Below are 576,716 nucleotides of genomic sequence, written 5' to 3'. Positions count from 1 at the left end.
TCCTTTCATTTTATTTCCAAAATCCCTACAATCTAAATTCCAAAACTATCCATTTTCTCTTTTCTCCTAGACTCATAAGAACAAAACTTACACAAACACCCCACACTCACACACAAACTTACAGACCAAAAAAACCCCACAAAATTCTGAGAAAGAAGGGAATATATGATTGCCTAAATACCTAGAAAATTAAGGACTACTCATTGCTCAATTAATGGACAAAGAATGACACAGAAGCTAGTTCTTTCATGTCAAAAACTTGCAGGCCAAAGAATGCCCCCACTGATAATGCTTCTTGTCATCACCATTATGATCAACTCAATAACCATTTCAGAAAAAAAAGATCAAATCTATTGATTCCTAACTGAAGAAAAGAAATACCACTATGTTCTTCTATCTTAACAGCACATAAATATCATCATGATTTTTTTAACAGTTAATGTTCGACATAGACAATGATAACTGAGTATTTCGGTGACTTACCTAAAGACAAGTATTTACATGAACAAGAATCAAGTATGAAAAAAAAAGGCATTTTTATGTTTGAGGAATACATTTCAATGAAAAGAGAGAGGAGAAGGACAGAATATTAAAATCAGAACACTACTGGGAAATCCAGGATAATTAAAATATGAAAAGACTTTTAAACTATCAATCTGAACTCAAGGTATAAGTACATTTCGTAAGTAAGGGTAGTAAGGTTCTCACAGTGGCCCGAAGGTGAGCACTCCAGAAATAAAGGCCCCAGAAATAAAGCCTAACTGTTGCTCTAAGACGGACTGCTCACCGTGTGCCTTTCTGTCAGACCCGCCCGCCTGCTGAAAAGGTTAACGCCCACCGCCAGGGGAAGAACTGCCTCCAGCCTGAATTAACCAACTGTGAACCCAACAGCTTCTTTCCAGTTTGGCGGAAACTCACCCTAATGTGAAGTTCCACATTTGGTTAAGAGAGATAATAGGAAAAAAGAGGCTGAGGTTCCATCAACATAAAACCCTTAAAAGTGATATATCCAAAAACAAACAAAAAGAGGCTAGGTATCATTGAAGAAAAAAAGAATGCACGATAAACGGGTAGTAATTGCAAAATGGGTCTCTGTTAGCCACATGCTAACAAAAAGAATATTAATAGGGTAAGTAAAAGATAATGCATTTTCTTTTCTTTTTTTCTTGCTAGATTGCAAGATCCAGGAACACTAAGGCCATAAAAATATTTTGAAGAGAAATGAGTAATGCATTAAAAGCAATGTCACTTACTCTACATTTAATAAACTGCAAGGTGCTTTGTCTTTAAAGAAGTAACTTTTTAATATTACCATGTCATCACAGTTGTGACACATAAAAGAAACCTTTAATATGAAAAAAATGGGGGTTGAGGGGAATCGGTAAGCATTCTCTGAGAAATACATGTCGTTCACATATAGTACCTCCAGAGAATTGACTTTATGGAGTTACTTTCTATGAGTGTCATCTGTGTACCTAATACATAAGTTACCTGAGTGTCTGCCCTCATAAATATCCATCTACTTATTCTAAATAATGTAACACAAGTAATTTTTAAAAGGTGTTTCATGGCAAGTGCAGATATTTTAGCTAAAGAATAAAATGTCGTGTGGCCCCAAATAAGATCCCTTTTTGCTCTTTTTCTGCCATGCAAGACTTTCTGGAAGATCTGAATCAAGTTAGTAAGTATGTCCTAAGTTTATTTTTAATTAAAGTTTTAGTAAAAGGAAAAGACTTTGCAACTATAAATATGGAAAGAACTAAATGTATCATTTTTTAAATATCTTAAAACAGTCAGCCAGAGTGCCATTTTTTATTAATATATTTTATTGATTTTTTACAGAAAGGAAGAGAGAGGGATAGAGAGTTAGAAACACCGATGAGAGAGAAACATCGACCAGCTGCCTCCTGCACACTCCGCACTGGGAATGTGCCCTCAACCAAGGTATGTGCCCTTGACCGGAATCAAACCCAGGACCCGTCAGTCCGCAGGCCGACGCTCTATCCACTGAGCCAAACTGGTTAGGGCAAGAGAGAGAGTGCTATTTTTGAAACATAAATTGGGTCCTGTCACTCTCCTTTTTTTAAAAAAAAAAAAGTATTTCCATGGCCAGAGGATATTAGTAAAATCCAAAATCCTTAAAATGGGTTTGTTCTAAAGTCTCAAATAAACTGGCCCCTTTTTGTATTACTCTTCCCTTTGATCATAATACTTTATGTATCCTGGTCTTCTTGAAGTTCCTTGATGACACAAACAACCTTGCCTACTTCAAAGCCTTCACACATTTCTTTTGCTTGGCTTAAAAAACATTTCCTCAGAGACACCTTCCCCGAGACCTAATCCACAGACCTTAACCACAACCTAAATCCAATCACCCTGCATCACAGCAGTGCTCAAAGTGTGAACTGTGAATTCCTCGTGACCCACAAAATCAAAACCATTTTCATAATAACACGAGGAAGCTGTGTGCCTTCTTCACTGTAATGACATCTGCACTTACAGTACAAAAGTGAGGCTGGGTAAACCACTGGCACAACAGAATTACGATCAAGGTAATGGAACCAAAATATACTAGAAGTCATGTGTTCTTCACCCACACCAAGTTTTGTGGGGTTTTTTTTAAGGCCAGTTTCACTTAATTTCATTTAGTCTTGAAATTTGAATACAATTTTATAAAAATACTAGAGGCCCGGTGCACGAAATTCATGCACGGGGGGTGGGGGGGGGGTGGGGGTAAGGGGGGCCTCAGCCCAGCCCGGACCCTCTCCAATCCAGGACCCCTCGGGGGATGTCTGCCCCAGGGATCGGGCCGAAACCAGCAGTCAGACATCCCTCTCAATAGCCGGGACTGCTGGCTCCTAACTGCTCACCTGATCACCCCTAACTGCCTCTGCCTGCCAGTCTGATTGCCCCTAACTGCCCCCCCTGCTGGCCTGGTCACCCCCAACTGCCCCCCTCTGCTGGCCTGGTCTCCCCTAACTGCCCCCCCCCCTGCGCCAGCCTGGTCACCCCTTAGTGCCCACCCCACCAGCCTGGTTTGCCCCCAACTGCCCCCCCCCCCGCTGGCGTGGTCACCCCCAACTGCCCCCTCTACCGGCCTGGTCGCCCCCAACTGCCCCCCCGCCAGCCTGGTCTCCCCTCACTGCCCCCCCTCTGCTGGCTTGGTTGCCCCTAACTGCCCCCCACCCCCGCCAGCCTGGTTGCCACTCACTGCTGCCCCCGCCAGCCTGGTCGCCCCTCACTATCCCCCCTGCTGGCCTGGTCACCCCTCACTGCCCCCCCCCCCCGATGGCCTGGTCGCCCCATGCAGCCTGCTGGTCAGTCGTTTGGTCAACCCTCGCTAACCCCCCTGCCCGCCTGGTCACCCCTCGCAGCCTGCTGTTCGATTGTTACTGTGAGGGCGTCATGACCAATTTGCACATAGATTCTGTATGACAAAATGCATTCAATTTGTGGTGCTACATGCTTAAAGCACTGCTGCGCGTACAGAGTATGTCTCAGGGAAAGGCATTAGTGTGACTGAGTTGTGAGCTAGCAAAACGACTGTAGACAAATTATGATTATTCCAATTTAGATAGTTGGCAGAAATTTTCTAAGAAGATGATCAAAATGAGCTTGCCACTTCAAAGAAAAAAATTGACATGTTTGTTGCCAATGATAAAATTGAAGCTTTTAAGTGAAAATTAGACTTCTGCAAAACTTCCATCCCTGTGAAGTTGACAGTTTCCCAAGAGTTAAAAGATTTTCCTGATGAAACTGGTGGTGACATGAACAAATGTGATTTTTTTGACACTGAATGATAAGTGTCAACATTTGAAAGATCTACATAACTCAATAAACAAATATTCTATGCAAGATGTTACAAAAAATCATGTAAAGGTAAAAGATCACTTCAAAGGGCAGGAGAGTACAAAGATGATCTGATTGACATGTAGAAAATGGACTAGTGTGAAAAGAATGGAATCTAATGGTATAGAATTTAACCTTTACTCTTGAACTGTTCTTTATTATTCCTCCACTAGAGGTCCAGTGCACCAAATTCGTGCCTGGGGGGAGGAGGTTGTTCCTCAGCCCAGCCTGCACCCTCTCCAATCTGGGACCCCTCGAGGGATGTTCGACTGCCCCTTTACAGGGATCGGGCCATGGGGGTGTGGCCAGCCTGCGTGAGGGCTGATGGCTGTTTGCAGGCTGGCCAAGCCCCCCAGCGGGGACCCTCACCCCATGGGGGTGTGGCCAGCCTGGATAAGGGGCTTTTTTTCTTTTCTTTTCTTTTCTTTTTTCAGCGCCTCCTTGAGCAGAGGCCAGGGCCAGCTGGAAGCAGGTATCTGGGATTTATTTATATTCTATAATTGAAACTCTGTAGCCTTCAGCGGAGGCCAGGGCCGGCTGGAAGCTTGGGTTACCTCTGGAAACCCAGACTCCCAGCCTCTCCTTGAACGGAGACCAGGGCTGTCTGGAAGCAGGTATCTGGGATTTATTTAACTTATTTAATTGAAACTTTGTAGCCTTCAGCGGAGGCCAGAGCCAGCCAGGGCGGGCGGGAAGCTTGGCTTCCTCTATCACCAGGGGCAACCCAAGCCTCCTGCTCACTCCAGCTCCATGGTGGCCGCTATCTTAGCTGGGTTAATTTGCATACTCACTCCTGATTGGCTGGTGGGTGTAGCGGCGTGATCATTAATTTGCATGTTTCTCTTTTATTAGTGTAGATACTTCACATAGTTCCCAAAAGGATGTTTTTCCTGTTATCTCAAAGGACTCTGAAGACATTGCAAATCTCAGAGAGGGGTTTTTTCAAGAGAAAACAAATATCGCTGTCCTTTATTATTTTTAACACTCAGACCTTCACATTTATTTACTCAGAATTCAATTATTATGTATTAATTACAAAAATAAGTTGATTACATCACCATCCACCATTTGCCTCACTTTTTACTGATCTCCATCATCTTCTTAGTCCTTCATTCTCATCCCTTTTTATTCTTTATCTTTTTCCTTCCATTCTCATTTTCCATCAAACTATTTAACACAAGTTTTCCACTTCTACCAATACTGGCTCCATATCTCTCTAATGTATTCTAAGGACAAATTTAATTCAGGGGTACCCTTCCAGCACATATCATCATCAATAAAGATTCTGCCAAATACAAAAACATTTGGAAAAAGCTATTACATAAACTAACCTTGATGGTAGATGGTTCACAGATACAGGGTCAAATAAAGAAAACTTTGAAAATCTTTACAATCTAACTTCTATTTGCTCTTATTCGTGAAATAATTTCGTTAAAATTGCCTATTAAACATGTATCAAGAAATACTTATTAAAGCCCCTCAACATCAAAATGAGGCAGGGCTAACCAAAATCTCATCAATTTGGCAACATCATTTTATTTATTATTTAAAACTTACTAAAATTAATTTTCAACAAAGATACAGCACAATGTGCAGAGCACACTACACAGAAACAAAAAAGAGCAGTTTTGTTTTAAAAACTGAAAAAATTGCTCCAAGAAAAAAAGAGTAGGCTGTGGGTGAGACTTGCTTCTTAAACTCTTGCTGGGAGTTACTTCTTTTGAATGATTATGCTTCATCTCTACTAGCAGAGATGTACTGCTATTACTAGTATTACTACTAACAATCAACGTGAAACAAAATTAAGATGACTGATTTTTATCTATTCACATAATATGAAATAACTAGCAATCCAGATTGGACCAGAATACTGGTTCATATGTAGTAAATTAACTATTTAAATAAAATGGTGGTCAGAAAATTCAGTAATCTGGATGGCGATTTTCAGCAGAAATTTCTGAAAGTTCACATGTTTCTCATTTTAGAGAGCAGTATACTACTCAGTCACAATTTGCCAGAAAGATTTTTATAAAGCTAATTTCAGAGCTGTCTTTAAATTATTAAATGCTTATATCCTTCAAACATCATATGAAATACGATGTCCAATTCTAAAATAATTCAGATAACCTTATACTGTCAATGAAAAATTATTCTTTTATGAACTACAATAAAGAATTTTAAATTACAAATAATTAAAGTAGAATAAAGGGCTTTGTATTTTCTTAAAAATGCTCATCTCCAGGTTTTCCCAAATGAATTTTTTTAAACCAGCATATTTAACTGTTAGTGTTCCTGGACCCAATTCCAAAGTACATGGGGAGGGGGGGAGCCTCTCCAACAAGCAATTCTTGAACACTCTCCCTGGAGATAGCATCAGATTTCACAGGTTATGCATTCAGTCCTACGAGACTGCTCCCCAAACCCTCACTTCAGATGCCAGGCTTCTGACCTGTACTTCCAACCAACTGGCTATAAATCGGAGGTCCCCATGACCCCCTCCTTAGCTTCGATTAATCTGCTAGAGCAGCTCACAGAACTCAGAGAAACATTTTAGTTACAAAAATCACTGGTTTATTATGAACAGATGCAATCAGCAACAGCCAGTTAGAAGAGATGCACAGGGTAAGGCATGGGGAAAGGGAGTGGAACCTCCATGCCCTCCCCAGAGTGCCACTCTCCCCTAGATCTCACCAACCTGGAAGCTCTCTGAACCCTGTCCTTCGGGGTTTTATGGAGGCTTCACTACATAGCTGTGATTGACTGAATCATTGGGCACTGACGACTGATTCAACCTCCAGGCCCTCCTCACTCCCCAGAGGTCAGGAGTGGGACTGGAAAGTTCCCACCCTCTAATCATAATTCGTTCTCCAGGCAACCAGCCCCTATCCTTAGGATCCAAAAGCAACCTCATTATACCTCTACAATAAGAGGTACTTTTATCATATCCAACACTTAGGTAATCCCAAGGGTTTGGGGACCTGTGTGTGCGTCAGGAACTGTGGACTAAGCGTAAGACCAAATATACATGAGAAATACATTTTGGTCATTTGGATAACCAAATATATATTTCTTATAAATCACTATATCACATTAACCTCTAACATTTCCAGAATTGAACATTTTACCAACCAAAGGGAAGGTAAAAACTAAAGGTTCAGACAGTGGAAATAGTATTAAAGCTTTCTAAAACCTATAAAAGATATAGTCAAACTCATAAAAAATCAAATTCCTAATGAAATAGAGTATATAATAACAATAAGTATGCAAAACAAATTACTTCAGTGTCAAAGCAATTATACTTCCCAACATTATCCCATAACAAAATCGTCTCAAGTTTACTTACGTAATAGATGGGTCCACTTGTTTGTAAGCATGAGCAGCACAAGACCCACAGTATGTATATCCTGCATGGCTACAAAACAAAAATTTTTTAAACTTAATCATCAGATTCAAAAATCAAGATACTCTGGAAAAAAAACTTTTGAAAGAAATATAATAATTATAAACATAACAAATGTAAAGTTGAAAAAGCAACGTAACTAATAATGCAACTTCTAAACGATAATAGTAAACACATAATTGTTCTGTGTTCCAGCTTTAAATTTTAAAAAGTATCGAGTAATTTTTTGGGTCAGAAGAAAAGTTCGATTTGGAGATAACCAAGGCTTACTTGAAGTGGCTAATGTAACACTAATGTTGTATGAGATTTTAAAATTCCTCTTCAATACAACTAACAGAATATTACATAACAATAAGACCAAGAACAAGTCAAATCAGACCAAAACAAATAACCTACAACTAACAACTCGCTTCCCTGTGTCTTCAGTGTTGAGAACTGACTTAGGCCCCAGCTGGTTTGTCTCAGTGGATAGAGCGGCAGCCTGTGGACTGAAGGGTCCCGGGTTCAATTCTAGTCAAGGGCACATGCCCAGGTTGCTAGATCCTCAGTAGGGGGCATGCAGGAGGCAGCCTATCAATATCAATGATTTTCTCTCATCATTGATGGTTCTCTCTCTCTCCCTCTTCCTTCCTGTCTGAAATCAATAAAATATATAATTTTTTAAAAAGAGAGAGAGAATTGACTGGGCCTTCTGTGTATTATGCCTTTCATTTTCTCTCTCCATTACACAACCCTCTTATCCTCTGATCTCAGCATCAGATTAGGTCTCTTATCACCTACTAGGGGTCCGGTGCATGAAATTCATGCATTGGCGGGGGGAGGGGGGGTGGTCCCCCTCAGCCCAGCCTGCCCCCTGTCACATACTGGGAGCCCTCAGGGGATGTCCTACTGCGGTCTAAGCCGAAGTCTAGCCTCCCTTTGTGGGAGGTGACCGGGCTGATCAGGGGAAGGCACCAGCCCCATCACCCCACTGCTGCAGCCACTGCCAGTCACCACAGCCACCACAGCCACCAAGGTGTTTTCATCAACACGGACTCCGGTCCCTTCACCATGAAAAAATGACAACTTTCTTTAGGCATTTTCAAGATGTGTCTTTCATAGGATATGACATTTCTTTCTTTTTTTTTTTATCCTCACCTGAGGATATGTTTCCATTGATTTTTAGAGAAAGTGGAAGAGAAAGGTAAAGACAGAGAGAAATATCAAAGTGAGAGGAACACTTTGATTGGTTGCTTCCTGCATGAGCCCTGACCTGGGCCCCGGCCAGGGAAGAGCCTGCAACCTAGGTACATGCCCTTGACCAGAATTGAACCCAGACCCTGTGGTCGGCAGGCCAAGGCATTATCCACTGAGCCAAACTGGCTAGGGCAGGATATGATATTTCTTAGCCCTCCAGCAGCAGACCTTTGTTTTTTTTTCCAGGAGTGTGGTGGAAAACCCTAGATCACCGTTTTGGTTTCTTATACCCAAGTTACTAAGAATATTACCAGTGGCAAACAGGGAGCTTAGCCAATGAGCAGCCAGAAAAGGTGTTTCCTCTGTAGTTCACATCAATCACCGGCTCAGCCCCAGCTCCCTCTGATCACCCACTCCGCCCCTTCCCAGGCCAAAAGCCTCTGGCCAAGGCTTTAGGCCTGGGCAGGGGCCCCCTCAGCTCCGATTGCACGCTCAGCCCTGCCCAGGAGCCCCCTGGCTCAGGCCCTTCCCAGGCTGCTCAGGGCCCACATGGGGCTTACCTTGGAATGACCTGAGTGCCAAGGATGTTCCCAGGACCCAGGCCGCTGGGTGCCTATGTATGCAAATTAACCACCATCTTTGTTGGGTTAATTTGCATACTCACTCTGATTGGCTGTGGGTGTAGCGGAGGTATGGTCAATTTACATGTTTGTCTATTATTAGGTAAGACTGAATGACTGTTTCTGGAACTCAGTTTTCTGTCTTGACTCATTCAAGTTAATGTTTAGAAACATTTCCCTCAGTGTTTTCTCATTAATGTGTGGCCAGTGGTATATTGGTAAAATTTTAATAACTGGTTCTGCAGGTGAAGAAGGGGGGGATATATATATACATATACATATGTAAATAAGCTTACTATAAATTTTACTTAATTAAAAAGATATGTACCACACAATTCACAAAACAATGGAAATATTTGTAATACTCTTTATTGCAAATTCCATGTAGCCAACTGACTATCAAAGAATGTTTCCATTGATTTTTAGCTTGACTCTTATTCATGGCCAAGGGATGGCTGCAACTATAGTGGAAAACAGTTGGCAAATTCTTAAAAAGTTAAACATACTCCTGCACTATGACCCAAACCATTCCATTCTTATAAGAAAAAAAAAACAAACAAACATGTGTCCACACAAAGATTTGTACATCCTAGTTTAATTGCTTATTGCAATAGCCAAAAACTGGAAACAACTAAATGACCCTCAAAAGGTGAATGGATAAAAAAATTGAGGTGCATCCATATAATAAAATACCCTCGGGCAATAGAAAGGAATGAACTACCGATACACTCAAAATAAAGATGCTTAAAAATGGTAAAAATCAATAAACAAATATGCTAAATGAAAAAAGTCAGACAAAAAAGTTCCTACTATATGATTCCATTTAAATAACTCTAGAAAATAAAAATTAATCTATAAGGTGGGACAAAAGTAGGTTTCCAGTTGTTTGTATGGAAAATAAGACAATAATTAATAAATAGCCCTAGCTGGTTTGGCTCAGTGGATAGAGCGTCGACCTGCGGACTCAAGGATCCCAGGGTTCAATTCTAGTCAAGGGCACATGCCCAGGTTGGGGGCTCGATCCCCAGTAGGGAGCATGTAGGAGGCAGGCAATCAATGATTCTCTCTCATCATTGATGTTTCTCTCTCTCCCTCTTCTTTCCTCTCTGAAATTAATTTAAAAATATATTTTAAAAATAAATAAGAATGAACTTCATGTTTCACATACTCACAGCTGTAAACCTACTTTTGCCCCACCCGGTATAGTGACAGAAAATATATCAGTGGATGTGAAAGAAGAATTACAAAAGTGCACAAGGAAACTTTTGAGGATGGTGAATATGTTCATTATCTTAATAGTGGTGACAGTTTCATAGGTGTACACATATCTCAAAGTTATCAAATAGAACACTTTACATATATGCAGATATTAATCATACCACAATGAAGCTCTTTTTTAAACGATCCTCATCTGCCTTGGCCAGTGTGGCTCAGTTGGTTGGAATGTCCTGGGTTGTGAGCTCACTCCCCAGTGTGGGCATGCAGGAGGCAGCCGATCAATGATTCTCTCTCATCATTCATGTTTCTACCTCTCTTTCCCTCTCCCTTCTTCCCTGAAATCAATAAAAATATATTACCCAAAAAAATCATTAAAGATATCACCCTTCTAAGCCCTCATCATGAGAAACTCTAATTCATTCATAGTCAAAAGAAGAGAATTTCTAATACTTTCCTTTACCCTGGCCCAGATATATGATAATGAAAAAAGCCACAGTAATAATTATCAAATCGCACCACCGATCCTTTGTTCCTGCCCACTTCTCTTGCTAATAGAATCTATGATTCTACATTTATGTGGAAACAAGGTTTCATTAAGGCAGTGGTCGGCAAACTGCGGCTCGCGAGCCACCGCAGTTTGCTGCTCTGTTGACTAATGAGTTTGCCGACCACTGCATTAAGGGATTACTCCTATTAAAGGAGGCTTCACTAAGGGAACATCTAAGTGTTTTTTCTTTTGTGCTTAATAGCCAGAAGACCAATAAAAATCTGAGCTTTATAATTTTGAGTATGCATCATAAAAGCATGTCGTCAGTCTTCTAAAAGCTATTAAAATCCTAAACACAAAGTCATCCATGCTAGCTTTTCCAGGTCACCCTAGCTCCCAGTGTAACTTCCCATGAAAGCAAATACAAAATTATACTTTAATGCCTACAATTTATCATTAGGCTAAACCATGCCTCTAAAAATGGGTCCTTCTTTTAAGAGAGAGTACCTTTGCTTCTCCCTTAATCCTACACAACAGACCCTTCACCCTAGCAAGTCCAGCTCCTGACTGTCCAGAATTTCTGTGCCCCCAAAGAGCTACGGTCAAGTGAGGGTACAAGGCCACTGTCCACGATCGTTCACTGGCTAAGTGACCGTTTCCCACGCAGCAACCTTGCAGCATGGCATAACGTAAATTCCTATGTCAGGAAAAGTATCCAATACCTCATGACATGGACTTTCCCTTGTTCAGTCTCAGATTGCCAAGATTACAGGAGAATAGTATAAACTGTAATGCCAAGAGGTTACCTCACATTCTATGACAGGCTTTTTATCAAAGAGGATATAGGGAATCGCAAAAAATGCTTATATGGATTCAACAAAATCAGGTTCTCATACTACTAGTTCTACTTAATAGCAGCAAAAAAGCAACTTAAAAAGATTGGACTAGATGAAATGAGAACACTAGACCAGATGAAATAAAAAGATTCTAGTGATAAGAAACGTTTCTAAGATCTACTTAAGCTAAAGTATGCTCTGGCAAGCTAGAAACTGAATTTAAAAACACCTGTGAACATAAGGGACCAACCCGACAAGTGGCCCTAAAGTTTGCAGCTTCCACAATGCCACTCTCAATTTTATTTTCCTGTGCCTAGCCTTTCATTATTGTCTTTCACAGGCACTGCTCAATGGCCCTCAAGATTCCTGCTTCCATAAGAAATATTAATAGATGATTATATCCCCCCCAAATGTCCAGGTTAGATAGTCATTATTCAGAATATTTTATTTTTACAAAATGGAATCTCACAAAAATTAAGTAAGCTATGAGCTAAAGAATGTTATTAAAGTTATTCAAGTCAAACAAGAATAAACTAACCATAAGGTTGCATATCTAGATTTTTTTTTTATTGGCATGAATAACCTATTGCTTAATATAAACAAGGGTGAGAAATAAACAAACTGCATACTTCTAGTAACTTAAATTAACTAAGTAATTTATGAAGATTCATTGTCTCATGATACACACTGATAAGAGCTCTACAGGTATGCTTTACTATACACAACCTGCAGTCCTATACAAAAGTTTACCTTTTAACTTTTTTAAACTAATTTTTATACTAGAAGTAATACAGGTATATAGTAAAAAAGTCAAACAGAGAAGGATAAACAATGAAAAATGAAACTACTCCTACTAGGTTAACTACTAACATGGAAAACTTTATTTTACATATATGAGGGGGGCTTCAATATTCATAGTATCTGGTATATAGTAAAAAATAAGCCCCTTACCAATTATCTATTTTGGTATCCAATAAGAGGTTTCTTAAGTGATGCATACCTGTACAGCTCCATCCTAAAGGTTGCTGAGATATTCCTGCATACTTCAAGACAAACAAGAATTTTGGCAGTCGTAGTAGAAAGGTTTTTGGAACTCCTAGTTCATGAGATCATTTCAGTATATATCCCTGGGACACATACTGTCTCTTGTGCCTCAACATAAATAAGGTAGTTCTAAGTTCAAACAAAGGATTTTTTTAAATCAAATTAAATTATTTTGATTCCCTCAAATGTGCCTGCCTATGTCATATAGGCTAGAATTCATTAAGCTTGATCAACAGTGGTTTACAGGTCAATATTTATTCTTAAATGATATCATTCTAATTCATCTACATCAATATAAATGAGCAATCTGTTTTAAGCACTTTCAAAATTGTGCTATCTAGGTTCTGAGTTTTTCTTTTTAGGTTCCCCCTTATATGATTTATGCCTATAAAGCAAAATCTAAAAAAAGTTGGTTCCAGAGAGCTAGAATTTATAAAACTTAAAGCATTTTTATAGGCTTGATTTGAAATAAAAGCAGAAATCTTAAATTTTTAAGTGTCCTAAATTACTATATAATATATTCTTACCAAAAAAACATTTGTGCCTATATAATAATAAAGTATTTGCTGTTACTTTTCTACAAAAAAAAAAAAAAGTTACTCTGCAAAGGAAAATAATTACTTCTGGAAACTATATAGTAAGACAAAACTATTTTCAAATTTCCATTTTAAAACTCAAGGTAACTTGGAAATCTTTTATAAATCAATATATTTGTAACAGGCGCAAACATTTCATTTCCCAGGTCACTGCCAATGATTTCAATTTTTAACTACAAGAAGGAAACAAGTCCAGCCATTTTTCATGAATAACTAACCTCAACTTAATTATACCTTTATTCAGCTCAGCTCCCACATTTAGAACAAGTTTTAACTAGGAAGGTAGCATACCATAATAATCAAATACCAACAAAGTAATGGGCAAGACAATACAACACAGCTCATACGTTACTGTAAAGAGATCCACTGTTTCTCACCCAATCAAGGATCTCACTTATACCAACTTCCCCTCTTATCCTTGTATCAATTTTTCTTTCTATACTAGATCATTTCATCAGCATTGTAACACTTTGATATCTTCCATCTTGAATAAAATTTCTCCCCTGACACCATATTCCCATTACCCTATTTCCTTAGTTTACAGCAAAATTCCTCAAAAAAAAAAAAAATCTACATTCACAATCTTCATTTCACTATCAGATTCTTTCTTGAATCCACACCAATTATGCTTTTATCCCCATCACTCCACAAAAAGTGCTCTTTTTTTTTTTTAAGAGATAGAGAAATAGAAACATCAATGAGAGAGAAATATCTATCAGCAGCCTCGTGCACACTCTCTTACTGGGGATGAAGCCCACAACCCAGGCATGTGCCCTGGTTGGGAATCAAACCAGTTACCTCTTGGTTCATAGGTCAACGCTCAATTACTGAGCCACACTGGCCAGGCCACAAATATTGTTCTTATCAAGGTAACCAGCAATGTCCACATTGCAAAATCCAATGATCAATTCTGAATCCTTATCTTATTTGACTAATTGGCAGAATCTGATACAGCTGATCCTTTATCTTCCCTGACACATCTTTCATCCTTTTGCCTCCCAGAAACAGTACTCACCCTTGGTTCTCCTCCTTGCTCACTGGTCTTCCTTCAGTATCTCCTTTGCAAATGCTCATTTTCATCTTTATTTGCCCTCTAAATAAAATTGGGCTTGCCTAAGGGGCTCAGTCCTTGAACCTCTTCTCTTCTCTATCTTACTTCAGTCCATAGGCCACTACAGCCTGTGATATACACACCAAAACAGCCTACAGGTTATATGTGGCTGCCCATTTGAAATCTCCACTTGGATAGCTAATAGGCATCTAAGCATTAACATGGTCCAAGTCAAATCCTAGATTCTGCATAAACACTTCTACTCCTCATCTCCACCCCTGTTGGCCCCTTATCAGTACAAAAGCAATTCCAGTTTCACAAGCCAAAACTAACAAGTTATCCTTGACTCTTCTATTTTATTGGTCCTTACCTTCAAAATATATCCATTGCTTCTCATCACCCCCACCACTAGCCCTTAGTCAAAGCCATTATGTCATCTCTTTTCTGTACTATTCTAATAAGCCTCCCAAACTGGTTCCCTGTTCCCACAAAACAGAGTATCTATACAGGAGGCAAAAGTAATCCTTTTCCAACCTAAGGCAGATCATGTCACCTTTCCGCTCAAAACTTCTCTTGACTAGCCATTTCACTTGGAATAAAAAGCCAAGTTTTTATGATAGTCTACACAGCTTCTCCATGATCTAGTCCCTGCTGCCTTGCACCCACTACCTTTTTAGCCTCTCCAACTACACTGGCCTTCTTGCTCTTTCTCAAGTACACTAAGCATATCCTGCTTTAGACCCTTTGTGCTTGCTTTCCCCATCCTGAAACCCTCTTTCCCTGGGTATCTACGTAACTTCTCTCTCACATCATTTAGGCTCAGATGTTACCTATCAGGGAGACATCTTCTTACTATCATATAAAAAAGTTGCTCACATGTGACTCTCAATCTTTTTTTCTGCTTTATTTTTCTTCTTAGCACCCATAAGCACCTGACACCGAATATAATCATTTGTTTTCTGTCTGTCTTCCCCGAGCACGAAAATGTAAGCACTATGAGAGAAGTGATTTTGACTTATTCAAAAAGCATCACAAAGAAGAGTATTTGGCATTTAGCCTGGTACATATTTGCTGAATGACTAAATAAATAATTACAAGTCATTATGCTAAAAGTTTTATAAAGATTTGCTCATTTAATCACCAAAAAAAGAATATGAATTACTATTATTATTCCAATTATACTAATGAGACAAAGGCACAAGAGATTAAATAACTTGTATGTCACAAAGCTTTCCTGTATCTATCAAATGAGATCAAGTTAGAACATACAAATGGAGTACTTAACAAAATGTTTGGCACATAAAATACCTAACATTTCTGGAATACTTATTACATGCCAAACATTAATGTAGGCTCTTTATGTGTATTTAATCATTTAATTATCCTCCTGTTTAATGAATGGTTGCTATTATTATTTTCACTATTTATTATTTATCAGGGTACCAACCTTAACTCAATAGAAGTCATAAAAGATGCTGCTGTGAGAAGAAACTCCACAAACTCCAACTTTTACTCTTCTCAGAAAAATGTTAACATGTGCTTAAAAAACAATGTGTTTTGAATATTAGCACTGGAAACCAAATCAAAATTAACTGAATTCATATCAGACACAGACACATCATTAATTGCATATTTGCTATCTCTCAGTCCTTTTAAAAAGCCCTCTAACATTCAAAGACAAAAGAGTCACAGATTTCCATTACAAAAAAACCTACCCCTCCAACAAAACTTTGGTTGCTACTCCACATTGCACTGTATTATGGTTAAAGCATATTTTTCATTATAAGGTAAAAAATTATCTGGATTAAAGTAGATCATTTTAATGTTTAAAATAGAACTTATTCATTTCTACCAATAAATTCAGAAATCTCCAAGTTTACCTAATGTAAACAGCCCACCTGTTTTAAAAGGCAGTTTTATTGCCAAAAATAAATTTTGAAATTACTGCATCTGAGAAAATAAAGTAGCCAATTTCCTTTATCCTTTAGTTACAGTGAAAGCCACGGGAATCATGAAATTTAATGAATATAATTTTGTCAGCTCAATATGTCTTTTGGGTTTTGGTTTATAGCTCAACCTGCAGATACTCATTCGTTATTAACAATTAACATATAAAATATTCTGGGTAAAGACCCTTAAAACTTACGGTGCAATTATGGCTCTAGCAGGTCTTTTTGTAGACTGAACTTGTGAAAGCCAACCTTCCAGCTGTGCATTCAGCTGCGGCCCTATAAAAAGAGAAAGGGAAACTGGAGTCAGCAAAGCAATATACTATAGCCAACCACACAAGACACAAAACCCTCATTAAACCTATTGGAACTAAAATAGCTTAATGGGCGGTGGGATCATCAGTTTGGATGTTAATATTTGCAACTTAACCAGCTACATACAAAGTCTCTAGCAAGCAATATGGTAAGATCACATACTGATTAAACCAAACTTGCTTTTATCCGTTTGCTTATTTTTTACAACAGTCTTCATTCCAGAACAATATGCTCTAACAGGGGTCCTCAAACTTTTTAAACAGGGGGCCAGTTCACTGTCCCTCAGACCGTTGGAGGGCCGGACTATAGTCTAAAAAAAAAAAACTATGAACAAATTCCTATGCACACTGCGGGCCTGGGACGAGTCGGCTGCTAAGCAGGACAGGCAGCGGCACCCGGCGGGCCGGATAAATGTCCTCAGCGGGCCACATGTGGCCCGCAGGCCGTAGTTTGAGGACCCCTGCTCTACAATGTGAGGGGTTATTTAAATAAAATAAAAGAAGAAACAGAAAACTGTTAGTATATGAACGAAAATAATTGATTAAATATTTTTTAGAACACCAAAATATTAAAAATGTTAATTTTTCCCTTTGGTCACCCCAACAACCAAGTGAATTTAGTTTAAACTATGTGTGACAAATGTCGCCATCAGTCTTCTTACTTGAGCGCTATCATAGTTTCTCGTGAGAGCGTGTATGTAACTACATAAAAGGGTGAATTCTCTGTAGGTCTTTGCAATCTCTTAGCAGATTGCCCATGATATGCATCACATTCTAGATTAATGTTTCTTCAAACATTAAATTGTTTTCTTTCTCTTCTACCTTTGAAGAGAGGTTTTTTGAGATGGCATGAGGCTTTGGTTTAAATTACATTTCTCCAACATCAGCAATGGTTAAAAATTCCCATCTCTGTATATCCTTATCAATATTAGATATTCTCAGAATTTTTAATTTTTGCCAATTTGATGGATAAGAAATAGTATCCCTTTGTTTCTTCTAATTCTTATTTTCAAAATATCCATTGAGATTAATTGTGTAGTGATTTGGAAATCCTTCTGTATATATTCATAAACAAGTCAAGTTTATGACAACCAATTTACTCTGTAAATTGCCAGAATACAACAAAAAGTCTGCCTCGGCAATCAAACAATGTAGTTTGTTTTTAAAACTTAAATTTAAGAACAATCACCAAAAAACTTATATGAAATAATCTCATTAACTCAAAGGAAAATAGTAAGTTAAATTTTTAGCTGCCTAATAAATTTCATATTAACTTAAAATAAGTATTGCTCTAAATATTTCCATATTACAGGTAGTTTGTGAAACAGAAATTGAAAACCTTATAAGAGCAAAGAAAACATCTTCCAATTCAGACACTCTTTTGACACCAACCTCAGTGATTTTAAGCACTAAACGAAGCTTTCTTATCATTTCTTCTGGAAAAGGACCAATTTCTACAGAGGGATCTTAAGATTAAAGCCGAACTCCAATCTATTATATATACTAGAGGCCCAGTATACAAATTAGTGCACCGGTGGAGTCCAGCTGGCCCCTCCCGATCAGGGTGGTGGTGGGGCCAATCAGGGGCAGGGCCGGCCGGGGGGAGGGGCCATGGGCGGTTGGCAGGCTGGCCCCCACCCCATGGTCAAACTCCCAATTGAACTCCGAGTCAAACTACTGGTCGAGGGGACAGCTTGCATATTAGCCTTTTATTATATAGATTATATAGAATGGTTGCTTAATTGTTGATCTATAAACAGTCAAGTAAAAAAAATGAATTTCAGTACTTCCAAAGAGGATGATATTTGGTAATATGGTCTCCTTAAATACATGAAGATGATATAGAATATGTGTTTTGTCTTTCAAATACCGCTGGATTTGAAGGCACACTGATGAATGGAAAAATTAAGCACTGTTCAATCTTAGCAAAACTACTCCATGGTTATGTGAAGGACAAATGGGCATCTACTACTTTGGATAAAATAATAAAAATAAATTCTCAAAAGATCAATGTTAAGGTATTTTCTTAAGAAATAGACAATAAACAATGTGCTGTTAGCAATTCAGTAACACTTCTATTTGAATCCCCCTTGAATCAAATAATATTTCACTAACAAGTTTATTTGCATGGTGACAAAACTACAAATATTAAACACACATACACACAAATACACACCTCCTTTTCAGGAATTCCTATGCAGCTAATTACCAGAACCATTCTAAGATATGGTAATTAAGTAAAGTCAAATTGGTTTTTTTACACTGTTCTAAGTCTGTTTGGCCAACTCCTCCTATCCCTCTTCCCCCTCCCACACCAAAAAATAAAATAAAATTCAATTAATGGTCTCCTCAATCTGAACAAAAATCATGTATTTGATTAACGCTTCTCAAACAACGTGCAATTCAATCACCAGAAGATCTTGTTAAAATGCTAGTTCTGATTCTATAGATCTGGAGCAGGGCCTCAGATTCTGCATTTCTAACATTTTCCCCGGGTACCAGCAATATTTGCTGGACTATGGACCACACTCTAGTAGCAGTCTAGGTCAATAGTTCCCAACCCAAAAAGGGTCTTGGCCCTGGCCAATGTGGCTCAATTGGTTGAACATCATCCCCATGCATTGAAAGGTCACTGGTTTGATTCCTGGTCAGGGCACATGCCCAGGTTGCAGATTCAAACCCCTGTTGGGGATGCAGGCAGGAGGCAGCAGGATGTTTCTCTCTTGAATCAATGTTTCTCTCTTTCCTTCCCTCTCTCTCTCCCCACTTCCTCTCTAAAAATCAATGAAAAAAAACTTTTTTAAAAAGGGATGGAGTTCTTGGACCCCTAAGGACTCCGCAAATATATATGCATACCAAGACTTATCTAGAAATAAAACAAATGTCTAAATAAATGTAAGACCTGTCAACTATAAAGAAATATATATTCATTTAAGTGTTAAGGAAATGTTTTTACCTTTTTAAAGCATATTTTCTCAATCAACAGATAATAACGAACAACTACTGTCCTGTAGGAAATTCTGTACTTTCTGACATGAAGTTTCTTAAAAGAAGGGAAAGGAGGATACATGTTGAAAAGCCTGAGCACGATTATAGACCTATCACTTAGCTTTCCTAGAATTTATCTGAACTGTGTTTCAATTACCTTACAGCTTTATTTTCAACTAGAGGCCCGGTGCACAAAATTCATACACTTGGGTGGAGGGAGGCCTCAGCACGGCTTGCGCCTTCTCACAGTCCGGGAGCCCTCAGGGTATGTCCAACTGATGGCTTAGGCCCATTCCCCACAGACATCCACAAAGGCGGAAGAGGCTCCCATCATTGCCGCTGCGCTCACCAGCCATGAGCCCAGCTTCTGGATGAGCAGCATTCCCCCTGTGGAGTGCACTGACCACCAGGGGGCAGCTCCTGCATTGGGTGTCTGCCCCCTGGTGGTCAGTGCATGTCATAGCGACTGGTCATTCCGCTGTTCATTTGATTTGCATATTAACCTTTTATTATATAGGACTAGCTATTTAATAAATTATTACATCATAAAGCTAATTGTGACCAATAATATTTTATTGTCACAAATAACGTTTGGTTCATTTATTAGTTGAGTAAGGATCTATGGAGCAACTATATGTGTCAGGAACTGAGATGGATACTGTAGTTACAGCAATAATTAAGACAGAAGTGGTACCTGCCTTCATGGAGCCTATAATTGCCATTGTCTTAAATCCATTGGCAATTGGACTGAAGGATGAAAGATGAAAATTTCAGAATCAGGACAAATTAGCAAGAGAGACATATATGGTTAGGGGAAGAGCCTTCCAGTGTTGCGCAAATTATTCCACGCATATAAGGTAAAGAATGACCAAAAATCTTTATACCATTCGTTTTTTAAGTGGTTCTCTGCCTATGAGCACAGTAAACTTAATTCCAGAGGACTGGTTAAAGCAAAGTAACAAAAGACAAAGCAGAAGTGAAAAATATAAATCCAAACAAAATAGGCTGTTAGCACCTAGTATTTTGTTATTAACCATTCAATGAAATCTGTTTAAACCAAAAAACTAAGAAATAAACTCGGACCTATTATGAAAACTATACAAACAGTAAGATTAGTATGCTAGATGTCATATAACATTGGCTCATGGATCTCTGAATTTCACAGGCCAAAAAAATTTCAAAAGAAATTTGGAACACCAAAATAGGGTTGCCAATTTTTTATTTTACTAAGAATGAACATTTAAAACACACCAACCATTTATCTACAATCACCATGAACTTACAAAACAAATATAACACCAAGTAGTAAGAACACAATTTTAAAATAATCTCAATCCCTTAAATTGAGTAAATTCACCACATTTCCTTGACTCCAAGATACCATTAATATTAAGGTGCACATTACTGTATGTGCTACAAAAAAAACCAACAACTCCAAATTAAACTAGGACTTACGGTTTTTTATTGCTTACAACTTTTTATTTTACAACTAGTGGCCCTATGCACAATTCATACACATTGAAAGGAAATTAATTAGAAGAAATATTTTAATATCACTATTCGCCCTTTCTATATAATGGAAGTGTCAACCAAATTCACGATCAACAATGACAGATTGAAACACACGTGTGCGATTGGTGCGAGAGCTTTATATGAATTGTGCATGTGCGAGTCAACTTAGCCTTTTATATATATACTAGAGGTCCAGTGCACGAAATTCACGTAGGGGGGGGGGTCCCCTTAGCCCAGCCTGCACGCTCCCCAATCCAGGACCCCTTGGGGGATGTCTGACTACCGGTTTAGACTGGCAGTCGGACATCCCTCTCAGAATCCTGGACCACTGGCTCCTAATCACTCACCTGCCTGCCTGCCTGGTCACCCCTAACTGTTCCCCCCTGCCGGCCTGGTCGCCCCTTACTGCCCCCCCTGACGGCCTGGTCGACCCTAACTGCCCCCCCCTTGCCAGCCTGGTTGCCACCAACTGCCCCCCCCAAACTGGCCTAGTCACCTCTCACTGCCCCCCCCCCCCCCGCCAGCCTAATCGCTCCAACTTCACCCCTGCCAGCCTGGTCGCCCCAACTTCCCCCCCTGCCAGCCTGGTCGCCCCCAACTGCACTCCCCCCGCCGGCCTGGTCACCCCCAATTGCCCTCCCTGCTGGCCTGGTCGTCCCCAACTGCTCCCCCTGCCAGCCTGGTCGCCCCTCACTGCGCCCCCACCGACCTGGTCACCCCACGCAGCCTGTTTATTCAGTCATTTGGTCATCCTTCACTAACCTCTTACCGGCCTAGTCATAGGCAGCCATCTTGTGAGGGTGTAAGGGTTAATTTGCATATTACCTCTTCATTATATAGGATATATGTATATAGGATAAACTGGCTTAATTAGACCTGCTTTCTGATGTAGCTAAACTTTTTCCAGCCCAGAGAAGCACACCAACTTTCAGGTAATTGTCAGCAACACAGCGGTAAATATCAACACAAAGCAGATTATTACTGTAGATCACGAAGGGAGAACAAAGGTTAAAATATTAAACTGCAGCAGTGTTTGACTATATTCTGCGCGGTGAGAAAACCTGAAGTCATTTTCAAGGTCCACCAATTTCTTACTTCTTTTCAGTCAGGTCAAGTTTCTAAACATTCTAAATCTCCGTTTTCTGGCTAATGAAAAGAAAAAAGGATTCCACCAAGTCGCCTATCTACCTACTCCAGGACTTCTGTGAGGATCAAATGAGATGAGGCACAGGAAAATGCTTCACAGACATTTGGTTAAAGTGTAAAATGTTTGCACCTGGCTATAAAGCAACTCGTGTTCGTGGGCTGAAGAAACTGCAAGGAGGCTAGTCGTCGCTAGGGAGAGGAAGCTGGGCATTGCTATGTGACGTCACTACCCGGTGCCCACAGCCCACAGCGACCATTTCTGGGCGGGACTGGGCTGTGGGCCACATTTTGCGCCATGGCAGCATCAGCTGCAATTTGGTGGGCTATCACTCTGGGGTAGTGGCAGGGCCTATGTCCCAATTGGGGGAAGCTGAGTGAGTGTCGCTTTGTGGGCGCCAGGTCCGCGATGCCAGTGTGCATCACAGCAGCTCCAGTGTTGAGCGCCTGCCCCCTGGTTGTCAGTGCACATCACAGCAACCAGTGGGAGAGTTGGACACTTATCATATTAGCCTTTTATATAAATACTAGAGGCCTGGTGCACAAAACTTGTGCACTCGGGGTGAGGGTGGGGCCCCTCAGCCCAGCCTTATGCCCTCTCGCAGTCTGGAAGCCCTAGGGGGATGTTCGACTGATGAGGGGGAGCGGGCCTAAGCCGGCAGTCAGACATCCTTAGCACTGCCGCAGAGGCCAGAGGCTCCCACCACTGCCGCTTTGCTCACCAGCCGTGAGCCCAGCTTCTGGCTGAGTGGCACTCCCCCTGTGGAAGCGCACTGACCACCAGGGGAAGCTCCTGCGTTGAGCAGGATTGGGCTGAAACTGGCTCTCTGACATCCCCCAAGGGATCCTGGATTGCAAGAGGGCACAGGCCAGGCTGACGGACCCCACCAGTGCACGATCAGGGCTGAGGAGGGACTGCGGGAAGGCTCCAGGGCATGCCCAACCTGTCTCACTCAGTCCCAATTGGCCGGACCCCAACAGCAAGTTAACCTACCAGTCAACTGTCTGCCCCCTGGTGGTCAGTGCACATCATAGTGACTGCTCAATGGGTCAACTGTCTGCCCCCTGGTGGTCAGTGCACATCGTAGCAAGCAGTTGAGCGGCCTTAGCATAGCATTAGCATATTACACTTCGATTGGTTGAACAGACTACTGGACAACCGGACACTTAGCATATTAGGCTTTTATTATAAAGGACTAGAGGCCTGGTGCAAAAAAATTCGTGCACTGGGGGGGTCCCCCTCAGCCTGGCCTGCCCCCTCTCACAGTCAGGGAGCCCTCAGGGGATGTTTTAGGCCCGCTCCCCATGAGAGGCAACTGGGCCAGCCGATCAGGGGAAGGCAATGCCCCCATCACACCGCTACTGCTGCCACTGCCGGCTGCCACAGCTGCCTGAGCCTCGGCCCGGCCCTCGCAGCAGTAGCCGCCGCCATCCGCAGCTTGCCTGAGCCTCAGCCCAGCCCTCGCAGCCGAGGCTCAGGCAGCCGCTGCGGCTTTGTTCAGAATGACATTCGGAAGGACATCCGGAAGACCTGCAGTCTAATTAGCATATTACCCTTTTATTAGTATAGATTATTTGAAAAGCTCTTTTAAGCTTATTTAGACATGATTTTTCATATAGCACTCTTGTGTTTAATTTCTTTAAGTCAGAGTCATCAGTAATCCTTGTTTTTCCATATTATCACACCTCTGTACCATTTAAAGAATTAGTGATGCAATATTTCTTCTAAAAGTGTTCCTCTGTTGCCTCTGGGACTGTTACCTAAGCAACTCGATGCCATACCTTTTTTGATCTTACCAAAAATTATCTCCAGAAGATGTAACTAACAGAAGGTTTCAGAAGACAACCCAGAGTAGGTAATCTCTCCCATAAATGGCATGTTCGTTGAAACTTCAGTGGGTTGCAGTTGTCTAGTCATAACAGCAGGATTCATAATTAAGTTCATAGGTGTGTGGGCAGTGACAACTATTTCACAACAAAGATTTTAAGATACCTTTGACTATAAAACACCTCATTTTCAGAAGTGCTAAAATGTGGGAAAATGTACATCTTAAAATCAATGAGCTATGAAAACCACATGCACTACACTGTTCTGATATTTATTTCAACACAGAACAGATGAAAACCTCATCAAAGACCAGCATTTGAAAACCACTTCTTCTCACTACAGTACTAGTAAAAAGTGTTTCTGAGAAGACTTATCAACTACAACAATCTCATTTAATTTTAAAAATAAATAAATAACATGGGGAAAAGGGGCAGGGGAGGGCAATGGGAGAGAAAAGAAGACATATGTAATATTTTCAACAATAAAGATTTATAAAAAATAAATAACATTTTAGCAGTTCTCCTAAAATCCTTTCATTGATGTCCTTCTGTGATCACATACTTAAAATCAAAATGTATTGCTATGCTATTTACAAAGCTTACTATCTTATTTTTAGATAAGTCTCAAGGGATGCTGCTTGTTTTTATGTATCGATGCTAGGGCTCCTCACTCAGAAAGGTATATGCTCTTGGGAAAAGAAGAACACAAAAACTGTCACACTGAATCTGACCCCAAACCCATCTAGAGCAGCAGTGTTGCAGCAATCCAAAAACCCTTGCTGTGAAGAACACTGATTGTTCTCTTTGATATAAACCTCAAAAGTAAGACCAACTAATTTATTTAAACACTGTAAGAATTCATTTACATTTTAAGCAAAACTCTGTAGTTCAAAAAACAATCCATAGGAACAATTAACCATCCAAAATGAGCAATCTTTACAACATACCAACCAACTAGAAATCCCTTAACACTTTTCTGCTCACTCATATACAGTTTCTCAAAAATTTTATATACTTAATACCAATTCGATTGGCATTTCCACCTAAAAGTCCTGCAAAGTTGGAGGAGCACAAGATACATCTCTCTCCAGGTCATTTACAAAATTATAATCTGAAAATAGGTTTAGCATTAATCCCTTTAACAGTCTATTAATTTGGATTATCTATTGCCACTCCTAGTCTCTGTTTATAAACAAATTCCCTATCAAAAATGATGCCATTAAATCCCTTGATAGTGTCTGGTTATAGTATCTAAAGATCAAGATACTGATTTTTGTGTGCCATTTTTTTCATTATTAAAAAATTGCATGTCCAATACAAAAATCTGGGGAATACATATTAAGAAGGGAGGAAAAATAGTAATCCCACAGTTATAGAAAGCACCAAAATTATATTTTACAAATTTCCTTCTAGTCTTTAAAATGATATAAAATTCTGTAACCTGCTTTTATCTATATAATATTTTAGCATAAGCATTTTCCTATATTATGAACTCTTTAAAGAAACATTTGCCCTAGCTAGTTTGGCTCAGTGGATAGAGCATCGGCCTGCAGACTGAAGGGTCCCAGGTTCGATTCTGGTCAAGGGCACATGCCCGGGTTGCAGGCTCGACCCCTAGTAGGAAGCGTGGAGAAGGCAGCCAATCAATGATTCTCTCTCATCATTGATATTTCCATCTCTCTCTCCCTCTCCCTTCCTCTCTGAAATCAATAAAAATATATATTTTTTTAATTTTATGGTTAAATAATATTTCTTTATGTGAATGGATCACTGCTTCCTTAAACATTACTTATATTAACAAGATGTTTAGTTGTTTCCCATTTTTTGTAAAAAATTATATAATATGTATCTATTTCTATATTTAAAATTACTTCCTTTGGAGAGCCTCAAAAGTAGAATAAATATATAAATCATTATGAGCCTTTTTAAGATTTCAATACACATATTCAAAACCATATCCAAAATTGCATCTGTTCATAATGCACTATGCATGACCATACATACTGAAAATAATATTTTAAAATAATATTTTAAAAGATTTCAGTAATTTAACCCATGCCCCCATCTGATAAAAATAAAAATTTAATGCCCTACCTTAATTATATTTGGCATTTCAAAATAAATTAAACATTCTGTCACTTTAATCAAAGCAATTTTCATTTCTAAGAAAAATATTTTATTTCTCAGATATTTATTTTTAATATGATTGTCAGTGTTCTTGCCAACCACAAGTTATCCATTACTAATGTTTAGCAAACAACTACTACTATTGGCTTTTACAGAAGACAAGTCAAACTTAAAACCAAGCCGATTGTGCTGCATTGTGCGGTCGTTTTAAATTACTCACAATCCTGAAGATTTTCCATGTGCTCTTGCAATTAAGTCTTTTTAACTAATGGGGTATGATTTTTCATCCTTTTAGAAATCATAATTCTTTCTCCTATAATAGATAAAAAGTGGTCTAGAGACCAGAATCTTCTCATGTGTTTATTTAAAAGACAGATCTCTGAGGGCTATGGCAGCACAATATCTGGGGATGGCGAACAAGTGTTTTTAACAAGTTTCTAACAAGCTATACAAGTAACTGATAGACATTAAAATGTGAGGCCCGCTGCCATAAATGAGTTTATGTGCACATGCTATATGTATGAATGAATACAGCTAACAGATTCCTGGATGGCTTATAACTGAGATTCTTCATTACAATAAATAAATCACATAATGTCTAAGTTCACAATATAGAAATGCATGAGTTTTTACCTTCAAACTGTTTTGAAGCCATAAGTTATCCACTGCTTAAAATTTACGTAAGTTTATTTTTAACTGTTTCTAGCCTCTCACTTCTATCAATGTCTCCCCAGCATTTTCTTTCACTCCTGATGACAAAGGAAAATGACCTCGGATTCATAAAAACTAAACAGTACACAAACTCAAATTCTCTTTCAAACATTGTTTTAGTCCAAAACTTCATAAGAACATAGATGAACAATACAACATCTATAATCATTTCAAAACTCCCACGATTCTATTTGTAACTTAAACTGAAGAGTTAAGATTCGTCTAACTGCCGAAACTGGTGTGGCTCAGTGGATGGAGCGTCGGCCTGTGGACTGAAGGGTCCCGGGTTCGATTCCGGTCAGGGGCATGTACCTTGGTTGCGGGCACATCCCCAGTGGGAGGTGTGCAGGAGGCAGCTGATCGATGTTTCTCTCTCATTGATGTTTCTAGCTTTCTGTCCCTCTCCCTTCCTCTCTGTAAAAATATCAATAAAATATATTTAAAAAAAAAAAAAAAAAGATTCGTCTAACAGAGGGTCAAGTGGTTTAGTGAGGGAAATACAAACCTGGATCACAGAAGGTAACCACCTAAAGTGGTCAAATGCTTGCAGTTGGGTCCACAATACTTTCTTAATGCATATCTAACCAGGATCGATTATTTTCTTTCAACTACAGCTATCATGAGTTTGTTTGTTTTCTCCCTTTGGATTATAATCAGCCAGTTGATACTAGTAAATATGTATAATTTAGTACCAAATCCAAACATAATATGTGAAAAAAATAGAACAAGTCTGTCTTATTGAAAAGAATCAGGGCTACGATAACACTTCCCACACAAGGTAACACTTCTCAGGCATTGCTAAAAAAATAAAAGTTTCTTAAGATAAATGAAGAGTTAGAATTTTCATTTTTCATATATTTTCACCACAAAACAGATCTGTAGACATTACCACATTCTTACCCTACTCTGTAATACAGATTTTCTTCTCTAAGAGTTTTCACTTATAGAGGTTGATCAGAAAAAAATGGAACAGGCCCAGTAGACTATGTGTGAACAGACTGAACAAAAGATCTAAACAATCTAAGCATCCACAAAAACAAAACAAAACTGGTTAAATAAATTTTGCTAGATCCATAAAGTAGAATATTCAGCAACTGGAAAACAATGAAACAAAATTTTATGACCCTCTATGGAAGATGTCTTCATTAAGGAAAAAAGAAAGCATGGTACTGAACAGAAGGTACAATATACTTTCATTTTTGTGTGTGCACATATATCATACACTAGAGGCCCGGAGCATGAAATTCATGCACGGGGGAAGGAGGTCCCCTCAGCCCAGCCTGCACCCTCTCCAATCCAGGACCCCTTGGGGGATGTTCGACTGCCGGTTTGGGCCGAAACCAGCAATTGGATATCGCTCTCACAATCTGGGACCCCTAGCTCCTAACTGCTCACCTGCCTGCCTGCCTGCCTAATCACCCCTAATTGCCCCCCCTGCCAGCCTGATCACCCCTAACTCCCTCTACCTGCCAGCTTGATCGCCCCTAACTGCCCCACCCCGCCAACCTGGTCGCCCCTTAGTGCCCTCCCCTGCCGGCTTGGTTGTCCCCAATTGCCCCCCTCTGCCAGCCTGGTCGCCCCCAAATGCCCCCCCTGCTGGCCTCATTGCCCCTCACGGCCTCCCTCTGCTGGCCTGATCGCCCTTCACTGCCCCCCCTGCCGGCCTGGTGGCCCCACACAGCCTGCTGGTCAGTTGTTTGGTCATCCCTCGCTAATCCCCCTGCCAGCCTGGTCACCCCACGCAGCCTGCTGGTCATTTGGTCATCCCTCACTAACCCCCCTGCCACCCTTGTCGCCCCACGCAGCCTGCTGTTTGGTTGTTACTGTGAGGGCGTCGTGACCAATTTGCATATTACCCTTTTATTAGTATAGACAGATGATTATGTACTGGTTTGTATTTATGTAGCATAGACAAACACAAAAGAAAAGGCTACCAGTGATTGCATCCTGACAAGGAAACTAAGAGGAGAGGAAAACTTGACTTTTCACTGTATACCCTTCTGTATCCTTTGCATTTTGCACTATGTACATGGACTACTTATCAAATATTAAGTATAAAAAAAGATGATGCAGTCACATAACATCATACCATGAAGTCAAACAATTCTGCTACAGACATGGAAAAACACCAGTAAATGCTAAATCCAACTAACAACAAACCATTGCTATACCTAAGACAGTACCTACGACATTTAATAATCTAGGTTATAATAAATAAAACTCAACTGCTGAGAACTATTATTTGACCAATAATATATACATTGGAGTAATAAGAATATGTGGACCAATGTGACAAGATTTCCCTATTAGCAAGGAGAAATTTCCCTTTTTACTGCACTCCCCTAAAAGTGATGTCCATCACCAAATTTCTGATAGAATCAGAGACCACAGAAAGTCTAGAAAAAAATGATCTAGAAAAGAAGACATTAAAAACCTTGTTAACATCTTTCTTTATAATTCTCCAATGAACAAAATGTAAGTTGCAACCATAAAATGTAAACAAGAAGAATCTCAGCAAGTTCTTCCTTGATTACTAACCAAGAAAACATGTCTAACGTAGACTTAAAGATGGGCATGCCAGGTATCAGATATACAGGAAAGAAATAATAGTCAGGCATAACGAACATCAACACAAAAGGTTTTCCATGGAGTTCTGAGATTGATGATTTAGGGGGGAAACTAAGTTGGGAGACTAAGAGTTACAATTAATATGGTAGTTAAGCAATACGTGTGTATCTACGCTGCTGAACCCTTTTCTTATCCCTCTGGACTGTTTTCACTGAACTGCCTAACCCTAAAGCAAACATGTTAATGTAAAAGCTGCCCAAATTGAAAAACACTTGCATTTTCTCATTTCCAAAAGATCATACCAGAAAAATTCCACAACTATGAGAACCACAACTATGCTCAGGCACTAGCACCTTTAAGAGGCCTTAAACAACTGTCCCTGACACCTTCTTTTGAACCACAACAGCCACAAAAATTCAATTAAAGACATAAAAACTCATTCCCAAACCCATCTACACTTAGGTCAATTTGATAGATGACAGACAGACAGACAACCACTCAAACAACCTTAATTTTATAAGCCAGCATTTCCCAGATGGTGTTAAGCAAAATTAGAATAGAACTTTGTTCCTAAATTAATGGGAGGGGAGTAAGTGAAAGAGTAAAGGATGACTAAACTTGGGGCTAGATGAACGATAGTATCAGTGTCAAAGATGGAACTAAGAAAGAACATAAAGTTTGTTTTAAGATGAAAACTTTGAGTTGGACACACTAAAAGTTTTAGGAGACAATAAGGAAACCAGTTAAAGATATGCAGTTGGTACAGAGCCTTACCGGTAATTGCAGAAAAAAGGGATCAAGGACAGAAAAGTAGATTTCAGAGTCATTTAAGGTGGTTAAAGACAAGATAATGGATAAGAACCGTGTGTGTGTATGGATTGATGATGACAGCACAAATGTTAAAAAATTGAGTCTTAGGATACAGACACTTGGCATAGTAACAAGCTGAACCAATGAGGAAGAAAAGGGGTACAGCGCAAGAGAAAAAGGGAAAATATAGTACATAGAAGGCAAAGAGATGAAATCTTTGAGATAAACAGAATCTGATGCTCTGCAATGAATGAAAATGCCAATCCATATATTTGGTGAGTATAAGAAATCATTAACCTTAGAGTGATTAGTTTTTAGTGATTAATGCTAATAATTTAGTTTACAGGTTAATAATTTAGTTTATAAGTAGTTGTAGACGAGATGAGTTACAAGAAAATGGAGATAAATGAAACTAGTCCAAGAACTAAAAGCAGCTAGCATTGCCTCCTTTTTCATCATTTCTAGGTCTCTCAATTTGAAATCTCCAAAACCTCAAATACATCAATTCACTCATTTTATAAAATATAACCTTAGGCATTAGCGATCATCCTATATATTAAAAGCCTAATATGCTAATTTCTGGTCATCCAGTCGGTCACTCAACCAATCAAAGTGTAATATGCTAATGATATGCTAAGGCCACTCAATCACTCGCTATGACGTGCACTGACCACCAGGGGGAAGACACTCTGACCAGTAGGTGAGCTTGCTGCTGGGGTCTGGCTGATTGGGACTGAGTAAGAGAGATGGGCAGTCCCTCCCCAGCTGGCCAACCTCCTGCATCCTGCAGGCCAGGCCAAGGGACCCCACTGGTGCATGAATTGTGCACCAGGCCTCTAGTATTTTTATATCTCACAACAAAGCAAGCTATCTATTAATGTCATGATAAAGTCAACATTTAGGCATGTTTTTGGAATTTTATCCAAACAGATACCAAACAACCTGAATATGAATGTGAATTTTTTGGAAGATAAACAGTTTCTAAGATTTTTCTCTACACATTCACAGTAAACATGTATTACAGGTTAACAATCCTATAGCTATCTCTATAGAAATCAAGCCAGTATTTCATGTTATAAAGGAAAGTGATAATTAAAAATACTAGCATTTGGTATTGGTAGTATAGCTTTCATCTAAGGACATCAAAGCAACTTTTAAACACCTATTAATTATGGTCTTTTCTAACTACCCTGTTTGCTGCAGCAGAATACAAGCATGAACATGACTGCATTTTACCCTGATGACACATAAAATATAATTTCAGACATCTGTGATTAATATTCACTAATTACAATAAATGGGTATAAACAAGTTACTTTGGATAACATACTTTAGAATGAAAAGTAAAATCTACTCAATGTAAACTTCAGTAACTGTCATCTAGAAAATTTTAGAAAAAGAACCAGACTAAATATTTTTATTCTATTAAAGATTTGTAATTTTTTCCTGTGAACATTAAATATCTTCCCCCAGCCAAACCATGAAACCATCACACATCATTTAAACAGTCCCAGGTATCTCATCTTGTGAAGTAATCCTAGTTATCTGATTCTGCTTCATTTGGCAACAGAATGCACCTGCAGACTTGAGCACCTTCTGGCTTTAACTAACACCAAGGGCCCCAGGGCTGCCTACACCCAGGCGTGGTTGACTGCAAACAGTTTCTACTCTTACAGCACCAACTCGGCTGATCTCCTGACCTGGAAGTCTCTGATCTTGCGCTGCCTACAGTATTACCCTAACAGTATTAGCAGATTTCCATCCCCTGATAGCAAACCTTCTAATACTAGACAGCCTCTATTCTGTTAGACCAAACTGAGAGCAGCCATTTTCAACCAGAGCACTACAAGTTTTAAAACATGTAATACCTGACTACTTAGTCAGGGTCCCTGACCCCTTTTCCCTTAGATTGTCAACTTAAAAAATGACAATAGTCAATACAACAATAGCTGTCCCGTCTGAATAAATCAAAAGCATGTATTTTTATCAGATCAGCAAAAAAATATATTCTTTGGTGTGCCACAGAATTTTATGAGATGAAAAAGGTTGAAAATCACAGTTATAGAGTGATAAATCCTCTAAGAAGTGCCTCAGATTAATTGCAAAGGAGGTCTCCTTTTTCACTTTTCATTTTCTTGATTACAAAACTACCCTCCACTTCATACCCTTGCATTCCAAACTCCATGCTTTTAACAATGACTTTGAATGGATAATAAAGATGTTATGTGCTTTTCTAATGACTCAAATTGGCTGCTCAGTAAAAATTAAAAGATGTGCACATGCATACAGTTTGTTTTGTCATGGCTTCAATAACTGAAAATCCAGTATTTCAAACTACAAAACCCAAAAAAACTTCTGAAGTATCTATGGAGAGATGTAGAGTACCAAAATCTAAATCAACTCAATCTTGTGTTTCTAACTGGATGCCATACAGAAAAATGAAACAATGGCCATGGGTAACAGAAATAGGTGGTGAAGTCATAGCAGTTCTAGGGGATACATTGATTTGTCTTAAGCCAGAATAGGAATGCCATAAAAAATGTTTCTCCCATTTAAACAGTCTGCAATAGGAAAGTAAAACTAATGTAAAAAATTAAAATGTTAAAAATAAAGACCAGTTTGGCAAGTATTATACCTAAGTTATACATTCTCATGGGACACAGCTCCTTTAATTAGACAAAGCTGGGGTTTAAGGAAAATTCTCATCTCCAGGTCTGTGTGACAGATAATAGGAACTCAGCAGACAATGTATATACAATAGGGTCTTACTGAACCCAGTTAAGTGAAAGCCTACACTCCTCCTAAACCCTTGCCCCACCACCAAGACACCGGGGAGATGCCACCCAGATCTCAAGGGTACTTAGCTTACATCCTTTGGTGAGTATCTAGAAAAAGGCAGAAGCATCCAATTTCATTTCTTCCCTACCCCCCCGACACCCCCCGTGGGCTGAGTACTAAAAAACAAAGTGTCTTTGCCTAGAAACAAACTATATCTAGAGCAGTGGTTCTCAACCTTTTTAATGCCGCGACCCTTTAATACAGTTCCTCATGGTGTGGTGACCCCCAACCATAAAATTATTTTCGTTGCTACTTCATAACTGTAATTTTGCTACTGTTATGAATCGTAATGTAAATATCTGTGTTTTCCGATGGTCTTAGGCGACGCTGCTAGCAGTTCTCAACCTGTGGGAATTTACCTTTCACAGCATGGGTCCCTATACTGCGACCCACAGGTTGAGAACCGCTGCTGTAGAGCCTAAGACCATCGGAAAATAGATATTTACATTACGATTCATAACAGTAGCAAAATTACAGTTATGAAGTAGCAACGAAAACAATTTTATGGTTGGGGGTCACCACACCATGAGGAACTGTATTAAAGGGTCACGGCATTAAAAAGGTTGAGAACCACTGCTCTAGAGAGACTGAAAGGAGAGAAAGAAGCAAATTCACTGCAATGGTGAGCAGAGAAAGGAGTCTACACTCTCAAACACATTTAAACGTGGCAGAAATTAAAATGCTGAAAATAATGTCAAAATATCCTATATAACAAAGAGCTAATATGCTAATTAGACCAAACAGCAGAACGATTGTCTGGACCACCTTCCAGATGACTGTCCAGATGACCATCCAGAGGAAGCAGAGGCTGCGAGGGGCCGAGCCCCTTGCACGAATTTCGTGCATCGGGCCTCTACTATACATTATAATGACCTAGCATTAGTGGTCACTAACAAGTCACATTTCTAAAAATTACTAAAATATATACTCATATATTAAAAATACAGACAATTTAAAAGAACCCACAATGTCCAGAAGTTAGAGCGCACATACAACCCACTTTCTCTTCAAGTGGCCCATAAATTGTGAACAAGGTATTTAACTTCCAGGCTCTTAACACAGCTAATTTCAAATTTAGTTGGTGAGCACTAATTTACTAAAATTTACTAAAATTAGTGCTCCTCAACTAAACTGGATAGGAGGAAATAAGGTGGCAAATGAGGAAGCAAATTCTCCATTTAAAAGTTTTTATTTTTTGTTGTTGTTAATCCTCACCCAAGGATATATTTTCATTGATTTTTAGAGAGAGTGGAAAAGAGAGGGAAAGACACAGAGAAACATCGATGTGAGAGAAACACATCGACTGGTTGCCTCCTGCACAAGCCCTGGGCCAGGGAGGAGCCTGCAACCAAGTTACGTCCCCTTGACCGAAATCGAATCCAGGACCCTTTGGTCCGCAGGCCAACACTCTATCCACTGAGCCAAACCAGCTAAGGCTAAAAGTTTTAAATAGATTGAAAGTAGACAAGCACTCAAGAACAGCACAAACATGAACTTACTTTACGTTTTAAAGTAGAACTAGAGAGGCAGAAAATGGCAGGGTTATTTCCAAAGAGAAGGAAGCTATGAACATAAGCAGAGAAGTAGAAATGACAATTCCAGTTGCAAGAAACAACAGTTCAAAGGGGAGAGCTAGAATAAGTGACCCCTTAAAGCCTATGTTAAGGAGTTTGCTTGTTTTTCCAAATAGATAATGGGAAGCCACGGAAGGTTTTTATGCCTGAAAAGGTGTTTTAATTACAAGACCAACATAATGAAACATGTTCCCTGTATAGTTTATGCAACATGCAGGACTAAAAAGTTTAATTTTACATATTTTGGATTTTTAAGATTACCTTGCTTTTATTGATTTGACACTGAAACTTCACAAAATAAAATGTTTTATAAGTCACATGGTTCCCTAACATTCATTTTCAAATAACCATAAATGTTTAATAATCTAGAATGATAATTTATACAAAGCCTTGTATGGGAAGCAATATAGAATGGTGGATTCTAGTTTCAATTGTGGAGCCAGCTGGTTGGGACACCAGCACAAACTTTGTGACCTTGAACAACCTAAGCTTTTTTACATGGTTGTTGTACTAAAAGAGAAATGTAAGGGCAAATGCCTGACATATAGTAAGGACTCAATAAATGTTGGCAATAATCATTAAATAGAATCCAGATGCCCTACCACGAGTTGCTGACTCATCTGAGTTTTGGTAAGGATTCATATGTTCTTATTTTCTACTTTCCAAAATTCTTAAACTTATTTGTATTTAATAAATACTTCCTGATAGACTGATATGTAGAAGCCAATCTTCATTTATTATACCAGACTAGAGGCCCAGTGCATGAATCTGTGCAATGGTGAGGTCACTCGGCCTGGCCTACGGGGATCGGCTGAAACCAGCTCTCCGACATCCCCCAAGGGGTCCCGGATTGTGAGAGACCCCACCAGTGCACGATCGGGGCTGGGGAGGGACCACAGGAGGGCTCCAGGGCATGTCCAGCCTGTCTCACCCAGTCCCCATTGGTCAGACCCCAGCAGCAAGCTAACCTACCAATCGGAGCGTCTGCCCCCTGGTGGTCAGTGCATGTCATAGTGACTGGTCAGACGGTCGAACACTTAGCACATTAGGCTTTTATTTATATAGGAAAATGAACAAAATAGTAGGCAGATTGTATCTAAGTCCAAAACACAAAATGTCTCAACTCAGTTATTTAAAAATACAATTATTTTTAAACTGAAAACATATTGTTAAACTACATTAGTGTTAAATTTCACATTAGCAATGGAATTTTCAAATACTGTAAGAACTTTTTTAGGTTTTTTAATATGTTTTTATTGATTTTTAGAAGAAAGGAAGAAGGAAGAGGCATAGAGAGAGAGAAACATCATTGATTGGCTCGATCCGGGATCGACATGTGCCCTGACCAGGAATTGAACCAGTGACCTCTTGATTCATGAGCTGATGATCAACCATTGAGCCACACCAGCTGGGCAGGAGTCAAAGGCTTCTACACAAAGCAGAGAAGGAGACTAGAAAAACTAATCAGTCTGTGTTCACATAACAGTCAGTTTCCTCCTTTCTCACAGGTTAAGTTAGCCAACAGCACGAATTCAGAAGAATCAGATCCTGAATCACCTAATGGCAAAGCACTCGAGGAAAGTATTCATCAGAATCATCCGCAGTGCTTTTAAAAAAAGACACACAAGCCAGAATCCCCATTCCTAGAGGAATCCAATAGACTCAAAAGATTTGTGATAGGGCCCCATGGTTGAAAACCACTGTATTTAAGAACTAAACAGAGAACATTTATGTCAACTATCTATATATATAAAAAGACAGTGTCCATCATGACCAGGACGACCAAAGGATCAACCAGTCACCTCCCATCAGCCCATAGGGGACTGGCGAGCTGCGGCGGGTGGCAAGCAGCGAGTGGCTCACGCTGGGCCAGCCCCTACCTTCACCCTGCCGACGGCACAGCAGAGCCCGTGCCAGGCAGAGGCAGGAGAGGCGCGTCCCGCACCCCCCAGGTTCTCACACTCCCGCGCCAACATCAAGACCTCAGATGCCAGCACTTTGTTATCTGCCACAACCTCCGCGGTCCCGGCGCTGCCCAGGCAGAAGTTTTGCGCACCTCACCTATGCACCTCACCTATCTGGCCCGGGGCCAGTTTCTCCGTCTATTCTTGCCACCTGCTGCCCGCCCGCCACTCAGACACCCGAGCCAGGGACTCGATGTGTGGCCAAGATACTCCTTCCTGCCCCCAAGGGTCTGGCGGCCTCGGCAGCACCTGAGCCCGCGACCTGCCTCTGGGAGGGTGGGTCTGGGCTAGGGATCCACAGCCCCTCCTCCGCAACGTCTCACCCAGCAGTGGGGGAGGGGGCAGCCTCCCTCCTTTCCAACTCCGTCCCAGCACAGAGGCTGGGGCGCGTCTCCACCCCCAACACCCTCCAAAACCCTGGTAAGAAGTGCCCGCCCACCCAGCCGGGACAGGCGCCTTAAGCTCCCCACCGAGAGCCTGCACCCAGCCTCGCCAGTGGCTGCCGCTCCCAGTGGTCGGCAAACCACGGCTCGCGAGCCACATGACTAATGAGTTTGCCGACCACTGCCCTAAGCCATCAGCCCACCGGCACGGGAGGAGAGGAGGAGGGAAGCTGTCGGTGCCACTCTGTCGGGTTCAGCCAGCCGGCCTGCCTGAAAGCTCTCCCCATGTGCCTCCCTGCTCCGCCTCTGCCGAGGGGACCCCGCCCCTGACGCGCGTTCATCAGGGTTGCCCATCTTGGGAAGGTCAATGCTCGGCTGACTGCCAAGGCCTCAGGCAATAGATGCCCCACGGTCACCATGACAAAGAGGTCACTGAGGGTCAAGACACTGCCTCTGGTTGAAGCAGGTGCTGTGGGAGCAAAGGGACAAAAAAAAAAAAAAGGTTATGTCCAACAGCCATCTAACTCCACACGTGGTGTGCGAATTAGTCACTGTTAGAACCGAATTTAGTACTGGTGTGCCCCATTTTAAGCAGACCCCCCAAATAGACTTACCATGTTGATAATTCACTTTACTACAGAATGCATACACAAAAATTCTTGAAAATAAGCAAAATATTTTGCACCTCATAGTACGAAACGTTTAAACATCATTAAAAATAATCTCTATGAGTAAAGGGAGTTGATATTAGCAAAATGTAATATACCCAATTCAAAATGTCATTCAGAAATGCATCTACTATGTAAAATCAAAGTATGAGATCTAGGGTTTGGAAAAAGCAACTTTACTCCACTCTACTTGCTCATTCCCTCAGCCTTATGCTTTGCACTAAAGTCTCAATAAAGAGATGGAGCAGAAGGAAAAGTAATGCCTCATGGCACTGAAATTTATCAGTTTATTCAACCAATATTTTAAAAAGCTGTATTAACTTTGTGCCTGTATTATAGAAACACAATACAGCTCTGTCCCTATCTTCAAAGGGCTTCAAGTCTCTGTGAGTTCCCAGTAAGGTAAACCCGTAAACAGCCAAAGAAGGAGCAGGTTCCAACACAATTCTTATTATAAAAATTACTGAGTAAAAAACTGTCCTCAGTCTCCCTTTAGAACAAGAATTAAAAGGAGCAAATAAATATAATGAATGAATCCAAACTCCTTTGGGGACCACAACCCTCAGGGGCTAACAAAGGTTTTGTGAGACCTAAAGTTTACTGAACCTGAAGGATTAATTTTAAGGGGGAGGGGGGGGCTGATTTTTTTAATAAGGTTCAAAAATGACTTTTATTTAGAATAAGAAAATAAATTACAAATAACTGTAGGCTTGGGAATCTGTCCCATTCTCTTTTAAATCATTTTAGGCAGGTTATCCAAAATGCTACTGGTTACAACTTGCTTACTCTCTCCCCCAGGACAAATCCAGCCCTCACAGGGGCTCTGAAGCTTCCTTAGCTTTACCATAAAAATAAAAATAAATAAAAAAAACATTTCAATAACACTCCTTTCTGGACAAAATTCTTTCTTTTTAAATTTTTTAATTTTATCCAAGTAGTAAACAGATAGTTCATAATGTATCTTTTTTTTCCTAATAGGTGTGTAGTGTAGTAGGTACATCATTGTTTTGATTCTGTTGTTGATACTATTATAGCTGTCTCCCCTTTCCCCCCTTTACCCTCCTCCGACCAGCCCCCCCACCTCTGGCCATCTCCACACTTTTGTCTATGTCCATCCCCCTCCCCTCTGACCTCTGTCAGTCCCTCCCATCCTATATAATAAAAGGCTAATATGCAAATCGACCAAACGGTGGAACAATCAGTCGCTATGATGCACACTGATCACCAGGGGGGCAGACGCTCAATGCAGGAGCTGCCACTGGTGGTCAGTGTGCTCCCACAGGGGGAGTCTGCTCAGCCAGAAGCCCTGAGCTGGGCTCACAGCTGGCAAGCGCAGCAGCAGTGGTGGGAGCCTCTCCCACCTCCATAGCAGAGCTAAGGATGTCTGACTGCTGGCTTAGGCTCGCTCCCCCGAGGACACCCCCAAGGGTTCCCGGACTGTGAGAGGGCACAGGCCAGACTGAGGGACCCCAGACATATGCACATTGGGGGTGACCAGGCTGGCAGGGGAGGGCCGTTAGGGGCAACCAGGCAGGTAGACAGAGGTGGTTAGGGGTGATCAGGCAGGCAGGGGAGCAGTTAAGGGCATTAGGCAGGCAGGCAGGTGAGTGGTTAGGAGCCAGTGGTCCTGGATTGCGAGGGGGATGTCCGACTGCCAGTTTAAACTGGTTTAAACTGGCAGTCGGACATCCCCCGACAGGTCCCGGATTGGAGAGGGTGCACGAATTTCATGAACCAGGCTTCTAGTATTTCAATAAAACAGTTTTATTTTTTAACTACCACTGGGGTTTTAGTATAGCATCAAAGAAGGATATCCACAATTATGTGAAAAGTCTGTTAAAGTACTCTACCTTTTCCAACTACATATCTGTATGAGGCCAGATTTTCTTCATATGCTTTAGTGAAAGAACCTATCACAACAGAGTGAATGCAGTTAATAGCTACAGGGATCCAGCTGTTTTCTATTAAGCTAGACATAAAGACAGTTGCAAAAAATGTAATAAATGTCAATCTCATATTTTCCTTGTTTTGGAAGAGACAGTGACTTTCATTAAAAATGCTACTTATGCCGAAACCAGTTTGGCTCAGTGGATAGAGCATCAGCCTGTGGACTGAAAGGTCCCAGGTTCGATTCCAGTCAAGGGCACGTACCTTGGTTGCGGGCACATCCCCAGTAGGAGGTGTGCAGGAGGCAGCTGATCGATGTTTCTCCCTCATCGATGTTTCTAACTCTCTATCTCTCTCCCTTCCTCTCTGTAAAATATCAATAAAAAATATTTTTTAAAAAAGGAAGTAAATATTAAAAAAAATATATATGCTACTTATGCCCAGAGGATAGAGCGTCGGTCTGAGGATTGAAGGTCCTGGGTTCAATTCCACTCAAGGGCACATGCCTGGGTTGCAAGCCCGATCCCCAGTAGGAGTGTGCAGAACCATGGATGTTTCTCTCGCTCTCTCCCTCTCCCTTCCTCTCTGAAATCAATAAAAATATTTTTTTAAATGCTACTTATGTTAACATAAATAGCATATTAAATGGGTTTATAATTTTTAAATGATAGATATTGATAGATATAACCTACATAAACAAAAGCTTTTTGGAGTTATCAATAATTTTGAAGAATGTAAAGGAATTCTGAGATTAAAAAGTTTGAAAACAACTGCTAGAAACCTAATAATACTTTATTACTTAGCTATTTAGTATCTTCCTTTGAAGTACAATAACCAATGACCAAACAAAAGGAGGTGATAGGTAGAATAATGATTGTTGTAATATGAAAGTATCTTCAATCATTAAATTTGTTACGTACAAAAGGCAAAGAATAAAACAATTATATAATATGCTATCATTTGCTGAAACCAGGGAGGAAATGATGTCAGATGCATATGTGCCTGTATATGCATAAAAAACCACTAAGCTGGCATTCAAGAAATTGACAAAAAACAGCCTATGAGGGAAGGGGAATATGGAATACTCAGGAATGGTATAGGAATGACACTTCTCAATGAATACTTTTAACTTTAAAACACATAAATGTACTCTATTTCTTAATTTAATATAAATCTAATTTAACCTATTTAGAAAATATTAACTCTGTTATGTTACACTCAAAAGATGTCACTGATGGGAATAAACAAAAAATTAGATATTGCACAAGAAAAAAAATCAGTGCACTTAAAGATAGAAAAAGAAATTATGCAAAAGGAAGCACAGAGAGTAAAAAATAAAAAAAATAGCCCTAGGTGGTTTGGCTTTGTGGATAGAGCATCGGGGTCCCAGATTCGATTCCAGTCAAGGGCACATGCCCAGGAGGGAAAGTGCAGGAGACAGCCAATCAATGATTCTCTCTCACCACTGATGTTTCTCTCTCTCTCCTCTCTCCCTTCCTCTCTGAAATCAATAAAAATATATTTTTAAAAAATAATAAAAATGAAACAAAAAAATTACACTCACCCTGGCCAGTTTGGCTCAGTGTATAGAGCAGCCTTGGGCAAACTACGGCCCGCGGGCCGGATCCGGCTGTTCTATCCGGTTCTCTTGCTCTCCCCTCCGCTCCTTAACTTTGAATTTATATTAGTTCACACAAACACTCCATCCATGCTTTTGTTCCGGCCCTCCGGTCCAGTTTAAGAACCCATTGTGTCGCCGAAACCGGTTTGGCTCAATGGATAGAGCGTCAGCCTGCGGACTGAAAGGTTCCAGGTTCGATTCCGGTCAAGGGCACGTACCTTGGTTGCAGGCACATCCCCAGTAGGAGGTGTGCAGGAGGCAGCTGATCGATGTTTCTCTCTCATCGATGTTTCTAACTCTCTATCCTTCTCCCTTCCTCTCTGTAAAATAACAATAAAATACATTAAAAAAAAAAAAAAGAACCCATTGTGGCCCTCAAGTCAAAAAGTTTGCCCACCCCTGGTATAGAGCGTCAGCCTGCAGATGGAAGGGTCCTAGGTTCAATTCTGGTCAAGGGCACATGGCCAGTTGCAGGCTTGAGCCCCAATAGGGAGCATGCAGGAGGAAGCTGATCAATGTTTCTCTCATCACTGATGTTTCTTTTTTTTTTTTTTTAATTTTTTTTAATTGATTTCAGAGAGGAAGGAAGAGGGAGAGAGAGGCTGAAACATCAATGATGAGAGAATGCAACCTGGGCATGTGCCCTTGTCTGGAATCGAACCCAGGACCCCTCGGTCCGCAGGCTGATACTCTATCCACTGAACCAAACCGGCTAGGGCTCATCAATGATGTTTCTCTCTCTCCCTCTTCCTTGCCATCTGAAATCAATAAAAATATTTTTTAAAAAATAACTCTCAGTGAAATATGGGACAATATCTAACTTACTTTCAACTGGAATCTAGAAATCAAAGAGGGTGAAAAGAAAATATATTTGAGGTAATAATACAGAATATTTTTCCAAACTTGCCACAAACTATAATCTGCAAATCCAAGAAACTTGGTGAATCCAAAACAGGATAAACTTGCCCTAACCAGTTTGGCTTAGTGGATAGAGCATCGGCCTGTGGACTGAAGGGTCCCAGGTTCAATTCCAGTCAAGGGCATATACCTTGGTTGTGGGCACATCCCCAGTAGAAGGTGTGCAAGAGCCAGCTGATCAATGTTTCTCTCTCATTGATGTTTCTAACTCTCTAACCCTCTCCCTTCCTCTCCGTAAAAAAATCAATAAAATATATTAAAAAAAAAACAAAACAGGATAAACTCAAAGAAAATTATTCAAAGGCACATGATAATAAAATAACAGGAAAATGGTAATAAGCTTTTTAAAAAGCATAAAGCAACCAGAGGAAAAAAGACAGACTGTATTCAGGAGAACAAATACTTTAAAAACCACAGAATGGGAGAAACCAAGATGACGGCATAGGTGAACACCCAAACTGCTGCCTCACACAATTTCAAAACTACAGCTAAAAGACAGAACGAACATCATCCAGAAACACAGGAAAGCTGGCTGAGTAGAAATTCTACAACTAGAAGGAAAAAGCGGAGCACACGGAGATTCAGAGGAGCTGCAAAAGGCTGAGGTACAGAGACATGCACGCGGAGAGGATGGGCGGCTGAGTGCCTGGCTAGCTTTCTCTAGCGGGAGAGAGACGGAAGCTCCTGACTGCACTGAACCCCAGTTCCGACTGCACCGAATCCCAGTTCCGGGCGAGACCCTGGGGTCCCAGTCTCATGCGGGGGGAGTCTGGATTGTCGGGAAAAGAGAAGAGTGCACATGAACTCAGGGGAGCTGAGAAAGGCAGAGGTCTGGAGGCGCGCGTGCGAGTGAGCACATAGAGGACTGACTGCTGAGTGTGCCGCTGGCTTTCTCTAACAGGAGGAAGGCGGAAGCTCCTGACTGCACTGAACTCCAGTTCCGGGTGAGAATCTGGGGATCCAGATTCATTGGGGGAGAAACTGGACTGTCTGGCAGTGGGCGAAACTCGAGGGCGGCTCTCTCTCAGAGGTGCTTGCAGTGATTACCGAGGGACACTGAGACCCAGGGGCTTCATAGGGCAGGGCTGACGGGAAGCCAAGGCTGTCTGCTCAGCCCTGAGACTCTGCCCCATCCAAGCTAAGCACAGAGGCTTTTGCAATTTTGCAAGTCTTGTCCCACAAGGCTGTCTCCACCACAGAAGTTCTCCCAGCATAGACACAGCTGATCTCACAGCCAATTGGCCTGGAGGTCAATTCCTCCCAGTGATACCAACAACAATCAAGACTTAACTACAACAAGGCTGTGCACACAGTCCACAAAGGGGTGCACCAAGAGTGTCCACCTCAGGTAACTGGGGAGGCTGAGCCACTGTGCCCTGGAGGACACCTACCACACAAAGCTACTCTACCAACTCAGGGAAGCAGCGAAAATGCAGAGACAAAGAAACAGATCACAAACGAAAGAAATGGAGGAAAGCAAACAACTGGATATAGAGTTCAAAACCACGGTTATAAGGTTTTTCAAGAATTTCCTAGAAAAGGCCGATAAATTTAGCAAGACCCTCGAGGATATGATAAAAGACCAACTAGAAATTAAACATACACTGACTGAAATAAAAAATATTATACAGAGACCTAACAGCAGGCTAGAGGAACGCAAGAATCAAGTAAAATATTTGAAATACAAAGAAGCAAAAAACACTCAACCGGAAAAGCAAAAAGAAAAAAGAATCCAAAAATTTGAAGATAGTGTACGGAGCCTCTGGGACAACTTCAAGCGTACCAACATCAGAATTATGGGGGTGCCAGAAGAAGAGAGAGAGCAAGATACTGAAAACCTATCTGAAGAAATAATGACTGAAAACTTCCCCCACCTGGTGAAAGAAATAGACTTACAAGTCCAGGAAGCGCACAGAACCCCAAACAAAAGGAATCCAAAGAGGACCACACCAAGACACATCATAATTAAAATGCCAAGAGCAAAAGACAAAGAGAGAATATTAAAAGCAGCAAGAGAAAAACAGTTACCTACAATGGAGCACCCATACGACTGTCAGCTGATTTCTCAACAGAAACTATGCAGGCCAGACGGGAGTGGCAAGAAATATTCAAAGTGATGAATAGCAAGAACCTACAACCAAGATTACTCTACCCAGCAAAGCTATCATTCAGAATTGAAGGTCAGATAAAGAGCTTCACAGATAAGAAAAAGCTAAAGGAGTTCATCACTGCTAAACCAGTATTATATGAAATGCTGAAAGGTACTCTTTAAGAAGAGGAAGAAGCCCTGGCTGGTTTGGCTCAGTGGATGGAGCATCGGCCTGCGGACTCAAGGGTCCCAGGTTTGATTCCGGTCGGGGGCATGTACCTTGGTTGCGGGCACATCCCCAGTTGGGGGTGTGCAGGAGGCAGCTGATTGATGTTTCTCTCTCATCAATGTTTCTAACTCTCTCTCTCCCTTCCTCTCTGTAGAAAATCAATAAAATATTAAAAAAAAAAAAAAGAAGAGGAAGAAGAAGAAAATGGTAAAGATAAAAATTATGCACAACAAATACATATCTATCAACAAGTGAATCTAGTGGGGTGGGGGGGGCAATGGTAAGATATGTACACATATAATACCTTAATTTAAAAAATTAAAAAAAAACAAGTGAATCTAAAAATCAAGTGAATAAAAAATCTGATGAACAGAATAAACTGGTGACTATAATAGAATCAGGGGCATAGAAAGGGAGTGGACTGTCAATTCTTGCGGAGAAAGGGGTGTGGGGGGATGCGGGAAGAGACTGGACAAAAAGCGTACACCTATGGATGAGGACAGTCGGGGGGAGGTAAGGGCAGAGGGTGGGGTGGGAACTGGGTGGAGGGGAGCTATGGGGGGAAAAAAGAGAAACAATTGTAATAATCTGAACAATAAAGATTTATTAAATTGGAAAAAAAAAAAAAGGAAGGAATCAAGCCCTCTTAAATTGATTTCAAGCCAATGTCATAGCCATACTGTCTTTCTAAAAAAAACACCCACAGAATTTTCAAAAGCTGTGCAAGCCAAAATACAATAGAACATTTAGAAAGTGCTAAAAAACAAACACAGGAATATCAACATACCCACTGAATTCAATGCCTACCAAACTGCCTTTCAAAAATGGGGTAAAATAAAACAAAACTACAGCAATCAAACTGTGTTGTACAAGTATAGGATAAACAGACAGGTAGAAATAGCACCGAGAGTCCAGAAATAAACCCAAACATTTATGTCCAATTGATTTGAACATTCAATGGGGAAAGAACAGTCTCTTCAACAAATGGTGCTAAGACAACTGGATATCCACATGCAAAAGAATCAAGTTGGACCCCCAACCCACCCCACATACAAAACTTAACCCAGAATGGATCAACAACCTAAATGTAAATACTAAAATGATAAAACTCTCAAAAGAAAATACAGAAGCAAATCTCCATTATCTTGGATTTGACAATGGTGTGGGGTTTTTTTTAGATATAACACCAAAGCATGAGTAACAAAATTAAAAAAAAAATAACTGAATGTCATCAAAATTAAAAACTTTTGTGTATGAAAGTATTACCTAGGAAGTAAAAAGACAATCTGTAGAAATGGGAAAAAAGACTTGCAATTCATATACCTGTTAAGGGATTAAATTCCAGAATATATAAAGAATCCTTACAACTCAATAACAGAAACACAACCCAATTCAAAAATGGACAAAGGATAGACATTTCTGTTTATATGATATACTAATGGCCAATAAGCATATGAAAAGATGTTCAACATCATTAGTCATTACAGAAATGCAAATGAAAGCCATAATGATACAACTTCACACTCAGAATGACTATTATCAAAATAAATAAGTGTTGGTAAGGATTTGAAGAAAGTGGAACCCTCATGGATTGCTGGTAGAAATGTAAAATGGTCCAGCTGCTGTGGCAATCAGTTCGGTGATTCCTCAAAAAGTTAAACATAGCCTTAGCCAATTTGGCTCAGTGGATAGAGCATCTGCCTGCGGACTGAAGGGTCTAGGGTTCGATTCCGGTCAAGGGCACATGCCCGGGTTGCAGGCTCGATCCCCAGTGGGGGGTGCGCAGGAGCAGCCAATCAATGATTCTCTCTCATCATTGATGTTTCTACCTGTCTTTCCCTCTCCCTTCCTCTCTGAAATCAATAAAAGTATATTAAAGAAAAAAAAAGTTAAACATAGATTATTGTATGACCAGCAATTCGACTCCTAGATACCCAAAAGAATTGATAGCAGGGATTCAAGCAGATACTTGTATGCCAATATTCATAGCTGTATCAATACTAAAGCTAAAAGGTGGAAACAACTCAAAATGTCCATCAACAGATGAAATAAATAAAATATGGTATATACATACATTGGTATTATTCAGAATTTTTAAAAAATAAAATTCTGATACGTTCTGCATGTATCATCCTTGCAAACATGTTAAGTGAAATAAGCCAGACATCAAACAGGAAGGTGGTCTCCGTGAACGCTGACACAGATGAAAAAGTATTTACCATGTAAATATTAACCATAAGAAAGCTAGATTGGCCCTGGCCGGTTTGGCTCAGTGGATAGAATGCTGGCCAGCGGACTAAAGGGTCCCCGGTTCGATTCTGGCCAAGGGCACATGCCTGGGTTGCAGGCTCAATCCCAAGTAGCATGGCATGCAGGAGGCAGCCAATCAATGATTCTCTCTCATCATTGATGTTTCTATGTCTCTATCCCTTTTTTTGATTCCTCTCTGGAAACAATAAAAAAAAATACATGAAACAACAAATTAATAAAGCTAAAAGAAAAAAAAAAGACAATTTCAGAATTATATTTAGAAATTTCAACACTGTTCTCAGGAATTGACAGAAATAATAAATGGATAACCAATAGGAATGTAGAAGATTTAAATACAGTAACACAACTTAGCCTAATTAACATTTAGAGAGCATTCCACCCCATTATTTTCAAACACACACCAAGGCAGACCATGTAATGAGCCATAAAACAAGTTTATTTTAGTTGTCTGGACCCAAAGAAGAAAACCAGCTGCAACATTTCCTGAACTTAAACCCTGTTCGCAAAGACTTCTCTCCAAGGACTACTGTTTCTCACAGGGAGAGCCATGCCACCCATTTTCAACACCTCTTCCTATTTCTCCTCCTAACTGTGACTATCAAAATAAAGGGCTCAATAAAAATATCCTTTTGCCAAAACCGGTTTGGCTCAGTGGAAGAGCGTCAGCCTGCGGACTGAAAGGTCCCAGGTTCGATTCCGGTCAAGGGCATGTAACTTGGTTGCGGGCACATCCCCAGTGGGAGGTGTGCAAGAGGCAGCTGATCGATGTTTCTCTCTCATCGATGTTTCTGACTATCTATCACTCTTCCTTCCTCTCTGTAAAAAAAAAACCATAAAATATATATAAAAAAATATATCCTTTCCTTGACTACCCAGCCATAATTAGTCAATCTTATGAAGTACATGCAAAAGTCATAAGGCAGCCCTGCCGGTGTGGCTCAGTGGTTGACTGTTGATCCATGAACCAGGAGGTCACGGTTCGAATCCAGTCAGGGCACATGCCAGGGCTGTAAGCTGGAACCACAGTAGGGAGCGTGCAGGAGGCTGCCTATCAATGATTCTTTATCTCCCTCTCCCTTTCTCTCTAAAAAAAAAATCAATGAACTATTCAAAAAATCTATTTTAAAAAACAAACTAAAGCAGGAATAAGCTTGACATATTTGGAGAACAGCAAGGGGGCCAGAATGACAGGAACAGAATAAGGCAAAGGGTATAAACTGCAGGAGATGAAATCAGAAAGTTAAACAGAGATCAGAGCATGGAAGACCTGCTAAGTCTTGGTAAAGACTTTGAATAAATTCTAAGTATGATGGGAGGTTTTTGAAAAAGAATATTATCTTATTTACATTGTTAAGAATCTCTTAGGCTGCTGTGTAAAGAACAGAATAGAAACTACTAGTAAGCAACTGGTTAGGAACCATTGGCCAGAACATGAGATCGCTAAGACCAGAGTGGCTTAAACCAGACACAAATGTGTTTGTCAGGGAAAAAAGGCCCAGACAAATCTATATAAATTGTGTTGTGATGCCTTAAAGCAGGCATCCTCAAACTATGGCCCGCGGGGCACATGCGGCCCACCAAGGACATTTATCCGGCCCGCCGGGTGCCGCTGCCTGTCCTGCTTAGCAGCCAACTCGTCCCGGGCCCGCAGTGCACACAGGAATTTCTTCATAGTTTTTTTTTTAAACTATAGTCCGGCCCTCCAACGGTCTGAGGGACAGTGAACTGGCCCCCTGTTTAAAAAGTTTGAGGACCCCTGCCTTAAAGCATTTTCTTTTCTTGGATCCCAGGACATCTCATTCTCCCACTCATGAGATGCTTAATCTGTCTTCCTTGCATGATCACCCTCACCTCCCCAAGCTCTTCAAGCTGGAAATGTTTGACGGCTCAGTCTCTGAACCTCTTTTTTTCTAGCTACTCTCATTCCTTTGGTGATTTTATCTAGACACTTGGCTTTAAATATCATCTATATAATAATAATTTAATTTACATCTCCAGTCCAGGCCTTTCCCCTAAACTCTACACGCAGGCATACAGTTGACATGATAAACATCTCAAACTTAAGAAAAAACAAAATTGAGCTCCCTAACCTTCCCCCTCCAAAGGTGTTTCTCTTAAATCTTTCCTCAGAAAATATCAGCTCCATTATTAAAACTGCTCAAGGATAAACTTTAAGATGCCCAAGACTCCTCCATTCTCTCACACCCCACTTCAAATTTGTCAGCAGATGCTTTCAGCTCTACCTTCAAACTATATCCACTAACCAACCACTTCTTACCCACCCCCACTGCTTTCATCATCGTCATCTCTCACTTGGATTACTGCTTTCTTTTTAACTGGTCTCCCTGGTTCTGCCCTTGCCACTGCCCTCACCACTCCCCAACTGTAGTCTAATCTCAACATAGCATTCAAGAGATCCTAGTAAGTCTAAATGAGAGCATGTCATCAACCGCTCAAAATCTTCTCACTCAAGTAATAATCCTTACAATGGTCAAGACCCAGTATCATCTGACCACAGCTTTATCCCTCTGCTCCAGGCATTTGTCATATCACACTACTCTGCCCCAGGTCACTTCATTCAGCTTCAATGGCCTGCTCCAGTCTCAGGACCTTTGAACTTGCTGTGGCCTAAAATTGTCTAGCCCTTAAAATTATCTAGAATGCAAGCCTGTTCTTTCAGCTACTTCAAGTCTTCATTCAAATGTCATCTCAATGAAGTCTTCCCTTCCATACTATTTAACATTGCTAATTTCTCTCATCCTTTAACATTGCTAATGCACTAGCTCTGCTTTATAATTCTATATGCAATTATAGCACTTCCTCTATCAAACATACTGCCTATTTTACTTATTTACCTTATGTATAGTCTGTCTCCTCCAACTAGAAGATAAACTCTAGACATTTTTGTTTGTTTCATCTCCTGCCACATACACACCTAGTCCCTAGAGCAAGAGAACTCGTTTGGTCCAACACTGAACCAAAGCCGCTCCAGAAGTGCTGAGTTTGTCAGGCACAATTCCAACTCTAGGACGAGTCTAATTCAAATATACCAACTCCTTTTTGTCAGTATTTATAGTATATGAATAATATTCAAAATTCACAAATGTTTTTAGTTATGCTTTTATTTTATAATCTAAGTATTTACTTACCTGACAATTGTAGATTGCTTACTATTTCCAAAATAGTTCAACCTCTTACTCTGGCATTACAATAAAAAGAAAGCATAGAAGGCCTAGGTTCAAATCCTCGGTCCACCATTTACCGGTAGTACTAGTATGTCTCAGGCAATTTAGCCTCCTCTTAGTTTTTCATCAATAAAATACCAAGGTGGGGGGTGGATAAAGACCAGCCTGCCTTACTTTATCCTACACCTAATCATAATATTATTGTGAAAATCAAAAATGTATGCGAAAATACTTTATAAACTACAAATGATATACAAGTATGACTTAAATGTTCTGGAAAACCCTGAAATGGAACAGAAAAGTTCAGTGTTTGGGGCAGCATACCTCACCATACCTCCCTGCCCCTAACACTAAACTCTAATTTTGGAATCAGAATGGCTCTTCCACTTACTTGTTGTACTTTAAACAAGTTACTCAACCACTCTGAGTCATTGTTTCCACATCCATAAATGGACATAAAACTAACCTTGTAGCATCCTTTTGAAAATTAATGTACCTATGGAATACAACATTTTTATTTGTTGCAGTCTTGTTCTTCTTTCAAATGGAGACAAACCCAAAGGCAGATAATATAAACCTACACCGAGATAGAAAAGTTAACTTTGACTTGGAGATTTCATGTGAAAAGGACAAGAAGGAAAGTGAGAAAGAGCTAGAATTAATCAAGCAATAATTTCAATAGTTTTCCAATTAAATTTGTTCTTTTCTTCTTGCCTTTCTCAACGATAAAATAACAGGATGAGATACAAAGGAAAATCAGCATACAGAAAATAATTAATTAGTAATCCAAAAAAGTTCATTTCAAAACTAAATATTATAGTTTTTTCTCTTCAAAGCAGAATAATTCTAGTAGTTTTTCAATTTCTCAAATACCAAATATATTTTGACACTCTAGAATTCAAGGTACATGCCAAAAAAGAAATCATGCTTTTCCAAGTATAGAATCTTGATATAACTGTATTAAATATGTTTAGAAATGACAGAATGAATAAAAAAAAAAGTAAAAATTCAATTTAGATACATATCAAACAAACACATCAAGAATGCTTTGAAATCATCAGACTTTGATATATTTTCTCAATTCTATGACACCAGCAATTATAAGATGTACCATCAATATAAAAACCATTTTCCAAGGGTGGGGAATCCCTCCCACATTAAATATTCACTTAAAGATATAAAACATATTGCCCTAACCCGGTAGTCAGCAAACCGTGGCTCGCGAGCCACATGCAACCGACACCCCCACTTCTTCTAATGCCACTTCTTCAAAATAGACTCACCCAGGCCGAAAACCAACTTCTGCCCATGGGCTACAAAGTTTCAATCGCACTGCACGTGCACGCCCACACGTGGTATTCTGTAGAAGAGCCACACTCAAGGGGCCAAAAAGCTGCATGTGGCTCATGAGCCGCGATTTGCCAACCACTGTCCTAACCGGTTTGGCTCGGTGGATAGAGCGTTGGCCTGCGGACTCAAGGGTTCCGGGTTCGATTCCAGTCAAGGGCATGTACCTTGGTTGTGGGCACATACCCAGTAGGGAGTGTGCAGGAGGCAGCTGATCGATGTTTCTCTCTCATCGATGTTTCTAGCTCTCTATCCCTCTCCCTTCCTCTCTGTAAAAAATCAATAAAATATATATTTTTTAAAAAAAGATATAAAACATACCAACTTCAGAAAATACACTAAGTTATAAGGGATCCCTCTGGAATGCCAAAAGAGCTAACTACAAAGTAAAAGATACTTGTAACAGACATATCTAACAAGATTGTACCCAGAATCTAGAAAGAACTACAAATCAATATGAAAAAGTAAACAGCGTATTTTTATTGATTTCAGAGAGAGGAAAGGAGAGGGATAGAAAGAAACATCATCAATCGGCTGCCTCATGCACATCCCACACCGGGGATTGAGCCCACAAGCCAGGCATGTGCCCTGACCAGGAATCAAACCGTGACCTCCTGATTCATGGGTCAATGCTCAACCACTGAGCCACACCTGCTGGGCTAAAAAAAAAATTTTTTTTAAAGATAAACTGGGAGAGAAAAGGCATTAGAGTATGTTTCTTGGAGGTGTTAGCACCTGAATCTTTAAAAGATGAATAGGAGCTCTAACTGGTTTGGCTCAGTGGATATAGCATCGGCCTGCGGAATCAAGGGTCCCAGGTTTGATTCCAGTCAAGGGCATGTACCTTGGTTGCAGGCACATCCCCAGTAGGGGGTGTGCAGGAGACAGCTGATCGATGTTTCTAACTCTCTCCCCCTCTCCCTTCCTCTCTGTAAAAAATCAATAAAATATATTTTAAAAATAATAATAATTAAAAAAATAAAAAATAAAAGATGAATAGGAGTGCCCTGGCCAGGTAGCTCAATTGATTGGAGCATGTCAAGGTTGCAGGTTCCACAGCAAGTTAGGAAACATACAGGAATCAACCAATGAATGCATGGATAGATGGAACGAGTCAATGTTTCTCCCTCTCTCTCCCTCCCTTCTTTTCCCTCTCTAAAATCAATAAATAAAAATTATTTAAAAAAAATAAAAGGTGAGTAGGAGTTATCCTGAGAAAGTGCATTCCAACAGAGGGAACAGCTTGGCAAAAGCACAGTGATAAGAAACTGTATACTGTATTTAAAGAAACAAAGAACAGCCCTAACCAGTTTGGCTCAGTGGACAGAGCGTCAACCTGTGGACTGAAAGGTCCTAGGTTCGATTCCGGTCAAGGGCCTGTACCTTGGTTGCGGGCACATCCCCAGTAGGAGGTGTGCAGGAGGCAGTTGATTGATGTTCCTCTCTCATCGATGTTTCTAACTCTCTATCCCTCTCCCTTCCTCTCTGTAAAAAAATCAATAAAATATAAAAAAAACAAAAAAACAAAAAACAAAGAACAGCTGCTAAGGGTAATAAAGGCAAAAACTGGGATGGGTGGGTGGAAGTGGCCCAAGAAATAGAAATATGCCAAGTCACCAAGGGAGCTATTAGACCTTAAGCAATGGGCTAGATGGGACAGTGAAGTTTATGTAAAGAAATTATATGGTCAGATAGATTATTCAGGGAGCAATACAGAAGATGGAGTTAAGGGGGATAAGATTGGCAGAAAGAAGGCCGGTTAGGAGGCAGTTATATCTGTCCTGCAGGAGATAAAAGGGCCTGAAATAATGAAATGCAAGCTGTAACAAATCTGGAGAAAATATAGAGTACAGACACATTATGCTGCTGGTCTAGAGATCACACTTTGAACAACACTAACCTACAGTAAGGGTTGGCAAAGTTTTTTCTGTAAAGGACCAAATAAAAATGATTTTAGGCTTTAGGGGCCACATATGGTCTCTATTGCACTTCTTGGTTTTTGTTTTTAAAACCCTTTAAAAATTAAAAAAACCATACTTAGCTAGTGGACTTTATTCCCTTTTTTAAGACAGCAGGCTGGATTTGTGAGTGCAGTAGTTTGCTGATCCCTGCTGTACACCTATAAAGAAGTGAGGATTAACCTGCCTAGAGATTAATTTCCCTAAAATGCTACGCTATTATTAGTCCCCTACTCAGAAACTTCTCCATAGGTCCCGACTGCCTACGGACTAAGTCAAATCCCTATGATGCATAGCATTCATAGTCATCTATACTCTAGTTCCAACCAGATTCACCCCTGGGTGAATCTTCCATTCTTATTAAATTGACCTACTTACATTTACCTGCCTCTGTACCTTTGTATTGTTCCCCCATGTTCTTTCCTCCTTTCCAAACCTGCCCAAAAATCCTTTCTTCAAAGCACAATTCAAATCCTACAGTGAAGTGATTCCACCCTCCTCAGAACTCCCAAGAGCACTGTCTCAATTATTCTGATAATTACTTGCTGTCCTGTGCTATTGCTTACTTCAAAAAAACTGCATATTCCTAGGGGCAAGGAATAATTTATACTTCTCTCTACCAATGGATCTAGCATATAACAAGGGTTAAATAAAAATGAAGACATATGTGTATATGTATGTAGTATACATAAGTATACACACAGGCACTTTTTTTTTTCTAAACTAGCTATTGCCCTCACTGGTTTGGCTCAGTGGATAGAGAATCTGCCTGCGGACTGAAGGGTCCCAGGTTCAATTCCAGTCAAGGGCACATGCTTGGTTGCAGGCTCTCTGCCCAGTAGGGGGCGTGCAGAAGGCAGCCAATCAATGATTCCCTCTCATCATTGAAGTTTCTTTCTCCCTCTCCCTTCCTCTCTGAAATCAATAAAAATATTTAAAATAAATAAATACACTAGCTATTAACTGAAGCAAATGTGATTTCACCCTTACCTTACCTCAGTAATTGTACACTTTAACTCCACAGATGCAATGTGAATGCCATAGGAACCACAGAATGACAATCCACAAGTACATTACTCTCCTATTACACATTTTTAGGGCTAGTTTATTAGGTAAACAAGAATAATACAAGTAGAATTTTTCCAATGGTCAATGTTATCATTATAGATATACTGGGATAATATTAAATATAGAACTCACTAAATCAAGTCAAAGTTTACTTACCTACATTTTCATTTATTTTTTAAAATGCATAGTAAGATTTTACAACTAAATTGCTTTAAATTCCCCCTAAATTATTACTCAAATTTGAAGTCACATATACATGTATACATACACAAAAGCCACATACAGTCTGAATATTTTAAATCAAGTTCTCTGTGACAATTCACATTACCAAAATGGCATTATTGATTTCATTCAGAATTTAGGAAAGATAATATATTTTAAATTTTTTAGAAAATAGTCCATTTTGGATTACTATTGATAAATAGCTATAATCACAGGCTGTTTTGAGCTGGATTAACGGGTTCTTCCTCTACTTGAGATTACTAAATAAGTCTTTTTCAAGTTCAAAGTGTGAACTGTGCCTTATTTTACTACACAAAGAATGTCCAAGAAGCTATAAAAATTCCTCCAGAATCATTTGCCCACATTTCAATGCCAACTACAGAAAAAGTTTAAAACATTTATAGAAAGTATAAAAAACAAAAGCAAACAGAATTAACCAAAAGATGGCTATGAAAGTGAATACTGAGACTTTTTACTCTTCAAAACACATTGAAGAAAGCTTATAAATTTACAACCCTGAAAAGACTATTATCCATTGATAAATTTAATATTAATAATGCACTAATTGGAGAACAAACCGAGGACCCAGGGACTCCCATTCATCAATTCTGTTCTGCCGCTGGCTTAGTAGAGTTTTGGGCACATTCCCACAAGGTGAACAAGAAAAGCTTAACTGACATTCTAAGGTTGTAAGAATTGATTAAATGTTTATGAAATACTAGGGCCATGAAGTAAAGCCATTGTAACCATTAGATGTAATTTAGTTAAAACTGTAGCTAAGAGTTAGGCTTGCAAATCCAATCATAAAATTCTTTTGTGTCTTCTTAACACAGCAAATCTTCAGTGAGTCAGTTATGTGTGTGTATTTAATGAGCTGGTTTAGCAACCTCAGAGGAATGAATTTTCTTCCAAATCTTTTTCTCACAAACTCTGTCACTATCCAACCCACCTAGCTGCAAAGGGAGACATGATCTGATTCAAAGTTAGGTCTATCTCGGAGGGAAGTGGGGGTAAGAAGGGAGGTAATCAACCAAAGACCTTGGATGCATATATGCATAACCCATGGACGCCGACAGTGGGGTGGTGGGGGCCTGGGGCGGGGGGTGGGAATAAGCTGGAGGGGGTCGGTGGGGGCAAAAAAGGGGACATATGTAATACTTTCAACAATAAAGTTTAAAAAAAAAAGTTAGGTCTAGTTATTGATAAGCCACTACCAAATGGCTGAAATCTATTAGAAATCACAGTGGAACTTTGTTAACTTCCAGAAATGTGAAGCCTGAAAGTAATCCCAGAAAGCAGTCATCCTAAGAAGAGCGTTATTAAAGGGAAAGTCTTTTTTAAAGAGCTGGGAAGTGTTGTTAGACAGTGTGGACATCAGACTAAATTCGCTCAAACCGAATCTAATTCGTTAGGCAGTGCCAGCACCTGCTTGCTGTGGAGTGACTAGAGACCGGGGAGGTTGCTCAGGAAAAGTGCTGAGGCCATCTCCAGCTGCCCCTTCCTGGATGACAGGAACAATGCAAACACTGACAAAGGAGCTGGAAGGCCAACGAGCCTCTGCTTAGCAATACTACCCGCAACGGAGAGCTACAAATCCCCGCCAAGTCCTCCTCTCCCAGAGCTCACACGCGGAGACCTTGTCTCCGTTTTGGCAACGTGGGAAAGTACACCCCTTCGCTCTGTTCCAGACAGCCGAGCACCTTAGCGCGGAGGGGAAATGCTGCCTTTCTGAGCTGCCGAGGAAAGGGGACACTTCCTCTCCGCAGAGACGAGCAGACCGGTGTGCACGGAGACTCCGAGGACAGCCGGGTCTGGAGCGCCGGCGGGGAGGCCAGGAGAGGGAGGGGAGGCCGGAGGGTCGCCGGCTCCGGGTGCAGGAAGCGGGGCTGGGGCGCCGGGCACACCGTGCTCCCAGGGTGGCAGCGCTCGGCCGCCCGCTCCCGGGAGCCGAGGGAAGACTGGAAGCTCGGGTCCGGGAGCCCCAGGAGCACGTTCCTTCCTCGAGCCCGGTCCCGAGGGGCGGCGCGGGCGGCTGGGGCAACTCTCCCTCTCGCCAAACTCCGGGGTGAGCGCGAGGGCGGCCAGCCGGGCTCCCGGCGGGGTGCCGCCCGGTGGGGGAGGCGGCGAGGCCGGCCTCGGTCCGCTCCCTGCCCACGCGGTCCGCGCGGAGGCCGTCCGCGCCCGGTCCCTCCCGCCGCGCGGGGCAGGGCCGCCAACCTCGGCCGCGGGCGCGGGGCCAGGCGGCGGCGGCGGGCGGCCTGGGCCCTACCTGAGGCTGTGTACCAGCTCCCGGCGTGGCTGGCTTCCCGGCAGACCACTCGGTTGGACATCTTGGTGCCTGTGCCGCCTATGGTGCACGAGGATGAATGAGGAGGCGGCGGCGGCGGCGGGAGCGGCTCCGCGAGGGGACGAGACGCCGCGGGCCCAGCCCAGGAGGAGGCGGCGGCGGGGAGGAGATCGGCCCGGCCCAGGAGGAGGAAGAGGAGGAGGCGGCGGCTCGAGAGGAGGAGATGGCAGCCGGGCGGTGGCAGCCACAATCAGCACGAACTCCGGCGACCGCCGGAAGATGGGGCCCGCGGCGGCCTCACCGACGCCAGGAGAGCCCTGGGCCGGCCCCGGATCGCCGCTGCTCCCCGGCCGGGGCTGGTCCTCGCCGCGCCGCCCCCGCGGCCCCCTCACCTCCCGGTTGGCCTCCCGGAGCCACCGCGGTGACCCCACCCCCGTGACTCCGCACCGCCCCCACCCCCCACCCCCGCGGGACTCCCAGCACCCACCCCCACCCGGGCCGGGCCCTCCCGCCCCACCGGCCGCCGGCCCCGCCCCGTCCCTCCTCCGGCCGCGCGGCGAGGTTAAAGGCGGAAACCGGACAGGCCAGACGGCATCTGGGGTCGGGCGGCCCCGCGAGGAGGCAGCGGAGGCTGCAGCTCCGCGCACACAAAGCCCAGGCCCGGCCTGAACCGGGCGGGCGGACCCGCAGGAGAGCCAGCGCTTCCTTACTCGCTGCTCTAACGGGTGCTGCCCACTGAGCATGCCCAGCTCCGCGGCCAGGCCCGCCGGGGACTCGCAACGTGCGCGCTCCGCTCGCCGGGGTTTAGAGGCAGCAGCGGCTGGGAGGGGCGGGCTCGGGGAGCGGACGCAGCCGCAGGGCAAGCCCCCTCCCCCAGCCAATTCCTTAAATGAGCGGCACCGGGGTCAACCAGATGGCGCTTTCCACCTGGAAAGTCCAGCTTGCACCTCCCTCCCAGCAACGTACACAGGAATCCTCAGTGCATTCGCACCCCCAAGGTTTACTACTAGAGCTGCAAGTCTGTAGCCACGCTGGGAAGTTCATTTGTACAGGTACATGGTAGTATATCTGAGGTCCTGCAAACGCTGGTTTTTGCTTCACAAGGAATTTTGGCTTTGACACTGTAAACATTTGTCTTGTTTCATGTTATATTTATGTAGGTACAGGTCTTAACTCCCTAACTAGCTAAAACGTGGTATAGCTAGCCTCAGTTATTCTCATCTCTAAAATGGGAATTATAATATTCGGATGTCCCTAGGATTATGAGTTAATAAACATAGAGCATGGCATAGTAGGCAAACAGCAAACATTATTTCCAACCCTCCATACTTTTATCAACCCCAGTATTTCATGTAAGGGTCAAGGGGCAAAGAATTCCTTTAAAATTATAGAAGAATCAGAGCAAAATAAGATATCTTGGACTTCCCAGTAAGTGTTGTTAGGAAGTAAACCATTCCAAAATTGGTAAGAGAGAAAGTTGGGTATCTTCAATGAAAGATTTGTGGTTAAAAACCATAAAATTGTTACATCAGAATTTCACAGTGAACAGATCTTTGGTATAGTTCAAAGCAGACAACTGAATGATACATAAAAAAAAAAAATTTAAGCCCTGGACAGTGTGGCTCAGTTGGTTGGGTGTCATCCCAGTTCAATTCCTGGTCAGTGCACATGCCTGGATTTCTGGCTCAATCCCCCAATTGGGGGTGTGCAGGAGAAGGCCTATTGATGTTCCAATCTCACATAGATTTTTCTCTCTCTCCCTCTCATACAGGTCAAAGTGAGCAGACCCCCCAAAAAAAGGACTGGCTGGTTTTTTATTGTAAAAAGAAGCAATGAAGTTAAGTAGCACAAATACTTCTCACTTAGCTATAAGCAACATATTGGTAAAAGTGGGTTTCAATGCCCATTCAAGCACTTACCAGTGTGGTCTTCAGCAAGTCACTTATCCTCTCCAAATCTGTTTCCTCATCTGCAAAATGGGAATAACAATATCTACTTTGCAGAGTTGCTATATTAGAAATAATTTAAGTAAAATAGCACTGCAACTGGCATGTAGAACTGCAATGATAGCTATTATATTATTACCATAAAGGTTGATAGCATGGAAGGATATTATACACCCTCTGCACTTATACCAGTAATCCAACTTTATTGAGCATTAGAATCATCTATTATATTTGTTGAAAACTGTAGATACCCAGAGTCCACCCTCCATGAGGTACAGGAACAATGCTGAAAAAAATTGGGTTTTTTTAATATTATATTAGATTCTGATGTATTTTCATGCTGTTGTAAAACTCTGCAGCATTCTAAGATACAAAAGTCATAAAAGTAATTGAACCACGTAAATTACTTAGCATATAGAACAAAAACTACTTTACAATAATGACATTTAACAGTTTATTTTGAAGGTCATTTTAAAAACAAAGTTAAAGACAATCTGAGAAAAAATTGCACATAATACACTCTTTAAATAAGTATGGTGATTAAATCAAAATAAGGGAAATATGTTTTCTTCTGCAACTCCAAGAACAAGTTGTTGTCCTGAAGGTTCTTATACTTCCAAAAAGGGGTGGGGGGAAATCATGGCAATTAAAGCTGCCTCTTAATCATGTAAATCTATAGTAGAAACCAAATTTTTCTGTTCTTCCCAATCAGTTTCGATCTTCAAACTGTGCCTTGTTTTTTAAAAGATATGATGCTAGAAATTCAATGGGATTTGGTGGTCTGTAAAGGAAAAGAAATCCAAAATTTAGAAATTTGTATTCTAGATGTGTTCATTTAAATAAATTGTTCCATAATAAAAATACATATTTTAAATTTTAGCTTTCTTTTTACACTCAAAGCCATTTGTAGTAAATACAGGGTGTCCCCCAAAAAATGTATACATACTTTTTTCTGATAGCTCAATTGATGTTTCTTCCTTTTCTGGTTTAACCCATTGGAATTAATAATTACATTTTGGGGGGACATCCTGTATAGTAAATGAGACAGGTAAGCAGGTTAGCCAACAATGTAGTTTAAAGAAATTGAAATTTTTGTATGGCTGAAATCTGCTTATGAACTCAATTCTAAAACACAAGTTTGGAAAATGTACTAACAATGGGATGATAATTATCCCAGGGGAATAATGACTTGAGGGACCACAAGGGAGACTTCTGGAGTGCCAGCAGTGTTCCATTTCTTGATCTGAATGCAGGTTATAAAACTATGCTTAGTGTCAGAAAATTCAGCAAACAGTACACCTATGATATTCTTAATTTTCTGTGAATATTATCCTTCAATAAGAATACAGCCCTGGCTGGTTTGGCTCAGTGGATAGAGGGTTGGCCTGCGGACTAAAAGGTCCCAGGTTCGATTCCAGCCAAGGGCACCATGCTGGGGTTGTGGGCTCGATCCCCAGTAGGGGGCGTGCAGGAGGCAGCCAATCAGTGATTCTCTCTCATCATTGATGTTTCTATCTCTCTCTCCCTCTCCCTTCCTCTCTGAAATCAATAAAGAAATATATATTAAAAAAAAAAAAAAAGAATACAAAAACTACAAAGGAAAATGGCTGTAGCATCACCAAGACAGGTAGATGAACTCTAAGTGATTAATCAAAGGAAGTAGTATTCATTTGAACAAGTTTTGTTTTGTTTCTTTTTAAAAAGTCATTTCTATTTTTCTTAAAATAATTTAAATCAATAATAGTTCTAATACTGCCACCATACAACACACCTGAAAAGTTAAACATATTTTAAAGTTTAGGGGTATTACTTCATATTTATCACTTTTATATAAATAATTCTTACTGAGAAAACAAGTCCAAAGATGAAAATGGGGGAAACACCTATTTAAACCCTACTAGGAAAAGGCATACTGAGAATATTTAATAATGATCTCAAAATATTCCGTTAGCACTTTAAACTATCTTTTAACTAGCTAGACATAGACAACATTTTTCAAGATTAATTTGATAAATCAATTTGCTAGACTTGTTAAAAATTGTATTTACTAATAGCATATAACTTAGGACTGCTTTAATTTTTTTCTTCTAGCTCGTAAATATTTAGAATTTCTAATTATTTTTTAGACAAAGGAAAAAATAAAAGATGTCCATACTTCAACTGTCAGTAGAGAGCAAAAGATAAATCCTATTTGCCCTCGCCAGTTTTGCTCAGTGGATAGAGCATCAGCCTGTGGACTGAAGGGTCCCAGGCTCGAATCTGGTCAAGGGCACATGCCTGGGTTTCAGGCTCGATCCCCAGTGGGGGACATGCAGGAGGCAGCTGATCAATGACTCTCTCTCATCATTGATGTCTCTATCTCTCTCTCCCTCTCCCTTCCTCTCTGAAATCAATAAAAATATATTTTTAAAAGATGTTTTAAAAAATAAATCATATTTTATAAATTTAACAATCTAAAGCAAATATTTAATGTTTACCATATAATTTATATAAACATGCCCAGCTGGAGTAGCTCAGTGGTTGAGCATCAACCCATGAACCAGGAGGTCACGGTTCAATTCCCAGTCAAGCAGGAGTGTGCATGAGGCAGATGATCAGTAAGTTTCGCTCATCTTTTTTTTTCTTTTCAATATATTGTTATTGATTTCAGAGAGGAAGGGAAGGGGAGAGAGAGAAAGAGATAGAAACATCAATGATGAGCTCTCTTGATAAGAAAACATCAAGTTCCTTATCAAATTATATCAGTTTGCTAGTATTCATTTTGGTGGTTGTTGTTGTGAATGGTCACCCAAGGATATTTTTTCCATTGATTTTTAGAGAGTGTGGAAGGGGAGGGGGAGAGACAGAGAGAGAAACATCAATGTGAGACCAGCTAGGGCTATTATTCATTATTATTCTTTGAGTAAAACATAATCTGCACCAAATAAATGATGACTAATATAACCTACAAAAAGTATTTTTATGGGATTTGCTTACATAAAAATAATTTAGGTAGAATTACTGGGGTAAAACCTATACAATAAAAAGAGAAAAATTATAATCTTGTTAATAAAGAAATTAAAACAATTTTGCAAGCCCTGGCCAGGTAGCTCAGCTGGTTAGAATATCGTCCTGATACACCAAGGTTGCTGGTTTGATCCCCAGTCAGGGTACATACAAGAATCAACCAATGAATACATAAGTGGAACAACAAATCAATGTCTATCTTTCTTTCTTTCTTCCTATCTTCCTTCCTTCCTTCCTTCCTTCCTTCCTTCCTTCCTTCCTTTCTTTCTTTCTTTCTCTTTCTCTCTCTCTCTCTCTCTCTCTCTCTCTCTCTCTCTCCCCCCCCCTCTCACTTCCTCTCCCTCTCTAAAATCAGTTTTTAAAAATTGGCAAAAAATGTTTATAATACTCATACTGTTGAGGCTATGATAATAGTGAAAGAATTTTAAGAATAAACTTTTGGCCCGAACAGGTTTGGCTCAGTGGATAGAGCGTCGGCCTGCGGACTGAAACGTCCCAGGTTCGATTCAGTCAAGGGCATGTACCTTGGTTGCAGGTTCATCCCAAGTAGGAGGTGTGCAGGAGGCAGCTGATCAATGTTTCTCTCTCATCGATGTTTCTAACTCTCTCTCCCTCTCCCTTCCTTTCTGTAAAAAATCAATAAAATATATTTTTTAAAAAAAGAATAAACTTTTGGTCCTAGCCAGTTTTGCTCAGTGAGTAGAGCATCAGGCCACAGACTAAAGGATCCCAGGTTCAATTTCAGTCAAGGGCACATAACTCAGTTGCAGGCTCAATCCCTGGCCCTGGTTGGGGCACATGTGGGAGGCAACCAATTAATGTGTCTATCTCACATCAATGTTTCTCTCTCTCTGTCTCTCCCCTCCCTTCCACTCTCCCTAAAAAAAAAATCAATAGAAAAATATCCTCTGGTAAAGATTAACCAAAAAAAATAAATTTTGGACATAAATATGATACTAAGTATCAAACACCATAAAAAAAATTATATCCTTTGAACTAGCAAACCAACTCTTGGGAATTTAGCATGTGAAAGTAATTACATAAAAACAAAAGAGGCATGAAAACAGATAAACTGCCTGGTGATCTACAATAACAAAGGAAATTGAACTTAAATTTTCAACAATGAGAAAATTAATTGTACTATTTAATTGCACTAAGTTAATTGTACTATTATAATTTAAATTATAATCATGAAGTCTATGAAGAGATATGGAAAAAACTTTGTTATAATATTAAATAAAAAGGAGATATAAAACTGCATGTATACCATGATTACAAGTCTTTGTAAATATGCATATGATCAAAGACTTGTAGAAAAAACTTGAAGTGTCTGAACTGAGATTATGGCTGACTTTTAAAATGTTTTTAATATGCCTAAGTTCTTTTAATAGGAAAAAAATTATACATAACTAATGATATTTCAGTTAGAAAAGTCGTTCTCTGGTAACTCCTTCTGCAGACACTATTATCTTACCTTTCTTTTGCAAGCACAGCAAGTCCCTGTAATAAGATAGGCACAACTGTCTGATCCAGGTAGGCACGAGTTGGCAAAGACTGTAGATCCACTTTCTGTTTTGATGACTTTTCTGCATTAATCTTCTCATTTTCTACTATCCTCTAGTGAATCCAAAAAATATGCATAGTATTACAAATACTCAGATTATTGTGAGTGCTAAACAAAAAATAATGGAAACATGACGCTAATAGAAAAGGCAAGCCATTGACTAAAAACTGGTATTGAACTGCAAATCTCTTTGCCAAAATAAAATCAGACCCATCTCTAAATTTCATTCAAGTGTCTTCTGAGAGCACCATAATATCTCTTTCTTTTAATGTCAGATCTCCAGATCCTACCTCTTTGTCACTTTCCTCTGCCTTTTTAGAAGTAAATACAAGTCCTCCTTTTTTCATGAGAGTACCTTCATACAGTGTGCTTCAAAAAATCTGGACATGAAACTAAGTAGCACTGAGTCACAGTGAGAAAGCTAGTACTATTTCAATTCTTTCATCACAGATAATATCAAGGACAAAGTTTCATTTTGGTGCTAATATGTCTTTAACACTTCTGTAACACTTGCTTAACTCTGTTCACACAGAGAGTAGGCTTCAGACTCAGAGCCTTACACTGGCAACAAAATGCAGCTAAAATTTATTACCACTATCCAATGAGAATGCTTTTCCATTTTTTTTTTTATGTATCTATGATTTTTTAAAGTGAATAAAGAAAAAAAGTAAGTAAAAAATAACAATTTAAAAAAACGGAAAAAGAATACTATGGAAAAGATGATTGTGATATTCAAATGATGTTTAGGAAACAATGAGTTACTTTCTACTCTTAAGAACCCCCAGCCAAAACCGGTTTGGCTCAGTGGCTAGAGCATCGGCCTGCGGACTGAAAGGTCCCGGGTTCGATTCCGGTCAAGGGCATGTACCTTGGTTGCGGGCACATCCTCAGTGGGAGGTGTGCAGGAGGCAGCTGATCGATGTTTCTCTCTCATCGATGTTTCTAGCTCTCTATCCCTCTCCCTTCCTCTCTGTGAAATATCAATAAAATATATTAAAAAAAAAAAACCAAATCTGGGGCCTTTCACATAGATTCATCTGACATCCAGAGCATCAAAAACTACTTTACAGCCCTAGCTGGTTTGGCTCAGTGGATAGAGCGTTGGCCTGCAGACAGAAGGGTCTCGGGTTCGATTCTGGTCAAGGGCAGATGCCTGGGTTGCTGACTCCATCCCCAATAGAGGGCGTGCAGGAGGCAGCTGATCAATGATTCTCTCTCATCACTGATGTTTCTATCTCTCTCCCTTCCTCTGAAATCAATAAAAATATATTTTAAAAAATACTACTCTAGTGAAAAATTTTCCATTCTTTTGAAAAATTACTGTTTTAGAAATTTAGAAATAAGTGGCTATCTAAAATACAAAACACTATTAAGAGCACTTCCATTTAAATGAACTTTTGCTCCAAACATACTCAAAGTGAATATAAATGAATCAACAACAACAAAAAAAAACACTTTTCTATATTTAATATTTTTAGATTTAATTTTATTTTGTAAAAAGTGAGAAAAAACTTTAATCGCATATCTACATAATATATACATTGTTTCCAAAGATAGTTCCCACAAATTTGTAAGGCAGCTATTCTAATTTTGCTTATGATTTTTCAATGTAATTTTAGGACTTAATAAGAAATTTTCCTATACCTAGTAAAAGAGCTATTTATTTGTCCATAGATTACTTAGTGCCTGTCAGTAAATTCCAACAGATAATACCTATATACGACAAAAATTAGTCAGTTACATGATATCCCAAGGCCTTCAGTAAGAAATAGCAATGCCTAACCAATTCCTATCAATACTATAATAAACTCCTTAACCAAGTCCTCTCTCATTTGTTTCATTCAAATATTTACTGAATTTTCACTATGTGCCAAATTGCTATGCTTAACTTTAGTTAAGATAAAGTCCTGATCCGATCTAAAAAAACCAAAAACAACTGTATCTCCAAACTACTATAAAACATAAATAATAAACTGCTAACAGTTTAGAATAGTGATAGAAAAAAAGGAAAAAAATAAGGTGAGCTTATGATTGCCCCAACTTACTGCTTCCTGCCTGGAGAACTTATAAGATGCAATACAGAAAATCAAAGGGAATCAAAGCAGAACCCACAGTCGCCCTGGGTTGAGAAGAGAGTTGAAAATCCAGGGAGACAAAGCCATCTCGAATTCACATGGGGAGGAGAAAGTGGCACAGGAAAACACCTCAGAGACTGCCACCCAGTCTCCTGGGGAGTGCCTATCCATGCATGGGTGTGAGGCCAAGGAGCACTCACACAGGCCAGGAGCACTTCATGTTTCTGTGACCTAGACTGGCAAAACCTCGTAACAGAGAAGCACTGGGTAGAATATAAAAGAAGAAGAAATGAAGCCTAAACTAAAGGCTGGTCTGGTCCTACTTAGGGAAGAGCAAACCTCAAAAAGATCAAATTGTTCCCAAGTAACCATGTCCTAGGACAAAGCTCAAGAATCTTTGAAGGTATAAAAAGATAACCAGGACTCAATAAGGTAAAATTCATAATGCTCAGCTTCCAATAAAAAATTGCCAGGCGGGCTCAAACTATGGTACCAGGAGGTGACGGTTGGATTCCTGGTCCCAGTCAGGGCACATGCTCAGGTTGCAGGCTCAATCCCTGGTCAGAGGACATGCAAGAAGCAGCCGATAGATGTTTTTCTTTCTCTCTTTCTCTCTTTCTCTTTCTCTCTCTCTCTCTCTCTCTCTCTCTTCCTCTCTCTCTAAAATCAATAAATATGTCCTCAGATGAGAATAAAAAGAAATTGTAAGGCAGCAAAGAAGCAGGAAAATATTACCCATAATGAGGAGAAAAATCAACTCACAGAAACCCAGAAATGATACAAATGATAAAATAGGCAATGCCATTAAACAAGTTATTATAAGATAATCTTTCCATGTGCTCAAGAGTAGCAGGGGTCCTCAAACTACGGCCCGCGGGCCACATGCGGCCCGCCGAGGACATTTATCCGGCCCGCCGGGTGCCGCTGCCTGTCCTGCTTAGCAGCCGACTCGTCCCGGGCCCACAGTGCGCATAGGAATTTGTTCATAGTTTTTTTTTTAAACTATAGTCCGGCCCTCCAACGGTCTGAGGGACAGTGAACTGGCTGGCCCCCTGTTTAAAAAGTTTGAGGACCCCTGGTAGAGGAAAGCACAAGTTAAACAAAATACTTGAAAATAATTTGAATATAGCTGAAATTGTTTTAAAATTTCATGAAAATTAAATGTACAGATCCAAAAAACTCAGTAAATCCTAAGCACAAGAAACAAAAATTTAAGAAGAAAAAAAATTTTTAAAGTACACCAAAATACAACATAATCAAATTATTTTAAACCTGTTAATAAAATTTTAAAAGCCCCAAGAAAAAAGGCATTAAGTATGAAGGGGCAAAGATAGGAATGATAGCAGACTTCTTGTCAGAAACAATATCAGCCAAACGACAGTGGAATAAATCTACTCCCAGCAAAGATATCTCAAAAAATGAAGGCAAAGTAAATGACATTTTCACACATGCAGAAACTTAAAGCATTCCTTACCAGCAGACCTGAATTACAAGAAATGTTAAAGTAAACACTTCAGGTGGAAGAAAAATGATAACAGACAGAAGTCTGGATCTACACAAAAGAATGAAGAGCTGCCCGAATGGTATGGTTCAGAGGTTGAGCTTCAATCTCTGAACCAGGAGGTCACAGTTCATCCCGGTTAGATTGGGGGCTCAATCCCCAGTGGGGGAATTCCTGGGGGGCGGAATCCATGGTTCTCTCATCATTGATGTTTCTATGTCTCTCTCCCTCTCCTGTTCTCTCTGAAATCAATACAAATATATATTTTTTTAAAAGAATGAAGAGCCCAGAAATGGTAAATGTGCAGGTAAACGTGAAATACTCCTTTTTCTTACTGCTTAAATCTCTTTAAAGATCATTGAATTTTTAAAGAAAAAATACAAATAATGAAGTGTAGAATTTATAACATATGTAGAAGTAAAATACGTAATAGCAATAGTACAAAGGCCAGGAAAGAGTAAATGAAAGACTGCTGTTGTAAAATTCTTAAACTATAAATGAAAATATATATTACCACTTGAAGGTAAATTGTGGTAAGTTAAACTTGCATACTATAAACCCTAAAGCCAACATCTAAAAATAATTATAACAAACCAATAAAAAGAAAACCATAAGAGAAAAAGCAGCAGGAGCAGCTGTAGAATTGTGGTTTCCAGACTTTCATATATTGCAAACAATTAGAAATAAACTAATACAATAAATGAAGAAACTAACATAGGGTTAATTCCTTTTTGCCAAGTAAAAAAAAATTACTAACAAAAAAAAATTACTAACAAATAAACAATTATTTTACTATCACCATTAATTCAAAAAAAGAACAAGCAGTTTAAAATTATAGAAGCAGGAAGACCAATCACCAAATAATGTATCATCATTAAACACCCACTCCACTTTTTTTTTCTTCTCATTTTATCATGGAAATTGGACTGAGGGTTTGGGAAAAAGTATGTTGTTATCAATGCTCTACAGCAGCATGGCTCCAGCATCATATACAAGCACCACCAAGAAAAGACCACTGATGCCTTAAAAAGGTCTCTTAAATAACCAGAAAACAAAGTGGTGTGAAGTATCTTCACCTGATTTAGCAGAAGTTCAACTAAAAACTCATTAGAAAGAAAAGATTCTCTATCAGTATTGATATCAAAGCAATAAAATTGCCTAGCAATTTTATAGGAACAGAGTAGTCATTCCACATGCCAGCAAACTCTAAGAGTTGGTCAAGATCAGCAACACAATTTAATTGTACTTTTAAAATGTCAACCTGCCTAGGTTTAACACACAGCTCTCCACTTACCTCTTGGAAACCTTTAACTAAAGTTACTCAACTTCTGGGTCTTATAGGGCTGAAGATACATGCCAATTATTTAGGGTGTGCCTGACACATAGTATAAGGGCCAAAGAAATATTAGCAACTGTTACAATTATTATTCTCCTCAGAAATGCTTCTGCCCTCATTTATCCAAACTTAATCACCAGTAATGTCTTTCCTTTCGTAGTAAAAGGTACACATCTCCTAAGCCTCTGTTTTCCTAACCAATTCCACCCAGTTCCTAGTAATTCATTTGTTCCAGCACTTACTTATTCATTTACAAAGTAACTTCTACTTTTAGACAATAACCTCTTAGGACTTATATAAAAAACTCTATAAAAGTTACCTTCTTTTCCATGTTTTTTTTTTTTTTTCCCACATGTACTCTCTGAATTCAGACTTAACCATGTAAGGCAAAAACAGTATCTACTGTGTATATTATAGTTTCCAATGGCACCTGCCTACTGAACTCTGCAAAGAAATCAACATGTATTAAATGCTGACTACACCAACACAATCCTGCTACAAAGACAATGGGTTTCTTAATTTTAATGTGCCGTTTTTCCAAAGCAATATCCCGATAGATAGCGAAACGATTCTAAGTCTCCACTAGCAATGTATGCATGTTTCTTTATATTACTTTCACAAGTTCAACCTCTTGACTAAAAATTAATTTGTACGTCTGTATACCACGAAATGTTAGTACCGCTAATAAAACAAGCTACCCATAATGTGATAGTATTTGCTTCATGATGACAAAGTTTCCCTTGTGCAAAGCAACCTAGTAAAAACAGATCCCGAGGGTTTTTTCCAGCTCTTAAGAGACGTACAGAAACGGCATAGGAACTGGGCGAGTTACCTCGACGTTATCTGTGAGACCGTACTCGGAGTGAGGATTTTCTGCAACCTAGAAAACAAAACACAGGTCAGAGACCTCAGCCACCCTTTCTCGCTGCACACCGCCACCATGAACCCAGGGCCTCCGGGTACCTGCGTCTGTCCCTCCAGCATCTGCTCTGGCTCCATGGCGGACCCTGCGAGTCACAGTCCCCGGATACCAGTCCTGAAAAACAAGAGCAAGCATGAGTTACCCAGGAGATCTCAACGCGGAGACGCCAGGATGGAGTCCAGACAAGCCCCCGACCCCGCCCCTCACCCCCACCTGGGCGCGGGATCACCCCGAGAGGTAGCGGAGCAGGGTGAGGCAGTCCACGACCGGGCGCCCGCATCAGGTCCGGAAGCTCCATGATCCCAAGATCCTACAAGGAGTGGTGAAAGGGGGAAAGGGAGCTGATTACCCGCGCCCGAGCCGTCGGTTCCTAAGAGCTGCAGCGCGCCGCCAACTCCCCGCACAAACCGTTTCGGCCGTAAGTGACGGTTGTCGCACAACTAGCGCGCTTGCGCAGAACTCCCCAGCGGGCCTGGGGCCAGGAAGCTGCCTGACCGCTCCCGAGCTTGCCTTGCTCTCCGTGGGTCGCAGGGTATCCTAGGCAAGGTCTGGCCTCCAGGGCGCAAGCAGCCCGGCCGTGGCGAGCACCACCCCACCTGCAGACTCACCAACCAGCCCCGCGGGCAGGGGTTCGGCCCGGCCAGCCCTCGGTGCTGCCTGAAAGCTTCTGCCCGAGCTTTTCCTCGCGGAACCGAAACCAGTTGCTGGGTGGTTCCTAGGAAATCTCAGACCCAAGCTCAACAGTCTGCGAAAGAATGTCAGCGTTTTTTACTCTAAAGCCAAACGAAGCAGCCGTGTAGTAAGCTTTTATTCGAGTCCTTAAGTCTATGAATATGCCGTGTTAATGCTACCTTACGTTTGTATCAAGATTAGCAATGTGCATCTTTAAATATGTACTGTCTAGAGAGCAATATATTAAAAGAATGACAACATTTAACTCTTATTTTGACTTGTATCAAACTGTTCTGGACTCTTATCTGCTTCTATTATGTACTTCTATTATGGTATTTACCTCACTCTGCCTTATATTTTCTTCAAACACAATTAGACTGTGAGCTCTTCAGAGGCAAAGATCTTATTCATCTTTGTATCCGTTTCTTTGTTATATTTGACAAATACACTTTCAAAAGGAGTGAATATAAACGGAAAGCAAGCACTGGTACCAAAGTTCTACTCTAAGACTTCCAGTTTTTCTTGGAGTCTTAAGAAGATAGTAATTAGAAATTCTAGAACTAGAATTCTAGAATCTAGAATCAAAGAAAATCTGTGCTTGACCTCCTTTTTACATACTTGGTGCAAATTCCATTTATAAAACGTTAACCTACTAGGCAGTACCTATTTAGGAAAAATACAATATGTGTAGTAGAGAAACATTGATTTGGGAATAAATATTAAAACCTGGTTCCTTCACTTTTTGCCATGTGAAATTAAGCAAATAGTTTAGCTCTTCTGAACTCGTATTTGAATAATAAACAGTTCCCTACACTGATACAAACTTTCCCTAAATGATGAGTGGCTAACTATGCCTAAACTGTTTCTGCAAATAATATGATTTATGTCAAGCACCTGAATATTCCTTCTAGGAGTCTGGAATTTTGGTATGTCTTAGGCAGAGGTTGCCTACACGATCAACCGCAACAAAAACCCAAGCACTGAGTTTCTGATGAGTGCCCCTGGTTGACAACATTTCACATGTATTGTCAGAACTTATTGCTGGAGGAATTAAGTGTGTCCTGTGTGAGTCCAATGAGAGAAGACTCAGAAGCTGGTGTTTTATTTCCTCCAGATTTTGCCCCATGTGCTTTTTCCCTTGGCTGATTTTGCTTTATATCTTTTTGCTGTAATAAATCAAGCTGTGAGTATGACTATATTCTGAATCCTGTAAGTCCTCCTAGCAAGTCAAACCTGGAGGTGATCTTGGGGATCTTAAACTCTCATTTTTAAGATATATAAAAATTACAGTGCCTACCCTCATAAATTTGTATTCTTGTTCAGCAAAGATCAGACATATAAGTGATACATATAAATGACAATAGTAGATAATGATTGATTAAAGGTTAAGATGGTGTGGCTTCTATGAACCAGGAGGTCGCAGTTCGATTCCTGGTCAGGGCATGTGCCCTGGTTGTGGGCTTGATCCCAAGTGTGGGATGTGCAGGAGGTACCCAGTCAATGATGCTCTCTCATCATTGATGTTTCTATCTCTCCCTCTCCCTTCCTCTCTGAAGTCAATAACAAATATATTTAAAAAATAAAAATAAATAATTTTTTTTAAATAAATAATTTTTAAAAGGTTAAGAGGAATGCTGAAGCATAAATTCTGGAGTTCAGATGAGATTGAGAAAAATGTAAATAGGTATCTTTGGAGTGGTGTTGAACAAAAAATAAATATTTAAGCAAAGCTAAGAGGGTCAGGGTGGACATAACATAGACTGACACATTAATGAAGACAAATGGAGAAACTCAGGCTTCCTTACCAGAATATAGGAATTGAGCTTATCCAACAAGATGTGGAGGAGAGCCCTAAACCGGTTTGGCTCAGTGGATAGAGCGTTGGCCTGCGGTCTGAAGGGTTCTGGGTTGGATTCCAGTGAGGGCATGTACCTTGGTTGCAGACACATCCCCAGTAGGGGGGGTGCAGGAGGCAGCTGATGGATGTTTCTCTTTGATGTTTCTAACTCTCTATCCCTATCCCTTCCTCTCTGTAAAAAAAAAAAAAAAAAAAAAATATATATATATATATATGTTTTTTTAAAAAAAGATGTGGAGGAGGGTCTCAAGGATAAAGAAAATTTTCTGAATCTGCTGCAGCTGATAGAAACCATGCTTGAAAACAGACAACTCCTTTTATGTTTCCAATATTCATCGTGCTAACAATTCCCATTACTCTGCTTTTCGTGTGCACTAGAGTAATCATGCCTATCCTAAATATAGAACTGTAAAATTATATTTATATTTCCACGTACTTTGTTTAGAGTGTACACCCTCTGATCATCTAAATTGCCGTTTTAGGATATTCATTTATAATTCTGTATCAACTGACTCTGCTTATGCTTCCACAGAATCGTAACTTTAAAAATCAAGTTGAGCAGGTTAAGTAACAATTTCTACTCTTACACCTACTACTGTTTCAAAACTATGAGCTCATTCATACTTTCACCAGTAACAAATCCTCTGTAATTAGAGAATTTCAAACTAGTGTCTGTTTTGTTTGTTTGTTTGTTTTTAAATTTTGAGCCAATAGCAATTAAGCAATAGATTCACATAAAAATCAGAATTCTGGTTTCTCTTGAAATGTTTTAAAAATCTGGCAACACACTTTAAGAAGGGAGCACCACTAGGCTGCACACCTGAAACTAATGCAAATAATGTTGAATGTAAACTAATTGAAAAATTAAATTTTTAAAAATCTGGTAACAGGAGACCACACATTCCTGAAAGGCAAAAATCAGATGGAGCTGAGTAACAGCTGTCCCATCTAATACAGAAATGCTACTCTTTCAGCTTCATCATTCCCATCATATATGATTTTTGAATTTCACACCCATACATGGAACTCATATGCTATGTGTGACCACTGTTGCTGGTTCCTATTTGAGTTTTTTGCCACTGCAATAGACTATAAACTTGATCTTATTCCCTCTTATAATCCTGGCACCTTACTCATTGCCAGTCGTGTTGTCTATGCATAATACCTATTTGTTGAACAAGTGAATCAATAATATGCACCACAATGTGGACTCAATACAGGGAAATAATTGTCCACAGTTGTGTTTTTGCTTATTAACAGATACAGGATAATAGTCGCCTAATCGTTACTCCTCCCATCCCTTGCCTTCAACTCTGTCTTTTAATTTGTTTTTCTTTCAAGTTTTCTGCCTTTTTTTCAGGATCAGTCATCTCCTCTGTTTGGTTCTAGGTTTGCCATTTTATTTTACTCTTCTTTTAATTTAAAAGAGGTCTTTTATATCTACTTCAAATAATCCAGAATCTTTGAAGCTGAAGGTTTAAAGGGTGCCTTAGGAGAGAAGTAGAACTAAAATATCCAAAAAACTATTTGGTCTTAGTCACTTTGTAATTAGATTAATGGATTAAAGTGATAAAGTGACTTAATGTCCTGAATTAGTTAGCACAGTGCTCTGCTCCTCCTTTTTGTCCTGGTGAAACTGGCCCAGATTCCGCTCAAGATTAAGCGTTCTCCAAGTTCTCACCATCTGAAAACGGGGAGGCTGTCAAACTGTAGGTTAAATGGCTGAGAAGGTTAGCATCTTCTGTCCAGGCAGATTGTAAGGCCAGAGTAAAATCCAGGCACTGTTTTCCTTGAGACAAATTTAGGAAGATGTAAATTAAGAAAATGGGTTTGACTGGGATGCAATTCCAAGAGGCAGAAAATGTGGACTGAAATTACTCAAAATCAAGATCCCAGTAGAGTCTGAATTCTGGAATGGCTTTGTAGTTGTAAGAGACAAAACCAAAATTTATTGAGCCCTCTTATGTTATAGGTATTATGCTGGAGGTTTTAGATGTATTCTTTCATTTTGTAATCTAATTTTTATTCCACCCATTTCACAAAGGAGTTAACTAGTTAAAGAACCTGTTCCATATCACGCACCTAATAAGTGACAGGGCCCGAATACCAAGCCCAGTCTTTCTGACTCTTTATTTATTTTTTATTTACCTATTTAATTTAAATATATTTTTATTGATTTCAAAGAGATAGAAACATCAGTGATGAGAGAGAATCACTGATTGGCTGCCTCCTACACACCCCTACGGGGGATCGAGCCCGCAACAGAGGCATGTGCCCTTGACCAGAATCGAACCGGGGACCCTTCAGTCCAGAGGCCAATGCTCTATCCACTGAGCCAAACCAGCTAAGGCCTCTTTTTAAAAAAAAAAAAAAATGTTTTTATTTAATGAACAACATAAACTGATGAACAGAAACAGATCCAGAGAGAGAGAAGCATCGATCAGACCTTCAAACCTCAGAGGGAAGGTAGGGGAGGTTGGGGGTAAGGGGGAGAGATCAACCAAAGGACTTGTATGCATGCATATGGGCCTAACCAATGGACACAGACACCAGGGGTGAGGTCATGAGTGGGGGGGGGGGGGGCTATGGGGGGGTAAGGACACATATGTAATACCTTAATAAAGAAAAAAAAATACATGTTTTTATTGATATAAGAGAGAGGAAGGGAGAGGGAGAGAGAGAAACATCAATGATGACAGAGAATCACTGATTGGTTGCCTCCTGCATGCCCCCCACTGGGGATCAAGCCCATAACCCAGGCATATTCCCTGACTGGGAATTGAACCATGACCTCCTGGTTCATGGCTCAATGCTCAACCATTGTGCCACACTGGCTGGGCAGTCTTTCTGACTCTAATCCATACTTTTACCATACAAAAAAAAATGGCCAAGGTACAGAGAAGCAGTCAATATTAAGCACAACTAGCAGAGTTAGCAAATGGGAAACCAGAGGCTGGAAACTCAACACCCGTATGACCAGGAATGAAAAATAACTCATCCTGCCCTAACCGGTTTGGCTCAGTGGATAGAGCGTTGGCCTGCGGACTGAAGGGTCCCGGGTTCAGTTTTGGTCAAGGGCATATCCCCAGTGGGGGGTGTGCAGGAGGCGGCTGATCGATGTTTCTCTCTCGTCGATGTTTCTAACTATCTCTCTCCCTTCCTCTCTGTAAAAAAATCAATAAAATATATATATATATATTTTAATATATTTTATTGATTTTTTTACGGAGAGGAAGGGAGAGGGATAGAGAGTCAGAAACATCGACGAGAGAGAAACATCGATCAGCCGCCCCCTGCACACCCCCCACTGGGGATGCGCCCACAACCAAGGTACATGCCCTTGACCGGAATCAAACCTGGGACCCTTCAGTCCCCAGGCCGACGCTCTATCCACTAAGCCAAACCTGTTTTGGCAATAAAATATATTTTTAAAAAAGAAAAATAACTCATCCTTCAGGGACTAAAAATATATTATTTGTCATAATTAATAAGATATAAACAGATTACATAAAATTGTTTTTCTCTGGAAGCCTAGATTTTTCTCTTAAGACCCTGAAGTAGTGTGTGTCATTAACTAATATGTTATGTTGAGCAGTAACAGACTTTTAGAGCCTCAAATTCCTTCCCAATAAATTAAATAAAAAGGGAAAAAATAAGATTGTGTCTCCTGGAGATCGTAAGGGAAGGATTAATCAAGAAGATTAATACCCGTTTGAGTTGATACGATTGGCCAGAGAAGAGTGGGTCTCTTTTCCTCTCTGGCTGCTTGAGGATCAACTTTTACTATGAATGACACAGTAACTATCCAGAACAGGAAGTCCATGACCAGCAGACTACTTCAGCGGAAACAAATGGTCATTGATGTCCTTCACCCCGGGAAGGCAATAGTACCCAAGACAGAAATTCCAGGAAAAACTAGCCAAAATGTGTAACTACACCAGTTACCATCTTTGTGTTTGGATTCAGAACCCATGGTGGTGCCCAGCTGGCATGGCTCCGTGGTTGAGTGTTGATCTATGAACCAGGTGATCACAGCTTGATTCCTATTCAGGGCACAGGCTCCATCCCCAATGTGGGGTGTGCAGGAGGCAGCCAGTCAATGGGACTCTCTCATCATTGATGTTTCTCTTTCTCTCTCTCTCCCTCTCCCTTCTTCTCTGAAATCAATAAAAAAATATTGAGAGATAGAGGAACAGAAATAGAGAAATAGATTGAATAGCTTATTGGCTAGATTACATCATCAAGTGACCAGTTTAGGAACCTGGCATCTCTGGGGCTCTCAGTGAGATGAACTGATAGACCAGCTCTTACTTAGTTCCTACCTTCTCTTCTTGTGTGTCTCCATCCAAGATTCCTAGGAGAGTATCATTGATTGACCAAGCATTTCCATCTCTGTGATCTGGGAGGTGGGGTTCTGTGCTTGCAGTTCATTAGAATACAGGCAGCAGAGGTGAGTAGGTGGATCCCCAAAGGAGGGTTCGGAGAGTAGATTAAAAGGGGGGGAGGGGAAGGGGTAACTGTGGATTACTCAGTCAACTATGGGACAATTACTGTGCAAAATTTAAGAATTCCCTTAACTCAGATAAATTAATTCTTCATCTAAACACGTATTAATTTAGTTAAACCTCTGGAATCGTTGACTTCATCCATTGAGCTAGCATTTTCGTTTTGGTCTCTACAATTGTTTCCCTTTCAGGTAATTCCCAGATTGGTACCCACTGCTTCTGAGATGGAACTCAGATTAACCTTCCTTTGAGACAATACTGAAAGAAATAATTAAAACGATAACACTCCGAGATACAAGCCCTGCGAGCAGGCAGAACGACCTCAAACCTCAGCGGTTCTTTTCTGTGAATTGGGGAACAAGGCCGCCAGCTAAGGAGCTCCCAGGCGCAGTGAAGTCGGCCGAGCGTCGGCCCTTGACGACGACATAGAACCGAACTGCACATTGGGAACTGTAGTTCCACGGAGAAGGGGCCGAACGAAGAACGCCGCACACGCGCACTAGGAGCTCTGGGCAACAAAGACGGCGGCGTGCGCGCGCGCGCCGAAGAAAGAGACGGGAGGGCGTGCACGCGCAGCCGCGGCTCTGAGCTACTAGAGGCGGCCGAGAGGACAGAGAGAGGGAGGGGCAGGAGCCACCGACCTCAGGAAGCGGAGAAGGGGTTGTGCTCTCGGCCGCACGCAGAGAAAGGGGCGGGGCCGGCGGGCGGTGCGCGAAGGTGCCGAGCTCCCGGGACCGGCCGGCGCGCGGGGCTCTGTGGCCCTCGCCGTCCCAGTGGCCGCTGCCGTCATTTGGTCGCCGTCGGTGTGCGGGAGGCGGGTTATGGCGGCGGCGGCAGTGGGAGTTGTGGATGAATTCTCCGGGTGGACGAGGGAAGAAGAAAGGCTCCGGCGGCCCCAGCAGCCCGGTGCCTCCCAGGCCTCCGCCCCCCTGCCCGGCCCCCGCCCGGCCCGCCCCCAGGCCGGCCCCTCCGCCGGAGTCGCCGCATAAGCGGAACCTGTACTACTTCTCCTACCCGCTCTTCGTAGGCTTCGCGCTGCTGCGTTTAGTCGCCTTCCACCTGGGGCTCCTCTTCGCGTGGCTCTGCCAGCGCTTCTCTCGCGCCCTCATGGCCGCCAAGAGGAGCTCCCCGACCGCGCCGGCATCCGCCTCACCCCCGCTGCCGGTGCCGGGCGCGGAGGCCGAGCTCGTCCGAGCCTTCCACAAACAGGCCTTCGAGTACATCTCTGTCGCCCTGCGCATCGACGAGGACGAGAAAGGTAACTGGAGGGCCGGGGGAGGGGACGGCGGCGCCAGGGAGAAAGCCTTGGGGTAGCCGAGGGAGGGCTACACCTGCGACCCTTTCCTGCGGGAGCAGGCGGTGCACCCCTAGAATTGATCCTCCCCACGAGACTGCTTCCCCGCAGTGAGACCTTCATCCTCTGCGATTCTCAGAACCTCTCTCTTTTCGGGGCACCCTAGTTGTCGACTCTGTTTCAGACACCAGCCTTTTCTTACACTTCTCATGACCCAAGTCCCTATTGGACATCCAGACGTGCTGGTGACAGGTGACAGTTGTCCTAGAGTGACCACACGGATCCTTTCTAGCACTGCAAACAGTGTGTGGCTTCCTCTGAGCCAGGTTTCCAAAAGGTTTTGATATCGAAGAAGCTGTGACTTGTTAAAAGGCTTTTAATGAAAGCAGAGTACTGTAGTACTGGGGGAGGGGGGAAGAGAACAAATAATGACTTAATTTTGAAAGGAGCAGCTGCATATGATTACAGCTGAATTTGCATTTTGTAAAGTTTAATGACAGTCACTTTATCAATGTAATGACTACTAAGTATTTTTAAGTAAAGTTCTATTTTAGCATACAACTTTTGCCCCTGGTTAATTTAATGTTATCTAAATCAGTATTCCAAGGTAGCTCTAAGTTTCTACATTGAAATGTTAAACGAGTGAGTAGGATAACTTATACATAACACTTTACAATAAAACGTAAAGATTTTAAGATAATGCACGTTAGTCTTTCTATGTACCAGGTACTGTGCTCTCAGTTTTGCATGGGTCATCTATTTAATTCTCTCAATTACCCTGTGAGGTGAAGGTGCTGTTAGTGTCATCATTTCACAGATGAACAGAGGCTCAAACCTCAGTGATTCCAAACCTTTGCTAATTGGTAAAGTAAATTTTTTTATGGAAAACGATAAATAAATGCTGAGATCTTTTCCCTCTAACTACCAAAGAACACTTTTCCACCACACCTCCGTTAAGTACTCACTTGCATTGTCCTTTTTAAAAAATATATATATTTTTTTTTTTATTGATTTCAGAGAGGAAGGGAAAGGGAAAGAGATAGAAACATCAATGGTGAGAGAGAATCATCTATCGACTGCCCCCTAGACGCCCCTCACTGGGGATCCAGCCTTGCAACCTATGACCTCCTGGTTCATTGGTTGACACTGAACCACTGAGCCACACCAGGGAGCTGTCCTTTTATTTTTATATATAACAATCTGCACTTCATTTGTAGTCTGTCTCTCCACTACCAACTCCAGAAACTGTTGTAGAATTTCTGTTTTGTTGGAACCTATTTTTTTTGTGGGGTCTGAGAGTGAGAAGTAGGTTATAAGGATAAAAACATATTCAAGGTTTTGGACAGAGCGAAGGTTGAGAGTTCAAGAAAGGCGAGACATTTAAGAAAAGAATGCCAGCTATTTGTGGAAGGAAGTGTTTTTGTTAACTGCTTCATTCTTTACCACCTCTTAGGAACATCCAAGGATCTCTTGGGGAGGATGAAGAAGGGTACCATCAATCCTTCCTAGAGAAGCACTGTTTTATTGTAGTAGCCTATTCTTACAGAGTCCTCTGAAGTTTACTAATTTAGGTCAAATATATTATAGAATAGAGGAAATATGTTTAAGGGTAGGTTAGTTGTTGTGTTTAGGAGGAGAATGCCAGAAAATACAAGGAAATTTTAGCTTAACGCTGAGTTATGGGAGTTGGAGGTAGGAAAAGAGGAGAGGTCGAGGAAAACCTAAGTGTGAAAAAAAGGAACCTGGACTTTTAGATTTAAAGAGAAATCAGTTCTGTGTGAGGGATAAGTGACAGAAGTAGAATTCAGACCTTGGGTTTCAGGCTGGTGACTTATCTTTGAGTATTATATATATACCTATATCTATTATATTTAAATAATTTTAAATAGTTTTTTAAGTATAAATAGGTTCAGCAATCTATGTACCCCATATTTTACCTTTTTTCTACTGACAATGTTTCTCTGTTCAAAGGTTTTTGCTTTATTTATGCTTTAGTTTCTGAAGAGGACATCAGAATGGTCTATGATAACTCCTTAGTTTGAATTCTACAACCGATGCATCATAGGCTAAAATAAATTAGTTAAAACTGAAACAAACTAGTTATATATTCATTTTCCTTTAAAAATGAAGTAAAACTGAGTTTATATTGTCATTATTTTTTCTATCTGAAGTTTTTCCTTTGCATATGGGAAGTTGTTGTATTTGAGCCATAATCCAGTAGTTGTAAGAGTTCACATTTCAAGTCTATTTGCCTCTCAGCCATCCTAGACAGAACAAAACTTAATTCCAAGAGAATTTCATTCTCCCTCTTTCCCACTGCATTAAAATATATATGAACAAATAGAAATGAATTTGATATGCAGTCTTTTTTTTTATTTTTAGTCCTCACTGGAGGATCTTTCCATTGGTTTTTTAGAGAGAGGGAAAGATAGAGAAATATCCATGTGAGAGAAACACATCGATTGGTTGCCTCCTGCACAAACCCAGGACCCTTCAGTCCACAGGCCAATGCTCTATCCACTGAGCCAAACCAGCTAGTGCAATATGCAGTCTTTAAAGGTTTTCTAACTCTGGTAAACCATTAAGGGGCTTTTAATGTCATGCCCTGCCATTCCCCTTAGCAATTTGACTTAGTTTCTAAATGTACTGTTTTTTTTAAATTGTTGAACATCTTTGGAAAACTGACAACCTTTGGACTATCAAAACCTTTGGAAAACTGATATCTATACATGGAGAAACTGAAATTTAAAGAGTAGCCCTAGCTGGTTTGGCTTAGTGCATAGAGCATTGGCCTGTGGACTAAAGGGTCCCAGGTTCGATTCCGGTCAAAGGAGCATGCCTGGGTTGCAGGCTCGATCCCCAGTAGGGGGTGTGCGGGAGGCAGCCGATCAGTGATTCTCATCATTGATGTTTCTCTCTCTCTCTCCCTCTCCCTTCTCTAAAATCAATAAAAAAATATTTTTTAAAAAAAGAGTAAACCCACCATAGCAGAACCAAGAACAGAGTTTAGTTGAACAGATTCATAATTTTATACGTTTTGTTTTATACTAAGCAGGTTCTGTTTTACTAGTATAATGCTAACTAGAGGCCTGGTGCACAAAATTTGTGCATGGATAGGGTCCCTAGGCCTGGCCGGTTATCAGGGCCAATCGGGGCCTTCCAGCTGGCGGCTGGGGTCTTCCGGCTGCCGGCCAAGGCCTTCCTTCCCCGGCTGCTGGCCGGGGCCTTCCTTCATTCCGCGCTGCCCCCTGGTGGTCTGCGCTATCCCCTGGTGGTCAGTGTACATCTTAGTGAGTGATCAAACTCCTGGTCAAACTCCCGAGGGAACACTACATATTAGCCTTTTAAAAAATATATATATTGATTTTTTTACAGAGAGAAAGGGAGAGGGATAGAGAGTTAGAAACATTGATGAGAGAGAAACATCTATCAGCTGCCTCCTACACACCCCCTACTGGGGATGTGCCCACAACGAAGGTACATGCCCTTGACCGGAATTGAACCTGGGACCCTTGAGTCTGCAGGCTGACACTCTATCCACTGAGCCAAACCGGTTAGGGCTAGCTTTTTATATATATAGATATAGATACAGATGTAGAGATAGGTATAGGACCCCTTGGATACTTGGGAGAAAAGAGGAAGTTGTAACAGTGGTTCTTTTGGATTAACCAGAACATGATCTAACATGTTTCACATGGCTCCTGCAGGTAGACTAGCCTGAGATTTCCTGGATAATACAGTGCTGCAGGTTGTCTAGGTGTGGTTCGAATATGTAGGACTTGACAGTAAGGTTGTATCAAAGAGAGAGCTCCAGTTTCTCAGGATGTTGTGGGGCTGAAGAATCTAACATCAAGGACAGAAATTGTTTAACTAAAATATTTTTCTAATTATTCCTAGTCAGTTTGTATTAAAATAACAGGTTTTTTACTTTTGGCAGGAACCACCATCTTCCAGTTAATTCACCAAAATGACTAACACAAAGGGAAAGAGGAGAGGCACCCGTTATATGTTCTCTAGGAGTTTTAGAAAACATGGAGTTGTTCCTTTGGCCACATACTAGGTGTACCAGTTAATAATGCGGATTTTTTTCAATAGATGGAGTTACACATATATTGATATATATGCGATTTGATATGTATGCTATTTTGTTGTATTGACAGCAAGCCTCAAAACTTCCTATGTCAAATTTGCTGAAGGTGTTAACATCATAGCTATTTTTACGCTTAAAAATGTCGAATTTCATGCCAAAAAATAAGCATTGCGGGAGTTTTAATTCATTATTTTGAAGAAAAGTGCTGCTGAAAGTTATCATATACTTCGGGAAGCTTATGGTGAACATGCTCCATCTCAAGATACTTGTAACCGCTGGTTTAAACGCTTTAAAAGTGATGATTTCTATGTGAAAGACAAAGAACGTCCAGGTCAACTGAAAAAGTTTGAAGACCAACAATTACAAGCATTATTGGATGAAGATGGGTGTCAAACTCAAAAACAACTTGCAGAAAAATTAAACGTTGCTCAGCAAACAATTTCCGATGGTTTACAAACAATGGGAAAGATTTTAAAGGAAGGAAAATGGGTGCTACATCAACTGAATGAAAGAGAAATGGAAAACTGAAAAGTAATCAGTAAAATGTTGCTTCAACGGCACAAAAGGAAGTCTTTTTTTAATCAAATTGTGACTGGCGATGAAAAGTGGATTTATGCCCTAGCCGGTTTGGCTCAGTGGATAGAGCGTCGGCCTGGGGACTGAAGGGTCCCAGGTTCGATTCTAGTCAAGGGCATGTACCTTGGTTGCGGGCACATCCCCAGTAGGGGGCGTGCAGGAGGCAGCTGATCGATGCTTCTCTCTCATTGATGTTTCCATCTCTCTATCCCTCTCCCTTCCTCTCTGTAAAAAATCAATAAAATATATTAAAAATAAAAAAAAATAAAAGTGGATTTATTTTGAGACTCACAAATGCACAAAATCTGGGTTGATCCAGGTCAAGCATCAACATTGACTGCAAGGCCAATCGCTTCGGAAAGAAGACAATGCTCTGCTTTTGGTGTGATCAGGAAGGTGTGGTGTATTATGAGCTTCTAAAAACAGGTGAAACCATGAATACTGATCGCTACCGACAACAAATAATCAATTTGAACCATGCTTTGATCGTAAATGACCAGAATGTGCCAGAAGACACAGCAAAGTAATTTTGCTTCATGATAATGCACCATCGCACACTTCGAAACCAGTTAAAGACACGTTAAAAGATCTTGCCTTGCCCTAACCCAGTGGTCGGCAAACTCATTAGTCAACAGAGCCAAATATCAACAGTACGACGATTGAAATTTCTTTTGAGAGCCAAATTTTTTAAACTTCTTCTAACGCCACTTCTTCAAAATAGACTCGCCCAGGCAGTGGTATTTTGTGGAAGAGCCACACTCAAGGGGCCAAAGAGCCGCATGTGGCTCACGAGCCACAGTTTGCTGACCACTGCCCTAACCGGTTTGGCTCAGTGGATAGAGCAGGGGTGGGCAAACTTTTTGACTCGAGGGCCACAATGGGTTCTTAAACTGGACCGGAGGGCCGGAACAAAAGCATGGATGGAGTGTTTGTGTGAACTAATATAAATTCAGAGTAAAGGAGCAGAGGGGAGAGCAAGAGAACCCTCCGCTCTTTCGGCTCCGCGGGCCTGATAGAACAGCTGAACGGGCCGGATCCAGCCCGCAGGCCATAGTTTGCCCACGGCTGGGATAGAGCGTCAGCCTGCAGACTCAAGGGTCTCAGGTTCGATTCCGGTCGAGGGCATGTACCTTGGTTTCGGGCACATACCCAGTGGAGAGTGTGCAGGAAGCAGCTGATTGATGTTTCTCTCTCATTGATGTTTCTAACTCTATCCCTCTCCCTTCCTCCTTGTAAAAAAACAATAAAATATATTTAAAAAATAAAAAAAGATCTTGCCTGGGAAGTATTAACCCACCCGCTGTATTCACCAGTCCTTGCTCCTTCAGGTTACCATTGGTTCCGATCAATGTCATACGCACTTTCTGAGCAGCACTTCAAAATGTACGAAGAAGTGGAAAATTGGGTCTCTGAATGGTTTGCCTCAAAAAAAGAAAAATTCTATTGGGACGGTATCCACAAATTACCGGAAAGATGGGGAAATGTGTAGCTAGTGATGGACATTACTTTGAATAAAGCACTTTTGATGTTTCTCTTGAAATTATCGTGTTTTCTTTGATTACAAAATCCGCCATTATTAACCGGTACACCTAGTACATGCACATCTACAAGACGGGTGATATTGTGGACATCAAGGGAATGGGCACTGTTCAAAAAGGAATGCCCCAGGAATGTTACCATGGTAAAACTGAAAGAGTCTAATGTCACCCAGCATGCAGTTGGCATTATTGTGAACAAGCAAGTTGAGGGCAAGATTCTTGCCAAGAGAATTTTACATATTGAGCATATTAAACACTCTAAGAGTCGAGATAGCTTCCTGAAACATGTGAAGGAAAATGATCAGAAAAAGAAGGAAGCCAAAGAGAAAGGTACCTGGGTTCAACTGAAGCGTCAGCCTGCTCCACCCAGAGAAGCACACTTTGTGAGAACCAATGGAAAGGAGCCTGAGCTGCTAGATCCCATTCCCTATGAAGTCATGGCATGATAACGGAAAAAAGGAAAGACTTCTGTGCTGATAAAAAAATATTTCTCTTGCTCTAGCTGTTTTGGCTCAGTGGATAGAGCGTTGGCCTGCAGACTGAAGGGTCCCAGTCTCGTCAAAGGCACATGCCCGGGTTGCAGGCTCATCCCCAGTGGGGGATTTGCAGGAGGCAGCCGATCAGTGATTCTCTCATCATTGATGTTTCTATCTCTCTCTCCCTCTTCCTTCCTCTCCGAAATCAATAAAAAAAATTTTCAATGTTTCTCTTAATTGAGTGGAAGTGTGGCATCCCTTCCCCCAATGAATAATTAAAGAAAACTTTGTGTCCAAAAAAATATATGTATATATACTAGTATATGTCAGACTTTATAAAAAATAAATTTCCAGCCCAGCAGGTGGCTCAGTTGGTTGAGCATTGAACCATGTGCCAAAAAGGTTGTTGGTTTGATTCCCTCAGGCCCCATATCTTGTTTGTGGGTCAGGCTACATAACCTTGGTTGTGGGTTCAAATCCCATATGGGAGGCAACTGATAAATGTTTCTCTTTCACATTGATGTTCTTTCTCCTGTTCCTTTTCTCCCTCCCTTTCCCCCTCCCTCCCCTCCTCCTCCCTTCTACTCTCTCTAAAAATCAATAGAAAAAGTATCCTCACTCCTCGGATGAGGATTTTTTTTTTTAATTAGGCACCTAGTGGTACCATGTGGTTTTAATTTGTATTTCACTAACAACTAATGAGCACATCTTTCCTTGTGCTTTGCCATTTATGTCTCTTCTTTGGTAAACTATGTTTTGATCTTTTGACCACTATTTTTTTAATGGGTTACTTGTGTGTTTTTTATCGTTGTATTTAAGAGATATTCTGGTTATAAGTCCTTTATTAGGCTTGTTGTTTTGCAACTATTTTCTCCCAGTAAATCTGTGGCTTTTCATCATCTTAACTCTGTGTTTTGAAGAGCAGGAGCTTTTAATTTTAGTGAAGTCCAGTTTTTTTCTCCTAAGGTTTGTGATTTTTATGTTCTGTTTAACAAGTCTCTTTCTAAGCCAAGATTACAAAGGATTTTGTCTATATTTTTTAATAAATTTTGTATTTTTAGGTTTTGCATGTATGTGTGTGATCTATTTCAATTTTTACATGTCACATGAAGGTGGCTTTTTTTTCATATCTATATCCATTATTTCAACAATATCTTTTTTTGAAAAACACTTACCAATTTTTTTTGAAGGGAGATGGAAGGAGGAAGGAAGGGAGGGAGAGAGAGAGGAAGAGAAACATCAGTGTGAGAATGAAACATCAATTGGCTGCCTCCTGCACATCCCCTGCCATGCAATCCGGGCATGTGCCCTGACTGGGAATCAAACTGGTAATCTTTTGGTGTACAGGATGACACTCAACAAACTTAGCCACACCAGCCAGGGCCCAACATCATTTTTTGAGAAAGCTGTTCTTTCTCCATTGAATTACATAGTCATCTTTGTCAGAGTCAGCCAATAATATATGTGTAGGGACATTCTCTTCTGTTCAGTTAACCTATATTTCTATCCTTTCTCCTGTAGTCTTCTACTTTTAGGTAAGAAATATCTATATGTATTTTATATTGTGCTGACTTATGAGATTTAAATAATGCAGTAAATCAACTACCTGTTACCAAAGAATATTAGGTGATTGAATAATTATTGAGCTGTGAATTCATTTGTAATCAGTCCTTTCATTTGCCTATGGTAATACACTAAAACTGAGAACATTTTGTTCATATGTAACCAATGAGAACTGTCATACACTGCTATTAAAAGTATAAATTGGTACAAGCACTCAAAAAGCAGTTTGTAGGTTTCTCGTGAATAGAGAATAAGTGATGAGCTGTGATCCATCAGTTCTACTTCTTAAGCATATACCCTGGAGAAACTGGCACATACGCATAAGGGGACAGGCACGAGAACATTTATTGCAGCCTTATTTGAGATGTTGAAACACTGAAAACAACCTACGTATCTTTTATTTAGGTTGTTGAATAAATTATAGGATGATATAGGATACTATTCAGAAGTCAAAAAGAATGGATTAGGTCTCTATATAGCAAATTAGATCTCAAACAATGGAGCGCTGACTGGTGTGGCTCAGTTGGTTGAGTGTCATCCCCTGCATCAGAAGGTTGCATTGACCTCTGAACCAGGAGGTCATGGTTCGATTCCAGATCAGAGCACATGCCTGGGTTTGTGGCTTGATCCCCCAGTAGGCGGTGTCCAGGAGGCAGCCGATCGATGATTCTCTCTCATCATTCATGTTTCTATCTCTCTCTCCCTCTCCTCTCTGAAATCAATAAAAGAAACTTTTTTTCTTTTTTAAAGATGAAAGTGGGGGAGATTAAAATCAGGTCATTTACATTGGCCTCCTTTCCTCATAAGACTTTCTTCATTGAAGTCTATGTCCATCTCTTGGAGATTCACATATGTGTTAAGATGCTAAAGATACTAAGAAGTCATATAGTAATAGTTTTCAAATTTATTTTATCACAAGCCTCTTTTTCATGTATACCTAATAATAGCATGCTTTGGGAGATGTTTAGTGTATTCTTGTGATATATACAAATAATTATTTCTCTTTTAAAGCAGGACAAAAGGAGCAAGCTGTGGAATGGTATAAGAAAGGTATTGAAGAACTAGAAAAAGGAATAGCTGTCGTAGTTACAGGACAAGGTAAGGTTATATTTACATTTGTTTAGGAGCCATCCACATTATATTCACGATTGCCTTGATTTTAGATTCATTCGTCTTATAAAAGTATTTAAATGTTTTTAAAAATGTAATTGTTAATGTTTGTAGACTTACAGTTCATGTGTTTTTACCTATGCAGAAATAAAGTTATAACCAGAAATGCTCAAACTTGTTGATGAATTGCCTGTAGTAATCAGGCAAAAAAATAGTGTATTACTTGTGTCCTTGGACCCACTGTTAGTGATGCTTTAGCCTTATGTTAGCCATATTATTTTTGTACCAATTTTCACTATAACAGTTTCACTTTTGCCATAGTAAGAAAAGGGTTGACTATAATTATACCTGGGTGCTGTGTGCATGTACACATGTGTTTCTTTTTTCTTTTTATTAAAATAAAGTTGACATAATATATATAGGTGTCTTTAATCCTAACCTGCCTCCAGATGTGAGTGATACTTTTCTTCCCACCCAAAATAACAATCTGTAGTCATATTTTTGAAACTCTTCCTCATTGTTGAGGCAGGGGAGAGTGTTTAATCTACAGACTCCGCTTTGCACTTGTGATTATTGCTTGACTGCATGTTAGAATATGTGCTATAAATGTCTTACTTTGATTCATACTTGTCTTTTTAAAACCCAAGCAGTTATTTCTTATCTTTACTTTCCTACCACAGATAACATTTATCGCACATTTAATATGTGCCTAAGCATCATTGAACATGCTTCATACATAGGATCTCTTAATTTTCACCACAGCCCTACACTTTGAGGCTGCTTGCTGTTACCATTATTTTTCAGATGAATAATTTTAAGTACAAAGAAGAACTTGCTTAAGGCCTCATAGCTAGCAAGTGGTGGGGTCAGGATTTGAATCTAGGCAGTCTGACTTCAGAGCCTGAATTCTTAAATACTATACCATGACTATTGTATAATACATGGGTACCACTATGAAATAAGTAGTTATTCCATTTATCATAACTAAAATAAAATCAGAAGCAAAAATAATACCATGTATGCTAAGAATCTTAGTCTTATGGATCAGGCCACCCAGTGGATGTTCATTGTGTCGCTGGCTAATACTTATATCACATAACTTCCAGTAATTACAATGTATCCTATATTTGCCATGTTGTTTTTCTGTCCCTTTTTATTTTGATTACTTCTCTAGCTACTGGTCTTCTGTATAAAAGAGAGCAGAATAGAACAAGTAAATACAGGTGGTTGGGCATTTGAGACTCTCATAAGTTTATGAGCATGACAATGAATTATATACAAAATATATTTGCTGTTCTTCATCAGTTGCATAGAAGAGTTTGAAGAAAATGATTTGGTTATAAGAATGGTATTTCAACCCTAGCCGCTTTGGCTCAGTGGATAGAGTGTCAGCCTACAGACTGAAGGGTCCTGGACTAGATTCTGGTCAAGGGCACATACCTGGGTTGTGGGCTCGATCCCCAGTAGGGGGTGTGCAGGAGGCAGCCGATCAATGATTCCCTCTTCATTGATGTTTCTCTCTCTCTCTCCCTCTCCCTTCCTCTCTAATATCAATAAAAATGTATTTTTAAAAATGGTATTTCACTTAATCAAAAATGCCTTAAAAACAATGTCAATTAAACTGACACATTATCTTCTTATCACTTAGAATTTGAATTTTAAACCATATTAAATTTGCTGTCCTATCTTATTTAGAAGACATAGCTATGTCAGCAATATTAATATCTATGACCAAAGTGGTGCATGCACAGGCAGTGACAAGCTACGTTATGACTGCAGCCTGGCTGATAGCAGTACAAAGTTGGTATGGGTAAAACACATCCAAATTTCAAAGATTTTAAAACATAAGGAAAGTAATATGTCTCAAAATTCATGTAATACCACAGTAGATCTGAAACCAGTATATAGATCTGTAGCTTATTTTTTGAAAATAATATTTTATTAATATTTTAAATATGTTTTTACTAGCTGGTTTGGCTCAGTGGATAGAGCACTGGACTTGGACTGAAGGGTCCTGAGTTTGATTCCGGTCAAGGGCACATGCCTGGGTTGCAGGCTCAGTCCCCAGTAGGGGGCATGCAGGAGGTAGCCAATCAATGGTTCTCTCTCATCATTGATGTTTGTCTCCCTCACCCCCTTCCTTCTTCTTTGAAATCAATAATATATATATGTATGTATGTATATACATACATACATATATATATGTTTTTATTGATTTTTAGAGAGAAAGAAAGGAAGAGAGATAGAAACATCAATGAGAGATAGATAGAGAGGCAGTAAAGCACCGAACAGACTGTCAAATTACAGAGGGAAGGCTGGGGAGTGCTGGGGAGGGGGGAAAGAGATCAACCAAAGGACTTGTATGCATGCATATAAGCACACCAATGGACACAAGACACTGGGGGGGTGGGATGAGGGCATGCGACGGGGTAGGGGAGGCTGGGGGAAGGTTAATGGGGGGAGGGGAAAGGAGATATATGTAATACTTTAAACAATAAAATAAATAAATAAATAAATAAATAACATCAATGAGAGAAAAACATCACCAATGTTTCTTTCTCCTCCACATCCCCATGGGGGATTGAGCCCTAAACCCAGGCCTGTGCCCTGACTGGGAATGGAACCAGTGACCTCTTGGTTCATGGGTGGATGCTCAACTGGCCAGGCTTTTCTTAATTTTTTTATAAACACTATGACTCCCCATGAGATTAGTTGGACTAATATTTTATCTTAAAGCAATATTAGTAAGGAAACATAGGCATTTTAATTCTTTTTTTTTTCTTTCAGGTGAACAGTGTGAAAGAGCTAGACGCCTTCAAGCTAAAATGATGACTAATTTGGTTATGGCCAAGGACCGTTTACAACTTCTAGGTATCAATGAATTTTATAATTGGAATGAACTGTATCTGAAATGTGTGTTCATTTTAATGTAGATGAAAATAGATCAATGATCTTGATAATGTAATCTAGGCTTTTTTTTTTCTTATAGAAAAGTTCTAACGTGCAAAATAGAAGAGTATAATGATAATTATCTACCACTTAGCTTTATTTTTTTTTAATTTAATAAATCTTTATTGTTCAGATTATTACAATTGTTCCTCTTTTTTCCCCCCATAGCTCCCCTCCACCTGGTTCCCACCCCACCCTCTGCCTTTACCTCTCCCCCACTGTCCTCATCCATAGGTGAACGCTTTTTGTCCAGTCTCTTCCTGCACCTCCCACACGCCTTTCCCCCCGAGAATTGTCAGTCCACTCCTATTCTATGCCCCTGATTCTATTATATTCACCAGTTTATTCTGTTCGTCAGATTTTTTATTCACTTGATTTTTAGATTCACTTGTTGATAGATATGTATTTGCTGTTCATAATTTTTATCTTTACCTTTTTCTTCTTCTTCCTCTTCTTAAAGAATACCTTTCAGCATTTCATATAATACTAGTGTGGCAGTGATGAACTCCTTTAATTTTTTCTTATCTGTGAAGCTCTTTATCTGACCTTCAATTCTGAATGATAGCTTTGCTGGGTAGAGTAATCTTGGGTTGTAGGTTCTTGCTGTTCATCACTTTGAATATTTCTTGCCACTCCCGTCTGGCCTGCATAGTTTCTGTTGAGAAATCAACTGACAGTCGTATGGATGCTCCCTTGTAGGTAACTAACTGTTTTTCTCTTGCTGCTTTTAATATTCTCTCTTTGTCTTTTGCTCTTGGCATTTTAATTATGATGTGTCTTGGTGTGGTCCTCTTTGGATTTTTTTTGTTTGGGGTCCTGTGCACTTCCTGGACTTGTAAGCCTATTTCTTTCACCAGGTGGGGGAAGTTTTCAGTCATTATTTCTTCCAATAGGTTTTCAGTATCTTGCTCTCTCTCTTCTTCTGGCACCCCCATAATTCGGATGTTGGTACGCTTGAAGTTGTCCCAGAGGCTCCGTACACTATCTTCAAATTTTTGGATTCTTTTTTCTTTTTTCTTTTCCGGTTGAGTGTTTTTTGCTTCTTTGTATTTCAACTCTTTGACTTGATTCTTGCAGTCCTCTAGCCTGCTGTTAGGTCTCTGTATAATATTTTTTATTTTAGTCAGTGTATGTTTAATTTCTAGTTGGTCCTTTTTCATATCCTCTAGGGTCTCGTTAAGTTTATCGGCCTTTTCTAGGAAATTCTTGAAAAACCTTATAACCGTGGTTTTGAACTCTATATCCAGTCGTTTGTTTTCCTCCATTTCTTTCATTTGTGATCTGTTTCTTTGTCTCCTCATTTTCACTGCTTCCCTGAGTTGGTAGAGTAGCTTTGTGTGGTAGGTGTCCTCTAGGGCACAGTGGCTCAGCCTCCCCAGTTACCTGAGGTGGACACTATTGGTGCACCCCTTTGTGGACTGTGTGCTCAGCCTTGTTGTAGTTAAGTCTTGATCGTTGTTGGTATCACTGGGAGAAATTGACCTCCAGGCCAATTGGCTATGAAGGTCAGCTGTGTCTACGCTGGGAACACTTCTGTGCTGGAGACACTCTTATGAGACAAGACTTGCAAAATTGCAAAAGCCTCTGTGCTCAGCTTGGATGGGGCGGAGTTTCAGGGCAGAGCAGACAGCCTTGGTTTCCCGTCAGCCCTGCCCTATGAGGCCCCTGGGTCTCAGTGTCCCACGGTAATTGCTGCATACACCTCTGAGAGAAAGCCGCCCTCGAGTTTCGCCCGCTGTCAGACAGTCCAGGGGTTCCCAGAAACTTGCCTGGAACTGGAGTTCAACGCAGTCGGGAGCGTCTGTCTCCCTCCTGCTTTAGAAAGCCAGCCGCACACTCAGCCTCCCGTGCATTCAGCAGTCAGTCCTCTCTGCGCTCGCACATGCGCGCCTCCAGACCTCTGCCTTCCACAGCTCCCAAGTCTCAGTGTGCTTTCTTTTTCCTGACAGTCCAGATTCCCCCTGCATGAGTCTGGTTTCCCAGCATTTCGCCTGGGACTGGAGTTCAGTGCAGTCGGGAGTTTCTTTCTCCCTCCCGCTTTAGAAAGCCAGCTGCGCACTCAGCTGCCCGTGCACACAGCCGCCCTTCGTCTCCGCGTGCGAGCCTCCGTACCTCAGCCTTTTGTAGCTCCTCTGAGTCGCAATGTGCTTTCTTCTTTTCTTCTAGTTGTAGAATTTCCACTCAGCCAGCTTTCCTGTGGTTCTGGATGGTGTCCATTTTGTCTTTTAGTTGTAGTTTTGATATTGTTGTGCGAGGCAGCAGTTTAGGTGTTTACCTATGCCACCATCTTGGTTTCTCCTATCACTTAGCTTTGATAACTATCAACCCATAGTCAGTCTTGATTTATCTATACCAAAGGCCTACAGCCCATGAGCTAATCCCAGTTCACTGCCCATTTTTATGAATTGGTACACAGCTACTCTCATTTCTTTATATACTGTCTGGCTGCTTTCATGCTACAGTGACTGTTAAATAGTTGATACAAAGACTTAAGATACAGCTTTTTAAAATACATATTTTTTTATTGATTTCAGAGATTAAGGGAGAGAGAAATAGAAATTTCAATGATGAGAGAGAATCATTGATTGGCTGCCTTCTGTACATCCCACACAGTCCAGACGTGTGCCCTGACTGGATATCAACCAATTGAGCCACACCGGCCAGGGCAAATTTCTCTTTTAAGTAGATGATTGTATGGGGTTTGCAAGTGAAGGGATCAAGAAGCAAGATGACTGTTGTATTTTAAATTATTGATTGCACAATGTTTAGTCATTCTAAAAAGAAGCATTAAATTAAGTCTACATTCTTGAACAAAAATGAATACGAACAGGTTCACATTAGCAGTGTACTGCTACTACGTATGTGTGTGTTTCCACGCCAGTTTGGCTCAGTGGATAGAGCGTCAGCTGCAGACCAAAGGGTCTCATATTTGATTCTAGTCAAAGGCGCATAGCTTGGTTGCAGGCTTCTCCCCGGCCTGGGCTCTGGTTGGGGCTCAGGCAGGAGGCAACCAATTGATGTGTTTCTCTCACATCAGTGTTTCTCTGTCTTTCCCTCTCTCTCCCCCTCTCCCTGAAAACCAATGGAAAAATATCCCCAGTGAGGAATAACAAATAATAAAACTAAACTCTACACATTTAAAAAAAAAAGTTCTATGGCTTTTATTCCTAGTTGTTAGTTATCAAAGCTAAGGATTTAATTTCTGATTACTTTTACTGTATAATGAATGTTTATGTGAACTTTTGTTACATTTCATTGAAGAGAGTGTTAATTAATAAAGAAGACATTTACAAATCAATGTTTTTCCTAATTTGTATCATTTTTTAAATTGACTTTTAGAGGAATGGAGAGGGATAGAGAGATAGAAATAATTGGATGAGAGAGAAATATCATCAGTTGGCTGCCTCCTGCACGACCCCTACTGGGGACCGAGCCCGCCACCTGGGCATGTGCCCTGACCGGAAATCAAACCTGTGACCTCTTGGTTCCTGGGTTGACCCTCAACTGGTGAGCCATACTGGCCAGGCTCTAATTTATATCTTTGCCAACACAAAAGGTTCTTTCTCAGTATGGTGATTTGAACAGTATTATCATTGAGAAAAATCAGATGACCTACCTGTTAACTAACAAGAACAAAAAAAAAAAACACCCAGCTCTGAGGTATATTGTATCAGACGGTTCTAGCATACAAAAGCTGTGCAGTACTTTGTGCTTTGTGCAAAAAGGGTAGCTGCTATTTAACCTGTCCCAGAGGCATGTGTGGTGTACCATAAACCAAGCATGACGCATGCTTGTCTGACCATAGAAATGGAAGTTTAGGATAGTTAGTATGTATGTGGAATATTTTTGCATGTATTCCTTAACTTTCTAGTATTGAAGAAAATAATCAGTTATGATAACTTGGAATGTTTCAATAATATTAATGTAAAAATTGAGCCCCTATTGTGGCTGAGGCATAGGGTAGGTACTTTATGTATATACTAGAGGCCCAGTGCATGAAATTTGTGCACTCGGTGGGGGGGGGGGGTCCCTCTGCCAGGATGGCGAGAGGGTGCAGGCCAGGCCGAGGGACCCCATTGGTGCAGGATTGGGGCTGGGGAGGCACCGCGGGAGGGCTCCAGGGCGTGTCCAGCCCATCTTGCTCAGTCCTGATCAGCCAGACCACAGCAGCAAGCTAACCTATCGGTTGGAGCATCTGCCCCCTGGTGGTCAGTGCATGTCATAGCGAGCGGTTGAGTGGCCTTTGCATACAATTAGCATATTACACTTTGATTGGTTGAATGGCCGACTGGTCGACCGGACACTTAGCATATTAGGCTTTTATTATATAGGATTTTATTTAATCCTTGAGACGGTCAGAAAACTGAAGCTAAAGCAAGTTCATACTAGTGAATAAGTGGTGGAGCAGGGTGTTTGTCAACTAGCACTATTGATTGACTTGAATGGGATGTCATTGTTCATGGGTACCAATTTATACTTTTAATAGCAGTGTATGACAGTTCTCAATGGTTACATATGAACAGTGTAAAATAGGTACAAAAATTTGGATGTGTTTTACCCATACCAACTTTGTACTGCATTAATATTATAGAGTGGCAAGGAATTTCAAACTGCTACCCTCTTGAGCTTCAGGTGCTAGGTAAGCCTAGAGCCCTAGATCATGAGAGAAAATTTGTTATTTGAAGTAGGGATAGAATTAAAATAATCCTTTTATATTTTTGGTTAATTTTTAAAATAGGTGATATAGGCACATGCCACAAAGTTTTATAAGTTTAAGTATAAAAATCAATCATCCAATACTATGCCCCGACCACTCCTTTCCCTCCCCAGTGGCAGCTGCTGTCACCAGTTTCTCTGCATCCTTTTTATTGATTTTATAGAGAGGAAGGGAGAGGGATAGAGAGCTAGAAACATCGATGAGAGAAAAACATCGATGAGCTGCCACCTGTATGCCCCCTACTGGGGATTGAGCCTGCAACCAAGGTACATGCCCTTGACCAGAATCAAACCTGGGACCTTCAGTCTGAGGGCCAACGCTCTATCCACTGAGCCAAATCGGTTAGGGCTCTCTGTATCCTTTTTAGAGATAATCTTCGTGGATAGTACTAGTTCTCCCCTTATGGCTTTGTTTTCTGTAGTTTTAGTCAACTGCAGTCCAAAAATATTAAATGGAAAATTCCAGAAAGAAACAGTGTATAATTAAATTACATACTTATCTGAGTAGCACAATGAAACCTCAAGTCTTCTTACTCTGTCCTTTTGTAAATCATCCCTTTGTCCAGCATATCCGCACTGTATTCGCTGCTACTCGCCTGTTAGTCACTTAATAGCCATCTCACTGATCAGATCAGTTATTAGAGAGAGACCACATTCATATAACTTTTATTACAGTATATTATAATTGTTCTAGTTTGTTAGTTATTGCTGCTAATCTGTTACTGTGCCTAATTTATAAATTAAACTTTATTATAGGTGTGTTTGTGTAGGAAAAACCATAGTATATATAGGGTTCGGTACTATCCATGCTTTCAGGGATGCACTGGGGGTCTTGGAATGTATTCCCTGCAGATAAAGGGGGACTACTGATTCAAGTGTGCACAAATAAATGGTAAGGTATTGTACACATAGTTCTGAAGCATACTTTAGCCATTCTGTTTTACTGCCTTTATCTTTTGCTTGACATATGTTAAGGTAGTTGAATATGGCATTTTTTTAGACACTCCTTGTAGTTTCCTTCTGTGTCATTTTAAGTACCGTTCTTTCCTGAAAGTCTTTTCTTTTTATCTTTTCAAATCCTAGGCAACTCACAGCTCACTTTTTCTGTAAAGCCTTTTTAATCTTCTCTTTTGTATATGCTATACAATCTTTTTTTTTTTTAAATTGTGTTGTAAGTTGCCAATTATATTTAATAAGTATATGGATGGTATAAACCATATTCATTAATTTATCTCCATACTGCTCTTTCTACCCAATGACTTGGACATACTAGATTTTCAGAAAATATTTGCTGGTGATAATAGTGATATGGAACTGCTTCGGGTTACCAAACCTGAATAAGGCGTATTTTTAACATAGCCATTCATTTGTTAATTTCTGTTGCTATTTTAACGTCTGAGTTTTTACTAATTATATTTTTAGGAAAATTTTATAAAAATGCAAAACCCTTCATCATGTAACAATCTTGTAACACCTTAACTCATTTTTCATTTTCACACGTATCATTATGTTTATTATGTATTTTTTGTTTTTGTTTATTTTGTTCTTTCTTACCTCCCTCTGTTGCATAGAGAAGCTGCAACCAGTTTTGCAATTTTCCAAATCACAAACAGACGTCTATAATGACAGTACTAACTTGACATGCCGCAATGGACAGCTCCAGTCAGGTGGGTTTAGGTTAACTAACATGTGAAATAATAAAGTTTGCATGCAAAGTAAAGTCCCACTTAACCTGATAATGTTGATTTGATTGTATAGTGGTAGTTTTGATTGTTTTTTGTTTGCACAGGGCTATGTTGAAAATACAGTATCCCTATCAGTCATAGTGTATAAACATGTAACAAATAAGATATTATCATTCTTAACATGCTTTTTTGCAACCTCTAATTTTTGAAATTATAAAATGCAAAGATTCATTTTTCTAAGTTTAAAATATCTTTTTGTTTCTATTGGATTTTTAACTTTTGTGGGTTTTTTCCTTGGGTAGCTAAACCAGGTTTTTATGAAGAGGTGTTTTTTTAAGAGAAATTTTTATTTTTCTTATATATCAATTTTCACGTATCAGTTTTCATGTATGCTATACATGAATGTTTTATCATAATACCTGTTAGAAAAAATTTGAAGCTGAATTCACAAAGTGAGGAGAAACATTCAAGTACTATTATTTATTATGGCTTAAATTTGTTTTTCATGAACTTTCAGGTATGAACTCTTACAGAACATTAAATGCTTTTTAAATTTTGTTTTGGTGGGAAGAATCTTCATTTCCTAGGTTCTCTGACATCTTGGTCAGTTTTATTGGTGACTTCTTCAACAATAGTTTCATGTCCAGAGCTTAAATTTTATTGAAGTAAATATTGCTTTGTTTAAATTGTAGCAAGTAAAAAAAAAGAAAGAAATACCCTTAGTCCAGACTGTAAGACCATTCATTGCCTTCTTTATTCATACATAATGCAAAACTTTCAAGATTTAAATAGAGAAGAGTTAGTGTAAGTGGATTTCTATAAATGAAAGAGATAGTTGGTCATTAATGAAATCTTTCCTTGTGGCTTCAGTGATCCCCTAGATTTCTCACTTAGGTTTGGTTTCCAGTTCAGTTCAGAGCCCTGCATCAGTAGCTATATTTCTCTTCTCATTTCTTCCTGTACCTGACTTAAAATAATATTTCAAGTATAGAGGTAAATACTTTATCTGTTTCTCTTAGCACTACTGTGAAACGCTGACATTTTCATAAGGAACTTTTTGAAAAGAAAGAAATGTAAGAATATACCACATGTAAATAATTAAGCTTCCAAAGTACAGGTTTGAGATCCTAATAATTCTACCAGATAAACGGCAAAAATTTCCTAGCCTTGAAAAGCTTGTATGCATTCCCATTGTTGTCTAGATTCTCTTCTACTTCATTCCACGTGCGCAATCCCCTTATATTTTTCTGCCAAGCAAAACTTTTATTTTTTTTAAATATATATACACACACACACACATATATATGTGTGTGTGTGTGTGTGTGTGTATCTACACTAATAAAAGAGTAAGATGCAAATTGACTGTACCTTCGCGAAGCCCACCAGCCAATCAGGAGTGAGTATGCATATTAACACAACAAAGATTGTGGGTTAATTTGCATATGCAGGCATGGAGTGGCTGGGGGCGGGGCAGGAAGCCTGTGGGCCTCTGGGCAGCGTGGGAAGGCGGAAAGGCGGCTCCGGCCGGAGCGAAGGTCGGTGCCGGCAACGAGGGGAAGGGAGGCCTGTTTTTGCACAAATCGTCGTGCATCTGGCCTCTAGTGTGTGTGTGTGTGTGTGTGTGTGTGTGTGTGTGTGTGTGTATGTATGTGTATATATATATATATACATACATCCACACACACACACACACACACACACACACATATATATATATATATATATATATATATATATATATTGATTTTAGAAAGGAAGGGAGAGAGAGATAGAAACATCAATGGCCCTTGCCCGTTTGGCTCAGTGGATAGAGCGTCGGCCTGTGGACTGAAAGGTCCCAGGTTCGATTCCAGTCAAGGGCATGTACCTTGGTTGCGGGCACATCCCAGTAGGAGGTGTGCAGGAGGCAGCTGACTGATGTTTCTCTCTCATCGATGTTTCTAACTCTCTATCCCTCTCCTTTCCTCTCTGTAAAAAATCAATGGAATATGTTAAAAAAAATTAAAAAAAGAAAAGAAACATCAATGATGAGAGAGAATCATTGATTGGCTGCCTCTCACACATCCCCTACTGGGAATCAAGCCCACAACCTGGGCACGTGCCCTTGACCGGAATCCCACCTGGGACCCTTCAGTCCAAGTTCAATGCTCTATCCACTGAGCCAAACCAGCTAGGGCTGGTTGATTTTTAAAAAATATTTTTTGCCCTACCTGGTTTGGCTCAGTGGATAGAGCTTCGGTCTGCAGACTAAAGGGTCCCAGGTTCAATTCCAGCCAAGGGCACATGCCCGGGTTGTGGGCTCGATCCCCAGTGTGGTGCGTGCAGGAGGCAGCTAATCAATGATTCTCTCTCATCATTGATGTTTCTATCTCTCTATCCCTCTCCCTTCCTTTCTGAAATCAAGAAAAATATTAAATAAATAAATATTTTGTATTGATTTTGGAGAGGGAGAGAGATGGAAACATCAATGATTAGAGAGAATCATTGATTGGCTGCCTCCTAGTGGCCCCACTTTGGAGATCGAGCCCACAACCTGAGCATATGTGGCCTGACTGGGAATCAAACCGTGACCTCCCAGATGGGCCTATTGCTCGATTCTTGTTTGTACCCTGACCAGGGATGGAACCCGCAACTTTGGCATATGGGTATTACGCTCTAACCCAGTGGTCGGCAAACTCATTAGTCAACGGAGTGGCAAACGGCGGCTCGCAAACCACATGTGGCTCACGAGCCGCAGTTTGCCGACCACTGCTCTAACCAACTGAGCTACTTGATGTTTATTATTACTTTTATAATGTTAAACCACAGTCTTCTAACCACAGCGATTTTACTATTTCCTTAATAGAAAGTGGAGCAGTTCCAAAAAGAAAAGATCCCTTAACACACCCTAGTAATTCGCTGCCTCGTTCAAAGACAGTTATGAAAGCTGGATCCACAGGTCTTTCAGGCCACCACAGAGCACCCAGTTGCAGTGGTTTATCCATGGTTTCTGGAGTGAGACAAGGCCCTGGTCCTGCAACTGCCACTCATAAGGTATTTGGATATAGAATTGCAAATAGAAAATTTTCAACATGATGTGCTTGCTTCAGTTTATTACAAGTACTTTATAATACCTTAAAGGATTGATAAATTTCCATAAAATTGAATATAATTTTTCTTTTTAATAAAAGTCAGGGCAACTTGCTGTTAAAAAACATATCTTATTTTACCTCCTTTGATCCTAATTAGGTTTTATTTATTTAAGTTTGCTTATCCAGTTTTATATAATGCTATGTAGTTCATTTTAAATTTGTTATTCTTTTAATTATTTAAACCTATGTAAATGTTTTGTAACATTAAACATACAGTTCTAACAAGGATCAAAATTACATGATTGCATTGTTATAGAGCCTTTTTACCTTTTAGTAACTAAATCTTTGGATAAAATCCTCTATTAACCCACTGCATGCTAAATATACTTCTTTAGTGAATATCATTTTACCTTGGAGTAAATAAAAATTAAAAAAAAATTATGTTCTTTTTCCTATTTTTGAACCTCTGTGAACTTTAAGTTAATTCACTTGTGAAAAGTGTAAATGTTAGGTTGTATTCTCATGTTAAAATTTGTGTCCTTTAAGAGTACACCAAAAACAAATCGAACAAATAAACCTTCAACCCCTACAACTGCTGCTCGTAAAAAGAAAGACTTGAAGAATTTTAGGAACGTGGACAGTAACCTCGCTAACCTTATAATGAATGAAATTGTAGACAAGTAAGTTTTGCCATCTAGTGTTTTATTTTACAGTTTCTATTTTTGAAATTTATTTTTAAATGTATCTTGAGTGAAATAGTTAAGTACTTTGTCTAATTTACATACTTAATCTTATAATGGTTTTTAATTATTTATACGTGTAGAAAATCATTGTTTTACTGATTAACTATAGTTTCACAGTTAACAAGAAAAATGACCATGTTTCATAGACCATAAACTGCATTTCATAAGAACTGAAGCATATTTCTATTGTGGAGATAATTGAAATTCTGTTTCTTAGTGGAACAGCTGTTAAATTTGATGATATAGCTGGTCAAGAATTAGCAAAACAAGCATTACAAGAAATTGTCATTCTTCCTTCTCTGAGGCCTGAGGTAAGGATTATATATTATTATTTTTCTGTAACATCATCTATTACTGAATCTGTAGTAGCAGTAAAGAAATAATTGAGCTATGCTAGAATGATTAATTCATGTCACAGTAGATATTTTTAGGGAGGGAAATGATTATGTATGATACTATAATAGTGGATTACATGATACAAATAGTGAACCATAATGTAAACTATGGACTTTAGTTAATAATAATGTATCAATATTGGTTCATGTACCACACTAATGCAAGATATTAATAATGGGAGAAATGGGAGATTAGGAGTTATATGGCAACTCTGTACTTTTCAATTTTCTGTAAGCCTAAAACCTCTAAAAATACATATAATTTAAAAAATAATTTGAGTATCATCCACTTCAAATGGTTCAACACCTTGCCCGGCTGGGATGGCTCAAATTGGTTGAGCATCATTCCATGCACAAAGAGGTTGCCGGTTCGATTCCTGGTCAGAGCACATTCCCCAGTGGATAGCTGGATCCCCAGTAGGAGGTGTGTAGGAGTCAGCTGACAGTGTTTCTGTCTCATCAATGTTTCTCTCTCTCTCTCTCTCTCTCTCTCTCTCTCTCTCTCTCTCTCTCTCTCATAAATAAAAACATTTTTTTTTGCGGGGGGGGTGGGGGGCGGCGCGGTTCATACCGTTGACTCTTGCCAATCCCGATGTCCCTGAGTCTGGAGACTCTGGTTTAATTTCTCTAGAATAAAACTTCTACCTCCTTTGGTTGTGGAAGAGGAATACTTGCCTAAGTGCTGTTGGTGGGGCTGGGGAGAGGTTTACAGGAACATATGTTCAGTTCTTCATACAAACTTTTAATCAGTTTCTCTGTTTTGGGCTGCCTCCCTTACTGGTGCTTTCTCTGGTACCCGATGCCTTCACTTCCTGAGCTTTTCCAGGGTTTTTATTCATATCAGCTTGCTCCTTGTATCTAGCTATCCCTTCACAAGCAGGCACTTAGGTTTTAGCTCCCTCAGCTCTGCTAAATAACTTTCCACACTTTATCCATTTCCCATCTACTAAAATTTATTGTGTCCTCTGTTGTCTCCTTTCCTATTCTTTCTATTCTTTTTCCTTTGAAGATTTTTATCTTTTTACTCATTTACTATTATTTTGGTGAGATTTGTAAATTGTTCAAGTCTGTTTTCATTTTGATCAATGAGGATTTGGTTTTTTGTTTTCTTCTGTTTTTAATAATTATACTAGTTTATTGTGTTCCCCTTAGAACTCTGGGCAGCTCTATTTTGGAGGATGCTACTGAAAATGATTCTTTTTAGATGACAAATAATTCTTAAAATGTCTGGAAAAAATATCTTCAGAATCATAATTGTGCGTATATGTTTAAGTTGTTCACAGGGCTTAGAGCTCCTGCCAGAGGATTGTTACTCTTTGGTCCGCCTGGAAATGGGAAAACAATGCTGGTAAGAATTCTTTTTAAATTTGAATGTTCTGTTAAGATATTCGGGCTAATAATTTAAAAAAACAATTTTACATAGTCCCTGAATCTATTATGGTTTTTTAAAAATTTATCTTTATTGTTTAAAGTATTATAGATGTCATCCCTGAGTCTACTATTTATGACTTGCTTTTTTTAAAATATATTTTTATGGATTTCAGAGAGGAAGGGAGAGGGAGAGAGAGATAGGAACATCAATGATGAGAGGGAATCATTGATTGGCTGCCTCCTGCACACCCCCACAGGGGATCAAGCCTGCAACTCAGGCATGTGCCCTTGGCCGGAATCGAACCTGGGACCTTTCAGTCTGCAAGCCAACTCTCTATCCACTGAGCCAAACCGGCTAGGGCAATGGTCGGCAAATCGCGGCTCGCGAGCCATATGCGGCTCTTTGGCCCCTTGAGTGTGGCTCTTCCACAAAATACCACGGCCTGGGCGAGTCTATTTTGAAGAAGTGGCGTTAGAAGAAGTTTAAGTTTAAAAAATTTGGCTCTCAAAAGAAATTTCAATCGTTGTACTGTTGATATTTGGCTCTTTTGACTAATGAGTTTGCCGACCACTGGGCTAGGGCTATAACTTGCTTTTTGTTAAAATATACTTTTCTTAAATTTTTAAACTAGTTTTCAATGACAAAATAGATGGAAAACCATACATATTATTTTCAGTAATATGTTTGGGCAAATTAAATTTAACAGTGTAATTTTTATTATTTTCCCAATTTAAATAACATTTTTACCTTAAAAGAGCTTACTATATTGAGCATCTTCCTAATCCTTGATTTTTTTAAATATATTTTATTGATTTTAGAGAGGTAGGGAGACGGGGGAGAGAGAGAAACATCAATGATGAGAGAGAATCATTGATTGGCTGCCTCCTGCATGCCCCTTCCTGGGGATCGAGCCCGCAACCCAGGCATGTGCCCTTGGCTGGAATCAAACCTGGGACCCTTCAGTCCGCAGGCCGACGCTCTATCCATTGAGCCAAACCAGCTAGGGCAATGTTGTTTTATCTTAACAGCTTTATTTAAATAATCAGCATGATACAGACTTTTTTCCTTTTTTTAAATTGAAGTATAATTGACACACAACAGATTTTTTTCTGTAATACCTTTTGCCAAAAGTTATTAGGATCTGGATACTTTCCTCCTGCATAGCTAGATATTCTAGAGGGAAAAAGTAAATAAGGAAAGAGTAACTTTTTTCTTAGCTGTTTATCTTTCTCTAGTTATCTTCCTATAACTAGGAAGACAATAACACCTTTTTTTTTTTTTTTTCTTTTTTACCTCTCCCTGTCTATTCTCCCTTAGGAAAAGAAGGGAGTGGAAAGAAGCACAGCCCTTCATAGATTTTTTTTGCTCATTGCTGAGAAGAGAACACATTGCCATATACTGGGGATTGTGTCATGCCTTATATTTTTAGAAATTCTTTTCTTGTACTTAAGTTGATCAGATGTATTTATCATTTTACAACAAGTTATGGAACTAATATAATATTTGCCTTTGTGATTTTTAAAGGCTAAAGCAGTAGCTGCAGAATCTAATGCGACCTTCTTTAATATAAGTGCTGCAAGCTTAACTTCAAAATATGTGAGTATTTTTTCCAGTATTTTCAAGTTTTAAGTTACTGTCTAAATGTTAATGTTAAGTGTAAATGGTAATACCATACACCAAAGTATTTGTCTGTGAGTTTTATACCTGTTATTCAGAGATGATGAATATCACTCTTCATAGTAGAAAATTATGTGCATTTATTAAATTCTTTTAAAATTAGAATTGTTCTGTTAAATACTGTATTAGTTTGCTAGGGCTGTGTAACAAAGTACCATAAACTGGTTGACTTAAACAACAGAAATTTATTGTCTTACAGTTTTGGAGGCTAGAAATCCAAGATCAGATATTGGCAGGGTTCTCAATTTTGTAAAGTAATTAAAAGTAACTATAAAACAATACCTCTTTTCCTGGTTACATTTTGTTTCTTATGTGAAATTTTGTTAGCAAAATTGTCATTAATGTAGGTTTATCCACCTTATAAACACTGTCTTGGAAGCTGGAAGAATGGGATTCCAATCTAGCTTTTACATATAGAGCAGGCCTTAAGAAAGTATCACTTCAGGCTTTATTTCATTCATAAAGTGTTAATGTCATAAGAGGTGATCTCTCAGCCTGTACCCTTGAAGCTGCTTACCTGCTCCGAGCCTCGGTTTCTCCTGTAAAATGGGGACGGTAACGTTACATACTTGATAGAGGGGCCTGACAAATAAGGAATGAGTGGGAGCAGTCAGCCCTCTGCCGGCACAGGGAATCACTCAGAACTGTAGCTGTCATTTTCAGTGTATCTTCACACTTTGGGATTAGCGGAGGAGGAAGTGGGATTGGAACCCACGGCCACCGAACTCCAGTGCTCAGACCATTGTTACTCAGGAAACACCATCCATCATAGTGATGTTTGGAAAACAAACACCAGGATGAGTAGACTAGTCAATTTTTGCCTTGTTAAAAAACAACTTCCCCTCCCCACCCCACCCCCCAAAAAAAACAACAACAACAAAACAAAGAACAAAACTACTTCTAGGGCATGAAAGAATAAAAGTGTCTGTGTATTATTTAGGTGACTTTTGGCAAAAAAAAAAAAAAAAAAAGCAATGCCATTAATTAAAGCATTAATTATCTCACCTTAACAAGATCTCAGAACAGGAACTCCTAAGCTTCCCTCAGTGACTCGATAGTGTGTGAAAAGCCGGGTGCTGTCAATACTGCCATGGTCATCTTTCAAGAGTTGACCGGTCTCCCTTCAGTGGCAGCATGGCTGCTGGGCACCAAGTATCACACCTTCCACCACAGCATCCCAAGCAGGAAGGAATTTCTCCTCATTCTCCTCCCCCTAATCAACAAATGGAAACTTTACCAGAGAGACTTCCCATAGGTCTTATTGGCCAAAACCGGATCACATGACACCCCCAAAACCAATTGCTAGCAAAGGAGAATAGCTTACACAGCTGGACCCCAAAATTCTGGCTTCTGTTCAAGGAAGAAGCCTGGCCCACAGGGGAGCCCTGGAGAACCCTGGAGACCCTATATCTGAGGACAGGACAAGAATATTTGTTTTGATGATTCCAATCTGGGGCCAGATCTTTTTTCTTTTTATTTTTAATGAACTTTTCAATAAAAAGAATAGATGCCGCCTAGGACAGGATAGTTTTTACAGATTACCCCAAATCTCATGATCCTTTTGTTAGATGCTTTGGTGAATAGAGTGGTTTTAGTATGGTGTCTTAAGAGGTATCCATAGACCTCCTGGACTACCTAGAAATATTTTGATACTAATTGACAGTGATATTGTGAGAATAAGTTTTCAAGATGTTCTTAATAGAGCAAGTTTTGTTCAGTAGAGCACTTTCAAATTTACCTGCTTCTATATAAATATATATGTGTGTAATACACACACACACACACACACACACACACACACATTCTGCAATCTAGGATTAAAGGAATAAGTACAGCATCTTTCTCTCCTCTCTTACTTTTTCTTCCCACTTGTTTTACCTTTGACTAATAGCTTTTTCATTCTCAAGTTTTAGGAATGCAGTTTTAAGCAAAACAGATATATTTTATTTTCATAGCACTTAACAGACTATATTAAATAATAAATAAATGACGTATTTTGTAAAAAATAAGGGATATTTCAGTAAACTCCGGTACCCTCTTCCTAATTCCTTAAACCAAATCTTTGGTTATTGCAAAGAAAGGAAATTAAATTCCTAGGTTCTAGACTTTCATCATGAAAATTTAAAAGCTGGAATAATGTTACATTTTATGAATGTGATCATGTGTAATGCCTTCTTTTAGGTGGGAGAAGGAGAGAAGTTGGTGAGAGCTCTTTTTGCTGTGGCTCGAGAACTTCAACCTTCAATAATTTTTATAGGTAAGAACATGTTTACTAACTAAGTTAGTTGAACCTTTGTGAAATTTCCCTCTCCATATGTAAGGGGTATTATAGGAAAGCTTATTCAAAAGGAAAAAGTTTTCAAGAAAAACAACGTTAAAGACTATGTAATGAATTGAATAGGACCTACTGTATTAATAACTGAAGTAGTAAACTAGATTAATCTCAGAAAACTCATATAGTTTGGCTTTTAATTCAAGTCTTATTTCCTCTAGATGAAGTTGATAGCCTTTTGTGTGAAAGAAGAGAAGGAGAACATGATGCTAGTAGACGCCTAAAAACTGAATTTCTAATAGAATTTGATGGTGTAAGTATTGGTTATGATATTTTTAATGTGGTAAAATTTTAATGTATATATTTTCCTATTAAATGATCCAAATTAGAAATACAGATATCTTTATTATGTTTTACTATGTTATTACTTTCTCTAAAAGTACTGAAAAAAATTTTTTTGGCTTATAGGTGCAATCTGCTGGAGATGACAGAGTACTTGTAATGGGTGCAACTAATAGACCACAAGAGCTTGATGAGGCTGTTCTCAGGTAGGAAGATTTATGTAGAAACACACATTTATTATATGTGTTTAGTCATGTGTTCATCTCATATATTTCTTATTTCCTTCACTCTCAATTTGAAAACTAAATTTAGTCTTTTCCACCTTATATTCATCCTCTGGCCTCTTGTTACCAACTAAAGTTTTTGAGGACAGGGCCAGCAGGATATCAGGAAAACTGCTCTTCATTTTATGGCTTTAGGCAAACTGCTTATTTCTTCAGGGCTGGATTAAATTATTCTACAACTTTGAAATTGATTCTTACCTTCTTTTACTGGGCTTCATGAGAAGCTGATAAAAACAGGTTTCCTGGGAGTTATGTCATGTTCTCTGTTCTTATGTGTTAGAACAAATTTGTCCCCTTCCTACTGGGAGGACAGTTTAACTCAGCCTGAAATTATTGAGCCTTCCTTTCTTTTCCTGAGGAATCTATAATATTGTCCCATTGTTTCTAGAGTTGGATGTTGCAGTATAAAAATCTGAAGCCAGCCTACTTTCATTTTTAATTTAATTTTTTTCTTCTTACTGGATATAGTTTCCAACTGTTGAAATCTAGTGATTTGAAAAATGTGTTGATTGATCTGTGTTTATTTTTCCTGGGATTTAATGTTTGTTTAAATTGATAGTTTGGAACCTCCTTTGTTTTGGGAAAGTTATTTTGAATACTATCTTTGATTTTTTTTTCCTAATTAATTTTCCTACTAATTTTTTCTTCTACACACAATTTATGCATTATGTCACATCTTTTTTTCTTCTATTTCTGTAATTTCCTTTATAATCATTTTAAACTTTCAGGTCTTTTTGTTTTGATTTGTCTGTTTTCCAGTTTATTATCCATATATCTTATCTCCTTTCTGCTACTACTTTGGTAACCTTTGTTTCTCTGTTGGTTTTTGTTTTCTTTCTTATTGCTTCCCTTATGTCTGTGGTCCATTTTTTTATCTCCCATTGTCTGATTTCCTTGAGCCTTTGTATAGTCATTTTCTTGAGCCCTCGTATCGCAGTGAGCTCTTGTTTCATAGATTTTTTCCCATTAAATTATTATATTTCATGGAAAGCTATTTGATTACAATTTTAATTTGCTCTATGGCAGAATCCTGTTGTACATGTTCTTCATTTTATCTATGTTTCATTTATTGTATTCTTTACCCCTATTTTGACACTACTTTTAAAAAATTGATTCTGTCTTTTGCCTGTTTTGCTTTATTAATTTTATTTGAATAAGGAGAGTTTTTTTAAAAACCTAGTTTTGGAAGGATATTACAGGAGGAGAGCTAGAAAATTAAGATACCAAACAAGTATTTTGAGTTGTCCCATGAATACCCTGGACTGACAATTAGTCTCACTAATTCAATAGTAAAGACATATCTGATAAACAAGTGTTTGTGTGTAAATAAGACATCAGTTGATTTAGTCTTCTTCAACTAATAAAGGCAGTTTGTCATCTTGCCAGACAGACTGATGTCTTCTTACGAAGATGATATGTCTTTGAGTCTCTTGGTTCAGCCTCACCTTCCTTGCCATTGCCCTGTTATTGGCCAAGGTCCACACGATCTATGGAGCCAGTCTTCATACGCTTGTTTAAATGTGGGGAGTTTGGTTTTATTACCCCTCAGAATATGCTCTGTCTCTTTCCTTTGGAAAACTCTGTGCTCTGACATCTATCTGTAATCTGTAGTGTGTATCCTCCTTTCTCACTGTAATTTTCACTGCCCTATGCAGCCCTTTTTCATATATTTAAGTTATGTAAATGTTACCTATTTAAAAATATTTATATATTTTTATCTCAGGGAGAGGGAAAGAGAGAGAGAGAAACATGATGAGAGAGAAACATTGATCGGCTGCCTCCTGCATACCCGCCCACTGGAGATTGGAGCCTGCAATCTGGGCATGTGACCTGACTGGGAATTGAACCTGCGACCTCCTGGTGCAAGGGACAGTGTTCAACCAATTGAGCCACACCAGCCAGGCTGTTACCTAGTTTCTTTATGATGAAATTTACTTTTCTGTTTTTGTTGTACTTGGTTTTAGTTGTTTTTATTTTCATAAAGACAGCAAATATGTTTTTATTAAAATTCTTATATCAGATACTTTCTTCTAAAGTGTTATTGCTGTTAAAAACATGCACATACCGCCCTAGTTGGTTTGGCTCAGTGGATAGAGTATCCACCTGTAGACTGAAGGGTCCCGGGTTCAATTCCTGTCAAGGGCACATGCCCAGGATGTGGGCTTCATCCCCAGTAGGGGGCGTGCAGGAGGCAGTAAATCAATGATTCTCTCTCATCATTGATGTTTCTATCTCTCTCTCCCTCTCCCTTCCTCTCTGAAGTCAATAAGAAAATATATTTTAAAAAAGACATGCACATACCTAGATGGTTAACTTAATTCTGACGGTATTGAATTAAGGACTTTAAAAAACTAACTAGAGCCCCAGACAGTTTAGCTCAATGGATAGAGCATTGGCCTGCGGATTGAAGGGTCCCAGGTTCGATTCCAGTTGTGCCGCGCCAGCACGGCCAAGGGTGAACCTGAGTGGGGGCGGCTGAAAGGCTTAGAAAAGACAGACAAGAGAATGAAAGCTGGGTCTCGGTGGGACACTGCTCCCTGAGAGACAGCGCTGACCCCCACAAGCTGTGTCTTTATTTTATAGCAGATGCCACGAGGCAAAGTAAGGGCGTGGTCAAGATGTTTACAGCATTCTCGTGAGTTTTGATCCTACTTAATTACTTGCACCTGATCAAGTTTGTTTACTTGCAGCCTATATCACTTAGGCACATGGGGCCACATGTTCGGACCATAGGTTCAAGCTTACAATTATAGCTGTTGGCTATAATTGTGCGGGGAGGGCTCTGACCTCCAAGCTGGGACTTGCACGTGGCCATGAGAGGGCTGTGCCCTCTGGTCAGTCCAAGGCTTGAACCTGTCCAAACACTGTAGCCGCACTCCACACTGGTCAAGGGCACATGCCTGGGTTGTGGGCTCAATCCCCAGTGTGAGGCGTGCAGGAGGCAGCCAATCAATAATTCTCTCTCATCATTGATGCTTCTCTCTTCCTCTCTGAAATCAATAAAAATATATATTTAAAATATTAACTCGAGAGTTTTAAAAGAGTAACTCTAAAAATAATTTTTTACATTGATGATTAAAATGCTTTCACATGCCTTGAGCATTATACTTAAAGGTTTTTTTTTTGTTTTTTTTTTGTCATTTACTACTTAAACTGAGGTACCTTTAAATTCAAAATTCTATTTCTGAATTGCTTGAATTCTTCTTTTAGGCGTTTCACCAAACGGGTATATGTGTCTTTGCCAAATGAGGAGGTATGTATCTGTGATTTTTTTTTTTTTTTTTTAAGCAGAAGCAAGAACTACCACCTTGACAATACTGAGTCTTCCAATCCATGGTGCACCCACTTGGAAAACAGTTTGGCAGTTTCTTAAAAAGATAAACATAAACTTATTATAAGACCCAAAAATCTACCCAAGATAAATTAAAACATATATCTATAAGAAGACATGTGCAAGAATTTTTATAGCAACATCCTATCTAATAAAAGAGTAATATGCAAATTAACCATCACTCCACTACACCCACAAGCCACGCCCACCAGCCAATCAGGAGCGAATATGCAAATAAACCCAACCAAGATGGCTACGGCCACAGAGAGTAGGAGGGAGGCTTGGGTTTCCCTGGCAATGGAGCAAGACAAGCTTTCCGCCTGCCCTTGCTGGCCTAGGCCTCCACTCAAGGCTACGAAGTTTCAATTGTAGAAGATAAATAAACCCCAGATACCAGGGCCTCCACTTGGGTCACCAGGGGCCGTGGCCGGCCTGCAAACCACCACAGGCCCCTCACCTAGGCCGCCCCACGCCCCAAGGGAACCCCCACCCTCATCCGGGACACCATTCAGGGCAAACCAGCTGGCCCCCACCCGTGCACCAGGCCTCTATCCTATCTAATAAAAGAGTAATATGCAGATTGACCATCACTCCAACACACAAGATGGCTGCCCCCATGTGGTCAAAGATCCTGCCCCCATGTGGACACAAGATGGCCACCACAAGATGGCCAGCAAGGGAGGGCAGTTGGGAGGGACCAGGCCTGCAAGGGAGGGCAGTTGTGGGCGATCAGGCCAGCAGGGGAAGGCAGTTTGGAGGGAGCAGGCCTGCAAGGGAGGGCAGTTGGGGGCGATCAAGCCTGCAGGGGAGGGCAGTTAGGGGTGACCAAGCCGGCAGAGGAGGAAAGTTGGGGGCCACCAGGCCTGCAGGGAAAGGCAGTTGGGAGGGACCCAGGACTGCAGGGGAGAGCAGTTGGGGGCACCAGGCCTGCAGGGGAGGGCAGTTAGGGGTGACCAGGCCTGCAGGGGAGGGCAGTTAGGGGTGACCAGACCTGCAGGGGAGGGCAGTTAAGGGTGACCAGACCTGCAGGGGAGGGCAGTTAGGGGAAAACAGGCTGGCAGGGGAGCAGTTAGGCATCAATCAGGCTGGCAGGGGAGTGGTTAGGGGGTGATCAGGCTGGCAGGCAGAGCGGTTAGGGGCAATCAGGAAGGCAGGCAGGCGAGCAGTTGGGAGCCAGCAGTCCTGGATTGTGAGAGGGATGTCCGACTGCCCGTTTAGGCCTGATCCCACTGGGATCGGGCTTAAACGGGCAGTCGGACATCCCTCGAGGAGTCCCAGATTGGAGAGGGTGCAGGCTGGGCTGAGGGACACCCCCCCCCCATGCACGAATTTCGTGCACCGGGTCTCTAGTTATAAATAATAGCCAAGAACTGTAGAGAATCTAAAATACTTACTAATTGTTGAATGGGTATATAAATGAGGTATATCTACTTAATGGAATAATATTTAGCAACAAAAGGAATGAGCTACTTTTATATGCTATAATGTGGATGAACCTCAAACACATTACACTAAGTGAAAGACACCGGATGTAAAATATTACACATCATTATTCCATTTATATGAAACTAGAGGCCCGTTGCACAACATTTGTGCACTGGGAGGGGGTTCCCTCAGCCTGGCCTGCACCCTCTCACAGTCCAGGACCCTCTCACGGAGCGGGCCTAAGCCGACAGGCGGACATCTTCCAAAGGGTCCTTAGCACTGCAATGGAGGCAAGAGAGGCTCCTGCCACCCCAGTTGCGCTCACCAGCCATGTGCCCGGCTTCTGACTTAGCGGCTTTCCTCCTGTGGGAGCGCACTGACCACCAGAGGGCAGCGCCTTCATTGAGCGTCTGTTCCCTGGAGGTCAGTGCACATCATAGCGACTGGTCATTCCACCTTTTGGTTGATTTGCATATTAACCTTTTATTATATAGGATGTTCAGAAAATTCTAGAAACATAAAGCATATCCATGATTTGCTAAGGCTAAGGGTCAGAGTGAGGATTAACTGCAAACAGGCATGAGTGAATTTTCTGGGGTGATAAAAATGTTCTAAACTGGATTACGGTGATGGTTGCAAAACTCTAAGTTTATTAAGTCATTGAATTACAATGGGTGAGATTCATGAATTCATACTTGTATAAAACTATTTTGTTTTTGTTTGTAAGTTATATTGTCTAGCTCAGACCCTTAATATCCTTGGTAGTAACAATAGCTCTGTCCTTAGGGCTTTCTTTGAATTATCTTTACCTCTCTCAGGAACTGTCAAGAAAAAGTTAGTTTTAAAGGACATGAGTGAGGCTCTAAAAGGTAGAGTGATTTGTGTAAGATCATTCAGTTCCTAAATGAGAATTAGGATTTGAACCTGATTCCTGGTATTTTATTAAACTAATTCTTAGGACTGATAATTCTTTAACATTTCTTTTCAGACACGACTACTTTTACTTAAAAATCTGTTATGTAAACAGGGAAGCCCATTGACCCAAAAAGAACTAGCACAACTTGCTAGGTGAGTAATTTGATTTGGTCTGTTTTACAGTCTTTTTTTTTTTTTTTTTTTTTTTTTTTTTAAGAAATCCTTTTCTGTTTTGTTTAAGCTCAAGTATAAAATGAGTAGTGTCTCATCCTCTGCTTCCTTTACCTTCTTTCTTATCTCTTATTCTTATACATATGGTACCTAAATTTCAATTTCTAGATCCTATACAAGACATGACCTAAACATCTATGATGGTACTATATTCCTTTTATAAACTTATTAAAACTTATAAGTAGTATTAAAGTAATTTTAAAAATGTAAACTATCTCATATCTGCCCACACCAACATACATTTTCTTATGAACTTCTTTTGCATTACACATAATTTTCTTTAAATTTTACATCTTTAACTTTTTTTTGAGTGGTACACTAGTAGAAACTGAATATAGGAGATGCATTTGTGAATTTTAATCACTGGAAAAAGCATCATGAAATAATATTCAGTAAGTATGTAAGTAGCTAGTAATTTTAGTATACATTGAGTACTTAGATAAGAATGAAAAAAGAACAAATGCATTCCTTTGAAATAGTTGAGATCCTTCTTTGTCATTCCAATAAAGAATTGTGCTAATAATGTTTGATCTGTGTACTTATTTAACATAGTACGCAATAAGTAAATGCTTTCTTTCCCTGTTTTATTTTCCTCTTTCCCTTTGCCTACCTAGTCCTTATTTCCCTTTGATAATCTCTTGGCTACTCAGGATTCTCCACTGTGGCATCCCATTCGGTGTGCCTATTTTTGCCAATGACTTCTATCGCAGACGCTTCCTTCAACCTGTTTGTCCTATATTTTGAAAAATCTACTTTGTGATGTATTATAGAATTATACAACTGAAATCTATATAATTTTATTAACCAGTGTCACCCCAATAAATTCAATTAAAAAGCTGAAAAAATAAATGTAAATAAAAGTTGTACACTTTAATAGAAACTGAATATAGGAGATACCCTAGTACATTCATGAATTTTAATCATGAGTAAATAAATACTAAAAAATAATAATAACATAAAATAATCTCCTTTGACCCTCATTACATCATCTCAGTGCTCTTTGTCAAGACAAAGACTCACTAACTTTTAGAGAAGTGACTGGTTATGTCTCAGTTGGCCAGCAATGGCTTATAGATGTTACTTTCCAGGGGACATGTTTACAATTTAATGGAGCCTCCTGGAGGTATAGTGTGCCTTAATCTAAAAGAATGGTTGTAATGATGTAAATTTGAGGCATTATAAATAAGGAGCCAGCAGCAGACTGTTCTGTTTGATTTTAGCAAGTGGGTCTTTTTGTGCACTTAAATCATACAGCAGTCTGCTCAAAGACAAAGTAAAGTAGGTTTCACCTTCTTACACGGAGAGTTTAAATCTGCAAAGATGAAAATAATTTGCTCTTTCTACTCATTCTCAGAATGACTGATGGATACTCAGGAAGTGATCTAACAGCTTTGGCAAAAGATGCAGCTCTGGGTCCTATCCGAGGTAGGTATACAAGAGCTGGAAACATTTATACCTCTTCATGAGACCATTTTAGAAGTTTAAGAAGTCTCTATTAGTGGGAAAGCAGTAAAGCTGTATCAGTGGAAAACTTTAAACAAAGTATTTTCTAGATTCAAGGTCAGCAAACTTTTCTGTGAAGAGCCTGATGGTAAATATTTTAGGTTTGTGGGCCATCTATGCTCTACATTGCATATTCTTGTTTTTTTCAAACAATCACACACACAAAAACAAAAATGTGAAACTATTTTTAGTCAAAGACCATAGAAAGACAGTCCAAGGGTCAGTGGACCATGACCCCTGTTCTAGACAACAGGTTTCACTTGTTGATAGTAGCTAAGAAGCAGAAAACTCAAAGAAAAAGAAAACTTTTTCAAGCAAGCAAAAAAGAATACTAAAGGGAAAGTGTTCTTAACTTTTTTTGGTGCTTTACATTTCAGTATTCTAATATCACTTGAAATTAATGTGTCTAAGGCAGTGGTCGGCAAACTCATTAGTCAGCAGAGCCAAATATCAACAGTACGATTGAAATTTCTTTTGAGAGCCAAATTTTTTTAAACTTAAACTTCTTCTAACGCCACTTCTTCAAAATAGACTCGCCCAGGCCGTGGTATTTTGTGGAAGAGCCACACTCAAGGGACCAAAGAGCCGCATGTGGCTTGCGAGCCGCAGTTTGCCGACCACTGGTCTAAGGGAATTCATGTAACTATTTATACTTTTTTCATTATATGTTAACTTTTGAAGACTTGTAGAAAAATGTATCATGCGTTGCTATGTTTTGATTCAGGATAATTTGTTGATTCTGAAATACCACAATTGATCACTTTTAGGTTAGATTAAACTCACTATGTGTATCACTTTAGAATAGATGTTCTGAATAACTTTTCCAAGGCCAGCATAGGCAGATATGCACTTAGATTACTTACTGGCTATGATTATAAAATAGATCATGGGACATGCTGCTTTGGAGAATAATAAATGTAACTTTGAGAATATATTTTGTGACACTAAGTAAAGTATTTTAGCCAAACTTTCTTGCTGCAAACTATGTTCAGATAGGGACTCAGAAACAATAGCTAATGTATAAATCATTTGTGTTTTTAGAATATTTTAGCTATTTTCTGAAGCAGACAAAAGTTGTTAGATTTTTTAAAAGCTAGTGCCTTTTGTAAAGAACAAATGAATTCTTTTTTTTTTAATTTAATCTTTATTGTTCAGATTATTACAGTTATTCCTCTTTTTTCCCCCATAGCTCCCCACCACCCGATTCCCACCCCACCCTCTGCCCTTACCTCCCCACACTGTCCTCATCCATAGGTGTACGATTTTTGTCCAGTCTATTCCCACACCCCCTGACCCTTTCCCCCCCGAGAATTGTCAGTCCACTCCTTTTCTATGCCCCTGATTCTATTATATTCACCAGTTTATTCTGTTAGTCAGATTTTTGTATTCACTTGATTTTTAGATTCACTTGTTGATAGATATGTATTTGTTGTTCATAATTTTTATCTTTACCTTTTTCTTCTTCTTCCTCTTCTTAAAGAATACCTTTCAGCATTTCATATAATACTGGTTTGGCGGTGATGAACTCCTTTAGCTTTTTCTTATCTGTGAAGCTCTTTATCTGACCTTCAATTCTGAATGATAGCTTTGCTGGGTAGAGTAATCTTGGTTGTAGGTTCTTGCTATTCATCACTTTGAATATTTCTTGCCACTCCCGTCTGGCCTGCATAGTTTCTGTTGAGAAATCAGCTGACAGTCGTATGGGTGCTCCCTTGTAGGTAACTAACTGTTTTTCTCTTGCTGCTTTTAATATTCTCTCTTTGTCTTTTGCTCTTGGCATTTTAATTATGATGTGTCTTGGTGTGGTCCTCTTGGGATTTCTTTTGTTTGTGGTTCTCTGCACTTCCTGGACTTGTAAGTCTATTTCTTTCACCAGGTGGGGGAAGTTTTCAGTCATTATTTCTTCCAATAGGTTTTCAGTATCTTGCTCTCTCTCTTCTTCTGGCACCCCCATAATTCTGATGTTGGTACACTTGAAGTTGTCCCAGAGGCTCCTTACTCTATCTTCATATTTTTGGATTCTTTTTTCTTTCTGCTTTTCCGGTTCAGTGTTTTTTGCTTCTTTGTATTTCGAATCTTTGACTTGATTCTTGCGATCCTCTAGTCTGCTGTTAGATCTCTTTATAATATTTTTAATTTCAGTCAGTGTATGCTTAATTTCTAGTTGGTCCTTTTTCATATCCGCGAGGGTCTCGTTAAATTTATCGGCCTTTTCTAGGAAATTCTTGAAAAACCTTATAACCGTGGTTTTGAACTCTATATCCAGTCGTTTGCTTTCCTCCATTTCTTTCATTTGTGATGTTTCTTTCTCTCTGCATTTTGGCTGCTTCCCTGAGTTGGTAGAGTAGCTTTGTGTGCTAGGTGTCTTATAGGGCCCAGTGGCTCAGCCTCCCCAGTTACCTGAGGTGGACACTCTTGGTGCACCCCTTTGTGGGCTGTGTGCACAGTCTTGTTGTAGTTAAGTCTTGATTGTTGTTGGTATCACTGGGAGGAATTGACCTCCAGGCCAACTGGCTATGAAGATCAGCTGTGTCTAGGCTGGGAGAACTTCTGTGCTGGAGACACCCTTATGAGACAAGACTTGCAAAAGCCTCTGTGCTCAGCTTGGATGGAGCGGAGTCTCAGGGCAGAGCAGACAGCATTGGTTTCCCGTCAGCCCTGCCCTATGAGGCCCTTGTGTCTCAGTGTCCCTTGGTAATAGCTGCAGGCACCTCTGAGAGATAGCCGCCCTCGAGTTCTGCCCACTGCCAGACAGTCCAGTTTCTCCCCGAATGAGTCTGGGTCCCCAGAGTCTCACCCGGAACTGGAGTTCAGTGCAATCGGGAGCTTTTGTCTCCCTCCCACTTGAGAAAGCCAGCCGTGTACTCAGTTGCCTGCCCTTTCCGCTCGCGGGCGCCTCAGTACCTCTGCCTTTCGCAGTTCCTCTGAGTCTCAATGTGCTTTCCTCTTTCCTGACAGTCAGTTTTACCCCATATGAGTCTGGGTCCATAGTGTCTCGCCCGGAACTGGAGTTCAGCGCAGTTGGGAGCTTTTGTCTCCCTCCCACTTGAGAAAGCCAGCCGCGCACTCAGTTGCCATTCCTCTCCACACGCGTGAGTCTCAGTACCTCGGCCTCCTGCAGCTCCTCTGAGTCTCAGTGTGCTTCTCTCTTTCCTTCTAGTTGTAGAATTTCCACTCAGCCAGCCTTCCTGTGGTTCTGGATGATGTCTGTTTTGTCTTTTAGTTGTAGTTTTGAAATTGTTGTGCGAGGCAGCAGTTTAGGTGTTTACCTATGCCCTCATCTTGGTTTCTCTCCCAAATTGAATTCTTATAAGTTTACTCTCAAATTTGTAAAACTTGTTGTTTTTTTATAATATCCAAAGAAATTGAATGTTTTATAGTAACTCGTAAGAAAGAATATTATTCTAAGCATTTATACATTGTATGTGCTCTAATATATGTCTTTTAAGTGGCTGCCTTTTATATTTTGCAGAACTGAAACCAGAACAAGTGAAGAATATGTCTGCCAATGAGGTATATACTATATTACAATTGTCTTTTCTTGGTTTTGGTTCTCTATATTGTTAGATACATGTTTTGTCTGGATTTTATAGTTTATTTGATTAGAAACTAGAAAAAATTAACTTTGCCTCATTTAAAAAAATAGAGACCTTCCCGGCCAGTGTGGCTCAGGGGTTGTGGACCCATGAACCAGGTGATCACAGTTCAATTCCCAGTTAGGACACATGCCTGGGTTGCAGGCTCGATCCCCAGTGGGGGTCATACAGGCGGCAGCTGATCAATGATTCTCTGTCATCATTGATGTTCGTATCCCTCTCTCCTGCTCCCTTCCTCTCTTTGAAATCGATGAAAACATATTTAAAATATATATAGAGAGAGAGGCCTATCCAATTACAGTATCTTATGTTGTTCATTGGTAATGGACAAAAATATTGTACACATTAATTCATTTTCTAACAATTTATATTACGTAAAAACTAAACAAGAAAAGTATAGGAGACGAAGATTTGATACATTATGAAAATAACTTGGAACAGATTAAGCCTTTGATGTTCCATTTTGTTAGTTTTTTAATGTTTTCCTCCTTATAAAGGCAATACAATTAACATTGTAATGCAATTTACTATATTTTCTTAATATGGTAGATCCTCTTATGAAATGCTAAGAATTTATTTGGAAAAATACTGCCTGCCTATGAAATATAAATTGGAAATGCAGAATGATCATAACTGTGTGAACAAACTTTCAAAATCAACTTGCATTATATTTGTAACTTACCTGTCAGATATATTTTTTTGCTGCCCAAGTTTCAACAGCTATTGAGGAGACATTGAACACTTAACATAGAGAATGAGTACATTGTGACAGTCCTGTTTCTTCAAACTTTTAAGTAAATTTGATGTTGTCTTCAGGCATTTGTGCATGGTGGTTCATCACCTACATTACTAAGAAAGTTCTCACACTTCTTGCAGCCACCCTTTCATTTTAACAGTCTAGTTTGCCTAAAGTGTATTTGGCATGAATGAAGCTTAGGAAAAGAGAATCCCACATACCCACTCTGATGTTTTACTACTATACCTTAAAAATCACATTTAGGCCTTTGGCTGAGTGGTTCAGTTGGTTTGTGTGTCCTCCCATACACCAAAACGTTGCAGGTTCGATCCCCAGTCCAGGCGCGTACAGGAGGCAACCAATCTGTGTTTCTCTCTCTCCTTTCCTCTGTCTAAAAATCAATAAAAACATATCCTCAGGTGAAGATTAAAATTTTTTTAAAATTCACATTTCAAGTATAAATTCCAAGTCCCTTTTATCTGATGTATAATTTTAATTACATAATTTTTTAATATATCAATACTATACAATTTGTGTTTCCAAAGTGTCTTATGGATTTTTAATAGTTTAAGTATAATGTATTAATATCCTATAAACATAGTGCTTTTTAAATGTTCTTATACTCATAGCATAAACCTAATAGTACTTTTCTACAAATGTAAGCATCAGGCATGAATTATTTCTTTACACACCACTCACTCTCTGACTTGGATCAAGAAGAGGTAATTTTTTTTTTTAATATTTTATTGATTTTTTGCAGAGAGGAAGGGAGAGGGATAGAGAGTTAGATACATCAATGAGAGAGAAACATCGATCAGCTGCCTCCTGCACACCTCCTACTGGGGATGTGCCCGCAACCAAGGTACGTGCCCTTGACAGGAATCGAACCCGGGACCTTTCAGTCCGCAGGCTGATGCTCTATCCACCAAGCCAAACCATTTTCGGCAAGGAAAGGTAATCTTGATATCTCATAATCTGGCCTCCTAAGTTAAAGTTGAGGAAAGGCCTATGTCTAACATTTTAGACCTCTGTGTTTGTCCCTTGAAAAGACCATATAGACCGGCCAGCATGGCTCAGTGGTTGAGTGTTGACCTATGAACCAGGAGGTCACAGTTGGATTCCTGGTCAGGGCACATGCCCGGGTTGCAGGCTCGGTCCACAGTGTGGGGCATGCAGGATGCAGCCGATCAGTGATTCTCTCTCATCATTGGTGTTTCTATCTCTCTCTCCCTCTCCTTTCCTCTCTGAAATCAAGAAAAATATTTTTTTTAAAAAAAAGAAAGAGCCGAAACCGGTTTGGCTCAGTGGATAGAGCGTCGGCCTGCGGACTGAAGGGTCCCAGGTTCGATTCCGGTCAGGGGCACGTACCTTGGTTGCGGGCACATCCCCAGTTGGAGGTGTGCAGGAGGCAGCTGATCGATGTTTCTCTCTCATCGATGTTTCTAGCTCTCTATCCCTCTCCTCTCTCTTCCTCTCTGTAAAAAATTAATAAAAAAATATATATTTTAAAAAAGAAAGAAAGACTATACAAATAAAGGAACCAAATAAGGCAATAATGAGCTAAAACCACCAGCTGGCAAATAAATTTTAGTAAGCAGTGGTATGCAAGTTCTCAGTTGACTTCACAGGCAAAATCCACTCAGCCCCACATTTGCAAGTGTTCTTCACTCTGTCTCAAGTTGCTAGGCCATGGCACTTTCTATGCATATCCCTGAGGAAGGCCACTTGCTTGTACATAAAATGGAATGCTTTGATAAACTTGCATTAATATCTTATAATTTTATGAAAGCAAGTAGGTGGCTGCTTAGAGAATAGTAGAAATTCTTAGGAATCTTTCCATTATTTCATGAGAAAGAGATCTGTTTACCATTGATAGTGGCTCTGTTAACCATTGTATATGTTTTACCCATCCTGAGAATATCCACAAAACCAAACTTTCTTCTTCACTGAACAAAGTCAACCGAAATATAGTTCCTGTTTATTTGAAGAGTAAAGAAATTTTGAGTCTATATATTTTTTAGTAACTTTTATGCTCTTATGATTATAAAACACAAGGTAGTAATTCTGTTTCTGTAGGTATTTATAGCTATACTAGAGGCCCAGTGCACGAAATTTGTGCACGGTGGGTAGGGTCCCTAGCGGCTGCCGGCTGCTGGCTAAGGCCTCCCTTCCCCTGGCTTCCGGCCAGGGCAGGACCAGCCGGGGGTAGGGGCCCTGGGTGGTTGGCTGGCCGGCCCCACCCCTTGGTCAAACTCCCGGTCGAGGGGAAATTTGCATATTAGGCTTTCATTATATAGGATAGGATAACAAAAATTTACCCCAAAACTTAGCAGCTTAAAACATTTATTACCTCACATTTTCACAGAGTCAGGAATATAGGTGCAGCTTAGCTGAGTTCTCTGATTCAGTCTCTCTCAGCAGGGAGCAAAGTGTTGGCCCATAGTCTCTTACAAAGCTGGAAGCAAGATGTTGGCTGGCAATATAATCATTGCAAGGCTCAACTGGGGAAAGATCTGCTTCAAAGCTCACTCATGTGATTCTTTGCCAGATTCATTTCCCCTCATGGGTTGTTGGGCTGACAGCCTCAGTTTTCTCTGGCTATTGGCTGAAGGCTGTCTTCACTTCCTTGCTACATATGCCTCTCCAACATAGTAGTTTGCTTCATCAAAGGAAGCAAGCCAGGAAGACAAGAAAGAGTGCCAGAAAGATGGAAGTCATAGTCTTTATACTTAATCCTGAAGGTGAAATTCCATCACTTTTGCTGTAGTCTTCTATTCTTTTTTTTTTTTAATATATTTTTACTGATTTCAGAGAGGAAGGGAGTGGGAGAGAGAAACATCAATGATGAGAAAGAATCATTGATCAGCTGCCTCCTGCACGCCCCCTACTGGGGATGGAGCCCGCAATCGGGCATGGGCCCTTGACCGGAATCCAACACAGGATCCTTCAGTCCTCAGGCCAACGCTCTATCCACTGAGCCAAACCAGCTAGGGCTGTAGTCTTCTATTATGAGGTCAGTTTACATTCAGGGAAGGGATTTCACAAAGGCATATAATAAGAGGTGGAAGTCATCAGAAGATGCCCACCACATGTGTAAATCCAATTATAATTTTTTTTTATGGTTAAAGGGTCACACTTGGCCAGTAAAATCTGTTTTTATTTGAAGATGAACCCTCTCAGCACTACTTCAGAATTTTGAAAAGCACTTTTGCTTTCTGTGGGCAAGGCATATCTTAAATTTGCCTCTCCCAAGACATGGAATCAGCAACTCTGTAGAACCCTGGTTCTTTTTTTTTTTTTTTTTTTTTAATCCTCACCCGAGGACATGCTTATTGATTTTAAAGAGAGAGAGGAAGGGAGAGAGAGGAAAACATGGATGTGAGAGGGCAACATCACTCAGCTGCCTTTCTGTATGCCTCCCAACTAGGGATCGAACCTGGAACCTTTCGATGTATGGAATGACGCTTCAGCCAAGTGAGCCATCCTGCCAGGGCAAGCCCTGGTCATTTTCATGAAGAAGAATATTAAAACTTTGTGTATAGAAATGCATCTTCTTTGCTGGCAGTGAGCAAAATCTTAAAAAGTCAGTCTGTCCTGCAAAGCCACCGAAAAGTTCAGGTTTGAGGACAACAGTTCTGAAACTGGGGTAAAGGTGAGAGTGAAATAGGATTAGTTGAAAGTCTATTTAAGAAGCAATTAGACACCAGATCCAATTCCCCACATAATACAGCTGGGTAACTCTCCTTTTACCAAAACAGGACCTTTTAAGAAAACTAAGAATAAAGGAGAACTTCTTTAACCCCTTCAAGGGCATTTAGTGGTTGCTATGATATTCTGCCAAGATTTCCCTTCAGGACTTCGGAGTCTTCTTAGCTGGTGGGAAGGTTGGCAGCTGACAGCTCTCAATTGAATCACTCTCCTGGCATTGCCTTCAGGCCAAAAGACTCTTCACTCAGGGTCTTAACTCAGTACCTGAGGGCAACCCTTATCCAATGCCTGGTTGATGTGGGGTATAAAGGCCAGGCCCCTTTGCCTCAAAGTAGGACAACTCTGAAAGGCATGACTATACCAGGAGGAAACAGAAAGTGGAACTTTTTTTAAAGAAAAGATACCATTTATTTTATCAGTAGCAAAAAAGTACCAATGATGAATATTGTAAAAGATATCTTGCTTGGCTGGTGTGGCTCAATTGGTTGAGCATCATTCCATTGCCAGTTTGATTCTCGGTCAGGGCACATACCCAGGTTGAGGGTTCAATCCCCAGGTCAGGGCAGGTGAGGGAGGCAACTGATTGATGTTTCTCTCTCACATCCATGTTTCTCTCTCCCTCCCTCTCCCTTCCTTTCTCTGTAAAATTAATAAAAATATGTATATTTTAAAAGATTTACAAGTCTTTTCCTGAAAAAATTATATTGAAAAACATTTTTAAAGATTTTAATAAATAAATGGAAGGATATACGACATCTTTGGATTTGAAGACTCAATATAATAAAAATGTCCGTTCTTTTTTTTTTTAAAAAAAGCATACTATCTTGGTTTTTTTTTTTTTTTTAATATATTTTATTGTGATTTTTCACAGAGAGGAAGGGAGAGGGATAGAGAGTTAGAAACATTGATGAGAGAGACACATCAATCAGCTACCTCCTGCACACCCCCTACTGGGGATGTGCCCGCAACCAAGGTACATGCCCTTGACCGGAATCGAACCCGGGACCCCTGAGTCCGCAGGCCGACGCTCTATCCACTGAGCCAAACCGGTCAGGGCCTATCTTGGTTTTTAATAGTGCTGTGTTAATGACAAGAGCCTGAAAACACACGTATTTTTAAAATACCATGTCCTGGCCAGTGTGTCTCAGTAGTTAGAGTGTCAGCCCTCTCACCTAAGGGTCAAGGGTTCAATTCCAGCCAAGGACACATACCTCAGTTGTAGGCTGCATTCCCATGGGCACATGCAGGAAGCAACCAGTCGATGTGTCTCTCTCACTTCAATATTTCTTTCTCTCTGTCTCTCCCGCTCCCTTCCACTCTAAAAATCAATGGGAAAAAAATACTCGAGTGAGTATTTACCCAGGCCCTGGTCAGGGCATGTGTAGGAGGCAACTGATCCCATGTTTCTCTCTCATATCAATATTTCTCTCTTCTTCCAAACCACCCTCCCCCCGCCCCTGCTTTTCCTCTCTCTGGAATCAGTGAAAAGAAACAAACAAAAAAAAGATATCTTTGTTATTTATTTTCCCTCTTTGCTGAACAAGCAAAGTTGCTTTTTCCTGTTGTAAACATTAGTCTCTTTACTAACTTTAAATTACCATACATAGATGTATGTTTACATACACCAAATTATATACTTAAATTAGAATTTCATCAAAAGCTTTTAAAACCTTAATTTAGCCCTAGCCGGTTTGGCTCAGTGGATAGAGCGTTGACCTGTGGACCAAAGGGTTCCAGGTTGGATTCTAGTCAAGGGCACATGCCCAGGTTGCGGGCGAATTCTCTCTTCATCATTGATGTTTCTATCTCTCTCTCCCTCTTCCTTCCTCTCTGAAATTAATAAAAAGTATATTTAAAAATAAATAATTAAATTAAATTAAACCTTAATTTATATAACAAATTATATTCAGAAAATACCATAGATAATATCCATATTACATTCATTATTTTTCTTCCCTTTGGACTTTGGGAAGAGCCAGTGTATGTTTCACAGTTAAATAAGAAACATGTAGGGTTTATATAGTGATTACGTGGTAATAATAGATCCTTTTTCTTTTTTGACTAAGATTTTTCAGATTAGGCTACAAGTTACAAGTATAGGTGATTTTCTTATTCTGTGCTCTTGGAAATACCAGAAAGGATGTCAAGTAGTTACACTGGGTTGTATAAGAGTAATAAAAAGAAGACGACTATAGATAAATATCATTTTTTCAAGTTTTGTCTCAAATTCTCCTTGAACTTCTTCTTTTGGGACAAAATATTGGTGTATATACAAGTAACAATTTTTTAATCTGCACCTAAGGATTTTTTTGTGTGTGTGTGTGTGGCTTTTTATTGATTTTTAGAGAGAGAGGAAGGGAGAGAGAGAAAGAGAAACATGGATTGGTTGCCGACTAGGACTCAAACCACCCACTTATTAGTGTACAACTGAACTCGCCAGCCAGGGCTACTGACAGTTTTTAATACTAGTCATTTTGTGCCCAATTCCATTTCGCCTTTTGAAAATCCTTAGGTAAATATAGGTATTTCTGAACTCAGCATTATTTTATTCTACATTCTTTTTTTTTTTTTTTAATATATTTTATTGGTTTTTTACAGAGAGGAAGAGGGACAGAGAGTTAGAAACATTGATGAGAGAGAAACATCAATCAGCTGCCTCCTGTACACCTCCTACTGGGGATGTGCCCGCAACCAAGGTACATGCCCTTGACCGGAATCGAACCCAGGACCTTTCAGTCCGCAGGCCGACGCTCTATCCACCGAGCCAAACCGGTTAGGGCAGTATTCTACATTCTTAAAGCCAATTATAGTGTCAGAACTAAGACCACATTAATATAAAAATGCATTACAGCCCTAGCTGGTTTGGCTTAGTGGATAGAGCATCGGCCTGTGGACTGAAAGGTCCCAGGTTCGGTTCCAGTCAAGGGCACATTCCTGTGGTTGTGGGCTCAATCCCCAGTAGGGGGCCTGCAGGAGGCAGCCAATCAATGATTCTCATCACCTATGTTTCTGATTCTCTCCCTTCCTCTCTGAAATCAATAAAAATAATATTTTTTTAAAATGCATTATAAGCAGTATTAATGTTAGAATATTTCAGATATAAGCATCATACATGTTGTAGTTAAAAACAGCATTTACTTAGCCCTAGCTGGTTTGGCTCAGTGGATAGAGCATCAGACTGTGGAATGAAGGATCCCGGGTTCTATTCCAGTCAAGGGCATATGCCTGGCTTGCTGGCTCAATCCCCATTGGGGGGCGTTCAGGAGGCAGCCAATCAATCATTCCCTCTCATCATTGATGTTTCTATCTCTCCTTCCCTCTCCCTTTCTCTCTGAAATAAATAAAAATATATATTTTTTAAAAAATTGGTTAAAAGTCCTACATGCGTCTTATAAGCCTCCCTTTCCTTTCTAATAAACCTAGCATGAATGTTAGCTAGAGTATATAGTGAGTGAGACTTGAGAATGTAAAATTCTATGAATCTATAAACAGAAAAAATTGGAAGGAGATAAGGAGTGGTTGTCTATCTAATGGTGGAACTGTGAGTGAGTAGTTCTTTTTCTGCTTGTCAGTATTTTGTCAAATTATCTCTAATGAGTGTGTCTTGTTTTGATAATGGGAAAATATGATTTAAAATGTTAATACCTAAGAAATGAAACATATGTAATAAAAGTATATTAGTATAGCATTTTTATAAGATTTCTTATATAGCAATCTTATCTAATATACAAGATGGAGGAAAAGTAAGTTTACCGTTGTTCATATTGGAAATAATACAACCATCTATCTATCTATCTATCTATCTATCTATCTATCTATCTATCTATATATATATAAAAGCCTAAGCAACTGTTATGACCGGACAACCGGCCAGTAGCTATGACATGCACTGACCACCGGGGGACAGATGCTCAATGCAGGAGCTGCCCCCTAGTGGTCAGTGCACTCCCACAGCCAACCTCCTGCTGCCAGCCAACCTCCCATGGTCCCTCTCCCCCTGCTGGCCAGCCCCAGTTGGCAGCCAGACCGAGGGACCCCACCCGTGCACGAATTCATGCATCAGGCCTCTAGTCTATATTAATAAAAGCGTAATATGCCAGTTAGACCAGACAGCCAAACAACCTTCCGGACGACCTTCCAGATGAAGCCAGGGCCGCAAGGGCCAAGGCAGGCCGCCGCGGCTGTGAGGGCCGAGCCCCTTGCACGAATTTTGTGCATCGGGCCTCTAGTTAATAATAATATAAGAATAAACTCTGTGTCACTTACTTACAACTATAAACCTACTTTTGCCCCACCTATATGTAAAATAAGATGATTGGCATGATTTTAAAGAATTCATCTACTGCCCTAGCTGGTTTGGCTCAGTGGATAGAGCATCGGCCTGCAGACTGAAAGGTCCCAGGTTCGATTCCAGCCAAGGGCACATGCCCGGGTTGCTGGCTCAATCCCCGGTAGGGGGCGTGCAGGAGGCAGCCAATCAATGATTCTCTCTCATCATTGATGTTTCTATCTCTTTCCTCTCCCTTCCTTTCTGATATCAATAAATACATATATTTTAAAAAAAGAATTCATCTACATATGTTTCTAACATTAATAAACAGCATCATTTGATCCATTTTGGGGCTAACTACTGTATATGTTCATCATTTGTATTTTCATGTGCTTTTTAAAAATCTAGATGAGAAATATTCGATTATCTGACTTCACTGAATCCTTGAAAAAGATAAAACGCAGCGTGGGCCCTCAAACCTTAGAAGCATACATACGTTGGAACAAGGACTTTGGAGATACCACTGTTTAAGCAAATACCTTTGTAAGCCTGCAGAACATTTTCTTATCAAGAGAGAAACACACCATCTTCAGTGAATAGTTATCAGCTACAGAAACTCAGCCTAAGTTTACAGGACTTTTTAGAGTCTTATAATTATTTATGCATCCCAGAAGATAAACCATAAAACAAATTTAAATAAAATATACAATGCAAATGGAATATTTTGTTTCAGGCCTTCTTGCCTTGATAGTAATGGCTATCCCGATGGGCAGTGTAAGTTAGAGCACAATAAACACTGGTTCCGGTCTTCTTTACCAATTTAATCAGAATGTAAATAATAATTTATATACTGTGTTGCAGATGAAAGTATTCAGAGACAGTAAATGGTGAAAGACACAACAGCCGTTGGTTGTCTTCTGATGTCTTTTTTTAAAATAGTAATTTTTCCCATTTTCCTCTCCTACTGTTGTCTTTACTATGGGTGATTGGAATGCCAAACATTTTTTTTCCTTTTCTTTTTACAAATTGTGTGCCAAATGAAACTTTTTTCTGTGTAACAAAAATAGGAAAAAGGATTTTGAAGGCTTTTTCTCCATAAATCTACAGACATTAAACAATTGTGTTCTTTTCACTTTATTTTTCTAGTACCTCTCTACCAATTTATAAAGCAATATGATAGCAACAAAATAAGTCTAATAAAAGAGGAGAAATTTGCAAGTTTTGAGTCACTCTGTCATACAACATGTAGATCAATCCTTGTGTGACCACAGTACTTTTTTTCTAATATATTTGCCAGAAATCTATTGTAGACTGTTAACTTATTGCTAATGGAATTTATTTCCTGCTAGAATTATCCTAATACTTAAGAAAGCCAATTTTAACAGCTGTAAAAGTGGTTCCTGTGGGAGAGAAGGGAAGTACTGGGAGCTAAGACATTTCTAATTTATTATTACTTTCTTACTGTTTACGGGATAATGATGTCAGTGGATCTACCATCTTTTATTCTTTATAATTATTAATCCCTTCAATGAAACTTTAAAAGTTACTGAATTTTTATAAATTGCATACATTTTATAGGTTTCTTGTGCTCACTTTGTTAACAAACAAGTTGTAGTCTGTTAATCTGCCTTTTGTTCCCCCAAAATGTACAGTAATTCCATTTCTTGTTTGTATAAGTATGCCTGAATTTTTATTATAAAAATGTCATTGTAGGAAGTAGAGACTCGTATTATGACCTTTTAAATATTGTAATAAAGGCAAATGGATATTTGCCCTTAGTTTACTGGTTAAAAGTTTGTTTACAGAAATTTTCTTTGGTGCTTTTATGTAAAATGTCGTGGGTGGAAAGAATAGTTTTATAGTAGGAACAAAGATTTTTTTTTTTTTTCATTTAGGAAAAATATCTTTGGTTTTGAGAGAACAAATTAAAACCTTGCCCCTGCTAGATAAGAATTTTATAATGAAGATATACATTCTTTTTTTTTTTTTAACATTCTTCTTAGTTTTACTCTTGCTCTTGGTAAAATTTGACCAAGTTTTATTTTAAGCTGCGTTTCTTTCAGAGAAGACTGTGAAAATAGAATAATGATAATGGTAGAAGGTGTAAGGGGTTGGTTTGGTCTTTTTCAACATAGAAGTTGCTGAGATTTTTAAAATTAATATTAGATTTAGATTGTAACCTTTTAGATTTTGCATTGAACTCTGTGTCACATTACTTCCTAAAAGGTAATGCTTAAACATTATAGTGTGCTCTTCATGTTAATAAGGCAGAGTTTTGTAAGCTAAATTAAAACTTATTGATGCCCGGCCAGTGTGACTCAGTGATTGAATGTCGACCCATGAACCAGGAGGTCACACGCCTGGGTTGTGGGCTCCATCCCCAATGGGGGGAGTCGTGCAGGAGGTGCTGATTGATGATTCTTTCTCATCATTGATGTTTCTATTTCTCTCTCCCTCTCCCTTCCTCTCTGTGAAATCAATAAAAACATTTTTTAAAAAAAGAAATAGATCATTTAAAAAAAAAAAAGGACCTATTGAGGTACTGGACTCTAAGCCAAGGGAAAGAATACTATCTTTCAAGACATCTTAAGTGTAAAAGCTTATTAAGACAATTTGCCCATTGAGGTTATCAGATTTCTGACTTGCAATATGCTTTGTGCTTGGAGATAATTGGAGGAAAAGCAGATGCTAGAATTCTAATTTAAGTAAATATATAGTAGCCTTTTTTATAGTGTAAAATTCTTTATATTTTGTACCAAAAAACTAGTTCTTTTGGTAGAATGAATTACAGTTTGGTTTTGGACTATAAGTCAAAGGATTTTCCTTTAAATGCTGGTTTCTATTTTAATCTGGTATTTTGTACTTTTCTTCACAAGAAATACATTAAAAGGTTTGGTTGCATAAAGTGGCATTTATCCTAATGGACTTGAAATAAATTACAAACGTTATTTTGCCTTTAATTTTTTTATTTGAAACTTTTAGATTTCAGAGGTTGCAGTCCAGTAATGAAGGAGTAGCTTGTATTGGATTAACTCTCTTGCCAGCAATTGTAAACTTTGAATAAAATATAAAAACGATTAGAAGACTAGAGAGCAAACGGGCATCAACTGCACAGACTAATATACTAGCTATTACCCAGAGGGAAATTTCCAGTTTGTGCAGTGTGCTTGGAAATAGAATGTGACAGTCTTGCGCAGCTGAGGGATCGTTAGGGTCTTCTAGAACAGCTGGAAATTAGGAAGGAAATCTTGAAAAGGAGAGAGCTTCAAACATATAAGCCCCAAAATCTGTCTACAGATTCCTTTCAAATTGTACTTGTGAAAGGATTTGGAGATAGGAGAGGCAGTTGGGGAAGGGTCCATGGGAAAGGAATGCATACATGAAGGACTGAGGGTCGGAGCCAGCTCCAGTACCACTACAGTGTTTCTCTTACAAGAGGAAGGGTGAGCACCTGGTGAGCTCTGAAACTTGGAAACTGATACTAGGCAGGGGAAAGGGGGAAATTGGCCAATTAGGGGAAAACACGAGGCGCCATAAAATGAGGAGGGTCCAGTTAGAAAGCATGTACAAAGATGCTATCAGCATTTATAAACCCTTAGACAAAGAGACTCACTGGGTCTTTTTCCCAAGGGGGAGATTTTGTATGCCTGCAATAAGTTTCCATGCTTTTGCTAAAAATCTTTTGGTCTGAGATTGTTTATTCTTCACACTTCGTAGGACAAGAACCTGGAACCCAGCTTGCCATTCTGGGTATCACTTGTGCAGTGTAATATTCCTAGGAACTCAGCAGAAAGCAATAGTCAAATTTGAGGAACTGAGTAGAGGTAGCAACTGCTGGGGTAATACAGTTTGAAATTAAAATTCCACTAAGAGGAGTGTGTACTTTGGGATACCCATTGAAACCAAAGGGCCATACCTTAGGAGGAAGGACAACAACCCAGAACTCAGCACTGTACTTCAGGACTTTGGGCAAAACGGAAAGAAACTCATTGTAACAAAGTTTAAAATCAATCTTTCACAGCATCCAGGCTATACAGTGAGCTTGGTTTTTCTTACTGTCAGAGAAAGTTATTACTTATGAATTCAAAAAGGGAAAAACCTAGAATGAAACCTGGGGGTTTGGTTGAAATTGGATTTAAGAGTATGAATTCATGCCCTGGCTGGTTTGGCTCAGTGGATAGAGTGTCGGCCTGCAGACTGAAGGGTCCTGGATTCGATTCCAGTCAAGGGCACATGCCTGGGTCGCAGGTTCAATCCCCACTAGTGGGCTTGCAGGAGGCGGCTAATCCATGATTCTCATCAATGATGATTCTCTCTCTCTCCCTCTCCCTTCCTCTCTGAAATCAATAAAAAGCTATTTAAAAAAAAAAAAAAGAGTATGAATTCATGATTGAAGATATTTAAAAGTAGATAAATGTAGATACATGAGACTGTACATATATCCTCACATACATATATTCTCTAGTTCTCTTCATTGAGTTCTCAGGGATTGCCTTCAAAATTCTTCAGTGTCTTAGTCTGCTAAAGCTGCCACATTTTTACATGATTTTTAGAGCAGCACCTCATTTATTGTTATCAAAATCTTAGTCTACTTGGGCTGCCCTAACAAAAATATCACAGAGTGGGTGGCTTAAATAACAAATTTATTTTCACAGTTCAGAATGGTGGCAAATCCCAGATAAAGGCTTATTTGGTTTCTGATGAGAGCTCTCATTAGCTTGCAAATTGCCACCTTGCTGTGTCCTCATGTGGCAGAGAGTCAGCAAGTTCTCTGGTGTCTCTGATGAGGGCACTAATCTACCACCATGAAGGTCTCATCCTCATGACCTCATCAAACCCTGATTGTCTCCCAAAGATCCCATGTCCAAATACAATCACATTGGGATGTAGGGCTTCAACATATGAATTTTTAGGGGGAATACAAACATTCTGTCCCATAATATCCACTAAAGGAACCAGGGTTTCTTGGTGAAATGGCCAATTCCAGGGTTGGGGCAGAGAACATAAAATGATGGTCAAAAGTAGGTTTACAGTTGTGAGTATACAAGACAGTTTATTTTTAATACATTTTATTGACTTTTTACAGAGAGGGAGAGAGAGTCAGAAACATCAATGAGAGAGAAACATCCATCAGCTGCCTCCTGCACACCCCCTACTGGGTATGTGCCCGCAACCAAGGTACATGCCCTTGACCGGAATCGAAACTGGGACCCTTGAGTCCGCAGGCTGATGCTCTATCCACTGAGCCAAACCGGTTAGGCAACAGTTTATTCTTATTTATTATTGTATTTTTATATGTACAACTGTAAACCTACTTTTGCCTGCTCCTGTACATGATGAACTTGGGCTATCTTGTGCCAGAAAAGAAGTTCTCAAAGACTGGCAAGGATGACCCTGGCTGTTGTGACTCAGTTGGTTAGAACATCCTCCCATGCATGAGGGGTTCCGGGTTCGATTTCCAGTCAGGGCACATACTTAGATTGCAGGTTTGATCCCTGGTGGGGCGTGAAGGGGAGGCAACCAATGGATGTTTCTATCTCTCCCTCTTTCTCTTGAAAATCAATAAAAACATACCCTTGGGTGAGGATTTTTTAAAAAGATTGGCGAGGATGAATCATTGATTGAAATGGCTCCCACTGGACAACTTTGAACATCAAAATAAGTAATTATAGTAGTGGATTATAATCCATCAGGTAAAATAATGAGTCAATGTGGCTATATAAATACAATATAAATTATACATATATACAAAAAGATATAAAAACTAATTGAAAGTGTGATGAAGAATGAGATACTGTCCTAGCCGGTTTGGCTCAGTGGATAGAGCATTGGCCTGCAGACCAAAGGGTCCCAGGTTCAATTCCAATCGAGGGCACATACCTTGGTTGCAGGTTCCTCTCCGGCCTGGGCCCTAGTTGGGGCTGTGCAGGAGGCAATTGATGTTTCTGTCTTTTCGTCTTCCACTCTCTAAAAATCAATGAAAAAATATCCTCCAGTGAGGATTAAAAAAAAAGAATGAGATATATACATGGTTTCAAAGTACATCTCCAGCCCTAGCCAGTTTGGCTCAGTGGATAGAGCGTCCTCCCATGGACTGAAGAATCCAGGGTTCGATTCTGGTCAAGGGTATACACCTTGGTTGCATGCTCAATCCCCAGCCCCAGTCCGGGCACATAGGGGAGGCAACCAAAAGATGTGTCTCTCACACATCTATGTTCCCCTCTCTCGGTCTCTCCCCCTTCCTTCCACTCTCTCTAAACATCAATGGAAAAATAGCCTCAGGTGAGGATTAACAACAACAAAACATACGGTTATTTAAAAAAAAGAAAAAAGTACACCTCCACAAAATTTTAATTAGAAAGGTAAAGATATTTTTTAATGGAAAAATATGGCAGATGTCACCTTAATCTAATGGTGAAAATTATCAATGGGCTAAATTTCAATAATGGGTTTAATGAGAAAAATGCAGTATCACCTCTGTAGCAATCCTGTCCAAGATGTATAACCTGAATTTACCCCAGGAGCATGCTACAAAATAACTGGCATGTAATTTTCAAAAGCGGCACTATCATGAAAGTCAAGTAAAACCACTACATTCTGAAGGGATTAAACAGAATGACAACTGCATGCAACCCGAGGTTGAGACCTAGTTGTTTCGGATCTTAACCCTCCACCCCACTCCTTGAAAGGCTAAGAGTCGCTCTAGCCGGCTCCTCCGCCTCTATGGAACGCAAGGGCGGTGTTGAAGAGGGGGTGTGGGAACCGGAAGCCAGGGTACGCACTTCCGTCCCCGCCTCGCTTGCAGCCAATCGGCCTCTGACGCTCCACCCCTTCCGCTCTAGGGAAACACCAGCTCTCAGAGCGTCTTCCGGCGGGAGCGGTGCCGCTCCTTACCATGGTGAGTTGGCCGAGCGGGTGGAGGGTTTCTGTAGGTAATCCTCTTGCCTTCTCGCCCTGCAGCTGCCTGGAAATGCCGCAGCTGCCCGGAGGAGGGGTCGTCGGAGTTGTGCTCGGCCCCCGGGAGAAGCGGCTGGCGCCCGAAAGCTTTCCCCCAGAGCTCTGATTCCTCCGCGCTCCCTCACCTTGTTCCTTTACCCCTGGTGGTCCCGGGCGGCTCCAGGCCGAGCTTTCAGCTCCTGGCTGTTGATGGCTTCCTCCTGCCGAGATTTCCTTCATATACAAATAAGTCTTTGCCGACGTCAGCGACTACAGCACCCACTAAAGATCGGAAAATAAGTGCACAGCAGAAACGACCGTAATAGTGATGTTTACAGCAGGGACGCTAACCATGGCATAAGTAGAGGGTGATGAATACATATCGAGGCCGATAACCCACTCTGCACCTTGCCTTTATTGAGTACCAGATAGCCTGATGAGGCAGCAACTTTCAGAAGGCCAGTGAGTGGAGAAAGTCAGGGTGTTGGTAGAGCATCGAATGGCAGGCAGCTTTTTTCTGTGATCGTAAACCCCAGAATACAGTATAGCATGGGTGATACGTTAAAGCTAAATCTTATTAGGTGGATTTGTCATTTCATGCTTGTGGAAATCTATTATGTAGTACTCTGAATTTATCTAAAGATAAGCAGTTGATTGTGATTTCAGGGTCAAAAGAAGTACAAAACATTTTATTTAAAAAATTATTGGACCCCTTATGGGTAGCCTACATGTGAGAAAAGGACCCCATGTCTGTGCCTAAGCCATTGTCACTCTTATTAAATTTTTTCCTTGCATGAATATGGTTGGGAAAACGTTCACATCCTCTACCTTTTGGAAATTTCCTGTAATCCCTTCTTTCACACAGAAAGTGGGTAAACGTTTACCTTTTTGGCTGACCAAACAGCCTTCAGTTGCACTCTTCAGAACATTCACCACTGTGCAGCCAGACTTAAATTTGAAAAATTTGATTATGCCACTCCCTTGCTTAAAAGTTCTTCAGTTTTTTTCTGTAGCCCTCAAGATAAAGTACTGTTTAGCATGACCTCCAAAGCCATCTGTTGTGAAGCGTCTTACTGTTAACAGCCTCTGTTTACTCATTCATACATCTATATTCCAGCCACAGTGAGCTGCTTGCAGTTCTGTAGAATTAGGCCTTTGCACCTAATTTTACTTGCTATTCTACCTGCCAGAATCATTCATCTCCTATCCCCCATCCTTATCAGTATAACCCTTACATGTTATTTAGTCTCTTTCATGAGCCTTTCTGCCATGTGTCAAGTTCTGGTAGGTGCCTCCTTTATGCTTCCATGATAATGTGGGGCTTTATACCAATAATATCTATAGCCCTTACCAGACTGGTAAAATTGGGTATTTACTTGTCTTTCGTACTTTCTAGACTGGAAGCTCTTTTTTTAAAAAATATATTTTATTGATTTTTTTACAGAGAGGAAGGGAGAGGGATAAAGAGAAACATCGATCAGCTGCCTCCTGCACATCCCCTACTATGGATGTGCCTGCAACCAGGGTACATACCCTTGACCGGAATTGAACCTGGGACCCTTCAGTCTGCAGGCCGATGCTCTATCCACTGAGCCAAACTGGTTAGGGCTAGAGCCAGCCTTGAGCAAACTACGGCCTGCAGGCCGGATCCGGCTGTTCTATCCGGTTCTCTTGCTCTCCCCTGCGCTCCTTTACTTTGAATTTATATTAGTTCACACAAACACTCCATCCATGCTTTTGTTCTGGCCCTCCGGTCCAGTTTAAGAACCCATTGTGGCCCTCGAGTCAAAAAGTTTGCCCACCCCTGGTAGACTGTAAGCTCTTTAAGAGCAGGACCAATGTATTCACTCTTATTACCAGAACCTTGTACAGAGGAAGTTTTCAACAAATATTTGTCTTATAAAACACTGAATAAGTAACTGGCAATGAATTTTTATGCTTGAAACAGTAATACAGGGAAATAGAGCATTTAAGGTATATTTTTAAAGTTTTTGGGAAGAAATCTTATCAGTCCCCCATTATGTATTATTAAAAACATGCTATGTATGTGTAAAGCACAGTGCTATCTTAGAAAATGTAAAGGAAATATAACCCTTTTCATTAGTGCAGTTACTAAAAAATTAACTTACATTGCAAGATGACGAGATAAAGGCTATCCTATGGTTAAGTTCAAAGTAAGCATAAAAAAGACACTGTAGTTTAGAATAATCTACAAAGGCTTCATGTTGTAAGTGAAACATGGCAATGGAGCACATCCTGCCTTACTCTAATACTCTGAACCTACTATACATTACTCTCATTTGATCAGGACACAGGTCAAGTAACTTGCTAAGTGTTACAGGGCTATTAGAGCTTGGGCTAGACCCGTGGTTGGCAAACTCATTAGTCAACAGAGCCAAATATCAACAGTACAACGATTGGAATTTCTTTTGAGAGCCAAATATTTTAAACTTCTTCTAACGCCACTTCTTCAAAATAGACTCGCCCAGGCCGTGGTATTTTGTGGAAGAGCCACACTCAAGGGGCCAAAGAGCCGCATGTGGCTCACAAGCCGAGGTTTGCCAACCACTGGGCTAGACAAGTCTTGCCTTTTCACTTGAAAGTGGTATAATCATCGTACATGAGGTACACCTGTCTAATTAGGGTTGTGAATTCCTATCTGGAGCAAGAGCTAAAACTGAAAAGAAACAGGCTAAATCATTGAAAGCTTTGATTTCCAGATTTTAAAATTTGAAGTTTATCCTGATAGCAATGGAGAGCCAATATAATTTGGGAGTGACCTGAATGTTAGGATTTTTATTTTATTTTCAATATCAGATTGGCATTAGAAATGGCCCCCTGTGTTTTATTCATATTCATTGTCTTAACTTAAAACTTAAATAATTGACGGTGGGCTGAAGTTAGAAGATACCCAATGATAACAGTAGTAAGCAGAATTCTCTTTGGAACCAAAATATTCCACACGTAGTTCTTTAAGAACGGAGTATAGCCGAAACCGGTTTGGCTCAGTGGATAGAGTGTCGGCCTGCAGACTGAAAGGTCCCAGGTTCGATTCCGGTCAAGGGCACGTACCTTGGTTGCGGGCACATCCCCAGTAGGAGGTGTGCAGGAGGCAGCTGATCGATGTTTCTCTCTCATCGATGTTTCTAACTCTCTATCCCTCTCCTTTCCTCTCTGTAAAAAATCAATAAAATATATTTTTTTTTTAAAAAAAAAAGAACGGAGTATACTGATTAGCATTTATTACCGTTCCAAAGGAAAATAGTGTATTTTCTTTTCAACTGAATTGGCTTAGCACTTTAGGGTTTTATACATAAAGTACTTTTTACTTTATTATTTTTTTATTATGGAAAACTTCAAACATACGTAGAGAAAATATAATGAGTTTTAATCTGATACCCAGTTCCACTGCGTATCCATGGAGCTTCAGTGTTTGAGCCAAATTGGACAACTTTAGTGAAGTGGAAATGTGGTATATTGTTAAGGTGAATATGACCTTTACCATCTAGGAAAGTATTTTATTAAACCCAGATGTGGCACTTAGCAATAAAATTATGTATGACCAGTGAAAATTATGAAGGATTTTTTGCCCCCTAGAGACAATTGTGTTTGATTTTTTCCCCACAGTTTATCTTTTCAGGTTTTTTGTTTGTATTTAGGGTATTGTCTTCCCAATGTGAAAGTTATGGTAAAACTGATCAGTTTTTTTTCCTTCCTAGCTTCTTGGTTTTATGTCCTATTAAGAAAAGTCTTTAGCTGGTTTGGCTCAGTGGATAGAGCATCGGCCTGTGGACTGAAGGGTCCCGGGTTCGATTCCGCTCAGGGGCACATGCCCAGGTTGCAGGATTGATCCCCAGTAGGGGGCGTGCAGGAGGCAGCCGATCGATGATTCTCATCATTAATTTATGTCTCCCTCTCCCTTCCTCTCTGAAATAAATAAATAAATAAAAAGAAAGAAAAGTCTTCTCCAACTCCAACATTGTAAAATTTTACATTCGTAGTTTTGTATTTTAATTTTAAAACAATAAAAATTTAAAAATCTAAATAAAAACTTAAAAATGTAAATAAAAATTTAAAAAGAAAAAAAAATTAGAGTAAGGGCTATAGTAAGGATCCAGATTTACCTTTTTCCAAACAATGTTTATTGATTAACTCACATTTTCTCCCATGATGTTGGATACTGCCATAATCATAAGCTAATTTTCCATATGTGCTTGAACTCTCCTTTATGCTAAGGCTTTCCCACATGGTTTCCTGATCTTGAATAGTTAACCCCACTCTAGTCACCACTCAGTCTCTTCTCTTATTGGTAACCCTACTGCCAGGCCTTCTCTGCTAGCCCCAACCCATGTGCTAGCAGGAGCCACCGATGTTAGGTACTTTGAATGCCTAAGAAAGAACCTCAGAGGCTTCTCTATAGTAAGTTTTACCAACCCTTTCATATATAAGTTTTGATTAGGTAAATTGTAACATTTTCTTTCCAGTAGAGCTATTTAACAAACTTCTTTCTTTTCTGGTTCAAAATTGCCTTATCCAATGAAGTATGGTCTGGAGCTAAAATGTCTGGCTTTGAAGTTCTCAGCAGCCATTTACTTACTATCATTGTGCCCTTGGAAAACTTACTAAAAATTTTTTCACCCTCATAGAATTATTGTGAGAGTTAAGTAGATAAATATATGTAAGGTGTCTAGAATAAGTGACACGTATTGAGCATTCAATAAATGTTAGTTGTTATTACTATATTACATCACATAACTATGAAGAATAGATAATTTAAGTACTGATTGGTATATTTTTGTTTTAAAGGGGACAATTCATCTCTTTCGAAAACCACAAAGATCTTTTTTTGGAAAGTTATTACAGGAATTTGGACTTGTAGCAGCTGACAGAAGGGTAAGTTATTTTTATTCCTTAACCTAATTTTAATATTTGCACAAACATGACATTAAAAAAAGGTAATTTTTAAGGCAAATAGAAATCTCTTAATCCCACCACAACCCGGGCATATGCCCTGATTGGGAATCAAGCCATGATCTCCTGTTTCATAGGTCAACATTCAACCACGGAGCCCGCCAGCTGGGCATATCTGCCTAATTTTAATATTTCCAAATAACTGCCTTCTCACTAATTTCTTACAACTCTACTTTAAAATAATCATACGTCTCCTTTCCTTGTAGGGAGTGGAGTGGGACAAAAATAAAAAACACTTAACTTGATCTCTTCTTTCTTTATTTTTAGAATGCCCTTCCTTCTTCCTCTAATTAATTCCTAGCTATTTTCAAGGTGTATCTCAGGTCCTCTCTCTTCTATGAACTTCCAAACTCTGATAATCTTTCCCCCTTATGTGGTTCTACTGCATATAATTTATTTGGTAAATAAGTACTGCCCTTTGGGGAGGGATGGGTAACTTTATTTTGATATAATTTCAAAGTTACAAAATTAATATAAGGAACTCCCTTATTCCCTATACTCAGATTCACAATTGCTTACATTTTTGCTCCATTCGCTTTATCACTGTCTATATGTACTTTTTTTATGGAAACAAAATGACACGAGTTTATGTGTCAGAATTTATATATGTATGTATGTTTGTATTTATGAATTTACTAGAGGCCCAGTGCACAAGATTCGTGCACAGGTAGGGTCCCTAGGCCTAGCCTGTGATCAGGGCTGATCAGGGGCCTTCCCGCTGCCGGCCCCTGGTGGTTAGCGCATGTCATAGCGAGCTGTCTAACTCCCTGTCAGTCAAACTCCTGAGGGGAAAATTTGCACATTAGCCTTTTATTATATAGGATTTTATTTTTGTTAATCTTTACCTGAAGGTATTTTTTCCATTGGTTTTTATAGAGAGTAGAAGAGAGGGGGAGAGACAGAGAGAGAGAAATATCGATGTGAGAGAAACACATCGATTGGCTATCTCCTGCACTCACCCTGACTGGGGTCAGGATCGAGCCTGCAACCGAGGTACATGCCCTTGACCGAAGTCGAACCTGGGACCCTTTAGTCCACAGTCCTATACTCTATCCACTGAGTCAAACTGGCTAGGGTTTATAATTTATTTTTTTCATGAATAATTCCCCTTTGGAATTATTCTTTTACATTTATATGTTATAATATATGCAACTTGGTTAATGATAATTTTGATAAATTTAGAAAATGTGACACTTTGACATTGGAATTAAGTTGCACTTATTCCTTTGAATATTAAAAGTATGAACTATAGCAACTTGAACAGATTCAGTGAAATTTATCAGCAGTATGCAAATAAGAATGATTTTCTTTTTCACAGTCCTGGAAGATATTGCTCTTTGGTGCAATAAACTTAACATGTACTGGCTTCCTGCTTATGTGGTGCAGTTCCACTAATAGTATAGGTATGTCACCAATCTTACTTTTTATTGTGGTAATTATTAGTTTTCAATTTTATTTATTTATTTATTTATTTATTTATTTATTTATTTATTTATTTATTTATTTTTATTGATTTCAGAGAGGAAGGGGGAGAGAGAGAGATAGAAACATCAACCATGAGAGAGAATCATTGATCAGCTGCCTCCTGCACACACACCCCCACCCCCCTCAGTGGGGATCAAGCCTGCAACCCAGGCCCTAACCAGGAATCGAACTGTGACCTGATTCATAGATTGACGCTCAACCACTGAGCAACACTGACCGGGCCACTTTTATTATTCTGATTTTTAAAATTGATTTGCGAGAGAGAGGAAGTGAAATAAGTAGAGAAACATCAATTTATTGTTCCACTTATATGTCCCCTGACTGGGGATAGAACCCACAGCCTTGGTGTGTCAGGATGATGCTGTAACTAATTGAGCTACCCAGCCAGGACTTATGATTCTGATTTTTAGTAAAGGTACAGCTTCCTTTACCTAGAATATATTATTCTGAAATATAACTCAAAAAATTTAAATTGGAAAATCTGTATGAAAATTGCTTTGAAAACTTTTGTTTTGCTCAATTGTTAGGCATTATCTTTTGGAATGAGCTATATTTTTTTAAATACTTTAAATCTATTAGAAAAATTGAGATTTCTTCTTATTGTGATATATTAGTACTTTGGTCTATGCAGTTTATAAGTAGAATTTTGAGACTTATTGGATTTTTTTTAGAGGAGAAACATGTAATTTTTTTATTGTGTCTTGACCTCTTACATTTTTATGTACCATGGTTTTTCATCCTGCTACCCAAAGAATGTATTTTAAACAGTACTCAGATGACAGAAGAAGGCAAAAAAATGTGGTCACAGGTCTTTTGAACATATACTGCTTTATTTTTCCAAATGAGAAATTAGGTTCTAAAGGAAGTTTTTGTACTAACTTTGACTACATATATTAATCAAATTTACTAAATAATTGGCAAATTATGCAATTAATGAATGACTCAAATTTTTATGGTGCAGGGAGGTAATGAACAATTTTTGTGATTTGCTATATTTCTTACCAATGGATTCAGTAACATTTTCATTGTTTTGCAGCTTTAACTGCCTATACTTACCTGACCATTTTTGATCTATTTAGGTAAGTTTTTAAAAATCTAATATTTTGAGGCTAATAAAGAATTTGTTACACTGTTTTCTTTATTTAAAGAAAAGTAATCTGTGAAATAAGTAAAATGATCAATATAGAACATATATATAACAAATTAGCATAAATACTGGAAGAAAATATCCCATTTACATAGCAACAGAAAAGATAATATCCTGGCATTAGATCAGGTGCTTCAGTGCCTACCTGTAGGTGAGTCAGCTGTGGCCAGGGAGCAAGGTCACATTAGAACATATTAGGTTCCACTGTAACTGTATATGGAGAAACATTAGTAGCCAAGAAGTGAGTAATTATGAGCTAGAGAGACAATCTATTGGCTCCCTGCTACATGGGGCTTTTCATATTCCCATGTAAGTGTTGCAAAATACCTTTATATCTTCAAGATCCATGCCATACAAATATGCCATAAGGCTGTCTTTACATTAATCACATAATTAAGTCCACTTGATTGGTCTAAAACCATCTGAATTGAATCTGAAATTTACATGTAGTAAGTTGTTTTAGAGTAAATCTCCACTATACTTAGAAAATGAACATCATTTTGTCCCATCCAGAATGTTGTCAAGGTGTTGTTAATATTTAGCTTACATTTTATCAAAGATTAAACAAAGTTTATGAAAGTTAAGATTTACTGTATATGCCTAGAATGAAATATATTACTATTATTATTACTGTGTCATTTTTTTGCATGCTCAGTTATGGAAACAATTTAGGGTGGATAAGTTATTGAGCAGAGAAGGTATGGATTTAGGTTCTGTTTAACTGACTTGATGATGTATCATCCTCTTTCAGTTTCTCCACGTGTTAAAACTGCCATGTATTAGGATGCTCATTGTGAATAGATTGTAACTTATTAAATAAGTTAATTTAGTCTGTATAAATAGTGATAACTTTCAGCAATTTAGGAATTCTGAAAATTTAATTTCTTCCTGCATATTCTCTTCTAGTTGTAGATCTAACACTAAATTTATTTTCCTTTTTACTTAGTTTAATGACATGTTTAATAAGTTACTGGGTAATGATGAGGAAACCCAGCCCTGTCTATTCATTTGGGTAAGTTCAAATTATTTTATTTTCTGCTAACTTACTGCTATTAAAATAATAGTTATATCTATTATAATAAAAGCTCTATAATAATAAAAGCATAATATGCTAATTAGACCCGATAGCCAAATAGCAGAACTACCGTCCAGATGACCTTCCCGACGAAGCTGGGGCTGCAGTGGCTGCGAGGGCCGAGGCAGCTGGGGCTGGGAGAGCTGAGCCCCTTGCATGAATTTTGTGCATCTGGCCTCTAGTTAGGCAATAAAGAGCTAGCTAGACTAGTTCTGGAAAACAAATGCTGCCTGCGTAGTGGAATAATCAAATAGCGAAAGTAGATAGAAAAAGATCTTGCAAGTGGATTCTAGATAAGAAACATGAATATTTAAATTTGTCATTAAAATGTTCACATGTTATTTTCTATTTTATAAAACAAATATAGAATTTTCTAATTAAGTTCTTTAGTTTTGGGAAATCTCATTTTATTTTATTTATTAAATATATTTTTATTGATTTCAGGAAGGAAGGGAGAGAGGGCTAGAAACATCAGTGATGAGAGAGAATCATTGATTGGCTGCCTCCTGCATGCCCCCCACTGGAAATCAAGCCTGCAACCTAGGCATGTGCCCTGACCAGGAATAGAACTATGACTTCCTGGTTTATAGGTTGATGCTCAACCACTGAGCCACACCAACCAGGCTGGAGAATCTCATTTTAGTTATAGAAAGTACAGAGGAGCCGTAGCTGGTTTGGCTCAGTGGATGGAGCATCGACCTGCAGACTGAAGGGTACTGGGTTCTGTTCCAGTCAAGGGCACATGCCTGGGTTGTGGCCTCGATCCCTAGTAGGGGGCGTGCAGGAGGCAGCCAGTCAATGATCCTCTCATCATTGCTGTTTCTATCTCTCGCCCTCTCTCCCTTTCTCTCTGTAATCAATAAAAATAAAAAAAATTTTAAAAAGGAAAGTACAGAGGGTTTTCATGTAAGCGTGTCTTCTAGATGTTAAAGTAAATGTGATATATTTTAACATAAATCCAGTGGTAAAGATGGATTTTTATATTAAGACTGGATTTTTTTTTTATAGCAATGGTCTAAAGAATTTGAGTTTTCTGTTTCTATAGTTTTAGAAAATACTGAAATTTGGAAGATAGTCTTGTATATTAGAGGTTTTAAAAAATATCTATTAGAACCCAGCCGGTGTGACTCAGTGGTTGAGCATAGACCTATGAACTAGGAGGTCACAGTTCAATTCCCAGTTGGGGCACATGTCCGGGTTTGTGGGCTCGGTCCCCAGTAGGGGGCATGTGAGAGACAACTGGTTGGTGATTCTCTCTCACCATTGATGTTTCTATCTCTCTCCCTCTCCCTCCCTCTCAGAAACATATATATATGGGCATATATACCCATATATATATGAAAAATATGAGTTCTTTCAATTTAAGGAAACAACTTGAAAAAAGAATTTTACTTTGGTAAGAAATTCTTGGACCAAACTTACTCTTCATCTTCACTATATCATTCATTGGGATTATGTTCTTTTGAACAAAATTAGGATTGTTTTTGTTTTGTTTTGTTTCTACTTAAACAGTGGGACAAAGTCAACATAAGATGTTAATGCAAAATGAAGATATAAATGTCACTGAAGCCAAAACCGGTTTGGCTCAGTGGATAGAGCGTCAGCCTGCGGACTGAAAGGTCCCAGGTTCGATTCCGGTCAAGGGCATGTAACTTGGTTGCGGGCACATCCTCAGTGGGAGGTGTGCAAGAGGCAGCTGATCGATGTTTCTCTCTCATCGATGTTTCTGACTATCTATCCCTCTTCCTTCCTCTCTGTAAAAAATCAATAAAATATATTAAAAAAAAAAAAAAAAAAAAAAAAAACAGGGGCCTCTTTGTTTAAAAAAAAAAAAAAATGTCACTGAAATTTGATAGAGTTGGATTATTACTATGATAATCAATTGTCAGGTATAGATATCTGTATTTGGAAATCTGTGACTCTGAGCCAAGTCTTTTTGTTGTTAAGTGACAGAAATCCAACTCAAAACTAGTTTGGGGGGAAAACGGGGACTTTGATAATTTAGTAATTATGTGTATAAGTATCATAAGTGGTTAAAATCATGAACTTGGGAGCCAAAGTGCCGGAGTTAGAAAACCTGACTCCTCCACTTGTTCGTTATCTGACTCTAAACAGTTACTTTTTCTCTGTGTTTTAAGTTTCTTATCTCTCTCTTTTTTTTTTAAGTGGAAAAAGTAACCCTCATAAGGTGTTGGGAGGTAAAATGAGGTAATATGTTAAGCACTTTGACCTTATCTAATACAAGATGAGTCAAATAAATGTTAGCTGTTAATTAGATAATAGTTATTTCCAGAAATACAAGAGCCATAAGTGGGTCCTGGGAATATATGTTGTACAAATAGGTACTCTTTTTATCTGTATGTTTATTTTAGAAACTCCGTAGTCTGTTCCAACCATGGTTGGCTTATAGTAAGCACATATGTACTAGTATATTGAATGAGTGAATACATGAATGTAAATGTATTCTAAAGGTACTGCTTTGTGAATTGAAAGAATTATGCTGACCTAATGAACTTTCTGATTTCAGATTTGAAAGATTAGAAGTCCTGGCTGTGTTTGCCTCTACAGTCTTGGCACAGTTGGGAGCTCTCTTTATATTAAAAGAAAGGTACATTTTTTTATGAAGTTACTGTCATTCTAAATTCCATCTGTGCTACCTTTGGAACATAAAGAATCGAGTGAGAGACAGTCTGGTTTATAGGGTATACAAATTAAGACGAACAGTGCTGGAGTTTTGATAGTAGTTTCTTCATATTTTAGACTACTCTCCCTCTTTTTTTTTTTTTTTTTTAATATATTTTATTGATTTTTTACAGAGAGGAAGGAAGAGGGATAGATAGTCAGAAACATCGATGAGAGAGAAACATCGATCAGCTGCCTCTTGCACACCTCCTACTGGGGATGTGCCCGCAACCAAGTTACATGCCCTTGACGGGAATCGAACCTGGGACCCTTCAGTCCACAGGCTGACGCTCTATCCACTGAGCCAAACCGGTTTTGGCTACTCTCCCTCTTTTTCACCCTCTTTTATGACCTTTGAGGCTACTGAATCCAATTATAGGTAGGCTTGAACGAAAGAAGGGATTCAGTGAGATGTGCTGTAATGCTTAGTACTACAAACCCATTGAAACAGGTCTGGTAGAGAAAGATTGACATTACATATCGTGGATATTGAGTCTCCTTACCTTATTATTGCTAATAATCAACAGTTGGTTATCATATTAAAGATTTTGTGAATTTATTGGGTTAATAATATGTTTAATAAAGCTTTTTAATTTTATAATTTATAGGACTTATTTAATACATTTTTTCTTTCTTTTAGTGTAGAACGCTTTTTGGAGCAGCCTGAGATACACACGTAAGATTTTGCTTTTGACATAACAAAATTTACTATTACTAACTTAATTGGTATATTATTACGTAGCTGTTACTTGGGTCAATATTAGAGTTCAGAGAATGGCAGAATTCATTTCATTGGTATTTCACAAACAAAATCTCCAAATCCCAAGATTCCTTCTTTTCACCCTCACTGTTCCCAAGCCGTTGTACTGCAGAGGAAGGCCTCTCTACCATGGCTTCAGGTCCCTCATTATTTCCAGGCCCAGGGCAACACACTAAGCCTGTCCCGTCTGGTCTTCTATAATTTGATTCTCAAACTCTTTTAGTAGCACCTGTAGAAATTGTTATTATTTCCCATATAGTTGTCAACTATTTGGACTTCCCCTGTTTTTGGTCATTTTAATTCAGGACAGCTGACCTGTCCAGTGTACTATAAAGCAAATGCCATTAGCATTTATACACATTTATAACAGCAGTTACCTGTAAGAAGATGGTGTTAATGCTAAGAGTCTTTTTTTGTCCTGTGTAGGGTGGAGCAGCAGTAGATAGCACATGGGTTATAGGGCTAGAAACCAAGTTCAGATTCTGGCTCTGCTAATACCAAACCATAGAAGCAGGCCACTCTGCTTTCCCATTTCTTTCTTAGTCTCTCTGCATGCCGAAATTACATATTGACATTACCAAGAAAAAACTAATGGTGAATGTTATTGTTTTTTTTTAGGGGAAGATTATTAGTTGGTACTTTTGTGGCTCTTTCATTCAACCTATTCACGATGCTTTCTATTCGGAATAAACCTTTTGCATATGTCTCAGAAGGTATGATTTTTGCCATTAATAAAAAATTTAATTAATCTCATAAAAACAAGTCTTTTGTTTATTTCATTAACTTAAAAGTCATTGAGAAAATACATTCTGAAGAGAAGAGAGAACTATCACAAATGTTTTCAAGTTTTCTTTAAGCAGAGAATTATAGAACAAAATCTAATTACTTCAAGCTTTATTACTTAAAAACAGGTACGATTAACATAAATTAAATGTGTCCAGCTGGTGTTGCTCAGTGGTTGAGTGTGGACCCATGAACCAAGAGGTCACTGGTTCAATTCCCGGTCAGGCCCAGGTTGTGAGATCCATCCCCAGTAGGGGGCAACTGATCAATGTTTCTCTCTCTCTATCTTCTCCCTTCCTCTCTCTCTAAAAAAATCAATAAAAACATTTTAATTAAATGTGATGAAAAATTACATTTATCAAATAACATGAATGATACTTTGTATGTATAACCTACCTTCAAAAAGTGTATTGCAAGCATTCTAAGAGCTTCAGGATATTTAGAATAGTTGATGTGCTCCTTGAAAATAATTTAATCCCAATAAATTAAATAAGTTCTCAGGTACTTCTCTTTGGCAGTGGTAGGTGAGCTGGCATATTTTCATGTAACAAAAGTTTTTTCTCTTGAAATATTCTTTTATTTTTAAGTCTTTACAAATTCAGACTGGTTATTTTACTTCAGCGGTGTAAAGGGTTAACCAGTGATTGATGAAGAGATGAGGTATAAACAAAAGTGGGCCATGGGCACAAACCTACTTTTTAAAGCAGAGACAGGTCTTTTAGGTCTCACTGGCTTGAACACCAGGGTAATCAAGAAGAAAACTTTCTGAAATGCCCATTCAAATGTAAACGACTTTGTGAATGTCATAAAGTATGAGTTACGTTTGTATGAGTGAGAGTTTTAGAGTTTATTGCATGAACTTGAAAATTAAATAATAATACTTGAGATGACCAGATTTATTTATTTATGTATGTATTTTTGGTTAATCCTCACCTGAGAATTTTTTTCCCATTGCTTTTCAGAGAGTTGATGGGAGGGAGGGAAGGAGGGGGAGAGAAAGAGAAACACATTGATTGGTTGCCTTCTACACAAGCCCAGACTAGGGATGGGAGCTAACCTGAAATAGAACCTGAGACCCTTTGGTGTGTGGGTCAATGCTCTAACCAGTGAGCACACTCGCCAGGGCCAGAATTATTTAAAATTTACAAATTGTTGAAATAGTATCATGCTCACTTCAGAAATTTTAAAAAGATTCTGAGATTTAGAAGCAATCTGATCCCTATGTAAAGATCAGAAAGAATCAAGAAGAGAAAGAATACTGATAATATGACCCTGAAATAACAACTGTTAACCTTTGTATTTTACCCTTTCATTTTTTATGCACATATACATATCTTTGCTTACCTATAATTGTATGGATTTAAAATTTTATGCCTTTTTTTTCCTTCCAATTAACGGTGTCTGGAGAAAAAAATGCTTCCCTGCTTTTTGGGATATTGATTTAAGCTGCTTATTAAGAAACAAAAGACTCAGAAAGAACCTTTGACCCTCCCCCTTTCCTGCCCTAAAGGTTCAGACTGATAAAACTGCTTTAGGAAGGAGAATTTAGGATGGCACCTTAGCCTAATTTGAATTAAGTCTGGCAAATAGAGTTTCAGGCATGGCTTTGTTAACTAGATACCCACTGTGTCCCATTGTTTCTGAGTCACCTCCCAAGGTTTTCCATGCCACCTGTGTTTCTCTCTTCAACTACCTGTAAATTGCCCATTCTCACTTCTGAAAGGTAATATTCCACTTCACTCCTTTCCCCTTTGTCCAAAAATGTCTTATCTAGCCAGTGTTGCCTCTCTGTGTTTAGAATTTTCATAGATTTATCATGTCTATGAATTCTCCATGCACATGTATTAAACTTTGATTTTCTCCTGTTTAAAGGAAAGAAAAATAACGCTTTCATAATATTTTGTCATATGAATATTTTTAAACATTAGTCTATTCCTATGTATTCCCAACTTTACTTTTTACAAATAATGCTCTAATCAGCTTTTTTTTTCTTATATTCCTTTATTTGTGTTTACACAAAAGTCATTTTGTGATTCTAATCAGCTTTTTTGTATTAAATTTCTTGTATGCATGTAGGATAAATTCCCGGAGATAAATTATAAATGGATTAAAAATACAGTATTTTTAAAAGCTTTTATATATATATTACCAAACTCATTTCCAAAAAGGTTATCTAGTTTGTATTTTCATTAGTTGGAAATGAAAGTTCCCAGAAACATCATGATTTGTGATGTTAGCTAAAATTTGAGTGGAAAATAGTATCTACTAGGCATTGTGCTAAATGCTTTACATAGAATAACCCATTTCTCCCTATAACCATATGAGATAAATTATTTTAATATTTTCATTCTACACTGAAGCCTGAGACAGGCCATACATCTAGGGAAGGGAGAGATGGAATTTGAAGTCAGATATTCTGGCATCTGGAGCTGCTCTTAACTGTTCTACTACTAGTACAGTGGCTTTTGTGTAAGGTTTGGCAATCTTTTTTCTTTTTTATCAGAGTATACATTAAAAATGAGTATGATTAGCACCTGGGGTAACTGTAAGAGGAAACTTGAGCCTGGAGGCTGCTTGTCCAGGACACTACCTAATAGGCCCCCACCTGGCCTTTCTGAGAGCTGAGGGAATTAATAATTGGTTTACTTATAATCCATTCTCAGCACACTGGTTAGAAAACTCTTTATGCTTTACAGTATAAAGAGCCTTTAAAACGTCAAATTAATAGTAATGATATGTGTAACTTCATTAATTCCTTCAGGTCAACTATATATTGTAGTCAAAACTGCTTTTGATTTAGTATCTTAAAGGTGTAAAAGAGGGACAAGTTCTATATTTGAGGAGTAACATGTCCTTTTGTAATGTTAGGTGGATTGTTGCCAAACTTATTTTGAACATTAAAGAAATCAAGTATTTGTGGTAGTGATTTCTTCTATATAGATAATTTAGTATTTTCTTCTTAAAGCTGCCAGTACAAGTTGGCTTCAAGAGCATGTTGCAGATCTTAGTCGAAGGTAAGATGTTATGGGGTTTCATGATATACATGATTTTAAAGGAATGCACAAGAAATGCGTATGTCATGTGAACTTACACGATTCATTGCTGAGGTCAATATATGAATCTCACAGATCAGATTCTTATTCTTCCTTTTTCATTTTAATTGATGATATAAGAGAGACCTTTATGAGTGAGATTTGTTGCCAGATCCTCTGCTTTCTTTAAAAGATATATGATATTAAAAGACAAGTCATCTTTTCGAAGATTTTCATCAGTATCACATAAGTTCTGCTAGCTAATGAATACTCTTATTTGTTTTACTCGTAGCGTGTGTGGAATTATTCCAGGACTTAGCAGTGTCTTCCTTCCCCGAATGAATCCATTTGTTTTGATTGACCTTGCAGGAGCATTTGCTCTTTGTATTACGTATATGCTAATTGAAATTAAGTAAGTATTTTTTATTTCTGTAAAGTGTGTTTCCATTCCTGGGGCCTGACTATTAAGGTCATCGATGGGATGGATAGGGGTTAAGCTTATAGCACGTTTGCTTATGACCTATGTAACTTTGGTCATGTCTTGTCCTCAAGTAGCTTCATCTGAAAAAGTATGGGGGTTGTATTCAGTAAGTATTTTTTTATTACAATCTATAATGCCAAATTAATTCCCTACTGCTAATTGATGATTGGAACACAAGAGGACGATAAAATAAGAGAAATAAGCCACAGCTTGCTATTTCTGAGACAGGGAAGAGAAGAGGAAGTAGGTGTGAAGCAGTTGTTTTTTAATCCTCATTTGTTCTTCTACTTATTGATGCATTCATTGGTTGATTCTTGTATGTGTCCTGACCGGAGATCAAACCTGCAGCTTTGGCTTATCGGGACCACACTCTAACCAACTGAGCTACCCCGCCAGGGCCTTGCACATACTGCTTTCAATGTCTACAATCTCTTCCTTCCATCATCTCACTCCTCTTTGCAGACTCAGTTCAAATGTCACCTCTTTTTATATGTAGCCTTTCTGCATTATCTCTCCCCCAGTAGCCTTGACACTCAGTCCTATGTGCATCCATGATTCTCCATAGGGACTTCTCCTTTGCATGCAAAGGGCTTTATTATGTTTTTCACATGTGTTTCTCCTGCTATTTCAAAGTCAGGAACTAGGTCTTAACTCATGTCTCTATTCCAGCATGTAGGGAAAAGTTAAAAAGCGTGCTTGTAACCATGGGGATTTGGGTTTATCTTAGTAGAACAGCCTGAACTATTGAGATGTTGCACCTCAGAACAATCTCATTTTGTGAAACGCCTGGCGAATTTTGAAAAATTTTAATAGTAATTATTGGAAAGTTATTATTTACAGGAAAACTAATAGAATCACTGATGAAATCATTAGTGTCTCTGTATCAGAAATTACTATTTGGCCAAAACCGGTTTGGCTCAGTGGATAGAGCGTCAGCCTGTGGACTGAAAGGTCCCAGGTTCGATTCCGGTCAAGGGCACGTAACTTGGTTGCGGGCACATCCCCAGTAGGAGGTGTGCAAGAGGCAGCTGATCGATGTTTCTCTCTCATCGATGTTTCTAACTCTCTATCCCTCTTCCTTCCTCTCTGTAAAAAATCAATAAAATATATTTAAAAAAAAAAAAAGATTTCAAAAAGAAAAAAAAGAAATTACTATTTGAAGGGTTTTATTTGTTGCAGTAAGTGAACATGTATGAAATCTTCCTAGTTGACAAGTAGATTGACTGAAAATAGTAAGGAAATGCTCACATTTTCTTCTTCATCATCATCTCTTCACACTAATTCAGATAATTATTAGTTTTTCCCCCACTAAACTTGGGCAAGAAACAATTCTGAAAACTTTCTGTTTTCCTTTGAGATGTTCCAATTGCCAGTAGTGATCACCTGTGATAAAATGGTCCTTTAGGTAATTAATGTTCGGTAGACTGAATTGTAAGAAGTTGAGTGAGGCATACATTTACAATTTAGAATTATTTTTTTCCTTTTAGTAATTATTTTGCTGTAGACACTGCCTCTGCCATAGCAATTGCTCTGATGACATTTGGCACTATGTATCCCATGAGCGTGTACAGTGGGAAAGTATTACTCCAGGTAAGGGTCTTCTTTCAGTGTGCATGCTTAATATTAGCCACGTTCTTCTACCAGATTGTGAAACTTTTGGCTTTTATAAATGAAGCCAAACAATAATCTCTGAAATTTGTATACTACGAACTAGATGAAATTACCTGGTCCCATAAAATAGGCACAAATATTCCTATATTTGTAATATAAAACAAAATTATAAATTAAAATTTTTTTTTACCTCTAATAATGTTCCAGTTGAAAACAGTGTTACTTTTTAAAAGTATTTAGATATTTATTTCCCTCTAATTTGTATAAATTTATTGTATAATCTGGTTATGATTGTTTTCTTTTTTCTCTGTGATTGAATCAGTGAGAATTTTAAATTTCAAACTTAAAATTTTAAGTGACAAATTATTAGTTATTAAAACAATGGGACAAGTCCAGCTACCTATAGACAAGTACCTGAATGGAGAGGTAGTTTCCCAGGATTGGGTGTGTATGGAAGCTTTGCTTTTCCTTCTGTCTTTACCTCATGCCTTTTCTTAAACTTACAGTATCTCCATCTCCAGGACCAGTAAATAAATAACAATAAGATAATAGTTGTTTAGTGCCATGCCCTATATAACATGTTACTTTCTTAAACGTTTTTTGTTGAGTGCCTAGTTCTTTAAGCCTTACTTTGTTCTAGAGATAGCAGCTTCTTTGTTAAGATCAGAAGTGAGCATGCACTAGTTTTTTATGTTGCCCCACTAGTGGGCCAGTTGAAAACTCTCTTTCCTAAATCATGATAGGGTACATGTCAAACAAAGCAAAGGTTGGTATAGACCCATATTGTTTGTTTCTGAACCATTGTTGCAAAAAATTTTATCTCCCTTGATGTATGTTTTATTTTCCCCCCAGACAACACCACCCCATGTTATTGGTCAGTTGGACAAACTTCTCAGAGAGGTAAGATGGAATAATAAAATCATTTAAATTTGTAATTAGAGAATGCAAAGAATGGGTACAAAAAATACTTTATTCAACCCAACCCTATCTAGAATTTTAGGGGCATTTGTGTCCTTAACTCATTAGGAAACATAACATAGTGACAAAAGTAGAAAGATTGAGGATTGCTCAGTCTGGAAGCCAAATTCACTTTAAATAGATGTGGAAGGTAATGATCTATAGACCACTCTTCTACCTATATTAATGCTGTAACTTTTATGATTCTACAATAAAACTTAAGGATATGATTAAATCAGTGCTCTTTTTTAAATCTGTTGATTGCTTCACCATCTAACATCTTGATTTGTGGGTTTAGATTTTTGGATTGTTACACGTTTCCACCTGCCAACTAATGAAGGAGCAAGAAAATTGAATTATTTGGATGTGAAAAGTGTTTTAAAATATTGGTTGTCAGTATCACAAAGGGCACTCTCATCAAGAGAGCGGGTTACATGTCTCGGCTAGTGGAGCCTGTGCCACTGCGCCAGGGACCACACACTGTATATCTAGCCTTGGAATTTCCTTTTGACCCACATCCAAATAACAGTCTTTGTTTTGCAGAAATGTGTTGAAAGGGATTTCAGAGAAAGAAATGATAGAGAAGAAAGAAAAGAAAAAAACCTGATAGCACAAGTGCTGGCTATACATATATGCCATATTGATACAATGAAAAGAGCCACACACTGTTGAACAAGGTGGGGTGGGGGCTGTAAAGACCCAATTCTAGAAGGATTGGTGCAGACAGGAAGCTGGAGAAATAAGGTCTTGGCTCTACTGCACAAGCAGAAAGGATATCTTAAGTAGTGGTCTGGGCTTCTCTCGGCTAATGAGTGTCCTCAGGAAGGGTTTGGACATGTCATTCCTAGGCTCTGAGCAAGTCCAGAGTGTGGCTGACCTGTGTTGGATATGTCAAATGCAAACAACCCCATTTCTGTATTTTTTATCAGGTATCCACCTTGGATGGAGTTTTGGAAGTACGAAATGAGCATTTTTGGACCCTAGGTTTTGGCTCATTGGTATGTTTTCTTCATATCACTTTAGTTATTTAAAGCACTAGAGTCCCAGTGCACGAAATTCTTACACGGGGGGAGGGGGGTGTCCCTCAGCCCAGCCTGCACCCTCTGCAATCTGGGACCCCTCAAGGGATGTCCCACTGCCCGTTTAGGCCCGATCCCGATAGGGCCTAAACAGGCAGTCAGACATCCCTCTCACAATTCAGGACTGCTGGCTCCCAACTGCTTGCCTGCCTGCCTTCCTGATTGCCCCTAAGCGCTTCTGCCTACCAGCCTGATCACCCCCTAACCACTCCCCTGCCAGCCTGATTGATGCCTAACTGCTCCCCTGCCAGCCTGTTTTCCCCTAACTGCCCTCCCCTGCAGGCTTGATCACTCCCAACTGCTCTCCCTTGCAGGCCTGTTCCCTCCCAACTGCCCTCCCCTGCTGGCCATCTTGTGGCGGCCATCTTTTGTCCACATGGGGGCGGCCATCTTGTGTGTTGGAGTGGCGGTCAATTTGCATATTGTGGGGGCCAGCTGGTTGGCCCTGAAGGGTGTCCTGGAACAGGGTTGGGGTTCCTTTGGGGTGTGGGGCCGCCTGGGCGAGGGGCCTGTGGTGGTTTGCAGGCTGGCCACGCCCCCTGGCGACCCAAGCGGAGGCCCTGGTATCTGGGATTTATTTATCTTCTATAATTGAAACTTTGTAGCCTTGAGCAGAGCCAAGCCTCCTGCTTGCTCCATGGCTGCAGCCATTTTTGTTGGGATTTATCTTCTATAATTGAAACTTTGTAGCCTTGAGTGGAGGCCAAGGCAGGCCAGGGCTACGGAAGCTTAGCTTTCTCCATTGCCGGGGGCAACTCAAGCCTCCTGCTCTCTCCAGCTCCATGGCTGCTGCCATTTTTGTTGGGATTTATTTATCTTCTATAATTGAAACTTTGTAGCCTTGAGCAGAGGCCTGGGCTGGCCAGGGTGTGCGGAAAGCTTGGCTTCCTCCATTGCTGGGGAAACCCAAGCCTCCTGCTCGCTCCATGGCTGTAGCCATCTTGGCTGGGTTAATTTGAATACTCGCTCCTGATTGGCTGGTGGGCATGGCTTGTGGGTGTGGCGGATGTAAAGTCAATTTGCATATTGCTCTTTTATTAGATAGGATACTTTATAATTTTCAAAACTGAAAAAATTATTTCTTTAAAATTCTCATAGAGTCTTTTTTTTTTTTTTTTAAACATATTTTATTGATTTTTTACAGAGAGGAAGGAAGAGTGATAGATAGTCAGAAACATCGATGAGAGAGAAACATCGACCAGCTGCCTCCTGCACACCTCCCACTGGGGATGTGCCCGCAACCAAGTTACATGCCCTTGACCGGAATCGAACCTGGGACCCTTCAGTCCGCAGGCTGACGCTCTATCCACTGAGCCAAACCGGTTTTGGCTCTCATAGAGTCTTTGATTTCTGTTTTTGTTCAATAGAGTCTAAAATGTAGGTGGAGCCCTAACCGTTTTGGCTCAGTGGATAGAGCATCAGCCTGCGGACTGAAGGGTCCCAGGTTTGATTCTGGTCAAGGGCATGTACTTTGGTTGCAGGCACATCCCCAGTAGGCGGTGTGCAGGAGGCAGCTGATCAATGTTTCTCTCTCATCGATGTTTCTAACTCTCTCTCCCTCTCCCTTCCTCTCTGTAAAAAATCAATAAAATATATTTTAAAAATAAAAATAAATAAAATGTAGGTGGACTCAGAAACCTAATTGAGATTAATGGATGGATGTTTTTCTTTTTTCTTTTACACCAAATCATCTTAATATTGAACTGTCCAGATAAGGCAAATTCAGTCACACATTCCTAAATATGAAAATGTTGCAAAAGTAAAAGGTGCAATTATTATTTTTTAATATATTTTTATTGACTTCAGAAAGGAAGGGAGAGGAGAGAGAGATAGAAACATCAATGATGAGAGCGAATCATTGATCGGCTGTGTCCTGCACTCCTCCTACTGGGGGATGAGCCTGCAACCCGGGCATATGCCCTTAACAGGAATCGAACCTGGGACTCTTCAGTCCACAGGCCGATGCTCTATCCACTGAGCCAAACCAGCTAGGGCAAGGTGCAGTTATTTTTCATTGCAGTTCTAATTTTGGAGATTTTACTGAATATGTTAGAGTTACAATAACACATCTTTTACAGCATAAAATTTCATGTTTTCTCATCCAATATTGTACGTCATTACCAGAGAGACTTTATTTCTGTATCAGGAATGATGAGGAAAATAAAGAAAAATATCCAGAAAAACATTAAATCACCATAACCCTCTCATGTAGAGAAAATTGCTATTGATATTTTCGTATTTATACTTATACATTTATTCTCCTTAGAAAATGAGATCATGCTGTTTTACAGTTTGCTCTTTTCACATACAACAAACAGGTTTTCATATCACTATAAAAAGCAAACCATAGGATTTGGTTTTTCAAACATAACACAAATTCCAGAGGTAGGCTAATTAGGGCTGCCCAACAGCTCAGCGATGTTATCCATACTGTAGTTTTTACTTTTAGGTTTAAGCTCCTTTAGTGGAAAAATGGCTGCCTTGTTTCTACCTCTCCCTACTCTTCCCCTCTAGTCATTTGGTATCTCAAACTCAACCACTAGTAAATTCTTCAGGAAAGGCCCTGGGGAACAACATTCCCTAAATTCTTTATTATTTAAAATAGTTGTGGACATTATACTTGAAAAAACTTTGGCTAGATATAAAATCCTGAGCATATATTTTGTTTCCTTGAGTTTCTTAAGTATACTACTCCATTTACCTCTGGCATAAAGTATCCTATATAATAAAGAGGTAATATGCAAATTGACCATCATGCCCTTGCACAAGATGGCCTCCCCCATGTGGTCACAAGATGGCCGGCAGGGGCGGGCAGTTGTGGGCGATCAGGTCAGCAAGGGAGGGCAGTTAGGGGCAACCAGGCCAGCAGGGGAGGGCATTTGGGGGCAACCAGGCCGGCAGGAGAGGGCAGTTGGGGGCGACGGTCTGCAGGGGATGGAGGGCAGTTGCAGGGCGACCAGGCTGGCAGGGGAGGGCCGTTAGGGGCAACCAGGCCGGCAGGGGAGGGCAGTTAGGGGTGACCCGGCCGGCAGGGGAACAGTTAGGCGTCAATCAGGCTGGCAGAGGAGTGGTTAGGGGATGATCAGGCTGGCAGGCAGAAGCGGTTAGGGGCAGTCAGGCAAGCAGGCAGGCAGGTGAGCAGTTGGGAGCCAGCAGTTCCAGATTGTGAGAGGGATATCTGACTGCTGGTTTAGGCCAAGTCCCTGTGGGGTCCCAGATTGGAGAGGGTGCAGGCTGGGCTGAGGGACACGCCTCCTCCAGTGTACGAATTTTGTGCACCAGGCCTCTAGTTACTGTAATAAAAAAGCCTGATAACTCACAGTCTGTTTTGGGGTGTTTTTTCCTTTATATTTGACTTGATCATTTTACCTGGATGCCCCAATTATTTTATTTTTATTTTTATTTTTTTAGTCTAGTAATTTTAGTGTTGGTCATTCTGGGTCAATTATTTCAAGTATGCAGTGTACCCTTTCAATAATATTATTTCACAAACAACATTTTTAAACTTTCAGGAAAGTTTTCTTTAATTATAGTTGTTAATATTTATTCTGGTCTCTTGCTTTGATTTTCTTCTTTGGGAACTTCTGTTGTACTCATTTGGATTTTTGTGGGGTTTTTTGTATATCTGCATTTCCTTTTAATATTTAAAATGTCCCTTTTTACCTTTTATTTCTCCTACAGTATACTTGTGTGTTTATTTGCTTTTGTATTCCTTGTTTAGTCTTCATTTCTGAAGTGAATTTTTTCTTATATTTCTAATTATCTCATTTCTGAGGTTTTCTAATTTTAATTTATATTGAAATTGTTTCATTTTTTTGGCTTGTTTTGATAAAGTGGGGTGTAGTTCTCAGTTTTGTAGGTAAATCTTTCTGGTGATCTTTTAATCTGTTCTGTTTTTTTTTTATATATAATTACTTTGTGTGGGATTTGGATTCAGTTCTTTTCTATGGCTTCTTTTTATATGAAATTAGGTTTCCTGAACTTAAGAAATAAGGGGTGGTTTAAGGTAGTATGTCTAAATTCATAGCTCTAGAGTTCCCTCTTCTGCTGAGTCTGTGAAGTGCAAGTTTTTCCTTTCCCCTGGCTCTGTTTCCCTTCCATTTGTGTCTGAGCCTCTACTGTGCCGCTCAATTGGGATTCTGTTCCCAGTTGTTTCTTCTTAATGTGGGGCTTTGCTTGGTTTCTTTTGAGAGTTCTAGGGTTCAGACTACTCCAGTTCTTCATATCTTATTGCAGACCCAGCTGCCTTTCTCAAATTCTCTGTCCTAGATTGCCACTAGCACCGGCTTACTGCTTTAGGGTTTTTAGGTCAGGCAGATCCACTATTACTTGCTCCTCCACAGAAGCTGATACCTTGCAGGTCTATAGCTTGCATTTGGGTTTTCTTAGCACCATGTTAGCTAGCTTTTTGTAGATGGTGTTCATTGGTTTTTGGATTTGCTGTCTTAGTTTCTGTATTTATGGGAATATTTGGGGCATTTCAAAAAAGTGCCACCACTGTCGCTATCTTCTAAGAATCCCAACATAATTTTTAATGGCTGCAGTTTCACATTATATGAATGGCTGCAGTTTTACATTGTTACCATATAAACTGGCTGGGATGAATATTTCTCTGGTGTAATCTTTGTATACACTTGTGATTATTCCTTAATATTAATTTTTAGGCTTTACACCGTGTGAGGATACAATTAGAAATCTGAGAACTAACTGCAAGAGAGATCTTATTCAACCATGATGATTTAACCACTCTGATCTTGGGTTGGTAGTCCCTGTACCAGCTAAGTCCTGAGGTGGGCCCGAACAGATGCAGCCACACCACCTCATTGGATCTGCACCATACAATTCACCTGGAATGGCTGGAGACCCAAAGATCCCTTCTTGTCTGAGATCGTTCTGAGCTACACGTATCTGTCCTAAGGGAGCCCCAAGGTCAAGCCACAAGGCCCTGGGACCTATTTCTTGTGGATAGGAGTCAATGGAGGCCTCAGTAGTAGTGCCCCAGTGCTCAGTGAGCTGGGGCACGCAGCATCCCCAATTGAGTGGTGGCTGTTCTCTTCCCTGTGAAACCTGTGCCTCTCCTAAAAGTAGACAGTGCATGAGGTCCAGGTGGAGCTCAAGTAGGTGTGTGGGGGGTAGGGTGCTCAAGCTACTGGCACACTGAACGGTCAGGTAACCCGATCATCTAACAGAGAGCTGGTCTTCAGTAATGAAAGATCAATTGTGTGTTTTTTTTTTAAGATTAATTTTTATGCCGAAACCGGTTTGGCTCAGTGGATAGAGCGTCAGCCTGCGGACTGAGGGGTCCCGGGTTCGATTCCGGTCAAGGGCACGTACCTTGGTTGCGGGCACATCCCCAGTGGGGGGTGTGCAGGAGGCAGCTGATCGATGTTTCTCTCTCATCGATGTTTCTAGCTCTCTATCCCTCTCCTCTCTCTTCCTCTCTGTAAAAAATTAATAAAATATATTTAAAAAAAAAGATTAATTTTTAGAAGGGGTTTTTGTGAATAAAATAATATTATACCCTTTATGGCTTTGATGCCAGTTGCCAAATTGCTTTCCAAAAATGGTTATACCAATTTGCATTCCTCCAGTAATGTAGTTCATTTTTAATCATTCTTTTAATTATACTGGTATCAATAAATTAGTAGACAAGTGTTTATTAAGCATGGTGGCTTTAAACAAAGAGAATAGTTATCTCAGCTATTCAGAACTTGGCCATCTAACAACTACACTGATGTATTGCCTAATTAAGACCAAGGAAATTACTAAAACAAGCTTTTGAGCTGCCAAGAATAGTTGTCACAAAAGCTATAGATTAACGCAAACACCATAATCATAGGAGACTGAGTCTCGGAAATGGGTTCCACTTATTTTACTTTGATTTCCACATCCGATTGAAAGAGGATACAGTATATTTTATAGTTTTGTATAGTGACAGCAGTGAGATGGCAGTGGCAAAGAAAAGGGAGAAACCAAAGCTGCCTTGATTTCTAGACATGGCTTGTCTTACCTAAAAGTAATCAACTACAAGTCAAATTCAAGCAACATAGATATTTTCTCAGTCTTGTGATTAATGGTAATTCCTATTACTGTTCAATCATAGACTCAGGCACATTCTAACTAAACCAACTGGCCAGTTTATGTTTTGCTGTAATTTTTTTTTTATATAAAATCTGAGTTTATCTAGAAATCAACATGAAATAACTGTTGGGTATTTTATTATATTTACTATATATTTTTATTTAAGATTTTATTATACAAATAGTACCTAGCTGTTAGAAAAGTTAGAACTTACAACTAAGTCAAAAAGAAGAGAATAAAAATTCATAATAATTCTACCATTTGGAGATAAGTGATGTCATGCTTGATATTTTTCTGTATGTATGTGTTTTGGTCAAAACAGGATCATTGTTGTATCTACTATTTTCTTATCTACTTTAAAAACATAATGTGTGATAAACGTCTTTTCAGATTTATAAACATACTTTTTGAAAATTTTTATTATTGATACTATTACAGATGTCCCCATTTTCCCTGCCTTTGCCCAACTTCACTCAACCCCCAAACCCCCCTTCTCTCTGGCTATCACCACACCCTTATCTGTATCTGTGGGTTCTTTGGCTAATCCCTTTGCTAACCCTCATTGTAATGCCTTATGCTCTCTATGTTCCTAGTAATGTAAGGTAAGCTAGACACCTTGAGATTATCTTTGATGAGTTCATCTCCCTCATCCATTACATCCAGTTGGGTATCATGTCCTCCCACTACTAACCCATGGAATCCATCTGTGTCCCTCTCTGATCCCACTGTGTTTGTCCTATCTCAGACCTCTTCATTTTTAACTAGACTGTTGCAGTTATTTCCTACATCATTGGCAATCATCCATACCTATAATTTTTCTGAACTCTATTTTATTGCTGTTGCTAAAACTTATTATCATGATATTTTTAAAAAATATATTTTATTGATTTTTTACAGAGAAGAAGGGAGAGGGACAGAGAGTTAGAAACATCGATGAGAGAGAAGCATTGATCAGCTGCCTCCTGCACACCCCCTACTGGGGATGTGCCTGCATCCAAGGAATGGCCTTGACCGGAATCGAACCTGGGACCCTTTAGTCCCCAGGCCAACACTCCATCCAGTGAGCCAAACTGGCTAGAGCTAGCATGATATTTAGATGCCTCTTCTATCCTTTCCTTTTCACCCCATTACCTACCTTTCTTCTTTACATTCTTTCTTTGTTTCCTCTTTCCTCCTTTCTTCCTTTCTTTTTCTGACCCCTGAAATATTCGTGCTTCTTTATATTGCTTATTCTTGCTCAAACATGCCACATGTTTTAATTGCTATTTCCTAAGCCTATCTCCACCTTTTGAAATTTCATTTAACCATCAACCCTAGATCATCACATGTCATTTTTTTCTTGACGTCTTTCCCAATTTGAGTTAATATCTCCTTTTTCTGCCTTTCTGTTGCATTTTATATACTTCATTTATGTTCTGCCTCATTTATAATATGCCCGTCTTCATCCTACATGGATTTCTCTTTTATATATATTAAAAGATAATGTTTTATTTAAAGAGTCACAAATTATTTCATTGTTAATCATTACTAGGTAGTCTTTAAGGAATATCAAGTCATTAAGTTTTCTCTTGAATGAAAGAGAATACCAAGTACTGTTACAATAAATCTTAAGTAAAATGCTCGTTTCCAAGGGAATTTTCCGTCGTGTAATTCTAAGCAGTCTCTCTTTTGCCCCTTTTAGGCTGGATCAGTGCATGTAAGAATTCGCCGAGATGCAAATGAACAAATGGTTCTTGCTCATGTGACCAACAGACTATACACTCTAGTGTCTACGCTGACTGTTCAGATTTTCAAGGATGACTGGATAAGGCCCTCTTTACCATCGGGGCCTGTTGCAGCCAATGTCCTAAATTTTTCAGATCATCACATAATACCCATGCCTCCTTTAAAGGGTATTGATGAGTCGAACCCTGTCACATCAACTCCAACTAAACCAAGTAGTCCACCTCCAGAATTTTCATTTAACACCCCTGGAAAAAATGTGAACCCAGTTATTCTTCTAAACACACAAACAAGACCTTATGGTTTGGGACTTAATCATGGACAGATACCTTATAGCAGCATGGTTAATCAAGGACTTGGAGTTCCAGGAATTGGAGCAACCCAAGGATTCAGGACTGGTTTTACAAATATACCAAGTAGATATGGAACTAACAATAGAATTGGACAACCAAGACCATGACATACTGTGATTTAATTTATTTTATGAGGAATATTGACTCCTTGACTTCCAATTTACTTAGTAATCCAACTTTGCATTGACTGTTCAATCATTTGTTGTAAATGTTAGAGAATAGTAGGCTAGTTCACATTATATGAAACCAATGAAACTATATTTTTGTAAGATATAGTTAGAACAGTGAGAAACTTCTAAATGTTGTAGGCTTTAAATAGGCTTCCTTTAGAAAGTGTATTTCTCTAAATTTGAATTTTGCTATCTTTGGTTTTGAAGTTGACTACAGTGTGATATGAGATTACAAGAGAACCATTTGATGGAGTAGATCTGTCACATTATATTGTCTTCAGTGAAGTTTATAAACCTGCATCTTGAATAATGATACACATTTTAAGAAAGGATAAAAATATCCAGCCTAAAAGTAAAAAAGTCCTCTTTTATGGCTTTTCCAAACTTAATTGCTACATTTTCCTTTGAGGTCCTCTGAATTCTGTCTTGCAAAGTAAAAGCAAAAATTTTTATCAGAAATTTTAGAATATATTCTACCTAGTTTTGGGTTTTTTAATATATTTTTATTGATTTCAGAGAGGGAGAGTTAGTGATGAAAGAATCATCGATTGGCCGCCTCCTGCAATGGAGATCGAGCCCACAATCCGGGCATGTGCCCCTGACTGGAATTGAACCTGGTACCTGCATTCTGCAGGTTGACACTCTATCCACTGGGCCAAACTGGCTAGGGCATACTACCTAGTTTTTGTCATTTAAAAATTTCAGTACATTTGTAAATAATCCATGGTTCTCAAAGTGTTTTATTCTGGTTAATAAGTACCAAATCCTTTGGTGATGTGCAATAAAGGAATTCCAGTTTTGTCTCTTACACATAATCAGATTCTGACATAATGATGGACTTTATCTTTTTTGTAACTTACATTGGTTAACTTAATTTCTCATTTTTTAAACAAAACATATCAAATATGTTACCAAAATATATGGAATTCAACATATGTTATAATACGGGATTTGATATCTTTTCAAAGTTGCACAATCAGTTTGAGATTATAAATTCTTACCAAAAGATAATGGATCTTAGTTTATAGAGTACAGTATTTTCAGGCTTGCTACAGGCAGTTTTTAACTTGTTTTTATTACTTTCCAAGTGAAAATGTTAAGAGCTTTCTAATGTGGCCAATATTACATATAAAAAAATATAACAAGCAGCAATTACCTGAGGTTTTCTCATTATATCATGAGTTTTATGGTTAGGGTTTTAAGAAGGGATTTTAAGAGTGGATTCAACTTTTCTGGAATCCAGTGACTCCTGGATATTTGTGACTTTTCCAGCCATCACCCAGCTATCTAGAGAAGATTTCTGTTCCTGTAGAATTTGCGACAGTTTCTCCAATCAACTCATCCTCTTTTAAATATGAGCAACACTTCCAAATCCTATTTCTTCACTGTGGAGTAACATCTAAGAAGCCATCTCTATCACAAGTAGTTAATCCTGTGGTAATAAATGACCATGTCCTAAATACCCTTTGCTTGCTGAGGAGTTGGTCATTGTCTTGGCATCTGCGACCCTGTTCAGGCATTTTACCTACTGAAGAAATAGAGTCCACATTACTTTGACTGTTGGTGAAAAGGAAACTTTGTCAAATGTAATAAGGCAACCTGTTTCTTGTCCTTTGTCTTATGTTCTCCAACTATTACTATTGCCTGTTATTGGTCTACCATTACAGGGTGGTTTTTCCTCCATTGACCTCTTCTAAATGTGAATTCGGGTCTTGCATGAAATCTGAAGAACTGCCATGTACTGAGGGATGATTCAGATGTATGTGCTGCCACCGTATGCACATCTCCATCCCTATGGGATTTTCAAAGTGTCCAGGTTCTGAACACAGCTCTGTGTGAGGTTAAATGCCCACTTCCTCAACACCCACTCAGAAGCAACATCTTTGCAGTTGTCCTACCAAAGGTGCTTTCATGCCAACCTACACTATTTGAGAAGCTGCCTGTGGGTTTTGAAGGAATTGGCTCTACTTGCTGAACTTCAGTACTGCCAACTGCTATAGGTGACTTTGGTCCTTGCATTATTATATAACCTCTCATTTGCCAAGCTCTGGCCAGCTTCCGGATATGAAAACAAGAAATTTGGCCAGCATAGGCCTTTAGACAGTAGCCTTACTGGTAAATCTTGCCATGGAGTTACTTGAAGCTAGACAAAAAAAAAAAAAAAAAGTTCAAATTAAATACTTGCCCCATGGTTTGTGATTTAAGAGCAAGCTTCATGGAGTATGATGAACCCTATTTGAGAAATCACTGTTTGTAATGGAAAAAACATTGGACTGGAAGACAAGAATTGGATTCCAAAACTGATACTGCCACTATGTAAGTAGTTTTGTAACCATGGGCAAGTCATTTAACTTCCCTGAGCTTTCTCATCTGTAAAGATAGGGTGGGGAATGAATTAGGATCTATAAACTATCAGCTCTAAAATTTTATGACTGAATCTACAGAATATGTGCCCAGTTGCTAAGCAATATTGTACCCAGAATTTCTTTCCAGTGACTACCTCAACATATAGGCCCAGTTACCTACACCAACACCTAAGCCATTAATTTGAGGTGCCATGAGAATAGAAGGTGAACCGAAGGCTAACACCATTTAGGAATTAGTTTATTTTAGACTTGCTTCGAATAAATCTTTTAAATCTGTTTAAAAATTTTTCTTAGTCTTCTTTCTTTGTGAGAAAGGATTATTTTTTTATTATATCTTTTAATCTGCATTAAAAAACAACACATAAAACCCGTGGTTTCACGATATCACTACTTAGGATGAAAATTGAAGTACATGATGTTAAACCTAAGACAAACTGAAGAAAAATATTGAGTAAGTGGTACAGGAGGGCAATTTGGAAGTATATATAAACAAAATTATAAAAAGCCTATGACTCTTTCAATTCAACTTCTAGGCATCAATCACAGGTAAATTTTCACACATGATGCTCCTTTGTATTTGTTAATATCAAAACCAGAAAATAGTCTTACTGTCACAAAGGATTTTTTTTGCGGAGTGTTGAAGAAAAGATGAGGAACAAGTACCTTTAGCTTCCATAGAGTAATGAAAGAATGGGGTGCGTTTTTATTTCTTCCTTAATCTCTGAAGTCACAGTTGAAATTACATACATGTGTCAGCAACTGGGGTGGACTCAATTTCAAGACATTTAGCTGTTCATAAACTGCCAATTTTTTTTGCTTGACTAAAGAATGCCAATCTTTTTTGGGAGTCTAATCTGCTTTTCATATAAGAAAATGCTTTTCACATTCCAAATTGTTTGCATTAAACTTTTTGAATAAAGAACAGACATGGAGTTTTATGATTTTAAATAAATCTGGCTTCTTTATTCAATAGCTGTTTATTGGTAATTTAATTCTCATATTTAGCAAATATTTGTTGAGAATCTAGTACATGTCAGGCACTGTACTAAGTAAATGTGCATACAGTATATCAGTTCTTGTGACCTATTTTTTTTTCATCTCTGTTGTTTAAAGTATTACATATGTCTACCTCTCCTCCCCCATTGACCCCTTCTTGCCCACCCCCAGCCCCAGGTCTGCACCACACTATTGTCTGTGTCCATGAATATGCATATATGACTTGCTATTCTTGAGACCAAGGGAACCTGGGATAAAGAAGAGAACCCTTCAAGTATCTGATAATCCTGTTAGGAATCATGAAACACAGAACTATAGCACATGTCATCAGTAAACTCCCTCCCACTTCCTCCTCTCCTTTGGTCTCATTTGCCTGACATCCTCTTTTTTTTTTTTTTTTTTTTTTTTTCCTGAATGGTGAAAATAAAGATTTCCATGCCAGAGGCCAGCTGAGGAAGTGATGATGCCACACATCATCCTGATATCAGTAAAGGAAGAGGCAGTTTAGAAGGGGTGAGTTGGGCAGACACTGTTGACAAGGATAATTTTTAGGTGGATAATAGGTTGCCATATACTTTCCAACCTTTGGATTATATGAGCAAAGATTTTTAAATCACCAGGCTGAAAGTAATGGAGTTCCCCAGAGCATTCATGGGCTCAGGTTGCTCTTTATTTAAGCAGTTACTAGTTTAAACGCACCTTTAATAACAATGACATCATCATCATCAAATTGCCACCCAACAAGCCTAGCTTCTTGCAAAAAAGTTAACTTTGATAACACATGGCCAAGTTTTCTGATTAATGCTGCATCGGGTAAAAATCTTTTAGTACTGAAGTCAAAAAACACTAATTGCTTAAGATTTTCAAATACACCCATGAAGGTAAGCCATCCATCACTGCTCACACAATTTCCTGCCAAATCCAGCTGCTGGAAGTTTTTCAGAGGGTTCTTTTCAAAAAATGCACCTGGTAAAAAATAGAAATCAGTATTTTAGTTGGAAGCAAAACAGTTTTTTGAAGAGAAATGGTCATGTTTGGACCAGTGCCTTACTTTAGAAATTCTCTATAGATAGGGCAGTGATTATGAATGTGGTTCATTGTATTTTTCAAGTTACATTATTCCTAAAGTGTAAGGGAATCTGATAAATAGTAATTAGTATTTAATCAGGATAATTAACTAATGTAATTATCCTATATAACAAAAGGTTAATATGCAAATAGACTGAACGCCAGAACAACTGAACTACCTGTTGCTATGACATGTGCTGACCACCAGAGGGTGTGTGTGGAACGTGGCGGGTGTCAGCCGCGGCAGGATAGTGGAGCAGGTGAGTGGGGGTGCCAGACCAAGGCGGGGCGCCAGTCGCTGTCATCAGGGCAAGCCTCTGGTGATTACTGAAAATTCTTTGCACCCGCACACCGCAGTCCCGCCTAGAGCTCACAACCGCTGCTGGCACCCGGCACTGGCCCCAATCACTCAGCTCCATCAGCGGGTGTGAGCAGCAGCTGCCGGCCCCAATCGCCCTTCAGGGCTTCTCTACCTCCCCCTGCTCCTGAGGGGAGATGGGGGCCGGCAGTCGCCTCTCGCACCCTCTGCCAGCACGGCCCCACTTGCAACCACTGCCAGTGCTGGAGCCACTGCTCGCACCCACTGGCAGTGCCTGGCGCTGGTCCCAATCGCTTGGCACCATCAGCGGGTGTGAGCGCCGGTGCTGGCCCTGATCGCCCCAAGGGCTTCTCCACTTCCCTGCTCCTGAGGGGCAATCGGGGCAGCAGCTGCCGCTCACACCAGCTGCTGGCGCCAGCCCCAATAGCTCTGTGCCGGAGCAGGACTGAAGGCAGACAGGGGACTAGGGGCCGAGGTGGGAAGGGCCAGGTGGGGGCTCAGAGGATTAGACCCGCCCCTGTGCCTACCACAGCCTAGTAGCCCACAGTTCCTTTCAAGGTGCACGAATTCCTGTACTGGGCCCCTAGTAATTAATATAATTTATAACAAGTATTTAAAATAATAGCACCTATAATGTAAATACAGTTGATTTATTTAGTATAATTCCTTTATATTAGCAAACCATTATAAATGAATTATATATTTTTTCCCTTTTTCTGACTCCTAGGAAATGGAAGATGGCTTAAAAATTGAAGTGCGAAAGATGCTATTAAATAGTGAGTACTTATTTTTAAAACTGGAGTCAAACTCCCAGCAATCTTAGATCATTGTCTCTTCCGAGAAGCAAACACTACCTGTTGTTTCTTGGATATGGAATGCCCCTCCCTGTAAACTTGAATAAGTAAGCCTCCTTCAGAATCTCAAGATTTGGGTTTTGGTGGTGGTTCTTTTAACCCTTCCTGGACTCTTCAGGAACCTCCTCCAATCCTTACAGACCAGGGCACTCTAAAGTACCTCCTACAAAGGGAGGGCGGATGTTCTAGCCATGACCTTGAAGTCAAAGATAACTCGCTAAGGAATCGAGGAATAAAAAATGTAGGTTTCTGGGTCCCGAACACTGCAAAGAGCAGATCCACCCTGGACCGGTAGGACAGGAAAATAAGCTTTGTCTTCTGTGTGTAGCTGGGTCTCGTTATACCAGCTTAGCCTGTGTCCAGCCTAACTCATACGTATGGCCTCACTTTCTCCTCATAAGGAGCCCTTATTTTTTCCTTATAGGTAGCTTTCTCCCTGCTCTTTCTGCCTCTGCCTTCTTCATGTGCTTCCCAGCGTGGCATGCACTCAGTCACAATGCTGGTTGTCAGTGTCTATAAGGCTCCTCCCCCAAAGAGCAACTTCTTTTCTCCTTGACAGAAGACCAGATTTCACCACCTAAAGGGAACTTGTTTAAAGCCCATTCCACTCTCAGAGGTGAACTATTTATACAGGCTATCTACTAAGGTTTAGGAAAGGTATCAATAAGAACTCTTTGGATACTCATTAGAACGTGTGCAAGCACAGGATCTGAGGGCATGCATTCTGTTCATGTAATCTGCAGTGTTTTTGTCATCACGATGAGCAGACTGGTCCTGAGGGAAAAGGAATCTGACATTTAAAGCTGTGGGCTGTGCGTGGGCTGTGGAGAATGGAACTGGCTTGATCCAAATTCCAAGCAGAATCTCAAATGCTCTGGGTAGAAGGATTCTGATCCTTGAAGGGTTCCTGTGGAGAGCAGCTACAGTGTTTGGACAGGTTATGGTCTGAACCTGTGGTCTCACGTGGCTAAGTGATATAGGCTGCGGGGTGTGCAGCAAGTAAACAAACCTTGATCAGGTGTATGTAATTGAGTAGATTCCAAACCCACTAGAACGTTGTAAACATCTTGACCACGCCCTTACTTTGCCTCGTGGAATCTGGCTATAAAACAAGACTCAGCTTGCAAGCCGTGGCGCTGTCTCTCCATCAGAGAGGGCAGCAGCGTCCCACACAGACCCAGCTTTCTTCTCTTGTCCGTCTTTGCTTAATCCTTCATCACCCCCTCTCAGGTTCACCAAACCTGGCTTTGTGGCTCAGCACAGGATCCTGCATCCTAAACAAAATTCTAGCATTGCCAGAGCTCTTACCAGTTTTTCATTCGGCAAACATTTTTTTTAAAGGATTTCTTTTTTTTTTCTTTTTAGTTTTTCTTCTAGAGCAGGTTAATTAGTAAATTTTTTAATTATTAGCTTTTATTTATCTTGGAATGTCATATTCTTTCTTTATTTTTTTAAATATATTTTATTGATTTTTTACAGAGAGGAAGGGAGAGGAATAGAGAGTTAGAAACATCGATGAGAGAGAAACATCTATCAGCTGCCTCCTGCACACCTCCTACTGGGGATGTGCCTGAACCAAGGTACATGCCCTTGACCGGAATCGAACCTGGGATCTTTCAGTCTGCAGGCTGATGCTCTATCCACTGAGCCAAACCGGTTTCAGCACAGCAAACATTTTGAGTGCCTACGGTGTACCAAGATTGTGCTTGCTAGGTGCTTGGGATTGCTGAAAAGGGCAGACATAGTCCCTGTCTTATTGGGTTTACAATAGTGTGAAAATATACATTATAAATTAGACGGGTGCTGTGGCTATTGATTTCAGAGAGGAAGGGCGAGGGAGAGAGACAGAAATATCAATGATGAGAATCATTAATCAGCTGCCTCCTGCACACCCCTCCACTGGGGATCGGGCCCACAACCTGGACATGTGCCCTGACCCGGAATCGAGTTGTGACCTCCTGGTTCATAGGTTAACACTCAACTGCTGAGACATGCCAGCCGGGCTATTTTGCCTTTAGTTTTACAGATAATTTCCAAAGTTATTAGGTCAATTTCCTTGCCCCTCTTTCCCTGCAGTGAGATTGTTTCATAGTTTGTAATACAGTTAGATTGTTTTGCAGTCTGCATTTTGTCCTCAGGTATCTCAGATCTCCTAAATGATTTTTTAGTTTGCATACATTAAGGTTCACTCTTTGTGTAGTAAAGTTCTATGGGTTTTGACAAATGCACACTGTCATGTATGCACAATTACAGTATCATGCAGAATAGTTCCACTGCCCTAAAAAAACAGAGCTGCATCTCTTTAACCCTCTCTCCCCTCCTCCTGAGGCTTGGCTCTGCTCAAGGCTACAAAGTTTCAATTATAGAAGATAAATAAATCCCAGATACCAGGGCCTCTGCTTGGGTCGCTGGGTGCGTGGCCAGCCTGCAAACCACCATAGGACCCTCGCCCAGGCTGCCCCACACCCCAAGGGAACCCTCACCCTGATCCGGGGACACCCTTCAGGGCAAACTAGCTGGCCCCCACCCATGCACCAGGCCTCTATCCTATCTAATCCTATCTAATAAAAGGATAATATCCAAATTGACCGCCACTCCAACACACAAGATGGCTGCCCCCATGTGGTCAAAGATGACTGCCACAAGATGGCCATCAGGGGAGGGCAGTTGGGAGGGAACAGGCCTGCAAGGGAGGGCAGTTGGGGGCGATCAAGCCTGCAGGGGAGGGCAGTTAGGGGTGACCAGGCCAGCAGAGGAGGGAAGTTGGGGGCAACCAGGCCTGGAGGGAAGAGCAGTTGAGGGGGACCAGGTCTGCAGGGGAGGGCAGTTAGGGGTAACCTGGCCTGCAGGGGAGGGCAGTTAGGAGTGACCAGGCCTGCAGGGGAGGGCAGTTAGGGGCAAACAGGCTGGCAGGGGAGTGGTTAGGGGGTGATCAGGCTGGCAGGCAGAAGCAGTTAGGTGCAATCAGGAAGGCAGGCAGGGGAGCAGTTGGGAGCCAGCAGTCCTGAATTGTGAGAGGGATGTCCTACTTGGATCGGGCCTAAACGGGCAGTCGGACATCCCTCGAGGGGTCCCAGATTGGAGAGGGTGCAGGCTAGGCTGAGGGACACCCCCCCCCCTGCAGGAATTTGGTGCACCGGGCCTCTAGTTATAAGAAATATTAATCATGCTCTGTTAACCATGATGGCTCTGTTCTGATTAGAGAAAGCACATTCTAACCTGGCTGAGAGTTATACGCCCCAGGACATGGGAATTAACATCGGAATGCAGTCCATTCTCCTCTTCCAAGAACCGCCTATCATCATGGAAAGATTAGCAACCTTGTTGCTGAAGCAATCTGGTCCCTTTGCAACCCCCAGCCCGCATTGCCCGTAACCTTGCCTACTTCCCCATGCTTCTGATTCCTACTTTCCTATGTAATCTTTGTCCTTCGACCCCATATAAGCAGCTGACTCCCATACTGCCGGCATTATTGCAATAAACACTCCTATGATTCAGCACTGTCTGTGCTTAATTGGCTCAAGCAGTGACAGGCAGCCCGGACCCATTGGTTGCCCGGTTTCAGTTCCAGAGCACCACAATAAAGGGAGTTGTGATCTTTTTGCTGATGGAGGGTGTTGCCTTCAATATGTAAAGAACTCAGCATCTGTGAAGCTCAATAAAGCGAAGTGCAATACAGTGAGGTACGCCTATACTTTTATGTTTATTACCGTGTGTTTACTCCGTGTTATTTTATTTTTACTGGCCTCTTTTTTTTTTTTTTTTTTTTTTTTACTGGCTTCTTAATCTAGATTCATTTTCAGCCCTTCATCTTTAATGTAAGTATTTAAGGCTATGAGGATTTTCTTCAAGCCCTGCTTTTGCTGCATGCCACAAGTTTTGATATATAGTGTTTTCTTACCATTTGGTTCTAAATATTTCTGTTGAAATTTGTCACTATGAATCTATAGTGTACCTATCTGCCAAATTGTGTGATTTTCCCCAGTAGCCTGAGTGTAGGTACAGAAAAAGTGGGAAATTAAGGCCGATCCAGGCTTGGGGTTTTTCCAGGAAAGCACATGCCAACCACTGTATCTAATTTCATACCCCACATCTCATGTTCTCGCTGCATCTCATTAGGCAGTCTTTCTTTAATGAGAGACTGTCTCTCATTAATTACATTTTGCTTCGTTATGCTACTGCATCCGTATACATGTCCATCACTCAATGTCATTGCCTAAATTGACTGCTACTAGCCTGAACTGGCAGAAATGGTCAAGCCTGTCTTTAAGAAAGTGGACATGCTGCCCTAGCTGGTTTGTCTCAGTGGATAGAGCATTGGTCTGGGGGCTGAAAGGTTCTGGGTTCGATTCCAGTCAAGGGCACATGCAGGGTTGCAGGCTCGATACCCAGTAGGGAGTGTGCAGGAGGCAGCCAATCTATGATTCTCTCTCATCATTGATGTTTCTGTCTCTCCCTCTCCCTTCCTCTCTGAAATCAATAAAAATATATCTATTTTTTAAAAGTGGAAATGCCAACATTAAATTTAATTAACCTGCCTTTCGGAGCTATCATGTAATCCTGCCTTTCACAATTACCCACAAGCACTCAGTAAGTCTGCTAGATCCATAATTATACTGGGGTCTTCTGTTATGCTTATTTTTCTCATTTACATATGGAGGCAATAAGGCACCAGGCAATTAAAATCACATGGCAATTACCACTGAGCTCAGTGTTTTTGTTTTTTTGTTTGTTTTTTCACCTAGCTCAGTTTTTTGTTTTTTTTATATATCTTTATTGATTTCAGAGAGGAAGGGAGAGGGAGAGAGAGAGATAAAAACATCAATGATGAGAATCATTGATTGGCTGCCTCCTGCATGCCCCCTACTGGGGATCGAGCCCACAACCCAGGCATGTGCCCTTGACCAGAATCGAACCCGGGACCCTTCAGTCCCCAGGCCGATGCTCTATCTACTGAGCCAAACCACCTAGGGCAGTGGTCGGCAAACTGCGGCTCACAAGCCACATGCGTCTCGAGAGCCGCGGTTTGCTGCTCTGTTGACTAATGAATTTGCCGACCACTGAACTAGGGCACCTAGCTCAGTTTTTATTTCATTAAACACACCATCTCCCTCTCTGTTCTCACAGGCCAGGCTCAGAAGTAGGCAGATTAGGCAGCTACCTACTTAAAGATTTAGAAGATGCTAAAACGTCTCTACCTAAAAATGCCTCTGTCACATGTAATGCTAATTCCACACACTCCCCAAAGGCCTCTTTGAAAAGATACATCCTTTCCAACTCACTTAAGGTATGAGGTTACCTGAGAGGGGTTATTTATTAGCTAATTAGTCTGTCACGGAAAGCCACCTGCCTCCAATATCACCTGGAACAGAGGCGGGGCCTGAAGAATGACACCCAGGATGATCTGATTTGATGGATTAAGGGAGTACATAGGCAGAGCAGATGGATGTGGAGTTAGGAATTAAGGGAAGGTGCTAAGAATATTGACTTGGGGTGCCAGGGTGGGGAGAAGAAATAAAGGAAAGGAAAATCCATAACTTAAAGCAACTTTAGGGAAGGCAAAACCCTTGGGCAGCCTAAGGACTTAGAGACACACATCTCTAAGAGAGAAGGTTTTAAAAAGAGGAGCAGGTGGGGAGTTGTGTTTAATGTGCACAGAGTTTTAGTGGGACAAGATGAAAAGATGGTGATGGTGGTTACACAAGAATGTGAATGTACTTAATGCCACAGAATTGTACACTGGAAGTATGTGCACTGCAGATAAATGCTAGACCATCTGTGAGGGAAATGAGGAAATGAAGAAGGCAGTCGAGGCTGTTCTCACTAATCCTTTGCCTTAGATCAGTGGTCGGCAAACTGCGGCTCTGTTGACTAATGAGTTTGCCGACCACTGCCTTAGATGGTACAATGGCCTTCAAGGTGGATCCAATGATCCTCACCACCTAGAATTCACTCCCATGTATCATCTCCCGGCTAGGGCTAACCTGGCTAATAATAGGATGCAGCAGACATGACCTTCCAAGACTAGACCATAAGAAACACTGCAGTCTCCAGCTGGTTCTCTCTTGGGTCTCTGGCTCTGCGGGAAGTGAGCTACCATGTGGGGAGGACGCTCAAGTAGCCTTTGGAGAAGTCCAGGGGTGGGAAACAGGCCTCCAGTTGACAGCCAGCACTCACCCACCAACCAAGTGAGGAGCCAGCCACCCAGGAAGCAGATCCTCCAGCAGCCCCAGCCCATATCTGGACGGCAACTTCACGACAGCCTAAACCAGAACCACCCAGCTGTGCCGCTCCCAAACTCCGGACTCACAGGAACTGTGAAGTAAGGTCTGTAGTTGTTTTAAGCCGCCACGTTTGGGGGTGGTCTGTTCCACAGAACTTGACAACTAATACAGGTAGCATGAGGATCCTTCATCAGCTGCCTGAGGCTGGTGTTGTCCAGTCATTTCTATATCTCCATTTGTTTCTGGGATTATATCATAGCTGCTTACAGATATTCTGTGACACCAGTTAAAGTTGCACTTCCTTTACATGTTTTGAATACACAGCAGGTGACTTAAAAACTTTAACCAAGATTAGAGTGGCATTGCTGAATGTCAGACAGTTAAGGCTAGGGAGAGTTGTTTCTACATAATACACCTTGTCAAATAATGTAAATACTGTAGTTGAAATGCTTAAAAACCTAAAGGCAGGTCAGTGTTTTAAATCATGTTATTCCTTTAAATATATTTGTACAAAAAAAGGGGAGGCAGCCGGGCTGGTGTGGTTCAGTGGTTGAATATTGCTCCATGAACCAGAAGATCACGTTTTGATTCCTTGGTCAGGGCACCTACCTGGATTGCGGGCTCCATCCCCCAGTAGGGGGCGTTTGGGAAGCAGCCAATTAATGATTCTCTCTCCCTCTCTCTAAAATCAATAAAAAATATTTTTAAAAAGGGGAAGAAGCAAGTACATAAAAAAAGGCATGAAAGAAAGGAAGGGAGGGAGGGAGGGAGGGTGGGGGGTAAGAGGGGAAGGAAAGAAGAAAGAGAAAGTCAATTTAAGAACTTCGTTAGGACCAACGCTTTTCTCCTTGCTCTGTGTGTGTACCTACCTAGAATTCTAATCTCTGCATCGGTGAGCCTCCAGTTCTTCAGCCCAAGTTTGATGAGTTGTGGGGCCCCTCCAGTTGTTCCAACAGCCTGGTCAGGCTGACTCGCACGTCACTGCACCAGGGCAGCATCAGCACGGTGAGCTGTTCCCACACGTGCAGCCTGTCAACTTGAGGAACCAGACAGTTCAGGAATTGGATCCATCTCAAAACTGATGAAGGACGAAGTGATAAAGGAGAAGGAGTGGTCTTTCTCTCTGCAGCCTACTCAATGTGCAGTGAGAATCAACTCCCTTTTTGGTTAGTATTTTATGGAAAGTGTTCAAGAATATACAAACACTATGCAGGATAGTAACATGAAACTGTGAGTACTAATACACCAACTTTTAACAAACAGCAAATCATGGATGTTTGCTTTATCCTCACCAAATGCCTTCCCTCTTGTCTTATTCTGAAGTAAATCTCAGACAGTATCAGGTTTTTTTTTAAAAAACATAATCACAATGTCTTGATCACATCTTAAAAATCTTATTACTAACTCCTTGAGCCAATGTGTCTTAAGCATGCCTACTCTCAGCCCCTGGCTCCGGAGAAGGAGGCAAGCAGGAGGGAGCCTCAGGTGCAGTGAGCATGTGAACACTGGGGACTCAAAGCCGTGGCCTGTGTTCCTTCAGGGCAGTTTAAGAAAGGGCTACCCGACTGCCTTAAGGTGCATCTCTGAGGCAAAACGGTCATTCTTACTCAGCTCACGGAGAGCTTCAGTTCCATCCTCTTCCAGGTGATTCTCAGATAAATCAAGAATGCTCAGTTTGGCCAAATTGTGAAGATTCCGAGCTGGAGAAAAAAAATTAACCCAAAAGAAAAAGACCGTCAGGGAACTATATATGCATTTTAAAATATCCGTATCAGAATTCTGAGCCCTTGTCTTCTTTGTTGAGAGTATTCGAATCTTTATTAGATTTGGTTAGCTATTCTCAAAAGTATCTGGCTTCTCCCATGACTGTGACCAAATGGACAGTTATTTCCTGGTCCTAAATTCTGACCAATAAACTTCAGCCTAAAGGCGCAATGGTCATTCTTACTCAGTAAAACCTAAAGCAGCACGGACTACAGTTGTTATCACTATAGGAAAGTCACTCCATTTCTCCAAGCCTCCGTGTCTTCATCTTTAGAATGGGGAAGGTGAACTAGCTCAGTGGTCGGCAAACTCATTAGTCAGCAGAGCCAAATATCAACAGCACAACGATTGAAATTTCTTTTGAGAGCCAAATTTTTTAAACTTCTTCTGACGCCACTTCTTCAAAATAGACTCGCCCAGGCCGTGGTATTTTGTGGAAGAGCCACACTCAAGGGGCCCAAGAGCCGCATGTGGCTCGCGAGCCACAGTTTGCCGACCACGGAACTAGAGGAAATGTGAGGTTGCTTCCGATTCTTACATGCTCTTTTCATGCAGGAGAGATGAAGGAACAAAAACCAATGAGATGAGCTGTTCTTTGTGTACCTCAGTTTAGATTATTTTGGTAGTTATAGTTGAGATGTTAATAATAAAAATTTTAATAAGAACCTTAGTCACAAAATGCCACCACTCTAGCTAAGAACTGCTTCTTTTCTTCACTACAGATACAGGTACTTGCCCCCTTTCCAAAGTTCAGTTACCCCACTTCGATAACTGAAAGAAATCCAAAGAGGATTTTCGCCTTGCTTTTACAAAAAAAGGCAAAAAGCAAAAATAGCGTTCAACGTTTGTTTTGCAGAGAGCCTTACAGAGGCATCCAGGGTGGCACAGCCAAGCTCCTCCTAGGAACTACAGTCCACATTGCAGCGTCAAGCCGCCAGAGCTTTGAGCTGTGTCTGTGAGCATCTGTGCTTTATCTTGATTTATTGTGCACCTGTTAGCAAGTGTGTCCTAAGGTATAAGAAGAGCCTAAGAGAAGTCATTTTGGAGTCTGGGAATGCTCGAAAATTTTCCATGAAGATGAATGGTAATTGCTTATTTGCTTAATGCCCTATTAGCTTATTGAAGGTTTCATAGGGCCCAGCCAGTGTTGCTCAGTGGTTGAGCATTGACCCATGAACCAGGAGGTCATCGTTTGATTCCAGCTCAGGCACATGCCTGGGTTGCGGGCTCGATCCCCAGTGGGGGGAGGCAGCCGATCAATTATTATCTCTCATCATTGATGTTTCTATCTCTCTCCCTCTCCCTTCCTCTCTGAAATCAATAAAATGTATATTTTTTAAAGTTATAAAAAATTTATTTAAAAAAAGAAAGGTTTCATAAGAATGCTCTACTTTCTGATAGTGGGGACACCTGTATTTATCATGGTTGCTTAATCTAGTTGAAGTTTTTCCTATCAAGACTGATTAGAAAAATAGCCTTTAAAAAATGTCATTTTTGGCCCTGACTAGTTTGGCTCAGTGGATAGAGCATCAGCCTGGGGACTGAAAGGTCAAGGGCATGTACCTTGGTTGCGGGCACATCCCCAATGGGGGGTGTGCAGGAGGCAGCTGATCGATGTTTCTCTCTCATCGATGTTTCTAGCTCTCTATCCCTCTCCCTCTCTGAAAAATATCAATAAAATATATTTTTAATTCATGTCATTTTGCGTGAATTATACTCTTGTTACAATACTAGCTATTATTTTTTAAATCAGTCCTATGAAACCTTTTCTTAGAGTAAAATATATTCTGAAGTTTGGTGCTTTAAAAAACCCACGGACTCCACCTAAAAAGGGGATGGTTGCTATTGTCAGTTCCAAACCTGGCTCCTCCCAGTGGCAGGTGGAGAGTGAGAGAGGGTGCTCTCCATTCTCATGCTCCCAGTGTTTGCCTAGCTTCTCCAATCATGGATTTCTCTAGCTTTTTATTCATATTAGCATATAAGTAATCTCAGTAATTCCTACAGACTCCATCCGTCCTTTTTCTTCTTCTGTGTGTGTGGTTTTTTTTTTTCTTTTCCCCATCAGTTTTATATTGTTTAATTTTTAAAGGGTTATACTATTTTTCCCCAAAATCTAAATTTAAGAAACATCATAGTTTAACACAATCCAGTTTATCCAGTAATTTGCAAAGGTTTTTTCATACTTAGTACTCACACTCTTTGGGAACTCAAATACTCAACGCCTATCTATCTTAATGCACATTGACTCTATCTTAACAGGGCAATGGATAAGAATTAGAAGGCCTGACAGCATTTAAGGAAATCCCTCTCTCTGCTTCTCAATCTTTTATTTATCCATCCATCCAAATACTTATTAAGCATCAAGTACCTACTTCTTAATTTCTTCCTCTTCACCTTCTCTTAAAATCATAACATCTTCAATTAATCTGAAGTTCTCTATTATCCATCTATAATCCATTTTTATTCTAATTGTGGAGAAAATCATTAAAAACAGACTAGATATTACCCAGATGTCTTCATTATCTTTTCCAGTTTCTCTAAAAATTAAATTGCTGCTTGAGAGACTTAGCGTGCACGAATTCCTATGAAAGCACCACATCTTCTCTCACACTGTTCTCAGTCAAGGCAGGCCAGTTACCTAGGGTTTTCACAGCCGTTGCGGTCAGGCAGCAGGAGACTAATTGGATTTCCTCAAGGTCACAGGGTTCGGCTGACAAAGACTTTGCTATATAATCCATTCCCTCCCCAATGTCAGACAAGTGGATCAAACGAAGTAAACACATATTCTTCAGGTTTGTCAGACCTTCAGCTGCAAATAGAGGGAAAGGAAATGCATTAGGATACCAAGTTAATTTGATTTAACCATAGATGAATGGCTGAAAAGAAGGCAATGAACAATTGCACCGAGCCCTGGCCCTTGCTCTTTCTGTAGAGACCTTGAGTTATAGAAAGCCAAAGAGATCCCTAACCGGTTTGGCTCAGTGGATAGAGCATCAGCCTGTGGACTGAAAGGTCCCAGGTTCGATTCCAGTCAAGGGCATGTACCTTGGTTGTGGGCACATCCCCAGTAGGAGGTGTGCAGGAGGCAGCTGATCGATGTTTCTAACTCTCTATCCCTCTCCCTTCCTCTCTGTAAAAAAATCAATAAAATATATTAAAAAAAAAAAAGCCAAAGAGAGCAGATTTTTTTTTCAACTCTCTTTCCAGTCTCCTGGGCCATACAATCGCTTTTGTGGAGGTCATTCTCTTGATAGGATGAGAAAACCTATGGTAAATGTGCAGTATTTTAATGGGTATCCATGTGTGCCTTTACCACACTTTTTTCATAGAAGTAAGTCTTCTGAGTGAGCACTGTCTCTTTAAACCCTTCAAAAATCTTAGAAGGGGTGGAGGCTAAGTTCCAAGGGGCAGCATGGGGACGTGAGTTCCTTGGTGTGCTTCAAGGATCACTGTTCACAGCCTCAAAAAGCCCGCTGGGACTGCGTGATATGGGGCCTTCCTGGTGCTTTACCATGAAGACACATCCAATGCAGCCTGTTAACCGGGAGAGAGATTTACCTTATATCAGTAGTACAAGTGAAAACATTCTGAACTGTCCCTTGGATTATTAGGCATACCTCTGTGTCATTAAAATAGTGCTTGATCTTGAGGGTACTCTAACCTAGAAGAAAGAAATGTACTGTTTTAATAACAGCTACCTTGCAGCGCTTTGGGAAGGTTGTGGATAAGGTATGTAATGTATTTAGGATGGTCCTGGCACATAGAAGGTGAATATTAATTGTTGTCTTGGGAGCACACATAGCTCAGAGGTTGTACGCATGAGCTTTGCAGTCAGGTTGTTTCCTGGATCCCGTACGTAATAACTGTGTGAGCATAAGCAAGTTATTCAACCTTTTAGCTATGGTTTTAGGGATAACTAAACCTATGTACTTTGACTATTGTGAGGAGTCAATGAGAAGTACTAGTATGTAAAAGTGCCTGGTGTACTTACTGTCTAACCTATTGCACAGTAACTCTTTGATGAATAGTAAATTTAGACTGGTTTATGCAAGTCCAGACTCTGATTCCTTAATAGTAGAACCAGATTGTCTCAGGTAGGTGTTTTTGCACCCTTTCTACCAATTGGTGGAGAACTTGGGCAAGTCAATAAACTGTTCTAGGTTCCAGTAGTAGTAAAATAGGAAAATTAGCCCCACCAGTGTGGCTCAGTGGTTGAGCATCCACCCATGAACCAGGAGGTCACGGTTTGATTCCCAGTCAGGGCACATGCCTGGGTTGCAGGTGTGGTCTCCAGTAGAGGGTGTGCAGGAGGCAGCTGATCAATTATTCTCTCTCATCATTGATGTTTCTATCTCTCTCTCCCTCTCTCTTCCTCTCTCTGAAATCAATCCTATATAATAAAAGGCTAATATGCAAATTGTCGCCTCAACCTGGAGTTCGACCGGGAGTTCAACCAAGGGGTGGGGGCGGCAGGCCAACCACCCAAGGCCCCTCCCCCCCACCATCCCAGCCTGATCAGCCCTGATTGGGATGGGCTGGCCTAACCCCACCTGTGCACGAATTCGTGCACCAGGCCTCTAGTACTAACATTTTAAAATTAAAAAATTAGACTAGATGTTCTCAGGCTCCTTTAACCTTTGATATTCTGTGTAACTCATAGGCATGTAGTAAATGTTCACTGAACACAATTAATTTGATTATTCTTATGGGAGCTATAAAATAAAAAAAAGTCAGTCATGCTTTAATTATAGGATAGGGTTGTCTTTAGGCAAGCAGAATGAAAAAGAACAAGGCTGAGGAGCATTTAACTGAGGTCTCAAATGTGGGTGGGTAGGGGGAAGAGCCAATAAAAGAAAAAAAGAAAAAAATGACACCCCCCCAAAGCTGTTAAAAAACACCTTCAAACGGAAACCTCCCTGTCCTAGAAGGCAAATCATGTGTTCTGCTGTTTTTCCTTGATCCACATTCATTCTTGTGTTCCATTCTACTTTTTAAGTTTTATCCTATATAATAAAAGAGTAATATGCAAATTGACTGTCATGCCAACACTCAAGATGACCGCCCCATGTGGTCAAAGATGGCTGTCCCATATGGACACAAGATGGCCGGCAGGAGAGGGCAGTTGTGGGTGACCAGGCCTGCAGGGGAGGACAGTTAGGGGCAACCAGACTGGCAGGGGAGGGCAGTTAGGGGTGACCAGGCCGGCAGGGAGGGCAGTTAGGGGCAATCAGGCTGGCAGGGGAGCAGTTAGGCATCAATCAGGCTGGCAGGGGAGTGGTTAGGGGGTGATCAGGCTGGCAGGCAGAAGCGGTTAGGGGCAATTAGGCAGGCAGGCAGGTGAGAAGTTGGGAGCCAGCAGTCCTGGATTATGAGAGGAATGTCTGACTGCCCGTTTAGGCCCTATCCCACCAGCAGTCCTAGATTGTGAGGGGGATGTCCGACTGCCCGTTTAGGCCCGATCCTGGACATTTCTCATGGGGTCCCTCAAGGGACAGTCGGACATCCCTCAAAGGGTTCCAGATTGGAGAGGGTGCATCCTGGACTGAGGGACACCCCCCCCCCCCCGCACAGATTTCGTGCACCGGGCCTCTAGTTTAATTATAAAACCACTGTATAATCTTTTTAATATTGTTTATATGCTTTAAATACAAATATAGTCAATAATTTCTGAAGCTTTTCTTAACTATAAAACCACAGTTTAAATATTTACATTGCTTCTATGCTTTAAATGCAAGCAGAGTAAATCAGCCAGGAAGATAAAGCATATCATGTCTTCTGTTCTCCAAAGGGCTATCATCTAGTGTGTACAGTTTACATAAAATGCCACTATAGGGGTGGAGAAAAGTGTCTAGGAAAACTGATGCAGTCACAAATGCATAAAGGCATCCTTGCCTTGTGTAGACTGAGTTAACTGTTCTGATTCTCAAACTTACATTAATAGAAAAAATCTAACCTAGTTTTATACCATCTTACTCATTCATCTTAATGTTATCCAGCATAAGCTTCATAAGATTCTTCAAGTTACCCAAGCTGTCAGTCAGACCACCTGCCAAAAGAAAAGAAATTGGACTTTGTTCAGCTGTCATTTATTAAATTTCTATTACCAATGAAAAGATTCTCATTGTTACCATAGGCAAGAAATGCTCATGAAATTGACACCAAAATGTATGGTTTTTGGTCAGAAATGGGCATCATCCTTAGCTAAAAGCATGTTCTCCAAATATAATGCAACTGGACTGGAAAACAGTAGCATAAAGATAACAGGGAAATTACCAAACACTTGGACATTAACCAGCACACCTCTAAATAAGCATAGATCAAATAGGAAGTCTCAGGGAAAATTAGGTAATATTTTTGAAAAACACAAAAATAAAAATATAATATCAAAAGCTGCAATTAACCTACTATTAAGAGAGAGGTCTATAGTATTGAATGCTTATATTAAAAATAAGGAAAGGTCTCAAATCAATAATTTAAACTTACTACTTAAGAAACTAAAGAAAGAAGACCAAAATAAACCCAATGCAAGAAGAAGGGAGAAATTAATAAAGATCAAGGCAGAAATAAATAAAAATTGAAAACAGATAAACAGTAGGAAAAGGAAGTGAAAATGTATTTGAAAAGATCAATAAAATTGAGCAATTTCTGGCAAGATTGACAGGAAAGAGGAAAAACAAATCACCAATATCAGAAATAAAAGAGAAGATATCACTACAAAACTGCAGATGTTAAAAGGATAGAGAATAATATAAATAAATCTACACACATGAATTTGACAACACAGGTAAAATTGCCCCATTTCTTGAAAACCACAAACTACTAAAACTCACCCAACATGACATAGGTAACCTAAAGAGTCCTATAAATCTATTAAGAACATAGTTTAAATTTTTCTAAAAAGAGAAATCTGCAGGCCCAGATAATTTAACTTGCAAATTTTACCCAACATTCGAAGAAGAAATAAACCAATGCTATAAATCACTTCTAGAAAATAGAAGTAGAGGGAACAATTCCCAACATATTTTATGAAGCTCCACTAACTAATATGAAACCCAGATGAAGAGAATAAAACAAAAGAAATTTTCAGACCAATATCACTCATGAAAATAGAAGCAAAAGTCTTCAACAAAATGGACTTCATACAGAGAATGCAGAGCTATTTCAATATTTGGAAAGCAATCCATGTAATTCACTATAACAGCCTATGATCATATAAATTGATGCAGAAAAATATTTGACAATCTAACATCTATTCATGATAAAAATTCTCAGCAACGTAGGAATAGAAGGAAACTTCTTCAACCTGATAAAAGCCATCTACAGAAAAAAACTACAATTAACATCGTACTTAACGGTGAAAGTCTGAATGCTTTCACCCTAAGATCAGGAACAAGTCAGGATGTTCCCTCTCAATTCTCATATTCAGTATTGCACTGCCAGTCATAATCAGTGCAATAAGGCAAGAAAATTAAATAAAAGGAATTCAAATTTTAAAGAAGGAACAAAACTGTTCTTTTTTTGGAGGTAACATGATTATTTATAATAAAAAATTTCAAGGAATCTACCAAAACAAGGAAACAAACAAAAAACCTCCTAGAACTAATAAGTGAGTTTAGCAAAGATATAGAATACAAAGTCAACACACAAAAATCAATCTTACTTCCATATAGTAGCAATAAATAACTGGCAACCAAATTATTATTTTTTTAATATATTTTATTGATTTTTTACAGAGAGGAAGGGAGAGGGATAGAGAGTTAGAAACATTGATGGGAGAGAAACATCTATCAGCTGCCTCTTGCACACCTCCTACAGGGGATGTGCCCGCAACCAAGGTACATGCCCTTGACCGGAATCGAACCTGGGTCCTTTCAGTCCGCAGGCCGATGCTCTATCCACTGAGCCAAACCGGTTAGGGCCCAAATTATTTTTAAAATACCATTTTTAATAACTCTAAGCCAATGAAAAAGTTAAGTACTGGTATAAACCTAATAAAACATATACAGGATCAACATGATGAAAACTACAAAATGATGCTAGCCCTAGCCAGTTTGGCTCAGTGGATAGAGCATCGGCCTATGGACTGAAAGGTCCCGGGTTCAATTCTGATCAAGGGCACATGCCCGGGTCTCGGGCTGGATTCCCAGTACGGGGCGGGGCATGCAGGAGGCAGCCAGTCAATGATTCTCATCATAGATGTTTCTATCTCTCTCTCCCTCTCCCTTCTTCTCTGAAATCAATAAAAATATTAAAACAAAATGATGCTAAAAGAAATCAAAGAAAATATAAATAAATGGAAAAAGAAACCATGCAAATAGATTGAAAGATTTAACATAATATAAATGTCAGTTCTCCCTAACTTGATCTATAAATTTAATGTAATTTCAACCAAGATCCCAGGAGGCGTTTTTGGTGATATAATCAATGTAAGTCTAAAATTTACATGGAAAGGCAAAGGAACTAGAATATAAAAAAGACTTTTGAGAAAGAAGAATAAAGTTGAATAACACCAAGACATGACACCAAAAGCATGATTCACAAAAAAAGAAATAGACTGCAACAAAATGTAATACTTTTGTTCTATGAAAAACACGGTTAAGAGAATGAAAAGACGAGCTATTCAGGAATAAAAAGGCGTGAGCTAGAAGGATTCTGAAGAGACTGGGAGGGCAAAAGTAAAAACCAACCCTGGGTACAAACAACAGCGACGTGGATTTTAGCCATAAGAAAGAATAAGCGCTGATCACAAACTCAAAAGTCAAAGGCGGGAGGATGTCAAAAAGGGCCAGGGTGAGGAGAAACCAAGATGGCGGCATAGGTAAGCACCTAAACTGCTGCCTCGCACAACAATTTCAAAACTACAACTAAAAGACAGAACAGACACCATCCAGAACCACAGGAAAGCTGGCTGAGTGAAAATTCTACAACTAGAAGGAAAGAGAAAAGCTCACAGAGAATTGGAGATATGGCAAAGGGTCTTTGTGCACGCAGAGAGGAAGGGCGGCTGAGAGCCTGGCTGACTTTCTCTGGCGGAAGGGGGAAGGAAGCCCCCGACCGCACTGAACCCCAGTTCTGACTGCACTGAACCCCAGTTCCAGGCGAGCCCCTGGGGACCCACGCTCTTACGGGGGGAATCTGGATTCTCGGGCGGAGACTCGGGAGCCGGGGAAGGCAGAGGTCTGAAGGCGCGCGCGTGCCAGTGTGCACAAAGGCTGCGGAGGTTGCCACAGGCTTTCCCTAGTGGAAGGGAGTCAGAGCTCCTGACTGCACTGAGCCCCAGTTCTGACTGCACTGAACCCAGTTCCAGGTGAGCCCCTGGGGACCCACGCTCTTGTGGGGGGAATCTGGACTCTCGGGCGGAGACTCGGGAGCCGGGGAAGTCAGAGGTCTGAAGGTGCACGCGTGCACGCAAGGGCAAGGCTGACTGGAAGCCAAGACTGTCTGCTCTGCCCTGAGACTCTACCCCATCCAAGCTGAGCACAGAGGCTATTGCAATTTGGCAAGTCTAATCCTATAAGGCTGTCTCCAGCACTGAACTTCTCCCAGCGTAGACACAGCTGATCCTTACAGCAAACTGGCCTGGAGGTCAATTCCTCCCAGTGATACCAACAACAATCAAGACTTAATTACAACAAGGCTGTACACACAGTCCACAAAGGGGTGCACCAAGAGTGTCCACCTCAGGTTAACTGGGGAGGCCGACCCACTGGGCCATATAGGAAACCTAGCACACAAATCTACCCTACCAACTCAGGGAAGCAGTGAAAATGTGGCGTCAAAGAAACAGATCACAAACGAAAGATATGGAGGAAAACAAACGACTGGATATAGAATTCAAAACCACGGTTATAAGGCTTTTCAAGAATATCCTAGAAAAGGCCGATAAATATAACGAGACCCTCGAAGATATGAAAAAGGACCAACTAGAAATTAAACATACACTGACTGAAATAAAAAATATTATACAGAGACCCAAAAACAGACTAGAGGAACACAAGAATCAAGTCAAAGAATTGAAATACAAAGAAGCAAAAAACACTCAACCGAAAAAGCAAAAAGCAAAAAAAAAAAAAATCCAAAAAGTTGAAGATAGTGTAAGAAGACTCTGGGACAACTTCAAGCATACCAACATCAGAATTATGGGGGTGCCAGAAGAAGAGAGAGAGCAAGATACTGAAAACCTATCTGAAGAAATAATGACTGAAAACTTACCCCACCTGGTGAAAGAAATAGACTTACAAGTCCAGGAAGCACACAGAACCCCAAACAAAAGGAACCCAAAGAGGACCACACCAAGACACATCATAATTAAAATGCCAACAGCAAAAGACAAAGAGAGAATATTAAAAGCAGCAAGAGAAAAACAGTTAATTACCTACAAGGGAGCACCCATACGACTGTCAGCTGATTTCTCAACAGAAACTATGCAGGCCAGACGGGAGTGGCAAGAAATTTTCAATGTGATGAATAGCAAGAACCTACAACCAGGATTACTCTACCCAGCAAAGCTATCATTCAGAATTGAAGGGCAGATAAAGAGCTTCACAGATAAGAAAAAGCTAAAGGAGTTCATCACCACCAAACCAGTATTATATGAAATGCTGAAAGGTATTCTTAAAGAAGAGGAAGAAGAAAAAAGTAACGATAAAAATTATGAACAACAAATACATATCTATCAACAAGTGAACCTAAAAATCAAGTGAATTAAAAACTTGAGGAACAGAATAATCTGGTGAATATAATAGAATCAGGGGCATAGAAAGGGAGTGGACTGATAATTCTCAGGGGGAAAGGGGTATGGGGGGTTCATGAAGAGACTGGACAAAAATCATACACCTATGGATGAGGACAGTGGCGGGGAGGTAAGGGCAGAAGGTGGGGTGGGAACCGGGTGGAGGGGAGCTATGGGGGGAAAAAGGAGAAACAATTGTAATAATCTGAATAAAGATTTATTAAAAAAAATAAAGTGAAAGCAGCCAAAAAAAAAAACCAAAACAAACAAACAAAAAGAGCCAAGGAAGCAGAACAGGTGGACTCCGCGCCCACCTGGAGATTTTGTGTCTCGTCCGAAGAGCACTGGAGCAGATCGTGGGCTCTAACAAATTGCTACCAAAGGAGGACATGGGCCCTCAGTTGTCAAAGCAACAATTTTTAAGAGAAATGAAAAACCTGTATTTTCTCCTGATCGCTCCCAATTTCAAAAAGCTGGCAACTCCTTCCGGAAGAAGAGCCATGGCTGGGGGATGAGGAGGACAAGGAGACGTTTCACTCTAGGTTGTTTTATCAGTTGGACTGTGTGAATATACTACTCAAACACTGGACTTTAAAAATTAAGAATGAAACAGAAAATTCTAAACACTGTGCAGGCCAGTCCAGCACATAGGCGACCAGTGTGCGTGATCGTTACAAAGGAATAGCCATGAAGAGGAGAGAGGGAGCCTCCTGACACGGAAGGTAGTCGAACAACGTCGGGGTGACGCTCTAGAATCTTATAGAAGGCATTCCTGCATCTAGGAGGAGGTTGCAAAAATTATTTGTGCAAAAGATTCTAGATTCTTAAATCACAGCAAGTCTCCTCTGCAGGTGACAAGTGAGGCGGACCACAATGGGACATCACTTGTGAATGAAAACTAATCTCACTAGTAGATGACAGTCAAGTAGGGCAAGGCCCCTGCCACGGCTTCACACCAGGCAGCAGCCCTGCTCCTGGCCACAGGGCAGATCTGCAAGGCGAGGCCAGACACTCATCTTTAGTGTTACTCTGAATTTGGGGAAAACTCCCCTTTGCCCAAAAAGATTGCCCCTGCATGTGTGCGTCTGGAGTCTGAAATTCATGGTGAACAAAATCTGTTCCCCAAATCTTTTTTCAAAATGAACAATACTTGGGCTGGAGATGGGGCTGGGCTTGTTGTGCAATTTCCTAGATAAGAATCTAGTGACACAATTAGCCACTAGCTCCTGCAGGTGATTAGTTTACAGGCTGGATTTCCTCCCAGACTTGCTGGGGGGAGGGGAGCTCCTAGCAGGGAAGCAGTGGATGCTGGGTGGAGATGGAGATCCTGAGAAGGGGGGAGAATTCACTCAAGACAAGCTTATCCTCTGTACATGGGGGGAGAGGGAGAGTGGGAAAGTAGGTTTACAGTTGTGAGTACATGAAACAGAGTACACACACACACACACACACACACACACACGCAAACACACACTTTGTGATATAAACTATATAGCTACTCAAACTATATAGTTCAGCCCTGGAAATCCTCCCTAGGGCCTCCCAACCTGACAGCCTTCCTCCCACAGGGATCCTCCTCCAGTCCTCCCACCTCCTTCTCAAGTCCTGGAGCCTGAGAGAAGCTATTAGAAAATGTAAAGCAAGCCCTGACCGGTTTGGCTTAGTGGATAGAGCGTCGGCCTGCGGAGTGAAAGGTCCCAGGTTCGATTCCAGTCAAGGGCATGTACCTTGGTTGCGGGCACATCCCCAATGGGGGGTGTGCAGGAGGCAGCTGATCGATGTTTCTAACTCTCTATCCCTCTCCCTTCCTCTCTGTAAAAAATCAATAAAATATATATTAAAAAAAAAAAGTAAAGCATGCTGTATAATATTCCCACGGTACTTAGCCAGATTCCATTATGGCTTCAACTGCTGAGGTTGACAATACCTGGCAGCCGTTGAGTCTGCAGGTTGTGAATACTCAATGTTTTCAGGTTTGCCGCGGATGTGATGTGCTGCTCGTCCTCTGTGGTGAGGGGACTGGCTTCCACCACGAGGGAATGAATGTGCTTACAGGTGCTGAGGACCAAACTGAGGCTTCCCGCCACGCCGGCACACCTCATAATGGACAGCCGGAGGCTTGTAGCAGAGCTGCATATCTTCCCCAGGTATTTGATATCTTGCTTATTCAACCTGCTGAAATCCCGGAGTGTGACCTCCAGAGTCTTGAACTCCTGCTTCCAGTTGAAGAACAAAGACACAGCCCTGCCGGAAATGTAGGTTCCAGAGGACTCATCCTTGTGGGTCCTGCTCGTGCCCTCTGTGGGCTGGTCCCACGAAGCTGTGGCTCCCCCGTAGAAGTCTAGTTTAATGCAATCCAGAGCACTTGCACAATTAGGCAAGTGCTCAAAGAAGTCAAATAAGTAATCAGGGATGTTCTCTGAGTTGATATATAAGCTTTTACCATGAAAGAAAGCTTCAAATTCTTCACTCAGGTCTGCCTTGGATCTACTCTCATGAAATAAATTGATGCCACACTCTGTAAAGGAACTGATGTTTATGGCTTTCAGAATTTCTTGCACAGTAGTGCTTTTCACATTTTGCATAGATTCCTGCCTCCAGAGAGGCCTCTTGGTGATGAAGAAGCTGGGGAGGCTGCCATGTTGACACACGGCTGCCAGGTGTTTCAGGACAGTCCTGGTGGCTTCGGTAGATGACCCGCACGTGTACAGGAGCAGGTTGCTATACTTGGATGTAATATCTGAAATGGAAACCATTCTCTGCAAATGACCGTTCCCCTTGGTCACCTCCTCTGGTTCCCGAGATGCCAATAAACTGCTGAGCCGGCGTCCTGCTATGTACTCCTGGAATGACTGATGAAAGAATTTATACTTTGGCTTGAACCGTTGAGCCGTGTATTTGCAGAGGAGGCCAGTTGTCAGTAGGACATCCTCGTTCACACCGCACACATCCTTTGGTTCGAAGTCAAACCTGTGGTTGAACACGTCCTCCAGAGCCAGGTCTCCACAGTGGTCCAGGCTCTGAGTGAGGTCACTAGCAGCCACCCCTTTATGTTTGTGCTTGCTTTTCTGTATCAGCAGGTCATAGAAGGTACAGAACAGCGTTGTTTGTGTGTGGGAGTGGAACTCACTTTCCCCCATCTGGATTGCACAAGTGATGACCACAAAGAGTGGGGTCTTCATCAGATTCCGCATGCACCTGGACTTCTGAATTTGCAGCAACAAGCCCTCTGCATGCTCCCTGATCAGCACTTCCCGGATGAGAGCCTGTGCACTCTCCTCCGTCATATCCCCCACCTCGGCAGTCAGGGCCCCAAACTGCCTGATGTGCTTCAGGCTCTCGGTGGTGGTGGTGACCATGACCATATTCTTGAAGCGGTGGTTTTCCTTTATTAGGGCTTCGATTTCCGGGCAGTTCTGGGCCTTGAACTCATTGTAGCCATCCAAGAGAAAAAGAACCCTCTGCCGGAGCTTCAGCAGCATGGCCATGAAAGTCTGCTTTCTGATCGCGTCGGGTACATCCAGGAGTTGGTCACACAAGGTTTCAAAGAGTCCACCCTGGGCCCGGCTCAGACGGAGAAAGAAGACTAATTTGAACTTGGTCAGGGCCCCGCACTTTCCCGAGGCCCAGAGCATGGCGATTCGCTGTAGCAGAGTGGTCTTCCCTTTGCCCGATTCCCCTTCAATGATGCAGGGGCTCTGAAGAGTGTCCAGCAGGCCATTCAAGGTCAGCTGGTCCAGACAGTGATGGTGTTGGTCCTTCCTCCATAGTACGGGTTCCGTGAAGGTGCTTTTCAAATTAAAAATAATGTCAATATCTTCACCCAGGGGATAGAAGTTCAGAAAATATGGGGGATGGTGTAAATCTTTTAAATCTTGAGCCAAATCATCTAAGTCTCCTTCTGACATCTGATGAAAAAGGCCTATTGGAGAAGAGGTGAAATTAAAGAGGACCCAGTTCTGTGTCTCCCCACAGCCCAGATTTCAGGAGAATGAGAATCTTCTACTGATGGTTTTCATTCCCTTCCCCAGTGCTCAGCTGGCACACGGGCTTCCAAATATTTATTCCCGCGTTTCCCTGTCACCCTTTACCCTTCCTCCCCTCTTGACTTCTGTTTCCTCCTTTCCGCCACCAACTCTTGTAGCAGCTGATTGGAAATGGGAGGAGTCTGTGTTTGGGTTCAGAAAAGTGCCTGAGAACAGTGGGAAGATGGCTGATCAGGCCTTAACCTTGATTAAAATCTGTTGTGAAGTAATTTACCAGTTTAATGAAATAAAAACTAAATGAATATTTCACGAAAAGCAGAATCATGCTTCTTTAGTTAGTCAGGCTTTCTTTACCCCGGCGCTTGGACCATGGGCTGGTGGAAACCACTACAGCATGGACTTCTTAGGTGCCTCCATTGTCCAATTGGGTTTTGAAGTGAGGCTATTCTAAATCATCTATTCCCCGACCCTGGAGTCACCTATTGGCTTCACCGTCACGTGGGTCTAATGGGAGTTTTTTCTGAGAGTGCCTGTGCTTTTCCCTACCATGGACACCACCCAGTGATATGAAGAGGGAGGAGAGCAGAGGCTCTGTCATAGGGATCATGGGTCTTCACTGTGGTTTAGTCTATTTGTGGAACAGATACAAAGCAATCTGATACTTACTTTGTCCATTCAAGTCCTGAAACAGAGCATAGTCCCACTTTTCAAGGGATTTAAGGAAGAGGTTACAGGCTTCTGAACCCTTCTTCAAAATCATGTCAATGATCCCTCTGGCAGCATCCTGCTCGACCTTCTCGCAGCAAATGATGTTTACTTCTTCAAAATTCAGAACATTCCACACAAAGAGCTCATCCACAACTTGCTTTATAACAGTCATTCCCATCCTTTGAATGAGGGCTTGACTGTTCTCCTTAATGAAATTCACTGAGGAGATGGGGAAATATATACGTATTTATTCACTTGTATAAAATATGAATGCAATGTTGCCAGAGCATTAGGGTCATGATTTTTCCCCCCTTTAGACCCATCTTGAGTTATGGAGAGGCAAATACTTGAATTCCAGGCCCTGAAGAAAAGCCCGACAAAGCTCCTTATCCCTAGCCCCTTTGTGAGCAAGATGGTGTTTCTTTGGTAATAAAGTAAGATGAACAGTTTTATTTCCCAATATAAAATGGTCCCCAGTAAAATCACAGTGGGCGTTAGAGGAAGGAGACTGGCCTAGGTAGGGTCTGCCACTTGCTACTCTCTGTGGAACCTTGCCAAGTTGCTAAACCTCTCTGAGCCTGTTTCAGTGCTGGGCTGCTAAACGTTGAACACCCTGGCTCTCTGGGGGTAAAGGCCCTGATCCGTAGCACTTACCAGTCTCCACGTTATAAATATTCCCACCATGGTTGATTTCAAGATAATAATGTATGTTAACCGGGTAACAAAAGTCATGAAAATTCAGCAACAAGGTCTCACAAAACAGTAAGAACCAGCTCCAGTACACCACTAGTTCCTTATCTGTGCAATGGTGTTGAGAACAGTGTTTGCTTTCGCAGGTGTTATGGGAGTTCATGTATTGTATCTCATACAAAGTAATAGCTCAATATATGTTAGCCACTATTTTTAGGCATCATTCAGCTGTTATCACTCAAAGGAGAAGCATTTTTTTATCTGCCAAAGATTTTGGTCTTTGCTGAAGTGTATCACTGAAGAATAGTTGTCTGTCTCCAGGGTAATCCCTCTTACCTTTAGAAGTCCCTGGGGAAGCTATGCCATGTCTGTCAAATGCAGACCATACTGTACCCAGGCAGTCCATGACAGCTCGGTGAAATGTCTCCCTGGTTTTTTTACTCTTAGACACTATCTGCACCAGTTTTCTTCCTGGGCGAGGCTGCTCCTGGTTTTCAAATCTTCATGAATTCATCCAAGTAGATAGGCTCCTCCCGAAGGACCTGTGGCTTCTCTGGTCTAAGATGCACCATCAGGTACTCCGTCCCTGAGGATCCCACCCCAACTTGCCTTTCTCTCTGTCACAAATCTCTACTACTAACCTCAGCTGGGATGTTACCACATCCCTGTCTATATGTCCTGTTTGCCAGTCTCATCTGTTCTCTGGCTTCTACATTCTCTGTATGGAAATGACCTCTAAGTCTGAATCTAGTCACAATCTTCATTTTTCAGCTGAAGAAATCTTGCCTCAGAAAGGCTTAGAGTCTTCTACAAGGTTACAAGACTAGTCTTTTGGGTTTTGTGTGTGTTATGTGTTTTGTTTTGTTTTAAATATATATTTTTTATTGATTTCACAGAGGAAAGGAGAGAGAGAGAGAGAGAGAGAGAGAGAGAGAGAGAGAGAGAGAGAGAAACATCAATGATGAGAGAGAATTTTGGATTGGCTGCCTTCTGCACACCCCACACTGGGATCGAGCCCACAACCTGGGCATGTGCCCTGGCCAGGAATCGAACCCATGACCTCCTGGACCATAGGTCGAAGCTCAACCACTGAGCCACACCACCGGGCAAGACTAGTCTTTTGGATGCTACCTTTCTTCAGCTGTAAAATTAAGACATTGACTTTATTAAAAAGCCTCGTGAAAAAGACTGAATAAAGTCACATACATTAAAATGTTTTAAAATTTGAAAAGTATTCTGCTATATAACTATCAGATGTTCTTATTAATAACCATGGTATATGTTCCTGTGTACTACCATACCCTCTCTTATCAAGTAATTATGTGAAAACAATGCTGCTTATTCACCCATTCTTTCTTTCATTCATTCAGTATTCATTCTTATCAGAATATCTGTTTCTAGACCAGCACGGTACAGTAGAATTTTCTATGATGATAAACATGTTCTATATTTCTGCTGTCCAATAGAGTAACCATTAGCCACATGTGGCTATTAAGCACTTGAAATGTGGCTAGTGTGCTCATGCAACTGAATTTTACATTTTATTTATTTAAATTCACATTTAAATAGACATGTGGCTAGTGGCCATTGCATTGGATAGCACAGGTCTATACCCAGTAATCAAAATGGAAAGAGTTGCCCAACTGGCGTAGCTCAGTAGTTGAGCATCAACCTATGAGCCAGGAGATCATGGTTTGATCCCTGGTCAGGGCACATGCCTGGGTTGTGGGCACAGTTCCCAGTAGGGGGCATGCAGAAGGCAGCCAACTGGTGATTCTCTCATTATTGCTGTTTCTCTCTCTCTCCCTCTCCCTTACTCTCTGAAATCCTACATAATAAAGAGGTAATATGCAAATTGACCATCACGTCCTCACACAAGATGGCCGCCCCCATGTGGTCACAAGATGGCTTGCAGTGGAGGGCAGTTGTGGGCAATCACGCCAGCAGGGGAGGGCAGTTAGGGGCGACCAGGACAGCAGGGGAGGGCAGTTGGGGGCAACCAGGCTGGCAGGGGAGTGGTTAGGGAATGATCAGGCTGACAGGCAGAAGCGGTTAGGGGCAATCAGGCAGGCAGGCAGGGGAGCGGTTGGGAGCCAGCAGTCCTGGATTGTGAGAGGGATCCCAGATTGGAGAGGGTGCAGGCTGGGCTGAGGGACACCCCCACCTAGTGCACGAATTTTGTGCACTGGGCCTCTAGTATGTGTACATATATATATATGTGTGTGTGTATATATATATATATATATATATATATATATATATATATACATACATATATATATGAGAAGGAATTACATTTTGGTTGCCATGTGAAACACCATGTTTCTTCACAATGCACTTGATAGGTACAGATCTCTGCTATCTGGCTGGGAGGTTATGCTAATAGGTGATGACAGAGGACCAATATTTAAAAACACACCTGATTGCTCTGTGTAAGTCCTACCCTAACTGTGTTTCTGCCTTTTATCATGGGCTGCCAGGTTTATAACTGAATTCTCAAACCCACAAAAGAATATTTATGGGGAATTCCACATATAACTCATCAGGGGAAGGAATGAATTGATTTTTCATTCACTATCATTTGGTGGCATACTATATAACCAGACAGATTTTATTCCTAGTATACTTACTTGTTCTGAATAAAAGCTTTCACTCTTCTATAGCTCAATAGACGGTATTATTTCCAAATGGACCTTTCAAAGATAATCCCAATATTTGCTTCCTTGTTCTTTAAACTGATCCTCATTCTGTAAAACTAACAGAACCAGAAATTATCAGGCAGCAACCATAGTCACTTTTGTACTTATTCTTTTTTCCCCCCACACCCAACAAGGTCATAATATACATAATATTCAACATCTGTTGTTTTCTCATATACTATATATTTTGAGATCTTTCTATATCAGTTAAGTATTAAACTGCCTCATTTTAAAAATTAACCTCATTGAGGCACATGACAGAGGTGGAAAAAATCATGAAAAAAGTATAGGATTCTACAAATTACTTCTTAAATGCTTAAAATCTTACTCTATTTTCAGAAAATCTGAAACTGAAATTTGTAGACCATACATTATGTTTTGTAGAAGATGATACAGAATTCCAGTCATTCAGTGAGTCAGATAGTGTATGGAGGGCTAGAGAAAAGGAGCCATTGTTTGAGCGAGGTTTAGGAGGTGGAATGACCAGACTACATCAGACTGGATAAGAAGGAGGGAGGCACGTAAGTGTTTTGGCTTTGGTGACAAGTGGACAGTAGCTTTGTTACTGAGAAGGGAAGTCAGGAGGTGGGGCAGTTTGAGGTGTCCAGTCCAGTGGCATGTTAGAAGAAACAAAATTACAATCAAACCCATACCCAGAGGAAAGACAAATCAAAATACTGTATTACCAAGTTAATGTAAATATGTTTAAACTTAAAAGCAAACCATTCAGTGTCATTTAAAAAAAATCTTTACCCAAGGACATGCTTTTATTGATTTTAGAGAGAGGGGGAGGGATAGGGAGAAAGAGAGAGAGAGAGAGAGAGAGAGAGAGATTAGAGAGAAACATTGATCAATTGCCTCCTGCATGCACCCTGACCAGGGATTAAACTGTAACCTGGGTATGTGTCCTGACCAGGAATCAAACCAGCAATCCTTTGGTGAACAGGATTTGATGCTCAACCAACTGAGCCACACCTGCCAGGGCCAGAGTTTCAATTTTTCAAGAAGCAAATGTTTTGGAAATTGAGTGTACAACAAAATAATGTGAGTACACATAACACTACAGAAGTGTCCACTTAAAATGGTTAAGATGGTAAATTTTATGTTACATGTATTTTACAGTTTAAAAAAATTGTTTCCCTAGCCAGTTTGGCTCCGTGGTAAGAGTGTCAGTCCATTGACTGAAAGGTTGCAGGTTCGATTTTGGTCAAGGGCATGTACCTCAGTTGTAGGATGGATACCTGGCCATGGTTGGCGAGAGTGCGGGAGGCAGACAATCAATGTGTTTCTCTCACATCAATATTTCTCTCTCTCTGTCTCTCCCCCTCCCATCCACTCTTTCAAAAATCAATGGAAAAAATATCCTCAGGTGAGGATTAAAAAATTGGTAATATCTGGGTTTCTTTTATGGTCATTACTATTACTAATTTTGTTATATGATTATTATTGAAAATATTGTTGTATAAAGGAGGGAAGTGTTTGAAATGATTTTCTTAAATGTCAAATATGCTAGGTACACCCAGCCAAGAATACAAATAATCATGCTTTTAATTTTTTTTTAAAATATATTTTATTGATTTTTTACAGATAGGAAGAGAGAGGCATAGAAAGTTAGAAACATCGATGAGAGAGAAACATTGATCAGCTGCCTCCTGCACACCTCCTACTGGGGATGTGCCCGAAACCAAGGTACATGCCCTTGACCGGAATCGAACCTGGGACCCTTCAGTCCGCAGGCCGACGCTCTATCCACTGAGCCAAACTGGTTAGGGCCAAATAATCATGCTTTTAAGGCCAACTTTTCATCATTGGAAAAATAAATAAGATCAAAATGAAACTTCATCTCAGATGGCTAATAGATGGGGCAACAAAGAACTGGCCCCAGTGCATCTTTTTGAGGGGCCAGAGAATCTGAACCTTTCAGAGATAAGAGAAACAAAAGCTGTCAAAGGAAGAAAGACTGTCTTCTTGGGCAGATTTTCTTTTCTTTTTTTAAAAAAAATTTATTGAATTTATTGGTATGATATTGATTAATAAAATTATAAAGATTTCAAGTGTACAATTCTATAATAGATCATCTGTATATTATATTGTGTGTTTACCACCCAAAGTCAAGTCTCCTTCCAACCCCCCGCCCCTTCCCCTCTTCCAGTTACCCCAACTCTCAGCGGGTCATGAAATCAACTTAAGTGGGTTAAAATTAGTATATTATAAAAATTAAATAGAATTAAAACTATCTGAATGCACTGTATTTTTTCATGACAATTTTGTTTTGTTTATAAATCCTAGTGATGTAAGTGTATTTCTTTTTACTTTATTTTATTGTCTAAAGTTTTACATATGTCTTCTTTTTCCCCAATTGATCCCCCGCCCCGAGCCATTCCCACGGCAGGTAAGCCCCCATGTAAGTGTATTTCTTATTGTGAGTTGAAGTCAATAAAAGTTTGAAGGTCAGTGTTCTAGGGTAACCCCCACGGAGGGATATTTAATTCTTGGAAGAAATGAGTTTTGAGTTGTTCTTTTTTAATTTTTGTGATCTTTTTTTTTTTTAATATATACTTTATTGATATTTTTACAGAGAGGAAGGGAGAGGGATAGAGAGCTAGAAACATCGATCAGCTGCCTCCTGCACACCTCCTACTGGGGATGTGCCTGCAACCAAGGTACATGCCCTTGACCGGAATCGAACCCGGGACCCTTCAGTCCACAGGCCGACGCTCTATCCACTGAGCCAAACCGGTTTCGGCCAAGTTTTGAGTTGTTCTTGAAGGAAATCAAAGTTCGCCAGCCGTTAAAGGGGAAAGACTATTTCTAGGCAGAGGAAGCAGCACAGGGAAGAAGCCCTGCGGAAAGAATCTGAAAACCAGGCTTGGACAGCACCTGAGTGTAAGCAAGGCCTATTTTGGTGTCAGGAATGAGTTCAAATGTCAGCTCTACCACTGACAAGTTGGGAGTCTTTGACTGATACACAGAAAACACTCAGTAAATCGCAACTACTAGTTTTTTTTTTCACCTTCCTTTCCACTCCCCTAGAAGAGGTGTGTCTCCACCTACTGGGTCAGAGTTTAAGAGAGAACAGGGAAAGAGGAAGAAGATAGAGGAAGGACCTAAGAAGTTCCTTATACTCACTTGTGAACAGAATAAACTAATCCTAGAGTTGGCCAGGCAGTCACTTTGTCTGAAACAAATAATCAGTTAAAATTGCTACATGGGTTTCTTTGCCCTAGCCGGCTTGGCTCAGTGGATAGAGCATCGGCCTGCGGACTGAAGGGTCCCAGGTTCGATTCTGGCCAAGGGCACATGCCTGGGTTGCGGGCTCGATCCCCAGTAGGGGGCATGCGGGAGGCAACTAATCAATGATTCTCTCTCATCATTGATGTTTCTATCTCTCTCTCCTTCTCCCTTCCTCTCTGAAATCAATAAAGAAATTAAAAAAAAAAATTGCTACATGGATCATCAGGCAGGAATCTCAGCTGATTTTGAAGATGCTAATAATTCATATTCAGTTTGGATACTGGTAGTATTCTTCCTACCCACAGAGAGAAAGTCTGTGACCAGACCAGAGAACTAACTCAAAGATAATTGACTAATTACTCATTGCTCTTGAGAATAAAATCAACCCATAGTCTGAATCTCAGGTAGTCCCCTCCCACTTGCCCGCTGGCATAAAGGACAGGGTTGAGACAAGTTTGCTGCCCTGAATCGTGGCTATGGCTCTGAACACTTCCCCACCTCCTTAACCAAGCTGTTCAGTGAAGAACTGAATTGCATGGAGGAAGTCTTTTCCTACATTTGTACTTTGAAAAATAATATTTAGAACTACAGTAATTCTAAAAATGGACATTTTAGCCCTGGCCGGTGTGGCTCAGTTGGCTGGAGCATCATCCGGTACACTGAAAGGTGGTGGGTTCAGTTCCCAGTCAGGGCACATGTCCAAGTTGCAGGTTCAATTCTAGTCAGGGAACATGCGGGAGGCAACCGACCAATGATTCTTACATTGATGTTTTTCTCTCTCCCTTCCTCTCTCTAAAATCAATAAAAAAATTTTAAAAATGGACATTTTATTCCAAATGTTTACATGAGCTCCCTAGAGAATTGAAGTTCCTCAGGACCATATAACCCACGTTTATGGATTCATCCCAGAACTTATGGATGAAATGGGGGGAAAGTCGTATGTAATGGGAACAGAGAGGCAGCACACAGAAGTGGAAAGTATGTGTAGCTTTGACATTGCAGTAGTGAATTAAAATCCTCACTTTGCTGTTTATTAAATGGGTACCCTTCCCTTACTGAGTCTTTCTTTCTTTCTTTTTTTAATATATTTTTTATTGATTTCAGAGAGGGAGAGAGAGAGAGAAATATCAATGATGAGAGAGAATCACTGATCAGTTCTCTCCTACATGCGCCCTACTCGGGATAAGCCTGAAACCTAGGCATGTGCTCTGACTAGGGATTGAACTGTGATCTCCTGGTTCATAGGTCAACGCTCAAGCACTGAACCACACCGGCTGGACAAGTCTTGCTTTCTTTATCTGAAATGCTGACATGATTAATCCCCATCTCCTAGGACTGTTGTGAAGTTGAAGCCCTATCCTCCCCCATCTCCCCCCCCTCCCCGCTTGGGACATTACTGTATTTGGAGATGGGCCCTTTAAATAGGTAATTAAGTTAAAATTGGGCTATTAGGGTGAGCCCTAATCCAATCTGACTGGAGTCCTTAACAAGACAATGAGATTTGTACACAGAGACCCAGAGATGCACACTGAAAGGAGAGACTGTGAGAAGGCAGACCTGCAAGCCCAGGAGAGCAGCCTCCAGAGAAACCACACTTTGATCTGGGACTTCAGAACTCTGAGAAAATAACTTTCTGTTGCCCTCCTAGCCGGCTTGGCTCAACGGATAGAGTGTCAGCCTGCGGACTGTAAGGGTCCCAGGTTCGATTCCAGCCAAGGGCACATACCCAGGTTGCAGGCTCCATCCCCAGTGTGGGGTGTGCAGGAGGCAGCCGATCAATGGCTCTCTCTCTCATCATTGATGTTTCTATCTCTCTCTCCCTCTCCCATCCTCTCTGAAGTCAATAAAAAGAATTTTTTTTTTTTTTTTTAAAAAGGAGGTGCCCTAACTGGTTTGGCTCAGTGGATAGAGCGTCGGCCTGTGGACTAAAGGGTCCCAGGTTCGATTCCAGTCAAGGGCATGTACCTTGGTTGCGGGTACATTCCCGGTGGGGGGTGTGCAGGAGGCAGCTGATCGATGTTTCTCTCTCATTGATGTTTCTAACTCTCTATCCCTCTCCCTTTCTCTCTGTAAAAAATCAATAAAATATATTTAAAAAATAAATAAATAAATAAATAAATAAATAAAGGAGACAACCAATCAATGTGTTTCTCTCTGTCTGTCCCTCTCTCTTCTACTCTTGAAAATCAATGGAAAAATATCCTCGGGTGAGGATTAAAAAAAAATAATAATAAAATAAAATAACTTTCTGTTGGTTAAGCCACCAGTCTATAGGGTTTTGTTATGGCAGCCTGAGCAGGCTAATACAATTAGCATTATAGAAGTGGGCTGAACCAGTAAGACAACAATGACAGGAGACAGATTCCATCCTACTTCTGTAGATCTGAATCTTGTCAGTTGACCTCCCTTCACACATTTTGTATCCCTCTAAAGCAGAGTTGTCAGGACTAACCGAGATAAAGTATGTAAAAATGCTATTGCCCTGACCGGTTTTGGCTCAGTGGATAGAGCGTCGGCCTGTGGACTCAAGGGTCCCGGGTGCGATTCCGGTCAAGGGTATGTACCTTGGTTGCAGGCACATCCCCACTAGGGCGTGTGCAGGGGGCAGCTGGTCGATGTTTTTCTCTCATGGATGTTTCTGGCTCTCTATCCTTCTCCCTTCCTCTCTGTAAAAAAAAAAAATCAATAAAATATATTAAAAAAATAAAAAATAAATAAAATAGGTGTTGACAATTTCATTTAAAAAAAAAACAACGCTATTAACAATAGATGTCCTGTAACAGTGGGTTCCTTCCCTTCTCTCTAGATCAGAGGTTTTCAACCTTTTTCATCTCATGGCACACGTAAGCTAATTATAGTACTAACATCCTGTGGCATACCAAAATATATATTTTATGCGATCTGACAAAAAATAGATATAATTCTGATTGATTTACCAAAAAAAAGAAAGTAATTACTGCCCTTTTGGCTCCAAGGTGACTTTTTTTTAAAATATATTTTTATTGATTTCAGAGAGGGAGGGAGAGATATAGAAACATCAATGATGACTGAGAATCATTGATCAGCTGCCTCCTGCATGCTCCCCACTGGGGATCAAGCCTGCAACCTGGGCATGTGCCCTTGACCGGAATCGAACCTGGGACCCCTCAATCCGCAGGCCAACACTCTATCCACTGAGCCAAACCAGCTAGGGCTCCAAGGTGACTTTTTAAAAAATCAGGTACCTATACTTGTTTATAAGGATGTCTAGTACCAAGAATTAACCAGCCCTGGCCTGTTAGCCCAGCCCGGGTAGCTCAGTGGGTTAGAGTGTTGTCCCAATACACCAAGATTGGGGGTTCAATCCCAGTCAGGGCACATACAAGAATCAATCAAGGAATGCATAAGTAAATGGGACAACAAATTGATGTCTCTCTCTCTCTCTCTCTTGCAAATCAATTTTTTAAAAAAATCAATCAGATGCAACCTTATTATGTGACATGACCAATAAGATGCAACTCTATTATATGACCGATATTTATGGTTCAAGACAGGGCATTGACACACCAGATGGCTATTGTTGTGTTGTCTGTTGTCATTTTTTTATTTGACAATCTAGGGAAAAGAGGTCAGTGCCTCTGGCTAAGTTGTCAGGTAGTGCATGTTTTACATTTTTTTGAGGCACTGGTTCAAAAATCACTGTTCTAGATATCAGCTTTCTCACCAGTAATGCAGGGGACTAAATGGAATGAGTAATCCTCCCCCCAACACCCTCCCACCTTTTCAGCTCACCTTCTGTGATTCCAACAACATTAAGAACAAAAGTATAAGCCCAAAAAGTATTTTCAGAGCACTTTCCCTCACTTTGTCTCCCTTCTGATTTGATTCTACATTTACACATCAATCCCAAGGAACCTAATGAAACCCCACCAGGCCAGACTAACAGACTAACCAGCCCTAAAAGTTTCACTGCAGGCAAATCCAGTCATGCAAAACCACAGTCTTTAGTGTTAAGGCTTTTATACCCCCAGGCACAAGCTTTAAGTAACTGTAAACCCAAACTGTAATATTTGGTTCCCAAACCCATTTAAAACCCCATTATCTCTCCACACGGTACCTGGCTGAACAATCCAGTTGCCCTGTTCTTGGTGGATCAAATGCTTTTAAAATAAAGATTCTTTTTATTTGCTTTCTGTTTCACAGTGTGAGGCCTGGTGTCTTGCAGATTGGAGGTCTCTGTGTTCTGTGGCTGGGGATTGTAAAGGCAAACACTGACGAGTTATCTTCTTTCTTTTCTTTCCAAAGCATAGTAAGAATGATTTGGAAACAAAAACTACTGTTCAAAAGGGGAAGATGAGTGTAAGTAGAAGTAGCCAAAGAAGTGAAACTTGAGACTTAAAGATGCAAAAGCTAGAAATGTACATTAGGAAATGTACAAAGGAATTATTCATTTATTTCCTATTTGTTCATGATATGTGAATCCTATTGCTGTTGGCTTATTTATTCTATAGCTTAAAATGAAGCAAAGTGTTTTGAATATTTAATTTGCATTAATTTTTATGGGGGAGAGAGAGAGAGAGAGAGAGAGAGAGAGAGAGAATGAGCTGGTTTGGTTGGTTAAAGCATATTGTTACTGCAGTCAAAGTCATGCTTACCATGTGTATCTTGGGTCCCGGCAGACTTCTAGCAAATGCATACTCTCTGTCACGAGGGTCCTGGGCAAGGTTAGCACAGAGCAAATGCATCACCACTGTCAATCTGCTCCACTGGTGATGCACAGGGCATTTCCCAAATACAAAGAGCCACAGCCTCCCACTGGCACACACACAGTCACAGCTTGTGGTCACAAATTCCAGAAAGCCAGTTTACCCTAAGCTCTGGAAATGGAGAAATCTCCTGGCACTTCTCTTGAGAATGACATTCTTGCGTATTCTTTCCCCTATCATTGCACAAATGACCACAAGCTTTTTTATGTTACTTAACTTCTTATTTCAAAAAAGGCACACTGACATTAACCTATCTGACATAGAGGAATATCTAAGTTTTCCCCCCAAGTAAATTTCTGCATTTTATGGTTTCTATGGGAATAACAGCAGTGTTTCCCAACTTGGAGGTACACTTCTGTGAAGTGGAATCAAGGGTTGTGTTATGAGCTGGATTTTTAAAACTTTAGTAGGACCTATATGTAAATGTATAGTCACAGAGAAAAAAATTGTAAAGATAGTTATCAAGCTCGGCCGGTGTGGCTTGGTGGTTGAGCTTCAACCTATGAACCAGGAGATCATTGTTTGATTCCGGGTAGGGGCATATACCCAGGTTTTGGGCTCAGTCCCTGGTATGGGGCATGCAGGAGGCAGGCAGCCTATTGATGATTCTCTCTCATCATTGGTGTTTCCATCTCTCTCTCCCTCTCCCTTCCTCCCTGAAATCAATCATATATCTTATATAATAAAAGGCTAATATGCAAGTTGACCAAAGGGTGGAACGACCGGTCATTATGACCCACACTGACCACCAGGGGGCAGACGCTCAATGCAGGAGCTGCATCCTGGTGGTCAGTGCGCTCCCACAGGGGGAGCACCATTCATCCAGAAGCCGGGCTCACAGCTGGCAAGCACAGCGGCAGTGGCAGGAGCCTCTCCTGCCTCCACGGCAGCATTAAGGATGTCCAACTGCTGGCTCCCTGCAGGGAGTGGGCCTAAGCCGTCAATCAAACTTTTCCTGAGGGCTCCTGGACTGCAAGAGGGCGCAGGCCAGGCTGAGGGACCAGATTTTGTGCACCGGGCCTCTAGAATAGATAGATAGATAGATAGATAGATAGATAGATAGATAGATATGCATATATGTGTGTATATAAAAAAGATTGTTACCAAAATATTAACAATGCTTATCTCTGGGGGCAATTTTGTTTTCTTGTTTTGCTTATCTGTATATTCTAATTTCCTTTTCAAAACAACTATCACTTTTTTAAATAAGAGAACATTTATATATACAATTACAGAGGTAGAAGAAATAATTTGTAGAAGTGGGCTGAGGAAATGAGTTATGGAGGCAAAGGAAGGGCCCTAAGGGCTTGGGAGTGAGGAAGGCAATGGTACTGTTGTGGTGAAGGGGGAAGGAAGGGGGAGAGAGAGAGGAAGAGGAGGGGAGGGGAGGCGGGGCGAAAGGGAAAGGGAAAGGGAAAGGGAAAGCACAACTATAACTTTTGTAATAACAAATGATGTAATACAGGATAAAAGGGGGAAATGTGGAAATGTGGTTGTAGTGGGCCACCCAAATATATCAGGTCTTAATCCCTAGAACCTGTAAATGTCATGTCTTTGTCGATGTGGTTAAATGAAGGATCTTGAGATGGGGACACAATTCTGGATCATCTGGGTGAGCCCTAAATGCAATTACAAGTGTCCGGCAATTCTGAATTTTTGTTGTAAAAACTGCCTGTTAAAGTTTTTTGTCTCTTCTCTTACAAATCAATTTTATTGAATGATAGTTTATACACATGAAAATATACCCATTTAAAGTGTACAGTTGGATGAGTTTTGATAAAGGCTACCCCAAACATAATACAGAAGGCTTCCATGGCCCTAAAACGTTCCCTCAAACCTATTTGCAGGCAGTTTCCCTGCCCACCAGCTATGGTCAGAGACAACCACTAATCTGCTTTTTGTCACTGTAGATTACAATGTCTCCCGTTTCGAATTTCTTATGAGTGGAATCATAGAGTATATATTCTTTGTGTCTGTTTCTATCATAACTTAGCATAAGGTTTTTTATATTCATCCATATTCTTATATAGGTCATTAATTCATTCCCTTTTATTGTTGAGTACTATCCCAATCATATGTATCACATATATCACTATATACTAGTGATATATATATATATATATATATATATATATATATATCACAATTTATTTTTATTCATTCATATGTTACTTTATGTTTGGGTTGTTTCTAGTTTTTATCTATCTATCTATCTATCTATCTATCTATTTATCTTAATCCTCAACCCAAGAATATTTTTCCATTGGTTTTTAGAGAGATTGGGAGAGAGAAGGAAAGGCAGAGAGAAATATCCATGTGAGAGAAACACAGCAATTGGTTGCCTCCTGCACATGCCCTGACCAGGGCCCAGGCTGGGGAGGAGCTTGCAACCAGGAATATGCCCTTGACCAGAATCGAACCTGGGACCCTTCTGTCCACAGGTTGACGCTCTATCCACTGAGCCAAACCCGCTAGGGCTGTTTCTAGTTTTTAGCTGTTATGAATAAAGCTACTATAAACATTTATTTTTGTAGACATCGGTTTTTATTAGGTAAACTAGAGGCCCAGTGCATGAAAATTCATGCACTGGAGTGGGGGTACCTCAGCCCTGCTTGCCCCCTCTCACAGTCCGGGAGTCCTCAGGGACAGGAGGCAACCCGGCAATCAGGGGAAGGCGACACCCCATCACATCTCTGCTGCTGCCACTACAGGCAGCACAAGCCTCGGCCGGCCCTGGTTACCTGAGCCTCCAGCGGCCCTGGGCATCTGGGCAGCTGCCATCCGAGGCTTACCTGTGCCTTGGGCTGGCCCTCAGTGGCTGGGGGGCTGAGGTGACTGGGGACTCTGGAGGCAGGTGGGTGAAGCAGCCGGGTCTGCCTGGGGGCAGGCCTGACTTTAGCGCGCACCTGCAGCCCCTGTGGGGCTGAGGGGACTGGATGCCACCATCTTGTGGCTGTGAGCGCCACCATCTTTGAGGGCGTGGCAGTCAATTAGCATATTCCCTCCTTATTGGCTGTGGGCACCACCATCTTCGATGGCATGAGGATCAATTAGCATATTCCCTCTTTATTAGATAGGATACTTGTGGTCAGAATTTTTGGGTTACATGGTAAGTAAATGTTTAACTTTATAACAAACTATCAAATTGTTGTCTTTGTGTATTAGAGTTCTAGGTGGTCCACATCCTTGATAACAGCTTGATATTATCAGTTTTTTAAATAAACTTTCTTAGAACAGTTTCAGATTTTTAAAAATTGTCATAATACAGAGTTCTCATGTACACTTGCACCTATTTTTCCTATTATTAATATGGTAAATTTATCAGTTTTTAAAATGTAGTTATTCTAAGGAGTCTGTAGTGGTATCTCGTTGTGGTTATAATTTCTATTTCCATGTGACTAATGATGTTGGGCACCATAAGGTGCTGATTGGTCAAATGAGTATTTTCTTTTGTGAAATATCTATTCAAAATCTTTTGTTCATGTTATAATGGCAATGAGATATAAGAATTCTTTAAGTATTTTAGGGACCAATTGTTTGTCAGATAGATGGATTGTGAATGTTTTCTTAGTTTGTGGTTTGTCTTTTCTTTTTCTTTTTTTCAAATATATTTCTTTATTGATTTCAGAGAGGAAGGGAGAGGGAGAGATAGAAACATTAATGATGAGAAAGAATCATTGATCGGATCCTCTTGCATGCCCCTAACTGGGGATTGAGCCCGAAACCCGGGCTTGTGCCCTTGGTCAGAATGGAACCTGGGACTCTTCAATCCGCAGGCTGATGCTCTATCCACTGAGCCAAACTGGCTAGGGTTGTCTTTTCATTAACTTAACGTCTTCAACAGTTTTTAAATTTTATGAAGTTCAACTCATTTATTTCACCTGTGATTTGTACTTGTTGTATCATATTTAAGACCTTTGTTAACCTGAGATAGCAAAGATTCCATCTGCAATCTTAATTCTTTTATTACCATGTAACATAACATATTCACAGGTTATGGGTTTTAGAGTGTAGACATCTTGGGGGCCATTATTCTGCCTAACAAGTAATTCCATTACCAGAATGAAAAACTGCTCTTCTGTTGCTAGTTTCCTGAGTGTTCCACGCTCTCTAAAAATCAATGAAGCCAAAACCGGTTTGGCTCAGTGGATGGAGCGTCAGCCTGCGGACTGAAAGGTCCCAGGTTCGATTCCGGTCAAGGGCATGTAACTTGGTTGCGGGCACATCCCCAGTAGGAGGTGTGCAAGAGGCAGCTGATCGATGTTTCTCTCTCATCGATGTTTCTAACTCTCTATCCCTCTTCCTTTCTCTCTGTAAAAAAATCAATAAAATATATTTTAAAAAATGATTAAAAATCAATGAAAAAAATCCTCAGGTGAGGATTAACAGAGAGGGGCGGGGAAGGAGATGATGATGATCATGAAGAGGAAGGGTTGGAAGATATGGATGAAGGGGAGGAGGATGAAGTAGATGATGAGGGGGAGAAAGGAGAGGAAAATAAAGGAGATGACTAATGGAACACTGATAGATTCCAACCTAGTTTTTAAATTTTATCCAACCCCTGGGAGCAAGTTTTGGTCTCTATCTCTCTCTTTTTTTTCCTCTTGTACTCAGATGCCTAGTTTTTAAGGTCTCCTCTCTCCTTTATACAGGTTCTCACCTTATTTGGAGGGGAATTACCTTGACCGGAATACAGTGGAAAAAGAATCTCCACCCCTTTCTGTTCCAAATATATTTTTATCTTTTCCTGTCTCAACAAAAACTTTATGGAACCAACACCACCGTGTTCTGTGGGAAAAAAAGAAAAGCCTGTTTCATTAGCTTTGCTGGAAGCTGGAGGGTGCTAGGCCCCGCCTAGTGCATAGAATTCTAGCTTTCCCCCCTCCTTTCTCTGTATATTGGGCTCAGATTACACTGTCTCTGTGGGAATATGGGCAGTTAGCATTTACCAACATGTATCTGTCTGCTTTCTTTGTTTAAAAAGAGGAAAAGATAAAAACAAAAATGGAGGGATATAAGGGGGGTTAAAAAAAAAAAGAAACTGGTTGGACTAACGTTATAGGAGTTCTAGGAAACGGTCAAAGGTCTACAACCATATGAATGCTCAATGAAGAAAAGGTACCTTTAAAACGATGGGCAATTTCATGGCATTTTCACTTGCCTTTGCCCCATCCCCCTACAAAATCTTGGGATCCTAAACCGGACTGACCATTAGAAACGTCCCTAGTTCTAAAATTCTTTAACCCACCCAGTTAACAAAAACGAAGGAACTAGGTGAAAGAAAAGCCAGAAAATATGAGCCTTAAAGAAAACAAAACAGCCAACAGGGAGGAGGAAGCCGGAGTGGTCCACAAATTAGAAGTGAACTTCCTGTCCTGGGTAAACTTCCGGGATCAACAACAGGCGACCCAATCAGAACCTTTCTCCGGGAGCCAATGGGAGAGCACATTACAAAGAACCAATCCTCGCAGCGCTGTCACTGTTATGGTCCTGTCAGGGCACCGGCGTTGAGGTGTTTGGGCCGTGGCCACGACGGAGACTTTGGTGGGGCATTCTCGGGGGCGCTGCGCTGGTCCCGGGCTCGCTTCCGGCCTGCACTTCCCGGCTCGTAGGGTGCCGGTGCGGGTCGGCGCCGCGGCCGCCTTGGGGCCTGGGCCCAGCCGCATCCTCCTCCACCGCCGCCGGCTCCCAGCGGCCGCGAGATGCAGCCGCCGGGCCCGCCCCCGGCCTATTCCCCCACCAACGGGGACTTCACCTTTGTCTCCTCAGCAGACGCGGAAGGTGAGGCTGAGCCCCCAAAGTCCCCTTTCGCCGCAGGAAGCGGAGCCCTACGCGGCGGGGTCTTTCTGGCGCCGAGGCGGTCGTGGCCGGGTCGGAAGCTGACTGCGCCCGCGGGGCCTTCGGAGAGGGCCCGGGCGGCGAGGGAGGGTGTGGGCGCTTTCCGAGTCTCTCGGTCAGCTCTGGCTTGCGCCACGCCGTTGGGGCAGGTTGTTCAGGGTGACTTGCTCACCTCAAATGAACCACGGAACTCGAAGGTGTTTTTTATGAAATGACTTGCTGTTACTCAGAAAAGCGATTGGTCAGGGTAGGTGTCAAAGGTGAGAACAAGGAAGGAGCAGCGTTCTTCTTATTTATCCGTCGGTAACTTTTGCTGGGTTTGGATTCGGAGCTGCAAATACATGGAATTTGATATTCTGCCACCGTCCCAGTTTTCCTCCTGTTTTTTTTTAGTGGTTGACCTGATATTCAGAGAAATAGACCCACGTATATTTGAAACTTCTTGTAATCCCGCGAGGTGTTGACAATGGCTTCTGCAGATTTCCTTGTGACAGCTGTTTGGACGAAGCAGTTGTGCTGGAGAGAGTTTTCTACAGCACAGGAAATTCTGTTTTCCTCCTTTTCTCTGCTCCTTACCAGACTTTGAAAGTGGAATCTTCCTCTGCTAGTCATTTTCAAGTTTTAGTTTTAATAAACTTTTGTGCATACACCAGTGGTTTTCCAGTGAGCAGACTTACTACCTAATATGAAAAAATAAGTTATACTTAACTATAGGAATTTTCGTCTAGAGAAGAATGTAGTATTTCCTCAAATCCGGTTTCCTAGTGCATTAGTTAATATAGCCGGTTTTCCCTCCCCCCACCCTTATTTTGCTTTTTGATTGTTACTGTTGTTGTTTTTTTTTTTAAGTAGTACTGTAGTGTTGGTTATAATTTAAAATGTAAAATAAAAATTTTATCTATCATAAAGAAGGTAGCTGATCCATTTCTCTTTTTATTTCAATTACGGTTTACATTCGGTATTATTTTGTACTAGAGGCCTGGTGCACGACATTCGTGCACGGCATTCATGCACGGGGTGGGGAGGTCCCCTCTGCCCGGCCTGCGCCCTCTGGTAGTCCTGGACTCCTGGGGGGATGTTCCTCTAGGGGTCCTTAGCACAGGGTTTTATTATATAGGATAGGATAGGATTGGTTTCAGGTGTACAGCATAGTAGTTATACAGTATACTTTACAAAGTGTTCTCCTCTATATTTCCAGTACATCTAACACCATACAGAGTTATTACAACATTATTGACTGTATTTCCTATGCTGTACTTTGTATCCCCATGACTGTTTTGTAACTACCAATTTGTACTTCTTAATCCACTTCATCTTTTTCACCCAGCACTCCAACTCCCTCTATATTTGGTGAAAAATAGCAACCTAAAATATTTTGGTTTGTTTCATCTAAATTTTGTAGCATAGTGCTTAGGGAGGAATATCCATGTTAATTTTCCCAGACTTTAGAAGTCTATCATTGAGTATCAGAACCTAATGTTTGTTCAGATTACTTTTTGTATATACTGTTCATATCCTCCCTTCCCCTAGGAATTACCTTTCTTAAATACACCTAAGAAATCTGACAATAATATAATGAACTAAGGTATTGACTGTATACTAAATCAAGAAACCTGGAATAAGTAAAATCTGTAAGGTTTATTCAAACTTTTCCATCTAGCATTTAAGAATATATAGACTCCCTATATATCCAAGGACATAGCCTATATAATAAAACCCTAATATGCAAATTGACTGAATGGAGGAACAAATGGTCGCTATGACACACACTGACCATCAGGGAGCAGATGCTCAACACAGGAGCTGCCCCCTGGTGGTCAGTGCACTCCCACAGGGGGAGTGCCGCTCAGCCAGAAGCCAGGCTCTGGCTCACGGCTGGCGAGCGCAGCGGAGGTGGCAGGAGCCTCTCCCACCTCTGCGGCAGTGCTAAGGACCCCCTTGAGGGTCCCAGACTGAGAAGGCACAGGCCGGGCTGAGGGGACCTCCTGCCCTCCCCATGCATGAATCAGGGGCCAGCCAACCTCCTGCAGACCCTCCCCCCAGCCGACTGGCCCCCCGACAGGCCGGCCAACATCCCGGGGTGCCTCCCCCTGGCCAGCCCCCTGATAGGCCTCAATCGCCCCAGGCCCAGGGACCCCACCTGTGCACGAATTCGTGTACTGGGCCTCTAGTAGTTACATAAGATGATACCTTGGGGGAAACTGGGTGAAGGGTACATGTAACCTCCCTACTATTTTCTGGTGGTCAGTGCACATCATAGCAAATGGTTGAGCGGCCTTAGCATATCATTAGCATATTACGCTTTGATTGGTTGAACGGATGATTGGACACTTAGCATATTAGGCTTTATTATATAGGATGTCTAGCAATTATAAAATCATTATCTTTCATTGGCCTATATATGCATTAAAATGTTTTATAACTAAAATGGGACAAGGGAATTCATTCCTTCACTGTGAAACATGTGCTTTTGTTTTGCTGCACAAATACTCAGTTCTGGTTTGGATTTAAGCACATATGGATTTTATTTTCAAATAAGATGAGTTTTGTCTTTGTTCTTATTGCATATTAAATAAGAAAATATTCACATATATAAAAAGTTTGACAGTTGGCCACATAATGTGCATTATTCATTGCAGCATACTTTTCTTTCATAGAAATCTAGAACTTATCTAGAGGCAGATCAGTAAATCTCATCCTAAATATACTATCCCTAGAGGCCCGATGCACGAAATTTGTGCAAGAGTAGGCCTTGCTTCCCCTGGCTGCTGGCACCAGCTTCCCTCCAGCACCTGGGACCTGGGGTTCCCTCCAGCTGCCGGCATCCGAGACCCGGTCTTCCCTCGCAGCCCAGCTTCGTCCAGAAGGTCGTCCAGGAGGACATCTGGTCTAATGAGCATATTATGCTTTTATTATTATGGGTACTACACTTGACCAAGTTCTTCCTTATCTTTCAAAGTGAAGTTCTCCAGGCTGAATAGAAAATTCAGAGAAAAGATCCCTCACCCATTCATACACTCACTTGAATTGAAAGGGAGAGAAAATTACTGTTAAATTTTGTTTTGCAGTTTTCCCAGATGGCTTTCAATAAAATTTGAGATGTCCTCATTCTGAGCCCAAATAGCAGTGGAAACATTTTTAAGGTTTCCCTTTGCAATAGATTTTTTTCAAAGAATATTTCCTCTTAAATCCACATATTTATTATTATCTTTACACATTTCTTAGAAAATAACAAGAATATTTTACATAGTGTAATAAGAAAGAACTAATTTACAATTAGTATTTTAGCCCAGCCAGTTGAGCTAACCGACCCATAAATCAGGAGGTCATGGTTAGATTTCTGGTCAGGGCACATATCCCGGTTGTGGGTTCAATCCTCACTCAGTAGGCAGCCAATCCATTGATGTTTCTATCCCTCTCCCCTCCTCTCTCTGAAATTAAAAAAAATAAATAAATAAAATAGTGTTTTAAAATTATGAATACCTATCCTAGAATTAAGAACCAAGCTAGCTGTTCTTACTCTGGTTTAATTTAAGACAGCTGTGCTCTTGAAGTGATTTGGAATCTTTGTTGTTGTTTTTAATGCTATTCTTGTTTTGGTTTGCTAACGTGTTAGGCTAACTACCAATTTTTGGACTTTTCTGTTGTTTTGTTCTCACTGATTGTGTCTTGGTGGTACTGGGGGATGTGTCAAGCTACTGTTGCTGGCATTCCTACATATATGTCCATGATATTTTCCCACTTTGAAAGTACTACATAATTATAAGCTAAAGGTGCCTTTTTGAGATTCTGGCATCCATGCTATGACAAACTGCTAAACATATACAATTCTTTATTACAGCATTCCTTAACACTATAATTTATAGATCCTTTTTTGGGTTAGATTAAATGTAGCCCCTTCTACAGGGCAGGAAACAGTTGTTAAGGTCCTTTCCTGCTTCATAATTCCAAAACCTTTAATGTCACTGCTGTACTAATGACTTCCTGACCTAAATCTTCCTCTTGTTAGGTCAAGAAAAACATTTCTTGTACCTAATGGAATGGAATTTTAGTTAAATTTTAACTCGTTTTCAACTGAGATTAAGACAAAGAAGCAGAAAGTAATTTTGAGAGAATATTTTTTAATTTACAAGGTTCTATGATGGCATCTTACAAGAAATAATTTTAAACTTTAAGTAGGGAAGGACATTAAATTCAAAAGTACTTGCATTTTATCTCTAACTGAATAAGCTGTATTATAAAACCTTTTTAGAATCATACAATGTTAAATCTGGAAAGGAATAGGAAACTGGAGACCAGAGAACATTAATGATTTGCTGTATTAATTAGTAGCTAAGCTAGGACTTTGCTTCATTTTATTATAATTAAATGGTTGCAGGAGTTCTCACAACCAGACCAGGTTATGACTCATAATTGATCCACTCATTGAAGTTTTAGCCAAAATTATAATGGCTTTTCTCAAAAGCTAACCTAAAATTTAGGTTAAAATTCAGCTTTTTAAAAATATATGTATATGCTGTCTGTGGTCTCCAGAGAAGGCATGTCTATGTTAAGAATGTTTTGGGTTGCCTGGCTGGTGTGACTCAGTGGTTTCGGTCCCTGGTTTGATTCCTGGTCCGGGCACATGCTCGGGTTGCAGGCTTGAACCCCTATAGGGGGTGTGAGCGATATTTCTTTATCTCTATCCTTACCCCTTCCTCCCTCTAAAAAATCAATAAAAACATTTTTTTTAAAAAAGAAAGTTTTGGTTTACTGTTGCCAAAATTATTTTCTAAAGTACCGCTCCAGTTATGTGGCTTCTAATTAACAACGATGATGGTTGTTTACTAGTGCATATTGCCTGGTCCTACAGATGTCTTTTTTCTTAACTCCCATATGACCCCAAGCAAGTCCTTTACTCTCCCCATTTTTTTTTTTTACCACAATATGTGACATTTGTACTACTGTGATTATCTTAACATCTAAGCTACTGTGCAGACTATGAATGGAATTTATTTTGTAATCTGGGAAACTGAATCTCTTCACCTTTTTTAGAGGTGACCTAAAAAACCTTTTATTTTTGCCAAAACTAAAGATGTAATTATATAAAGAGAAGAGTTAGCTGAAATAGCAATGAACTCTTACTAGTTAGATTTATCCAGAACTACTCTTTATCATATGAAGTACTTAACATAAATATTTGGTGATTTAAATGAAAAAACGTATGAATAAATACATTAAAAAGTAGAGAAAAATTATCTATAGTTTTCCTTTAGGCAATAAGTTATGTCTGAAGGTTTGGGGGTATATATATATGTAATGCCTTTGAAAATAATTTATACAGTCACTTTGTTCTGTATAATATACATAATAATGAAGGGAATGCAAGATGATATCATGTGATATATTTTGTATAAATCTGCCATTTAAAATTTAAAGTTATTCTGAAAGCAACAAATGAACAAACAAAAACTCATAGACACAGGCAGCCGTGTGGTAGTTACCAGAAGAAAGGTGGATTGGGAGACTGTAAAGGGTAAAGGGAGTAAAAAATATGGTGATGGAAGATTTGATTTTAGGCGGTAGGCACACATTGCAATATACAGGTGCATAGAATTGTACACTTAAAACCTGTATAATTTTATTAACTAGTGTCACCCCAATAAATTTAATTTAAATAAATAAATAAGCTCTGGCCAGTGTCTTCAATGATTAGAGCATAGGCCCATGTACCGAAGGGTCTCAGGTTTGATTCCTGGTCAAGAACACATACCTTGGTTGCAGGTTTGATTCCCAGCCCAGTTTGGGTGCATGCAGGAGGCAACCAATCAATGTATCTCTCTCACATTGATGTTTTTCTCTCTTGCTCTCTCTTCCTCCCTCCCTCCCTTGCACTCTAAAAATCAATGGGAAAAATAATCCTTGGTGAGGATTAACCAAAAATAAATAAATAATTAATTAATAAAACAAGACATAAGCTTCGATAAAAAATTTTTAACTTATTGTTATAAGTGTAGATCAAGCATGTCAAACTGAAAGGCTAACACAGGCCAAATAAACACGAGTTTGACATGCTTGGTGTAGATTCTGGTACCAGTCCAGCTAATTAGCTATGAGACTTTTCTCATCTTTTATTTTCTTATAAAATAAAAGGTGATATTTAGATACCTGTGGCTTTAAAATATGAAGATTGTATGTAATAGTAGGTCTTCAAATGATAATTATGTTAGTTGAATTTATGCTTATATTAGTTATAAATTCACACATTATTCCTTGGTTTATAATTTTGTCCTCTTTTCTCCTAAGACCTCAGTGGTTCAATAGCAGCCCCAGATGTCAAATTAAACCTTGGTGGAGATTTTATTAAAGAATCTACAGCCACTACATTTCTGAGACAAAGAGGATATGGCTGGCTTTTGGAAGTTGAAGATGATGATCCTGAAGATAACAAGCCACTCTTGTATGTAAAAATAATATGTACTGTTTTATTTGTAGAGTTGGTTTGTGGGATGATTATAGTCTTTCATTATTATTTAAAGATAAATATGGAAAATCTCAACCTTTTTGGTCAAAAGTTTTGGCTATTTTCAGTTTATTAGTAATCATTAAAACTGAAATAAGGGGAATTAATATTTTTAACCTATTAAATTGCAGAAATTAAAGGTTGCATGTTTGATTCTGGTCAGGGCACATACCTAGGTGGCGGGTGTGGTTCCGGGTTGGTGCATAAAGGAGGCAGCCAAAATGTGTTTCTCTCACATCGATGTCTCTTTCTCTCTCTCTCTCTCTCTCTCTCTCTGGTGTATGTCTCTGAAATCAATAACTTCAGTGAGGATGTAAATAAATAAATATTACAAAAAGCAAAAGAATCATAATCCTCTCTCTCTTTCACGTAAACACACACTCAAACTGTTAGGGTTTACCTGGGTCTGTAGCTATCTCAAGTAAACATAACAGTCATTTTTTTTTTTTAACGTGCAGTCTAAAAAAGCAGACCACTTGGTTGCTGTGGAAATTCAGTTTAAGACCATGTAAGATTTCCAAAAAGATTATTGCCCTAGCCGGTTTGGCTCAGTGGATAGAGCGTCAGCACACGGATTGAAGGAGTCTGGGTTCGATTCCCGTTAAAGGCACTTGCCTCGGTTGCAGGCTCGATCCCTGGGCCTAATCGGGGCACATGTGGGAGGCAACCAATCGATGTGTCTCTCTCACATGGATGTTTCTCTGTCTCTCCTCCTCCCTTCCACTCTCTCTAAAAAGTCAATAGCAAAATATCCTTGGGTGAGGATTAACCAAAAAAAAAGATTATCACTCCCAAATTTCTCCCAAATATAAATTCTAAAGCTACCACTGAGGACTATAGAGAGATTACCTTTTTAAAAAAATGACTATGTTATCACTTGGAAAAAATCTGAAGAATTAAACAATTTTGAAAAGAACCTATAGCTTTATAAAATCGAGGCATTACCAACTTATTCTCTGTAATAATTATTGATAGATGGAGTGCTAAAACATCTTATTTCTATGTTGATATACCATATTTCATCAAATATAAGATACTATGGATTATAAGGTGTAGTTATCTTCTATTTATCAACAAGAAAGAAAAAGTGCTTAAAACAGCATAAAGCTGAGGACATCAAAGGGCTATCTCCTTGGTGTAAAGATAAATGACAAATAACTCAACATACAAAAAGAGACAGCAGGGGAGTTTATTTGTCTCCATTTGGCCCTGGGTGGGGTATTGGAAGAAAACTTTCCCCTGAGAATGTAAGTCCTTTACTAGTTCGCATATAGGATTGCAATCTGAGTTATTTGTATGGTCCAAAAAAGTCTCAAGCAGAAAATTATATTTAAAGTCCCAAATTGGTAGTGCCTTTAGGAGACTGGCAAAAGGAAAGGCAGATCTTGGAAACACTTGGCTTCCCTTCAGGCTGACAGTAATTGTAAGACACCAGCAAATGTGAGATTCATCCCAACTTTAGAGATGTAAAATGTTGAAAATGTATACCTTGGAATCAGTGAAATATGGTACTTCAAATGCAAATGCTTTGTTGACCTATAGAGACTATGCCATTATTTTTAAACTAGTGTCCCAGTGCACAGATTCATGCACATTGAAAGGAATTAATTAGAAGGTGGCCGGTGGAGGTGGGACTGGGCAAGACAGGCCAGACACGCCCTGGAGCCATCCTCTGGCAGTACCTCCTCAGGGGCCGGCCACACCTGGGGCAGCGCCACGGCTAGAAGGTTGTCTGCAGAGTGAGTGGGGTCCCTCTGGCAGGTGGGGTCCCTTGGCCTGGCCTGCAGGGATCAGGCTGAAACCGGCTCTCCAGTATCCCCCAAGGGGTCCTGGATTGTGAGAGTGCGGTTCTCCAGTGACGCACCCCAGAATCGGGCTCCCTCCTCTCAGGTTCCGGATGCGTCACCCAAGAACCACTGCTGCCAAGTCACCACAGCTCGGCAGCTCCTGTGTTGAGCGTCTGCCCCTGGTGGTCAGTGCGCATCATAGCTACCGGTTGGACAGTCACTTAGCCTTTTGTATATATAGATATAAGTTCTACTACAGATGTCTCCATATTCACAAGTGTGCCTTATAAATTTTTTTATTTTACAATTATAGGGAAGAATTGGATATCGATCTGAAGGATATTTACTACAAAATCCGATGCGTTTTGATGCCAATGCCATCACTTGGTTTTAATAGACAAGTGGTGAGAGACAATCCTGACTTTTGGGGTCCTCTGGCTGTTGTTCTTTTCTTTTCCATGATATCATTATACGGACAGTTCAGGGTAAGTATATCTTACTTTATATAAATTCTAAATTTTTCAAGAGTTTAAAAATTAAAGGTAGCCAAATATTAACTATCATAGGACATTACATTTGAGAAATGCTTTACCACTATGCATTATTTCTCATTGGTCATCCCTATAACTATTCTTTTTAAAATATATATATATTTTTTATTGATTTCAGAAAGGGAGAGATAGAAATATCAATGATGAGAGAAAATCATTGATCGGCTGCCTCCTGCACGCCCCTATCTAGCCCACAACCCAGGGATGTGTCCTGAACAGGAAATGAACCATGACCTCCTGGTTCATAGATGGATGCTCAAAAACTGAGCCACAAAGGCCAGGCTCATAGAACTATTCTTAATTATGTGGGAAGTACCTTACATTAATGCTTTTCAAACTTTTCCACATTATCATTCACATAGAAAATATTAATATTTGGCCCTAGCTGGTTTGGCTAAGTGGATAGAGCGTTGGACTGTGGACCAAAGGGTCCCAGGTTCGATTCTGGTCAAGGGCACGTACCTCGGTTGCAGGTTCCTTCCTGGCCCGGGCCCTGGTCTGGACTCCTGCAAGAGGCAACCAATTGATGTGTTTCTCTCACATCAGTGTTTCTCTCTGTCTTTCCCTCTCTCTTCTACTCTCCCTAAATATCATTGTAAAAGTATTCTCTGGTGAGGATTAACCAAAAAGAAAAGAAAACATTAATATTTGTATAGCGACTGGGGTAAATGGATGGAACTAATCCCTTCTGACCAGAAGTGACCAAAAGGGCTGCCTGTGTCCTTACTGATTTCCCCAAGGGATGAAGAGTTCAAAACACAAATTCATAATCATGTTCTTACCTTTTCTCATTTTTAGTTCTGTTTTTTAAAATAGACATTTCAATATATGATGGTAGGGATTCCATCAATATTTGTTGTGTTCTTTTTTGTTTGACTTTATATATATATATATATATATATATATATATATGTATTTTTTATTGTTGATAGTATTACAGATATCTTCCTCCCCCCCCCCCCCCGGCCCCTCCAGTATTTGTTTTTATATAATACTTTGTCCTACTCTCAGGGGCTTTATCATCAAAACACAACATACATAAATCACTCCCTCATCCTGAGATTATTTCAGCTTTAGTCATTTGGAGCTCCTTCAGATTAGCTTCAGTGTCCTTTCAACATATTCCCATCCTTTTTTGAGTACTTTCTTTCCTCTGACTCTACGAAGTGTTCTGGGCTTATCTTTTACCTGCTTCAGCCCTGGAATCACCTATTTCTCTAAGGAGTCCTAGTTCCTTTTATTAGGGAATGATATTTAGAAACCAGAACCTGGGCAATAAGAATGCTTATGTAGCTGCTGGAGTGTCATTATTTCTAGACTCCAAGTAGACAGAAGAGGGAAATGTATGCACATATTATTATTATGCTAAGTCTCAGGGGTTAAAATGATCTGAAATGTCTTTATTATTTGGATAAATGTGTGATTAATATAAACTTTAAAGACCTCCCAAGAAGATGGGTAACCTGTGTCAGGGATGAATTTTCCTTGCAGGATAGTGAAAATCAGGGGTTTGGGAATAAGCTCTTGGTTCTCTTTTTATAGTAATCTTTTATCATTATTCTTGAAGTACTGATGTGTCCTTACGCAATTGTTCGTTGCTAGATTTTCTTTTTTTTAAATGTTTTTATTAAATATTTCGGAGAGGCAGGGAGAGAGAGAAACATCAATGATGAGAGCAAATAGCTGCCTCCTTCACGCCCCACCCCCCTCCACTGGGGATCAAGCCACAACCGGGTCATGTGTCTTGATTGGGGAATCCAGCTGTGACCTCCTGGTTTGTAGGTCAGCTCAAACAATTGAGCCATGCCATCTGGGCTAAATTTTCAATTTGAATGTAAAATTACATTCACATTTTATTCTTATTAAGTTTTGTAAAGATACCAGGGAACCCAAACCAACTCTCTCTGACCTGAAATAGGGTATACCAAAGTATCTTATATGACAGGGAATTGAGTTCCTAGGAACTTCCCAGCTTATTTGGTACAAAGAATTAATTGCATGAATTTTTTCCTCCTTAGGTGGTATCATGGATTATAACTATTTGGATATTTGGTTCACTAACTATTTTCTTACTGGCCAGAGTTCTTGGTGGAGAAGTAAGTGGTTAATTTTGAAAATAGCCTTTGTTTTTTATGGTAAGCTTTATTTTTGAGCTGCAGATGCCATCAGTGGCTATATTCATCATAAGTATTTCTTGTTCCAGAATTGCTTTTAACTTATGCTACTTCCTTTAAGAGGACCAACATATTAGTATTGTATATACTCAATAATGTTATAAGAAAGGAAATGGAAAGAAAAGGTCCTATCCCACTCATAAGTAATTGTCAGCTTTTTAGGGAATCATACAATTTATTCTCTTTTATAGCATTCTCAAAGTTTTTGATCTCAGGTCCCCAAAGAGATTTCTTAATGTGGGTTATATTTATCATATTTACCATGTTAAAATTGTAAAAAATATATTTATTCATTTAAAATTAAAAATTAAACTAGATTCACTTTAACATAAAGAATACGTTTTAAAGAAAAATAACATTTTGCAAAACAAAAGCGTTAGTGAGAAGAGTGGTGGTGTTTTATATTTTTGCAAGTACCCTAGTTCCCTCATATCTGCGGTTTAGCTTTCTGCTGTTTCAGTTAACCTGTTAGCAACTACCAGCCAAAAATATTAAATGAAAAGTCCAGAAATAAACAATTCATAAGTTTTAAATTGCATACCATTCTGTGTAGCATGATGAATTCTCCTGCCATCCTGTTCAGAGAGTGGATTCATCCTCCATGCAGTATTCACCTGCCTATTAGTCATGTAGTATAGGACACCAGGGTATTAGCTCAGTTTCAGAGAGAGACCACATTCACATAACTTTTATTACAGCATAGAATTGTTAATAATTGTTCTATTTTATGGTTAGTTGTTTTTACTCTTTTTAAAAAATACATATTTTATTGATTTTGGAGAGGAAGGGAGAGGGAGAGAGACAGAAATATCAATGATGATAGAGAATCATTGATCAGCTGCCTTTGGCACACCCTGCACTGGGAATCGAGCTCGCAACCCGGGCATATGCCCTGACTGGGAATCAAACTGTGATCTCCTGGTTCATAGGTCAATGCTCAACCCCTGAACCATGCTGGCTGGGCAAGTTGTTGTTATTCTTACTCTACCTAGTTTACAAATTAAACTTTATCGTAGTATGTATGCATAGAAAAAACATAGCACAGTATATGAAATTTGAAATGTGATGAGTATAATACGTCATGTCTCTTCCTAATTCTCACATTTATGAAAGTATAACAGAATATATAATGTTCAATATTGGTTTAAATGAATATCTAGATTTCTGTGACATTTATTTAAAAATTTAAAAATTCACAGGTTGCATATGGCCAAGTTCTTGGAGTTATAGGATATTCATTACTTCCTCTCATTGTAATAGCCCCTATACTTTTGGTGGTTGGATCATTTGAAGTGGTGTCTACACTTATAAAAGTAAGTAGTATGTATTATAAAAAGTAGTTTATTATTTTCCAATAACGAAAGTATACTAGTTCTCTGGCTAAGAATATCATAACTCCTTATCAAACAATTAATAGTATTTTGGAACAGTGATCTTACTCACTGATTTTACCAATGGTATTTATTTTTCCTTTTAATTATCAAATTATAATATATGTCTCGGGGATAAAGAACAAAGAACAAATCAGGCCTAAGGATATTATACTCAGATAATTTTTTTTTTACTTTTTAAAATATATTTTTATTGATTTCAGAGAGGAAGAGAGAAGCAAAGAGAGATAGAAACATAAGTGATGAGAGAGAATCACTGATTAGCTACCTTCTTTATGGAAAATAGAACTTTTTAAGACCACCACTTTCAGAACTGCCATTAATGTAGCCTCCACACTAAAGTATTTGTTTTTAAGTAGTGCCACTTAATTTTTATGACATTTGTTTTTAAAGTTTATTACTTACTCCAGCATAGGAGAAATTATTTCTTTCAAAATTGGGTAACTACAGGTTAATACTGACATTATATAAGCATTAGAAATTGAGTAGAATGTGAACTTTGGAACCAGTCAGTTCTGAATTGAAACCCTGGTTCTGCCACTTAACTTGCTCTCTGCCTTGGGGAGAGGAGATACTTTTTCTTACACTCCTCTGCAGAATGGGAATGTGAACAACTACTGTTCTGAAGATTTTAAAGTATATGTAATGCCTAGTACAGTGCTTGATACAGAGTAGGCATACAAGTGGTAGCTGTTGTTATTACAAATATTATCCTATCTAATAAAAGAGTAATATGCAAATTGACCATCACTCCAAGACACAAGATGGCCACCCCCATGTGGTCAAAGATGGCTGCCCCTATGTGGACACAAGATGGCCAGCAGGGGAGGGCAGTTGGGAGGGACCAGGCCCCCAAGGGAGGGCAGTTAGGGGTGACTGGGCCGGCAGAGGAGGGCAGTTGGGGGAGACAAGCCCTGCAGTGGAGGACAGTTGGGGGGGACCCAGGCCTGCAGGGGAGCGCAGTTGGGGGGGACCAGGCCTGCAGGGGAGGGCAGTTGGGGGGGACCAGGCCTGCAGGGGAGGGCAGTTGTGGGCAATCAGGCCAACAGGGAGGGCAGTTAGGTGTGACCGGGCCAGCAGAGGAGGGCAGTTGGGGGAGACCAGGCCAGCAGGGAAGGGCAGTTGGGGGTGATCAAGCCTGCAGGGGAGGGCAGTTAGGAGTGACCAGGCCGGCAGAGGAGGGAAGTTGGGGGCAACTGGCCCTGCAGGGAAGGACAGTTGGGGGGGACCCAGGCCTGCAGGGGAGAGCAGTTAGGGGTGACTAGGCCTGCAGGGGAGGGCAGTTAAGGGTCACCAGACCTGCAGGGGAGGGCAGTTAGGGGCAATCAGGCTGGCAGGGGAGTGGTTAGGGCGTGATCAGGCTGCCAGGCAGAAGAGGTTAGGGACAATCAGGAAGGCAGGCAGGCAAGCAGTTGGGAGCCAGCAGTCCTGGATTGTGAGAGGGATGTCCGACTGCCCGTTTAGGCCCGATCCCGGTAGGCCTGGTCCCAGAGGGGTTTCAGATTGGAGAGGGTGCAGGCTGGGCTGAGGGACACCCCCCCCCCCCCCGTGCGCGAATTTTGTGCACCGGGCCTCTTGTCCTATTGTAATAAAAGGCTAATATGCAAATCAATTGAATGGCGGAATGACTGGTTGCAATGACACACACTGACCACCAGGGTGCAGACGCTCAACACAGGAGCTGATCCTGGTGGTCGGTGTGCTCCCACAGGAGGAGCGCCACTCAGCCAGAAACCCTGAGCCAGACTCACGGCTGGCAAGCACAGTGGCAGTGGCGGGAGCCTCTCCCACCTCCACAACAGTGCTAAGTATGTCCGACTGCTGGCTTAGGCCCACTCCCTGTGGAGAGCGGGCCTAAGCTGTCAGGTGAACATCCCCCAAGGGCTCCTGGACTGCAAGAGGGTGCAGGCCAGACTGAGGGACCCCCACCCCCCAAGTGTACAAATTTCATGCACTGCGCCTCTAGTAAAAGAATATTTTGAGAACACCTTTGTATGTTTGAACATTTTACAGATCAAGGAGATCTTTTTTCCTTTATATTCTAATCCTAAGCATTTTTTTAAAATTGCCATTATTAACACTTAGTTTAAAACTCTTATAGTGTAGGAGCTAGACCCATGCTGGCATTTAATTATCTAGCCTTAGTGAAAAACCACTTTACTGAATCATTCAGAATAACTTCCTGCTCATTTTTTTTTTTAACTTGGGTTAAAGCCTGTTTTAATACTGCTGAGACTACACCTAAAATTGCTAAAACTGTGTCTTCTGGTCATTTTTAGTCATCGCATTCAACTGAAAATTGGTCCTTAATCTTTTTGGAGCATATGAATATATTATAAAATGGAAAATCTTATTTATATCATTAAAAATTTAGGATAAAATTGTTTTTAAACTTTACGTTTTTATTTGCCAAATTTGTTTTCCTAACGACTTAATCTTCTGTGTGTAATGAGTTATTGTACATGTTCCTTATTTTAGTCCAAATTTTGAGGAATATGTTGCAGAACTCTCATTATTTAACTATAGCATTAAAATACAGTTTAATCTATAACCACTAATCTTTTAAAAATTAAATTTCTATAATTCTTACCAATTGTTAACCATTTATATATAACAACAAAAATTGAAACATGACATACAAATGCAATTTGATCATAATTTTATGTATATATTTCTGTACTTTTCTGTAGGTTTAAAATATTTATGTGGTTTTTGTTGTTTTTTATTTTTAAAATATATTTTTATTGATTTCAGAGAGGAAGGGAGAGAGAAAGGGAGATAGAATCATCAGTGATGATAGAGAACCACTGATTGGCTGCCTCCTGCATGCCCCCTAATGGGGATCGAGCCCACAACCTGGGCATGTGCCCTTGACCGGAATCGAAGCTGGGACCTTTCAGTCCACAGACGGACGCTCTATACACTGAGCCAAACCAGCTAGGGCTGTTGTTTTTTATTTTTTAACTAGAGGCCCGGTGCACAAAATTCGTGCACTCGGGGTGAGGTCCCTCAGCCCGGCCTGCACCCTCTCACAGTTTGGGAACCCTCAGGGGATATCCGACTGATGACTTCGGCCTACTATCCGCGGGGAGCGGGCCTAAGCCGGCAGTCAGACATCCTTAGCGCTGCCCCCAAGGTGGGAGAGGCTCTCGCCACTCCCACTGCATTCGCCAGCCATGAGCCCGGCTTCTGACGCACTGACCACCAGGGGGAAGCTCCTGCCTTGAGTGTCTGCCCCCTGGTGGTCAGTGCACATCATAGCAACCAGTCATTCTGCCATTCGGTCAATTTGCATATTAGCCTTTTATTATATAGGATTATTTTAAAAATCTTTATTGTTTGAAAGCATTACATATGTTTCCTTTTTCCCCCCATTAATTTCTTCTAGCCTGTCCTTGTGTTGTTGTTGTGTTTTTTTAGTTTAAAAATCAGTAGAAAGTTGGACCATCTCAAATACATTTTCAGTCAGTATGCCAATATTTTTTACCCTTGTACCAATGGTTCTAATTGAGGGCAATTTTCTCCCTAAGTACATTTCACAATGTTTCAAGTCATTTTTGGGTGGCACAAATTGGTGGTGGAATATTACTGGTATATATATAGTAGGTTGAGACAGGGATACTGCTAAACATCCTGCAATGCACAGAACACCTTCGCACAACAATTATCCAGCCCAGAAATGTCAATAGTAGTACAAGGTTCAGAAACCCTGCTCTATGCCAAGTCTGTTTCTATCATACTTTCCCTGATTTGTGCCCTGGAAGTTCTTTCTTTAATTTTAATCTGTAAAATGGCTTCAGTAACTATATCAGTAAGTACTACATAAAGTTCCAGTAGAAATCATTTAAAATTAGATATGTGTATACTTAGAAAACCACAGTATATTTTATTTAATTAAAGTCTTCACCAAAATGTTATTTTTTCCCTCCTTTTTATTTAACCCTATATTTCTATCTATTCCTGGGAAAATGCTGGGATACTTAATAAACATTGTGTAAAATTTTTATTTAATCTGTTATAGTCTTAGAAGAAAGTAAATTCTTCTGTGTAAGAAAAGTCAATTAGTTCTCTTTCAGCAATCAAATTGTTTTTAGCAATTTGACCCAATAATAGTTTTTCCAGAAGTTGCCTTACCTTAAATCACGAGGGACACTGTTAAAAAGATTTATAACTAGACCTGTTTCTTAGAAATTCTGATTGATCACAACTAGAGTGAATCTCAGGATTTTCCTTTTATTAGGCATCCTAGGTGATTCTTTTGATTAGACATGTTTTATAGCAAAACACTTCATTTGCAGAAGTCAAGGAGCAGAGCAAGGACTAACATTCTTAGAAGTTTTTTTTTTAATATATATATATATTTTTTTAATATATTTTTTATTTATTTCAGAGAGAAAGGGAAAGGGAGAGAGAGATTGAAACATCAATGATGAGAGAGAATCATTGATCGGCTGCCTCCTGCATGCCCCCTACTGGGGATCAAGCCCACTACCTGGGCATGTGCCCTTGACTGGAATTGAACCCAGGACTCTTCAGTCCACAGGCCAATGCTCTATCCACTGAGCCAAACCATCTAGGGCCATTCTTGGACGTTTTAAACATTCTCAATAAGTTTTACTGTTTACCACCATTGGTTGCCAGGGTTGTTTTAAACAATATTGTAAATATTATTTTTACTCTATAATATGCAAAATGTTAATTGACTTGCTAATATGCTGCCCTTTGTCTTTTTTGTTTGTTTTTTAAAGCTGTTTGGTGTGTTTTGGGCTGCCTACAGTGCTGCTTCATTGTTAGTGGGTGAAGAATTCAAGACCAAAAAGCCTCTCCTGATTTATCCAATCTTTTTATTATACATTTATTTTTTGTCCTTATATACTGGAGTGTGATCTAAGTCACATGTGAGTAGAAAAAGACAATGTTACCTTTGCGTGAAGGTTGGGAATTCTTGCTGAAGGGATTGAAGAAAAGCTGTTGCTGATAAAATTTTATGTGTTCCAGATATAAAGACAGGTTTAAGGCTTTTTAAAAACAATATTTTGTTTTTGGATTTAATTAAGTAATTGCAGTTATCTGGATTTTTTTTTAAATCAGAATTCTGAATTCTGTTTGATTCTTCATATTCCAGTCAATAAAATATAAAAGCATTGTGTTTTTAAGATTGTGTTGATATTCTCCTAAAAATTTGTGCCAAAAGCACCTGGAATGGTAATTACACTTCACTTAAAGGGTAAATATGACAACATCCTGATAATCTAAAAGTGCAATTTTTTTCTTTAAAGGATTTCTCTTCACTGTAGATCCTGTAGATTTATATTTATATTTATACATATATATTTATGAAATAATTCTTATTCACAAAATATATTTCTGAATAACAAGAAATGAAGATATTTTAAATCTGATGCTTAAATTTTCTTCAATTTGGCCATTAATTTTTTTATTTATAAATTTAAATTTGTTTTTTAATTTTTAAATCTCATACATGTTTCAGTATGCCCTTGTTAAAATTCTTAATAATAACAAAACTAATTTTAACATACGTTGATACAGATTTGATTTGTTTGGGTGTTTTTAAAAAACATTTTAGTATCTAAACATTAAAAGTTTCTGTTTATCTTTCTGACCAAAGGAGCAAAAGGTATAATGGATATGACATTCATTAAAATTATTAATATGTAGAAAAGCAGTAATATTTATAGCATCAGTAAATATTTTTAAGTGGTATTCCTAAGTCATAGAAGTTGCTTGAAAGAGACCTTTAAAATCTTGTGGTCCTAAACAATGTTACATGAAGTAGAAAAAAATAAAGTGCTTCCTAGCTGTTTGTTTTGTGTTATAACACCTTGTCCTGTATTACTTGATATTTTAACAAGTATCAGGTTCTCTAACAGATGTACAATATTTCCTAAGGGAAATAGTAAGAAATTTTAGCTAGTGAAATTTTTGTTGCAAATAATTTCATAGACTTTATATGTATCTTTAATTAATATTACTTTGTAAAGTAGATAAAATATTTATGTTCATAAAATAGCAAATGCCTAACTATTAGCACATTATTGTATTATTCTGTTCTGAGCTGGAAGCGTTAACTGCTGCCCTCAATATGATAACACGGCCATCTTTTGGTATGTATTCCTTCAGCAATCTTTTCCATCAGGAAATACACAGCAACTCTGAAGCTAGCCTATAAATTAGCAAGATACCAAGCCCATCTCTCTTCTTTTTACCCTCTCCCCGGTGAAAAAAGAAAGAAAAAACTTACTTTAGGTTGCAGGAAAAGTGTGGCTCTGCCTTTGAACCAGAATAATGTGGAAAATTTCATATGCTGATATTTTAAACAAGTTTAAGAAAACAGATTGGAAGCACCAGAGGGATGGAACTTCTGGAACCTAAATAATATGATGTTGTGAAGAAGGATCTATAGCTACAGAAGCAGTAACTGTAAAGTAAATATTTGTCATACTGCAGGAATTCCTGAGGATCAATACATTGTGACAGTGAATTATTATATTTGATGTCCATATTGTTGACCCTGGAATCTTTTCCAAAAAGCTTGAGGATCCATACTAGGGGATAGAATTTCACTAAGCAATAAGTCAAGGAATTTTAGGACTAAGTACATAAAAAAGTTTAATATTTCTAAGCTATCATTTATTTATAATGATGTAAGATAAAATGAGGTATTTGTGTTCTAAAAAGGTATTTAAGAATAACATCATTTAATCTTGTAAACTGCCCTATTTGGGCTATATATAAATACAATTTTAATGTTTCAAGCTCAACCAACATCTTCATATGTTAATGAGCAAAGCAGTTAAATCACATTGTCAGTTTGAAAACATGATTTGTAAATGTGTACGAAATACAGTACTGCTACAACTAATAATGATAAGTGGACCATAACAATGTTTTCTCCTTGAATTTTTATATAATATTTTCTAAGTCATTGATTTTAAATCATGATTTCCAACCTAATTATTAGTTCATTAGTATTTCTAGAACAAAACTAGCCAGATAGTTTCTTATAGTGTATGTTTTAAGTATTTTAACAGCTATAGTAATCCTGATGAATGTTAGTCCTCAAAACAATTGAGGCATATTTACTTCTGTTTCAAATTGATTGTAAAATAATTGAAATTTTTATTAAAAATCATAGTCTACATATAATTTTCATTGTATTAAACATTGTTTAGGAAGATTTGTAAAGTTTTATGAACCATTTCTTATTCCTAAGGTCTTATAAGACAGTTTTATATGTAATAATGTATCTTTCCAAAAATTCCCCAAATGTTAATATGCTAGTATAGAGTTATGAGTGAAATTTGCATTGACTTAAAATAAGGCATATATTTTTGTTTAAATAATGTTTAAAATTTAGTCAGTTTCTTTTCAAATTTGATGTAATAAAATGAATAAAATAATGCTTCTTCAAACTAATAAAAACAGAATATTTTTCATATTCAGCAAAACCAATAGAATATTTTAAAATGATTATTACTTACCTTTTATATTTTTATTAAGGCATATTTAGTTATTTTTAGACCAGGAAATTGTGACATGCCTTTTTGCTTCTTTTTGTATGTGTCACATGTTTGTTAAAATATCTTACTTCCGTACACTTCTCTCTTTTTTTGGTATTTGAACAAGTTGCATGTATTGTTTTTCTCTTCGCAACAAAGGAGAACAACACTCAGGATGGGGAGCCATAAGGTGTCTCATAGTGTTGAAAATTACCTATTACAGGATTTAGGCTTGTGTTAATATAATTCTTTCCAATTGCATAGCATGGCAGTCTGAAGTAGGTCTTAACAGAGCTAAAAATCGCCTTCAGAATTCTCTGCTCTGATATTTTAGTACATAAACAAAATAATGGTATTTTATTATCCTCTTTCATAGATGGTTTCTTTAATTAAACCCTTGTATTATATCTTACTTTGTAATATATTTTACTTTCCCATTAGAAACTAAATTACAAGTTCTCTTTCCCTCGTGTGTATAATTTCCTGGCAGTAGTTTGTGTGTTTGAGAATCTGTTGCCACTTTTTAAATAAATCCCGAAATATGATTTTGACATCAGTGAATACTAGACATTCTTATATCTTTGCACTTGAAATCATGGTATTTTCTGAAGGAAGTTGCACTTTGTGAATACATTTACTTATAACAAACTGGTATAAAATCTTTTTTTTTTTTAATATATTTTATTGATTTTTTACAGAGAGGAAGGGAGAGGGATAGAGAGCTAGAAACATCGATGAGAGAGAAACATCGATCAGCTGCCTCCTGCACACCTCCTACTGGGGCTGTGCCCGCAACCAAGGTACATGCCCTTGACCGGAATCGAACCTGGGACCTTTCAGTCCACAGGCTGACGCTCTAGCCACTGAGCCAAACCGGTTTCGGCCAAACTGGTATAAAATCTTTTTTTTTTTTTTTTTTTTTAATATATTTTATTGATATTTTACAGAGAGGAAGGGAGAGGGATAGAGAGCTAGAAACATCGATGAGAGAGAAACATCGATCAGCTGCCTCCTGCACACCCCCCACTGGGGATGTGCCCGCAACCAAGGTACATGCCCTTGACCGGAATCGAACCCGGGACCCTTCAGTCCGCAGGCCAACGCTCTATCCACTGAGCCAAACCGGTTTTGGCCAAACTGGTATAAAATTTTAATCCTAGCGTATCTTTATGGGGTGTAATGCTCTGAGAAGAAATGGCTAAGAAAAATATTCCCTGTGCAGCCATATAGAATTAAACATAAAATTTAGAGTTAGGTCTCTCACTTGAATTTCTTTTGATATGCTGAGATTGCAATTTGGAGTTTAATTTAGGGAAAGATATCAGAATAATTAAAATGGCATTAGTAAAAATAATTCCCTACTTACATTTTGTATTGGTAGTAATCCTGTTTTCAAATTTATTAATTTTCACCAAGATATCCACAAGTTTTTACTTTAAGATATTTAGTTTATAGTTTTTTTAAAAAAACATGTTTTTATTGATTTCAGAGAAAGGGAGAGGGAGAAATAGAAACATTGATGTGAAAACAAAACATCGATGTGAGAGCAAAACATCGATCAGCTGCCTCCTGCATGCCCCCTACTGGGGATTGAGAGTGCAACCCCATGCACCAGCAGGTCACTGGAATCAAACTGGATTCCAGTGACCTGCTGGTGCATGGGGTGATGCTCAACCAACTGATCCACACCAGCCGGGCTAATTTATAGTTTGCAAGTTGCTTGAAAAAAATTCCTTCAGCACCCCTTCTGAATAGTTCAGTGGGATACTGGTGTTACCACTGAGATTTTTTTAACTTAGATGCAGTGAATATTCATAGCATCATTAGTAACATCCAAAATTGGAAACAACCCACATAGACAAATTATGTCACAAGAGAAAACAATAAGATTGCAAGACCTATAACTACATGTAAGATTTTGGATGATCTCAAAAACCTAATATTGAGCCAAAGAGGCCAGACATGAAAGAATATATGCTTTGTGGATCTATTTATGTAAAGTACAAAAACAGGATCTTGGTTACTCAAGTGGGAATGAAGTAACTGAAGGAGGGTACTTAGATTGGGGTTCTAAGATGCTAGTATATTCTGTTTCTTCATGTGGGTTGTGGTTTTGATCCCCGGTTGGGGCATGTATCTCACATGAATGTTTCACTCTCTCACCCTCCCTCCCTCCCTCCCTCCCTCTCTCTGTAAAATCAGTCTCTCTCACATCAATGTTTCTCTCCCTCTGCCTCTCTCTAAAATTAATAAAAACATTATATCCTCAGGTAAGGAATAAAAAAACACACCACAAATTGTCAACACCATCTACTGTGCTGTTAATGTTAAATAAAGTCAAGGATTTTTAAGCATGAAATCCTATCTAATAAGAGAGTAATATGCAAATTGACCATCACTCCAACACACAAGATGGCTGCCCCATGTGGACACAAGTTGGCTACAACAAGATGGCCAGCAGGGGAGGGCAGTTGGGAGGGACCAGGCCTGCAAGGGAGGGCAGTTGGGGGTGATCAAGCCTGCAGGGGAGGGCAGTCAGGGGTGACCAGGCTGGCAGAGGAGGGAATTTGGGGGCGACCGGGCCTGCAGGGGAGAGCAGTTGGGGGGGACCCAGACCTGCAGGAGAGAGCAGTTGCGGGGACCAGGCCTGCAGGGGAGGGCAGTTAGGGGTGACCAGGCCTGCAGGGGAGGGCAGTTAGGCATCAATCAGGCTGGCAGGGGAGTGGTTAGGGGGTGATCAGGCTGGCAGGCAGAAGCGGTTAGGGGCAATCAGGAAGGCAGACAGGCAGGCAGGCAAGCAGTTGGGAGCCAGCAGTCCTGAATTGGAGAGGATGCAGGCTGGGCTGAGGGACACCCCCTCCCCTTGCACGAATTTCATGCACCAGGCCTCTAGTATTTAATAAAACTTATTAATATGGATTTATTGCAATTTAGATTTATGAGCTCACTCGTAAAACATCTAACAAAAACAAGAAAGAAAGTAGTCATTATTGCAAAGCTTCAATTGTTACACATAAAAGTGTCTTAATAATTTTTTTAAAAGGCAGAATATCACAATTTAAAAAATAGTTTAATGACTGCCCGGCTGGCATGGCTCTGTGGTCAGTGGTTGATCCTTGACCTATGAACTAGGAGGTCACTGATTCTGGTCAGGGCACATGCCCGGGTTGTGGGTTCCATCCCCAGTGTGGGGCATTGAGGAGGTAGCCATCAATGATTCTCATCATTTTAAGTTTAATGACTTTTTGTTTTGTTAATCCTCTGCTGAGGATATTTTTCTATTGATTTTTTTAGAAAGAGTGGAAGGGAGGGGGAGACGACAGAGCGACGTTGATTGTCTCCTGCATGCACCTTGACCAGGGCCAGGGATGAGCCTGCAACCGAGTTACTGCTCTAGACCAGAATCAAACCTGGGACCCTTCAGTCCGCAGGCCAACCTCTATCCACTGAGCCAAACCAGGTAGGGCAAAATAGTTTAATGACTTTCATTGACGTTGTGGAACTGAAGGTAACATCTGGGGAAGATATAAAACCCTATTACAGTTGTTCATGAAAATGATTCCAATAAGAACTATATGAAAACGGGTGGGAGGCAGTTGCCTTTATACTTGATCACTGCCATCTTAGCCCAATCCTGCTTTTTCCGATTTCGGATCTGCAGCATTCTCGTGTAGTCCTCATTCTGACCTTGGTACCAAGGGGCCAGTACTTGAAACTGTTTTGGGATCAAGTCTTTGTGAGCCAGAAGTCACCCACGCGCATGTCTTGTTGTTTGGTATCTCCCAGCCTCCCATAGTCCATGAGCTGCTCAGCATAGTCCCTCATCTTGTACACATGCGCCATGACCCCTCAATGTGTTCCTGTCGCGCTAGTCCTGTAAGCAAGTTCTGAAACCGGTGGATGCGGAACTCGTGACCTGGGGAATATGTGGCCAGGGGGATAGCAACAGCCTGTTCTCTGCTTCTCCCCATCCCTGTGCGGCCGGAACTGAAAACTCAAGGGGAAACTCGGTTTTTCTTTTGAATATACTAGGACACATTTCAGATTTATAAAAAGGTATGCAGATTAATGCACTCAGAAACTGTGTCAAGAAATAAACAACTTAATAAAAAGAGCATTACTAATAGTTTGTACTTTGTGATCACATTTTCTTTCCCCAAATAAAATTGATTTTACTAAATTTGGTGTTTTTCATTTCCATGCACTTTGTTATAATTTTATTTATGTATATATTCTTAAGCAATATATGTAGGGTTTTTTATATGTTTTAAATTTGTATGTCAATGGAATCTTCCTGTATATTTTCTTCTGCATCTTGCTTCATCTGTGGGCATACAGGTAGCTGTAAATTTATTCATTTCCACTGCTGTAGAGAATTTCTTTGAATGAATATATCATGTGTTATTTATTCATTCTCCAGTGCATATCTTAGCATAGATAGCTATTATAAAGGAGGGGAGCAAAGGAAATCAGGCATTATTAGGCATAATCACCTAGGGACCATAAGCCGGCTTGCTTCCCTAGGAAGTTACAGCTTCACACACTCCCCAGGGAACCAGGAGTCTGTTCCTCCCACATCACAATAAAGGGGGAGGTAAGCAAATGTGCAGTAGGAACCAAGGCGGCCACCATGGAGGTATACCTCCTCAGTCTAACCTTGGAAAAGGATTGGATTGGATAAGAGACATAACCCGGAAAGATCTAGGACAGCCGTGGGCAAACTACGGCCCGCGGGCCGGATCCGGCCCGTTCGGCTGTTCTATCCGGCCAGCGGAGCCGAAAGAGCGGAGGGTTCTCTTGCTCTCCCCTCCACTCCTTCACCAGCAGCAGTGTTAACCACGGCCGCAGCTCCTTCTTCTGAGTGGGCGGATTTATATCTGCCCATTCAGTAGAAGGAACAACCTCTCAATCTTCCAGAGGCTCCTTGTAATGCCCGAGGACGGACGCGTCCCCCGACATCACCCTGGGAATGCGTAGACACGCCCCTGGAGAGCACAGTATCAGAGCATTAGCTAAAAAGGAGACCAACAACACTGTTCCCACTGAAGTTGATGTTTTAAAGACCAAAAACCTTTCAACACAGTCTACATTGCCATCTACATCTACGTCTCCGGCATAATTTGCAAGTTGCACTAAAGAAAATGTTTAATTTACTGTTTACACATTTTGTTCTTTTCTATTTGTTTTAGTTTTAAATTATTTTATTATATTTAAGTTTAATTTGAAAGGCTTTTGTACCTTTCCTTTGTTAGGCAATTTTATTTTGCCTTTGCCATCTTCAATATAAGGTATGTTATTGTGCTATGATTCCTCCATTTTTTGAAGTTTCAAATTATAATAATTAGTGTTTACATTCTTCTTGTTAAAATGTTTGAAATGAATAAAACTATTGAAATAAAAAAAAAAAAAGACCGTACCCTTTTATGTAATGATGTTTACTTTGAATTTATATTAGTTCACACAAACACTCCATCCATGCTTTTGTTCCGGCCCTCCGGTCCAGTTTAAGAACCCATTGTGGCCCTCGAGTCAAAAAGTTTGCCCACCCCTGATCTAGGAACTAGATTGGTTAGGGGGTGGGCCCATCAGAAGCCTGGGAAATTGGTCCGTTTGAAAAGGGTGCCAGGTCCTTCCCAAGCCGTAGATAATATAATCAGCCTAACAAAAAGCTTCCTCCCATCCTGTGCACTCATGCCTTTCAAAGCGGCCACCTGGTACCCTCAGCAGACTGCGTGGGCTCCAAAGGACTAAGTTTTATTAAGGCACAGAATCTCTGGACATTGGCCCTATTTCTGGCCCTGATGAAGATAAGGTTGGATGAACCGAGATGGGACATTGGGAACGCAGGGGCAATCCTTTGATTTTGCATCTGATGCTACAAATAAATCTTCCCATGCCACAATCTCCTATACGTGGGTTCCTGGAATGCTTTCCTTGAGACTCAGTGAAGAAACACTGATTTCCATTGGCAAGAGATAGGGCCTTTAGTTTGTTACCAAATAACTGATATATCTCTCTCACCTCAATGTTTCTGTCTCTTCCCCTCCCTTCCACTCTCTAAAAATCAATGGAAAAAATATCCTCTGGTGAGGATTAACAAAAAAAACCAAAAAACTTTGCAATATCTATCCACCATGGAGTACTTCTTGATTAATTTAAAAGTAATAAATTTCCTTTTTACCGTATCTAAAAATCCACAATCCTGTTCTTCCTTCACTTAAAAAATACACTAGTTCTCTTGCTTTGCATGAATACTTTGAAGTTTGAATACACAGCAGGAGGTAGAGCCTCAGCACAGCATGGGATAAAGTCAGGAGCACGTCCACTAGATTGCTGGGCAGGGTCACCAGGAGGGTGAGGGCCTGAAAATCCTTGAAGGACTAGACTCATCCCTAAGGAAGAAAGAACCAGGCTTAGTGCGTTTGGTGCAGTTGCAAACCTTTTTAGTTTTTGTAGTGGGGAGAAGCAATTCTGTGTTATATGTTATTTGGGTTTGGTTCCTAGGTCAGCAGTACATTCCTTACTCTCCTACTCCCCAAGTAGAACACAGCATGTGACATAAAAGCCAAAAAAATTAATAAGAATTTTAAATGATATATATATAAAAAAAACCCTCCTCAACTTTTATCTATAAACTAGAGGCCCAGTGCATGGATTCGTGCACCAGTGGGGTCCCTCGGCCTGGCCTGCACCCTCTTGCAATCCGGGACCCCTCAGGGGATGTTGGACTGCCTATTTTGGCCCGATTTCTGCAGGCCAGACCAAGGGACCCCACCAGTGCACGAATCTGTGCATTAGGCCTTTAGTATGCATATAAGATCTTTGGTTAATCTCTTCCCACCCTCCCCTTTCCCCCTTCCCTCTGAGATTCATCAGTCTGTTCCATGTTTCCACGTCTGTGCGCTGAGCGTCTTCCCCCTGGTAGTCAGTGCACGTCATACCTACCGGTCGAATGGTTGAACAGTCACTTAGGCTTTTATATATATAAACATATATGTTAAGAGGGTAGGTGTGTAGCAAGTTGGGCTGCCTTTGGACTGGAGACTCTGTAGGTTATTCAGGCCAGGCTGCAGCTGCTCAGGCCTGGGAGGCCCAGACTGACCCCAGACGACTGAAGGGATCGCCTGGGAAGCCAGTTGCCACGTTATGAGGACACTCAGAAGTGCTGTGGAGAGGTAGGTGTATGTGTTGAAGAATTGAGGCTTCCTGCCAACAGCCATGGGATGGAGCCATCTTTGAAACAGATCCCCCTTCCCCAGTCAAGCCTTTATACAACTACAGCCCTGGCCAACAGCTTGATTGCAACCAGACTACTCAGGTGCCATTCTTTGGAAGGAGCATTGGCAAATAGCACACATAAGCAGCTTCTCACACTAATGGTTGAAAGGATGGAGGATATTTATGCTGAAGAAAAGAAGACTGAGAATGGAAGAAGGCAGAGTAGCTCCTTTCAACTCTCAGAATGATTAAAATATGGAAACGGAAACAGACTTACTGTGATGCTCAAGGCAAAGAAAAAAAGTAATGGGTATAGTGTTGTAGTATAACCCCCATCTTACAAAGGACGCCTCAAAAAGTCAAATTATGGAGTCATTTATTAAAAGCTGGCAGCATACGAGGGAGCAAAAGCGCTCCAGACCTCGCAGCCCTGAACAGCTTGCCACTTCTGGCTTATATGCAGAATATCACAAAAGTGTCAATTACATCTTTGGGTCTGGAATGAGGAACCTGTTTGGCGAAAAGCATTCTTTACAGAAGCAAAAATTGAGCGTTAGTTATTTCAAGTATTTATGAATCACTGAATCAGCAGAAACACATTATCTGGGACCACCGGGGCAATTTAGAATAATTGTGCTGTCCAGATTCTGGGACCACTGAGTCAACAGGAATGCACTATCTGTAGCTACTGAGACAATTTGGATAATTGAACTGTCCTGGGTCCCAGAAGAATGTGCTTCGATGACCAGTGAGATCACAATCAATGGGATAATCAAACGATCATCAGTGGAGTATTGGGATAGCATACATAAGTTCAGAAAACCAAAATAGCTTTCTCTTGTTTTAGCAAACAAATAAGTACAGAACCCAAACAGCAGTTTCTACCTGAGTTGCTTGCTACCATACTTCAATAGTCCTAACCGGTTTGGCTCAGTGGATAGAGCATTGGCCTGCGGACTGAAAGGTTCCAGGTTCGATTCTGGTCAAGGGCATATACCTTTGTTGTGGGCACATCCCCAGTAGGGGGTGTGCAGGAGACAGCTGATTGATGTTTCTCTCCCATCAATGTTTCTAACTCTCCCTCTCCCTTCCTCTCTGTAAAAAAATCAATAAAAATATATATTAGCCCTAGCAGGTTTGGCTCAGTGGATAGAGCATCGGCCTGTGGAATGGAAGGTCCCAGGTTCGAGTCCAGCCAAGGGCACATGCTGGGGTCGCGGGCTTGATCCCCAGTGGGGGGCGTGCAGGAAGCAGCCAATCAGTGATTCTCACCATTGATGTTTCTATCTCTCTCTCCCTCTCCCTTCCTCTCTGAAATCAATAAAGAAATAAATATTTTAAAAATATATATATATATATATATTTAAAAAGAAAAGTAATGGGTATAAGCTACAGAACGTGAGCTCATACTGGGGTAATTACAGCCAAAATGGCTTTAAGAAGCAGGCAGAGGCCAGATAATCACCTGCAATGTTTGACATTTTGGACTGAGCAGTACCATCATCAAATTTTGCCACTGTCCTATTAAGGTCCTTTAGAACATTGTTTTTTCTGTTCCAGGATATAGTCAAAGATTATGCATTATGTTTAATTAAAATATCATTTTAGTTTCCTTTTTTAAAAAGAGAGGGTAGCCAAAACCGGTTTGGCTCAGTGGATAGAGCATCGGCCTGCGGACTGAAAGGTCCCGGGTTCGATTCCGGTCAAGGGCATGTACCTTGGTTGCGGGCACATCCCCAGTGGGAGGTGTGCAGGAGGCAGCTGATCAGTGTTTCTCTCTCATTGATGTTTCTAGCTCTTTATCCCTCTCCCTTCCTCTCTGTGAAATATCAATAAAATATATTTTAAAAAAAATAAAAAAAATAAAAAGAGAGGGTAGGTGTGTAGACAGACTACCCAGGTTCCAATCTAGGTCTTATTACTTAACTGGGAGAACTTTGGCAAGTTACTTAGCTTCTGAGTCTCAGTTTCTTCAACTATAAAATGAAAACAATCAAAGTAGTAACTACTTCATAGGAGTGAAATGATTAAATGTTAATATATGTATATGTACACATGTGTGTATATGAACACAGGGATGTAGGTTCTGTTCATAGAGCTCAGGAGCAACAAGTACACGTAACACCGGATGTAGTTTCTAAATCTCATTTATTATTGAAAAGAACAGAGACTTCTTGAAGAAATGGTTGATTCCAGGACTGGGGCAGGGAAAACACAAGATGAGCCTGGAACATCTTTTTGTGTCAGAATCACAGGAACCTATTTGAAGGAGCTCTCATTGACCAAATCTGTAACAATTTGAACATCAAAATCTATATAAATAAAAATGTAAATGTTTGTTTGTTCAAAATCTTAAATCTCCGAAAGTTCTTCACCGATTGCTTTGAAATTTTGACACAACGTTGCATTCGAATACATGCGTGTTTTTATGTACCTTATACCTACTATTATATAGATGTCACACCTGTGACAGGTAAAAACATGCTTTTTTGAAAAACAGCGCCATCTGTTGGACGTAAAAGCAACACACGCTATACTAAATATTTTACGATTCCATTTCAATGTTTCCAATTGCATTGTTAAATTGAATTTTCATAGATTTCAATTTATTTTCATTTAGATTTAATTATTTCATGTGACATTGCATTGGAATTGAGCTGTGTCGTTTACCATAGCGTTCATTTCCTGAGTATAGTTCGATCTGCTTTAGTTCATCCAAATAATGCCTCGCAGAAGATCAAACCTAGGGTGTCATACTCGTGGAGCCGAAGCAGTGTGACGAGTAATTGCAAATCAAACTGAGGAAGAATGGGCATCAGCGAACAAGCAAAACAGACAAAGAATGGCTCAAATACTTGCCGAGGAAGCAGCAGAGCGACGTGCAGCCAGACTTGCGGATGCACGGTTGCGAGCACGGTGATCGCGTTCTGCAGCTTCAGATCTGCTTCGTTCTCAACAGAATGAATGCGACAGGCTGAGAGTGGCTGAAAGACGTCAACGAAATAGCAGATCAGCATCAAACACGACTCTGTGCTCAGCAATCACGCGATTACAATCGCCTTGCATTCCGGTACAACCCAGCTGATGATTATAGTTTGAGCCTCCATGTTCTCATTGGCACTATGATTGAAGTGTGTCCTTATTGCAAGGCTCTGAAATTTAATGGAGAAACGAAAGGAATGTGTTGCACCGCTGGAAAAATTAAACTGCCTCAACTTGGAGAACCGCCAGAGCCATTAAAAACTTTGCTTGCCGGATATACCGCCGAATCAAAGCATTTCCTATCTAACATCAGGAAATACACATCAGTTGCTGGAAACTGGGAACGGAAAGGTGCCGGTTGATCTGACCTCAGGACAAATTTCATTGCCTCATAACTTCTGCAATTTAGTGACGTCAAAAGAAGAATTGGTTGAAAAAGTATTTCCCAATATTCAAACCAATTATAAGAATCACGATGGGCTGAGTGAACGAGCTATTCTTGCGGCCAAGAACAAAGACGTCTACGAACCTAACAATATTATTCAGTCTAACATTCAAAGTGAGGCAGTCACATACAAGTCCATCAACACTGTTGTGGAAGCAGATGAAGCGGTTAATTATCCAACAGAATTTTTGAATTCACTCGATCTGCCAGGGATGCCACCGCACGTACTGCAATTGAAAATCGGCGTGCCAATTATCATGTTGCGAAATATCAACCAGCCAAAGCTTTGCAACGGCACGCGGCTTGCAGTAAAAAAATTAATGAGCAACGTTGTAGAAGCAACAATCTTGACAGGACCTTTCAAAGGTGAAGATGTCCTCATTCCTCGCATTCCTATGATTCCAACGGATATGCCATTTCAATTTAAGAGATTGCAATTCCCAATTCGATTGGCGTTTGCAATCACCATCATCAAAGATCAGGGCCAATCTTTAGAATTGTGCGGTTTAGATCTAGACACGGATTGCTTCTCACATGGACAATTATACGTTGCGTGTTCTAGAGTCAGCAAGCCAGACTATATTTGCACAGACAATGGAACAACAAAAAATATTGTATACCCACAAGCATTGTGAAATTAAACATATTAGAAACGTGCGCTTTCTCTTTTCTTTTTTTTTCCATTTAACCAGACTGAGCCACAGCAACACGTGGCCGGGTACAGATAGTAAATAATGAAAACGAAGGAATATAACCTATTGAGTAAATAACAGGACCACAATGAGAGAGACATTTGGAGGAGGGAGAAGAGAGAGAGAGAGCACGCGAGCGCTAAAGAATTTTTAAGCCCTAGCTGGTTTGGCTCAGTGCATAGAGCATCAGACTGCAGACTGAAGGGTTCCAGGTTCGATTCCATGCCTGGGTTGCGGGCTCGGTCCCCAGTTTGGGGTGTGCAGGAGGCAGCCAATCAATGATTCTCTCTCATCATTGATGTTTCTGTCTCCCTCTCCCTCTCTGAAATCAATTAAAAAAAATACTTTAAAAAAAAAAGGGTTTTTAAGGTAGAAAGTCATGTAGAAGAAATGATGGAATTAGAAAATCATTTGGTAACCATCATAGTAATAATTATGGATGCTAAAACTAGTGGGTGAATGTTTGAAGAATAACAGTAACAAGATACCTATTAAGTACAAAAGATAAACTAATGCCGAAACCGGTTTGGCTCAGTGGATAGAGCGTCGGCCTGCGGACTGAAGGGTCCCGGGTTCGATTCTGGTCAAGGGCATGTACCTTGGTTGCGGGCACATCCCCAGTGGGAGGTGTGCAGGAGGCAGCTGATCGATGTTTCTCTCTCATCGATGTTTCTAGCTCTCTATCCCTCTCCCTTCCTCTCTGTAAAATATCAATAAAATATTCAAAAAAAAAAAAAAGATAAACTAATAACTTAGAGAAACCTGGCCAATACCACCTTAACCAATGTCAAACATAGTATCACAATAATGGGAGAAACCAAAATTATATGTCGCCTGAAGCGTCACTTCTGTGGTATTTTTTAAATTGATTTTTTTAAAGAGAGAAGAATGGAGAGGGAAAGAGAGATAGAAATAGATGTTTTCGAAGAGAAAAAAACAATCCATCAACTGCCTCTTGCACCGCCCCCTCCCGGGGATCAAGCTCGAAACCTGGGCATATGCCCTGACAGGAAATCAAACGGGTGACCTCTTGGTGCATGGGACAGTGCTCAATCCACTGAGTCACACTGGCTGGGGTTTTGTAGTATTTTTGCCAAAGAATACTTACATTGTGGTGATAGTTTTATGGGTGAATGCATATGTACAAATTTATCAAATTTTATATATTAGATACATGCATTTTTTTTAATATCAATAGGGTGGAAAAATTTTAAAATTTAAACGTATGTAAAAGAGCTTAGAATGTGCCTGACACATAATAAGGAATATATGTGTGTTTGCTGTTACCATAAGGATATACGAGAAGCCTAGATGACGTGAAGATATAAGAAGGTGAAGGTAAAGAACATGAAGGTTAAGTGACATGTTCCTGAGATTACCCAAGTCTCAGGAATCCCAGGACTCGTGATAGTTTACTTTAGTGTCTAATGTAGCCTGGATTTTTTTTTAACTTGGAAAAAATCTAAAAGCATATGATTTTTAAGTGGAAAGTAAAAAAATAGCATTTTATTTTAAAAGAATGGAAAGATTTTGTAGGCAGATCATAAGCACACCATCTGGTTAACTCAAGAGAAATTCCAAGAGCTTAGATTTCACATTTTTATCAGCCATGCATGGTTTAAGATAGATCTCCCTAAGCTAAAAATATTGAATCATATTTGTTCTGCTATTTATAAGTTAGTTGAAAATGCCACTCAACTGCAGTGCTAAAGACCCCATTTATCTTGTCTAAGAATCGGAGTCCATTATGGTTTATATTTCTCAAGTTCAAATGTTGAATGGCAAGACAAATTCATCACATGAAAAATAGGCAAAGTTGGCACAGTAGTAGTATCTCTAAAATTAAATTTTAATTCTTTAAATATAAGATTCTTATTTTTAAACCAGAGGCCCAAGCACAGATTTGTGTACCAGTGGGGTCCCTCGGCCAGGCCTGTGCCCTCTTGCAATCTCGAACCCCTCGGGGGATGTTGGACTGCCAGTTTCAGCCCGATCCTCGCAGGCCAGGACAAGGGACCCCACTGGTGCACGTGCATCGGGCCTCTAGTATGCATATAAAATCTTTGGTTAGCCCTAGCTAGTTTGGCTCGGTGGGTAGAGCATCAGCCTGCGGACTGAAGGGTACCAGGTTCGATTCCGGTCAAGGACATGTACCTTGGTTGCGGGCACATCCCCAGTGCGGGGTGTGCAGGAGGCAGCTGATCAGTGTTTCCCTCTCATTGATGTTTCTAACTCTCTATCCCTCTCCCTTCCTCTCTGTAAAAAATCAATAAAATATGTTTAAAAATTTTTTTTAAAAAATTAAAAAAAAAAATCTTTGGTTAATCTCTTCCCGCCCTCCCCCCTCCCCCTTCCCTCTGAGATTCATCAGTCTGTTCCATGTTTCTATGCCTCTGCGTTGAGCATCTGCCCCCTGGTGGTCAGTGCGTGTCATAGCTACCAGCCAAAAGGTCAAACAGTCAAACACTTAGCATATTAGCCTTTTACATATAAAGATGATTCTTAACTAGGGACAATATGGTCCCCAGGGGATATTTTGCAAAGTATGGAGACAGTTTTGTTCCTCACAACTGGTAATATTGAGAAAGCCTGAAAGTGTCAATGTTGAGAAATCCTGGACTAAATGAAAACATTTCCTAAAATTTCAAGCAGTTAAAGTGCTGCAAGGGGTGGAATAATGCTTCCAGTTCTGTCATTTTTTAAAATGTTTTATTGATTTTTTTTAGAGAGAGTGGGAGACAGAGAAACATTGATGTGAGAGAGAAACTGATCAGTTGCCTCCCCCATGCACCCAGACTATGGATCAAACCCGCAACCCAGGCATGTGCCCTGACCGGAAATTGAACCCCAGACCCTTCCGTGCTCAGGAGGACGCTCAACCATCTGAGCCACACCGGCCAGGGCTTCTAGTCCTGTCTTGATATAGAATATTATCAGCTAGCCTAGTGCCTATACATAATACACATTCAATATATATTTGTTTAATCAATCAAAAATTTGGACTGCTCTATGAGTTTTTGTATGGTTTTTTCCTTCATTTATATATGCACTAAAACTGAACTAGTACTTCATTACTATCTGCCTCATAAGTATTCCACCCTCATCTCAAAATAAAGAAAGGGAGAAATTTATATACAAAATTAGAGAGAAACTAGGTTACAGAATGAAGCCAATATTCACTAGAGGTTGAATAAAAAAGAGGACCAATTTTAGTGGCTTCTAGCATAATGAAAAAATTTTAAATTTAATAAAGACTTTATTAGGCAATCTCATTAAAAACAAAAAAATTCAAATGATTTTAAAAACACAAATAAGAATTCAGCCCTGCCTGCCAGGGTCACACACGGTGCAAATCTGTAGAGCTGCTCAAGCCCTAACTACTTGTCCTGACAAACGGTGGGGATGATAAGTCTCTCCCCATCCTGCTTATTTTGTGCTTGAGGGAAATGATGTTGCAGGAACTTATCCCGGCTCCACTCCCCAGGAGCATCATCTTGAAGGTGCACCTGTGGCCCCTGTTAAAACGGAGAAGATATGAACCGCCGAGAGCTCCTCTCCACCGCTTGGTTGTATTTCTCTCTAGCAAATAATAGTCCACAAAACTTTCATCAGTCTGTGGCACAACCTCGGGTTGTCTGATTGGTTTGAAAATCATGTTTAATATGTTATGTTCAATGACTACCTCATCTGTCTAGAAATCCCTGAAGTGAGAAACAAGTGTTAATTGCTTAGGACGCACAATGGTAAAGAAAAAACAAAAATATTAATACTCTTTATATTGATATGCTAAAGAAAAAAGATTATTATATCTAAATTCAATCCAACTTGGTTCTTGGTTTTTATTAGCTGTTTTAAGGAATTAAGTTAGCCCAGCTGGTGTGGCTCAGTGGTTGCGAATTGTTCCTATGAACCGGGAAGTCATGGTTCAATTCCTCGTCAGGGCACATGCCTGGGTTGCTGGTTCCATCCCTTGCAGAAGGCAGCCAATCAATGATTCCCTCTCATTGATGTTTCTCTCTTTCTCTCCCTCTCCCTTCCCTTCTGATTCAATAAAAAAAGAAAGAAATTGAGTTCATATTTAGTAAAAAAAGAAAAGAAAAAAAGAAAAGAAAATTGCCAATCCAGAGGACTTATAATGAAACTAGTGACCCACTGCACAGATTCATACACATTGAAAGAAAATTAATTAGAAGGTGGCCGGCAGGGTTGGGACTGGGCGAAAGGGGCCAGAAACGCCCTGGAGCCAACCTCCAGCGGTCCCTCCCCAGCTGGCTGCACCTGGGGTGGCACCGTGGCTCGAAGGGCATCTGCAGAATGTGTGGGGTCCCTCCAGCAGGTGGGGTCCCTCGGCCTGGCCTGCGGGGATCAGGCTGAAACTGGCTCTCCCACATCCCCCAAGGGTTCCCGGAGTGCCAGAGGGCACTCTGCAAAGTTGCTGTCGTACAAGGTGTGGAATGCAAATGCAAGTGTGCAGTAAACCAGATTCGGGGCCAACAGTGCCCCAGCAACAATATAACCCACGGCTGAAGGTGGAATTGCGTGGCTCCACGAGGAATCGGGTTCCCTCCTCTCTGGTTTCGGGGTGCGTCACCCAAGATCCGTCACTGCCAAGTCACTGCAACTCAGCAGCTCCTGCTTTGAGCGTCTGCCCTCTGGTGGTCAGTATGTGTCATAGCTACTGGTCAGATGGACACTTAGCATTATTAGCTTTTTATATATATATAGATGCCACAGCCCCAGTGCCATTCCTTCTCCACTCCTCATCCCAGTACTACTTCTCAGGGACAACTCATTTTTGTTTTTCAGGTGGTCCTCTTTATAACTTGGAATAATATCCCTATGTTAATATTTCTTGCTGTATCAATTATAGACATTTACTCCTACCTCTGAAATGTGAGGATTTAACTGCTTAAGACAGTGGTCGGCAAACTCATTAGTCAACAGAGCGGCAAACCGGGGCTCACGAGCCACATGTGGCTCGCAAGCGACAGTTTGCCGACCACGGGCTTAAGATATTCTCTCAATCCTATCCGTTTTTGGTAGTTCTATTATCTTTAGTTATTTTATTGGAAGTCTTCATAACTTAAAATAAGATATACTCCTGTTTCTTGTTCTTCAGCTTTATTGTAGCAGCTCTTGTCTCCCCCAACGAAGTATGGTGAAGCCATTGCCACACCCTCCTTCCCTTCTCCCCTCTCTTCTCCCACCCAGCCTCTGTCAGCTTCACTTTTGCTTTCTGTCTTTAATTTGATGACATCAAGAGTCGTGACAGCGGCACTCTGTTCTGTTGCTATAAATAAATAGTCAAAGTTTTGTCTATTGATTCTGAACTTTGAATGGCAGTAAGCAACATTTGCTTTATCGCTATGTAAATATTAGTGCAGAGACAGGTGCCACGCCAGGACATTTCTTTCCTGTTTCATGGGTCCACTTTTTGACCCCTCAGCCATCCAAGAGAGAATGCCACTTTCCTTAAATTCCATTAGTTGTTTAAAATCAAGACATATTTTAGTTTGCTTCATGTCTGGACTGTAGCTTGTTGGAAGCCGCCCATTGTCTTCACTAGCAGAGAGGTGTGGACAAGGAACCCGGAAGGCTGGTCAACCTTGAAGCTCTGAAAGGTCAGAGCCAACCACCCACTGTTTAGTTGAGACAATGGTAGCTAAAGCAACCTCCACCTTTTAGTTTTATGTAAATTCTTGCTGATTGGCTATTATTGGAATTGCCTGACTAAAGGCTATGGGTGTATCCCATACTCTTAATAAAAGGGATAGCAAGGCCAGAGCAAGGTGGAGTCCTTCCCCTTGAGTTGGGCTCCTGCCTGGCCCCCAATATTCCCAAACTTATACTTTCTTGTCTAGTCTCTTCCATTTGTGTGCGGCCTCCTCCAGAGCCTGAACTCTGAACCTGAACCCTGAACCACACGGGTCGTGGGGGGGACACTCGCAACTGGCAGCCCAACGTGGGGTACTCGCAGTAGCTTTCTTGTGATTTTTTTTCCTCACAAATTCCAATTGCCTTTCTTTTTTCCCCCCTGAAAAGAATATGTGCCCTAACTGGTTTGGCTCAGTGGACAGACCGTCGGCCTACGGACTGAAGGGTCCCAGGTTCGATTCCGCACAAGGGCATGTACCTTGGTTGCAGGCACATCCCCAGTAGGGGGTGTGCAGGAGGCAGCTGATCGATGTTTCTCTCTCATTGATGTTTCTAACTCTCTATCCCTCTCCCTTCCTCTCTGTAAAAAATCAATAAAATATATTTTAAAAAAAGAGAAGAAAAGAATATGTGCCTCCTTTCTCCATCTACAGCATGAAATGCAGTCCATTTCCATTGTTGAATACATGCCCTGTGGAGCCCACTGGCTTTGTCCTGTGGAGAAAGATGGCTTCCAGCTCTCCTGCATCTTGGCATTGTTCTACACTGGGGTTGATTGCTGTGTTCTTGTATCCCATGTCTTCTTCTTTCTTGATTTTTGCCCTTGTTTTGCTGGCATACATCCAAACATTTTCATCAAAACAAGAGTTCCTTGTTTTCTAATTGAGATCATGTTCTTGACTCTCCTTTCTGGGGGAGAAAAAGTGATATGCACCCAAGTGAATTTCTTTTTTTTTAATATATATTTTTGTTGATTTCAGCGAAGAAGTGAGAAGGAGAGAGAGAGAAACATCAATGATGAGAGAAAATCATTGATTGGCTACCTCCTGCACATCCCCCACTGGAGATTGAGCACACTACCCGTGCATATGCCCTTGACTGGAATCGAACCCGGGACTCTTCAGTCCACAGGCCGACGCTCTATCCACAGAGCCAAACCAGCTTGGACTCAAGTGAATTTCTTGTACTTACCTTCCAACTTTTTTCTTAGATCCCATGCAAGAAAAGCACCAATATGCTTTTTAAGGTAGTTGTAATGTTAATTCTGTAACTTAGAGCAACCATTGGTTCTCTATATGGTGGAATAGTAATCCAAATAAAATGGAGAAACCTAGTATGTATTTTATAGCATTTAAGTTGCCAGTTCCTATAGAGATTAAGTGTTAGCCTGATTGATTTTGTCAAATGGTCTTTAACAGTATTTTCCAATAACATAGATGGACTCAATGTAAGGGTGTTGATACAAACATTGTAACTATGTAAAGAAAATACCTAAATTATAACCAAAATTTTTTTTTTAAATAATGGACATGAGATAAACTGTTATTTAGCCTGAAGAATTTAAGCATATTTTAATGTTGCAAATGTTTTTTTAATTGATTTCAGAGAGGAAGGGAGAGGGAGAGATAGGAACATCAATGATGATAATTGTTGGTTGGCTGCCTCCTGCACTGTCCCACACTCGCAGTCGAGCCCACAACCGGGAATATGCCCTTACTGGGAATCAAATCGTGATATCTGGTTCATAGGTCGATACTCAACCACTGAACCACGTTGGCAACGCTGTTACAAATGTTTTAAAAATACTGTTTCTTGCCCAATTGGTTTGGCTTAGTGGATAGAGCATCGGCAGTCCTGCAGACCAAAGGGTCCCGGGTCCGATTCCAGTCAAATGCACATACTTTGCTTGCAGGCTCCTCCCTGGCCCCAGTCCTGGTCAGGGCTTATGCAGAGGGCAACCAATTGATGTTTTTCTCTGACATTAATGTTTCTCTCTGTCTTTCCCTCTCTTCTACTCTCCCTAAAAATCAATGGAAAAATATCCTTGGGTGAGGATTAACAAAAACAAACAAAAAACTGTTTCTTAGAATATTGATTTTTAAAAATAAATATAACTTAGAATAGGCTTGATTTGGGAGCCTGGGACTAAAGGCATATAAAGGTTGTGGCTTTTCAAAGGCATCTATAATCCCAGGAGTCTTTTTAAAAATATATTTTTTAATTGATTTTAGAGAGGGAGAGAGAGATAGAAACATCAATGATGAGAGAGAATCACTGATTGAATGCCTCCTGCACGCCCCCAACTGGGGATCAAGCCCACAACCTGGGCATGTACCCTTGACTGGAATCAAAGCTGGAACCCTTCAGTCCACAGGCCTACGCTCTACCCACTGACCCATACCAGCTAGGGCTCTTTTTTTTTTTTTCTGTTTCTGTTCTGCTTGTTTGTTTTTTTTTATTTTTTATTTTATTTTTATTTTTTTTTAAATAAATCTTTATTCAGATTATTACAATTATTTCTCCTTTTTCCCCCCATAGCTCCCCTCCACCCATTTCCCACCCCACCTTCTGCCCTTACCTCCCCCCCACTGTCCTCATCCATAGGTGTATGATTTTTGTCCATTCTCTTCATGAACCCCCCATACCCCTTTCCCCCTGAGAATTATCAGTCCACTCCCTTTCTATGCCCCTGATTCTATTATATTCACCAGATTATTCTGTTCCTCAGGTTTTTAATTCACTTGATTTTTAGGTTCGCTTGTTGATAGATATGTATTTGTTGTTCATAATTTTTCTCTTTACTTTTTTCTTCTTCCTCTTCTTAAAGAATACCTTTCAGCATTTCATATAGTACTGGTTTGGTGGTGATGAACTCCTTCAGCTTTTTCTTATCTGTGAAGCTCTTTATCTGCCCTTCAATTCTGAATGATAGCTTTGCTGAGTAGAGTAATCTTGGTTGTAGGTTCTTGCTATTCATCACATTGAAAATTTCTTGCCACTCCCGTCTGGCCTGCATAGTTTCTGTTGAGAAGTCAGCTGACAGTCGTATGGGCGCTCCCTTGTAGGTAATTAACTGTTTTTCTCTTGCTGCTTTTAATATTCTCTCTTTGTCTTTTGCTCTTGGCATTTTAATTATGATGTGTCTTGGTGTGGTCCTCTTTGGATTCCTTTTGTTTGGGGTTCTGTGGGCTTCCTGGACTTGTAAGTCTATTTCTTTCACCAGGTGGGGGAAGTTTTCGGTCATTATTTCTTCAAATAGGTTTTCAGTATCTTGCTCTCTCTCTTCTTCTGGCACCCCCATAATTCTGATGTTGGTACGCTTGAAGTTGTCCCAGAGTCTTCTTACATTATCTTCAACTTTTTGGATTTTTTTTTTTTTTGCTTTTTGCTTTTTCGGTTGAGTGTTTTTTGCTTCTTTGTATTTCAATTCTTTGACTTGATTCTTGTGTTCCTCTATTCTGTTTCTGGGTCTCTGTATAATATTTTTTATTTCAGTCAGTGTATGTTTAATTTCTAGTTGGTCCTTTTTCATATCTTCGAGGGTCTCGTTATATTTATCGGCCTTTTCTAGGATATTCTTAAAAAGTCTTATAACCGTGGTTTTGAATTCTATATCCAGTCGTTTGTTTTCCTCCATTTCTTTCGTTTGTGATCTGATTCTTTGACCCCGCATTTTCATTGATTCCCTGAGTTGGTAAGGTAGATATTTGTGCTAGGTTTCCAATATGGCCCAGTGGGTCTGCTTCCCCAGTTAACCTGAGGTGGACACTCTTGGTGCACCCCTTTGTGGACTGTGTGTACAGCCTTGTTGTAATTAAGTCTTGATTGTTGTTGGTATCACTGGGAAGAATTGACCTCCGGGCCAGTTGGCTGTAAGGATCAGCTGTGTCTATGCTGGGAGAAGTTCGGTGCTGGAGACAGCCTTATAGGATTAGACTTGCCAAATTGCAATAGCCTCTGTGCTCAGCTTGGATGGGGTGGAGTCTCAGTCTTGGCTTCCTGTCAGCCTTGCCCTTGCGCGCATGTGCGCTTTCAGTCCTCCGCCTTCCCCAGCTCGAGTCTCCGCCTGAGAGTCCAGACTCCCCCCACAAGAGCGTGGGTCCCCAGGGGCTCGCCTGGAACTGGGGTTCACTGCAGTCAGAACTGGGGCTCTGCAGTCAGAATCCTCTGACTCCCTTCCACTAGGGAAAGCCTGTGGCAACTTCCGCAGCCTTTGTGCGCACTGGCACGCGCACGCGCACTTTCAGTCCTTTGCCTTCCCCGGCTCCCGAGTCTCCGCCCGAGAGTCCAGACTCCCCCCACAAGAGCGTGGGTCCCCAGGGGCTCGCCTGGAACTGGGGTTCACTGCAGTCAGAACTGGGGCTCTGCAGTCAGAATCCTCTGACTCCCTTCCACTAGGGAAAGCCTGTGGCAACTTCCGCAGCCTTTGTGCGCACTGGCCCGCGCGCGCCTTCAGACCTAACTGGGATTCAGTGCGGTCGGAGGCTTCCTTCCCCCTTCTGCCAGAGAAAGTCAGCCAGGCTCTCAGCCGCCCTTCCTCTCTGCGCGCACAAAGCCCCTTTGCCGTACCTCCAATTCTCTGTGAGCTTTTCTCTTTGCTTCTAGTTGTAGAATTTTCACTCAGCCAGCTTTCCTGTGGTTCTGGATGGTGTCCGTTCTGTCTTTTAGTTGTAGTTTTGAAATTGTTGTGCGAGGCAGCAGTTTAGGTGTTTACCTATGCCGCCATCTTGGTTTCTCCATAATCTGTTTTGTTTTTTTTTTTAGATTCAGTTGTGGATAGAGGTGTATTTATTGCCATTTTATTGTTCATATTTTTATCTCTTCTTCTTCTTCTTCCTCCTCCTCTTCTTCTTCTTCTTCTTCTTCTTCTCCTCCTCCTTTTTCAAGAAGACACTTTAACATTTCTTGTAATACTGGTTTAGTGGTGATGAATTCCTTTAGCTTTCGCTTTTCTGAAAAGTTCTTTATCTGTCCTTCCATACTAAATGATAGTTTTACTGGGTCAAGTAATCTTGGTTGTAGGTCCTTGCTTTAAATCACTTTGAATATTTCTTGCCAATCCTTTCTGGCCTGCCAAGTTTCTATAGAGAAATCAACTGACCGTTTTATGGGAGCTGCCTTGTAGGTAACTAATGTTGTAGTGTAACCACAAATCTCACAAAGGACGCCTCAATCAAGAAGTCAAATTATGGAGTCATTTATTCAAAAGCGGGCAGTTATGAGTGGGCAAAAGCACTCCAAATCTCACAAACCCCGAAATGCTGGCTACATCAGGCTTATAAAGGCAGAATATCACAAAGGTATCGATTACATCTTTGGGTTTGGAATGAGGAACCTGGTTTGCACAAAGCAGTTACAGAAGTGAAATTGAACAAGTTAGTTATCTATAAAGATTAATTATAGTTTTGGATCTTGGGACCACTGAGTCAACCGAAACACATTATCTGGAGCCACTGAGACAACTTAGGGTAATTGCGCTCTCCTGGGCTCCAGGTACAAAGAATGTGCTTCGATAACCAGTGAGATCACAATCAATGGGATATTCAAACCACCAACAATGGAGTATTCAATCCATTGGGATAGCATACATAAGTTCAGAAAATCAAAATAACTTTTCTATTGTTTTAGCAAGCAAATACGTACAGAAGCCAAAACAGCAGGGTTAAAGTTAAAGTTAAAATTAAACTGCAGTTTCTACCCAAGATGATTGCCACCATGCTTCACTAACTGCTTTTCTCTTTCTGCTTTTAAGATTCTCTTTTTGTCTTTAACCTTTGGTGCACAGCCAATCGATGTGTCTCTCTCACATTGATGTTTCTCTCTTTCTCCCTCCCTCCCTTCCACTCTCTCTGAAAAGCAATGGAAATAATATCCTGAGGTGAGGATAAAAAAAAAAAATCCCGCTCTTCAGAAATTGAGTCACACCCTGGCTGGTGTGGCTCAGTTGGTTGGGTGTCATGCCTCCTTCTGTGCACCAAAAGGTTGCCAGTTTGATTCTTGGTCAGGACACATGTCTGGCTGCAGGCTCGATCCCCAGTAGGGGGCATGCAGGAGGCAGCTGATGGATGTTTTGCTCTCTCATCAATGTTTCTCTGTCTCTCTTCCTAGTTTGTCCTCTCTCTCCAAAAATCTGTTTTAAAAAAAATATTTCTTTTAAAAAAATATATTTTATTGATATTTTACAAAGAGGAAGGGAGAGGGATAGAGAGCTAGAAACATCGATGAGAGAGAAACATCCATCAGCTGCCTCCTGCACACCCTGCACTGGGGATGTGCCTGCAACCAAGGTACTTCAGTCTGAAGGCCGACGCTCTATCCACTGAGCCAAATCCGTTTTGGCTAAAAAAAAAAATCTTTAAGCCGAAACCGGTTTGGCTCAGTGGATAGAGCATCGGCCTGCGGACTGAAAGGTCCCAGGTTCGATTCCAGTCAGGGCACGTACCTTGGTTGCGGGCACATCCCCGGTGCAGGGTGTGCAGGAGGCAGCTGATTGATGTTTCTCTCTCATCGGTGTTTCTAACTCTCTATCCCTCTCCCTTCCTCTCTGTAAAAAATCAATAAAATATATTTTAAAAAATAAAAAAAATAAAAAAAATTTAAAAAAAATCTTTAAAAGAAAGAAACTGGGTCACAAATGTAAAATTTAGCTCCAGAGGGGAAGTTATGCCACATGCTGAGAAACTTGGAATAAAGTAGCAAAGCCAGAGGACTACTGAATATGTACTCTGCATATCTTATTAGCCTGGGGGTAGGGCTGGAATCTCAGTGAAAGGGTAGGTGCCAGGAGCAAGGGGGCGGGGAGGTAAAGTCTATTGATTGCATCAGCCAGGGTTCAGTGCAGGAAACATATACCACTGGAAGTGTTTTGAGCCTGAAGGGATTTGTTGTACAGATTTATGTGCTTAGAAAATCTTTGAAAGGGCTGAAGGATCAGGTTCTAGGCTGGGACTTCAGGAATGAGTCCTAGAACAATACAGAATTGACTCACCAGGAGACTGCCATCTGAGACCACTACCAGGAATGACTGAGTGCAAGACCACAATATCATTGTAACTGGACAATCAATGAGTCCGAGCTGCCTGTCACTACTTGAGCCAGTTAAGCAGAGACGGGGTTGAATCATATATGAGCGTTTATTCCAATACTGCTGGCAGTATGGGAGAGCAGCAGGTCATCCACAAAGATCTGCTCTGCAGTCCCCACATAAACCAGCTGCTTATACAGGGTAGGACAAAGATTATATGGGGAAGTAGGGATTACAAGCATGGGGGAGTAGGAGTCTGGGATGGGATTGTTTGGGCAACAAGGTTATCAATCTTTCCATGATAATAGGCAGTTCTTGAATGAGAATGGACTGCATTCCAAGGTTGACTCCAGTTCCCAGGGGCATGCAACTCCCAGCCAGGTTAGAATGGTCTTTCTTTAACTAGAACAAGGCAATCACAACAGAGCATGACTATATTTCCAATAACCATAGCTAGTTCCCAATATTGTATTTTTGCCCCTAACACCATGATGCCTTCCAGGGTTCAAGAATCGAACATGGTTCCTTGCCACAGTATCTGTTATAGGCAGCAGGAACAGCACCAAGGTGTTAGGCCGGTGGGAACTGAACCTGGGTTCAGCAATCTCGGTACATGAGTTCTGCCTAGGAAAGAAGAATTCAGAGCCAAGACTCAAAACTATGAGAACATTTATTTGGAAAATCATAGAGGTGGAAGATTAATATGTAAAAGAAATGGGCTTAAGAAGCAAGTAATAGAGGCAGAGGAAGGGCCATAGGAGCTTGGAAGTGAGGAAGGCAAGGGTAATGTCCTTGGGGGGTTTGGAGGATGGAGAAAGGGAGGGAAAGGCAAAGGGAAAGGGAAAGGGAAAAGCATGGGTGTGCTTGGAGGGAGAGTGCACTGGGTCCTCCTGCTAAGGGTTTTAAGGGTAGAGATTTTAGGGGAGGTCCCAAGGGAAGATCACATTATAATATTCAGCAGTTTTCCAGGTGTGTCCTTTCAGAGTCTAGGTCTCCATTGATTGATTGGTCAGCTCCAGGGCAGGGAGTCATTATTCAATGCAGCTGGTCCTGAGATCAGCCTTGGTGTTACTTGTCTGGTTTTGCTGCTTTTCTGGACTGAGCTGAAATACAACTGAAGCTTTGATGTTATCTCTATGAAGGAAAGGTCACATGACCAGTAATATGTAGAGGAGGAAAGGTCACCCTGGGGGTGAGGTCCCAACCTACAATTGTCCTTTGCTAGGCACCCAGGGCTTTCCACCCTGGTGACCTTCTATACCTGCTCCGAATGTCAGCTAGTGGCCAGATGCTGTGCAGGGGTACTGAATTCAAGAGCAAACATTTTCCTATGGTGTTTACAATCATTATGGCTTTGATTTACTTTTAACTGTTAGTGCCTTATTACTCTAATGTTTCTCTTTTCAGAATACTGCTTTTGTGAATAGGTAATATATTCCTAATCTTTACACGTGCCATGTCACAAGTCTTCAGGCATATCCATAGGATAGCCCCAGATGTGGAATTGCTGGTATGTAAAAAAGCACATTGCCCGGCCAGTGTGGTTCAGTGGTTGAGCACTGACCTATGAACCAGGAGGTCATGGTTCCATTCCCTGGCAGAGTGCATGCCCTGGTTGTGGGATCCATCCCCAGTAGAGGGCGTGCAGGAGGCAGTCAGTGATTCTCTCTCATCATTGATGTTTCTATCTCCCTCTCACTCTTCCTTACTCTCTGAAATCAATAAAAACAGATTTAAAAAAAACAAGAACATGGACTAGAAATGATGAGGAAAACCCAGAGGCATTCAGACACTTCTGCAGAGTAAGGTCACCCTAATGTGTTCAGATTTGAGTCACTCTGTGGTGGATCCTCTAGGTCAGACTTGTGAAAACCAGGTTTCACTTGCTTGCTTGTCCCTTAAGCTTCCATCCAAGTTACTATGATAAACTTTTCCTTTAAAATTAAAGTAAAATTTCCTTTTGTAGGACAGTTTAGTGATATGTATCAAAATAAATATTGCATGTACACTTCACCCAGCAATTCCACTAGAATCACCATAATATCTAGCAATAGGGTCTGGTTAAAAAACATTATGGTTCATATAGTCAGTGGCTTACTGTTAGTTGTATAAAAGAATGAAACAGCTTTTCATAAACTGATATGGAAAGATCTAGAAATATCATTAAGCAAAGAAACAAGCTGCAGATAATTATGTATAGTATGCTTCTAATTGTGTGATAATAAAGAGAAGGACATATATACTCAAATTTGATTGTAAATGAATATTTAAAATGTCTAGAAATGATAAATACAAAACTAACAACAGTGGTTAACTGTTAGTGGAAGGGAAAGAAAGCCAGGCAAATGGAAGAGTGAAGAAAAGGATAAAGAGAGGGAAGGAAGGACAGGGAGAATTGATTTTTTAAAAGAAGAAGTATAAAATACACTTTAAGTAAAATAATACAGATGACAGTATACTGAGAAACCCAACATTATTCCAAAACCTCTGGAAATTTCTGTGGTGCCCACATATCTCCTAGTTGCCTCTGTCTTTGAGTTCTTGCTTCCACTGACTTTTCTTTTTTCTCTGCTTTTTTTTACCTCCCAGTGGTGGTGTCCCTTTGCAGTCTTTTTTTTTTTTTAATATTTTTTTATTGATTTCAGAGAGAAAGGGAGAGGGAGAGAGAGCTAGAAACATCAATTATGAGAGAGAATCATTGATTGGCTGCCTCCTGCACATCCCCTACTGGGGATTGAGCGCACAAGCTGGGCATGTGCCCTTGAGGAGAACTGAACCTAGGACCCTTTAGTCTGCAGGCCAATGTTCTATCCACTGAGCCAAACTGGCTAGGGCTCCCTTTGCAGTCTTATGTCACAGCTGTACATCATGGTGTTTTATTCAATTTCCAAAGCACCACCACAGGCTGTCTGTAGCACACCTTTACTAAAGGGGGTACATTATGGCCCAACAAACAACCTTAACTTGGATCCTTTTCTTTAAAAGTTCCTCAGTCACTCCCTCCTTATGATTGCCTCTCCACAAAGAGCCTTGAAGCTGGGTACTTGTCTCCTCTTTGACCTTCTCCCCTGTCCTCTGTGTCACTCCCAAAATTATTCTGAATTTCTTAGGCAATGAATTTTGGCTCTCCTTCCTTTTGCCTCTCAGTCCATTCCAGAGGGCCTTAACCAACCATTAAGGGTGTGTGTGTGAATTTTTAATTTTGAAATGATTTTATACTGATACTACAGTTGCAAAAACAATCCTTAAAGTTCCTGAATATTTATCACCCAGTTTTCCCTAATGTTAACATCTTGTGTAACCATAGTGCATTTATCAAAATCAGGAAATTAGCACCAGTAACATATTATTAACTACACGACAGACTTTGTTTGGATTTTATCAGATTTTCATTACTGTCCTTTTTCTGTTCCAGGATCCAGCATTGCATTTAGTCATCATGTCTCCTTAAGTCTTCTCCAATCTGTGATAGTTCCTGTCTTTCCTTGTCCTTGTGACCTTGAAACTTTTGAAAAGTACAGTTATTTTGTAGAATGTCTCTTAGTTTAGATCTGTTTGATGTTTTTCTCATGATTAGATGCAGGGTATGCATTTTTATTTTTTATAAATTTTTTATTTAAAAAATATTTTTATTGATTTCAGAGAGGAAGGGAGAGGGAGATAGAAACAGTACCTCCTAAATATGTATTAACTTCATAAGCCTGATTTTTTGCACTAGATGCAATATTTGCAGCTAACATGCTATTGTTCCCCCTGACAGTATTTTCCTCCTATAAATCATCAGATTCATATCCCAAATATACACATCCTGTAACAGCCCTAGCTTTGGCCTCTTTCCAGGACACCAGGATATCACTGAGATGAAACAAAACTGTACTTGGAAAAATTGGGGGTGGGGAGACCCTAATCCCTTCTTAATGATGAGAAAAAAATGTGGATTTTGTTCCTCTTTTATTTTGACAGTAAAATTTTAAAACCTTTAAAAAATTAACCATTTTAATACACTTAAATTTTTTTTTAAATTACTTCAAGGCTATTTTATTTATTTAATTTTATTTTTTTACATTTTATTAATTTTTTTTACAGAGGAATAGAGAGGGATAGAGAGTTAGAAACATCGATGAGAGAGAAACATCGATTCAGCTGCCTCTTGCACACTCCCTACTGGGGATGTGCCCGCAACCAAGGTACATGCCCTTGACTGGAATCTAACCTGGGACCCTTGAGTCCACAGGCCGATGCTCTATCCACTGAGCCAAACCGGTTAGGGCTACACTTTAATTTTTAGAACAGTTTTAGATTTACAAAAAAATTGAGCATATGGTACAGAGAATTCTTATACCCCTTTCCCTGCACTCAGTTTCCCCTATTTTATATATATATATATATATATATATATATATATGTATATATATATATATATATTTTTAATATATATATTTTATTGATATTTTACAGAGAGGAAGGGAGAAGGATAGAGAGTTAGAAACATCGATGAGAGAGAAACATCGATCAGCTGCCTCCGGCACACCTCCTACTGGGGATGTGCCCACAACCAAGGTACGTGCCCCCGGACCGGAATCGAACCTGGGACCTTTCAGTCCGCAGGCCGACGCTCTATCCACTGAGCCAAACCGGTTTCGGCTATTTATATATTTTTATTGATTTCAGAGAGGAAGGAAGAGGGAGAGAGAGATGGAAACATCAATAATGAGGATAATTGATTGGCTTCCTTCTGCACACCCCACACTGAGGATTGAGCCTGCTACCCGGGTATATGACCTGACCGGGAATCGAACCATGACCTCCTGTTCATAGGTCTACGCTCAACCACTGAGCCATGCCAGCTGGGTTAATAATAGTTTTCCCTATTATTAACATCTTGAATGTGTATGGCGTATTTGTTATAGTAAATGAACCAATCCTAATACACTATTATTAACTAAAGTCCATAGTTTACACTAATGTTCCCTCTTTGTGAGTACATTCTATGAGTTTTGACAAATGCATAATATCATGTATCTACCATTATAGTATCACACAAAATAGTTTCACTGCCCTAGAAACCCTATCCTTCATCTATTCGTCCCTTCCTCCTTCCCACAACTTGCTGGCAAGTACTTATCTTTTTACTATCTCTGTAGTTTTGCCTTTTCCAGAATGTCATATATACAGTTTCTTCAGTGAGGCTTCTTTCCCTTCACAATATGCATTTACGTTTCCTCCATGCCCTTTACAGCTTGATAGCTTATTCCTTTTTATCACTGAACAATATTTTTTATGGATGTACCACAGGCTGTTTCTGCAGTCACTTATTAAAGTGTCCTGACTGGGAATTGAACGTGACCTCCTGGTTCATAGGTAGATGCTCAACCACTGAGCCACACCGGCTGGGCTCCATCCTAGCTATTTTTTTAAAAAAATATATATTTTTATTGATTTCAGAGAGGGAGAGGGATAGAGAGATAGAAACATCAATGATGAGAATCATTGATTGGCTGCCTCCTGCACGCCCCCAACTGGGGACTGAGCCCACAACCCTGGGCATGTGCCCTTGACCTGAATCAAACCTGGGACTTTTCAGTCTGCAGGCCCATGTTCTATCTACTGAGCCAAACAAGCTAGGGCATAGTAGCTATTTTTAAGTGCACAGTTCAGTGGCATTAAATACATTCACATCCATCGACAGGATTCTTTTATCCAGCAAAATAAAAACTCTTACCTTTTAAACAATGACTCTTCATTCCCTTACCACCCTAGCCCTTCCGAACACCATTCTATTTTCTGTCTCTATGAATCTGACTACTCAAGTCTTCATATAAGTGAATCATACACTATTTTTCCCTTTGTGTCTGGCTTAACTTAGCATAATGTCCTCGGGTACATCCACATTGTTGACAGACACTTGGGTTCCTACACCTTAGCTATTGTGAATAATACTGTTCTGAACATGGGTGTACCGATATATTTGAGACTGTTTTCAATTCTTTTGGGTCTATACCCAGAAGTGGAATTGCTGGATCATATAGTAATTCTATTTTACATTTATACTGTTTTCTATAGCAGCTGTACCATCTATTCCCACCAACAGTGCACAAGGGTTCCAATTTCTTCCTTTCTTCATTGCTAACATTTATTTTCCTTTTTAAAAAATGGTTGTCATCCTAAAGAGTGCTAAGTGTTATTTCATTGTTGTTTTGTTTGTTCAGAGTACATTTACTTGACTAGAGTCCCAACACCCACGCCCACTTATTAACAATTCACATAACTCTAGTTGTGTGGAAGGTGGTAGAGAAACGAGACTTAAATTATGAGCTCCCAGCACCACAGGATCTGGCATTTTTACTCAACAAAAAGATTCGGAAATTGGGGGGTGGGGCGTTTGGGGAGATCGTTCAGTTTCTCCAAATCCAGACCAGAGGTTTTTCACTGTTTATTCTCAGATTGGAGCCGCGGCCCAGGCCCTGAGGTTTCCTTCCGGCCGTCGCGGAAAAGCTGCGCACCGCGCGTGCCGGGAACCGTTCGGGCGCGGCTGGAACCGAGCAAAGGGCCTCCGGCGTCTCGGACAGGTAGACCCGTCGGGGCCCCCGCCCAGCGGAAATACACAGGCGCCCCACCTCCCTCGGCCGGAGTCCAGGCGCGGGGCGGAGCCCAGCCACGCCCAGGGCTCACCGAAAATCTGGGACGTTGAGGACGCAGCGCTGGCCAGACCCGCGGCGCGTGGCACGCGCGAGCCCTCCCGCGCATGCTCCCGCCGCCCCCGCCCCCGCCCCCGCCCCCTCGCTCTCTCGCCCCCTCCCGCGCCTGCCTCCTCCGCGCAGGGCCCCTCAGAGCTGGGCCCCCGTGGGAGCACGGCCGACGTCCAGCGTGCGTGCCGGCGCCTGACTTCACTTCCGCCTAACGCGCTCGCTTGCCCCCTGGCCCCGGATGGTGACTGGCGGCGGTGGTGCACCTCCCGGGACTGTCACTGAGCCGCTTCCCAGTGCGATTGTGCTGAGCGCAGGCCGGAAGATGGCGGCTGCGGCTGCGGCGGCCTCGGGCCCGGGCTGCTCCTCGGCGGCGGGGGCGGGGGCGGCCGGGGCCTCGGAGTGGCTGGTGTTGCGGGACGGCTGCATGCGCTGCGACCCCGACGGGCTGCACAGCCTCTCCTACCACCCGGCGCTCAACGCCATCCTGGCCGTCACCAGTCGCGGGACCATCAAAGTCATCGACGGTACTTCAGGGGCCACCCTGCAGGCCTCGGCGCTCAGCGGTGAGTGTGCGGCGCGCCGGGCTGGGTCCCGGTCCGCTGCGGGAGGGGCCCGGCCCAAAGGATGCCAGGGAAGGAAGCCGCCCAGCCCGCGACTCGGCCTCCGGAGGAGGGGAAGCGGCGTAACGGGAGCGGTGGCGGCGGAGGGCAGACAGGGGGCTCAGGCCTGGCTGGGCAGGGGGGCCCGGAAGCTGATGGAGGGGGACCGTGGGACTTGCCTTTTCAGCGCTGCCGCTGGTTCGGAGAGAGTGGCGAGTTGGGGAGTAGTGGGAGTTGCCTCTCTGGCCTTGAGCGTCCGGGGTAGGTGAGTCCTCCGGGAGAGGTGAGGAGGCCTCGGATCTGGGCCCTGAAGAAGGCCAGGTCCCCGGGTAGGTCCTGGAGAAATTGTCGGTACTGCCTTCAGCCAAATCAGAGAGGCAGGGTTTCGAAGGGTTGGTCCCGGAGAGAGAGGCTGGCGGCCGGAGGCGAGCGTCCTTGCCAGCATCCTGGCTCTCCCTGCTTGAGGATAGAAGCGGGTCCCCGACTGTTCCGAGGACCTGCAGGTGCTGGCGGGCTTGGCGCCGGGAGTGGGATTGGGAATGGGAATGGGAATGGGGGTGGGGTAGGCTGCCCTGGAGTGGGGGTAGGGAGGGAAGTGGGCGGGCTAGCTGCCTGAACTGTGCCGTCGACGACTTTAGGACTCTGGCGGACGCCATGGGAGACTAGACCTTGTCCCCTCAGTGACGAGAAACTCGGAACCGCGGGGTGTGAACATGTCGATTCCCTTGGGTTCCCAATGAGGTGAAACTTCAGGCCCTTTCTGTTTGTTTTACCACAGTGAGCGAAAGTTGGGATTCGAGGTGTGTGTGAGTCTCACCAAGGAGGAGAGCAGTTCTGGGCGGTGTACACGCTGGTCCAGGGGCCGGACTTTCAGCCTGCGGGGGGTGGACGCTCGGGGCACCGAGTGCAGTGTTTTGGAACCGCCCTGGCCAAATGACGTTTGGTGGAGGTGACATTTCATTTGAGGTTTAATGAGCGACTTAATTTAGGTTTATAAATTGAGTTTGAAAAGTGAGCATGTGTGAGTTAGATTCATGCACAGATTTCTAATATATACGACTGTGCCTTTAGCCAAGTGGAAATAGTAACGTGGTTACCACCAGCTCACTTGTCTTTTAACATAGACAAATTAGGAAAGATCGTTATTCTAGTTTCCTGTGTGAGTAAACAAGGCACTTCAGTAAATGGCGATTTAGGGATATAGAGATAAAATAAGGGATTTAATTTTTGTTGATGTGAGAGTTGTGAAAGGAATGGACTGTGTATGGCTCTAGAATATAAACCTGGAACCATATCTAAGATATGTCTAACAGAAAGTTTTTGCTTGTAATGTTTCTTTTCTTGGCTTAAGGAACAGGAGGGGTGCCCTAGATAGAGCAATGAGCAGTTTACTGCAACTTGGACATTATAGTTTATATTACCAATCATTAGTAATTGGATATCCTCTTAAATTCACTTAAAATATTTCAAATTCGAGGGGGTATAAAGAATTATGATGTATCCCCCACTAGGTTTAAGAAATAAAACTTTATAAAGAGAGTTGAAGCCTCTTCTGTGTCCATTCTGGATTGTATTCCTCCAACCTTCCTCCTTCCATGAATATTATCTTTAATTTGGCTTTATAATTTTCATACATATCTTCATGCTTTTTAGTATATGCTTGTAACTTTAAACAATATCCAGTACTGTCTTTCATGATTTTGAACTTTGAATAAATGGTATTATAGTATATGTATTTGGATTTCTATAAAAAGCCATATTAACAGAAGCCTTAAAAGCGTTTTCCATAAAAAAGTAGTCTCACGGAATTTTATAATATCTGGAGGCCATGTTTGAGAAAAATATGTGCTAGAATTTGTTATAAGTGGTTGGGGAAATTAGACATATATGTATGTGCCTGTTCATGAAAGGGAACAAAGTAGTCACCCTTATGGTAGATTACTAAAGGGAAGGTTTTTAGGTGCATAATATAAGTGTAAAGGTTAGATGCATAGAACTGATTTGGGATGACTTTGTTGGGGCATTTGTTAATTAGAAAGGAATGGGATTGGGTACAATTGCAGATGCCTATACATTGAGGATTGAATATGTATAAATAAAAATATATAGGCCCTGGCTGGTGTGACTCAGTTGGTTGGAGCATCGTCCTGTATACTGAAAGGTTGCAGGGTTCTATTTACTGTCAGGGCACATACCATGGGATCCTGTTTGGGGCACAGGGGAAGGCAACGCATCAATGTTTCTCTCCCTCCCCTCTGTCTACAATCAATAAGCATGTCTTCAGGTGAGGATTTAGAAAAATATCCTATATAGTAAAAGGCTAATACGAAAATTGTCCCCTTGACTGGGAGTTTGACCAGGGGTTGGGGTCTGCAGGCCAACTGCCCATGGCCCCTCCCCCTGGCTGGCCTGGTCTGCTGGGCCCAGATCAGGGAGGGCCAGCCGGATACCACCTGTGCATGAATTCGTTCACCGGGCCTCTAGTATACATATAAGAGTTATGGCAGCCCTAGCCTGTTTGGCTCGGTTGATAAGAGTGTTGGCCTGCAGACTGAAGGGTCCCAGGTTTGATTCCAGTCAAGGGCACATGCCTGGGTTGTGAGCTCGATCCCCAGTGGGGAGGGCGTGCAGGAGGCAGCCAATCAATGATTCTCTCATCATTGATGTTTCTATCTCTCCCTTTTCCTTCCTCTCTGAAATCAATAAAAATATATTTAAAAAAAAAAGTTACAGCAAACAAAATTCTGTAGCCTTGACTAAATTACTTAACATTTCTGTTCCAGTTTTCCCTTTTGCCAAATGGGGATAATAATTTTACTAATTTTGAGGATTAAGTGTTTATAAAGTACTTAGGACACTGTTTAATGTTCAAAAAATGTTTCTATTATTTACTTGTAAATCTCTGTAAATATTCTTCTTACTTTTTGGTTCTTTTTTACTTAAAACCTGCTAATTATTTTTTTTTAAAGATATATTTTATTAATTTTTTACAGAGAGGAAGAGAGAGGAGAGGGATAGAGAGCTAGAAACATCGATGAGAAACATCGATCAGCTGCCTCCTGCACACCTCCCACTGGGGATGTGCCCGCAACCAAGGTACGTGCCCCTGACCAGAATCGAACCTGGGACCTTTCAGTCCGCAGGCCGACGCTCTATCCACTGAGCCAAACGGGTTTTGGCCCTGCTAAATTTTTTCAACTTAACTCCAAATTTAAACTTAGGATTTTTTTCTGATTTACCAGCTTTTGCTACCCCACAGAATTCATCTAGTTTTTACTTTTATATAAGAATGAAGTATTGCCCTAGCTGGTTTGCTCAGTGGATAGAGCTTCGGCCTGCGGACTGAAGGGTCCTGGGTTTGATTCTGGTCAAGGGCACATGCCCAGGTTGCGGGCTCGATCCCCATTGTGGGGCGTGCAGGAGGCAGCTGATCAATGTTTCTCTTACCATTGATGTTTCTATTTCTCTCTCCCTCTCCCTTCCTCTTAGAAATCAATAAAAACATATTTAAGTATATATATATTTAAAAAAAGAATAAAGTATTGTTGCCCTGGCCATTGTGGCTCAGTTGGGTATAATCCCATGCACCTAAAGGTTGCCAGTTCCGATGATTTTTCTTCAGGGCCTATGCCTGGGATGCCGGCTTGATCATTGGTGGGGGGCATGCAGGAGGTAGTTGATTGATGTTCTGCTCTCACATCCATGTTTATGTTTCTCCCTGCCCCTTCTTCTCTTTCTAAAAATCAATACAAATCTTAAAAAGGTGAATAAAGTATTGTTAATTTGTTCAGTATTTTCTTATTCATTTAATTATTGCTGCTGGTGGTTTCTGTTCCTGAAATAGCTCCCCATATATATACTTTTAAAAAATATTTTTATTGATTTCAAAGAGGGAGGGAGAGGAAGAGAGAGATAGAAACATCCATGATGAAAGAGAATCATTGATCGGCTGCCTCCTGCATGCCCCACAATGGGGATCGAGCCTGCAACCTGGACATGTGCCCTTGACCAGAATTGAACCCGGGACCCTTTAGTCCGCAGGCCAATGCTCTATCCACTGAGCCAAACCAGCTAGGGCTGTTTTTTTGTTTTTATAGTTTTTTGAGAGCATGTGGTGAGAGAATGGGCTTTTATGTTTTAGGTAGTCCTGAATTTTGAACTTTAGCTCACTAACTCACTATCTAAACTTCATGAACTTCTGCTTCCTCATTTGTAAATTAAGATTAATATTTCATATGGTGGCTGTGAAGACTAAGTGGTAAACATATTTAAAGTGTCTAACAGTTTTTGGCATAAAGTATCTAACAGTTCTTGTACCTACTTGGTATAGTAGGTGTACAATGAATGCTAATTCTCTTGTCTCATAGGTGCTTAATATTAACATGCTCCTTATTATTTATTACTTTAAAAAATGTTCACTGACTTAGTGTTTATATACAGAAGATAAATAGATATCATTCAAATGTAGATGGAAATATAAATGTTGGTAACATATTTCAGTGTATTGGTGTGGCTAAATGTCAGAATGAAGTTTAGTCTGTTGTAATATTAGTTCTGTATATGGATTGTTTGTGTAGTATATGTATATAAGTAAATGAGGATATGTGTGTGTATTAATCGATGGATATTGTAATACAGTATATGTGTAAAAGAAATTCATGTCTCTTCAGTTTTTTAAGGGGGTTCCAGATCTTTGTCACAGTGAAAACGCAGGACTCCAACGCTGCTTATTGTTTTTAGATAAATACTCTGGTTTTACATTTGTTTATGAATCTCTCCCTTTATCTTTTTCCTAGATCAGGGGTGGGGAACCTATTTTTCTGCCAAGGGCCATTTGGATATTTATACATCATTCACTTATTATAATTCATTTAATATAAATTTATGTTGCTATGAAAAAAGCTACTAGATTTATTGAATTTCAGGTCCTGCCTGCAGTTGCCTTGGCAGGGCCAGACCAAATGATTTCCCGGGTGGCCCACAGGCCAGGCGTTCCCCACCCCTGTCCTAGATAGGCATTGACTTTGATTTGATTTGAAAAGTTTGTACAGTGATCATAAATGAGAAAAAGATCATTATATTCCAGTTGCAGCAAAGTTCAGATTAAGAGAATTCTTATTGATTGATTGTCTGACGTAACAACTTCTTGTTTAGATTTAAAGCCCAGAGCTGCCTGCTCCAGGAGTCTTAGAATATAGAAAACTAACCAGGTTAAACTGCGTAGTACTCAAGAAATAAATTTTATGGATAAAACTCATACTTATCACTGTGTTAAGTTAGAAAATATTTTTCTTACTACTACTGAATTGGCATGTATTCATGCATTAATTTGGATAAAATGTAAAATTTTCTCTATGTCTGCTTTGGAAATTATGATTTAAACCACTTCCTGTTCCCTGACTAACCTTGGTACATGCAGCCTTCCTAGTCTCAATTATTCTTCTATGAAAGATAATAAACACAGTATAAGTTGGAATTTTAATAGCCCCAGAAGATAATTACCTTTATATGAGTTTTTTATAAAAAGTAAATTCAGCAAATCTCATTGTGGGCTATGAGTACATATGTTGGTTCTATTTCAATTGATTGACTTTAGTAATGCTATATGATGCTCTATCTTAATGTCAAAGATTTGCTTTAGCAAAAATTTTTTTACATTGAGTGGATTTATATAAGACTTTATTGTATTTTTTAAAATTGATTTTTATTTTAAATAAAAAACATTTTTATTGATTTCAGAGAGGAAGGAAGAGGGAGAGAGAGATAGAAACATCAATGATGAGAGAGAATTATTGATCAGCTGCCTTCTGCATGCCCTGCACTGGGGATCATGCCTGTAATTGGGACATGTGCCCTTCTCGGGAATCAAATCGTGATATCCTGGTTCACAGGTCATTGCTCAACCACTGAGCCACACCTTTAAATTGATTTTTAGAGAGAGTAAGGGAGAGGGAGAGAGAGAAATGCATCTGTGTGAGAGTGAAACATCAATTGGCTGTCTGCTGCACGCCCACTACTGGGAATCAAGCCTGCAACCGGGCATGTGCCTGACCCGATATTGAACTCACCACTATCTGGTATACAGAAGAATGCTCCAGCTAACTGAGGCACACCAGCCATGGCCATAATACGTTTTTCTAAGAAGTCAATGGTAGGGAACCATTGTAGGTTATGACATGGTCAGATTCATTTTTAGAAAGCGTTGAAGCTAATGCCCAGTTGTGAGAAGTGATGAGAGTATCATTAAGTTATTTTGAGAGTTGGGAACAACATAATTTGGTGAATGTGGGGATGAGATTGAAAAGATGAAAATTATTCATACTTAGGTTCCTACTTTGAGTAATGAATGGCGTTTATTAACCCAAATAGGCAATACAGTAGTCCCTCTTATTTATGGTTGTGCTTTGAATGGTTTCAGGTACCCGTGCGGTTAACTGTGATCTGAAAATATTAAATGGAAAATTTCAGAAGTAAAGAATGCATAAGTTTTAAAGTGTGCCTTGTTATGAGTAGCATGATGAAACCTCAAGCTGTCCCTCTCCATCTCGCTCTGGATGGTAATCAGCCCTCTGTCCTATATATTGATACTGTATTATACACTACCCACCCATCAGGTAGGTAGTAGCCATTTGGTATATCAGATTAACTGTCACGGTATTGCAGTGCTTGTGTTCAAGTAACCCTTATTTTACTTAATAATGGCTCCAAAGAGTAGTGATGCTGGCAATTTGGTTATGCCAAAGAGAAGCTATAAAGTGAAAAGGTGAAAATTCTCAAGTTAAGGAAAGAAATAATCCTATGCTAAACTTGCTAAGATCTATATAATGAGACTGAGTCTTCAATCTGAAGTTGTGAAGAAGGAAAAAGAAATTTGTGTGCTAGTTTGCTGAGAGAGACACCACATTCACATAACTTTTATTACACTATTTTGCTATAATCGTTCTATTTTATTATTAGTTATTGTTGCTAATTTCTTTCTGTGCCTAATTTACAAATTACACTTTATTATAGATATGTATGCATAGGAAAGGATAGTATATATAGGGTTAGGTACTATCTGTGCTTTCAGGCATCCACTGGGGGTCTTGGGATGTATTCCCATACATAAAGGGGGCGGGTCCAATGTACAAGAAAGTGTGGTGAGTAGCTTTTGTTGGAAAAAGCAAGAGGGAGATAGTGATTTCATTGTGTTAATTTTGAAGGGCATTCAAGTAGAGATATCTAGAAGGTATTTGCAAATTCAGGGTTGAAGTTTGAAAAATTGGGAATCCAGATTTGGAAGGCATTGGCATTTATAGAGAAAGCTTAGTCTGATGGTTAAGAATATTGGCTCTGGAGCCAGACTGAGTTCCAGTCTGTGACTCACCACTTAGTAGCTGTGCCCATAGGCAAGATGCTTAACCTCTCTCTGTACTTCATAATTAATACCTAACTCAGTGGGTTATTGGAAAGATTAAGTAAACTGATATCTGTAGACACTACTTGAACCATCTACCAAAGCACTCAATAAATGGTACTTTATATATATATATGTGTGTGTGTGTGTGTGTGTGTGTGTGTGTGTGTGTGTATCAATTGATTTCTGCGAGGAAGGGAGAGGGAGAGAGAGAGAGAAACATCAGTGATGAGAGAATCATAGATCAGCTGCCTCCTGCATGCCCCTTACTGGGGATTGAGCCCACAACTCAGGCATGTGCCCTTGACCAGAATGGAGCCTGAAAACCTTTAGTCCGTAGGCCAATGCTCTATCCACTGAAGCAAACGAGCTAGGGCTTGGTACTTTTTTTCTTTTTAACAGACTTCATTTTTAAATATATTTTTAATGATTTCAGAGAGGGGGAGAGAGCTAGAAACATCATTGATTGGCTGCCTCCTGCACGCCCCCTTCTGTGGATCAAGCCCGAAACCTGGGCTTGTGTTCTTGACTGGGATCAAATCCAGGACCCTTCAACCACAGGCCCATGCTCTATCCATGGCCAGACTAGCTAGGACAGTCTTGGTGCTTTATATTTATACTAGAGGCCTGGTGCACAAAATTCGTGCCTGGCGGAGGGGGGGGAATGTCCCCTCAGCCCAGCTTGCACCCTCTCCAATAAGGGACCCCTCAGGGGATGTCCTACTGCCGGTTTAGGCCCGGGATTGGGCCTAAACTGGCAGTCAGACATCCCTCTCACAATCTGGGACCATTGGCTCCTAACCACTCGCTTGCCTGCCTGCCTGATCGCCCCTAACTGCCCCCCCCACTCCGCTGGCCTGGTCGCCCCCAACTGCCCCCCTCTGCCGGCTTGGTCGCCCCTTACTGCCCCCCCCCCGCCAGCCTGGTCGCCCCCAACTGCTTCTCCCTGTCCGCCTTGTCGCCCCCAACTGCCCCCCTCTGCCAGCCTGGTTGCCCCCTCCTGCTGGCCTGGTCGCCCCCATCTGCCCCCTGCTGGCCCGGTCACCCCACGCAGCCTGCTGTTAAGTGGTTTGGTCGTCCCTCAATAACCTCCCTACTGGCCTGGTTGTCCTACGCAGCCTGCTGTTCAGTCGTTTGGTTGTCCCTCACTAACCCTCCTGCCTGTGGCTAGTGAGCTCCCTGTGGCTAGTGAGCGCCTTTTTGCCCCACATCTGGTTGTTTCGGTTGTGATGGCCCCTGGCTTTTTATATATTAGGATTAGGACAGTGGTCGGCAAACTGCGGCTCTGTTGACTAATGAGTTTGCCGACCACTGGGATAGGGGCTTAATCACAAGGAACAACAGCCTGTAATTATTGGAATTGAGAGTCTAGGTCAGTGGTCGGCAAACTCATTAGTCAACAGAGCTGCAGTTTGCCGACCACTGGATTAGGATTAGGACTAGAGGCCCAGTGCACATATTTGTGTACCAGTGCGGTCCCTTGGCCTGGCCTGTGGGGATCAGGCTGAAACCAGCTCTCCGACATCCCCTGAGGGGTCTTGGATTGTGAGAGGGAGGGCTCAGGATAGGCTGAGGGACCCCACCGTTGCACAAATCCATGCACCGGGCCTCTAGTCCTATAGAATAAAAGGCTAATGTGCAAATCGACTGAATGGCGGAACGACTGGTCGCTATGACATGCACTGACCACCAGGGGGCAGACACTCAACACAGGAGCTTCCCCCTGGTGGTCAGTGTGCTCCCACAGGAGGAGTGCTGCTCAGTCAGAAGCCGCGCTCATGCCTGGTGAGCGCAGCAGCAGTGGCGGAGCCTCTCCCGCCTCTGCGGCTGTCAGACATCCCCTTAAGGGCTCCCGGACTGCGAGAGGTGTGCAGGCTGGGCTGAGGGACCCCCTTGAGTGCAGGAATCTTGTGTATCAGGCCTCTAGTATGTATATAAGAACTTTGGTTAATCTTTCCCCGCCTTCCCCCCTCTCCCCTTTCCTCTGCAGTTCATCAGTTTGTTTCATGTTTCCATGCCTGTGGTTTCCTGCTCCTTCATTGAGCGTCTGCCCCCTGATGGTCAGTGCGCGCCATAGCTACCGTTTGGCCGGTCACTTAGGCCTTTATATATATATATATATATATATATATATATAGAGAGAGAGAGAGAGAGAGAGAGAGAGAGAGAGAGAGAGAGAGAGAGAGACAGACACACTAGAGGCCTGGTGCATGAAAATTCATGCACTGGATGGGGGGTTCCTCAGCCCAGCCTGCCCCTTCTCATAGTCTGGGAGCCCTCAGTGGATATCCTACTGATGGCTTAGGCCTGCTCCCTGTGGCTAGTGAGCGCCTCTGCGGGAGGTGACCAGGCCAATCAGGGGAAGGTGCCTCCCCCATCACCCCGCTCCTGCTGCCACTGCCAGCCCTCAGCCCTCAGCCCTCGGCCCTTGCTTCTTAGTGCTGGCCCTGACCCTGGCCCACTGGTGGGGGGGGCGATCTGTGGCCAGGCCAGCTCGGGGAGGTGCTGTGGGAGGTTGAGGCACCCTGTCTAGCCTCTGTGGAGGCTCCGGGCCTGAGGCGCCGTGGCCTCTCCCGCGCCACCTCTGCGAAAGGGGCTGTGCCCCTGGACAGGCCTAGCGCCCCCGGCTTTTGGCCTTCGCAGCTGTGGCTTTGTCCGGAAGGACATCCGGAAGATGTCTGGTCTAATTAGCATATTACCCTTTTATTAGTATAGATAGTTCAGTCCAACAAGTGTCATTTGAGGTAATAAGATGAATGCCAAATTAAAAAAGCTTTCTATAAGAGATGACATATCAGTTGAGACTTGAAAGAAAATGAGTTAGAGGGAACAGCATGAACAAGAGTACACAGGTAGGAAATTGGTAATATTTGTTACAAGCAGTTTGGCATTAGAGTACAAAGCATACAGAAAGGACTGATCAGAGAGCCTGAGGATCTTACTCAGACTTGTCCCTCCTGGGTTATACTTCTCATATTTTTAAGTAGTACAAGAACTCCCAGTTTAAAATACAAAAAAGTCTAGGGCCTTATTATGATTAGGAGCTACATGTTTAGTATCAGTTAACACTTAATTCCCTTCTGGCTGGTTTAGCTTTTAGATTTTTATGGGAATAAGTCAGTTAATACTCTTCCATCTGTCCTCCAATTTCAAAAAATTTTTTGCTGTTATATTCTCACTTGTTCCTTATTTCTTTGTGGGCTTGGTTAAAGCCCTCTTTATCTCTTCACTGTCTTTGCAGTGGGAGCTTGGGAGGGAGCAGAGGTAAATGTGAGTGTATTACTAATCCTTATTGTTTAACTGGCAATTTGTAGTTGTAATTGTACTTATGTTGTGCGTTTGTTACTCTCTACTTAGGAATGTTGGCTATAACTGTAGCTAGAATGTAAACAATACTAGATTTCTGTAATGTAGTATGTAAGAACAGTGGGAAGATGGGTGGGAGGTACCTCTCTCATATGTGCGTTGTACTGCTCATGACCTTATGCCTCTTGGTGCCTTTGGCAAGACACTTTGACTATCTTTTTTTTTTCTTTTTTCCTTAAAAATGTTTTTATTGATTTTAGAGAGAGGAAGGGAGAGGGAAAGAGCTAGAAATATCGATCAGAGTGAAACATCAACATCGATTGGCTGCCTCCTGCACGCCCTCTTCCCCCCCAATGGGGAACTGAGTCCACAATCTGGGCATGTGGCCTGACTGGGAATTGAACAAGTGATCTCTTGGTGCATGGGTCAATGCTCAACCACTGATCCACACCAGCTGGGCCTGACTTACTTATCATTAAGTGGGCTAGTAATTCTTGCCCAGATTACTTTATTACTTGAAAAGATAATGAATGGAGAAATTCTTTGTAATCTATAGAACTTTAAAAATGTGAGTTATACAACAAAGTTAAGATAAACTCTTTGGGTATAAAAGAGGAGATAAGAGAGGTACAAATAATAAAAAGGAGGGAGTATAGAGAGGAGATAATGGATGTACAAATAACAAAGAGAATAAAGTAATTGCTATATAAAAGAGTTTGTGACAAGGGCAGGGCTCCTAAAAAGTAGTGTGGTCTAGTTGGAGTGTGTTAAGTCAGGTCTGTATTTTAGGGGATATAAATATTAATGCTTTTTAGAGGAAATGATAAAAATGTTTTAGTGAGGCAGATAGGAATCCCTTCTTTGAGATTTGTTGTGGGCCCCAGGAATTTAAATCTTTGTGATTTGTTTCTCTACTTTTACTTTGATTTATGAAGTAGGAAAGAGAGAAGTAGAACGGGGGAGATGGCAAAGGGCAGTCGTTCTCAGCCTTGGTTGCTCATTAGAATCATCAAGGGAGCTTTTAAAAAAATACTCTGGGCCCCAGTAGTCTGGCTTAAGTGGTCTGGAGTGCAGCCCAGGCATACTTTTTTTTTTTTTTTTTTTTTTTTTTTTAAAGCATGCCAGGTGATTCTAATGTGCTGCTAAGTTTAGATGTTCAAACTAACTAGGACCTCAGCATGCACGTTTATTTGATATGCCTGGGATAAACGAGAAACAGGTATCATTTGAACTGAATAATAACTATTTTGTCTTAATTTTTTTGGTAAGAAAAAACCTCCCAAATTAGATTGTCTGCTAGTAAAACCTGTCTCATTATATTTTAAATTGCATTTAGTTAATATATAATGAAATAGTGCATGAAAGAGCAGTGATAATTCAATTACTTTCAATTTCTGTTACTTTCTATTTTTTCCTTTTCTAATTCAGTTTTGGTTGATTTTTTTTCTTTTTTTTGAGCTACAGAGTACTCTGGTACTTTTTCACCAAAATGCCACTACAGCTTAGGATAGTGACTGTATACTGGCAGGAGAAGAGGAGGTAAAATGGGGCAAGGAGGGTAGAGATGGCCGGGATTATCTGTTCCAGATCACTAGTTTCATACCTAAAATATCTAAGTTACATGTGTACTAAAATAATTGTGAGAATACTGCATTTTGCCACATTTTAGTTTAGTTTTAATATATTAAAAAGTTCTTCAAAACTAGAAAATACCTTTGCGACAGCAAAAATGAACCTGGAGATTATTATACTAAGTGAAGTAAGCCAGTCAGAGAAAGACAAATATCATAAGACTTCAAATATCACTTATATGTATAATTTAATGAACAGAATAAACTGAGGAACAAAATAGGTCCAGAGACATGGAAGTATGGAACAGACTGGCAGATCTTAGAGGGAAGGGGAGAGATTAACCAAATAATTTATATGAATATATGTAGCCCATGAACACAAACAGTAGTGCTGTGAAAGCCTGGGGTAGGGTGGGAACCAGGTTGAGTGGGGAAGGGGGTAAGTGGGGGACATCCATAACATTCTTGACAATAAAAACCCCCACTATATATAGAAAGTAAGTCATTTATTCAAAAACACTTATTTTGTATCAAGTACTGGTGATACAGCAGTTAAAGTCTTTGCTTTCCTAGAGCTCATGGTTTAGTGGGAAGAGATGTATTACACCCTCCCCCTCCCCGACACACACAATGTTAGGTGGTAATAAATACCATAAGAAATTAGAACTGGAATAGAGACAGACTCACAGATAAAGAGCAGGCTGACAGCTGTGGGGGGTGGGTGGAGGGATTGAGCAAAAAACAACTCATGGACAGGGACAGCAGTGGTAATTGGGGGAGAAGGAGGTAGGTGGAAATGGAGGAGGGATTGGGAGGGGATAAATGGTGATGGCAATAAATAAATAAATGTATAAATAGCTATTTAAAAACAACAGAATAGTGAGGAGGTCAGGCTTAATGTTTTGTCAGGTGAATGTGGCTGAGAAAGTGAGGAAAAGAAAGTTTATTATGATAATGATCAGAGCTGGATACGGTGGAAAGCTAGTGTCAGGTAAGGACATAAAACAGTGTTGGTCAATGAATTGGGGGTCAGAATGATTGGAGTTTGGGGATTGGAATGGCCAGGTGAGCAGTGCTCTAGACAGAGATTAGGTGTGACCATGGGAAGAAGGTGCTTGACATGAGGCTGAAGATAAGATCAATGGAGGTGAGCCTAAAGGAACAGAGAGACCAGTACCTTAGGAGGATCTTCTTTGTGGGTATTGAAATTAACAACATGGTTGTAAAACAGTGATTGGAGTGCTAAAATCTTCACAAAATTATGATCTTCAGAACACTGCAACAAAGAGTGAAATAACACTTTTTAGAGCTCATTAACAGCTTCAAAAAAGCAGGGAGTTAGGTAGAAGGGAGGTATAATGTCAATAAGGAGTAAGCAATACCCAACCCATTTCCAAGACAGAAATAGGTGCTGTGTGAGTGGAAAACAGCCACCCCTGAGAAGGCTGCGGTTGCCATTTTGAGCAAGAAGTGGGTGGGGGATGGAAAAAGCTCTTTAGGGATTTCTGGTCACTAGTGAGGGTGACCTAGAGGTCTTACGCTTCTTCTGAGGTCTGAAGTAAAAAGGGATGCAAAGCATGATAAAGTTCTGTGTTTTCTGCAGGGGGGGTCAAAATTCAGTTCTAACCATTCCCTACTTCTCAGATGTTGAGAATCTGTCTTGCAAGGAGCATGATGCACTCCTTTGCGGAGTGTGTGTGTGGGGGGGGTGGTGTGGGGGTGGGGGTGTGTGTGGGAATGTGGGGGTTGCGGGGAGGGGGTAGACTGCTATGATTTCCTGTGTCACAGCAGCCAAATATCTCAAACCCACTTTGTTCACTGTGAGTCTGTCTTGACCATAGACCTAGTCATATGGTCATTCATTCAGGGGCTAATATATTTTCCCACATATACATATATATTACTTTTGTTCTATTGAATGTAAGTTGCATATATCCTACCCTTCTACCTCTTACTATTTTGTTTATTTCTAGGAACAGTGATAATTCTCTTTTATAACAGCAATGAAAGTTACCAAGTTGATAATTTCACATTGATACTTTTATCTGATCTACAATATATATTTCAGTATAACCAGTTGTTCTTACAATGTTCTTTAAAACTCTTTTTTTAAAAAAATATATTTTATTGATTTTTTGCAGAGAGGGAAGGGAGAGGGATAGAGAGTTAGAAACATCGATCAGCTGCCCCCTGCACACCCCCTACTGGGGATGTGCCCGCAACTAAGGTACATGCCCTTGACTGGAATCGAACCTGGGACCCTTCAGTCCCCAGGCCAACACTCTATCCACTGAAGCCAAACTAGTTAGGGCTTACAATTTTTTTTTTTTTTTTTTAAATATATTTTATTGATCTTTTACAGAGAGAAAGGGAGAAAGATAGAGAGTTAGAAACATCGATGGGAGAGAAGCATCGATCAGCTGCCTTCTGCACGCTCCCTACTGGGGATGTGCCCGCAACCAAGGTACATGCCCTTGACCGGAATCGAACCCGGGACCCTTCAGTCCGCAGGCCGACGCTTTATCCACTGAGCCAAACCGGTTAGGGCTACAATGTTCTTTAGAGCAATATTTTTTCCAGTCCAGGATTCTATATTGTATTTAGTTGCCATGTAAACATTTATCTTGAATGGACTATTGGTCTTAAAATCTTAAGTGTTGAATTTTTGTTCTTTTCACAGCTAAACCAGGTGGACAGGTGAAATGTCAGTATATTTCTGCGGTGGATAAAGTTATATTTGTGGATGACTATGCAGTAGGATGTAGAAAGGACCTTAATGGAATCCTGTTGTTAGACACTGCTCTGCAAACTCCAGTTTCAAAGCAGGATGATGTGGTTCAGCTTGAATTACCTGTTACAGAGGTAAGTTAAAATAAGTATCAATATATTTTTCTGCTTAATGTAACCTCAGACCTATTAGCTGTTAAATGAAATTGGGTTGTTGTCTAATAAGAACAAAGAATTAACTTACTGATCACAACTTTATTTAAATATTTGTTTTTCCTCTGCATAATTAATGCTTGTTGAAGTGGTATTTAAGTGTGAACTATATAGATTAAACCACTGTAAGAGAGACCTCAAAATACAATGCCTTAAACAGGATAATTTCTTTACAGTAACAGTACAGGGCTAAGTGTAGAGGCATCTTTGCTTACCTCAATTCTTATAGCTTTCATCTTGTGAGTGTAAGACAACTGTTCTAAGTGTCATTATTTCCTAGTCATAGTGACAAGAAGGACAAAGGCCAGGAGAGCACAGTGTGACACGACTTTCCAACCTTACTTTTCTTCCACCTTTCCTGTGTTTTTCTCTTTCCCTCCTCCCTCTCTGTCTCCTTCTCCTTTCTTCTTGAGCTCTTTCACGAAGTCTATTACATATGCCTTTTTCATATTTACCCCTTTGGCCAGAATTTAGTCACATGCCATATCAGGCTAAGAAATTCGGGAAAGATGTTTTTTTTTTTTTTTTTTAAGCATTCTTTTTTTTTTTTTTTTAAATATATTTTTATTGATATTTTACAGAGAGGAAGGGAGAGGGATAGAGAGCTAGAAACATCGATGAGAGAGAAACATCGATCAGCAGCCTCCTGCACACCCCCCACTGGGGATGTGCCCGCAACCAAGGTACATGCCCTTGATCGGAATCGAACCCGGGACCCTTCAGTCCGCAGGCCGACGCTCTATCCACTGAGCCAAACCGGTTTCGGCAAGATGTTTATTTTTTTAAAAATTTTTATTTCTTTTTACTTTTTTAAAATTTATTTTTATTTATTTATTATATATTTATTTTTAAAATAAATCTTTATTGTTCAGATTATTACAGTTGTTCCTCCCCCCCCCCTCAGCTCCCCTCCACCCGGTTCCCACCTCACCCCATGTCCTTACTCCCCCGCCTCCAACCCCCCTCGTCCTCATCCATAGGTGTATGATTTTAGTCCAGTCTCTTCCCGCCCCCCCCCACCCCTTTCCCCCCAAGGATTGTTAGTCCACTCCCTTTCTATGCCCCTGATTCTATTATATTCACCAGTTTATTCTGTTCATCAGATTTTTTATTCACTAGATTTTTAGATTCACTTGTTGATAGATATGTATTTGTTGTTCATAATTTTTATCTTTACCTTTTTCTTCTTCTTCCTCTTAAAGAATACCTTTCAGCATTTCATATAATACTGGTTTGGTGGTGATGAACTCCTTTAGCTTTGTCTTATCTGTGAAGCTCTTTATCTGACCTTCAATTCTGAATGACAGCTTTGCTGGGTAGAGGCCCCTGGGTCTCAGTGCCCGTCGATAATCGCTGCAAGCACCTCTGAGAGAAAGATGCCCTCTTGTTTCGCCCGCTGCCAGACAGTCCAGTTTTACCCCATATGAGTCTGGGTCCATAGAGTCTTGCCCGGAACTGGAGTTCAATGCAGTCGGGAGCGTCTGTCTCCTTCCTCCTTTAGAAAGCCAGCTGCGCACTCAGCCTCCCGTGCATTCAGCAGTCAGTCCTCTCTGCGCTCACACGTGCGCGCCTTCAGACCTCTGCCTTCCGCAGCTCCCGAGTCTCAGTGTGCTTTCTTTTTCCTGACAGTCCAGATTCCCCCTGCATGAGTCTGGTTTCCCAGTGTCTCGCCCAGGACTGGAGTTCAGTGCAGTCGGGAGTTTCCTTCTCCCTCCCGCTTTAGAAAGCCAGCCGAGCACTCAGCCTCCCGTGCACACAGCCGCATGTCCTCTCCACGTGCGAGCCCCCATACCACAGCCTTTTGTAGCTCCTCTGAGTCGCAATGTGCTTTCCTCTTTTCTTCTAGTTGTAGAATTTCCACTCAGCCAGCTTTCCTGTGGTTCTCGATGGTGTCCATTTTGTCTTTTAGTTGTAGTTTTGATATTGTTGTGCGAGGCAGCAGTTTAGGTGTTTACCTATGCCGCCATCTTGGTTTCTCCCTCTGTATATTATTCTTTATTTCAGTCAGTGTATGTTTAATTTCTAGTTGGTCCTTTTTCATATCCTCGAGGGTCTCACTAAATTTATCGGCGGTTTCTAGAAAATTCTCGAAAAACCTTATAACTGTGGTTTTGAATTCTATATCTTCCATTTCTGTCATTTGTGACTTGTTTCTTTGTCTCTGCATTTTCATTGCTTCCCTGAGTTGATAGAGTGGCTTTGTGTGCTAGGTGTCCTATAGGGCCCAGTGGCTCAGCCTCCCTAGTTACCTGAGGTGGACACTCTTGGTGCACCCCTTTGTGGGCTGTGTGCACAGTCTTGTAAGCCTTGATTGTTGTTGGTATCATTGGGAGGAATTGACCTCCAGGCCAATTGGCTGTGAGGATCAGCTGTGTATATGATGGGAGAACTTCTGTGCTGGAGACACCCTTATGAGGCAAGACTTGCTTCAGTGGGGCTTTGGTGCTCACTGAGTCTGCCCCCTGAGTGTGTCCCTTATGGATCTGAGGAGTTGTAATCTGGTTGGTCCCACTCTGACCACTGGGTACACTGGCTCTTGGATCTCCAAGGAGGTGCTAATTTAGACTCTGCCTGAGGCCACCCAGCAGGAGCTATGGAGAGATCTTCAGATTCCTCCTCTTTGTTTGGGTTTTGGAGGTGCCCAGATGAGGCCCAGCTGTGAAGCAATGCAAGCTGCTGTGGGGCCTTGGGCCTTCTTTTGGATGTTCTGGTTCTCTCTGACTCAGCTGCAGTTTGTTAGGTAATTTTAGATTTCAAAGGACCAGGCCGAAACCGGTTTGGCTCAGTGGATAGAGCGTCAGCCTGCGGACTGAAAGGTCCCAGGTTCGATTCCGGTCAAGAACACGTACCTTGGTTGTGGGCATATCCCCAGTAGGAGGTGTGCAGGAGGCAGCTGATTGATGTTTCTCTCTCATCGATGTTTCTGACTCTGTATCCCTCTCCCTTCCTCTCTGTAAAATATCAATAAAATATATTTTTTTAAAAAAAGGACCAGGCCATTCATATGAAAAGCCTCTGCACACAGCTTGGGTGGGGCGGGGTCTCAGGGCAGAGCAAACAGCAATGGCTTCCTGTCAACCGTGCCCTAAGAAGCCCCTGGGTCTCAGTGTCTCTCGTAATCACTGCATGCACCTCTGAGAGAAAGCTGCCCTCGAGTTCCGCCTGATGCCAGACAGTCCAGTTTCTCCCTGTATGAGTCTTAGTCCCCAGAGTCTTGCCTGGAACTGGAGTTCAGAGCAGTCGGGAGCTTGTGTCTCCCTCCCGATTGAGAAAGACAGCTGCGTACTCATTTGCCAGCCCTCTCCGCGAGTGCGCCTCCGTACCTCTGCACTTTACTTTCGCACCTCCTCTCCTCTTCTGAGTCTCAGTGTGATTTTCTCTTTCCTTCTAGTTGTAGAATTTCCACTCAGCCAGCCTTCAGTGGTTCTGGATGATGTCCGTTTTGTCTTTTAGTTGTAGTTTTTTTTTTTTTTTTTTTAAATAAATCTTTATTCAGATTATTACAATTATTTCTCCTTTTTCCCCCCATAGCTCCCCTCCACCCATTTCCCACCCCACCTTCTGCCCTTACCTCCCCCCACTGTCCTCATCCATAGGTGTATGATTTTTGTCCATTCTCTTCATGAACCCCCCATACCCCTTTCCCCCTGAGAATTATCAGTCCACTCCCTTTCTATGCCCCTGATTCTATTATATTCACCAGATTATTCTGTTCCTCAGGTTTTTAATTCACTTGATTTTTAGGTTCGCTTGTTGATAGATATGTATTTGTTGTTCATAATTTTTCTCTTTACTTTTTTCTTCTTCCTCTTCTTTAAGAATACCTTTCAGCATTTCATATAATACTGGTTTGGTGGTGATGAACTCCTTTAGCTTTTTCTTATCTGTGAAGCTCTTTATCTTTCCTTCAATTCTGAATGATAGCTTTGCTGGGTAGAGTAATCTTGGTTGTAGGTTCTTGCTATTCATCACATTGAAAATTTCTTGCCACTCCCGTCTGGCCTGCATAGTTTCTGTTGAGAAGTCAGCTGACAGTCGTATGGGTGCTCCCTTGTAGGTAATTAACTGTTTTTCTCTTGCTGCTTTTAATATTCTCTCTTTGTCTTTTGCTCTTGGCATTTTAATTATAATGTGTCTGGTGTGGTCCTCTTTGGATTCCTTTTGTTTGGGGTTCTGTGGGCTTCCTGGACTTGTAAGTCTATTTCTTTCACCAGGTGGGGGAAGTTTTCGGTCATTATTTCTTCAAATAGGTTTTCAGTATCTTGCTCTCTCTCTTCTTCTGGCACCCCCATAATTCTGATGTTGGTACGCTTGAAGTTGTCCCAGAGTCTTCTTACATTATCTTCAACTTTTTGGATTTTTTTTTTGCTTTTTGCTTTTTCGGTTGAGTGTTTTTTGCTTCTTTGTATTTCAATTCTTTCACTTGATTCTTGTGTTCCTCTAGTCTGTTTTTAGGTCTCTGTATAATATTTTTTATTTCAGTCAGTGTATGTTTAATTTCTAGTTGGTCCTTTTTCATATCTTCGAGGGTCTCGTTATATTTATCGGCCTTTTCTAGGATATTCTTAAAAAGTCTTATAACCGTGGTTTTGAATTCTATATCCAGTCGTTTGTTTTTCTCCATTTCTTTTGTTTGTGATCTGATTCTTTGACCCCGCATTTTCACTGATTCCCTGAGTTGGTAAGGTAGATATTTATGCTAGGTTTCCAATATGGCCCAGTGGGTCTGCTTCCCCAGTTAACCTGAGGTGGACACTCTTGGTGCACCCCTTTGTGGACTGTGTGTACAGCCTTGTTGTAATTAAGTCTTGATTGTTGTTGGTATCACTGGGAAGAATTGACCTCCGGGCCAGTTGGCTGTAAGGATCAGCTGTGTCTATGCTGGGAGAAGTTCGGTGCTGGAGACAGCCTTATAGGATTAGACTTGCCAAATTGCAATAGCCTCTGTGCTCAGCTTGGATGGGGTGGAGTCTCAGTCTTGGCTTCCTGTCAGCCTTGCCCTTGCGCGCATGTGCGCTTTCAGTCCTCCGCCTTCCCCAGCTCGAGTCTCTGCCTGAGAGTCCAGACTCCCCCCGTAAGAGCGTGGGTCCCCAGAGGTTCGCCCGGAACTGGGGTTCAGTGCAGTCAGAACTGGGGTTCAGTGCGGTCGGAGGCTTCCTTCCCCCTTCCGCCAGAGAAAGTCAGCCAGGCTCTCAGCCGCCCTTCCTCTCTGCGCGCACAAAGCCCCTTTGCCGTACCTCCAATTCTCTGTGAGCTTTTCTCTTTGCTTCTAGTTGTAGAATTTTCACTCAGCCAGCTTTCCTGTGGTTCTGGATGGTGTCCGTTCTGTCTTTTGGTTGTAGTTTTGAAGTGGTTGTGCGAGGCAGCAATTTCAGGTGTTTACCTATGCCGCCATCTTGGTTTCTCTCTCTTTTTTTTAAGTATTAAAAAAGGGGAGGTTTAAATATTAATGGACAACCAGTAAGGAATATGCTATGTATCGTATCGCTTAACAATTCCAATATAGAATTTCAGCTATATGCATTTTTCTATAGTGTTACTATTAATTACTTAATTTGTAAATGTATCCAATTTAAACTTTTAAAAATTTTTTTATTTTATTTATTTACATATTATTGATTTCAGTGAGGAGAGGAGAGAGAAATAGAAACATCAATGGGCATGTGACCTTGACCGGAATTGAACCTGGGACCCTTCAGTCCACAGGTCGACGCTTTATCCACTGAGCCAAACCAGCTAGGGCTTAAAGTTTTTTGTGTGCATTGATGTTCATGTCATGTAATTTAAAAATAACTTTAAAAAATTTTTGTAATTTAAATGATCTTAAATAGAATATAAAAGATTATAATACTGTGCTCAATAAAAAAAGATATTATTTCTGTTTTTCTTTTTTTTTTAAATTGATTTAAGAGAGGAAGGGAGAGGGAGAAATAGAAACACCAATGATGAGAAAGAATCATTGATCGGCTGCCTCCTGCATGCCCCCTACTGGGGATTGAGCCTGCAACTCAGGGATGTTCCCTGACCAGGAATTGAACTGTGACCTCCTGTTTCATAGGTCGAGGCTCAACCACTTAGCCACACCAGCCAGGCAGTATAGTATACTTTCTATTTAGGACATGAGAACTGTAAATGTGTTAGGTGTTTTTATTCTTACTAGGTGGCATTTAAAAAAAATCAACATATATCCACTTAGATTTCACACTTAGTGTCATAGCACAGTCTTCTATTATATGTTTTTTTTCCTTCTGTTATATTTTAATACTGAAATGATGTGGCTGGAAGTTAGAATTCTGAATACAGAATAGCTATCTTTTATTAGAATATTTGGATATGGGGGCATGTCTCAAATCTTTGAACAGAGAATTAATTAGTTCTACTTGTTTTGAACGTTTTTTCCCTCCTAATTTAAGGACTTTAGATCAAGTGATATCTTGATAAAGCTGATGCCTTAATAAAGGATTTATAATATATTTACAATGGAAGATGGCATTATACTGTTCAAGTTTAAAAAAAACACACTACAGAAACACAATAGAATATTTGAATATTTATATGAAATAGACCCCTAGTCAGTATTTTTCCAACTACACTGACTGAAATGCTAGGTCTTTTTATCACCTCCTGGACCTTGCTGGCTCTTGACATTTATTGCTGGATTCCTCTCTTTTTACCTAAATAATTACAACTCTGTTATTCACATAATATATTATTTGTAGACCATCCAACACTCCTGGCATCCTTTACTGCACCACATTAGTTTGTCGCTCTCTTGACCAAAGTATGGGGTCCTATGTTTGGTTGGATCAGAGTGGATGTATTCTTTTCCATATATTAACCGTATATTTCTGTTAAGGTAGTTCATATTGAATATATGCATACCAATTCACAGGGCTTTTTAAAATATATCATGGTAACTTAGTGAATGAATGCCTTCTCTGATAGTTTTGCATAGTCTGAATATTTAAAATTCTTTGAAGGACTAGATATTGATGTCTTCAGAATTTTACCTCTATTATTTTTGTTCATGGTTTTAGTTTGCCAAGTTTTTTTGTTTGTTTTAACTTGCTTTGGTTTATGATAGCTTCTGTGTATTGAAACTTTTCCTGTGTGGTAATACACTGAATTCATATAATTTAATTTTGCAGTTGCCCTTTCAAATCATTTAAGTTCGTTAAGAAAAGTAAAAGTTAGGCAAGCTTCGGTATAGTAACTGTTAGAATCGTTACAAATTAAATTATTTGAATGAGAATTTGAACTTAACATTTTTTGTTTAATTTTCTGTGTTCATCTTTTTCATTTAGGCACAGCAGCTCTTATCAGCATGTTTAGAAAAGATAGATATTTCCAGTACAGAGGGTTATGATTTGTTCATCACACAGCTTAAAGATGGTTTAAAAAATACATCTCATGAGACTGCAGCAAACCACAAAGTTGCTAAGGTAAGAAAATAAAAATAATATTTTGGAGTTTAATAGAAAAAAAACCTTCATACTTTCACTTTTCTTTTTTTTTGTTTTCTATACTTTTCTGTCCTCCCTTTACCCCGATCAGCATAGATTCTAGATTTTTCTCTTTTTAAAACAATGTGCTTATAAGTCATCTTAAAATTGAGACTGTTTTTACTTAAGTTTGACTTCAGTTTGTGGGAACTGTTTTGGTGACTGTGTTACTAAAGCTTCTGTGCTTGATGAGCTTCTATTGGTCAAGAGGCTGGTGAAAGAGACCTTATCAGGTTATCAGCTTCGATGAGAAATGGAATATGTCTTAGGATATGGGACAACCATTTTGGGTTTTCTTTGTAATTAAAAAAAAATTTTTTTTTGCATGATTAGGATGTCTGTGGGAGATGGTGCTTTGACTTAAATCCGTGGGTATATTTCATTAATTTTTTTGTTTTTTTTTTTAAAAGATCTTTTTAAGTTATAATTGTAATACATGTAAAATGTCTATACTGAAGAATATAACATAGAAGGTAAAAGCCATTTTCCTAAAAATAACTTTTACATTTATAAATTTTTTCTCTCATGTACAATTGTAATTATTTGAAAATACTGTGATATACTATCTTAGTCTGTTTGGGCTGTTATACCAGAATACCACTGACTGGGTAGCTTATAAACAAGTTTATTGCTCACAGTAGTGGAGGCAGGGAAGTCCAAGTCAGTCCTACCTGGTTCATAGCTGGTGCCTTCTCACTGTGTCCTCATGCAGTGGAAAGGGCAAGGGATCTCTCTGGAGCCTTTTTTGTAAAGACACTAATTCTATTAATGAGGGATCAAAGGCCCTACCTACTAATACTGTCATTTTTGGGGGTTAGGATTTTAACAGATGAATTTTGGGAGTATGGGGGATACAAACATTCCGACTGTAGCATATAGCTTTCTGTGTTTTTTAACTTAAGAATGTATCTTTAATATTTTTTCTTATAAGTCCCCATGGATTATATTTTCATGTTGTTTATAATGTTTACATTGAATTTTATTTTCTAGATTTACAATGATTTTATTAACCCATATTCCAGTGATAGGACATTTTATATAGCAAAACAGAAACCATACTATACATTCAAACAGAGAATGTATTGTAAGGAATTGATTTAACATGTGTTTGAGAACTGAAAAAGTGAACAGGAAATGCTGAATTGACACATACATGATACCTACAGGAAGCAGCTCTCACGTAATCGGGAGAAACAAGAGGTTAGGTTTGCCGCACTCTACAAACTTAGAGAAAGGGCCCTGTGGCTCTGGGACCCAGATTTCTGAAGAGGAGTTGCTGCGCAGCTGATACTGTGGAGCTTGAAGCTTGTGAAATTGAGACCTATCTCTGAAGAGAGGTGCTGCTAGGCTGATGTTAGTACCTCTGTTGCAGCTCTGAGGGACCTCTATGAGACTAGTTCTGGGAATCCTAAGAAAACAAAACAAAAAACTGCTGCTGCCAGGTCTTTGGTTGAAACAACCCTAACAGCAATGACAAGAAATAGCAAGGCGCAAGTTTTTCTCCCCTTACCATGCTTTCCAATTTCCATATCGTGTTCCTTTTGTCAGAAACCATCAGCCAGAAAACTGGTTGGCAAAGAAGAAATATAGTTTGTAGAGGCCCAGACCCAACATGACAGAGAAGAGAACTAAAGGATGGGTTTGGTGCTTAGAGACAGTAGTTTAATAACAGGCACAGCTTACCCTTTTGCCTACTCAGCATCTCCGTACACACAATCTATATGTATTTGAACAAAAATATTATGCTTTTACTTAACAATGGGAACTATTTCTTTTTACAAATGAAGAATCTCTTTCCCCATTCCCCAGAAAGGAGAGAAGCTTTCAACAGAATTTTATTCATCCCTAGATAATATTAACTACACCTAAAATTTAGTTACAGTCTCAAATGTTTAGGTAACAGAACTCCGCTACCTAAAGACTAAATTAGCTATAGCTAAAAATTCTTACATAAAATAATAAGTCTTTATATGTGTATCTATGTGTGTCTGTATCTAAATGCGGGGTGGGGAACCTTTTTTTTTTGACAAGGGCCATTTGGATAATTGTAACGTCATTCTCAGGCCATTCAAAATTATCAACTTAAAAATTAGCCTGCTATATTTGGTCAAACATTTAATTAATTCACCCGTAATGCCTTGGCAAGGCCAAATGATTTCTTGCGCCTTGCAGCAGGCCGGGTGTTTCTCACCCCTGAAAATCATCCATCCATTTATCCATTCATCAATTATGTAATAAGGGAAGAAAATATGCATAGCTGCTCTATCCCTCAATTTTATAATGGTGAAGAGGACATTTATAACCTTCAAGTACTTATTCCATATTCTTTTTGTCCTGAGCCAGTACCTCATCTGGTCAGATGTCTTTACATGGTGGAGTGACACAAATCTTAACTCTTGCAGGATTGAAATCCTCAGTGGTGCTGTGTAATCATCCATTCACTTTTACTAGTGGACATAGGACTTAAGGGCATCCTAGAAAATCTCCTGGATTTTAACTAAGTTCTTGCCCCTGTTATTTAGCAACAATCCAATATCCCTTGTTTGTCAGTCTGACTAGTAATCATACCAACCAGAAGAATAACCTCCTTTTTTTGCCCGATGTTTGGTAGCAGTGTCATCATGTAACTCAGTGGAACAAATATTGTATCCTGGTGGAACCTTCTTCCCTAGGGACATAAGATTTCCAGAGCATAAATCTTAAAAGTTTGAGAATTGGTTAAGTATAATACTGACCCTGCTCAGGAGAAACTGTATCATATTTTTGGTTGATTCAAAGAATAATCCTGTAAGGTACAACTCCAACCTTTCAAGCATGTCCCCAGTGCACAGTGACTGTAGTGAATACACAGATGCCTTTGGGGAAGACTTGGAATATGATTTTCAGTGTAGAGTTGAGGCATTGTTGTAGGATTCTTTGTCAAGAGGATTTAGCCTCCCTTTCAACCAAGAGGCTCTGGATGTATGAACAGTTTAGGTCTAGAAACAAAGTAAGAGGCTTTCATTCTCTCTCTTATACATTTTTATTTTATTTAATTAAAATTTTTTTTTAGATTGGTTGTAGAGAGAGAAACATCAATTTGTTGTTCCACTTATTTATGCATTCATTGGTTGTGGGGATCAAACATGCAACCTTGGTGTATTGGGACGATGCTCTAACCAACTGAGCTACCCAATCAGGGCCTCTCTGTTGTTTTTTTAAATATATTTTATTGATTTTTTACAGAGAGGAAGGGAGAGGGATAGAGAGTTAGAAACATCGATGAGAGAGAAACATCGATCAGCTGCCTCCTGCACACTCCCTACCGGGGATGTGCCTGCAACCAAGGTACATGCCCTTGACTGGAATCGAACCTGGGACCCCTCAGTCCGCAGGCCGACGCTCTATCCACTGAGCCGAACCGGTTAAGGCTGTTTTTTGTTTTTTTATAGTTTAGCAATTCAAATTATATTTCTGGACACAAGTTTTCCAGTTATCTAGATAAGTAATACTTTAAGTAGGATGTCTAGAGTATATTAGAGAGTGGAAACCATAGGTGAGCGGGGACAGGATATAAAGATGAAATTACTTTATAGATTTCTGGGAGAATAATGCTTATCATAAAAGTCTAACTTTTTAATTAATTATTTTAATATTAAAATATTATGGCTAATATTTATTGAATACCTACTTTGTTAAACACTGTACCAATTCTCACAAGAACATTATATGAATAAGTATTTGTTTTTCCCCATTTCACATAAGCAGGAATCAGAAGTTAATTTGAGCAGGGTACCATTATTGATGGTGAAGTTGGGCTTGGAATCCAAGTCTGTGTGACTATACATCTATTTTTTAGTTACTTTTGCTGGATTATGATGACAACAACAATAAATGCATAAGAATATGCTAAGCCAAAGTAATTTCTCCACTACCTTAGTAATAATAAATTGTACAAATATTTTTTATTTTTTAATCCTCACCTGAGGATATTTTTCCATTGATTTTTAGAGAGAGTGGAACAGAGAGGGAAAGACAGAGAAATAGCGATGTGAAAGACACACAAAGATTAGTTGCTTCCTGCATGAGCCCCGACCAGGGCCGGGAAGGAGCCTGCAACCTCGATATGTGCCCTTGACCAGAATCGAACCTGGAACTCTTTAGTTCGCAGGCCAATGCACTATTCTCTGAGCCAAATTGGCCAGGGCTACAGCTATATTCTTATGAATTGAGATGAATGGAGATATTTGAGTGCCTACTTTGTGCTTAACATTGTATATGTGCTGGAGGAATATAAAAAATTACAGATGATTTTTTTCTTAATTGTGGATGGGATATGTGAGAAGGTGTACCATCTGGTTCTTAACTGTCTTTTTGAGGGTGACTAATTGAGATTTCACTTTTTATGTAATTGCAAGTTTCTGCTTTAACTGATGAATTAATGGAGTAAACTGACAAGACTGATAAATAGTTATTACATTATGGTTTTGGTTAAAACTGATGAGTACGTTTTCCTTTGCTTACACTCCCCATTTTCTTTCAGTGGGCCACAGTTACATTTCATCTTCCTCATCATGTGTTAAAGTCCATTGCCAGTGCCATTGTGAATGAACTCAAGAAAATAAATCAAAATGTTGCTGCCTTACCTGTGGCGTCTTCAGTGATGGACAGATTGTCTTACCTCTTACCTAGTGCACGTCCAGAACTTGGAGTGGGGCCAGGCCGTTCTGTGGACAGGTATAACTTTGCTTATAAAGAGATATGACATTGAAATTAAATTGGTTCATTTTTGAATTAACCAAGAACAACTGTAAATTTGATTATGATTAAAAAATTTTCACAAGTTTTTGAAAACCATTTAGATGGTCATTTCTATCAAAATACTGAAGTGGCCCTAGCTGGTTTTGCTCAGTGGATAGAGCGTCGGCCTGTGAACTGAAGGGTCCCAGGTTCAATTCCGGTCAAGGGCACATGCCCAGGTTTTGGGCTCGATCCATAGTGTGGGCGTGCAGGACGCAGCAAATCAATGATTCTTTCTCATCATAGATGTTTCCAGCTCTCTCTTCCTTTCCCTTCCTCTCTGGAAAAAAAAAAATACTCAAGTGAAGTAAACTACCACTTGAATTGTTATTTATTTTGGTACCTAGAAGGTATTTAAAGGGCTCGTAAAACTATATTTTGAAACTTAAAAATATAATTACTTACTATATAAGAATTATTTTTCTTGTTGAAATTTTGTGACCTTTGAGATAAATTTTTAAAAATTGATTTTAGAGAGAGAGAGGAAGGGAAGGGAGAGAGAGAGAGAAAGAGAAACAAACATCGAATTGGTGTTCCACTTATTTAGACATTCATTAGTTGATTCTTGTATGTTCCCGGCCTGGGGATGGAACCCGAAACCTTGGAGTTTTGGGACAACGTTCTAACCAACTCAACTACCTGGCCAGGGCCTTTGAAATAAATTTTGATAAAAAACCATGCCGGAATCTGACTATAAGAGCTATATATTATTTTTTATTGAAAATAATGAAAACTATTTTAAAAAATTAATTAGGACAATTTTGAATTAAGATTTTTGTGCTGCCTGCCCTCGATTTAAAGAATATTATAGCCTGGTCAGTGTGGCTCAGTGGTTGAGCGTTGACCTATGACCAGGATGTCACGGTTCAATTCCTGGTCAGGGGACATGCCCTGGTTGCAGGATGTATCCCCAGTGTGGGGCATGCAACAGGCAGCCGATCAATGATTCGCTCTTCATCATTGATGTTTCTATCTCTCTCTCTCCCCCCCTTTCTCTCTGAAATCAATTAAAAAAAAATAGAGTATTATAAAAATCATACCTCAACCATTATTTTCTTTAATAAAGATTTATTGGGGTTCCGCTATGTGTCAGACTAATTGAAAAGCTAGTAATGCATTCATTTAAAAACATAAATAAATTGTTATTTGAAGTAACATCAGATTCTCATTAAAAGCACTAAAATATGAAAATGCTATACTGAAATATTGAATTTAACTTTTGATTTAGGTTCACATTTGCCTTCACATACAGCATGTTATGTTTTTACATTTTATTGGCTGTGAATTGTAACTTTTATGCTCTTTTTTTTTTTATATATATATATTTTATTGATTTTTTACAGAGAGGAAGGGAGAGGGATAGAGTTAGAAACATCAATGAGAGAGAAACATGGATCAGTTGCCTCCTGCACACCTCCTACTGGGGAAGTGCCTGCAACCCAGGTACATGCCCTTGACCGGAATCGAACCTGGGACCTTTCAGTCTGCAGGCCGACGCTCTATCCACTGAGCCAAACTGGTCAGGGCTTTTATGCTCTTTTTTGAAGTACATTTAGAAATAGTACATACTAATGTTAGCAAAGGCACTACTGAATGAATTAACTTTTAACTTTTTTTTATCTTAAGTATGGCTTTTATATTAGTTTGCAGTACTTACTAGTTTATCTCAGTAAACTGAGATTTTGCTTAATCAGTTGCTTTTTAAAAGTGATTTTATTCTATAAATAACTTCTATTGGTTGTATTAAAATTTGCAAAGAATTTTTATTTATTTATTTTTATTTTATATATATTTTTATTAAGGTATTATATGTGTACATATCTTAACCATTGCCCCCCCCCACCTCTCATACATGCCCTCACCCCCCAATGTTTTGCATCCGTTGGTTACTCTTATATGCATGCATATAAGTCCTTCGGTTGATGCAAAGAATTTTTATATTCTACTAGAAGCCTGGTGCACCAGTTCGTGCACAGGTGGGGTCTTTTGCCCAGTCCCAATGGGGGTTGATTGTGGGGACCTCATGAAGGCTCCAGGGCGTGTCTGGCCCTCTCGCCAAGTCCCAAGTGGCTGGACCCCAGCAGCAAGCTAACCTACTGGTCGGAGCGTCTGCCCACTGGTGGTCAGTGAAAGTCATAGCAACTGGTCGAGCGGTTGACCAAACAGTCGACCCATCAATCAGACACTTAGCATATTACACTTTTATTATATAGGATAGTAATATTGTTATCTCTGCCTTTTGGGCAAAATGTAGAAATATATTTAAAATATATTTTATTTCAGAGAGAAAGGGAGAGGGAGAGAGATAATAACATCAATGATGAGAGAGAATCATTGATTGGCTGTCTCCTGCACACTCCCCACTGGGGATCAGCTTGCAACCTGGGCATGTTCCCTTGACTAGAATCGAACCCGGGACCCTTCTTCAGTCCACAGGCCGACGCTCTGTCCACTGAGTCAAACCGATTAGGGCGAAACTGTCATTTTTAATGTGATAACTATAGGTGATATGTGCTGTGGCTGTCCTTAAAATATTCTTTGGAATGTCTTGGTGGGGGGGAGGGAAGGTGTACTTAGAATAAATGTTTCTTGTCTGGGATCTATACCTATCTTGAAAAGATTATAAAACAGCCACTCATAGCTATTTTCATTGCAAACAATAGCAGGGTTTCTAAAGAAAGCAGTGTAAACTGTGGTAAATATTTTATTTTAGGAGATGCATTGATTAGATAGAATATTCAGTGTTTCTGGAGTTGTTAATGTCTCAAAATATTAATTGTGATTTAGTCTGTGTTTGTTTCATTACAAGTGAATATAGGGACCTTATTAGGACCTTGATGAACTTAGATCTGTTGGAGGTTTGAATTAGGTTCGGGTAGATGTTATTGCTGTTCTGTTTGGTAGTATAACTAAGGAGACAGCTTTCCAAGACTGACACAGGTCTTGAAGACTTATATAGCCTGTAAAGGATAAGGCTTTTCTAACTCAATGGTGTGTTTTCTTTTCAAACCAGAATGCTGCAGTCTTTTTTGCAGCTAGGGTTCAGGATCATGGAGAAGGGCTATGCGTAAATGGATTTAGATTAGACATGAAATATAAATTTGGGAGGCATAGGGGAGCCAGGGGAGGCTCCACTTTCTAGTGAAGTGGGCTCTCCAAATCTCAAGACCCAGGGCTTTTTATTCACACATTTTGTCCTTTAGCAAAGCAGATATACGTATCAAAGGTAAGGTTTGGTAAACAGTAAAGGACCATCAGGTTGGGGTAATTGCCTTCAACTGTTCCAGCAGCAGGTAATAACATGCAGATTTTCAGCCCTCCTGAATATGTCCATTCAACCTTTTGAGGACTTCTCGCATCTATTATGACCTGCTGGACTTAGCCTCCAGCACCAGAACACAACTATGAGTTAAACCTAAAATCACTAGCAATATTATAGTAGATTGTGTACTAATTTAAGGAAAAATTATTTTTCTGATCTCATTGTGATGACCTTTACCACTTTCTCTCTCTACCCCCCCCCCCCCCCCCCCCGTTATCAGTTACTCATTAATGTTACTCATTAAGGTTACCAGTTCATTCTTACTTGAAGCTATTTAGACTTTTTCTAATTTTGGTATGATCCTTTAAAGAAATACTTTAATGTTCTCTGTGTTACAGGTTCACACTCAATGAGCTCACATATTTAAATATGAAAACATATGGAGATTTCTCTTTTTTATAATTCCATGGAGAGTACAACTTTCCTGGAAAAGGATTTCTCTGAAAGAATAAAAAATTTCCCTCTACTTAAAAAATATTAAATTAGAAAATATTTTCTTAATATGGATGAGATAAAACTACTGTTCCTTTGATTGTAATTTTACCCACTTATACAAAACTTGGCAAATGATGAAGGCATACGACTCTCTGCCTCTACATTTCCAGATTTTGTGTTCTTGGCTTGGTAATTATGTAACATTGATTAATTAAATCTATCCCTGGAATTGTTTATAATTTGTGGCTATTAATCAGGCTTATTTTTTCCCACCGTATTTAAGAGAAATTCCTTAAAAGTGATTATTTTTAGTTTAAAATACAAATTTGAAAGTGGTTATTACACTATTACAAATCTTTGTTGATAATCTAGTAAAGTTTTTTCATTAGTGTGAAATAGGAGTGTCACTATTATTTGATGCTTAACTTTGATTACATAAAGTATGTTTACTTTTAGATCATTAATGTATAGTGAAGCTAACAGACGGGAGACATTCACATCATGGCCTCATGTAGGCTATAGATGGGCACAACCAGATCCCATGGCTCAAGCTGGATTCTATCATCAGGTAAAAAATATAATAAAAAAAACTCAGTTTTTTTGTTTTATTTTGTTTTTATTAATTAATTAATTAATTAATTTATGTTTAATTTAATAAATCTTTATTGTTCAGATTATTACAATTGTTTCTCCTTTTTCCCCCATAGCTCCCCTCCACCCGGTTCTCACCCCACCCTCTGCCCTTACCTACCCCCCACTGTCCTCATCCATAGGTGTACGATTTTTGTCCAGTCTCTTCCCACACCCTCTATACCCCTTTCCCCCTGAGAATTATCAGTTCACTGAATAAATTAGAGGGAAGGTAAGAAAAAATGGGTTTAGATAGGAAAAAATATACTACTTATACTGAGTACAGTGTAGACTGGCTTGCCATTGTTTTACCCCTGCTAAAGAATCTAAGATAACATTTATATGTAAGTTTTTCATTAAACTTGCTTATTTAATTTTAGAATTTTACAAAACTTTGAAATGCATTGAAGTTACTATCACGAAGAATTTGCAGTGATTATTCCTTAGTTCTCTTGAAGTGTTTCTGAATATGTTAACTAAAATTCAGAATGTTATATATATTTGAATATTTTATTTAAAGTTTTTCAGATTTTTAGTTAGAATCATTTGGAGACCGGCTAATATTAGAATCACTTGAATTATTTTCTTAAATTAAGGATTAAATATGGACCATTTTTCCTAACTTTTTATCTTCTTACTAGAGGCCCGGTGCACGAAATTCATGCACTTGGAAGGGGGTGGTCCCTCAGCCTGGCATGCACCCTCTTGCAGTCCGGGAGCCCTAGGGCCGTGGTCGGCAAACTATGGCTCGCGAGCCACATGCGGCTCTTTGGCCCCTTGAGTGTGACTCTTCCACAAAATACCACGGCCTGGGCGAGTCTATTTTGAATAAGTGGCGTTAGAAGAAGTTTAAGTTTAAAAAATTTGGCTCTCAAAAGAAATTTCAATTGTTGTACTGTTGATATTTGGCTCTGTTGACTAATGAGTTTGCTGACCACTGCCCTAGGGGGATGTCTGACCGGGGAGCAGGCCTAAGCTGTCAGTTGGACATCCTTACCACTACTGTGGAGGCAAGAGAGGCTCCTGCTTCCGCCTCAGTGGTCGCCAGCCGTGATCCCAGCTTCTGGCTGAGTGGTGCTTCCACTGTGGAAGCTCACTGACCACTAGGGATCAGCTCCTGCATTGAGTGTCTGCCATCTGGTGGTCAGTGTGCGTCATAGTGACCAGTTGTTCTGCCATCGGGTTGAAACTGGCTCTCTGACATCCCAGTTGTCCCGGATTGCGAGAGGGCGCAGGCCAGGCCGAGGGACCCCATCGGTGCACGATCAGGGCTGGGAAAGGACACAGGAGATTGACCAGCCGGGGAGGGACTGCAGGAGGGCTCCAGGGCTTGTCTGGCCCATCTTGCTCAGTCCCGATAGGCTGGAACCCAGCAGCAAGCTAGCCTACCGGTTGGAGCATCTGTCCCCTGGTGGTCATTGTGTCATAGTGACTGGTCATCCGCTTAACTGTCTGCCCCTGGTGGTCAGTGCACATCATAGCGAGTGGTTGAGCGGCCTTGGCATATTATTAGCATATTATGCTTTGATTGGACGACTGGACACTTAGCAGATCAGGCTTTTATTAAATAAGATTTGGTGTCGTTTTCTAAAATAGTCTCTGAGAAGGGGTAACTTGATATTTTTCCTATTGAATTATTCATTGTATTACTTCTTTGCCAAGAGGTAAAATCATAGGTTTTCTAGAATCTTCTGTCTATATTAAGGGTTGATTATTTTTAATCTTGTAAAATATATAATAAATTTACACCTTGTAGACACAGTGTTAATTAGAATAAGTGATAAAAATAATAACATTGGTTTTTAGAGGTATGTTTCAGTTCAGGTTTTGTTATTTATATGTAGGATGTAGTCCTATGTGTCTTGAAGAATATTATACTTGGTTCACTAGTTTGCATTTTATTTTTACTTGCCCTTGTACGGTTGTATGGGATTCAGTTTATAATAATAAACCTGTTAGTTATTTTTTTTCTATACTTAACTATATTTCAAATACTTTAGTAATATAATCAGTAGTATAACTCATATACATAAAAGCCCAGCAACCATTATGGCGGAATTACCAGAACAACCCATTGGTTTGACCATCGGTGCACTGACCACCAGGGGGCAGACGTGCAATGCAGGAGCTGCCCCCTGGTGGTCAGTGCGCTCCCACAGTGGGAGTGCCGCTCAGTCAGAAGCTGGGCTCATGGCGAGTGCAGTGGCGGTGGTGGGAGCCTTTCTTGCCTCTGTGGCAGCGCTAAGGATCGGCGAGCCAAGTGGTAAGGATCAAGCAGGCGGGTGGTAAAGAGTGGTGAGCCGAGTGGTAAGGAGCGAGCAGGCGGGTGGTTAGTGAGGGGTCCCGGATTGTGAGAGCATACCTGGGCTGAGGGACCCCCCGCCCCATGCACTAATTGTGTGCATTGGGCCTCTAATTTTTTTATAATAATAAAAGTGTAATATGCTAATTAGACCAGTTGTTCTTCTGGACAAAGCTGGGGCTGTGAGGGAAGCCCAGGTCCTGGTGCCTGCCGGTTGCCAGAGGGAAGCTGGTTCTGGCAGCTGGGGGAAGGAAGGCTTACTCTTGCACGAATTTCATGCATCGAGCTTCTAATCCAGCCGTGGGCAAACTACGGCCCGCCTGCCGGATCCGCCCGTTCGGCTATTCTATCCGGCCTGCGGAGCCGAAAGAGCGGAGGGTTCTCTTGCTCTCCCCTCCGCTCCTTTACTTTGAATTTATATTAGTTCACACAAACACTCCATCCATGCTTTTGTTCCGCCCTCCGGTCCAGTTTAAGAACCCATTGTGGCCCTCGAGTCAAAAAGTTTGCCCACCCCTGTTCTAATCAGTAATAAATCTGAGGTCATCTGTGTGTTTCTATGTTTGATTTAGTGGCCATTTTCTGATGAAACACAATTTTTCAAATAAAGCAGCAAGTTTATAAACATTTAGGGATTCAGTATATTGCTTGAACCTAATAGTGGAGGCTAATTTTCTTTTTTCAATAAAGAATTTACCTAAATTTATAAACTTAGAAGTTTTTATTAAAAAGTTATTTTAATGTTGATTAACCTTGTCTGTCTTCTTTATAAATTTGCAGCCTGCCTCATCTGGAGATGATAGAGCCATGTGTTTTACTTGTAGTGTATGCCTCGTTTGTTGGGAACCTACTGATGAACCTTGGTGAGTCTTGATTATTCTGGACATAAAGCTAAATTAATCCTATATATTGAACTGCGTCCAGTACCGCCAGGGGGTGAACCTGAGGAGGGGCGGTGAAGGATTAAAGAAAACAGACAAGAGAATACACTTGGAACCAGGTTGGATCACTGTGCCTAGATGAGGAAACAGTGACACAGTCTGTAAGCCGAAGCTTTATTTTATAGTCAGATCACACAAAGCAAAACAAGGGCAAGATGTTTACAATGTTCTTGCGATTTTTAAATCATCTTTTCTGAACTCTATCAACTTCGTTTAGGCAGCACTTGCTGCTCCTCCCCAGCAGCCCACATCCCTTAGCTACCTAGGACTGCAGGGTTGGACTATAAGGTCAAGCTTACAATCATAGCTTTTTGGCTATAATTGTGCTGGGAGGGGTTTGCCCTCTAAGCTGGGACTTGTATGTGGCTTTGCCACAAGTCAGTCCCAGGCTTGAACCTGTCTGAGTGCTCTCTCTCCACAGTATGTGAGCTTCTAAATTGTGCTTTTTTTTTTCTGATCTAGATATAATAATATTCATGTCTTTCTGCCATCAGTATTTTTTCCCTTGTCCCAAGAGGATGAGGTAGCACTGTCCGTGCTCTGTCATATCACTTGGCATACAGTATTGCTAAGATCTTTCACTTCCTAAAATCTGTACTTGAAAGCGCCAAAGAATAGAATCAAACTCTGAAAACCAGGAGACTATGATAAAATAAATGAAAAGAGCATGATTAACTTCAGCTGTTTAATAGTGATCTGTTGAGGGCAGGCTGTCAGTGGGAAATCCACAGATGAGGGTCTTATGATTTATGTTAGTAAATTTTATATTTATATTTTTAATCTTCACCCAAGGATATGTTTTTTATTGATTCTGTAGAGAGAGGAAGAGGGGGGAGAGAGAGAGAGAGAGAGAGAGAGAGAGAGAGAGAGAGAGAGAGAGAGAGAGATGAGAAAAACATCGATTTTTTGCTTCCTGTAATCATGCTGACTGTGTTTTTCATCCTGAAACCTGGGTATGTGCCCTGACCCAGAATTGAACCTTTTGGTGCATGGGATGATGCCGAACCAACTGAGTCATGATTATAGGTTCTTGCTTTTCATCACAGGGTTATTCTTTGTAAATATTTATTTCTTTTCGAATATATTTTTATTGACTTTAGAGAGAAAGAGAGAAGGCGATAGAAACATTACTGAAGAGAGAATCATTGATGGGCTGCCTCCTTTACGCCCCCTACTGGAGATCAAGCCCCCAACTTGTGCATGTGCCTTTGAGTGGAATCAGAATTGAACTTGAGACCCTCCAGCCAGCAGGCCGATCTTTTATCCCCTCAGCCAATCTGGTTAGGGCTTCACACATTTTAAATACACAATGCAGTATTAACTGTTGTCACTGTACTCTGCCTATATGGAGAATTTTAAGTTTAAACAAAGTAGTTACTCATTTAAAGAGGTAGGAAACCATTATGAGGAAATATCATGACGTTAAGCAATTTAATCAGTATGCTGATACAGCATATATTATACTGTAGCATTTCTGAGTTTCATCTGAGACTGTATTTGTATTGAGTTAAAGCGTATAATAACTGCTATTATGAAGTTCTGGTTGAACATGTTAGATGATGTTGAATGACTTGGAATTTGAGTCTTTTTAAGAAGGAATACCTGTTTTTGCAAAAAGAAAAGATGATCCTGATGTTCTGTTTTAATGTGCAAATTTAACTGTTTTGTTATTCATTAAACTTTTTCCTTTCTTAATATATGTAAAGGTCTGAGCACGAGAGACATTCCCCAAACTGCCCCTTTGTGAAAGGTGAGCACACACAGAATGTGCCATTGTCAGTCACTCTCGCAACAAGTCCTGCACAGTTTCCTTGTACGGATGGAACTGACAGAATATCTTGCTTTGGTTCGGGAAGCTGCCCCCATTTTCTAGCTGTTGCAACGAAACGAGGAAAGATCTGCATATGGGATGTTTCCAAACTTATGAAGGTATATTTTAATTTTGAAGTAACAGATTAGTAATTGATAAAAAAAACAGTTGTAAACTTAGCCTTTTCATTATTTAGGTGCACTTAAAGTTTGAAATTAATGCATATGATCCAGCTATTGTACAACAGCTTATTCTGTCAGGAGAACCAAGCTCAACAGTCGAATCAAGGAGACCAACTTTGGCGTGGCTAGAAGACTCTTCTAGTTGCTCAGATATACCAAAGTTGGAAGGAGATAGGTATGTGAATTTGTTTTACTGGTATTTATAGACATTAAGTATTTTCTTTTCCTAAATTGTATATTCTCTTAATTCCAATTAAAGAGGCGGAAAAATCATTATGTTAACAAATTAGATAATAAATGTTTTCTTTAAAATATGAAATAGCTGTATAATGCTTTTAGAAATGCCATAGTCTGTAAAATATACTTTATTGTGTACATTAACCTATGCTATTAATTGGACATAATTGCTGCATCGGAAAATAGTGTAAATAATGAAAAAAACACACCTTCGATTAGGCTTGTAATTCCCCTTCTACTAAATCTTTTCATAATGCAGTAGAACCAAAGGGTTAAATGATTTTAGTTTTCCCTTTTTTTAAATTAGCACTTTAAATTTTAGACATCTTCATGAATAATGACATAACTGTGGCTAGAGAGGATGACCTAATTATTTAAAACAATTTACTAGTAGCCAGCAAAGATTTGAGACAAAATTATTGCTGTAGAAACATTTTGTTAAAGATTCTGTGCTGGATTCTCTTCCATTGAGCTTTTCTGGCAGATTCCTGATTTCTATAGGTTTATTTGATCTATGTGGGGAAGGAGAGTAAAAATACAATCCCATTTCACTCATTTGTTTCCAAGAAACTGCAGTTGTAACTCTGAAGTGGGTTAGGATTACAGAGCAACACCTGCAATATTCTCAAGTAGGCAGAATGAAGGGTTTCAGAAACCACTCAACTTGTCTTAAGTTTTAACAGCTCCCCTCCCCCTTTTTCTTCTTCAATTTTATTTTTTAATTTTAAATATATTTTTTTAATTACAGTTGATGTACAGTATTACATTACTTGCAGATGCAAAACCCAGTGATTAGACATATACTAGTATATGACTTACAAAGTCATAAGTTTAGTAACCATCTAACAGCTTACATAATTATTACAATATTATTGACTATATTCTATGCTGTACTTTACATCCCCAGAACTATTCTGTAAGTACTGATTTGTACTTATTAATCCCTTCACCCTTTTCATTTCCCCTGCTACCCTCCAATCTAGCAATTGTCAAAATGTTCTCTGCATCTATGAGTCTGTTTCTGTTCTACTTGTTTATTTTTTTGTTTGTTTCTTTTTAAATTCTACATATAAGTGAAATCATATAGTATTTGCCTTTTCTCTGTCTGACTTACTTGATTCAGCATAATACCCTCTTGATCCATCCATCCATCTTGTTGTAGATGGCAGATTATTTTTTTTTATGGCTGAGCCAAATTGTATATATGCACCACTTTATCCATTAATCTATTGATAGACACTTGTATTGCTTCCATATCTTGGCTTTCCTATCTAATAAAGAGGGAATATGCTAATTGACTGCCCCCCCAAGATGGCAGTGCCCACAGCCAATAATAACGGAATATGCTAATTGACTGCCCTGCCCTCAAAGATGGTGGCACCCACAGCCAATAAGGAGGGAATATGCTAATTGACTGCCTCGCCCTTAAAGATGGTGGTGCCCACAGCCAATAAGGAGGGAATATGCTAATTGCTGCCCCACCCTCAAAGGTGCCGGTGCCCACAGCCAATAAGGAGGGAATATGCTAATTGACTGTCACACCCTCAAAGGTGGTGGCGCCCAGTCCCCTCAGCCCTGCCCCTGCCGCGCGCCTGCCTCTGTCGTCCCCCATTCCCTCAGCCCCCCAGCCACCCAGGGCAGCCTCAGATGGCAGCTGCCCAGGGCTGGCCCGAGGCACAGGCAAGCCTTGGATGGTGGCTGCCCGAGGCTCAGATAACCAGGGCCGCCAAGACTTGCGTTGCCGGCAGTGGCAGCAGCAGAGGTGTGATGTGGCATTGCCTTCCCCTGATCACCAGGTCGCCTCTCGCCCCCGAGGGCTCCTGGACTGTGAGAGGGGCAGGCCGGGCTGAGGGACCCCCCCATCCAGTGCATGAATTTTCATGCACTGGGCCTCTAGTTGTAAATAATGTTGCAGTGAACATATGGATGCATATGGCTTTTCTATTTCGTATTTTGGGTTTTTTTGGATAAATACCCAGAAGTGGAATTGCTGGGTTCTTTTTTGTGTCTTTGTTTTAAAATCTATTTTGTGTGGTATAAGTATTACTACCCCAGCTTTTTGTTGTTTCCTTTTTATGAAATATCCTTTTCTATCCCTTCACTTTCAGTCTGTGTGTCTTTTGATCTAAAGTGAGTCTCTTATAGATAGCATGTGTAGGGTCTTGTTTTGTTATCCATTCAACCATCCTATGTCTTTTGGTTGGAACATTTAATCTATTTGCAATTAATGTTATTATTGATAGTATCTATTGCTATTTTATTCATGCTTTTGATCTATTTTTCTTTTTCTTCCTAAAGAAGACCACCTTTAAAAAATATTTTTATTGACTTCAGATAGGAAGGAAGAGAGAAAGAGATAGAAACATCAATAATGAGAGATAATCATTGATCAGCTGCCTCCTGCATACCCCACACTGGGGATCGAGTCCATAGTTTATCAGCATTGTTTAATCAGTTATGGTCTCAGACTACTTATAAATAATTTAAGTTCGTTTTAATGATGCATATATTCCAGATGTAAAGCAGTGGTTGTTGTAACATTGTACTTTTTTTCTGTCTCACATGTATACATTTTTTTGAAATTCAAATTATATTTTTACTTTGTCTTTTAAGTGATGATTTACTGGAGGATTCAGATAGTGAAGAGCATTCCAGATCAGATTCTGTGACAGGTATGTAAAGAATGTTAGATGATCCGTTTCTAGCAGAGATCTTCAATTAGTAGTTCATAGTGTTTCCTACTTAACTTTAAATGGTACCTATTTGAGCCAAATGAAGTAAAGGGACAGCTTTATCAAATTTTTGTTATAGATGTCAGGGAGTTGACATAGAGCTCTTAAGAATGTGTTCAATTTATTTGCTTAATGTTTTCTCTTTTTAAATAAAAGTAACATTTAAATTAAGGTAAAAGGTGAATAGAAAATACATTTTTAGGTATAAAATCATAGACATTAAGGCTTCAACTACATGCTGCCTTATCCATTATCTTTTGAAATATTAAAACAGTATTTTTCATATTTAATATAGCTACAGTATGGGCAAGGCTAATAGTGCATCTCAAAATAGTTTTACTGTGTCAGAATTAAAATCTTGTTATTTAATTATAGTCTGATAGCATTTTCTTTTTTTAAATTTTTTTTAAATTTAATAAATCTTTATTGTTCAGATTATTACAATTGTTTCTCCTTTTCCCCCCCATAGCTCCCCTCCACCTGGTTCCCACCCCACCCTTTGCCCTTACCTCCCCCCACACTGTCCTCATCCATAGGTGTACGATTTTTGTCCAGTCTCTTCCTGCACCCCCTTCCCCCCTTTCCCCCTGAGAATTATCAGTCCACTCCCTTTCTATGCTCCTGATCCTATTATATTCACCAGTTTATTCTGTTCCTCAGATTTTTAATTCACTTGATTTTTAGGTTCACTTGTTGATATGTATTTGTTGTTCATAATTGTTCTCTTTACTTTTTTCTTCTTCCTCTTCGTAAAGAATACCTTTCAGCATTTCATATAATACTGGTTTGGTGGTGATGAACTCCTTTAGCTTTTTCTTATCTGTGAAGCTCTTTATCTGACCTTCCATTCTGAATAATAGCTTTGCTGGGTAGAGTAGTCTTGGTTGTAGGTTCTTGCTATTCATCACTTTGAATATTTCTTGCCACTCCCATCTGGCCTGCATAGTTTCTGTTGATCAATCAGCTGTCAATTGCATGGGTGCTCCCTTGTAGGTAATTAACTGTTTTTCTCTTGCTGCTTTTAAGATTCTGTCTTTGTCTTTTGCCCTTGGCATTTTAATTATGATGTGTCTTGGTGTGGTCCTCTTTGGATTCCTTTTGTTTGGGGTTCTGTGCGCTTCCTGGACTTGTAAGTCTATTTCTTTCACCAGGTGGGGGAAGTTTGCGGTCATTATTTCTTCAAATAGGTTTTCAGTATCTTGCTCTCTCTCTTCTTCTGGCACCCCCATAATTCTGATTTTGGTACGCTTGAAGTTGTCCCAGAGGCTTCTTACACTATCTTCAACCTTTTGGATTCTTTTTTTTTTTTTTGCTTTTCTGGTTGAGTGTTTTTTGCTTCTTTGTATTTCAAATCTTTGACTTGATTCTTGCGTTCCTCTAGTCTGCTGTTGGGTCTCTATCATATTATTTATTTCAGTCAGTGTATGTTTAATTTCTAGTTGGTCCTTTTTCATATCTTCGAGGGTCTCGTTATATTTATCGGCCTTTTCTAGGATATTCTTGAAGAGCCTTATAACCGTGGTTTTGAATTCTATATCCAGTTGTTTGTTTTCCTCCATTTCTTTCGTTTGTGATCTGCTTCTTCGTCTCCCCATTTTTCACTGCTTCCCTGAGTTGGTAGAGTAGCTTTGTGTGCTAGGTTTCCTATATGGCCCAGTGGGTCAGCCTCCCAGTTAACCTGAGGTGGACACTCTTGATGCACCCCTTTGTGAACTGTGTGTACAGCCTTGTTCTAGTTAAGTCTTGATTGTTGTTTTTATCACTGGGAGGAATTGACCTGCAGGCCAGTTGGCTGTGAGGATCAGCTATGTCTACACTGGGAGATTTTCGGTGCTGGAGACAGCCTTATAGGATTAGCCTTGCCAGATTACAAAAGCTTCTGTGCTCAGCTTGGAAGGGGTGGAGTCTCAGGGCAGGCAGACAGTCTTGGCTTCCTGTCAGCCCTGCTCTTGCGCGCAAGTCTCCAGACCTCTGCCTTCCGCGGTTCCCGAGTTTCCGCCTTACAGTCCAGATTTCCCCCGTAAGAGCGTGGGTCCCCAGGGGCTCGCCCGGAACTGCGGTTCAGTGCAGTCGGAACTGGGGTTTAGTGCCGTCAGGAGCTTCTGACTCCCTTCCGCTAGGGATAGCCTGTGGTAGCCTCTGCAGTCAGTCTTTGTGCACACTTGCGCCTCCAGACCCCTGCCTCCGCGGCTCCCCTGAGTCTCTGAGTCTCCGTGTGCCTTTCTCTACCTGACAGTCCAAACTCCCCCTGTATGAGCCTGGGTCCACAGGGTTTCACCCGGAACTGAAGTTCAGTGCAGTCGGAACTGGGGTTCAGTGCAGTCGGGGGCTTCCTTCCCCCTCCTGCCAGAGAAAGCCAGCCAGGCACTCCGCCGCTCTTCCTCTCTGCGCGTGCGTGTCTACGTACCTCAGCTCTTTGCCGCTCCTTCTCCGTGAGCTTTCCTCTTTCCTTCTAGTTGTAGAATTTCCACTCAGCCAGCTTTCCTGTGGTTCTGGATGGTGTCCGTTCTATCTTTTAGTTGTAGTTTTGAAATTGTTGTGCGGGGCAGCAGTTTAGGTGCTTACCTATGTCGCCATCTTGGTTTCTCTCTGATAGCATTTTCTAATATATAAAATAGTGATGGTAACATCTGTTAATTAGCGTTTTTGGGATTAAGATAAAAACATGTGAAGCATAGTCCCTGGAAATAGCCAGTGTGTTTAAAAAGCGACTGTTATTACATTGTGGCTCTTCTCTGATTGCAAGTCTCATGTATTAAGGAATGTATAACTTGTTAAATCTCTATATAAGAGACATGGTTTTATATAGTATAGTTGTTAAAAGTTATAGTTCGTTTAGAATAGCAAGTGCTTTTTAAAATTCAGTTTGTCATGAAATTCTTTTTAAAGACACCAAACTACTGGTCTGGTTTTGGGTTAACCCTTAGTTGTATTTTGAGGTAGTTCTTAGAAATGAAAAAAAAAAAAATCAACAAAAATGTAGGAAAAAGCCATGAGTGATGTACAAATGTATAATTAGCTCCTGAATAATAAAGATTTCATTAAAAATGTTTAGTCTTTTGATAATAATTGTTCCCATCTTTGTTGTCCTTTTGCAAAAACAGAAAAGGGCTACTATTGCGTATTCTGAATTTGATAAATAATAAACTGGTCATTGGTCACCTGGAGTCTAGGTTAGAGCTTGATCTCTTCTAAAAAATAGTTCTTAGGTCTTGTCAAGTCACTTTAACTCTCTGGCCCTCAGTTTTTCCTTTGTACACTGAAGTGTTTGAACTAAATTTTTCTTTTTCTACTCTTAAACTTTTAAATTCTACCTATAACATTTTCTTTGTATGCTGTGGCTTTGCTCTTTTCTCTGGGTCTAAGGATGTCAGGTATTTTTGTAATTTTAATTGTTACCTTTGGTCTGTGTCCTTATACCTTTTCTAACCTTTATCTTTTTCACCTATGCCTGGTTGATCTTTCACTCCTCCTATAGAAACTATAGTTTTGTTTACTTGACATCCCTATATCTAAAAAATTACCATATATTCTTGACTCTGTGATATCTCAGTAGGGTTGGGAATGTTGTCTTCATGTAGTATTTAAAGGTAGCATTGGTAATAGAAAAAATTCTTCTAGTTCAAAAACTTTAGTATTGCCTCCTTTTGAGATTTGTAAGTAGCTCATTTATTTGTAGTAAAATATGTATCTTCTATGCTAATTATATTGATATTAGAGGGTCCCTTGGCGTGACCTGCGGGGATCGGGCCAAAACTGGCAGACCAACGCCGCCTGCTGCTCCTGCCTGTCACTCCTGCTCATCCTGCCCCTGCTAAGCCTGCTGCCGTTGCCACTCAGTAGGCTCACTGCCGCTCCACTGTGGTCTCTGGACTGCAGTGGCCAGTTGTGAGCTCTGCATCTGGCACCCATCAGTCAGCTGAGCAGCGCTCCTGCTGTGGGAGTTGCACTGATCATCAGGTGGCAGCTCCTGCGTTGAGCGTCTGCCCCCTGGTGGTCAGTGCATGTCATAGTGACTGGTCGACTGGTTCTGTTGTTCGGTTGCTTAGGCTTTATATAGATAATGCATTGACTAGATGAGTAAAAATGAAAATTAACAGAAACTTCGCACTAGAGATTTTGATTTACATTCAGAAGGCCATTGCTAATGAATATTGTTTCTTTTCACAGGGCATATATCACAGAAGGAAGCCATGGAAGTGAGCCTTGATATAACAGCACTCAGCATTCTCCAGCAGCCAGAAAAACTTCAGTGGGAAATTGTTGCAAATGTGCTTGAAGATACTGTTAAGGATCTTGAAGAACTTGGGGCAAATCCTTGCTTAACAAACTCTAAGAGTGAAAAGACAAAGGAAAAGCACCAGGAACAACACAACATTCCCTTTCCATGTTTATTGGCTGGAGGTTTATTAACATACAAATCTCCTGCTACCTCACCTATTAGTAGTAATTCTCACAGGTCACTGGATGGTTTAAGCAGAACTCAGGGTGGAAGTATATCAGAACAAGGGTCAACTGACAATGAATCCTGCACTAATTCAGAATTAAATTCTCCTCTGGTAAGGAGGACTTTACCTATTTTGCTTCTTTATAGCATCAAGGAATCTGATGAGAAAGCAGGAAAAATCTTTTCACAGATGAACAGTATAATGAGTAAAAGCTTGCACGATGATGGTTTTACAGTTCCACAGATTATTGAAATGGAACTGGATAGTCAGGAGCAGATGTTGTTGCAGGATCCTCCTGTGACTTACATTCAGCAATTTGCGGATGCACCGGCCAACCTTACCTCTCCAGATTCTGAGAAGTGGAACTCTGTGTTTCCCAAGCCTGGGACTTTGGTTCAGTGCTTGAGACTGCCAAAGTTTGCAGAGGAGGAGAATCTTTGTATAGACTCTATAACTCCTTGTGCTGATGGAATTCATTTGTTGGTAGGACTGCGGACATGCCCTGTTGAATCCTTGAGTGCAATAAATCAAGTAGAGGCCTTGAATAATTTAAATAAATTAAACTCTGCTCTGTGTAGTAGACGGAAAGGTGACCTGGAATCCAATCTTGCTGTAGTGAATGGTGCAAATATTAGTGTAATCCAACATGAATCACCAGCAGATGTACAGACCCCTTTGATAATTCAGCCTGAGCAGAGGAATGTTAGTGGTGGATACTTAATACTTTATAAAATGAATTATGCCACTCGGATAGTGACTTTAGAAGAGGAGCCAATAAAAATCCAACATATCAAAGATCCCCAGGATGCAATTACCTCGCTCATTTTGCTTCCACCAGATATATTGGATAATCGAGAGGATGACTGTGAGGAACCTATTGAGGAAATGCAATTAACCTCAAAGAATGGCATTGAGAGAGAAAAAAAGTCTGATATTTCTACTCTTGGACACCTGGTAATAACCACTCAGGGAGGATATGTAAAAATATTAGATCTTTCAAACTTTGAAATTTTGGCAAAAGTGGAACCTCCCAAAAAGGAGGGCACTGAGGAACAGGACACGTTTGTTTCTGTCATTTATTGCTCCGGCACAGACAGGCTGTGTGCATGCACCAAAGGTAAGTGGTCGGTTTGTTGGGTTTCTCTACAAAACTTATAAAGTTATTGTATATGGCATTTGTTGATGTGCGAATTTTAGATCTATGTAAAGAGACATTTATTCTTTTATAATGAAGTGGTAAAACTTTCAACTTTTTAAACAGTTTTTAAAACTTTTTTCTATTGCCCTAAGTAAGGATTCTAACTGTAAATAAGTTAATATCTCAGAAAGTATCTTCTCTGCTTTAACCTCAAGAAAAATAACCTTCTGTTCTTTCAGTGAGTCCTGACTCTGTATTTGCTTAAATTTGTGGCCTTGGGCAAGTTACTTTAAACTCAGTAAACCTTTGTTTCTTTATTCATAAACTAGGATAAGAAGGCCTATTTCCAGGCTTGTTAGAATTAAATAAAATCATGTATGTAAAGTTTCTCGCATAGGTATTGATCCTCATTTCCCCCTGAAATAAAAATATTTAGCAAATAATTAGTATTTTTGCAGTTTTTTTTGTTGGATTTATTCCTACCTCTGGTTGATAGTGAAATCAGTTTTGTAACATCTGAGGCTCTGTATAAATTATCATATAGTATGCATTTTTTTTTTTTTTTTACTTAATATGTATTTTAAGTCAGAAAGAAAAAGCTGTTTTTGAAAAGGATTACTGACAATATCAGACAACATGAATAGTCCTGTTGATAGTTCAGTAGGAATTTAGGGCCAGGAGATACTGAAGCCTAGGTAACTATAGCTACTACTTGGGCAGAGGAATTAGGTGTGAGAAGAGTGATATATATCATGTAGTTCTGGTAAGAATTAAGCCTGATTTTCCTCTCTTTAAAAATATATCAAGACTTTAGCTAAAAAGAATAATGGTTACTTTCAACAATAAAGAAATTATATAAAAAAATAAAGCAAGAGATGACATTAAAAAAATAATGGTGAATATAGTGGTTCAGGTTGCCTTCTTTGAAATACATCAAGTGAAATAACAAAGGGACAAACATCTTCAAATAACATAAAAACCTAACCAGGGTTAACTTGACAAATGGCAAGGCATAATAATTTTAGACTAATAAAACTTTGCATTAGTTAATAAAGTTCAGAAAACACATTAAAATACTAAGCAATATGAGGGATAATATGAATTTATTGATCATCTGTGGCCAGTTCATTGTTGTTAGATCTTTACCTCTATTAATTTGTTTAATCATCACACCAACTTATGAGGTATGTGCTATCGTTGTCTCAATTTATAGATAAGGAAACTGAGGGAAAGAGAGGTTAAGTAACTTGCCTATAGAAAGCTAATCAGTGACAGAGTCTGCATTCAGACTGGCAGTCTGTCATCAGAGTGATTAAGTTACACTGTCAGAATGTACCCAAATCAGAAGACTCATTTGGTGGCTTTTAGAATCTTAATCTGAAAGATTTAAAAAATGAAAAGAATTTAATTTGCCATTTGGCATGACATCACTAGTGCCTTGATATTTTTGAAAATATATAAGATGATCCCCAACTTAAGATGGTTTGACTTAGGATGTTTTGACTTTAAAATGGTGCAAAAGTGATATGCATTCAGTAGAAACCAGCTAGGCTAACCTATGTTCAGTAGGTTACGTGTATTAAATGCAATTTTAATATTTTCAATTTAGGCTGGGTTTATTGGGAAGTAACTCCCATCATAAGATGAGGCGCATCGTTTTTATTTCTGGAGTTGCAGTCTTAGTGGTTTAAGTTGCCACAATCTACTTCAGAATAATGCTAACTTAATTCTAGTAAAATATGGAAATTTTTCTGTAATCTTTTTTTTATGCTACCTTTGTGCTACTGTTGTCTTAAGTATAATATTTAGATGTTATAAATCCAACCAAAAAGTTTTATTTTATAAAATCTTTGTCTCGTGAAAAAGTTAACAAATCAGAAAAAAACATTTTGATCACCTGTTATTTCTATTTTTTTGTGTATGTGAATTTGGTATTGTCTTTTATCTTGAAGGACTTTCCTTTAGTACTTATTAATAGGCTGGTTTGCTAGCAAAAAATTCTCTGTCTTTGTTTATCTGGAAATGTCTGGAAGTGTCTATTTTACCTTCTTTTTGAAGAATAGTGCTATATATGTAGAATTAGTTGTTGACTTTCTGTACATGTCATTCTATTGGCTCTGGCCTCCATTGTTTCTGATGTCAGCTGTTAATTTCCATTGTAGTTTCTATGTCTGATGAGTTATTTTTAACTTGCTGCTTTGAAGATTTTCTCATTGACTTTGACTGTAATGTATGTATATCTGTGTGCCTTTTTGTAGTTAGCTACTTGAGTTTAATTGAACTGATTGTATTTGTATAATGTTTTTCATCAAATATTGGCAGTTTTTGCCCATAATTTTATAAAAATTTTTTTTATGTCTTTCTCTTCTCTTTTTTTGAAATTCCCATTACATGTATGCACTTACATTTGATCTGTCCCATAGGTCAAAGAGATGCTTTTTTCATTTAATTTTTTTTCTTTCTTTTATTTAGCTTCTTTGATTTCTACTGGTCCATTTTTATTTCAATGATTTCTTCTACTGCCACTGCAAATGTACTTTGAGCCTCTCAAGTGAACTTTTAATTTTAGTTATTTTACCTTTCCACTCCAGAATTTCCCTTTGTTCTTTTAGAATATTTCTTTTTTGTTGTTGTTGAGATTCTTAATTTGTTGAGTCACTTTTTCCATTTGTTCCCTTAATTCTCCTTATCTGGTTTCTTATTTTATGAAAATATTTACAATTTCTTACTTGAAGTTTTTGTTCACCAAATCTAATTTTGGGCACACAGATATTTCTCATTGATTTTGTTTTTCTTAAGCATGGATTGCTCTTCCTTTGCATGTTTTATAGTTTTTAATTTAATTTAATATTGGACATTTTAAATGACATCGGAGAAACTCTGGATTCTGATCCCCTCTCCACGACCTACCCCCCTCATCAATCCCTCTTGATGGTTGTTGTTCTTTGTTTGATAACCCACTTGGACCAAATCTGTGAAGTATGTTTCTTTTGCAGTGTGTAGCTGCTGCTGACTCTCTTTTTTGTTTGTTTGTTTTAACTTTAAGCCTTGTTTCTTTTTTATTGTTAACTCTGTGTCCACATAGCTTAGTATTCAGCTAAACATTTTGATAAGTGGTTGTGCCCAAATACCAAATACATTAACCACTAAGGCTGTGTTCATGTGTGCCCTGACTTTTATTTTCTTTATTTTTATTTTCTGTTGAGCCTTCTCAGTTCTTCCCCTGCGTAGGCATTGGGGGCTTGTTTGGGAATGTGTTGATGGCTTAGGCCCAGTATGGTCTTTGCTACACATGTGTACAACCTCTAATCAATGTAGGATTTATAGAGTGTTTACCAAGCCCCTTATGCTTCTATCACATCTTTTAAGTTAAAATTCCTGATTATTTCCAGTGTTTTGCTTGCCAGGATCCTTACTGCAGGTAGCAGAGTTGATGGGCCTCATTTTAGTTGCCACTGAGCTACTTTAAACTGACAGCTTTCCAAATCAGTGAGCTTCCTCTGGCAATAGAAGTGAATCAACTGTTTTTCATAACTTGCCCCACCCTGGTTGAATGACAATTTTGTCCAGGTTTATATAAAGATGCTTTTCAGGAAGAGACTTTATTGTCCTCCTTATTCTGTAATTCTGGAAGCGAATCTCCAAATGCTCTTGCTAGAATATGGTTTTATTCATTCATTTTTGTCTTAAAATTTTGCTAAGTTTGTTTTGAGTGTTTTTCTGTGATAGAGATATAAAAAATAGGGATTCAATTTCATTGTGAAATTAAGACTTTTTTTTACTTCTTCCCCCAACCCCTTCACTGATTTTAAAGGGCGGGGGGAAGAGAAAGAGAGAGAAAAACATTGATAGGTTGCCTCCCATATGAGCCCTGACTCGGGGATCAAACCCACATCCTGGGTATGTGCCCTGACTGGGAATCGAACTGCTTGGCCCTGTGGTGCATGGGACAATGTTCTAACCGAGCCACACTGGCCAGGTTTGTTACTGCTGGGATTGAGATTGGCCCTTGATCCCAAAATAGCTAGTGTATTAGTTTCCTTATCTGTTAAGTGGCTACAATAATTGTCCCTATCTTAAGGTTTTTGTGAAGACTAAATGAATTAATTTAAGCATTTAAAATAGTACCTTACACATAGCAAGTAAATACTGGTTGAATAATTATTTTTAAACATGTTTGTGTATTTGACATTTTCCTAATTTAACTTTCTGTTGGCAATTACTTGGCAGTTTAACTTCTAAGTTCTTGGAAATATATCACTTTCTTTAATTGAACTGTGACCTTTTCATAGGTCAATGCTCAACCACTGAGCCACACAGGCCAGGCTGTTACCTTCTTTATCTGACTATCAAGCGATAGTAAAATAAATTTTCTTAACTAAGTAAAGTGCACTTGTATTTGTACCTATCCATGTATGTATGTTGATGAAATATTACTACACTGTAGGTGGTGAGCTTCATTTTCTCCAAATTGGAGGAACCTGTGATGATATTGATGAAGCTGATATATTAGTGGATGGATCTCTTTCTAAAGGAATAGAACCATCTTCAGAAGGTTCCAAACCTTTATCGAATCCTTCAAGTCCTGGCATTTCAGGTATGGTATTAAGTTTTTTTTTTTTTTTTTTTAATGGTATTAAGTTTTTAAATGATTTTAAAAAATGCAGATTCCTGTGGTGCTCAGAGTTTTCTGAGTCTATTTTTTTATTTTGTTGTTAATCCTCACCTGAGGATATTTTCTCATTGATTGTTAGGGAGAGTGAAAGAAAGAGGGAAAGACAGAGAGAAACTCGATGTGAGAGAAACACATCGATTGGTTGCCTCCTCTGAGCCAAACTGGTTAGGCTGAGTCTATTATATTCCTACATAATATTTAAATTTTTATAGTTAACTCTTGCTTACTTTGCTGAGGGCATTAATTTCTATATTGGCATTCTTTTACTAGTCTTGTTTTTTTGTATTAGTTATTATTTTTCCAGTAGTTGGAAAATGTTACAAACATTAAAATAAGAAGTGATTCTCAACTTCGGGTAGGTTGACCAATATTGGTTCAGTTATCTAAGGAGAATACATTGGTCATTAAGGAGCTTTTGGTTTAGCAAGGGAAGAAAAAAAAAACACATGAAAAATAGAAGATTTATTAAGTAAGTGTAAAGTCAGTGGAATGGCCTATATTACTAATATTACTATGGAGTTGAAAAGTCAAAAAAATACTTTCACTCTGCAATAGCATATTCAGACCCTAATTGCCCCATTGTGAAACTTATAGATATCCTATATAATAAAAGCCTAATATGCTAAGTGTCCGGTCGACCCATTGGCCGTTCAACCAATCAAAGTGTAATATGCTAATGATAATCTAAGGCTGCTCAACTGCTCACTATGACATGCACTGACTGCCAGGGGGCAGATGCTCCGACCGGTAGGTTAGCTTGCTGCTGGGGTCGAGCCGATCGGGACTGAGCGAGGTGGGCTGGACAGGCCCTGGAGCCCTCCCATGGTCCCTCCCCAGCAGGCCAACCTCTCTCTTCCCTCCCCGGCCCCGATCATGCACCGTTGGGGTTCCTCCAATCCAGGACCCCTCGGGGGATGTCAGAGAGCTGGTTTTAGCCCTATCCCGCAGGCCAGGCTGAGGGACCCCACTGGTGCACAAATTCGTGCACTGGGCCTCTAGTATGATTATAAAGGAGCTGTAAAATTCCTATTGCATAGTGATTTCTTAGCTGTGGTAACATTACTGTTACAATGCATTGCTCAGGTGTTTGTGATGATGCTGGTATAAACGAATCAACTGTGCTGCCAGTCATATAGAGTGTAGCACTTTGTAGTCATATACAGTACATAATTCTTTTTTTTTAAACTTTTAAAATGTTTTTATTGATTTCAGAGAGAGGGAGAGATAGAAACATCAATGATGATGTTTGGGAGAATCATTGATTGCTGTCTCTTGCATGCCCCTTACTGGGGATCGAGCAGCAACCCTGGGCTTGTGCCCTCACTGGGAATCGAACCATGACCTTCTGGTTTATGGGTCAAAGCTCAACCACTGAGCAACACTGGCCCAGCTATCCTCTACTTTTAATTATTATTTTAGAGTCTAATCTTTCTACTTACAAAAACAGTTTGCTGCACAAACAGTTTGCTGTGTAACACTAGCAGTAGTCTCACACATCTCATGTTTGCCATGTTTCCTGATTGCATTATTTTCTCTTGTGCTTGATTTACTCTTGTTTTGTACAGTAATATGCTATACGTACCACATAGCCTAAGTGTAGTCTAGGAGAAGTACGCCATACTACATAGCATAGGTATGTAGTAGGCTTTGCCATCCATGTTTGCATAAGTGCACCCTATGATGTTTGCACAATGATGTAATTACCCAGTTATAAAGGAGCTGTAAAATTCTTAGTGTTTTCTTAGAATGTATCCCGTTGTTAAGCAGTGCATGGCTATAATGTAAAGAAAATACATTAACATGCTGTTAATATTTACCAACAATTTAATACAGTTTCAGTTAGATTTATAAAGTGCTAAGCTTTGAGAAAAAATGTGGTTTGAAGTACACTTAACAATTTTATGGAACTTGGTTTACATTTTCTTTGTGAGCATATTCTAAACCTATTAGATTTTGGGTTTTAGTCTTTAAGCTTTTGTTAATTGGAACAAGAATAACAGCCTTTTATCTTTCTCTAATGTTAGACATTTCACAAATATGAATACATATATTTATTAAAAAAACTAATCTGTCTGAAGCCGATTGTTAACTCTTATAATGATGATATGTATATATGATATTCTCAACTACCATCGAAGTGCAAAAAATACTATTTAAAGGGCAGATGTTACATGTTAGCAATTTTTTTCATGAATAAGAAAATTAAAATTTGATATTTATCTGACGTAAATTAGACTTTCATTTTAGCACCATTACTTTCGTTGCTCTTTCTAATTTAGGGCGAGGTAAGGTTAGTGAGGACTTTTCTAACAGGTTGATTTTGGGTTTCTCCAGTAATGAGTACCCTTCCTATAATTTAAAATATTCAAGATGTATTTTTCTTATGCTTGTTATGTAGTCAGTGCTAGTTACTTTAGTTGCATGTAGGTATCTGAACCAACATTATTAACTTTCAGGATATTTAGTAAATGTTGCAATTTGAGTAGATAATAACGTTAATTAAAACTAATTTTTTAATAAAACCTACTTCAAATTCTTCATTCACTATTATTAAGGAGTTGATTTATTGGTGGACCAGCCATTCTCCCTTGACATCTTGACATCTTTAGTGGAGCTAACCCGCTTTGAGACTTTGACTCCACGGTTTTCAGCTACTGTTCCTCCATGCTGGGTAGAAGTTCAACAAGAACAGCAGCAAAGGAGGCATCCTCAACATTTGCATCAGCAACACCATGGAGATGCTGCTCAGCATACTAGAACTTGGAAACTACAGACTGACAGGTAAAACATTCTTCCAGGGTATTAAACTGGAAATCCATATAATATATATTTTGGAGGCAACAGAATTCTTAGATATATATTACTGTTTCTCTTTTTATATTAATAGCTTTTGTTTGTTTTATTCCTTGCCTTAATTTTGGAAGTTGCTATATTCGTACTTGTAGAATAAAATAGTGAAAATAATATACCATTGTCATTAGTTTGGCCACTCAGTCCACAAATTTAACAGTTAATGAATAATGGAATTTATATTGTAATAGCCAGTAAGCAGATATTGACTATTTCATATAGTCATAAAAGATACTGAAATTTGTTAAAACAATATGGGTATAGAATAGTTGTGTGTGTACATGTGTGTAAGAATGAGATGTAGAGAGAGCAAATTTGTCTAATATTTTTAATGTAAGAGGCCAAAGAAAGGCCTCCATGAAGACATTATTTCAGAGACAGTAGGAATGCAGAGATAATGAGGAGTATGTTTTATGAATTCTAGAAAGAGCAAGAAGACCATTTGTTGGAATTCAGTGAATGTAGTGGGATTGGTAGGGGGCAGGTCTAAAACAGTAGCTGATAATCAGATCATGAATGTATTTATAGGCCACAGTGAGAATTTTATGCTGAGTGAGATGGGAAGATGTTAGAGGGTTTTAAGTATAGGGGTGATATGATATAATTTACATATTAGAAGGATGCTCTAAGACTGCTGTGTTGACTGTAGATTGAGTGGTTATGGTGTGTGTGTTAGGCAGCAGTGATGGAAGCAAGAATTCTAGTTGGGATGCTGTTGTGGTAATCCATGTGAAATGTTGAGGGTAGCTTGGAGCATGGTGATAGTTGATGGAAGTAGTGAAAAGAGTGATGAGCTTCTGGATATGGATATAATTTGGAGATAGAAGGAACAATATATGCTGATGTAACGAACATCTGATGTGAGAGAAGAGTCAGGGATGACTTTAAGGTTTTGGGTTGAACTAGTTGAAAAGTGGAATTTTGTTTACTGAGATTGAAATGGATAATCATGAAGTTTGGATTTATGATAAATTTGAGCCATCTGGTAGACATTTGGGTATGAATCTGGAATTTAGTGGAGGAGTATGCTTTGGAGATTGTTTTTGTTTTTCAGCGCATATATATATATATATATAAAATTTAAATCAGAATGGACACATAAGAAATACAAGAAGTTGTTGTTTTAAAATGCAGATTCCTGGGACCCTGCTCATAGATTTAGGGTCGGGCCCAGGAATCTACAGATAATTCTGATGCATAATAGTTCATACTGTAAGCAAAAAGTGTTTATATATAAAATGTACAGTTCCCAAGGCAGGTATGGATTCCTAAGGTAAGATGATTCATGGCCCTAAGTAACCTCTGTGTTGGGAGCTGCTTATCTTCTCTCCTGATATGGAGAAGCATTAAGTTTTGTTGGGGGCTAAAAATCAGAGTGTAAAATGTGATATTAATTGTAATATGGTTATGGCTGAAGGAAGATTTTTGCTTTATTTAGCATATTCTTTCTTTTTAACAGCAACAGTTGGGATGAGCATGTATTTGAATTGGTTCTACCCAAGGCTTGTATGGTTGGACATGTGGACTTCAAATTCGTTTTGAACTCAAACATCACCAATATTCCACAGATACAAGTGACACTGCTGAAAAATAAAGCTCCGGGCTTAGGGAAAGTCAATGGTAAGAATGAATAAAAATTTATATTTGTAGATTTTATCTTATAGTTGGTTTCTTTAAAAAACTAATTCGTTGTCTAGGATTGCCGGTTCCCTCTCCTCTCATCCCCAATATATTCTGCTCTACTTTTGGTGATTTTATTTATAAGAATTAATCCTGGGAATACTTTAGAGCTTTTCAGTAACCCAGAATTGTTCAGAATTTTGGGGAAATACAGTTAGTTCCTTTGTGAATTAGTTTCACTTTTAGCATTATTAAACTTAATACATTACTCTTTTTAAGGGGAGAATTGATTGGGAAAAGGACTTTGTTATGGAAGTCATATTCTTGTAAGGTTACTAGTGAAACCCAACCTTTCATGTCATGCCAGAAATATAGCCATTTCCATTTATCTTTGTCACAAATTTAGAATTTGATATATTGAATTATAAAAAGATTCTACACATTTAGCATATTGGGAACTAGATTTTACTTGTCAGTCATTTCTTCTTAATAGGTTAATTGAAAAGGCGGGGTAATTTTAGAGTAAAATGGCTACTTTACCCAGGAGGTTAAAGACAATGAAACTTGAAAATTTTCCTATTTAAAAAAAATGTGTGTATGTGTGTGTGTGTGTGTGTGTGTGTGTGTGTGTGTGTGGGTGAGAGAGAGAGAGAGAGAGAGAGTGTTTTTGTATGTGTGCATCCTTTTGAAATATGACAGATTCTGATTTAATTTGGTTTAAGACTTAGACATTGATCTTTTTATTTTTTATTTTTTTTTTATTTTTTTTTTTTAAATATATTTTATTGATTTTTTACAGAGAGGAAGGGAGAGGGATAGAGAGTTAGAAACATCGATGAGAGAGAAACATCGATGAGAGAGAAACATCGATCAGCTGCCTCCTGCACACTCCCTACTGGGGATGTGCCCGCAACCAAGGTACATGCCCTTGACCAGAATCGAACCTGGGACCTTTCAGTCCGCAAGCCGACGCTCTATCCACTGAGCCAAACCAGTCAGGGCGACATTGATCTTTTTAAAAACTGCTGGTGCTTGTACTCTGCAGCCTAGGGTAAGAATTTTTAGTTCAGTTGCCAGCAAATTATTTCTTCAGGTGAATATTTTACCACGATTAAAAAAGAGATGAGTGTATGAACAATTAATGGAATCTAATTTTTTTTTTCTTCCTGACAACCATTTTGTAGCATCTGTGATGAAAATCACAACACTTCCCAGTTTTATAGAAAATTTTAGAATTTTAGGCACATAAATCATTGATATTAAGTAAAATTAAGTTTACTAATATTTTTATCCTCTAGAAACAGCAGTAGATAGGCAGATCACCTTTCCTTTGTCTCCAGCTCTTAACATTGAAGTGGAACAAAATGGAAAACCGTCCCTGGTTGATTTGAATGAAGAAATGCAGCACATGGATGTAGAGGAATCACAGTGTGAGTTAAATTGTAGAGCTGTTGTCCATGACAGTAAAAGGAACAGTGACCAAATGCATCATGCTGGGCACAGATTTCCTTATGGCTTGCAAAAAGTTGGTTTTAAGAACATGATTAAAAAGTAACCTATAATTCTGCTTTGGCCAAATGCTTTAACTTTCAGCTCATCTTTTTTAACACAACTGCGCTATTACTTGCATTATTGTTTTTTAATATCTTGGGATTTGAAATTATGTCATGGTTTTATTATTACTATGGAAAATCAAAGTGAATGTAAATAAAATGGGAATGGAAAAAACCATAAAATGTCAGGTAATTGATTATTATAGTTCCTTATCATGATAGTGAATTCATACTTGAACACATTCTAAGTATGGTATTTTGTGTGGTGGTAATACATGTAAATGGGACGGGTATTTGTTTTTTAAATATTACATTTTAAATTATCAACTACTTTAAAAGAAAATGTATATTTTTCTTTATAGGTCTTAGATTATGTCCATTTTTAGAAGATCATAAAGAAGATATTCTGTGTGGGCCAGTATGGCTTGCTAGTGGCCTTGATCTATCAGGGCATGCTGGGATGTTGACATTAACAAGTCCCAAACTTGTTAAAGGTAAAGTAACATATTTTACCAAAGCAGAATAAATAATGACCCAATTTTAAAAATAGAAAAAAAACAAACAAACCCTGACCTAATAAAAAGTAAGATATTGTTTTATTTGGGGTTTTTATTAGCAATTCCATCAATTTCCTGGTAGCTGATGTCATTTCCTCTCATAAATTACTTAAAAATTTTTTTCTTATTGATTTCAGAGAGGAAGGGAGAGGGAGAGAGAGAGAAACATCAATGATGAGAGGGAATCATTGATTGACAGCCCCCTGCATGCCCCCTACTGGGGATCTAGCCTGCAACCCAGGCATGTGCCCTTGACCGGAATTGAACCCAGGATACTCCATTCCGCAGGCTGATGCTCTATCCACTGAGCCAAACCAGGGCATAAATGACTATTTTTATGTGAAATTTTCTGACCCTACCTTCTTTGTCTCAGAGTTCTTAGTGCTTTTTGATAAAGCATAAAGTGAACACAGGGGACTTTAGTGTGATATAACAAAGCTCTTTAAAGTTGCCAGCTATGCCCTGACATGTATGCCTTTCCCATCAGTTGGAGAGTTCTGTGTCTTTGGCATGTTTATTGTATATTGTTATAGTCTCTGAAGAGGGTTTTTATAGAAGAGTGTTCTTGATAAGTATCAGATGTAACAATTTGAGTGTCTCCAGTAAACATAAATTATAATTAATGTATATTTAAAAATAATTGGCAATTATATAGGTAATAGATATTGCAGTAGGACTCTTATTTCAGCTTCTCCCAGTCTTGCAAGCGTGGGGGAAAAAAAAAAAAGCCAACAAACAAAATACCCCCTTATTATTAAAATAAATTTGGAGGTGGGGTGGGTTGGATTGTGGAGATCCTTTCCCAAACCAAGAAATATCTGACCATCTAAATAACTTTTATTTTATATATGCTTCCTTCATAATGTTTATCTACATTCACACATTTACCTTTAGTTCTGGTCAAGAGCATATACCTAGTTTGCAGGCTTGATCCCTGGCCCAGGTATGGGAGGGAACCAATTGATATGTCTCTCTCACATCGATGTTTCTCTCTCTCTCCTCCTCCCTCCACTCTCTGAAGATCAGTGGGAAAATATCTTTGAGTGAGGATTAACAAAAAACAAAACAAAGAAAGAAGAGGGTAATAGTGTAGTGCTAGCATGGTAGTCAGGCAGATCTGTGGAAAACAACAAAGGTTATAATCACAGGAAAATTTAATGCTGTTGGTGCAGCAATTGGCTCATGGTTTGCTGATGAGTGTATTAATTTGATCCATGCAGTTATATGTTTAAACTACCTTTGAGGTCGGTACTATTATTTTCATTTTACGTTTGAAGGAACTGAACCACAGAGAGGTTAATTTGTCATATGCCTTATAAATGGCAGTCATTATTCAAACCCAGGTAATGACCCCCAAAGCCTTTGCTTTTTCAACTATTAATACTATAATGCTTATTTGTATGGGTGTGCATGGATGCATAAAAGGATTGTGTGGATTCACATTTGGGTGGTGCCTTAATGACAGTTTTTTTCTTTGTGTTTTTCTGTGATTCATAAAAATTTGTTATTAGAATCAATAACTTTTTGGGGAAAATATGCCCAACAGTCAAAAAGTTTTGTCTTATGCTATTCATGTAACTCCTATGCTTCTTGTTCTTTCGCTACCAATTAAATATAGGAAGATATTGAATTATACTAAAATAGCAGTGTAATTCGAAAGAATTCTGAACTGTGTTTTTTCTTTTAAGTTATTTTTTTAACTTTCATTGTGAAGATAAAAAACAATTTGCCCTTTTGGTGATTCAGTTATTTATCCCATTCTACGCTGCTCCTCTAGGTATGGCAGGAGGAAAATATCGTTCGTTTTTAATCCATGTCAAGGCAGTGAACGAACGAGGAACAGATGAGATCTGTAATGGCGGTATGCGTCCTGTAGTAAGACTTCCATCCCTGAAACACCAGAGTAACAAGGGTTATTCGCTTGCTTCACTCTTGGCAAAAGTGGCAGCAGTCAAGGTATGAAACAGTTATTTTGAACTATAACAATCCTGTTTTAGACATTGTAGATGAGATTTGACACACTATTGGAAGTAGTATGACCATTGGTGGTTGTTTTTTCTAGCAGATCATTGGTTTGTATTTTTTTTTCTTTATAGTGACTTAAAAAATATTGAAAATATTTTGAATGAACTTTAAGCAAACGACGTAAATTGTATAAGGTATATTTAGTAAGGAGTAATTGTTAGCTAGTACCTCCCTTTACCTTATTTTAGGTCATATTATTTATTTCCTTAAGTGAGAGAGTTTGATTTAATGCCTGTTAGTGGTAACTCACCACTTTTTTAGTATGTAGAAAGAGAAGTTGGGGAGTGATTTTAGAGATAAATGGAAATATTTATGGTTGATTTTCTGCAACTAGTCTCTTCATAATTGTCTGATTTTGGAATTTCCTGAAATTTATAGAGATTTTGTTTATTATCATTATTCATAGGCAACGGTAGCAATATCAGTAATACCAATCATCTTATATTTATATAGGTTTTCTAAGTTTTCAAGGACTTCTGTGTACTTTATCTGACTTAATCCTTAAGATAACTGAGATAGGCAGAGCAGGTGCAAGTATTATTTTTATTTTTTATATTGAGAGTGTGAACCGTCGGGGCCAGGTGGGTCAGTTGGTAGGAGCATCTACCCGTGCACCATAGAAATTTGCAGGTTCAATTCTCAGTCAAGGCACATACCTAGATTGTGGGTTTGATCCCCAGTGGGGGCACCTCCAGGAAGCAACGGATCGATGTTTCTCTCCCACGTAAATGTTTCTCTCTTTCTCCCCCTTCCTCTCTCTAAAATCAATGTAAAAAATCTTCCAGTGAGGATTTAAAAAGAATTTTTTTTTAAGTGAGTGAATGTTAGAGATTGGGAGCTATCATATGTCATGTAGCTTCTAAGTGCTGTAGCTGGGACTTGGATTTAGGATGTTGGCATTGTAATCTTAACCATTGGGTATTAACTTTAATAACTGTCTTTTTCTCTTCTATCTATTATAATTCTGAGGGAAATTAGTCATTTACTGAACATAAGGTAAAAACTCATTTTAATTTGAGATTTATGTTATGATAGTTATAATTCAGTTATTGTCCTTTATTTGAAAACTTTAGTAATAAATACTTTTTAGTATCATTTGTTCATTCAATTATTTGTTTTTGTATATTTAGGAAAAATCATCTAATGTTAAGAATGAAAATGCAAGTGGCACTCGTAAGGCTGAAAACCTCCGGGGTTGTGACTTACTTCAAGAGGTCTCAGTCACAATTCGAAGATTTAAGAAAACGTCAATTTCTAAGGAAAGGTAACCTCATTCCATTTCCCTATTATTCTTATAGTAATAAAAGTACATGCAAAAGAAGAATAAATATACTAACACACAATATTTTAAAATCTAACTTGAAAAATCTTTTAAAATTTTCATTTCTTTTATTAAGAACTTATAATCTCAGTCAGAGTATGAATTGTCTTTCTACTTCATTGGTTTAACCCTAGTGTCTATATACTGCTTGGTATATACCAGGAATACAATATTTGTAGCATGAGGAAAGAAAGAAATAATTTGAAATTTTACTCACTATGTCAGAATGTAATACATTATCATAAACTTTATTTCTTTTAAAACTGTCTAAAGCCAAGTATTGCTTACATACTATTTTAAATCTTTTAATACCATAACATTAAGTTCAGAGGCTGACATTCCACTGTAATATTTATTTTCAAAAGTTCTTTTTTTTAAAATTGTGATATTCATGATTTTTCCCTGGCTGGTGTGGCTCAATTCCTGGTCAGGGCATATGCCCGGGTTGCAGGCTCCATACCCAGTAGGAGGTGTGCAGGAGACAGCTGATGAATGTTTCTGTGTCTCATCAATGTTTCTTTTTGTCTCTCCCTCTCACTAAAAAATATAAAAGTCATTGAAACATATTAAAAAATTATAATATTCATGATTTAAAATGAAACATATGACCAACCAGCTTGATAGCTTTTGTCTGTTTTATTTTGGTTGTTAATATATTTATATTTTCTTTTTTGTAGAGTACAACGATGTGCCATGTTACAGTTTTCAGAATTTCATGAGAAGCTTCTTAACACCCTTTGTAGGAAAGCAGATGATGATGGCCAAATCACAGAACATGCCCAGAGCCTCGTGTTGGATACTCTTTGTTGGTTAGCAGGAGTACATTCCAATGGACCTGGAAGGTTAATAATTAAGATTTTATTACAATTGATGATTGCTTTTTGGATGTTATGATTGCAAGTTCAAATGTGTGCTATTGTTTTGCAGCTCAAAGGAAGGAAATGAGAGCCTGCTTTCAAAAACACGAAAATGTCTCTCGGATATTGTACGTGTTTGCTTTTTTGAGGCAGGTCGAAGCATAGCCCATAAGTGTGCCCGATTTCTAGCCTTGTGCATTAGGTTGGTGTTTTTTTAATTTGAAAGTATACTTTGTAGATGCATCTGCAGTTTGGCGGGTGATACCTTGTCTCTAGTGTAATATGAACCTTGTTGAACGTATGTATAACTTAAGAGAACTTGTAAAAGTTGATGAGATTCTAAGAAAGAATTTAATTAAGGTTTTTAGGGGGAAATGTTATGTTAAATAAACTTATTAGTAAATAGGCTTCTCTGCCTATCAGTAGCAGTTTAGGGAGTTTGGTAAGGGGAACTCTTTCCCCTCCTTCACTCTTACTCTCCCTGGTTGTCTTTGGATCCTTCACCTGAGGCCTTGTTCCCTGTTATATGTCAGTCTTACCAGGTTTATTTGTAACTAGAGGCCTGATGCACGAAATTTGTGCAAGAGTAGGCCTTCGCAGCCCCCACTGCCTCGCGGTCCTGGCTGCCTCGCGGCCCTGCCCCGACCCACTGGTCATTCGGAAGGTTGGTCCTTGTTCTGGTCTAATTAGCATATTAGCTCTTTATTATATAGGATATTGACCAGATCATTTTCTCTAGACCCTGAGACTCTTACGTAGGAGTATTTAAAAGCTAACAGTCAATATTGACTATACCTGCTTATCAGTCCCTTTTGGTAAAGTGAATGGTTTAATGCATTAGGAAACAGTTACAAAGACCCTTAGTATAATTAGTCCTTACTATCTTTTTGCCTCTTTATAGGGCTTTAAGGCAGCTTTTTATTGTGATCAGTATGAATACATTTAGAAGATTTTTAAAAGAACTGTACCATCTTTCAGTTGAATTTGAACCTTGAGTATCAGTGCATTTAAATTTTTTCTTTTAAAACTTTTCAGTAATGGAAAATGTGACCCATGTCAACCAGGATTTGGATCTGTTCTGTTGAAGGCTTTACTTGATAATATGTCATTTTTACCTGCAGCTGCAACTGGTGGTATGTGAAATTAGTTTAATCACTAGTAACTGTATTCTTGGGAAATATTTCACAATATACTTAAGATTATTTAGTAACTTTTTTGTATATTTTCCTTTTTTTACTGTATCTTATCTTTTTCAGTGGTTGTTGTGTTCTGGTTGGGTGGGCGGGTACTTTCTGTTTAATTATATTGCTAGGAAAAAGTGGGATAGATAAGTATAAATATCAAGTAATCTTATATATACATTTTCCAGTTTCATTGAAATCATTGAGTTTGGTGTTTTTTTTTTTTTTTTACTGACTATAGATCAGATATCACAAACTAAAATGCTAGTAGGTTATCAGAGAGGTTTATGATTGGTAGCAGCTATAGTCAACTGAAATTCTCTAAAAGGGGCCAGTGGGTATTTTTTTTTTAGCACCTGAAGACTGTGGTAATATCATTCAAGAATGAATGTAATTATCAAGTAGGAATTGAGAAAGCAATCCCCTAAAGTAGCATATGCATAAGGTAATGAAGATTAAAATTTTTTTTAAATGTGTTTTGCTGTTTTATGTTGTTTTTGTGAAAGGATACTGATATGCCCTTTTAAACCTAATGCTGTATTTTTAGTAGCCATTTCTTACTATGTTTTCTTTTATAAGTGACCAACCCATTCAACATGTTATCTCAATGAGAATATATTTCATAAGGATTTGATCTTTGGGTATAACAGGAAAAAAGCTTTCTCAAAGTTATTTGGTAAATGGGTATTTATCACTATCTTAATTTATTATTAAATTTTTAAAATATATTTTTATTGATTTCAGAGAGGAAGGGAGAGGGAGAGAGAGAGAGATAGAAACATCACTGGGGATCAAGCCTGCAACCTGACCATGTGCCCCAACCAGAATTAAACCGTGACTTCCTGGTTCATAAGTCAGTGCTCAACCACTGAGCCTCTTTGGCCAGGCACTATTTAATTTACTTTTTTTTTAAAAAGGATTTAAAAAATATATATATATATTATATTGATTTTTTTACAGAGAGGAAGGGAGAGGGATAGAGAGTTAGAAACATCGATGTGCCCGCAACCAAGGTACATGCCCTTGACTGGAATTGAACCTGGGACCCTTCAGTCCGCAGGCTGACGGTCTGTCCACTGAGCCAAACCGGTCAGGGCCACTATCTTAATTTAGATAGTTTGTTTATAGTTACCTTGCACATATAGTGGACAAAACTCTTAACTCTGTGTTATATAGAGTAGGATATTTTGGACTTGGTTGATCACTTTCATAGTTTTCTTTGATTAAAATATTTCGTTGACAGTAGTCTTAGAGATAAAATGCTTAAATTTTGGTGTGTACTTACTTAGATATCTCAAATTTTATAAAAGAGTCTTAAAATACATCACCACGATCATCTTTTAAGCAATATTGGTCTGTATTTAATTGGCAGTATAGGATAACTATACTGCATTCACTTGCTTAGTAAGGTGTGTTAGTTGTAACTCAATGATGCCATCCATTGTTCTTGAAAATTTTAGTGCTACAGAGAAACAGTATTTCAGGATGGATGGCTTGAAGGCCCTGACATCTTTATACTTTTCTAACTATTCCAAAATGTCCCTCAGAGTCATCTCATGTTATTGAAAATCTAAATGTGTAGTTAGGAAGTTGGTCCTTCTTTATAAACTGCAAGCTGTAAGAAAGTCTGTCTAGGAAAAGGAGACACTGATAAATATGTAATCTGAAGTTTTCTTTGTTAGAGAAAAATGAGGAGATGTTGATTTTTGTTGTTTTCAGGTTCTGTCTATTGGTATTTTGTCTTACTGAATTATGTTAAAGATGAAGATTTGGCTGGGTGCAGTACAGCTTGCGCATCTTTGCTTACTGCTGTGTCCAGACAGTTACAGGACAGGCTAACACCAATGGAGGCTTTACTTCAGACAAGGTATTTTAATAGATATAATGACTAATAGTGGGCCTTTCTGGACATGGTACCACCTTTACATTGTACTGTCACATATATATTTGCTTAAAAACCATTTTTCTTACAAAAATATATTGAAATTATACCCAATCTTTTCCAAAATGATAATAGCCTTTCTTTTCACCTGTTTCCCCCCCTCCCCCCCGAAGTGATTCTGTTTAACAATTTTGGAAGTCCTAAAGATTGTTATTCATAAGACTAATAATAATAAAATATTTAAAAATTCTATTTCTTGCTAAGGGAAGAAGGATTTAAGGTAATTTGTTAAAACTTTATAGTCAGAATTATGTAAGTCACTTATAGCCCTTAACTAGTATTCTTTATCTCCTGATTAATTACCTAACACTTCAACATAATGAAATAAAGAAATAGAGTTGCATAATGGTTTTGTGACATTTTTAAATTGGAAATCTCGATTTTGATGAAATTTTACTCAAAGCCTTTGTACTTTTTCCTGGGTAATGTAGTGATTGTGGTGAGGTAGGGCTGTCTCATATCTCTTCCATGCTTCAGTCTGCAGAAGAAGATTCAGTCTGGATTCATTAGCTGCCAGCTTATTGGAATCACATTTGTTGACTCTGGACCTTGTCTTTTGGAGTATAGGTTTACAGGGATCACAGTTGAGATTCACTGAATTTAATGGGTTAAACCTGGTTAGCATCTCTTTCTGCCCTGTCTCAAACTTCTTTAAAAACCAAGTAAATAGGTAATTTATTAATTAGATGGCTGACAGGAAAATTTTTAGGACACTTTTTTGTTTTTCAGATATGGATTATATAGCTCACCATTTGATCCAGTCCTCTTTGATTTAGAAATGAATGGCTCTACTTGTAAAAATGTATACAACAGCAGCATTGGTGTTCAATCAGATGAAATTGATTTGTCGGATGTCCTTTCAGGTAGTAACTTCTTTTATTAAAGGAATTTCTGAATTTTAAAACTTGTATTTAAGCTACCATTTAATTCATAGATTATAGTTGCTATATTTTACCTTTAAAAACTAAAATTTAGAACTTAACATAAGTGAATCATTAAACTATTTGCCTTTCCTACTTAATCTCCCACCCCTCGATTATTAAGGCTATTTTTGAAAGAGAAGTGAACTTGTTTTTTATGTTTCCTTGCATCATGTCAGTTTGACTTTAATACTCAAAAGAGACTATTTAAAATTTTATTATTTGTTGTAGTCTTTTCACTTATATTTGGTGTGCTTTTCCTGTCTTTAAAATCAAAGAACATATTTCATATTAAAAATAAAATTAATATGTACTTATTGTATTGTAATAAGCAAAGATGCAGAAAGAAAAATAATTTTCTGCATCTACCATTACACTCGACTAAGGAAAACTTTGTGCACAGTGTTATATGTATTGTATACATTTCTGAAGAAAATACTTTTAGGATTGAATGGACTATAACATATATATATGCCTAAGTGATCATTACGACTGAACGACTGGTCACTATGACGTGCACTGACCACCAGGGGCCAGACGCTCAATGCAGGAGCTGCCCCCGGCCTGCAGGCCCCCATTGCCTAATTGGGGCTGGGCCCCGGGCTGGGATGGGCAACCAGGGGTGGGTGGGGGCGGACACGGCCCCTTTCCCAGAGGGACCGAGGGCCGGCTCTTTCCTCAGTGCCAGCGGCCAACTTCCCGGTCCCTCCCCCAGGCCGGCAGGCCCTGATCTCCCTATTGGGGCCGGGCCCCAGGCTGTGACGGGGAACTGGGGGTGGGTGGCGGCGACCAACCTACTGTGGCACCTGGGTGGGGGGGCTGCGACCTCTTTTTTTTTTTTTTTAAATATATTTTATTGATATTTTACAGAGAGGAAGGGAGAGGGATAGAGAGCTAGAAACATCGATGAGAGAGAAACATCGATCAGCTGCCTCCTGCACACCTCCCACTGGTGATGTGCCCGCAACCAAGGTACATGCCCTTGACCGGAATCGAACCCGGGACCCCCCAGTCCGCAGGCCGACGCTCTATCCACTGAGCCAAACCGGTTTCGGCTGGGCTGCGACCTCTTGCCGGCTACTTGGGGTTGGGGGTGATGGGTATGGAGATTCGGTGAGAATGTGGGTTGTCCGCTGAGCTCATTCTCACTTCCCTGCTACCCTCTCCTGGGATGCCAGGGCTTGCACACCAGGGAGGCCCTCATGTTCAGGTGCTGGACATCACCCTGCAGCTGCCGGGACCGCAGGGGCCGGTTGGGCTTCTCGTGGGTTTGCGCAGGAGCCGTTCTGCAAGGCTGGCTGGGAGAGAGCGTGCTGCCTGCCTGGCTTCCATGCAGCGCCACTGGGCGGCCCAGAGGCCCACGCTGTGCCCCTGCCAGCAGCGTCCAGTCACGCTCACCACATCTCTGCGTGGAGACTCGGGCACCGTGACTCAGGCAGTGGGCAGCACGCAAGGGCCGGGCCCCCCAGGTGGTGCAGGGCCCAGAGGTGAGCTGGGACCTGCCCTTCCATGCCAGACGCTAGTGCTTCGATCGCCTGCCAGACCTACAGATCACACTTGTTCACGAATTTTGTGCTCTGGTCCTCTACTTCTTTGTATAATCTTCTCAGGTGATAGAATTTGGTGTTTAACCCATTTTGTTAGCTAAAGCAATGACCATTTTATTTTTCATTTCCTTCCAGCTTGCTGAACTTAACTGAAAGTGTTGCTTGTAAACCTAAATGTTAGAAAATGTATTTATAAACATAGTAAGATACTTACCACTTTAAAATAAGTAAATTTTGAATCAGTCTCAGTTTTATTTTAATACTAGAGGCCCGATGCACGAAGATTCGTGCAAGAATGGGCCTTCCTTCCCCTGGCTGCTGGCACCGCCTTTGCTCTGGCCCGGAGCCGCCTTTTTGCCTTTGCTCTGGCCCGGAGCCGCCTTTCTGCCTTCCCATGCTGCCCAGAGGCCCAAAGTGGCTGGGGCAGTGAGGAACACCTGCGTTGTCGCCATGGTGATGACGCTGGTGTCCTGCCCCTGGCTGCTAGGCACCTGCGTATGCAAATTAACCTGTTACCTTTGTTGGGTTAATTTGCATATCCACTCCTGATTGGCTGGTGGGCGTCACAAAGGTACGGTCAATTTGCATCGTTCTCTTTTATTAGTGCAGATGAACTATGAATTGTGAGAAAAGCAAAAGAAAAATCAAATATCCTGTATAATAAAAGCGTAGTATGCAAATTGTCCCCTTGACTAGGAGTTCGACCAGGGGTCAGGGACAGCTGGGGGAAGGGAGGGAGGCCCTGGCTGGTGTTGGCAGTCAGCTGGGGGAAGGAAGTTCGGCCCTGGCCGGGGAAAGGAGTACCTGGCCGGCACGCCTCCAGCTGCTAGGGACCCTACCAGTGCATGAATTTCGTGCACTGGGCTCTAGTAGAAATAGAAAATTTCTCAACTCTTTCTACCCTTTAAGATTACCATTGTTAATAGGATGTTTAGCTATTTAGACTTGTTTTCTATACATGCTTTAATGAAAGTGATCATATTATACTTATTGGTCTATTACTTGCTTTTTAAAGACTTATGCTGCCTTGGTTATATGCCTCCCTTTGATGATTTAAGCTCTGACTGACTACTTCATGGCAATCTGGCTCTTTCCAAGTAACACATTAATTTATGAGTGGAATTCAGATTAGATAGCTTTAGGGATATAGACACCTCCCATATATCTTAGAATTGAATGAGAGATCCATTATGGAGAGAGTGTAAAGAGAAGACCATTGAGCTCTGGCCAAGCCAGGTAGTCAAATATACAAGAGTAGCCACACCCAGTTTAGAAGAACCAGGAGAAGTGACTTAGAAATCATAATATGTCTCCTTATGAATGTCTCACCATTTTATTCCTTACCATAGTCCTTCTGTGCCTTTTCTCAGCTAATGGCATCAGTCGCACAAAACAAATCTGAATGTCATCCTTGATACTTTTGTCTTTCTCATCCTTCACATTGAGGCTATCACCAAATTCTATTTTTCCACCAATGTATAATTCAAATCTGCCTATTCCCTTACCTCCCATGATCATCTGGTGACAGATAGCCACAGCAGTTATCTTGAACCTGGGCTACAGTATTAGTTTTCTAATTGGTCTTCTTGCATCTGTTCTTGCCTCACTTCAGCATATTCTCCATATTGCAATGAGTATGATCATTTTGAAATGCATACCTGATCCTTTTACCTCTCTCCTTAAAATACTTTTCATGTCTTCGCATTACTCTGCAGTCCCAAGTCTGTAATATAGTATGCAAAGTCTTGTGTGATCTAGCTCTCTTTCCCTTGCCACTGTGACTCATTAATCCCCTCTTGGTTCCTGAGATCCTATCATGGAGTCCAGGGGTCAACTGTTTTCATGGTAGAATGATGTTATTGCTTCATGGAGTCCATGGGTCAACTGTTTTCATCATAGAACCATGTCATTTGCTTTTTTGTTTTTTCACTGCACTGATATTTCTACTGTTTGTGCAAAAGCATGATGTTCTTCACTAGGTACTTGCACTAAAAAATATGCCAGTTTCACATTCACTTACAAATTTCTGAGATGAAGTAGTAAAAATTGTTAGCTTTATTCAATTTTGAACCCATGAGTACTCATCTTTTAAATATTCCATGCTGAGATTGGAAGCATGCATGAAACAAACACATTTGCTGTATACTGCAGAACCATGACTGTTTCAAAGAAACACACTGTGCAGTTGAGTTATAAAGGGAATGTTTATTTCATGGAACTCCACATTTTTATTTGCAAAATATGTTTATTATAACTTGGTTATTTGGCAGGTATTTTTACACAGACTTATAGAAAAAGTCTGTCAGTGCCCATCCAATTGATAGTGTTTGTTCCCAGTATTAAAAGTAGAGCTTTTAAGCAAAAATTAGAATTTCAGAAAATGTGTATCCTCCACAGTGAACTTGACAGCTTACCAATACATGAAGCCTTTTTTTTTCTGGTGGGTTATGATGATATTAGTGATTGTCATTTTCTGATATTATATAATGAAATGTGTTAACATTTGAAGATCTGTATATAGTGGTGAACCAATATTTTCCAAACAAATGGCTAAATGATTCTTTAAAACTACAAGATAGGCCAGTTAATATTAGTGCAATCGAGTTTGAGAAGTTCACTGATCAGATATCAGTATAACTTGGCAACTAATCTTTAAAAAAAACCTGGTACTTGTCAAGTTTTTGAATATGTAAGGCTATTGAAATCTTTTTCATATACCTGTTTGTGTTGGGTTGGATTTCCTTCATATACTTCTACAAAAACAACATATTACAACGTAGTTAATGGGGAAGGCAGGAAAATCCAGTTACCTTCTGAAAAAGCCAGATTTTAAGGGATTTATAAAATGTAAAACATTGCCACTCTTCCATTAGGTATTTTTGTTTTAGAAGACAATTATTTTTCATCAAAGTATGCTGTTGTTTTATTTTTTATCTAATGAGTTTATCACTATTAAATGAATTAATATTTAAAATTTCTCATTTTAAAATTTATGCTAAGTATCAATATATAAGAACTGTTGCCTCACTTCAGCACATAAAAGAAACCAGCCAACATAAAAGAAAGGTTTTTCGAATTCTCAGTTATTCTGAAGCTATGAAAAGTGGTGTAAGGATTCAGAAATATTCCTCTAGCCACATTTGTTCTATCAGTTCAGTTCCTGTAATGTGCCTTATTCCTTCCTAGTGGAGAGATTTCATTCAAGTAATTTTTTTTTTCCTGCCTGGATTCTCATGCTCAATGGAGTAAATACATAGAAATCTCTTATTCTTTCCATGAACCTCATCACCTCATCATGGAACTATTTTATTATCCCTTGACTTTCACTGATTTCCCTTTATTAGCCCTTTGAACTTCCCTTAAGTAAAACATAGCATTTAAAAAAAATTCAATTGTATATTTAGTTGTTTAATGAAATAACCTTTGACACAGAAAATGTATTTCACGAGAACTGGGGCCTGTCCTTTTACTCTCCTATTAAGTGCTCAATAAATACATATTTTTAAGACATGTGTCAGACCCTATACTAACTAGGCACTGATGGGACGTTGGAAAATAAAGTTATGGCAGTTTAGTGTTGCTTTTATTAAATATATATGTTCTTAATTGATTTCAGAGAGGAAGGGAGAGAGATAGATAGAAACATCAATGATGAGAGAGAGTCATTGATTGGCTGCCTCCTGAACATCCCCTGCTGGTATGGGGCAGGGGGGTCGAGCCAGCAACCTGGGCATGTGCCCTTGGCCGGAATCAAACATGGGACCCTTTAGTCTGCAGGCCAATGCTCTATCCACTGAGCCAAAGGGGCTAGGGCTAATGTTACTTTTGTTGGTAACAGTTTTTATATATCCTCATTTTTTCCATATTGAGTTTCTGTTTCACTTTTGTTGTTACTTATGTTAAAAGTAGTATTAACTCCAGAAAATTGAAAGGACTAAAGATAACCTTTTCCCTTACCCCATAGACCCTTATTTCTTTTGTGTTCATCCACCCATTCTTCTTGCTATGGTTTTATTGCCATACTTTAATTGTTCACGCTAGAGGCCCGGTGCATGAATTAGTGCACCAGTGGGGTCCCTCGGCCTGGCCTGCGGGATCGGGCCGAAACCAGCTCTCTGACATCCTGTGAGGGGTCCTGGATTGTGAGAGGATTCAGGCCAGGCTGAGGGACCCCACTGGTTCATGATTGGGGCCAGGGAAGGATGCGGGAGGTTGCCCAGCCAGGGAGGGACCGTGGGAGGGCTCTAGGGTGTGTCTGGCCCGTCTCGCTCAGTCCTGATTGGCCGGACCCCAGTAGCAAGCTAACCTACTGGTCGGAGCGTCTGCCCCGTGGTGGTCAGTGCATGTCATAGCAAGTGGTTGAGTGGTGTTAGCATATCATTAGTATATTATGCTTTTATTGGTTGAACGGATGACCAGACACTTAGCATATTAGGCTTTTATTATATAGGATAGGATAGTTGTGACCATGTGATATATTTCTTTTACTATACACTGAGTGGCCAGATTATTACGATCTCTGAACGCATAATAATCTGGTCACTCAGTGTGTGTGTGTGTGTGTGTGTGTGTGTGTAATAGAGGCCTGGTGCATGAATTCATGAATGGGTGGGGTCTGGCCACCCTGACCAGTGGGAGGGGACATGGGAAGTTGGCCGGCCTGCCTGCTGGTCTAACTCCTGGTCAAGGGGACAATTTGCATATTTGCCTTTTATTATATAGGATATACACTGAGTGGCCAGATTATTATGCGTTCAGAGATCGTAATAATCTGGCCACTCAGTGTATATGCTAAATTAAACTATTTTTATGATTATAAAGTAGTATGCCTAATTTTAGGAAATTGACAATATATATAAAATATAAAGAAACATTTACAGATCTTGTTCATACTTTGGAATGTTTATTCATTTATTTAGTGTCATATTTGTATAGTTGATATCATAGATTGTATTCTGATTTTATGCATACTTAACAGATTGGGCAATACCTTTTGGAAGTAGCTGGTTTTTTATTTTTTTCTCTCACTTAAAATCTATATCACTCGTTATTGTTTCTTATTAATGTGAATGGACACTGAGTTGCTTTCATGCAACTCTGCTTTTGTAATAAGGACAGTATCTTCTGCTTGTGAGTTTTCTTAGTACCATGTCAATTGTGAAGCGTTATGTAAGGGTTGTGTGTTTGTTTATATGCCTTCTGTAATTAAAATTGGGCTAGCACTGTTATTCTCATATGACGGTTGCCTTTTAAAGATTTATTCACATATTATAAAACTTGTGTCTTTTCTGCATTAGGAAATGGAAAGGTCAGTAGTTGCACAGCTGCTGAGGGTAGTTTCACATCTCTCACTGGACTTCTAGAAGTTGAACCCCTACACTTTACTTGTGTGTCAACTAGTGATGGAACCAGAATTGAAAGGGATGATGCAAGTACGTTTACTGGTATATACCTTCTTTTATTATTTACATTCTTTTATATATTATAAGCTGTATAAATATTAAGTGACATATAAGGATTTAAGTATATGTTTACAGTACTTATAAGTTTCTTAACTGTCATATTAAGTACAAATTTATTAAAAGGGGGGACATTTTGGGGAAAAATTATAAGTAGTTTTATACTTTCTAAATCTTCATAGGATTTTTTTTCTACCCTCTAGTGCACTATTTTAAATCTTATGGTTTTTTATGTGTGTGTATATTGAGAAGTTTTTCAATTTGGAAAATATTAAACGTAATGAAAATAGAGGGAAGAGGAAGAGAACAATAGACTGTATTTCCATTATCTAGCTTCAATAATCATCAGTTGATATCAGTCTTGTGTGTAGTTTTGGCATCATATTATTTTATTTCTTTCAGTTGAAGTTAAAGGTATATTTGGTACAATGCTTTGAGAAGTGTGAGATGAGTAAAGAGGGAGTACCATTTTTCCAGCTAGTTTAAAGCAACTTCATAAAGATTTATGAACCAATATTTGAGTATGTTGAACAGTGTGGTTTTGCTGATGTTTTAGATGAATAATCAATGGGATGTCTCATTTTGTATATCTGTTATCTTCTAACACTTGAATAGAAAGATAAATCATTTTGCAAGAGAAGTCATGAAAAATTTAAACTTGTCCTTGGCTTCAGAATGGCAAAGGGTTTTAAAAGAAATTTACTAGTTTTTTATTTCAGTACTCTTTATACAGAATCATCTTATATCTTCCAATTGTGGCAGTAACTACTAAGTGAAATTTATGGCTTATGTATAATGACGATAGTTTCAATTTAAGGTTAAATAAAATTGTAATGTTTATTTTATATGCAGATGCCAAAAGGGTCAAAATTTGTTTTTGTTTTCTTAGCATATAATAGTCACTTTTGTACAAATTAATTTTATACTACAATAGACATGACAAGAAATTGAACTTTCAGATATTCTTTAGTTAAAACTTAAATTCTTCCTTAGAACTATCATAAAATTATCTAAGATTTTTATTTTAAGAAAAATTAATGTGTTTGAATAAGAAGTTTTACAATATGAAAATGGATAAAAGAGTAGGTTTGAGAAATAAAAGCATTCCTTCACATTGCCCACCATTTCCTCTCCTGCAAAGGAAGGTATGGAATTGTTTTTATGTGTTTCTAAAGGTAGTCCATGCCTGTATAAGCAATTACCACTGTATTATATTCAGGCTGAGACTTTCCTATAGCAGAAGGATTTTTATTAAACACTAGTAACCCTGCGCATGAATCTGTGCGCCAGTAGCTCTCTGTGGGGCCTGGCCGCTCCGTGACCACTACCCAGAGGCTCTCCGCCGCCCTGAGGCCCATCCGCGCCCCGGCCTGGCCAGAGGCCCATCTGCGGCCGGGCACAGAACACTTGCCTCGTTGCTGCGGTGACAAAGCAAGCATTCCGCCAGGCCGCTCACGCTGCCTGCTCTCAGCAGCCGCCCCCCTTCCCCATGGGACTGGGGGATTCCAGTGGGGCTGAGAGGACTGGGCGCCACCATCTTTGTGACGGAATGATGATTAATTTTCATATTACTCTTTTATTAGATAGGATTAGGGCAAAATCCTGCCTTTTGCTCGCCATTATGATTATTAAATTCCTATCATTGCATGTATGTAGTTAGTCCTTTTTCCTTGTGAAATAGCAAGATTCTATTGTCTGAATAAAATAAAATTCATGTATCCACTATTGATTTTGTATACTGTTGATTAACATTTGGGTACCACCAGAAGGTGACTGTAGTCTTTCAATGTTCTGTTTACTTTTTTGGGGGAAATATGTTGTGTGTCAAATGCAATGCCCATACAGAAAAGTGCTGAAAACAGTTATATAGGCCAGCAGTTTATCTCAGCATACTAGTAAACTGTTATTGTGACCACCAAATCAAGAAGTAGTATTTCTAGTACTCTAAAGGGTGTCTTTATGTCCCTTTCCATTTATTTCTCTCTCATTCTCTTCAAAAGGTAAATAAGCATTGTCCTAACTTTTCGAGAAATCATTTCTTATATTTTATTCTTTTTTGTATAACTAATTAATTATGCATTCTTAAGCAGTAGTTGAGTAGGGTCTATAACAGTCGTGGGCAAACTACGGCCCGCGGGCCGGATCCGGCCCGTTGGGCTGTTCTATCCGGCCCGCGGAGCCGAAAGAGCGGAGGGTTCTCTTGCTCTCCCCTCCGCTCCTTTACTTTGAATTTATATTAGTTCACACAAACACTCCATCCATGCTTTTGTTCCGGCCCTCCAGTCCAGTTTAAGAACCCATTGTGGCCCTCGAGTCAAAAAGTTTGCCCACCCCTGGTCTATAAAATAGAAAATTGAATTTATTTTTTTGGTCTGCTCTCTGTTCAGTGTTATGATTGTTAAATTCACTCATATTATTGCATATATGTAGATCATTGGTCTTTTTTCATTGCTGTTTAAGATTCCATTATATGAATAAAAATAAATTTATGTGTCCACTTTTGCTTTGTATACTGTTGGTCAACATTTGTGTTGTCCCATTGTGGTATTGTTATTACTAATGGATATAGTATTCTCTTGGTAATGAACGTAAAAGTAGATTTGCTGCTTCATAGGGTTGTCATATATTCAAGTTTAGTAAGTAATGTTAAAGAAATGCACTTCTTAATTTCCAAATATATGAGAATTTTCTAGTTATCTTGTTATTGATTCCTACTTTAATTGTTGTAGGGCCAGAGAAATACTCTGATTATCAATCTTGCAAAATATGATAGGAATTGTAGAGGGTCAGCTTTTATAAATATTCCATGAATGCTTGACAATAATGTTTACTTAGCACATGTTGGTGAAGTGTATTCTATATCTGCATTTGTGCAAGTTTGCTTTTTGTGTATTCATGACTTTAGCTATTAGTGTGTGTTGTTTTTAGCTAAGAAGATTGGTGTAAAATGTGTCTATTTTAGTTTCATCACTATACATTTTGAAGCTATAGTACAAATTTAGAATGGTTCTACTTTCTTGTGAATTGAATATTTCATCATTATGAGATATATTTTTTATCTCTAATACTAGAGGCCCGATGCACAAAGATTCGTGCAAGAATGGGCCTTCCTTCCCCTGACTGCTGGCACCGCCTTCGCTCAGGCTGGAGCCGCCTTTTCGCTCTGGCCCGGAGTGGCCTTTCTGCCTTCACACACTGCCCAGAGCCGGAAGCGGCTGAGGCAGTGTGGAATGCGTGCGTCGTTGCCAGCAACGCAAGCTTCCTGCCCCTGGCCACTCAGCGCCTGCATATGCAAATTAACCTGTCATCTTTGTTGGGTTAATTTGCATACTCACCCTGATTGGCTGATTGGCTGGTTGGCATCATGAAGGTATGGTCAATTTGCATCTTACTCTTTAATTAGTGTAGATTGCTATTTTTTCTAAAAGTAGTTTGTTTGATATATGTATACCTAGCATCAGCTTTCTTTTGGTTATTATTTGTATACTAGAGGACCAGTGCATGAAATTCGTGCATGGGTAGGGTCTCTAGTGGCTGCCGGCTGCTGGCCGGGGCCTCCCATCCCCTGGCTGCCTGCTGCCACAGCTGGCTGGGACCTCCCTTCCCCCAGCTGCCGGGGCCTCCCTTCGCACCCTCCTTCGCCTGGCGCTGCCCGCTCATCTGCTTCACCATCCTGCCATGGTCCCGCTCTTTTAAGGGCCCGTCGGGGCCAGCAGTGCCTCCACTGCTGCCTGCTGCCAGCGCCACGTTGCTGACCCCTACCATGTTCCGTGCCGCCCCCTGGTGGTCAGCACACGTCTAACTCTTGGTCGGTCGAACTCTTGCCTGTAGGGACAATTTGCATATTAGCCTTTTATTATATAGGATTATGTGATTTTCCTTTTTATTTTCAACTTTTTGTTCTCTCCTTATATTTTAGACACACATATTTTTAAAACCCAACATATAGCTGCCTCTTATGCATTCTGATTCTTGTCTTTCAGTTGGAATATTTAATGTACATTTAATGTAATCACTATATATTTATGTTTAAATCCACTGGTTTTTAAAATTAATATATTCTACTATATTTCTCATCTTGCTAGATGTATCTTTTTTTCTCCTCCTTTTAGTGATTACATTTTTATTGGCCTATTTTACTTTTTACTATTATTAAATGTTTTTACAAAGATCATAATGTAGACATACTGTTGACATCTGAAAGTCCTGTTGCTACTTTTACCATCCCTTGAACATTATTTATTATCTTCCAATTTATATGGCATTGTGATTTTATACTTTAAGTGTATTTTAATTTCACACATTATATTTTTTATATTTAATATTCATTTGGATTTATCTCATAATTTCCTTTTCACTTTTCTTTTGAACTTTTATCTGGTATGATTTTATATCTGAAAATACTCTGTAAAGATCTCCTTTTTGAATTTGTCTACTCATGAAGTAACTTAGTTTTATTGGAAAATTTTAAAAATATTTTTTGAATAATTAGATGAATAAACCACATAGTCATTATTCAGATTGCAATATTGATACTTTCCATATTTCTTTCATCATATTTATTTTGCTTTAGTATGTCAAAAAAATACTAGGTATATTACTTACCTCTATGTAAATAGGTGTCATTTTCATGTACATAAGTACCTTAAACAGTAAGACATCCTCTTTAATAACTGGTGCCATTTTTATCATAATCATCTAAGTTAACTATAATGTGTCATGATACATTTACCATAATTAGCATAATCAGTTCTATGGTATCTGATTTTCAACACATAATTAAATTTATCTGAATATCACAATAACATTTTATATTTGGCTTATTTGGATTAATAGGTGTCATTTTCATTCTTGAAATAATAGTTTTCTGTTTTATTATAGAATTTTAAGTTAGCTATTATTCTAGTGATTTAAAGGTAATATTTCCTTATTTTTCACCTTCCACTGTTTTTGTTAGACATAACTTGTCAGTCTTATTATTCCTTTTTTAAGTTCACTGTCAGTACTCAAGCTGTTTGTGATTTCATTCATATTCATTCAATATCTCTATCTTGCTTGAGATTCATAGGGCTTCTTGAATCCTTACTTGCATTAGCTATAGAGAGATCTGAGCCCCATAGCTCTTCAAAAATTGCTTTTGCCCTGCTTTCTGTTTTCTCTCGTGTCCAATTTCATGTATGTTACATCTAATCACTGTAATTGGTATAATTTTTAGTTTTTAAATATGTCCTTATACTGTGGGTATTATCTTCTAGTTCATTTTAGTATACTAGTTCTTTCTTTTGCTGTGTAATCAGTGTGTGTGGGGGGGAAACTACTTTTTTTTTCCACTCTACTGCAGTGTTGCCTCTGTTTAAAGCAGTGGTTCCCCCAACCTTTTTTGACTGTACCCCATCTAAGCATCTCTAAAATCCTGATGCCCCCTCTGTGACATAATTCTTATTAAAAAAGTGAACTCCTATTCATGTGGAGGAAGCCTAAAAGAACATTAACTTGGTCTAAACAAGCTTCCAAAGAACATGGCATCCATGAAAAAGAAAAAGAAAAGAATGAAAGGACAGTTGAAATACTGAGGAAGAAGTCACTAAGCAATTGTTAAAAAAATAATAATATTAAGTGATATGAAAAAATAGCAAATAAGTTTCAAAACATAGAGAATTGAAATGCATAAATTTATTACAATATATACTTATATATGTGTATGAGGGCCCTAGAACCATAAGAATTGCAAAAAAATCACTGTTAATAACTCGTTCTCGAATTGCCCTCCCTTAAAAATCAATTTGCTCCCCTGTGGGGCGTGTGCCCCACACTGGGAACCACTGGTTTAAAGTCATGGGTCTGCTATCTATTTTAATCTATTTTTGTTCCATTGGTCTAGCCCAGTGGTTGGCAAACTGCGGCTCGGCTCGCGAGCTGCTGTTTGTTGCTCTTTTGACTAATGAGTTTGCCGACCACTGGTCTAGCCCATGCCAATACTTCATTGTCTTAATTACTGTAACTTACTTCTAAGTCTTGAAATCTGATAGTCTAAATCCACAACTTTGCTTTCCTTTCTTTATTTGATATAATTAAAATATTTACAGAAAGTTTTACAATGGTGTGTAGTCATCACAACTATGTAATTTCAGAACATTTCCATAACTACAAAAAGAAATCCTATAGCCATTAGTAGTCACTTCCATTTCCCTCTCCTCCCATCTCCTGGCAATCACTAATTCATTTTGTGTCTCTGGATTTTGTCTACCCTGGACATTTTATGTAAATGTGCAATTATACAATATGTGGCCTTTTTGTCTGGCTTCTTTCACTTAGTATAATGTTTTCAAGTTACATTCATTTGACATGTCAATATATCATTCCTTTTTATGAATAAACTAGAGGCCTGGTGCACCTTGGGGTCCCTCGGCGTGGCCTGTGGGGATCAGGCCAAAACCGGCAGTCCAATGCCACCTGCCGCTCCTGCCTGCCTCTCCTGTTCATCCCGGCCCTGCTGCGCCTGCCGCTGCTGCTCGGTAGGCTTGCTCCCACTCCGCTGCGGTCTCCGGGCTGCAGGGGCCAGCCATGAGCCCTGCTTCTGGCGCCCACCGGTCAGCTGAGCAGCGCTCCCGCTGTGGGAGCACACTGACCACCAGGGGGCAGCTCCTGCATTGAGTGTCTGCCCCCTGGTGGTTTGTGTGCGTCATAGCAACTGGTCACTTAGGCTTTTATATATATACTAGAGGCCTGATGCATGAAATTTGTGCAAGAGTGGGCCTTCCTTCCCCCAGTTGCAGGCACCAGCTTCCCTCTGGCACCCGGGACCTGGGCTTCCCTCCGGCCACCGGCAGGCACCCGGGACCCAAGCCTTCCCTCGCAGCCCGGCTTCATCTGGAAGGTCCTCCGGAGAACGTGTGGTCTAATTAGAATATTACACTTTTATTATTATAGATAGATAATATTCCATTGTATGGACACAACCACTTTAAGAAAAATATGGGTTTACTACATTTTGTTTATCTACTCAACAGTTAATGGACATTTGTCTGCCTTTTTTTTACTTTTAAGCAAGGTACTGCAGTGAACATATTTATATTAAGTTTATGTGTGAAATTTGTTTTTAGTTTTCTTGGTTATATACCCAGGAGTCGATTCTATCAGCATGCGTTCCTTAAAGATAGTCTTTCTTATCAGCATTCATCCTTAAAGATAGTCTTTCTTAAAGATTCTAGGTTTTTTGTGTTAACGATTTTCCTCCAACTGTATTGAGATATAATTGACGTAACATTGAGCAAGTTTAATGTGTACAAAGTATTGGGTTGATACATTTATGCTATATTGTAGGATGATTACCATCATAGCATTAGCTGACATCTCCAACCTATCACATAATTACTATTTCCTTTTTGAGGTGAAAACATTTAAGACCTACTCTCAGCAGTTTTCAAGTATATAATCCAGTATTATTAGCTGCTAACACTATGCTGTACCTTTGATCTCTGTATTTTCATTTAAATTTTAGAATCAGCTTATCAGTATATATTTACAAAGGTTATTATTATCTAAGTTGGGATTTGAATATTAATTAGATTGGGAGAATTGACCAAATGTTAATATTATGCCTTTTGTTAACATGGTATATTCTTTAAGATATTTACATCTTCAGTTTCTCTTGGTGATGTTTTGTAGTTTTCAGTGTAAAAGTTTTGTACATTGTTTTTAGATTTTACCTAGCTATTTGATTTTTTATGCTATTTTAAGTGATACTTTTCTTAGTTTTATTTCCATTCTTTTGTTGCTAGTGTAATAGAAATACTGCTTTGTGTATATTAGTCTTGTATCTGATAACATTGCTATATTAATTCTAATAGTTTGTAGATTCCTAGGTTTTTTTTAAAATATACACAATCCTGTAATCTATTAATAAAAAGAATTTACTTTGTTGTTTTTCTGATCATTATATCTTTTCTTTTTCTTACTCTTTTGTGCTTCCTAGGACTTTCTGCATGATATAATAGAAATGGTGATAATATCTATATGTCTTCTTCTCAACTTTATGTTTTTATATCTAGTTTTTTAAGCCCTTATTATAAAAATAGAAAAGGGTATTGAAAAACTCAGACCATGCAAAAGATTTTAAAATTAGTTTTGTAGTAGTATGATGACTTATTTTTCTTGGATTGTCTATGTCTCTTATGTGTTTGTTGTAACAATTTTCCCATAAGTAGGCTTTGGGCACTAGATTTTAAAGTTAGTAAAGGGCTAGAGTACACATGGTTAATATTGAAAATCACTTAAATCACTCCACTCCAACAGTACAAGTACAACATATATGCTCAGTAAGTCCAGTATTTTCCCTCTAGAGTCGCTTTAGTGGAACACTAGATGGAGTAAAGAGATGGATTTTAGTTTGGGGCACACAGCTTATATGAGATATGATTGCCCTTTTTTTTTTTTGTCTATCTTCACACAAGGATATTTTTTCCATTGATTTTTTTTTTTTTTTAAGACAAAGTGGAAGGGAAGGGGGAGAGACAGAGAGAAAGAAACATCAATGTGAGAGAGATACTAGTACATCAACTGGTTGCCTCCCACATGCGCCCCGACTGGGGATTGAACCTGTAACCGAAGTACATGCCCTTGATGGGAATTGAACCTGGGACCCTTCAGTTCTCAGGCTGACGTTGCAACCACTGAACCAAAGCAACCAGGGCTGATTGCTCTTTTTTTTTTTTTTTTGGCTAAGTTTGTATAGTTGTATTCATGTAAGTTAAATGAGGTGTGGTATGGCTGCATTGTAATAAATATGTTTTTGTGAGTTGAGGAAATTTTTTAATTGTTAAAAGGCTATTCAAAGTTTTGTTGTTACTGCTATCTTGTAGCTTAATTTTTTAATAGTTTATATCTGAATCCTGGTCTAATATAGCCATTGTTGGATGTTAAGGTAGACGATCAGATTACCTCCTCTTTTTCCTTTCAAGGATTTATGATCATATTTCTCTCAACTTTAGGTTCATTATCTATGAAGTGCATAAGAATAATATCTACTGCCCTGACCGGTTTGGCTCAGTGGATAGAGCGTCGGCCTGCGGACTGAAGGGTCCCTGGTTCGATTCCGGTCAAGGGCATGTACCTTGGTTGCGGGCACATCCCCAGTCGGGGGCATGCAGGAGACAGCTGATCGATGTTTCTCTCTCATCGATGTTTCTAACTCTCTATCCCTCTCTCTTCCTCTCTGAAATCAATAAAAATATATTAAAAAAGAATAATATCTACTTACGTGCTATTGTAAAGAATAAATGAGTTGATATAAGTTCTATGCTTCGCACTGTGCCTCACATTGACTTTGGTATATTGCTTTTGGTTCTAATCCTGATTTGACCACCATCAGCTCTACAGAGTAACTTTCTGAGCCATTCTTTACTGAACCACCTAAAAAACCCAGAATCATAGTATCTGCCCCTCAGGGTTGTTCATCTTTTGAATATAGTAGTTAAGGAAAACAGTGTCACTGGTAATGCACACTAAACATTGGCTATTATTGTAGCAATTGTCTTTTCCCAATATAACTTTCTAGTAAAGGCCTGTTATAATAAGTATTAATGCTGTTGATTAGACTTGGCCTTTATTTCTTGTTTTGTGATTACCTTTTTGATTAAGTTGTCAAGTTGTTTTTATCCCAGCTTTTTTGAAAGTTTTCCAAAAATATTTATTTCCATCAATATTTAATGGGAAAATAGTTCTTTTATAATCTATATTTGAATAACAGTGAAGTGGAAAGTCAAAGAAATTTTTTAACTTATAGGATTTTATAGACCTTTAATGATGGTAGTATTCATGAGTAAGATGTATGGGCCCTATTATTTGTGAATTGGACATGCCTCTCTCTATGTTAGTGTTCTGGGAAGCTTATGGTAGGAAACTGGTTTACATATTCTGTGCAAACCAGACTCTGTCTAGGTTGTGCTTTAAAATGAGTAAATAAGTGTTAGTAGTCATTTTAAATGATATTCTTATAATTGAGGATTTTTGAGCTTTTTTGGTCTGGAAGGAGAAGGAAGTATTGTTGCTAGTAAGAAATCTTTGTAAAGCAAATTTCAGTTTATTTCTTAATGTTCAAATTGTCTGACAAGGTCACTCTCATTTTTTATTTTCATTTTAGCTATATTAAATGAAGTTTCTATGCTGAAAATATTTTTTAAAAATAATTTTTTACTTACCAATTACAGTTGACATACAATATTATATTAATTTCAGATATACAACCCAGTGATTAGACATTTATATAACTTAGGAAGTGATCACCCTGTTTAAATCTAGTATCCACCTGACACTGTACATGGTTATTACAATATTATTGACTATATTTCCTATGCTGCACTTTACATCCCTGTGACTATTTTGTAACTACCTTTTTGTTCTTAATCCCTTCACATTTTTCACCCATTTCCCTAAAGCACCTTTCATCTGGCAATGATCAAAATGTTCTCTTTATATATGAGCCTGTTTCTTGTTCTGCTTTTTTTTTTTTAAAGTATATATTCCACATATAAGTGAAATCATCTGGCACTTACCTGTTTTTGTCTGAGTTATTTTACTTAGCATAAAACTGTCTAGATCTATCCATGTAGTTGCAAATGGCAAGATTATATTCTTTTTTATGGCTGAGTCATATTCCATTGTATATATGCACTACTTTATTCATCTATTGATGGACACTTAGGTTGCTTCCATATCTTGGCTAATTGTAAATAACGCTGCAGTGAACATATGGGTGCATATGTCTTTTTGATTTAGTGTTTTGGGTTTCTTTGGATAAATACCCAGAAGTGGAATTGCTGGGTCCTTCTTTTTCTCTTGTTACAGACTATGCTGAAAATATTTTTAAATTTAAATGTATATTGACTAATTTTTATTTGATTTAGAAGTCATTGCTGGATCACTTAAACTTGAATAGTGTTATTATAAATAGATTTTTACTATTAAGATTCCCTTATTTATACTCTCTAGATTTCTGTCTTTCAAAATGAAAATTAACTATAGTTTTAGTGTCATAATAGTATAGTACTTTGAATGTGTTTCTCTGTGAACCTTTTCTTCATCCTGTTTTTTTCCTCCCTTGTCTTATGCCAGTGAGTTCCTTCGGGGTTACTCCTGCAGTAGGTGGACTATCAACGGGGACAGTTGGGGAAGCTTCGACAGCCCTGAGTTCAGCAGCCCAGGTAGCTTTGCAGTCTCTCTCTCATGCAATGGCTTCAGCCGAGCAACAGCTACAGGTGCTGCAAGAGAAACAGCAGCAGCTTTTGAAGCTTCAGCAACAGGTTGGAGACCATTTGGCTCTTTGTTCATGCTGTCTCTAAACTTCAAAAGCTGAAAAAGTACTGTAAAAATGACCATTATTTTCATAAAGCAAAGTAGGTTGGCTGATCTGAACTAAGCATTTTCTACAAAAATTGAGGTAAAGTTTTTGTGATATGCTTAAATAAAAAATTATATAAATACATGTTATTTGATGTACAACTTAGGTAATACAGTTGATGATTTTTTTGCAATCTTTATGTAAAATCCATTCTTACATATGTTTCACCACTATTGGTCAAACATTGTAGTTACCATTTGCGACTTATATGGATTGAAGAATCTAAAACAATGTTTTAAAGACCAGTCAAATTAACATGATTTAAAATTTAGTAATAATGACATGTTTTGGAGATTTCATCATGGTCGAAAAATTCCAGGTGACAAATTGTACCAGGTTAGGTAACATAGGAGAGTCCAGTCCATTTCCTGTTAATATTTTGTTTTTAGGAGAACTTTGTTTTCTTCTTCTTTGCCATCTTTGATTTGAGAAAGTCCTAGTTCGCAAATGCTCAGGAAATTTTATATCAGATTTTAAATGAAATATACATAGCAAAGAAATACCCTTTATGTGTGTTGTTCACTTTTTATTTAATTTCATTTTTATTTATCTAGGATACAGTTATTCATGTTAATCTTCATCCTATATATCCATGTAGTATTCCACACAATTTAGGTGGGCAGGGTTAGTCTATATTTGTTGCTTTTCCTTTTTTTACAGAAAGCAAAGCTGGAAGCCAAGTTACATCAGACAACAGCTGCAGCAGCTGCAGCAGCCTCAGCAGCAGCAGCAACATCAGCAGCAGCAGCAGCTGCAGTAGCAGCAGTCGGTGGTTCTGTTCACAACTCTGTGCCTTCCAATCCAGTGGCAGCCCCTGGATTCTTCATTCATCCGTCTGATGTTATTCCACCCACTCCAAAAACAACACCACTTTTTATGACTCCACCACTCACACCACCTAATGAAGCGGTTTCCGTTGTGATTAATGCTGAACTTGCACAACTTTTCCCAGGCTCAGTTATTGATCCCCCAGCAGTCAATCTTGCTGCACATAACAAAAATTCCAACAAGTCCAGAGTGGTAAAGTATTATATTTTAAATAGGTATTTGCTTAGACATTTAAAAATAACTTGAAATACATGCTAATTTTAGAAGGCAAAACTTTATTTTACCAATTTAATATAGCAAATTTGATTGTTTTTATAAAATATTATAGAATGTATATTAGACAGTGAAACTTGTATTTTGATATTATGGTTACTAGTTTTTCTAGAGCAAGAATAATATCAATATAGAGGTATATTTTTTTTCTTTTCTAGAATCCACTTGGTTCTGGTCTAGCCCTTGCAATTTCTCATGCTTCACATTTTCTTCAACCTCCACCTCACCAGTCCATTATTATAGAACGAATGCATTCAGGTAATCTTTGTTTTTCTTAAAATACTTTTCTTGCCTAATCTGTTGGTTTTTTGAAGACTTAATATTCTGTAGTTTGATTTTTCTTTGCAAATACATTTGTTCTTGGGTAAGTACCCTTTATCAAAGGCTCAAGATATGTGCTTACCAAATTGAAGGGAACAGTGCTGCAGAATAGGTTCACTAGTTCTGTCCAACCAATGGATTTGATTTTTTTTTTTAAAGGAATCTTGCCTGTTGAACTATAGTTAACAAATATTTGCCTTCAATGTAGCTGCTCAAATAGCATTACAGTAGAAATTACACTTAAAGAAGTAGTATTTCTAAGACTAGCATTCTGTTATTGGAACCACTTCTTGAGAATAGCAGAAAGATTTACTGCAGATTATAATAACCGAGTAAGATTAATAACACTTCATAGTCTCTAGATAATTGAAATTTTAACTAACCATATACCCTGCTTTATGTGGTAGAGACCTGTAATCCTGATAGGTGGTTACAATTAGATCATGTTTACTAATAAACTATAGGCAATTTTTACCTTATAATCCTACCAATTCTTTGTTGGGGTTTGAGCAGCAGTGGAATTCAACAAAATCCTTAAGCGTGTTTTATTGGAGGCAGTACATGAATATATTGCATACCGTATCACTTTTTTTTGTTTATTTTAATCCTCACCTGAAGATATTTTTCCATTGATTTTTAGAGAGAGTGGAAGGGAGTGGGAAAGACAGAGAGAAATATTGATGTGAGAGAAACACATCGATTGGTTGCCTCCTGTACACGCCCTGACCAGGGCCTGGGCTGGGGAGGATCCTGCAACCGAGGTATGAGCCCTTGATGGGGTTAGGTATTTGATGGGAGTCAAACCCGGGACCCTTTGGTCCTTGGGCCGATGCTCTATCCACTGAGCCAAACCAGCCAGGGCCTGTGTCACTTTTCATTATATAAACAGTTGAACCTTATTTACTCTATTGCATATTTATTCTCTTTGGAAGAGAGTTTTTTTTAAAATAGCAAAAGTTGAAATCGTGTTTTCTGCCAATTAAACATTCATTGGTAACAATGTTAGTGTGTATAATATTTAAACTGTAGTTTCTTGTGCAGTCTTACAAAATGTGAGCAGTAGTTTACACTATGATTTGTTTTTTTATCTATGGAATTGACTTTGGGGACTAAACCTTCTTAGGAGGAGAATTTTTTTGTGTGTGTGTGGTTCAATAGTTTTTCTGTTTAGGAAAGTATTGGTAACTGCTTGTTTTCTTTTCTTTTTTATTTTATTTTTATTTTTTTTAAATATATTTTTTTGATTTTTTACAGAGAGGAAGGGAGAGGGATAGAGAGTTAGAAACATTGATGAGAGAGAGACATCAATCAGCTGCCCCCTGTATACCCCCTACTGGGGATGTGCCTGCAACCAAGGTACATGCCCTTGACCGGAATCGAACCCGGGACCCTCCAGTCCGCAGGCCGACGCTCTATCCACTGAGCCAAACCGGTTTCGGCTGCTTGTTTTCTTTTAAACTAGCTCCATTGAGAATCGCTCTAGTTGGGTTTATTTACTTGGGTTTCTTTACTGTAAAATGTAGGAGTAAAGAGTACTAGCTGCCCCTCACTGCAGCCCAATAAAAAGTAAAAAGAATTAAAGTATTATTAATGACCCTGCTTCGTGTTTCTCTAATTGAGCTTAATCCTGAAGTGTGTGTGAGATGAGCGATGCAAATCTGCTCTTCCTTTCCTTTGAGATCATTCTTGCCTTTCCTTAGTGTGAGCATCTCATGCTGAGTGTGATTCTAGTGCTTACACAAAAACACATACTACCTTTTTGTGTGGCTCTTAACATTCAAGTAAACCATCTATTTCATACGGTACAGAGCTAAAAAAAAAGGGATGTGTCAGGACTGGGCGGCGGGGTGCGGGGGGAGGAAACAGTGTTGAGATAAGCTGTATCTGTCTCCATTAGAGGACCTTGCTAAGGGATTTTTTTTTAATGTCTATTATTTCTTTTTGTTAATTTTTTTATTTTTTAATAAATCTTTATTGTTTAGATTATCAAAATAGTTCTACTTTTTTGCCCCCATAGCTTCCCTCCACCCAGTTCCCATCCCACCCTCTGCCCTTACCCCCCTCCACGCCCCACTGTCTTTGTCCATAGGTGTAAGATTTTTGTCCAGTCTCTTCCTGCACCTCCCACACCCCTTTCCCCCCCGAGAATTGTCAGTCCACTCCCTTTCTATGCCCCTGATTCAATTATATTCACCAGTCCATTCTGTTCATCAGATTTTTTATTCACTTGATTTTTAGATTCACTTGTTGATAGATATGTATTTGTTGTTCATAATTTTTATCTTTACCTTTTTCTTCTTGCTCTTCTTAAAGAATACCCTTCAGCATTTCATATAATACTGGTTTGTTGTTGATGAACTCCTTTAGCTTTTTCTTATCTGTGAAGCTCTTTATCTGACCTTCAATTCTGAATGATAGCTTTGCTGGGTAGAGTAATCTTGGTTGTAGGTCCTTGCTGTTCATCACTTTGAATATTTCTTGCCACTCCCGTCTGGCCTGCATAGTTTCTGTTGAGAAGTCAGCTGTCAATCGTATGGGTGCTCCCTTGTAGGTAACTAACTGTTTTTCTCTTGCTGCTTTTAATATTCTCTTCGTCTTTTGCTCTTGGCATTTTAATTATGATGTGTCTTGGTGTGGTCCTCTTTGGATTCCTTTTATTTGGGGTTCTGTGCACTTCCTGGACTTGTAAGTCTATTTCTTTCACCAGGTGGGGGAAGTTTTCGGTCATTATTTCTTCCAATAGGTTTTCAGTATCTTGCTCTCTCTCTTCTTCTGGCACCCCCATAATTCTGATGTTGGTACGCTTGAGTTTGTCCCAGAGGCTCCTTACACTATCTTTATATTTTTGGATTTTTTTTTTTTCTTTTTGCTTTTCCGGTTGAGTGTTTTTTGCTTCTTTGTATTTCAAATCTTTGACTTGATTCTTGCAATCCTCTAGTCTACTGTTAGATCTCTGTATAATATTTTTTATTTCAGTCAGTGTTTGCTTAATATCTAGTTGGTCCTTTTTCATATCCTCGAGGGTCTTGCTAAATTTATTGGCCTTTTCTAGGAAATTCTTAAAAAACCTTATAACTGTGGTTTTGAACTCTATATCCAGTCGTTTGCTTTCCTTCATTTCTTTAATTTGTGACCTGTTTATTTGTCTCCACATTTTCACTGTTTCCCTGTGTTGATAGAGTGGCTTTGTGTGCTAGGTGTCCTATATGGCCCGGTGTATCAGCCTCCCCAGTTACCTGAGGTGGACACTCTTGGTGCACCCCTTTGTGGGCTGTGTGCACAGTCTTGTTGTAGTTAAGCCTTGATTGTTGTTGATGTCATTGGGAGGAATTGACCTCCAGGCCAATTGACTGTGAGGATCAGCTGTGTCTACTCTGGGAGAACTTCTGTGCTGGAGACACCCTTATGAGACAAGACTTGCAAAAGCCTCTGTGCTCAGCTTGGATGGGGTGGAGTCTCAGGGCGGAGCAAACATCGATAGCTTCCTGTCAGCCCTGCCGTAAGAGGCCCCTGGGTCTCATTTTCCCGTGGTAATCGCTGCAAGCACCTCTGAGAGAAAGCCGCCCTCTAGTTTTGCCCACTGCTAGACAGTCCAGTTTCCTTGAATGAGTCTGGGTCCCCATTGTCTCACCCGGAACTGGAATTCAGAGCAGTTGGGAGCTTTTGTCTCCCTCCCGATTGAGAAAACAAGCCGCGTACTCAGTTGCCAGCCCTCTCCGCGCGTGCACCTTTGTACCTCTGCCCTCCGCAGCTCCTCTGAGTCTCAATGTGCTTTTCTCTTTCCTGGCAGTCCAGTTTCTTTCCGTATGAGTCTGGATCCCCAGAGTCTCACCCGGAACTGGATTTCAGAGCAGTTGGGAGCTTTTGTCTCCCTCCTGCTTGAGAAAGACAGCCACGTACTCAGTTGCCAGCCCTCTCTGCACGCATGTCTCTGTACCTCTGCCTTCCGCAGCTCCTCTGAGTCTCAGTGTGCTTTTCTCTTTCCTTCTAGTTGTAGAATTTCCCGTGGTAATCACTAGCCTTCCTGTGGTTCTGGATGATGTCTGTTTTGTCTTTTAGTTGTAGTTTTGAAATTGTTGTGCGATGCAGCAGTTTAGGTGTTTACCTATGCCGCTGTCTTGGTTTCTCTCGCTAAGGGATTTCTTTAGTGATAGTAATGACTACATGTTATTTCAGCCTTACAATTTTACCTTGCATTTTATCCCCAATGTAAGATGTAACTCCATAAGAAGTGAAATAGAGCTTAAAACAAAAATCAAGTATTACAGTGTGCTATTATTAATGCCTCTAGTTGTGAAATTTTTAAAGAAAGACCAACTTTCTTTAAAAGAAGAGTAGATAGGTACTTTATAGAATCAATCTATATTTTATTTTTTTTTGGTCTGATATTTTAAATTAAGTCTTTATGTATAGTTGATCGCCTTTATAGTAACAACTTACTATTGTATATATATATTTTTAAAATATATTTTTATTGATTTCAGAGAAGAACAGAGAGGGAGAGATAGAAACATCAGTGATGAGAGAATATCACTGATTGGCTGCCTCTTGCATGTTCCCCACTGGGGATTGAGCCTGCAACCCCAGCATGTACCCTTGACTGGAATTTAATCTGGCACCCTTCAGTTCCCAGGCTGACTCTCTATCCACTGAGCCAAACCAGCTAGGGCTTTTTTATTTATTTTTATTTTTTTATTTAAGTCTTGGTGTTCCAAGTAACATAGATTGATGTTTCAGGTATTTGTTGAATGGAAATTATTAACTTCTCATTTATTTGTATTTAAGTTAATTTCATTTTTTAAGAAATTTTTTTAGTATATCTTTTGGTTAATTGATACATGGTATTTTTGATCAATTGCTGTTGCTTTTTCTCTGTCTCTCTCTCTTTCTCTCATAGGAGCAAGAAGGTTTGTGACGTTGGATTTTGGAAGACCAATACTGTTGACTGATGTATTGATTCCCACTTGTGGAGACTTGGCCTCCTTGTCAATTGACATTTGGACATTAGGAGAAGAGGTGGATGGGAGGCGATTGGTAGTAGCAACTGATATAAGCACCCATTCACTAATTCTTCATGACTTGATACCACCTCCTGTGTGCAGATTCATGAAGGTAAAGAACTTCAAGAAAGTGATATAATTGATAAGTTTTCCATGTTTCTGATAAGTTATGAAAAATACTCAGACATATAATTAAAATGTGTAACTATATCAAATTTTTAAATACATTACTCAGATTTTTATTGCTGTAGGTGAGTGTATATGTATATTTTTCATTTCAGATCACTGTCATTGGACGTTATGGAAGTACAAATGCCAGAGCCAAAATCCCATTAGGATTTTACTACGGTCATACCTACATCTTGTCTTGGGAGAGTGAACTGAAGTTAATGCATGATCCTCTAAGGGGAGAAGGAGAATCTGCAAACCAGCCAGAAATTGACCAGCATTTAGCAATGATGGTTGCTCTACAGGAGGATATACAGTGCAGGTTGTTAGGAAATTACAGAATATTTTAATCTTATTGAAGTCATTATATATATATATATATATATATATATATATATAATTAAAAATATTTTTATTGATTTCAGAGAGGAAAGGAGGTTGAGAGACAGAGAAACATCAATGATCAGAGAATCATTGATCAGTTGCCTCCTGCACACCCCCTACTGGGGATTGTGCTCACAACCTGGGCATATGCTTTTGACTGGAATTGAACACAGGACCCTTCAGTCCACAGGCCGACAGCTCTAGGTGCAAGTAGGAAGATGTCCTGAGCCAAACTGGCTAGGACAAAGCATTATATTTTGTATAATGCCTTGCATATATTTTTCAAGTAATGTCTTTTCATAAGTGTACAGAAAAGAGCAGAAGGAAGTAGGGTATTAGTATGTTACAATAATGTTTAATGCATTGATATATTGCTATTAAATACTTGGCTTTATTTATCTAGTACTTAATAAATGATTACTTCTTTTTGATGTTTGTATTAACATGTTTTAGAAATTTAAATTTTAATGTGAATTCATAAATGTACATTAAAGAACATTGCAGGAATGATTTTGTTCAATTATTTTTTACTTTCAGGTATAATTTAGCTTGTCATCGACTGGAAACTCTTTTGCAAAGTATAGATCTTCCTCCTCTCAACAGTGCTAACAATGCACAGTACTTCTTGCGGAAGCCAGATAAGGCAGTTGAGGAAGACAGCAGAGTTTTCTCGTCCTATCAGGATTGTATTCAGCTACAGCTTCAACTAAATTTGGCTCACAATGCAGTGCAGAGGCTCAGAGTAGCTCTAGGTGCAAGTAGGAAGATGTTGAATGAAACATCAAATCCAGGAGATTTAATTCAGACGTCTTCCACAGAGCAATTACGTACTATCATCAGATATTTATTGGACACTTTGCTCAGCCTTCTTCACTCTTCCAATGGTTTGTATTTGGCTTAAGTATTTTAAAGACTGGGAATATTTGTTGTGATCTAGTTGAGTATTTTATTGTTGCCTTGATATTTCCTGGGTAGTGTTAATTGTGATATCCATTCTAATGTGAAGATGAAATCTGTTCTTTCGGTTAATTCATTTTTCCCCTGTATTTCTTTTAATGGATTTTTTTGGATTGTTTCTTTTCTTGACTCTCTGCCATTGATGTGCCACATCGCTGTGTTACTGGCAAAATAATAAATAATGTTTAAATGTGCAACAGGGAAAACTTAATAGTTGTTAATCTAATATAGAGCTGTCATTTTCTCTCCAAGAGCTGTATTTTATTATTACTGATGCACATACAAACACACATACACAGCCATCTGGTATATCCATCTTCACATACAAGAAATTTAATGGATCAAAGTGTGAACTCTTCCCTTCCTCAAGTATTTAGCAATTGAAATCCTACCTATAAGTAACAAAATAATAATGTGATTGTGTATTTATTGCTGGTAAAGAAGAAAACATGTCTAGGCATGTGATTTTGATATCACAGCATACACTTAAATAGGATATTTTACTGTTTTCTTTTTTTTTAATAGGACACTCAGTTCCTGCAGTTTTGCAGAGCACATTTCATGCCCAGGCCTGTGAAGAACTTTTTAAACATTTGTGCATTAGTGGAACCCCGAAGATACGGTTACATACTGGTCTTCTACTTGTTCAACTCTGTGGTGGTGAAAGATGGTGGGGTCAGTTTCTCTCTAATGTTCTTCAGGAACTGTACAATTCAGAACAGCTTCTCATCTTTCCACAGGATAGGTAGGTCAGACAATATTGGGGACTTGTTATTAATGATTTATGCTTATCATGGTCTGTGTTCAGATTTTGTAATCTGTATGTTGATACTAAATGGAAAAATGAAGCATGTATGTCTATTCACAGAATGAAGCAGGTCCAGTGAAGGGCATATTGAAGATTATACATGATACTAGAGGCCCAGTGCACGAATTTCGTGCACTGGGTAGGGGTGTGTGTGGCCCTCAGCCCAGCCTGCACCCTCTCCAATCTGGGAGTCCTTGAGGGCAGTCAGACATCCCTCTCACAATCTAGGACCGCTGGCTCCCAACGACTCACCTGCCTGCCTGCCTGATTGCCTCTAACTGCTTCTGTCTGCCAGCCTGATCACCCCTAACCACTCGCCTGCCAGCCTGATCAACGCCTAACTGCTCCCCTGCCAGCCTGATTGCCCCTGCTGGCCTGGTCACCCCTAATTGTCCTCCCCTTCAGGCCTGGTCGCCTCCAACTGCCCTCCCCTGCTGGCCCTGTCACCCCTAACTGCCCTTCCTTGCCAGCCTGGTTTCCCCTAACTGCTCTCCCCTGCAGGCCTGGTTGCCCCTAACTTCCCTCCCTTGCCAGCCTGGTTGCCCCTAACTGCCCTCCCCTGCTGGCCCGATTGTCCCTAATTGCCCTCCCCTGCAAGCTTGGTCCCCCCCCCCCCCAACTGCCCTCCCCTGCAGGCCTGGCCCCCCCCCCCAACTGCCCTCCCCTGCAGGCCAGGTTCCCCCCCCCCCCAACTGCCCTCCTCTGTAGGCCTGGTCCCCCCCAACTGCCCTCCCCTGCAGGCCTGGTTACCCCTAACTGCCCTCCCCTGCAGACCTGGTCCCTCCCCACTGCCCTCCCCTGCAGGCCTGATCCCTCCCAACTGCCCTGCCCTGCAGGCCTGGTCCCCCCCAACTGCCCTCCCCTGCAGGCCTGGTCACCCCTAACTGCCCTCCCCTGCAGACCTGGTCCCTCCCAACTGCCCTCCTTTGCTGGCCTGATCGCCCACAACTGCCCTCCCCTGCAGGCCTAGTCCCTCCAAAATGCCCTCCCCTGCAGGCCATCTTGTGGCAGCCATCTTGTGTCCTCATGGGGCCAACCATCTTTGACCACATGGGGGCGACCATCTTGTGTGTTGGAGTGATGGTCAATTTGCATATTACTCTTTTATTAGATGGTATAACTACACTATATTCTTTAGTTTCCTAATTGAATCATGCACTTTATAGATTTGTGTATACTAGTATTTCCTATCAGATCATGCTATTTTATGTGTTAAATTATGTGTTAAATATGTTTTTTGAGGTTATGCTACACTTCCCTCTACCTGCTTTCTTGTGGTTAAAGTTAGAAAATGCAATCAATAGCTTGATAAAGCTAACATTATATCTATAGAGAGCTTGCTTAGAACCAAATATTCTATCATTACTCTTAAATTTCAATGTAAATATTTTTTTGAATTAACAATTAAATTGAGTCATGATGACTATTTTATTTCTATCTTCTTTTTAGGGTCTTCATGTTACTTTCCTGCATTGGTCAAAGATCACTTAGTAATAGTGGAGTATTAGAAAGCTTACTAAATCTGTTGGATAATTTATTGTCACCTCTTCAGCCACAGTTACCCATGCATCGGAGAACAGACGGTATTATTTAAAGAGTTATCTTTAGTAGAAACATAAGATTCCTGTAAATATTGCTTTAGAAATTAGTTAGGCTGAACTACTTTTAAAAATATTCAATATTGCACATTTTGTTACTGTTTTTATAATGTAGACTTTTTTGGCTGGTCAGCCTTCATGTGATTGACTTCCATATAGTCACAGCTTTTTCAGTCTTTTCATTATTTGAGTTTGAACTTGGAAATTATTATAATGTGTTTCTTCCATGCTGTCATAACTAAAATCAAACTTTCTTACTTGAGTTTAAGGTTTAAAGTACCACTGCTGTTGTGGTCATTGAAAATAAGTTGCATTTGAGGGAGAAAATTTTTATTGAAATAAAATCCTTAGAGAACATATGATTTTTAAAATTTTATAACTTTATTAATCGTAAGTTGAGAGATTTTTTTATTTCAGTCACCTGTAAGTCTAAGGATATTACCTTATACCTTGTTGGCTAGTTTACAATTTATCTCTTATATTCAACCTATATTTAAGATTCTATTTTCGTACCATGAAGCATTTTCCATTACAATCAATTTGTTCCTTGATTTGTGGTCTTAAGTTCCAATTTTGAGGCTTATTATAAATAAATATTAAGTATTAGTAATGATATGGCATGTTTAAGATTTATAAGATGTTTTATCTCATAATTATTTTATTTGACAACATTAGGACTTTTAGAGTCCCCTGATTATATTTTAACCTCCCATCTCTATATAGGGGTACTAGATATTCCCATGATCAGTTGGGTTGTTATGCTGGTATCCAGGTTGCTGGATTATGTGGCAACTGTTGAAGATGAAGCAGCAGCTGCAAAGAAGCCGTTGAATGGTAAAGACAGGGAGAGGTTTCTGACAGGTATCAGAAGTTTATAATAATCTGTTGGTGGGGTTTTTGAGAGATTCACAGTTGTTTCAGAACTATTGATTGGCTCAGATATTCCAACTGTATGTAATTTATGTAAAATATGAATTACCTTTACGAGGAATCTTTGTAAGGATAGAATTCACTTTTGAAGAATATTATGGACAAACCTCTTCTCTGAACATTATTTTAGTTTCTAAATACAATTATGTCTTTCATTGAGGTTTCCCCACATACCCATTTAATTAGTTTATAATAATAACATATATATACATATGTGTGAAGTTTTTTTTAAAAAAATATATTTTACTGGTTTTTTTACGGAGAGGAAGTGAGAGGGAGAGAGAGTTGGAAACATTGATGAGAGAGAAACATCAATCAGCTGGCTCCTGCACACCTCCTTCTGGGGATGTGCCCGCAACCAAGGTACATGCCCTTGACCAGAATCGAACCTGGGACCTTTGAGTCCGCAGGCCGACGCTCTATCCACTGAGCCAAACCGGTTAGGACTATATGTGAAGTTTTAAAAAAGAAATTATGTGAAGACTTCTTTGGTTTTATGTTACTTTAGTATAATGTCATTCCATTTACCATTATAAAGTACAGTTCTATTAATTATTTACAAATGGCTTTTATGCTTCCAGAAATTCTGAGATTTTTGTTGTAATTGTTCTTCATAGTCTTGAGGCAACTTTTAATAATGAAGGGAAATCAAATTGCAAGAAGAATTGTTTTCTTTCTTCCAAGTTAAAAACGTTATAAAAATGAAGCTATTTGAAATAGCTGCATTTAATATGTTAATATAGCTAACAAGTGGCATAAAATTTGAAATTTTAAACATTGTCATGTTCCTAGTAGTAAGAAATAGATCCCCTGGAGTGTTTTATAGGTGAATCAATTGATTATGGTGTACATTATGTTGGGAAGAGCATGGTGGATTCTTTTCATGTACAAAGAATTTGTCTAGAATATTTATTTTTTAAACAAATACTGTATGTCAGTAGTCAGTTTACTCAGTTTTAGGATTATATGTAAGACAATTAAACATGACTGTAATATGAAGTTGGAATATAACAGTATTGGAGGTCTTAAGTTTTTATTTATGTCATTTAGCGATTATGGAAATACATTGGTGGAAGACTTTTTTTTTTAGGGTTTTAAGAATTTATACTGACTTGACAAATGGATAATAGAGAATTGAAAAAGATGTCTTTAGGTTAATCAAATAAACAAATAATTGGTTGGTTTAAGTGTCGGAATAAGCCCGAGTTGAGCAGAAGAATGACACTTAAAGAATTGCCTGGATACATTGAAAAAAAGTGAGAATGCAGCATCATACTTGAATCACTCAACCTTATTTTTGCAGTCATTATATCAAATAATTGAGTACCATTTTTGGGGCACCTGCACAAAGGCATAGGAGTTTGAAATTTAGGCAGTATTAAATATTTGTTCTTGTTAGATTTGATTGACATTTTCACAGTTGTATTGTACGGAGATTAATCTTAATTGTGGATAAAGTTGGCTATTATCTGGAAGTATTAGAGAAAGAACTCTGGTCTTAGAGTCACTTAGGGCTGAGTTTAACCTTTCCAGGGTAAAAATCTTAGCAATTTCTTTACAATGGTTTTCTTAAATTTTTTTTATATATTTTTTTAAATATATTTTATTGATATTTTACAGAGAGGAAGGGAGAGGGATAGAGAGCCAGAAACATCGATGAGAGAGAAACATCGATCAGCTGCCTCTTGCACACCTCCTACTGGGGATGTGCCCGCAACCAAGGTACATGCCCTTGACCGGAATCGAACCTAGGACCCTTCAGTCTGCAGGCCGACGCTCTATCCACTGAGCCAAACCGGTTATGGCTTAATTTTTTTTAAAAAAATATATTTTATTGATATTTTACAGAGAGGAAGGGAGAGGAATAGAGAGCCAGAAACATCGATGAGAGAGAAACATCGATCAGCTGCCTCCTGCACACCCCCCCACTGGGGATGTGCCCGCAACCAAGGCACATGCCCTTGACCGGAATCGAACCCGGGACCCTTCAGTCCGCAGGCCGACGCTCCATCCACTGAGCCAAACCGATTTCGGCAGTTTTCTTAATTTTTAAAACTGCTTTGTCATGACTGACACATTTATAATTTTGTGTTTATTGGGTATTAAAAGTACTTTAAAATTACATTGAACAGAATTATTAATAAAACTTTTCCTTGCCCTATAGGTAACCAGTGGAGTTTTATTAACAATAATCTGCACACTCAGAACATACACAGGTCTTCCAAAGGCAGCAGTAGCCTGGACAGATTATATTCCAGGAAAATCAGAAAGCAGCTAGTTCATCATAAACAGGTAATTTTTAATACCTTTTTTATTTTAATGTTTGAGAACATTGCTTTACAAGTTGCATGGGATACACTTGCATTAGGTATGGCATGTGAAGAGCTAAGTAGGCAAATTACTAACACTTTGAGACTGTATTTCCTTATTTGTAAGACTGCAACAATACATAGTTTACAGATTTTTGGTGATGTATTTTAAACTGACTACCTCTTCTTGTCTCTGTTTACTACCACTTTAAGTGAGGCCTTCATTATCCTTTGCCTAGTCAAAAGGCCTCTCTGTCTTTATTCTTTCTTATTCTAATTGGTTTTTCATGCTGCCCCTAGGGAGCTCTTTTTAAAAATCAACCATTGGATTATCTCACTCCTCTAATTCTTAGTTTCTTACAGTTGACCTAATGAAGGTTAACTTCCTTAACATGGCTTCAGAGCATCTATTATCTGACCCTCTGTCTAACTTTCAGGTTTGAATTTTGGTCTAGCCAGCCATGGGCAAACTACGGCCCGCGGCCCGTTCGGCTGTTCTATCCGGCCCGCGGAGCTGAAAGAGCGGAGGGTTCTCTTGCTCTCCCCTCCGCTCCTTTACTTTGAATTTATATTAGTTCATACAAACACTCCATCCATGCTTTTGTTCCGGCCCTCCGGTCCAGTTTAAGAACCCATTGTGGCCCTCGAGTCAAAAAGTTTGCCCACCCCTGGTCTAGCCACTTTGAGTTCCTGGACCAGTTTTCTCATACAGAATTTTGGTTGTGCTGTTTTGACTTGTTTTATTTTTCCTCCAAACAATATACTTTACTCTTTCTCTTGGATAACCTAACTTATTTTTCAGGTCTTTCCTGGTTTCTAAATTAGGATAGTATTGCATACAATATGTCCTCGTGTGTCGTAAATTTTTCCTTTCATAAGCATTATATGCTTTTATAGGGATTCTTTTATTTTGTGAACATGAGATTTGAGCATTTCACTGAGTAAATGATTTCTTACAATACTATTAGGAATCATGCAGAGTGTGTGTTCTTTTATTCCTGGCCTCTTTTGCTCAAAATGATATTTTTGAGATTTATCTATATTATTGAGTGTATTAGTGGTTCTTTTTTATTCATTACTACTATTTCATTTTTGAAATGTTCCAAAATCTGTTTTTCCACTTTCCTGATAATGAAACCTTTAGTTTTTGGTTTATTCTTTAATTGTTTTTCTTTGAAATATAAATAGATCTCTGCTTCTTCATTGTGCAAATGCATGTGAACACATACTCACTTTTTCTTTTACAGAAGGTATATAGGGGTGGGCAAAAGTAGTAGGTTTTACGGTTGTGAGTCCGTGAAACTCAAGAGTTTCTTCTTGTTACTATTAATTTATTATTATTAACTTACTTTTGCCCGCCCACGTATATTAGGATGTGATTTTATTGCAGGCCATCTGTGGATTCTTGTGGTTTTGATCTCAGTTGGTTCCATGATTTCTCTTGAAAATTAAGCATAAAATTATTAATATGCATTTCACTTTGTGAAAGTGAGTTTATAGCTGACCTCAGATTCTTATGATGCTATACTTTATTAAAATTACTTAAAAAAAGATTTAAGTTGACTTTTAGACAGGAGAGGAGCGAGAGAAAGGGAGAGGCAGATAGACCAATGTGAGAGGGAACATCTGCATGCCCCCTACTAGGAAATGAGCCTGAAACTCTGGACAGGTGCCTTGACCGGGAATCAAACCAGCAACCTTTCAGTGCGTGGGCAGTGCCCAGCCAACTAAGCAACACTGGCCAGGGCTACAGTTGTTTTTAAAGTGTCTTCCTCTTTCTCTTACAGCAGGTGCTGTATCCTGGATACTTAGTATACAACCTAGTGTGTTGTCAATAATACTTGTGTAATTGATTTAAGATGAAATGACATTGTATGTGAAACTCTTAGTATATGGAAAGTTTGTGAAAGCTTTGGGCTTTTTTTAAAAAAATGACTTAGCACCAACTTGTTTATTTTCACTTCTAAGTTTTTCAGCTATGAGCGAACTATTTGATCTTTTGCAAGAAAGATGTGAAGCTTTTTCTTTTCTTATTCAAATAATTATTTATTGACTGGGGATCAAACCTTCAAACTTGGCGTATCAGGGAAATGCTTCAACTAGCCAGGGCTGAAGCTTTTTCTCTCAACTCTTTTTCTTTTTGAAACTCAACTAATTTTCAGTGGTACTAATTTGCATTTTTCAAATCTAGCTAAAATTTATTGGTCACTTCATGTTTATGCTGGCTGCATTTAATTTAGGATATGAAAATAGAAAATAAACTTAGAGTGTAGTTCAGTAGATTTTTTTTCTTAGTAAAATATTACTAATGTATTTTATTTTTTAGTGTGAAGGACATTATTGGACAATTGACAAGACTTAAAATGGGGTTTGAGGAGTAGTGGTAGTAGTGCATCAATGTTATGTCTCTGATTTTGATGGTTGTATTATGGTTTGTGGGAGAAGGTTCTTGTTTATACGAATTACACACTAAAGTGTTCAGGATTGATTGGTCATCAGGTTGCAAACTTATCCTCAAATAGTTTGGGGAACAATGTCTTTATACAGTAATTTAAATTATTAAGATTGTGGTTGTTTCAAAATAAATTATAAGTTATATTTTTTTCTTGAGTGTAACTGTATATGTTAACTATAGAGCTTTTGGAACAGTTTTTTGAAAATAGTGATTTGTAATAGTTTTTACATTTATGTAATATGTATTGATTATTTAATGTATGTACATGGCTGGTTTTAATTTAGGATAAATTTTGATAATGGATATAACAGCCAAGTTGGCATTTATTTATAATACGATAATATTTTTATAATTATGACTGTAACTTTCTAGTGATTCTCTATTTAGAGTATTGTTCTGCATATATGGCTATATGAGGAAGTGGTTAAGTCATTCAATAGATTTTTAAGGTCTTTCTGGGCAGAGATATTTCCCCCCTTTTGGTCTGTTTGTTCAGTACTGCCAACTAGTGGTTGCCAGGGATTAGAGACGATGCAAACGGGATATGAGGCTAGTAGGTGGGCAACAAAGAAGAACATGAGGGAACCTTGTGGTGATAGGACGGTTCACTATTAACTGTAGTGATGATAGATACATGAACTAACATATGCTTAGAACTGTATACAATGAAAATACACAGACACACACACACACAAATGAGTATAAGTGAAACTGGAGAAATCTGAGTAAGTTTGGTGAATTATAACATTGTCATTACCCAGTTGTGATATTTTTTCTTATACTATATTTTGTAAAACGTTACCATTGGGGAGTTTCAGTGAAGTGCCTAAGAGATATCTGTATTATTTCTTACAACTGCATATGAATCTACTGTTATCTCAGTAAAATTTTTAATTAATAAATACATATGCATACCAAAAATATGCTGCTCTTGAGCGAGATTCCCATAAAGCAAAAATAAAAAAATTGTCCCAAAATATTTTCCCATATATTTAAAAATAATTTTTTTTCCTTTATTTAAAGAAAAGTCTATTAGTATCAATGGCTTATATGAGAAAATTTTCTGGTTATTTCCCTTCTCTCATGAGATAAGGAATTGATCATTTTTTCATTATAAAATGGAAAGATCTTATTGGGACTTTGATGATTTTTCTTTTTATTGTTGTTGTTATACCCAAATCTGCATATGCTCGACACTTAGATAAAACGGCATAGTATTTGCATATAACCTACATTCGCCTGTATAAATTACCTCTAGAGTACGTATAATACCTAATATAATGTAAATGCTATGCAAATAGTTGTTATATTGTTTAGGGAATAATGACAAGAAAAGTAAGTTCTTGTATATGTTCAGTATAGGCACAACCATGGTAGTTGGGCCTAACTATATAGTGCAGGTCAGCAACAAGGTAACATTTGTACTAATTCCATTAGTTTGATGTATGAATTCTGTGAAGAGTATAATAATTTATTTTGTTGTTTTTAACATTGCTATCTATAAGAGTATTTTTTTTTTTTTTTAAAGCAACTTAACCTACTAAAAGCAAAACAGAAGGCTTTGGTGGAACAGATGGAAAAAGAAAAAATACAGAGTAACAAAGGATCATCATATAAACTTCTGGTAGAGCAAGCAAAACTAAAGCAGGCTACTTCAAAGGTATGATTTTTTAATTTTAAATGTAATTATCTTAGAAAAGTTATTTTCCCTTTTATTATTTCAAATTATTTGAATAGATAAGTATCTATATATATAAAACCCTAAGCGACCGATGACCACACGACCAGCCGACCAACTGGTAGCTATGATGTGCATTGACCATGAGGGCAGCAGATGCTCAATGCAGGAGCTACCTCCTGGTGGTCAGTGACATTGCCTAGCATCACGAGAGAGAATGGTACTGCATATTGCTAGCCCATATAAAGATCAGTGCTTACTGCTTTGCATCGTTGTGAAGTAAAAAAATCTTAAATTGAACAATTATAAATCAGGGTCCATCTGTAGTGTATTTTCTTTTTTTTTAAATTTTTTTTAATTGATATTTTACAGAGAGGAAGGGAGAGGGATAGAGAGCTAGAAACATCGATGAGAGAGGAACATCGATCAGCTGCCTCCTGCACACCTCCCACTGGGGATGTGCCCGTAACCAATGTACATGCCCTTGACCGGAATCGAACCCGGGACCCCTCAGTCCGCAGGCCGACGCTCTATCCACTGAGCCAAACCAGTCTCGGCTGTAGTGTATTTTCTTGAAAGTGGTCTGTGTTCCAGTAAATTGAAGATAAAAGACTCAAGGAAATGTAGTTTTCCTAAGTAAAATCAAGTACAATGATCTATTAAAAGAAAACCCAAAAAACTATCTAGAAACCCACATCTGAAACCTCTATGTTCATGTTGACCAATGTCACCTCAACCAATTTAATAATAAATATATAAAAAAAACTTACGTATTTTTAAACTTGTGGGGATAACATTTATATGTAGCAACCAAGTTTGTATATTGTGTTTCTATAAATATGAAATTATAGTTATTCCCTCAGATTTTGAAATTAATACTTGAAATTATATAGGTTTCTTTAACACCTATTTTTTATGAATTATGTTTTGGTAGTGTATATTTAGGCCGTTATATTTGACCTAATGTATTCTTTCTGTAGAATTTCACTTTTCTGAAATTCTGTTAGTATCCCATACTTACTGTAAAATAGGGAGTTAGGTATATTGGTCAGTATAGATTTTAGTAATCTTACTTTTTGATCTTTAGATGTTGTAAGTTTTCTGAGTGAATATTTTCAGTATCTATATTATATAGAAGCCTAAGTGACTGGACTACCGAAGACAGGCTGGTAGCTATGACGTGCACTGACCATGAGGGGCATATGCTCAACGCAGGAGCTGCCCCCTGGTGGTCAGTGCGCTCCCACAGTGGGAGCACCACTCAGCCAGAAGCCTGTAGTATAAATATATTTGTACTGAAAGAATTTCCATTCAATAGATATTGATTTAAATATTGTAAATTTCTGTGTACAGCACTTTAAGGATTTAATTCGGTTACGTCGGACAGCAGAATGGTCTCGTTCGAATTTAGACACAGAAGTTACAACAACCAAAGAAAGTCCAGAGATAGAACCACTTCCATTTACCTTGGCCCATGAACGCTGTATTTCAGTAGTCCAAAAACTTGTCCTGTTTCTCCTCTCCATGGACTTTACATGTCATGCAGACCTTTTATTATTTGTTTGTAAGGTAAGTAAACTAATAGGTATAATTTATAATTATAGATTTATAGGGTATGAAAAGAATTAGGAAAAATGCAGTTTTTAATTGATTTTTAATTACGAGAAGTTATGATGCTTTTATTGGTTTTCCCTTATATGCAGTTTTTTTTGTGCCTTGAAATATTTAATAAATATTTTGTCACTATTTCTCAGGAGACCTGATTTATATTTTAATCTAGTTAAAGCTAGATTAATGTAGATTTGAAATGTATATAATTTGGGTATGTTTATCTCAAACATACTTTTTTAAAATAATTAAAATAGGAAATATACCATTAAATGCCAAATTACAGTAATGAGGGGGTTTTAATTCCATAAAGCATATTCATTGTTCATAGAAATTATTTTTAACTATTCATCCCAGTTTTTAAACAAGATTTAATATTTGATTCATGAAATTACATTTCTTTTTCATTCTGTGTTAGCCAGTTATTTTAACATCATAAACATATTTCATTGAAAACTACAATGCTTTGATTTTGGGAAAAAGCATATGTAATTGCTCATTAAGTGTATGATTTTATAAAATGTATTGCAGGTTCTTGCACGCATTGCAAATGCCACGAGGCCAACTATCCATCTGTGTGAAATTGTAAATGAACCCCAACTGGAAAGACTGCTATTACTTTTGGTTGGAACTGACTTCAATAGAGGAGATATATCTTGGGGTGGTGCTTGGGCTCAGTATTCCTTAACTTGTATGCTACAAGATATTTTAGCAGGTTTGTCAGGATTTATTTTTCATAGGATTATGTCAAAATTAGCTTGTCATTGCTCTGTTAAGTAACCTTTAAAGGGAACTGTAAACCCCCAAAGTATAAAAGATTTCTTTAATGTTATAGCAATAGCAACCGTTCAAATTACTTTTGTTTAATTATGTTGACTTTTGTGATGACTCTAAAGTCTTTTTGGAGGAGTTAGATTAAGTACTAAGGTATAGGAGTTTGTTGGCCTCATTATTAATACCAGCAGTGGGCTGCTTACTAGTTCTCTATGGCCTTGAGGGAAGGTAATCTCTGTGCCTTCATGTATAAAATAAGAATAATAGTCTCTTCATATGTAAAATTAATACCTTTCTTATAAAGTTGTTTTGATGAATTAAGGGAGTTACACACATTTTGTGTTTTCTCCTACTTACTTAGTTTTCAGAAATTAAAGGTAATACATTAGGTCCTAGTATTTCCTCAGGTACATGAGGTCTCACTTGCCACTGAATGTTTTATAGTTGGTAGAGAATACATGCTGTCATTCTCTAAACTGGAGGAATTAATATGCTTTAATATGTTTTGGATGTCTCTTTATAAATTATTCAAGCAGTTACAACTGTTGCATTACATACAGGAGAATTGCTGGCGCCAGTAGCTGCAGAAGCCATGGAGGAAGGAACAGTGAGCGATGATGTCGGTGCAACAGCTGCCGAATCTGATGACTGCCTTCAACAGTCTTCAGTGCAATTGCTAGAAACTATAGATGAACCTTTGACACATGATATAACAGGTATATTCTTTGTATTATGTTTTATTTCAAATATCCTTTAGTTTTTTTTTTAATGAAAATGTTTCAAAATTAAGAATGTTAGTGAATTATAGAATTAATTTTCCTGTTTTTCTGTTAGGGCTTTTTGGCCTTAGTAACTGTATCAGTTATTTTCCTAATGATTATGTTTTGCTTTGACTCTGAATGAATGCTCATAATAAAATGCTATCTATTCATAATGTCTTAGTTACTTTGATACGGTTTGATTTAACTGTGTTGAAGAAATTACAAGCTAGAAAACTTAAAGATGTTCAGTGGTTAAGAAAACAGGGTTAAAGGCTCTTTAAGATTCACTTTTTGGGTATGTTTGCTTCTTTTCTTTCCTTTGTTTTTTTTCCTGCTTTTAAAAAAAGTAACTGTAGCTTAGCCTGCACAATCATTTGTGGGATACTCCCTACTTTTGAAGACTAATACCCTATGTATGCCAGATGGTGAGAGAGAGAAACATCGATGTGTGACAGAGAAACATCAATGTGAGAGTGGGACATCGATTGGCTGCCTCCTGCAGGCCTCCTTCCTGAAATTGAGCCGAAACCCAGCCTGTCATATGTCCTGACAGGGATTCGAACCAGCAACCTTTTGGTTGATGGGATGATGGCAAACCAACTGAGTGAACCACACTGGCTAGGACCATTTGTCTTTATTTTATGTATGTATGTATGTATTTTACATTAACTTGTTTTTTTAATTTAAATTTTTTGTTGAAAGTATTACATATGTCTTCTTTTCCCCCCATTGACCTCTCCCCAGCCTCTTTCCTCCCCCACCCCCATTTGTCTTTCTTTAATCTTATATTCTCTCATGTTATTATCCTTTCTACCTAATATTCCCTTTATCTGGATTAGAGTGTCTCCTTTTGTTTACATGAAGAACTCCTTATCTAATATTCAAACAATACAAGCCCTTTCCCAGAAGCTTTTTCCAATACCACCAGTAGTGTTGGAGATTGCCATCAGTGGTACCTTACACTTGATTCTCTCTGATAGCACTTACCATGTTGTAGTTGGTTTAATGACTGTAGTGTACCCTCACCTCTGAACCACTTATTTTTTGGAGGCTGGAAATTTGTTTTATTAATCTTCATATACTCTAACCCTAATACAGGCTGGCATTTGCTAGGCATGCTATAAAATATATGTTGACTAAGAGGGTGGGAAGTATGAGAAGATAAGATTTGTAAGGCATAGAAGGCTAGTTAAGAGAGCAAAATACTTTCTAATTCATCATAGAAAAATAAGGAGAATAACAGTCTTATAACTTGAATCTTTTTTGCTTTTCACTGGTTTCAGTTCCTGAAAAATTAGATGTAACAATGAATTTCTTATTGGAGGTAAAAAAATTAACAACTTTTAAACTTTATGTAACTTGATTCAACAAGGGTTAATTCCATGGTCTTTTTCCTTCGGAATTGCATTGGATTTTAAAAATTGTGTTTTATAGAGCGATATATTTGCATACCTACTAATACCTAATTGTCAAGATTAAAAATTTAGAAATTTTTATATCAATAGAAATATATGTTACACACAAGTGAAATAACTTTTATTGTAATTAAAAGCAATATATTGGTTAAAATTAGGTTATTTACTCCACCAGTAAAATAATTTTCATTTATTTGAAGGTGCACCTCCTCTTTCCTCTTTGGAAAAAGATAAAGAAATTGATCTTGAGCTACTTCAAGATCTAATGGAAGTTGATATTGATCCTTTAGATATTGATTTGGAAAAGGATCCTCTTGCAGCCAAAGTTTTTAAGGTATGATACAAAATAGTATTCTTTGCAAATAAAACCTTTCATCTTACTCTTTTGGTTTATTCATTAATCAACAGAGGAAAGTGTACATATCTATCACCAAATTGACCCATGATTTAATGTATTCAAAAATCTATTAAATTGCTGTAGGTACTATAGTATATCAAATGAATAGTATAAGGAAAACTTACACCATTTTATTAATATCTCTACTAATATTATCTCATATAAGAACCACTAATAAGCATGGGGAAGTATATTTGTGGATTATAAACATTTCAAGCAGCATTTAATCTGATCCAAGTTGACTTCATTGCAGATTTTACTTCTGTGTTAGCCTTAACTTTTCTGAAGGAGATTCATGCCTAATACTTTATATTGGTGCTTTTTGTGTGTAAGAGATTTTATTAAGGACTAGAGGCCCCATGCACGAAATTCGTGTGTGTGTATATATGTGTGTGTGTGTGTGTGTGTGTGTGTGTGTGTGTCTGTCCCTCAGCCCAGGAGCCTGCACCCTCTCTAATCTGGGACCCCTCGAGGGCAGTCAGACATCCGTCTCACAATCCAGGACTGCTGGCTCCCAACTGCTCACCTGCCGGCAAGCCTGACCACCCCCTAACTGCCTTCCCCTACTGGCCTGATCACCCACAACTGCCCTCCCCTGCCAGCCATCTTGTGTCCACATGGGGGCAGCCATCTTTGACCACATGGCGGTGGCCATCTTGTGTGTTAGAGTGATGGTCAATTTGCATATCACCTCTTTATTATATGGGGTAGTTATCCCTCAGGTTTTAATTAAGCTGTTTTAAATATTTTGTATAAAAAGAAGAGGAGAATATTGAACCATTCCTCTACATCATTAGGATTATATGTATGTTTTGGGGAATTTAAAAGGTAGAGAGAATGATTATTTTGTAGCCCTGTGTGAGTTTAGATAATGTACATAATAATGTCAGTCTTTCTGAAGAGACAAAAATAAACTGTGGTTGTTTTCCATTTTTTTAAGCCAATAAGCAGTACGTGGTATGATTATTGGGGTGCTGATTATGGCACCTACAACTACAACCCTTACATTGGAGGTCTTGGAATTCCTGTAGCAAAGCCACCTGCAAATACAGAGAAGAATGGATCACAGACAGTTAGTGTTTCAGTGTCTCAGGGTAAGTGTGTGTTTATATTTTAAGACATATGCTATTCTTAGAAATAAGTCCTAAATTTATGTTTTCTCTCTTGAGAAATTGAGCCCAAGTGTGTTCTAGGAGCGTTTAATACAGGGGTCCTCAAACTACGGCCCGCGGGCCACATGCGGCCCGCCGAGGACATTTATCCGGCCCTCCGGGTGCCACTGCCTGTCCTGCCTTGCAGCCGACTCGTCCCGGGCCCGCAGTGCGCACAGGCTTCATTTTAGTAGTCCCCATTTTCATAGCTGTATCTTTTTTCTGACAGTGAGGAACCTGGTTCTCAGTATTCTTAACGTATTCATTCCATTACTATTACTTCACTTATTTGGTCCACCTCTTTCTGCTTATTCACCTTCCCATCCCTGGACTTCTTTGTACAGGTATAATTACCTGCTATGGCTATGATAACTCCATGCCCAGTTGTTCTTACATGAGGACACATATCCTACCCAGTTTTGTGTTTGGATGTCAACATTTCATTGTAGGAAGTAGGACATGAGTAAGTCTCACCAAATTATCTTTTTAAAAAAATCTTTTCATTGCTTTTCTTTAGCCCTAGATGCTCGTCTAGAAGTTGGACTTGAACAGCAAGCAGAACTGATGTTGAAAATGATGTCTACCTTGGAAGCAGATTCCATTTTGCAGGCATTAACAAATACATCTCCTACATGTAAGTAAAAATCATCGTTCTTAGAGTATTGCAAAAATGATTAATCTGCTGATTATTTTCAGGTGTAGCCAGCAAGGACAGATTTTTAAATTTTATGTCTGATGTGAGTCTGAATGGGCTAAATATAAAGCACCTCTCTTGTTAAATTAGTAGCAAGTTGAGAAATAAGACAAAGGATTAACAAATTGGGAGAGTGGAGGGGAACAAAATATCTCCATGTAGAGCTCTTAAATTCAACTCAGAAACCTGAGTCATGTTTTTGTTATTGTCTTGTGAGGTTAAGTAAATTCCTAGGGAAGGCTGTTAGCTAGCTGTCTGTGAGTTTGTTGCATTATATCTAAATCATTTATGTAAGTGGCTTTTATATTAGCAACATCTTTATTGTCCTTAAAGAATAGGATGGAAGACCTAGGTAAGGATGATAGTCAAATGGGCCTAACTGAACTGCAGAATTGAAAGGATTTACTACCTAATTATCTATAGCAAAGGAAGGCAAATTTTTTATAATAAGGGACCAGTTGTTAAATATTTCAGGATTTCTGGGCCATATAGTGGGTATTGTAACTGCACAACTCTGACTTTTTAGCAATAAAGCAGCCATAGACAATACCAATATGAAAATGAATGGGCATGGCTGTTACAGAATCAGGAGGCCTGCTAGATTTGGCTGGCAGGTCATGGTTTGCTAACCCTTGATGTAAAGTGCTAGACTTGAGTAGATCTGCTCCTCTCAGGTGAGTACATTTTAGATAGCAGCCTGTCTCTCAAAGGCAAAGATCAAAGAGAAGTACTGAGAAGAAGATAATGGTTACCCCCACCCATGTAGGCCTACTAATCACTTTACCTCCTCTGTGACATGGTGACAATGGGCTGGTCATAGCAGTTAGAACCTAGGGAGAGCATCATGTTCCTTTAATCAAAGGGAGTTAGTTCACAGTTCATATTTTTTTATTTTATTTATTTATTTATTAACTTTAACAAATCTTTATTGTTCAGATTATTACAGATGTTCCTCTTTTTTCCCCCCATAGCTCCCCTCCACCTGATTCCCCATCCCACCCCATGCCCTTACCCCCTGCCACTGTCTTCATCCATAGGTGTAAGATTTTTGTCCATTCTCTTCCCGCACCCCTCACACCCCCTTCCCCCCGAGAATTGTCAGTCCACTCCCTTTCTATGCCCCTGATTCTGTTATACTCATCAGTTTATTCTGTTCATCAGATTTTTTATTCACTTTATTTTTAGATTCACTTGTTGGTAGGTATGTATTTGTTGTCATTTTGTTCATAATTTTTATCTTTACCTTTTTCTTCTTCTTCCTCTTATTAAAGAATACCCTTCAGCATTTCATATAATCCTGGTTTGGTGGTGATGAACTCCTTTAGCTTTTTCTTATCTGTGAAGCTCTTTATCTGACCTTCAATTCTGAATGATAGCTTTGCTGGGTAGAGTAATCTTGGTTGTAGGTTCTTGCTGTTCATCACTTTGAATATTTCTTGCCACTCCCTTCTGGCCTGCATAGTTTCTGTTGAGAAATCTACTGACAGTCGTATGGGTACTCCCTTGTAGGTAACTAACTGTTTTTCTCTTGCTGCTTTTAAGATTCTGTCTTTGTCTTTTGCCCTTGGCATTTTAATTATGATGTGTCTTGGTGTGGTCCTCTTTGGATTCCTCTTGTTTGGGGTTCTGTGTGCTTCCTGGACTTGTAAGTCTATTTCTTTCACCAGGTAGGGAAAGTTTTCTGTCATTATTTCTTCTAATAGGTTTTCAATATTTTGCTCTCTGTCTTCTTCTGGCACCCCAATAATTGGGATGTTGGTACACTTAAAGTTGTCCCAGAGTCTCCTTACACGATCTTCACATTTTGGATTCTTTTTTCTTTTTGTTTTTCTAGTTGGGTGTTTTTTGTTTTCTCATATTTCAGATCTTTGGTTTGATTCTTGGGGTACGTTCATCTACAGTTGAGTTTCTGTATATTCTTTATTTCAGACAGTGTATGCTTAATTTCTGACTGGTCCTTTTCCATTTTTTTGGCATACTCACTAAGATCCTTAAAGGTCTCACTAAGTTCCTCAGACGTTTTTAGAAGATTCTTGAGTAACCTTATAAATGTGGTTTTGAACTCTATGTACAGTAGTTTGCTTTCCTCCATTTCTTTCATTCGTGACATGTTTCTTTGTCTCCGCATTTTGGCTGCTTCCCTGTGTTGATGGGGTGGTTTTCTCTGGTAGGTGACCTATAGGGCCCAGTGGTTCAGCCTCCCCTATCACCTGAGGTGGGCACTCTTGGTGCACCCCTTTGTGGGCTGAGTGCACAGTCTTGTTGTAGTTAAGCCTTGATTGCTGTTGGTACACTGGGAGGAATTGACCTCTATGCCAATTGGCTGTGAGGATCAGCTGTGTCTATAATGGAAGAACTGCTGTGCTGGAGACACGCTTATGGGGCAGGACTTGCCTCAGTGGGGCTTTGGTGCTCACTGAGTCTGCCTCTTGAATGTGTCACTTATGGATGTGAGGAGTTGAAATCTGGTGTCGTCTCGCACTGACCACTAGGAACACTGGCTTCTGGATCTCCAATGGGGTGCAGGTCAGCTACTGTCTGAGGCCACCCAGTAGGAGCTACAGGGAGATCTGCAGATTTCTCCTCTTTGCTTGGGGTTTGGAAGTTTTGGAGCTGACCCAGCTGTAGTTTGTTAGGTTAAACTGCGAAAGGGCAGGCCATTCATATGCAAAAGCCGCTGGGCACAGTTTGGGTGAATTTGTAAATTGGGCGGGGCAGGGTCTCAGGGAATCATTAGGGCGTGGCAAACAGCGATGGCTGCCAGTCAGCCCTCTCTGTGTCTCCCGAGTCCCCGTGTCCTGCGCCCCAGCACGGTTAACAATGATTCCTTCGTGCACCTCTGCGAGAAAGCCACCCTCACTTTCCGACCCGATGCCAGACAGTCCAGCTTCTCCCCGTACGAGTCTGGGTCCCCAGAGTCTCGCTGGAAACTGGATTTCAGAGCAGTTGGGAACTTGTGTCTCCCTTCGGATTCACGCGCCTCCGTACCTCAGCTTTTCCATGCCTGTGCACAATGCTACCTGGTCTCAATGCTCTCTTCTCTTTCCTTCTAGTTGTAGAACTTCTACTCATCCAGCTTTCCTGTGGTTCTGGGTGATAGACATTTTGTCTTTTAGTTGTAATTTTGGTGTGGTTGTGAGAGGCAGCATGTACAGGTGTATACCTTATGCCACCATCTTGGTTTCCTACACAGTTCATTTTAATAAAAGCTGGGTTTTTAGTTCTTTCTGTGTTAAGTTAAATTCTTTTATTGCAAAACTCCATTTACTTCTTATTTTAGGAGATATAGGAAAAAAAAAGAGAAGATGATGTTCTGTAATTTTAGTATTGGTATTCTAATATTGTACATTGTCTCCTATGTAATAATCGGGATCCCTTTTGTTGGGTCAGCTTTTCCATCACCACAGCTCAATACTGCCCAAAATAGCGCTTTTCTTTGTTAGCCATTTAAAAAAACACACAAAAATATTTATTAGACGTTCCTTTTGTAATTTGTATCAACTTCTCAGTTGTCTTTTGATTATTGTCATGTGCAGAACTGTGTCCTCCCCTTTGTTTCCCCCTCCCTTTTAATATAATAACTTTCTAAATATATGAAGAACTGCTCTTAGAGTCCCTATATTTCTCGCTCCTCATGAATTATATTTATTTAATGAGTTTGATGTGTGGCTTGGCATCAGGATTTTTGGATGCTTCAGGGTTAAGAATCAATTGACTAGATTGTCCATCCTAATCCCTGCTGGCGAGCTTGTGGCCTGCCAGGTTTCGCTTGTGGACCAAGGCATCCTAGAAACTTCATCTGGAGAAGAGAGCACAGCTCCAGTGGGCTCATGCCAGGGGAACTTCTAAATACTCGTGGGTGGGGGTGGAAGAAAGAGAGAAAGAAAAAAACAGTTAGTAGACAAGAGTCTAGAGATTATTCTAAAACTACCTTCTTAAGAATTAGTCAAGATTCATCTTCCTCTCCCTTTTCTTTTCCTCTTATTAATTAGGAAATTTTTTAAAATAAAAATTGCTAGAGAGTAAAGTGAAAAAAAGTTCCTTTCCTTTGGTGGACAAATCCTATGATTTGGGAGTTTCTCTGTTGATTGTCCTTTTTGACTTTCAAGTAATGTGATTAAAATAAGTTTTCAAATAATAATGAATCATTTTAAAGAATAGTTTTAAATTAAAAATAAATAAATAACAACAAACCACAACCTTCACTTACCTATACATAGTAATAGTTAGTTAGCAGTTCTCCTGATTTGTGTATAAAATCATAATTGTGTTTAATTTTCAGTATCACAGTCTCCCACTGGAACAGATGATTCACTTCTAGGGGGTTTACAAGCAGCGAACCAATCCAACCAACTTATTATACAGTTATCATCTGTCCCAATGTTAAATGTTTGTTTCAACAAACTTTTTTCCATGCTTCAAGTCCATCATGTTCAGGTATGACTACCGGAGAAATGATGCATTTTTAGACATTATTAACAGCCTGATATAAGATGAAAATGACTGGGGAGAGCATTCTTAACCTAACAGGGATGATTTCTTTATTATGCTTAGCTGGAAAAATATTGGAGATGCTTTGATAACCACGGCTCTTCAGTAATAGGTTAAATATAATTTTTATGATTCTAAGTTTTATTGATTAGATCCCACTACAGTTGACTCTTGAAAAACACACAGTTGTTAAGGGCTCTGACCTCCCCCACAACTGAAAATCACATTTAACTTTAGACTGTCCCATTTTAAACTACTAATTGCCTTATGTTGACCAGAAGCCTTACTTGTAACAGTCAATTGTATTCTTACAATAAAATAAGCAAGAGAAAAGCAAGTGTTATTAAGAAAATCTTAAGGAAGAGAAAATACATTTATATATTTATTGAAAAAGTCTGCATGTAAGTGGTTTTGTGCAGTTCAAACTCATGCTATTCAATGGTCAACTGTAAATATTATAGTTTAAATACATTTGTATTTAAACACTTGAATCAACTCTTAAGTTAGAAAAATGTTTCTATTAGCTAAATTATAAATTTATATTAGGTACATTATATATTTTAATTCACTTAAGTTTTGATTCATCAAGAATTTTAAGATTGCTTATCAACTAAATTGAAGTAACCAAAGTATTTAATAGAAAAATTATTTAGACTTAATCATAGGGATTCATACAGAAGAATTTGTTTAAATAGTATTTCATAATATAACAGGTACTTTTTTATGTCAATTTTTATTCTTTTTCAGTTGGAATCACTTCTCCAATTGTGGCTCACATTGAGCCTGAATTCTAGTTCTTCTGGAAACAAAGAGAATGGAGCAGAAATTTTTTTATATAATGCTAATCGAATACCTGTCATTTCATTAAATCAAGGTAATATTTATTATTAGTAAAATTATTCTCATAGCATAAATAATAAATTAAAAGGTAATGATTAGGCTAATATATACTTAAACTTGGTCATAAGGGTTATAATGTTTTAGTGAAAGAAAAATATTTTTATACACTGACTTAATAAATAGCAGGAAAGAACAGAAGACTTTTATATTCTCTTATCTGTATTTTATGCCTGTGTGCTACTGAAATTGACAATATTTCATGAATCTTTATATTGGATTCCCGTAAAGTAGTATCTTAATTTGCTTTTAGGGGAATTGGTAAGTTGGAGAAGGATATTAATTTAACATAGAAGTTCTGTTCATTTTTTTCTTGGCATATGCAAGAATGTGGAAACTAGAATAATATCTTCAACAGAATAGAACTAGCCTTTCGATCTGGTTGTAAGAATTTATTTTAGTTATATTTTAAGAAAAGTGAAAATGGTCTATTTCTGGTGTTTTCTCCCTGTGGAGGGGTATCCTGTATCTTGCATGGCTCTCACACGACCTTTTAGTCTTACTGACAGCCACACTGGGTCATGGTCCCACATACGTTTGCATTGTTTCAGCAAGACCAGCCTGACTTACATCTTTTCCTTGCATTAATTATTACTATAAATTTTGCTCTCATTTCTTTTAAACTTTGTTATTGTAAAAAATATTAAAAAAGAGTAGATAGAAAAGTAATGATTCCTTACTATCATCAGGTAATCTGGTTAGTATTCAAACTGACAATTGTCTCAATTTTTATAATTAAAAAAAAATTTTAATTTGGATCTATATAAGGCCTATACATTGTAGTTAATTGTGTTTCTTCCTTTTAATCGCAGTAGGTTCCCTCTGTGTCTTTTTTATCCCCTTATAAAGTCATTTGTCAAAGAAATATGGTTGTATGTTTCCCAAAATTCCTGGGTCCTGTTTCTTTGTGATTGTATCTCCACTATATCCTCTGTATTTCCTATAAATTGGTAGTTATTATAAATTGTAGTAAATTGAAGCTTGATCTGCTTTGAGGTTTTGAAGGCATTTTATAGGTTGTCTTTTTAACAACTATTGATGTTTAATATTTAGAGTCATTAATACTTCACTAGATATTTCAAAATGAAGATAGTCTAAATCTATTATTCCTTCTTTCTCTATTAGCTGAAATACTCCCATAAAGAGAAACTTCCTTTTTAAAAAAAAAAAATATTTTATTGATTTTTTACAGAGAGGAAGGGAAAGGGATAGAGAAGTAGAAACATCGATGAGAGAGAAACATCGATCAGCTGCCTCCTGCACACCCCCTACTGGGGATGTGCCTGCAACCAAGGTACATGCCCTTGACCGGAATCGAACCTGGGACCTTTCAGTCCAGAGGCTGACGCTCTATCCACTGAGCCAAACCGGTTAGGGCGAGAAACTTCCTTTTATATGCTATTATGTCACCTTCTGATGTTATAGTTTGTATAAAAAAAGGCAGGAAAAGTGCTGGAAATTTTTTTCTTTTATAGAATTAGTTTTAAAAATGACCTGGTTCACAAATAGTCTATACTCGTAAGTATAAGTTTCTTTAATAAATATCTGTATGAGTTATGGACTTTAACATATTTTTTATGCTTCTTTTACAATTCTAATTTTGTTTTTACAGATAAGGTTATACATACTTAATTTTAAAAAAATTACATTAAAAATTTAAAATTCTATATTGTGAAAGTAACAATTATAATTCTTATTGATGGTGATATTGTGCCAGTTGTGGCCAGTAAGAGACTTTTTTTTTCAGTAATTTTTTGGGGGGAGAAGGGTGTAATTTAAAAAAAAAGAAACGATTCTGTTTCTGTGAACATTTAGTATAATAGGTGCCCAGACTCTGTATTTCCTTCCTGAGGTCTGGAATGATCCATTTTTACAGGGTGTTTTAAGAGCATACTCTCTGCACTCTATTATGTTTGTGCATTTTCAATAACTGTTTTGGCTTTCTAGCTGGTACAGGTGCTTCTTATCTTATTTGGGCCTTTTAAGCAACCTTACTACGGTTTTACTTTGTGCTTTTTTGGGAAGTTACATTGATTTTGCCCATCCTTTCTTTCTTTTAAATGTATTTTATTGATTTGTTTACAGAGAGGAAGGGAGAGGGAGAGAGAGTTAGAAACATCGATGACAGAGAAACATCAATCAGCTGCCTCTTACACACCTCCTACTGGGGATGTGCCTGCAACCAAGGTACATGCCTGTGACCGAAATCGAACCTGGGACCCTTGAGTCCGCAGGCCGACACTCTATCCACTGAGCCAAACCGGTCAGGGCCCTTTATTTCTAATAAGCCTTACTATTTTCAATTTTGGGTTTTGCAGAATGTGATGATTTTTAGTAAAACACAAATTCTGTTTTCAGTAGAAATGCCTGTAGTTTGGAAAAAACAATAAATTTATAATGATAATAATTTATGTGTCATGGGCTGAACTTTGCACTTAGCCATAAAATGTTATTGATGCTCAATGCTTTTGTTCTTTTTAATGGGGAACTCTTTCATTTGTATGGGGATGTTAGATAGTAAGTTGATTTAAAGGAATATTTTTGAATTCTTTGTTTTTAATTCTGAGTAAACATTTGCTTTTCCCGAGTAGAAATTTTCCCTTTTCTTTTCTTTGCATAGCATCAATAACTAGCTTCCTCACAGTGTTAGCCTGGTATCCCAATACCTTGCTCCGGACATGGTGCCTTGTGCTTCATAGTCTAACAATCATGACGAACATGCAGCTTAATTGTAAGTAAAAATTTATTCTTTTTTTTTAAAAAATATATTTTATTGATATTTCACAGAGAGGAAGGGAGAGGGACAGAGAGTTAGAAACATCGATGAGAGAGAAACATCGATCAGCTGCCTCCTGCACACCTCCCACTGGGGATGTGCCTGCAACCGAGGTACATGCCCTTGACCGGAATCGAACCCGGGACCCTTCAGGTCGCAGGCCGACGCTCTATCCACTGAGCCAAACCGGTTTCGGCAAAATTTATTCTTTTAAGCCTATTCATTCCTTTATCTCTGACATATACGATATTCTTGCTATCAGTCTTTAAAAAAAACTTTTTCTAAGAACTGATATAGTTTTGACAATTATTGAATTTATTTGAATATGTATCTTCTGAATTTGTTGCTATATATATATATATACATATATATATATATATGTATGTATGTATATATATATTTGCTGCTATATATTGTATACTTTGTTCTCAACTTGTATCAACTTTACGTTGATAATATATTCTCCTATATGTACCATTATAAATTCAAGTTCTATTTTTACCTTCTAAAACGTAATAGTTATTAAAATAAAATTGATTACTTTTAGAGTAGAAAATCCAATATTTCATACTTATCTGTGTTTTATGTTGATTATTCTATTAAAGTACCTTTGTATTTAAAAATGATTATTCATTATAATACTCATTAACATATATAACTAGATTCTTCAGTTTTTGTTTTTTGTTTTTTACATTCAAAATCTATGTTAACTGAACATAATTTTTCTCAGATTCCAATGTCCTATTAAGTTTTTATCTTTCCACCCAACCCCCCCCCCTTTTTTTTTTTTACCATTTTAGTTAAGATAGTAAAATAATTTCTGAACATTTCTCAGAAAGGAACTTTTAGTACTTTTTTGTGGCTTTTGTTTCTCTCAAATCATGAAAAAACTCTCCTATATTACCTTCTGTAGTGCTTATTGTTTTTCATGTTTAATTCTAGGTTTTTATTTGGCATTCTTGAGGTAGTTGTGAGGTAGGGATCAATGTTTGTATTAGAGGGCATGGACTAGCCATTTGTGAATTGAAATCTTTATTCCAAGTGACATATGTAATACTTTCAACAATAAAGATAAAAAGAAATCTTTATTTTGTTTGTAGGTTATGACAAAAGGAGCGTTGATGTCTTCCCCATTCTGTTTGGACTTAATTTTATAAATAGAAAGCTCTGTGACATTGATAAAGATTTAAGTCATTGCTTAGCATGAAAATTCCATTTTCTAATTTGGAATATATTTTCCAAATATGGAATCAAAAGCATTATTATATGATGCTGAAGATAGATTTAATACAAAGGATATTTTCTTCAGTTCAGAAAACTGGTGTGTTGCCTGTGTATCAGTTTACAATATACAACCTTGAAATAACTGACATCAAAAATTAATAGTTTTTCCCTCAATTTTAGTTTAAAAAGCTGGATTAAAATTTACCTGAAAAGTAGATCTTATTTCTGGAAGAGAGATAGGTTCACTGAAAGTACATTAAGCATTTAGTTATTTCTTTTCCAGTTGATTGTACATAGAACAGGGTATTTTTCACAATTGAAGTAGGAGAGAGGCAGGAGATCTGTCGTAGATGAAAATAAAGAATGAGTCCAACTCAGTTAATTCAGATCCATTTAATAACCTGTAACAGCTTGGAATATGTTAGTTTTCCTTAAAACTAAAAAATATTAGATACTACATTTTTATTGTTTCTTAATGTTTTATAGCTGGATCCAGCAGTGCCATTGGTACTCAGGACAGTACTGCCCATCTGTTGGTTTCTGATCCAAACCTGATTCATGTTTTAGTGAAATTTCTTTCTGGCACCAGTCCACATGGAACAAATCAGCACAGTCCACAGGTAATATGAATTTTGAAAAGCAGTGATAGGCCCATACTATAAAATTAAAATGTTTGTAAAGAAAAACTTTAATGTACCTAAATATGTAACATTGTTATAGCCACAGTAAAAATGGTAGCCTTAGATGTATCAGAGTAATAAAATGTTTTGAATTATTAATAATAGTAGGGGCCCAGTGCACAAATTCATGCACCTTGAAAAAGGAACCGTGAGGCGCGAGGCTGCGGTAGGCATAGGAGCTGGTCTTGGCCCATCCTCCCTGCCCCTGTGCAGCCCCTCCCACTGCAGACCCTGGTCCCCTGTCTGATGGCAGCCCTGCTCCCACTGCTGTTGCTCCCATGTGCTGATGGTGCCAGCCTTGCTCGCACCCACTGACAGCGCGGAGCAATTTGGGCTGGTGCCAGCAGTGGGTGCAAGTGGGGCCAGTGCCATCAGCAGGTGCGAGTGTTAGTTGCTGCCCCAATTGCCCCTCAGGAGCAGGGGGAGGTGGTGAAGCCCTCAGGGGCGATCAGGGCCAGCAGCAGGTGTGAGCGGTGGGTATCGCACCGGCTGCGGGTGCGAGCTGCGGGTGCGAGTGGGGCCAGTGCCTGCAGCAGGTGTGAGCGCCGGGTGGGACCACGGTGCACAAGAACAAAGCATTTTCAGTAACCACCAGAGGCTCGCCCTGATGACAATGACCAGTGCCCTGCCTTGGTCTGGTGCCCCTGACTTCACCATCCTGCCATGGCCAACGCCTACCATGTTCCGCATACGCCCCCTGGTGGTCAGTGCATGTCATAGCGACCGGTTGTGAGGTGGTTCTGGTTGTGCCACCGTTCGGTCTATTTGCAACTTAGCCCTTTATTATGTAGTAGTAATAGCTATATTGAAACTGAATTATAGGGGATAGTGTTTTTTGTTGGATTTTTGGCATTGATTTTGTATCATTTAAGCAATATTCTGAATAAATACCTGAAAGTCAGGGAAGCGTTTCAAAAATTTTGGAATTAAAGCTTTTAAAATTTATGTATCATATGTAATGACTTCTATAAGAATTGACAATTCATGTAATTTACTTATTTTTTAATATTAGCTATTTTATTTAACAAAAAATTAAGATGTACCAAAACCTATAAATATTTTTAGTCTTGCAACATATTTCTTTTATGTCATTCTAATTTCTTGCTATATTGTACTACTTTAAAAATATTTATACTTTATTATATTTATAGAAAAATAAATGTAGTATTCATAGCATCTTTTTAATGGAAGTTATTCAAGATTATCTTGCAGTATTATCTTTTTTATCTTTTGTTGTTAATCTTTACCCTAGGATATTTTTCCATTAATTTTTTTTTTTTTTTTTTTTGAGAGAGTGGAAGGGAGAGGGAGAAACAGAGAGAAACATCGATGTGATAGAGACACATCAATTGATTGCCTCCCCACCCTGACCAGGCCCAGGGATCAAGCCTGCAACTGAGGAATGTGTCCTTGACTGGAATTGAACTCCAGGACCCTTTAGTCTGTGGGTCGACACTCTATTCACTGAGCCAGTCCGGCTAAGGCTACAGTGATATCTTTTAATTCTTAGCTATGTGCTAGGCTAGGTACTGTTCTAGGTGCTAGGAATATAAATAGTTACCAAGAACAAGTCTTACCTTCTTAGAGCTTAAATTCTGATTCTGAAATTTACTATTTATGAATATCTAAAAATGAATCAGTTTCTTGCTGTTACTGATATTTTTGTTCTTCAAATGAAAGTTACAACAGTATAGTATTTGATTTAACACTTGAGACTTTTTTAATGAATAATTTCTTATTTGGTATCAGTAAGCAGTTTTCAATGAAATTTCATTTCTTTTCAGGTTGGGCCAACAGCTACACAAGCTATGCAAGAATTTCTTACCCGATTACAAGTGCATCTTTCTTCAACATGTCCTCAGATATTCAGTGAATTTTTACTCAAGCTAATTCATATACTTTCAACAGAAAGGTATATTTCAGTGTATACATATATTTCTGATGTGTAATATGTATTACTCCATTTTTTTGAGGCATCTCTCTGGGAGTAGATAAACAGTAGGATATTAAGATTAAGGAGGAAGGGCCTCCCAGTTTTTCTCAGTGGTTAGAGCATCAGCTTTTGTTCTGAGCAAGGAGAACATTTCCTTCTCTCCACGTGGTGGAAAACAGCAAATGGTGTTTGAGCATTTGTTGTTTTTTTCAGACACTAAATACCTGGTGTCTTTCCAGTACCATTTTGCTTACCTGTCATCAATTGATGTCCTACCATTCAGTACTATACTGATACTACCCAAAGTTATCATCAAATTCACAAGTTTAACTGCTCCGTTCTACAAGACTGCTCTCACTTCAGAGGATAGTTGCAAGTGCCAGGTACCCAGGTTACATGTACTAGTAAGTTAAGGTAGATTATGATGAAAAAAAAAGGATGTATATCATAAATTGAGGGCAAGCACTATAATCAGATTTAGTTATTAATAAATAATAAGCTAATAGTGGAAATAAATGAAATCATCAACTTAATCCAAAATGTATGCAGAAAATGAATTTTAAAAAGGAACAAAGACTAAATAGAAAAATAGCAAAGTGATAAATTTTAGTCCACTATATCAATAATTACATTTAGTGTAATTAAATCATAGTCTGCCTTAACATACATATAATTATAACAGTGTATTTCCAATTTCTCACTCATATCTCAGAACTTTACAACAATATATTTTCAGTTTCTTTCTCCTGTCTTTTCTCCTGTCACATGTTTTCTTATGCTGTAAACACAAAAATATATTCCTATAGTTTTTTGCTTTAGATAAACTCATAGCCTTTTTGAAGTGAATAGTATTTTTTGCCTGGGAGGAGATAAGACTCTTCTAGGGTAATTAGTGTGAATATTTGAGTCACTCTTTTTAGGAATTGAGTTTGGATTGGGTTTTGTTGTTGCTATGGTTACCCACACACATACAATTTGGCTGCAATTTGAGGGGTTCTCACAATTCCTCAGGATTACTAATTCTCTAGGACAAATTACAGAACTCAGGAAAAACATTTTATTCATGTTTACTAGTTTATTATAAAGTATATAATTCAGGATCAGCCCAATGGAATTAATGCATAGAGCATGGTGCATGGAGGTGTTGGTGAGGGAGGTTGCCTTTGAATGGATGTGAACTCCAAAGATTCTACACTGAGTGGCCAGATTATTATGATCTCTGAACGCATAATAATCTGGCCACTCACTATATACATATACATGTACATATACATATACATATACATATACATATACATATACATATACATTAGAGGCCCGGTACATGAATTCGTGCATGGGTGGGGTCCGGCCAGCCTGGCCAGGGGGAGGGGACATGGGCGGTTAGCCGGCCTGCCTGCTGTTCGAACTCCTGGTCTAGGGGACAATTTGCATATTAGCCTTTTATTATATAGGATATACACTGAGTGGTCGGATCATTATGCGTTCAGAGATCATAATAATCTGGCCACTCAGTGTATGTCATCACCCTCGCATCCCTGGTGTTTAGCAATTTGTTAAATACTTTAGCGCACTTCTTCTTACCCATTTGTATATTGCCAGTGTCTCTTATTAATTCTGCCACAGGAAAGCCAATGCTCATATTTTATCTCCTTGGAGGTGACTGTCTTTTTATAAATGTCAGGCTTTTTGGTACCCCTTGACCTCAGGGATCTGATGAGTTCAAGAGGAGTTAGGACTTTATAGTCCATTTAGCTTTTTCTTAATAAGTTGTGGGCGATGATTTTAGGCATAGGAGAACTTGAGAGCATTTAATTTTGATGCATAAGAATTATTTGATTGAATCTTAATTTTTGAAATTAAGACCAGTAGGAAATGTTTAAAAGAGCAACATTTGAGGATAAAATATAACAGCTACTTTTATTAGGAGTACCTTGTGATGTTTACATATTTTATTCTGTAGCTTCAGAGTCATCCGTTTGATTTACTTGTCCTTTAATTTTCTATTTCTAAATAGGGAAGTTATTTTTGTATAAAATAGAGATAAGAACAAGGACTCAGGAAGACATGGAAACCATTTGCTACCAAATAAAATAGTGAATATCACGAGCTTAATTTTTGTTTAGCTTTATTGTTTTATGTTGTTGACTTCCCCGCCCAAAGATCTTAAAATGGATTAATTTTTAATTCTCTATCTTTGTCTGCAGGGGTGCCTTCCAGACAGGCCAAGGACCTCTTGATGCCCAAGTAAAGCTCTTAGAATTTACTCTGGAGCAGAATTTTGAAGTCGTTTCAGTTAGTACTATTTCTGCTGTGATAGAGTCTGTCACTTTTTTAGTGCATCACTATATCACTTGCTCTGACAAAGTCATGTCTCGAAGTGGATCAGATAGCTCAGTGGGTGCTCGAGCATGCTTTGGGGGACTCTTTGCCAACCTCATTCGTCCAGGTGATGCAAAAGCAGTTTGTGGAGAAATGACAAGAGATCAACTCATGTTTGATATGTTAAAACTGGTTAACATTTTAGTACAGCTGCCTCTTTCGGGCAGTAGGGAATACAGTGCAAGAGTTTCTGTGACCACCAATACGACAGACAGTGTTTCAGATGAAGAAAAAGTCTCAGGAGGCAAAGATGGTAATGGAAGCAATAGTAGTATTCAAGGATCACCTGCATATGTTGCTGACTTAGTGTTAGCCAACCAGCAGATTATGAGCCAGATTTTGTCTGCTCTGGGCCTGTGTAATAGTAGTGCCATGGCGATGATAATTGGTACGTATTGAGAATATTAATCTTATTCTTGTTTTTGGTGCTATATCTCTTCTCTTTAGCAATGTATGAGTTCATTTTCTTTTCACTTTATGCTGTAGGGGTAATTGTAAATTTCTTAACATGGTTAATTTTTATTAGTGAAAACTTACGTAGAGTGGCTTTAATCAATGAATTAAATTGAAATACTGAAAAATTTTAAGTAATTGGAAAATACTAACAAAATGTCAATTAAATTAAAAAAAAATCATCATAAGGCAGGTACCGTAATTTATAGCGACATATTTCTAATATTTTAAAGATGAAAACTTTTACATCAAATTTGGTATTTTTAAAGTAATTGAATTTTTGTAAATTGTGACACATCCTTTCCTGATATATTTTTTCTTTTTGTTATATATATATATATATATATATATATATATATATATATATAATTTCTTTTTTTGTGAGTGGGTGTGTATGTGAAACAGTTATCTTCTTTTAATCATTAGCTGTTTGAAAGTAGTTACATATAAATATCACTTATTTATTTTTCTCTCCATTTTCTTTCTGCTTCATATATAGCTGTGTGGAATTATGTTCTTTGATCATATAACATAACTTCTTTTTATTGTTACCAGCAATAGAGATAACTCATGTATCTCAGATTACCAAAAAGCATGCTCTATTGAATATTATATTAGACTAGAGGCCTGGTGCATGAAAATTCATGCACTGGAGGCGGGGGGGGGGCGGATCCTTCAGCCCGGCCTACCCCCTCTCACAGTCCGGGAGCCCTCAGGGCTGGGAGACAACCCGGCAATGAGGGGAAGGCGACTCCCCCATCACACCTCTGCTGCTGCCACTGCCGGCAGCACAAGCCTCGGCCAGCCCTGGTTACCTGAGCCTCGGGCGGCCCTGGGTAGCTGGGCAGCTGGCATCTGAGGCTTGCCTGCGCTACGGGCGTCAGCTGGGTAGCCGCCATCCGAGGCTTGCCTGCGCTTCGGGTTGGCCCTGGGTGGCTGGGGGACTGAGGGGACTGGGGGACTCTGGAGGCAGGCACCCCAGTGGTGCTGAGGGGACTGGGCACCACCATCCTTGAGGGCAGGGCAGTCAATAAGCATATTCCCTCCTTACTGGCTTTGGGTGCTGCCATCTTTGCGATGGTGTGAGGGTCAATTAGTATATTCCCTCTTTATTAGATAGGATAATTTAATTTCTAGGTACACCCCCCCCCCACAAGCACAAACAGCTATTAATGTACCCATCCTTCAGTGGTTTCAGGAAAAATGACTATTAAGTATATTTTAATTATGACCATTAAGTGTATTTTAATTATTACTGGGTTTTAAGAATATACTCTTAAAAAAATGTGTTATCTTTTTATTTAAACTAGGGGCAAGTGGATTACATCTCACCAAACATGAAAACTTTCATGGTGGGTTAGATGCTATATCAGTTGGGGATGGATTATTTACCATACTGACAACCCTTAGTAAAAAAGCGTCTACAGTCCACATGATGCTGCAGCCAATTTTAACCTACATGGCTTGTGGATATATGGGCAGACAAGTAAGTTTGATCCAACAACAGTTGTAGTAATTTAAGTAGTTTCTGACAATGGAAGTAGAGAATTATTTAGAGGACAGAGATGAATAGAGTAGTCATATTACAAATTGGAAAATGAACAACATCAGCAGATGAGAACAATAAATTATTAGTGGACATTGGAGAGTAAGATGTCTTTGAAGTATTAATTTTCAAAGAGAACCACAGTGATATAGTTATCATATTCTTAAATTTTAGAATTTTTCCCATTGTCCCAAAAGTTCTTTCCTCCCCTCCTCTCAATAGCATAGTTGAATACTAAAATGTTGTCTTTAGATATTACATATGAAAATTTAATGAGTATGTTTTCAAGCTTATGTTGCATATTTAGTGTCCTTTCAGTTGAAATTCAAGATTAGGGTAGTTTTAAAGGGAAAATGTTAGAATATTATTGCTTTTTATATTTCCTTTTTTAAAATGTGATTTTTAAAACTTATAGTCTTTCAAATCTAGATTTTAAAAACAATTTTGTAAAGAATTTCTTATATGTCAGTGTATAGTTATCATTTTCTTAAGTATTTATTGCATATGCATATTTCTTGATTGGAAGATACAAATATATTTGGGAAGGCTTAATTTTTGAAATGAAGCCAAAATTAATGCACATTAACTTAAGGTAAAAGTGATAATAGTAGTTGAAGACAGATGCTTAAAAATGTACTCTGAATTCAGAGGATATTGTTCCTTTTTGATTCAAGTGAGACATGTTTTAGCAGACACTTTGTATGTAGTGACAGGTTAAGGGTGTCATTTTGTAATAGACTATGAAGGAATATTACATTTAATAAGAAATTTAGTTGTCCTAATTTACTGTAAATTAACAATCGCTATTTTAATCTTAAAATGTACACGTGTATTTTTTTGTTTTATTAGGGCTCTCTTGCTACTTGCCAGTTATCAGAACCATTATTGTGGTTCATTTTGAGAGTATTGGATACTAGTGATGCCTTGAAAGCATTCCATGACATGGGTAAGATAAAATTCCATTAAATGTCCTTTAAATGTAATCATTTGATAGTATGTTATGTTCTCATTTGGGTAGTCTTTAGGAAAGTTAAGTTGATGTCAAACTATCTATCCTAAGATTCATTTAGTATTTTTTGGTAAATTTAGGTGGTGTTCAGCTCATTTGCAACAATATGGTAACTAGCACAAGAGCTATTGTAAACACTGCAAGAAGTATGGTATCAACTATTATGAAATTTCTTGACTCTGGTCCAAATAAAGCTGTGGACAGCAGTTTGAAAACAAGAATACTAGCTTCTGAGCCTGACAATGCAGAAGGAATTCATAACTTTGCACCTCTAGGTAAGAAAATAATTATTAAATCCTACTGGTATGAATTTATATAGTTTATTAACTGGAATGAAAGAAAAATAGTTGTTGAAATAAGTTGATAATCCTATATAATAAAAGGCTAATATGCAAATTGACCAAACAGCAGAACTACCAGTTGCTATGACATGCACTGACCATCACGGGGCAGATGCTCAATGCAGGAGCTGTCCCCTGGCGGTCATTGTGCTCTCACAGGGGGAGCGCCACTCAGCCAGAAGCTGGGCTCATGGCTGGCTAGCACAGCAGTGATGGTGAGAGCCTCTCTAGCCTCTGTGGCAACACTAAGGATGTCCGACATAGGGAGTGGGCCTAAGCCATCAGTCAGACATCCCCTCAGGGCTCCCAGACTGCGAGAGGGTGAGAGGACCACCCCCCCCCCACTCGAGTGCACGAATTTCCTGCACTGTGCCTCTAGCATTATAATATTGCCATTTTAATGAAAAACACTTGATTTTAAAGGTAGTGGTTTTTGAAACATTCTACTTATTAGGAGGGAAGTTTTTAATAGCTCTTTAGCAGTAATATTTGTTTTTATTTTGAGTTTAAATAAAAGTGTAATGTAGAAGACTAAATAGAAGAGATTTATCAGTTTTCACTGTAAATGCTAGTATTAAAGAACTTGTTCCTTCTTTGTGTGGTATTTTCCTTTGAAGTAGCTTCAGATTTAGATATTTGCTCCATTTTCCAGTCTACGTAGTTTCTTTTATATTTTTCATATTTGTAACTCCATGAACATTGCCATCTTAAAATAAAAGGGATTATTTTTGCCTTAGCCAGTTTGGCTCAGTGAATAGAGTGTTGGCCCATGGACTGAAGGGTCCCATGTTCGATTCTCGGTCAACAGCATGTACCTTGGTTGCAGGTTCGATCTCTGGCCACAACTAATCGATGTGTCTCTCTCACATCAATGTTTCTTTCTCTCTGTCTCTCCCGCTGCCTCCTACTATCTCTCAAAATCAATGGAAAAATATCCTCAGGTGAGGATTAACAAACAAAAGAAGTGATTATTTTTAGGTTGAAGGCTGTATTGGACTTTGTGTTTTACTTCAATTATTTGAGGATTATATATAGTGCTAGATTTGTTATTGCTTTAGTTTTCATTCAATACGTGAGTATAAAGAAATTAGGCAGCAACTAAAAGTGAACTTTTGTCATCTCTCAGTTGACTAGGTGTTGTGATGTTTTGTGAATATTGTGGCAAATCATGCTGAGTGTTTTAACTATATTCATAGTATCAAAAATGTTCACGTTTTTAACTAAGTTTTCTAATATTATTATGATTTGAATAGTTCTTGATGCTTTAGTGGGTTTCTTTTGTAAGTTTTCATAGAAAATGTCTTTTGTAGGTACAATCACATCTAGCAGTCCTACTGCCCAGCCAGCTGAGGTGCTTTTGCAGGCCACACCACCCCATAGAAGAGCTCGCTCTGCTGCTTGGTCCTACATCTTTCTGCCAGAGGAGGCTTGGTGTGACCTTACCATTCACCTTCCTGCAGCAGTACTTCTTAAAGAGATACATATCCAACCTCACCTTGCATCTCTTGCAAGTCAGTAATATTTTTTTGTAAAGAAGCATAATAAAAGTAAACTATAATGTAGAAACATAATAATGAGAAAAGTATTTAGCAAATGGTGAAAAAGATATGATTTCTAGATTTGTTAATTTTGGAATTTTTAGTATAATATTTGACGTTACCACCAAATCATTTCCCATAAAATGAACTGATGAGTTTATTCCTCAAACAAATAGAATGTTTGATGAAATCCACATATATTCCAATTAATTGTATATTGCCTTTTCTTGTCCCCCAAATTTATTAAACTATAGCATTAAGTTGAAATGAGTGAGTTTACACACTTGTAGATAGCAATCTTCGTTTTTCTAGCATGACACTCAGTACTAGCCCTGCAACTGCCAATTGTTACTTCATTAGGCCTCCTTAAATTTTAGAAGGAAATTATTTTAAAAACAACCCTTCAGGATATTTGGCTAAGGTTTGAAAGAGAAACAAAAAATAAGAGGTGAAAGAAATTTCTAAACTCAGTTATGTTTAAAATCATTGCAATATGGTAGTAGTGAAATAATGAGTTGGTGGAAAAGCAGTTTTTAAAAATTATATTTTTCTCAAATTGTTGACAATAGTGAACATATTAATCAGATGTCCCATATTGTTGGAGATAATTCTAAATAAAATAGAAGTAATAGAGAGTCAAGTACATGTGGGCTGAATATCTTTACTCTTTTTTGAAGTGAATATTAGAATTTTTTAAAAACAACTTTTATTATGTTGTAGATTTCATATTATATGTTGGAAAATAGCTCAAAATAACTTATGGTAAGAGTCAGTGAATGATTTGGTGTATAAATGCTCTTTTGACAACTTCATTGTGAATATAACTGAAAGCTGCTGTTTTACTGGAATTTTCACTAACCTATGAAGGCTAGTTTACTTATTTCTTTAGTAATTGTTTCATTTTCTCTTCTGCAGCCTGCCCATCCTCAGTGTCTGTTGAAGTGAGTGCAGATGGGATAAATATGCTACCTTTGTCCACTCCTGTAGTCACAAGTGGTCTCACCTACATAAAAATTCAGCTTGTAAAGGCAGAAGTAGCCTCTGCTGTCTGCCTTAGACTCCATCGTCCTCGAGATGCCAGCACATTAGGGCTTTCACAAATTAAATTATTGGGCCTCACTGCTTTTGGTACCACTTCTTCAGCCACAGTTAATAATCCCTTTCTACCATCTGAAGATCAGGTATCTAAAACAAGGTATGTTTATTTCTCATTCTATAAAAAGCTTTCTATGAAATTATTCTGTAGTTTATTTACTTATTTATTTAATTTAAATGGTTTTATTGCTTTGAGAGAGAGAAACAACAATGTGAGAAAAACACTGATTGGCTGCCTCCTATTTGTCCCCTACTGGGGATGGAGCCTACAACCTGGGCATGTGCCCTGACTGGGAATTGAAACAGTGACCTTTGGTGCATGTGACAATGTTCAGCCATCTGAGCCATACCAGTCAGGGCTGTGGCTTTTATTTTTTAGGGTTTAGGAATTACTTTGTTGAATAGGTATCTATATAACAACATGTTTTTTTGTTTGTTTGTTTGTGTTTTAAGTGTAATAGAGAATTCTACCAAAGCAGAACCTTGAGGCTAGTTAATATTTAGATTTATATGTGTTTAATCCTTGAGATGATCTTTAATGTGGTATATGTGGATGTGGATTCTAGTTTCTTGGATTGGAGTCTAATATTAAGAATATCAAGCCTGGCCAGTGTTGCTCAGTGGTTGAGCATCAACCCATGCACCAAGAAGTAACTGGTTTGATTCCCAATTAGGGCACATGCCTGGGTTTTAGGCTTGATCCCCAATAGGGGCATGCAGGAGGCAGCCAGTCAATGTTGGTTCTTTCCCATCAATGTTTCTATCTCTCTTTCTCTCTCTATAAAAATCAATAAAAACACATTTTTAGAAAGTATCCAAATGCCTATCACCCGGAATCTAAACCATAGAAATTGACCACATAAATCGATCTAGTCTTATATGGTAATTCCTAAACGCCAGTAAGCAAAAGGGTTGTATTTGAACCATACAAACTAACCAAACAAACAAGGACCTGAATATATTCTTTAATTTACATTTTTCCGGTATATTTTGTTGTTTGGAAATTTTATAAATTGGTTTTACTGAAAGCTTTGCCTGATAAAAAAATTTAGGGTATCTTTTTAATTCCCAAGCTGCCAAGACTTTACATTTTTTCAAATCTATGGTCCTATACAGTTTATATTTATACACATAAGAATGTGTATATATAAAAACACTAGGGGCCCGGTGCACGAAGATTCGTGCACGGGGGTGGGTCCCTCAGCCCGACCTGCACCCTCTCCATTCTGGGAGCACTCAGGGGAGCCCTCTCCAATCCGGGAGTTTCTGTCTGTCTTTGCAATCATATGAGCGAATTTTCTGAGACCCCAACCTAGTTTGGTTTGGTGCTCACAGAATAATACAGGTCTGTTTTTTTTTTTCTTTGCTCCATTGGTGGAGATTTCCTAGAAGTTGCAGGATATCTTTCCTTTAATTTTTCCTCGACACTGTGACTTTACTTATGTCTCTCACCTTTGCTTTTCCCCCATCCCCCACCTGCAACAGTAACTTGCTCCAGGCTCACTTTGCTCTAGTGTCTAGGACAGGGGTCCTCAAACTTTTAAAACAGGGGGCCAGTTCACTGTCCCTCAGACCATTGGAGGGCCGGACTATAGTTTAAAAAAAAAACAAAACTATGAACAAATTCCTATGTGCACTGCGGGCCCGGGACGAGTCGGCTGCTAAGCAGGACAGGCAGCGGCACCCGGCGGGCCAGATAAATGTCCTTGGCGGGCCGCATGTGGCCCGCGGGCCGTAGTTTGAGGACCCCTGGTCTATGAGATCCCGCAAAGCGTCTGCCACGAGAACTATGATTCCCAGCATTCCTGGTGTTCCCTGCGCTCTTGGTTTCCGCTTCCGGTTCAGGGGGCTGCACAAAGAAAAGGACTGCGAACTCCAGCCCCACCCCCCCGGCTGGGCTGACAGGACCAGACACTCCAGTGGCTTCCCTGAGAACCCAGCTACCCAGAGTCAGTGCGTGTAGGCCTGTAGTGGCTGTGGGTTGTTCCGGGACCCCAGCCGCTATGGGCCTACGCACGGGCCTACAGGCTCAGAGCAGCCTGGCTCCCGAGGATGCCTGTCCCCGGGACGGAGGCCGCTTGGTGCTGTCCCCTCCCTGGCTGCTCATCGCCTGCGCGAGTAGGCCCGGAGTGGCCAGGGGTTGTTCTAGGACTCCGGGCCTACGCGCGGCCCTACAGGCTCAGAGCTGCCTGGGTCCCAAAGAGGCCCGCCCCTGGGACCCAGGCTGCTTGGTGCCGCCACGCCCCCAGCCCTTAGGCACCTGCACATGCAAATTAACCAGCCATCTTTGTTAGGTTAATTTGCATACTCCTGATAGGCTGGTGGGTGTCACAAAATGATGGTCAATTTATATCTTTTATTAGTGTAGATTTTCTGACATTAAAAAAGAAGCAAGCACATAGTTTCAAAATACTATTATCACAAATATTTTTATGTGTTCTGTCACAAGGGAAACTTATTGTTTAGGTAGTTCTTTATTTGATAGTGCAGTATTCTAAAACTTTTTTACATAGATTGGTGCTATTTATGAAACATAGCATGCTGATCTTTAAGAATTTTTTTTTTACTCCTGAAATAATTCGAGCTATGTAAATTTATAAGTCACTTTGTATTGTGTATTTCAGTATTGGATGGTTACGGTTATTACATCATTGTCTAACTCACATAAGTGATCTGGAAGGAATGATGGCATGTGCTGCTGCACCTACTGCTAATCTGCTACAGACTTGTGCTGCCTTATTGATGTCCCCATACTGTGGAATGCATTCACCGAACATTGAGGTTGTGCTTGTAAAGATAGGCCTGCAATCCACTAGAATTGGTCTGAAGCTTATAGACATTCTGCTGAGAAATTGTGCAGCATCAGGCAGTGATCCTACAGGTGACCATTAACTTTGATATTTTAATTTTTACATTTGCAAAGCAATGACTTGAATTTTGTCATTTGTGGTTACTTCTGTTTCTGAAATTAACTTCATAATTTATGCCGTTATTATTTTTGGAGTTTGCTTTTTTTGTTGGAATTTATAGAAGAGTTATTTTTAATGAATAATTTAACATTAAATTGAGCAAATCTCCTTCCATTTTGCTTCTTTACTAACTTTTTCCTTTTGGTTCTTTATTACAAGATTTAAATAGCCCTTTACTTTTTGGAAGACTGAATGGGCTCTCTTCTGACTCTACTATAGATATTCTTTATCAGCTTGGAACAACTCAGGACACTGGAACAAAAGACAGGTACATAGTCTCATTTTAAATTAAGGTCACACAAACATACAATCACTTGTAGGCAATTTATTTGTAATACTTTCTCCTTAGATCATGTTATAAAAGTTAAAGACCATTTATTATATTATATATTCACCTGTATACTTTATATGATGCAATTTCTAGAGATTTTTGTGAGCATTAAATAAATTTTCACATATACCTTCCTACCCCTATCTCTCTTACCTAGAAAAAATCTGATGGTTTAAAGTAGAAATTTGAAAGCAAATAAATACAAATATAAATAGTGTTTTAAGAATGGACAATGTATCTTTTCTGTTTCTTAAACTTCAAATCACTATTGCTTTAATCATTCTTTTACTCTGAGTTAGTGGTCCCCAGCTCCAGGGGATTGAGAGTAGAGGGGCACTTATAAAAGGACATATGTTGGGCTTATATTCTGTTTTCAGAATGAAGGAGGGTGAGTGGCTGCTACTAGTATTAATGGATGGGAGCAAGATTTATGAAACAGGCTATATTGCATGTGATTCTGCACAATGAAGAATTAGCCCCAGATTACTCCTCTAGGTTGTATGGATTTGTTGTGAGAAAAAATTTAGAAGAGATGGTGAGTTTGTTAAGTTGTATATACTGTAATTCTAGTTATATATTTTGTTATAAATCAGGTAGGAGTTAATGTTTATTTGTTGAATTATAGTTATTATCTCAAACATTTTCATCTGTTAAGATTGGAAAGGTTATTGGAAAATTAGAACTACTATATCCTTGTTACTTATATAATTCCTTTCCTGTTCTATTTTAGACTAAAATAGAATGTTTTTCTTATAAATATATTTCTTTCAGACAATGGTGATATTTATCCATATTAAATGTCAGTTATGATATTAGTAGTTATTTGAATTTCATTTTCTTCTTTTAAGAATTCAGGCCTTGTTAAAATGGGTCAGTGATTCTGCAAGAGTGGCTGCTATGAAGAGAAGTGGCAGAATGAGCTACATGTGCCCTACCTCTTCAGCAATAGAGTATGGTCTTCTAATGCCATCTCCTTCTCATTTGCACTGTGTAGCAGCAATTCTGTGGCACAGTTACGAACTCCTTGTAGAGTATGATTTACCAGCACTGTTGGACCGAGACCTCTTTGAGTGAGTATGATTTGTGAAATTCTTTTTCCCTCCAGTACTAAATCGCTTTGGTTTTCATTTGAAATAGTATTTTATATGCTTATTGGGATAAAAATAATACTTTGAAAGTAGTGGGTAAATATAGTTAGGTACAATTTTGAAATGAGATGTTATAAAAATTTAATTTATCTTCATGTTTTAAGAAGATATATTAATGTCATTGCCTGTTTTTTTAACCTAAAAGTAGAATGTTTAATGTATATGCTCCCTACATTTCATAGTGTTTATCTTATTTGCACATTTACCCATCAGATTCTTTTATCTTTAATGAGTAACTGTGGAAAAAAAGTATAGCTAGAAATTTTGAAAGACTTGCTATGTCAGAAGAGTTTTATGATTAACTGTTTTTACTACTACATTTTAGACGCCTGTTACGATTGCTCTTTGATAAGTAGTTTCCACTACCCACTTTTCTTCATCATACTCAGCTAATGCATTGTTGAGCTTACTGCCTGATAACTCCTAAGTCTTAGCAGAATATTATATTTATTTTTGAAGAGTCCCATGACTGATAAAAGGTTGGGCTTTTGTCTTGGAGTTGGTCATTGTCATATTTGCCCCCACCAGTTGGTATAATCTGTGATTTATTAGTGAAAGTCACTAATAATTTTTGATTTGCAAACATGTATTTAAGCCATCAATCATGTCAAATTTTCTTGGTAAACAATTTCATTGTTTTTTTAATGTCACTTTTTTGAGATCACACAGAGAATGGCCAACTTCCCGCCTCCCTCTGATCATGCACCAGTGGGGTCCCTCGGTCTGGCCTGCATCCTCTCTCAATCCAGGACCCCTCAGGGGATGTCAGAGAGCTGGTTTCGGCCCGATCCCGCAGGCTAGGCCAAGGGACCCCACTGGTGCACGAATTCGTGCACCGGGCCTCTAATTTTAATATAGATCTCTTGGTTTTCTGTACTCATTTTATACTTTTATTCTACCTTCTAATTTACCTAAATACTTAATTATGTATTATAAGCCATCTTCCTGAAATCTTATCATGTAATAATATTTATGTCAAATAAACAATATAGTTTTCATTAGAGTTTAGATTGATCTCTAGTAGAAATATTTGGAATAAATATAAGAATATATATTAATATGTATATACACACACACATTGTTAACTTGGTATCTTTTATTCCCCTAGGTTACTCTTTAATTGGTCCATGTCTCTTCCCTGCAATATGGTTTTAAAAAAAGCTGTTGACAGTCTACTTTGCTCAATGTGCCATGTACACCCAAGTTATTTTTCTTTGCTGATGGGCTGGATGGGAATTACACCTCCTCCAATGCAGTGTCACCACAGACTATCTATGACAGATGACAGCAAAAAGCAAGATCTTAGTTCATCTTTAACAGATGACTCTAAAAACGCACAAGCTCCTCTTGCACTAACTGAATCACACTTGGCAACTCTTGCTTCCTCTTCTCAATCTCCAGAAGCTATCAAACAATTATTGGACTCAGGATTGCCATCTCTTCTTGTGAGGAGTCTGGCTAGTTTCTGCTTTAGCCACATTTCTTACTCGGAAAGCATTGCTCAGTCAATAGATGCATTCCAGGACAAACTCAGGCGGCATCATGTTCCACAACAATGCAATAAGATGCCTATCACAGCAGACCTGGTTGCTCCTATTCTTAGGTTTTTGACAGAAGTTGGCAGTAGCCATGTTATGAAAGACTGGCTTGGTGGTTCAGAAGTCAATCCACTATGGACAGCACTTCTGTTTTTATTGTGTCACTCTGGGTCCACTTCTGGAGGACATAATTTAGGTGCACAACAGAGCAGTGCAAGATCAGCTTCTCTTTCTTCAGCTACTACAGCAGGATTGACTGCTCAACAGAGGACAGCAATTGAGAATGCAACGGTGGCATTCTTCCTGCAGTGCATTTCATGCCACCCTAATAATCAAAAGCTGATGGCACAGGTAAAAGTGGAAAATCTGGCTTATGTTTTAGGTTATTTTAATATGTTGTCAAATAGTACTAGTGAAATTAGTTAAGAAAGGGGCATGTATTATATAAGGCTAGATTGTGGTAAAGTTTGGGATTGGGTATGTTTAATGACTGAATTTAAACCATAATTAAAATACAGTACTGGAAACAACAACAACACAGTACTGATATCTTCTCTTTCCTCCCCTCAACTGTCACATATATCAGTTAATCTTTTTGATGAGATAGTGGGCAAAATCACAGAAATTCTAGCAATACATTGTGCTCTCCTTTTTAAGAACTCCGCAAATATAAAGTCCAGACCCCCAAAAAAACACTTCAGCTGCTGGAACAGGATTGACCACTTGAAGATGATCATTGAGTGCCTCATCTGCACTAAGGCATTGCATTTTGTTGTAACCAGATTGTTACAATTACTTGTTTGCTTTGCATGAAGAAGACATTAGAGTAGGTTTAACATAGGAGACACCTGACCACTCACTTTAAAACTGTAAAAGATTATTTTATTACTGGAGGCCTGGTGCATGAAAATTCATGCACTGGAGGTGGGGTGTTCCTCAGCCCGGCCTGCCCCCTCTCATAGTCTGGAAGCCTTCAGGGGCGGGAGGCGACCCGGTGATCAGGGGAAGGCGACAACCCCATCACACCTCTGCTGCTGCCACTGCCTGGGCAGCCGCCATCCGAGGCTTGCCTGTGCCTCAGGCTGGCCCTGGGGGGCTGGAGGGTTGGGGGGGAAGGGGGACTCTGGAGGCAGGCGTGAAGAGCGGCTGGACCCGCCTGCCACCCCGGCGGGGATGAGTGGACTAGGCTCCTCCATCTTGTGGCTGTGGGCACCGCCATTTTTCAGGGTGTGGTAGTCAATTAGCATATTCACTCCTTATTGGCTGTGGGTGCCGCCATATTTGTGAGGGTGTGACATTCAATTAGCATATTCCCTCTTTATTAGTTAGGATACTAGAAACCCGGTGCACGAAATTTGTGCACAGGTAGGGTCCCTAAACCAGGCTGGCGATCAGGGTTGATCTGTGGAGCTACTGGCGGCGCCCCCACTCGCACCTGCCTTGGCTGGCCTGGGACCTGTGGGCTGGGGGCAGCTCCTGCGTCGAGCGTCTGCCCCCTGGTGGTCAGTGTGCTTCATAGTGACCAGTCGTTCCATCGGTCGTTCCACCGTTTGGTCGATTTGCATATTAGGCTTTTATTATATAGGATAGGATTGTATTGTAACCACATAGATATTGACCAAAGTTAACAGTAAGTTGGTTATGCTGGGTATTTATTATTTGAAAACTCTACAGTAGTAATTTCTCTTATCCACAGAAATTTTTGTTGCACTTCTTATCTACTTCTGTATTCATGTACTTTAAGTTGAAATAATGTATTCTTTAATTACTAATATGATATATTGAAATGTACTTGTTAATTCACACTCTTAGTTTTCTTTTTTCAGTTAAAATACAAAGCTGCCAATAAACACTGCATTTAACTTTGTGTCTCTTATCTTGCCAGGTTCTCTGTGAACTGTTTCAGGCATCTCCTCAAAGAGGAAACCTTCCTACATCGGGGAACATTTCAGGGTTTGTACGTAGATTGTTTTTGCAGTTGATGCTAGAGGATGAGAAAGTGACAATGTTTCTACAGTCTCCCTGTCCAGTGAGTATTTAACAATTAAATTTAGTGATTAGCTGTTTGTAAAGGTATTTTATAATTTCACATCAGAGTTTGCAGTGATTTCTACATTCTAATTTCTAAGAAAGTAAAGTGAAATTAGAAAAACTTGAATACTTGATAGGACCTAAAAATCTCTTTGAGATAAACCCTTTCTACCTAGAATAACCTAATTATACATTAGTAGAATAGTATAATTTGATTTGGGAAAAAGTAATATAATATTAGGTACAAAAATGCTAATGCAAAACTTGACCTACAAATCATGGACAGGTAAATATGCCACATTTAAAGAAACACATTAAACAAGCCCTTCATATTTTGTATGCATTGTTGAATTTTTATTCTTTTATGAAATTTTTAAAATGATATTTATTTCAAAAAACCACATATTGATTTATTTTGAATTAATTTTCAGCTATACAAAGGTAGAATCAATGCTACTAGCCATGTCATCCAGCATCCAATGTATGGAGCAGGCCACAAGTTCCGGACACTTCACTTGCCAGTGTCAACAACATTATCAGAAGTTCTTGACAGGGTGTCAGGTAAGTCAGACTTAAGTTTTCTTTCACTTTATGTTAGATTGTATTTGGAATTTTATTACTTTTATTACTGTTTATTTTACTGCCTTCATTTACCCAGCAAACATTTAATAGCTAGAAAAGGTCAACATATCTTCACTTTATGAGGCATGAGTAAGTAGCTGAAGAAAAAATGTATAATATAAGTTAGCACCTATATTTCTTTTGGTGTGATGTGCGTTATTTGTAGCAATGACAGATGGGGTTGTTGGATATGTAGACAAGCTGTGGGTAGCCATTGACAGAATTTTCTCACAATAAGCCTTCTGGCTGTTTTATAGTAAGTTAATTCCAGGGTACTGGCATGGATGACAGTAATAAAAACTTACTAAATCTATGGAATAAATGAGTGTTCAGAAGATGAAAATAAGGTAGAATTGATTGGTGACCTAATTGTTTCTAATAGTGAAGAAAGAAGACATAACTTTTCCCCTTGGTTTCTTACCTGTATTTCAAAAGCTCTCACATAGTGCCTTTAAACAACATTTATTAACTACTAAAAACTTAGTTTTTGATGTAATAATACAAATTGACTATGGATGGTTAGAGTTTGTCACCAATCCTAATAAGTGAATGTATTCATGCTATTTGTTTTTTTTGTTGTTGTTTTTTTAAAAAATATATTTTTATTGATTTCAGAGAGGAAGGAAGAGGGAGAGAAAGATAGAAACATCAATGATGAGAGAGAATCATTGATTGGCTGCCTTCTGCACGCCCCCTACAGGGGATTGAGCCCACAACCCCGGCATGTGGCCTTGACCAGAATCGAACCCGGGACCTTTCAGTCCGCAGGCCGACGCTCTATCCACTGAGCTAAACTGGCTAGGGCTGAATTCATGCTATTTGTAAGCATAGCAGTTTGTACTAGGATGTTATAATGAGCAAGACACATATTCTGCCCTTCAAAGTATTTATGATCTTACTATATATGTTGTCAGAATAAAAAAACAAGCTGGAAACCTGTTTACATTGTAATATAAATATAAGCATGTGTCTATACATTAGGGTGTGCTTCAGTTTGAAGCAACACTAATAACTGAAGGAAGTTTACAGTATCTCAGAAAAAGCTGCTGATGTTTATCAGGTGTAAGTACAAATCTAAGCTTAAAGTAAAAGGCTGGGTTGAAGAGTTTCGGAATTGTTACCATATATAAGTGGTAAATTAAACCATGAGAATGGATGTGATTATTATGAGAAAATAAGGTAGAAAAGATCCTTTTCCAGTTTTAGTTACCACCTCTAATACAATTGTGCGCATAAAACTGTAATTCTTTTAAAAAATTATACAATACAATGATAGAATACTATATAAATGTATAAATAATGTTTTTTCTAATTTAAAAACTAGAGGCCTGGTGCATGAAATTTGTGCACAGGGGTGTGTGTCCCTCAGCCCAGCCTGCACCCTCTCCAATCTGGGACCCCTTGAGAGATGTCTGACTGCCCGTTTAGGCCCGATCCCGGTAGGATTGGGCCTAAACGGGCAGTCGGATATCCCTCTCACAATCCAGGACTGCTGGCTCCTAACTGCTCTCCGGCCTGCCTTCCTGATTGCCCCTAACCGCTTCTGCCTGCCATCCTGATCACCTCCTAACCACTCCCCTCCCAGCCTGATTGATGCCTAACTGCTCCCCTGCCAGCCTGATTGCCCCTAACTGCCCTCCCCTGCAGGCCTGGTCACCCTTAACTGCTCTCCCCTGCAGGCCTGGGTCCCCCCCAAATGCCCTTCCCTGCAGGCCTGGTTGCCCCCAACTTGCCTCCTCTGCCGACCTGGTCACCCCTAACTGGCCTCCCTTGCAGGCTTGATCGCCCCCAGTTGCCCTCCCTTGCAGGCATGGTCCCTCCCAACTGCCCTACCCTCCTGGCCATCTTGTGGCAGCCGAGTTGTGTCCACATGGGGGCAGCCATCTTGTGTGTTGGGAGTGATGGTCAATTTGCATATTACTCTTTTAGTAGATAGGCTAGAGGCCTGGTGCATGAATGGGGGCCGGCTGTTGGCCAGCTGGTTTGCCAGCTGGTTTGCCCTGAAGGGTATCCCGGATCAGGGTGGGGTTCCTTTGGAGCGTGGGGTGGCCTGGGTGAGGGGCTTATGGTGGTTTGCAGGCCGGCCATGCCCCCCGGCGACCCAAGGGGAGACCCTGGTATCTGGGATTTATTTATCTTCTATAATTGAAACTTTGTAGCCTTGAGTGGAGGCTCGCGCAGGCCAGGGTGGGTGGAAAGCTTGGCTTCCTCCATCGCCAGGGATACCCAAGTCTCCTGCTTGCTCGGTGGCTGCAGCCATTTTTGTTGGGATTTATTTATCTTCTATAATTGAAACTTTGTAGCCTTGAGTGGAGTCCAGGGCCGGCCAGGGTGTGCAGGAAGCTTGGCTTCCTCCATTGCCGGGATAACCTAAGCCTCCTGCTCGCTCCATGGCCACAGCCAGCTTGGTTGGTTTAATTTGCATACTCACTCCTGATTGGCTGGTGGGCGTGGCTTGTGGGTGCAACGGAGGTATAGTCAATTTGCATATTACTCTTTTATTAGATAGGATGTCTTCCTTATCTGTTGCAACTACTTTTCTGAAAATTAGACTTTATAAATGTTTTTCTGAAAGAGTCCTGAAAATGTCCCTCTATAATCAAGAGAAATTAATTAAATTAAGGAGGGAAGTGGGGAAGAGTACTAAAATTCACTTATTGAGATTTCATATGTTTAACTTGATTATGGAAAAAGATTACATTTACAAGTAATTGGAAATTTAACATTTTTGGTTTATCTTTGCTATAAAAGAATGCTATTTTCTAAAATGGTTAGAGCATTGTCCCATACACTAAAATGGCCGGTTTGATTCCCAGTCAGGGCACCCATCTCTCTCTCTCTCTCCCCCCCCCCCCCCCCAATTAAAAATAAATAAAATGCCCTAGCGGGTTTGGCTCTGTGGATAAAGCGTCGGCCTGCGAACTGAAAGGTCCCAGGTTCGATTCCAGTCAAGGGCACATGCCCGGGTTGTGGGCTTGATCCCCAGTGGGGGACTTGCAGGAGGCAGCCAATCAATGATTCTCTCTCATCTTGGATGTTTCTCTCTCTCTCTCTCTCTCCCTCTTCCTTCCTCTCTGAAATCAATAAAAATATATTTAAAAGTAAATTAAAATAAAATGTCATATTCTATTATTATTACAGATAAGTTCCATTTATTACCTAAAAAATTTTAAAATATAGTAATTGTATCACAGTACCTCAGTGGCAGGCTCCTCCCCAGCTCTGACCCTGGCTGGGATGCATGCATGAGGCAACCACTCAATGTATTTCTCTCACATTGATATTTCTCTCTGTCTTCCCCTCTCTGCCATTCTCTCTAAAAATCAATAGAAAAATAACTTCAGGTGAGGATTAGAAAAAAAAAAATCTCTATATAAAAGCCTAATATGCAAATTATCCCCACGGAAGTTCGGTAGGGAGACTGATTACTCGCTATGATGTATGCTGACCATCAGGGGGCGGCGCGGAACGAAGGGAGTACCAAACCGGCGGCTGGAAGGCCCAGATTGCCCCTGATTACCAGCCAGGCCTAGGGACCCTACCGTGCACAAATTTCATGGGCCTCCTGTAATAATTTAAAAAATCAATAAAAACATATTTAAAAATATGTTTAAAAATAAAGTGATTAATTTGAAAACACTACATCCTAGTAAAAACTCCAACAAAGAGTCATCTTGAGAAAACATTTTTTAAAAAAATTTTGAATTTGATCTCTAATAGTGTTTTGATCCTATGAAAGTGTGTTTATGATCTTTGATCTTTAGACAGTATATTTTATGATATACTAGTATTTACCTGTCTGTATATAGTTTACATCTCTATATCCTCACCTGAGGTGACACCTGGGCTGTGCTGAGCCATGGCCTGGGAAACTCTCCAGGTAATAAGCTGGAGTAATACGATTTCACTCACCCTGTATCACTGTCCTGCTGTCCTGATTCATAGGGTCTGAAAACTATTATTTTATATATTTTCTTAGTTTCTAATTATTTCAGGTGGGAGAGTAAATCTCATCTTTGTTATTTTATCTTGGCCAGAGTGGAAATGCAAACCAGAACAATTTTAAACAGAAAGTTGAACAAACCTCTTAATGATATTTTTTTATTGCTGTATTGGGGTAACACTATATAAATTCTTATTTACTAATGATCTTTACATGTTTCCTACCTGACTATGCAAGGAGTTAAATGTGTTGATTTTTTTTTTTAATTTAAATACTTTACTCTGACTTGTGTAACTATTTTTGCCATTTTGTGTTTCTTGGTTGTTTTTGTATGTAATTTAAATGTATTGTTTTGTTATGTATTAGTTAATAATGTTTACAAAATTTTTTAATTGCACAATAGCAGAAACTGTCTAAAGACAATCTAGTTAGGGAGAATCTCTAAAAATTTAGATCACTGGGACATTTTCAGATACTTAAAGCTGTAAAATAGGGGTTTAATACAAAAGATTATGTTTTATCATATGATCATTTCACCTTTCTGAGACATTATATAATAAATCATTGGATCATGATTGTGTTAAGTAAAAAGGGAATTTATATTAATCATATTGACTTAGTGAAAAATATTTCTAATATCAAAAAAGTTAATCAAGCCTTTTGGATTTCTTAAAGATTGAATCAGATCATTATATGGCCTCCATTATTTTTATTTTTATTTTTTTAAAATATATTTTATTGATTTTTTACAGAGAGGAAGGGAGAGAGATAGAGAGTCAGAAACATCGATGAGAGGGTAACATCGATTAGCTGCCTCCTGCACACCCCCCACTGGGGATGTGCCCGCAACCAAGGTACATGCCCTTGACCGTTATCGAACCTGGGACCTTTCAGTCCGCAGGCCGACGCTCTATCCACTGAGCCAAACCAGCCAGGGCTGGCCTCCATTATTTTCATGATTTCCAACAGCATGCCATATTCTAAAGTAGGGAAAGAAAATATTAATTCAGAGAGTAATAACTACCTGTAAAAGTACTTAGATTTCATGTTAAAGTACTAGTAAAACATATTACTTTGCTATGTAAGTTTTCTAACTAAATAAAAATAGCAAAACAAATCTCTGTGAATGAAATTTGTTCCTTTATACTCCATTTTTAGAATAACTAGAAGTCTAATGCTTTAGGATGTCTCTTCAGCTTGTATTTTGTATTTGCCCTTTACAGGTTTTTAGCAACCTTGCTAAGCCTGTTTCCTTATTTTGAAAATAATTCTTTCTTGATATGCATGTTATAAGGAACAGATTAGATTTAGGTGGCAAACAGATTGAACTATATCTTAAATAAAGTAGATTTTCATGGTAATGGTTTTCTAGCTTTTAGAAGTAATATGTAATATTTTATTTTTTTAAAAAAATAAATCTTAATATTCAGATTATTACAGGTGTTCCTCTTTTTTTTTCCTCCATAGCTCCCCTCCACCTGATTCTCCACCCCACCCCATGCCCTTACCCCCCGCCACTGTCTTCATCCATAGGTGTAAGATTTTTGTCCAATCTCTTCCCGCACCCCCCACACCCCTTTCCCCCTGAGAATTGTCAGTCCACTCTCTTTCTATGTCCCTGATTCTATTATATTCACCAGTCCATTCTGTTCTTCAGATTTTTTATTCACTTGATTTTTAGATTCACTTATTGGTAGGTATGAATTTGATGTCATTTTGTTGTTCATAATTTTTATCTTTACCTTTTTCTTCTTCTTCCTCTTCTTAAAGAATACCCTTCAGCATTTCATGTAATCCTGGTTTGGTGGTGATGAACTCCTTTAGCTTTTTCTTATCTGTGAAGCTCTTTATCTGACCTTCAATTCTGAATGATAGCTTTGCTGGGTAGAGTAATCTTGGTTGTAGGTTCTTGCTGTTCATCACTTTGAATATTTCTTGCCACTCCCTTCTGGCCTGCATAGTTTCTGTTGAGAAATCAACTGACAGTCGTATGGGTACTCCCTTGTAGGTAACTAACCGTTTTTCTCTTGCTGCTTTTAAGATTCTGTCTTTGTCTTTTGCCCTTGGCATTTTAATTATGATGTTCTTGGTGTGGTCCTCTTTGGATTCCTCTTGTATGGGGTTCTGTGTGCTTCCTGGACTTGTAAGTCTATTTCTTTCACCAGGTAGGGAAAGTTTTCTGTCATTATTTCTTCTAATAGGTTTTCAATATTTTGCTCTCTGTCTTCTTCTGGCACCCCACAAATTCAGATGTTGGTATGCTTAAAGTTGTCCCAGAGGCTCCTTACACTATCTTCATATTTTTGGATTCTTTTTTCTTTTTGTTTTTCTGGTTGGGTGTTTTTTGTTTTCTCATATTTCAGATCTTTGGTTTGATTCTTGGGGTCCTTTGATTTACAGTTGAATTTCTGTATATTCTTTATTTCAGACAGTGTATGCTTAATTTCTGACTGGTCCTTTTCCATTTTTTTGGCATTCTCATTAATGTCCTTGAAGGTCTCACTAAGTTCCTCGGAGGTCTCATCAAGTTTCTCGGCGGTTTTTAGAAGATTATTGAGTAACTTTATAAATGTTGTTTTGAATTCTATGTCAAGTAGTTTGCTTTCCTCCATTTCTTTCATTCGTGACATGTTTCTCTGTCTCTGCATTTTGCTGCTTCCCTGTGTTGATGGAGTGGCTTTGTGTGGTAGGTAACCTATAGGGGCCAGTAGCTCAGCCTCCCCAATCACCTGAGGTGGACGCTCTTGGTAACACCCCTTTGTGGGCTGAGTGCAAAGTCTTGGTGTAGTTAAGCCTTGATTGCTGTTGGTACACTGGGAGGAATTGACCTCCAGGCCAATTGGCTGTGAGGACCCGCTGTGTCTATAATGGAAGAACTGCTGTGCTGGAGACACGCTTATGGGGCAGGACTTGCCTCAGTGGGGCTTTGGTGCTCACTGAGTCTGCCTCTTGAATGTGTCACTTATGGATGTGAGGAGTTGAAATCTGGTGTCGTCTCGCACTGACCACTAGGAACACTGGCTTCTGGATCTCCAATGGGGTGCAGGTCAGCTACTGTCTGAGGCCACGCAGCAGGAGCTACAGCGAGAACTACAGTTTTCTCCTCTTTGCTTGGGGTTTGGAGGTTTTGGAGCTGTCGGACCAGAGCTGCAGTTTGTTAGGTTAAGCTGCGATAGGGCAGACCATTTATATGCAAAAGCCGCTGCATGGAGCTTGGGTGGATTTGTAGATTTTGCGGGGCGGGGTCTCAGGGAGTCACTAGGCTAGGGTGTGGCAAACAGCGATGGCTGCCAGTCAGCCATCTCTGTGTGTCAGCGTTTCCAACTCCCCGCGCCCCGCGCCCCAGCACAGTAAACAATGATTGCTGCGCGCACCTCTGCAAGAGAGCCACCCTCACTTTCCGACCCGATGGCAGACAGTCCATCCAGCTTCTCCCCGTAGGAGTTTGGTTCCCCTGCGTCTCCCCAGAAACTGGAGTTCAGAGTAATTGGGAGCTTGTCTCCCTTCGGGTTGAAAAAAGCAGTGCACCCAGTCACCTGCCACCAGCCCGATTCGCATGCCTCCGTACCTCAGCTTTTCAGCGCTTGTGCACGTCTCAATTCTCTTTTCTCTTTCCTTTTAGTTGTAGAGCTTCCACTCAGCCAGCTTTCCCGTGGTTCTGGGTGATAGACGTTTTGTCTTTTAGGTGTAGTTTTGAAAGAGTTGTGCGAGGCAGCAGCTTAGGTGTTTACCTATGCCGCCATTTTGGTTCGCCTCCTAATATTTTCTTAAGATTAGATTTTAAGTATGCTGATTTAAGAACAGTAGTGAAAAATAAAAAGAACAGTGGTGAGTTCCAGACTTTGTCTTAAAATATTTGTCCTAAATCCATTTCCCTACAATTAGTGATAATATAATGTTATATAATCTTATCTTGAGGTATTTATCATTTCCCTTCTTAGTGACTTTGAAAAGCAATGTATTTTACATAACATAATATTTCCTCACAGATACACCAAGTATTACTGCCAAACTAATTAGTGAACAAAAAGATGACAAAGAAAAGAAAAACCATGAAGAGAAAGAAAAAGTTAAGGCAGAAAATGGATTTCAGGACAATTATAGTGTTGTTGTTGCTTCAGGTAAGCTTTTTGGTTTTTTTATAATCTTGACTAGAGGCCCATTGCAGGAAGATTCCTGCAAGAATAGGGCTTCCTGTGGTTGGAGCAAAGCAGAGAAGGGAGCGAAGCCCGTTGAGTCCGCTGCCTGTCTCCCCTCCCGTCTCTGCTGCCTCACTCCCTTCTCCGCAGCTTTCCTCCCTTCTGCAGTGCTTGGCTTCCTTCTACGCTGTCTTCAGTCTTTGCTCCATGCCTGTGTATGCAAATTAACTTCCATCTTTGTTGGGTTAATTTGCATACTCGCTCTGATTGGCTGGTGGGCACAGAGGAGGGATGGTAATTTGCATATTTCTCTTTTATTAGTGTAGCTTTTGTTTGTGTTTCTATGCAATATAACAATTTATATTTCTAGGAATTTCATGTAATAAAGTATTAATGCAAAAAGCTGACTTATAATGATGTCTTAATACTAAATATAAAACTATTATACTGGAAATCTGTTATTCTTTGGCAGTGAAACTTATTTTATGTCCAAAGCCTGTAATATGTCATCAAGTATTGAGCTTGTGTGAATAGTTTACCTATTGCATTTGAACTTGACAGTGTATAGAGAATTATACTCTTAACTACTGTGTTAAGGGATTTTTGTGTAACCTCCCTGTTTGTTTTTTTTTAAAAAGCAAAAGTGAAATGAAAAAGTATTTATCAGATTTTATTTGTGATATTGTGTTTATTACTTAACATAAAATTAGAAAAAAATAATTGAAAGAAAATTGGTTGAAAAATGAGTTTTTGACTTTAGGTGCAGGAAGAAAAATGGCCAAGATAACTTGTAATTTGGGAGCATATATTCCTTGACATAGGTGTGACGATTTTAGTTCAAAAGACAAAGTCCACTTTACTCCTCAAATAGTAGAACTCTGTATTGGTTTATCTATTTCATCAGAGAAAAATTAAGAACCTAAGATTTCCTACACATATTTGCACGAAACTACTTTATAGTAGTAAGTGGACAGCCATCTTTATCTCATAGAATACAGTAGTTGACAGTATTTTTTATTTTTTTGGAAAATATTTACAAATGCAGCCCATTGTATTCGTGGAGTTTCATGAAGAACAAATAGAATCAGGAGATCAGATGTTAAATGAGAAGAAACATTTCTATCTTTTTGCATTGGCTAGGAATGTGGTGCTTTATTAAAATATTGTAGAAATACACTATATAGTGTGTTGGCTATATATAATTTTACTGATTCTTTACTTCTAGGGCTGAAATCCCAATCTAAACGTGCTGTGTCGGCTACACCACCGCGCCCACCATCCAGGAGAGGGAGAGCAATGCCCGATAAAATAGGAAGTGCTTCGTCAGCAGCAGACAATGCCAACAAAATAATTACTGTCCCAGTGTTTCATCTGTTCCACAAACTTTTGGCAGGTAATGTTCACAATGATAAGACATTTAAGAAATTTTAATAATCTTACAACTATGTAAATCAGATGTGTACTCACCAGAATCATCTTTAATTTGGTGCTATTAATGAGATAAATGAATTACTGACTTTGTCCATGCAGTTCCAAGATAAGTGAAACCATATCCTTTTTAACACTACTGTATTATGTTGCAAACTTATGCTGTACTTTCTAAATTTTACTGTTAATATGCCATAATATAATGAGTAAAATTAGTATTTTATAGAGTCCACAGGTTATATAGGAAGTGTGGTGAGGCAACTTTTAAATAATTAGTTCTAGTAGTAAAAGCCTTAGATGTATCATTGATAATCAAGCCGTATTTTCTCCCCAGCTAAAACATATTCTTTGACTGATATACTTTCTATTGGTCAAGGTGATAATCCACTTTGTCTCCATTTTTGTACTGTATTGTTACAAATCAAATTTCCAACTAACTTTAAATGGGTTTTCCTTCTTAGCTTTACCTGGCTGTTTATAGCAGAGGTCAGCAAACGATGGCTGGTGAACTGGAAGCCTGTTTTATAAAAATATTTTTAATTGAAATATATAGCTAACCCCATTTACTTATGTATTGTCCATAGCTATTTTCATGCTACGATGGTAGAATTAATAGTGGCAGCAGAGTCCTATGGCCTTCATAGAGTGAAATATTTATTATTTGGCCTTTAATAGAAAAGCTTTGCCAACCACAGATTTATAGGAATGTCTGTGTTTTTTGTTTGTTTGTTTCTATTTGCTGTTCCTCAGAAGATCTTAGTGAGATTGGTTAGTAACTAATTAACACTTTCTATAGACATTACTGTATACACGTGTCGGAAACAGATTTTAATTTTTGTAAACTTTGTAAGGGTAGATTTTAAATTGTTTTGAATTTGGTGTCAGAATCAAACTTCATTAAGTAACTGAGTAAGGTGAATCTAGTAAATGTATCCCACTTGAATTATAGATTTAACTTAGTAATGTCATTTATAGGCCAGCCATTGCCTGCTGAAATGACGCTTGCTCAACTTTTAACTCTCCTATATGACCGAAAACTTCCTCAAGGTTACCGCTCAATAGATCTGACTGTTAAATTGGGATCAAGAGTTATCACAGACCCAAGTCTGTCAAAAACAGATTCTTTTAAAAGACTACATCCTGAGAAAGGTATGTGTATGATACTCCTTTAAAAAGTACAGTCTGTAATCTGAGGAGGCTTACCGTTTTTTTTTCTTATATTAACGTAAATATATTTTTCTTTATGACAGTTATTTGTCAACTAGAGGCCCAGTCCACGAAATTCGTGCAGGGGGGTTGTCCCTCAGCCCAGCCTGTACCCTCTCCAATCTCGGACCCCTTGAGAGATGTCTGACTGCCCGTTTAGGCCCGATCATGGTAGGATTGGGCCTAAACGGGCAGTCGGATATCCCTCTCACAATCCAGGACTGCAGGCTCCCAACTGCTCTCCGGCCTGCCTTCCTGATTGCCCCTAACTGCTTCTGCCTGCTATCCTGATCACCCTCTAACCACTCCCCTCCCAGCCTGATCGATGCCAAACTGCTCCCCTGCCAGCCTGTTTGCCCCTAACTGCCTTCCCGTGCAGGCCTGGTCACCCCTAACTGCCCTCCCCTCCAGGCCTGGTACCCCCTAGTTGCTCTCCCCTGCAGGCCTGGGTCCCCCGCAACTGCCCTTCCCTGCAGACCCAGTCACCCCCAACTTCCCTCCTCTGCCAGCCTGGTCACCCCTTACTGCCCTCCATTGCAGGCCTGGTCCCTCCCAACTGCCCTCCCCTGTTGGCCATCTTGTGGCCATCTTGTGTACACATGGGGGCATCCATCTTTTTTTTTTTTTTTTTTTTAATATATTTTATTGATTTTTACAGAGAGGAAGGGAGAGGGACAGAGAGTTAGAAACATCGATGAGAGAGAAACATCGATCAGCTGCCTCCTGCACACCCCCCACTGGGGATGTGCCCTCAACCAAGGTACATGCCCTTGACCGGAATCGAACCTGGGACCCTTCAGTCCACAGGCCAACGCTCTATCCACTGAGCCAAACCGGTCAGGGCAGGGGGCAGCCATCTTTGACCACATGGGGACAGCCATCTTGTGTGTTGGAGTGATGGTCATTTTGCATATTACTTTTTTATTAGATAGGATAGAGGCCTGGTGCACAGGTGGGGACCAGCTGATTTGCCCTGAAGGGTGTCCTGGATCAGAGTGGGGGTTCCCTTTGCGTGTGGGGCAGCCAGGGCAAGGGGCCTGTGGTGGTTTGCAGGCCAGCCACGCCTCCCTCCTTCCCCCCGTGACCCAAGCAGAGGCCCTGGGATCTGGGATTTACTTATTTTCCACAATTGAAACTTTGTAGCCTGGAGTGGATCCAAGCCTTCTGCTTGCTCCGTGGCGGCAGCCATTTCTGTTGGGATTTATGTATCTTCTATAATTGAAACTTTGTAGCCTTAAGTGGAGGCCAAAGCACGTCAGGGCTGCAAAAGCTTGGCTTCCTCCATTGCCGCGGGAAACCCTAGCCTCCTGGTCTCTCCAGCTCCATGGCTGCTGCCATTTCTGTTGGGATTTATTTATCTTCTATAATTGAAACTTTGCAGCATTGAGTGGAGGCCTGGGCCGGCAAGGGCAGGTGGAAAGCTTGGCTTCCTCCATTGCCAGGGAAACCCAAGCCTCCCTCCTGCTCTCTGTGGCTGCAGCCATCTTGGTTGGGTTTATTTGCATATTCCCTCCTGATTGGCTGGTGGGTGTAGTGGAGGTATGGTCAATTTGCATATTACTCTTTTATTAAATAGGATATAAAAATTGCCATTATTTGGAAATTAAAATTAATATCTTGTTATAGTATCACTTATTTTATAAGCACCTGTGCTTTAATTTCAAACTTTATTCCTTCATGAACCATGTGAATTATTTATAATTAAAGTGAGAATTTCAATTCAGGATAAAATTTACTGATAATTTAGATAAAGTAGTATTTTATGGTGATAAATATTTTTTCCCTCAAACAAAAAGTGGGATCAGATATTTTCTTACAATTTTATTTTTACTTATTTTCCATTAAATATTTCTAAATGTGCATTTTTATTGCCTATTGTTTTCTTTTTCAAATTTAATAAATCTTTATTGTTTAGATTATTACAATTGTTCCTCTTTTTCCTCCCCATAGTTTCCCTCCACCTGGTTCCCACCCCACCGTCTGCCCTTACCTCCCCACCCCCACTTTCCTCATCCATAGGTGTACGATTTTTGTCCAGTTTTCTTCCTGCACCTCCCACACCCCTTTCCACCTGAGAATTGTCAGTCCACTCCCTTTCTATGCCCCTGATTCTATTATATTCATCAGTCCATTCTGTTCACCAGATTTTTTATTCACTTGATTTTTAGATTCACTTGTTGATAGATATGTATTTGTTCATAATTTTTATCTTTACCTTTTTCTTCTTGCTCTTCTTAAAGAATACCTTTCAGCATTTCATATAATACTGGTTTGGTGGTGATGAACTCCTTTAGTTTTTTCTTATCTGTGAAGCTCTTTATCTGACCTTCAATTCTGAATGATAGATTTGCTGGGTAGAGTAATCTTGGTTGTAGGTTCTTGCTATTCATCACTTTGAATATTTCTTGCCACTCCCGTCTGGCCTGCATAGTTTCTGTTGAGAAATCAGCTGACAATCGTATGGGTGCTCCCTTGTAGGTAACTAACTGTTTTTCTTTTGCTGCTTTTAATATTCTCTCTTTGTCTTTTGCCCTTGGCATTTTAATTGTGATGTGTCTTGATGTGGTCCTCTTTGGATTCCTCTTGTTTGGGGTTCTGTGCGCTTCCTGGTCTCGTAAGTCTATTTCTTTCACCAGGTGGGGGAAGTTTTCAGTCATTATTTCTTCAAATAGGTTTTCAGTATCTTGCTCTCTCTCTTCTTCTGGCACTCCCATAATTCTGATGTTGGTACGCTTGATGTTGTCCCAGAGGCTCCTTACACTATCTTCAAATTTATGGACTCTTTTCTTTTTTTTAAAATATATTTTATTGATTTTTTATAGAGAGGAAGGAAGAGGGATAGAGAGTTAGAAACATTGATGAGAGAGAAACATCGATCAGCTGCCTCTTGCACACCTCCTACTGGGGATGTGACCGCAACCAAGTTACGTGCCCTTGACCGGAATCGAACCTGGGACCTTTCAGTCCACAGGCTGATGCTCTATCCACTGAGCCAAACTGGTTTTGGCTGGACTCTTTTCTTTTTGCTTTTCCAGCTGAGTGTTTTTTTTTTTTTTTTTATTTCAGCTCTTTGACTTGATTCTTGCAGTCCTCTAGTCTGCTGTTAGGTCTCTGTATAATATTTTTTATTTCAGTCAGTGTATGTTTAATTTCTAGTTCCTCCTTTTTCATATCCTCGAGGGTCTCGCTAAATTTATTGGCCTTTTCTAGGAAATTCTTGAAAATCCTTATAACCTTGGTTTTGAACTCTATATCCAGTTGTTTGTTTTCCTCTATTTCTTTCACTTGTGATCTGTTTCTTTGTCTCTGCATTTTTGCTGCTTCCCTGAGTTGGTAGAGTAGCTTTGTGTTGTAGGTGTCCTCTATGGCACAGTGGTTCAGCCTCCCCAGTTACCTGAGGTGGAAATTTTTGGTGTACCCCTTTGTGGACTGTATGCTCAGCCTTGTTGCAGCTAAGTCTTGATTGTTGTTGGTATCACTGGGAGGAATTGACCTCCAGGCCAATTGGCTGTGAGGATCAGCTGTGTCTATGCTGGGAAAACTTCTGTGCTGGAGACACTCTTATGAGACAAGACTTGCAAAAGAGAGTTTAGCTTGCATGGGGCGGGGTTTCAGGGCGGAGCAGACAGCCTTGCTTTCTCGTCAGCCCTGCCTTATGAGGCCCCTGGGTCTCAGTGTCCCTCCGTAATCGCTGCAAGCACCTCTGAGAGAAAGTCGCCCTAGAGTTTCGCCTGCTTCCAGACATTCCATTTTCTCCCAGAATGAGTCGTGGTTCAGCGCCATTGGGAGCTTCTGTCTCCCTCCCGCTTTAGAATGCAGCCTTTCTCTCATCTGCTTGTGCATTCAGCAGTTAGTCCTCTCTGTGCGTGTGCCTTCTGACCTCTGCCTTCCTCAGCTGCCGAGTCTTAGTGTGCTTTCTCTTTTCCTAACAGTCCAGATTCCCCCCGAATGAGTCTGGTTTCCTAGCGTCTCGCCTGGGACCGGAGTTCAGTGCAGTCGGGAGCTTCCTTCTTCCTCCCGCTTTAGAAAGTCAGCTGCCATCCTCTCCGCATGCGAGTCTCCGTACCTCAGCCTTTTGCAGCTCCTCTGAGTCTCAATGTGCTTTCCTCTTTTCTTCTAGTTGTAGAATTTCCACTCAGCCAGCTTTCCTGTGGTTCTGGATGGTGTCCGTTTTTTCTTTTAGTTGTGGTTTTGATATTGTTGTGTGAGGCAGTTTAGGTCTTTACCTATGCCGCCATCTTGGATTCTCCGCCTATTTTTTTTTCTTATGGTTAGAACAAAATTGATTTTTTTCCCTAGTTGTTGAAAAATTCTGATTGTTTCCAGTTTTTTTTACTACTATTAATGCTATTTGAGCCATGATTTTCATAGTGTGCATATGGTATAATCTTATTTAACTTCAGTTTTTCCCATGATTAAAGTTCAATATTTAATTATTATTAGCCTTTTGTCTTCTTTACTAAATTTTAGCTCCTTTTTTTTTTTCAGCCCAAAATAATTTGTCTTTCTTAATGTTTATTTGACCTCGGTATTGTGAACATACAACCTTTTGATTTTCCTTTGTGAGTGATTCAAAGCTAAACCGGTATGGCATAATTTTTAGTTTTCAGTAAGAAGTTTATTATTATTCATTTTTTCCTATTTGAATGCCTTAGAGCTCAACATATTACTATTTGCTGTGAGTCTCTAACTTATTTAGACGATGCCAATGATACTGGTCTTTGGGCCATACTTTGTAGCAAGACTATAGGAGGCAACTTCAGAAGTCATTTAAACATTTTTTATAGCATCTAGCTTTAATGTAGCTATAATTGAATAACTTAATATATTTATGCTCTTTTTTTATTTAAAATTAGGGAGATGACATCTGTTTTGTAAATAAAAGAGTACTAAAGAAACAGATTCTTTCTTACCCATTTTTTAAATCTAGATCATGGAGATTTACTTGGTAGCTGTCCAGAAGATGAGGCTCTCACTCCAAGTGATGAATGTATGGATGGGATATTGGATGAATCTTTACTGGAAACCTGTCCCATTCAGTCACCATTACAAGTTTTTGCAGGAATGGGTGGACTGGCTCTTATTGCAGAAAGACTACCCATGCTATATCCAGAAGTAATTCAACAGGTACGATAAGATTCCTAATTGAATATATCATTCCATGACAAAACCCTTTGTTCTTTTGTTTGGCTTTTCACTTACTAGTTCTTTTCTTAGTTTTATTAAGAAACACACACACACACACACACACACACACACATATATATATAATTTAATTTATATTAACCTTTTGGAAGTACCCTTTAACTTAGTCTTTGAGTATTGTATAAATCTTTATGTGAATTAGGTGGTACTGAAGAAATGTTGAATGAACATATTTGCCAAACTCATTACACTGAAGCATTTACCTTGATTTTATGGTGTCACACTGTAACATTTTTGTTTCTATGATGCTTTAGGTGTGATATTAATTTCTGGATCTTACTGCAAATGGGAGAGTAAAGTAGTAGTATATACTTATGTCCAAATACATTGTCTTTTGGTGTAAATTTTTTTTCTTTTGGGTACCATTTAGGTTTTGGGTGGTTTATAAAACATTGTTTTAACCTCTTCACCTTTTCATTAATATTGCTGTTATTCTTTTATTAATGGGGGCGGGGAGTGTGGTACATATAAAGAGAGTTGTAAATATAAAGCTCTTTGTTGAATTAGGTGGGAAAATGATTCTCTCTAATATCATGTACTTAGTGTATTATATGTGCCTGCTTCAGTTTCCTAGGGTTGCTGTAATAAATTTATCACAAACGGTGGCTTATACCATGAAAATTTTTCTCTTATGGTTTAAGAAGCTGTAAGTTTGAAATCAAGTGTTAATAGAACCATGATCTCTGTGGTGGCTTAGGATACCTGTCATTAGATTTAGGGTCTACTCTAATCCAGTATGACCTCATTTTAACTTGATTACATCTGAAAAGATCCTACTTCTGATTAAGATCACATTATCAGTTCTTGGGCTCCTTGGAAAAATTCTAGGATTGGGGTAGCAAATATACAAGATAAGTCTAGATACAGAAACCTGCTTTAACGGGATCCCACTGACCAAATCTGATTCTACTTGGGCATCGAATAAAATAATAGAGTATTATAACGTATAGGATAATAGAATCTATACTGGTATTTACGTCAGTAAATGAGTGAATAAATAAATAGATGGCTAAGAAGGAATGTTTATAGTTCAGTACCAACTAATAAATGTAGAAGGAAAGATTTAGAAAATCACCACTTGACAACCACTCTAGTAATTATTGTTTTAGGCAAGAATAATAAAAATACTAGTTGTAATAGATCAAAGTTTGGTGAGAAATAAGATGTTTAAATAGTCTCAATGAATCTATCTACTTAACCTAATTAAAAAGGATTTAATAGAAATTTTAAACTAGAGATACATGGCAGACACCACCATACTTATAATACCATGTAACTCCTCAATGTTTGGAAGCTTTTAATTAAAAAAAGAAAAATTCCTTTATTGATCTTATATTTCTATATTTTAAGGAGGTAATTTGAAATCAAGTGCTTAATTCGAACCTGGTGTTGAAACATGCAAATAGTCAAACAAAGATTTATTTTTTCTTTAGGTGAGTACCCCAGTTGTAACATCCACCACTCAGGAAAAGCCAAAGGATAGTGATCAGTTTGAATGGGTGACAATTGAACAATCAGGAGAATTAGTTTATGAAGCACCAGAAACCATTGCCGCTGAACCTCCACCTATCAAGTCAGCAGTACAGACCATGTCTCCTATACCGGCCCATTCTTTGGCTGCTTTTGGATTATTTCTTCGTCTTCCGGGCTATGCTGAAGTGCTACTAAAAGAGAGAAAACATGCTCAGTGCCTTCTTCGATTGGTGTTGGGAGTGACAGATGATGGAGAAGGAAGTAAGTGTTTAGTGTTATTAATGAAATTTAACATAGGTGGGTGGTGTAAAAGTTATTCAGATCATTACCTAGTAGTCACTATTTATTACTTTCAAAGTTAAGCTATTACATGACTGGTTGTTGGCAAGTTAATTCCAATAATAGATATAATAACTATTTTTAAAATCTTCATTTTATTTATAATAAATCTTTAAGTAAAATAATTACATTCATTCATTCGAAAGGTATTTACTGAGTGCTTATAAATTGCTGGGCATCATTGTAGGGATTTAAAGATGAAGCTGGTATTTTGCTATCTTCAAGTAGCTAGTGTCTTCCAGTAATAGCAATGAGGAATGTGTGTAAATATACAGATCTCACAAGTTATAAAGCCTTGAGATCCCTGGCCAGTGTGGCTAACTTGGCTATCCGTCATCCAGTGCTCTGATAGGTTGCTAGTTTGATTCCCGGTCAAGGCACATGCGCAGGTTGTAGGCTCAATCCCCAGTAGGGGAAGTGTGTGAGGCAACCAATATTTCTCTCAAAAAAAAAAAAGCATTGAGGAAAACCAAGATGGCGGCATAGGTAAACACCTAAACTGCTGCCTTGCACAACAATTTCAAAACTACAACTAAAAGACAGAACGGACACCATCCAGAACCACAGGAAAGCTGACTGAGTGAAAATTCTACAACTAGAAGGATAGAGAAAAGCTCACAGAGAATTGGAGGTACGGCAAAGGGTCTTTGTGCGCGCGGAGAGGAAGGGCGGCTGAGAGCCTGGCTGACTTTCTCTGGCGGAAGGGGGAAGGGAGCCCCCGACCACACTGAACCCCAGTTCTGACTGCACTGAACCCCTGTTCCGGGCGAGCCCCTGGGGACCCACGCTCTTGTGGGGGGAGTCTGGATTCTCAGGCGGACACTCGGGAGCCGGGGAAGGCGGAGGACTGAAAGTCCTCGCGCCAGTGCGCACAAAGGCTGCGGAGGCTGCCACAGGCTTTCCCTAGCGGAAGGGAGTGAGAGGCTCCTGACGGCACTGAACCTCAGTTCTGACTGAAGTGAGCCCCAGTTCTGACTGCAGTGAACCCCAGTTCCAGGCGAGCCCCTGGGGACCCACGCTCTTGTGGGGGGAGTCTGGACTCTCGGGCGGAGACTCAGGAGCCGGGGACGGCGGAGGTCTGAAAGTCCTCTCGCGCCAGTGCGCACAAAGGCTGCGGAGGCTGCCACAGGCTTTCCCTAGCGGAAGGGAGTGAGAGGCTCCTGACGGCACTGAACCTCAGTTCTGACTGAAGTGAGCCCCAGTTCTGACTGCAGTGAACCCCAGTTCCAGGCGAGCCCCTGGGGACCCACACTCTTGTGGGGGGAGTCTGGACTCTCGGGCGGAGAATCGGGAGCCGGGAAGGCAGAGGACTGAAGGCACACACGTGCGCGCAAGGGCAACGCTGACGGGAAGCCAAGACTGAGACCCCACCCCATCCAAGCTGAGCACAGAGGCTATTGCAATTTGGCAAGTCTAATCCTATAAGGCTGTCTCCAGCACCGGACTTCTCCCAGCATAGACACAGCTGATCCTTACAGCCAACTGGCCTGGAGGTCAATTCTTCCCAGTGATACCAACAACAATAAAGACTTAATTACAACAAGGCTGTACACACAGTCCACAAAGGTGTGCACCAAGAGTGTCCACCGCAGGTTAACTGGGGAGGCAGACCCACTGGGCCAAATTGGAAACCTAGCACACAAATCTACCAACTCAGGGAAGCAGTGAAAATGCGGCGTCTAAGAATCAGATCACAAACAAAAGAAATGGAGGAAAACAAACGACTGGATATAGAATTCAAAACCACGGTTATAAGGCTTTTTAAGAATATCCTAGAAAAGGCCGATAAATATAACGAGACCCTCGAAGATATGAAAAAGGACCAACTAGAAATTAAACATACACTGACTGAAATAAAAAAATATTATACAGAGACCCAAAAACAGACAAGAGGAACACAAAAATCAAGTCAAAGAATTGAAATACAAAGAAGCAAAAAACACTCAACCGAAAAAGCAAAAAGCAAAAAAAAAAATCCAAAAAGTTGAAGATAATGTAAGAAGACTCTGGGACAACTTCAAGCGTACCAACATCAGAATTATGGGGGTGCCAGAAGAAGAGAGAGAGCAAGATACTGAAAACCTATTTGAAGAAATAATGACCAAAAACTTCCCCCACCTGGTGAAAGAAATAGACTTACAAGTCCAGGAAGCCCACAGAACCCCAAACAAAAGGAATCCAAAGAGGACCACACCAAGACACATCATAATTAAAATGCCAAGAGCAAAAGACAAAGAGAGAATATTAAAAGCAGCAAGAGAAAAACAGTTAGTTACCTACAAGGGAGCACCCATACGACTGTCAGCTGACTTTTCAATAGAAACTATGCAGGCCAGACGGGAGTGGCAAGAAATTTTCAATGTGATGAATAGCAAGAACCTACAACCAAGATTACTCTACCCAGCAAAGCTATCATTCAGAATTGAAGGGCAGATAAAGAGTTTCACAGACAAGAAAAAGCTAAAGGAGTTCATCACCACCAAACCAGTATTATATGAAATGCTGAAAGGTATTCTTAAAGAAGAGGAAGAAGAAAAAAGGAAAGATAAAAATTATGAACAACAAATACATATCTATCAACAAGTGAACCTAAAGATCAAGTGAATTAAAAACCTGAGGAACAGAATAATCTGGTGAATATAATAGAATCAGGGGCATAGAAAGGGAGTGGACTGATAATTCTCAGGGGGAAAGGGGTATGGGGGGGTTCATAAAGAGACTGGACAAAAATCATACACCTATGGATGAGGACAGTGGGGGGTAGGTAAGGGCAGAAGGTGGGGTGGGAAATGGGTGGAGGGGAGCTATGGGGGAAAAAAGGAGAAATTGTAATAATCTGAATAAAGATTTATTTAAAAAAAAAAAAAAAAGCATTGAGAGAGCTACAGCATTATGGAGTCCCTCAGGTGTGAGATGATTTTTTCACTACCCGGTGATGTGAATAAAGTGGCATAGCAGGATTTAGTGGAGCCATGAAGGATAGTCAATTGAGGTTGTGATGAGAGTTATTTTAGAAAGAAAGAATTGTTTGAGCAGTATTTGTATTCTCAGAATACAGGGTATCCCCCCCAAATGTATTCACACTTGAACAGCTAACAGCTCAATTATGAAAATGAAATGTATTTTAAGAAACACTACCTTTATAACGATTCAGAGTGTATATATACATTTTTGGGGGGATACCTTATATATGAAAAATGATAAGATAGCTCATGAAAATTTGCATAAAAAGCAGCACTCAAAGCTCATTTTAAAAGCTAATATAGGGCCCTAACCGCTTTGGCTCAGTGGATAGAGCATTGGCCTGCGGACTCAAGGGTCCCGGGTTCGATTCCGGTCAAGGGCATGTACCTTGGTTGTGGGCACATCCCCAGTAGGTGGCGTGCAGGAGGCAGCTGATTGATGTTTCTCTCGCATCGATGTTTCTAACTTTCTATCCCTCTCCCTTCCTCTCTGTAAAAAATCAATAAAATATATTTTTTTAAAAAAAAGCTAATATAGGTAACAAATCATGGAAAGCCTTATAAAGATTTTATTCTAAAAAGCAATGAAGATTTATTATTAACATTAAATAAAGTAGTGATGTGATGAAAATTTTTTAAAGGTGAATTTGGCAGCAATATTTAGATTAAAGCGAACAAATGAGGAAAATAACAATATATAATAATGTGTTTTATAATATAACTAGAGGCCTGGTGCACAAATTCGTGCATGGGTGGTGTCCCTCAGCCTGGCCTGCTATCAGGGCCAATCGGGGCAGACTGGCCGGGAGGAGGGACCGTGGGAAGTTGGTTGGCCATGGGAGGTTGGCTGTGGGAGTGCACTGACCACCAGGGGTAGCTCCTGCATTGAGCATCTGCCCCCTGGTGCTCAGTGCGCTTCATAGCTACCGGCCGGTCATCCCGTCCTAACTGTCGCTTAGGCTTTTATATATATAGACCAGTGGCCTGGTGCATGAAATTCGTATGGGAGGTGGGTTCCCTCAGCCCAGCCTGCACCCTCTCCATTCGGACATCCCTCTTGCAATCTGGGACTACTGGCTCCTAACCGCTCACCTGCCTGCCTGCTTGCCTGATCACCCCTAACTGCCTCTGCCTGATCGCCCTAACTGCCCTCCCCTGCCGGCCTGATCTCGCCCCTAACTGCTCTCCCCTGCTGATCTGATTGCCCTTAACTGCCTCTGCCTTGGCCCCCATCACCATGGCTTTGTCCGGAAGATGGCTGGTTGCCCGGTCTAATTAGCATATTACCCTTTTATTAGTATAGATAGATTATATAGGATAGGATTGCTTAAATGGGGTGGGGGGCTTTTTCAGTAGGAGGAGGTGCTATTGGCAGACAAAAATACATAATCCCTATATCTGAACTAATAGCCAGCCATATGCACTATAGTGCCAAACTGGTCATTAAAAAATTGAACCGCTTTCTTACACCTTAAACCAAACAGCTGTTGCTCTTAAAACCCCTCCTCCGCCCCGACCTTAGGTTCTGCCTTATCAGTTCACCCAGATTTGGTTTTGATTGGCTGGTTTCTATGCCAGTCAGTGTCTCCAGGCCTATCTCCGGGCCTGATCAGAGAAGCGGGGCTGATCAGCAGCAGTCCCTGGCTACTGGCAAGCAGGCTGAACTGCTGACCTCTCGGAGAGAGAGGCTCAGCCCCCTCGCCAGTCCCCGTCCACCCCAGCCTGCTGCACGCAGCCTGGCATTTGGTCGTCCCTCTGGTCGTTTTTGACGTGATGGACTCTGGGTTTTTATATATTAGGATTTTATGTATGTGTGTGTGTGTGTGTATGTGTGTATGTGTGTGTGTGTGTGTGTGTGTGTGTGTGTGTATTAAAGAGTAATAACATAAAACTATGGTGATTATTTCCAGTGGGCTGGTAATTTTAATAGAAAGAAACAAAGAAAAATCCCAGTAAGGGTAGTAGCCTGGCAAGTAGATTTTCATTTGGTTTGCCTCTAATTCTTCAGTTAATGATTATTAAATTAGAAAATTGGTACATTTTTGTTATTTTAAAGTCACAGAGAGAAGGGTAAGAACCATTGTCTTTTAGAATTCTATTGTAATATAGTAGATACAACCTTAAACAGAAAAGGAAATAGAATTGCCTTTATGCTATTTCAGACTATTTTTAGTTACTATATGATGAGTGGTTATTAGAAATCACAATTCTGACATGCCTTTCTGCAGTGATTGTCTCATCCACAATTCATGTTTTTGATGTTTTATTTTTGCATTTAACACTCCTTTCTAGCTAAAACAAATTAGAAAACTATATTGCAAACAAAACAAAATAGTTTACCTTTATTACCTGTTTATAGTTTAAACTGCTTCCAAGTCAAGCACACTTACTTTCATACTGTTGTATGAAACTTTTCATGTTTGTTTTTACTTGTTAGATTTTAGTATAAATTCTAGCTTATAGTAAATTTAACATAGTCTAGCTATTAACTATCATATGAATATATTTCAAGATTTTTTTGTAGTTTATATATGATGTCTTTCAGAGCTTTTCCAGACATTATTTATTATTAAATTTTAAGTTATTCACTATTGTATTTGTGGTATTTGGGTTGTTTCCTAATAAATGTAGTGATACAATTTTCTAATACATTGTCATTATTTGTGATCCTGTATATTGTTTCTTATTGTGTTTTAAAATATTTTTAATTTTGAGTTCTTTTTTAAATCTAGGTCATATTCTGCAATCTCCATCAGCCAATGTGCTTCCAACCCTTCCCTTCCACGTCCTTCGTAGTTTGTTTAGCACTACACCTTTGACAACCGACGATGGTGTGCTTCTGAGGCGGATGGCGTTGGAAATTGGAGCACTACACCTCATTCTTGTCTGTCTCTCAGCTCTGAGCCACCATGCCCCTCGAGTTCCAAACTCTAACCTCAATCAAGCCGAGGTAGGTTCAGTTTTAATTTTTTAGATTATGAAACCTAATTTAATTCACAGAGTACAGAATGTAGTTTTTTCCCGAAGTAATCAGGAAGGCAAATTTATTAATGGCATAAGTAAATTTAATGAGGATACAATATACAGGTTCAAAAATGTAGTTACAACATAACTTCCATCAATAACATAAAATGAGCTTATTAATGATACTTTTTAGACTAGCAGCAAAAAAGAAAATATCTATAAATCTGAAAAATATGTGTACTTCATAAAATTTATAACATTTTAAAAAAAGAAACACTATTACAAACTTTTATTGTCTAAAGCACTACTAAGAAATGAAAATGAAATCTACCGAATGGGACACTATGTTTATGTATATATGATAAGGAGTTTATATCCAGAATATTCAGAGAACTTCAAAAATTCCCAAAAGGCAGGAAACCCAATAGGAAAATAGATGAAAGGTTAGAATGGGCACTTTATAAGAGAGGCAATTTAACCAATAAATGTGAAAAAGTGATCTGTTTCCTTGGTTATCAGAAAACCTCTAATACACTATAATTGCACACCCATCAGAATGTGTAAAATTACTAAAAACAAATATGATTCTATTGTCATTTGTAATAATGTAAAGGTAATAGAATAGATGAAATAAATAGTATAAAAATAGTAGAATGGATAAAGTAATTGTCTACTATGTAATGGAATACTTTAGCCAACTACACATAACAGTATTGATTAATTTGACAAGCAAACTAAAATTCTAGTTTGGTATATAAGGTATATATGCAGCATGGTTCCACTTAGATAATGTTCAAAAATTAGAAAAAATAGAACTATAGTGACTAGGGTGTCATGCTTAGGTAGTAAAATGATAAAAAGAATAAGGTAGTTATGAGTATAAAAATCAGGAGGATTCTGTCCAGTGTGGGTCAGTAGTTAAGCATCGAGTTATGAACCAGGAGGTTATGGTTCCATTCCTGGTCAGGGCACATGCCCAGGTTGTGGGCTTGATCCCCAGAAAGGGGTGTGCAAGAGGCAGCTGAGCAATGATTCTCATCATTGATATTTCTATCTTTCCCTTCTCTGAAATTAACAAATATATGTATTTTTAAAAATCAGGATGAATGAGGTTGTGATGAATAGGAGATGGAATGAGGGCAATTTCTTACATGTAATGATCTCACTCTTGACCTGCATGGTTAAAATTGTGTTTATAATTAATTAAACTTGATCTGTTTGTTTTATGTTCCTTCTTTATATATATTATACTTCACATTTATAAATTTTTAAAAAATAGCTATTTTTATCAGTAACCGTAATTATTCTATTGGTAATGTTTATATGGTAATAAAATTTTTATGATTTATTTATCAGTTTATTTTATAAAATGTGAAAGATGGAATTTCTTAGTCACAGTTCCATAAAACTGTATTGCAGATCAGTTCTGAGAGTATTGTTTGTACATAATATCCTTTTATTTTTTTAAAGTAATAATTGCCAATGATGTGAGAGTACTAGTATATGAAATTTAATGAAAATTCTTTAAAGGAGGTTTGTTGTTACAGAATTAATTTTACAATCCACAAAAGTAATAATAAAGAATTGAACTTTACAGAGTTTGAGATTATTTTTAAAAAACCAATACGTCTCAGTCATTTTTTCTGTCTCTATATCATTCACATTTTTAATATGTTCTCTATTCCCAAGATTTTTTTACACATCACTTTCTGAACAAGAAAGAAATTAAGAATTACTCCTAGAAATAGAAGCAATCTTGCTTAGTGTGATTGAAAACTTGTGACAGCCATCATGGAATTCTCCTGATGGATGCTTTATTATATACCTTAAAAGATCTGGTTCACGTCCCTATTCCTTTCACTGTTTCTCTTCTAATTTTGAGTCATTGACTCTCTTGGCATTAAGGTGCTTTACTCCATTTTTTCCTAATATATATATTCAATCTTTATTGTTGAGATTATTACAGATACACCTCTTTTTTCTACCCAGTTCCCACCCCACGCCCTCGCCACCCTAATGTCTGTATCCATAGGTAATGCATACATGCATATAAGATCTTTGTCTATTCTCTCCCCCCCTCCCCCTGCCCCACCATCCCCTTTCCTCTGAGAATCGTCAAGTCTGTTCCATTTCCATGCCACTGATTCTATTCCATTCACCAGTTTATTCTGTTCATCAGATTTTTTATTCATTTGATTTTTAGATTCGTTGTTGATAGTTATGTATTTGTTGGGGTTTTTCAGTATTTCATAGGGCTGAATTATATCCCATTTCATGTATATACCACAATTTGTTTATTCATTTATCCACTGATGGGTGTTTGGGGTTGTTTCTACTTTTTTGCTATTGTAAATATTCTTCCTTTGAACATGTGTGTATATTTATTTGAGTATCAATTTTATTTCTTTGGATATACCAGTATTCCTAGGAATGGAATTCCTGGGTCACATAGTAATTCTTTATTTCATTTTTTTGAGGAATTTCCAAAGTGTTTTCATTAGCAGCTGAACTATTTATATTCCTACTGATAACTATTTTTTTATCAGTAGGAATATAAAATAAACCTAATAGTAATACATTTCTATGTTTTGTGATAAGCCTCAGGTATCAAGCTCTCATAACCCTACATCAACAGAAGAACAGCAGCTATATTGGGCCAAAGGGACTGGTTTTGGGACAGGCTCTACAGCTTCCGGATGGGATGTGGAACAAGCTTTAACTAAACAGAGGCTGGAAGAGGAGCATGTTACCTGTCTTCTGCAGGTACATTTGTGAAGTTAATGTTATCAGTGATAATAATTAATGATTTTTTGTATTTGTATTGATTTTTAAGTATTGATGGCTATCCACATCATCTTCAGCTACTTTTATGAAGCCCATATACTTCCTGTTCTACGTTCTTTTAAGAGACCACTGGGTAAAGATTGCTTTTTCCTACTGGTAATTCTAAATTTCTTCCCTCTCAATTACTTCTTCACTGGGAGTAAAGTGACAAGAATGAAATTATTCAACAAGTGGAAAATCTATCTCTTTCCAGTAATCTCAACTTAAGTGCTGAATATGGACTCTTAAAAAAACTATTATTTATCTACTTTTATATATCTTTGTTTCTCACACTGTTTATAACTTTTCTAGAATCAGGGAAGCTGAACTAGTAGAGAAAGTCTTTAATACCATAGAAATGAGAAGAGGAGGTGCATCAATCAAATGATTAATATTGGTCAAGTCTTTGAGCATTTGTTTTCGGCAATTCTAGAATGAACGGGTCATTTTAATATAAAATTCTAGATTGTGTCCCCCTCAAACTGTGTAGTGAATTTATTCAATAAAATAAATTATATCAAGAGTTGCTACTAAGGTTTTAAGTTTTTGTTCTTAGGTGGATTGCTTCTATATGTCTAGTCATATATAGGGTGGGGCAAAGGTAGGTTTACAGTTGTATGTGAAACAGTTTATTCTTGTATTATTATTTATTGTTGTATTATTTTCCATACAAACAACTGTAATCCTACTTTTACACCACTTTGTATGGTGCCTCATGCAAAACACATCCTTTCCTTTTGAAAGTTTAAAGAAAAAATGCCTTCTTTTTAAATCATACAGTGCAAGAGATTGATTGAGTTGAAAATATATTCTCTTGGAATTCAGACTGAATATCTAACACAATATATATTTTTAATTATGAAGCTTAAATCCAATTTAAATCCAGCAATTTTTTTTTTTTTAGGTTCTTGCAAGTTATATAAATCCTATGTGTGGTGCAATAAATGGAGAAGCTCAGTCATCTCATGAGAGCAGAGGACAGAATAGTAATGCCCTTCCTTCTGTACTTCTAGAGCTGCTCAGTCAGTCCTGCCTCATCCCAGCCATGTCATCTTATCTAAGAAATGATTCAGGTAAATCATGTTTTAATATTCCTCTGAGATATCTTTGTGGGCAAGTACTTTTGCTTAATTTTTTTGTCATTATCAGTTTAAACAGTAAAAATATTTGGTGATTTATCCCAATCTATGTAGGAATGAGTTTAATAGATTTATTTTTTAAATTTTTTTTCTGGAAATATTTAGTTGGTGTATGTGTGGGGAGGAGACGGGCCCTAATTTGATACTATGTAGTCACCTATCCTAGAACACAGACTGAAAAAGACCTCAATGAACTCTTAGTGTTCTTACTTAGTTTTAGCACATTGAATTAACATGAAATCAGTAGCATAACATAATTCTGTATGTAACAAACTTAGCAATTTAAAAAATATAATTTAGAAAATTTTTCTTTAAAGAATTTAATTCAATAAACTGTCTTAAAGAGAGTTGTTCAAAGATTATACAAAACAAACTTTGCAGCCATAGTTTCAAGGTAGGTACCTGGAACAAATAAGTGAATTGTACATTTATTAGGATATTTTACCTTTAATATTCTTAAAAGGAATGATAAAAACCCTTAAAGAGAGAAAGTAGTTGATTTCTTAGTTAGATACAGTGGCTTCATCATTTCAATTTTTAAAATATATTTTCACATTATACCAATAATTGTATTTACTGCCACAATGTACTATCTGAACTACTTAATCATTTTTATGTGCAATATAACTATATAGTTACTTAATTCTTGGTCTCTCCCCAATTCTATCCCTTATTTACTTTTTGTTTCCCAAATGTGCTTATTATTATACTTTCTATATTTGTGCTTTATAAACATTGGTATTAATCCATTTACTAACCAACCAATTAATCTTAAGATTCAAATAGAAGCTATATTGCTGTGGGCTTACTGTTAGATTGCACTTGTTCTCATTTTATACTTGCCCCCTCATCCTTCTTACAGTTCTCGACATGGCAAGACATGTGCCACTCTATCGAGCTCTGCTGGAATTGCTCCGAGCCATTGCTTCTTGTACGTCCATGGTGCCCCTATTATTGCCCCTTTCTACAGAGAATGGTGAAGAGGAAGAAGAACAATCAGAGTGTCAAACTTCTGTTGGTACATTATTAGCCAAAATGAAGACCTGTGTTGATACTTACACCAACCGTTTAAGGTACTATACTTTATTCATTTCTCTTATCCTTGACTTTATCTTTTTTTTTTTTTAAATATATTTTATTGATATTTTACAGAGAGGAAGGGAGAGGGATAGAGAGCTAGAAACATCGATGAGAGAGAAACATCGATCAGCTGCCTCCTGCACACCCCCCACTGGGGATGTGCCCGCAACCCAGGTACATGCCCCTAACCGGAATTGAACCCGGGACCCTTCAGTCCGCAGGCCGACGCTCTATCCACTGAGCCAAACCGGTTTCGGCAACTTTATCTTTTTTAATATAACTTTTAGGGTTTTCTAAATGATACATGCTAATTAAACACAAATACACCCAGACAGTATATAAAACTCCAAAGAAAAAGTATCCACTGAATCCTACACTCAGGAATGTTTATTTACATTGGCTTACCTAGCATCTCCCTATGTGATATTACAGTTTTTCTTAAATACTGGTACATTTTACCAGTTTTACAGATAGATGCTAGTTTTACCCAAAATTGAAGTCAAAGACACCTTTCAGTATCAGTAAATACGTATTGCTAACAGTGTACTTAATACTCCTAGTTATGCATGTTATATAGATGCTTATTTTACATAACCATCTATTAGTGGACACTTGGGTTATCACAACCTCAGACACGCATGCTTTGGGGCATGTAGAAATCTGCATAGTAGATTCATAGATGTGGAATTATTGGATGATGGGTTACTCCAATTTCATTTTGATACATATAATTCACGCTATAACCTTTTTTTTTTTTTTTTACAAGTCAGAGGTTCAATATTTCTTGGAGTTATAAAGTATTTATCTTCATGGAATATTGAATTTTTAAATAAATCTTTGGTGTAAGTTTATACCTCACTAGATTCAGATGATGAGTTTTGTTATCATAAACTCTTTTAAATTAACCTAATAAACCTTTTCTTTTAGCAGAATCTATTCAGTGGTGGTTAGTTTTACTTAAAGATGGCTTAATTTTGATTTTTAAGGCATTTATACTGCCAGTGGGAGTTTATTCCTTTGTCGACAGTCTTTTGAGTCAATGTTCTTTACCGTCATTGTAATATATTTGTCCTACCTATTCTGACTTAATTTTAAAGAACCTAAAATTTGAGAATAATGGTATCCGTCAAATAATGGCAGAGAATTGGTCACTGGAGGAATAGTTTTTTGTCAATCTTCACCTTTAAGGAAGAAGTCAACTTCTCAGATAATCCTGACTCTGTTAGTTTATGTTGCTGTCATGATCACTTTAAAAACTAGTTGCTCACTGCCAGGCATAAGGATCATAAATTATAGAAGAGGTTAAAGAAGAATCAATTAGTAGTGATAAAAAGCTGTAGGTTTATACTATTTTACCAGGGTAGGAAAATGTAAAGGCATATTTTCTTTGATATTATGAGATTTACTTCTCTTGTAGAGAAGAGAATATATTATGTTTAATCCAATCCTTCATTGTGGCAAAAATATTTTTAACTAGTAACATCATCAGCCAGTTTAATTATAGGAAAATAGTGTGGTGTCACAATTGAACTGAAGATATAATTTTCTAATTGAGTTAATGTCTCATTGAGAAATGCCTAATTGAGCATTGTGTTTGTTAGTCCCATACAATTAACAATTTTAACAGAGCAATTAATACAAAATATACAGAGCTTTGAAATTGCCCTTATGTATTTTTAGGGGGAATTTTGCCCTGTGTTTCTGTATCTTAGGTTTCTGTATTTTGAGATGTAATGTAGTAGTTTATAACTGAAAATTGAGAATTTATGAAACTTTGAGAGTTTTTCCCTCAGGAGTATCTTATTTCTTAGATGAAAAATTGTCTTAAACACTTGGACTGTTGTTATATTATCTCTGGTTAAAAAATGACGAATTTGTGTTTTTATTAATGTCAAAATAAGGCCATTTAGAATAAGAATAACTTTCTATATACTGCTTATTTCCCTATCAAATTTTCATTTGATCCTGCAGAAATATAGTTCTAGTATATTGAGTTCTAAGATAATGATAGAAGATGCTTATTTCAGTGAATGGAAATTTTGCACCTAGAGTTCCTTTTTGTTTGTTTTTCTTAATGTATTTTCACAAGAGCTCTTTATTTTCTACTTGGTTACCTGGAAAAAATTATTCTTTACATTCCTTCCTTCTTTAATGAGAAAAAAATGACACTTCATACTTCTAAATTTTGTACCAACAAAACATGCATGTGAAGATCATAGTGACTTCACAGAGCTCATTTGTTATTTTATCTTTACAGTGACCCTGTGTAGTAACTATTTCTAATAATAGTTCTATTTTACTGAGAACAAACACTGCTAGTGACTTTTGTATGCGAATTTGAATATATCTCTTACATTATACAGCCACTGTTAGGAAAAGAAAGCAGCAGAGACACACATTATATAAAATCCCTACTTTCCTTTTAAGGTATGACACATTGAGAATTCATTTTCTACCTTACAGAGAGAAGGTAAAATCTATTCCAGTCTGTCAAGACTAAAGATATTTTTTTCTCATATTTTCATTATAAAAGAGTTAAAATAAAATGAGCAATATTATAGTTCAGTTTCCTATAGAGTTAAAAATAATTCCTAAGTTCAATTATTTTTTAATTTAATTTTAGAGAGAGAAGAAAGGAGAGGGAGAGAAAAACATCAATGTGAGAGTGGCTGCCACCTGCAGGCCCCCTACTGGGGATCAAGCCTGCAACCCAGGCATGTGCCCTGACCTGGAATTGAATTGGCAACTTTTTGGTGCACAGGATGACACTCAACCAACTGAGCCACACTAGCCAGGGTGGCCTAAATTCAATTTTAACACCGATTCAAAGTGTAAAACTTCCCCCTCACCCCACCCACCTACTTTATTTCCAACTGTACTTAAAAAACACAAAAGGATACTCTGAGATGAGAGTAGTGAGGGCAAGTATGTCCTGTTTAGATATCACTTATAGGATATGCTTTATTGGGGTTTGGAGTGTGTGTAGGTCTACCCCAGCTTAGAACAGTTTTACACTATTTTTGTCTTTGCACTCTTAATAAGAAATGTAAGGGTGAATAAAGGACATCTATTTCGTATAAGGATTTTTTTAAAGTTAGACAGAACAAGTACTAGTTTACTAGTTTTGTTTATATACCTTATTGCCTTATGTTCTTCCTCTTGTTAACTTCTCATTTGTTCCTTTTTAAAAAAATCAAACATACTCTTAAGGCATGCAAATTTTTATTTATTTATTTTTGCTTCAAATGAAGTTTTAATATATTTAACTCTTTGGTCATCTTAAAGGAAACAGATTTGCTATTTAGTCTGCAGATGATTTTCATTGAAATTATTTCTTCTGTGCATGCTATATTTACAATTTATATCTTTTGTGGATGAGAGAAATTAAAATGTTTTGCCCAAGTACAAAGAGGAAGTTAACTTTTGCTGGTGGGAATAACCTAATTGAGATTATCCTATCTTGAGGCCATTGTTTAAACCCAGCTAATCCGGTTCTCAGAATTCAAAGAATGAATGCTATGGGACTCTCCCCCAGCCTGAAACCTCTGTGAGAGGAAAGTGAAGGGATCGATAAGAAGCGGAAAAGGCAGGTCATGCACCTTGCTTTTAACTGATTTGTGCATTAGAAATTTTTTTATTGTATTTAGATAGGTGAGATCTGGCCTGGTAATAAGAGCATGACTGATTTGTTCATTTAACAGATATTGATTGAATGCTCATGGGAGCACAACAGGAAAATTGCCTCTTCTTTATGAGGGACTGACAAATTGTGGAAATAATAACTAAACAGTTTTAATAACACAGTTTGTGGTATATTAGAAGTAGAAGAATCAATCCAGATTTGGAGACCTAAAGATTAAGTAGGGACTGGCTAAATGAAGAGGGGAAGGGGCTGGCATACCAGGCTGTAGGAATTATGTTAGCAGTAAAAGAAAGCAGCACATATTTTGGGAAACTTAAAATGTTTGGTGTGCCTGGGTGTAGCATGGATGGGAGATAGGGGTAAGAGATGAGGCTATAGATGAAAGGAGAGGCTAGAAGATGAAGTGGTGTATTATAGTTACTTACTCTTAAATGTATTACAGTTATTTACTCTTAAATGGGATGAGCACTGAAAAGCCTTATAAAAAGGCTGTCTTGCAGTAGCTGAGTGGTTGTGGTGGGAGTTGGGACAAGACTAAACTGCCCTGGAAGAGATTTTCATCCTTTCCATCTCAGTAGTAGAGGTGAATGCTTTCTCCTCCTCTGCCATTTCTGGGATTGTGGATGTGTGTGTGGTCATTAGCATTCTTGCTTTTGTATTATGGACTTAAAGAGAAAGTTAGTTCCTAGGTAGAAATAAATTCTGCGTACGTTTGACTTAAAAAAGCAATTATGTAAATCACTTAACTGCATTATTTTGCGTATGTGTTAATGTTGGAAACTGCAAATTTATCCCTGGCGTAAATGGGTCTTTAGCACGGTTTCCTTTGTTCATGCATAAGCATCTGAAGTCTATAATCCCAGGCAGAAGTTTTCTTTTAAAAAAATATATATTTTATTGATTTTTTTACAGAGAGGAAGGGAGAGGGACAGAGAGTTAGAAACATCAATGAGAGAGAAACATCGATCAGCTGCCCCCCGCACACCCCCTACTGGGGATGTGACTGCAACCAAGGTACATACCCTTGACCAGAATCAAACCTGGGACCCTTCAATCCACAGGCCGACACTCTATCCACTGAGCCAAACGGGCCAGGGCTCTATTATTTTCTTAAAGCTGTTATCCAGCTAAAGTTGTAGATGTGGAAAACTTGTATAATAGTAAGTAGGTTTTAGATAAAATTTTTCTGGAGACTTTTCATCTATATTATTTTAGACTTCATCTAAATATAAAAAGAGTGCTCATATAATAATCATATTTTATTAATCCAATCAATAAGTTAAACTGTTTTCATGATTGGAAACTGAAGGAAATTTTTCTTGGTAGAAATTTCTTATCAGGGCAAAAGCCGCAGCATTTATGAGGAAGAACTTTCAGATCTTATACCACCTATGTTATTGTTAGAATCTTTCTTTATGCCTGCTAGTTCTGTAATTACTGCTGAAATTTTGCTGTTAAATATAGAGTATTATATGTGACATATAATATGTGACTCTATATTTAACAGCAAAACAAATTTTTTTAAATATAGAGCAATATATGTATAACATGCATATACATGTTATATATTAATGTACATACATCTGAAAAGAGCTTCTGAATTTTATTTTTGAAACCATACATTCTAGGGCATTTCTAATTTTCCTGAATTATAATTATACCTTAATAATGAAATGATTATCTCTTAGGGTTGAGGATTCGTTTGGTGACTGATAATTGCATAACTATAATGAGATTGTTACTGTAAGCCAGAGCATTACTCAAGGAATAACCACGTGTTTATTATGTTCATCTTTCCTGGCTTATCTGGTAAATTATCCTGTTCACATGGCAATGTGGCAGCTAGGAGTGATTTACTGTGATTTCGTTTGTTTTTTTAGAAGTTGACAGTTTCCAGGCTGTTGTTAAATATTTGCTGTACAAATTGCATTAAGATGACAGTGTTTTAATATTCTTTTATTCATAATTCTGTGGTTTTACTATCTAGCACCAGCACCTCTCTTAATGCATCCTTTCAAGATGCACAATTACTAATAATTGCATAGAGTTAATTGAGTCTAACAGTTAATGTAGACAAACTACTATTGCTGTTAGCTGATTATTACTAAGCAATTTGATTAAGATAAATCAGGGATAACATTCCTTTTGGAAATGCAAAAGGCTCAGCAAAAGTGTATTAGTTCAAAATAGAGAATTTTACATTCAGCACTTTCCAACTTTTGTCTGAAACATAATTATCAGCATTTTGGGGGAAATCTTTAAAAGGTATATGACATGTTTGTATATTATTCCTTTTTTATTTTCCAATTACAATTTACATTCATTGTTATTTTGTATTAGTTTCACGTGTACAGCATAATGGTTAGACATTCATACAAAGTATTCCCCCCTGATATTTCCGGTATTCACCTGTCATCATACATAGTTTGTATATTAGTCTTACAGCATTTGAAAATACACTTTAACTATACAAGTAAGGTAAAATACTGTTGTACTGGCTATTGTCACTTTTTATTTGACATTCAATTAAAAGAGGAATGGCAAGGAAAAGAGGTCATTGCTCCTGACTAAGTAGTCAGGTATTGCCTGTTTTAAAAATTCTTATGGCACACTGGTTGAAAATCGCTGGTCTAGTGTGAAAATTGATCTGTTGTCCACAAAATAATCACATTGCAAGATGTGACCCCTTAGCTTTTATGTACCATCATGGTGAAATCCATCTCCTGCTGGTTCTTCCAGCCTGTGTTATCTCAAGATGAAGTCAGACTACAGCAGTAGTAGTTTGGTTTCACTTTTGAATAAGTGTGATATTTCATAGCTTCCTTGGAGTAGGAATAAAGGCATTATTTTGTCTTTGATCTTCTGTGCAGACTTTTCCTGATGGACTCCAACAGGCAAGTAATCATAGTTAGTATTTGACATGTTCACCAAGAATTTGAAAGAGGGACTTGCTGTCAGATAGTCTTAATTGGTTATGAGGACCTGACACAGATGACTGCATTTGAGTGTAAGGTGTTCTGGACATTGAACTTCTCTGTAACAGCATTAAAGCAAGTGTTCTTTATTGCCTTTTCCTTGGGCTATCTTAAAGCGTTTTCCTGGTGCAAAGAAGTTTATCATATTTTAAAATCACAGGATTCTCTTATAGAAATAAATACCCAATTCCTTTTTATCTAACTAAGCAGTAAGATTAGTTGACCTACTTCTTCAAAGGCATATATATATATAAACATTTTTTATCAAACTCTTACTTTAACTCCCTAAGCTAGTTATCTAGGGCTTCAATCAGTTAAGAATTTCCGTTCCAGTCCTCCCACTACTTTGTTTCCCTTGGAAAAACATTTCCTAGTTTCTTCTCTTTTTCCTATGCCTTTCAAAACCTACAAAATTAAAAGGGCATGATTTCCTAGCCAAGAAGCATTTGTTTTGACCATAAAGTTAAGTTGTTCATCAACCTTTTACTGGGTGATAGCAACGCCAACATTTATTTTAAAGTTCTTCCTCAGTCGGATTGCCCTTTGGCGATGTATATTATTTGAGACAACTCCGTTGCACACAGTACCTTCATTGTCTCTTCTGATGTTTAATGTGACCTAAAAGTTACTATATTTTTATCTGATCTAGAAATTAAGCTTTTATTTTTAAAGGCTACTCATACCTTTGTTTTGAATATTTTCTTCTCTCATATTGCTTATTAATGCTTCCCAAGAAGAGGAAGCTTTTATTTTCAACTTTGATTTAAACCATATTGAAAACTACAAGTGGCAGTTTGTTTGTAAAAACTTAAGCAAAAACAAAAGGGAATCTAGAGATAAAAATTAAGCTTTAAATAAATCACAGAAAATATTTCATCTTACAGTGATCTTTGCCCCATTTACTGGTGCCTTTCAGTGGTCACTTTAATGTCTTCTGGAGATATGAGAAGCAAATAATTGTCCACAGTAATATTTTTAAAAAATATTTTTGTTTACATTTAATATTAATTTTTTTAAACTGTAATTCCTGGCAAAGAGCTTTAGAACTGTGAAATGTGACACAGTACCTTTTATAGTTAAATGTAGAAGTTTCATTTTCCTGTAGTTTTAGAATCTTTCCCTAAGATGCTGATTCTTAATAGTCCTGAATCTGGACATTTCAGGATGTAGTCTCCAGATTACTTCTTCTTTAAATTGTTATTTCAACTGCATGAATGTTTTGACTTTAGAATTAGGAGTGCAGGAGTTGAAATGGTCTTCTTAAATGTTCTAAGAAAATAGCTACATTATGCTGTTTTCAGTTTAGAGATGATTAAAAAGAACATAATTCTGGTATTTTGTATTTAGTCTTACAAATATCCAACTTAATTTGGGTGATATTAGCAGAGGCAGTTTAATATAACTGAATGTTGAGTTATGGGTTTTTTTTTCCCTTTTGTTTACACAAGAAAAATTTGCCCATTTTGCTCACATCCTAGTTCAGATTATGTCACAGAGCCAGAATATGCTTAATTTGTTAGCTGTTTAGTTGGAATTCACAGCAGAGTGGAAAATGTTTGCAGATAATTCTGTGCAATAGTAGAAACTTCAGTTGATTCCTCGTATTTCTTCAGGGCAGTGATCACAACCAGATTCAACGTATGCACAGAGCAGCGGATACCATGGTAGCGGCCGTCGCTGATTGCTTTTACCATGTTGGATCCATTGTCAGTCTCAAAGACCTACTTCCAGCTAGGTGCCTTGAACTCAAATAGCTTTTCACACAGACTTCAGGATGTGAGCTAAGGTATGGCCTTTTTTCATGAGCTGGGCCTACATATGGGTTGACAGTAACCTGCAACTTTCATAGAAAAGAGACTACTGGCTGTAGTGCATTGTCAGACAATGTCTAGTTGTAGTATTAGGTAGGTAGTTTGTGTTCTTCCTATATTTGAACTACTCTTTTTTTTGGAGAGTGTCTCTTTTTCCCCCATATGTTTTTGCCAAAAAGACTGTTGACATAAAAATTTCTCATTAGAACCTGGTTGTAAAGGTCTAAGGTTTATCAGCTTTATGAGTGAGCCATTGTCTTCAATATGAGATGTATATGTTCATTTCTTGTACATATTTAGTGTAAAAGATAATATTTTAAAACTTCTGTGGATGTTAGCACTTTTTCATTTTTTTATTTTGCTGTAAAAAAGTTATAATAGAATTTCCCATTCTAATTAGTTGCACCATTTTAATAATAGGGATTTCTCCTATCAGTCATCTTTCCCAAACTGGAATTAGAAAATTGGTATTCATGAATAGGGCTTGAAATTTAGAATCAGTAGTTTTCCAGGGTAACTTGCCCTAAATTGCATTGATACAGTTTATTCTCCAGACCAGAGGTTCTTGTTTCTTCAAGGTGAAAATACCTTAATTCTGGAAAAATGAGCTTTACTCCCCTATCTTCCTTCTCTGCTTGGCAAGATATGCTTCTTTAAGTGAATATTTATTTGAGGTCAACTGATGGGTGATAGATTTTTAGAAAACCATCTTTTAAAACTATTACCATACTCCTCTGTGTTCTCAAACTGTTTACTGTTGTTTTCCTGTTATGCTTCAGTGGCCCTGTTAAGAATATTTTAAGCCCTGCTATAAGGTAGAGAATTCTTTATAATTAGGGAGAGAGAGTCCTTATAAATTCAAAGGAGCTGCTATCAAACAGCTTAAATACTTTTCTTGACTCTCTGTGCTTGATACTGATTGTGAATAGCTATTGGTAAATACAGAAGTTGAAACTGTTTGAGCTTGTCTACCAAAATCATATCTTTAGTAAGGAAATGGTCAGACTCACTATTATACTATAGTCTTTACTTTATAGGTATAAAAGATGCATTATCTTTGATTCTAGCAGTGAAAATGACATTTTAGTTTTAAAACATTCACTATATTTCCTTACATACATATGCAAACATATATGTTTATATACACCTACACATACAGAAGTTGATGACTAAAATGGTATAATACAGTATGAGATCTGTCAAGTGGTTCCTCAGTGACAAAGGAAAATTGGCCATGTGTTCTCTCTGACTTCTTATAAGGAGTCAAGGAAGTTAAGCGAGCCTAGGAGAAAAGGTAATAATAACCTAGTGACATAGTATCTCTCTTCACTTAAATCACCTTGTCAGGTGAGGTAGTATGTACTTTATAGTTAAAAACATCTTGGGAGCCCATTCAAAATCCATGCATAATGTGTCCTTCTACGCTTGCTACACACTGAGTGGCTCTTCTTAATTTACCTCTTCTTTTCTGAGCAGGTTTTTGTCTTTGTGATAAAGAACAGTTCATTTGTACATAGATAACAATAATTATATTGTTAAGGGCTCTTCTACTTTCTGTTAGTCTTTCATAGTTCTCTAAGGCTCCATGCCCACTTTGTGAAATACTAAAGTTAAGTCCTTTTGTTGGTAGGTATGCAACTAGATAAATAAGTGATGTGTAGTTTAGATCAGATCTTAGCAGAAATACTTTAAACATGTGATTTTTCTTGCTTACATGTGATTTTCATTTGTTTAAAATTATTTAATAATGAATTAGCAAATATGTAGATTTTTAGTACCTAAGCAGTAGTATAATGATGTTTATTGTGTGAATAACATGCTGATAATTGAAATAGGAAAAAGACAATTGATATTTAGTTGTTATTTCCAGTGAATCTTGTAGTAAATACTACTGCATACATCTAGAAAATTTTTAGAAACGTTTTGATGCCTTATACATACACTGAAACCTTGCTGTAACACAATTATGATACACAATTTAATAGAAGGTTGGTTACACTTTAGACCCTGAATAGGGAATAAAGAGGATTATCTTTTAGATGATTATGCCCTAAAACTTGGTGTTTATATTAAGTTTCAGTATATAGAAGCACACTGTGTTAAGATACATTAATAGTGAACCTGTACTTTACTATGATATAACCCCCTACCTGGGATATGAATATACTCTGAGTGAAATATAGAGTGAAATTTAAAAGTATGTGTGTTTCTTTGGTTCCTAAATCTTAGAAGACAGGATAGATACCTATGACTTTTACATATAGAGGTGATTTTTCTATTTCTAGATATTTACAATTACTAAAAGTATGATTTTAAAGTTGTGGATTCAAAGACACATCAGGTTTCTGGGTCTTTTTACAGTATGACATTTCTATAATGTTTATCTCTTGTTTGTTTTTACATTTGGAGGGAAAATCTAGCCAATACTTTATTTATTATGCTAGCTAAGCATTATCGGATCAGAAGCAATTATAAATCTAATTTAAACTACCTCTGATATATATCATGTGTATATCAGATGAAATGCACTGTATCATTTTGATTTTTAACTACTTTTGTTGACTTAACGGAGATATTTATTTTTCAATCCTAAAATCTTAATGTTCCTTCATTTTTTTTTTTCCAAATGAAAAAATTTCTTTAGATCTAAAAGGGAAAATGCTAAAACAGGAGTAAAACCAGATGCATCTGATCAAGAACCAGAAGGACTTACTCTTTTGGTACCAGATATCCAAAGGACTGCAGAGATCGTTTATGCAGCCACGACCAGCTTACGGCAAGCAAACCAGGGTACAGCTCTGCTTCTTTCATGCTGCATCATTACTTACTGAAAACTGACTCTGTCTTTCCTCTGTGTTAATGGTGTTCATTTACCTAAAATGACTTTTCTTGGTCATGTTTTTAAGTTAATTATGAATAATCTCTAAATATTTATCTACTATGTATGATTGCTAACACTAAATTTTATAGCCTGAGCATGCATCATACATTTTTTCTCATTAAAAGTCATGAAATGGAAAAATACCATTGTATGAGATAGAAAATAGTATATTTATACTGTCTGAACTTGATTAGCATTGGCATTTTCATGTAATAGCAACAGAAGATATAAATGACTCTGAATTATCTATTTCACTTCTGCTGTTTTGACTAAATGGATGAAACCTAATTACCATTTCACGAATTTACGCTTTAAAATTGGTGAGGCTGCCGAAACCGGTTTGGCTCAGTGGATAGAGCGTCGGCCTGCGGACTGAAGGGTCCCGGGTTCGATTCCGGTCAAGGGCATGTACTTTGGTTGCGGGCACATCCCCAGTGGGGGGTGTGCAGGAGGCAGCTGATCGATGTTTCTCTCTCATCGATGTTTCTAGCTCTCTATCCTTCTCCCTTCCTCTCTGTAAAATATCAATTAAAAAAAAAATAAAATTAAAAAAAAAATTAAAATTGGTGAGGTTTTTAGCCCTATTAGTTATGTTATGAAATAGAAAGAATTTTTTTTAATTCTTAGAATCGTTCAGTAGGAAGACTATTGTCAAGAGTTTGGTAATTTTTTAGAATTCAAAATTTGAACTCTGGAAGTTAATCATTTTTTGTTTTAATCTTCTAAAATTAATAGAAAAGAAACTAGGTGAATATTCAAAGAAGGTGGCAATGAAACCCAAACCTTTATCAGTATTGAAATCACTTGAAGAAAAATATGTGGCTGTTATGAAGAGATTACAGTTTGGTAAGTTGAAATTTTAATCTTCATTTCTTTAGATTTCATTTCAGATTTTTTAATGGTGCTATTGAAATGTGTTCTGGTAAATTAAAGATTTTAAAACTTGCTTGTACCATGAATTATTCATATTTCCCCTCTCTCTCTCTCTCTCTCTCTCTCTCTCTCTCTCTACACACACACACACACACACACACACACACACACACATCTTTTTATCTCTTGGAATTCAGAGCTATAGTTATATTTGGAAATCATGATTCAGTAGAAACCTAGAAAAAACAAAAGCCAGATGTCTAACAAATAGGCAGAAAGTTGTATTCTTTCTTTATCTCTATTTCTGTATGTCTTGGCCTGGACGAAGGCACAACTATAAGCTCTTTGAAGGCAGATATATTTTCCGATTTATCATTTAACCCAAACACCCTACCTAAAAACTTGTACTGAGTTCTTGGTAAGATTGATATAATACTAATTATAATATAGCATTAATTTTTTTTATATATTTAGAATTATATAAACACAAGATCAAAATTTATCATTGCTTTGTCAAAGTACTTAGAAAATAATCTTAGTAATATTAATAATTTTTTTTATTCTGTTAACTTAAATTTCAGAAGTAATACAAGAGTAAACTTCAGCCTGGAATTTTTGATTTTTGAGATCAGGGGAAATAGATAAAGACTTTCTCTATTTTTTATTTTTTTTAAAGAAATATGAGAATACTTTTTGACATTTCTTATTCTGAATTATTTTGTCAAAAATATTTTATGCCACTCATTTAAGAATAAATTACTATTTTGCATTGTCATTTAGCTGCTTGATATAATCTACCACCAATGTGTCCACACTGTAGATTAAAAATCATTTCTTGTTTTTTCTTCCATTATAGATTCCATCCATGAAGTAGTAGGTGTTACATTAACGTTTATAGTTTACTATTCTTCCACATTGCAGTCGTCTCCATTTTGGGTGGGAAGAAGGGCTAGTGATTTATTTGTGATTTTTGTCATTAAAACAACTATCCTCCATGCTGGTTCTTTTTTTATTTCAGTGTTTCTATTTTCTGTCTTTTTAGATACATTTGAGATGGTTTCTGAAGATGAAGATGGGAAGTTGGGTTTTAAAGTAAATTACCACTACATGTCTCAGGTGAAAAATGCAAATGATGCAAACAGTGCTGCCAGAGCCCGTCGCCTTGCTCAGGAAGCTGTGACACTTTCGACCTCACTGCCTCTTTCGTCATCATCTAGTGTGTTTGTGCGCTGTGATGAGGAGCGACTTGACATCATGAAGGTAGACAAAGCAACTTTTTCCATATTTCCCTGACTATTAAAATATTCATACAAAGCACTAGAAATACCGTGAATTTAAAATTCTGTTGATCATTTTGGAGTCAGTGAAAGGACTTCTTTTGTAATGTTAGTTCAGAGTATGTGGATGAGGCTGCTGTTCAAAATAAAGATTTAGAAGAAAATACTAAAATACCTTTGTTGAGCATAGTATCAAAGGATTTAATGCTGACCAGAAGAAAAAAAAGTTACAGGATTTCTACCTTGTCATCCAATATACTTCTCTCATGTTCATACTACTATCAGACTTCAAAATTATTTTTTCTTTTATTTTTTAGGAAATTTATGTATTTACAGATCGATAAGATCTATGAATTTAGTAATGGTAGTACAATAATAAATAACTTGCACCTTTATGCTTTAGCTCTGGTGATTTAAAAGAGTTAGTACCTGGGGAGGTGCTTTCTTTACATTTATGATTTAATTCATAGGTTAAATATTCTGTCTTCCTTAAATACTCTGCTGAAACTATTGACCCACTGATTTGCAGAAGTTCTTTTGTTTGCTTGCTCTTTTGTTTTGTTCCATTGGATATTTTTCTGATAGAAATTTCATAGACCTTGCCTATAGGGCCACACTCCTACGTATTTCTTGTTAAAAACAATAGAACCGATTATAGGATGATTACCTAGGGAATTATGTTATCACTGAATAGATCACATAAATTCAAACTTGTGACTTTGTCTCTGTTAAGCAATAAGCTATACCTAATATAAAGGATCCCAAAATGGAGTCCCAAAGCAAAGATCAGAGTTATCACAGATGGATACTAGTGCCACTTACCTCCACTAGCAGCTGTTCAGAAACAGAGGCTTTGCTGCTCAGGCATTGCACAATAAAGAACTGTTGAGTGGCTCAAACAAAATTCGTTAAATAATTCTGACACTCACTGTTGGGTTCTTTGCTATTTTTTGGACTACCAGAAATCCTGAGGGAAATACCTACTGTTCTTCAAAACTTTTTTGTTATAAGTTGTCACATGAGAACCTTTATTTCTGTTATCTACTTATCTCCTCCCAGAGGAAAATATTAAAAGTAAGTTATTTTTTTAAAAATTAACTTATCTAAAGATTAAAGCAAAAAATTAACCTCATAACTTTGAGATATGATAATGAATGTACCTGGAATCTCAACTTGTTGAAAATGCTATAGAGACTATTATGAAGGAAAGCTCTCAGAAAAAAAAGTAACTTAATTTAAAAGGTATTTGATGTTAAGGTAAGCTTTCCTGCTGCCAATAAAGACCTATCTTTTAACAGTCCATTTTTATCAAAACCAAATCATTTGTTCTTAATTTAAAACCATGTCCTCTTCCTGTATTCATTTTTACACATTCTAGTAGAGATGTATATATACAATGTCAGAAGGTTGTTCTTTTATGTTGGATTGTGTTTTCCTACATATCAGTGTTGAACAGTAACATAGACTTTTGTGTGTTTGTATATGCATACTAGGTTCTAATAACTGGTCCAGCGGACACTCCTTACGCAAATGGCTGCTTTGAGTTTGATGTATATTTTCCTCAAGATTATCCCAGTTCACCCCCTCTTGTGAATCTAGAAACAACTGGTGGCCATAGCGTGCGATTCAATCCAAACCTTTATAATGATGGCAAGGTAATATAATTACAGTCTTATTCTAGTGCCAAAGTGTTGTGACCAAAGTTTCTTTGTAATTTGAACAAAAATTTCGTTTTGGTTATATTTTCATAGTACATAGCTTTCTTCAGGCTTCTCTCCCTGTGTGCAAAGATTAGCTTAAGGAATGAGAGAGAAGGAACTGAAAGGGGCAGAAACACACAGTATTAAGAAGCAAGTACCGTGTTAAGTTACTGAAGTACTAACTTACTTAACATGTTCCTTGGCCAATTGAGAGCTTCCTCCCATTTGGAGATAGTATAGCCAGATGTCTGTCTTTGCCTCTCACTTTTCTTTACTTTCCCTATCTCCAATTCCAGTTATCTTTTTACAAGTGCCTGAAGCTAGATGAATGGCAAACATCTATGTTCCTTTTTTTGCATATAATAACTTTCTCTTGCTATCATAACTATCCAATTTTTTTCCCCTGTGGTAGAAATAACTGTGAACTTTAATTTATGTTAAAATGTTTAATATTTTCTTATAAATGGTAAGATGCATTCTTATCACCACCATCACCCCAAAAGTTGACAAATGAGTATAATAAAAATTATTTCATAAACCTTCTAAAATTTGACTCAAAAGAACAGCCATCACTTTTCAAAGTAATTTTGGACAGTTGGATGAAATTTCAACATTAAATTCCATGCTGAGAGTATTTAACGTTTGAAAACCATTAGAAGGTCAGAAAAATGTATAGACTTCACATGCAGACTCTACTTTGATACTATGAGAATAGCAAGTGCTAGAGGTTGATTGGTATATTAAAGATGACTCAAGTTTTCCCTTGGTTTTGCCTTTCTATTTTCAAAAGGTGCAGCCTGCCTCAGATCTGGGCTTGCAAGTATCATTTTGTCTTCATCATAAGCTCATGTCATAAAAGTGGAATTTGTTTTTTGGGTTTATTTCAGGAGATTTAACCACAGATAGACCTACTTTCTTTGGGAAAGCAAAGCAGGTCCTTTATAACTAAGCAAAGAAGAGGAAATAGCAAGGCTGACTTTACTTGAGAGAGAGAGAGAGAGAGAGACAGAGAGAGAGAGAGACAGAGAGAGACTGGAACCTGAAAAGAGTTTTAGTGTAAAATGTTGAAATTTATTTAAGAAATTACTTTCTCAAGACTTATTGGTATAGAGAAGAGGGTAGGGTAAGGGCTTGAGGGTCCAGTATCATGAATTATACAGTTTTTGTTCTGTTACATACTGGTAACATTTATTCTTGGTCACTAAACATTTACTTGGGTTCAAGATCTATAGGGATAAGAATACCTGCCATTGGTAGCCACAGGGATGCCTTTGATATCAAATGGGTTGGTATATCTGACAATCTATAATAATAAAAGGGCAATATGCTAATTAGACTGAACATCTTCCAGACGTCATTCCGGACATCCCTCCTAACAAAGCCGGGGGCAGAGGGAAGCCAGCCCAGGTCCCGGGTGCCTGCGAGCAGCCCGAGAGAAGCCAGCCCAGGCCCCGGGTGCCTGCGGGCAGCCCAAGGGAAGCCAGCCCAGGCCCTGGGTGCCTGCGGCTGGAGGAGGGAAGCAGCCCGGGTCCTGGGTGCCAGAGGAAAGCCGGCGCCGGCAGTGGGAAGGAAGGCCTACTCTTGCACTAATTTTTGTGCATCAGGCTTTTAGTACTTTAAATAATAACACAAAGTCTTTTAAAATTATTCATGAAATTACCTGTTAAATGAATTCATTAAGAGAATAGCAGGGAAATGGACTACTCTGCTTTTCAAAGAACTGCTTATTTTCCAATTAGTTTACAAGAATAGATAAAATGTCCCTGGTTTTATTTTCCCCAAAAGCAGTCCATCTCCCTGCTATTCTCTTAATGCTCTGTGAAAGCAATACTGCAAAATACATGTATTTTGCAGTATTGCTTTATGTTGAACTGTGATTGGCAAATAATTTGAGTTCATTCTTGCTATCGGAGTGAACAAGTATATAATGTGTCTTAAAGTTTGATCCTCAAGACCTTTTCCCGGTATCTGTGAGGTCCTCCCCTTTCCAAATTGATGGTCATGTGAGGCCAGATTTTACCCATATACTTCAACCAAAACAATATATTGCAACAGATTGAATGCAGAGGCAGATATGAAGTCAGGATATATGAAGTTATGCCCAAATTTCAAAATTTATAAAATTTGAAAAAGATTTTTAAAAATGTAGTTCCACTTTAACTCACTGATTTTTATTTGGAAAAATTATTTTTTTATTTAGAAATGTTAATTGTATTTAATGTATAGTAGGTATTGATGCATTTTTCATTATTGCTATCACATCTGAAGATGTTAATTTGTTTTAACAGACTAACCCTTAGGGTTTAGATTGGGGACATAAAAATGACATATTAGCATTTCACTTTTACTTCTGGTTGTGACAGTTTGCTTTTAAAAAGCACTCCTTTCAATTCTGTCTATGCTTTTCTCTTTATTTCTCAGGTTTGTTTAAGCATATTAAATACATGGCATGGAAGACCAGAAGAGAAGTGGAATCCTCAGACCTCAAGCTTTTTGCAAGTAAACAAATTTCTCTGACAGTTTCATTTTGAAAATGTAGAGCTACTTATATTTGAAAAATTATTTTAGTGACTGAGAATAAACAATAAGTCAAAAAAGATAGATTTATAGGAAATCAATATTAAATAGCTAATAGGTGAGCAGTTGGTGCATCTCATTTGGAGTTTAGAATCAAAATCAGACATAAGACAGAAATTACATTTTGTCAAAATTGCTTTTTAAAAATTCCCTAAGTTATCTTTAACGTACACTATGATGCAATAGGTAAGACAGATTATCCCATCTCCCAGTCACTATAGGGCTTAATTCATGTAAATAGACTTTAATAAATTCCTGGTATTACATATTTCTAGGATATAGTTCTTCTGTATTCTAGTTAGTAATGGGATTCATTTGAGGCTCAGAAGTACTGTCTCAAATTTTATAAGTTAGTTTCCACACACCATTTGAGCACAGAAAATAAAGTGTTATTTAACATCCCATCTAATGTTTCTTGCTGATATCTTAATAGTTCTGGATCCTAGCAAAGAAATGAAAAAATAAGCATATTAATAACATGAATTAACTTTGTTACTTATTTATTAAAGAAACAAATTGTTGCTACATCATAGTTTAAATTCAAATATACAGTTTACTGTTTATTTTAAGAAAGACCATCATAAATTATCCTCAGGTAAACCTACTAAAGTTGACATACCCTGAGAGGATTCTTTTTCTACATTCTTATTTTGAAATGGTTTAAAGAAGATATGAAAATTTTTTTAGGCTGTCACTTATTTTTGACTCTCTAAAAAGACCTGTCGCATCCTATGAAACAGAGAAATATAACTAGAATTTTTTCCTTTTTGCCATTATGGAAACCAAGAAAAAAAGGTTATGTAATTCATACAAAGTAATTAAGGAACTTAATAGAATATTTCTCCAAGTAACTACTACTTCATTAAAAAAAAAATTATGTCAGTTCTATTTAAAAAAACTCCCAACACCTTCAAATATTTTTTCTATGTGCCCGTTACTCTTGACAACATAAACTAAGCTTATGAGTTTTACTATGATAGGAAACTCGGCGATATCCTATTTTTCATTAAGTAAATTAGACTTATATGTGAATTGGAACCATTTTAAAAAATATATATTTTTATTGATTTCAGAGAGGAAGGGAGAGGGAGAGAGAAACATCAATGATGAGAGAGAATCACCAATTGGCTGCCTCCTGCATGCCCCCCACTGGGGATCAAGCCCGCAACCCAGGCATGTGCCCTTGACTGGAATCGAACATGGGACCCTTCAGTCCACAGACCAATGCTCTATCCATTGAACCAAACCAGCTAGGGCTGGAACCAATTTTTGAATTTTAACCAAATTTATATAGTTTTATAAATACATTTACTATTAATTTTCAAAGTTTTCTAGTTCAAAATTTGATTAACTTTGATCTTGCCTGTATATCTGTATTATACATAAAATATTTTGTAAAATAAACCTATACTCAAGGGTTTAAATTTTACAAATTGGGAAACTTAACTACCATACATAAAAATGATCTTTTCTATATATTCCCTTTAAGGTTTTTTGTCATATACATGGTTCATATGATCTTAATTAATATAGTAAATATAACATGGTAAATAATCATTTAACATTAGATCATTTAACATCCTTTAAAAATATCTTCTAATTTTTTAATTTTGTAAATAATACTGTTGTTATATAACTTTCTTTATATTTTATGTAGTTTCCTGAATCTAGGCTTGCAGATTGTGATGAAATTGTCTTGGTCATGCCAAAACCGGTTTGGCTCAGTGGATAGAGCGTCAGCCTGCGGACTGAAAGGTCCCAGGTTCGATTCCGGTCAAGGGCATGTAACTTGGTTGCGGGCACATCCCCAGTAGGAGGTGTGCAAGAGGCAGCTGATCGATGTTTCTCTCTCATCGATGTTTCTGACTATCTATCCCTCTTCCTTCCTCTCTGTAAGAAATCAATAAAATATATTTAAAAAAAAAAAAAAAGGAAAAAGAAATTGGCTTGGTCCAGGAGCCAGAAGTGGCTGTATCTTTTCTGTAGCAAGAGTGAATAGGCTTGTCTTCATCCTGAGCTTAGGGGGAAATCTTTCATTTTTTTTTTTTTTTTAATATATTTTATTGATTTTTTACAGAGAGGAAGGGAAAGGGATAGAGAGTCAGAAACATCGATGAGAGAGTAACATCGATTAGCTGCCTCCTGCACACCCCCACTGGGGATGTGCCCGCAACCAAGGTACATGCCCTTGACCAGAATCGAACCTGGGACCTTTCAGTCCGCAGGCCGACGCTCTATCCACTGAGCAAAACCAGCCAGGGCAAAATCTTCCATTCTTTTCCATTGAGTATGATATTAGCTGTGGAATTTCCATCAATTCCCTTCATCATGTTGAGGACATGTCCCTCTACACCTAGTTTGTTGCATATTTTTATCATGAATTAGATACTTTCTTCAGAAGCAGGCTACACAAAAGTTGTAGGAAATATTAAAAATCTTCAAATAACTGGATTACTTCTATTTATTATAGTATATATTTCCCCCCCTCTGGCTCTATTTATTTTGTTTGTTTTTGTTTTTATTGATTTTTATTTATTTTTTATTTTTTTTAAACTTAATAAATCTTTGTTCAGATTATTACAATTGTTTCTCCTTTTTCCCCCCCATAGCACCCCTCCACCCAGTTTCCCCCCCAACTTCTCCCCTCCACTGTCCTCATCCATAGGTATACGATTTTTGTCCAGTCTCTTCCTGCACCCCCCATACCCTTTTACCCTGAGAATTATCAGTCCACTCCCTTTCTATGCCCCTGATTCTATTATATTCACCAGTTTATTCTGTTCATCAGATTTTTAATTCACTTGATTTTTAGGTTCACTTGTTGATAGATATGTATTTGTTGTTCATAATTTTTCTCTGTATTTTTTTCTTCTTCCCTTTCTTAAAGAATACCTTTCAGCATTTCATATAATACTGGTTTGGTGGTGATGAACTCCTTTAGCTTTTTCTTATCTGTGAAGTTCTTTATCTGACCTTCCATTCTGAATGATAACTTTGCTGGGTAGAGTAATCTTGGTTGTAGGTTCTTGTTATTCATCACTTTGAATATTTCTTGCCACTCCCATCTGGCCTGCATAGTTTCTGTTGAGAAATCAGCTGACAGTCGTATGGGTGCTCCCTTGTAGGTAATTAACTGTTTTTCTCTTGCTGCTTTTAATATTCTCTCTTTGTCTTTTGAATGGTAGTCTTGCTGGATATAGTAATCTTGGTCTCAGATCCTTGCTTTCCATTATTATGAGTACTTTGTGCCATTCCCTTCTGGCCTGTAGAGTTTCTGATATCATACTATGTTAGTATAGTTTTGGTAATATTATTATACTTAAAATCTTTTTATTCTTGAAATATTAATGTTTATTGCATGTAATATTATATGTAAGATCATTTTTCTTGAATAATTGGTGTTTATTGCATGTAACATCATATTTAAAATCGTTTTCTTGAGATATTAATGTTTATTGCATGTAACATTATATTTAAAGTTGTTTTTCTTGAAATAAAAAAACTGGTAAAAAAAAAAAAAAAGGGAAGGAGAAGAAGCAGGCAACAGGGTCTCAGGAAAACTTGATTTCTTTTTAGTTAGAGTTTGAGACCCAAAGATATTTTTCACTTTCATTTATAATGTACAGAGAGGATAAAAGTACTTTTGCCAGCTTGAAAATCTTCCACAAATATATTTGAAGGCTCTATATAATTAAAAAGATTCCCAAGCCTGGCTGGTGTTGCTTAATGGTTGAGCATTAACCCATGCACCAAGAGGTAGAGGGTTTGATTCCTGATCAGGCACATGCCCCAGTAGGGGGCATGCAGGAGGCAGCCGATCGATGTTTCTATCTCTCTCTCTAAAAATCAATAAAAGCATACTGAAAAATCCCCAAAATACTTTGAACAGTGATAGTCATTATTAGAATTGCTTAGTTTCTTAGTAATGAGATTCTTAAAAGAATAACATTTATTTAATAAAAATGTCACATATTTTAGTCTTATGCCATAGGTCTCATATGTAGCTATAACCTAGTAATTGTCTTGACTATTTGCATAATTTAAAATCAAAAGTCACATTATTCATTAGAATTGCTACCAACAATTACATTTTATCAGTAGCACCAGATTTTGATATTGATCATGTAACTGGTTTTTAATGTCCTTATCTATATAAATATATAAAAGCCTAAGTGACCGTTACGACCAGATGACCAGCCAGTAGCTATCATGAGCACTGACCACCAGGGGGCAGATGCTCAACGCAGGAGCTTCCCCCTCATGGTCAGTGCGCTCCCACAGCTAACCTCCCGTGGACGGCCAACCTCCCGTGGTCCCTCCCCCAGCCGGCCTGCCCCAATTGGCCCCCATCGCTAGCCAGGCTGAGGGACCCCACCTGTGCACCAATTTGTGCACCAGGCCTCTAGTAATGTATATAATTTCTTGTGAGAGGTTTGTTCCAGTTGGATGTTAATAAAGATGTCATATGCAAGAGGAGTTAAACATATTTAATGGTTCAGATCATCAACCATTTAAGAATGGTTATAAATATTAAATATATAATACTATTTTTCTTGAAATGGAAAATTCTTGAAATCAGCCACTGATCACAATCCTATTCAATAGCATAATTTTCCAGAGAGACTTAAAAGACTCTTTTGAAAGACTTAAGGCATTTTACTAATTTTGATTGTTTCTTTTCCTCACCCCAAACATGTTGTTGTTATTTCACATTATATCGCTTTTATTGCAAATTAATATTTTGGATTGTATATTTTGTACTTTCCTGTGTTTGAAATATATATAAAATTTTTAATATATTGTATCAAGTCAAAGAATTAAATCCTTGACAAAACATAACATGAAAATAAAAGAAATTCGAAGGTAATAATTCCTAATGGGAGTGGGGCAGAAGGAGGAATATGGCAAAGTGGTGGATATTCTAAAAATAATAAGTTAACAGAATAGATAATGGTGGGACTATGGGGACCAAATGAATACATAAAACTGTAGGAGACAAGATTGCTGACTAGTTGAGTGGTATGGTAGACGACCATACAACAGTTAACTTTTTTGTTTTGACAAAGATAGTTTTTGATTTAGTCAGTTCTTAAGCAATGATAATTTCTTGTAATTTTGTGAATGCTAATATGAAGCTAAATAGAAGAGGGACAGTAAATTCAGCCTATTAAAGTCTAGCTCTTGACTTTATAAAAATATCAAAGAATTGACTAAGAATTAGTGAATCTACATTAAGGAATGAAATACATTGTTTAGACAGAGCAACATCGTTGTGATAGAGACACATCAATTGGTTGCCTCCTGCACACTTTATGCTCAAGACTTTTTAATTTTGCTTTAATAGTAAAGTAGTTCAGTCTTATAATTATTAAAATTAATTTTATGCTGATAATATGTAAAAGAAAATTCTGGTTGATAAAGCAGATATCAGTTTACCGTTAGTTAAAATTTCCCATTATAAGTATTTTTAATTTCTTTGTTGCTCAGGTGTTGGTGTCTGTTCAGTCTCTTATATTAGTAGCTGAGCCTTATTTTAATGAACCAGGATATGAACGGTCTAGAGGGACTCCCAGTGGCACACAGAGTTCTCGAGAATATGACGGAAACATTCGACAAGCAACAGTTAAGTGGGCAATGCTAGAACAAATCAGAAACCCCTCACCATGCTTTAAAGAGGTATGTTCAATAAAATTAATGGAATACTTCATTAAAGACATTGTGGAATATAGTTTATTAGGATTGTACTTGCCTTTATATTTGGAGTATTTACAGTACACTAAATTTTATTATAGTTTTTAATAAATTATTAATGAATTTTAAAACCACCTACTTCCTAAAAGACATCTGACTACATTTTGACAGTTTTCTGTTGTCAGTAGTTTTCTAATTCTTTTCTCCTGGTCATTTGTTCATTTACATTCACCTTCTGAATATATTGCATTGTATTATATATGCCTTATTCTCTCTGGATAGGATTTAACTATTTGAATCTGTTTGGGATTAGGCATTATTTTCTGCTATAGAATTGGGAGATTTTACATATATCATGTAATGTCATAAACCTAATTCTTCCCTGTTAATAATGGAGAGTTCACTAAATTGAGTTTTATGGAGAGGAAAAATTGCATTGTCTTTTAAATTTCATTCCTTTGTAATGCTACATACTTTGTCTTTTCATTTCTGACCGGAACACATTTTGTTCCTTTGCTTGTTTTATTTTTAAGGTTATACACAAACATTTTTACTTGAAAAGAGTTGAGATCATGGCCCAGTGTGAGGAGTGGATTGCCGACATCCAGCAGTACAGCAGTGATAAGCGGGTAGGCAGAACTATGTCTCACCATGCAGCAGCTCTCAAGGTGAGTAAGTCTCCGAACGTGAGCCCTGTTGATGGCTTTTAAAGAAGAGTTGTATATTCATTGACAGAACCATGGCTACCTGATGGTAAAGAATGGGAGGGAATCAAAGAAATGTAAAACTTAAGTTCAGAGGCCTAAATTGCTACTCTGAAGTCTATTGAAAAGATAGGTTAGTTTCCACAATGAATCAACAGTTCCTAAAATAAAAAATAATGGGTACAGGAGCTGTGTTTTATCCAGGTGTTTGAAGGTGATGACAACAAAATGTACTCCGTAAATCAATGTTTTATTCTTTTAGCTTTTCCTTAGGCCGTTTTCCTTCCAGAATTTTATTACTTGGAGTAATGAGGGAGATGGTAGCTGTAGAACCTCCAACAGCTAATTGGTGGAGGCATCTGTTATACAGACTTGTTTTGGGGGAGATGAGCAATTGTTTTCAACCTGGGCATTCATGAAGTGGACATGTAAAACAGGATGGTTTTGGAGATTTTTTTTTTTCTCCTGCCTATAATATTTGTTCTTATTCCCCCTGTTTCTTTCATCCTCCACCAGTTTTCTTCCCTCTTCCTATCTTCAGTTTTCTCCATCTCTACTGGATCCTTCCGTTCTAACTTTAAGATTTCTATTTTAAAAACTTTTAGAAAGAAAATTATTTTCCTCTTTAACATTTGCATCCCCCAACCTAGTTTTATTTTGCCCCATTATTATAGAACTTTTTTTTTTTTAAACATATTTTATTGATATTTTACAGAGAGGAAGGGAGAGGGATAGAGAGCTAGAAACATCGATGAGAGAGAAACATCGATCAGCTGCCTCCTGCACACCCCCCACTGGGGATGTGCCCGCAACCCAGGTACATGCCCTTGACCGGAATCGAACCCGGGACCCCTCAGTCCGCAGGCTGATGCTCTATCCATTGAGCCAAACCGGTTTTGGCATAGAACTTTTTTTCTTTTTATCAAACTAGAGCAATGAATACTTCTGCCTTCATTGTAAAACCCTACCCTCTCACTAACCTTTTGCCATGTAACTTTCATTCTACCATGCTACTCAGGGCTTTTCAACATCAATCACTCTGAGAGATGTTTTGCCAATTTTGTCCTCTCTCTGTGACAGTAGCATAAGAAAAATGCTCAATAAGTATTTGTTGGTCTGTGCTTTGGATTTTGTTTTAAACCTAACTCTTCCCTCAAATGATAGTGTTAGAATTCCTTGGGTTGCAATTCTGACATCACTCATTTCCCTGTGTAGCGTCACACTGCTCAGCTACGGGAAGAGCTGCTAAAACTTCCCTGTCCTGACGGCTTGGACCCTGATGTTGAAGACGCCTCGGAAATGTGCAGTGCCACAGCAGGTGCTGAGGGGACGCTCATGCACGATCAGGTCAAACCCAGCAGCAGTAAAGAACTCCCCAGTGACTTCAAATTATGAGCTGCATTGACATGGACTTCATAGACACAAAGGCTTTGAAGCACAAGCCAAATATGTCAATATTTGTATGTAAGAAACTAATTATGTAATAGGTAATGAAACTGAAACTATACTATGCCCTTAAGGAGATCCAGTTTAATTCAAGGTGATCTTTTATTTACCTGTACAAGAGTGTAAACTTTTTTGTGCTTTTATTTTTCAATTGTGAGAACCACTGATTGGTATGTTGAACAAATTTGTGTATACAAAGAAATGGATAAATCACTGATATATAAGGGAAACTACCTTAGGAAAGAATGTTTACTGAATGTTTATTTTATTTTTTTTTTTTACTGTAGAGTGAGAGATTGTTAACAAAGAATATATATTGGTCATTCTTACAACTACTATTTGAAGTCAGCAACTTTTCACTGAATTTGATAGATTTTATGTTTGGCCATATCTTCATGCTCATATTTGATTTCTGAAGACCTACGTACACTTCAATAAAAGTTAATTGACATACTCCTTTTTTGATTTACTGGTACATTTTTTAAATTATAAATCTGCCATTAATGTGTTATAGTTGGACACTTGCACTTGTATGGATGAATTTATTACATTCAACATATTTAATTTTATGCCTTCTAATTGCAGAAAAATAAATGAACATGATTTTATTCTATGCCAATATTTGGGTATGTGAATGTATTTGTTATTTGAATTTAAGTATATGAAAGGAATGGTCAATTTGAAAAGTCACCCTTAAACTGATTTTTTTCCTAAAGGGCTCCTTTTCTTCCTGGACTCTGGTTTTATTACTAAAGTTACCTGTATGCATTAAACACAGGCTCTGTAGAGCAGAGAGGTGGTACCTCTCTGGTGCTGTTACAGTACATTCTGTACCTGCCATATAGGCTCATTTTCATGCAAACTCTTCCTAGAGCCAAATAAATACATAGGTGTGCTAGTATGTCTTATTTCTAAAACAGTTTGCTGTGTGTGAAATACTTGAACACAAAGAATTGGACACTTTCAAGACCTAAGCATTGGAAAGGAAAGGATATTTTTATAAGACCAATTATCACAAAGGAAAAGCTAAGGTGATTTTTGACAGTATTTATATAAAACTAGAGGCCCGGTGCACGAAATTCGAGGTCCCTCAGCCCAGCCTGCACCCTCTCCAATCTGGGGCCCCTCGAGGGATGTCTTACTGGGATCGGGCCTAAACGGGCAGTCGGACATCCCTCTCACAATCTAGGACTGCTGGCTCCCAACTGCTTGCCTTCCTGATTGCCCCTAACTGCTTCTGCCTGCCAGCCTGATCAACCATTCCCCTGCCAGCCTGCCTACCCCTAACTGCCCTCCCCTGCAGGCCTGGTCACCCCTAACTGCCCTCCCCTGCAGGCCTGGTCACCCCCAACTGCCCTTCCCTGCAGGCCCGGTTGCCCCCAACTTCCCTCCTCTGCCGGCCTGGTCACCCATAACTGTCTTCCTCTGCAGCCTTGATTGCCCCCAACTGCCCTCCCTTGCAGGCCTGGTCCTTCCCAACCACCCTCCCCTGCTGGCCATCTTGTGTCCACATGGGGGTAGCCATCTTTGATCACACAGGGGCAGCCATCTTGTGTGTGGGATTGATGGTCAATTTGCATATTCCTATTTTATTTGATAGGATAGAGGCCTGGTGCATGGGTGGGGGCCGGCTGGTTTGCCCTGAAGGGTGTCCTGGATCAGGGTGAGGGTTCCCTTGGGGTGTGGGGCGGCCTGGGTGAGGGGCATGTGGTGGTTTGCAGGCCGGCCACACGCCCCAGCGACCCAAGCAGAGGCCCTGGTATCTGGGATTTATTTTCTATAATTGAAACTGTAGCCTTGAGCCAGGGCAGGCGGGAATCTTGGCTTCCTCCATCGCCAGGGGCAACCCAAGCCTCCTGCTCTCCAGCTCCGTGGCTGCTGCCATTTTTGTTGGGATTTATTTATCTTCTATAATTGAACTTTGTAGCCTTGAGCAGAGGCCAGGGCTGGCCAGGACGGGCGGGAAGCTTGGCTTTCTCCATCGCCAGGGGCAACCCACGCCTCCAGCTGGCTCCAGCTCCGTGGCCGCTGCCACATTTGTTGGGTTAATTTGCATACTCACTCCTGATTGGCTTGTGGGCATAGCGGAGGTATGGTCAATTTGCATGTTTCTCTTTTATTAGATGGGATAAAGTAGCACATGGGAACATTGAATCTGGAGATGACCAGAAGAAGACATACTCTGAACAGTGAGTTGCTCTCTGAAAAAAGGGGAACTATAAGGTACAGAGATCCTTAAGCATGGATAAAAGAAGGATAAACAGTATGTGACCAGCAAATCAAAGGTTCTGAAACAGTGTTAGGTCTGGTGGGTGGTGAGCTACTCTAAGAATGACAAGAGTCCATTTATAAAAAGTCATTTACCACAGACATGATAGCTAAAATCTAAGTATAAGATTATCAGCAATAAGAGGTAAAAGAACAGCCATTAATCCTTTAGCCTTTGTTATTGTTTGGTCTGTCAGGGTCCCATCAGGGTGGAGAATAAAAGCTGCTGTTAAATGTGTTTTCCTCCAATTTTGGATCTTAGTCATTAAAATAAGCTTCGGGCCCTAACCGGTTGGGCTCAGTGGATAGAGCATGGACCTGGGGACTGAAAGGTCTCAGGTTCGATTCTGGTGAAGGGCATGTACCTTGGTTGTGGGCACATCCCCAGCAGGAGGTGTGCAGGAGGCAGCTGATCGATGTTACTCTCTCATCGATGTTTCTAACTGTCTATCTCTTTCCCTTCTTCTCTGTAAAAAATCAATAAAATATCTTTAATAAAAAAAAAAATAAGCTTCGGTCATTTTCTCCACTCTACACCATTAGTCCTCAGAATACTATTTTACAAAAAGGAAAGTAACAATACCAGTACTATAAGGACCAATTCATGTACATAGTAGTACAGGTTCCTGCAGGTGAGAGTTGAATGACACCTGAAAATACAATGTCAGTATTCATTATGGTAAGTTCTCTCATGGTATTAGTTGCAGGTTACTGTTGGGAGCACAGAGGAGGGACAACTACCTCAGGTAAATGATGGGCACTAAGGTGATATGGTCAGGGAACACTACCTGAAGAAACATCCAGAGTCTTGAGGGGTGAGAATAAAGAAATTAGCCAGGGAGAAAGAAGTTGTTCCAGACATGAGAGAGCAAAAGGAGAGCTCGAGTTAATGGCATCACGTTAGATATTATTGGACTTTAAAAAATACATATTTTTATTGATTTCAGAAAGGAAGGGAGAGGGAGAGAGATGGAAACATCAATGATGAGAATCCTTGATCAGCTGCCTCCTGCACTCCCAGTACTAGGGATGGAGCCTGCAACCTCTAGGTCAAGGCTCAACACTGAGCCACCATAGCAGGGGTGGGCGAGAGGGGGAGAGGGGTAGGGGAGATAAATTTTTAAAAAAAGAATTGTTTTTTCTTCCTCCTTGGAGTGGGATCGTTCCGGAGATGTGTTGCCCTAAATTCTTACATGAATCCTGTGTGGTGAAGCTTACCCTGCAGGTTTCTCCCGGTGGCTTCCTCAGTGCAGGCTCCAAGTCCAAGGAGGTGGGGGTGGGAGGAGGGGCACAGTCCCTCCTGCCACAGCCGAGCCTCGGAGCTTCGTTTTCACCTAAAGCACTGCTATGAAGATTAAAGGCGCCCTGTGCTCAGCAGCAGGCACACAGGGTGGCAGGTTTCTGCAGGGTTCAGTTTATCCTCCAAAAACTTCCCTGCATCAGCGGCTGGCCAGGTGTCCCCATTCGGGCATAATTTTTGTAGTGGCAACGTCAAAACCAAATACTTCACTTACACTTTAATTCATTAAAATACTTTTTCTCTGCGGCCGGGGTGCTTAACCTGGGGTTTAGAGACTCCACAGGGTCTCGCACTTCCATTGATGGTACCCAACTGTTGGTAGTATAGGCCCACGTGCATTTTGCGGAAAGAACTACGTGTTTCATAGGTAGCGAGGAGCGCTCAGACCCAAGAAGGTTTGGGAATTAAAGCGGTAGACCTTCCAATGAAGGGCAGTTGGACCAGAACGCCGCAGTCCCAAGGGAGCGGCACCTGAGGACGCCACGCCTTCCACAACTCCTGCAGCCCGTGGCTGCCACCCTCGGGGCGGGGCTGAGGTCGGCCGCGCCCTCCAATCCCGTCCATTCCCCGCTCGGGGCGGGGCAACTCTACTGGGCATGCTCAGTATCAGGGACTTTGGGTTGGTTTTCTAGGCGGAAGCTAGTGCGGGGTCCGTTTTTCCCAGGATGCCCTGCGCTGCTGTTATGGCCGCCTCCCTGGGCCGTTATTAGCACATGGGGTTCCACAAGAGTTGTCGCCACTAGACTTGGGCGTCTGTGGACCTTCCTTTTTTCACTTTATTTTGTGACTTCTGTGTGACCGTTTTGGTAACCGGTTTGGGCTGGGGCGATGTCCGGGGAGATGTGGACCCCGGAGCTGGCAGTTTTGAGGGGCTTCCCCACTGAGGCTGAGCGGCAGCAATGGAAGCAGGAGGGAGTCGCCGGCTCAGGTGAGCGAGGCGGACTTGCCAGGGACTCAGGCCAGCGTCGGACTATGAGGAGAAGGGGTGGCAGTGGCTGGGTTCTTATCCCTCCTTGTTTTATTTTATTTTCCTACCAAAATCTTGTTGATTGCTTAAGGCTCTGGGTTGTTGCATACCTGACATGGTGGGCGTGTCCTCATCCTCCGAGCTTGTCTTCCCCCCAAACTTCTCATCGCCCAGGTTCAGAAATGATAACAATGGCAACATCAGCTACTTTTCTGACATTTATTTAGTCGTTTGATATTTTTTTTGTTTGTTTTCTTTTTTTTAGTTGTTTGATCTTTATTATAGACACGAAAGGTAGATGCTACTTTAAATTTGCTGATGAAGGCATTTAACTACTGATTGTTTAGACTAAATGTTACCGTGTAGTTGGAAGCTGTGAGGATTAGGCAATTGTGGCATATTGTGTGCAAAGAGGTAAAGGGTAGTATATATCAGTGTAATGTATTCAAGGTTGCACAGCTCGTAAGCAGAAAAGCTGTGATTCTTCTGAGCAATGCACATTTAACCGAGAGTTAAAGAATTAAAAGGCACACCTACTAGTGGGATATAGGCACATTTGATTGTGGTATTTAGGCTGGACCCAGAAGAGAAATAACATTTATGACAGTATGTAAGTGGTGTGCGTGTGTGTACACACAAAATAGGTGCATCAGGATAGGTAGTTTCTGAAGTCTTGCCTGGAACAGTTTCATGGGAAGAAGTACGACTTGAGCTGATTTTTGATTACAGGGTAAGACTGACAGGTGGAGAAGAGCTCAGCAGGAGAAAGCACAAGTGTCAGAGTATGGAGGTGGGAATGTGCATGAGATTCTAGAGGAGCAGTGAGTGAGCCAGCTTTTTTCAGAGAGTAGGGGAGAGGGGTGTAGGGGCAGCCAGGCTGTGATATGTCTTAGAACTCTGACTATGGAAACTTTTACATTGTTAGTAGGAATTTTTTTGAATTCCCAGTAGAAGGGTGAGAATACTTAATAATGAGGAATATTATTCCTGGGTCTAACTTCTACTTTGCTACTCATCATACACTGTAGATGAGCTGCTAATTCTAGGAGAAGTAATGTTTGTAGAGTGATGGGAATTGGTTCAGTGCTTTTTGATTAATGTACAGCAAGCATTCTAAATATATACTCTTTTGCATACTAAAACGGTAGATTTACTTAAATAGTATTATCCTTTACAGTATGAAAAAAATAGTTCTTTTGGATTATTGATCTAATTTTTTATATTACAGAGAGTGGATCGTTCCTACAATTGCTGCTAGAAGGGAATTATGAGGCCATATTCTTAAATTCATTGACTCAAAATATTTTTAATTCAACAAAGATAACTGAAGAAAAGATTGACAGCTACCTAGAGAAGCAGATATTAACATTCCTGGATTTCTCACCAGATTTGGACAAAACCCAAAGGTAGAATTTTATTTGAAGTTTTCATAGAGAATGTACATCTTAATACATTTAATAGAGCTTTGACAGTGTAAGGCACTGATTTTAGCAGTTATTGAAAAACCCATCTTTACATTTATTTAGGGCTCATAATGTACCAAATAATCAATGTAAGAGCTTCTGTCCAGGGGACCATTAGAATGAAAAAGTAAAGTGGTGTAGGATATAAGGGTTTTGTATATGCAATTGGCATGTAATTGGATGGTAACTGCTAACTCACTGAGCTTCAAATGCTTAGGTCTGATAGTTTTTACCTATAAGGAAGAATTCAGAGCATATTTCCTTTTAACTTGAAAGCATATCCTGTTCATCTTGTTATTTCTAGATTGCTGAGTGATACTTAATAACTATTTTTATTATGTTTTAGACTGTTAACTTTCTAGAGATCAGAAAACTTAATGCATTTATTATGGAACCCTTGTTTTACCTTCTTCCATTAAAGTTGATATAAGTTTATAGGATTAAGTATAATAGTTACACAGCAGTGAAACCTAATTTTTACTGTTGTAAATTTGTTAATATACTTTCTTTATTATCTTGGCATCCACATCAAGTTTTAATTTTCTTTAATATGCATACAATTTTGTTTTACCATTATTTCTAGGCAATGGCTTTGTTTTTTCTTCAACAGACTACTGTACTAAATGTTGAGGTTGTGAAGAAGAATAAGACATAATTTGTATCCATAAGGGAGTTCACAAAAAAATGTTACTGTAGGCATTTTATTTCATTTTAAAGATTAATATCACTCCTTTTCATTTTTATGGTTTACTGGTAGTTTGCCGCTACATTCCTGAAATGGCTGTCCTGATTCTTATTTTGCTGTCTGAAGTATGTACCAGTGTAATAGAAACTGGCTTTGCGGTGCACATTAAAACATACACACGTACGTTAATCACTGGGAGAGCAGAATTCCAGCTTGTCATGTAGAGCTGAAAAGAAAGATTTCAGTTGCCTCATTTTGAAGAATTTGAAATTAAACTGTATATGCAGTTGGCCTTAGGGATTTAGATTTTTGGTTGTGATGGTTATAGTAAGGCTTTAAAACCTTGCTACACACCTGTTTCCCCCAAGTTTCCTAACTTCTAACGAAGCAGGCTCTTTGGTCACCTGTTTTCTCTAGTGCTGCTCTTTTAAAAAAAATACATATTTTTATTGATTTCATCTTTAAATAATATTTTACATCATATTTTTTCTTTTAAAAAAATACTTTTATTGATTTTAGAGAGAACCAGAAAGGGAGAGAAAGATAGAAACATCAATAATGAGAGAGAATCATTGATTGGCTGCCTCCTGCATGCCCCCCACTGGGGATCAAGCTCACAACCTGGGCATGTGCCCTGATTGGGAATCGAGCTGTGACCTCCTGGCTCATAGGTTAATGCTCAACCACTGAGCCATGCTGGCCGGGCCAGAAATTTTTTTTTAATACTCTCGGATAATCTCAAATATTGGTTGATATCTTACATTTTGCTTATTAAAACTGAAATGAAATAGTATGGTGGTTATACAGTGGTTCACATTTATTTCTTTATTCTTATATGCAGACAACAATTGATATTCCTAATTGGTGTGAGCAGTTTGCAACTCTTTGTTCAGAGTAACTGGACGGGGCCTCCAGTTGATTTACACCCTCAGGAATTCTTGCCATCTGTTTTGTTTCAGCAATTCAGTGAGGTATGCTTCTTGGAAACATCATATGTAGTTATTATGATGTGATCTATTCTTCAGGGACTGGTCTTTAGAAACTGGAATTACCAATTAGTAAGAATGAATTCATGATTTTATAGCTTGTACAAAACCTGCCAAGAATGCTAGTTCCTCAGTCAGATTTTTGACATATTTCCAGAAGTGTCATTGCCAGTCTCAACTCCTCTGCAGATGTCCCCATTTTCTGGAGCTCCGGGAGCTGCTGTTTTTACAGCACAGACAGCTGTACCAGTTGCTCATATATATACTAGTAGATGCATATGTTCCCACAGTTACATAAAGGTGTTTTCTGGCAAAGCAGCAGATCTGGAAATCTTTTGCAGGTAAGTTTTGCTGCAGTGCTTAGGAATGGTTCCCAGGGGTGAGTTCCTTTATCTTAAAAATACTGTCTTAAGTGCCTGGCACAAAGGTCTCCCTGTTGATATTCTTTGTTTTTAAATATATTTTATTGATTTTTTTACAGAGAGGAAGGGAGAGGGATAGAGAGTTAGAAACATCAATGAGAGAGAAACATCGATCAGCTGTCTCCTGCACACCTCCTACTGGGGATGTGCCCGCAACCAAGGTACATGCCGTTGACCGGAATTGAACCTGGGACCCTTGAGTCCGCAGGCCGATGCTCTATCCACTGAGCCAAACCAGTCAGGGCCCTGTTGATATTCTTATTCTCCGTATATAAAAACAATGTTATTGACTTGTATCAGTAGATCATCAGTAGAGCTTGCAGTTTGATTTCCTCAGGCATTTTTTGAGCACATATGCCTAGGGCTTGGTGAATATGACATGCTCCCAAAAGAAGTGTGGTAACTTTGATTTATCCAGCCACCTCAGAGATCTTGAACATAGTGATTCATCACTCAGCCTGGAAAAAGGGTGCCTTGGCACCCAAAGCTTATGCAACGAAAGGGGCCTGATTACTGTTACCCCGTGTCTCAATTAGAAATAGCAAATGAAAGGAATGGAGTTACTGAGATAAATGTTAGTAATTTGGTGGTGAGGTAGAAAGAGAAGAGGTTCAAAAGCAGCCATAATCTGAAAGCCATTATAATTAGTTGTGTGTACATCAGTTTACTGAGTCATTGTATTCCATTGCAGCAGAGTAATTGAAATTCATAATGCTGACCCTAAGTCATTATTGAAAGGTTAAATGATCAAAGACCTTTTAGTTGGGAGTGGAACTTGAGTTAAAACCTACAGGGCTATGAGGAAATGAAGAGTAGGGAAGAGGAGGGAATACATTCTAATGCAATCATAAGAGCAGACAGTTAGAGGGGAGAAGAGAGTGATGTTTGTGGGAAAAATCCACTGAGCCAAACCAGCGAGGGCTAGTTTTACCAATTTTTGAACTTTATATAAATGAGACAAACTATGTATTCTGTGATTTGCTTTGCTCAATGGTATATTTTTGAAATTATGCCATTATTCATTTTTACTGTTGTGTCATATTCTAATTGTATGGATATACTGTAATTTTATATTTTTGTTCTATTCTTACTGGCCATATGGGTTGATATATATTATTAGGAACACACCTTCTGGAAATTATATGCAAGTTTCAAAGCACAGCAGATTTAAAAAATGATAGTATTTGTTTGGTGCAGTACACCAAATGGAGGAGGTTGTTTTATTGGCCCCAGGCTGTAGTTGTGCTGAGGGGATCAATATTTCAACACACTTGTCAACCATCCCCAACACTTCATAGGGAAGCTGTAGAGTTTCTTGCGCAAGGGTGTTTGCATGTTCAACTTCCCTTGGTAATGTCAGGATGCTTTTAAAAGGAGTATACAGTTTATACTCTATACCAGCAAACTAAGGATTTATCCAGCCACCTGGATAGAGGATTTGGAAAGATGGAGTTGAAATTTTTAAACTGGGCATTATTTTGTAGTTGTCATTTTCCTGTGCTGATTCATGTTTTTCTTTTTATAAAGATTTAATGGTTTTTTTATATTTTTAAATTTTATTAAAATGATTGGGGTGCCATTGGTTATTAAAATTATATAGGTTTCAAATGTACAATTCTATAATATATCATCTGTATATTGGATTGTGTGTTCACCACCCAAAGTCAAGTCTCCTTCTGTCACCATGTATCTGATCCCCTTTACCCTTTTCTATACTCTCCCACCTCCCATCCCCTCTGGTAACCACATACTGTTGTTTGTGGCATGGGTTTTTATTTGTTTGTCTTGTTTGTTCATTTGTTGCTTTTAATGTTATAGATCTTATTTTGCTAAGTGAAATAAGTCATATAGAAAAAGTCAAGAACCATATGATTTCACTCATGTGGGATATAAAGCTGATTCATCTTTCTTAGCCCTTGCAATGCACAAATATTTGTGAATATACTTTGTGGTCATGGAGTCTAGTCACCAAAGCCAGATTAATTTCCCCTGCCTCTAATTTATGGCCTTGCGTCAGTGCGAAGGCTGGGAGTGATCCTGGTCCTGAACTTGAGGCCTTCCTCATGCCTTCCACGGCCCTGACCTTGCTGAGTGGCAGGAAGAGGTAGAGAGATCCCTGGGGAAGGCAGGAAGTGATGGGAAAAACATTGGTTTGGGAGTTGGAAAACTTGGACTAGACTCTATTCAGACCCTAAGTTCTGTGTGATTTGGGGCTTCACTTAACTTTTTGGATCTGTTGCCTCTCTTCTAAAATTGAGGCTGTTGGAAATAACTTCAAAATAGTTCCTTAATGATTGAATTTTTAAAAAATTCCTTCTGTCCTTAGTGGAGATAACAGTAAGCTTTATGTGTGGTTTGGTGGGAGTCATTCATGTTGTCTTTATTCCTCTATTATACTTCTCAGTATAATTTTATCATAAGAATTCTATGAGGTATAGTTTCTATTATTTCATTTTATGATTGATGAAACTGAGGCTTCATTTAAGAAATTTATCTGTCTACAAACCGCTAAGAAGCAGACAAAGGACACCATCCTGTGTCTCTGAGATTAGAATCCATATTCCTAACAGTTATGCATCCCTGCTGTCTGTTTTGTGGAATCTGTCACAATTGTGCAGTTCACATTTTAAAAACATTTAGGAAATCTGTGCAGTCAAGGGGTGGAGTTTTCACAGGCATCCCTTTTATGCAGCTTTTTAAAAAAAGATGTTTTTCTTTTCTTTTCTTTTTTTTTTTTTTTTTTGCAGCTTTCTGTTCTCTGCTCCTTGGTTGTGTGCCTGCTCAGCACTTGCTATGTAAGACCTTGTTGGCTTGATAGGAATTATGAGGGCATGCGACAGGGGGTAGGGGAGGCGGGGGGAAGGTAAATGGGGGGGAAAAAAAGGACATATATGTACTACTGTATGTAATACTTTAAACAATAAAAAAAAAAGAGAAACAAACAAAAAGAAATTATGGTGCAGTCGTGCTTTGTAATGACATTTGCCAGCTAATGAAGCATATGTTAAATGTGTTTAAAATATTTTAGGGATGCTTTTTACTGAGATGACATTTTGTTGTAAGTAAATCTATAAAGTCATGATGCCTCTTCAGTATTAGTATTGTCTTGAGCTCCCTGTTCCTCTGAAGCACAGCAGATGGGTGGCTCTCTATCAGGGCCAGCTGGATTTGTAGATCCCTAAGGGCATTTATGATGTCATGATTCTGCCCAGTGCCAATTACTATGTAATAGATTAATGTCTTTGCTTCAGAACTGGAGTAATTGGAAAATATGTGTAATTACAAGACATAAAGATTAATGATATTTTGTTAAATTATATCTTCTTAGCTTACAAATTTTTTTTTTAGGTGAAAGGACTGGATGCAGTTGTTCTGAGTCTGCTCATTCTTGATGGTGAATCAGTCTACCGCCTGACCTCGAAGCCTATACTGCTGTTATTAGCACACATTATCCTAGTGAATGTAAGACATAAACTGACAGCACTTCAGGTAAGGGAAGACAAGGAGCCAGGAGGTTCATACCCAAGTGTGACTTTTGTGCTGATTAGCATCAGACTTCAGGTGTGATGTTGACGGTATCTTAACATATTTATTGTCTAAGTTGCCTTGTAGGTATTTAATTTTAAAACCTGATGAACATAAGCAAAAGCTTTCTCCCCTCATGATTTTCATCTAGTATAAAATGAGATTATATTGAGCCTCTTTAATAGGATTGTAAGTATGTGTGTATGTAACATGTGTGCATGTATATAAATGTTCATTCTCTGAATCTGAAATATAGGTTTAAAAACATCATGGTCTTTTATAAATTTTATGTAAGATAATGAGCATTAGGCAGAGGTTAGCACAATCGATTGCAGAGGATCTTAGTTACTGTTTCCTGGCTCACGGGATCCACCCTTGTTTCATTATTTGGGTTGGGTTTAGTAGAGCATTTGTTGAGTATCTGACATGGTTTCCTTAAGTCATGTGTAAATTAGTGAGAAGAAGCACTAATTTACATTAAACAGGCAGTAGTAGGAGGCTAAACAGGCAGTAGTAGGAGGCGACAAAATCACAAGAAATACAAAGCAAGTCTTTGGAGGTTTAGAGGAGGTGTCACCTGTGCTTTGTGCAGTCTCTATTTTAACTACTGGAGTCTCTATAACTATTCAGCTTTGCGTTGTGTTGTAAAAGCAGCTGGAGACTCTGTGTGAATAAATGGGTGTGACTGTGTTGTACCAATAACGTTTTATTTATGTTCACTAAAATTTTAATTTTGGCCTCAGCAGTTGGCTCAGTTGGTTGGAGTGTTGTTCTGTACACCAAAGGTTGTAGGTTTGATTCCCAGTCAGGGCACATACCCAGGTTGTGGTTTCCAGCCCAGTTGGGGTGTGTACGGGAGATAACTGAACGTTTCCCTCTCTCCCTCTCTCGCTCTCTTTATTTTCACATGTTACAAAATGTTATCCTTCTTTTGTATTTTGGAATGATTTAAAAATGTAAAGCTATTCTCACTCCTTGGGCTGTACAAATACTGGTGGTGGGCTGCATTTGGCCCATAGGCTATATATCTTGCTTACTCCTGTTCTCATTGTTGCAGCTTGGGGACTCAGACCCTGTATGGCCAATAGTCAATCTAAATTTTATGTGAAGTCTCTCAATTTCTAAGTGTTTGCTGAAAAATTTTAAAAAACACAATATTTCTATGGCAAAATGTAGACTTGGTTTGTACTGTATGAGGGCTTGCTTTCACGAGCATTTAAGTTTAGACAGAAGAGGCAAGAAGGGAAGTGATATCTCTATCAACAAATCTCATGAGAGCCAGAGATTTATTTGGAATCAGTTGCTCTGGAAGTGTTTCTAATTGATGTGTTTCAACATGTCCTAGCAGATATAAGGTCTTATCATTGTCTTCATAGCGACATTAGTTTGAATTAAAAAATGTTTCTCTAGTTGATCTGAGTTAAATGATCCTATAGACCAGCAGTCGCCAACCTTTCGGACTCCACGGACCACTGGTTGGCGACTGCTGCTATAGACTAACTAGTATGTACTTGGCTTTGAAGAAAGTATCAACAAGGATGAGGCTACCAGATGACAGAATTTCCTTTCTAGTGAGACTAATGGTCATTAATGAGTGAATAAGACAATTTCAAGTTTTGTTGGTGGAAAACTTTGATCAGCAAGTATATTAAGCATCACTTGAATAAAGATACATGTACTATCAGCAACTAGCAGAACAAGTTAACATGTGGTCATACTTGGTAGGGTTGGAGAGACAAGTTACCTGAATTTCTTGGCATGTGCTTAACTTTGACTTCAGCTTTTAACCCTGTTTTCTTATTGTATATCTCTATGCAAAACAAAGATCATTCTGTGCTGAAACCTGGCCTGTCAATCGAGTTTTTTTTATCTTTGGGTCTTGAATACATTACTCTCTAAATGATGATGTTAAAAGTGACTTTAATAAATGAAGGTAAAATGATTACAAAGCACAACATATTTATCCAGTTAATTTTAATCTTTTAAATTAATTTTGAATAAGTTGGCTCCTAGGAAATGTATCAAGTTGTGTATTGCAGTATTATTTTTGTGGAACTGTAAAAGATGATTTTCCCCTGTCCTCTAATTTGTGAAATTTGTAGACTAGTATTAGTAATATGTAAATGTGGAGTGAAAAGAGTCCTGGCTTTGAAATCACACCAGTTTGTCTGGCTCAGCCACTTAACAACTGTGTGACCTTGTGCTAGTTCAGTGGTTCTCAACCTTTCTAATGCCGCGACCCTTCAACACAGTTCCTCATGTTGTGGTGACCCCCAACCATAAAATTATTTTCGTTGCTACTTCATAACTGTAATTTTGCTACTGTTAATGAATTGTAATGTAAATATCTGTGTTTTCCGATGGTCTTAGGCGACCCTGCTAGAGGTTCTCAACCTGTGGGTCGTGACCCACAGGTTGAAAACCACTGCTGTAGAGTCTAAGACCATCGGAAAACACAGATATTTACATTACAATTCATTAACAGTAGCAAAATTACAGTTATGAAGTAGCAACGAAAATAATTTTATGGTTGGGGGTCACCACAACATGAGGAACTGTGTTAAAGGGTTGCGGCATTAGAAAGGTTGAGAACCACTGTGCTAGTTAATTTCTCTGAATTCCAGTTCCCTTGTTGATAAAATGGAAGAAGTCAGCAAGCATTTATTGGGTGTCTTTGAGTACAGGAATGCCCCTGCCTTCTAGGAAGTTACTGGCTAGTGTGACTTCTCCATCAGAACATTCTGTAGTAAGCCCTGTAATCAGGAGGCAGGATCTAGACACCATCTAAAGCAAGGCTTCAAATTCTCTTATTTATTAACTAGAGGCCGGGTGCACGAAATTTGTGTGTGTGTGGGGGGGCGGTCTCACTCAGCCTGGCCTGCAGAGACGCCAGCGTCACCCCCAGAGGCCCCTCCCTCCCTCCATGCGGCCTGGGTGCGGGACACTGGGCTTGCGTCACCAGGGCTTGTGTCCTGCCCCAGCCGCTATTGGTGCCACCATCTTTGTGATGGAGTGACGGTTAATTTGCATATTACCCCTTTATTAGCTAGGATATTTATTAATGACTCAAATGTTCTGTTAAGCAATTCTTGGCAAATAGAAAAAAGCACTTTTATTTTCTAGTAGTACATAAGCTATGCTTTATTTGTTTTGCACCCCCACTTCTACTAGTATATAAAGATTTTGGGTTAAGAATTAGTTTTATAGATCTGATTAAAAATATATATATATATTTTTTATTTATTTCAGAGAGGAAGAAAGAGGGAGAGAGAGATAGAAACATCAATGTCTCATTGGGATTCTAGCCTGCAACCAGGGCATGTGCCTGATTGGGAATCAAACTGTGAATTTCTGGTTGGTAGGTCAAAGCTCAACTACTGAGCCACACACCAGCTGGGCTAGATCTGATTTTTAAGAGTTCCAGCATCTTATGTTGTATGTTTTCTTACAAAGGCAGTCTCTTTGGATCTATCTAAATTCCCATATGTAGAAAAGGAAAGACTCTGCCACCAAACCTGACTCATTTATTGCTGACAGAGGATAAGGGACAGATAACTGATATGTACACTGACTTCATTAGCTTTACTGATAGGAACAGAATGAGGCAACACCCAGGGAATTACATTAAAAATGATGTGAAACTTCTTTCTATTAGATAATTCTATCTTTCCTTACATGGACGGAGGAAACCGCATTAATAATTAGAAAGCATTTGTCATAGAGTCAAAATTCATTTGTGATTGTGTCATTGTTGCAACTGTTGTGGTGTGCAGCAGTTTAGAAGGGGAACCAGGCAGTTTTACCTCTTAATCAAATGCAGATGTTAAGTTCAAGTAAAACTTTGTAATTAAGCATGACCTCCCATTAGTAGTTATTGCTTTTTTATAAAAAGGAAAATTAATTTCTCACAGCTTTACACAATATAATTCAAAATAACAGCTTTAATTTAGATGATCTAGTGCATGATCATGTTTAATGCTTTAATCTATATATATAAAAGCCTAAGCGACCGTTAGGACCAGTCAACTGAATAACCGGTTGACTGGTCACTATGATGTGAACTGACCACAGGGGGCTGATGCTCAACGCAGGAGCTGCCCCCTGGTGGTCAGTGCGTTCCTACAGCCAACCTCCCACGGCTGGCCAACCTCCCGCAGTCCCTCCCCAGGGACTGCCAGCCCACATAGGCCCCAATTGCCGGCCAGGCCGAGGGACCCCACCCGTGCACAAATTCGTGCACCCGGACTCTAGTGAGTCTGTAAAAAATAGAAATTATACACACACGCACATTCATAGAGAAAGATGTAGAAGAATATGAGCCTTTGTCATGGATTTTTCTGAGAAAGAACGATGGCATTGGGGCAGCAAAAGAGAGATCTTCACTCTTCACTGTGTTTGCTTATGTATTGCCAGTTGTTGTTGTTTGTTGTTTTTCTTTTTCTCTTTTTAAATAAAGATGTATTGATAAGTAAGAACAAACATCAGAGAAGAGAGAAAAACCACTGTGTTCTCAGCCTGTTAGTCAAGACACTGTATAAAATGCAGTCTTTACCCTCAAAAAATGTATGGACTAGGTAGAGTTGTACACTTGAAAAACAAGAGCTGTCCAATGTGGTCTAACTTCCAGGAGCAGTGTAGAAGTTCAGAAGTGAGAGACCAGAGTGCGTCACACTAGTGGGACAGGGCTTCATGGGAGAGGTTTCACAGATGTGTGGAAGGGAATGACCCGGTTTTGTACAATATCTGAATGAATCCAGTGTATTTCCTACTTGGTAGTTTGTGCAAAACACATTGCTTTGGGGAAGATACAGAGATGAATAAGACGTGATTTCTCATCTTGTTGGGTAAATGGTGGACAACACCGAAAGCTAGGGGTGACATACAGGATCACAGTGGAGTGTGTTTGCAAAGGGAGGTACAAGTATATGCTGGGAGTGTAAATGAAGGAAAATGTCCACCCCCCACCCCCTCAGGAGGTTCTTTTTTTAAAAAATATGTTTCTATTGATTTTAGAGAGAGAGGAAGGGAAAAGGAAAGAGAGATAGAAACATCGATCGGCTGCCTCCTGCAAGCCCCCTACTGGGGCCAGCAACCCGGGCATGTGCCCTGATTAGGAATTGAGCCAATGACCATGCTCAATCCACTGAGCCATACCGGCCAGGCTCCCCCTAGGAGGTTCTTGCGGGAGGCCTTCTGGAACTGTGGTGCTGACAGAAAAGTGTGGTTGCAGCAGACATTTTAGTGGAAGAGATGGTGAGTTCGAAATGGTGTCAGGAAGCCCAGGGGATTAAAAAGAGCAGGCTTTGAGAGAACAGAAGAGAGGGATGTTCTTGTGGAAGATGTAGAAGCGGATTTGAGTATTAGTACTGAAGACATAGCAGTGGATTGGGAAGCTTATTGAATAAGGTCAATTTCACAAATGTAAAAAAATTCATTTCAAGTAATGTAAAAGATATTTTTCCAAAGGGTCCCTTTATTTCAGCATACACGGTGTTTTCTTTTTCTAGACCTTGCCTTGGTGGACTTTGAGGTGTGTGAATGTTCACCAGCAGTTGCTTGAGGAACGCTCACCTCAGCTTTTTGCTCTTGCTGAAGGTTGTATTGATCAAGGTATGTAGCAGGTTTTTATTGGATGTGGGCATGTAACTCCATTTTAATTTCTTGGCTGAGACATTCCTTTTTAGCTTATCCTTTTATAGGTAATAGTGACTTTATTTGAGATTGTTTCTTTTTCTTTTTCTTTTTTTTTCCTGGAGGTGGAATATCAAATTATTAGGGTGTCAGATTATAGAATTTCTTTTATTTTTGCGTTTTTTTAAAAAAAAAGGCAATCATTATCATTTATGTTACCTACTTAGAAGGAATGATCTGTTCTATGCAGGCCACCATGATTTTATCATGAATTGCTTAAACGTATTTTAATATTTTCTCTGTTCTTTAATTTAAGAGGTCTTTTTTCAAAAGCAAAAACAAGTGTAAGCTTCCTTTATTAAAAAAAATCTTTAACTCAAACTGGAGTAAATTGTGCCAAATTGCATGCAGAATAGGAAATTATTTGTCCTATATCTTATTAAGTACATGAAGAAAAGCTTTTTTTTTAAAAGTTTTGGTGGAAAATACTTTTTATTGAGGGTGACAGTGGCTAGAGAGACATTTTTACATTTTGTTTTATTATTGTTTTCTTCTTTTAACATTGATTTTTTTGAAATTATTTTTTATTTTTTAATTACAGTTGACATATATTAATTTCAGGTGTACAACCCTGTGATTATACAAAGGTCGATCAGATACACTAGACAGGATATTAATTTGTGCAGTACTAAATATAGTAAACTAGTGATCAGTTGAAACTTATTTCTTAAGTTTTTATTTTGTTCTAGGACAAATACATAAGTATATGCTAATATTAGATAAAGTGAACCATCTATATATATATATGATTCAGTAAGGAAGATATTTGAATCTATAATACTATAGATTTTAATAATCTATAATAATTGATTCATTTATGTTGTTTATATTAGGATTTGGTTTATATTCTTTCAGGACTTTAGGTAACATAAGGCTATGGAATGAGCAAGGGTATTTTAGAACAAACTTTGTCTCTATTAAAAAGTATGTATTCTGCCCTAGGCAGTTTGACTCATTGGTTTGAGCATGGGACGGAAGGGTTGCAGATTTGATTCCAGTCAAGGGTGTGTACCTTGGTGGCAGGCTCAATCTCTGGACCCTGGTCGGTGTGTGTGCAGGAGGCAACCAGTCGATGTGTCTCTCTCTGTCTTTCCACCTCCTTTCTACTCTCTCTAAAAAAACAATGGAAAAGTATCCTTGGGTGAGGATTAAAATAAATAATAATAAAATAAATACACTTTTCTTTATGTTAAAAAAAGTATTTATTCTGAGCTTCAACTTTGTATATTTAAAAACTTTTTATTCTGCCACTGGATTTATTTATTTATTGTTACATATAATAAACACGAATATTTCAAGAAAAACGATTTTAAATATAATAATATTACATGCAATAAAAGTTAATATTTCAAGAAAAAAAGATTTAAATTATAATAATATTACCAAAACTGTATTAACAGAGTGTAATATCACAAAAGTTGTAGGAAATAAGAATCTGCAAATAACAGGATTACTTTTATTATATTCTAAAATATTTTTTTCTCTGGCTCTATTTTGGTTCATTAGTATATGTTGTTCATTATATTCCACAAATGAGTGAGATCATGTGATATTTATCTTTCTCCAACTGGCTTATTTTGCTTAGCATAATGCCCTCCAGGTCCATCCATGTTGTTGCAAATGGTAAGAACGCCTCCTTTTTTACAGCAGCATAGTATTCCATTGTGTAGATGTACCACAGTTTTCTGATCCACTCATCTGCTGATGGGCACTTAGGTGTTTCCAAATCTTAGCTATGGTGAATTGTGTTGCTATGAACATAGGGGTGCATATGTCCTTTTTGATTGGTTTTTCTAGTTTCTTGGGATATAGTCCTAGAAGTAGGATTACTGGGTCAAATGGGAGCTCCATTTTTAATTTTTTGAGGAAACTCCATTCTGTTTTCCACAGTGGTTGCACCAGTTTCAATTTCCACCAGCAGTGCAAGAGGGTTCCTTTTTCTCTGCATCCTCTCCAGCATTTGTCCTTTGTTGATGACAGCTATTCTTTGCCATTGGATTTAAACCTGACATTTAGTTTCAGATTAGTTTGTTTGTTTGTTTATTTATTTATTTATTTATTTGAGAGAGAGGAACATCTATTTGTTGTTCCACTTATGCATTCGTTGGTTGATTCTTTTTTTTTAAAATTGATTTTTAGAGAGAGAGAAACATTGATGTGAGAAACATTGATCAGTTGCCTCCCATAGCACCCCAAACCAGGGATCGAACCTGCAACCTGGGTATGTACTGCCCTCACTGGGAATCAGACCAGCAACCATTCAGTGCACAGGATGCTACGTAGCCAGGGCTGGTAGCTAACATTTTTTTCTTTCCTGTTAATCCTCAACCAAGAATATTTTTCCACCGAGGCTATTTTTCCATCAGTTTTTATAGAGAGCAGAAGGGAAGAAGGGAGAGGAGAGGGAGCTAGGGAAAGAAAGGGAGGGAGAGAGAGGGAGGGAGAGAAAAACATTGATGTGAGAGAGACACATTGATTGGTTATCTCCCTAACATGCTATATCCACTGAGCCAAACTGGCTAGGACTCTATATGTACTTTGTAGGGGGAACTCTTTCCATTAGTCCTCCATCTTGATTGCAGATTTTACCTAATTTACTTTCTGTACGAGAAATTTTCAAAATGTAAAATATAGAAGCATGAGAAAATTGATCCTTGTGGTACTTTGAGTCATTTCATAATAGTGTTGCTTAGGTGTGGCATTCTCTTCAAAATGGAATATCAAGTGGGACTGGGAGCAAACTGAGACCTGATGATGCCTGTTTAGCAGATATGTCTTGTCCTCTTTCTGTTTGTAGTGAAATGAAAATGTGTAGACTATGTCTTCCCCCATCCATGTCTTCACATATTTTTTAAGTGAGAGACACTCTGTGCAAGGGGGAAATGAGTGTGTTTTGTGTGTGGGGGGGAGGCGGGGGGGGGGGGAGTAAGCAGGCTAGTTAATGAAATTGGGTAAAATTTTGAAAGCCAGGGATGAGCTGAATGTCATTGAAAGTAATGGGGGAAAAGTTGATTTTTTTCCCCAGAGGATATTGAAAACATTTGGAGGAGGATGGCATCAGGATTCAGGTCCTATTTAATTTTAAAAAAGGTAGTTACAGCCTACTGCATAGGATATTATACAGTTTCCTATGTTTTATTATACTTCCATGGAAAATTTGTAAATGAACAAAAACTAAGGTATCACAGGCAGTTGTTTTTTCTTTTTTTCTTTTTTTAAAGGAAATGAAGTTTGGTATAGCCATTGATGCAGATTTATTCTATATTATGTAAATCTACATTAATGGCTGTCTCTTTACCATATTTCTGACCAGTGTTCATAATGATAACTCTTTATTAAGAAAAGAAGAAAATACCTTCTTTATGTACTATTTTTAAAGGCAGGAACCACAATGGTGTATTTTAGAGAGAGTTCTAAGAGGTGAAATTAAGTTTCTGAACAGAAAGGGATAATAACTAAGATATTGGAAAATATGACTATAACTGACTCATTCCCCAAGTGGTCTCAATTCCTTTCTGCAGTGTATTGTAGCATATCATTTGCTTTGCCTTACAACAATTTTTTATGTTGCTATTCTAGGCTAATCAACGACATTTTTCGTGTTATCTAGTCATAAATTGGTCCATTTGGCTATGTCTAAATAGGTCTGTAGATAGTCTTAAACTCTAACATTTCATAAATAATTTTATTTAAAAAATGTTTTGTTCTGGGATTTGACCCAAGTGTTAACCGAGCAGTCAGTTATAACTGAAATACTGTTCAGTGTCCGGGGAAGAATATTATATTTGAAATGTTGCCCTTGAGGGATCATCAGAAAGTTGGAAGGACTTTTTTGCAGTCTATGAAACAGAGCAAGTATATTATGAACAACTGTGATCTTTATCTTTTGGTCCAAGAATGTTGTATCAGTACGATGTAGTGGGATAGAATGCATCAGAGTGTCAGCTGGACTGATCCTGTCTTTGAAAGGAGTAAGTTGGAATCTTGAGATGGTGTCTCTCAGCACCATCTAAAGCACTCTTGGATGTCACACTCATGAAACCATGGTTCTCTAAAGACTGCTTAAGGCCCTGACCAGTTTGGCTCAGTGGATAGAGCGTCAGCCTGCGGACTCAGGGGTCCCAGGTTTGATTCCGGTCGGGGGCATGTACCTTGGTTGCTGGCACTTCCCCAGTGGGGGGTGTGCAGGAGGCAGCTGATCGATGTTTCTCTCTCATCGATGTTTCTAGCTCTCTATCCCTTCCCCTTCCTCTCTGTAAAAAATCAATAATAAAAAAAAAAAGACTGCTTAAGGATACACAACCATTTAATGTAGGCTTTGATACTGAAAATGCATGAGCCATAATATTGCAGTTTAGCTGTTTGAAGATGAGCTCATGAAGAAGTCACCGTCTAAGAGAAGGGTTCTGTTGTGACCTCTACAGGCAGTTGTGTGACTCTAGGGTCAGATTGTTCCCACATTGAAAGAGTTCAAGAAATTAGTTTCTTGGTGACTGACATATGTGTTTACTTGTAAAATAACTTGATACTTTATTTTTTATTTTTTATTTTTTAAATATATTTTATTGATATTTTACAGAGAGGAAGGGAGAGGGATAGAGAGCTAGAAACATCGATGAGAGAGAAACATCGATCAGCTGCCTCCTGCACACCCCCCACTGGGGATGTGCCCGCAACCAAGGTACATGCCCTTGACCGGAATCGAACCTGGGACCCTTCAGTCCGCAGGCCGACGCTCTATCCACTGAGCCAAACCGGTTTCGGCATAACTTGATACTTTAAAATGAATGTTATTAATCATGCTAAATATGATTATCCTATATAATAAAAGGCTAATATACAAATAGACCGAATGGTGGACCAACCGGTTGCTGTGACATGCACTGACCACCAGGTAGCAGATGCTTAATGCAGGAGCTGCCCCCTGGTGGTCAGTGCGCTTCCACCGGGGGAGCACCGCTCAGCCAGAAGCCAGACTCATGGCTAGAGAGCACAGCAGCAGTGGCAGGTGGTGGGAGCTTCTCTGGCCTCCGTGACAGCGCTAAGGATATCTGACTGCCATCAGTTGGACATCCCTTGAGGGCTCCCGGACTGCAAGAGGGTGCAGGCCCTGCTGAGGGACCTGCTCCCCGCCCCCCACCACCAATGCACGAATTTCATGCACCAGGCCTCTAGTCTAATTATAATTATCCATAGGGATTTTATTTTAACACAGCATTCTCATAATCTCATGAGAACAGATTTTGGTTTTAGCATATGTTTTAAATGTACTGGTTGAGGGTTTGATTTAGATGGTCATGAATATTCATTTTCATGTACTTACTGATTTGTTAAAACAATAAATGTACTTCTATTGCGTCAACATGCTCTTCTTTTTATTTAAACCTTGAGTCATCCAAAGCTCAAAACTTCGTGTTCATAGTTGATTCGTTGTTTTCCGTCATTCTGCATATTTAGCCAGTTCTTCAGTCTTATCAGTTCTTCCCTAAGGGTCCCCATATCCATCCTTCTTTTCTCTTTCTACAACTCTTATCCTAGTCCACTTCTGAAATCTTTCATTTGGAAAGGGCCTTTAGAGCAGTGATTGCCAACCTTTCAGACCTCACAGACCACCATGGTCTGCGGACCATCGGTTGGCTACTGCTGCTTTAGAGATTATTTTGTGCAGTTAATTAACTCATTTACAAAGAATTGAGACTCAGAGAGACTGTCCAAGAACTAGAACTATGATCTGGAGTTTCTGACTCCAATTACAGTTCTCCAGAATGGTCAGTAGGGCAGAATTCTAGTATCTAATAGTGATAATTGCAGTTAACATTTCTGTAGTGCTTACTCTATAACAAGCACTGTTCTAATCTTTAAATATATTAACTAATTTATCCTCAATAACTCTTACGAGATGATGCTAAAGAGTTGACATAGGGTGGTATAATGGTGGGTATAGTGTGCTTTTTTAAACAGCTTTTTAAAAGTATAATTAATCTATAATAAGTCTCATTTAAAGTATACAGTTGATGACATTTTACATATGCATTTCCATGAAATTGTCACAGTCAAGAAAATTAACAGAACATAGTGTTTTAAGATCTGGCTTTTAGTTGCTATTCTGTCATTGACTCCCTGTGTGACCTCAGATAACTTATCTAACTTCCAAACCAAGGCTCTCCTCCGTGTAAAAATGATCTTTGAATCTTTTCCAGGCAAAAATAATTTGATTCTTTGTAGGCCATCTTTCCACCCATCCTAATGCTGTAATCTGTTGGAAATTGTATCGAAAAAAGTCATCTCCTCTTTTCTTGGGCACTTTCCAAGATGACTTTGAGAGGGAGCCCACTCCATTTTTAGGATCAATAATTGCTACAAAGTGGTTCCTTTTATTAATTTAAAATATCTGCTATTTTGCCACAACTGCTAGCTAGAGCTCCTGTCCAATATAGGGGCTACTAGCCACACGTGACTATTTAAAATAAAATGAAGTGAAATAAATGAATTAAAGACTTGAGTTCCTCAGTTTCACTAGCCACAATTCAAGTGCTCAGAGACCAGGTGGAGCTAATGGCTGTCATTTTGGAGAGTGCAGCTATCAAATACTTAACGTCATCACCAATGACTTAGTGGACAGCACTGCTGTGGAGCAACAGAGATGGTGGGATAGGGCTAGTCCTTGTGCGTGGCCAGCCCTCCAGTTACTGAAGGCCACTATCATTATCACTTCATGTCCGAAAGATTGCACCTCCCTGTAGGCTCTTTTTTGGCCTTTGTTCTTTGTCCATATACATCAGTACTGGATTGGTTTTTCTAAATAGCAATTTCATCGTGCCATTTTATAAATAGGAAAAATCTTCAATTATTCCCAGTTTTATTTGTGCCTTTCTGTTGCCTGCCATATTTGATATTTAGTAAAAACACATATGTTTTTTTAATTCTTGCTGTGTTCCAGTCACTGTGCTAGGTGCTGGGGATGTCAGTGAACTCATTGGGATAGGTGCTAGAATATAGGAAGAAAAAGGCATAAAGAGGAAGGAAAGGATGTGATTAGTCTAAACTTGAGAGATCAGAGAAGGCTTCACAAAGTGTTTGATGTTTGAACTGACTTTTTAAGAACCAGTGAGATTTATTAGGTGGAGAAGTTGGACAGGGTATACAGTATGTACAAAGAGAGGCAGGGAGACTAGAAATGTCTGTGTTTGGGAATTGCAGGAGCAGATGTGAGGGGTTATGTGTCAGGTTGAACTAGATCACTAGGACACTGGATTTCTATCTTGTTAGTGATAGCCATCAAAGGATTGTTAAATATCTGCTTATCCCAAGCTCTTCCTCCTCCTCTCATCGCTCAAGGTCTCTCTCTCTCTGAGGGTCTCCCTCCCTACCTCCCTACCTCCCTGTCCCTCTCTCCCCTAAGCTTCAAGGGGCCTTTTTTTTTTTTTTTTTTTTTGCCTGGGTAACTCATTTCCTGAGCCCATTCCTTGGCTCACTTCTACCTCTGTGTCTTTCTAAATAAACTTTCTCTTATAGTTTGAAAAAAAATTTAACTTTGCAAAATGTTTCTATCTTTGACTGATACCTGTTAAACTGCAAGTCTTGTTCCTAACAATGTTAGTATAATTACTTGCTTTATTCTACATATTAAATGTTTCAATGGGGAAAGAATAGTCTTTTCAACAAATGGTGTTGGGGCTCCTTGGGTAATTACATGCACAAGAATAAAATTGGACCCTTACCTTACATCATATACAAAAAGTTAAATCAAAATGGGTCAGGTACCTGAATATAAGAGCTAAAACTATAACACTCTCAGGAGAAAATATAGGGGTAAATCTTCATGACGTCAGATTTGGTAATGGATTTTTAGATACCACATCAAAAGCTTGAGTAAGGCCCTCGCTGGTTTGGCTCAGTGGATAGAGCGTTGACCTGCAGACGGAAGGGTCCCGGGTCAAGGAAACATGCCAAGTTGTGGGCTTGATCCCCAGTAAGGGGGAGTGCGGGAGGCAGCCAATCAATTATTCTTTCTCATCGTTGATGTTTCTTTTTTTTTTTTTAATTTAATAAATCTTTATTGTTCAGATTATTACAATTTTTCCTCTATTTTCCCCCCATAGTTCCCCTCCACCCGGTTCCCACCCCACCCTCTGCCCTTACCTGCCCTGCACTGTCCTCATCTATAGGTGTACAATTTTTGTCCAGTCTCTTCCCGCACCCCCCACACCCCTTTCCCCCTGAGAATTGTCAGTCCACTCCCTTTCTATGCCCCTGATTCTATTATATTCACCGGTTTATTCTGTCCCTCAGGTTTTTAATTCACTTGATTTTTAGGTTCACTTGTTGATAGATATGTATTTGTTGTTCATAATTTTTATCTTTACTTTTTTCTTCTTCCTCTTCTTTAAGAATACCTTTCAGCATTTCATATAATACTGGTTTGGTGGTGATGAACTCCTTTAGCTTTTTCTTATCTGTGAAGCTCTTTATCTGACCTTCAATTCTGATTGATAGCTTTGCTGGGTAGAGTAATCTTGGTTGTAGATTCTTGCTATTCATCACTTTGAATATTTCTGGCCACTCCCGTCTCGCCTGCATAGTTTCTGTTGAGAAATCAGCTGACAGTCGTATGGGTGCTCCCTTGTAGGTAACTAACTGTTTTTCTCTTGCTGCTTTTAATATTCTCTCTTTGTCTTTTGCTCTTGGCATTTTAATTATGATGTGTCTTGGTGTGGTCCTCTTTGGATTCCTCTTGTTTGGGGTTCTATGCGCTTCCTGGACTTGTAAGTCTATTTCTTTCACCAGGTGGGGGAAGTTTTCTGTCATTATTTCTTCAAATAGGTTTTCAGTATCTTGCTCTCTCTCTTCTTCTGGCACCCCCATAATTCTGATGTTGGTATGCTTGAAGTTGTCCCAGAGGCTCCTTACACTATCTTCAACTTTTTGGATTCTTTTTTCTTTTTGCTTTTCTGGCTGAGTGTTTTTTGCTTCTTTGTATTTCAACTCTTTGACTTGATTCTTGCGGTCCTCTAGTCTGCTGTTAGGTCTCTGTATAATATTTTTTATTTCAGTCAGTGTATGTTTAGTTTTAGTTGGTTCTTTTTCATATCCTCGAGGGTCTCGCTAAATTTATTGGCCTTTTCTAGGAAATTCTTGAAAATCCTTATAACCGTGGTTTTGAACTCTATATCCAGTCATTTGCTTTCCTCCATTTCTTTCGTTTGTGACCTGTTTCTTTGTCTCCGCATTTTCGTTGCTTCCCTGAGTTGGTAGGCTAGCTTTTTGTGCTAGGTGTCCTATAGGGCCCAGTGGCTCATCCTCCCCAGTTACCTGAGGTGGACACTCTTGATGCACCCCTTTGTGGACTGTGTGTACAGCCTTGTTGTAGTTAAGTCTTGATTTTTGTTGGTATCACTGGGAGGAATTGACCTCCAGGCCAATTGGCTGTGAGATCAGCGGTGTCTATGTCGGGAGAACTTCTGTGCTGGAGACAGCCTTATGAGACAAGACTTGCAAAATTGCAAAAGCCTCTGTGCTCAGCTTGGATGGGGCAGAGTCTCAGAGCTGAGCAGACAGTCTTGGCTTCCCGTCAGCCCTGCCCTATGAGGCCCCTGGGTCTCAGTGTCCCTCGGTAATCGCTGCAAGCACCTCTGAGAGAGAGCCGCCTCGAGTTTCGCCCGCTGCCAGACAGTCCATTTTCTCCCCCAATGAATCTGGATTCCCAGATTCTCGCCCGGAACTGGAGTTCAGTGCAGTCAGGAGCTTCTGTCTTCCCCCACTAGAGAAAGCCAATAGCATACTCAGCAGTCAGTCCTCTATGAGTGCACTCGCCTCCAGACCTCTGCTTTTCGCGGCTCCCCTGAGTTTCCGTGCACTCCTCTCTTTTCCCGACAGTCCAGACTCCCCCCGTATGAGTCTGGGACCCCAGGGTCTCGCCCAGAACTGGGGTTCAGTGCAGTCGGAACTGGGGTTCAGTGCAGTTGGGAGCTTCCATCTCTGCCGCTAGAGAAAGCTAGCCAGGCACTCAGTCGCTCGTACTCTCCGCGCACGGTTCTCTGTACTTCAGCCTTTTGCAGCTCCTCTGAGTCTCCGTGTGCCCCTCTCTTTCCTTCTAGTTGTAGAATTTCCACTCAGCCAGCTTCCCTGTGGTTCTGGATGATGTCCGTTCTGTCTTTTAGCTGTAGTTTTGAAATTGTTGTGCGAGGCAGCAGTTTGGGTGTTCACCTATGCCGCCATCTTTGTTTCTCCCTCATCGTTGATGTTTCTATCTTCTCTCTCCCACTCTAAAACCAATTAAAAAAAAAAAAAAATATATATATATATATATATAAGCTTGAATAACAAAAGAAAAAATAATTTAGACTTCTTTAAAATTAAAAAAAGCTTTTCTTTTGAATGATACGCTCAAGAAAGTGAAAAGACAACTCACAGAATAGGAGGAAATATTTGCAAATAATATATCTGATAAGGGACTTACCTATAATACAGGATGGCGAAAAGGTAGTTTTACAGTTGTTTCTTTTGTTTCTTCTAGTTTAGGAACAGTCTGCTCTTTTTCAATAGGATCATCTCCATGTGGCAGGGAGAGCTCATGTACGGGTTAATGCACCCATAAGCTCTGTAAATTCTGCACCACATCTTGGGAGCTTTGTTCATTTCGATGTGCATAATTACCAGAGAAGGTACATCTAAACCCTTAATTCAACATTACTCTCTGCATTTTTAAGCACGTGCAGCAAAAGTTCAGCACTCTTTTTGGGTCACCATCCTATGTCCAACCCCACTGTTTGTCCTGGGCATACCCACCAGCTCCACCAGTGTAAGGACAGAATGGCACACATTGCTTCTGCAAAGTGACATCCTTCAGCTGTTTGGTGGCTTTTTGGATATGTGATACCCTGAAGGAAGGCACTGGGCAGTTTCATGAGTGTTCTTAAAGTGAACACAAACATTTGAACCTCTTGATTTGCATGATTTTGTGGGGTTTTCTGGGTCAAGTAAGTAGTGAACCATTTTCAGAGGTCACGTCAGGCCGCTTTTGGGAAGAGCTCTCCCTTTCTTTTAAGGGAGAAATTCTACATTCTTTATGAGGAAATTGTAAGCTGATCTCTTCATCAGACTTTTTGTATTGTTTAGCTCTTCATAGGTTCATTTGTACTTTGTATCAACACCTTGTGTTGTCATATTATTTAATAGCAGGGTGCATACAAGCACTCCAAAACAAGAAAGAAAAGGGTTATGAATCATATGGTGCAGGCAAGCACTCTAAAACAAGAAAGAACAGGCTATGAATAATATCTTTTAGGATTGTTTGGAGTAAAGGAGGTAACCTGTATAGTGTCTTTAGCTTCCTGCTTGGAACATACAAGCACTCAGCAAATTTTAGCTGTGAACTGTTATATGAATTCCTTATCTTCCAGATTTAAAATTCTTTAAGAGCAGGGCTAATGTAATATATACTTCACATATTATGGACTCAACATTTTACTCATTAATATAATTTTATTCTCATCATAGTTTTTAATGTTTGTCTTTTGTCTTGCAGTGATGAAGCTGGAACATCTGTTTGTAGATGATTCAGGTCGATATTTGGCTATTCAGTTCCATCTGGAATGTGCATATATATTTTTATATTATTATGAATATAAAAAAGCAAAAGATCAGTTCAGTATTGCTAAAGACATCAGCAAATTACAAATTGATTTGACAGGTAAGACTTTATTTTTTGTGGCTAATTGATTAATTTTTTTGATAAAACTAATATATACATTGGCAATTTGGCTATATTGTTTGGTTGTATTTGATTTTCTATGTCCTGTTCTTTGCTTTACAAAAATGGATTTTAAAGATTTTATTTTAAAAATTCATAGTTTTACAACAAACTTGAAATTATATATATTTTTTATTTCTGTAGATGCCCATTTATTTCCTAATCTAGTTAGACACATGCTAATAGTATAGAAGCCAGGCAGGACACAAAGGAACTTTCAACCCCTCCCTCCTGATTCCCAAGTTTGGTTTGGCCTTCCTACATTGCCGTTCCTTGTAAATGCCCATCTATGGCTTCTATCCTGCTTTTTTTGTATTCCTTAAGACCAAATTTTTGACTGTTGATTAGATGTTTATTCAGTGCCTTACAACACTATCTGGCATAGAGTAGGCACTCAATAAACATTTGCTGAGTGAACAAGCAAATTACAGAATTTCTCCTAAAACCTCTGTGTTTCTTCTGAATATCAAATAAGAAACATTGGTTTCTTTTTATGTATCACTCTGTCCCTAGTGTCTCACAAAATGTAATTGGCATTCAGTATTGAACACATTAAATGACAGTCAGACATCATCACTTGATCACACTGTTTATACCTGTTGCACATGGGCTCAACATACTTGACTGTGACTCCCAATCTGTGAGTATTGAAATGATTGAACTTGTTATGTCTTCCGTAGGCTGGGTCTAGATTATCTCTAAGGTCCATTCTTAGCCTCCAAACTCTATATTTATTATTGAGCTACTTAATAAAATCTTTCAGGTATATTATGAGTTAATTATGACTTTGTGGCCTGCCTAGGATCCTAGCCATCTTTTATTACTGTTTGTGTAGGGAAAATTATTAAATATCCAGCTTACAATTTTTGGAACAATGTCCATATGCAAGTTGAAGTCTTGTCTGTGTTTGAAAATATAGTTATATGTAATAAAACTTGTGAGGTTATTTTCAGAGATTATGATTTTGAATATTGTGGATTTAGGGGATTTTTTTGGATCACTTGAAAAATTAATAGCATAGTGCCATTTATGGTCAACTTCAACTGTTGATATATTTACTGCCTACTGTTCACAATTTTTTCCAAGTTAAGAGTGAAGAACTTAAAAATACAAATGCGATACTCACAAATGTAAAAGGAGATTCACATTATTTTTTCTATTCAGCTATAACATTACTATAAAAATTATAAGCTGTGTTAGATCATCTCAGTAGCTGTTTTTAGTGTAGCATGTTTAAAAGGTTGATGTATAACTTAGAGCCAGACTCATAGCACGATAAAGTCCAGACTTCTTAGACTGGCCTTTGTTATCAAGGATCTTGGTAATCTGACTCTTAACAGAAAATGTATGTGAGCACTTTTGCTTCTCTTAAAGCTATTCTGCAGCAAGTTAGTTCAGTTACAAAATGACAAAAGGTTTGATGTCACCTGAAGCCAGATAGAAAGACTGGGATTTAGAACCTGAAAACCTGGCTTTAAGCTCTGGCTGTGATACTGAGAAGCCCCCTCATCTTGAGCAAGTGACCGTATCTCAGAACCTCCATGTTTTCATCTGTCATATGGAAATGGTTATATTTCTTTTCCCTACGGCACTTAATGAGTTACTCTTTGGAGGATGTAGATAGTGTGATGTGGAATCTATTGGCAGAAATCCTGGGATTGAATTCTGGCCCCATGGCTTATTGGCTTTATAAATTTATAAGTCATTTAAAATCATCACTGAAACTCAGGTTTCTCTTTGTGAAATGGAGAAACACTTTATAAACTCTAAAGCACTCTGAAAATTGCTCTTTATGATTGAACAGTAGGTCTGATTGACAAATCAATGAATATAATTTTATATTTTTTTCAGGTGCTTTGGGCAAAAGGACACGGTTCCAGGAAAATTATGTGGCTCAGCTTATTCTAGATGTAAGAAGGGAAGGAGATGCATTTTCAAATGGTGAATTCAGTCCAGCCCCGACTCCTCAGGAACATTTAACCAAGGTGAGGAGGATCCTGAGTTATTGAATATATTTAAAAAGTATATATATATACACATATATATGTATATATGTATTTTATTGATTTTTAGAGAGAGAGGAAGGGAGAAGGATGGAGAGACAGAAACACCGATGAGAGAGAATCATTGATTGGCTGCCTCCTGCAAGCCCCACACTGGGAATGGAGCGTGCAACCGGGGCATGTGCCCTGATCTGGATTCAAACCGTGACTTCCTGGTTCATAGGTCGATGCTCAACCACAGAGCCACGCCGGTTGTACTAAAACTTTTTCCCTTGAATTTATTGCGGTGACACTGGTTAATAAAATTATATAGGTTTCAGATATACAATTCTACCGTACATCATCTGTATATTGTATTGTGTTAACCAACACAATAAGTCAGGTCTCCTTCCATCACCATTTATCCCCCTTGTACCCTCTTCCACTTCCCCCATCTCCCTTTCCCTCTGGTAACCATCATACTGTTGTCTGTGTCCATGAGTCTTTCTTTTTTCCTTTGCTTAATCCCTTAAGTGTGGCATTTAGAAAACTTAAAACTTACATATGTAGCTCCCTTTTAAAAATTATGAAAGGCCTGTGTTGAAAATGGATGGCCACCAGGGTGTGCTGTGCATCTGCCAGCCTGCCCTTTGAAGGGGCAAGTCCTGAGGAAGAGGCATTGTTTCCGTGAAAACTAAGCAGCAGCCCAATTTCTGTGTTTCTCTCATCAATGGTTCCTGAAGGTGCAGTACTGTTCCGTGAAATTTTGTAGATAGAGCTGGGTCTATAGTTAGGATGAACCTGAGGATAAACAAGGAAAGCTGTTCTTTTGGGCTGTGATGTGGGCAGAGGACTGTTTACCAATTAAGAGATTACCAGTTAAGAGGTTGACCTAGTCACAGATAGTTTTCAGCTTTCTATGGGGTTCTGCCCAGCTCCACTGAGCTTCTAAACTCTTCCTAGTTTTAGCTACTTTTATGGAATTACTAGGGGCCCAGTGCACGAATTTGTGCACCTTGAAAGGAACTGTGGGCCGCAAGGCTGCAGTAGGCACAAGGGTGGGTCTCAGCCCATCCTTCGTGCCCCCGCCGGCCCCTCCACTGTGGCCCCCGGTCCCCTGTCTGCCGGCAGCCCTGCTTCCGCCGCCGCTGCTCCCATGCGCTGACGGCACCGGCCCCGCTTGCACCCGCTGACGCACCGAGTGATTGGGGCCGGCACCAGAAGCGGGTGTGAGTGGGGCCGGCACCATCAGCAGGTGCAAGCAGCGGTTGCCACCCCGATTGCTCCTCAGGAGCAGTGGAAGGTGGAGAAGCTGGCACCGCTGCTCACACCTGCTGATGGAGCTGAGTGATCGAGAACAGCACCGGGCACTGGCAGAGGGTGCGAGTGGCAGCTCCGGTGCCGGCTGCGGGTGTGAGCGGGGCCGGCACTGGCAGTGGGTGCGAGTGGTGGCTCCAGCACCAGCAGCGGGTGCGAGCGGGGTTGGACCGGCAGCAGGTGCGAGTGCCGGGAAGGACCGCAGCGTGTGGGAGCAAAGAATTTTCAGTAACCACCAGATCCTCGCCCTGATGACAGCGACCAGCACCCCAATTTGGTCTGGCGCCCCTGCTCACCTGCTCCACCATCCCGCTGCGGTCAACGCCTACCACGTTCCGCACACGCTCCCTGGTGGTCAGTGCACACCATAGAGACCGGTTGTTTGGTTGTTCCCCTGTTTGGTCTATTTGCATATTAGCCTTTTATTACATAGGATTAGAAAAACAATTTGAATCAAATTTGTTGAGGAAATATTTACATAAGATAATAATATACCTATTTTAAATGTACAGTTTTGGTGAGTTCTGATAAATAGAGACACATGTAACCACCACTGTAATCAAAATATAGAACCATTTCCATCATTCCAGAAAGTACACACATATTCCTACAATCCCTTTCCCTCCCACTGATCTGTTTTCTGTCACAGACTAGAGCTGTTTTTCTAGAATTTCAAATAAATAGAATCATTCAGTATGGCTCTTGTGTCTGGTTTCTTTCACTTAGTATAATGTTTGAGAGTCATTGATATTTTGATAGCAATGGTTAGCAACTGTTTATTGCTCAGTTGATAGCACAATGTGCTTATCCATTCCCCTGTTGGTGGACATTGAGCTGTTTCTAGTTTTTGGCTATAAGGAATAAAATTGCTTGGAAGATTTGTGTGTAAGTCTTTGTGTGAACATATCTTTTTAATTCTCATGGGTAAATATCTAGGAATGGAATGACTAGGTTATGGGGTAAGTATATTTTTAACTTGGTGAAAAACTGCCAAATTGTTTTCCAAAATGGTATCATTTTATATTCCCACCCTCAAAGTTTCAAGGCACCAGTTGCTTTACATCCTTACCAATGCTTGGTAATTTTTGCCGTTCTTCTGAATGTGTGTATCACATTGTGATTTTACTATTTTTTAATAATTAATTAAAAAACAATTACATTGAAATATTACTGACATAATAAAAATTAACCCATTTTAATTGTATAGTTTGATGGGATTTGACAAATATATCTTCTATATATATAAAAGGCTAAGTGACTGGCCAATAGGTATGATGTGCAGTGACCACCAGGGAGCAGACTCTCAATATAGGAGCTACCGAGTTGCGGTGACTTGACAGTGGTGGTTCTCGGGGATGCACCCCGGAACCAGAGAGGAGGGAGCCTGATTCCTTGTGGGGCCACACAATTCCACCTTTAGCCATGGGTTATGTTGTTGCTGGGGCACTGTTGGCCCCAAATCTGGTTTTGCACACTTGCATTTGCATTCCACACCCTCTACGACAGCAACTTTGCAGATTGCCCTCTCGCACTCTGGGACCCTTCGGGGGATGTTAGAGAGTGGGTTTCGGCCCGATCCCCACAGGTCAGGCCTAGGGATCCCACCTGCCGGAGGGTCCTCGCTCACTCCACAGACACCCTTTGAGTCACGGCACTGCCCCATGTGCTGCCAGCCTGGGAGGGACTGCAAGAGGTTAGCTCCAGGGCGTGTCCAGCTCGTTTCGCCCAGTCCCATCCCATCGGCCACCTTCTAATTAATTTCCTTTCAGTGTGCACAAATCCGTGCACTGGGTCACTAGTATGTATATATATATATACACACGTATATACATGTATATATATACACATTAGAGGCCCGATGGACCCGCCGCGGTGGCGGCTGCCTCTGCCTTGGCCTCCACCACCGTGACTTCTTCCGGAAGGTCATCCGGTCTAATTAGCATATTATGCTTTTATTATTATAGATAGCCACACACACACAACCATTACAGTCAAGATGTGTTTCACCACCCTAAAAGTTTTATCATGCCCTTTTCAGTTAATCCCCCATACTCTGGCCCTAAACAATCATTGATCTGCCTTCAGTGACTACAGATAGTTTGGCTTTTCTAGAATTTCATATGGAATCATACATTATGTACTCTTTTGTATTTGGTCACTTGTTAGCATGATGTTTTTGAAATTTATCTATGTGGTTGTGTGTGTCATTAGTTTCTTTTATTGCTGTTTAGAATTGCATTGATGGATATATGTATATTTAAAAATATTACCTGTTGAGAGACATTTGAATTGTTTCCAGTTTGGAGCTATTACAGATAAAATTGCTGTTAATATTTAAATGCATGTGTTTGTGAGGACATATGTTTTCATTTCTCATGGGGAACTATTTAGGAGTGGAATGGATAGTTCACATGGTAAATGCATGTTTGTTATAAGAAATTGGCAAACTGTTTTCTGTGGTGGTACCATTTTAAGAAAGTTCTAGACCTTTGTCGACATTTAGAATTGTCAGTCTTTTAAATTTTATCCATTCCAATATGTGTGTACTAGTAGTTCATTCTGATTTTAATTAGTATTTCCATGTTGACTGCTTTGTTCAGGATATTCTTGTGTGCTTACTGGCTATTGGTATATCTTCTCTTATGAAGCATTTATACAAATCTTTTGTCCATTTTTATATCGGGTTATCTTATTTCTGGGTTGTAAGACTTCTCCATATTCTACACACAAGCTCCTTTTCAGATATTTCTCTTGTGAATATATTCTCTGAGTCTGTGGCTTAGCTTTTCATTTTCTTAACAGTGTTTTCAAAGAGCAAAAGTTGTTAATTTGATGATGTCCAACATACTAAGTTTTTCTCTGATAGTTCAGGTTTTTTTTATGTCTGCCTACCCTGTTGTTGCAAAGCTTTTCTCCTAGGATTTCTTTTAGAAGTTTTTTACTGTTAGCTTCTACTTTAAGATCTGTGATCAATTTTTGTTTAATTTTTGTATAGGGTATGAGAGAGAGGTGAGGGTCATTTTTTTTTCCTTCTAAATGTATATCCAGTTGTTCCAGAGTCATTTATTGAAAAGACTTTCCTTGATTAAGTCACCTGTGTACTTTGTTGAAAATCAACTGACCATAGAATGTGGAGCTAAAATTTTAGACTCTGTTCTATTCATTCAGATATATGTCTGTCTTTATTCCAGTACCACACTGTCTTGGCTTTGTAGTCATTCTTAAAATCAAGTATTCTATCAAGTCCTCTAGGTCTTCAGATTTTATTCTTTTCAAACTGTTATGCTATTCCAGATCCTGTTGAGAAATAGAGTTGGGAGTTGATGTTTTTAGTTTATAGTGTAGAAGCAGAGTAGGAAGAGTACAGGAGGCTCAAGCAATGATAACTGTTATTCTCTATTGATATTGTCAATGTATTCCTGAGGTATAGGTGGCCTGTCCTCTATTTCTACGCAGTAAGATGTCCTCAAATAAGTGTTTCAAGAGAAAGCCTATTAACCATAGGTAGACATTGTATAATTTTAAACAAGATATTTTTTCCTTCCCTAGCAATCAATTGCATACAGTCTGTTGAATGAATTAAATTTAATTTTTGGTCTAAATATTTTCTTTTGTATTCCACCAGAATCTTGAGCTGAATGATGATACTGTTTTAAATGAGATAAAGTTAGCAGATTGTGAACAGTATCAGATGCCCAGCCTGTGTGCTGAAGAGCTGGCTGTTATCCTTGGAATCTGGTAAGTTAATGACTTGCTTGGCTACATTGAGCACCTTGCATGTGGGTTCTCTTGTGTTGGGGAAATCTTTATTCAGGAGGTCCCAAGAGTTCTGGGTGAAGCGGGAATCTTGTAATGCTGCTCAAGATCCAGAATAGTTGGGTAACCAATCAAAAGGTTAGAGACTAGAGACCTTAGGAATCTCCTGGGAGTTGGTATTCTCATGCTTCTCCTCCCTTCATAAGCAAAATTTCTTTGGTTAGCTTTAGCTAGAAATAGACTCTTAATAAAATATTTAGCATAGGTGAGAATGAATATTTTGAACTTTAGGGATATTTATATCTCAAAAGGTAGATTTATTTTTGAATACTGTAGAACCTTATGTGTGGTGGAAATAGTTTTTTCTTTTATTTTTATATTTTTTCTATTTAGAAGTAATTTCACATTTGGAAAAAAGTTGCCAGGGCGAGGCATTGCAAAGAATTTAAGAGAATCATCTTCCAACATGATGCTCTCATCACCTGGAGTACTTTAGTGTGTGCCTGCAAGCAAGCGTATTTGTGTATATTGTCACAGAACAGTTCTCAAAACCAGGAAGATAACATTCATACGTACTCTCCTTTAATACTCAGATTCCATTCAAGTTTGCCAGGGTCCCAGGAACCTCCTCTGGGGCATAGGATCCTGTCTAGATGTGCATTGCAGTTAACTGTTAGCTCCTTAGTTTCGGTCAATCTGGAACAGTTGCTCAGTTTTGCGTGGCTTTCATGATATTAACACTCTTGAAACTTAAAAGCCACTTATTTTGTAGACATTCCCCAAGTTTCTTTTTTTCCTAGTAAAATAAATTAGGTTGACATTTAGTACACTAAGCACATTTTGTCAGTATTTTACTACTTTCTGTACTTATCTTTGCCAAACTCATATTTACATTTGTATATAATGTAATATTAAAATATGTGCTTTCAAATATATGAAATAAGTTTACTTTGTCTTTCAAAAATTATATTTCATTAGACACAACATGCATTTTAGGAGTAATTTATCTTTTTTTAATTTAAAGCACAAATATGCAAAAGAATAACCCAGTGCATAAGTTAACTGAAGAGGAGTTGCTGGCATTTACATCGGTGAGTAATGTCTTCCTTCTTTCCATTTTCTTTTTTTATAGATTGTTTTGCCTCTGGTATATTCTTGCCTCAAATTGCTCATCTTGGGACACTGCCACTTAAGGAAATTAAGGGAACAAAAACTCATCATTTTAGTTTCCAAACTAAAATGGCTTTGAGGGCAGTGACCAAATATTTCTTGTTCACTTTTGTTCCTAGAGCATCACACAGAATAGGTGATCAATAAATATTGAAATAGGTGCTCAATGTTGAATGAATGAATGAAGTGACAGAGCAGAAGTTTGAATCTTTACTCCAGAGCCTATCTAGTATACAGCTCTGTTGTAAAGGCCAGGGTGATGCCTACATGGGTGTGATGAGTAGAGGATTTCAGGGAGCTAGGAGCCAAACCAGGAGAGCATGGGCTACAGAGGCTGGGGAGGGAGGTGATGGTCAAGAGCATGAAGGGTGCTTGCCAGCATTTGACAGTGTAGAGCGGTCAGGAGAAAAGGCTGTGGGCTTCGATAATTGGAGTACATTGCTTATCTCTAAGGACAGTTTCAGTGGACTACTTGGGTAGTCATTCTAGAGAATTAAGGAGGGAATGGGGTATCCTATCTAATAAAAGAGCAATATGCAAATTAACCATCACTCTGTGACACCCACAAGCCACGCCCACCAGCCAATCAGGAGCGAATATGCAAATAAACCCAACCAAGATGGCTACGGCACAGAGAGCAGGAGGGAGGCTTGGGTTTCCCTGGTAATGGAAGAATCCAAGCTTTCCGCCTGCCCTTGCCAGCCTAGGCCTCCACTCAAGGCTACAAAGTTTCAATTATAGAAGATACATAAAACCAAACAGAAATGGCTGCCACCATGGAGCAAGCAGAAGGCTTGGCTCTGCTCCAGGCTACAAAGTTTCAATTGTAGAAGATAAATAAACCAGGGCCTCTGCTTGGGTCGCCAGTGGGCATGGCCAGCCTGCAAACCACCACAGGCCTCTCGCCCAGGCTGCCCCATGCCCCAAGGGAACCCCCACCCTGATCCAGGACACCCTTCAGGGCAAACCAGCTGGCCCCCACCCGTGTGCCAGACCTCTATCCTATCTAATAAAAGAGTAATATGCAGATTGACCATCACTCCAACACACAAGATGGCTGCCCCCATGTGGTCAAAGATCCTGCCCCCATGTGGACACAAGATGGCTGCCACAAGATGGCCAGCAAGGGAGGGCAGTTGTGAGGGACCAGGCCTGCAAGGGAGGGCTGTTGGGGGTGACAAGGCCTGCAGGAGAGGGCAGTTAGGGGTGACCAGACCTGCAGGCGAGGGCAGTTAGGGTCAAACAGGCTGGCAGGGGAGGAGTTAGGCATCAATCACTGGCAGGGGAGTGGTTAGGGGGTGATCAGGCTGGCAGGCAGAAGTGGATAGGGGTAATCAGGAAGGCAGGCAGGCGAGCAGTTGGGAGCCAGCAGTCCTGGATTGTGAGAGGGATGTCCGACCGGGATCGGGCTTAAACGGGCAGTCAGACATTCCTCAAGGGGTCCAGATTGGAGAGGGTACAGGCTGGGCTGAGGGACATTCCCCCCCCCCCCCCCCCCCCCCCCCGTGCGCGAATTTCATGCACCGGGCCTTTAGTGAGAAAATAAAGTTGATAAAGACCACAGTTGGAGAAAATGGCAGTGAAAAGGAAAGAGTAATAGATGTTTGAGGATTTGAGATCAAAGAAGGCTTTTCCGGAAGAGAAAGATCACAGATGAAGGGGTCACTCAGTATCTTTTTAGCTTTAGGGAGAGAAAGAAGATACGCACATCTTTAATGAACACTAGCTGCTTAAGATACATAACTTTTTTTTCAAAGACATTTTTATATCATGGTTGGGACTTATGCTAGAATGCTAATGTTTTATTCCTTTAGTTATTTTTTAGATAAGGCATAAATAAAGTATTTTATCTGATAGAAAGAAAAGCTCGCTTACTTTGTACTGTAATATAAATTTTGCAAGTAACTGTTTTCTAAAGATTGCTTTGGAACTGGTTGGATGTTAATCCTTTGAGTCCTCGGGATGCCCTTTTTATTTTCCCACTTATTAGAAATCTTTGGTGTTTATCATTATAGCATGTCTGTGTTTAGATTACTATGTAAAAATCTTATTTACTTGTTACATATGCTATCAGGAATTTGACAAGTAAAGTGTTACAGACATTTTTAAAAAGATACATTAAAATTATTATGAACTTCCCATCTATTTATGCAGCTAATATCTATTGAAAACTTAATATGTACTAGGTATTGTGCTGGTCATCAGGGATTCAGCAGCGAACAGTCTTTTCCCTCTAGGAGTTTACATCAATTTACATTGTTGTGGGGAAATACACAGTAGACAGAGAGAAATACATACTTAATAGAAGTGTGCAGGAGAAATATAAAGCAGGGTAAGGGGATAAAAATGGGACCTGGACGGTAGTGTTAGACAAGGTGATGGGGAAGGTCTCAGTGGAAAGATGCTGTTGAACTCACGTCAGCATGAAGTGAGGCCCAGGGCAGGATGCGGGGCTCTGGAATGGTGCTGAGCTTGAGTCAGTGTAAGGCAGTACAGAGCTGGAGGGGGGCAAGTGTCTAGGCCAAACGTGGGCAAACTACGGCCCGCGGGCCGAATCCGGCCTGTTCGGCTGTTCTATCCGGCCCGCGGAGCCGAAAGAGCGGAGGGTTCTCTTGCTCTCCCCTCCGCTCCTTCACCAGCAGCAGTGTTAACATGGCAACGTCGGAAACTCGGCCGCAGCTCCTTCTTCTGAGTGGGCGGATTTATATCCGCCCATTCAGTAGAAGGAACAACCTCTCAATCTTCCAGAGGCTCCTTGGAATGCCCGCGGACGCGTCCCCCGACATCACCCTGGGAATGCGTAGACATGTTATCGTGGTGATGTAGGGAGACACGCCCCTGGAGAGCACAGTATCAGAGCATTAGCTAAAAAGGAGACCAACAACACTGTTCCCACTGAAGTTGATGTTTTAAAGACCAAAAACCTTTCAACCCAGTCTACATTGCCATCTACATCTACATCCCGGGCATAATTTGGAAGTTGCACTAAAGAAAATGTTTAATTTACTGTTTACACATTTTCTTCTTTTCTATTTGTTTTAGTTTTAAATTATTTTATTATATTTAAGTTTAATTTGAAAGGCTTTTGTACCTTTCCTTTGTTAGGCAATTTTATTTTGCCTTTGCCATCTTCAATATAAGGTATGTTATTGTGCTATGATTCCTCCATTTTTTGAAGTTTCAAATTATAATAATTAGTATTTACATTCTTCTTGTTAAAATGTTTGAAATGAATAAAACTATTGAAATAAAAAAAAAAAAGACCGTACCCTTTTATGTAATGATGTTTACTTTGAATTTATATTAGTTCACACAAACACTCCATCCATGCTTTTGTTCCGGCCCTCCGGTCCAGTTTAAGAACCCGTTGTGGCCCTCGAGTCAAAAAGTTTGCCCACCACTGGTCTAGGTGATAAATGATGACTAGGACTCTTGGGTTTCTTCTGATGACCGAGGTAAACAGGATGTAGCACATGATGGAAAGTGTTCCTGCTGGCCTCTCTTGGGGAGGATGGTCAGTAGCAATATCCTCTCGGGTCTGGTCTCATAAGCAGTTTATTGTGGAACATATATCATCCATAGTTATCCTGAAAAGACATTAAAATACTCTATTTCCATTCAGATATTTAATTTTCTTTTTAGCTTTTCTTGTGGGTGGGAGTATATTTCTTCTCTTTTAAACCTTTCTTTTTCTACTTCTTCTGTGATTCTCTATTATTATAATATTTTATTTCTTTTCCCATTGTTGTTCCTCTAAATTGTGAGATGCTTCTGAAGAGAACTTCTGATGCTCATTAACTCATCCTTCCTGGCTTGCAGTGAAGGTCAAGGTCCTCAATTGAAGTTTCATAATATTCCCTCAAGGGTTTTGTAACACACGCACACACACACACACACACACACACACACACACACACACACACACACACATTTTTTGCTCTCTCTCCTCCTCCGGTTCATTTCCAAATCAGACCTGAGCCGTGGCCTGATTTCCTTTTAGAGGAAAGCTATTTGATCATAGGGCTTCCTAGTGCTAGGCCTAAAGAGATGAGTGTGTGAATCCCAGGTAAATCTTTAATTGGTAAGAAGTAGGGCAAGGAACTAATGTGTGAGGAGGGCTTTTAGGAGCCCCATAATACTTTGGGCTCTATACCAACTCATTCTTTTTTTAACCCCAAGAAAGTACACAGAATACAGCAGAAAAACCCAAATCAGCCCTTGTCAACTCTTCCTTCATCTATCAGTACTTCCTTTTATCCCTGCTTTGTACATGATACTGAACTGGATAATAGTGAATTAGAAGTGGCTCCTGGTATTAATGAAGAGTTCCATTGACATTGATATCTTATATAGTTATATATCCTTATAGAAATATCTTTTATTTATAATCTATTATTTATAACTCCAAAAGAGTATTTGAGGTAAGAGGGAACTGTTTTAGGTGATACCCCACTTCTGAACTCTTGAACTTTTGTCTATGCTTCTCTTTGAGCAAGATTATCTTTGGGCTTACATTATAATTACTTATGTGTATGTTCTATCTTCCCCATAAGACTGTAAACTCCCAGTTTTAGTGGCTGGTTTCTATTCTTCTCTGGGTCTTCTACGAGGCCTGGTACAATGCTTCAAGGCTTTACTCATAGTTGTTACTAAATAAATGTATGCAGAGTAAGAGAATGAATGAAATACAGGTTGGGGCTAAAGTGGGGGAGCCTGAAACCCAGGCATGTACCCTGACAGGGAATGGAACTGGCGACCTTTTGGTGCATGGGACGATGCCCAACCAGCTGAGCCACACAGGCCAGACTAAAGGAGTAGGATTTTTAAGTGGGTAAGACCTGTTTGGAATTGGCCATAGATGTGAAGAGAAGGGTACAGAGAGGAGAGAAGTGGCATCCCCTTTCTTGCTGGGCAGCCATTACCCTGCTCTGTAGCAGCGTTGGCGGCCTGGGACAGGGCTTGTGAACTGCTGAGATTACGAGGTGTCTTCCTCTGCTGATAGAAGAGCAAGTTCAGCAGAAGTCTTAATGCTCCCACCAGACACTTTTGTAAACATCGGAGGGACAGGACATGGTTATTGGACATTTGGTAAATATTTATGGAATAAACAAATGAATGGCTTATCGGTCCTGAATTTCATTTAGTTTTAATGAACTGTCCTAAAGTTTATTACAATGATTTCATTCAGTTTTAATGAACTGTCCTAAAGTTTATTACAGTGTAATCTCTTTTTTGGAGAAGTTTTTGCCAGTGTTTTCATGTTGGTGCAGCATGTTGAAATATATGTGAGATGTGTTGGGAAAATGTTTTAATTCAGCAGTGTCAGAAGCTTGTCTTAAAAGGAATACTTTTTTTTAGTTGTCATTATGTAGTGCTATTCCTGAGATATATCCGCACGTTTCAGGAAAACTGAATGAGTCATAGTAAAAATAACCCAATCTGTTTTAGAGAGCCTTTATGTCGTATCGGCTTGATAACTTAAAATTAGCTGTTATCTACGTTATTTCCTTTCAGATGAGCCAAGTCAGTTACATTCAGTAATGCTTTTAATTTCCTCTCATTGTTGAAAATGAGAACAATTTTGTTAATCCAGACAGGTGTTTCAGTTTTAATTGGCAAAAGTTTTGCTTAAGTGTGAATTGATATTGGCAGCCTGCCCTCTGACTGTCTGCCCAAAACCACAAGGTCACTGGAAATGTAAAAAGGAAAAAGAAAGATCTTTGGAAGTTACACATTACATACTATTTATTTTCTCTTTCTGCTATTAATTTTAAAACTATTTAATAAATACTTATGAACATAAAATTGTTTGCTAACCACTTTTACAGGTTTAAATGATCACCTATTTTTTTTCCAGAGCATACTCATTTCTTAATTTTAATTTTTTAAGGTAGATGATATAACTTTGTGGGATAGCCACAACACCTCCAATAGTTTGTGTTAGCATTACATGATGACATGTTCTGTATTAAGTGGGATAGCTCAGAATTTTGATTTTCTTTGTGGTTTGAATGCTTATCTTCCAAAATGTTACTCTGTGTATTTAAATTTAATAGGTATTTATTGATAATGATCCTCAGCAATTGACTGAGCAAGTAGACAAAGACAGTGAGTAAATACATTGATAATTTGGACAATACTACTAGCCAGCTTGATCTAATTGGTATTTATAGAATAGTGTACTCACAATACAGTCATCCCTAGGTGTCTGCCAGGGATTGGTTCCAGGGTCCTCCATGGATACCAAAATCTGCAGATGCTCAAGCCCTTTCTATAAAATAAAATAGTATTTTCATATAACTTACACACATCTTCTTGTATAATTTAAATCATCTGAGATTACTTATAATACCTGATAGAATATAAATGTTGTGGAAGTAGTTGTTACACAGTATTGTTTAGGGAATAATGACAAGAAAAGTAAGTCTGTAAATGTTCAGTACAGACACAACCCTCATAGACCTAACTACATTTTAGAAGTCAGCAACAACATAACATTTTTTTTAAGAAGATTTTCAATTCATGATGGGTTGAATCCATAGATGTGGAACCCCTAGTTATGGAGGGCCAGTTGTTATTTGAATATATTTCTTTGCAAGTATACATGGTATGTTCAGCAAGACCATATGCTGGGCCAGTAAAACATGTCTCAGTGGATAAAAATAAACATCATAAGGAATATATTTATTCTCTTTCTACAACAGAATTAAATTTGACATAAATAAATATTAGATATCTGTAGAATCTCAAAATATTTAGAGTTCAAATAATTAAACAACATACTTAGTTCATATATCAATGAAGAAATCACAAAGGAAATTTATATGTAAAAGACAACGGTTAACCTAAATCATTGACCCCAATGTTACAACAATTTTCTCATGTTTTCTTAAAGTAAAATTGTTGTGATATTGGGGTAATGAACAATTTTTAACTAGGACACTAAGTGCATGAACCATAAAAGAAAAATTGGATAAAAAGATAAATTGGACTTCATTAAAATTAAAACCTTCTGCTCTTTGAAGAACATTATGAAGACAAGGAACAGACAAGGCATAGACTGGGAGAAAATGTTCACAGTACATATATCTTGTAAAGGACCTGTATCCAGAGTAAAAACTCTTTCCAACTTAATAATAATAGGACAAACAAGGCAATTAAAAATAATAGGACAAATGATTTGAACAGACATTCCACCAAAGATATAGGAATGACCAATAAGAGCATGAAAAAGGCTTAATAGCATTAATCATTGGGAAAATGCAAATTAAAACCACAAAATGCAAATTAAAGTGGTAAAGAAACCACTTTAAAGACACACAATACTATGTAGGATAGTTGGAATTCTCATACATTGCAAATGCAATGTAAAATGGTACAACCACATTGGAACACAATTTGGCATTTTCTCATATAGTCAATTCCCCCTCTAGGTATTTATCTATTAGACTTACATACCAATGTTCACAGCTATTCAATCCATAATAGCTTAAATTGGGAAACAACCCCGATGTCCATCAATAAGTGAATGATAAATAGCCTTATATTCATCTAAAGAAATAATTCCCAGCAATAAAAAGAAATGAAGTACAAATACATGTAACAGTGTGGGTGCATCTGAAAAAACATGATTTTGAGTTAAAGGAACTAGATTGTATGATTTCATTTAATTGCAATTCTAAAATAGGCAAAAGTAAACCATAATGATAGAACATAGGTCACATTGATTGCAGAAGGGTGCAAGGGAACTTTCTGGGTTGATGGAAATTTTGTATATCTTGATTTCATGGTAGTTATATAGGTGTCAAAATAGATCAAACACCCTAAATCATGTTTTTTTCATATCATATCTATCTTATCTACATAATAAAAGAGTAACATGCTAATTGACCGTACCTTCGCGACACCCACCAGCCAATCAGGAGTAAGTATGCAAATTAACCCAACAAAGATGGTGGGTTAATTTGCATACACAGGCGCCAAGCGACTGGGGGCAGGGCGGGATGCCATGGCGACGACGACGCAGGCGTTCCATACCACCTCAGCCACTCCGGGCAGCGTGGGAAGGCGGAAAGGCGGCTCCGGCCAGAGCGAAGGCGCTGCGGGCAGCCAGGGGAAGGAAGGCCCATTCTGGCACAAATCTTCGTGCATCGGGTCTCTAGTATTTCAATAAAGTCACTAAGAATATCCTAAAGGTGGAAAGCATGTATATTATTTAGAGCTCTCATATGTAAGATTGTTTAGTTTATCACCACAGATTTTGGTTTCAGTGTAGATTTGTCCTCATCATCAGCTTCAGAAGGGCAGCACCGTATACTCCCTAATGTGTTAAGTGGGAAGAATGTAGAAGGTGAAGAACAAATTCTCAATAGGAAATTGCTCAGTCTTCGCATTCAGTATGAAGCATACTCCTTTTTTAAGACAAAATCAGGCTAATTTTTCCCTCATTTTCCCATCAAGAACTAATAATTAAGATAACTTTCAGGCAGAGAGAGACAAGGAAAAATAAGCCTCTTCTATTTCTCTGTTGGCTTTTGAACTAAAACTTATTATTTTTGTGCTTTCTCTAGGAATTATCATACATATCAGAGCACATTCACAGGTGTTTATGTTACTATATAACTTAGATTTTAGTTACTTTTAAGCTTCTGATAAATAACAAAGAAAAATCTAAAAAAAATTTTAGCAACAGCAAGATCATTTAAATGTTATTTGAAAAACCATTTAAAAGATTAAACAGTACTGATTTCATTGCATACATACTTTTAAAGTGAATCTCATTGTATTTCATCAAGCTGGTGAGAAGCAGAATCAGTGATGACTGGAGAGCAATAATTTAAGAAAGAAAACCCGTTAGTGGGGCTTATGGTTCCCAGACAGGAGAAATATATAGGACTTAAAAGATGGCACAACATTTAATATTAAGGCGTCTTGTCAGACTCATGGCTGGGTGCTTCTGCTTTTGGCCATTATTGAAGCGAAAGCTCTCAGGCCTTTTGACATTATGAAGTAACATGGTGTTGAAGGATAAAAAATTCAGTTTGGAAATAATATATATGTTTTAAATAGGTCTGCTTTCATGGCATTGTGAAGGGTGCCTCTGGTCATGCTGATGAACTGGGGCCTCCAGAATGCAGAAGACCTGCCTTGTTGAGGTAGTCAAGTGGCCAGCAGCTGATCTCTCTGGTGTCTGCCTTCTGCATGAAAATTTGCAGACAGGAAAGAGCTTTGAAAGCGTTGTACCAGCAGGAGATCCAGAATCTCCGGATTTGCCACACATGCTACTAGATATGGTGGGAGAAATGAAGGTATAAAACAGGGGTCCTCAAACTACGGCCCGCGGGCCACATGCGGCCCGCCGAGGACATTTATCCGGTCCGCTGGGTGCCGCTGCCTGTCCTGCTTAGCAGCCGACTCGTCCCGGGCCCACAGTGCGCATAGGAATTTGTTCATAGTTTTTTTTTAAAAACTATAGTCCAGCCCTCCAACGGTCTGCGGGACAGTGGACTGGCCCCCTGTTTAAAAAGTTTGAGGACCCCTGGTATAAAACATAGGACTTGCCTTCATAGAATTTTTAATTTAGCCAAGATCAGATAAACATAGGATAATGCAATTAGCAATACCAGGCAGTTTAAACTACAAATTGATAGCACAGATAAATAAATCCCTTAACGATTCGGAAAAGGAGAACGTATTGGGGACAGAGCAGTCAAAGAAGGCTTGTTCACTAAGCAGGGATTTGAGTCAGGCCTTGAAAGACAGTTGGGGTTTAGATGGAGTGATAGCAGGAGCAAAGGCAGGACATGGGAAGGGGTGAGCCGCACTGGGTGCCTTTAGCTGAGATGGAAGATTTGTTTGGGGCAATAGTGAGTCTTGGGGAAAACACATTTGAGACGGATGTTAAATGGTCTACAGAACAAGGACGGGATTTGGACTGCTGTTCCACTTCATGGGGAATAATTTACAGACTAAATTTGGAATTTAAACTTCTTGTCACTTGGTACTGATTTGAACAGTGAATTCGATTTTAAATAGATCATTAAGGAGGGGAGTGGTTCTGCTTTTTATAGTATTTCTTTGTTCCGTGTTTTGTAAGGTTGCCTGACCTGGGTGGGCACCATCTGATTTGGCTTTATGGTAACAGCCTTATAATTTTGCACCCACAAGGAGAGCCCTGAGCCAGCTTTGATTTATGGGTGGAAAAGCAGCTCTCTGGAAGCTCCTTGTGTTCAAAGGGGCAGACTGGCTGTCTTCATGTACCGGACCCCAGTGACGTCTGGAAGAAGATCATGTGAAATGTGCAGTGATAAGAATGAAAAGGAAATTTGGTTTTAATAGAAACAACACTCTGGATCTTCTTTGATGGTGTTACAAACTTTTCTTTGCTACTTTTCTGGGAATGCGGGTTGTGTTGGATGTAGTCAGAAATTGTTAGCTAAATAAAATAATGCATATATATGTATTATGTATATAGAGTATGTCATAATATTAAAATTCACTTTTTAGTGTGAGGTAAAGCAGTATCCATTGACCTTTTCATTCCAAGCAGTTAACAGTTTCCTCAGATGGTAGATGACCATTGTTCCTTTTTTTGTATGAGTCCTAGAGTCAGCTCAGGTGGCATATCTTGAAGTGATGTGCTGTGTTCATGGAAGACTCAGTATTTTAAGATTTCAAGTCTCCTAAAATTAACCTACATAATTAACGCAGCCCCTAACAAAATTCCAACAGTTTGGTTTTTTGGTTGTTGCTGTTGTGTTTGGTTTTGTGGAACTCAAGCTGACTTGAAAATTCACATGGACTAAGAATAGGTATGGCAGAGCTGAAGAGCAGCACTAGAGCACTGACTTGCCCGATAGCAGCTCTAGGAGGACACTGGATCAGGTGAGAGAGCGCTCAGCGTATGTCGTCCTTGGACTGGCAGCCGCAGTGTCACCTGGGAACTTGTGAGAAATGGAATTTTTCTGGCTCCACCTCAGCCCCAGAATCAGAATCTCTGGGGTTGGGGCCAACGAGGCTGTGTTTTAACAATCTAGGTTATTCTTATGTACTTTAAAATTTGAGGAACACTTAATTAAGACATTTTGACATAAGGAAATACAAACCAGTCAGTGGATCAGATGGAGAGTCCAGAAACAGACGCACGCGTACATGGTTCTTCTGATTTACGAAGTTGGCATTGCAGTACAATGGGGATAGGCTAAGCTGTCGATAAACTAAATGATTTGTTTTCATATGGGAGAAAGCTGTCTTAACCCCTATTTAGTACTATCCTTGCAATAATCAATTTCAGAATGAATGTGTAAAAGTGAAAACTATAAAGCTTTTAGAGGAAAAATATAGGAGAATATCTTTGAGAACTTAGGACCAGCAGGAAAAGAAAGCTCTAACCGTAAAACAAAAATACGGACTCTGTTCATATTAAGCACTTCTTTTTATCAGAAGATACCGTTATTGTTTGTAAAGCACTTTGAGCAGTGCCTTGCCAGCACATAGTGTGTGTTATATTTGTCAAATAAGTAAATAATATGTTACCCTCCCATTAAACATTATCTCATCCCCTTCCCCCCCTACACCCCCAGCCTCTGGCAATCACCATTCTGCTTTCTGTCTATATGAGTTTCACTATTCTAGGTACCACATGCAATTGGAATCATAAAATATTTGTCCTTTATGTCTGACTTATTTTACTTAGCTTGATGTCTTCAGGGTTCATCCATGTGTACCAGAACCTCCTTCCTTTAGAAGGCCAAATAATATTCCAAATTGGATGCAGCCGTAGAGAGTCACTGGGGAGAGATGGAGTCACTTTGCGGGGGGGAGGGGGGGTGTGGAGATGGCATTTAAGCTGAGACCTGAAAGGTGAGACAGAGCCAGCAGGGCCAGTGTGTGGTCATTCTCAGGTCCAAAACTGAGTGGAATGAGAGCAGTAATCCTGGTTGGGACATGGTAGAGACTCTGGATCAATTCCACCCACCCATCTGGACAGATTACAGCTCAAGTCCTCACCAGCAGGCTGGCCTGCTGCTTAGGTAGTTGGGTTGGTGTTCTCTCTGTTGGGTTTGTTTGATAAACTGTTAGACTAAAACTTTTAAAAAATATATAATTTTCTTCATAAGTCTATAGAGCATTGTAGCATATCTCCTGTTTAGTTTTCTTTTTCTTTACCTAGTGTCTTGTATCATGATTGATTTTTACCTTGTGAGCAGAAGTGTTTTATAAAATAAAGTCTAGCCTCGCTGCTACCTCCTTTCAGAAAGACTTTCCTGAGTCTTTATGTCTCCCAGCCAAATGGCTATAAGATAAATGCATTCTTCAGCGATATCATTATCCAGTCAGTTCCTCCTTTAAAGCTTTTCAAATGTCTATTTGCCAGACTGCATTTTACTTTCAGTGTTTAGTGAGAATGTCTTGCTCGCCCTTCACATGAAAGTCTCAGGCAAACTCCTGTTCTTGTGCCAGCATAGAAAACAGTCTGACTTTGTTGTTTTTCTGAGGAAAATGTCTCCCCACTTTGGTGTGCAAACCTTCTGAAAGCCGAGCTTTGACTCGGCAAGCCTCCAGGTGATATGTGTGTTGTGATGCTGTTGGTAAGTGATCAGTGCGATTGGGAGGCGACGAGAAGGAAGTTTTCTTCCACCCTCTTAGGGTCCCTGGCTGGGTCTTATCATTAAACTGATGAAGACAGATTAGCAGGAGAAAAAGCACACAGTGGCAGGCAGGGGAGAATGTGAGCGGTCAGAGGGCATGAGGGGAGTGCAAGTAGACTGGGGAATCTTAGTGAGACCTGTTTGCTGGGATTCTTCTCAGCTCCCATTTGTCTTCTGAAGCCAGGAAGCTCCTTTCCGCAGGTTAACAGAGAAGGCACCTCTCGGATGAGCTGTTTCAGGGGAGAAGGCCAGGGGTGGGGTCAGAGAGATCTTCCTCCTTCAGCTTTCTCAAACTCCTACCCCCAAGGTCCCTCAGTTTGGGGGTAGCGTGTCCCGAATCCCCATCAGACTTTAGTGCCATCACCTGCACCCACTCTGGGTGTGATTTTCTGTGAAGGGTGAGAGGAAGGGTAGTCCGAGGAGTCTGGGAAGGGGCTCGTGTGCTTTGTGGGGCACCTGGGAGGCTTTGTGAAGCTTCACCAATTCGTACGTAATCTTCCCAACCCTGTGACATTCGGGAATGGCTAGTGCTGTTTACAAAGAAGGAAAGTAGACCAGGGCGGTCAAGTAACTTCCCAAGGTCACGCAGCTAATCGCCACACTTGGTGGAGCTGGGATTCCGGTCGAGCTCTTCCTGACCTGGAGACTTTCCATTGTTCCACAGAGCCCTGTGCTGAGTGCCGTGTGTCCCCTTGTCAGGAGGCTGCGGATGCCAGTCCCCTGAAAAAGGAAGAGAAAAAGGGCAGTGATACCACCCACTGTAGGTAGTAGAATCCGTCTGCAGGTTTACTTAGTGAAAACAGTTCTTTCTTTTGGAAATTCTTGAAGTCATATTTTATAATAAAATCTCCTGTCAAATAGTGTTACATATTTTAAAGTTAGTTTTTTAATGTCTTCTATTTCCTTTAGGTCTTTATAGTGCCATATACACCTATTATGATGGTAAATTCACTCTGTAGATTTAAGTAATGGAGACTAACAAGATAAGGCTGTGCACTAATCTTGTAAACTATATTTCAAGGAAATAAAAATAGTTTAGTTTGCAGAGTTAGTTATAGGAGAATAAGATTACCTAATAGATATTGCATTAGTGTAGCTCTGTGAGGTCAGGCGCCTTGTCTGTCTGCCTGCCACCTTTTCCCTGGGGCCTTTTGCGTACTGCGTACTGCCTTGTACAGGGCAGGTGCTCGAATGAATTAGTGAACACTTCTTTGCACTCTCCTCCTTTATTTGTGTATTCTTTGTCTACTCTTCTTCTTCCGCTATCCCTTTAACAGTTTCCCTTTACTCTTTATTATCCCTCCGTACTCCTTCTACATTTATTGTTATGTAGTTTATTTTCTCGCATATATTGTAATCTGTGAAATAAAAAGATTTATTAGTTAAAGGTCTGATATATTCTTACTGCTTAGATTACCTGGAAGATTATGATTCATTCTTTAAGTGATTTATTCAATAGACTGAGTCAGCCAGGTTAAGTAATGACTCTGCTCCAATGACCGTATTCTTCACAAGAATATTTGAAAGCACACGTTTTATTATTTTTCACTGTGATTTTCAAATCTGCATTCAGCTGTATGCTGATGTTTTTGAAATAATTTATTTTGTTATATTCAGAGTGGGATCGCCCCAGCTTATTCCTTTCTGTGATTTTTATTTTATTTATTTTTCTCCATCAGTGTTTGCTTTCACAACCAAAGTTTTGGGCCATTCAGACATCAGCCTTGATCCTGCGGACAAAACTTGAGAGAGGAAGCACGCGCCGAGTGGAACGGGCAATGAGGCAGACACAGGTAGGAGGGATTCATGTGGCAGTTTTTGTTTTTCTTCCAATTCTTTATTGCTATCAATAAGCATACATGTCTGTCACAAATCTACAAGAAAGAGATAGCTTTCATTTTGCTCAAATACTTTGTTATTGTTTAGAGCATGGATTTTAAAATTTGGTACCAAATGTATGGGTCTTCACACCAAAGAATTCTCTCCTTCCGTGTGTGCACCAACTGGGTGCCCTACAATTTAACTCAGTCCTGGCACTGAATTAGTACAGACTCCACTGGTTAAGAGCTCAGTCCCACAGACTGTCTTCCACTTCAGATGCCAATTGCAAGTCTATAAATCGAGGATTCTCTAGACCCCCTCCTCGAGTTTGATAATTTGCTAGAATGGCTCACAGAACTCAGGGAAACACTTTACTTACTATTTCTGGATTATTATAAAGGATATTATAAAGGATACAATGAACAGCTGGATGAAGAGGTACATAGGATGTGGTCCAGAAGGCCCCCAGCACAGGAGCTTCTATGCTCATGGAGTTTTGGGTGTGACATCTTCCCAGCACTTGGGTGCATTCACCAACCTTAATGCTCTCTGAACTTGTTTGTTTTAGATGTTTTATGGAGGCCCCATTATATAGGCATGATTAAGTCCCTGATCATTGGTGTTTATCTCAACCCGGGACCCTCTCCGCTCCTCAGAGGATAAATGTTTCAGCTCTAATGTTGGTTCCTCTGACAACCAGCCCCTGCCCCCCAAGAGTTACTTCATTAGCATAAACTCAGGTATGGTGAAAGGGCCTTGTTATGAATCACAACTTCACAGCTCTAAGCCTCATTTTCATCATCTGTAAAAAAAAGATAATAATAGTAGTACTGACATTAAAAGAGACAGTATGAGTTAACTTAAAAAAATAGGCAGCTCCACAGGTAAGATTGTATAAGGACATAAAAGTCATCCTAGCAAAAAAATACTAATGAACTGACCACATGTACCATTAGTCTTCATTCAGGCATCATTCTCCTTTTAATACTAATGTTTATTCCTGTCCACTGACTCAGTAGCAGGCAGTGCCTTTCACAGATTTTCTGATAAACTACGCATGATACGAGTTGCCGAGAAAAAGAAAAAATCTTGCAAATGATGTAGGATTTTATGCAGCCAGTGAAGTGATATTTTTAAAAATTTATTTTTATTTTTAAACAATTCCAAACCACTTAAAAGTTGTAAGAACATTGTAAAGAACTCCCATATACCTGTCACCCTGATGGTTGCCGAGTGGTAATTTTCTAATTATTTAATGATGTATTAATTGCTATTGTGCTCTAGGGAAGAGCTTTCTCTTCTTATTTATTCCTCCACTCACTTATTTATTAAAGTGTGGATTCATGGATTTGTATTTTAGTCAATGGGATATGTTCTTATATTGCCATTACTTATTCACTTTACTCTTTTTATTTTGACAGAAGGTCAGCTCATGTGAATAAAGATAAGCTTAAGAATAGAGTATATTATTTGTTACCATATTAAAAATAAATGCACAGTCAGGATGCTGTGATGAAAGCAGCTATCCATTAGCTGTACCCAGCTATCCATTCTCCCATTCCCTCTTTTAGTAACAGAACTTCCTGAATTTTATCCAGGTAGATGTCTTCCATCCTCCTTTGCAGGTAGGAGGGGCCATGTGACTTAGCTCTGAATAGTGAAATGTATGACTTCAAGGAGCTTACATTCTAAAGGCAATATTATTACTCTTGGAATTATTTCCTACTCCGTCCTCTCATCCTCTTTTTTCAGACCACACCCTCTCTCAGTGAAATACTACCCAGTTACCACGTCCATTTGCTTTTCTTCCTGCAGAGTCTGAATCAGGAAACATTTTATTGAGGGCTTAGTACAGCCTTGGGCAAACTATGGCCCGCGGGCCGGATCCGGCTGTTCTATCCGGTTCTCTTGCTCTCCCCTCCGCTCCTTTACTTTGAATTTATATTAGTTCACACAAACACTCCATCCATGCTTTTGCTCCGGCCCTCCGGTCCAGTTTAAGAACCCATTGTGGCCCTTGAGTCAAAAAGTTTGCCCACCCCTGGCTTAGTACGTGCTTCATAGTTTGTCTCATGCTGTCATCATTTTGCCTCCTTTTACTAATTACCATCTTTAGGCCCCTTTATATTATTGTCACAGCTTGTTTTTTCCATAGCAGTGAGACAGAGCTAGGGGTGCCAGCTTTACGAGGTTTCAATGCCCTTTGAAGAGAATTAGGGGGAAGCAGGATTGGGTAAGGAAGAAGTCACACTGAGGTACAGGCCCAACACAGCCCAGGGCATTTCCCACCTGTGTGTTCCCTTTACCCTCTGTCTTCCTGACCCCCCTTCCCCCCCCTTTACTGGATTACTTAAGGTGAAACCTCAGGTCAGGTGTTCTCTGTAACTGAGGGGAACTCTGAGACAGCTGTCAGCCTGGGGTAGGCTGCTGACCCACTCCCACAGCTGGGCCTAATACATAGTAAAGAAGGAAGATGTAGTTTCATGATCAGCATCTTAAATTATTCATGAAGAATTGCCACTATTGCATTGAATTCTATTTATTAAAAATTCATTTCACAATAGAACAGCAAAATGTTGAAATGATCAAAGTGTTAAAATGATCAACTATGCATATTTTATTAAGATAAGTGTATGAAGTCTTGTTCAAGGAAACCACATAGTACCTTTTTTGGGGGGGATGGGGGCAACCAGTTTAAATGTCTTCTAAAGTTTTGGCCTTCTGAATGCAAATAGTACTAGAATACATTCATTTATTAATGAAGGACATTTTGACTTAGAAATGATTTGCTTTGTATTCATTTCTTCCATTAACTTTGGCATATAAAGTAATCATCAACATTTAATTTTTCGTTTCTAGCAGCAATTAAACAAAAAAAAGGTATAGAAGTAAATTTGTTTACTGGTGTATAATATATCTTTTCAATTCGAAATCTGCATCATTCTATGAATTGTGCAGGTTATGTTTTTAGACATCAAACAACAGGGATGTGCTTTGGCCGGGGCAAATGGATTTAAAGAAAGAGCTGAATCACTATGCTCTAGCCCAGTGGTCGGCAAACTCATTAGTCAACAGAGCCAAATATCAACAGTACAACGATTGAAATTTCTTTTGAGAGCCACATTTTTTAAACTTAAACTTCTTCTAACGCCACTTCTTCAAAATAGACTCGCCCAGGCCGTGGTATTTTGTGGAAGAGCCACACTCAAGGGGCCAAAGAGCCGCATGTGGCTTGCGAGCCGCATTTTGCCGACCACGGCTCTAGCATTTTGCCCGTCTTAGCCTTTCTATACCTGGAGTCTCTTCATCTTGCCGACCAAATGCTGCGTTATGAGGGAGTTGTTATTTCTGCCTCTGCAGGTTGTATCTCAAAGAAAATCTTTTCACTCTCCAGTTAAGAATTTTTGGAAATTAGCCAGATCATATAACAGATAAATGTGAAATTTATCTAATTTTCTATCATTGTTGAACCATTTACCTCATAATCTAAACCTTTGCCAATTCCTCTGATCAGAGTTTGATATTACTGTGGTGGTTGAAATTACTGCATACCTGAAGAATAAGAGGAAAACGATTGGAAAAATACTTATATATATAAAACAATGTTTCAAAAAAGTTTTCGTTTCTGTGAAAATTTGTTCCCTTCCTCAGCTGTATAAAGTGATAAAATGATAAATTGTTAAAGTGGAAAGAAAAATAAGCTAGAAGGAGCTCTTAGGGCAAAGCTTAATCCTGTCATATTACAAGTTGGGAAAATGTGATGAGGTCAGGTGCCTGGCTCCAAGTTGCCTGGCTAGTTAATGACACGGTCTGGACTATAACTTACACAGCAACAGGCCATTACATGGAAGGATCCGGTGGCAGGTCCTAAAGATGGCAGGTTTGCAAGGGATTTCTCCGTGAGACTTGCCAAACTTAAAGAGGAAGTAGTGTATCACAGCTCAAGGTGAATAAACCAGCACTATAAGATCACACAGAAAAAGGGGCTCCAAGTTGAGGACAACCCATTAAAAACACTCTACCTCGAGGAAATTCTTCTAGGCTGGAGTTCTTCACTTACTGCATGCAGCTCAGTATTTATTGTCCAGTGTTTCTTTATACCCCGCTTCTTGCCAATGGAGTATAAAGTAGTCCTGTTCTCTATTGTCATTCAGTTTCCCCCTCCCAGTCTGACCCAAATCCAATACTAACCTTTTCTTTTTCATAAGCTCATGTCTTGTTTTCCTTCATTGTGGTGGCAGCAGTTCCTTACGTGTATAAATACAGATATGAAGCAAATTAATTGAACACATACATTCAAAGAGACCATCTTACTTATGTCCCAATCAAAAAAAAGTTGTGCAAACAAGTTGTCATCATTGTCTTCTGTCATACTAACTGCTTTAACTTAGTGCTCAATAAACTGAGCTCAGTCATTGAGGGTTAATGTGAGATTATTTTATGTTCATTATTAAAATAATCTTGCTAATGAATGTTATTTAACCTGTTAATTTAAATTATGACGTTCCGTTCCTGTCCATGTGGTTTTGCCTCTGAGGACAATTATCTAGCAGGGATCTTTTCCTTCACCATTGAATTTCTGGAAGGACATTGCATTGAGTTGGGAATTTGAGATTATAGCCATTTTCTGTCACTAGAGACTGTTCATACTGTAATTTGACTTTTTTTAACTGTGGTAGGTAGTTAATTGAGATTTCACAATTTTTAAACAAATTTTTTAAAATCTTGATTTTGGTTACTGTAGCTTCACTTGTGCTTTGAAGGAATTGGGATTTTTATGGTTAATTATTGGAGGGAAGAGTCACAGACCTGGGTGATTGGTACCATTGTGGAGATTATTGCTCTGTGTAGGTTGAAAGATTTCTCTTTTAGAATTTGGTCATTTATATGGCTATTTGTTTCTAAGTAATGATTAAGGGCATGTCATAACAAAAGCCTTAATTGGGGGGAAAATTGGCCACAGTAACATACACTAAGCTTTGTACTTACGTTTGAACAATTTGAGGCAGAGATCCTTTAGATTATTTTTATATGGATGGAATGCCATACTCTGTTAGGCATTATGTGTAACATCTGGACTAAGCACATGGTTAGTAATGGCAAAGTGTGTTTTTGCTTTTTTAAACTATGTCACCGTTCCTAGTTGTTTTAATTATAGAAACAATACCTGGTCATTATAAAAAAATGTAAGCAATACAGAAATGGAAACTAAAAAGAGCTCCCCCCCCCCCCCCTTGGCTTGCCTTCCAATCTCAACAGTTTGTATCCTTCTAGACCTCTTTCTGTTTACAAGTAAACAAGTATGCTTTAACATCAATAAGATCATGCAATCTATATTGCTTTCTACCTTTTTTCTTTTTCCCCCACCAGAGGATATTTTTTCCATTGATTTTTAAAGAGAGAGACAGAGAGAGAGAAACATCGATGTGAGAGAAACACATTGATTGGTTGCCTCTGACCGGGGCCAAGGATAGAACCTGCAACTGAGGTACTTGCCCTTGACCGAGAATTGAACCCTTGACCCTTCAGTTCGTGGGCTGATGCTCTTAACTACTGAGCAAAACCAGCCAGGGCTCTACCTTTTTTCTTTTAACATAACAGCTTGATCAACTCTGCATGCCAATGCCTGTGCATCTAGCTCATTCATTCCATCAGCCGTATTTCACTCTGTTAAATGGAATTTATATAATTTATTTAACCAATCCCCTATTTTTGAAGGTGCTTTTTAATTAATATGTTTTTATTTTAAATTGCATATCAAAAACTTAAATAATGCACATAAAAAAAGAACTTAGTTTACTCAGAAAGATCTCAAGTGAAAGATTAAATTCTCCTCCAATTCCCAGTTCATTTTTTTAAATTTTTTATTTATTGTCTAAAGTTTTACATATGTCTCCTTTTTCCCTGATTGATCCCCCCACCAAGCCATTCCCACCCTGGTCAAGCCCCCACCGCCCCAGTGTCTGTGTCCATTGGTTATGCTAATTGCATGCATACAAGTCCTTTGGTTGCTCTTTAACTACCCCCCCCCCTCAACCTCCCCTGCCATTTGTCTCTGGATCTATTCTTGTTCATCAAATTATGTTGATCATTATATCCCACATATGAGTGAGCTCATGTGATATGTATCTTTATCCGACTGGCTTATTTTGCTTAGCATAATGCTCTCCAGTTCCGTCCATGCTGTTGCAAATGGTAAAAGTTCCTTCTTTTTTTTTTATAGCGGCATAGTATTCCATTGCGTAGATGTACCACAGTTTTTTAATCCACTCGTCTGCTGATGGGCACTTAGGTTGTTTCCAAATCTTAGCTATTGTAAATTGTGCTTCTATAAACATAGGGGTGATATATCCTTTCTGATTGGTGTTTCTGGTTTCTTGGGATATAGTCCTAAAAGTGGGACTACTGGGTCAAATGGGAGCCCAGTTCATTTTTCAGCACATTCTTTTTTTGTTGTTATTGTAGTGGTTTCTATTATAACTTTAAATATTTACACTTCTATTATGTATCTTTAAATGCTATAGTTTATTTATTCCATTCTGGTTCTGTACATCACCTGCATTGATAACCATGTGTGACATTTGAAAGTTATTGATAAGTATTGACTCATGTGACTATAGCTATACTTTTATTTGTTGGAATAATTATAGTTACTACTGTTTATTCAGTAAGTACCATTTACTGAACACTCATATGCCAGGAGTTAAATAATTCTAGGACTGGCTTAAAGAAGAAAACAGCTATCAGTATTAGACTTCATCTGTACTAGTATAAGGCACCATCTGGAGGAAAGGGGTTGAATGAGTATTGGCAGGAAGAAGTGCATAGAAGCTTTTGTGAGAAAGGCTTGGGTTGCAGAAGTCGGTGCCTCAAGGCCTATGATTTAGGTGAATGGGGAGGGAATTGCAGTGCACACAGTATCAGGATGTGGTCATGTGGGAAAGGACCTGCAAATGGTGAGTGCACTGGCTCCTGCTAAGGCCAAGAGAGGGGGCTGCCCAAAGGGATGCTGATGGGCTGAATCCAGGATATGAGCTTCATGACGATAGCTTGGTAAAAACAGGCCATCATTAGTTCATAGATAAGTAGGGTAAAAGAGTGGGACAAGTGATATACAACACAAAATAAGCTTCATTATCTATGGTAAAAAAAACCCAAAAACTTGGAAAGTTACAGAAAAGTAAAGAAATAGGAGGTAACCAAGAAATTTACTAATGGGATGGAGTAAAGCACACCCACTTAAAGCACACTCCCAAAGGCACTAAGCGATAGCTTCAGTCAGATTCCAGGCAGGGACTTAAGTCCTTTGGACAGAGTCACTTATGTTGATTGAACTGACACATTGGCTTTCCCTGGGAGAGCACCCTTTGTGCATCTTAACAGCCTTACGCAACATTTCCCAGACTTGCCTGAACCTACAAGTTGCTTATTAAAATAGGGCTCTTCAGTGTAGCTCTCCGAGATTCTGGGTCCGGGAGGTGGTGATGGTGGACACTTTTGGAAAAGACTGCCTTAGGCAGAGGAGCACTGTTAATCTTTAGTAGCTGCAGCCATACCATCAGTCATATCTTTTAGATTGTCAGCTAATTTCTGCTTGCCTCTTCAGAGAGCTGATAAAGACTGATATCATGCTAGAGAGAATGAATAGCCTTCAGTGCAAGGGTAGATCTGTTCTTTTCTTTTTTTAAAAAATTTCTTTATTGATTAAGGTATCACATATTTGTCCTCATCCCCCCATTCCCATCCCAAACCCCTCCCCACGCATGCCCCCACCCCCCTGTTGTCCATGACCACTGGTTAGGCTTATATGCATGCATACAAGTCCTTTGGTTGATCTCTCCCCCTTTCCCCCACACTCCCCTACTTTCCCTCTGAGGTTTGACAGTCTGATCAATGCTTCCCTGTCTCCGGGTCTGTTTTTGTTCATCAGTTTATGTTGTTATTTCCCCCAGATGAGTGAGATCATGTGATACTAGAAATACACTTATAAGAACCGAAAATGAGACAAGCAATAATGGTTATGCTGAGAGGCAAATGAATCAGTCTGTAGTGAGTTTCTTTCTGGGCCAACAGTTCTTTTGAGTCCCAATTTCAATGTCAAACAGTTCCTTATGTGTACATGTCAGCAATGATATTTCAGTTCTGGATGGTGGGCACATGGTGGCATTGCAGGTCCGACCCTCTCTGGTTTGGTCCTAGGCGACCTGCTGCGTCGCACAGCTGCTGACTGCTAGCGTGGCAAGGCGTCATCAGCGTCTTCCATCTCTGGACTGTTTCTCCTCTTGTCTTCATGGTTGGAGCAGACCTGTCAATTCCTCTCTGTTGCAGGAATCCACATGGTCTTGGAGTTGTTTTCTGAAAATATACAAACATATTCTCGACCAAAAGTTAATAAAGGAATCTTTTCTATAAATTTGACTTGGGATCCTTTTTCATTTTTTGCCCAAACGATTTTCCTTTGGCTTGTTTTGACACCATGTGTGTTTTTCATGGGTGTCTTGCTGTTAGCATTACAAATGAAAGTTAATTTTCTAAAGTAAAAATGTTCTAGACATAATTTACTTACAGGATATTTTTCCTTATATGATATTCTTCTACTATCCCCCCTTTTTTGATTTAAATATTAGGAGGCTTTTGGAAATTTTATAATGTAGTCTTTTTTTAATTTAATTTTTTTTAATTTTTTAAATTAATTTCTTTATTGATTAAGGTATCACATATTTGTCCTCATCCCCCCTATAATGTAGTCTTGATAGCTCTTAAATTTTAATTTTTTGCACTAAAATATGTCTGCTTTAGGTTCATTACATGTTACGCAATTTTACCATGAGATGAACTACCAATAAAAATTTTAGTTAACACTTTAGGAACAGCTTTTTGTCCAGTACTATTAATTTTTCTAGAATATTCGCTTATTTCACTTAGCCAATTTAAATTAGTCTGAGAACTTGACTACTATTTTACTGTCAAATTTAATACTCTTAACAGCAATCTTATTTTACCCTGTAAATATTAGTGGAAAGGATTATTTGCCTTCTTGAGTAGGCCCTGAACCAGGCGTCCTCAAACTACGGCTCGCGGGCCACATGTGGCCCGCCGAGGACATTTATCCAGCCCGCCGGGTGCCGCTGCCTGTCCTGCTTAGCAGCCGACTCGTCCTGGGCCCGCAGTGCGCATAGGAATTTGTTCATAGTTTTTTTTTTAAACTATAGTCCGGCCCTCCAACGGTCTGAGGGACAGTGTACTGGCCCCCTGTTTAAAAAGTTTGAGGACCCCTGCGTGCATTCCTGGTGCTAGGCTGGATTTAGATATGGAAAACCCACTTCCCCACACCATGGGTACAAGACAACTCAAACAAGTCTTGTTGCAGTGAGAGGGCAGCTGTTGTCGGCCAAGTCTCTGTCTGTTGCCTGGGTCCTGATTTGAGCTGGGCATGGGAAGCGAAGCAGCCATGGGGGCAGGAGACCTTCCTCAGAAGGGGTGAGGGTTCAGGCCCCTGCAAAGTTGGGGGGGTGAGGGTCTGTGCCCCACCTCTGTTGATCCCCTAGTTCTCTCCTGATGGCACCTCTGCGACTGTACCTGTCTTAGGTTGTTCCTTTCCTAAGGAATCTTACCTGTATCTGGCTAACCAGGTGGGGCCAAGCAGGGTGATGTGAGGTTCAGTTCTGTCTCCTTGGTAGCCTATGCCCCCGTGGCCTCTATGCCCAGCACCTGCCTTGGGATCCCCTCGCCTGCTGGTGGGGTCCTGGCACTGATCACATATCTTGGGGAACCCAGGTTTCTTCTCCAGGAAGGGCCCAACTCACCCCACTGGGCGAGAGACAGATCCATGGTACCAGCCACCACGAGGTTTCAACCTCGGCATGAACAGAAAGCTTAGGCAACAGCTGTGGGCAATTGGATTGTGAGAAGAGGGTCCCTCTTGGCCAAAAGGGCAAGAGGGGCCAACATAGAATGCTCAGGTGCCTTCCCAGGGGGCCCTCTACACAGTGGAAGGGATTAAATCCTTTCATGTCATTTTAAATTGCTGCCTGACATTCAAAGAATTAGTTTGTAAGTTTGTTTGGGATAATTGTACATTATGCTGTTGTAATTCTAAAATATCAAGAGATATGTTACCTTTGTCTCCAAGCACCATAAAGATGATTTTTTATTGATTCCCAAGGGTGCGAGGTATTGTTATAGGTAATGGGGGTAACACAAATCTGGGAAAAATTATAATGACATTGTAGAATACTATCATGTAAGGATATTCTTTGCTCTAGGCCATGGCAATTCCATTTCAAACTGGCTGTCAATTTCTTTTTGTATAGACAAGGTCTTAGTTACATTTTCTGCACCTATCCCAGGAGCAAGTAGTGATAGCCCCTTCCTTTGGTGTCCACGCAAGCCAGAAACCTCTCTTTAATTTTACACACAAAGGAGCAGTGGTTTGATTTCGTGTTATACAAAAGGGAAGCTGGGTGGTGACCCCTGTGTAATTATACTTCCTTGCCCCACCCATGGTCCTCCTGGATGACCAAGGTGTTTGGTATTATTGGTGACTACATTAGGCGGGGGATCAGCCCACGTAAGGGCTCTTACCCATGAAGAGACAGGAACTTAAGTCCAAAATACTTACCCATTTGCCTCAGGTAATATTATCATACAGCTGATGACTGCTAGCAAGGCAAGAAAGACGTTCTCAGGCGTTCTTGGGGTTCTGGTTACCTCACGATTTCTTTTCTATTTTTTATTTATTTATTTATTTATTTATTTATTTATTTATTTATTTTCTTATTATTTTTATTATTATTTTTTTACATATGTGTTCTTATTCCCCCATTACCCTCCCACCCCCCACTTATGCCCCACCCCCCTGTTGTCTGTGTCCATTGATTAGGCTCATATGCATGCACATAAGTCCCTTGGTTGATCTCTCCCCCTTACTCCCACTAACCCCCGCCTTCCCTGAAGTTTGAGGTTCTGATTGACGTTTCTCAGTCTCTGGATTTGTTCTTGTTCATCAGTCTATGCCATTCATTATATTCCACAAATGAGTGAGATCATGTGATATTTATCTTTCTCTGCCTGGCTTATTTCACTTAGCATAATGCTCTCCATCTCCATCCATGTTGTTGCAAATGGTAGGAACTCCTTGTTTTTTACCGCAGCATAGTATTCCATTGTGTAGATGTACCACAGTTTTTTAATCCACTCATCTGCTGATGGGCACTTAGGCTGTTTCCAAATCTTAGCTATGGTGAATTGTGCTGCTATGAACTTAGGGGTGCATATATCCTTTCTGATTCGTGTTTCTAGTTTCTTGGGATATATTCCTAGAAGTGGGATCACTGGGTCAAATAGGAGTTCCATTTTTAGTTTTTTGAGGAAACTCCATACTGTTCTCCACACCAGTCTGCATTCCCACCAGCAGTGCACAAGGGTTCCTTTCTCACCAGCACTTGTCGTTTGTTGATTTGTTGATGATAGCCATTCTGACAGGTGTAAGATGGTACCGCATTGTTGTTTTGATTTGCATCTCTCTGATGATTAGTGACTTTGAGCATGTTTTCATATGTCTCTTGGCCTTCCTTCTGTCTTCTTTCAAAAAGTGTCTATTTAGATCAGTTGCCCATTTTTTGATTGGGTTGTTTATCTTCTTTTTGTTAAGTTGTATGAGTTCTCTGTAAATGTTGGAGATTAAACCCTTATCGTTGATATCATTGGCAAATATGTTCTCCCATGCAGTGGGCTTTCTTGTTGTTTTATTGATGGTTACCTTTGCTGTGCAAAAGCTTTTTATTTTGATGTAGTCCCATTTGTTTATTTTCTCTTTAGTTTCCATTGCCCTAGGAGCAGTATCAGTGAAGAAATTGCTTCAGCATATGTCTGAGATTTCTCTGCCTGTGGATTCCTCTAGTATTTTTATGGTTTCCCGTCTTATGTTTAAGTCCTTTATCCATTTTGAGTTTATTTTTGTGTATGGTGTAAGTTGGTGATCTAGTTTCATTTTTTTGCATGTATCTGTCCAATTTTCCCAACACCATTTGTTGAAGAGACTGTCTTGACTCCATTGTATGTTCATGCCTCCTTTGTTGAATATTAATTGGGCATAGTGGTTTGGGTCGATATCTGGGTTCTCTATTCTATTCCATTGATCTATATGTCTGTTCTTGTGCCAGTACCAGGCTGTTTTAAGAACAGTGGCTTTGTAATACAGCTTGATAACTGGTATTGAAATCCCACCTACTTTGTTCTTCTTTCTCAGGATAGCTGCAGCTATTCGGGGTCTTTTTTTATTCCAGATGAATTTTTTGAAGGTTCGTTCTAGGTCTGTGAAATATGCCGTTGGTATTTTAATGGGAAGTGCATTGAATTTATAGATTGCTTTGGGTAGTATGGACATTTTGATGATGTTGATTCTACCAATCCATGAACATGGTATGTTCTTCCATCTGTTTAAAAACAAATACTCTTTTGATAAAGCCATATATTCAGAATATTGGGATTGCAGAGATCATGTAGGAAATCTCCTACGTGAGTGTCATTGTGGTTAGCCGACCTGCTTGATAAACCCAGAACAGGATCAGGTCACTTCACTTACCAGCTCTGTTTCTCCTGAAAGGACTCCAGCTTATTTGTATAATGGAATTATTCACTGTGTCTATATGGGATTCTAATTTGTTTGAATATAGTGGAATTATTTAAGAATGAGTTGCTAGAAATAATTCTACTGTGAAAAATGTAGATATGTGCTGTAAATATGCCCCTTTATTTATAGTAACTTTGCAAATAAAGAAGAGTACTTTGAATCCAGTAGGGTAAGTATATCATCACCCTTAGTTTTGTTGGTAGGTGGATCTTATTTTGGTGGTTGTCTTGCTTAAAGTGCAAAGAAGTATATTTTGTGCAGGAGTAAAAATAGGTTAGAATTCTGTTTTTAATCTTTAATCTTTATCATACATATGGCCTAGTCAAGTTCTTATGAAGCGGGAGTGTACTTGTACCCGGACTTATTCATGGGCTCCAGCTCAAACAGGTTTGGTTCCCTGCCCTCTCTCTGCTGTGGTCTTTGCCTTTGGAGAGGATCTGAGACTATCAAGGACACTTACTCTGAGATCATCTAAAAGTATCTTAGAGTATCTGAAATACATAACAAAATTGCTTATTAATAATCACGAAGTGTTTACTGAGTGTTTAATATGTTTAAGCTAGATGCAATAACTCAGCAAAGTGAGTTTTGCTTGAAAATAAAATGTTTTTCATGTAATTAGGACTTCATAAAAGTAAATTTATTATTATTAAATAAGCATTAGTTACTTTTTTCCTTCCAGAGAAAGAAAAAGAATTTGATAAAAAGAAAAGTTTGCCTCCCTTTTGATGAAGTAATTCAGTGAACCTTTTATCTATGTATTGTAACCATATGTATTCAGCCAAAAGTTTTTCTTCTCTTTTCTCCTTCATACAACTAAACAGCTTTGGGCAGAAGCATGCAACCTTTTCGCTATTAAGCTTCTCTGAAGTAAGGCCAGAAAGCTTTAAAAATATTTTGATCAAGATGGTTTAGGAGTGTGGTTATGTCTCAATTTGTTCTGACTGACTTGATGGAATTACATCTTGGATTGTCAAACAAGTGATGTAATGAGTAGCCTCTCATTCTACAGGATATTCTTAGGCTAACCATATATTTCCCACCTAGTATAAGAGATTCCCCCAATTGAGGAATGGTTTCCCTGCTCAGAAACTAGTCTCCTTGTCCTGTGCTTTAGCTGGGATATGTTACATTCTTGTCTTTTTCTTCTCTTTCTTCTGAGGAAGTTTGAATTTGCTACTCTTTTTTATTTTTTTTTAAAATGTCAGTTTTAAAAATTAACTTTGTAAAAGCTTGAAACAATTTCAAATTTACAGAAAAGTTTCAGGTACAGTACAGCTATCTTTTTTATCTTGAAGTGTTGGAAACTAAGTTGCCAGCATGGTGCACAACCATCCTCAAATACAAGGACATTCTTCTGCATAACCATAGCATGTGTATTAACACCAGAAAACCAACCTTGCCATGTTGTTACTATCTACTCTTCATGAGACAGGGCTGTGAAAAATAGTCAACTGGCAAGGAAATAAAATTTGACTACTATATTATGCAAAAACAGTTACAGTTTAGAGAAGGTCTAAGTGTATATCAGAAAAAAAATATTTGCTATAAACTGAATGACAAATTAAGAGGCAGGTGAAGATGATTATGATAATAGAGCTGCTGTCGTGTGTTTGCTTAGGAACTCCAGAATATGTCTGCATTCATTTAGATGCTGAATATGTGAGTTCTTTTGATGGCTGACCACTTGACCACTGGATAGTGTAGCCTTTGACTTTTAGTTGGACATGGTACCTTTTCTCAGAGTCAGCCCTCTTGGTCATATTGGTCTGCTTCCCGATGTAGCTTCCAGATGTTCAGTTATTCAGTATCCCTGTAGGTCAGGCATGTCAAACTCGTGGCCCACGGGCCTCATGCGGCCCACAACTAATATTTTTGCAGCTCAGCCAATATAATGGTATGTAAGAAATGTTTTAATAAAAATTTTATAACTTAATTTTTACAATATCCTGTTATACATAATTATTAATAACTAACTACAATGTTTGCTAATGACTGATTTCTATAATCGCATTGCATTCATTTCCCTTAAGCGCCTTACGCGCAGGTGCACCATTTCTCTCCACTAATACTAGCAGCGAATATTTTAGCAGCCGATTGCCATGGCATTAGTCTTGGACTGACTTGTTTGGTGTGCGCAACAGGAAATATTTCGCTTTCGGAAAACAAGAAAAATAGATTTATTTGCATTATGCTTACTAATTTGTGCAGTTATTCAGTGTCTGGTAAGTTAATGTTCAAGAAAAAATATTAATTTTTATTAAAATGTTCTATTATTTTATGTTAACAATTACTCATTTATTTCAGCTCTTTGTATTCAGCATGTCTCTATCGAAATAAACCTACATTTCTATGAAAATTGAAGCTTTTGCTTTTTTTGCAGCCCACATAAACTTAAACCTTGTTTATTTGGCCCATGTTAGCCTTTGCGTTTGACATGCTTGGTGTAGATATTTCAGTTGCAGGGTGTGTGTGTGTGTGTGTGTGTGTGTGTGTGTGTGTGTGTGGCGGTTCTTCAGTGCACAAGTGCACACCACTTTTCACTGTCCACTGTCCCTTAAGGGTGGTCTTGCATGAATGAATGTCCAGCCTTACAGTTCTGTTGCTGAAGAATAAGAAAGCTCACTTTCTGTGATCAAATAGATCCACCTTTCACTTTCACCTTGTTCCTGAGAAAATAGTCCTAAATGAAGTTCTTTTAAAAAAATATATATTTTATTGATTTTTTACAGAGAGGAAGGGAGAGGGATAGAGAGCCAGAAACATCGATGAGAGAGAAACATCGACCAGCTGCCTCCTGCACACCCCCTACTGGGGATGTGCCCACAACCAGGGTACATGCCCTTGACTGGAATCGAACCCGGGACCCTTCAGTCCGAAGGCCAATGCTCTATCCACTGAGCCAAACCAGTTAGGGCTTAAATGAAGTTCTTTATATAATTTTTCTCCAGTTCATAGTAGAGAGTGCCATTGTCAATGTGACATTAGGGTTGTGAAATAGATACACTAAAGAACAGTTTTTCTCAGAAAAAGTAAAAGGGCTGATTATTAAGGATAGTTCTTAGAAGGAACTGTTAGAGGAAGTCTTAGTTTTAAAAACATTCTGATAAGTTTTAATGTACATGTTTATGTAAATGTTGATTAAAGTTTTTTTTTAATATTTAAAGAAATTCAATAAAAAATTTATACACCCCATCACCTTATCACCATGACTTGTGTTTTTTTTATTGTTTTTGTGTCCACTTATATAACTTTTACAAGAAGAATCTTGTTTAAATTAAAAAGATTTTATATATATGTAGATTCTGATTAGGATGTGTGCTCTTAAGGCTCTTGCAGATCAATTTGAAGACAAGACTACATCTGTGTTAGAGCGTCTGAAGATTTTCTATTGCTGTCAAGTACCACCTCACTGGGCCATTCAGGTATTGTTGTTTGTCATTGGGTATACTTTGCTTTTGAAAGATAAATGTATTAGAAAATAATGATTTCCAATTTATGTCTGTTTTCAGATATTTCTGTGAAAAGAATTAAAATAGCTGGGGATTGTCCATTACTTCAAATAGCTATTTTGATTAAAGTGATATTAGACTTTTAAAACATTTTAAAAAGAATTTAAAACTAGATAAACATAATCCTTAAAATTAAATAATAGGAGAACCACAGAAGCTTTCATTTTTCAAAATAACTTTTTACATTTAAAAGTCCTGTGAGGACTTTCTGCCAAATAATGAACCTTTAAACCAGGTTATTTATGGAATGTAAAAGAAAGCATTTATTTCATACTCTGTTGTAAGATATCCTTCACTACTTTCCTCTTCTTGAGGATATGAGATTACCTATTGTAGCTCCTAACCTCATATTGGGGTGGAGATTCTGACCCCCTGACCCATTCATTGATCTATAGTTCTCCTGTTATAGGTGTGGTTCCCTATTTTATAAAACTTTTAGCACTGAAGGCGATTTAGACACTTGGTCCAATTTCTTAATTTTACAGAGGAGAAATTTGAGGCTTGGTAAAATTAAGTACACTTTTCCAGTGTTGGTCACATAGCTGTTCATAAACTAGATCTCTAGTTTCCCAACTTTTAGTCCAGTTTACCTCCTTTCCTTACCTCTTCATTATAGCCATTAATAGCAACTTGTACTGCACACTTAGTATGAGGCATGCATTTTGTTCTGCATCTCACACACATGCTCTTATTTTATTGTAACAATTTTGTGAAATGCCCCCATTTTGCTGGTGAGGAAGCTATGGCACAGAGATGTTAGGTGGAGCCAAATGATGCCAGCCAGAGATTCCTAGATGATTTAGTAACTTTTGTCATTTGAACCAGCTTTAGAGTTATAAATGCCAACCACTATTCAGTGACTCAGAGTCCCCATTGTAAGACTTCTTAGAGTCATTTACCCTGAGTGGCCAGATTATTATGATCTCTGAACGCATAGTAATCTGGCCACTCAGTATATATCCTATATAATAAAAGGCTAATATGCAAATTGTCCCCTCACCAGGAGTTCGACCAACAGGCAGGCTGGTCAACCGCCCATGTCCCCTCCCCCTGGCCAGGGTGGCCGGACCCCACCCATGCATGAATTCATGCACCGGGCCTCTAATATGTGTACACACGCGCGCGCACACACACACACACACACACACACACACACACACACTGAGTGGCCAGATTATTATGCATTCAGAGATCGTAATAATCTGGCCACTCAGTGTATATTAAGCACAGGGAACTTAGGGGGTTTATTATACATTGGAATTCACATTATCTATTGAAGGAGTCTTGATAAAATGTCGACACTTAAAAAGCTGTGTTATATCATCTGAAAGGAGTAGCTTCTTTTAAAGAAATATTTTTATTGATTTCAGAGAGGAAGGGAAGGGGAGGGAGAGATAAAAACATCAGTGATGAGAGAGAAACATTGATTGGCTGCCTCCTGCATGCTCCACACTGGGGATCCAGCCTGCAACCTTGGCATGTGCCCTGACTGGGAATCAAACCCTGACCTCCTGGTTCATAGGTTGATGCTCAACCACTGAGCCACGCCGGCTGGGCAGGAGTAGCTTCTTCATAAAGAAAGTTTAACAGCTAGAACTTTTGGCATGCTGTTGACCATGATCTCTGAAATGTCTGAAGTGCTCTGTACTGTGTGATTTGTGGTGGATAAATGTCTCAGACTCTCTGCTATTATTATGACAAAACATGTCTGTTGAGGGTGTAGCTTTTAATCTGTTTTTGAACAGAAGCTTAAATTATATACTGTTCAAATAGAATTGAGGCTAGTTAAATACTGTTCAAATGGAATTTAGGCTAAATATTTATTTTAATCTGCTTTGGAAGCTGTGGATTTTAGGGTTTTTGGGCAGTTACATAAACATCCTCTTTCATTAAGAAATTAAGTCATTTTTTCTCTCATTATAGGAAGTAACCATATCTTTAAGTATTATTTTCAAAGATGAAGAAGTAACAACATAGTTTACTGTAAAATGATAATTAGTTTTTACTGCTAGCCAGCCATATGCTTAGATGCCATAACTTTCTTTATTAAATGAAAAATTTAAACCACTGAACTGCATGGATTTATTCCACATAACATGCTCAGTTTTTAAAAATGTCCAGTCAAATATCCTAAATATTCTAGCCAAGTTCTCTTATACTTTATTAGAGGCCGGTGCATGAAATTTGTGCACTGGGTGGGGGGGGGGGTGTCCCCTCAGCCCAGCCTGCACCCTCTTGCTGTCCGGGACCCCTCAGGGGATACCCAAGGGTATTGGGCCTAAGTCGGCAGTTGGACATCCCTCTCACAGTCCAGGATCCCTCGCTCCTTACCACCCACCTACTCGCTGCTCCTTACTGCTCCGCTCGCTGCTCCTTAGCACTTCCATGGAGGCGGGAGAGGCTCCTGCCACTGCCACTTCACTCGCCAGCCATGAGCATGGCTTCCGGCTGAGTGGCGCTCCCCCTGTGGGAGCACATTGACCATCAGGGGGCAGCTTCTGCATTGAGCGCATCATAGCAACTGGTTGTTCTGCCATTTGGTCGATTTGCATATTAGGGTTTTATTATATAGGATACTTCATGAGATACAAAAGAATTGGACCAGCCCCTCTATTTATTTTGATAATATATTATAATTTTCAGGTATATTTCATTTGGTCAATCCCAGATATTCCATATCCATTAACTTCTTAGCTGTTTTTATTATTATTGTATATATTTTCATTTATTTCACAGAGTAAGGGAGTGGGAGAGAGAAATAGAAACATCAATGATGAGAGGGAATCATTGATTGGCTGCCTCCCACACGCCCCACACTGAGGATCAAGCCTGCTACCCGGGCATGTGCCCTGACTGGGAATCGAACCCTTGACCTTCTGGTTCATAGATCCATGCTTAACCACTGAGCCACACCGGCTGGGCAACTTCTTAGCTCTTAATATGCATTGACTTTCAGAAGAATAGTAAAAGTGTATTTAAGTGAAAACAACACAAGAACCTTACCTGCTTTTAAAACTTTTCTAATATTTTTTTCATTTCCTTTGAATACCCAGAAGTGGAATTGCTAGATCTTTTGGTAGTTCTATTTTCAAATTTTTGAGGAATCTCCATACTATTTTCCATAGTGGCTATGCCAGTTTACATTTCCACCAATAGTGCACAAGGGTTCCCTTCTCCACATCCTCGCCAATACTCGTTATCTCTTATCTTTTTTATAATAGCCTTTCTAAGTAGGGTTTTAAAAATTGATTTATTGGCTCTCAGCTTTACAAATCAGAGATTGTCATATATAGAATCTCTAGGTAAGAAAGAAATACTGAGTTTGCTTTATAAATTTTGAGTTGTTGGGGAAAAATGATATTTTGAGTATTTTGAACTATGTCTGTATTATTTATTAATCCTTTACTTCCTATAAAGTAAAGGTAGCTATTGAATCATTGCAAATTCCTAGTTAGTTGATGTTGAATTATATAAAGTATACATTTATTGCAAAAGCAGACCCTGGAATGGCAGATTAGATAAACATGCAAGTGAAATGGGAATCTGGCTTTGCATAAAGAAATGTTCACTATTTTAACTTGATTTTTCTAGCGCCAACTTGCAAGTTTACTCTTTGAGCTGGGATGTACCAGTTCGGCCCTTCAGATGTTTGAGAAGCTAGAAATGTGGGAAGATGTTGTCATTTGTTATGAAAGAGCTGGGCAGCATGGGAAGGTATGTGATAGTAACATTCTATGTGCTGGCAGGAGCCTCTGTCTTCAAGCACCTTCTCACTTGGTCTCTTTTTAAGCCTACTTTTGCCAATAGTTCACTTATATCCCTTTTTCTACTCACACCCTCCCCCCCAAATATCTTTTTAATGTTTTCTTTTTAATGATTTCTGTTTATAAGTCTGCATGGATGATATATATATGTGTGTGTGTGTATATATATACATATACTAATAAAAGTATAATATGCTAATTAGACCGGATAGACTGGATGTCTTCTGGACAAAGCCACAGCGGCTATGAGGGCTGAGGAGGGTTGGCAGCCGCGATGGCCGGCAGTGGCAGCAGCAGCAGCGGGGTGATGGGGGCGGCACCTTCCCCTCATCGGTCCGGTCGCCTCCCACAGAGGGAGGCCAGACTGTGGCTTAGGCCTGCTCCCGTGGGCCTAGTAGGACATCCCCTGAGGGCTCCCACACTGTGAGAGGGGGCAGGCTGGGCTGAGGGATCCGCCCCCCCACCAAGTGCACGAATTTTTGTGCACCAGGCCTCTAGTATATATATAAAAGAGAAAAGCTGGCCAAAGTTGATATGGTATTTGACATTTAAGAATGAGTAATGAAAGCTTAAAGACATTTCACATTTTGATCTCTTTCCTTTATGACTCTCCTCCTGTAGGACAACTTCACATGGAAAGATTAGGAGTTATTTTCACTGTCACTGGGTTGTCTGGTGATCAGAGGCTGTGGGTCTGAAGGAAGGTTGTCTAGGAAGGAGAGTGGCTGGCTGGGTCTGTAGAAGAAAATCCAAAGGGTGTGATGACTACCGGGGCAGAAGAGTTGTTAAGTGTATAAAGTACACATAATTCCACCTTAAATTTGGTCAGGAGGGAAAATGTTGCAATATTTGCATCTGTTATTAATCTATTGTTTTTCCCCTCATAAATGAATAGGATTTTAAAAAGAATAAGGGGCTCCATACTGTGAATATTGTTAAAACTGACATATTGAAATCGTGTTAATTTTGGATTAAAATTTTAAAGGACTAAATTTCTATCATAAGTATAGTATGCAAAAAAAGTAAAACCCACAAATTGGGTCATTTATATCTACCTATAGTCAACCTTTCACCATCACCATAAAAAAGAGAAAGAGCAGTACATGTGTGTCTGTTTTGCAGATGCCTTCTACAGAGTGTCAATTTTAGACGAGTAGTAGAAGTTACATTCCTTTCACTAATCACTAATGGCAGTGAAGGTCTTTGAGTTGTATTGACTGATGGAGAAACTAGTTTGGAAGTAAAATTTTACTGTTAGAAGATTATATAATTACTAGGGGCCCGGTGCACAAAATTCGTGCACTTTGGAGGGGTCCCTCAGCCCAGCCTGCCCCCTCTCACATACTGGGAGCCCTCAGGGGATGTCCTACTGATGGCTTAGGTCTGCTCCCAACGGACCCTTTGCGGGAGGCGACTGGGCTGATCAGGGGAAGGCGCCAGCCCCATCACCCCACTGCTGCAGCCACTGCCAGTCACCATAGCCGCCAAGGTATTTTCATCAACACGGACTCCAGTCCCTTCACCATGAAAAAATGACAACTTTCTTTAAGCATTTTCAAGATGTGTCTTTCATAGGATATGACATTTCTTTCTTTATTTTTCTTTTTATCCTCACGTGAGGATACGTTTCCATTGATTTTTTCCCCTTCCCTCCGATCCCAGGCTCAGCCCCTGCCCCTCCGATCGCAGGCTCGGCCCCTTCCCAAGCCTAAAGCCTCCGCCTGATGGCTGGCTGGCAGTGACCTGGGTGCTGAGGAGGTTCCCGGGACCCAGGTATGTATGCAAATTAACCGCCATCTTTATTGGGTTAATTTGCATACTCCGATTGGCTGTGGGTGTAGCGCAGGTATGGTCCATTTACATGTTTCTCTATTATTAGGTAAGATAATGTTTTCATCCTCGGAAAGAGCTTTTTAATTACCCATTCCAGTTCCCTATTTTTCCACATAAAGAAAGGGGTCTCTAATGATTTGCCTCAGGTCACAAGGCCAGTTATTGATCATTAACTTGAGAGGTTGCATGGCACAGTGGTTAAAAGCGCAGCTCTAGACCCAGGTTATCTTGATTCAAATGCTAGACTTGACATATGCTAGCCATGTGGTTTTGGGCACGTTACCCCCATGCCTCAGTTTTCTCATGTAGAGGCACATAATCTAACCTTACAGGTTTTCATGACATATGTATGTAAAATACATAGAATTGTGCTTTCCTCATGGTGCTACATGAGTGTTTGCTGCTATTACTGCTGCGATCTTAGACAACATTTTTTCACATTTTAACATCTCTGAATTTGGAATGTATCTAACACTTGATGGCACCTCCCAGTTGCTATCAGTGAGGTGGCCGCCTGGCTAGGCTGTCATTGCCTGTGCTTGTACAAGCCCAGTTGTGGCCATATTTCATACCATCACTTTGATTGCATTATGTGCATGGTGTCAGTGCTACATGGGTTGGATGTAATTGCCATTTTAAATATCTTCAGAAAGATCCCATTATGAGTTGGCATTGAGACAAAAAGTTATTGAACACACAGGAAAGGAGAGAAGCAAAGTAAGAAATGTAAATTTGATATTGGGGAAGTAAACATTTGTTGGAGAAATCATCACAATTCCATTTACTTTTCCTTAAAAACAACTAAGTGCTCTGTGGAAGCCGAGAAAAGAAGATACCCCAAAATAAATGAATCTTATTCTGTACAGTTATATATATAAAGAAAGGCTGCCATTTATAATGTCAAGCAATATACTGAATGAAGGCAGGAAAAATTGCCAAATTTATTTGAATAGATTGAAAAAAATATCAAAGCAATGAGAGGCTGATGTGATTCATTCAAGGCATTATGTCATAATTTAATTGAAAGCATTTTTTTCTTTATTAGTTAAGAGTTAGTCCTATAATTGATGGCATCCCAAATTTGATGAGATGTAGTGTCATGTTTCTTCAGGGACTTAAAAAATTTTTAGGGTCCGTTGTCTGGCACTGAAATAATACTCAGATGTTTGTTTAACAAAGGAATGAATATCTTGACCCTGCTAGTCTGATGTACTTCCCATTACATCATTCTTCAATATGCTAGTCTTTTACATTGGTCAGTAAACATAAATAATACTGTATATAAAAATATGGTGGTTTTTTGAAATAATTAAGCAAGTTGGTAAATCAGAAATACCCAAAGCCCATTTTGAAATATTACATTTATTTAGTTATTTTTAGAAAGTATGGAAAGTAGAGACTTTCTCTAACTGCAGAAGCAAACATATAATGAATCTATCCTTTTCAAATAACAGATTTGACTATGTACTCAAAGTAATTGTGGCATTGTTTTTTTAAATCTGCACATGTTTTTAACCCCTTAAGATACGTCTTATAATAATGATAAATTTCCATGTTTATAATTATTCTAGAAAATGCACATATATTAATTTTTAGGAATGTATAATTATTTACTTTGTTTTAAGTCTTTTGTGAGTTACAGCCAAACATTTCTCAAAATCCTGATTTTAAAGTTTGATTTTAGCATTTTATTTGCCACATAAAAGACTTCCCTTACCTGTTAGTTTGTCATATGCTGTAAAGCAGATCACTTTAACCATAAGACCCTAAAAAGTTTTGCTTCAAGTTGGAAGCAGAAGTTTTATTTCTAAAACAGCTGAGATTCTTTTAGTATTTGGTCACGTGCCAGTAGTTGTCACCACAATCCAATTTTAATGATCGAATTTAGTACTTATGGCATAATTTCTTTTTAAAAGGCAAATTTGGAAAAGTACCTAATCCTAAGCATCGTGTTGTGGTGCTCATTTTTTCACCTGCTATTGTAGGGTCTCAGATTTTCTAATTTAGGAACTACCTATGGAAATTCTCATTATTTAATGACCATTGGCAAAATAGCTAAGGTTAATTTTGCTTGACCTTGGGGTCAGACCTGGCTCTCATCTGTTAGCATTTAATTTTTAAAAGTTATCTGGCACACTATAGCAGTTTCCCCAACATGTGGGCAACTTATTTTGTTGAGCAAATTTGGTCCCTGAATGAAGACAAAGACTGCACTGGCTGGCATAAGGTGGTTGTAAGGGATGGGGGTAAAGGGGATGGAGGAAGAAGGGTTGGGACCTCTCTTGTTTTTAACAAATAAGGTTTACCTGTGATTATGTAGTTTTTTCTTCCAGTACGCTACATTTGCACATCATTGTTGCAATGGGCTCTTAAATATTGTTCTTGAAGTTGTAAGTAAATGTTTTTAACCTTTAACATTTTTAACAGCTGGGATTCTTTTAGCAGTTGGTTTGGGTTTTTTGTTTTTTCTTCTTCTAAGATAGTTTTTTATATGATTAAAAGGATTTCCCACAAGTTATTTTCCCACACTTCAGAGTGATCTTCCTAAAAGACTAATCTGATCATGTCATTCCCACAGTCTTCAGTAACTTCCCTTTGTCTCCAGGATTAAGTCTGAGCTCTTTAGCAGGACTGGAAGTCTTTTATACAAAGTCTGCCCTTCAATCACAATGAGATGAAATTAGAAATCAATAACAGAATGAAATTTGAGGAAGTCACTAATATGTAGAAATTAACACACCCCTGAAAAACCAATAGGTCAAAAAAGAAATCACAGGGAAATTAAAAACAATTAAATTACATATGTATTTGTAATTTATGGGATGAAGTGAAAGCAATTCTTAGAGGAAAATTTATAGCTATAAATGCCTATATTGAAAAAGGAGAAAGATTTCAAATCAATCACCAAATCTTCCACCATAAAAACTGGAAAAAGAAGAGTAAACCAAAAGTTGGTTCTTTATACTCCAAGTACTAAAATCAGAAATAAAAGAGGAGAAATTACTACAGAAATAAAAAGGATTATAAGAAAATACTATACTCCACAGGTATTCCACACTTAAAATAGGACCTGGGACGCAGAATATCAAATCATACCCTTAAAGCATTTGCAGAATAAAAAACTACCATTCTACAAATATTTATTCTACTTCTAATTGAACTGTATTATAGACCATGAAGATTCACCAGAGTCCAAAAGACATATAGCACAGACCTAATATTTGCAACCTTTGTCAAAGAAAACAAAAATTACAAATGGAAGATGATTAGTAATCATGAGAAACTTTACATTTGGCAATGCTCAGGTACTGAGGATTTCAGATGCTTCCTCCACCAGATACCTACCTAAACACTTGTAAGAATAAAGAAAATAGAGAGTGGGTGGTATGCAATTTCTGGTTACCAAACAGCATCATTTCCAGGTATTTTATCCACTGGAAGACAGTTCTGGAGGGCCAGAGTGGGACAGCTTCTAAAGGTCAGAAACACCAGAGTAGTGACTTGGTCTGAACTGGCCTCTTTGTTCCTCAGATTCCTATCCCACATTTTTCTGTTAGAAGTCAATTCTTTCTCCTCGAGATCTTCCACTTCTTTGTCCTGCCAACAGAATTATCTTTCCCAAGGGCAATGCTTGCAGGCAATATATTTCTTCCTTCAATTAGTTAAATTGCATTCCTCAGTCTTCTTCACTCTTTCCAAACGCTCTCCTACCTCCTCCACTTACCCACTCAATTTACATAATTTATTATCCAATAAAAAATTACAAAAGATGTGCCCAGTGAACATTAATAAAGCATAAGGGCTTGTAATGTCACTTTTGCAATATTAAATATGGGAGGCCAGAAACCTTCACAGAATGAAAAAGCTTTGGTATTTATGGCTATGGGTTGCTACTTCCCTATGGGAAAATATAGATGTGTATCCTTATAGGCCGCAAGAAATTTGTCACCTAAATGTCTTTTCAATGGGATAAAAATACATTCCCAAACATACAGAGTCATACTTACATAGGCAACTGGCTGTAATGAATCTGAAGTGCTTGCAAGAATCTTGTCAGCTGCAAACCCCAAAGACCACTTCCCTATGCACATATATATATATTACACATATAGGCTGTTTCAACAATCTGTTTTATTTTGCAATTGTATGCAACTAATTGTTATTCGTAATACAAGTTTGTGGCAATGACTACACATAGTGAATCTAAGTATAACATTAAATCAGCCAAGACTGAAGCAGAACCTACAATTATGGCTAGAATAAATTACACTCGACTTAACTTTACCTGAGAAAGTTTCTGCTCACAGCGAGGGTCACATACCCAAATGCCCAGATGTCCTTGCCAGTTGCTGAGAATGAATGAAGCAGGCTGGTGAGTGAGCATAGAAAAGAGGAGCCGCAGCTCAGCTCCAATGAATTAATACAATAATGTGGGGATTTGATCAGTGTTTCCACATCATTTGATTCTTTGAGAGATGCCAAGAAATCTAGATTTTTAAATAAAACAGCCTGAAAATGTTTACTCTAACTTTTTTCAAAACATTGTGTAAGCCAAACAAAATACCTCTTACAATTTCAGACCTAGAGCTTTAAATTCCCATCTCATAGTGGACACTAGTTGCTTTGTTCCTGCTCAGCAATCCTTCCCTGATTGTCTGATAACGGAACTCCTCTTCCCTGAGGAGAACCCTTTCCATGTGGTTCTATCAGAGACGAGGACACATGACTCAGGCCCTTCAGTCTTCAGTGGAACCTTTCTGTAGAGCCTTGAATTGACCCTATGTTTGCATTGGGATGACTCAACTTGGGCTTCCTGGGCCCTTCTTGTTTGCTCATGGAGAGCTACAAAGGCATGATGACATCGTTTCAGGCCCTGGATACAGCTATCGTGATAGGTCTATAAGAATTTTCAGATGAAGAATCAATAAGTCACTCCCCCCCCCCTTTTTTTTTTGCCTAAGCTATGTTGGTTCTCTTACAAGCAAAACACTTACAACACATTCCTAGAAAACTGTTACCTAATCCATTCTACAGTCTTCCAACCATAAGATCTGTGAGGATGTAGGTGCCTTTAGTCCGAAAGGCAGTTCAAATGCCAAAGACCAGTGCTTCCACATCATTTGATTCTTTAAGAGATGCCAAGAAATCTAGATTTACTCACTGTATGCCCTTCTTGGCTGTGATTTGTGCCTTGATTTTGTGAATTAGCAGAAGGAACTGAAAATTCTAGTGTATGATAAGAGTGGTGCTTATCTGACTTTGCCTCTGGTCAGTATATAGAAATGGGGAATTGGCAAACCAACAACTGTAAGAAGCCCTCCTGGCAAAGAAGGAAGGTGGGAAATGAGCTCTAGACCCAAAGGTGGTACTAACTATAAAGAGCCGTTGAGGACTACAGAAATGACAGGGGTGGGTTTAACAGCTAGAGGTTTGTGTTCCAAGGGGACAGGAAAATGGTCAGGCTAAGAATTTAATGGAGTACTACTAGTCAGATTTGTCCACCTGACAATAGCTTTAGGCTTTAAAAAAAATGTGTGTATGTCTGTGCAGGCACATGTGCGCGAGCTTGCTCACACATGCTGCTAAATCACCAACTTGGGGCACATTTTCTAATTCCAGCCTTCTTCCCTGAAGCAGGGAGCAAAGATGGATTCTGTTTTTTGCTATAGTAGAGGCTAGTTCTCAGAGACAGAGACTGGCCGCTGGAAAGGTGACCTACCATCCTTAACACAGAGGAAAGGAGGACAGGCAGAGCTAAGGGAGCACCAGAGCACCTCTGCTCTTACGGTGCCAGGACAATCCTTCTAGCAGGAAGCAGTCTAAATTCTTGTTCTAGGAGCAGCAACTGAGAGGTGAAAAGTACAAAACACTTCATCCCGGCCCTGTGGGTCTTTCCTAGCTAGGGTTCTTCCATGTGCGGTGCCTGGTCCTATTAGCTCTCTCACTCAGCCAGTTGTTCACTAATTGCTTTGTACATTTATCTGTGTGACAACACCACGCTCTGGGGCTTGATTTTTTTTTTTTTAATATATTTTATTGATATTTTACAGAGAGGAAGGGAGAGGGATAGAGAGCTAGAAACATCGATGAGAGAGAAACATCGATCAGCTGCCTCCTGCACACCCCCCACTGGGGATGTGCCCGCAACCAAGGTACATGCCCTTGACCAGAATTGAACCCGGGACCCTTCAGTCCGCAGGCCGACTCTCTATCCACTGAGCCAAACCGGTTTCGGCTGGGGCTTGATTTTTCAAAGGCTACCTAACAACATAAATATTCCGTCCAAGATAAAACAGAATAATTAAAAACAGGCACACTTATCCAATTAGCTGAGCATCTCCTATTTGTATCACCAAGTTATAGCATATTTTCAGTTATTTTGCCTATTTTGCTCATTTAGGTGAAACCAACAGGTTTTTTTTTGAGGGTTAACAACAATCATGATGGAAGGCAGGTGAGGGGAAAGGAAGGCCTGAGCTCAGATTCCAAACTCTGCAACTCAGCACAGCTGAAACAACTCACACTTTTGTAAGTTGTTATAAATACTATACAGCAATGACAGAATAATTCTATAAAGAACATAGTATGTTAGAGGCACTCAAACTGCACTATGTAATAAGGAAATTACAGTGGTACTGGGTGTCATAGGAGCACACAGAACACCACTAACTCTGAGAGGGAGGAACCGGGAAAACTCACTGTAGGAAGTAACCAGCAAGGAGAAACCTGAAGAAATAGAAGGAGTTAGCTGGAGGACAAGTTCTAGACAGACAACAGCATGTGCAAAGGTCCTGAGGTGAAGCAATGCTGCAAAATCAGTGGTTTCGTCCTGCTGAAACTTTGGGCACCTGGATGAGTGAGTACAAAAAGGGCTGCAGCGGAGATAAAAAGAGTAGGGGGACAATGCCGTTAGCACTGTAAGCGGGAGTTAGATCATCAAGTGGTGTGTGTTATTTGCCACATAAAAGTGTCAGTCCTTTCAAATTTGTTTTACAGCCTAACATGTAGTGTATCCTGGAGAATGTTCTGTGTATGCTTGAGAAAAATGCATGTTCCGTTGTTGGGTGGAATGTCCTTTAGATGTCTGCTAGATTTAGTTTATAGCATTGTTCAAGCCTTCTGTTTCTATCCTCTATATAGTTGTTCTGAAAGTTGGATATAGAAGTCTCCAAATATTATGGTTGAATTCAGAATTTTTCCCTTCAGATATGTCAGGTTTTGCTTCGTGTAATTTGGGGTCTGTTGTTAAGTGATTATATACACTTATGGTTATTATATCTCCTGGATGGAGTGAACATTTATCATTAAAACTAGAGGCCTGGTGCACAAAATTCGTGCACGGGTGTGTGTGTCCTTCAGCCCAGCCTGCACCCTCTCCAATCTGGGACCCCTAAACAGGCAGTCGGACATCCCTCTCACAATCCGGGACTGCTAGTCCCCAACTGCTCGCCTGCCTGCCTTCCTGATTGCCCCTAACCGCTTCTGCCTGCCAGCCTGATCACCGCCTAACCCAGGCGTCCTCAAACTACGGCCCACGGGCCGCATGCGGCCCGCCGAGGATATTTATCCGGCCCGCCAGGTGCCGCTGCCTGTCCTGCTTAGCAGCCGACTCGTCCCGGGCCTGCAGTGCGCACAGGAATTTGTTCATAGTTTTTTTTTTTAAACTATAGTCCAGCCCTCCAATGGTCTGAGGGACAGTGAACTGGCCCCCTGTTTAAAAAGTTTGAGGACCCTGCCCTAACCACTCCCTTGACAGCCTGATTGATGCCTAACTGTTCCCCTGCCAGCCTGTTTGCCCCTCACTGCCCTCCCCTGCAGGCCTGGTCGCCCCTAACTGCCCTCTCCTGCAGGCCTGGTCCCCCCAACTGCCCTTCCCCAGGCCCGGTCACCCCCAACTTCCCTCCTCTACTGGCCTGGTCACCCCTAACTGCCCTCTCCTGCAGGCTTGATCGCCCCCAACTGCCCTCCCTTGCAGGCCTGGTCCCTCCCAACTGCCCTCCCCTCCTGGCCATCTTGTGGTGGCCATCTTGTGTCCACATGGGAGCAGCCATCTTTGACCACATGGGGGCAGCCATCTTGTGTGTTGGAGTGATGGTCAATTTGCATATTATCCTTTTATTAGATAGGATAGAGGCCTGGTGCACAGGTGGGGGCCTGCTGGTTTGCCCTGAAGGGTGTCTCGGATCAGGGTGGGGGTTCCCTTGGGGCATGGGGCGGCCTGGGTGAGGGGCCTGTGGTGGTTTGCAGGCCGGCCACGCGCCCCAGCGACCCAAGGGGAGGCCCTGGTATCTGGGGTTTATTTATCTTCTATAATTGAAACTTTGTAGCCTTGAGTGGAGGCCTGGGCCCACCAGGGTGTGCGGAAAGCTTGGCTTCCTCCATTGCCGGGGGCAACTCAAGCCTCTTGCTCTCTCCAGCTTCGTGACTGCCACCATTTTTGTTGGGATTTATTTATCTTCTATAATTGAAACTTTGTAGCCTTGAGTGGAGGCCTGGGCCTGCCAGGGTGTGCGGAAAGCTTGGCTTCCTCCATTGCGGGGGAAACCCAAGACTCCTGCTCACGCCATGGCCGCAGCCATCTTGGTTGGGTTAATTTGCATACTTGCTCCTAATTGGCTGGTGGGCGTGGCTTGTGGATGTAGCAGAGTGGTGGTTAATTTGCTTATTACTCTTTTATTAGATAGGATATGCCTTTCTTTGTTCTAGTAACAATTTTTGTCTTAAGGTGTATCTTGTCTGATATTAGTCTAGGGCCAAGCATGTCAAACCCATAGGTCACGAATTTGATATGCTTGGCACTCCAGCTCTCTTGGTTTCTGTTTACATGATGCATCTTCCTTTTTTTTCTTTTTAATACTTTAAGCTGGTATGTTTGCCTGAATCTAATGTGTGTTTCTTGTAAATAGCCTTAAGGGTTATTTTAAAATCTTTTCTGCCAATCTCTGCCTTGGATTGGAATGTTTAATCCCCTTACATTTAATTACTGATAATTTAGGATGTATGTTGGTCATTTTATTTGTTTTCTGCATTAGTCATATGTCTTATTTCCCCATTACTGCCTTCTTCTTTGCTAAATGGATATTTTCTAATATACCACTTTAATTTCCTTGTCATTTTTTTTTTAAATATATTCTTTATTGATCTCAAAGAGGAAGGGAGAGGAAGAGAGAGATAGAAACATCTATGATGAGAGAGAATCATGGATCGGCTGCTTCCTGCACGCCCCCTGCCAGGGATCAAGCCTGCAACCCGGGCATGTGCCCTGACCGGGAATCGAACCTGGGACCCTTCAGTCTGCAGGCCGACGCTCTGTCCACTGAGACAAACCGGCTAGGGCTCCTTTTCATTTCTTTTACTGTTATTTTGAGTTATTATATTAGTCATTTTACTAGAAGTTATTCACAAGAGCAGATTTAAGTGTCTGTAATCTATAATCTGGGTAGCCTCAGAGATGCTTTCTAATAATTGCTTTTGTCCCCAGGTAAGGGCCATGCTTTTTTGTTTCTTTGCATGTTTTTGTAATTTTTTTAATTGAAAATTGGACACTTAATATGTGGAAACTCTGGAAGTCAAGTTGTTGCTATTTGTATTTTGTTTGGTGATATTTCTTGACAAATCCTGTAAAATACAAGGAGAGGCAAAAGTAAGTCTATAGTTGTAATTATGGAAAAAATAATAAAGTAATAAATAATAATACAAAAATAGACTGTGTTTCACATTGATGGCCACTTGTGATGTGAGAAAGGTGAGGTGATCCTATCTAATAAAAGAGTAATATGCAAATTGACCATACCTCTGCTACACCCACAAGCCATGCCCACCAACCAATCAGGAGCGAGTATGCAAATTAACCCAACCAAATGGCTGTGGCCACGGAGAGAGCAGGAGGCTTGGGTTGCCCCCGGCAATGGAGGAAGCCAAGCTTCCCGCCTGCCCTGGCCGGCCTAGGCCCCCGCTCAAGGCTACAAAGTTTCAATTATAGAAGATAAATAAATCCCAGATACCAGGGCCTCCCCTTGGGTCGCTGGAGCGCGTGGCCGGCCTGCAAACCACCACAGGCCCCTCACCCAGGCCGCCCCATGCCCCAAGGGAACCCCCACCCTGATCCGGGACACCCTTCAGGGCAAACCAGCAGGCCCCCACCTGTGCACCAGGCCTCTATCCTATCTAATCCTATCTAATAAAAGGATAATATGCAAATTGACCATCACTCCAACACACAAGATGGCTGCCCCTATGTGGTCAAAGATGACTGCCCCCATGTGGACACAAGATGGCTGCCACAAGATGGCCAGGAGGGGAGGGCAGTTGGGAGGGACCAGGCCTGCAAGGGAGGGCAGTTGTGGGCGATCAGGCCAGCAAGGGAGGGCAGTTGGGAGGGACCAGGCTTGCAAGGGAGGGCAGTTGGGGTCGATCAAGCCTGCAGTGGAGGCAGTTGGGGGTGACCGAGCCTGCAGGGAAGGGCAGTTGGGGGGACCCAGGCCTGCAGGGGAGAGCAGTTACGGGGACCAGCCCTACAGGTTAGGGCAGCTAGGGGTGACCAGGCTTGCAGGGGAGGGCTGTTAGGGGCCAACAGGCTGTCAGGGGAGTGGTTAGGGGGTGATCAGACTGGCAGGCAGAAGTGGTTAGCGGCAAACAGGAAGGCAGGCAGGCAGGCAGGCAAGCAGTTGGGAGCCAGCCGTCCTGGATTGTGAGAGGGATTTCTGACTGCCCGTTTAGGCCCGATCCTAAACGGGCAGTCGGACATTCCTCGAGGGGTCCCAGGTTGGAGAGGGTGCAGGCTGGGCTGAGAGACACACACCCCCGTGCACGAATTTCATGCACCGGGCCTCTAGTACAATAATAACTGTAAATGAATATTGGTTAATTGGAGATGCACATGAGTAGCCCTCGAGCAATCATTAAAAAAATAATAAAATGATGTACCTAGTATAGCTATAAGGCAATAGAGGAAATAAGACGAATGACTAAAACACACTTGATTAACCCAATCAGATGCCTTTCCTTTCACATGGAACTGGTGAATCTGAAGTCATCTGTACTATAATTCAGCAGTCCTACAGAAAATGAATATTTGTGATTAGTTATCTAATCTAGTTGGATTTAAAGACAATGAGGATCTGGTGATCATGAGAGAGAACACTACTAGCACTTCTCTGACCAGTTACTATAATGGGCATTGCTTAATTGCAGACCTCAGAATCCACTCAAACTGGTTAAAGCAGGAAAGGACTTATTAAGTGAACTAGCCTTTAGAATTTCTGGGAGGGAGTGGGTATCAAGTTTCAGTGCCATGCTGCCAAGAGAATGCCTTCAACTACACTGAAAGATGATTTCAGCAAAAATCCTGCCGTGGCTACAGTCTGTTACATAATTTGGTTGAATATATCTGTACTTATTTATATATAAATTTTTATATATAAATAGAGAGAATGTGACCTTACAGAGTTATGGTTAGATACATTAATAACTATTATATTATCTGCAAATAAGGGAATTATATGGATAATATTTTAAAACTTCATATTTATTTTGGTTATTTTCTTATTCAGCCTGTGTTCTAAATGTGTGAACTAACCTGGTCATCTTAAACATTGAAAATGAAGTTTTGGATCATGTGAGTTAAAAGATGTTTACCTTTAAACAATGAAAGCAATTTAGTTATTTCTGTTGTATTTCTAGGCAGAAGAAATCCTTAGGCAAGAGCTGGAGAAAAAAGAAACGCCCAGTTTGTACTGCTTGCTTGGAGATGTCCTCCGTGACCACCGCTGCTATGACAAGGCCTGGGAGCTGTCCCAGCACCGCAGTGCCCGTGCGCAGCGCTCCAAGGGCCTCCTCCACCTGCGGAACAAGGAGCTTAAGGAGTGCGTGCAGTGCTTTGAGCGCTCGGTGAAGATCAATCCCATGCAGGTTAGACAGTTCATGAAACCCCATCTGCTCTCGGCACTAACGGTTTTCTTTCTTTTTCTTTTGTTTTGTCAGTCCTCACCGGAGCATATTTTTCCATTGATTTTTAGGGAGAGTGGGAGAGAGAGGGAAAGACAGAGAGAAACAGCGATGTGAGAGAAACACATCGATTGGTTGCCTCTTTCATGAGCTCCGGGCTGGGGAGGAACCTGCAACCTAGGTACATGCCCTTGACCCCAATCAAACCTGAGACCCTTTGGTCCACAGGCCGATGCTCTATCCATTGAACCGAACTGATTACAGTCTAACAGTTTTCTTTGATTTAGATTCTTCCTGAATGAGTACCCACTTTCTGTCCTAATGGCTGGTGAGCTTGTCTTTGATTGCTAAGAACTTCATCTCTGATACACTTTTTGCTTGTGAGCAAAAGTGGACTCCCTATTGTGTGTTTTTTATTGACTTTCTGTTCATTTTGTTAGTGTTGTTAGGTACCTCGTATGAGTGGAGTCATATAGTATATTTGTCTTCAAGAATCATCCATGTTGTAGCATGTGTCAGAATTTCCTTCCTTTTTAAGGCTGAATTCCATTGTATGTATGTATGTACCACATTTGTTTATCCATTCATCTGTCAACGGACACTTACTTAAGTTGCTTCAACCTCTTGACTATTGTGAATAATGCTCCTGTGAACGTGAGTATGCAGAAATGGCCATTTTAGAACATAGTAGACTCAGAGCATGTCTTTTACATTGAAAAAATATCAGAAGTACATTTTTTATGACAGGTTAGGCTAATGCTTACTTTCCTCACTCGGAGTAGTAAATATCTTCCAAATCAGGTGGCTGGGAAAAGCCTCTTTGTACTCCCTTGAATATTTTAGGCACATCCCTGCCTCACAGATATAGCACTTGCTCTTCCTTTGCCTGGAATGTTCTTCTAGGCATCTGTGTACCTTGCTCCGTAGCCTCATTCAAGTCTTTGCTCAGATGACTTTTTCTCAGAGAGGCCTTCCACGATCATTCTATTTCAAATCACCTCCCCCTTATACTCCTTAATTTCCTTCCCTGCTTTATTTTTCTTCATGGCACTTAGAACCTTCTAATATTATAGCTTACATAAAAAAAATTATGTGTATCCTCCACCTGAAGTAAGTGCCATGAAGGCAGAAATTTTTATCTGTCAGTTTTAATTGTATTTCTGTAGTGCTGTAACAGTGTCTATCACATATTGGATAGTCAATAAATATTTGTTGAGTGAGTGAATAAATAATATTTTTAACCAGTTGTTCAATTATATACTGATTGTTTGCTGTGCACACAGCGTTGAGCCAAAGGATAAAGCAGTAGCAACAGATCACCAGATAGTTCTGTTTGTACCCTCTGGTACAGTCTAGTGAAATGAACACAGATAAAACTGGCCAATTACACAAGGCATCAAAGAAAGACCAAGTGAATTATTTATAAAGCACTAGTTATATAGAAGCCAAAGAGAATATTTCTGCCCCTGGTAGACATTGGAGAGGATGTTAAACTTGGCTTTGAAAGACAAATAGTACTTAAAGAGGCCAGGGGAGGGGCAGGGGTGGGAGCATTCCAGGCAGGTGAACAGTCTGAACAAAGCCTAGAAACAGAAAAAGAAGGTAGGGGTGAGTGAATAGGCTAGTTTTTTAGAGTCAAAGGAAATAGAGCAGCTCCAGTGGGAAAGCTAGCCTGGAGCCAGATTACGAAAGGTCTTAAATGTGACTTTTTATTTGGCAGATAGGGGCCATTGAGGGGTTGGTTTGTGTTTGGCTTCGTTTTTGAGGAAGGAATGCGGTGCGCATGGAGGTAATTTGGGAATATTGCTTTGGCAGCACGGTGTAGGCAGGGTTAGGAAACTGCAGCAGCAGTCTAGCACGGCAGTGTCAGTGTGGAAGGGGCAACAGGAAAGAAGGGATGGATGTGAGGGAATTTGCAAGGCAGGACTTGACAAGACTTAACCGTCTCATTATATAATTTTGAATTAATTACTTAGCGAGACAAAAAATGACAATTGTTTAAAGCAGTACAAACAGATGTTATGTGAGGGTATTTTGCAGTGTGTCATATGGATCCAATTGCGGCAGGCTGTGAGCATGCCAGAATGTGCAGGCATTTGATCTGCAGTTGTACAGACTACTGCAGAGGCAGACACTGCAGACTTGTCCTAGCTGGGGTCCAAGTTTGAACTGTCTCTGAAGAAGGACAGCTCCTATGTGCTGTTCCCTCCTCTAAGTCCTAGAATAAAAGGAAAACAGAAAAACTGAATTCCACCCTCTTTTCTCACCTTTGCCCATGCAATTAGGTTTAATAACAAAATTTAGGCAAAATGAGAGTGATATTTGAATGGCTCTTGTGCATCACAACTACTTTCTGAAATCAAAGTGATATTAAAATACCATTTAAATGCATCATCTCTGCGAATATGGCCACTTGTTAGATGTGTGTACCATTTACAGCATTCATGCTTTGGAGATTACTGTCGTTCACTTATAAATTCATCAGAAACATGTCAGTGACATGGTATTAGAATGACTAAGGAACTGATTAGGATATATGAATACCTAAGAAAAAGTAACATTAATTCTGTAATATTTTGCAGAAATGTGCAGATGTCACAAATGTATAGCTTCATTAATGTTCTTTTTGTTAGTTTTAAATGTTCAGGTAATCAGCATTAAAAATTTTTAATTTTAATGTACAGTATTTTTATTTTTCAAAAATAATTTTAGTTTTGAAAACAGTTTTCAAATCTTATAGATCCCTGATATAGTAAAACCCATTTGTTGGTCAATAACTTGTTGGCCAATAAATAAAGTCTTTTTCAAGTCATATAATTTTAATTATTTTTAATGTCCCATTTCACTTTCAAAATATTGCAGCTTGAACAGTATATTATGTGGTTGCCTGACTACGCATTATCGAGATCCTGCTGTGTACCAGGCATGGATGTGGGAATGAATTAGGCTGCTTCAACCTATCAGCAGAGAGCAGAATGTTTCCGCTGGGAAATGATAGGGACAGAACTCGTTGGTGGGGAGCCTTAAATGCCTTTCTTCAGGGTTATCTAACCCTTTGGATGTGGAAGTCTGTTGTGGTTTTGAATAAAAGAGTGAGTGATATGACGAGCAGTACTTCAGGAAGTTTAAGTAAAGAATGAATGTCATGGATGAGTGACCAGTGGCTTTAGCAGTGAGGATGGAAAGGGAGCACAGGTTGAAGCCTCATTACAAAGGGAAGTTTTCTGGGCCGTATTCACTGAACTGGTAGGACTGAGATTCCAAGAGGATGTCAGTTTTCTCAATTTTCTTGTTAAAAAGGAAAATGTCCCTGTTGATAGAGATTTCAAGAGGAAGGAAAAGTACATATTTGCATGGGATGGTGTTGTGATTTTGTATGCTGACTCTGAGAAGGTATTGCTGTGTCTACTAGTAAGTAAAGCTGCCTGATAGATACTTCACTGGACATAGAAACCTGAAGTCCATAGTGAGGCCAGAACAGAGCTTCCAGACCAGGGCTTTTCTGTGGAGTAAGGTGAAGCCATGCAAGTGAGTGGATTCTTTATAGAAAACTGTTGGAAGAGAACACCAGGCAAAACACTCAACTCTGGACATCCCAGCAGCTGGAGGAAGGGAGAAGAAAGCACCAGTGAAACAGGACTCAAACAGAATACTCCAGGGTTTTGATCAGAGAGACAGAAGGAAACTAAGGAAGGGATTCATGGGAACTTTAGGAAGATTATCAATGTTTTGGGACGATCCAGCACATGACAGGGAGTAAGTCTCTGCAAGACCAGGGAATTTTAGAGAAACTGAGGCAGCCCTTCCCAGCCCATTCTTACATAAGATCAGACTGCTATAGTACTCCATGGTTTTAATTACCCTGGGAGCTTATACTCTCCGTTGATTTGTAGGGATTAACTTTATCTTTCATTTTGGTGTTGGAAAGAAGAAAGTGTTATTTGAACTCCATGAATGGAGTTCCATGGTTTCTGTTGTGAACGTGTATTAGTTGTCGTGGGAAGACTCAAGGAGATATGGGAGCTTACATTCCAATGGAGAAGACAGTGTGAACATGTGTGAATAATATGTAGGGAAAAAAGAGATTCTTTCCTTTGTGTTCTTCATTTCTCATATTGGTAAGCAATAAAAAATGAAACTCTTAAGGTCTAACTTGCATAACTGCCAAGAAACACAAGCCCTGGGATAACATCTGGGCCGTGGCTGTGACTGGGAGGTAGAAAGAGGGCAGGAGCTTTGCTGCCTGATTCTGAATCCTCATAATCCCAAGGAACATGACGTAGGTGAATCACTTCATTTTCTGGGCTTCAGTGTCCTCATTTGTAAAGTGGAGGTTATAATCCCTATCTCAGTTTGCTGCTGGGAAAATTAGAGCTAAGCTGTGTAAAGTATCCCACTCAGTGCCTGGCTCATAGTAAGTTCTCAGTCATAGATGTTACATTGTGGGATTTTCCCATCCTGCCTGGTAGTGTGGTAGTAATGGTGATAGAAAATCTTTGTTGCCTGTTCCTCTGTAGCCTAAAAATAGGGGTGTTTCTCTAACAGGAGAGTCTCAAATGCGGATGACAGACCAGCACCTATAATACCTCACATGGTGCATTCTCTGGAGGGAGGGAGCAAATGTAAGAATCAGAATAACCAAATCTAGAACAGGAATAAGAGGAGGGCATTAATCAATTAATGGCCTGTGTAGTAAAAGAAAAATGTGTGCATAAAATTTCATTGATCCTTTGGTTTAAAGGAAGACACTGCAATAGAGGAGACTACTCCTTTAGAGAGAATAAAAAGCTGGTAGGTTAAGTTGTGTTTTTTAGGGAAAATAACTTGGGACTTAGAAAATGAGAAATCTGGTTACAAAAGAGTTGGTGGTAGACATTTAAAAAAAAACCATGAGCATGCCACATCACTTTAGGAAAAGCGACTACCAAAGAACATTGATTATCACTCTTGGATTCAGCTTGGGTCATTTCCTGTTTAATGAAACCACATTCAACAACTGATCTGCATGTGGGATCATGGGAATGTGTCGGATATAGAAAGGAGAGAAAGGAGTGTGAAACTTGGCTTTAGGACTCCATTAAAGAATGTTAAACTTTATTATATGTGACATCAGAAAAGTTCAAACAGTCAGTCCTGTAAGGAAAATTAGCAAAAAGTGTGTGAAGAAACTGATTATTCATTCTGCAGAAACCTTGAAGGAGGAAGGAATTTTGAGTAGTAGGCTCATAATGTAAGAAAGGAAATTGTAATATATAAGCAGATGGCACCTATTGCAGATGTGCTTTAAGTGCCCTTGTAAAAATTAACCTTTTAATTATAAAGCTAATCCACCCATTGTGTAGTGGTGCTTAGTATTTCCTAGCCCACTGAGTGGCAGCACGCTTTAATTCCCACTTTAATTATCGAGGATTCATAAGCATTGCAGTCACTCCCTTCATCACATGTATCTCACACCAGGAACCAGGAACCATTGTTTGGCTTTGTGCAAATTACTTCCTTTCTAGGCCTCGTTTTCCTTTTTGAATTGATTTCTAAGGCCTCTAATTAAACAGATTCCATTCTAGCTCCTCAAACCTGCTGATTCTAATTCTAATCTCCTTTTATGACCAGTGTACTTTTTTTGCCACTAGATGGCACTGTTGCAGCTTTGAACCCTGTCACCTCTGGGTTTTCAGAATCTGGGGTCCCAAGGAGCCTTGGAATTTTTGTTTATTCCAACCTCCATTAAATAATTGGGGAACTGAGACTCAGAGGTTAAAGACAAGGCCAAGGTCATACAGTTACACAGAATCTCTTGAATCTCAGGCATCCATCTTTCCATTTCACTGTTTCTCTAGGGAACTTTATGAGGAAACTTAAAAGAGAAACCATATTCTCAACCATTGCTGTTCTTTTGTTAATTATTTTTAAAATAATTCAAAATCATTCTTTAAGAATACATGTTATCACATTTCAAATAAATAGTTGGCCTGCTTGTGTTTTGTATTGGTTTGCTCAGGAGAGAAAGCTGAGTGTCAGCTTGCAGAGACGATCGCCCCACCTGTGACATGTGACAGGCTTGCACTCACAGTTCGCCCTGAAATAAGCCCTGCAGGAACCTCAGCCAGAGCCTCTAGCAGATGACTCTTTCTCTGTCTTGCCCAGTCCCTCTGATAAGAGGTTTGCCTTTCAGATCTTCCTTCCAACCAAACATGGTCATCTGTTCTTCTGTTTCATCTTTGTCTACCCGCCTACTCAAGAGAGCGTGGGGGGAGGGGGTTTGATATGCCCTGGTTCTTAAAAAATTGATCTTCTCAGCTTTCCAGCACCTGTTCACTGCCTTCCCCTCCTTCATCGTTAGCAAGGATGGTGCTGCCATAAATCATGGCTGTGGGGGCAGGGTGGTAATAATAGTTTATGTAACAGTTTAAAATAAAAAAAGTAAAAGAGGCACCAAATATCTCCTTAGTCCCTCAAATTCTGAGGCCCTCAATTGAAAAGCAAGATATGAATGCATTATTTGTGGTTTGGTGGGTCAGCCACACCAGTGAGAAGATCCTAGAGTTTTTTTATTTTAAAGCCACTCTATGATTTTAAAGAATAGGGTATGTGCAAAAGTCATCTCATTATAATTATACTAGAGGCCCGATGCATGAAATTTGTGCAAGAGTAGGCCTTCACAGCCCCAGCTGCCTTGGCCCTTGCAGCCCCGCCCCGGCTTCGTCCGGAAGGTCATCAGTATGGTCGTTCCGCTGTTTGGCTGTTCAGTCAATATGCATATTATGCTTTTATTATTATAGATGTTAGCAATACTAGATGAAAATCTACTAGCAGTTGGTGATTTTAGGATTTTTCTTCTGATGCAAATAATTAAAACAACACAAATGACCAAGAGTAAAAAGAGAACCTTAATACGTATTAAGTCATCTGCCTGATTTTCATTAAATTTATTTTCATTTTAAGACCCTGATTTATAAAACATTGACTTATTTCAAAAAATTCAAGCTAAATAGTAACTTCATTATCAGCTGTAAGATAGAGAGCTATAAGATAATTGCTAATTTTAGACATTTGTAACCTTTGTCTTTTCAGGTGGGTTGAAAAATCAAGTTCTTTATTTACATACTAGTGGCCCAGTGCACGAAATTCATACACGGGGGTGGGGTGGTGGTTCCTCAGCCTGGCCTGCACCCTCTCCAATATGGGACCCCGCGAAGGATGTCCTACTGCCAGTTTACAGGGATTGGGCCTAAACCGGCAGTCAGACATCCCTCTCACAATCCAGGACTGCTGGCTCCAGCCGCTCACCTGCCTGCCTGCCTGCCTGATTGCCCCTAACCACTCTGCCTGCCAGCCTGCTTGCCCCCAAATGCCCCCCTGCTGGCCTCGCTCCCACCTTCCCTCCCCACTGGCCTGCTCACCCCCAGCTTCCCCCCTGCTGGCCTGCTCACTCCAAACTGTCCCCCCTCCCTGCTGTCCTGATCACCTCCAACTGACCCCACTGACGGCCTGCTCACCCCCAACTGGCCCCCGTGCTGATCTGCTTACCCCCAATGGCCCTGCCGTCCCATCCTGGCCTGATCACCCCCCGGCGACCCAAGGTCCCAGCCCCTCCTTTTTTCTTTTTCTTTTTTTTTTTTTTTCAGCGCCTCCTTAAGTGGAGGCCAGGGCCGGCTAGAATCAAGTACCTAGGATTTATTTATCTTCTATAATTGAAGCTTTGTAGCCTTGAGTGGATGCCAGGGCCGGCCAGGGCAGGCAGGAAGCTTGGCTTCCTCCATTGCCGGGGCAACCCAAGCCTCCTGCTTGCTCCAGCTCCGTGGCTGGCTGCCATCTTGGTTGGGTTAATTTGCATACTTGCTCCTGATTGGCTGGTGGGCGTGGCTTGTGGGTGTAGCAGAGTGATGGTTAATTTGCGTGTTTCTCTTTTATTAGTGTAGATTGAATTTGCATTTCCTGTTTTTTATAACAACACATGTGAAATTGTTTTGTGGGAAGTTTGTTCTTTGCTGATACAGAAAGCAAGAAGGTTATATCCATTTTGAGAACTTTGAGGGTAGTTCTCATTGATTCTGATTTAGTCCCAGAATGAGGTATCCCTCATTCAAAATAAACTTGCTACCATAATTCATTGGCTATAAGATGCCATCAATTGTAAGAGGCACATTTATTTTAGGTGCCACTTTAATGCTGCCAATAAAACTCTAACAAGCTATTGCTTATTAAGATGCCACGCACATATGGGAATCAACCAATGAACGCATAAATAAGTGGAACAACAAATTGGTATTTCCTCCCCCTCTCTCTCAAGTCAATAAATAATTTTTTAAAAGGTTAAGAAAAAAGATTCATCTATTTCAGAGATGTTAAATGTTGAAAGGAAAGTATACCTTATAACTGATGAAATAAATACACAGATTTTGACTCTTTCAACTTGGTTAGAAGTTAAAGATCTTGTTTGGTTTATTGTTTTATAAGTTAGCATCAGATTTTAGGCTCTCTCACATTGTATCATATTCAGTGAATGTGGTTTGGTGCTTTGGAGCTTTCTTTATAGACTATATCCTATAAATTTGATTCCAAAATAACCAGACAAAAGCAAAGTGTAATGAGTTAATTTTTAGGTTGCTGGAAATCCCTTGATTCAAAAAAGTGAATTACTAACTTTGTTTCAACCTGTTACTTCTGCTCCTCCCTCCTCCTACCAAACACACACCCACCCCTTTCTCAACTGTCACCTATCCCTCTGACAAAATCTGTTCTCTATACAATTCCTGATAGCAGTTATTTATAGCCTTTTGGGAATTCAAGGCAAAGTGTTATAAACTGCCCAAGGATGTTTGCTTTCTAAGCCTTACCTCTAATTACTGGCTAAAAATCTTTATCTGCTTAAAGAACTTTCAGGCCTCAACTAGCCATTTGGAACAAGTTTTGTGGGAATTCCCTGGGAGGAAAGATGGGGGTAGCCTCCTACTTTGCCTCTGTGGAAGGCTATGGACAGATATATAACTGAGCACCTCATTTCTTTTCCCACCCTGAGGTGTTCAACCAAATCCACCTGCTGGCTCACGGCCTTGGTCTGGAAGTCAGCAAGAAAGGGGACTACATTCTGCTGGCTGTGCTGACTGTATCTGAAAGGAAAGCAAACCAACTGTAATAGCTGCATTTCTGACTACTTTCATTGAATTCTTATCAATTTAATCTTTCCTTTGATAGAGGCCATTGAATTTTAAGGAAACCCTGTGAAGTAAAGATTTCTTTTGTAATTTCAATAGCTACTTCCTAATTTACCTGTTTTCTAAATCTCTGTGTTTGCAAATCTTATTGACTTAAGTCAGGCTTTCCATTCTGAAATTCTGAGCCTACTTTTTAAAATTATTTTCAGGCATGCCTAAGCAGATACATGCTAGGACAGTTTGAGTCTTGGTAAGAGTAGGCAGTGTGACTGCTTATGGTCTTACTTAAAGATGAAAGCAAAAACTTTTCTCCTTAAGTTTGTAGTACATTCATTCATCAGCTGTGAATCTGCTGATCCTTTGTATACTTTTTATATAGTTGATGCTCAGTAAAAATATTAGATTAATCCCAAACATAATTTCAGGGCTTGCATTCATGGAGTTTGATTAACACAAAGAGTGGTCTTGCTTAGCGAAAGATGTGCAATGATATTGTATCTGCTTTCAGTGTCACTAGCTTTGAAAATTATATTGGAAAATTCATCACCACTTGCTAAATTTCCATACATTTACGTTCCTTATAAAATGTAAGGCAAATATTTATTATGTAGCTCTGTGTTTTTTCCAGTAGTGTTTGTTGTTAGTATCTTAAATGTTCACATTACATACTATAAATGTCTGTGTGTTTGAATGACTGACTGTTGGTCTTGCAGCTCGGGGTGTGGTTTTCTCTCGGCTGTGCCTATTTGGCCTTGGAAGACTACGGAGGGTCGGCAAAGGCGTTTCAGCGTTGTGTGACTCTAGAACCCGATGTAAGTTTGTTTGGTCTTCTTTCCTTATTACAGCTCTAAGTGGGTATTCTCTAAGTTATTCAAACTGTACTGGAGTTCAAAACAGTAATTGCTATCGGTGTATACTTTCAGTTATGCAAGATAAGTGCTAGAGATCCGCTGTATAACAGTGGGTCACAGTAATCATGCTGTATTGTGCACTTACATTTTTACAAACAGGGTAGATACGTAGATATCATACTGTGTTCTCATCACTGTGAAGAAAAAAAAAGGCCAAAAATTCTTTCCTTCTAAGAGTTTTATTGTTTTAGCTCTTATATTTATGTCCAATCTGTTGTTAAGAGTTATTCATTAAACTTACCACACTATGTGTCATGATGGATGTTAACTAAAATTGTGGTAATCATTGCACAATATTTACATATATTAAACCTTTATGCTATACACCTAACACGAATACAGTGTTATATATCAACTTAAAAAATTAAACATCATTTCAGATAATGTATTTTTTTAGTTCAAGAATTTTCATTTGATTTTTACAGTTTTCATGTTTCTGCTGAGATTTGTAATTATGTTCCCTTATTATGTTCATGATTCTTCATATCTTTGATCATGTTTATAACAACTGCTTTGAAGTCCTTGTGTGCTTATTCCAACATCTCCTTCATTTCTGTGTCTGTTTCTATTAACTGATTTTTCCTTTGGCTATGGATAAATATTCCTGCTTATTTGCATGTATGTCTACCAATTTTTTATTGTGGATGCTATGTTGTTGAGTTTCTGAGTTTTCCATTGGAAGATAGAATTTTATTTTGGCATTTGGTTAATTTCCTTTTGTGGATCAGCTCGACTTTACTCTTTGCTAGGATGGGTCTGGAGTTGTCTTTATTCTATGGTTGCAATCAATCACCCTTCTCTTAAGATATAACCTTTTTAGTTAGACCTTGAATGACTGCTAGCACTGTGTGACGTCCAGAATTCCATCCAGCTCACAGCTTTCTGGAGTTGTTCTCTGCCTGGCCTCAAGAAGTTTTGCCCTGTACATGTACAGCTTAGTATTCAGCCAAGGACTCAATGAGATGCTCGTTGAGATTTCTGGAGCTTATTTTCTGTGCAGATCTCTCTTTCCTGGTATTTGGCCCTGCAAATTCCAGCCAAATTTTCAGCCCTGAACGTTGATCTCTTCTTCTCGACTTGCTGTGCGTTGTGTGGTTTCTGCCTCTCTTGAAGTGCCTCTGGTTAGAAGCCTAGGTTGATTGTTGAGATACCTCGTTGTTTACCCTGTCTCAGGGATCACAGTCCTGTGATCCAGGCAGTTGTCCAACTTCTTAAAAACAGCTTTCTAAAGTTTGTCCAGTTTCTAGCTCTTTATGGTGATAAGTCCACTCTGGTACTAACTGTGCTCTGTCTGCAAGCAGAAGTCCACAGTGCCTTGTAATTTTTAAATCATATGTATGGAAATTGAGAATTATATACTCTGTGTTTTATAAAATGTAGAACAAAGAGGAAAATTCATATAATTCTTGTTAGAACCAACATTTATATAAAAGTTTTATTTTTGCCATTGAATAGAGGAATAGGTAGAGAAATGTGTTTGGTGAGATGCTTAGGAATAATACTGGAGAACACACTCTTATTCTTCTATCTGATAAAGGATGATGGTAAAATAGCTGAGCCTTCTAAGATAGGAAAAACAATATTCTGAATATCTTGGGTTTGCAGCAAATCTATATATTGTTTAAATTATGTTGTAATTGTCCAGCTATTTGGTAAATCTAAATAAAATCATAACTAATTTCTAAATTAGTACTTTAATAGTTATATCAATTTGTTGTCTATGTTTGTGTCTTTTTCATGCTAAATTATACAAGTTACATTTAATTTACTTCATTTTTCTGATACACCTTTAAACATACCTTAGTGAAAATTGTGATTGTAAAGAGCACATCTTGCACTAGGAAAATAGGTTATATTTTTGGTTGTAGCAATTATTTTACCTAAATGAGAATAGTCTATAACTAGGTTCTCTGTCATTTCAGAATGCTGAAGCTTGGAACAATTTATCAACTTCCTATATTCGATTAAAACAAAAGTAAGTACATCAGACAAATATGAAGAACTTGGCTTCCAAAATAAATGAATGAGATTTTCTTCAACTGAATACTGAAGCATTGTGCCTTACAGCAGTTGACTTCGAAATGTAGTTTATTTCTTGAAAACATTTAATGTGTAATAAAATAAGAAATATTATTTGAAATCTTTACTTGCTACTGAAGTTTTACATCCTAAACTTCCTTACATGAGAAAAGCAAGCATGCCTTTAGTTGGTCAATTCAGTTGATAGATTCTTATTGATTACTTGCTGTGTACTAGACATGATTGAGAAATAGAAATACGAACCAATGTCTTTAGGGAGTGCAGGTGTAAAAAAATAAAATACTGTGCCATATTATTAAAAATTGATTAACAATGTAGGTAGTATGAGGTAATATTAAGTGAGAAATACAGAGAGGACTATAATGTAGTGGGTGGTATTTGTAGAACACTTATTCTGTGCCAGACATCTCAGAAGAGAGTAAGTGTACGACCCGAGTTCAGAAACGCTTCTGAGAGAGTATCGGAACCAAGCTAAACTTTGAAGAATGAGTATAGGACACAGAGGAAAGCCATTCAGCTAGGGGGAATTGGATCCAATGCAGAGTGACAGGAGGGAAAACAGCACCTGAAGAGAGAGGAAGAGAGAGAATCAGCTATGGACCCCAGTGAAATCTACAGCGAGAATAAGGTTGAAAAGGTCATTTGGGGTCAGGTTGCAGTATGCTCTGATTATCTGACTAACAAGTTAAGTTAAGACTATTCTGTTGGAAATTGGATGCTAAAATTTCAGTGGGGTAATTTCATGAAGAAAGCTTTTTGGGGAGATTTATCTGGTGGCAGTGTGTGAGACTGACTAGAGAGGAAACTGCGGGCTGGGAAACCAGTTAGGAGACAGCTGTTGTAACAATCCAGGCAGGAGATAACTAGGCTGGAAAAAGAAGGGGCAGATGCCAGTTTATAAAGGGGACAACCAGATGGGCTTGTTGACTGGCCACAAAGAGCCTAGGAAAGGACAGAGACCAGGATTTCTGTTCCCTGAGCTATAATGACCGAATTAAAGGGTGGATGTATTTCTATTTTCATTTGGCCTCATTTTCAAACTTAATTTAATTTTTCTTTGTGGGTTCACAAGATATTTCTAAAGATATCATCAATTCCACATTGCACTGAGATCATGAAATGCTTCCGCTGCTCTTGGATGACAGTCTACAAAAATAAAGGACTGTTTGTTCTACTATTTTCTTCAGAAAATAATATTATGTTCTTGATTGCAACTGATTGTGTTAAAACTCACTTGAGACCCTTTTGATTGAAAGCAAGGGTCGAGGGAAATCCCTGCCATAGTTGTAGAATGATCTCAGTGGGTTTTTCCAGTAACCCTGATAGTTTTGCATAAAGATTTCTTAAACATTGTTTCTGAACTTCCTTTTGATGCTTTCTTGTCTGCATGCAGCTCCATGAATAGGTTTTGATGTAAAAGTGGGATTTTAAGTTCAGAGGTAAATCATTCCTTCTTTCTTAGCTTTTTACTCTTTCCTTTCTTTGCTGCTACTGCAGACAAGAGTAATTTTTTACTCAGGGGTAAATTATTACTGTTCCTTTCAAAAGAATCCTAATCATGCCTTACAGTGACTCTTTAAACTATCTTGTCTATCCTTTTGCCATCACAAGGTTCTTCATTAAAGTTCTTTTCTGTTTCATCTGATTCCCCTCGACATTATGTCCCTTCCGGTCCCTTGGGAAATCTTTCCATCTTCCTATACAACTTTCATCATGCAATATTCCTACCATGTGGCTTTGATAAGTGAATCATGAATTGAAGTTCCTTCTAAAGAAGCCATATTTACCAAAAAAGAATTTCATTGCAAAAATTCTGAGGCCAGGAAATTACTGATGACATGGGCACACTTCTTTCCAAATGCTTGTTTTATTTCTGCCTGTTTTTGTTTTGTAATTTCATGCTGCTTTTAAAATTTTTAAAAATTTGTAGGGAAATTTGAGGTGGTTTGGGCCTCTAATTCTATTTATTACATGAATAATTAAGGACTGACAGAAAATCCACATCCACACTTAATAGACTTACCTAGTAGCTATGGTTTATTTAGCTGTGGTTATTCATATTGTTCTCTTTCAACTTGGACCTTCAATAGAGTGAAAGCTTTTAGAACTTTGCAAGAAGCCCTCAAGTGCAACTATGAACACTGGCAGATCTGGGAAAACTACATTCTCACTAGCATTGATGTTGGGGAATTTTCAGAAGCTATTAAAGCTTATCACCGGCTCTTGGACTTAAGAGACAAATACAAAGATGTTCAGGTAGGATATTAATATTTTGTTATTTTGGTTCGTGTTTGGTATTAATACTTGATTAAAGGATATAAATTGTTTCCTTGATTATAAACAGGAAAATTTTCAGTTTACATGAGGCCCTGTTACTAGCTCTCTTTAGAAGTATCATAGGATGCTGGTGGCAGTGTTTACTCCTCTGCAGGTGTGGGCAGGATCACTTCATAGTGGGTAAGTCATCATTGAGGGAAAGTCTTGATGGCTAGTGATGGGCTCAGTCATATTTAGCTTCATTGCATATTTCTGTCATCATACTTTATGACAACTAGTCAGTGACGATTGGTAGATTGTCTGGAATATTTTTATCTTGGCTAAAAAAATTTAACCTAATTTGACTCTAAGTTCAGCAACAGGTGTCTTTCAAAAAAAACCTCTGATACTCTTACGTTTGACACTACCTGACCCCATTCTATTTTAATTTGCTTTAAGATTATTTTTATCTATTCTTTTTCTACTTCTTTATAGATGTGATTATTGTTGTTTTACTTTTGTGTGTGTGTAAATTCACACTCATTTTAATACAGATGTAGGGTAAATTAGCTACGAGTTATTCTTTTCCCCCCTGCTATTTGTAATGACTTTTTTCTCTGTCTTAATTTTGACTGATGTATAAATTAGCATAACTCAGAAATGCTTTTCTATAATAGTTGATATCTATATTCATATCTAGATTATACATATTTTTATTAATCTATCATAAAACTAATTTCAAGTAACTGCATAATTCCTATTCAGTTTTTCAGTTTTCTGCTATTGTAAATAATGCCATGAATATCCTTGTAGTCCTTGTATTTATTTATGCTTCCTTTCCTCAGAGTAATTGTAATGGCGATTTGTTCTTTTTCCCCCTTTTTTCCTCTCCCTGCCCCCCCCCCCCTTTATCCTCCTTTCCATCCTCTACTTCCTCCTTTGATAACTTGGCACTTGGGGAAAAGAATTGACATATTGCATTTGCTTTTTATAAATGGAAGGGAAGGGGATTAACACATATTGAGTGCTTACTATGTCCTAGAACTTACATGGGTAACCTTCTAGAACATACAGTATTTGAGGAGGATACTGAATATTCCTCATTTTGCAGTAGATGACTGGTGACCCAGAGGCGTTCTACAACTTGGCCAGTCACATGGCCGGCACCACACTTAGGCATATTGTTTTCTCCTTGTGTTGACTTGAAGTCTGTGGGAAGATTTATGTTAAAAAGCACATTTCCCCATAATATTAATGTGCATGTGAACTATATCTAACAAAGTCTTTTTTTCAAATTGGTGTCAGATTTATATGTAATAAAATGTACAGACCTTAAGTGTACGTTTGCTGAGTTTTGACCAGGGCATATTCTTATGCAACCACTTCCCAAAACAGATAGGAACGTTGTCCGCACAGAAGTTCTCGCGTGCCCCCTCCAGTCAGCTGAGCCCCCGCCCTCCCCTCAGCCACCACAGTTTCTGATTTCTGTCACCACAGTTCAACTTTGCTCTTTCTTGAATGTCATAAAAATAGAATCTTGAGTGTCATGTAAATACATATATTATGTCTTCTTTTATATAGATGTTCTTTGTGTGGCTTTTTCTTTGGGGAAGGAGGGAGGTAGTGTAGATGTGGGTGGGGCAGGTTGCCAACCAAACTGAAGTCCTGAAACAAGTGGTGGCTGAGCATTACCTGAAAGAAAAGGGGACAGGGGAACATGTTTCCACAAATACTCTCTGTAGACTAGGATGATCTCCATTTAACTGGCGCCGTGTCTGAGGCTCAGCAGGGTGAACAATCAGGCCGATGTCTCACAGCTAACAGGTAGGAAAGCCGAGCCTCAAAGTCTGGCGTCTGGTCTGTTTACCCTAAAGCTTGTGTGTGTCTTTTCCACGTGCTACGATTTTTTTTTTTCCTGAAGAAGTGAAAAAGAGAGTGTTTAACTGCCTGTTGTACTCTGGTAACCAAGGTGTGGGGGAGCAGGGGTCAGGGTTATCAGACCAGGAAACAGGCAGTTCTTTGGAGAGCTCCAAGTGGAGCAGGGTGTTAGCCAAGTCGGGGAGGCGGGAAGTGGCTCTGTGCCTGGCCTCGAGCCCTTCTAGATGCTTTTGTAACTGTACCTAAGGCAACTGATTCCTTCTTGCTTTGAAGACCTCCAGGATTCAAAGGCCAACACTTCGTGCTTTCGGCCAAGATTTTGGTGAGACTGGCCAAGGACTTCAAGGTTTGTGTTGGCGAAGGATTTAGTTGCACTTCTTTTAGTGGAGACTCTTCAGCATTGATATGAGAATCGCTTTTCCATGTGAGAAAATGTCAGCTCTCTTCAGGGGCTGGTGGTGGTTCCCTGCCATTATTGTCTGCTTGCTTCATCCTCCAAGCGTGGGCTGTGGAGGTGAGAAATAGGCTTAGGACAGAGAATGAAACAAAAGTTCTCTGTCACTGAAATGAATTTAGAGATGCAGGTTAGGGATGCAGAAGTCATTATGTGGAATCAGTCATGCGACAGAGTACAGGGCTGTTTATACTGATAACAATGAAATCCCTCTAAGAATCCGGACTCAAAAAATAAACTTAGAGTATTTTATGATATACCAAATGAATTTCAAATGGACTAAATATATGATATTTTTCATCTCATAGAAAAGTTAGGAATAGAAGTGATACTTACCAAATTTTCTAAACCTTGAAACAAAAGAAGAAAGCTTAAAGGAATTTTTATGACTTCATTAAAAAATATGTACTAAAATATTTGTAATAAAGAGGAAGATAAAAACCTAAGAATATCCTTGTTATATAAAGAGTTAACATCTGCTACAGGAATGAAATGTTAAATGGGATAGAATAAAGGATTCAGGAACAGACTCAAGTAAGTGTGAGAATTTAGTGTATAATAAGGAAGGTATTTAAATCTGTGGGTTAAAATTGGAGTATTCAATATGTATTGGAATAGTTGGCCAAGTATTTGGGACCAGAAATGGAAGCTCTGTATCACTCCTTAAACCAAAATAAACGCAAATGGATTAAATATTTAAATTGAAATGCCTCGAGAAGCAAGATTATGTTGTAGGTAAGAGCGTGGATTCTGGGCTTAGACAGCCTGGGCTTATTGCCTACCTCTGCCAATCATGAGCTTTACGACCTGGGGCGAGTTACCTCAACCACTTTGTTCTTTAGTTTCATAAAATGGGGATGACAATAGTACCTGCCTCACAGGGCTGTTGTGAGGATTATATGACATAATGTATACAAAGGGCTTGTATAGTGCCTGGCACAAGTGTTATTTAAGTGTTGCTATGCTGTCATCATCGTCATTATCATCATTAATGAAAAAGTAAAATCATAAAAGCACTAAAAGAAAGTATGGTAAATATTTTTTTAAGCTTAGGGGTGGAGGAAACATTTTTAATCATGACACAATGCCATAATTCATTAAGGAGAGATTTGATATTTAAAATCTCTGCACGTAAGGAAAGAATGACTGACCAGTGAGTTGGATGCTGGAGGTCACAGTCTCCATAGGGGCAGGCTGTGATGTGAAAACCATTCATGTAGTGCTTCCTGCACTGAAACTGGAAGATGATCAATAGAAGCCGGGTAAGTGCCCTGGTGAGAGTTTGTTTCAGTGTTTTCAATTTTGTCTTGGTCTTTCTCCTTAGTTTCCTGGGGCTGCTGTAACAAATTCTCATAAACGTGGTGTCTTCATACAATAGACATTTATTCTCTCCATTCAGTTCTGAAGGCTAGAATCCAAAATCAATATGTTGGCTGCGTCACTGCTCCCTCTGAATGCTTCTCCCAGCGTCTGGTGGTTCCTGGCATTCCCTGGCTTATGGTGGCATCACTCCGTCTCTGCCTCCCTCTTCACCCACTTCTTCACCTCCTTCTCTGTGTCTCTGTGTGTCCTCTCTACTCCTTGTAAGAACACTAGTCATTGGCTTCAGGGCCCACCTAATCTAATATGGCTTCAATCTATCTAATTATATTTGCAAAGACCCTATTTCCATATAAAGTCACAGTCTGGGGTTCTGTATAGACAGGAATTTGGGGGACACTATTCTACTCACCACAACCGCCATGCTCCTTTTTAGGGAGAATGCAGTCCTTGCCCGCCCCCCCCACCCCATCTTTCCATTGTCCCCTCATGTAGCCTACAGTGAGGGGAAAGGATGTTGGACCAACTGTGAGAACCCAGAAAAAATCAATTATTTTACTAATTTAGTGTGCTTCTTTTGTACATGTTAATTATTATTTTAATAGGCCATCACTTTCAAACCATGTTCATTCTCGAAATGTTTACAGAATGAGTATTTAAAATGAGTGGTGCATATTCATACACTTTCTTCTGTATTGTTACTTTCAGATTTAACTACACATGTGAGATTGTAATGTGAATTTATAGGCAGGGATAATGTACCTTGTCCAAACAAGAAAGAAAAAGCACAATCGAATGTTCTCCTGTGGAGTTTTATCACTGTGTATAATTAGGACCATAAGTCTGGGCTCACCTTCCTAAGTGTTCACGGTCCAGAGGAGCCTAATATCCTCAGACACATCTCATGCCTGGATCAGAACGCATGAGCAAGGTGACACACTGGTTGCATGTCTGTTAGCCACACTTTCTGAAAGAGGTATGTTCATTCAGCCTTTCTTTCAGGCACAAGTATTTAATGAGGCTGTGCTGTATGCCAGGCTCTATGTTAGACCCTGGTGATACAAGCTGATGAAACATGGTCCTCTTCCTGAAGTACAAAGTAAGAATAAATATGTGGGCAACCCTCTCTTGGAACCTTGCTACACACAGTGTGGTCTGCAGACCCTGAGCATCAGCATCAGCATCACCTCCGGGCTTGTTAGAAATGCGAAATCTCAGCCCCAGATGGATCGATATCTCCATCCAGGATGGGTATCTATCAAGCTCCTGGGGTTGCCAGTGCTGTTGGCCCATGGGCAAGGTCAAGCTGATTCTTTAGTGGATTCCCTATTACAGCAGTCAATGATTGAGGAGGCACTTTCTATGCTTCTAGGAAGCTGCCTTGAGACACATTGTCTAATACAGATATGACAGATATGTAACCTGCTCTGGGGCTCAGCCCATCTGGCCTCACCCAAAGCATCTGGGATAGAATGTGTAAACAAATGAAAGCAAGATAGCCAAGAAGTAGACAAGTGGTGAGCGGACCTGGGGTAGTTAGAAGGACAAGAGATACTTTCTGGGTACTCTGCGTGCCTAATGCAGATGCATTAGCAGTTTATCGTTCAGCACTTGGGAAGAGTCAGGACCTGTTTAAGGACGAGAGATGGGATCTGTGTTTCACTCTCGGATAGAGGGAGTGTGAGACGTTGACAGGACATGCTGGAAGGTATGAGGCCCACCATCATGGAGCTCTGGAGAGGAGTTGGGCTGGAGCTGTGCCGACACTGTCAGAGTAGACTTGGTAAAATATGTGAAGCTGCAAGTGTGAGAGAACTCAGGATGAGGAGAAAAGAGCACTGAGCACAGCGCCCTGGGAAAGAAGAGCCCTCTGGGAGGCCTGAGAAGGGACACCAGAGAGGTAGTCAGCATGTAGTTCTGCAAAGTGACTCAGGATGGCTTGACTTTTACTTTACTTTTTTAAATTGTAAGGATGAGCCCAGCCGGTGTGGCTTGGTTGATTGAGCATTGTCCCATGCACCAGGAGGTCGCAGGTTCGATTCCCGGTCAGGGCAGATGCCCTGATTGTGGGCTTGATCTCCAGGAGGGGGCGTGCACAAGGCAGCTGATCGATGTTTCTCTCTCATCAATGTTTCTCTCTCTCCCTCTCCCTTCTTCTCTCTGAAATCAATAAAAACATATTTAAAAAAGGAAAGTGTAAGGATGATCTTCTAGCACAGTGGTTCTCAACCTTTCTAATGCCGCGACCCTTTAATACAGTTCCTCATGTTGTGGGGACCCCCAACCATAAAATTATTTTCATTGCTACTTCATAACTGTAATTTTGCTACTGTTAATGAATCATAATGTAAATATCTGTGTTTTCCGATGGTCTTAGGCTCTACAGCAGCGGTTCTACAGCTAGCAGTGTCGCCTAAGACCATCGGAAAACACAGATATTTACATTATGATTCATTAACAGTAGCAAAATTACAGTTATGAAGTAGCAATGAAAATAATTTTATGCTTGGGGGTCACCACAACATGAGGAACTGTATTAAAGGGTCGCGGCATTAGGAAGGTTGAGAACCACTGTGCTAGCAGGTCTCATGAGGTTTGTCGTTGTTGATGATGGTTGCCTTTGTTTTTATTATTGTTTGGTTGTTTCTAGCTTACCAGATTCTTCTGTGCATTTTTTTAAGGTCCTTAAAATCCTAGTGAGGGCAGTGATTAATGGGATGACTGATCGCAGTGGAGATGTCGCAACCGGCCTCAAAGGAAAGCTGCAGGAGTTATTTGGCAGAGTAACTTCGAGAGTGACAAATGACGGGGAAATCTGGAGGCTGTACGCCCAAGTATATGGGGATGGGCAGAGCGAGAATCCTGAAGACAATGACAAGGTGAGTCCTTCTTCACTCCTGGCTCTTGTTTGGACATATGTCTAGTGGATCTGCTTTTTTCATGGTTGGAGAAAACGTTTAATGATTTGTAAGATAAGATTAATATGCTCAAGTTTTCAATTTGATTCCGTCTTTAACATAAGCACCTTGAATTGTGGGCAGGTTAAGACTTGTAAGCATTCATCTCTTCTCTGTCCATGAATTTTTCTTATATAAATGTTCTCTGTTTTCTGCCAAAGGGTCTCTAAGCAGTTTCCCTACCTACAGAGCTGTGGCAAACAGCTGGCTCATCATGTCCTCAGTACCCTTTCTGCAGGCTCATTGCTAAGGACTAAGGTAGATTGGGTACAAGGACAAAAGGGTGTTTAAATCTGCGATGAGGACTGTGAAAGGGAAAAAGGAGAAGGAGCTAGATAAGAATATTGAAGAAGCGCTTGGTGGAGGTTGCCCTGTGGTCTCACAGGCCCCACTTACACTCCAGTTGTGCCTTTGGCCTCCTATCTTAGACCTTTCAGGGGCCTCCAGAGTTTCCAACTTTGGAACAATTGTGTTCTTCTCAAACATCCACAACAAATCAAGTGTGGTCCGCGTGAGTTTGGAATTAGCTACAGCACAGCTCATCTGTGGGATTCTTAGCCACTCTCTCCTCCCTCGGTCTACCCAGCCGCTTCTCCCAGTGCCTTGTCACCTGGAGAACACATACTCACACTTTCTGCTTTCTGTCCTTCCCAGTCTCCTTGAATTCCCTGCTCCCTTGTCTATATGGAATTAATGGTACTCTGAATTCTCTCATCTGTGACTTCTCCCTCAAGAATCGGGTTGTGAAAGAAATGTCTTAAACTCTTGTGAGGTTTTTTTTTTTTTTTAATTGTCACTATTTTTATTGTTTGCTGCATGACTGACCTGTGAACTCAGAGTACCAGGATTTTGGTAGAAGTGTCAGTTGAGGACTATCTAGATCAGAGACAACCCAAATTGAATATTTATCTCAAAAATTTAAAAAGACAACAAATTGTTTAAGTTAAATTAATGAAATATGTCAATGAATAAGAAATATGTAATTTTTTGGAGTTTTTCTTTCAGTATAAAAATATATATCATGCACATTTTCACACATACATATATGGATGTACAAATATTAATAACCAAATACTAATTTATACTAATAAAAGGGTAATATGCAAATTGGTCATGATGCCCTCACAGTAACAACCGAACAGCAGGCTGGGTGGTGCGACAAGGCTGGCAGGGGGGTTAGCGAGGGACGACCAAACGACTGACCAGCAGGCTGCGTGGGGCCACCAGGCTGGCAGGGGGGTTAGCAAGGGACAACCAAATGACTGACCAGCAGGCTGTGTGGGGTAACCAGGCTGGTAGAGGGGGGGCAGTGAGGGGCAACCAGGCCAGCAGGGGAGGCAGTTGGGGGCAACCAGGCCAACAGGGGGGGCAGTTGGGGGTGACCAGGCCAGCAGGGGGGGTAGTGAGGGGCAACCAGGCCCACAGAAGGGGGCAGTTGGGGGCAACCAGACTGGCAGAGGGGACACTAAGGGGCAGCCATGCCGGCAGTGGGGGCAGTTGGGGCTGACCAGGCCTGCAGGGGGGCAGTTAGGAGCCAGCGGTTCCAGATTGTGAGAGGGATGTCTGACTGCTGGTTTCAGCCCGATCCCAGGGATCGGGCCGAAACCGGCAGTCGGACATCCCCAAGGGGTCCTGAATTGGAGAGGGTGCAGGCTGGGCTGAGGAAACCCCCTCTCCCCCATGCACGAATTTCATGCACTGGGCCTCTAGTTATTAAATATTAATACTAAGCTTATGCTGATTTTAAATTCCAGTTATAAATTTCAAGTTAATGGGTCAAATTATGTGAATTCCTATGTCCTCTCTGTCTCCCCTCTTTTAGTTTTTTAAAAATCTTCTTTATTGATTAAGGTATTACATATGTGTCCTTATCTCCCCATGTTCCTCCTACTCCCCACTTCTTGTGAGTTTTCACATCTCTCAATAATTCCGTAGTTTCACCAAGTTCACACCTCCTTCTCTTAGCTGGTCTCTTAAGCTAATGGCTACAAATGCTAAGGAAGTGTGTATACACTTTGTAGATTTCCAAATTGGGCATTTGTAAATTTCTGTTTGAAGGGAAGTGTCTTGGTCCAGTGTCATGTGACATCTTTTCGTGCTGATTGCTGTTGGATGAGCATCTGTGCCTCCTCTTTGCTGAGAGTGAGGGAGACTGTGCTGTGTCCCACAGATGCTGGTTTTCAAGTTGCAGTTAGTTCCATGCAACTTCCAGGGAACAGTTTAAAATGTGAATTCTGTTTGTTGTTCTGAATTGTTGTTCTTTTCTCCTCAGGCATTCAATTATCTCTCTAAGGCCTACAAGTGTGACGCACAGTCCAGTGGCTGGGAGAAAGATACTGCATCATTTAAGAAACTGGTTCGGAGAGCCTTAGAACTTGCACATGGTATTGATGTAACATTTGCCATCCATGGCATATTAGAATATATTTTTACTGATAAGAGAAAGTAGTAGTCAAGAGTCAAGTGTCATTACAAATAATTTCAAATTGTATTGAAATTGTTGTATTTAATTCAGCAAACATTTATAGACCAACTACTATGTAAGAGGCACTTGCGAGCAACAAGAAGACATAGGATAGAGGCTTAAGTACCATTTGAATAAGTGACTGGTATTAGAAACTTTAAAGATACGAAAAACCTTTACAACGGTAGTTATCCTTCAGGTCACAGTCTGTTTGCATTGATATATAGTAATAAGGATATCTATTAACCTTTCTTGACTCATACATAGTCTTCCTTTATGAAAATATTTAGATGAAAATATTAGATGAAAATATTTATTCATAAAATATATAGATTTCTGGAACTCATAGCCCTATACAAAGAGCTATTGCATATTTAAAAGAAATAAAAAATATAACCAAATAGCCTTGAGAAATGTAATGGGAGATATTTGAGGGGAGAAGTAACCTTACATGTAAAGTTGTATACCTGTGTGGTAAATATATTCTAGATAAAGGCTGTTTTTAATTATTTGCATTAATAATTTAGTGATGCATTTTTATATTTATACTAGTGGCCCAGTGCACAGATTCGTGCACATTGAAAGGAAATTAATTAGAAAAATATTTTGATATTGCTATTCACCCTTTCTCTATAATAGAAGTGTCAGAGATGAAAGAAAATTAGTAAAATGTATATGAAAATAATATATATATTAATAAATAAATTGATTAATTAATGATAACATGATATAACAACAAAGACATGATATGAAAACAACAAAAACATGATATAAAAACATTGATTAAAAACAATGACTGATAAATTGATTAAACTTATTCTAATATCTCCCTGTATACCACATTAAGAGTAAAAACACCTTCAGAGTGCTTGACTAATTTCCCTTGTGATGAAGTATTCACAACTTTAACTTTAACATCACACACTCTTTGAACTCGAGAGAAAGCAACATATAACTGATCATGTCTGAAAACGGGCTCAGGTAGGAATATTCCTACTCTGTCTAGAGTTTGTCCTTGTTATTTATTAATAGTCATCGCAAATGCTGGCATCATGGGAAACTGTCTTCGAATTAATTTAAATGGGAGGCCAGTGTCAGATGCTAATATTTGGTCTTCAGACATATTCTGTCGATGCCGCTGCTTTCTTTCAGCTTCTGAATGTCAGCAAAAACAACCAAATTCACGGTTGACAATGACAGATCTTAACACACGTGGGCGATTTGCACCAATGAGAGCTTTATATGCACGAGTCAACGTTTATTTTTAAATTGCCAGTGCATGTCATATGTACTGGCCAGTCAGGCGGATGGACCTATGGTCGGTCACTTAGCCTTTTATAGATATAGATTTGATTATGGGTCTTTGATGCCCTGGGATTACAGTTCAAACCACAATGTTAAGAACTGAGTCACAAGTACTGAGAACTCATCCTAAAGTCCTCCTCTAAATTCTTCTGCAACTGATAATTACAGCAAATGGGGAGCTGTGGTCCCGTCCCGAGTGCAGGCACATCGGTTGTTGATATCAGTTCTCCCGGGGGTGGTGTAAACCCTGAATGTGAAATCACAGTAGGAACTGAGCTGTGAATATCTCTCCTGTCACTTCCTTGGGCTTAGTATCAGCAGTGAGTTCCTTGGGGAAGCCACACTGGGAGTGTCATGTCTCTGGTGTGTGTGTGTGTGTGTGTGTGTGTGTGTGTGTGTGTGTGTGTGTGTCAGAGGGTCTCTTCCCAGTGATTTGCAATTCACCAAAATGTACCTATTTTCCTCAAAATTCTCTTTTTACCAATAAGTTATCCTTCTCAAAGAAAGACAAAGGGGAGAATTATGCACATAATTATTATCCTTTTGCCAAATTAAAAACTTTCCATGGAGAAATATTTCTCTAATTTGTTACTTTGAACTCTTAGTTAAGTAATTGTGAGGGTTTTTTTTAACCTGTGAATGATCAGCAGCAGTTTTTATGGATGTGGATGTTTCCCTGTGTTTTCCTTCCAGTGGCTGTGAAATGCAGTGAAAGCAAATCCAGTCCCCAAGAGGCCGTGCAGGTACTTTCTTCAGCTCGGCTCAACTTACAGGGCCTGTCATCTAAAGCAAAGGTGAGGTGGACGTGGGTTAACTGGGGCTGTCCTATAGAGAAGGCTGTAGTGTCACCCGTGCTCTTAAATCTTCCTCTACATTAGGGCTAATGTTAGGCCCACATTACATTTTTTTATATTAGTTCCCAGGTAGTTAGTTACTTGTACTGATGAGGATTTTATTGGCCCAATGGCTAGACCACCCTAAATGTGGCTTAGTTAGGGCTCTTAGAAATTAATACTTGCAGTCCAGCCCTTAATGCTTTCTGTAAATTAAATTCCCTTAATGCTTTCTCTACATTAAATTAAAATAATGCTCTTCTATTTATTATCACTTTTCCCAAAGTGTGGCATATATGCCACTGGTAGCACTTGAGTAACCTTAGGATTTTAATATATATTTATTTCAGTGCATAGTAGAAAAAGCATAACTGGCCTACACATCACACTTACAATTTCATGAAGATTATTTAGCCTCTGTCTCATTTACAGTAATGCTGAAATGTTTCCTTTGAAAAAAGACTTATTATGTGAAAATGGATTGAGAGAAAAAATAGTAAGTAGGTTGTACGTGGATTTGACAAAAATTATTAAGGTAGACAGGTGACTCAGGTTTGGCAACGAAAGCGCACACCTTCAGTTACACATGCATCCTGTGGGCAGTGCCGGGGCGGGGGGGGGGGGGGGTGAGGTGCCTGCCAATCACGAGCTCCTGGCCCAGCAGGCACTAGAAGCGCAGCTGCAGAACCTGTGGACGTGCTGACGTACATAGGCTGCAGTGTGCTGCCCAAGGCAGTTCCTTTTACAGGAGGGGGTGCATTCATTCTTATTTTATTTTTGCTGGGTCTTTTGTTTTTACCAAATCTTGATCATCTTTGTGACCTCTCAGTCCTAAACTGTAATTAATTTTCAAGTAATTAGCATAAAGGATCTGATTTATATGATTGTGAATATAAAATATATTTTTTGTTTGTATACACAGTGAATAGGTTTGTTTGGATGAATAATATCCCTTCATCCAAAAACCGTCCTGTGACACTGAACTTACCGTATTCACGCAGGCATTATGCAGGGCAGCACTCATTTGAATTTACAAGTTCAGGCCCGTGTGCTCCTTCCATTCATCCTTTAAGTGTTGCAGCTCGTACTTTTCCAGGGTGGTGAGCAGCACAGACACTGCCCTTGCTGCTCTAACGTTGCTGTATTATTATGCAAAGGAGTTTTAGTTCTGTACTCTGTCTCATTATATTATTTTAAAGAGATTTTCGTTGTTTTGATAGTTCTGCTTTGTTCTTTATGCTGCAGCAACTTTTTACAGATGTGGCCAGTGGAGAAATTTCCAGGAATTTAGCTGACGAAATAGCAGCTATGGACACCCTAGTACTAGACCTCCAAGACCTAAGCAACCAGTTTCGAAATCGGTACTGACTCTCCTGGGAGCGGTTCTGGGAAAGGTGCTTTCGCCTTCGAGACGTTCTCTTACACCTGTGGATCTGAGACTGGTTTTTACATAAATTTCTCTTTTGTGCCTAACATTCTTGTTTTTGTGTGATTTTTCCAATGTTTGAATTTCCTGAAGTACATTAAGTGAAAAGTTCCCTATTTCCTTAGCTTAGTTGAATTCAGTTTTTGTTTTTTTATTATTCTTGAGGCATTTCAGCAAAAAGCAAAACAAAATTTATAGTTTTCTTTTTTAGCACAGGGTTTACTCTCTCTCAGCCTAAAATGAATTAGATCATTCTTTGGAAAAACTTGGTCTAAACAGGAAAAAAAATCATACACTACAAGTTTGTGGAATCATTAGATTGTCTGCTTTATTATCCAAAAGTGATAGATGAGTAGATTTGGTGATGGAAACCTTTACACTTCTTGAGATTTTGTATGTGTGTCAGAAAGGTTCAGGCTTGGCTGAATTAGAAATGTGGGCATGGTTTAACTTCTAAATCCAGAAAATGCCAGAAAAAAATGACATAACTTTTGTCTCAACCATTAGCCACCAGTAACCAGGCCGGCCCTCCTCGTGTATGCCGCCAGCCCTGAAGATGGTTGTTTAGTAAGGTTATTATGAGTGAAGACAGCTATAAATGGTGCCATATTACAAAAATGCCAAAGTAAAATGCTTTCTTAGTAATGTCTATGGAAACAAGTATTGAAGGCAGCAGCTGAGCTTAATAATCTTACTAGAAAAGTCATAGTGAGGACTTAGAATTCTGGGTTCCATGCATAAGTCATTTGACCCTTGCTTTTTTCCATGTTCTCTTTTATAAAATGTGAATAATTTCCATTCTTTGCATCTTTGTGAGTTTCGGCTGCCTTTGGGCACTTAAAAAGAATCCATAATCCATAAATATAAGTATCTTGAACATTTAAAAAAACAGTCTTTAAAAACTTTCATCAGCGAGTTTTGGTTGTGAGTGTTTACCAGTGCTTCCATTCCTTCACCACCTGCTTCTCTTTTCTATTCTCATACCAGCCTAAAAAAAAAGTTGACATTTGTCCCAAAGCAGTATCTCTTACCGGAGACATAACAATTATGAGAAAGGCCAAGAAAATGGGTAGTAGCATGAGTTATCATTACATGTTGGCTCGGTCTTTTATGGAAGCCATTGGGGAATAGGTGAGTAAGTGGGTGGATGGATAGAGCAAAGTTTTAAGGTGAACTCTTTATCAGTACCTAGTTGGGAACCCCAATAGAAAACAGATAAATACTAAAAAGTGCAAGAAGTTCAGGAAACAAGTGATTGAAGAGGAGCTCCCAGGTTTTAGTTTTTAGTTCTCAGTTTATTTACCTTTGGGTTCAAGGTAGAAAGTCATCTGTGAGTATGAGTTGTCACAAACCAAGTCACAAAAGGGTTGTCCTCTCCCAGTCCTGTTCTCAGGTTCTAGGCTGGACCAAAGTCTCCAGGATGCTGACGGCCGTGTACCCTCTTTCATCTCAAAATGATCTCACAAAGGAGAGACGGATTAGACGTCTTCTTTTTAAGATATAAACCTATTAGTTATACTTAATAATCTTACTTATGTGAATGGTTAACAAAACTGAGGAAAATGTGTGGGAAGGTACTATGCTAAAGTAGGAGAAGCTTTGGTTTTTATCAAAACCTTGTCTCTACCACCTCATAAAACTTAACGCTCAGGTGCTTGATTTCTTCGTCTGTAAAATGAGTGTGGTGATAATAGTACCTTCCATCAGGTTCTGAGTATCTCTTACAGCACTTCACCCAGCGTCGTCAGTAACTGTGTCTGTTTCACAGTTATGTTTCACTTGCTGTAGGGTCTGTGCTGCTTCATGTTGCTATATTATGATTTAAATATATGCTATTTCCAAATGCCTTATCTTTTATACATTTCAACTTTCGTTTTCTAGTAGTAATACTTTTGTTTTCAAAATTACTTTTTTGCTTTGTCAACTAAGACATAGATGTGATTCTCTAGTCTTTTTTTTTTTTTTTTATCAGAGAGAAAGGGAGAGGGAAAGAGAGATAGAAACATCTATGATGGAGAGAATCATTGATTGGCTGCCTCCTGAACGCCCCCCACTGGGGATTGAGCCAGGAACCCAGGCATATGCCCTTGACTGGAATAGAACCTGGGACCCTTCAGTCCACAGGCCGACGCTCTATCCACTGAACCAAACCAGTGAGGGCTGATTCTCTAGTCTTTATGGTATTCCTAGCATGAATAATAATGCTAATAGCAGATGGCTAAGAGGCATATGAAAAAATCAAAGTCACTGATCATCAGAGAGATGCAAATTAAAACAATAATGAGGTATCTTCTCCCACTTGTCAGAATGGCTACCATCAACAATTCAACAAATGACAAGTGCTGGAAGGATATGGAGAAAAGGGAATCCTAGTACACTGCTGGTGAGAATGTAGACTAGTGCAGCCATTATGGAAAACAGTATGTAGTTTCCTCAAAAAATTAAATATGGAACTTCCATTTGACCCAGTGATCCCTCTTTATGAATATATCCTAAGAAACCTGAAACACCAATCAGAAAGAATGTATGCATCCCTATGGTTATAGCAGCACAATTTGCAATAGCTAAGATCTGGAAACAGCTCAAGTGCCCATCAGCAGATGAGTGAATAAAAAGGCTGTGGTACATTTACACCATAGAACACTATGCAGCAGTAAAAAAGAAGAATCTCTTACCCTTTGAGACAGCATGGAGGGACTTGGAGAGTATCAGACTAAGTGAAATAAGTCAGAGAAAGACAAGTATCACATGATCTCACTCATATATGGAATCTAATTAACAAAATAAACGGATGAACAGAGTGGATCCAGAGACATGGAAGCATGGAACAGAGTGCAGAACCTCGGAGGGAAGGTGGGGGAGGGTGGTTGGGTGGGAGGTAATCAACCAGACCTGTATGCATATATGCAGAACCCACAGATACAGACAGTGGGGTAGTGAGGGCCTGGGGTGGGGGTGGGGGTGGGCTAGAAGGGGTGGATGGGGGGAAAGGGGACATATGTAATACTTTCAACAATAAAGATGTAAAACAATAATAATAATGCTAATAGGTACACATCACTGAGTTCTCACAATGTACTAGGTAGGTTTGTGATATCACCGGAAAACTAAAGATCACAAACTCTAGAAAGAGGAATAGCCAGAATTCAAAGACTGCGAACGCCTGCATTCTTGCTGCTTGCTCTGTTGGGGCTAGAAGAGCTTCTGACAGTCAGCTGTCAGTCTTCTCACAGGGGGATACCTGGAAAATTTGCCCGTCATTGTCTTCAAAGAGAGAAATTCTGGGAGGTCTCGGTTAAGATTATTTAAATCTTTTTTTAAAAAGTCAAATTCTTGGTTAGCCTTTTTCAAGAAGTAGCATAGTGAATGGAGTCCCTTGCTACAAAGAAGTTAAAGTCCTAATGGAATAAGAAACCCCTTCCTCTACACCCAAACTCAAGAGAGAGGTCCTGAGTCTGGGAAGTAGAACCATGGGGTGTGTTTTGAGGGCGGGGGGGGCGGTTTGTCGGGCTGAGGTGTGCCAGGGTGGTGGGGTTCAGAATTACAGAATCCCAGAAAGAATCTGAGGTTCTCACTCAGGCGTGGGGAGCGTGGCCTTGCCTCAGACGGAGGCTCAGGTGGTAATGAGGACCCAGCACTGGCAGCACTGACTCGTTTGATTGCAGATCCAGGCTCTTCCTTCGCGCTGTTCTGCTCCTATTGGACATGCTATCCGTGTGCTCTTCATAAGCAGAAATGGAGAGAAGAAATGCTACCCAGTGCGTGTAGTAAACCCACCTACTTTCCAGACTCGAAAACTGTGACGTAAGCAGAGGTATGGCTAGTTTGGGCTATTTGTAACCATTTCCCCAAATCCTGGTAAATCTATTACATTTACCATGTGGGCGAGTCTGAATAAGTGTTCTTTTTTCCATTTCTGTTTTTATAACATCCACAGCAATCTAAACCCCCTTAGATAAGGGGACTCGACTTCACTGGCCAAGAGTGAGGGGTAAAACCTGTTAAGTGGACGCAGCACACTGCCTTTCTGCTGTCGCTCAGCGGTCCCAGAGAAATGGCAAAGAGCCTCTATTCAGTGGTGGGCGCCACGCTGTGGTGACACCGATGGATTTTTCACAACGTGCACAAGTGCTTATAAATAGATAGGTTTCAATCAACAAGCAGCTTATTCAGGCATGTGCTCAAATATAGTAGCTGCATTCATGAGACAGCCATTTCCACTAATCCCAAGACTATATCCTAATAAAAGAGTAATCCCTTAGGGGCTCAGGTAGTGCTGACTTGCTTTCAACTCTCCTAGAGTCTTTCACAGACCACGGCCTACGAATAATTGTAGCTGCATTCGGTTTTCACCAAGTGAACTGTAAAGCTGAGCTTATCTTGAAATGTTTTCTGTCCTTATTTTTATAAATTGCAGTGGCTTCACGGACAAAGAGGTACTTTTTACTCTAGACACTGCAGCTTGCGGCAAAGCCAATTTAGAAACCCACTGCGTGTGCGTTCGTGTGCATGCGTGTGCCCCGTGGTTGTGTGTTCTCGTTATTTTGTCATGAAGCAGCTTCTCTTTCACGTGGCCAATAATACAGACTGTGAGCAGGTTTTGTTTTCTCCTTTGACTTTAGGATCCATAACAAGTGAATGTCCATTTTGAGACAATTTACAAACTCCTGCTAGAGAGGTGGGGCTTTGTACCCGGCCCTTTCCTTCCCTGTGCGTGGCTTTGTTCAACAAGGTCTTCACTCCTCCTCCCATTGTTCAGAGCCAGCTCTGATTAATTCGCTTCGCACAGCACTGAAATGTGTCCCTTGCCAGTGATGTCAGGCCTGCCTTCCTTTTTATTATTCTGACTCCTTATGAACTGCCGTGACCTGTGAGTCAGCCACACCATCTCTTGGCCTTGCGCCAACATTGTGATCTGTGAAGGGGACTCCTGCCAAGGAGAGAACTATGTAAGTGGTCTGAACAGTGAGCATCAGCCATTTTTGAATCTTTTGTGTGGTTTTGCCAGAACGGTGTGTGTGTGTGTGTGTGTGTGTGGGTAAATCACGTGAACGTTAAGGAGCTAACCCGTGCATTGCTCACTTTTTGCAGCCCAAGGGCTCAGATGAATGTCAGTATCTATAGGCAGACAGGACTTATTACACAGTGCTGTTCACAGAAGACACGTGTTTCTTGAAGACTCTATTACTGAGGGGCTCGAGGACGTCCTTAACCCCTCCACAGCCTGTCAGCGATCCACGTTATAACACGACCAGAGATGTTACAACACGTGAGGAAGATGCTTGCGGCAGAAATAAAAAGGCTGAACAGAAGCATAGGTCAGTGTCCTAGAAACCGCTGGGTAACCAGCATGGACACAGGTTTTCTGTTCCCCAAGCAGGAGCTTGATGGCCTTCAGTGTTGCTGGGCCATTGCCAGCGCCGTGGTCCCCGGGGTTTTCATTCTGTAGCACCTCTCCCTGTTTCTGGGCTGAGTGCGGGCCGGGGAAGGCACAAAGGAGAGACTGTGATGGATTTTTATGAAGTGAAAGAGAAAGAAAACCAACTTCCTGTCATCAGAATGTCTCAGGTTAGTGCTAGGAAAAGGAAAGAAAGAAGGAAAAGGAAGATGAGGTGGGAAGATGATGAAATGGGAATTGATGGATTGAGTGAACTCGGGTTAGAAGACCTGGATTTAAGTCCCACTTCCTAGCCATGACTACACCTGAGCCTCTGTGGGCCTCACAGTCCTCAACTGTAAATGCAAATAGCCACCCTCCCGACCAGACAGAATGGCTGGTGGGGTCATAGCAGATGGTATGTATGAAGTGTTCTGTGAGCAACTGTGCACATGATCGGGAGAAAGGGGCATGTGGAGTCCCTGATGGGGGGCATCTAGCAACGCGGCTCTGGTTTTTTAATCCCCGTGGGGTCGGAACCCTGCGGTTTGAGAAACAGTGCTGCAGATGTTTAGCTAGGCTCCTGTGTCCCTTCATCGCTCGACTTACTGAATCAGTTGGGCCTATAGGATGTCTGGTGCCAGGGTTGATAAAAGGCATCTTGGTATTTTTACAGCTGTCTGCCCAAAACACCTGCTTATGCCAGTTCTTTTTTCCCCTAAAATACTGGTATCAGCAGCAGAACCAGGGGGGCTCCACACACTAAGTAGATCTCCCCCGACCATAACCAGCAGGACACAGGTTACTGTCTGGGTAGGTATGCCCTGCTCAGTGTTAATCTTCCCCCTTTACTAAGTTACACAAGCCATTGTACAGAAGGTAGAAAATACAAATAAGCAAGAAGAAAAATATTAAATCACCCCAGACCCCACCGCTGTAGAAGATAACCATGTTAACATGTTTCTGCATACCTTTCTAGACTAGGATGTATATGCCAGAGAGAGACAGACAGGCTTTTTTAAAAAACCTAATTAAGCTTTCTAATAAAGCAATGGATGTAGGCCTGTCTTTAACCTGGTGAGGCTCAGAGCCAGAGGACCAGTGGAGACCCACATACCATATCTATAATAATAAAAGCATAATATGCTAATTAGACCAAACGACCTTCTGGATGACCTCCTGGATGAAGCCAGGGTTTGCCGGGGTGCCGGCTGCCAGAGGGAAGGAAGGCCTACCTACTCTTGCACGAATTTCGTGCATCGGGCCTCTAGTATCTAAATAATGAAGCTATAAATCAAGCTGAGACACTGTTCAATAAGATTTGCTTTATGCTTTGATCTGGACAAATATTCCTTTCTACTGACTCGGAGGCCATATTTTAATTCAGGACCCTCAGCCCTCAGAATTCCAGACGGGGAGAGAGCGGTGCAGGGAGATCAGCCACCTGCAGTCCACCCCGCGCTGCAGGGGCCTCGCGTGCCCACGCGTGTACACTGCAGCCAAGTCTCAGTCACCAGCCACCCCTCTGGTCTGGGAGGACACAGACCAGAGGCCACTCCTCAGGAATGTGGGCGGGGAAGAGGCCCCTGCAGCCCCATAATGCAGGCCTGGGCCTCTGGGCATCGCAATGAGATGGCCACGTACTCCACAGAATGGCTAGGATGGAAAGGACTGCATACAAGTGCCAGTGAGGGTGTGGAGGAACGGCAACTCTAAACATTGCTGATAGGAATATAAATGGACATAGACATTGGAAAACGTACCCTAGGACCCAGCAGTTTTACCCCCAGGTGAACACAGACACAGATGCAGGCACGCTGTACCCAGACCCTCCTATGAGAGTGTCTCTAGCAGCATCAATCCACATATCTCCCCGCAGGAAGTGGGTACAGACAGGGTGGGACAGCCGTGCAAGGAGGATGCGCAGCAACAATGACCACTGCAGCCACCACAGCCACAACAAGAGTGAACCTCAGACAGCATGCTGGGCAGAGGAAGAAACATGGAAAAAACGTACCCTGTTCTAGCCGGTTTGGCTCAGTGGATAGAGCGCCGGCCTGCGGACTGATGGGTCTCAGATTCCATTCCAGTCAAGGGCAGGGACCTCGGTTGCAGGTTCCTCCCCAGCCTGGGCCCTGGTCAGGGCTCGTGCAGGAGGCAACCAGTCAATGTGTTTCTCTCACATCAATGTTTCTGTCTTTCCCTCTCTCTTCTACTCTCTCTGAAAATTAATGGAAAAATATCCTCAGGTGAGGATTAAAAAAAAAAAGTACTCTGCATGTGTCCATACATATAATACAGAGTTCAGAAAGCAGACGAAATCAAACAACATTACTTTGTGATGCGGGCTTGGGTGTTGACCCTGTAGGTAAAACAAGGAAGTGCTTACCACAGACAAGAAGACAGTGGTTCTCAGAGTGCACAGGGTTGATGCCCAGTGGGGGCGAAGGGGGGCGGGTAGGTGGGCTTCTGGGCAGAGGGCTGCATCCTTTAGTAACTCGGTCATGATACACATTGTGCTTTTGCCAAGCCATCGAGCTCTACGTTCTTGTTCTGCACGTTTTTCTGAATGTGTGTTGTATTTCACAGCAAAAAACGTTCAGCTGTCAGGAGCGGTGTAGCTACCTTTACCATGAGCCGAGGCAGGCTTCAGCTTTTCTGCCTCTGGGCCTCTCTTCCTGGAGGAGACCTGACTCCTCAAGGAATTTTCCTTGCAAATAATGAAGTTGACTTTTGAGCAAGCATACTGCTTTTCCACGCGAAGCTCAGCATCGCAAATTCAAACTCAACCCCGTATCACTTGAACTCTCCCTCCGCCTTCCTCTTTAGCAAACACCTCTTTAAGCAAAGCATAGCGTGTTACATACAGCTCTAGCACAAAAATGTGGGTAATTTGACATGAGCCTCTAAGCCTTGATGGCTTTTGTCTAGCACGGTTATGATCCCGTGCCTCTCCACGTGGCCATCACTGACCTAAGGGAACCTGGCCAGCATGGAGTCATTGATAGAGTGTGGCCATCGTGGTGACCAAAGCCAGCTTCTCACATTTCTTCTGGAAAAGCGTGGTGTTGACATGTTTAATATCCTATGGCATTTCCTCTGGGCTCTGTAGTTTGATGGAAAAAGTCCCTGCTGATGTCTGATGGCCAAGTTGACTAGCAAGGCCTCGAGCCCCTCTACCTCACAGCTCTGGCTGGGCCCAGATTTCCCTCGAGGCTGTAATAGGAATCCCCATAGTTGAATCTTGGCAGGATCCCCATCCCACCCCTTTCAGGGGGAGCATTTGTGTGCGCCTGGATGGTTTCTGAACAAATAAAGGTGAAATTTCACCCACAACTTCATAGGGAATGATAAATCAAAATCCAGACCACTACAAAAAAGAAAATGATAACCCAGGATTTTAAGCTTTTCTGGAAGAATTCCAAAAACATATTTCAAGGGAATGTCTCAGGGAAACCCTAAATAAGCTGGTGACCTGCAGATCAAAGACACTGGATTTTATTAGTCATCTCCTGACCTGGCTGATCGCACTGTCCTCCTCTAACTGTTGCACACATCCAGATAAACCCGCCTTCTCTTCCCTTTCTTCCTTTGAGAATCACAAGAATCACAAATCATCTCTGACAGCACTTGGTCTCTCGCCTTCAGGAATGTAGCTGGTACATTCTTTATGTGAAAGAGGCATTCCTAGGAAGGGGTCTGAACCAGACAGAACGAAGCGTATCCTGTTTCATCCGCATAGAACAAAAGAGTGCCTTTCCTTTCCCAGAGCCGGGACGCGGCCGAGGACTTGAATGAGAACAGACTGGCTGCGCTCAGCCCTGAGGACAGGGTCCACATGGTAAGGGTTCGCTGTCTCTCCTCCATGGCTGCTCTCCCACAACAGAATCCCGACTTGTGAAGGGCCCAGTGACAACACAGGGTTATTTATCCTTGACTGTGACATTCCACCAAAATAAGCTGCTCCCTGCCCTGATCTCAAGTTCTGTAGGTTCATTTGCGATATAATTGCTAAAATGTGATGAGTTTCGCATAAGTTGGTGTTGTGATTTAGTGAACTATAGGTGAGTCAGGCAGGCTCTGATTTGTGTTTTTAGCACTCCCTCTCTGCCAGCAGCTCAGGCCCCAGGTCCCAAGGGCCCTGAGGTGAATGAGGTGCACGCCCTTCCTCCTAGGCCCTCAGCCAGGTGGTGGGGCAGGGGCAGGTGAGGCTCACAGGACTGATTATGGGGGCAAATAATCCAAGGCCTGCTTGGTCAATTGCCAGCGTATATAGACCATACCTTCAATTTTAGTGATCTTTGCCTCCTGGCATTTATTCTTGGCATTCTGCCATCTCTTTCCCTTAAACAATTTGTTTCTAACCAGTAAAATATTGGCCACATTGATGGGATGTCACATCCATGTTAGGTCACGTAAGACAGAGGCACCTGTCTTACTGGCAGACTCTCTCCTTTGCTGGTTCTGCTGAATCAGGTCGTCACATGGCTGTTCGCATGGTCAGGGACTTGAGAGTGGCCTGGGCCCGACCGTCAGCAAAGCCTGGAAGGAAGGAAGAAAGGATCTGAGGAAGGTCCCTCGTCCAACAGCCCTCAGGAAACTGAATTCTGACAAAAACACTTTTGCTTGGAAAAGTCCTTCCTCAGTCACACCTTCGGATGAGACCTTCCCCTCACCAGCTCCTCGATTCCAATTTGGTGAGGACCTGGCTCAGCTGTCCCTGGACTCCCAACTCACAAAGACTGTGACATAACATATGTGTGCTTCAAGTGTCTAGGTTTGCCTTAGCAATGTGTTATACAGCAATAGATAACTAAGTAGATCTCACCGGTCATTTTTTTAAACATAAATCCATAGTATTCACTAATAATTACAAAATATGTCTTCTTTGGAAAACATTTCCACTGTTATTCCTAAGGTGGTAGACTGACATACAGATTAAACTCAAATGCTTTCACTGTCTACCATACGCTGTCACAATCTATCATTTCCATAGTTGTTTTTGAGCTAAGAGAGTGTATGTATGAGGGTAAGCAGTAAGAAGCCCCTGTGGTTTAAAATGTGGCTGTAGGCCTGGCTGGTGTGGTTCAGTGGTTGAGCATCAACCTATGAACCAGGGGGTTACGGTTCTATTCCTGGTCAGGGCACATGCCCAGGTTGCAGGCTTTATCCCCACTAGGGGGCGTGCAGGAGGCAGCCGATCAATGTTTCTTATCATTGATGTTTCTCTCTCTCCCTCTTCCTTCTTTTCTGAAAACAATAATATATCAATAATACACACACACACACACACACACACACACACACACACACATTTTTAAGTGGTTGTAGTTATGTCACTCCTTTGCCTAAAGACCTTCCGGAGTTCTCCATGACATACAAACTCTTTGTGACATTTATAATGTGACCCAAACCATATTCCCACACGTTCTCCCCATTCCACGCCTCCCTGCCAACCTCTCCTGCTGTGACCCATCCCTCCCACATCTGTGTCTTCTCTCCTGCTGCCTCCGCCCCCCGCCCCCCGCCCCCCGCCTCATGTCCTGCCTGTGAGAGCCTAGCTCCTCCATGAGGTTTCTTCCCGACTCCACGTCTGCCCCTCAGCCCGGTGCTGTCTCCCCGCTTTATACCCCACACCACTGGCCTTCCTTAGCATACTTGGCAGGTGCTGACGTCATCCTGGCTTGCTTTCTGCCTTCTGATTCAGCCCCTGATCTTCCACGTGAGACCAGGCGCTCCACACGCACAGGCTGTCCATCATTCTCTGGTCCTTCCTGCACCTGGAACATCACCTGGGCGTATGAGGCAGTGGTCACATGACTGTGGGACTGAATGTAATGAAGGGCAGATCGGCATGGGCTCAGCGTCTCCCCGAGCGTGCCAATAGGAGTTCCACTGAGGAAGGGCTCTTGGGAAGAAGATGCGCCCTATCCCTTCACGAGGAGCCCCGGGCACATCGGGCGGTTAAAGCCTCTGAGAAGCCCTGCAGTAAAGGAACGGGCAGCCCAGCTGTTAGTTCTGTGCTCTGCTGTGATTTGGCTGGAGATCTGGAAGCAGCCTAGCCACAAGGTACAGGGTCTGCTGTTCAGAGCTCACCTCCCAGGGAATGCAGTTTGCTGGGTTTTTTCTTGGTGAGTCTGTGAGTTTATTGTCTTAAATTGTCCATATTCATGCCTCCCAATTAGTCACAGGTGATTCCAGAACGATCTCAATTAATGATACTCTGGATGGGCACTCAACGCCTAACCATGGGCACGTCCTACTGTGGGAACTAAGCCACCGTCCTGTGTTCAGAACCATGTTCGATAACTAGTTTGACTTGACCCTTGTCCTCAGGGGGCTTTCTGCTCAGAGTTGCAGAGGCCGTATTGAACCATTTCAGATATTAGAGACCTACTTTTTACCAGCCTTGGCGGGGTCGATCCTAATGAATGGGTGTTTAATAGCGTTTCCTGTAGGCCAGGCGCTCTGCTAGGTGCTCGGGGTATGGAACTGGGTAAGAAGCTGTTCCTGCTGCAGGGGAACACAAGCAGGCTCTCCTGACGCAGCTCCGTGGTGCTCACGCCTGTCTGCTCTGCGCTTCCGCAAGGAGGGCGAGGCGCCGGTGGGGGAGAAGGAAGGCCTCACGTGAGAGTTTGTTGAAAGATGCCAAAAGACGACTCCGGGAATAAAGGTGGAAAAAAAAATTCTGTTTCAACAAGGTTTGTGTTTTTAGCACTCCCTCTCTGCCAGCAGCTCGGGCCCCAGGTCCCAAGGGCCCTGAGGTGAATGAGGTGCACGCCCTTCTTCCCAGGCCCTCAGCCAGGTGGTGGCAGGGGCAGGTGAGGCTCACAGGACTGATTATGGGGGCAAATAATCCAAGGCCTGCTTGGCCAATTGCCAGCGTATAGACCATGCCTTCAATTTTTTAAAAAAAATATATTTTATTGATATTTTACAGAGAGGAAGGGAGAGGGATAGAGAGCTAGAAACATCGATGAGAGAGAAACATCGATCAGCTGCCTCCTGCACACCTCCCACTGGGGATGTGCCCACAACCAAGGTACATGCCCTTGACCGGAATCGAACCCAGGACCTTTCAGTCCGCAGGCCGACGCTCTATCCACTGAGCCAAACCGGCTAGGGCCATGCCTTCAATTTTAATTAAAACACTTCTTTCTTGCCTCTACTCCTATTTTTTTTTTTTTTTTTAAGAGCAAACATCATTCCTCTGGAGGTTAAGCCCATGGACCAAAGACTAAAGACTCTGAACATAAGACTTTCCATCTGGTCCCTGGTCACCTCCTCTGGCCCTAAACACTGCCCCTGCCTTCTGTCTCCTCTGGCTCTGCTTCCAGGGGGGTCATGGAAGGGCTTGCCCCCTTCTGTGCTCTAGATGCCTCTTCCTAGGGTCACCTGGAGGGCCTACAGGGAAGCCACAGCGGCAGCTAAGTCTGGACTCTGCTCCTCGAGGCTGCAGCCCGAGAGAGCAATGGCGGTTCTGGCTGTCGCTCACCTGTGGCCGTCCTGGCACACATCCCTCTGGCTCTGCGTGGCTACCTGTCTCTGAAGTGGGGAAACACAGCTCGTGGAGCTGGGTACGATGCGTGCTTATGGGCTGAGCGTGGTGCCTGCATGCGGCTCTGTGTACTCGGTGCCTAACGAATCCCGCTCCTCTCCCTCTTGCTCTTTAAATCAGCGAAGTCACACGTGTTCCGAGGGCAGGAGAAGCACGTTCCATTTCAGCGCAGGAGTGTAGCCACCGGGGCCATTTGTTGTAGCTTTGAAAGCTGGGTTTTTCTCCGATGCCCCTGGTTAGAAACAGGCTCTCCCCCGCTACGTGCACACGTTGTGCCCAGTGGCCCATTATCCCATTCGGGTTGAGGGAACGGCGTATTGGGCGTGTGCCTGAAGCAGGTGACTTGGACAGTTTTGTTCCATTCCACCTTCTCGTTTTCTCCAGGTTTCCTTGAGGAACACAGGGAGTTGGGAGTTGATGTTGGCACGCAGGACTCGGAAAGAGCCCATAAAAATGGGCGGGACCCCTATTCAGGGATGGAGGAGATGTGAGCGTTTTTGGCTTAAAAATCAATTTTCCTTTGCTGTTGTACTCAAGCCAAGGAAGCGCCAATTACTTCAGGTCTTTCCCGGAGCCATTAACTCACCTGGAATGCCTGTCTCTCCTCCCTTCCTGGAGTCCTGACCCAGTAACTTTTTAAAAAAATTCAAAAAACCTTTACCAAGGGCCAGTCCTGGACATACACGGTCCCAGGGTCAGAGCCACAGGCAGAGCAGAGGCGATGGAGAGGCAGCACGCATGCGCGCACACCGGCATCCCATCTGAGTTTGGTGCGTCTGGCCTGGGGGCTCTCAGTACAGGGAAAGCGTCCTGAGCCCCAATAACTCAGAGAAGAGGAGTGAGTGGACCCAGGCCCCACAGACCGAGAGGGGAATCAGCAGGACCAGGATGGGAGGTGGGGCTGGGGCAGCCGGCCGGGATGCCATGCAGGTGGGGTAGGCAAGGGCCCTCCCTCCTCGCACATCTCTGCAGTCTGACCTCTCTCTGGACCCTTTTAGCCGCAGACCGTGAGCTGCTATCACTCCATTTGGAGAAGGACCCAGTGAGCCAGGCCTGGAACTGGGGTACAAACAAAAGCAGGGAGTTTGCAGCCAGGTGCTGGGGCATCTTCCCCTCTAGAAAGTCAACTGCTAAGCATTTACTGGAACACAAGTGTGTGTGTGTTTATATATATTCTCATTTAATTTTATCTTCATAGTAAGCCA

At 39.5% G+C, this 576,716-nt stretch overlaps 8 protein-coding genes and 2 pseudogenes across 31 annotated transcripts in view; 6 read left to right on the top strand and 4 right to left on the bottom strand.

The window, feature by feature from the left end:
• The window catches only part of MEMO1 (mediator of cell motility 1), a 92,240-nt gene extending 35,118 nt beyond the window's left edge, over positions 1-57,122 (bottom strand). The window contains exons 1-3 of one of the 2 annotated variants that reach the window (XM_080686628.1): positions 56,718-57,122; positions 16,424-16,505; positions 7,193-7,261 (exon numbers count right to left, since the gene is read on the bottom strand). In XM_080686628.1, coding sequence (XP_080542754.1) covers positions 7,193-7,261; positions 16,424-16,505; positions 56,718-56,778 — 212 coding nt within the window. In that variant the 5' untranslated portion in view covers positions 56,779-57,122. The remainder of the gene's footprint in view (positions 1-7,192; positions 7,262-16,423; positions 16,506-56,717) is intronic. The other variant, XM_080686629.1, reaches the window with a different exon arrangement.
• A 1,999-nt stretch (positions 57,123-59,121) lies between these two features.
• On the bottom strand, positions 59,122-77,542 carry DPY30 (dpy-30 histone methyltransferase complex regulatory subunit). 8 transcript variants are annotated; one of them, XM_080686622.1, is made up of 7 exons: positions 76,449-76,560; positions 75,938-76,029; positions 69,299-69,395; positions 69,127-69,199; positions 68,996-69,043; positions 63,162-63,304; positions 59,122-59,462 (listed from the first exon to the last, which is right to left on the bottom strand). In XM_080686622.1, exons 4-7 carry the CDS (start codon positions 69,160-69,162, stop codon positions 59,390-59,392), a joined length of 300 nt encoding a protein of 99 aa, XP_080542748.1. In that variant the 5' UTR covers positions 69,163-69,199; positions 69,299-69,395; positions 75,938-76,029; positions 76,449-76,560; the 3' UTR covers positions 59,122-59,389. The 8 variants fall into 8 exon arrangements, with proteins under 8 accessions (XP_080542748.1, XP_080542749.1, XP_080542747.1 ...); XM_080686623.1 differs by having other exon boundaries at positions 75,938-75,969; XM_080686621.1 differs by having other exon boundaries at positions 75,938-76,550.
• SPAST (spastin) lies at positions 76,665-128,482 on the top strand. Of its 2 annotated transcripts, XM_080686618.1 has the most exons (17): positions 76,665-77,378; positions 86,669-86,755; positions 89,555-89,638; positions 96,004-96,099; positions 98,963-99,150; positions 99,735-99,868; positions 100,149-100,242; positions 101,600-101,674; positions 103,223-103,294; positions 105,557-105,632; positions 105,869-105,960; positions 106,116-106,195; positions 109,484-109,526; positions 112,018-112,097; positions 113,530-113,600; positions 117,151-117,191; positions 126,397-128,482. In XM_080686618.1, the coding sequence occupies exons 1-17, from the start codon at positions 76,970-76,972 to the stop codon at positions 126,517-126,519; spliced, it is 1,845 nt and encodes a 614-aa protein (XP_080542744.1). In that variant the 5' UTR covers positions 76,665-76,969; the 3' UTR covers positions 126,520-128,482. The 2 variants fall into 2 exon arrangements, with proteins under 2 accessions (XP_080542744.1, XP_080542745.1); XM_080686619.1 differs by lacking the exon at positions 96,004-96,099.
• Positions 81,382-84,064, top strand: LOC308256508 (large ribosomal subunit protein eL21-like; annotated as a pseudogene). Its single transcript has 2 exons — positions 81,382-81,468; positions 83,674-84,064. The product of its transcript is annotated as a large ribosomal subunit protein eL21-like (transcript).
• Positions 128,483-132,811: 4,329 nt separating the features above from the next.
• SLC30A6 (solute carrier family 30 member 6) lies at positions 132,812-170,589 on the top strand. 4 transcript variants are annotated; one of them, XR_013961436.1, is made up of 17 exons: positions 132,812-132,886; positions 137,731-137,817; positions 139,214-139,298; positions 140,417-140,459; positions 141,474-141,539; positions 143,769-143,810; positions 144,130-144,210; positions 144,925-144,960; positions 145,663-145,757; positions 148,793-148,841; positions 149,152-149,271; positions 150,828-150,930; positions 151,804-151,851; positions 152,838-152,906; positions 160,750-163,629; positions 166,790-166,838; positions 170,482-170,589. XR_013961436.1 is itself a non-coding variant. In XM_080684479.1 (15 exons), exons 1-15 carry the CDS (start codon positions 132,884-132,886, stop codon positions 161,248-161,250), a joined length of 1,428 nt encoding a protein of 475 aa, XP_080540605.1. In that variant the 5' UTR covers positions 132,812-132,883; the 3' UTR covers positions 161,251-164,620. The 4 variants fall into 4 exon arrangements, 2 of the variants coding, with proteins under 2 accessions (XP_080540605.1, XP_080540606.1); XR_013961437.1 differs by lacking the exon at positions 170,482-170,589 and adding an exon at positions 170,119-170,181; XM_080684479.1 differs by lacking the exons at positions 166,790-166,838; positions 170,482-170,589 and having other exon boundaries at positions 160,750-164,620.
• Positions 165,349-191,426, bottom strand: NLRC4 (NLR family CARD domain containing 4; the record flags this gene model as incomplete). The annotated part of the gene is given in 10 exon segments (XM_080684966.1): positions 165,349-165,641; positions 174,010-174,078; positions 174,081-174,176; positions 174,748-174,840; positions 177,543-177,713; positions 180,858-180,873; positions 180,877-180,950; positions 187,564-189,558; positions 190,289-190,549; positions 191,357-191,426. Coding segments are annotated over 10 exon segments (3,138 nt in total).
• A 15,709-nt stretch (positions 191,427-207,135) lies between these two features.
• YIPF4 (Yip1 domain family member 4) lies at positions 207,136-232,853 on the top strand. 4 transcript variants are annotated; one of them, XR_013961577.1, is made up of 8 exons: positions 207,136-207,479; positions 213,822-213,975; positions 216,139-216,310; positions 218,395-218,472; positions 219,750-219,863; positions 224,690-224,839; positions 230,756-230,921; positions 231,248-232,853. XR_013961577.1 is itself a non-coding variant. In XM_080686956.1 (7 exons), the coding sequence occupies exons 1-6, from the start codon at positions 207,401-207,403 to the stop codon at positions 224,825-224,827; spliced, it is 735 nt and encodes a 244-aa protein (XP_080543082.1). In that variant the 5' UTR covers positions 207,136-207,400; the 3' UTR covers positions 224,828-224,839; positions 231,248-232,853. The 4 variants fall into 4 exon arrangements, 3 of the variants coding, with proteins under 3 accessions (XP_080543082.1, XP_080543083.1, XP_080543081.1); XM_080686956.1 differs by lacking the exon at positions 230,756-230,921; XM_080686957.1 differs by lacking the exons at positions 230,756-230,921; positions 231,248-232,853 and adding an exon at positions 226,083-228,016.
• A 25,532-nt stretch (positions 232,854-258,385) lies between these two features.
• Positions 258,386-452,911, top strand: BIRC6 (baculoviral IAP repeat containing 6). Of its 7 annotated transcripts, XR_013961518.1 has the most exons (75): positions 258,386-258,729; positions 273,719-273,900; positions 281,283-281,420; positions 286,003-286,196; positions 290,473-290,584; positions 293,729-293,811; positions 295,596-295,818; positions 295,896-296,056; positions 298,732-298,790; positions 303,021-304,415; positions 308,884-309,033; positions 311,667-311,892; positions 313,421-313,581; positions 314,922-315,011; positions 315,497-315,628; positions 317,469-317,647; positions 318,847-318,980; positions 319,715-319,879; positions 319,965-320,096; positions 320,930-321,027; positions 322,795-322,942; positions 323,747-323,880; positions 330,782-330,928; positions 342,056-342,243; positions 343,002-343,361; positions 343,601-343,700; positions 348,661-348,875; positions 349,045-349,253; positions 349,853-350,199; positions 350,798-351,017; positions 352,530-352,663; positions 353,402-353,539; positions 355,773-355,900; positions 359,901-360,032; positions 361,404-361,619; positions 362,190-362,373; positions 362,993-363,148; positions 364,809-364,942; positions 365,946-366,099; positions 366,674-366,790; positions 371,133-371,287; positions 372,089-372,215; positions 374,859-374,969; positions 376,725-376,858; positions 378,703-378,830; positions 381,059-381,621; positions 382,997-383,172; positions 384,082-384,178; positions 384,322-384,516; positions 385,893-386,093; positions 387,036-387,315; positions 389,840-390,096; positions 390,344-390,452; positions 391,364-391,585; positions 392,772-393,552; positions 395,087-395,230; positions 395,664-395,793; positions 403,786-403,917; positions 405,161-405,328; positions 406,339-406,512; positions 411,500-411,696; positions 413,208-413,508; positions 419,282-419,499; positions 422,112-422,276; positions 423,241-423,409; positions 424,338-424,548; positions 432,787-432,959; positions 435,629-435,774; positions 436,601-436,711; positions 437,781-437,998; positions 439,509-439,670; positions 442,137-442,214; positions 447,780-447,968; positions 448,517-448,651; positions 449,903-450,589. XR_013961518.1 is itself a non-coding variant. In XM_080686117.1 (74 exons), the coding sequence occupies exons 1-74, from the start codon at positions 258,405-258,407 to the stop codon at positions 450,080-450,082; spliced, it is 14,553 nt and encodes a 4,850-aa protein (XP_080542243.1). In that variant the 5' UTR covers positions 258,386-258,404; the 3' UTR covers positions 450,083-452,911. The 7 variants fall into 7 exon arrangements, 6 of the variants coding, with proteins under 6 accessions (XP_080542243.1, XP_080542240.1, XP_080542242.1 ...); XM_080686117.1 differs by lacking the exon at positions 432,787-432,959 and having other exon boundaries at positions 330,782-330,916; positions 342,056-342,144; positions 449,903-452,911; XM_080686114.1 differs by lacking the exon at positions 432,787-432,959 and having other exon boundaries at positions 330,782-330,916; positions 449,903-452,911.
• Positions 452,912-454,303: 1,392 nt separating this feature from the next.
• On the top strand, positions 454,304-562,622 carry TTC27 (tetratricopeptide repeat domain 27). The gene is made up of 20 exons (XM_080684831.1): positions 454,304-454,629; positions 455,897-456,074; positions 457,658-457,787; positions 461,573-461,713; positions 467,257-467,359; positions 478,968-479,132; positions 481,044-481,177; positions 486,117-486,229; positions 487,272-487,338; positions 501,747-501,860; positions 517,852-517,947; positions 521,626-521,748; positions 535,314-535,541; positions 545,446-545,544; positions 547,566-547,618; positions 549,774-549,939; positions 556,273-556,470; positions 558,821-558,932; positions 561,011-561,111; positions 562,396-562,622. Exons 1-20 carry the CDS (start codon positions 454,530-454,532, stop codon positions 562,516-562,518), a joined length of 2,544 nt encoding a protein of 847 aa, XP_080540957.1. The 5' UTR covers positions 454,304-454,529; the 3' UTR covers positions 562,519-562,622.
• On the bottom strand, positions 477,900-478,435 carry LOC308255872 (large ribosomal subunit protein uL22-like; annotated as a pseudogene). Its single transcript has one exon. The product of its transcript is annotated as a large ribosomal subunit protein uL22-like (transcript).
• Positions 562,623-576,716: the final 14,094 nt, after the last annotated feature.

The sequence above is a fragment of the Plecotus auritus genome (genome assembly GCF_963455305.1).
Source record: "Plecotus auritus genome assembly, chromosome: 8".
Taxonomy (NCBI): domain Eukaryota; kingdom Metazoa; phylum Chordata; class Mammalia; order Chiroptera; family Vespertilionidae; genus Plecotus; species Plecotus auritus.
Note: the sequence above shows the minus strand (reverse complement) of the source record. Positions and strands in the feature narration are given on the sequence as shown.

Excerpts from the sequence above, each read along its gene's own strand:
- DPY30 (XM_080686626.1), bottom strand. The coding sequence starts at position 69,162 with ATGGAGCCAGAGCAGATGCTGGAGGGACAGACGCAG. Across the intron at positions 63,305-68,995 it reads GTCTCACAGATAACGTCGAG|AGGATAGTAGAAAATGAGAA; the intron begins GTAACTCGCCCA and ends TGGATTCACTAG. Across the intron at positions 59,463-63,161 it reads GCTGTGCTTGCAAAAGAAAG|ACCACCAAATCCCATTGAAT; the intron begins GTAAGATAATAG and ends TTTCCTTTACAG.
- SPAST (XM_080686618.1), top strand. The coding sequence starts at position 76,970 with ATGAATTCTCCGGGTGGACGAGGGAAGAAGAAAGGCTCCGGCGGCCCC. Across the intron at positions 99,151-99,734 it reads CTGCAACTGCCACTCATAAG|AGTACACCAAAAACAAATCG; the intron begins GTATTTGGATAT and ends GTGTCCTTTAAG. Across the intron at positions 105,961-106,115 it reads TTCTAATAGAATTTGATGGT|GTGCAATCTGCTGGAGATGA; the intron begins GTAAGTATTGGT and ends TTTGGCTTATAG.
- SLC30A6 (XM_080684479.1), top strand. Across the intron at positions 149,272-150,827 it reads TATATGCTAATTGAAATTAA|TAATTATTTTGCTGTAGACA; the intron begins GTAAGTATTTTT and ends TTTTCCTTTTAG. Across the intron at positions 151,852-152,837 it reads TGGACAAACTTCTCAGAGAG|GTATCCACCTTGGATGGAGT; the intron begins GTAAGATGGAAT and ends ATTTTTTATCAG.
- YIPF4 (XM_080686956.1), top strand. The coding sequence starts at position 207,401 with ATGCAGCCGCCGGGCCCGCCCCCGGCCTATTCCCCCACCAACGGGGAC. Across the intron at positions 213,976-216,138 it reads GAAGATAACAAGCCACTCTT|GGAAGAATTGGATATCGATC; the intron begins GTATGTAAAAAT and ends TTACAATTATAG. Across the intron at positions 216,311-218,394 it reads CATTATACGGACAGTTCAGG|GTGGTATCATGGATTATAAC; the intron begins GTAAGTATATCT and ends TTTCCTCCTTAG.
- BIRC6 (XM_080686118.1), top strand. The coding sequence starts at position 258,405 with ATGGTGACTGGCGGCGGTGGTGCACCTCCCGGGACTGTCACTGAGCCG. Across the intron at positions 321,028-322,794 it reads ACCTGCAGCTGCAACTGGTG|GTTCTGTCTATTGGTATTTT; the intron begins GTATGTGAAATT and ends TGTTGTTTTCAG. Across the intron at positions 343,362-343,600 it reads ATTCCAACAAGTCCAGAGTG|AATCCACTTGGTTCTGGTCT; the intron begins GTAAAGTATTAT and ends TTTCTTTTCTAG.
- TTC27 (XM_080684831.1), top strand. The coding sequence starts at position 454,530 with ATGTCCGGGGAGATGTGGACCCCGGAGCTGGCAGTTTTGAGGGGCTTC. Across the intron at positions 535,542-545,445 it reads TGAAGATCAATCCCATGCAG|CTCGGGGTGTGGTTTTCTCT; the intron begins GTTAGACAGTTC and ends TTGGTCTTGCAG. Across the intron at positions 545,545-547,565 it reads GTGTGACTCTAGAACCCGAT|AATGCTGAAGCTTGGAACAA; the intron begins GTAAGTTTGTTT and ends CTGTCATTTCAG.